The sequence below is a fragment of the Mus caroli genome, unplaced genomic scaffold (assembly GCF_978045245.1).
Source record: "Mus caroli unplaced genomic scaffold, Mus_caroli_1 scaffold_8, whole genome shotgun sequence".
NCBI classification, from domain to species: Eukaryota; Metazoa; Chordata; class Mammalia; order Rodentia; family Muridae; genus Mus; species Mus caroli.
This window is the reverse complement of record NW_028227263.1, coordinates 8,440,621-9,017,336: the sequence shown is the minus strand read 5'-3', so window position 1 is coordinate 9,017,336 and position 576,716 is coordinate 8,440,621. Positions and strand designations below refer to the sequence as shown.

Here is a 576,716-nt window from a genome sequence, read left to right as displayed (position 1 = left end):
CTGGACATACCCTCTCATCATTCTTTGTTAATGACTCTCTCTGTATTCACTTCCATTTTGGAGGTTTGGCTACTGTGCTATGACAACTTGACATAAGCTAAAGTTATCTGGGAGGAAGGAGCCTCAATTGAGAAAATGACTCCACAAAAATCATGTTGCATACAAGCTTGTAGGGCACTTTCTTAATTAGTGATTGATGAGGGAAGCTCAGACCATTTTGGGTGGTGCCATCTGTGGGCTGGTTCTATAAGAAAAGCAGAGCTGAGCAAGCCATAATGAGCAAGTCAGTAAGCAGCACACTTCCATGCCCTCTGAATCAGCTCCTGCTTCCAGGTTCCTGCTATTTGAGTTCCAGTCTCCCAGCCTCAGCTTCCTTCAGTGATGAACTACATACAATGTGTAAGTATAAGGCAAATAAAACTTTCCTTCCCACCACTGGCCCCAAGTTGCTGTTGGTCATGGTGTTTCATCTCCGCAATAGAGACCCTAAATAAAACAGATAGGCAGCTCTCTCCAGACAATGACCCTGCCCACCTATTTTACCTGTCTGTTTCCATATTCACAGTGCTCAGCTCTAGCCAGTGTAAAGAACTCAGCTTTCCATTGTTAACTTCTGGGCTGGACCTTCAACCATTGTGTTTCCTTTACACCTTCCCAGAGACTTCTTCAAATGCTTTGAGCTGAGGGTACCCTCATTTTAATTTTCCTTTTCCTCTGTTTCTAATAGTCCTCTGTATTTCTGGTTCACTAACCATTTTTCCCCAATAAACCCCAATAAAAGGGGGTATGATTGACATTTCAGTATGTCAAGTCATTCCATGGCCTTCAGGGCTGTCCATGAATAGTTGAAAGTAGCTGCTCAATTAATCGTGTGGCTCCAAAAACCCATCATGTGATCCCGGATTTTGTCATTGTAGCTTGGAATGAAAGAACAGTACTTGGTAAGTTACAGTTGGATCAGCTCTTTATGTATGCATCTGCTGAAAGCATGTTGAGACCTTAAACATTTCACACAGATGACTTAGTGCTAGTTAGTTTCCCATCACCACCACAACCACCACCAGCAGCATCGGTGCCAATATGGTTGCCACCACTATGATCACAGAAGAAAACATTTTGCAGCATTTCATGTTAGTGGCCATGTTTCATGGATGATCAGAAATAAGGCTAGGTTTGCTCCTCCCCACCCCACCCCACCCCCACCCACCCCTGCTCTTCCAGCTACAGATCTCCACAGCACAGAGATGACCACACAGGAGCCATTCACACTGGTGACAATGGTAGAACTGTGTTTTTACTTTCATCACTTCCTTTTCTACAGTATTTCACACTGTTTCTGTACAAAACTGTGCTTTCAAAGTCACGCCATCAGCTTGGTTAGAGATTACCTAGGAGGGTGCGCAAATGCCATATGTTGGATCTTGTGGCTGTGATAATCACAGTCTAATGTTCATTTACCTTTAATTATATTCTATTTTTTAAGTGTTAGAAAACAAACAATAGACATACAAGCTATAGTAGAAAGACTAAAATGTAAGGGCACAACAATATAGTGATTCGGTTGAGTGGAAAACTTCCCCTACCCCCCGGTAGGTAAAGTGAAAAGATGATGCTCCCCAGACATGCTTGGGCTTCAACTCATGTTGCTTTTACAGATTTGTGGTGAAAAGATCTCATAAGATACATTTAGCCAAGAGTGAATGTATTCATTGTTTTTCTTATCTGCATCACCAATTCCAAAGAAGCAATTTAATGGGAATGAGGTTTATTTGGGCTCACAGAGAGGGTCCAGCTCATCATGGCTAGGAAAGCATCCTGATGGGTTCTGACATGGTGATCCTCTGACAGCAGGAGTGTGCGGCAGCTACCTGCTCATGTCGCAAGTGACCAGGATGCGGAGAAAGGTTAGGAAGTGGTGTAGGATTGTAAATCTCAGCCACTTGACTCCTACTTCTTCCAGAAACCCCCCTCTTCCTCCTAAAGGTTCCAGGCTGTCCTAAACGGCACCCCCAGCTGGGTCCTGAGCGTTCTATCACATGAGCTTTCAGGGACATTGCACATTCAAAGCCGTAAATAAATGTAGAAATCAGGACCTGGATAGTTAAGGAAAGGGCTTGTGGAGCAGTGCAAGTTTTAGCTGCACCCTGTGTTGAGTTTAGGGGTGTTGAAGCTGCATGGTATTCTCCTTGTGGACTTGGGCCCTGGAGGAGGGCAGCACTTGGCCACAAAACGCACAATGTGGTGCGGGCTCCAGATGCTGAGCTCCTCGTTGCTCAGATTTCAGCAGGGTGTTAAGACATCTCCCCAGACCTCAGGTCTTGACCGCAGATGCTCTCAGAGAGCACTTGCTTTCCATTTCACAAGACTCTCCCCTGCACCCACAGACCACTGAGGAGATCTGTGTAAATTTCACATGACCCTAAGTTTGGATTGGAAGAACATCTCAGACTCAGCTGCTTGCCTGGAATTTGTTCGGATACCATTCTCATATGGCTGGTATTTCCCATGAGACCTTGCTGTATTCCAGGCCAAACAGAAGCCCTACACAAGCAACCATCAGTGCACACACCGTTGGAACATCTAAACGTAAGCACCTATTCTTTAGAGGCTTAAAGGTAGCTTGGACGGTTTCATGTTTTCCAGAGCTCAGATTTAGCTTTCCTCGGGCCCTGCATGCCATATGGCTCTAGTAAAAGTGAGAAAAAGATCTAGAAACTTGGATGTGGGGAGGGGCCAGGGTAAGCAGGTATCTGGAAAGCTAGAGACTCACAACCCAAGGGGAGCTTGTCCTAGGCAGGAGTAGCCATTACCTATGAATAGAACAAAAGTCTAGCCATGCTTGCCTACACAAAGATGTTCTCAGCTCTGAGGTGAGAGCCCTGTAGACAAGGCGCCTGCAGGGTTGTGTCTCCCTCACAGACCCAGGTAGACTTAACTCCTTTGCTTTATCTATCTTCTAAAAGCTCCTGGCATTTGTTGGCAAGCAATCTTTCCAGGACTCAGAGAAATCTTTCTCTCTTGTCTCCTTTCCGATATCCACCACAACCTTCTTCCCTAGTGATCCTTCTAGGTGTACCCAAGCACTTCCAAATGCCCACCTCGTTCCCAGAAGTGAAGTCCTTGGCTCCATGAAAAGCGACATGATAACAGCTTCCATTAGAAGCACAGAGGGTGGGACTGGATGGCTTCCCCTGTCCACTGCCCTCACCTTTGTCTTCCTCTCCTCCCACTCCAGGAGCCCTTTCTGCCCTGCTCCCAGGAAGCATCCATCACAGGTGAAGAATGGCTCAGAGAGGCTCCTGCAGTGACAGATCGTGGAGATGGTCACTTATCTTATTTGTCACCACATCAAATGAAAGTGGTGTTCGGAACACTGAATCGAAGCTTCTACAAATGGTTCTGCTACCTTGTGTACTAATTCTACAGTGGGAGAGAAAGAGCAGAAGAGGGACTCTGTGGGCAGAGGATGCTGGGACTGGAACAATTATGATCCCTTCAGCCTCATCTCCAATAAGCTACCCAAGAAGTCCTGTGTGTATGCGTGTGTGTGTGTGTGTGTGTGTGTGTGTGTGTGTGTGTGTGTGCTCTTGCGCGCGTGCCTCTGCATGCATGCATGAGAGACGGAAAAAGAAGAGAAATTATTGGGATGAGAAAGAAAGGTTCACTTTCTACTCTGCAACACCTTCCTTCTAATATGTCCTTAAAAACGACATCCAAACAGGAGGACTTTGTCAACTCTCTCTGAGTCTCAGGGTCAGCCCTCTTCTGGGATTCACGGACCTCACTCACAGCCCCACAAGCAGAGCAGGGGGTCCGTATCAATTTACTAATGACAGAGGAAGAATCAGATACCAGCAGATACTATGGGAGAGTCTACAGAGAGGTCATAGATACCCAATTCTCCTTCATATGGTTTGATCTTTGCTCTTGCTTTGAAGTTCTACACTCTGTGCTCAGCTTTCCTGGCAGAAGCCTGGAGTGTGTGAGGCAAACAGGCCTACTGAGCTCTCCAAGTCTCTCTCTCTCTCCTTCTCCCTCCCTGATTGTTTCGAAATGAAAAATTAAAAAGACATCCCAGGCTAGGTGGCCTGTGGCGTAGATGGCTCAGGCAGGTAGGGAGCTGAAATGTGTCTTTGAATTCAGAATGGGGCCATCCCTGTAACTCCCGCCCCACTGTGACTTCTATGGCTCTGCTCATATCCGAACACAACTCTGAGAGTTGGATTACGAAATGATTTGTGGTAATGGGAGGGAAGGAGAGGGCTATTTGACTTCAGGAAACAGTGCTGCGAGTTGTAGATGATATATGACATGAGACACAGCGGCCAAGGCAGAGTCGACATAAGAGGTACAACAGGCTGGACCTGCTGTGCTGAGCAACCTCCCTCTAACCAGAAACACAGACATAGGCTCCGGCAGCAGCAGCACCACCCCCGCAGCCCCAAACCACAGCAAGCACCTCAGTGGCAGATAAAATATAACCGGCTAACAGGCGTGCTGTTAATTAGCAGAGAGTACGACGGGGGTTGAGTCTGCACGCGCACTGGCATCCTTTGTGTCCCCCGCTCCCAAGTCCCTCCATCTATGGAAGCCCACCCATCACCTCCATGGACGACAAATTTAGTGGGTTGTCACATTTTGAAAGGGGAAGGCTCTCAAGCTTAAAAGGGCTTAGCTATTTTATCTTCTTTTTCTACAGAGTCAAAGTAAGGGGTTGTTGAGAAAGATATCTTCAGCAGCAGAAAAACTGCTTTTTAAAGATTTTTTTTTTAAAACCTCACATATTACATACAACTTGTTGAGATTTTTGGTTGTTGTTTTCCTTGTTTTTGGAGACCCCTTGCAGTCCGACCCCTGACACTCAAGAGTTACTGAACACTGGTCTCTGTGCCCTCTGCCCAAGTCCCTGGCACACCCACTAATCACTCTGTCTCCAGACCCTCGGCATCCACTGGACACGGGGCAGCTCCCACAGTCTAGGATTTTCTGTTTTCTCCCTTAGATGAAGCAGCAGCCCTGGGCCTCAGCCCAGTTGAACTCCAAGCTTTGCCACACACTAGATCCTGATGGTTTAAAACAGCAAATATGGTTCTAAATAATGAGCAGAGGAAGCCCTGATCCCAGCAGTCCAACAACGAGGCCAAATTAGCCGTGTATAGATTTCAGAAAGAGAAGAGACTCCGATGTTTTATAGTGGAGTTAAAAAAAAATCCATCGAATGAGTCCCCCGTGTTGAAAATTTCCTGATGTCAGAAGCAGGGTGGATGACACAGACGTCATAAATCCAGTTGCAGAGTGTTAAAATCACTTTAGTCTGCCATCCCGGCAGGATTCAATAAAGTTGGATGGAAGACTTGTGTGTACTCGGACCTGGGCCCACAGCCTACAGGTATTCCAGTTGTCTGTCCCTCTGCAACTACCTCTGATTCTTAAGTAATTGGTTGCTTCTAAAAGCTTGCTTTAGGTCATCTCTACCGTATCACAGGGACCAGCGCTACGAACACTGTACATAGATCAACCCTGCCACACACCCACGCGTCTGCCTTTCTCCGTCAGCATCTGTGCTGTGCAGTTCGGATGTAGTCACAGGAGCATTTTAATTTTAATGAAAACAAAAAATGGGGGCTCCGAGGTCCCGTTCTCCCTCCTGCATGTGTCAAACTGTGTCTCTGACTGAATGTGACTCAACAATTATTTCCTAGTGACAGGCAGGGGCACATCACACTAATAAAAGTCACGATCTGATTTCTAAAACTGGCGGTCAAAGAGGAAGACACGAAAACATGCCCTGGCTGTGTGCATCGCTGTGCCTGACATGCTGGAAGTTCGTGTTTGTTCACTAAAGAAAGAAAGGAAGAATCTTTTCCCCTCTACCTGCTAGTATATTCAGTTCAGTAGGAGCCTAGGACAGAAAGCAGAGCAGAAAGATTCCTGACTGTGCTCTCCCAGGCAAGCTGTAAGACCGGCACGAAGCTGAGGTGTGCCAGCAGAGGAGCCGGAGACAGCAGGCTGGGATTATTCTCACAGACCCCTGGTTTTCCCTCTTCAGGGCCAGCCCAGTCCCTCCCTGTACACCAACAGACAGCCCCCACCACTTCCAAGCTTCATCGGGTGCTGTTATATTACAAACTGACTGTGCTCCTTGGGAAGGTGTATGCAAACATAGTCTGACAGATCCCTTTGCCCCTCAGCATCCTTGGGTACTGAATGTCTGCTTCCCCACATCTCTGCTCAACCCTGAGTTTCTAATGCTTGTGGATTTAGCAAACAGGGTTTCCTTCCTTGCTCCTTTTTAACTGTCTGGGTTGTCTTTGTTGTTGTTGCGGCTGCTGCTGCTGCTGCTGCTGTTTTTAATCAGCACTGAGAATTTGGAGGAGGAAGACGCATGAAGCTAAACTCCATCCACCTCCTGCCCTGTTCCCTTTTCTGACCTGCTGGACATCAGCAACGCCAGCTTCTGAACTAGGGGTAAAACTGAGCTGCAAGGAAATAGAATGTGCTCAATTGATTCTCAGAAACAAACACCTTTCCAGCAGGTTCTCCATAAACACAAAACAAACTGAGAAAGAAGGTATTTTTGATGTAAATGCCTTAGCAGCTGTGACCCCTGTCTCATCACCAGGAAATAACACCATTTCCTTAAGACGCCTCGCACTGGGACTTCGGCAGCATCGCAGTTTTCTTTCTTGTTTACTAAAAAGCCAAGATTTTGGCTTCTGTGTCACACCTAAGCATATTGGCTGGCCCGCCAGCGAGATGCGTCCTATTCCCGCTATTGCAGGGCGAGCACAGCTGTGCTCTCCGAGGACGTACCTGGGCGTGCGCTGTGAAGAAAGCCATTTCACGGTGCCAGCGATTCACACGCCAGGGCCACTTGGACTGGCAGAGACTGAGAGCTTTGTGCAATGGTGGCAGGGTGGGTGAAAATGAATCAGATATGAAAATATCTGAAGCAATAAATTAACGCACAGCAGGGGGGGTGATAGCTTAATCCTGTCTAGTCCAACTCTACCTGACACCCATGATTGTTACAGGAGGTGGGACTCAGGAACAGTACTGGAGCGAAAATGAACGTTCCCCAAAGATTCCCAGCTCTGCGATAGGTATGTAATGTGATTCTGAGAAGGACCCCATACAGCTTTGATGGTATTTGTGTGTTGAATTCCCGGTAACCTGTCAGGGACTCCTTTCTCTTCTCGCCTTTATTTAATGCAAAAGGAATGCCTTTGACATTTAGAGGGGGAAAAATGAAAATTCGGGTGCCTGATGAAGCTGATCAGTGTGTTTTGTAATATAAAACAAATAATTCTAAGGAGGTCGCCTTTCCTCTCTGAAAGTGGATAGCGCAGGCTTGACACTAGCAAACAAAAGATAAAATCCTACGAACATTCTGTTCGGGATTTTTCTACCAGGTACCTGAGACTAACAAATGCTTCCTCATTCTGGGAAGTTCTGATTTGCCTTCATTATTTCAAACATAACTGGCAGAAGCCTGAATTACTGTCCTTAGGATAGCACCTGTGGGAGATTTTTAGAATTCATACCTCCCCCAAATGATCTAGAAACATGCTCGCATTTGAATGTCTCCAAGCAAAGCCTCTCTTCTCGAAAGTTTTGTCCAGAATATTTCATTTTCAGAGGCTTTGGAGATGAGACCCCCAAAGTGCTTATCCCTGTCTGTTGAAACCAACCAACTGCTTCTGGAGTCACAGAGCATGCCAGCCCAGACCCTCCACACTTAGAAAGGAAAGGCAAATTTGAAGGATCCCATTTCCTTCCCCCAAGGTTAAAAGTAATACATTTTTATAGACACTCCTTTTTTATTGTTTGTGAAGAATTTCCAGGCTCAAGGATGAATCCTTCACTTTGATTTTCCTTTTTTTTTTTAAAATACACACTTTAGCACTTTAAACAAACATTACACAGTTTTAACTAAAATAAGTGCATATGATCTTCAGTGAAAGGGCATGCTACTCTGTCAGGCTTCAATTCTGTTTCTAAATACTGCATAAACATATTTACATTAAGAGTGGGGCTTCTGGGAATGTTGGTGGATTGAGGAAATTACAGAGTGCTAATAATTTATGTCTTATCTCATTTTAAGAGCTGCAGCATATGAATTTCTGTGGCCCTATTTTTCCTGCTCTTTAAAAGAGTCCACTCCATTCTTTTAGCCAATAATATGACAAAATGCCACTGCCTTTGCCCCTCCCCGATTTTTAATGCTTATTGTAGCAACTATAACTCATCTAGTCGGAAGTCAGATAATTAAACAGACAGAGATTGAAGCTTTTTTTTTCTTTTGCATTTATCCTTTGGAGATTAAAATTTTAGCACAGCTAAAGCCATGCAAATTGGATTCAGTTGTCTGTAAATTTGCTGCATATTAAGACCATGGGCTCTTAGGTCACCTCTGCAAGAAAGAACTTATCTTGTCCTCAGGCGATACCTCTTAGATGAAGGCTTGATGCCCAGAATAACTTCTGCTCTGGGAAGCTAGCAAGGAAAACGGAAGCATGTGTGTTGAGAGCAGACCAGTGACCTCCAGAGCCAGGCCTGGTCAGAGAGAGGAGAACAAGTCTTCTCACACTAAGACAAAGCTTGGCACAACGCATGCCTTTGCGAGGGCTAGAGCTGAGTCCTGTGGACTCCATGGACAGAGCTCTGCCAGGGGAGTGGCTGCCAGAGGTTGCTGGTGTTCACTGTTACAATGTCCTCCTCCAAAGCCAGTGGAGACACTGTTTACTGAAGGCTGATATCTTTAAAATGTGTGAATTAATAAAGGAATTCACGGAGTTGCTTCAGAGGCTCTGGACTGTCTCAAAGGAAGGAGAGATCTCTTTCACGTCTGGTGCCTTCTCCTGGCCGCTGGGAGGCAGGGGCAGCTCTCTCCAGTGGGGCAACTTTTTCTAGGGGGTCTATGCTGAGGGCTTGCTTAGTCCAAGAGAAGTGTGTGTGTGTGTGTGTGTGTGTGTGTGTGTGTGTGTGTGTGTTTTCCTGTGTTAGATGTTTTCTTCCACTCCTTAGCCTTTGTCCTTGTTTCCCAGAGGCAACCTTGGTCCCTGACAAATGTTCATCTGTTTCCATGTCCCTCCATCTCTCCCTCTTCTCCCACTCCAGAATATGTGTTGTCTCCTCTGAAGATGCCTGACATAAAAATATACACAACTTACAGAGCATGGACAAACTTCCCCCTCCTTCAGTTCATGTCAGATATGCAGCGACTGAATCAAGTAGTCTTGCTCAAAGATAGGCCCCTCTGTGTCTCTGACTTCCCCTCTTTGTTTAATCTTATTCAATGCTCCTGGGGTTTCAGCAGCCCTGGCCTTCCTCTCTAGTCACCTCTCCCACCTTCCTGTGTGCTCTCCAGTATGAGTATAAATGACATCCTACCCCAGAACAATGCTGTCCCAGTGGGCTCCATCAAGAGGTGGACATGTAATCTCAGAACTCCATCTGCTCGGTTGGAATGTACCCCACCTGAGACACAGGAAACTGGAGCTCCCTGGTTACAAGGTGCCATACTGGTTCCAAGGTCTCTCTCTGCCACTGTCGTTTTCTGGCTGGTGTGACTACCTCCTCTATTAGATGCCCCTCAACTCATGGGCTCAGAATCAACTGGCCATCTCTGAGATTTTCTATAAATCCTGAGCCCATGAGATTTTCTATAAATCTCAGAGAGAATTCAGGTGGGTGGCCGATGACATGCACCTCTCCAACAGTCAGGGAAAGTTCTCCCCGATGTATGTGTAAAGCCTAATTTTCCCTATAACTTAGGATCGCAATCTCTGCTATGATGCTATGCCACAAACAAAACAATCCCAAGGCTGTTTTTATTGGGGTATAAGGGTATGTCCTTAAAATGCAGGATCAAAATATTCCACAGCACCCCACCCCCTGCAGGAGATGCTAACGGCTGAGGAAAAATAAGGAAGAATAGGTCCTTTCATTTCCATGACTTTTTCCGTTGACTCTCTTTCTCCTTGAAAAATCTCCTTGATGAGATGAGGCCTACTCTGTTGCCTGAGCCTTGTTGATCAGCCTACCCTGAGAATGGCTCGCTCTGAAAATAATACCTCAGCCATTAATGGGGATGCATGCTTTATTGTATGAAACTCACTTTGAGGACACTAGTCCCTCCACACTAAACCCACAGGGCCTGGCGGGGTGGGGTAACCACAATAACCCACAACGCTAAACACATTTCCTGCTTCAGTTCCCTTCCAGAATATTCTGTGTGCTGTGGATTTGACAAGATGGATGCCTAGATTTGTGTTTCTGAAATCAAATTCCATTCTTTCCAAGGATTTGTCTCAGGAAAACACCAAAGGGAAGCATAGAGGGACGGGGGCGGGAGGCGGGGGTGGGGGTGGGGGGCTGGGTTGCAAGATGAAGCTTCAAAAACGGGTTCCAGCCAACAGCTGTAAATTGTAGGCCCTGTCTCAGCAAACTTTTATTTCCCTTAAAAATTTAACTAGTGTCTGTACACTCTGAGCCTGGCACCAGAGGCTCTTCCCTGGATATGCAAATGTGCCCCATGCCAGGTGCCATGAAGTTGGGGAAGGCAGCGGTTCTGGGCTGCCTAGAGAGGGTGATTCTCAGCAGGCAGCGAGCCCGGTACAGTGCTCCTTCTATAGCTCTCTCTCTCCAAATTTCCTCTACACTTTGTTTACTATATATTCCAATAGTGTAATATTAAACAAAAACAGTGTGTCCTATGCCAGGATGATTGATTACCACACCGGCACAAGGTCACCTCCTAGGGACAGGCTGGGTGCAGGGGGGGCTGTCTGACTCCTACAGTTAACACTATATCCGTATTGTATGAATGTCACCGGCAATCCAGTGATTTATTGCTTGGAAGGCTCTGTTCAATTTTTTCTGCCTGACCAAATTGCACATTTTCTAGAAAAAGAAGCAAAAATATTTCAGCACATGGGTTGCCCCCACCCCTCATCTTCCACCCTCGGCTCCACACACATTTGCCAGCATCCTGAAGATCCATCCTTTTCTAATCCTTCTCCCCCTCCCCCTCTGTGCTAGATGTGGCACACACACACACACACACACACACACACACACACACACAAAATGATTATTACAGTAATGAAAAGGTGCAGCAGGACATTAAGGGCTTTTTAATCAGATTTTGGTAACATCTGTGGGCCAAGAGTAAGGGCAGCTGTATGCTCTCTTTCTTAATCTTAGCTAGATTTACTTTGGATGGAAAATTGTTAGCCTGGGGGAGTTGATGGGGGCTGCAAAGGGGGAATGCCCTTACAGGGTCCAGCATGACCAAAATGGCTCAGACTACAGTGAGCTCAGCCTCTCTTTCCCTGCAGGGTGTTCCTACACACCCTTCCCTGGATGGAGACGGACGATGGAATCAAGGAGCATTTCTCTCTCATGTCAGAGTGGCTTTTATATCAACTTAGGTGCTTTAACCTAAAGGCCTCTTTATTTCAAGCATTTAGGTATTGTAGCTTAAAGGACTCTTTAATATAATTAAATTAAATTAAATTACTAGGATGATGTTTTCATCATGATTTCAACGTGTCTGTCTAGATGTCCTCATCTGTGACATGCTACAACGACCAAAATGTCATGAGAACATCTTTGAACTGTTAGCCTACAATGGACACCATGTTGTCGCGTGGTCTTCTTATATGGTCTGACATTACTTTTATTATAGTTTTTAACACATAGAAAAATTCTACATTTTAATTTACTTTTGTTCTTTGATGGCTCTATGCATGTAAATAATGAGTTTTCGCTCCTGTCACCCTATCTCATCCCCGCTCCATAACCTTTAAAGAAGCGATAGAGACACACAGAACAGAACATTAATTCTACACAGGGACTCATGGGCGTTCTTACTCAATGTGATCACTATTTTTCCTCCTAATGCCTACCCCCACCATAGCTGCAGGGAACCTGGGACACATGGTAGGGGAATGGACAGAGGCAGATGAATACACAGCCCAGCACAGATAGAGATGGGTTTTTTTCAAACCTTGATTTTTTTTCTCTTTGTCCTGTTTGTAGATTCACTCAAGCACCAGATATTTAACACAGTGATCTGTCTTAAAACACCGCTTGGTTTTATGCCAAACGGGACAGAGAAAGGTCCACAAGGTCTCAATCCTGTACAAAGAACTATAGGTGACTGAGGAAACCTGGGAGCAGAAAGACAATGTCCCCAGGAAAGAGCACAGCAGCCAGTTGGTTTTCCAGTGCCGAAGGGTCAGCCCTGAAGCATATACACACATACAGATTGAACAAGGTATATTTAGGAATATATATGTGTGCACATATACATATGTGCACGCAATAACAATTTGTTAAAGAAAAAAGCATTTAATGGAGGAGAGGAAGCATAATCTGGAAAGGTTTATTTGGAGAAAGGGGAAGGAAGAAATGTTGTTACCATATTATAATGTCAAAAAGAAAGAAAGCACAACAAATGATAAAAAAAAAAAAACTGAAAGTCTCTTGGCTGAGTATCGTGGTCAAGGATTTATTTTTTTAATTTAGGATTCTTAATTATTGTAAATAGAAATGTCCCAGATGCGAAAAATAAAGCAGACAGAACATAAACATTAAAAAAGTGTTTGTTTTGTTTTGTTTTTCACAAATTTAGCAGACTACTGAAATGGCTTTGTGGAACCTGACCTCGTGGCTGTTGGTTCTTAGATCTGTTTAATTTTACAAAAAAGGAGAAGTGTCAGGGGGAGGGGCAATAGGAAACAAGGGAGACAGATTTGCTGTTCAGAGACCGCCGTAGTGACCTTGGCTATATAGGTTCTATGGTTATGCTTCATTTCATATTACCTGATATGTAGGTATTTTAAATCCCAGTGATTGGTATAAAACAATTTCATAAAATATACCTAGTGAGAGAATACTTAGGTGCTAAGTCTCATCTACAGATATGCCTCCTTCAGGACCCAGCAGGTATTCTATACATGTGCACCAACTCCAGGCAAGATGAGCCCCCAACTTGGGAGAATGAACTGGCCTTTCACTGGTGCATCTGCACTGATAAAAGGGCTTGAGGGATTTGGATAATTCTCAGTAAACTTTTACTAGATTTGTCGTTTGTTGCCGGTTTTTTTTTGTTGTTGTTTGATAGATTTACTTTATCTTTGAGTACTTGTTCACACATGCATGTGAGTGTGTGTACAGGTGGGTATGGATGCCTACAGAGGCCAGAAGAGGGCATTAGATCCTTGGGAATGAGATTTACAGGCAGTTGTGAGCCCCCTGGTGTGGGTGCTGGAATTTGGACTCCACTCCTCTTCAAGAGCAGCAAGTGCTCTTAACCACTGAACCCTTCTCTAGCTCCTAAGTTTTCATTTTGTTAAGAATCCTAAACACTTCTTGTTTACAAGATCCCATCTGGAACAGAACCAATCATTGCTGTAAAAATGGATCCAACCAGCGCCCAAGTGGTACCTTCTGGTCTTTGTCCCATATTGGGTGTACGCTACTAACAACACACAAGTCCCCCACTGCTCTTAATGGCCTTAACACCAGACTGACTCTAGAAGTTGAATCCACTCCAATGATGAAGAAAACGAAAGACAGGAAGATGGCTTCCAAATGGAGAGAGGGCCTTATGTTGTGGAGAACAATAAAGAGCAAATGTAGAAACTGATCAAAAATGAAAAGGGCACTTGCCTGAAGTTCTTCAGAGGATGTGCCCACCTCAAGTGTGAAGTCTATTGAAGGCAGTGGCACAGAGTCAACACAGCACAATCCTCCTTACACAGTATGTCTCCCTTGAAGCCGTAGCACATGCTAGGCTTTTAATATATGGGCAGGAGTTTTCCAGACATCTCCCCACCGCCTTCTCAGCAGCCACTCTTGTGTGTGGCTGTGGGCACTCTTCCGTCGTCCATGTTTAAGGTACGTCATCTCTACTCTTGTGAGCATTGGCACTTGACCCTGATGGTTCAGATTCAAAATTATACAAGCAGATCTCTCTTTACTCTTTCTCACAATTAAGACAAAGCCTTCAACTTTCACAGTTGAGCTATTCCCACAAATCCCAGTCTCTTGATTGGCATTTGAGGGAGTCTTCTAGGGGAGGTGGGACTGCCGCATCTTCCCATCCTGTGTCTTCTATCTTAGTGGCAGAGCCCAATGTGCATAATTTCTGTGGAAAGAACTCTTGGATTCACTGTGTCTCTGAGAGATGGAAGGGCCATTTGAAAGGATGTCTCTACTGCCCTGAAGGATTTGTTACATCCAACCTCTCTTCTGTCCCTCCCTTCCTGCAGCTATTGCATAAATACCACTTTGTTTTTCTCTTTTGACAATGCCAAGAGTCTCAGGCCCCGCTGAGTAGATGGCCATCTAGTTTCCCTTGATTTTCCTCCAGTAGGGATTAAGCAACATTTTTTCATTCTATTTTGGCTGAGAGGAAAGACATGATCTTTTAACTCATCCATTTCCCCTGGAGCTTACATCCTGATCAGTTGTACCCTGGCACCAGCCACGGGGTACCACACACAAAAACGGAGATGCATGGACACAGATGGGAGAGGATGGGCCTACACTCCGGTGTCTACACTTGATAGGCTGTCCCTGGTGACATAATTGTGAAGAGTGAATGTGGCAGGCATCTCTGAGCTTTTGTCTATGGATTTCAAGGCATATACCTACTTTGTTTTTCTTTTTATAAAAGCCCCGGGCCATAAATACTAACAATCCCTATTGTGTTAAGGATTTTTTTTTTTTTAAAAAAAGAAAAGAACTCACTTTAAGAGAATGCACACACAACAAAGTCAAAGAAGCAATGGCTCAAGGATACCACTGAACATCAAATGTCTATGTACTACTCACTAAGAAACTCGCTCCTGTTGTTTCACTCCGACCCACAAAAAAGGGCTACCCCAACCCCACCCAGGTCTGCACTGGACTAATCTATGCTGCCACGGGCACTCTGTGACCTCTGGGCTTTGAACACAAAAGGTAGGAATTTCCCCTTCCTGCCCTCCCAAATCCACCACCCCAAGCTTTCTCAATGTTTCCCAGAAGTAGTTGTCTCTACCCTAATGTAAGCAAGGAACGTTGGATCACACAGTGCATCCCGATTGGCCGTTGCTGGGACACCGTTCCTAGAAGTCCCAGGCGGTGTGTCTAAGAATAATGTCAGCGCACCGCAGGCCCTACAGGTGCCTGTGGGCAACATGGGTATTTTGGGATTGTGGATGGCATGGGTAATTCTGGGAGTGCTCCTCACAGGAGACAGGAAACTGCCGTGGTACTATTGATTGCTCCTCCTTTACGAAGACGTGCCAGAGAAGTACCACTAATTACACAGGCATCAGATGAACAGGGCAACCATAATGAACTGTGAGGAACTTAAAATAACAAAAGACATCCAACAGACAGACTCAGCACAGCCATGCAAACAGTGATAGAATGACTTGGGAAGATGACCCAGGAGGTTTTAATTCCCTTTTTCCATTGAATTCTTTAAGGTCTCTGATTGGGAATGGTGAGGAACAGGGAGGGGTAAGGGCAGGAGGGACTCTTGGCTTAAATAATTTAAATAAAACCAGATCTGACAATAGCATGTGACAAAATGTTGTGGTGATAGCTCAGTCACATTTTGGGGGGAAATGTTTTTGAAAATTACCAAGGAGCTCTGTAAAAAGTTAACACTTTTTAATTACCAGGTTAGTGTCACTTGGTGAAACTTTAATATAATAAGGCAGTTGACCAGACCTCCTAACGGATGTAAAATGAAATAATTGATTGAAATCACACTATAGGCCATGTACTGCTTCTTTTTTCCCCTTTTTTCTTCCTTCCTCCCTTCCTTCCTTCCTTTCTTTCTTTCTTCTTCTCGCTCTCTTTTTTTCTTTTTGCAAATGGTTGAACCATCATGGGGTTACAGAACTTAACATGTAAATTGCAGTTGAATTTATAATTTCTGCTCTGAATCCCTACAGACTGCCACTTAAGTCAAATATATGAGTTAAATTTTGCTTCTGCACTGTCATAATGCAATGAGGTGGTCAAAAATCAGCCCATACCTGGAGTAATTATGAACCCAATAATAATGTATTTTTAGTTATTTAATCAAAGGTATAAAAATTACCAATGTCAAGTTCTTCATATAAAAAAAATGAAGTTTTAAACACTAGCTTTTAAGTTCAAGGGAGACAATGCTAAATCTAACCCATTAGGGGAATGTCTCACAAAGCCAAGTGTCTCATGTGGGAGAGAAAAATTGCTGCTCATATTTCAGGCCATTACTTGGAAGTAACAGGGGGCAAGGCAGGGTGAGCGTATTTTTCTCCAAAATGGTCTTGAACTAATTTTGAACATTAACTAAAACTGATCAATCTTCCATAAGCTCAAATGGCTATATGGTGTAAGGAGAAAGAATGAGTCAAGTTGCCTGGACCTCACACCCAGATGGAGAAAGGAATGCAGACAGACATTTCTGCCACAGGCTGGCATGATGGTACTTTTGTCTAATTAGTGATGCTTCAGAGAGACCTGAAAGGTGACTTCCTGTCACCTAGCTGCAGAGGCAGTGTGGTCCCCTCCACCATCACCCTAGATATTAAGAGCCTATGGGTAATACAGAAATTTCTCGTTTGCAGTTGTCTCTGCTAAAGTGGTCATGTCTCTGCTAAAGAGCTCCTGAGGTTACACACTGCAGGTGACTTTGGACTCTGGTGGCCAAAATTTTAGGAAGATACATTTTAGTTATGTAGCCATGGTGAGCAGTCCTATTCCACTCTACCATCTGCCTCTCTCCTTGGTTCTACGTGCATTGTGGGAATATGAACTTGGCTCTAAAGCTACAGGAACAAAGAACATTCAAAACAGATGCTTATCCTCAGAGTTCTATCAGCCTAGTGTCTCTATCTCCTCTATACCTCGCCTCCATGGACCTCATCCTCAAAGCTACAAGATGAAAAAAATCATTGAATTTTTATCTAACTTCTGAATAGCGAAATGTGTCTCTGAACAATGAAATGGGCAGAAGTCAGAAGAGCATCCATAAAAAGAAATCCTGAGCAAATTCGGACTCACTCTGACATCCTGATGCAATAAGGGGACTGGGACTCAATAGGACAGTGGTTCTCAACCTTCATAAGGCCACGACCCTTTAATACAGTGCCTCCTATCGTGGTGATCCCCAACCACAAAATTATTTTATTGCTATTTCATAACTGTAATTCTGCTATTGTTTAAATTGTAATTTAAATATCTGACATGTGACCCCCAAAGAGGTCAAGACTCACCGGTTGAGAATCACTGCCCTAAGACATTATTTATGTGCCTAACTACCTCTTAGAAACAGATGTAATGGGCTAACCCTGGCTGAGCCTCCACACAGGTAAAATGATAGTGGACATATCTGATATGTAGTAGCCACTATAAAAGCAGCAGGGGCCATCAGTGCCTAGCATGGACATTCCTTCTTAAAGACCTGGTCACTCTCAGGTACCTGAACTGCCTAAGCACAATGCCACCTTTGAGGTCCTCAGTGCACAAATGTTGGCACTAACTTTACTTCACATCCCATCAGGGGTCCTGGGATGATGAAGGTGATGTGCCTGTCTTCTTCCAGGCCTCCAAAAGCTTCCATCTATTGTGACTCTTCCTCTGTCACCACTCTTACATCATTATCTAAGGTGACTGGTCAGCCCCATGCTACCACCTGTCTTTTCTATCCAGTGCCAATTGCATTACACAAAACTGTCAGTCCTGTGCCCCTTCCATTTATACCGAGTCTCATTAACACCTCTTTCCTCTGGCTATATGCCACTCTGGCTTAAGGAAACTGTTGTTACTAAACACACAAAAGAAGAAAAAAATGGAAATCCATGTTACAGGAGAGCTGTTGGCCTATCTGATTGAAAATCAGTAATCCAGAGCACTTTGGAGTTAAGATAACTCACAGCAACCTTGAGAACACATTCCACCTTTGCATTTTAATCCAGACCTGATTCATGTCTGGACTGGGGCACAGACAGATTCTGGGGTAGGTGTGGGAGGGTGGAATTTCTATTATCAGTACATTTTATATTTGTGTTTCAATGGCTATTAGGAGGTATTATAGGAAAACTATATCAAGTACCACAAATGGCAGCTGAAGACTTAGCAAAGCCCTTGTGCTCAGAACAAAGCATATCTACCCCCTTACAGGGTATTCACAGACCGAGAGAGACAAAGCTCCTTATTCTTTCATGCTTTTTCCACACTGATGCCCTTCTGCTACAAGGAGAGCCTGGGACTTCAGCCTAGGATTTTTACCATGCATACAAATGTCTGTAGGCCTATATTTTTCCAAAACCCACTTTAATAATGGTTCTCAAACGCTTTAACCCCTCTCTAGACCACCGTGCAAAAGTAGGGGGGGAAGGTGGTAAATAGAACGAGGGGATGTGGATCTGTTTAGAAGTAGTTCATTGGGGCAATTCCAATCTCCATTTGTCATGATACCAGCAGTCCAATTCAGTATTATCAAGATGCCAAAAGTCCAGTTTAAAAGTGTCACCAAATATGAATCAGCAATGATACCACAATCAAGCAGAAACTGCCAGGCCTCCGCTGAATCATCACAAGTCAACAGGAGTGAACCAGCCAGAATGCCAGAAGTTCTCTGTGTGCCTCTCTCAACAAAGTGAAGATCATTGAAGACTCAAGACCAATGAAGAGCTGTACAGCTAGATATGCAAGCACCCTGTCACTGTCCCTGGAGTCCCACTTATACTCTCCCCCAACATCACATGTCCTCCCATGGGTCTTGCCTCAGCAAAACATCACGTGAGTCTGTATCACATGACACAACCAGAAACTTCCACTCAAATGCCTCTTAAAAGCTCATGTAGTGGGGTAACCTTGGTTGAGCCTACACACAGGGGAGAGCATAGCTGCACTTGGGATTTTTCATGGACAAGTAAGTTTCCTAGTAAACATGCCAGCATATAACAAGTCCCCAACCAAGTCAATAGTCCCCAAGGAACAAAATTCTAACCAAAGTCCTAGGCCTCTTAATACCATCTACTTCAAAACACGTGTGTGTTTCTTGTGCTTTTGTTTACTGTCTAAGACTAAGTTCACAGCTGAGTCCAAGTGGTCTTCACACACTTCTCCATGCGTGATGGACAGATGAATCAGCCTAGACAGAGAGGATCAAGGAATACTGGCTGTAGCCTTAGGCTCTTCAAGTACCAGTGCAGGTTATCCTTTTCATCCTCAAAATGGAGAGGGGACTTGAGGCCAGAGCACCATTTATACTTAATGTAACTGCCCCAGAGGTACCAGCCACTCTCTGGAGGTATCCATGGTCAAACCCAAAGTATTCAGCCTGCTCCCAAACAAAGAAAGAGATGGTCCCTTGTCCCCAGTGGTGTTAATACACTTGCACATCAGTGTTCTACTGCCACCCATTCTCTTCTGGGCTGCCTTCTGGGCTGGATTTTCTCTCTTGCTAGATGTGCCACCACTTGGATGCTACAACCTTAGAGCTATACCAGATCTGGTTGTGTGAATGGTCATATGGAGCTTGCTCTCAGCAGGTCCTTATTGGTCTGGACAGCACATTCCCTGGGGTGGCCCCACCATCCATGCTGTGGCAATTACTGAATCAACCTGGTCAGAGCCAGGACTGTCAGGGGAAAGCACACGGGGGAAACTGGGGCTGGCCCACCTAAGAGCTAACTTAGAATAATTCACTTTGAATTCTGGGGCATACCATGGGAAGAGTCTGGGATGCAGGGTCTTCACTATACATTCAGATGCCATCCATGCCAAGGCACTCCTGTGTATTGCCTAGTGTCCTAACTAATCAAAACATATGGAAATCCCTTAAATCTTCAATAGCCTCCTAGAGTAAAACTTGAGGCATCTTTGGTGTGGATTTTCAGAAAATTCCTAAGTAAAGCCAGATGTTCTAATAGGGTTCACTGTTACTATTCACCATCCAGGGAACTGCATTCTAAAGAGAAAGACCAGGGGTAGAAGAAATGAGTTCAGTCAGTTTGTTTCCATCATTTCATGGCCAACTCTACCTTTGGCAAAGCAAACCCTTGAGGCCACACTACATGCGACTTGAGCTCCTTCCCTTCCCACTTAGGGGACTCCAGGGCTTGGGATAAAGGTCCTCACAGAGGACGATGATGGTGTACACGCTAGATGACACAGGATGACTACAGTGCTCACCAGACAACTACACTCTCATAGGCAATGTCTAGTTCAGGTCCCAGCACACACAAAACACAAAGGCTTTGATGTTTTCATAAATCTATTTTGCACTTGATTTTTCTGACAATTTTGTTTGGTTATGACACTACTCCATGTTAAGGTAAAAATACTTTTCAAGATAGACTTATAGACTTGGCATTGTATTGTTTCTAAATATCTACATTAAAACCTTAACCCTTAATATCATGCATTAGGAACTTTTAGAAGGTGGCTAAGGTTAGAGAAGTCATGAGGTTGGGTTTCTTGATAGCACACATGTCCTAGGTCCTTATAAATGATACATAGGAACAATCTCCCTCCCCGCTTCTGTCTTCCTCCCCCTCTGCCATATCATGTCAAGATACCCCCCAGAAGGCAGCCATACTCATTTTCTCAAACCTGCTGTTACCTTGCTCTTAGACACTAGCTTTCAGAACCACTAAATACATACATACATACATACATACATACATACATACATACATAAATGCATGCCCTGGTCCCAGTCCAGTCTTCTAGTTATCCATAGTCCACACTAGTAGATACAAAGACTCTAAAAGAGTAACCATATACATACTTTTTGCAGGAAGACCCCAAAGCAGAAGTGTGTGTGTGTGTGTGTGTGTGTATGTGTGTGTGCTTGAGATTAGAACAAACAAATCCGACTTTACAGAGAGAAGAGAGAAAGAACAAAGAAGATAGAGGACAAAGGGAACAGAGAGTAAAGCTGGGGCAGAATGAGGAGACTGATCGCCACTTTGGATCCCCAGCTGCTTCTCAGAAGTAGCATGTGTTCTGAAGTATTTCTGTGTGGTGGAAACACATTCGTAGATGCCTGAGTGATTAGAGTGGTTATAATAAACATCTTTCCTAGGATGGGTTGTTTCGTCAGAACAAGTTAGAGTTCTAATTATCAGGTTTTCTTGGAGTAACTTAGACTTGGAGTGCACTTGTACTAAAGATACTTTTAATTTGGTTTTATATAACACTTTAGTACATTCCATGTTTTGTTTCCAAAACTGCCCACCGAGGAATGAAGGAGATCCTGGCAAAGCATTGACTCCTGGGATGTATGGAGGAAGTTCAGATTGTTTGTGGTACAGCAATAGCTCAAATAGAAAAGCCTGGGTTCAACAAACAATTCTATCCTCTTCTCTTTATTTCTTGCCCTTGACAACTCAGTGCAGACTTAGTGACTAAAGGCAAGGATGCTAGAGGAATATATTGATGGCATCAATATGTATACTAGAGACAGAGTAGTGAAAAAGGAGCTGGACTCACTACCGGCCATAGGATTCTGTGCAGCATGGCAGGAGGGAGGGAGAAACTGGATACGCTAGAGAAAGCCATAGGAGTAGCATAGTTAGCACGTAGCAGCTGGAGATGATCCCCTGCCATTGTGTGTCACCAACAATGAGTTGAGGGAGACATTTGGGGACCTGATAACAAATGATATCAGAAAACTCACATAAAGAGGTGTTCAGTATCCCCAAACACCCTCTGAGAACTTGAGTTATCACCTGCCACAATATGCTAGGCATTGGGCTCTCCTAAGGCATAGGATTTTTTTTTTTAAATACTAAAACATGTTGTGCAAACTGGACCTGTTTACCAGTCTACCATTATCTATAACAGAACAGTGTTTTCATGTGGTCACCCAGGCCACTTGCATGTTCCCAGATTCCTTCATCTCCCCTACAAATTTACTCATTGAGGATGTGGTGGAGCCAGGGATTCAACACCCTTTGCTTAGCAAATGATTGAGACCTCTCTGAGCCCCACTTTGCAGTCTCTTTCTAGGGAACAGAAACAGCAACTTCTTCATAGCATCACCCTTATGATACCATAGTTTTAAACAAAATACCCAAGGCTATCCTATAACAAATGATCAATAAACAGAAACTTTTAGCCTGTTTTACTATTAAATATGGATGCTAAATGGCTGTGGGGTTAGCTGGTACTCTAATTTGGACACGGATGGCCATAAGCTCCAAGAAGGAAGAAACCTCATTTGCTTTGCTTTCTGCTGGAGCTTTGTTCTCAGCTACAATGATCACAAGATTCAATGGCTTCAGGCATTTATGTGTGGAAAGAGCTGAGAACAAAGTGAAGCAAACTTAGTCGCTGGCCTCCAAAAGCCTTCATGAGTTGGAGCTATATGCATCCAGCTAGCGCATAGTAAGAGCTTCCGCGTGCCAAGCCCCTCGTGCTAATTATCGATTTCACTGCTTACAACAAACTCACGAATTAATTAAGTCTTTCGTCAAATATTTACACACTAGTTACCATATGTCAAGTACAACACTCGATGCTGTGGATGTAAGCATGAAGAAGAAAACCCTGCGGTCAGCCTTCACCCAGTCTGCAGTCTACGGGGTAGGCTGATGCAGTGCTATTCTGTTGATATTAGCATAAAGCCACTCTCATCAATAAAAAATGGCCTCAAAAATATTTAATAACACTTAAGCGACATAGATAGCATAGGAGGATATCTGAATTCCAGCCAGCCCAGTTTCCAAACCTAGTTACCCTCCTGTATAACATAGGGTTCATAGCTTACCAGACTAACAAGAGGAAATAACAGGAAAGAGTCTGTAGGAGAATAGAAGAACCCACTGGAGCCCGGAGGTGGCTATGGCCAACGCTGGTTTCAGTAGCCTTAAAGGACTCCAGAGCCTTACTCTGGACTTTTAAACAACTCACATTTACCCAGGAAGATAAGGAAGCACTCCTGAGAGGGAAGACTAAGATATGCAAAATAATGGGGGGTCTGAAGTGAGGACCGGTGGCAGGAGGCTCATGAGGCAGACTGTCCCAGGGTAGAAGGAAAGATGAAGTAAGAAGATGGGCCAAAGCTGGAAGTCCAACTCTGGGCAGCTTTCCAAGGTTCTGGAGCCCACACTCAAGCACACATGTGCACTCAGGCACACACACACGTGCACTTACTGATTCGTTTTTCTAAACTCTAACGTACTCACTCACTATATATCTCTTGGTGGTAGAGATGTACCAATGGTTTTTCATACACTGGTTTTTTGGGGGTTTTTTGTTATTTTTTTTTTAAGTAGCACTGAAACCAGAGCCTGGTAGGTTATGTACCTTCATGTTTGTCCAATGAGTAGCTGAATTATGGAGTCATTTGATGAAATGGAGTACACTCACAGCAATGGTTGCCATTCAGCACAGACACTAAATTAAACTAATAATGATCCATATGTTGGGACTTTATAAGCTGTTCAAGCATTTACCAAGAAACAAAACAAAACAAAAAGAACTACAGCAAACAAACAAACCAACCAACCCACTGCACTATCCTAACTCCTTACCCCTGAGTTCTAATTCCAAATTACCTGCCACCATTTATATCCAGGTTAAAAACTTTTCCTTTCCGTTAAGATAAAAATGTTTCCTTACTCACTAGGGAAATCACCTACTGTAATGTTCCTATGACCCTACACCACCACACTGGAAGGGCCTGGTACAGGAAAGAACAGAGTGGACATGGACTGTTGACCAGGGCTGACCAGGCAGGCCACTAGCAATGCTCCACATGAGGCAGATTCTGTGATCCTTTCTTTAGAAGCAAAATCATCAACTGTGCCAGCTTCTAAACAGTTCTCCCTGGTTCCTTTTTGGCACTATGGGAAATCAAGATGGTGGGCAGATGAGAAAGGCATCCACTATGTAGTTCTATAGGCAGCCATTAGTTGAAAAGGAAAAATAAGGAAGCTGATGGTGTTGTTCTTTTTGCTTACAGGGCACTTAAGCCAGTGTCAAAATGACCTATGATAACCAATGAAGGGTATTCTTTGACAGAATGCCACCTGGGCCCTATCTCCACTAGCAATTTAAAGCTATATATTGCATTTGTGTGTGTGTGTGTGTGCACCCACCACAGTGTACACACAGAGGTCAGAGAACAACGTGTTACAGTTAGTTTTCTCCTTTCACCATGTGAATTACAGAGATAGACCAACTGGCAAGTGCTTTTATTCATTGGACCTTCTTTCCAGCCCCCAAGATAAACAATCAAAGACAAACAAACCAAGCAGATAAGCAAAGAATATATTTAAATCTCATCTTTAAAAGGCAGAGGATGAGCAGGGGAGCCTGTGAGAAGGGTGTTCCCTAAGACAGAGGCTCCCATGGAACAGATGAATACTACCAAGCACATTGCATGCACCTTCGAAAATTTAACAGCATAATTACACTTTAGAGACACAGTTCCAGAAAGCACACAGCATAACAATAATAGTACAAAGGAGAAACATAATATGGGAAAACAAGACCATCGGAGAAACAAGTTTTTTACAGGATCTGTCAGGATCATCCCCTGCGAGCACAAAAAAATGACTTCCCAGAGCAGAAAGCTGAGCCTCAGAACGAGAAAAGAAGCAAAACTTTGAGAGGTAACTTAAGAAGACTTTCCGGAAATATAAGGCAAGTTGAATGTACAACAGAAAGAGTACACTGTGGACCAAGAAACATGATATTGAGTGATCAATACCGAGACACAGGCAAGTAAGTCATCGATTCTCCAAAAGGAGAAAGAAACCTTGGGGGATGGAAAAGGAGATCTGTTCTCTCTAAGAACCACTCAGTGGGAAAGAACCACGTTGTGTTTAGGCTGGGAGGCATAGACAACCTCCCCAAGTCCCCTAGTGGAGGAAGCGTGGACCCAAGAGTTTCACATCTTCTCCTGCAACGATTCAAGTAGGAAAGCAAGCAAGCACTAAGGTATTACCAAACACAGTGTTGTAAGCTCTTCTTACAGACACCCCTGGAGGTGGCCCCTCAGCTGCCCTCAATGGAAGCAAAGAAAGACAGATAGCAAAAGACAGACAAGAGAGGTGAGCCTGCTTATATGGAGGATGGGGCTGTAACTACAGTGAGAGAAGAAAGCTCTTTTGCAGTGAGATTGCTTTGTTTGCCTCTGTTTTTAGACAGTATCTCCTTACTCTCTATAACCCAGGCCTGCCAGGAACCCATGGTAATCCTCCTGTCTCAAAAATCAGGGTGTGGGATTACACCTATGAGCCACTGCATCTGGATTACAGAAGGTAACCCTTAACCTTGTAGGCTTCTCAGACTTAAAAAAAAATACATCTGACACCTGACCTGTGTCTATTTGAAGGTTCCTCACTTCCATTTTCTACCCAGAAATCACCACCTATAGCTTCCTTTGGGCCCCACAGCTTAAAACCACACACACCACACATCAGTTATCTAAGATAGCATTTACTTCCTACAATCTTCCAAACAGTAGCAAGCAATGTAGAATGTAGACATCACATTAGAGTTTGACACGAGGTTGACCAGTTGACTGGCTCACTTCTTTTTCATCATGTACATTCTGGGTTATCTAGAACAAATGAAGTCAAGCATTTCATCCTCTGCCACTATGGTAAGAACATAGCCAATATTGTAGGCACTGACTGAAACTAAATGCCTATTTCTGGGGTAGGAGAGAAATAAAAAAGAAACGAGGGAAAACAATGTTTGATAGAAACATCATACTTTCTGTGCAGTCTCCCTAGCATCACAAACTGCATAAAGGTGTCAGACATCTGGAGTCATGTTCAATCACTCAGGTTGCAGAAGGCTCTGCATCTGAGCTTACTCTGTGGCAAACCTGCACTATAGCTAGTTCATGAAGGGCTGTGGAGAGTACTCTCCATAGTCAGTGCCTCACAGATATTAGGCCATCTCTCTATTATCTGAGCTACACCCCCCAGCCCTTGGTTTGGTTTTTGAAGGTTCTAGAAGATACAAGGAGATTTACAGCATCTTCTAAATCTCTTAAAAGCATCTACAGTCTACCCAGTCTCGTCTGCCTTTCTCTATTCCCCTGTGCTTCTTCTGTTGAACCTTAAAAGCTGAGGAGTGAGTGAGTCAGTGGATGCAGACTTAGGAGAGAGCCTCCTCACTTTGGATTTCATCCAGTGAAATTACTAGATAAAGGTCATTTTTCTTTCCTTTCAAAGAATAAGCTTCATCTGTAACTTGAAAGATTGGCTGCTATTTTTCTTGCAACTCAAGAGTGAGCACCTCCCTGGAAAACCCACTGTCTTTCCTTAAGGGTCTCTAGGTTTCCAACCACCTAGATTCTAGATAGACTCTAGATGGAACAGAAAGGAGACCTTTATTGTTACAGTCTCTGCCCAGACAATGCCCATCAACTTTGTCATTTGTTATCATGAGAACTGAGAGGACAGTCATGGGAGGAAAAGATCCCCAAAAGGGAAATAAGTACACAGAATACTTTAGAGCTCCATAGGGATGGATTAGGCAGACCAGACCTTCCCTGGTTCTAAAGGATCACTAAAGGCTTCCTTGGACATTCCACTCTTTTGCTTGGAAAAAGGCTTTTTTTTTAAATACCTGAGACCACACACCTGTCATCCCTTCCACACTCTAGTCTCCGTGGACTGGCCATCTCAAACTTGCAGCAATAGGCCTCAGGAATGAAAGAGGGCTAATTCCCAACCATTTTACTCTCTCTGAGACCATTCATTAAATGTTTTGTAGAATGTCTGTTTATCACAACTGCTGTGGAATAGAGCTGGGACTGCGCAGGAAGCAGCAAACATGGATGGGGTATCATAGGGGATGGCTCGGGGTATTTGGAGGGGAGGATGCATATCCCAGAGAGAAGGCAGCACAGCTGGGAAGTGACATGATTTGATATCGTCCAGAAGAGACACTGGATAGCTCACTAGCCCCCTTAAAATATGATCAAACCAAAATGCTGTTCAAAGCTATTTTGTGCCAGACTCTGTTTTACTTAGGTGCTCCACTGCTGTTGGAGGTGGGGACAAGACACCCTGAAATTGAATTAATTTAAACCAAAGTAGCCATTTGGAGAAAATGGTTCCTTATTTTAGGACAGCAGAAAATGTCTGCAAAGGTGAGTAATGGGTTCTGTAGCAAGCAGCATAAAACAAATGTTGCAAAACCCACGTCCTTATGTGGTATATTGTACTTTTATGCACGTTCGCTGTGTGAGCAGGGGGGTTAGAAGTTAAACAGTCGCCTAGGGCTAAGGGAAAGCACCTTGCACAGGTAGGAAATAGGCTTTTCTACTTCCAAACTATTACTGTATGTCTTTAGCAGGAGCTAACAGGCAGCAGCACAGTGCACAAATGTCTGTCCTTAAGATGCTGGGGCATTATGAAATTGGGCTGTTTTAATGTCTCCAATAGCCATCTGACCTTTAATCCAAAGTCATAAATTTATCATTGTCTGAAATTGGTGGATTATCATTCTTATTAGGGCCAGTCCTCCGGAGTTAGCATTTACAGAATTCTTAGTCTCTAGTGCATGACAAGAGGCTGAAATCCACTGGGGTCCCCTGGAAAATGGTTAAAGAGAAAGGAATTAGCAGTTTTGAAACCAGGACGTGTTACGCTGCCAAAGGAAGTAACAAAGGGAAAAAAGGAAAACAAGGCCTGGCGAGATCAAGTGAGCCTGTACTTCATAAAATGATAAATGCCTGGGAACCACGTCTATGTATAATGAATTACAATCCCTCCGCATTCACCTTAGTAACATTTTACAGGGGTTGTATTTTACTCCCAACTACCAATTATGTCATCATTCTGGCATTTACCTGGACATAATGATACACAGCCAAACCACTCTTGCCACATAACTCATCGCTTAAAAGTGTTTGTAAAGTCAGATGGCATTCTGCAAACGCATAATGACTCAGATCTTGCTATTAAATCGTACGGATTAAAGTTTAGCAAACCTCAAATTCTTTGCGTGGGTTTCTGGGTGTCTTATTAATCCTAAAGGACGAGGTGCTAGGCTATTTAAATGTCAATAAACATGGAACCCTGTAAAGGAGGGTACAGTGTTCTCACCACAGGGTACCTCACCTGCCGCTTTCAACAGAGACTTGCTTTCTGAACTGTCCGACTCTCCCTTTGGCTCAATGCTATGTCATCTATTAAAATATGAAAACACACGGAGAAGCTCGAATGGCCACACCAGCTCGGCACAGTTTACCCTCCCAACCCCAGTTCCTTCCCTGAACTCATTAAATCCAGGGGAGAAACCACACCATTCCCTTGGTTTACAATGATTCATTTTAATCTAGGTTTGAGGAAGAAGAAAAAAAAAAGGAAATAAGAATTCAGGTCTTTTTGCATGCTTGTGAGGTCACCAAATTTAAATTAAGGCTCTGGCCTATAAAGCACATTAATAAAAATACTGTACTGTACAGGGGGGTGGGGGAAATTTAATATGAATGGCTAAAATGCACGGAATTCTGAATTTTACTGTCAAACAGCTCAATTAAACAAATTGAAATTTTAAGCAACAAAAGGGAATTGAATAGAATTAGGAGCAGAGTAGAGCAGCAATACAGACCTTTATGAGGGGGCCTGGCCCCTCCAGAGTGGAGTTTCTTTTATTTGTTGCCTGCCTGGGCAGTTAGGGGAGCCAGGCTGGCGAGACCACAGTACAAAAGGATAAAAATGTTGAGCATTGAAACACAGTTTTTGGCTCCCAATAAATCATCCGTCACTTCATCACAGCTCAGTAGATAATGAGCAATAAAGTTTTCACACTTGGGGAATGAGGACACAGACACAAGAAATACAACTCAAGCTGCCCGTCTGGTTCTCCCCAAATGCAAGATGCCTTGTGTAAGAAATGACCCTAAGATCTCCTCTAAAGAGGGACACGCATCTGTACAATAAACAATTTACTGCACTTAAAAATTAAATCACATTTATTAGTAACTTTAATGACAACAGTATGTGGAGGTCACTATATTAAATAAAGCCTGATGCTAACCCAGAAATAGCTCGGAGCTCAACATCAGCAGTCAGCAGTTGCTGGTACGGGGTGGTCTGTACAATGAGTTGCTATAATTTTTACTGGCATTATTTTAAATGTTTATGTGCGTACAGTATTCCCCATTTGGCATTTAAATAGGGCTGACATATCTGTGATTAAAAATAATTTTGACTCAAAAAGGTTTCTGTAGATCACTGCAGCCCACCCCCCCACCATCACCACTTTAAAAAAAAATCAATTGAGCAGAAAGTTTGAGCTATTGATTCCAAAATCATATTCTGGTCCATTCCACAAACACAGCCCATCTGCAGATGTTCTACAAAGCCTTCACCACAATTACCTCGAATTGTTTCTGACTTTTATTCACCCATCTCTACAACCTGCATGTGGGTGGGCTTCACTATAACAAGAAACAACTGTGGGTAGGCCGAGGAGCAGAGGAAAGCCCAGAAGAAAGAATCCAAGGCTCCCTCATCAGTTGTCCAAGATAAAGCTCTTCATAAAAAGTGTTCATCGAAACTGGCACAAAGGGACCTGGGATGCTGAGATGAACACCCCCAAATGCAGCTTTCCTGATTGGTCGCTGGATGGTGGGTCAGCTGTGCTATGTATGGGTCTCCACCCCTGCTGGGCAGGGATGGCTTTAGGGCACAGGAAGGAGATGCTAGCTGTAATTGCTAAGGTTACCAGTTCAGAAGCCAGATGCTGAACCGAAGTACTGACAGTAGGTAAAGGTTGGGGCTGGTGTTCAAGGGTTTCTTACTTGGATCGTGTCTCAGAGCCCTTGAGCCTTACCTTCTCTGTGGAGGACATCCTACTTCCTCTTGTCTCAAATAGCTCACCGTGAGGCAGAGGTTCTGTCCCATGTTGTTGCATGCTGGAACCCCGGAGAACATGGAGGTGACATCACAAAACCTTATAACTTTAAAATCCCAGTTGGAGGTGTTCCTTGATTCCCATTTTGAATGAGCCAAGAACAAGAGGGTACCTCTGCTTTGAGCTGGAGGAAGATGCAAGCTGCCCCCACTGTTCTGGCCCTGTGGGGTGGAGACACTGGAAATGTCCCTTGGCCAAGAGGCTAAGGGCTATGGGGCTTCCTGGGAAGATGAACCAACACATTCCCTATTTCCTTTAAGGCCCTCTCTGAACATTTTATATTGTTTCATGGAAGAATGACTAAGGGGGCACCTGGGTCACAAGATCTCTCAAATATTCATCCACTCCCCCATCTAGAATTCTCCTTCCAGCTTTGATATCTGTTCTATCAAAGTTCTCCCATCCAACACAATCCACAAATTTTAATTAGTACCGCTTAATCTTATTAACGTGTATACAAAATATAATCAAACAACAAATTACAGCAATTTGCAATTGCAATTTATTAACGAATGTTGTGTGGTACAGGAAGAAAAAAAACCCAAGCTTATATGTAAATAAATGCAAATTCAGGTTTCCGTAGTGCGTTTTGTACCTACTTTTGGAGAAAGGCAAGTCACTTAAAATCCTTATTTCTCAGTTGTCTTCGTTAAAATCATGCATGCTAATTATATTTCTACAGTCATCTGACAGATAACTGATAAGGTGCACAATGGAGCTGGTAATAGCACATGCAACCCACTTTATTATCTTATGAAATTAGAGATTGAACATTGATTATGGCTAGTAGGGGAGTCGGTGCAGGAAAGACAGAATGAGAAGGGAAGTACATAAAAACAGAGGAGCCTGCCACTGAATGCCTAAAAGGACTTCAAAGTCATTAATTAACAAAGACAAACACGCCCCGTGAAGACTGTAAGACTCGTGTGTTTTAGACCAAGAGATGAATTATTTATTTGTACCCTCACTGTACCGTAGAGTGCAAGTAGAGTTTGTTTAGCAGCAATGGTAGAAATATATTTGCTATGGGGGCAGCCTGGTAATGTGGCTTGTTAGGGCATGCTATTTGTAAGCAAATTTATATGAAAAGTCTGTGGTATCTAATACTAAAATACTCCAGCCTCAGACTGAAGGGTGATTTTACAAACGTCCCGCAACACTCCATCATCCCTTCATTTTAATGTCTTTATTTTATGATTTTGTTGATGAAATACTACTTACCCAGTGCTCAAAATTCCTTTTAGGCTGCAGGCACTGGCTAGTTGACATGGCAAGCTATATTTTACGGCCACATATTTCAGCTCTCTCTGTCCAAGTTGGAGGACACAGTAGCCAAGATGGTTTTTCATCGTAGAAATATATTTTCATATTTATTTATTGATTTGACTAATGTATCTATTTTTCAATTCACATGCTTATGTTTCAATCCGTTAAAGTGATTCATGGTCAAATAATATGTTATTGCAAGTACAGGGGAGATAAAAACCCTGCCCGTTTGCTCCAACACAAGAACAAAAATAATAATAATAAAAAAAAAAACATTGCATGATTAAATATAGTTCCAATCCCCAAAAGATCAAAACTAAAATGATGTTTTTAATTATTTTACAAAAAGGCATAAAATACAAGGTTTTTTTTTCAAAGTATGATGCAATTACCTATAAAATAAGTTTGCCAGTAATAAATACCTTGTGGAGATTTCTTGACAAGATTAAGCATGCCATACAGATTTAGCATAAGGCATGAAATTAACAACAAAATGAAAGCTAAAACGGGCTTCAATTATTCAGCAGAAGGCAGGCTGGAGAAGCTGACCAGATGCAAGACCAAGTAGCACATTTGCTAAGCACCTTGCAAGAGCAGTTCACCCTGATTAGAGACCCATTAAGATCGCAGGTTCCTGGGACAAAACCAATCCCATGAACCTGCTTTCCTGAAGCCTGGAGCCCACCTTCCCTTAAGTTTGTCCCTGAAGGACCTTTTGTGAGGTGAAGCTGGTGAGGAAATGTGCTGAGCCTTTGCTGCACAGATCCTCCCCTGGGTCTCACAACGATCTTCTTTTTCCTGGGATATTGTTTTAAGAGTGTTAGACACATGAGTGAAACAATAAAAACACTCATGTGTATGTATCTGTGCATATGTGTGCACGTATTTGTATGTGTGCATGTTGGGAAAGGTTTATTATTAATGAAGGTAATGCAGAGGGTGAGGTGATTTTGATAGAGGTGCATTAAATAAGAAACAATCTACACCGAAGACAAGCAACCACTCCAGGTCTTCAGGAGAGTTGACCAAGGGGTTAGGGAGATCCTTAAAGGCAGAGGATTGGACCCATCAGACTCCAGGCAAACAAAGAGGACATGCATACACCCTGGCTGAGATGCAGCCTCTGTCCAGGTGCTGGCAGAGTCAAAGCGCTGCCTGAGCTTTTGCCACGGGATCAGGCAACAGGAGAAGGTGGGGTTGTGAGCCCATTCCTGGTTTCTTAAGTGTTCTCTGTAGCACATCCAGCCAGACTCAGCCATCTTTCAAAGAAATCTGGAGATAATGAAATTATTACCAGTGGCCTGGAGAAAGACTGCCTTTCAACAGGATCATCACATGGGGTTCTCTTTGATCTTCTCTCTGAGCCTTACAGCAGCAGACCCCAGGAAAAGAGATAGGAGCAGAGACACATGGGCTTTCAGGGTTGGCAGCGGGCTTGTAACGGGTTAGTTGCAATGAATCTGAAGACAGGGTTTGGCGGACTCTTCTAAGACTATCGATCATGCCTGTGGAGGAAGAGAAACTGCAGGTAAGATCCATGCCTACCCCATTTCTCGCCCCCTCCATCCCCCTGGGCTTTGCAAATTTAAGAATTATAGAATATTTGAGGAATTTAGACAGCCAGTCCATTGAAGCTGGGAACATTGTTTCTGAGGTTGTCCAAGGGAAACTGAGCTCAAATTTGTCTCTGGTTCCCTCACCAATCCCAGGTGGAGCTACTCATGTTCTTCCACCGGGTTAAGACATGCCATTCATTTCTGGTTCCTTCAACAGGATCATGACCTTCCAACTGAAGGAGCAATGTTATACACAGAACAGAAAAAGTGCTTTGTAAAGTTTTTATATTAAAACAAAAAACGGCTGAGATGGCCTGTTCCCTAGAATTCACCCAGGAATCTAGTTTGCAGGAATTTAAGAATAAGCAAATAGATGAATTTAAAACAAAACCACTCCCAAGCTCACCAGCCAGAACATCCATTTTAACACTTGGGTGCAGCTCCTGTCTTTTTCTATAAGAATTCCCACTTTTTAAATTAATCTTTGAATCCAGCCGTTTAGACTGTCTTGCTGTCTAAATTTTATACTAAATATTTTATAGCAGAGAGTTGTCCCAACTTGGCCCCCTCAACAATTTAGAATGGTTGCCTAACATTTCCTGGTAGAGGCAAACCACAGAGAGACACTGTTTATCCATGCGGTCACCACCAAAGATGCCACAATAAAAACCTCAGAGAAGAAGTCTTCAAAAATATCTGTAACTGTTCCTGAACCTTAAAGTAGGGATTAAAACACCACTGAAGTTGCTAACCAGACTGGCAGTATCCTCTGAGATGTCTCTTTTTTACCCACCCCCCAGGACCAGAGAATATCATGGTAATGTTTTCTAAAGTAAAATTTTACATATGTAAATTTGTCAGCAAATCAGTATTTCCTTTGTGTTTGTGCTCTCCTAATGGTCAAATTTAAGGCTTAACCTATCAGCCATTTTCATTTCTTCTCTTTTCTTGTCTTAGTTTGTCATTGTAACTACAGAAGAGCTTAATTAAAAATTAAACTCGCTCATAATCTCACCCCCATAATGTCCATAGACATTTCTTTCATAAATGTGTTCAGAGCAGCAAATGCAACATCTCTCTTGCCAATCTTAAAACAAATCCCTCTTCTCAAATATCACTGATAAAAAGTGTGGTTTGATTTTTCCGATGAAAATTACACAGGTGGACAAGGGAGAGTCCGCAATGTATATCGGCATTCCCCACAAAGACACCATGGCAAAGAGCAACATTTAGGTATACAGGATAAATTTCTGACTTTGGGAATTTAAACTTCATATTTCCTGTAGTGATCTGAATTTTATATATAATAAAGTTATGAATATTTGACCTGTACATTGCATTGTGTCACAATATGTTGTTCAAATAATAATTTAAAATCTAAGTGCGGTTTTCATGAATTCAAATCCTTCTCCCTCTGTCTTTATGATGATGCTGCATTGGTTTTTTTGTTTGTCTTGTTTGGTTTGGTTTGGTTTGAGACAGGGTCATTCTATGTTACCCTGACTGGCTTGAAACTCAAAAAGGTCCACCTGCCTCTACCTCCTGACTGCTGAGATTAAAAAGATACAGCCATCATACTGGGCATGACTTTTAAAAGCTCTTGCCACAGAAAGATTAACATCTAACCAGGTATTTGTAAGGACGGGGGCAGATCTACCCTTCAGCTTTAAAACAGTTCATTTCCAAGCACCTTGCTCTCTTTTAGTTACAACCTTAATTATAAAGTTGGGCTTTTCCTTTCTCCAAACTTTTGCCCCGAACCACCTACTGAATAATAATAGACCCTTTTCTTACACCCCCAAATGCCATCTTTATTAGGTACTAAATTACTTGTGTCTTGCTCTGGAATTTTTTTCTTTGTTCTATTGATTGCTGCAGCCAAAGCACATTGTTTTAATCACCCTGATATTTTAATATCTGCTGGGTCAAGTCCTCTATCATTATTCTTGTTTCTCAAAATTTCCTTGGCTCTTCTCAGCCATTCATTTCTCCGGATGAACTTTAGCCACACTTTGCTAAGTTCCACCCCCGCTCCCAGGGGAGCTGGAATTGGATATTCATTGAATTTGTAGATAAATTAGGCGAACGTTGACATCTGCGCCACTAAATCTTCCCATGCAGGGACATTATTCTTCTTATCCATTTGAGGCCTTTTTTTTCCCCCTGTCCCTTGGCAAACTTTTATATTTTTAAATACTTCCCCAGGACATTCTGTAAGTTTGTTCTGATTTTTATATTTACTATCATTTCTATTATCATTGTAAATAAACTCTTTGTGCCAGGATATTTTGGGTTACAGAAAGCCCCACTGTTTTATGGACATTGGTTTAATTTTAGCTAAAACTCCTGTATTTTAGTTTAAATCTTTTCTTCTAATTAAATGAAATTGATCTAGTGGTCATGACACATGCTCCCCAAAGTGTCACAAATGGAGCTATATCAACCACAAATACTACTGAGTCTATCTTCTTCATTTCTCTCTTCTTGTGTCATTTTTCTTATATTTAAAAAAGATTCACTAAGACTTGTAGAGTGGCCATTTGAAATAGTTATCAGGGTCTTCTGTCTTCTGTCATCTATTTTATCAGAGAACAGGACATAAGCAAGGGAGGTGGAAAGATGACTGCCTTACATAAATATTGTGCCTGTGTTGAAGAAATAGCCTATAAAAAATCTATTCAGCCCAGACCAAAAGAGATGTTTCTACCTTAGTCTACCATGGAGAACTCATTGATTTTATTGAGATTACTCACAAAAGCATGGCTGAGAAGCTACCTATAGAATTATGGGTAAAGGAACACTTACAGAAGTATGGGTGACACAGGAAGCTATGCCACTGAAAAGTCCACCTCGCCATAGATAGAGAGTCAGGAAGGCAGAGAGAATCCTGGAGCTCCCTGTACAGCTTTCAGACAGCTCTGCTAAAGAGTTTCCTTCATGAACCTTGTAACTCTCTAGGTACCATGAGGCTTGTACGTTTTATGAGCTTCCTAATCTTTGTATGTTTCCTCATCTTTCAGAATCTATGAGCCTCACTCCCCCTTTAAGGGGGGATGTTTCAGTCCAAAGGAAGTAGCTAAGCAACACTTTGTTACTGCTAACAAGAACAAATATTAATCTTTACAAAATAAATCTTTAGCATCAAATGAGATGTCTCTATGTGCTGTTTCCTATGTCCAGTATGAGATACTACATTAGTCAGTATTCTCAAGAGAAACAGAGCTTATAGGAATGAATGTATATTAAAAGGAAATTTATTCAATTGAATTAAACACTACAGTCTGTGTAGTCTAACAAGAGCCACATAGCAGACAGGCCAAGATCCCAGTAGGTGCTCTGTCTACAAAGCTGCGTGCCTCAGGTGCCTTGGTACCTTGCTCAAGGCTCAGCAGATTCCCAAAAAACCTGTTGGTTTTCACAGAGCTGCTGGTCTCCAGTCCATGTTGGATGCCTGAATCTGGATTCTAATATCAGTAAAGTAATGCGGCAGAGACAGCAATGGAGTAGATGAATTTGCTAACAAGATTAAAGACAAGCAGGCAAAATCTTCTTTCTTCTGTTTCCTTTATCTGGGCTGACACAACGATGTAGCTCACATTTAGGGTGCATATTTCCATTTCAAATGATCAGATCAGGAAAACCTCTCATGGGGTGCCCATTGGTTTGCCTTGTCAAGTTTGCCTTGACAACCACGATTAACCATCACAGACATACAGTGACTTTTCCTCAATGGTCTGTTCTTTCACTATGAGCAACAGTAGACAGTGTGTTGCTCCTTGTGTGTCTCTTCATATGGCCACGCTGATCAACCATCTAGGCTCACTGAATCCTCTTGCTGAGTGAACCTCATCCCAGCTCCTAAGGGTGCCAGTTATACTAAATGAGGTTAACCCTGTTCTATCACAACAGCTCAATTCATCACAGCTTCAAAGGCCTGATTCCATACAAGGTCATGTTCTAAAGTTCCAGAAAGCACAGCAGTTAGTGGAAGGGGTACAGTAGTTTTAGGAATTTATTATATTAGTTCATTACAGTAGTGATATGACCTTGATTTTTAAATGCGCAGCTTTAGATGCGTCTGTCCCAGGACCCTAAGCAAAATACTATAATGTGTGGGTGATTCCTGGTGTGTGTGTGTGTGTGTGTGTGTGTGTGTGTGTGTGTGTGTGTGAAGAGGGGGTTATGTGTGTGCATGTGTGTCTAAAGGTGCTGTTTGTGAGAACACAAAGGCCAGAGGAGAAAATCAAGTATCTTACTCTGCAACTCTGCCTAGTCATGGGAGACAGGGTCTCTTGCTAATCCTGGAGCTAGGCTAGCAGTCAGCAAAAGCAAGGGTCATCTAGTCTTCACCCCATCGGTACAGGGCTTGCTGGAGTTACAGATATGTGTATGATCATGGCCAACTTTTTTATGTAGATGCTGGGCATCCAAAGTCAGTTCCTCAAATGCTTTTATCCACTGAGCCAGCTCTCCAGTCCCAGGTGTTTTGTTTTAATTTACTATATTTTGTCCTGCTCAAGGTGGGGGACCTGAGTCTACCGAGTAAGGAATAAGTATTGGCATGGGCCACTGATAAGGCTTAGTAGCTGATATATTCACATATATGTGTTGTGAATGTGTACATGCCTGTGAACCAACTGCAGCCGTGGTATCTGCAGAGGTCTGAAGAAGGCATTGGATCTCCTGCAACAGGGGATTTGGAGAGTCATGAGGCACTGTGTGGATGCTGGGAATTGAACCCAGGTCCTCTGGAAGAGTAGCCAGTGCTCTTAATTGCTCTAGTCCCATCACTGACTTTTTAAGTTGCTAGAGATCATGAGCTAAGTTGGGTCACAAAGGGCCGAAGGCTTTGCAGAGCCCTGTATGGACTTCTGCCTCCTCGGAGGGGTTAAGCTGGCCAAGTGAAAGCTAAGGAGTTAGAGGTGAAGCCAGAAGTGTTAGAGAGAAGGCATGGTGCTCAGCCTAGCAAGATCCCTTCTGACCAGAGAACAGGCAAATGCTGGCATGGAAAAGACCCCCAAATGAGCCAGGAGCTCTTCCATTCCATCATGAGGAACTGTTCTCTGGAGTGGGGACCAGCCGGGATGTGTTTGAAGCACTTACCATATGTGCACGAGAAAGGGCTCATTTGTCCGCCTTGAATTTTTTTTTGCCTTTCTTTTGAAAGGATAGTTAATTTTAAGTAATTTGTTTCACAGGTGAAGCCACCCCCCCCCCCTTTTTTTTTTTGCAAAGGTTTCATATATCACCCTCGGTTGCCTGAACAATTAGAAATTGTCACCAAAGAAAAATGCCTCAGCTCATGTAAACAACTGTTTACCTAAAGGAGTGGGGACCCACTGGAGTCAGCACACCCCAATGAAGCATGACTGCAGGGAAGGAGCCAGGGCGAAGCTGCATCTGCTAGCGTGACGCTGCTGATGCTAAAAATTGGCCGGAACAACTATTATTTGTTTTCTTGTTTGTTTGTTGTTGTTGTTCTTGGTTTGTTTGTTTGTTTTTTTTTTTTTCTTGTCAGAAATAATGTTGCCTGAAATTTTTCAACAGGCAACACGAGTTAGACCATTTGTGACTTCTAATGCCTAATTGTTCTCCTGGCAGATATAAAAAATTGGGGCGCTGGTGTCATTCACCTAAATTTCTAATTAATGCGACGGCAAAAGAGAAATTGGAGCAAAGGCAAACAGTTGGAAAATGTTCCTGCTCCAGGTTAGGTCTTTTGCCTCCGCTAACTTCCTGCCTGCTCTCCGCAGCACCTGGTATTTGGGATACCTCTGTGTGTTTGCTTCAAGAGGATGGGAAAAGAGAGCCTCAGGAACACCCCACCCCCACCCCGGCCTTCCCCCACCCCCATCCCCCACCCCCACCCCATGGTCTCCCTTACTTGCTCTCTGGTTCTTCATTTTCAATCTTTCGGTTTTCAGTCTTTTGATTTTTTTTTTTTTGTAACTGAGTCTCACTCTGTAGACTAGGCTGGCCTCCAGCTAAGAGTGCTCTCCTGCCTCAGCCTCTAAGGGTTTCTATTACAAGCATGAGCCACCGCACCCTGCTGCATTCCTAACGAGCCATACAAATCTCCACGAGGGGACTGGGAAGCTGCTCTGAGTGACATTTCCCGGAGATTTGTACCTGCTACAAATAACAGGAGACATTCGGTACCCATGCAGTGTCTACGTGGAACTCTGGCTTGGATTCTAATAGTGAATCCACGATGTGTCCCTTTAAATTTCCGGTGAAGGCCAGCGGATTGTATTTGGGAGTTTCTAGAAGGATATCTGTCTTCAAAACTATACTCTTACCATCAAAGTCTTATCTCCATTCTATTCCTCTCTAGCTGAGGATAACTCCTCTGAAAGCAGGCAAGATCGTCCTGCAGTGACACGGTTATGGCTGACCTGGATGACACTAAAATGATAGGAAGCATTTCCTGTCACGTGACCATGGAAAGCCCGCGCCTTGAAAGGCTAGTGATAGAATAACCGGTCAGAGCGCGGAAGCTCCTTTGCTCTTAGAGACAAGGCTACCGAGAGAGAGTCATCAGAGTTCTTTAGGAATGAATGCCCCTTGGTCCATTTCACTTAACGTTTTCTGGAAGTAGTTAGGCTTACAAGTCTTTCAAGTGATTAAAAAAAAAAAAAACTATGTTCTGTAGAAGAGAAAAACATCTCTGGAATGCCATTCTGCTAACAAGACACTTCTGAGTGGCCTCGTTTAAATCTGTTATGTCTGTACACACCATATTCCAAGGTTCTGGCACAGTCTCCTTTTGCAATGCCCTGGCCAGACCCTTGCCTGAATCATTGCATACAATGGCTGTCAGTCTCCCAGAGACAAACTGTAAGTGAATTACGCACTTACTCTAATTCTTCACTGTTTGAACTCTTCTGTAAATTTCCATCATCCTCACATCAAATTGAGTCTAGTCATACATTCTTGCAAGCCCTTCCCCTGCCTCTTCAGCCTTTCCTCCCAGGGTGGGATGGGTAGTTTGTAAGGTCAAAGGAAGGGATTATGAAAGACTATGGCTTACTACCTCACTGGTGGTGGGCATCCTTCTAAACCCTGGTAGAAAGGAACGGACCTGCTGATTGAGACACAGGACCTGTTGTCACAAAACATTGGTAACATCTAAAATCCAATTGCTGTCATCTAGCAAAAATTCTGGAAAAGGGTGCTTCTCACTTACGAAGTGAAAAACAACAGAAGTCCCCTCTCTGTACAAATCATCCCTACCTATAATAGCCTCAATTACTGCAAACTGGCCTAGCAGCGCCTCTTTTTAAGCACCTCCTTATTCATTTTCACTAAACATGCCAAGTGTAGCTATTACTATGGAGGTGTGAATTTTCTTAAAATCGTTGGGCTGTATTATAATAAAGCAATAAAAGTGATTATCCAGGACAAACCTCTCCAATTTACCAAAGAGAAAAACAAGATTTAACCCAAACTCATGCAAGCAATTAGAAAACAAAGGCCAGGCCTGTAGCTCCACTTGCCTGGGGCCTCAGCCTTCCCCAGCTAGGCCTTTGTCACTCTTTGCAAGGACGTACAGTAAGTGACCGTGTTCTTTTCATGATGCCCATGATCACTCTGGACAGGCAACAGGTTCTGGGTCCTATTCTTTACTCGCAGGGCTTATATGATGCTCACAATGACACTTCATTGGAGTTTTTCTCAGGGTATAAATAAAGTCCCAGGATTGAGGACAGGGCAGCCCTGCTAGCCCTGGTTCTAGGCGTGCTCTCTCCACTAAAGGTCTGACTCCCTTTGAGGCATTTCTGTCACACCTGGTCTTTCCCAGCACCAACAGTTCCTCAGAAAACAACAGCCACCTGAGTAGATATTGAAAGACAACTTGCACTGTTTTGGAACCCGAATACTGCAATGACACCTTTGAAGTTAAACTTGGTACCCTCTCTTCTGCCATATGCTAAGAAACATAAATTTATAGGTTTTAATCCTATAATTTTCATTCTAAAACCATTAAAGACATCTAGTCACTTGCTTTTCTTTCTTTCTTTTATTTTTTTTATTTTATTTATTTATTTATTTTTTTTTTGGTTTTTTGAGACAGGGTTTCTCTGTGTAGCCCTGGCTTGTCCTGGAACTCACTTTGTAGACCAGGCTGGCCTCGAACTCAGAAATCCACCTGCCTCTGCCTCCCAAGTGCTGGGATTAAAGGCGTGTGCCACCACGCCCGGCTCTTTTTTTTTTAAGATTTATTTATTTATATTTTATTATATGTGAGTACACTATAGTTGTCTTCAGACACTCCAGAAGAGGGTGTCAGATCTTGTTACAGATGGTTGTGAGCCACCATGTGGTTGCTGGGATTTGAACTCAGGACCTTCGGAAGAGCAGTCAGTGCTCTTAACCACTGAGCCATCTCACCAGCCCCGTCACTTGCTTTCTATTGAAGGGTCTCCTATGTGCCAAGCTAGCCCTTAACTCTATGCAAAGGAAAGATGACCTGATCTTCCTGCCTCAACCTCCCACGTGCTTGGATTATATACATGGAATACAATACCTGGTTTGTGTAGTAGTGAGGACTGACCTTAAGGCTTTGTGCATGTAAGGCAAGTGCTGTACCATCCTGAGCTACATCCCAACCCTGTCTATGATCTTTCTAAGTACACCATCTTCTTGTTTGTTTATTTGAGACAGAGACCCTGGTACAGCCCAGGCTGGCCTTGAACTTGCTGTCTGGGGCTCAACTTCACAAGCCTATTGTTATCATACTTGCCCAAGAAGACATCTTTGTCTGACTTACACAGGTAGCAGCTTATATTAGTGTAAAACTAAGGCTTAGCAGGGTCATCAATATTTTTAGCTTCATTATTATATGGTGTGGTCTTATTGATTCTGTTCATAATTTCACTGTTAATAACTAAGTCAGGAGCCTTATTTCTTAATCTCATTTTATCCTTACCACTCGCCCTAATCATCCTTTACATTAAAGGATTAGTGCCCTCAGTGCGACCCAACAAACAATAATCCACCCTGGAAAAGATACTTTCCAAAAAGGGAATAGGTCCTTTTTCCTCCTAAGCAGGCTTAGCGAAGAGGGCAATGGCCATTAGGGACATCTAGAAGTGGGAGAATGTCACTTGCATCACAATGCCTCCCAGCAGACTAGCAGACAGATGTGAGTAGCCCCTCCTGGCAGGCAGCATCTCCTTATATTTTAAGCAAACGTTGTCCCACTTCCTCCTGCCACAGGTGAGCGATTCTATCCACCAGAAAAAAAAAAAACCAAATTAAACGCCTCACCACATGGCTCCCACTCTCCAGCCAACCCAAAGTCTTATGAGAGAGGAGACAAAGAAGATAGTCAGCCACTCTACTGACCACTCAATAACAACAGATGTGCTCACTGGTGGAGGGAACAGAGATGGGAACTTATAGGATGTTTTCCAGCCATCCCCAGGAGGTAGAGCCAAAATATGCCCTGATTCATCCACAACCAAGCTGTTTTAGGGAGAAAGAGCCAGCGCCCATTTGTTTCAGAGTCCACTCTGCTGGAGAGAAATTACTTGAATTGTTGAAGAATAGCATCCTTCCACCATTGACCCTGGTAAAACTTGGGGTCCTGTCATGTTAATTATGACATATTTCTGAGCCTGCTGAAAAGCACCTCCAAAACAAGCCCTGATGCCATGGCCACAAGAAGATTTTCAGTCACAGCAAACTTTGGCATTTGAGTCTTCATGTTAGAAGACCATCCAAACTAAACACATAGTCACTGCCCTTGATTCTACAGCTGACATGCCTGTCTGAGCCTCCATTAAACACTGGGCAGTGTCACTGTCTGCTCTGTGTGGAGGGCAGGGATAGCATGTGCCCAAGAAGGATGGCATGGAAGAATAGAAGTTGTATTCCTCCAGGAAGCCCCTGGCTTTGGGTCAAAGCACATCTAGAATGGCTCTGTCACCCTGCAACTCACAGAATGTGGAGAGACTCGAGTTGTCATTGTCATTGTCAGCATGAGGGGAAAAAAAACTACTCCTGAAAGGCTGGAAGCCTTGGGTGAAGTAACAAATACAGATATCAATGTCTCTCCCAGTGACAGACGCTCATTAGACAGTGACCGTGATTACTGTCACAGTGAAACTCCATTATCGACAATAAACCAAGCTGAGAGATACACGAACTGCTGGACTGCCATCCACCATTATCTCAATTAATAGACTTAAGGAGATTTAAGGACAGTGACTCCAAAATCAAGCCTGCTCGTGGGAAAGCGCAGACTAAAGTGAACAAGTTTGCGGTCTGCCATTTAAAAGCTGCTCCTTACTGACTATAGTTTGGTCCAAGAGTTCATTGATTCTCTGCTTTATATTCTCGGTCTACAGAGTTCTTTGTCTACAAAAGACTATCAGTAACAACACAGAAGAGAATCATAACTTGAAAGCCACCAAGGGGCTGGGGAGATGGTTTAGTGGGTAACCTGCTTAGTATAGCAAGTTCAGATCCCCAGAATCCAGCTGTGGTGGCTTGAATGATTTTGTCCCTCATAGGCTCCACCATTTGAATACTTGGTCCCTCCTTGGCCATTTGAATACTTGGTCCCTCCTTGGCCATTTGAATACTTGGTCCCTCCTTGGTGGGGCTGCTTGGGGAAGTTCAGGAGGTGTGGCCTTACTGAAGAAAGTCCCTAGGGGAAGGCTTTGAGAGTGTAATGTTTTGTCCCACTTCTCTGCTCAGTCTCTGCTTCATGCTGGAGTTGGAAGATGTGTTCTCTGAGATTCCTATCCTGCTGCCATGCCTGCTGTTCGCCCTTATGCCTCCCCACCCAGAAGGACCCTTATTGCTCTGAGTAGTTTTTGAGGAGTAGGTTTTTTTTTTCTATTGGTCATGGTTTTTTTTTATCATAACAACAGAAAACTCACCATCCGTCCATAGGAAGGCAGGTATGATAGTGAGTGCCTGTAATCCCATTGCTCGTATGGTACGATGGGAGGTAAAGGGAGGAGAACCCAGTGAAGCTGTGGGTCAGCTCACCTGGTGTATGGAGCTGCAGACCATAACAGAGAGGCCTACTCTCAAACAAGAAGGTGAGGACAAACCACTGACCTTTCCAAGCACATCAAGGCAGGTGGATACCTACAGTCACACACAAAGGACCATATGTGTATAAACTTATACAAAGGCACATATACACACACATATGTACACACATACATGCATACACATGCACACCAACACACACATATGCATCCACACATATACACATGCATATACATGCACACTAACCATCAAGTCATGCTGTTAATCAGTCAGAAAATTCGTCATACATGTACAATAAAGTGTTTTTCAAAATGATGAAATGTAAACAACTCAAAAAATGTGAGGAATACATCAAACATCACATCCATATTTGATGCTTTATATCACCCAAATTATATCTGAGCCTGTTTGGCAATAAAAAAAAAAACCTGAAAATAGCATTAAACATGTAAACTTTTTTTTTTTTTTTTTGGTCTTTCAACAGTCACTTAAATGTCAAACACCCACCATGCATTGTATTGCATACTGGGAACATAACACAAAGAAAATAGAACCAGGACGTAGGATCTAGTAGAAAAAAAACCCAGACAGTATATTATATGTTTTTAAATTAAAATGTAATTTCTTTGTGTCATAACAAAGAAATATATACTATGTTTGGAAGTGCAAGGGGGAAAGACACATAAATCTTTCCAGTATGAAAGAGACATCATAGAAAAAGTGAGGTGTGAGTGGAGAGTTGAAGGAAGTGGGAGGAGCTTAGAGATGGAGAGGTGAAGGAGGTGAGCTCTCCAGGCAAAACACTGCGGCCTCCCTGCAGGAGAGCACATCACAGCCCACACCAGGCACATAGGGTGAATTCAGTGCTAGAAGCAGGAGTAGGTACAGGGCAGGGCAAGAGAGATGTTGTGAGACATCAAAGAGTTTCCATGGCACCTTTGGGGAGAGGGAGACAGTGACTGAACAGAACGCCAACAATAGCCTCAGAGAAGCCTGATGAGAAAGGGGAGAATGGAAGAAATCAGGGGGTGGGTTAGCAGTTCGACCAAGAAACTGATACTCCAGGAAGAAGGTGGGCTCATGTGACTTCTTAGTCCCTGGCTAAGGTAAGCCACTCAAGAGTGATGTCCTTTACTGAGATCAGAGCCTCTGAGGAGGGTGAGGCTTAGAGTAGTGGGAGGGAAGATGTGTGGGAAGCTTGTGTCACACCGACTTCTGTGTGCCTAGAGGGTGTGTGGAGAGAGAAGGTAACCATGGAGACGGCTGGAAATGCCTGTCTAGAGCTTGCCTCACTCAGAAGGGCAGTGATGGAGAGATGGGGTTCACAGGAACATGGGGGTTCAAAGTCACTCAGAGGTAACTTGGAGAGTCAATGAAAAAGGTGTTCACGGTAGGCTGTGAGAAATGAGCCATGTTCAGAATCAGCTGGAGAGAGAGACATTCCGTAAGGGAGCTTAAAGGTGGGTGTGCTCAGAGGAGAATTGTAAGGACTATGGCTTAAACTGTATGGCATGAGCTGGCTCCTGGGTACTTAGAACAGAACAAAAGAAAAGGAAAAGAAGAGAAGAGGGGAGGGGATGGGAGGGGAGGGGAGGGGAGGGGAGGGGGGAGGGGAGGAGAGGGGAGAGGGGAGAGGGGAGAGGGGAGAGGGGAGAGAGGAGAGAGGAGAGAGGAGGAGAGAGGAGAGAGGAGAGAGGAGGAGGAGAGAGGAGAGAGGAGAGAGGAGAGAGGAGAGAGGAGAGAGGAGAGAGGAGAGAGGAGGAGAGAGGAGAGAGGAGAGAGGAGGAGAGAGGAGAGAGGAGAGAGGAGAGAGGAGAGAGGAGGAGAGAGGAGAGAGGAGAGAGGAGGAGAGGAGAGAGGAGAGAGGAGGGAGGAGGGAGGAGGGAGGAGAGAGGAGGGAGGAGAGAGGAGGGAGGAGAGAGGAGGGAGGAGAGAGGAGAGAGGAGAGAGGAGAGAGGAGAGAGGAGAGAGGAGAGAGGAGAGAGGAGAGAGGAGAGAGGAGGAGAGGAGGAGAGGAGGAGAGAGGAGAGAGGAGAGAGGAGAGAGGAGAGAGGAGAGAGGAGAGAGGAGAGAGGAGAGAGGAGAGAGGAGGAGAGAGGAGAGAGGAGAGAGGAGGAGAGAGGAGAGAGGAGAGAGGAGAGAGGAGAGGAGAGGAGAGGAGAAAGGAAAGAAACAAAAAACTGGCCAAAGAAAATATTAAAAACTTTTAGGAAGAAGTTCTAGTATACAAAGGGGCATCTGTAAGAAAGTAGGGTCACACCCTAACACATGAGCATTCTGTAATGTTTAACTGGACAAAGTCTCTGTATGGAATGGAAAACAGACCAAGTGAAACTCAAAAGAACTAACTTTGTGCTGCATTAAAAACTATATTTTAGGGGCCAGAGAGATGGCTCAGTGGTGATGAGCACTGGCCGTTCTTCCAGAGGACCCTGGTTCAATTCCCAGCACTTTGACAGCTCATGAGTCAGCTGTAACTCCAGTTCCAGAGGGTCCAATACCTTATTTTTGGCCTCTGTCAGCACTGCAGGCACAGACATACACGCAAGCCAAACACTCATACACACAGAATAAAAAGATATTTTTAAAGACAAAGAGAAACATATCCTAGATACTAGAACACACAAAAAATAAGGTTAAAGGGGTAGAAATATCATACTATATAAACTCCAATTAAAAGAAAGCTTGTATGTATATGTTAATATAGGAAAATGTAGGTTTTGAAACAGAAATTATTACCAGAGCAAAGGAGGGTTTTATCATCCTTTAAAAGAATCTATTCATCTGAAAAGAACAGCAGGCACAAATGTGTATGTACCCAATAACAAAGTGTTGAAATTAACAAGACACAAATCAACAGAAATAAACAGAGAAAGAGACAAACACATGATCACACTTCTCTTACATAACGAGCTAAATGAGCAAAACCTGGTAATGACAGAAGATTTGAACAGGACTAAAAAAACTTGACCTAATTTGTTCTCAATTGTGTCAGAATAAACATTCTTTTCAAGTGCACATGGAGCATTTGCTAAAGTAGACCAGATGGCAAGCCATCAAGCAAGTCTCAGTAGATTCCCAAGGATTAAAACCACCCAGAGTAAGTTCTCTGACCGTGGCATGCTTAAGTTACAAAACAATAATAAATGGAGCTGAAAACACGTGACTACTTGGAAATAAAGTATCCCCTGAAAAGGAGCCATGCAAATAACTATGGACTGGATACTATTCTCAATTGATGATAAAACCGAAGTACGTGGCCAGTAATCAGAGGACAAGTTGTCCTCTGAAATTTACATATCAAAAGAAAGATGAAAGGCTAAAACTTAAGCACCGAGCACCCTTCTTAAGAAGGGGGAAAAACCAGCAAAGTAATTCTGAGACAGGGGAAGAAAGAAAATAGTAATGAGAGTGGAGACCAGTGAAATATAAAACAAATATACAACAAATATAATTTATTTGGTCATGCATAGACCCAACATGACAGGGTGGAATGAGATATTCCATGCATGTGGAATCCATATGAAAGCAAGAGAAGCCAGACTCACATCAGATAAAAAAAAAGTCTACAGATTAAAAGCAGTGCAAAGAGACAAGGAAGGGCATTGCTAAATGATAAACAAAGCAAGAGGAAAGCATGATCAAACATATTGATGTATGCAAAATTAAAGCATAAAAATACATAAAATAAATATCAACTGGCCTAAAGCAAGAGCTTTATCCCAGGAGCTGGAGAGATGGCTCAGTGGTTAAGAGCACTGACTGCTCTTGCAAAGGACCTGAGGTGAGGCCCAGCACCTACATGGTAGGTTATAACCATCTGTAATTCCAGTTCCAGAGTATCCAACACCCTCTTCTAGCTTCTACGGGTACCAGGTCTGCAGACTATACACATACATAAACACAGACCAAACTCTCATACACACAAAATTCATTTTAAAAAGAGGTAAAATCCAGTACAGTAGTAACCAGAGACTCAGGCACCCAACTTTCAGCAGTAGACAGAGTATCCAGATAGAACCAGTCAACAAAGAAGGGTTTAAGAAGCACTATTGGCCACAAGGATTGAACAATCCACCTAGCAACTGCAGAATACACGTTCTTCTCATCAGTCCATGGGATATGCTTCAGGGTACATTTTAGAACTACAACTTAGAACCCGTCTCAATGGATTCTGAAAACTCAAAATGGTACAAGCATCTTTTTAAATCACAATCAAATAAACTGGATATCTGCAAAAAGCCAAACAAGGCAAATTTACAAGTGACTCTTGAGCGACCGTGTATCAAGGAAGAAATCAAGAGTGAAATCTAATGGTTTCCTAGAGCTAGTACAATCAGTCCTAAGGTATCTAATCCCATGGGACACAGTAAAAGCAACAATTAGATAAAGTTCATCAAATCAACACCTGTATTCGAAAAGTCAAAAGAGAGTCTATTACTCCATCCCAAGGAAAACATGAAAAAGTTGGAAGTGGGGACAAGCCCAAAATTGTTATAAGGAAATAAGTACAAATAAATTATAATATCAGCTATAAAATAAGGCAAGGAAGTGCCCATTATACTGAAGAGGGGGAAAACTGAAAGCTTTCTCAGGAATGAATGAAGTAAAGATAAAAAAAAAATCAGCCAAAGATGAGCAAAATGAAAAGCTTGCTTTTTGAAAAGATCAGCAAAATTGACAAATCCTCTGTTAGATTAAGAAAATGGAAGAGAACAGTCAAGTGCATAAAATCAGAAATGAAAAGGAAGGCATTTCAACTGAACCCACAGAAACACAGATTGGGGTGGGATTTTTATGAACATCTATACACTAGCAAACTTTATAGCCCAGAAGAAATGGACAAAGTTTGAGCGCATGTATTACCAAGGCTAAATTTTGAAGAAACGGAAAACCCAAACAGACCAATAGCAAACAGTGAAGTATCACCTCAAACAACATCTTGGAACTAGCTAGCTTCACTCCTGAGCTCTGGGAAAAACAAACTAACAAACAAACAAACAAACAAACAAACAAACAAAAAACACTCCAAGAAATGCTAAGAATTTTTTCACTTGTTTCAAGAGTTGCAATGCAGGGTTTTAGTCAAATGTATTCTATGAAGTCAGTGCAAAAGTATAAAATTAGAAAGGACCTAACCAACAAAGAAACAGCAGCCATAATCGGTCAAAGTCCTGAGAATTGTGGCTGAGTGCTCAGCTCTCAGTGGAACATCAGTACGAGCTCTCCAGCAACAAGTGCTGCCTTGGGCTCAAGACAGAGAACTAACTCTCAGCTCCATGTCTGCCTGCACTCTGCCCTCTTTCCTACCATGAAAATAATGGACTGAACCTCTAAAACTGTAAGCTGCTCTCAATTAAATGTTTTTCTTTATGTAGGTTGCTGTGGTCATAGTGTCTCTCCACAGGGGGGAAAAAATCTAAACCAAGACAGTGTGTATGTGTAATTTTAAAATAGCATAAAGTATGGAGGTATGGGTTGAGAGATCTACAGGGAATAATTTGGAAGTGAGAAATGAGAATAAATATGATTATAATATATTGCATACATATATAACTATCAAATAATTCATATATATATATATATTCAGATATAATCACATGTATATCATGTACACACACACACACACACACACACACACATATATATATATATGAGAGAGAGAGAAGAGAGAGAGAGAGAACAAGTAAGAGAAAGAGAACTATAAGCCAATAACCTTAATGGGAGGAGATGAAAAATTCTTAATAAAATGCTAGTAAACAAACACAATAGTGTATAAACAAGATTATTTAACATGATCAAGTAGAAGTCACCCAGGAATGCAAAGATAGTCCCGCGTATGACAATCAATAAATATGGTGCATTACAAAGGTGATGAGCCATATGATCATCTCATAAGATGTAGAAAAGAAGTTGGATAATAGTCAACATCTTTTCCTGATACTGTAAACAAGGGGCTTGGCATTAGTGTATCTTAGTGATGCCTACACATCCACGTGTATATCAGCACTATTCACAAGTGCCAAAATATGGAGTCAGCCTAGGTGTGTGTCAATGGATGAATGGATGAAGGAGATGAAGTCCATCTCCATAGCAGACTGTCATTTAGAAGCAGAGAAGATTAAAATCATGTTATTTCCAGGAAAACAGAGGGACCTGAATATGCTCAACTTAGGTGAAATAAACCAGGCTCAGGGAGATAACTATGGCCTGCTTGCTCTCGTGAGTGGAAGCTGGAGGATAAATAAATAAATAAGACAATAAGAACATGTAGAGAATGGTTCTGGTGCTTTGATTTAATCGGGAATCTGTGCTTACTGATGCTGATGCTGAAGGTCCTGGCCCTCCATTGGCTTTTGATCTATCAATAAAGATGCCAAGAGCCAATGACTGAACACAGGGCAGGGCACTGAGAGTTGCGTGGGTAGGATGAGAGAGAATCAGGGCCTGGGGTAGTAACAGATAGGTGAGATTAGCAACCAGCTATGTGAGTGGCCACTGGCCACTTCTCCAACTGGGCCTGGGGTGGCAGGGGATGATTTAGGAGTGCCCAGTCCTTGAGTTAGCAAAGACATTTTAAGAATAATTGGGGGGGGGGGGGCGGAGTGTATGTGTGTGCGTGTGCGTGTGCGTGTGCGTGTGCGTGTGCGTGTGTGTGTGTGTGTGTGTGTGTGTGTGTTTGTAGGGATGGAAGACAAGTGGGATTAAAGCAAATTATGTGCAGATGTGAAATGTCACAATGGCGCCCATTATTTTGTGTAACGTGTACTAACAAAAAATCCTGGGAAAATTAGGTATCAAAAGAACATAGTTCAGTTATAGAATAGACCAAGGCTAATGTCGTCCTGTACAGGAAAAAGCTTTATGTTTTCTCTCTAAACGTATAGGTGGGGGTGGGGAGAAAGATGGCCAGACTCACCACCACCCCACTCGAGAGAAAGAAAGAACATGCACCTAAAACAGAAGCGGGGAAGTCAGGCCACCACTGTGTCACAGGTTATATGGATTACAGAACATGGTCTGATACATCACAAATAAATCCTGCCATTTCACCAAATACCTATTAGCAATGATAAATGAATACAGAAACACTGCAGGGTACAAACCCAACATACAAAAATCTTTGGGCTGGAGTGAGCAGGGCCAACCACAACCTCCATTCCCAGCAACCACATGAAGGCTCACAACCATCAGTAGAGTGTACCCATATACATAGAATAAATAAATCTTAAAAGAAGGAAAAAAAAGAAAGAAAAGAACAAGCCAGGATCATTATTTGGAATTCCAGCACCGTATAACATCATACTACCTGACTTCAAAATAAACTGCAAATCTAAAGCAATCAAAATAGACATGATAACAGTCATACTAACCAATGAAACCACCCAGAGCCATGCATACACAAGCTGGAGAGAAGAGTCTTTTTGATAGGTGACATTAACCATCGGCCACTGCGGAAGAAGTTCGACCCATAAGGGGGAATGTTTTAATTGGGGAGAGATGTGAATGGTCAGTAGTATCAAAGAGGAGAGGATAATAGCAATGATAAACTAGGAAGAAAGGTAAAATGGTTTTTAATAAACCAAGGTTTCCTGGTTCAGGTGCAGCACAGGAAGAGAATTGGTGTCAGCTTTTTATTTCATCTCCCCGTGTGCTCTCAGAACTCATGTTGTCCAAGCTTTCTTCCAGGGCCCAATGCCCTGCCTAGCTGTTCATCCTGAGTGAGCTCATTCCATGAGTGGGGACCCACGTTGGAGATGGGAGCTGAATTCCTAACCACAGGCTCAGCTTGATTTGATCTATCCTTGAAGTCTCTTTGTAGGCATTCCCTCTGAACTCTGGATGCCACACTAGGCTGTACTGAGAACCAGGCGCTACTGGTATGAAGCAGGATCTTCCCCTTTATTCTTGTTTGCTGAAACTTTTTGGGAAATCATTAATGATCAGAGAGTTGACCCTCTGCTTGGCATGTCTGACTTCCTTCAATGTTCAAAATCACCCTCCATTGGTGAATATGAAATTTGTGCAAGTTGGGGAAATAGCTGACATGAAGGTAAGGGGTCTGGGGAGGTGGCTCAGTCAGTAATGTACTTGCCTTGCAAGCTTGAGTACCTGGGTTGGATCCCCAAATGATGTGGCATGTGTTTGTAATCCCAGTAATGGGGAGACAGAGACAGATGGATTCCTGGGGTTTGGTGGCCAGACAGTCTATTCTATTTGGTTCTATTTGAGCAGTGAGGAACTCTGCCTCAAACGCAAAGTGGATGGGTTCTCTGCTTTTCCCAGGCAAATACACATGTGACCAGCATGAGTGTGCATACACACACACACACACATACATACAAAGAGAAAGAGAAAGAGAGAGAGAGAGAGAGAGAGAGAGAGAGAAGAAAAATAAGAGGAGAAGGAGGAGGAAGAGGGAGAGGAGGAGGGGGAAGAGGAGGAGGAAGAGAATAGGAAAGAGGAGAAACAGAGACAGAGAGGGAGACACAGAGAGACACACAGAAAGATAGAGAGACAGGAGAGAAGGGGGGCGGAGGGAGACCTATTACAGAAAAGGTGACTGAAATAGACAAAGTAAGATTAGGAGCTCAAAGTGTTAAGAAGTATGGCATAAGGAATTAATCTTATTTTAGAAATTAGAAAAAGAAAATCCTTACATACAAACAAAAATGTTATGCATGAGTGTGTTCTGTGTATACTCTTGTTAGTAATAGGAAATCACATAGACCAGACTAGTGTCAAGTCCTTGGAGGGAGGGTCTGCAGAGACTGGGTGAACTCACCTTCAATGAAGCAGGAAAATGTCCTCATAGGACTCTGGTCTATTTTCAGCAAAACACAGTGATTATTAGGTTCAAGTTGTTTGTTTGTTTGTTATAAAGATGATCTTTTTCTTGGCATCCACCTAGAGTCCTACCTCTTTCTCCTTCATGACAAGGGAAGTTTTTGCCCCCAAGTACTGCTGCTGCTCCCTCACATAATAACCTACTTAATCCCCCTCCCATCTGAATTGTAAGGATAGACCACTGGACAGTAGTTAGGGAAGTTCTTGGCATTGGAAGGAAAAAAATTTAATTTGAGCAACAGATGGACAATTGCATATTTCATTGTGTTTGGCAGCATGCCTTTTCTTAAAAAGGCATCCGCAAGCCTGCCAAGGGGGCCTCAGGTGCTCCCAGCTGGTTCTCACTAACCAGGGTGGGCACAGGTCCAAGGCTGCCTCCGTGCTGTGCCCTGCTGCCATCTTCAGGTTCACTGCAGCCCGAGGACCTGGCCTGGCTCTTGGCCAGGGTGACTGATTTGCTCAGTGAATCAAAGTCACTGACCATTTCTGGACCAGAAATGTTGTCTGCAACCTCCCCCAGATCCACAGCAGTCAACATGTTCTCTCAAGGAAGGTTCAACCCATATTTCCCAGAGATCCCGAGATCCCATCTGTTTCTTAAGCAAAGCATGCGCTCACACTCTGCCTCGTGTGATATCCACTGTGGAAATTATTCAGGGATGTTAGATTGGAGATGGGAGATTGGGAGGTAGCAAGCTATGACTATAAGGACACATAGAATACTAGACCTAAAGGTGACCTTGATCTTGCATGGGCCAGATACCTGGTTTGAAGTTTGAGGGTTTAGGAGATGGTTCAGTGTGCAAATTGTCAGCTGAACAAGCATGCTGACCAAATTTAATATCCATACTCATGAGCTAGAGGTGTTTCATGCTTGCCTACAATCCCAGTTCTGAGGAGGTGGAGACTAGATGATGCCTGGGGCTGTGGGCAGTCAGCCACACGTCTAATCTACGTGTACCTGTAAGAAACAATGTAGACAACTCCAGAGGAATAACACCCAAGGTTGACCTCTAGTATGTGCACAAACCTGTGACATACACAAGGAAGAACAGAAAGAAGAGGGAAAGGAGGGGAGGGGGAGCCAGATAAAGGAGAAACTTAGGCTTTTATCACTGTGCAGGGGTGGTTGGTCTTGTCCCTTGGAACAAACCCTCCCACTAGAAAAATAGACAGCAATCTCCAATCTTCCTAATCATATTCATTCTGCCTGAGACTTTCTCTCCCACTCTTTCCCTCCCTCCCTCTCTATCCCTCTCTCCAGATAGAAGAAACATGTCCATGACCCCGTGACATTCACAACTGAAACAGCAACAGCCATATTTCCTGGTTGGTTGACTTTGCGTATCTTCATTCTAAGGGCACTCTGTAGAAGATCAAGTCTGGAACTCTTCCGTCCAGTCCAGCTTCCAAGAGCACCTAGCAGCAGTGCCCTGAGACGCTGAGGCACTATCCTGGCATTGAAAGTTCTCTCCAGACTGACATGCCACACAACAGAGCATGCTCACCAAGGAGCATGTGTGAATTCCAGATGAGTCTGCTACTAGAATTTCATGCCACCCCTTTCAGATTGGAACAGCATCTGTCCCGGTAGATATCAGTGCCTTGGTCTGTGAAATGATGCCACACAGGTACAACACAAAGCTGGAGTCTGAGCAAGAATTGTATATTCCCTTCCAGCTACACTGCCCTTTAGTGGTATACGGAGCGTACCCTGGGCAGCACCCAGCTGGAGCTGTCCAGTCCTCAGGTAACCCATCTCCTCAGAAACCATCCAGGCTCTACTTTCTCTTTCTGGATTCCCTTAGGAACCAAAATGACAGCTGGTGTTTGCTAGGTGCCTTGCTGAGCCCTGGGTGACCTCCTTCTGTCCCCTGTCCCCATGCCTCCTCTCTGCAGTTGCTGCAGAGTGAGTCCTCCTCACTGAGGTTAGTCAACATCCATTTCTGTGATGTACCTGCTTTCTTACTCTGACTTCCACCTCAAGCCTGAGTCGGTCTGTGGGTGTTGAAAATATTGTGAATACAGAATTGGGAGATGATTCAGTGTATAAAGTGTCAAGTTCATCAAGCATGCGGACCTGAATTTAACATTTATATCCATGAGCCGATGTGGTGCTACATGCCTGTCTACCATCCCAAGGCCAGGGAGGCGTACATACATGTACATGTACATACATACATACATACAAACAATAAGGCTGGTTGTAGTCAAAGAATGGCATAATGGCACATGTTAAGGACCATAGTTAGCCCAATTCTGTGCGCCTGAGGTACATTTGTAAAACATTACCATACCATGTGAGACCCACCTGGAGACGGGTTGTAAAGAGTGTACGCCTTACACTCCCTGGCTCTTCCCTGTCTGAGTCTGCAATGCTCTTTTATTACCACCCCACCCTTACTTTTTGGCTGTGTCTAGCTATGTGTGTACATATGTGTGACAGAGTTAGCTTGTGCACTGGGGATAGTGCATGTGCACATGCTAATGATTCTGTAGAGGCCAGAGGTCAACCACAGCTGTCATTTCTCAGGGTCTGCCCGTCCTGGTTTTGATTTTCCCTTTATTTTTATTTTATAGCTGTGAGTGTTTTGCCTGTACACTAGCTGTCTATAGTGTCCACAGATGCCAGAAGATGGAAGCAGCTCCCATGGAACTGGAATTATGAAGGACTGTGAATGACTTTGTGTGTGCTGGGAATTAAACTAGGTCCTCTGGACGAATGCCAGTGCTGTTACCTGCTGACGAATCTCTCCAGCCTTGCTCTAATGAGATATAGTCTCTCTCCTAGAGATCACCAAGTAACTAGCATGGCTGGCCAGTGAGCCCCAGTCATCTCCTGTGCCTGCCTCCCCAGCTCTGAGATTTTAGTGTGTACTATTACGGGCAGCTTCTTCCTGGGGATTGAACTCTGGCCCTCATGCTTGCACGGAAATCACTTTAAGAACGGTCTCCTCTGGCCTCTCCCTGCTTTTAAGCCAATAATAGATTTATCAACTTAGCTGTCGAATGAGATCATAGACTGCCAAACCCCAAACCTCATTTTCTCTTTAATACATTTACTTTTAATTTTCTTTCCATTGACCCTAAAACCAAAAGAGCCCTGGGTAATGAATGGATTTCTTGACTAAGCATACTAAAAGGTGTGCACCTTTCTCTTTCTTCATTTATATTTTTATGACTATATTCATTTATTCATTCAGCTACTCAACTAAGCAACCATTTATCACACACTCTTCACAGGGCCTTCTGCCAGACACGTAAGACAATACGGGAGTAGTCATGCCACGGGATTGATGTCTTCCAAAAATGTATTCTCTACAAGGCAGAGTATAAACACCAACATCAGGCATCATAGGTAGCTGGCCAGGAACTGACACTGGACAGGACGCCATTTCTAAGGCATCCATGGAGCAAGGAGCAACTGTTATGTGACAAGATGAGTTAAAGGGGCTGGTGTGACTCTCAGCACTCACACTGTACCCATGCAAAGCCAGTTAAAGGGGCTGGTGTGAGTCCAGCACTCACAACGTATCCATGCAAAGCCAGAGAAAATGACTTCCCTCTCAGCTTAGTTTCACACCCTGCCTCCAGGTGGGTCTCATGTGATATAGTAATGTTTTACAAATGCACCTCATGTGCACAGAATTGAGCTGACTACGGTCCTTGCCATGTCCCATTCTGTCCTCCCTGTTTCCTTGGTTAGTGAGGCTAAGGCTTCATCAATATTGTTGATCTCTGCAGAGAAGTGACCTTAATTGCTTCTATGTGTCGTTTTAGCAGCTATCATTGATTTCTGCCTCAGCCTTTATTATTTCTTGCTGTCCACTGAACTGGGGTTGTCTTCATCTTGCTTGTCTAGACCATAGAAGTGCATTATTGGGTTATTTATGTGAGACGGCTAGATGTGTAACTTAACCGTGGAGTCCTGATTAGAATTTGGGGAGCTCCTGGTTTCCATTCCCAGGAATGGATCTCATCCGACAGCTGAGTTGGGAAATCTACTATTAGTTTAAAAATATAAAATAAAATTTACCTTATGTGAGAAAAGTGCAGTCTGGTTTTCAGTAAAGGAATGGAAGTGGAAATGTGGAAACTAGAAGAGAAGAAAAAGGAGGAGGGTGGGGAGGAGGGTGGAGAGGAGGGTGAGGAGGAGGGTGGGGAGGAGGGTGGGGGAGGACGACTTAAGACTCTTTGGGTTAATTAAATGACCCCATGGCCACAACCAAAATATTCCACACTAAAATGAATGTTCATGGTGTTGGAGAGATGGCTCAGCAGTTAAGAGAACTGGCTGATCTTACGATGAACCAGAGCTTGATTCTCAGCATCCACCATGGTGACTAACAAGCAACTCTAACTCCAGCTCTAGAAGACCCAAGCCAATGCTTCCTTTGTAGTCATGTGCATTCAGACCACCACACTCACTTACGAGCAGCTGAAAGAGATATTTGCACCCAGCCAGTGGACAGAAGCAGCTGAGCCCTGTTGTTGAATTAGGGAAGGCTGAAAGAAGCTGGGGAGAAGGGTGACCCTGTAGGAGAACAAGCAGTCTCAATTAACCTGGACCCCGAGATCTCTCAAACACTGGACCACTAAACAGACAGCATACACCAGCTGATATGAGGTACCCAACACACATGCAGTAGAGGACTTCCGGGCCTATATTCATTCAGAGGTGATGCACCTAACCCCTCAAGAGACTGGAGGCCCCAGGGAGCTTAGAGGGCAGGTGGGGGACTTCAGGTGTCCTCCCCAGGGAGAGTCCACAGTGAAAAACACACTCTTCCCCACCTGAAGACCTCATACAAGTCACGAGGACAGTCTAGAACAGGACAACAAACAAGACAGATAAGCACGTAGCCTAACATTAGGAAAAACCACTTCTCCCAATTTGGTGGCTTCCTCCAGCCAACTCTGGCTGAAGGACATAGTCCAGCGTGAGCTTTGCCAGCCTACCTCCAGGTTCTGCGCGGCAGCAGACGGTGAGGTGTCTCTGGTGGGAGAGCAGCACCTCCCTACCAGGAAACAGTTTGCAACAATCCATCCCCAATATGAAAATGTATTTAATGCAATTAATAATTGAAGAAGTGAGAGCAGGCGTTCTTGGAGAGTTAAATGCTTGTCAGAGTGATCGATGCAGGCTTCACCACCAATCCATTCCCGATGAAGAGCAGAGGGATTTTGCCTACTTGCGTTGACCTTGGGTTGCTGTATATAGGAGGCAGATTGCAGAGGCAGGGCCTGCTTAAGGAGGAACAGAGCATAGGCTCCCAATTTACAGCCCTTTCCCCAATTAAAGGACTGTAAAAACATTAAAATTAATGCAGTCTTAACTCCTAGAGCAGGCCCTACTTTCTTAATTAGTGCATAATTATTCAGTTTCTGATATCCTGGAAAATTACCACGTGGAAATTATTTTAGGCTGAGTAACAATAGCAAAAGCACCCTCCCCCAACCCGATTAGCATGTGGAAGTAATTAACACTTTATTACAGTGAAAATACCCTTACTGCTAGTGTTTAATGACTTTTGCCATCTCGTCCTGAGCAGGAAGTTCAGAATGCCATGGAGCGATGGGTTCCAAGAAATACATCACAGATGACTCGCAAGGATGATGATGGCTTGAGCTGGCTGCATTAAAAATCAGGAGGCCAGAGACATCCAGTTGCTAAAAGCTTAGTGGGCAGGAAAATGTAATGTGATGTGAACTCCTTGGGAGATGGGAAGATCATTTGGGCGCAGTCTGGACAGGCAGCCTGGGCCCCATCTCAACGATGGCCTGCTGTTCATAAAACAGGGTCCCCTCTGCTGTGCTAATGGGCAATTGGAAATGGAGAGCTAGATAATCATAAGTCCAAAATATTAGAAAAGATTAACATAAAACTGAACCTAGTGGAAAGTAGGGGTGGGGAGTGAAATCATCTAAGAATCATCATGGCTATAACATAAAGACACTGGATGCCAGCTTCAGTGGACTCGGGGCAAGAACAATGTCTAAGAACACCTTTTCAGGGATGGAGCTGGAAAGGGGCTGGGAGGCATGATGCTTGTGCCTCTATCAAGGACCCCAGTGAATCCGGAACCAAAGAGGAAGTGCCCCTCCACATACCCAAGCGGCTCTTCAACATACGACCAGGGACTTCTGGTGAATGCCATCACTCCCTATGTGCCTGACCACAGAGCACAGCCATGACAGCTTCTTCCTTTTTATTTTTATGCTTTCCTTCTTTTCAAATTGTCTAGAAATTCTATGCCTCCTGCAACAGGGCATTAGAGCCATGGTGACAGACTGCAGTTACACACATATAGAGCAGAAAACGCTGATGATCTGGTCTGAGATGTTGGACTTTTCCCACATGTCCAGGCTCAGTAGTGACAGGACCTTCATGAACTTGACGAGATGTAGGCATATCTGCAGCCAACATTTTGAAATTGTCCTAGAACAGTTATGGTTGGATATAAAGAGTTCTCCCCATGAGGGATTGAATTGGGATGGTTTGTCCCCCAGCTGGTGGCATTGATTTAGGAAGTGATAGAAATTTCAGTACCCGGGGACAAGCTAGAGGAAAGAGGCCTTTAGTGGCATATTATTTGGGACTTCATTTTATCCTGGGCTCATCTTGCCCACCCCTTCTCTCTCTTTCTCTGTTTCCTGTCCACCAGGAGGTGAGCATCTTGGCTCAGCCACATACTCCCTGACATTGTGTCCAGCCTCTGTAGGCTTTCACCAAGAAACTGGCGAACTCTGACTGAGCCCTCTGAAATTCTGAGCCAAATCCTTACTTCTACAACTTGTTTCTGTCAGGCATTTTGTCATAGCAATGGAAGTCCATAAATACAAACTACTGCATCTCCTCTCCTCTCCTATTCTCTTCCCCTTTCTTCTCTCTCTTCTCTTCTTTATTCTCTTCTTTTCTCTTGTCTTCTCCTTTCTTTTCCTCCCTTCCCCTGCCTTGTTCTTCCTTTTGTCTCCTGACATCCATGACTGTCATTTAGAAAGAAACTAGTTCTGCAAACATTTCTAGGTTAGAGGGATAACACCTGTATCTGTCTAGCATGTGAAGAACAGACTACCTCAAGTAGTTTCATCTTTGTGTCCTTGGGAGATGGGAGTTCAACTCAAAGGCAGGAAAGCTGGAGGTCTTAAAATTTTCCTCTAGAGCTGAAGGGGTTTGCAGCCCCATAGAAGGAACAATATGAACTAACCAGTACCCCCAGAGTTCCCTGGGACTAAACCACCAATCAATGAAAACACATGGTGGGACTCATGATTCTAGCTGCATGTGTAACAGAGGAGGACCTAGTTGGTCATCAGTGGGAGGAGAGGCCCTTGGTCCTGTGAAGATTCTATGCCTCAGTATAGGGGAATGCCAGGGCCAGGAAGCAGGAGTGGGTTGGTTGGTGATAAGGGGGAGGAAGAAGGGGATAAAGAATTTTCAGAGGGGAAACTAGGAAAGGGGATAACATTTGAAATGTAAGTAAAGAAACTATCTAATAAAAAAATAAAAAATTCCCCTAAGTCAGGGTCCTGGAGCTGGAGGGAGGACCTCGGGCCCATGCCCAGGTTCTTGAAAGTGTAGCTCCAGTAGAGTTACATGGAAAACTTCTAATCCTTCTCACTGTCCCAAGACTCACGGGTTCAATGGAGCTGTGCCCTCTTCTCTGATTGGCATACCCCATGCTGTGCAGAACTTCTCTAGCTAAATGGTAAATAATCCAGCTCACAGACTCTAGTGTTTTTGTAAGAAGAGTCTGTATCTCAGGTTCTTTGGGTCCTTGCAGATGCAGGGAATTTTGATGGTCACATATGACCATCAATTTGATGCTCAGTGATGCATAAGGGGTAGAGTGAGGTCCTAAGAGGAAATACAGATGTTAAGAAAGAGGAGTAAAGCCTGGCTCTTCCAAGAGAAACTGAGTCACTTCGAAGGGACTATTAAGCTCTCAGTAGCCCAGTGCCTGGGAGAACATGGGAGTATCTGCCTCATGGGGCTGCTGTTAAGTTAAAAGTTCATATGCTAAAAGGCATGTGAATAGGAATGGCCAGTGGCAAACGTTGTACCCTAGCTTACTGTTACTATCACCACCACCACCACCATCCTTGTCATCATCATCACCATCATCATCATCACCACTACCACCATCATCTTCTTGTTGTTGTCTATTTTTCATGTCATCAGCAAAACCAAAATTTCTTTAATCTGCCCAAGAAGGGTGATTTGCATGACTCTCATCCAGGAAGCCTGCAACCACAGAATTGTCACCAGGTTATCCACCAAGCAAGACATATCATAATGGTCTCTGACCACCAGTCATAGTTAACTCTTTTTCTGCAAGTTTTGCTTGCATCATGGCAGGCATGACAAAGGCACAGGGCTACTCCCCATCACAGGCCTCCTGGAACCCAGAGGTGGGGGGAGGCTTGGAGACAGAACAGACAAAGAGCATCTGCTAGAGCACTCACAAGGGGCCAGGCCAGAACTGCAGAGAAGGACAGTCTTGGATGGAGAGCATGCAGAGGAGGTCACAGACACTCAGGTGGCCTCTGGAGGGGGACAGGAGACCAAAGGAAGGACAAAGAAAGGAGGAAGGCCAGGAGGGTTATAAGTAAACAGGGAGAAGAATAACGAGAGGGTCCCAGTGGCTTCCCAGCACAAGGGCCATGGGACTTTGTGTGGGTGCCCCAGAGACTTGTGAATGAATGTCCACCAGAGCTCTGCTTATAACAAGAAATCTGGAAACAAGCTCTCAGACGCCCATGGCCAGAAATGGGATACATAAATGGATGCATATTCACACCGTGGAGTATTCTGAAGAAATAAAAATGACTGGACTGCAGCTACTTATACCAGAGGTCGGTCTAGAAATGGAATGGGGAGTGAAAAAAAATCTGGTCCCAGAAGGCTGCACAGAGTGATATCATTTTTACAGACCTAAGAATAAGCAGAGCTAAATAATATACTGTCAAGCATGCATACATTTCTAATACAACCATACTTTACAATTCCATTTTCTTTCCATTTAGAGAGATGATCTTCTGTAGCAAGGAGAGGGTTCATGGGACAGGGAGTGCACATAGGGAAAAGTTTGGGTAGCGCTATGGCTTACATTAGGGGTTAGGGGGTTTATATGATCAAACACTACTGGTAGTATGTGTGTTAGGTACAGTTTTTTTTTTACACATATCAAACAGATACTTTTAAAAGACAATATAAATATAAGGAAAGAGAGCACTATTCAAAATAACCAGACATCCCCTGGTACCTAAGGAGCAGGTATCATATTACATGCTCAGAGTGTGATAGAATAAACTAGCTGTTCTACTGTGAGCTTTGGTAAAAGGCTGAGGATCATAAAACACCTAAAAAACAGCTTGAGTTATTCTCCCAGCCCTTACACACATGCAAACTGGCAAAGCTTTAGCACTTAAGAATTCCTATCTCCCAGAATGTGCTAGTCTGTGCCGTTTTCCTGGTTCTTTGTTGGTAGAGGTGGGGATAAGGTTTCAAATTACTGTTTAACAAATGTCTAGAGTCAGCAAGACTTTGGCCAGCCTGTGACAGCTGAGGCCCTGCAGAGCCCCAGGGATAACAAATTCCTCAAGATGCTATGGGAGTGCCTGGGATCTTGTCTTGTTGAAGGAACGGAGAGAAAAGTAGACAGTCAGAGTGGAAGTTCACTTAGCAAGGCAAAGCAAACACTCTAAAAAGACACTGGACTGGGTTGCCCAAAGGTGAGAGAGCAGACCACTGGGTTTTATGGTGTAGATTTTAAAGAATTTGCATGAACATTTATGAACTGGGTAGCATACTCATGAGTCAAGGTGATCCATTTGCCTCCCAAATTATGGTAGATCGTATCTCCTATGTAGGGTTTTTCCTCCGATGATCCTCTAGAAGGGCTCCTATGGAGAGTAGTATCAAAACTGCAATGCAAGTGACATTATCACGACCTCGGGTCTTCTAAGGATGCAGACCCTTCATCAGTACATATGTATAGAGTTCCCTGCTGCCTTCATTTTGATATAGCAGGAACAGTCCAACGGCAGTTGCCAGAATGATCCTGGAACTTACTGGACAACTAATCTAGCAGAACTGGCGAGCTCCCGGTGAAAGGCTGTATCCAAAATAATCCATGCATATACTGGCAACACGAACTGGACCCACAGAGTTCACAAAAAGATCACATGACATCGGGAGGGAAAGTGATGGGGAGACAACAGGGGAGGATTAGAGGGGAGCGACTGGGGTGGGATTTGGTCAAAATATATGTGTTTCAAAATTCTCAAACAATAAAAAGATTAAAAATAAATTGTAGAGTACTTGAGGAAGACACCCAGTGTGGACATCTGCACTCCACAAATGCAAGTGAGTACACACATGCACACACGTACACATACACACAAATGATATTGAGGGATAAACAACAACAAACTGAATGAAATGATATGACATACAACATAAGCCAAGGGTATCCAGAAACTGCCGAGATTCATGCCCTCCATCACACTGTGATGACAGACATGGGGTCTTATGAAAAGATGTAAAATACCTTGGTCTCCAACCAAGAGTCGCCAGTGCTGACATCTTCAGAAGCATGAACAACAAACTTACACGCACAGCTTGCTTTTCATGAAATTCTTCACATGCTTGATCACATGTTTTCAGAGTTCAGTTCACATTAACACAGTAATTAGATACTGAAATACACACAGATCATAAGCACAGGCTGTGGTGTGACTTTTTCAAAGTGGATCTTCCCAGGCAGTCAGCCTCCGCGTCATAAAACAGTGGGATGTCTGCCAGCTTTCTACCTGGTTGACAAAACGACCTTCATCAACCGCAAGCACAGGGAACAAAAAAATGGCCATTTCTGAAGTTATACAAGCAGAATCATTCAATCTGTCCTGTGGTGTGGGGCTTATCTTACCCCCAGGCCACCACCATGAAGTTTCTGTGACTTGCCTTTTTGTTTTGGGGCAGTTTAAGCCCATTCATTTTGAAGGTTGTCTCATACTCCAGTTGACTATTGGTACCCATTCTTGTTTCTACTATAGATAACACTGCTAAGAAATCTTTGTACAAGTCTTTTTTGAAGTTTATGAGTGCATATTACTTTGCACACATGGACAGAGACCTACACGCTTAACTGCTGATCACAGCATGTACTTTCAGATTTGTGTGCACAGTGCCCAACAGCTGTCCAATGGACTGGTCCTCGCTGTTCTCTGCTGTCGCTGGCTTTTCCATTTATCCCTACCTTCATCTGCACTGTTACTGTCTCTTCTGCCTCCCGATGGCCAGTGCAGGTGAGGGTCATCTGATCATCGCTTATGCATGACACCTTCTGATGGTCATTTGTTCATCGCTTATGCATGACACCTATTCAAATCTTCTGTCTACTTCTGTGAAGTTGCTTGGCAGACGTGTTTTACTAACATGTAGAAATTCTCTAAGAGTCTTTCACGTAGAGTTCTTGTCACACATAGAAACACAATTTTTAACTTAAACTAATGCCATTTATCAGTCACTTTCTTTTATGATTAACACTGCTCTTTGCTGCTCAAGACACCCTTCTGTGAATTTTCCAAAAACCCAACGGTATCATCTTCCAATGCTGTCAACTCTAGGCACATTCCTTTGCAAGCCTTATCCCTTTCTGTCGTTCCTGTCAAGCTTTCTTCTTTCTTCTCTGCTCAGGATTTCCACCAGTGTTAAGGAGCAGGGCCACTAGCAGAAAGGCTCAGCTTGGCCCAAATCACAATGGAAAGGTGTCTAATCTGATTCTTCAGAAAAAATGTCTTCCGTAGACACTCAGATTAAGAGAATCTCAGTCACACTGTGCTTACTTTTCACAAGTGGCTCGTCAACACCTCATATATTCCTGAGGAGAGTGACAGCCAAGTCCTTGACCCACAACATGAGCAGCAACCAAGACTCTAGTAATTAATCCTTGTTGCCGCAGTGACAGAGTCTGCTCATGATCACCTCTGCACATGTGAAGTTCATATGCTCCCCCACCCTTTGTAGGTGAAACAGTCAGGTCACTCTGTCCACTGGAGTGTAAGTGGAGGTGAAGTTTGTCACCTCCATACTGAAACAACTAAAAACACATGCCTTTTCCATTCTTACTCCATATCCTCCACATGGGCATATCTTCTTCACCTGTGTCTTCTCGTTGACAAAAAGTTGATGCTAGCACAACTGTAAGTAGGAAGGACACACAAGGTCAAGGCTGCTCAGGTCCCTGAGCCAACTCTGAGTTGTTTTGAAGTGCCAGCCAGTTGAGCCAGACTCAGACTGAAGGAGAAAGAGCCTCTTACTGAATCAAACCATTGACAGTGTAGAGAAGTTTGTTAAGGTGTATATCATTACTTTCTGACTCTCCCGTATACCCAATTCTCTTCTTTTTTTTTAATTTTTAATATTTTTATTACATATTTTCCTCAATTACATTTCCAATGTTATCCCAAAAGTCCCCCATACCGCCCCCCACTTCCCTACCCACCCATTCCCATTCTTTTGGCCCTGGCATTCCCCTATATTGGGGCATATAAAGTTTGCAAGTCCAATGGGCCTCTCTTTCCATTGATGGCCGACTAGACCATCTTTCGATACATATGCAGCTAGAGACAAGAGCTCCGGGGTTCTGGTTAGTACATCATGTTGTTCCAACAATAGGGTTGCAGATCCCTTTAGCTCCTTGGGTACTTTCTCTAGCTTCTCCATTGGGAGCCCTGTGATACATCCAATAGCTGACTGTGAACTTCAACTCCTGTGTTTGCTAGGCCCCGGCATCGTCTCACAAGAGACAGCTATATTTGGGTCCTTTCAGCAAAATCTTGCTAGTGTATGCAATGGTGTCAGCGTTTAGAAGCTGCTTATGGGATGGATCCCTGAATATGGCAGTCTCTAAATGGTCCATCCTTTCATCACAGCTACGAACTTTGTCTCTGTAACTCCTTCCCTGGGTGTTTTGTTCCCAATTCTAAGAAGGGGCACAGTGTCCACACTTTGGTCTTCATTCTTCTTGAGTTTCATGCGTTTAGCAAATTGTATCTCATATCTTGGGTATCCTAAGTTTTGGGCTAATATCCACTTATCAGTGAATACATATTGTGTGAGTTCTTTTGTGATTGTGTTATTTCACTCAAGATGATGCCCTCCAGGTCCATCCATTTGGCTAGGAATTTCATAAATTCATTCTTTTTAATAGCTGAGTAGTACTCCATTGTGTAAATGTACCATAATTTCTGTATCCATTCCTCTGTTGAGGGACATCTGGGTTCTTTCCAGCTTCTGGCTATTATAAATAGGGCTGCTATGAACATAGTGGAGCATGTGTCCTTTTTACCGGTTGGGACATCTTCTGGATATATGCCCAGGAGAGGTATTGCTGGATCCTCCGGTAGTACTATGTCCAATTTTCTGAGGAACCGCCAGACTGATTTCCAGAGTGGTTGTACAAGCTTGCAATCCCACCAACAATGGAGGAGTGTTCCTCTTTCTCCACATCCTCGCCAGCATCTGCTGTCACCTGAATTTTTGATCTTAGCCATTCTGACTGGTGTGAGGTGGAATCTCAGGGTTGTTTTGATTTGCATTTCCCTGATGATTAAGGATGTTGAACATTTTTTCAGGTGCTTCTCTGCCATTCGGTATTCCTCAGGTGAGAATTCTTTGTTCAGTTCTGAGCCCCATTTTTTAATGGGGTTATTTGACTTTCTGGAGTCCACCTTCTTGAGTTCTTTATATATATTAGATATTAGTCCCTTATCTGATTTAGGATAGGTGAAGATCCTTTCCCAATCTGTTGGTGGTTTTTTTGTCTTATTGATGGTGTCTTTAGCCTTGCAGAAGCTTTGCAGTTTCATGAGGTCCCACTTGTCAATTCTCGATCTTACAGCACAAGCCATTACTGTTCTATTCAGGAATTTTTCCCCTGTGCCCATATCTTCAAGGCTTTTCCCCACTTTCTCCTCTATAAGTTTCAGTGTCTCTGGTTTTATGTGAAGTTCCTTGATCCACTTAGACTTGACCTTAGTACAAGGAGATAGGAATGGATCGATCCGCATTCTTCTACATGTTAACAACCAGTTGTGCCAGCACCATTTGTTGAAAATGCTGTCTTTCTTCCACTGGATGTTTTTAGTTCCCTTGTCGAAGATCAAGTGACCGTAGGTGTGTGGGTTCATTTCTGGGTCTTCAATTCTATTCCATTGGTCTATTTGTCTGTCACTATACCAGTACCATGCAGTTTTTATCACAATTGCTCTGTAGTAAAGCTTTAGGTCCGGCATGGTGATTCCACCAGAGGTTCTTTTATCCTTGAGAAGAGTTTTTGCTATCCTAGGTTTTTTGTTATTCCAGATGAATTTGCAGATTGCACTTTCTAATTCGTTGAAGAATTGAGTTGGAATTTTGATGGGGATTGCATTGAATCTGTAGATTGCTTTTGGCAAGATAGCCATTTTTACAATGTTGATCCTGCCAATCCATGAGCATGGGAGATCTTTCCATCTTCTGAGATCTTCTATAATTTCTTTCTTCAGAGACTTGAAGTTTTTATTATACAGATCTTTCACTTCCTTAATTAGAGTCACGCCAAGATATTTTATATTATTTGTGACTATTGAGAAGGGTGTTGTTTCCCTAATTTCTTTCTCAGCCTGTTTATTCTTTGTGTAGAGAAAGGCCATTGATTTGTTTGAGTTAATTTTATATCCAGCTTCTTCACCGAAGCTGTTTATCAGGCTTAGGAGTTCTCTGGTGGAATTTTTAGGGTCACTTATATATACTATCATATCATCTGCAAAAAGTGATATTTTGACTTCATCTTTTTTACAATTTGTATCCCTTTGATCTCCTTTTGTTGTCGAATTGCTCTGGCTAGGACTTCAAGTACAATGTTGAATAGGTATGGAGAAAGTGGACAGCCTTGTCTAGTCCCTGATTTTAGAGGGATTGCTTCAAGCTTCTGACCATTTACTTTGATGTTGGCTACTGGTTTGCTGTAGATTGCTTTTATCATGTTTAGGTATGGGCCTTGAATTCCTGATCTTTCCAAGACTTTTATCATGAATGGGTGTTGGATCTTGTCAAATGCTTTTTCCGCATCTAACGAGATGACCATGTGGTTTTTGTCTTTGAGTTTGTTTATATACTGGATTACGTTGATGGATTTCCGTATATTGAACCATCCCTGCATCCCTGGGATGAAACCTACTTGGTCAGGATGGATGATTGTTTTGATGTGTTCTTGGATTCGGTTAGCAAGAACTTTATTGAGGATTTTTGCATCAATATTCATAAGGGATATTGGTCTGAAGTTTTCTATCTTTGTTGGGTCTTTTTGTGGTTTAGGTATCAGAGTAATTGTGGCTTCATAGAATGAATTGGGTAGAGTACCTTCTGTTTCTATTTTGTGGAATAGTTTGTGAAGAACTGGGATTAGATCTTCTTTGAAGGTCTGATAGAACTCTGCACTAAACCCATCTGGTCCTGGGCTTTTTTTAGTTGGGAGACTATTAATGACTGCTTCTATTTCTTTGGGGGATATAGGGCTGTTTAGATCATTAACCTGATCTTGATTCAACTTTGGTACCTGGTATCTGTCTAGGAACTTCTCCATTTCATCCAGGTTCTCCAGTTTTGTTGAGTATAGCCTTTGGTAGAAGGATCTGATGGTGTTTTGGATGTCTTCAGGATCTGTTGTTATGTCTCTTTTTTCATTTCTGATTTTGTTAATTAGGATGCTTTCCCTGTGCCCTCTAGTGAGTCTGGCTAAGGGTTTATCTATCTTGTTGATTTTCTCAAAGAACCAGCTCCTTGATTGGTTGATTCTTTGAATAGTTCTTCTTGTTTCCACTTGGTTGATTTCGCCCCTGAGTTTGATTATTTCCTGCCGTCTACTCCTCTTGGGTGAATTTGCTTCCTTTTGTTCTAGTGCTTTTAGGTATGTTGTCAAGCTGCTAATGTGTGCTATCTCTAGTTTCCTTTTGGAGGCACTCAGAGCTATGAGTTTTCCTCTTAGAAATGCTTTCATTGCGTCCCATAAGTTTAGGTATGTTGTGGCTTCATTTTCATTGAACTCTAAAAAGTCCTTAATTTCTTTCTTTATTCCTTCCTTGACCAAGTTATCATTGAGAAGAGTGTTGTTCAGTTTCCACGTGAAGGTTGGCTTTCTATTATTTATTTTTTTATTGAAGATCAGCCTTAGTCCATGGTGATCTGATAGGATGCATGGGACAATTTCAATATTTTTGTATCTGTTGAGGCCTGTTTTGTGACCAATTATGTGGTCAATTTTGGAGAAAGTACCATGAGGTGCTGAGAAGAAGGTATATCCTTTTGTTTTAGGATAGAATGTTCTGTAGATATCTGCCAGATCCATTTGATTCATAACTTCTGTTAGTTTCACTGTGTCCCTGTTTAGTTTCTGTTTCCACGATCTGTCCATTGGTGAAAGTGGTGTGTTGAAGTCTCCCACTATTATTGTATGAGGTGCAATGTGTGCTTTGAGATTTACTAAAGTTTCTTTAATGAATGTGGCTGCCTTTGTATTTGGAGCATAGATATTCAGGATTGATAGTTCCTCTTGGAGGATTTTACCTTTGATGAGTATGTAGTGTCCCTCCCTGTCTTTTTTAATGACTTTGGGCTGGAAGTCAATCTTATCAGATATTAGAATGGCTACTCCAGCTTGTTTCTTCATACCATTTGCTTGGAAAATTGTTTTCCAGCCTTTCATTCTGAGGTAGTGTCTATCTTTTTCTCTGAGATGAGTTTCCTGTAAGCAGCAAAATGTTGGGTCTTGTTTGTGTAGCCAGTTTGTTAGTCTATATCTTTTTATCGGGGAGTTGAGTCCATTGATATTAAGAGATATTAAGGAAAAGTAATTGTTGTTTCCTGTTATTTTTGTTGTTAAAGTTGGCATTCTGTTCTTGTGGCTGTCTTCTTTTAGGTTTGTTGAGGGATTACCTTCTTGTTGTTTCTAGGGCGTGGTTCCTGTCCTTGTATTGGTTTTTTTCTGTTATTATCCTTTGAAGGGCTGGATTCGTGGAGAGATAATGTGTGAATTTGGTTTTGTCGTGGAATACTTTGGTTTCTCCATCTATGTTAATTGAGAGTTTGGCTGGGTATAGTAGCCTGGGCTGGAATTTGTGTTCTTTTAGTGTCTGTATAACATCCGTCCAGGATCTTCTGGCTTTCATAGTCTCTGGTGAAAAATGTGGTGTAATTCTGATAGGCTTGCCTTTATATGTTACTTGGCCTTTTTCTCTTACTGCTTTTAGTATTCTATCTTTATTTAGAGCATTTGTTGTTCTGATCATTATGTGTCGGGAGGTATTTCTTTTCTGGTCCAGTCTATTTGGAGTTCTGTAGGCTTCTTGTATGTTCATGGGCATCTCTTTCTTTAGATTTGGGAAGTTTTCTTCTATAATTTTGTTGAAGATGTTTGCTGGTCCTTTGAGTTGAAAATCTTCATTCTCATCCACTCCTATTATCCGTAGGTTTGGTCTTCTCATTGTGTCCTGTATTTCTTGGATGTTTTGAGTTAGGATCTTTTTGCATTTTACATTTTCCTTGATTGTTGTGCTGATGTTCTCTATGGAATCTTCTGCACCTGAGATTCTCTCTTCCATCTCTTGTATTCTGTTGCTGATGCTGGTATCTATGGTTCCAGATTTCTTTCCTAGGGTTTCTATCTCCAGTGTTGCCTCATTTTGGGTTTTCTTTATTGTGTCTACTTCCCTTTTTAGGTCTAGTATGGTTTTGTTCATTTCCCTCATCTGTTTGGATGTGTTTTCCTGTTTTTCATTAAGGACTTCTACCTGTTTGATTAGGTTATCCTGTTTTTCTTTAAGTATTTGTAACTCTTTAGCAGTGTTCTCCTGCAATTCTTTAAGGGATTTTTGTGCTTCCTCTTTAATGTCTTCTACCTGTTTAGCAGTGTTCTCCTGTATTTCTTTAAGTGTGTTATTAAAGTCCTTCTTGAAGTCCTCTACCATCATCAGGAGATATGCTTTTAGATCCGTGTCTAGCTTTTCCGGTGTGTTGGGGTGCCCTGGACTGGGCGAAGTGGGAATGCTGGGTTCTGATGATGGTGAGTGGTCTTGGTTTCTGTTAGTAAGATTATTACGTTTACCTTTCGCCATCTGGTAATCTCTGGGGTTAGTTGTTGTCGTTGTCACTGTTTAAAGATTGGAGCAGAAGCTGTGTTCCACTCACCAGCAGTCTCAAAATCCTGCGGCGGGGGTCGTGGGTAGCTGGCAGGTGTCAGCCGACCCTGCGCTCTAGCTACCCCTGTGCTGATCTGGCCGGATGAGGCCTGTGGCCCTACTCAGGCCGGTTTCTGCTTCCCTAACTAATGCAGTCTCAGGTGCGCGCAATTGGATTGGAGCAGAAGCTGTGTTCCACTCACCGGAAGTCTTAAGATCCTGTGGCGGGTGTTGTGGGTAGCTGGCGAGTGTCAGCCGACTCTGCGCCCTAGCTACCCTGGTGCTTTTCTGACCGGAAGAGGCTTGTGGCCCTATGTAGGCCGGATTTCTGCCTCCCCAACCAGAGCAGTCTCAGGTCCCGCGTGATTGGACTGGAGCAGAAGCTGTGTTCCACTCACCAGCAGTCTCAAAATCCTGTGGCGGGGGTCGTGGGTAGCTGGCAGGTGTCAGCAGACCCTGCGCTCTAGCTACACCGGTGCTGTTCTGGCCGGATGAGGCCTGTGGCCCTACTCAGGCCAGTTTCTGCTTCCCACCCCAATTCTCTTCTTACACGAGCACATGAAGGAGCAACACACGGTGGGCACAATCTCAAGCCCCTGGCACTACAATCATGCATCATTTTGTAATAAGATAAGGGACTATCTAGTTTCCCACGGGGGTAGGAATTACTGAGGTAGCTGACTGCCCCACTCTCTGCCATCTCTTCCGTAGTCAGTAGATAACTCATAGGCTACTTTCCCTCCCACTCTAGACACCACTTGCTCTATGGTGTCATGTTGTTTTCCCAGGATATTAGCGTACTAAGTTGGCTCCACCACCAATCAAACACCTGACATCTCAGAAGAGTCCACTTATGGCCACTGGCTTTTGAGTAGTCTGCCATCCATGCTTGTCGGATTAGCACATTAGTGAACAGTGAATGGCCACACAACCTTGTTTACTCCCATGGTATGCTTGAAAAAAGAGATTCTAGGTTATCCCCAAAGTTCTCCAATATTCATGGAAAACAAAAAGCTTTTTAAGCAACATAAAAATTCTGTAGTCCTAAGGGAATTTTCATACCTTTGCCAATTGTCTGGTTACTTTGAATTAAATAGAAATGAAAGCATGGACTTACAACACCATCAGACAGTTGTTTCGTTGGCATTTTGTCTCTTTTTAAGGCTCAAGCATGTCCTGTATTGGTCATCGAGAAAGCATTGTGATTCATTGGAGTCAGCTGTAACATAGCCAGAGAGTTGACATCAACTTCATATAAAGAAGAAAGTCTGTATGGACGTAGCAGTTGTGTTAGTAGCGACATTGTGGATTCCAGCATGGTTTTCTAGAACTCTGGGACATCCTTGGAAAGATGCCAGTTGTTAGGTTTTTGGGTTTTTTGTTTGTTTATTTTTGTTTTTTGTTTTTTTTTCTGATTAGTTATTTTAAATAAAGGAAAAATAACAATAAAAATGATACCAATCTGAGAATGTACCAACTTAATAATTCCTTCTCAGTTTCAGAGTACTCAGTATTTTATTCTCTTTTTCCAAATGTTCATAACCCAAAAAGTGTCTATCTGGTTTGTTGGCAGGACTTTGAGATGTTTTCCTGTTAACAAAAACAATGAGAGCATCATTCCTGGAGTTACTACTACTTCTTTTTTGTTTCTTTACTTGTTTGTTTGTTTTGCACAGGAAGACATCAACATTCACTGCTCACAACAAATGTTTACATCATTAGGCTAACATAGGTCTGTGGTGAAATTGATCAATTGATCGTGGTCACTACACACCTTCACTGGCATTTAAAACATTCTCAAGGCATGAGAAAAGATGTTCCTTTGGGCTTAATTCAGTATCTTTCATTGGAGTGCAATTGTCAGCGAACTTCCTCATAGGAAGAGCCAATGTTTCAATTGGGTGCCTGGTGAAATAGGCATTTCTCCCAGTGAGCTACAGGAGAGTGTCTCTGGACATGTTTATAAAGAGGAGTTTTACATCCCTTCCAGCTAACTCTCCCATAAACCCCAGCCTTTCCACCTGAAGTACCAACATGGTTTGACCTAAAATGTATAAGAAGCTGCTGCTACTGGAACCTTCCAAGAAGACATTTATCTGCTGGTTTTGTTGTTTGTAGAGTGGCTTTAATAATCAGATCAAATGCCAGCATTGTATGTTTAATATTTTTTGATTGAGGTTTCTGGAGTTCATACATTATCTCAATGAATTAGCTGGCTGGTCCAAGTTCTAATGGCTCAAAAGAAAGAATAGCTTAGGCTCTGGGCCAATGTATTCAGAACAAAACTAAACTATTTGCCAGCTTCCCAAACTACTGCAATCAAAACCAGACAACGGGAGAAGATGTCTCCTGGAGCCTGCCAACACTTTAACTGGGTGATGCTTCCACCCCGCGTACGCCTCAGCCTAGACGCTGAGCCAGAAACTCAGGAACCACCACGGTGCTGACTCTCCAGATGATTGGAGGTGCTTTTTCTTTCTCTCCCTTTCTTTTCTTTCTTTCTCCAGCTGCCAACTGATCCTGGAACTCACTAGCTTGTGTTCTGAAGCTAAGACCTCATAGCAGACCCTGCAATCTCTCATGCAGTGGAAAGCAATTAGTGAGGGGCAGGTTTCTTTGGGGACCCTACCTTCAGTGTCTGAGATCCCTAAGACATCAGTACTGTGCCAAGCTCCGGAGCTTCCGAGCCAAGCAGCAGGCTCGGGATGCTTTGCTCTTTGTCATTCCTTGTGACCATCACTGGCCTCATCCTCCCAGCCTTGCTGAAGGTGACTGGCTTTAGGCTGAGGACTTTTCCAACACCAGTCCAAAGCCACAGTTGTCTGGTCCTGTCATTTCCAGATGGAAATCAATTCAATTCAAGCAACTTCAAGAGAGAACAGTTTCCTAAACTGCTTTATTGTTCACTGAATTTTGTTAATGTTTCTGGTGGGTTACAATAGTAGCCTACCTAACTTTTTGCTCGAGTTCTTTCAAAATTGTCACCAACCACACACAGCCTACACAGAGGGAGGTTTTCAAGTGTTCTTTTTCACTAGAAAGAATCAGGGTTCTTTAGGCCGCAGGCTGCTTCCAGGGAAAAAAGTAGAAAAAGATGAGCCTGGAACAGCTTTTCCTGCCAGAAAATCAAGAAGTATTTGGGAAATGACAGAAACACAACCCAGAGGCAGCTTGGAGGGTCTCCTACTGGGCAAACCCGGAAAAATCTGAGCCACAAAATAAATGATGATAGTGTTAAGTTAAACCTCATTGATTAAAAGAGGAGTCCACTAGCCTGTACTCAGAGAAATGGATAAATATGTAAATGGGGAGAAAGGAAAACTTTCTCTCACAGTCAGATGCTGCGGAGTGGAAATGCAGGCCATTTACAACTATTCTGCTAATCCCTGGTTCAGGCTCCAACAGATCCAAAAACTGAGGGCTGAGATTCTGATGAAGAAAAAGATGCTGACATTGACTGACTATTTCATCAACAATTATCTATTATAGTTGGAAATGTCTGCAATAGAGACTCTGGAAGGTACCACTCCAGCCGGTAACCCTTCAGCATCAGCAGTGATGGGACAAAGTGATCTCATGTGTACCCTGATGTGATGGGCTGAGACTGAGACACATCTCAGCAGCAGGGCTCCTGTGAAACATGCAAAGATAGAATCCATATGTTAAGAGAGTATCAGAGAAAAACCAATTTTTACAAAATAGCTCACATATACTCTTCAGAAGCGCTCAAGTCATGAAGACTAAGGAAGGTCCAGAAACTCCTTAAGAATATGTCAGACCGGGGCTGGTGAGATAGCTCAATGGGTAAGAGCACCCGACTGCTCTTCCGAAGGTCCGAGGTTCAAATCCCAGCAACCACATGGTGGCTCACAACCATCCGTAACGAGATCTGGCACCCTCTTCTGGAGTGTCTGAAGACAGCTGCAGTGTACTTATATATAATAAAAATAAATAAATCTTAAAAAAAAAAAAAGAATATGTCAGACCATCATTGGGATGTTGGACCCACTTCCGGGAGAATACATGAAGTCTAAAAACATCAGGGAAGCCATGGGCGGCCAAAATGGATTGTATTGGTATGAAAATCCCTGTTTTGATAATTATGCTAATGGTGTTTATCAATTACCTCCCCTTGAGTTGCAAGAGGGATGCAGTCCGTCATGGAAAGGAAGCCAGGGCAGCAAGCTGCTCCATGGTGACAAGAACATTGGTCTGGGATGTCTCACTTCCTTATCCACAAACAAACAAACAAACAAACCAGAAACAGGGTTTAGACTGGCAATATGTCCAGGAAGAGAACTTTAAGGCCCACCACCCCTAAAAGCCCAAGGCCTCCACATCCACTCCCAAAGCTTGCATAACCTCCCTAAACCATGCTGCCTGTGGGGGCATGTTACACCCCAACTATAACACTGCATAACAGAATTTCCTTACATTGGAGAAATGTACCTTGAAGAGAGTGGAACAATGGAGATATTTCAGTCTGCTCCAGAAAAAAATATTGCCCAAACAGGCAATTCCTCCCTGTAATCCCACAAGAGGACTGCTCTAAGTTTCTGGGCAACCTGGGTTACAGAGTAAGGTTAAGCCTAGCCTGGGCTACATACAAGAGGTATGTATATACATACAGGAGGCAAGTTTGTCACGTGTATGTGAATTGTTGTGTATTATGTGTGCTTACATAAATATGACAAGAATAGAAACTCAAATGGTCAAAATGTCCGTGATCCATAACCCTAGGCAAACAGTACAGAGGAGCTCTGTGCTACTTTTGAACCATGAACTCCAGTGCAGGGATGGGTAGAGAACATGTGTGTGATCCACTGTATTCCAAAAGCTTCAAAGTTTCCCTAGGAGTAACCAACTAAGGGAGAGTTTGCCCTTCGGGTGTGTAGATGGCAACAGCTGTTGGCATTTTTGTTGTTACTCTTGCGGTGGATGATGCTGCTGGGACCTAGTGGGTAGCAGCCAGGGGTGATACTTTGCATCCAACAGTGCATGGATGGTCCCACAACAAGGAGCTCCCTAGTCCTGCCAAGCTTTAAGAACCTTGCGGGTAAACAATCGGCCTTTCCATAGCAGTGCTGGGAGGGTGGGCTTTTAAAGAGATCAAATTGGTAACCCAGAAGAATTTAATAAAGCTTCAGAATATATTAAAAATAACATTTTATGTCATTTTCATGGCTGATGGCAAAAGATGTGAGTGGCGAATCGAAGCCTGACTTCAAGGAAGGGGAAGGAATCTTCCCAAAGATACTGAAGGGGCATCAAGAATGCAAAAGCTCATCTCCTTTATGGATGAGACACAGTTTTATAACCATCAGCTAGAAGGCAGTATTCAGTACTTTGGTTTCTCCCCTGAATTTTAAAAATGAAGATGAATCTGTTTTTAACTATTTAACTGTTCTTCGTTACTTTGTGGCCTGATTTAAAGTGAGAAAAACACTGTGAGATGTTGCAAGCTCCCTAGAAGTCTTTTTTGAAAATACTATTGGATTTTTTGCATGTGTCTATGTGTGTGATGTTCATGAACATATGTCTATGTGTTTCTACCTGCCCTGCACAGGATGCTCAAACCTCCCCACTTCTACTCTAAGAGCTGTTAACACTTTGGCCATGTCTGGCTGGACCAGAGACCCCGAGAACCTATTGGCCCCAATTCTGCAAAGGATGACAGACAATATTGATTTTTTTTTAATTGCAACTGTAATCCAAATTGGCAACAACCATACATAGGAATTGTCCCTGAATGATGCCGTGCTTTGAGATGTGTACATCAATTTTGGCCACATGTTAAAATGTTTCCATGATGACATGTGACATGCTGCTGTAGAGGATGCCAAGAAGCCGTCCCTGAAATGAAAGGAGACATCAGATCATCTCTTGACATCCTCCATGCGAAGGTCCTTCTAAATCATCTTGGAAAACACTTGGTCTTTTAGGCTTGGTTATTTGGTTGCTTAAATCGCATTATAAGCATGAACAACAGTTTGTTAATATAATTTCTTTCCATTCCTGCTCTCCCGCTGTCATCTGGAGTCATCTGTTACGTTGTCATCACAATCCCAGGGGAGCAGGTCTTGTTTCCCATCCTTCCTTTTATCTAACTGCTGCCTGTAAGAGCTACAAGGCCGTGTCTTTAAAAACACGGATGCTCTTATCGGATGCTGGCTGACCATCAGCCTGCTTAGTTCTCTATTCCCAGTGCTTACCCACACGATGAGCTATACGTTATCCCTTATTTAGACAAAAATGGTGTTGTAGGCTCCAAACTTTGGGGACGTTAAAACCCAGAATGCTTTCATTTGTGCTCCCCATGTTTATTCCCGCAGCTACTGTCATTCTTGAAGCAAGTTCCATCACAGATCCCCTGAGCATGGTGACTTCTGGGGTGTCTGCCATCAGCAGGATTGCCAGCTTGGGGATCGGAGTCTGGGCCTTGGGTACCTATGCACTTGCCAGGCTGACATTCCACCTCCCACATCAATGGATGTGTCGTCTGCCTTCCTCCCAGTAGGACAAAGGGGAAAGGGCAGAGGTAAGCAGGTTCAAGACATTTTGTACTTGTTATTCATCCAACATGTTCTGGGTGGGTGCTTTCAGTGTCCCACTATTTTAACCTTATGGCTTGATTAAATCTGTCTCTGGATTGTAATCTGTATGTAACCAGTCACTGTCTCCCCTCCTGTCTTGAAAATAGTATATTATCACAAACCAGTACTCTCTAAAATATTTGTTAATGACTTTTTGCCCATAAAAATATGGACAAAGTGACTTTGAAAACACTAAAGCTACCACAGAGTGACTAAAAATTCAAATGGATTAAGAGAGTGCTGGAAGGGTCTTGGGGTAGGCAGCTCACAGAATAAAGTGCTTGCCACAGAACTGTGAGGGCTAAAATGTGCATTGCAAGTACCTATGCAAATGCTCACCTGCCATTCCAGCCTCAGAAAGTAAAGGCAGGGGACCCCAGAGCAAGCTGCTAGCAAGACTAGTTATATCAGCAAGCTCTGCGGTTGATTGAGAGACCCTGCCTCAAAAGATAAGATAGAAGAGATTGAAAAAGACCCTGACATCAACTTTGGGCATCTGTAGGCATATAAGTACAAGGGCATACAAGTATACCCTTTGTCTCATATACCACATACATATGTGCGCATATATATATATATATATATATATATATATATATACTCACATATATATATATATGCATATACATATACTCACATACAGATACATGAGAGGGGGTCCATCTGCCCAAAGTGGGCAGCCCCCTCAGATACCAGCCAGAACATGAGAAGACAATGTAGGGCAGCTGTCCTTTGTGGAGTAACGCCACAGATGATGGGGCTGGGTGTAAGCTGCAGTATCCACAGCAGTGAGGGTTGTGCCACCCAGCGCAGAGGCAGGGGTATAAGTGGCTGTCAGCCATGCAAACTGGCAGCAGCTGTCTCGAGCACTGGGTTTGCTTTGCCTGCTTGGTCAGGAGATGTGGGCATGGTAGACTGAACCATACCAATGGCACCCTTGGTCACTGAGGACTAGACTGCACCTGTGTTCCCTAGCACCCCCCCTCCTAGCCCCAGCTCCTTTTCAGAACAACGGAGGCTGTGAGCTGAGGCTCCTTCCTCCCTTCCTTCCTTTTTTTTTCTTTTCTTTCCATCATTTTCTTCCTATAAGGAATAACAACGGCAGCATGAAGCATCTTGAAAGGACATCACTGTATGAGCACAAATGTTTCCTCATCTCAGAAAGATCATCTGCCTGTTATAACCCTCAGTGGAACCCAGAAGAGGGCAGCTGAACATTACCAAGGAAATGAAGTCCAAACTCATGTGACCTGAGAAAACATAGGGAAAAACAAAGGAGGTAAGAAGAAAAGAACCCAAAGGGAGGAGATGGAGGGGGCAGGGGGAAGACAGACAGAGAAACACAAAGACAGAGAGAGATAGGAGGGAGTCTAAAAAGTCAAGGACATCAGGACTCCAGCCCAGGTTACAGAACATGACAGTCCAGTGTGACTATTCACACACAAAGGAATATAAAATTGTCTTCTGAACAGGAAGGATAAAGAAAAAAATGAAAAAACAAACCAAAAAAATCAAGAAAAAAAAGGAAGATGAGAAACATTCTAAGACATAGCGCCAGCAAGTGTTCTAGAAGAGCTGGCTGCCCTTGCACAGAGCACAAGCTTCTCTGTAGCCTGGTGCTCTCAGCACAGAGTGGAGCAAGGACTGGAAACCATGAGCCAAATCGTGTTTCCTCTTAACTCCAAACACCGGAAAGTCACTCTGTACAGCAAACTTTCCAGCGCGCGTCTTTGTTGTTTCTGTTAATGTGTAGTATTATCTGAGAAGGAGAACTGGAAACAGTCTTTCAGGAAGGGATGCTCAGACCCGTTTCCCACGGACAGACAATGATTGTCTCCGTGGGCACCTGCTTTGTGTTATTCACTTGCCCAGAAGAATAGTCATAGTGTATTATTGGCTTCAATGTGTGCAGCAGCAACCGAAATCTCTTTTTATAAGACAAAATGATTCTAAGTCCCGAACGTCACAGATGTAGGGACAAACAGATAGGTTGCAAAGGACCTAAATCACACCATCGGATGACATTAGTGATTTGGTGTCCTCCAGAGAAGGAAAAGCCATGTAGAGCTGTTGAAACTAACCTTTCTTTGGGTGATTTTATTTGTATCAACTTAATAATAAAAATTAAAAAGCATAAAAGCATCTATCAAAGAACGTTCAAATGCGTGCCTTTTGGAAGGAGAAAGGGAGGAAATTGAAAAATATGAATATTTGAGGAATACTAAGACTAATTTGTATAGAAAACTACGATAACAAGTTTGGAAATCTAAATTAAAACAGAAACTGGATACATTTTAGGAATGGTGAACCAGGAATTATTCCAAGAAAGCAAGGATGGCTCAATCTTAGAAATTAAGGTAATATAGTCAATCAAGTTAAGATATCTAAAGGAGAAAGAAATATATTTAGTTCAAAAATAGCTTCAAGAAGCATGTAGATAAAGCAGCAACAAAAGCATACTTCCTGGGTACGATAAACACGCAGAACTCACTCATGAATAATGAAAATTCCCAAGCCATTTCTAACAAAATCAGAAACAATGGTCTCTTTCTATCACCACTTCAACAATTTCAGACAAGAAAGGAGCTACATGAGGGAATGTGAAATGAAAGCATAGTCTGCAGGTGGTCTGCCCGCCTCAGGAGAGACAGCAGTAGGCATACAATTATCGCAGTTAACAATATGGGTCAGAGACAGCTAGGTAAAAATAAATGTAGACTAAATGTAGACATCAGTATCTTTCCCCTATATTTGCAAGAGTAACAGAAAAGACAGTATGCCCAAGAGTAACTTTAACAAAAGTATTTATAATCAACTGTAAAAACTACTGAGGGCCCAAGAAACATATTTACAGAAACAGAATCACAATGTTCATTATTACAGAAAATCATTAGCAAAACTATGACATGTCAAATCTCCTCAAAACTAGTTTATATAAAAAAATAAAATCACAGCAGGGCAAGACAATGTAGTGAGAGAACCAGGAGGGGCATGCTGCCTCACTGTGGGTGGAAGAAGGAAAGGGATGGGTTAGCAATATCTGCTCTGGAAGGGCTCCCAGTGACAACACCTCCTCTCACCAGACTCCTCCTCCTAAATGTCCTGCCACCTCCCACAGCCCCATGAGCTATGGACCACCGCTTAAATACAGCTGCCTTTGGGGACCTTTCAGATCCACGACGGAGCATCCTCCTTCTCAGAAGACAGTAAAATTTCTGGCAGATGTTTTAAAGTAAAATGCAAGTTATAAAAGAAGAAGAAAATATCAGTGTCTGAACTTGAGGGACAAAACGTGTGTTATAACAAAGAACATAAGTCCAAAGAATTCTATAAAACGTTTTCACGTATGAATCTTGTAGGCAAGAGGCAAAAGACATGAGGCAAATCTATAAGCTGCATGACAGGAGTATATCATTAACCTGTTAGAAAGGTCTTAAAAATAATGAGAAAACAAACGTCTCGATTAATGAATAAACCAAGGATTGAAAACACTCACCCTGAGGAAAGTCACTTGGTCATGGGTCCTAATGAAATCTCTATTTCTCCGATATCAAAACTTTCAGACCTAAGGGGCTGAAGAGATGGCTCGAAGGTAAACATCACACTGGGCAGCTCACAGCTGTCTGAAATTCCAGCTCCAGGGGACCAGACACCCCCTTCTGGCTTCCATGGGCACCCACACAAAGGTACACACACACACAATTTAAAAATAATAATCTTTTGAAAAATACCCATGTAAATAACCACAAAGCATGGATCCTATAATGTACGATCTCGCCTTTTGGCAGTACCTTCAGGAAGATCAATTTATGTGTGATCATTGTGAAATGTGGTTTTCATGCATAGTTTAAATAAGTCACAACCTGTTTCTGGGGACTCTCCAAGGAGCATGCCGCCGCAATTGGAAACAATTTGGTGCCATGCTCCTTATCACAACAATACTCAGGATGACAAAACTTGGTAAATGGTCTCCCCTGGCAAGGTTTCTGAATTTTAGAATTGTGGTAAAGATTCTACTTGTGAGGTTTTCATAGTGGGAAACAGAATCCATAGCCAGGTGCGAAGGCCAGGAGAGAAAACAGCACACATGCACACATGTACACATGTACACATGCACACATGTACACATGTACACATGCACACATGCACACATGTACACAGGCACACATGTACACATGCACACATGTACACATGCACACATGTACACATGCACACATGTACACATGCACACATGCACACATGTACACATGTACACATGCACACATGTACACATGTACACATGCACACATGCACACATGTACACAGGCACACACCTACACACTAAGGAGAGATGGCTCAGCATTGAAGAACACGGCAGTGCCCCTGCTCTAAAAGAGTAGAAGATGGCCTTGCTGCCCAGAGGCTGACACGGGTGGGGCTATTGTCTTCTTTTTAACTTTCAGATGGTTTACAGTGTACGTGTTTACTTCCCTTTGGTGGTGCTGGGCATTGAACTGAGAACATTGCACATTCAAGGCAAATGTTCTGCCACAGAGCCATACTTACACCACCCCTACCTCCATCCCATCTTCTTTTTATTTTTTGCTTTGACACAAAGGTCTCTTTAAGCTTCTCGCAGGCCCTGTACTTACCTTATAGTCAAGCAGGCCTTGACCTTGTAATCTTCCTGCCTCAAAACTCTTAAGTAGTAGGGACTGCAGGTTTATTTTTAAGGGCAGAAAAACACTTTGCATCTATGGTAATTTTTGTTACCAAATTTCTAGGTTTCTCTAACTGACAGAATTTGGGGAACTGTCCTCAACTGGAAACTTCCAGGGGGAGAGAATCGTGTGTGGCACATGTGCCTGTTGGACACATGCTCAGCCTGATAGTTGCTGAACCCCACTGCTGATGAGTTCACATGGTGTCCTTGGGTTGTCTGGCCCCACAGTTGCTGTCATGGTACATGTTCGCTCTGGCCTGGACACTAATGTTAGAATTAAAATAAAGGGGAAGTAATGAGATGTGGAAGCAGTGTAGAATTCTACAACCTTCCCTGGACCATCCAGCCTTGTAGGCAGAAGAACTGAGAGCCCAGGCCACCAGCTAGCTCCAAGGTGGGTTATCTACTCCACACACTGATGTTACCTTCAGTTTCTGTGCCACCCATACAGACAGTACCAACCCTTTAATGCCTGTAGCTTGGTGGTCTCTTCTGCCTCTGGCCATTTATTATAGGTTGTCTCTTCTTGCCAAAGTGTCTTGACCTCAGCATTCTGAGATTGGGTGGGGAGAAGGAAGATAAGAGGGAAAGACTTGGGAGTTTGCATAACACAAAAGCCCAGCAGGAACTTGGAGAACAGGGCTTTATCCCACTGGTGTGGCTACATCACTTCTGCAACATTCTAGGTGTTCTCGGCTCTTCAGCTCTGACAGACAGAAGCACATTGTCCTGCCTGCACCATGGCAGTGGGGGTCAAAGGGGACAAGAAGAGGATATTCTTGAGGTTCTGTGAGTCTTGTACCAAGCTACCCAACACAGCAGGGGCACATGGAAGGAATTTAGGAAGATACCCTCTAACCAAGCTCCACTTCTGCCTCCTTCAAGACAGGGCCACACTGAAAAGGTCTTGGAGGATTTCATAGTCTAAGAAGTGTGTGTGTTTGTCAATGTTCCATGGAGGTAGGAAGCAGGGCTAGAGAGATGGTTAGGAGGTTAAGAGTATTTGCTGATCATACTGAGGACACGGCTTCAGCTCCCAGCACCCAATCATCCCTAACTACAGTCTAGGGGATCCAGTGATGCCTTCTGCTGGACTCTGTAGATACCAGGTACACTCATGGGCAGAGACCGACAAAATACACATATGTGTATTTGGCCTCTGAAGAAGTTATTTCTTCCTTGAGTTGGCCCGCCCCTACAACTAGCCCATCTATGAACCAAAAGGGGCCCTTCCTGTAGAACCAAAGCTGCAGAGTCTCTGTGACACGGGGCAGAAACAGCATATCCAAGAGGAGTCCTGCTGAGGATCCAGTATTGATGGTGTAGCAGAAGCCAGAGACCTCAAATCAGGCAAGTGGCTCCTTCGATGAACATTTATAAGTAAAGCTATTTGGGCAAAAGGTATACTGTGTAGCACAGCCCGGCTTCCATTTGGGTTTGTTTCTGGTTGGTTTTCCTTGAGTAGGGAGACTGCAAGGACAGAGGGCTGATGTGGGGGAATGAGGGGGAGGAGTGGTATTGGGGTGGGAGGCATGACATTCACAAAGAATCAATAAAAAGTTAAAAGAAAACTAATCATGTAAAAACAAACAAATAAGAATATATGTCCAACCCATGGGACCCAGAACATAACATACTTAAAGCATTTTTAGATAATTTTAGCACCTTTTAAAACCTAGTTGGGAAGTTCTTGAACACGGATTTTTGTAGATGGCAAAGGTCTGTCACAATGTCAAGAGGACAGTGCCTGAGAGAGTCAAAGAAAACTTTACATCGGAAGCCTAGGGCTGCTCCAAACTTTCTCCCTCTCCCTCTCGCTCTCCCTCTCGCTCTCCCTCTCGCTCTCCCTCTCCCTCTCGCTCTCCCTCTCCCTCTCCCTCTCCCTCTCCCTCTCCCTCTCCCTCTCCCTCTCCCTCTCCCTCTCCCTCTCCCTCTCCCTCTCCTTCTCTCCCCATCTCTCAGCACAGAGTCTCTCACAGCTCTTCTTTCTGCCATAAAGTAGGTCTGACCACATGACTTTCTCTGGCCAATGAGATTGTGGCAAAAGTAGCCGGCTGTTCATCTCCCACAAAAGCTTCAAGTGAGCACTTGTGTCCTGTCTCATTGCCTGGCAAGCTTCCAGAGAGGAGATGCTGTAGCAGTCCAGATCCTGGGCATGTTTTTTTTTTCTAAGATTCATTTACTGTTTTATCAATGTGTGTCTCTCTGTGCATCACATGCATACAAGATCATTGCAGGCCAGAAGAGGACATCAAATTCTCTGGGACTGGAGTGACAGGAAGTTGTGAGCTGCCATGTGTGACCTGAAAATGCAACCACTGTCCCCTGGAAGGGCAGCCTTCTTACTGTTTGAGCTTTCTCCCGCCCTTTGGCGTTTAACAGGGAAAAGAGGCACCTTAGCCATACTATGACTGGGGTCCAGGCACTGCTTTTGGGCTGGAACGCAGCCTAGATTATCCCAACTATTAACACTGTGGTTGAGAAAAACTACCTCCAAGATACCAAGGTCAAAGAGAAGGGCACATTGGGTGTGTTCTTAGTGATTCTCTCTGAGGAAACACTAAGTCTATCAGGATAATTGCTTTGTCTGGGTTTTAGACGGGAGCCATTGAAGAGAATAGACAAAAGACCTCAGCTCTTCAGTTCTTCAGTTGGGGGGGGGGTGTTGCTTTGTTTTGTTTTTGTTTATTTTGTTTTGGTGTTGCTTTGGGGGTTGGTTTTGGTTTGGTATTTTTAAGACAGAGTTTCTTTGTCCTGGAACTCACTTTGTAGACCAGGCAGGCCTGGCCTCTGCATCCCGAATGCTGTAAAGGCGTGAACTAGCACTGCCCTGCCTGGCTAGATCTTCAGTTCTTTAATCAACCAGGAAAGACCACATCACCCCCACCCCCACCCCCCCACCCCCACCCCCGCTGCAGAACTGAGTTCAGAGCTGAGGTGGTTACATTTCCCAGGACTCTGGCTGGCCTCAGGTGATCCACAAATACCTGTTTGAGGTGTCCACTTGGGGCCACAGCAGCGTGTTGTGCTGGGCATATTTTATCAGCTACGTAGACAGATGTTTACGAGGGCCATGACCACAGTAAAGTTTTCTCTAATTACTCTCCCTCACTACTGACTGTCGTCCTGATAGAAACAGGTGTTGTAGACTCTGGGAAGTTAGGAAGTCACCATGCAGTGTTATTAATCAGTCATGTCTACAGCGTATAACTAAGTGTCAGGGACCACTGACAGTCAGGACTACAACAAAGAACAAAGTGAAGGGTGTTAGAGCTGTAGGGACATGAGCCGCCCTGAATTCCCCATCACCTGATTCAGATCTAAGAACACCGACTTGCCTGGGAAAGCTGTGAAAGGAAGAACTCTCAGGTCCTCGCTGACAGCGGGCAAGCAGGAGCATCTCTGTCAGATCTCATCTGATAGAATTTCAGGGGGGAGAAAAATCAAATTAAAACATTCATCCAATTAGCAAAATATGCAGTAGAGATGATAAATCATTTTTGAATTTTTCTAACTCCCATGATCCCTTTGGAATTGAACTCATCCTTTCTGCCAATGTCACGTCGATCAACTCAGACCCCTGTGTCTTAGCTAATGATATTTCAACCTGAGAATTTGGGAGAACTGTGAAATTCATAAAAGAGATATTCGAGACCTCATAATTATGCCAGGTTAGATCTCGATTTATCAGAACCATTTGTATTTTTCAAGGGTAAAAGATAACCATTAACAGAAAAGTTAATTAGTCCAGTAGCCCAGACACTAGCCAAGAAGTTGCCCCCAAATCTTGAGTCACAAAAATACAGTCACAATCTTCTCATCTTATCCAAGCAAAGCACATGGCTCCCATTCTGGTTTTAGATGGCTATTGTCTCTGCATATGAACATGCCCTTCCAATTCAGCTGAGAGTTGGGTTTTAGAGCTGGGGAAATAGCTCCCTTGGTAAAGTCCTAGTGAACAAGATACCTCCAGTTGGATCCTGGGCATGGGAGTACATGCTTGTAACGCCGGCACTGGGAGAGTCAGAGACAGAACGGTAGCCCTGGTACCAGTCAGTCAGCCTAACTTAATCTGTTAAGTTTTAGGCTAGTGAGAGACTTTGTCTTAAAAGGGAAAGAAGGGGGGAGAGAGAGAGAGAGAGAGAGAGAGAGAGAGGGAGGAAGGAAGGAAGGAAGGAAGGAAGGAAGGAAGGAAGGAAGGAAGGAAGGAAGGAAGGAAGGAAGGGAAGAAAAGAAAGACAAGAGGAAGGGAGGGAAGGGAGAGAGGGAAGGAGGAAGGAAGGCAGGCAGGCATATCCACTTTCACATGAGCACATATACCACAAGAACATGCACGCATGCACAAAGAAAGAGTTAGGTTTAAAATGCTTAAAAGACTTTTGAAGAAAAACCCTTTTAAAAACTTTCTATTACACACAGATCATCTCCTTCAGGGGAACTTTCTTCTGGCTGAATGTGTTTTGGAGTGGGAGACGCATCATGAAGAAAGGGCAGGTTGCTAAGGCAACCCAGAGATGCCCACCCAGAGATGCCCACCCAGAGATGCCCTTCGGAGTACTCGTCTGGAGTCCAACCATGGCCTGTGTCGTAAGATTGAATTCTAGAGATCAGGCAAAGGGAGGCATCTCTGAGAAAGGCACTCACAGTGGTCCCCACCAGCTTTCTATTTGATGTTAAATTTCCATACCTTCAAATTTTTACCAGATTCACTTTAAGAATTAACTGGCGTTGGAAACTATGGGATTTTATATTAATTTTTAGTTTTTTCCTCTTTTCATGTGAAATTCTCCAAAGGCTGAGGTATCACGCTGTGAAGTCTTAAATGATTTAAGTTTTAGGTGGTGTGCTCTCTGCCATTCATTATTCATTTAAAGATATTGGGAAATCTGTGTTAAAATTAAAAATGTAATATACAAATTCATCCTCCTGTTTATTCAAGATGTTTTATTGCACACCTGTTATGTGACAGTCAGAATTAGCATGCAGTCACATGAGAAGATTCTGCAGAAGTGCCTTTGCAGAGCACTCTTGTCCCAACCCCAGTCTCCCCAGTATGTCTCCCACTTGCCAAGCCCTTCATTTCCGGCAGCTCCCTCAAGTGCTGGCCTGTGGCCGTAGCTACTCACAAATGGAGACTGAGGTGGGATTACTGCAAGTTCAGTCTGACTTGGTGAGATGAGTTGGGTGAGAGTGAGGCCAGCCTGGACAATTCTGTGAGACCCTGCCTCAATATAAAAAGTGAAAGGAAGGCAGGGCATGTGGCTCAGTGGTACACTTGCCCAACGTGGAAGGACTTGGGATTCTACACTTCCGAAACCAAACCACACCAAAAGCATCTTGGAATCCCTTCCGACTCTTTCTGCCTTCGGTTCCCTGCTTTACTTTTGTCCCTGACATCTCAGCTGACACCAGAGTTAATATCTCTAATTAATATCCTTTAGCTGAGGATGACCCACCTCCTTAAGCCGTCATCTATAAAGCACGTTTATTGAGCTGATTTGTTTTCACTTTCATTTAGGTGCACTGATGCAAATTAATGACATTAGCTAATCAAGTACAGCAATAATTTAGAAAGGAAAAGGAAGGGGTGTGTCTTTCCCAATGAAAAGCGTGTTCAGCCTCCACAGAATGACCCAAGTGAGTCCTACCGGATCACTCAATAAGGGTCCTCTCAAATTCCATCTGTGAACATTTGGTCGGCCCTTTTATGGAGAAAAGACATTTCTCCAGGTCCATATTAATTTTCTGCACATCTGTGTTCTCACCTAATCCCTACCCACATACCACTTCAATTAAAATGAACAGAAGTCAAATCCTTGAGTGGTTTTAATTGCAATATGGAGATTATAAATGGTACCCACCTTGAACCACACAAAAATTATGTTTTTCCTTAGCTTCTCTCTCAGGAATAATATTTAGGGATGGAGTATGAACAAATCTTCATTTTTGAGTGTGTGTGTGTGTGTGTGTGTGTGTGTGTGTGTGTGTGTGTGTTGCTGGATCCAAATGATACTGTGAGCCATGCAATGGGCAAAAGTCAATGAAAATTAACGCAAAGGAACAATTAAAGGGTGTTTAAAGAAATGCCTTCTCGTTCTGTTCAAGGACATGTGGTGGGACAGGTTGCCAGTGAGAGGATAATGTTGGGCATGCTTTAATGAGGCAAGCATAATGATATGTCAGCCTGTGAGTGATGCAGTAAACCGCTTTTTCTCTTAAGTACATTAAATAGTGTCCTTACATCTGGTTTACAGTAGTCACACAACACTCCCTTCTTCAAAGATACACTTCCAAGCAGACAGAGCGAATCCCACCGACCTTCTGGCAGGCCGAAGGAGATGTATTGCTATGCCTCATTTACATGCATACTCCACAGGCCAAATTCAGCCTGCTGGACATTTAGCCTCACCCTGGCCAGAGTGTGTAGTGAGTCTTGTTTATAGACTTAAAACCACTCCTGCGAGGTGGGGTGCTGTGTTCACTCCATGGCTTGTTTGTTTTAGCCAAACTCTCATAGGAGTCCACACAGTCTCCTAGAAGCAACAAGTAACACCCTCCCCGTCTCTCCCTGAAGAGCCCAGGACTCCCACCCACACGAGAGCAGCACGTTTCCTTCAAGAAGACATTGGAGTGTCCTCAGGAATCGTCTAAGACAAAGGGCCTGTCACCATGACAGCTTATATGACAGAGGAAGAAAAAATGAAAGCCAGCACAGAAACACAGGCAACTTAGCCACACTTCAGAGGAAAGGGCGCCTGCAACTTTAAGAAGCAAGGGTGCTGGAGTTACAGCCCAGCCTTTTATTTTACTACTTTATTGCCTGCTTCACAACTACTTGGACAAATACAAAACAAGAATTACAGTGCACCATAAGTTATTTTAATATCCTGTAGTGCTGCATACTTCCAATGAAATCCCAGGGCTATTATTATGCCGCCGTGTTTGTGTGAAAATGTCAAGTTGTTTGGAGTGACTACATACTCTAAATTATATATAACTGTTACTTTATAGCTAATAGGCACTAAAATTACTTTAAAACAGAAATGTAAAGTTATATTTTCATCCTTTTTGGCAGATAATAAAGCTTATTTATGACACATGGCTTCTCAGGCATTAAAACATCCCATGTTTACAAAAACATTAAAAAACATTATTACTTGATATTTAAAGGAATGGATAAAAAGCCAAACTATTAGGAAAAATATTTGTCCAACTCGGTGACTCCTCTATTTTGCCAAATGCTTGTAACTTCATTTATGAAAGGGGCTGGCTCGAATACTTTTGAAATTAAAAGCATTTGCAAGTTCAAATTGAGGCCATTGTTTCAAGATCTGTCCTGTTTCATAATGTGCTGGTATGCACAAATCTTTTCATATGTGTTCTAGACAAAATGATGACATATGATAAATGGCTCCTATTTATTTAAATATGTATCCTGTAAAGATAAGTCACTTAATTATTCTATCATCAAATCACTAGGTGGAGTTGAATGATACTTGTTCTTGCTTGAAAACTAACTCTCCTACTTCGTTTTCCACTGAGACTGGATTGTTTGATAATCCCCCAACATTACATTCCCTTCTATTCATCCATCTGTCCACAGCTCAGCCAGAAACACTGGGAAGCAGATGAGTGCAGAAAAAGGGAGCCCAGTCCCACCCTGGGCTGGAGGAAGAGGCAGGCAAAACACCACCCCAGTCACACAGCAACCAGTGGCAGGGGTCGCTTGTAGACTCAGTAAACAGGGGTGAAATCCAGCAATGATGAAGGAGTTGGCGTTCTGGAAAGATCCCATCCTGTAGGGATTATTTTACAAAGCTATGTTCCAAGAGCCCACAGCAGCCTAAGTTGTTCTGTCCCCGGTGCCATAGTAACCTTCCGATGGAAGCAGTGAAAGAGTACACTAGGATGTCTGGTGAGCGCATCTCACATTCTCACATCCCATGCTGCACTGAGATTTCAGTCACCAACCTGCCAGGAACTAAAAGACAAGGCCAGGGAGCCTGCCCTCTTTTGTCCATCTGTGGTGTCTGGGCATCAGCTTGGCAGCTGCCTGTCACTGGTATCCAGGTTGGCAGGCTCTGCCTTACTTGCCAACTCCATCTTCTTCTAAACTTTGAGCTCTTCCAACCTTCAGATCTAGCTATAAAGTGATCATTTTGTTTTAGGGTCAGTCATAGTCTCTCTTGCTTGCAACCAAAGAAAGGTAGAGTCCCTCCTGGAGCCCATACTAACATCTTAAACTCACCAAGGAGACAGTCAGTGTCAGTTGTCTTTCTGTCCAAATGCCACACGAGGAAGGGACAGGTGTTAGACTCCCCTGATGACTACAGTGGACCTCACAGAGCCAAGCAGTGGAGGAACACCAGCCTCACAATTCACCTGCCCCACCCACACATCCAAACACCAAGGCCCTCCTGGAAGTGAGAGTATCAGCCCTGTTCAGGTCGCTCACTAAGTACAAACCTTCCTGAGTTTCTCCTCCCAGCGGGCCAAGAGCTACACACACCTGTTACCCGTGATTCCCCAGTGTCTTTGCTGCTAGAAAGGTGTCCCCAGAGTTATCTTCCCTGCACCAACTCTGCAAGAAAAGTGAGGCCCAGGCCCGGGAATCCCAACTGTCTCTACCATCTGGTCCCTGAGGCTCCAGCACCAGGAGGTTGTGGTCCCTGGAGCTGGCCCTTGTCCACAGGCCACCAGGAATCTGATCTGTTGCCCAGGGCCAGAAGAATCTGAACTCTTATCAAGTAGTCGCTGCAGGAAGCCCTGCAGGAGGCTGGTGAACAGCGAGACAGAGGACAAAAGGGTTAGCTGTGCTTGAAAAGACTAATCCGTGATCACACCCCACCGACATTGTTCCTCCTCCCACGCCATCATTAAGCATTAATCCAGCCCAGGGCAGGGGGCAGAAGCCAGTCTCTTCTGTCTAAAAGGAGGGAAAATCACAGCCTCTTAGAATTCAGAAGCAAAGCCCATCAGGCAAGTATAAACATGATCGGATCTATTGTGTTCCCTTGGACAGACAGGTGTGGGTCCACATGCATTCACACAAATCCAGGCACAGGTGGGAGCTCTAAAAGGGAGCAGGCTCGGGACAAATCAGGAACCAATAGCCCTCATGATAATTTCTGAGGAATCCTTTGACTTGTTATCGATGTAACATCAGATGAAGCCAAGAAGTCAGGCACATTCACCTACTGGGTTAACACAGGATTGCGTCCGATCTATGATGGCAAGGTGTAATAGTTTTTCCTTCTAAGATTTTATGAGAGAAGACATGGTTTTTCTCAGGAGTTGCTATAATATATTCTGTTGTTTATTGACTAGATCAAGTGAGAAGATAATGAGCGGGGGCCATTAGCAGAAATGAAATGCGTTATGCAATGGTTTACAGACTCTATGCAAATAGATGTGCTAATCCAAGTCACAAGATCCAGAGGCAGTTCAAAGACAAGGTCCTTAGGTGCACCTGCTTAGCATAAGAGATGGGGCTTGGGAGCTATCTCAGTGGATAAATTCTGCTTGTTGCTCAAGCATGGGGCCCTGAGACTCCGAACCTCAGCACTGGTATAAAGATGGAGGCACGGCTGGTGCTCCCTGCACTGGGAGGCAGAGACATGGGTGAGGATCATGGAGATTTACCTCAGCAGCCAGACCAGCCTAATGGTAAGCAAGCACCATGTTCAGTTAGAGACTCAGAGTCAGTAAGCAATGTAGAAGAAAGAAATTGAGGAAGACACCATCTGTTGACCAGACTCCAACCTCTACCTCTACACAGGCATCTGCAACCCTGGTCAGGGACACACCACCCACACCATCCACACACACATCTTATGTGGTTAAAAAAAATATATGTTTCTTTCTTATCTGAAAGGACCATAGTGTGCTTCATTCAGCAGGATTTTCTTGTGAGACTCTCTGAAGACCCCTCTCCCATGAATCCCACTCTCTGAAATATTCAAAGCTGATCTTTCTCTCGTAGGCCCTGATACAATTACTGTCAGGCCTCCCAGACATCTTACAAGTCCTACAGTAATCCTGACCCAGAACCAACTGGAAGACTTCCGCTCTCCATTCACCAAGAATAACATTCCAGGTGTTGGCAGCCATATTTCCTGTGAAAATGGGGGAAGGGAGCTACAGAGGAAGCCAGTGGAGTAGAAAGCAAAAATTAGGAGATTTGCAGGAAAATGGATATTCTTGCAAACATATTATTTGAGGTAACCTGGGTTCAGTGGAACAAATGCCATCTATTCTCTCACATGCAGACCTAGCCTCTAATTATCAACTACATGTGTCTAGATGGAAACAAAGGCCAGGAAACTGGGATGGGGCCCAAGAGACAAAGATGAAGAGGAATTAAAGGAAGGGGGAAGGAGGTAGAGAAGACAAGAGGACATATGGCATTCTACAGTGGGAGGGGGAGGCTGGGGTTAGGATCAGTACTAAGGAAGAACTGTAGGGAGTTGGGGGGCAGGAGTGAGATGGAGAAATCCTGCAGAAAATGCTACAAGGAAGCCTGTTGCTATGAAAACTAATTAAACAATAAATAAATAAATAAAAAGAAGGAAAGAAAACAGAATCCAGAGATGAAGAGGACAGGCAAGATCTCAATGACAGATGGCCCATCTCTGGTCCAGCCAAGTTCTCTGAGCAATCCTATGGAACCCCAACTGTGGCATAAAGTGTTAAAAGGGACTCAGCCGTCTGCAGCTAAAGGAATCCTGGCAATATTGCATCCTATGAAAGCATGGCTTTTGCTCTTTGCTCTAGAGCCCACACTCCTCAACGAGCCAGCAATGATCTCACCTGCTCAAAAGAACACCAGCTCCACTCACAGCAATAACTATCTAAAGAAAGGCAAGCAGAGGGCGGGGGAGCTCCAAGAGGCAAGCCATAAATAACAAGAGGTGTCACTTTTCATTACTGTGTATCAAATATATGTTCATAAAACGCTGAAATTCAAAGTAAATAAAGCCTTAACAGCACGATCATTCTGGCTCACGTGATCTAAGCAGAGAAATTGGGTAAAACTGGGGATCGAGAGGCTGGGTTTGCAGCAGAGTACATGGAACCCAAACATGACAGGAGTGTCAGAGGGGTGAGAGGCTCACTTCTGTGTGCCCCATGCACAGGAAACAAGTTATGAAACTTGTCCTGGAGGGCTACGGTTTAAGCACTGCAAAGAGTGTGAAGAAGACTACAGAATCCATGAGACAGCAGAGAAGAACAAGGGGTAAAAGGTACAGCAGAGAAAGTACACACTCTCCACGGTGAGGGAAAGATGGATTTGCAGGGGGAAATCTTAGGAAGACTGGATAACAGTTTGTCCACCGCTCCAGCTGGGGCCTGGGGTCACCACAGAGGTAGATGGGGGCAGAAGAAAAAGCAGACTGCATCAGGGATTGGAGGGGAGGTTAAGATGGATCAGTTAGATTTGTCCTAAACTCTCTGGCCAAACACAAAGAGATCCAATCCCCCAGAGCTGTCAGACTCCGAGTGGTCACACGTCAGAGGCCAGCAGAAATGGATGGCTGCTACCCAATATTACACTCAACGACTAATTCAAAATGGGAAAGTACAGGGCACGGTGGTAAAGGAAATAATACATTATTGATTGCAGTGCCGGGCGAAAGACTGGGAGCTGGCAAGCTCCTCACCAGCAGACTTCTTTCTGTAAGACTCAGTTTCACTGAACATGCTATGAGGCTGATGGAGTGGCCATGGTGGCTCATTTGAACTTGCTAGGATTTATGGTTCCTTTGGAGGAAATTCATAAGAAGCCGTAGAGAAATAGGCGGGCAGGTCCGAGACACTCTTAAGTATGTGCACTGTGCCGTTCATAGGACTGGTCACTGAGCCACCAAACCTGGACCAAATTCAGACAGGTAGGCAAGGAGACAGTGTCAGCTCCTGCAAAGGAAAAAGCAAGATGGTTTTGTTGGCATTTGGCTGACGCACTTTTAAAAAATGCATTTTCTTAACAAATATGAAGAAATTTGGGGGCATCTAGCTGCTTCTTCTTCCTTCTCCTCTTCCTCCTCCTCCTCCTCCTCTTCCTCCACTTCCTACTTCTCTAGATGGATTCTTTTATAGCCAAGGCTAGCCTCAAACTCACACTGTAGCCACACAAACTCTTGAACTTCTGACCTTCTGCCTCTGCCTCCCATGTGTTGGGATTTTGGTGTGCACCACCATACCCAGTTTATGCAAACCCTCGGCGCTGCACGACCATTAAGCAATTATTCTACCACCAGAGTTCCACCCCCAGTCCTCATCTAATTATTAATCAATTGTTCTTATGTGAACAAAGCATATTCCTTCAACACACATGACTGTGAACAGGTGCTGATATGTCCACCCTCAGCCAGTTCCCAGGTCTACCTTTCACCTTCATAATGTAATTTGTGTCTATCATTTGCATCAGCCTAACGACTCCTATGGATGTACCGCCCCACTACACCTGCTTCCCAGGTCTGTCCTTCCTGCACACCCTGCTGCCCTAAGGCATTCATGATGCTAAGCCAGCACTGGCCAGCACTCCACAAGCTGGAAAGATGAGTTTGTCATTCCTGATTGCTGCTCCTGTTGAACAGCTGTTCAAGTTCTGCTGGCCTCTCTGAAGCATGGGCTACGCCTCAAGTGACAAGGACTTGCTTTACTTTGCTGGCTCAGGGAAAGTGTCCCTGACCTTACACAGCATGCCGACGAGCCAGCACGGTCCACTCTGTGCCTGAGCCCCCAAATGATTTGAGCTTTCTGCCTCAGGCCAGCTCTGTACGAACACTGGTCCTCTTGCCCTTCACTTCCCTGAGTGGATGGGGAGCACCTCAGACGGCTGGGGGTGGGGGAAGGGTGGAGCTGCTTAACATAAGTTCACCCTTTATACTAAAGAAGGAACAATTCCCCAGCACCCATTATATCCACAATCACTCCACTATTGGAGCGCCAGCAACCTCATATGTGGGCCTGTAGGTGCCAGGCTTGTCTTCTGAGTATGTGGTCTCTCATATATATGACTTTAGCTCAGACCTCTCTCAAACTTGGATCTTTGAGGCTGAATTCTTATATTTTGCAAAAGCCAGGCCACAAGTACCTGAGCTCAATTTCCAACACACACACACACACACACACACACACACACACACACACACACACACACACTGTATGTCTATTTATGTAAGCATAACGGCATATATTTATAATTGCAGTGCTGGAAAGATAGAGATGAGAGAACCAGGGGCTTTCTGACCAGCCAATCTCTAACCTACTTAGTGATTTCTGGGCTAAAAAGACACCTGTCTCCAAAAATCAAGGTAGATGCCGCCATAGAAGTTGTCCTGTAGTCTCCATACATGTGCCTGAACACACACACACACACACGAACACGCACAAGCACACACGCACACACTTATATACAGAACAGATAGGTGTTTGGCAATAGCCAAACAATTGATATCAAACACTTCAAGTGGCCTACTTAAAGGGCTAAAATAATTCTTTCATATTCTCTCGACCTCAGTGGCTTCTACATATGCCCTGGAGAAAGAAAGACACATACACATCTGTGGCTGCAACCAACCACAGTTTCTTCTAAACTCACAAATAATCTCTAACACTCCCCCAAGTAGCTCAGATATACAGCCAGCAACCAGGACTGTCCAGTTGGTGACAGTGATGGAGTCTCTCTGGACCTGAATGACTACACTCAGCTTCTTCTTCAGGCTCCACTCTCCATCTCAGGGCTGTCAGTCTAGGACTTGGCTATCCATATTCTACCTGGTCTCAGAGCAAGGCTAAGCTCTCCTATACCATTCCAACTGGCGTGGATATAGCAGCCCCAAGTTGAAGCTGAACCCAGACAGGCTGGTGATGAAGTAAGAAACGGTGTTAGCACTCTCAGTGAGCTCAGGCATAGGTCACTTCCACACATGGGGAAGCTAGAGAAGCAAACCTGCTCCTAGCAAACCCCAACCATGTCACCTGTCACATGGCAAGCTTTGAAAATAAAGCTGTACATATCTTCCTAATGAATGAATGAAAACCAAAAGAGTTTCCAGACTTGGAAATTCCAACTTGGGAAGTTTCCTCTAAGAAGCACCCATTTTCTTTGTCCATTGCAACCATAAAAACTACAATAGATTTCAAAACTGCCATACACAAAATATAAACAAAGCAGAATAAGCATGCTTAGAATAGCCTTTCTGGCGATGTTTTCTTGGATGCTTATCTTGCCTGTGGTGACCATGACTTCATTTGCTCAAAAACAAACAGACAAGAAAACAAAATAAAACAAAACAAAATAGCTTCTGAGTTCCAAGAAGGGACATTGATTTCTAAATACTGTAGCTGGTAAAGAAAGTCAGTCAGTGACTCCATGTCAGTACAGTGTCTCTCCTGCCCTGTTGGTTGATAACTAACTGCCCCACGCAAAGAACTGAAGTCATAAAGTGCAGTATTCGCAGACCATGCTACTCAAGCTCCCTACCTGCAGAAGCGCACGGCACATGAGCAAAATGGGAGAGGCAGTGAAAAAGGGTGGTGTGCAAATGGCTACCAAAGGGACCCGGCTTGAGTCCATTGCATCTCACAGACTGGCTGCTTAATGTTTGATTTGATTCAGAAAGCAAAAAGTATGTGTAGCTCAAAGCAGGCACTGTCTTAGGCACAGCAGCAGCATCCAATGTCAGGTCCACATGAAAAATGAACAAACCTTGCAACAGTTCCAAGCATACACAGCCATCCCTTCCATCCGTATCATGAGGGTTAGTTTTAAGATACCCCCCGGATACAAAAGTGTAGAGGCTCGGGTGCTTATGTAAAACATCATAAGATTTACATATACCGCCTCCCTCCCTGCATTTCCAGTTATCTCTAGATTGCATATAATACCTAATAACATGTAAATGCTATGTAAATAGTTTGCATAGTGAATTATTTAGGAAGAAGTGACAAGAAAAGACATTTTGCACATGTTCAGCATGAAATATTTTTGCAGATACAGGACCTATGGACCCATCGGCCACCTAGATTGTCTAAGTGCTTGAGGCTTGCAGCCAGGTCAATCCTGCATTCAAAGCTGTGTAGCCAATCACACACATGATCTCAGGACAAGATTGGTTCACATGGGTGAATGCTACTCAGATCACCAATGACATCCCATGCTTCAGTGAGGTGAGTTGAATCCCACAGAACATGGGTAAGAGGAAATGTAGTTGAGGTGTCTTCTCAGTCTAAGGAAACAAACGGTTTCCTGTGTTGACAATGCTCCCCAGTGGCCAGTCCATGGACCCCAGCTTTCAGGAACAGTGGGACCAACTTCTGGGGACAGTGGTCAGTGTCCATTCAGACCCCATCAGCCACCTGCTTCAAAACTCTTGATACCTGCATCAGACTTCACTAGGAAGATCCACAGTCCCAGAGTGTGGGAAGATGGATTCGCTGGGTTGGAGACATGAGTGGAGGTTAAGGAAATTCTATATGAGCTAGAGAGAAATGGAGCAGACAGATGCCGTCCAGACCCCTGGGGCTTTCCTGGGAGGCAGAGGAAAGGACTGTTCTCAGATGCTCCACCCACCTCCCCCCAAAGCCAGCATGGGTAGTCAAGGCATGAGAAGAGGATCTAAGGACATTCAAGGCCAGCAGAGTAAATTACATAAGTTTCTTGATGGGACTTTGGCCTCTGCCTCGCCACTTTAGATGTCCCTGGGCAACCTCAGCTGTGGCCATGGAGTATCGCCTGCACCAAACCTAGAGGACACTCAGCCTGTAGGTCTCAGAGAAGCTGAAAATCTGCTTCTGCAGCCAGTCTCTGAGAATGTCTACTGTTTCCAAAAAAAAAAAAAAAAAAACCATCTTCTTCCCCTTCCCCTCTTTCTGTTTTTACTGTAAAGCTTTTGTTTAATAAATAAGCTCTAGGAAACTTATCAATAAGTCAGATGTGCCACAGGTCTTTTTGTATAGATCGTTAGGAATTTTCCAGAGAACCAGAGTTTGAACTCATTAATTCTAAAGCTATAATCTCTCTACAAAGGAAAAATAGAGCACCTACGCTTAAAGTCATCAGTATTTGGTGACTATTAACCATGGTGACAAGTGATAATGGGCAGTTAACACTTAGCTTGGATCCTGTTAATTCGTGGTAATATAAATTACTTGGGTCCTGAGTCTGGCAGCAACCAGCTTACTGGCAAGCCAGTGACAAAGGTAGTGACTGCTTGAGACCCTTTGCTCTGTATGCAGGTTCACACTTGTCACCACCGTGGGCCAGTCACAAGGAACATTCAGCAACTGCTTCTTTTAAGGTCACCTCATTAGTCAAAGGCCATCTGAGCCACCAGCAGAAAGAGAGTCTGGGGAAGCAGCCCATGTCTGGGGAGGACCACCAGGAGTAGCTATTCATTTTCAAAGCAAAACCTTTGTAGTTCCGAAGCAAGTGAAGATGCAGGGGAAATTATTTAAATTAACCCCATTTGCACAACACCATTTGCAGAACAAACAGTGACTTGAACAGCTACGTAGAAGCTATAGAAGCTGAGCAGCAGCAAGTATGTATACATGACTTCCCAAATATACAGTTCTATGGCAAAGCATGCGACACATGTATCCTGAAAGGTACATAAAACACCAGCCCACTGCCATACTCCCCAAGACACCTTATCCTGGGTATGGTAGGTGCAGCTGGGGATGCAAGGGTATGGGGGTGGGAGGGAGTCTTGTCATGTTGCTTTCTGGGAAAGATCAGAGGAAGCTGCTCCCCATCAACCAGAGAACAAGTCATGGGGGACCAATGTGACCGTGCCTCCCTGACAGAATTTTAAGTTTCACCGCTGCTGAGTGGGATACATACACACATCCTTGTAAAAGTTTAACAAGGCATTTGACAATAAGATCTATTAGATGGCAGACGCTACTTCCAAAAGAAGTTGGGAGAGTGCTCTCCCCTGGGGACCTCTCGAATAAAACAAGACAGCCCCTTGGAGGAAGCACGGGACAGAGACATTTATTTCCCTCCTGGTTCGGTTCCTTAAGTCAGCTAGCTGGACCACTTAACATTTCCTGGTTGCAAATGAGCTAAGCAGGCAGCACCGATGAGAGGAGCCACTTCGGAAGCAAACATGCAAACTGGAGCAGGGTTCTCGGAGCCAAGCTTGCTGTTCTTCCCTTGACCCAAGTTTAGGAAAGTGGAACTCTCTCTGTCCAGTTTCCCTGAGAGATTCCTAAAGCCAGAGACCTGGCCGGAGCTGTGCCCATGAGGGCTGAGCTCAACTTCCCATGGAACCTGAGTCCCTTTAGAATAGATCAAGGAAAAGACTCTGGGGGCATGAATACAAAGACAAGAGGGAGAGAGTGACAAACTCCACCAGCAAATGACAAAGAACCTTCTGGAAGTCCCTTACATGTGGATGTGAGAAAATGGATACAGCCACGTGACATTTCTCATGATTCTTTTCCTGTTTAACTAGGCTATAGGCAGAGCCTTCCAAAGCCCTGTCGGCTGAGTATATAAACACTAATTGCTTCCCCAATTGCCCTGCACGGCTCTTGAGAAGGAAGAGGGGTTTCTTTTTCTTTCTCTCTCTCTCTTTTTTTAAACCTTCTTACAAAATATATGCACAATTTGTTTTTCAATGAATGCCTAATAAGGCCACCTCTTAAGTCTAGATATGTTTTTTTTAAAAAAAATCACCCTTTTCACAGCTGATAAAATACAAATTAATCCTTAGAGGGCTTAATATGTGTGTATTTATGACTTCAAATCTGAATGTGTCATGGCAATTAATATGGCTTCCATTAGCCTGTGAGAAGTCCGTAATTTTACCTTCAAGAGTGTGTTCAAGTGTGTGTGTGTGTGTGTGTGTGCTTCCAAATGTGATACCAGAGGCAGAGGCGTGACTTCGTGCCCTCTGCGGCACCGCAATGACCACAGCTCCTCTGTACTTAGTCTCATTCTGGCTTCTAGAATCAATTTGAACTCCAAATGCTGTAAACTGCAGTGTCTTCGGGGCACAGAATAATGTTTACATGCAACTGCAAGTTCATTCAGTTTATTATGAGAAATGAAAACATTTTAAAAATTAAAGAAACGTTGCTCTTTGTGCTCACGGCTCATTGTGTTAGTTTAACCCCACACTTAACCCCCCTAGTTCACTTTATAAACTCCCATTCAAGTCTCGCATGCATGCAGGCTTAACCCTTGGTTGCCCGGCACCTTTTAAGGCCTGCTAAGTAAAAGGGGGACTTTGAGAACAGCTGCCCAGGTGGGCAGCAGAGCAGTGTGACAGTGCTCCTCAGCTCTTACTCCAGGCTTCCAGACTTCCTAGAAAGTCACTCTTGCCTGTTTTTACCTCCATTTATTCCGCCTGTGTGGTTTAGCTTTCCCAATGGAGGCAAGGCATTTGAAGCCATTGTACTTGAGCCACACTGAAGTTTTAATATTTTCACCCTCACTTCCCACTGTTCATTCTGAGCACTTTCAAAATAAGTCCTACATTCCTTCCATCTTAGACCCAAAACTTTAGTTTAAAACAGAAAAGGTCATTTTAATCTCTGCTTCAGAAATAAATCTCTCTAATTATGATGGCACTTATTCCTTCAGAGCCTGGCAAAGGGCGGGGTTTATTCCCATGTTTTAATGGTAGAAGTCTGATTCTGTCCTTTGCATATCTACCAGCAAAGTCTATATAATTTCCTGTAATGGTCTGAGTTTGTTTACAATTTCGGCAGTCGTGTTTATTTAGGGAAAAAAAACGCCTCTGTGGAGTTAAAGAGAGCATCCCTCTTTGCTCTGAGAATTATGTCACCTCTTCCGTCCCATTTCAGCCCATGGAGTTCTTTTGACAGACAGCAAGAACAAATCTGCATAAGGAAAAGTAAGTGACAGCTGGGGTCAGGCTCTCTCTGTTTAATGACACTGCCAGTTACACATTTTGAATTGTTTAAATATGAGGCTACAGCTTCCACGATCATCATTCCGCTGGATCCACTTTTCATACCCAACAGCCAGGAAACTGACACATAATTACACACTTGCTGATGGTATCGCGGTGCCGATAATTAAAACTGCCACCCGAGGATTGCGATTGCTGGTCTACAGCTGGGATGTTGTCAGGAAGCAGCGACTCCGGCAGCTTGTACCACCATCTCCTTACAGGTGGACCCGGGTCCCCCGCACTGGAGGAGCCGGCCAGTGACTGCACACATTCGCCACGTCTGGCACAAATGAAGAAAATCTATTAACAGTCCAATAAGTGAAATACAAATGCTGACCCCAGGGTTAAACTGTCTGCTTGCATGCAGGAGTTTGACCCATCAGTATTGCCCCCCTCTCTTTGCCGAAGGTACGGAGATGGTCAAATGAATGCTCCCTGCCTCTGTGCAGTTTCAAGTTCTCACAACTGACTCAGAGAAGGTGTAGCTGAGCTTGACTTCATGCTTGTATCCAATAAAGAAATACAGAAGTCTCAGTGAGAAGAAGAAGGAAAAAAAAAACACATTCAAGCCTTTACAAATTCATTAACAAAATGGACTTGCTTTTTGGAAGAAGTCAAGGTAGGGACATTCCGATCTCTCAGCATTCACCACACTTTTCTCCAGCGGGAGGATGTGCTGGTGGCAGAATAACTGGTGACTTGTGACACCCCAGCTTCTCCTTCAACCATGCAAGGTCTCAGAGCAGGCAGAAGTGTGACGGGATGCAAAAATAATCTAACTAGGGCAAGCAGGCAGGGAATGCAAAAGCGGCAGGAGCCATCCATGGTGAGTGAGAGAGAGCTGTGCGTTTGTGGGTGCTAAACATTAGAATATTAGAAAAGAAGCAACTGGCAAAGCTAAAGCTGCCACAGACAAGTGACGAGCCAAATTTTAATAGGCCCCGACATGTGACAGAGGAGGCATTGCAGAGAATGAACTATATGTTTTCAATTCGAAGCTGAGCAATGTAGACACTGCATTCAGCTCACATTTATGACTATATGGGGATGCCTACCCTTCATGAGCTATCCTCCTTCCAGAACCACCTCCCTACATGGTTGAAAGTGAAGGTCAGACTTCCACCCCAGCAACGGCTGGCACAGAGTAGCTCTTCCACTGCAGCATCTGGTCTGACCGGCCTGCATCATAGATGTTCCTGGTCCCCTCTGTGAACAGTCCCATGTGGGTTTGGTGGAACAGTGCGGTTTGATGTTGCAAAGTGGAAGTGACAGACCTCCAGGAACAAGATGGTCACCTACCCAGTCTGTTTCCATAACATTAAGGAGATCACTAAATTCATTTTCTTTGACCCTCAATATACCTGATTGGGAATTCCAGAATGACAAATCCAGGCTTAGGTAGCTGGCCAACTTCATCCCAAGAGTATTGGGCTGGGTGGGTGGTAGAGAATGCTGTGCAGGCTGTCAATGCTCTCCTCTCAACTCATTAGACGATAGAGCATCTGAATATCACTGCAAGGAGAAATTACTATGTAATCAGAAATAAATGTTAAGAGGAAACTGGAGTTTTTAGGGGACATTTGCTCTTGGGACTGGGGAATTGGTGGTGTCCACCCCTCCCCATGGATAACTGGTAGACACAGTTGAACAGAGCTAGCATTCTCTGCTTTGTGCCTGGCAGACTACAAAGACACCTCAGAACTTGTGGGTGATACAGGCTTAGCACACCAGGATTGAAGCATAGTGAGAGACATGTAAGAAACCGTCCGGGGATTGTGAGATCCATCTTTTACTGAAGCCTATGAGCAGGTGGCCTGAGCAGTTACTGGGGTCTCTAACACAGTCCAATACTCACAAGATGTAACTCCTGACCCATCCTCTGTAATCCCAGGTTAGGGCTTTCTGATTTAGAGATTTAAAGAGATGAGAAAAGGAAGTGTCCAAAGGCAGATATGGTAAAGCTCAAGCTGTCGTCAAGCCACGTGGAGGTTGGCATGATTTTCTACTCAGTGCCCTCCTGGCTGGTACAACTGTGACAAGGGTTCCATTCCAAAGCAAGTCCAAGTTTCAACAACGGAGTTGAGATGTGTTATTTTCATTAACCAAATTTCTCGGCTCTTTGTACCAGCCTTTGCATTGGGAGGATTCTATGCTCTGAAAAGCTGAGTCTTAAGCAATCAAAAAGCTGAGACGGGCCCCAGTGCCCACAGTTAAGTCATTCTCTAGATGCGGCTGGGCAGAAATGGCACATGTGACTGCACATTTGTGAATTTTATGGGCTTTTTTCTCTCCGAATCTGGCAGTCAAAGTAGCCATCCAGCCAAACAGAAGATCTGCAGGGAAAAGAGGTGCATGTGTCTAAGCACAGGAAGTCGGAATAAAGCCATTAATATCTGTATGAGATGCACTGTGGGATCGTTGGCTTTAGCAGACACCAGAGCTCTGATGCTGCCTGAGTCCCATGGAATGAGCAGGCCCTGAAGCCTTCGGAGGAGCACAGTGCCCCAGAGTGCCAGCCCAGCTGTCTGCTGCCTGGGTTAGTGCTGCTGCCCCAAAGACTCCTGTGAGAAAAATTAAACAAACAAACGCTTCAACAAGCCACCAGTCTCTGCATGAAGGCAACAGTGAGTAAAGGCGACACTAAGGCTCTCACACATTGGTCATACCCGGTCGAAAGCAGATGGCAAAGTCAGGACTTGGCAGGGGCAGGTGGAAGGTGAGAGGGTTTCTGATGTGGAAACACCTGAGCTCTGTCCCTGGAAAGAGGCACCTCTTCTAAAATGAACTGGGAATGTGTCTCAAGCCTGAGTCAGGTGCGACTGTCTGCCTTGCTTCTTGGGACCTGGCAGTTCTCTTCAAAACACTCTGGAACCACTTGACCTTCCTACCAGGAGAGATGGGGCTGGTCGCACAAAGGAGGGCATATGGGAAAGCCCAGAAGTGAGAAGGAGAAATTCTCAAGCACATGGCCATTCCCACCAGGTCTATTGAAGAGAAACAAGGCTGGCAAAGAAAAGAGATAAAACACGTTTCTTCTCCCTTGAGTTGTGCCTGCCACATATTGTAGTCACAGTGGTCTTCCCGTTATCATTTGGAGGACATGGGTAGTAGGATAACATGAGCTAATTTGGGGTTGGGGGTCTCCACTTGCCTTGTCCTTTGCCTCCCTTCAAGAAAGCTCTGTAAAAGAACACAAACATGGGGTCCACATTGAGCCACAGAACATTTATATATGAGAAGCCTAGGTAGGAGGAAGACAAGATCCTGGAAGTTCAAGGTTAGTTTGGCAATAAAGCAAGAACCTATGTCTGAAACAAAACAACTCGCTTCTGGGAGTTCTTCCATGTTTATTGACCCTCTGGTGTGAGAATAACTTAGTGTAACCATCTCAAATACACTCACATTTTACAGGGAGGCCATCATAGTCTTCAGCTAAAATGTTCCCTCAAATCCCCTATTTTTTTTTTTTATCCATTTCACTTACAGATGACATCAGCTCAAATAGGGAGGTGCCACATAAAAGAAAGACAAGGATGGATACGATGTTCCCAGGATGGACAGAAGGAAGAGCCACTGTCCAGGGCCTTCTGCTAAATTTGAGCCATTGGGTTATCCTTGTGGGGATGGGGGTGTCTAGGGGCCTATAAAGCTACTATTGTTGTGAACCTCCTGGTTGGAAGTAGGCAGCCTCCATAGCTCACATCCACACACAGACAAGGATGAGTCGCTGTTGCTGTCTGTCCACTGCCAGAATCCAATCTTTCTGGCCAAACACAGACTGTGTCTAGTCACAAATGGTCACAGTCCAGTGGACAACGATGATAGGAAGGCTGCCTGAACAGTAGCAAGTACATGAGGTTCTAGGTAATCAAAGCCATGTTGCTCAACACTGATTGACCCTGGTGGTCTCTTTGGACCACCAGGTTCCTGCATTCTAGCTTCTCAAGCTGGACCTCCCTCACTATAGGTGCCATTGAAGAAATACATGGCCAAGAGATCCTGCAGTCTCCCCCACACATAGCCTAAACCATGAGGAAGAAAACAAAACTGTGCCAGTGGGCTCCGTCTGCTTCTCTGAAACAAATGTTTCCAACACAGAAGTCATACATGCTTCTGGAGATGGTGACACTGAGCACTTCGCACCAGTTCACCCACCTCTCACATCTGACTATTTCCAGGTAGGGCATACTTGGCATCTGTTCCCTTGCACCCTGCATCTTCCCTACTTCCTGGTCTGCCTCTGAGTCACTGCTAAGAGAAAATGGTACCTCCCTCCTTTGCCACAGTCAACTGTTTCTTCTCACATGGGTGGTCTCTGTTCAGGTCCAAGAAGGACACACACGAACTTCAAATAACTCATTTTGAGGGCACCTCATTCTCACCTTGAGAGGCTGAGAGGACAGACCATCAACTCCAGAAAATATTTGTAAATGATATGCGTGCAAATGTACACCTCTGGATCTGTAAGGAACTTCTGGAACTCAACAGCAAGAAAAGATACATCTCAGATTTTACAAATTAGCAAGATCTTGAACTAACCCTTCAGCAAAGATGATTTATGGAGAATAAATCAATATATGCTTACATAATCCATATCCTTGGCTGCTGGAGAAGCACAGATTAAAACTGCTCAGGATCTACCAGGAAGGAAGAAATGGGAAACAATAACATAGGAAGGAGAATGAGAATGAAGCCATGGAGGCTTTCCCATGGTGGTGGGAAAAGGCAAACTAGTGGAGTCACTGCAGAAGACATGGTAGGGATTCCTACAAAGATAAATGCACAAACTATCTGACCCAGCAGCCCCCACCCCCACCCCTCACCTATAGCCACAACAGTGGGTTGCATGTCTGTGACATTCTAGAAGAGGTGTAGTTGTGGGGATAGATCAGGTCAGTGCTGGCTGGAGTGGAGTGCTAGAGACGACTTACCACAGGAGGGCAGGTTGTATTTATATCAATCGTGGTGTCGTTAGTGGTTACCTGATTCTAAGCATTTGTCGAAACTCTACAACTGCGTTTTGCTGTAGGTTCCTTTGAGAATAAGTAAACACAATCTTTAAAAGACCACAGCTTAAGTGGCTTTCAGATTTCTCATGCCCAGAAAGGCTTAGGCAACCTTGGAAAACTGGAGAGCTCCATAGACACACACTGCATTTAATAGTGAGGTGTTGTTAGTAACATCCCCTTCCCATCTGTCCTCTGTCTCTTCTCAGTCCCCTGCCTACCCAGCACATTCTGAGCCCATCAATTTGCTTCTGTTTAGAGAACAGTATAGTTTCCTAACGACAAAGGCATATATCCTCTATAGAAAAATGTTTAACAGAGGTAGATATAAATAGCACCAGCCATAATATTATTCTCTATAATGATTTCCTATTTTTAAACATTCCTTCTTTCTTTCAATAACTGAAGTTATTCTCCTAACATGAATAAAATGTTAACTACCTCTTGGCACCATAGAAACTATCTGTAAAATGAACATGACCATGATCAACAGTGGAACTATATTTGAAAAGATAAAACTTTAAAAAGACACAATGCCAGTAATGATAAAACTAATGAACCTCCTTAAACCCTGGGCTGAGCAGCTGCTCTTCAGGGCAGAGTCTCCTGCTGTTAAAGTGCTTACCATACAAGCGTGGAGGACCCAAGTTTGATCCTAAACATCCACATAAAATGTGGCAACTCACTCCTGTGATCCCAGTGTTGTGAAGGAGGCTCCCTGGAACTGGCTGGACAGCCCATCTAGCTGAATCAATGAACTCCAGGTTCACTGAGAGCCCTTCTCTCAAAACTGAACTAAGAAAAAACCCTAAGGCTGGCCTTTGGTCCTCACGTGTATGCACATGAATGTGCATTGCACACACACACACACACACACACACACACACACACACACACACACACATGTACACATGCATAAACAAGCACTCACACAAAATAGAAATATTGAATCGCCTTGATGACACTTGACCTGTTAGTCTCCTCTTAACCAACATTTTTCCTAAGTGATTTGGGGAGCAGGAACCACCTCCAGGGTGTGTCCTGAATGAAGGATGTGTCCAAATTAAAGTGGTGATGACATCTTGCTCTCTTAGACACTCAGCATTCCTGTGGGATGAAGAACACTCAGAAATTTTTTATCAAGTTTTTTTTTTAATCTATCTTTGTAATGGTCAAAATATTTTCAATGAGTTCCCCAGATAAGTCCACAATGTCTCATCTAAGCAGAAAAGAATCATATTGGGCTAATGTGGTCATGAATAGCCTCACTTTCAGTCCCTACCTCTTCTATTCTACAAGTGGAATACTGATGCCAGCTTAGGCTCACTTCTAGAGACGGATGTAGGTTGTTCTAATGAGCTGCTATGTCTGCAAGATATGCTAATTTGCAAAGCCACTGTAAGCATGCATGCAATCTCCTGGTTTGTAGATTTCATCCAGAAAGGTCTCAAAAACCAAACAGACTGGGGGCTTTCTCAAGCAATTGCCAAGAGGCTTCAGCTAAATGGCAGTTTGCAATTAGTGTACACACACACACACACACACACACACACAAACAATTGCATGAACTATCATCACCTCATAGTTGGAAAGCTCCTCTCTCTAGTCCTTGATGCTGACAGTGGGGTTTCCTGTGCACCCCACAGAGTATGGCATCAGTTCTGAGCCTGGACAGAATACAGAGCTGAAAGCAACCTGCTACTAGTGGAAAGTGGGCTCCATTTAGTCACATTTCAAATGCCAATTGCCATGAAACCATCAGTAAGACAAGGCCATTACAAATATATATGACTTATAGATATATTTTCCATGCTAAAATCAATTTTCACACGATCGGTAGTAAGCAGTAAGGCTTATGGTATCACAGTAGAATAGATGTGCTTTTAGAGTGACCCCAGAGCAATAGCAGGAGGCTGAGGACATAGTTCAGTTGACAGATGACTTGGGAGGCCCTGGATTCAAGTCTCAGTAGCTCCACGCTATCGTAACTATATCCAAAACACAAGCTTGTAATTCCTGGACATGGGAGGTAGATGCTAGAGGACAAGCTTCAAGGTAAACAAACAACCAAACAAACAACCAAACAACCATAGAATAATACTCAGAATGGACCAAGGCTAGAGACAATCAAAGGATGATATCAAGAGAAACGAACCTCAACAAATCACCATGGTCTTCAGAGAAGAATTTGCTGATCCCATGACTGTGTGCATTTCCATACTGTTTTAATATTCTTTGGCCCCTGGATTCTCTTCTGAGTAATAAGTGATAGCTAGATGGCTAGATGGAGGGAGGGTAGATGTGCGGATGGATGGATGGATGGATGGATGGATGGATGGATGGATGGATGGATGTGTGGATAGTGACTGGATGGATGGACAAGTGGAGGGTGAATGGATGGACGGATGGATTTGTAGATGGTGAATAGATGGGTAGATGGGCAGATGGGTAGTGGATGTAGGGGTGAATGGTGGATGAAAAGTTGGTGGTATGGATGGATATAGATGGATGATGAATGGTGGGTTTGTGGTTAGCAGAGCCAGGATGCCAGCCTACTCTGCAGTGGTGTGCATGAAGTTCTTAGAATTTGCACTCTGCATTACAGTGGACAATAGGCAGTGTACAAGCTGCAGTCCTTACTGAGACTAACTAGCTGAAAATGAGCATAGCAGCCTTACATCTTGCAAATTAAAAAACAAAACAAAAACCCTGCAATGACGAAAGGAGAGGACATGTGTAACTGGGTGGTCATTTTCCCTAGGACATAGTAAAAACTAGAAGACATCTGATTTGTCTAGTGCTTCTGTTATGCCTCTCTGGCTTTACAGTGCTACAGCACACTAGAAAAGCTCCATGTGCAAGCAGCCAAAGAGCCCAGCTGTGGCTAATCTAAACCCTGGAAGCTGCTAGAACGATAAGGATGCCCATGTATAAGTGAGTGTACGCATGTCTGCAGGTTCCTGTTTATGCATGTGTGTGCAGATATGTACAAATATATACTTGTGTACATGTGTGTATTCTGAATGTGCTCTTGTGCCTTTATGTACTTGTGTGTGCAGAATTGTGTGCACATATGTATGCCCCTATGCATGTGCATATATGTGAACAGGCTCATGCATGTTTCTTCTGTCAAGCTACTATTAGCATTAGATAATCAAGCAGGAATTTTGAAGCCAAAAACAAAAGTGATAACACTCAAAGCTGTGCCAAGGATGTTCTACTCCTAACTACAGACATGTATGCCGAAACTCACATGAATACCAGAACCCTTATCCAGTCTCACCCACACAGTCCTTTGGTGGTTTTAGAGATGAATAAGCATCCAGAGATGAGATGAGATGAGATGAGATGAGATGAGATGAGATGAGATGAGATGAGATGAGATGAGATGAGATGAGATGAGATGGGATGAACTGATCTTCCTAGTCCTCCCAGCAAAGGTGCTGGGTCCTGTCTAGGCTGAGTGAGGATGGCTTTCCTCCATCAACCTCTCCTCCTAGCAGGTACAACAGCTGAGAAACCAAGCACTAAGCACTCCTGAACACAGATCCAAGACCCACACATTTACTCACCACTGCATCCAGCCCAGATGTGAACAGGCACCCTTCCAGGTGTTAGAGCCAGCATGGAGACCCAGCTACAAGTCAGCATCTCTGTGCCTGTACCCAAATGCTGCCTTCCTACTGTAGCTGAAATAAAGAACACAAAACAGCCGAAACTAGCATCTTTATTAGTTCCAAGTTTGTGAGCTAGAAAGTAGATGTGAGCCTCTCAGAGCTGATGATGTAATGTCCACATGGTTGACTTCCTTGAGGCTATAGGAAAGAAGCTGTCTCTGTGACTGTCTCCAGCTTTCCTTGGCATATGACCCCATCTTTCACCTCTAAACCCAGCAATGGGCGGTAGAGTCTTCTCCTGTCATATTCTTCTGACTGCTCTTCTGTTCCCCTTTAGCCTTTAAAGACCTGATGACGTTGCCATCAGAATGATCCAGGGCACTGTCCCTGCCATAAGAACCGATGAGTGATGGCCTTAAATCCATCTGCTTAGTTCCTTACTGCAACCAACCTTCCTCCTCCATTGAGGAAGAAGCCATTTCCCAGTAAAAGCTCTTTAGTGATTACCTCTCTGTGTACTCAAAGACACAGCATAGCTCCAATGGACAATTGGAAGCAAGCCTCAAGCAGAAGCAACTTTTGGGTTGGATGAATTACTGATGGCAGTCAATGGCTGCCCTGAATGCACACTGCACATTCTCAAAGATTCATTGATTTTCTTGCCACCCTTAAACCTATTGGCAGAAACCTGAAATAGGAGGAAATATCAATATGTGCAGGGACACACACACACACACACACATTCATAGTGACTGAAGAGCCCCCCCCCTAAGTTTAAGAAATGCTACTCAGGAGCACTGAGGGCCATGTGGAGCTAAATGAAGGTGCATGGGAACCAAGCAGAGTGCTATCCTTGAGTCTAACCCAACATGCCCAAGTCTACCATTGACTCTTCAAAGAGTCCCCAATACATATGAAATCAAGTTTCTGAAAACACATTAGCTGAGAGGTATACAAGACTGTCAACATCAAAATACATCTGGGGGGGTGGTGACTGAATTCAAAACGTAAAACAATTCTTTAAGGGGACTAATGAGATGGCTGGGTTGGTAATGGGCTGGCCTTAGAAGCATGAAGAGCTCCATTTGCTCCCGGAACCCCTGTGAGAAGCCAGCTGTACTAACCAGCCACTTTCAATCCAGATGCTGTGGACGCAGAAACAGGTAGGTCCCTGGGTCTTCTAATCTAATCAGTCCACTCCAGGTCAGTGAAAGGATTAGGGGTGGGAGATGGGTGAGAGGAACAAGAAGGGGAGAAGAGAGGGAAGGGAGAAGAGGAGGAGGGGAGGGATGAAACCCAAGGTTTAGCCTTGCCTTCATACACATGCATGTACTCCTCAGGTGAAGAGAAACCAAAACACATAGTGGTGATGCTTAAAGAAGCCAGCACTAAACCGGAAAGACAGTGCACAGCCTCGTGTGTCTTGCCATGTTTTGGAATGCCAACCTTAGACTATGATTCCATGTAAGAAATAACTGGTGACCTGATCTTTATTCCTTGTTTTTTTCTAGAGAAAGAAAGGAAAAGTGGTAAGTAAACTTTAAATAACAGACACAGAATGTCTGCTAATCCACAAAGTAGAGGAAAGTGGAAATGAGAAATAAAAGGTCAAAGAACATTAGTGAGATTTATTATTATTTGTCATCTCCCTTACTAGTTTATTATGGATTAGAAGAATATCATATTCAACAGTGAATAACAAAAAAAAATGTTATATCTTAAAGTATGTATCTGAAAGCACTCCTGAAAGGGAAAAATAGATAACTGAATGCATGTATCTTTAGAAGAAAAAAATTCAAACAATAAAAACGATCTGCAGGAAGAAGGGCTAGGTAGGATGGGGCGAGGGAAGGGGCCATGAGTACATTTCATCAAAGCAGTACAACTACAAGGAAAATGCTGGTTGTAGGAGCTTGTTGGCTATGAAATTACTATTCAAGAAGTCCTGTTTCCACAGAAACAGAGAGACCAAAAACATCACTGCCACAAACAGCAGCAAGAATCCAGGTGAGACTCTCAGGTATGAACTTAGCCAGGAGGAAGCCAGGAAGAGGTGTTTACTCAGTCAAGATGGCTGGGAGGAAATAAACAAATAGGACACTGAACACTCAAAGGTTTCCCCAAATTAATGCTTTAGAAAAATCACAATTCCTTCAGAATTTTCAAGCATCATTCTAAAACAGCCGTATACAAGGATTCTATTCAAGACATATGGCAAATTGGAACTATTTTGAGCCATTTGAGCTACTATATATAATGAGGTTAAATTCATGAGACAATACAAAATTCAATTTTTGTAGCATGATAATAACTTAAAAAGTCATTTTCTTGGGGACAAAAAGGCAGTAAGATTCTGACATAGGAATAATTAAGTAAACATACAGAAAATAATAGAATCCAGCAATAATAAAACAGGAATTTGCATGTTGCATAGAACCATTCCAAGCAGTGAAGGGGAAGGAGGCCATGGTCTGTCAGGGCAGCCGGCCAGCACTGAGTCACAGCCTCTGCTTCACACAAGAATTAACTTCACTTGGGCCAAACACTTAGGCTTTTGAAATGGAATCATAATGGTTCCTAAAGAACCATGAGTTTCTTAAACGGGAAATGCCTAAAACAGTTATAATTGTCCCCCTTTCTCCTCCAAAAGCTAAACAGATAAAACACAGGAAGCAACTGGTGATGCCAGCTAACATAACATGTAGAAAACTCTGTGAGGGTGGGCCAAGTTCTAAACCCTACATCAGTCAAGGCGCAAAGATCTGGCGGTCTCCTAAAGGCACTGATGGCAGGTTAAGGGGCTGTTTTAGAGGCTATGGGGGTGGGGTGTCTGACACGGGTTTGTCCATGGGTTTGGCCAACCCAAAGGTAAAATGCCTAAGGAGATGACCGAGCTGTCAAGAGAGGTCATTCAATAAAGATGCAGAAGTCCTACAAGAGCATGAATGCAAATGGCGGGGCAAAACCAGCCACTGGTAACTACTGTCCCTGGCCAAAGCTGTGGGACATCTGGTTCTGCAAAGAGGCCCTTGGACTGTTCCAGCGACCACATAGGGTCAGCGGCAAACACTGCCTTAAATTTTCTACCACAAGACTTAGTTTTTCACAAGTACTTCCTTACTCTACAAACATGCTCTCCCCCCCCCTCCCTCTCTCCCTCCCTCCAGGCTCCCTCCCTCCCTCCCTTCCCCCCACTCCTCCCTGTCTCTCTCTGGTTCACACACACAGCTTACTCTAGTACTCACACTTTATAGTGTCATCCTCTCAACAGCCAACAGCCACATGACATATGTTTCTTTGGTGACAATGCCGCAGATGCAGAAACCAAAAAGGAAGGAGAGTCCGGTGGCAACTGAGCAAGCCGAACACACTGCTTCCCCTAAAGCCAAGTTCCTAAGTACTAGCTTTCAAACCTCTTCACTTTTTATTGTGTGTGTATGATGTAGGGGTGGGGTACACTGTGTTGCAGCACAATACAGGACAATTGGTGACATTGATTCTCTTCCTCCACCTTTACGTAGGTTCTTGGGCTCTAACCAGGCTCATCGGGCTTGTGTGGCTTTATCTGCTGAGCTCTCTTGCCAAGTCCTGGAGTTGCTTTTTCTTACCTGCCTATTTTTATAAGGATGGAAACTGAAAATAACCTCAATATCTCCTCAAGACGAGCAAGTTAAGTATATCAGACTCGAATGCTAAGAAACGTTATTTACCACTGGGGGGAGTTCACAGGGAGAAATGAAAACTAAATAAATAAATAGATAAAAGCAACAATCTAAGAAATGCTAGCCCAAAAGGAAGAGCAGGGGCTAGTGTGGTATGTATGTGACGTTTCTTTTCTCATGCATGACTGCAGAGGGAGGCAGCAGCCAGCACTGGACACCTCTAGGGACCAGAGCTTTGCCCCTGGTATTCAGATGGATGGGGACTCGGGAGAGGCGGTAACGTTTCATCTAACATGTTGCTCTGTGTTCTTTGCTTCGTTTCTAATGAGAAGGTCTGATAAAAAAAAAAAAAGCTAATTTTGAAATAAAGAATAAACATTTCCTGGATACTTCCCCAGGATATGAGTCTGTTCCAAGAGTTACACACCCAGATCAGAAGGGTTGGCCTCAGCCAGACAATACGATTTCTAGAAAGAAAGGAAAAAGGTGACTTCAAGATGGTCTGTTTCCTCATAAACAAGGCGCAGGCTGCCTGCACCTCTTCTGTGAATTGCCACTGGCTTTTCCCCCCTTGGCTATTATACAGAGAAAGACTTAGGAAATCCTGCCCCGCCAAGGCTACAGTGCAGAGAGCCATCCTATTTTTATAGGACTTCTATCTGATGGCTCACGTTCAGCACAAACACACCCCATCGTTCAGGAGACAGGCGCCCCTGCCCCATTTCTGTACACAGCAGAAGTGTTCCCTGTTTCCTGCTTTCATGGCCCCCATCACTGGGAAAAAGTTCTGAGTCCAGTGTCATCTGCTAACCTCCTCTCCATGGGGACCTCTTGAAGCTGAAGAGGAAAGGGGGACAAAAAAAATGCCAACAGCTGCTGGGGTGGGGGCAGGGGTGGGGGCTGTGTCCACAGACTACACCACCGCAAAGCTTTAGAGATTTTGAAAAGAATGATGTTAGAAATTCTACAACCAGGAAGGGCAGATAGTGGACTCCTAGCTCCCAAAACAACCACAGTGGAGGATTTTTTTTTTAAAGAAATTAGCATTTCATCACACTGGGCTAGCGAGAGCACTACTTTAACATGCTGATAAATACCAACTGCCTAGTCATTTGCCTGTTTGCGAGTTTTCTATTACAGATAATTAACGAACAAAACCCACTTCAGTTAGGGAAGATCTACAGCTCTTATCAGAGGACTGGAGGTGTTCTTCTTCACCGCATACAGACATGGAGATTAAATTTCAAGGACAGATTTATTCTGCGCTATTGTCCCGTTATCCACCAGAGGCTTGTGCGATGCAGGAAATCTGATCGGAATAAAGCACGGGGGCATATTTCAGAAAACCAATAATTGAGCTAACATTGAGCTCCTCGAGGTGCCCAAAGAAAACCCAGTGCCTCCCCCTCCCACTCCCACTCCTCCTTATCCTGCACTCTCTTAATCATGGCCCTGTTACCTGCAGCCTGGGTGCCCATCAGGGGCACAAGTGGGCAGAAGTCTTTGAGATTTATGGTAATTTGAAACCCAAGGCACTTCATGGGACCCCAAATCAAAACAATATTTTATATATAAGCCCCAGCAAGATTCCAAAGCTTGCCTCTCCTAACCCTGGGCTAGATCCAGCAGGCTGGGTTTTTGTCTTTTTTTTTTTTTTTTTTATTCCATTAGAAGGCAGTTAAGTCAAACAATAGAAAACTGATTAAAACTCACTATATTTAAATTCTGTTTACTTCTTTAACCTTTGATTTCCTTCCATAAGAGGCACCTTTTCCAAGAACAAGCCCCAAATAGAGTCATTGCCTAATGGCGGTCCCCAAATCCTTGTGGAATAAACAGAATCTGTAACAAGATTCCTTTAACCATTTTTATTCTGTTCGTATTTGCACTGATTTTATAAGGGACGGACAGGCTGGCTCTCTCCCATCATCACAATCACTGCATCCTGGGATTAAAGACCATTTAGGGCCCAAGTCTTAAACAAACTCCCCACTCAGCAGTATAATGAATGCTATGTATTGTTTCTTTTTATTGTGGTTGGCTTTATCGGTTCGATCAAGAAGCTGGGCGTTTGGTCCTCATTTTTAAGCAGAGGAGGGATCTGCTTCCCAATGTGGAACATGGCATCAAACAAGATTGCACGGGTGCCAGGGAAGTGAGTGCATGGGGCCTTGATGCTCACAGTCCCTTTCATCATGAAATGGTTGCACACCAGCTCCTCTCCGGAGACTGCCCGGAAGTATTTTCTTTACTCTGTCTAAGAGGCTGGGAAACAAATATGTGGTGTTACTGAAGGGTTGCAGTAAGAAGAATAAAACCATATGGCACTACCTGAGACTCTGGTTGTGTGTAGCGGATGTTGCAGGCAAAGCTGGAAGAGTCTGGTAAGCAACCTGTGGACAAGGACAGGTTGCTTCCATCTGACCCACCAGCATGTCTCCTGCAAAAAGATGTCCCACCTGTCCCTGATGCCTCCACCAGTGATATGACCTGGGACAACCAGCTACTGCACAGAGCAGCTCCTCCTGGATCCGCTTAGCACTTGGCAGAGGGAAGACAGTGGCTTTAGTTCTACCCATTATAGCTGTCCAGCACCATTCGAAGACAGAAACTGCTCAGCAGAAATCAAACCCAAGCAGTTTCTTACCATTACAACCTACAAAGGTGGATAGGCTAGGAGACAATGTGGCTTGAATTTGGGTCATAAGACCAGAAAATATTGTCATATGTACTTGGAATTCCTGCACTGGTTTTCTGTTCCTGCCTTGCCAACCATTTTCAAAGGGAGAAAAGCTGCCTTTTAGTACAATAAGAATGGCTTTGTTCCTGTTGAGACTGGAATAAAGGCATAGTAATAATAGATAGCGTGTTTTCTACCCAATATCAATGGGAATGGAGTCTATAATGTCTGAAACAACAGAGTCTATAATGTCTCCCTGGTTCACTTTGCAAAGTGGAAACTGAAAAGAGGTGCAACAATTCTAAATGTAAAGAAGACACAGGGTTTCAAGATGGGATCAAGCAGCACTGAGGACTGGAAGCAGAAGACACACCTGGCCCCTAACAATCACACTCCTTCATTTCTATGGATCAAACACTTAAACAGTAGAGAATAAGCACATTAGCCCAACCTCCCTGTTTTGTCATGAAATGGTTACTCACTAGACATAGTATTCTGAGCTCTCAGACACAGCAACATATAGCCATTTTCAAACATGAACCAAAGCAAGAGTGATTGGCAGGCATGGCAAGGGTTCACCTGTCCTGTGATCTCAGCACCTTGGAGGCAGAATCAAGATGATCGTAAGTTCAAAACCATCCTCAAACATAGCACACATCAATTACCAAACCAGCCTGAACTCCATGGAGAGTCCGTCTCAAAAATAAACCTGTGGAAAATAAAAACCACAGAGCTATTATCATCAATGTAGTACGGCCATGTGCACAGAAACTCTCAGGATTAATATGGATATTTAACAGTCAGATCAAGTTATCTATAGGAAGAAAACTGGTAACTTACAGATATCACTGGAGAAAATAACCCTCGTAAGAAACAAGATGTAAAATACAGAGGCAAATAGTAACAAGACATATTAAATTCACAGTAAGAAGACTACGAATACTTTCTGAGTGGGACTAAAATTTTATAGGCTAGCGCCAGGGTCACTGATGAGAGACTAGGTGCAGAGACAAGGCACAGTTTCCCAGCCAATGGAAAGGATGCGTGTCATCCATAGGCCCAGCTTAGCACCTGACAGCCATTCTCAAAATTATGTTCTAACGAAAGAACTAAGAACAGCTACAAAGTTGTTGGGAGACAAAGAACAATGGGGGGAAACTTTCGCTGTCACAAAGACTCTCATTTAACTAATGGCTTTTCCATTTTAAAGGGCGACTCAGAGACCACAGGAAAGGAATGTGTATACAAACAGCCACGTTTAATAAATAGCATGAGGAAATATGCACATTCGTTAAATAAATCTGTCTCAGGATATTGGCATATGGTATAACCAAATAAATTCCAGATGGATAAAGCTAACCAAGCAAGTATATACTAAACAAATATGGAAGTTAAAAAAAAAAAAAAACTTAAGACTTTAGTTTTTACATCTCCAAGCTATAAATTCCACAAGAGGGAATGAGGTCTGTCGTTTTCATACCCATAGATTTGTAAAATTAATGAATGAATGAAAACATGAATGTGCCAAACTAGAAGAAAAATTGCTGAGAAGATGTGAATGGACTCGGTGACTTGTGTCTTCAGATAAGATAGGCAAATGAATCTGGAGGAGACATGGAATAACATGGTTAAAGATTAATAGTCTTAATACACAGGGATTTTACGAGTCAATAAGAAAAAGACAATCTGCAAAAAGCAGAGAAAGTAGAGAACATTTCAGTGCAGTTAGGGGAAAGTCTGAGAATGCACTGACAAGAGACTTGGATGAGGACAGCCCTGTGGTCCCAGGACAGAGTGGTAGGTGACAGAGATCCACCGCAGCCTTCCTTCCCAGGTGCTGGTATTTTTGCTAGCAGCTCAGAACTGAGAGGCATTGACCTAACCTGCTACTCACACTAGATACTGTCATCTAGTGCTGCGAGGGAGACAGATTTCTGGACACTTTGTTGAGCGAGCTGAACTTGGTAAAGCTTTCTTTATACACAAGCTGGTGTCAGCTAGGCTCTCTGGAGCCAAAGCAACTGAACTAGCTACTGCTCCCAGGGCTTCAGGGAAATAGCTGATACTTGCAATTCAAGAAAGGATGGTTTTATCTTGGCTCACAGTTCAAGGGTCCAGTCTGTCGTGGTGGGGAAAGCATGGTGGCTGGAAAGTGAGACAGCAGGTCATATGGATCTATAGTCACCAGGCAGAGCGAAAGGGACACTGGTGTTCAGCTTGATGTCTCCTTTTTATACATTCTGGGACCTGAGCCCATAAAGGGTGCTGCCCACACAGTAAGGGTAGGTTGTCCCACCCTAATTCACACTTATCTAGAAAAGGTCTCACCAACGTGCCTGGAAGGTGTTTGTTTGTTTGTTTGCTTGGTTTGGTTTGGTTTTTTACGGTCTACCACTGACATTGATCATGCAGTCAATTTTATAGCAAGAGTGGCCAGAAAACTATTGTCACTTAAAATTCCATAGCCCCTGCATCTCTCTCTCCAACCTAATTTTTCAAAACCCCAATAACTCCTTCCTGAATAGAGTTTGCCTTTGCTGTCAGGTGCAAGGAGGGGAAATGAAACTGCATAAATAGGATACAGAGAAATCTTAAACATATGTAAATAAATAAGAATGCAAAAACACTTAGTACTTTCCTTTAAAAGGAAATATAATGAAATGAAATAGAAAACAGCAGAGGCAAAGGTGTTTTGAAGTGTGTGTGTGTGTGTGTGTACTCAAGAATTTCTGATTAGCTAAAGGAACAAGTGTTGTTTATTCAAGATGAGGACAGAATGCTCAGATTACTGTGCTGATTAAACTATTGACTGAATATGAGTCTCTCATTCCTCTCCAAATCCTGTTGAAATGACATAGATTTTTTTTAAATCCTGGCAGTTTGGGGGAAAAAAAACCAAAGGGGTGATGTCAATAGATCCAAACATAAGAAGAATCCAGTGTAATGCAGAACACATGGAAATTGACCAATGGTAAATTCTAAGAAGCTAAAATTTAGGTAAGTTGAAGGAGAAGGGAGATAGAAGAGGAGAAGGGGTAGGCCTTGGCTCACAATGAATAAGAGGTGATGTGAGGAAAGCCAGCAGACATCCTGAACAGATTACCTAGCAGGACCTGGTAGAAAAGACACCTGGGGCTGCATGGAAAAGGGGATTCCCAGCCTTTCTAAGCATCTGTCAAGACCCTAGATGAGTGAGGAGCCTATCCTTGACCTCTCAGCCCCTGCACATCTCTGACCACTGCACACCCAGGCCACAGCCTGGAATACAGAGTTAGCAGAGTGGAAAGTATAGCTCTCCTGAGTGGTCTATCTGCTAAGGAGATTCTCACATCAGGACCTCAGGCTAAAGAGGCTGGGAGATGCTTCAGGGAACTAGTGCTGCCCCACGAATGAGTCCCTTAGATGCCAAGCTTCTCAGACCACTGCTCACACAAAGGCTCCTGTGGCTGAGCCCTTAATCCCACCCATGCCTAGAATCACAGAAGTTTGTCTCAAATCAGAATCTCTATCCATTGTCATGACAACACACAGCAAGCCTGTCCCCTTGACTACTTGCTCAGCTCTGAAGCGAGTGACTGTGATTCTCTCTGTATACAAAGAAAACAGCATAAAAGAGAGAGCTATGGAGGGGGGTGTAGTGAGGATGGGCAGAGAAAATGCTAGAAATAAGTAGAATTACGGAACTCAGAAATATTACAGGAGACCTCTTGTCCAGTATGAAAAAAAAGAAACCTAAGCAATAAAAATACAAAGCTAAATATCAAGCAAGGATAATGGAAAACAGAGTGTCCCAAAACTCTGAAAGGTCAAAGGTGAAACTCATGAGTGAACTTTTGAAACCACACAAGACTCTATCACCTACCTAGTAAAGAACATTTCAGAACATCTTGAGTTTTGTCTCATTGAAAGAGCTTATCATGTTCTGAACAAGAAAAGAATAATCAAAGACTTATAGGAAAGGGAGAAAGAAGAAGAGGAGATGAAGAGGAGGAACTGGAAGGGAAAGATAAGAAGGGGAGGGGTGGGAGAAGGAGAAGGGAGGAGGTGAAAAGAGGAAGGAAGGAGGAGGACATAAATTTGAGAGAACGAGTATAGGAGGTAAGTCTAGTAGTGTCAGAGTGAGAGAAGGCGAGAGTGTGTACGACCTAAACACATTGTATTTGTGTATGGAATTGCCAAAGAATACATTTTCAAGTTTCTATAAATGAAAAACAAGGGAGGTGGCAACAAATCTCCATCATCCCTCTGAAGTGCTGACGAGAAAGTCCCGTTACGTCTGGATGCAAAGCCCGACAAGTCTAGGTTGTAGGAACAGGGCCCAGGGGACCAAGCAACACTTAGGGACCAAGCAAAAGTGTATCTCACTCACGTTCAGATGGGAGACAGGCACGTGAAAAGCAAAATGAACATCCCTGCAGATGTTCAGGGACTCTAAAAGTACACCAACCTTTCAAAGTTCAGCTTTCGTGACTCTGAAAATGAATCTGGTAAAGAAAAAGATGATGAGTATAAGAAATAATATTGAGAGAAATACCCCCAGGATGTGACTTTTAAAGATGGAATTGTTGTTATAACAGAGTCATCGTTGGAGCTATTTTTTTAAGATACAGATATTCAGATACTAATATATAACTAAAGTGAGTATTATACCAATGAGATAAGAAGGATGGAGGAATAGAGATTAAGTATGAATACCATGTGTTTTTAAGGAAGGACAGAACTGAAGATGAGGCCAAAATCAAGAGAAAGGGGATATCTAAGATGAGAAAGTATATTTTGTAAAAAGTAAAAACTCTTTTGCTAAAACTACAAGTCTTGCATATTGAGAAATACATTATATGTTTAGTAATAAATTTATACTATCAAGTATATAAAACCAAGGAGAACAGAAAACAATAACATGTATTATAGAAATATAGAAAATGTATAATACAGAGTATGTTTTTTAAAAACACATAATGCAGGAGAAAATTGTTCACAGCCATGAGGTGTCATCCAGGGGTGCCCTGGAAACTACAAGAAGAGCAAATAACAAGGCAGAACATGAGGAGGTCAATTTGAGTCCAGTGGGAAGGTGTGGAATATTTTGTCTACCCACGTAGGGATGTTGTGAATCCTTGAGACAATTGTGAAATATTTATTTCAAAGCATTCCCATGTTTCCATGCATAAAGAAGACTCCAGAGACCCCTCCCACAAATATAGAAAGCACAGCACATCTGAGCCCACACTAGAAAACTAGCAACAAACCACCAAAGGCTGGCCCCAAAATGTCAACCTACTCAAAAAATGTGGAACAGAACCTCTAAATAAGTTATGAATGCAAGAGAAAATAAAAACCAAAATTAAAAATGCTTAATAATAAAAGCATTGCATGTGAAAAAAACCCGTGAGCATGGGGAACGCTGTCCTCTGAGGGACAGGGAGAACTTTGAATGGATTTCCAGCACATAAGAGGAATAGTCTCAAGAAGTTAGAAAAGACCCCTAAGAAGAAAAGGAAATTTTCTGAGGAGCCTGAAGTTGCTGCTAACTTCACAAAGAGCAGCACAAAGAAAAAGAAAAAGTCCCAGAAAGCACAGGAGGATTAGAACAGACCTGCTTGATGGGAGGGGCATACCTTGTGGTGGCAGCTCCTGCCCATGATAAAACCCCAATAAAAACACAAAACCAGAAAAAAAAAAGAAGTTAGAAAAGATAATTTAAAATCCATCAAGTAAACATGAAGAAGTCATTCTGTCAAAAACAGAGGCTAGCCTGTCTGAGATGCCATCCTCAGGTCCTTAGAGCAATCCATCCCCTGAAAACAATGAAAAGAGATGGATAACTTTATCATTCAATGTACGTAAAAGTTAATCCGATTGATGAGCACTAGTTAGTGCAAAATCCAACAGAGAGATTCACCAAGGCAGGCCAAGTGCTGATACACTAAAAGGACCTGGACCCCAAGAGGTCTGAGAGTTTGAGAATCTCTGAGATGATGAAGAACAGAAATCAGAGGCCAAGAGCCACCCTTGTTATCACCAGCATGGTGGTGTCACTGGAAGCTCGGTGTACCATGCATGCACATACAAGCAGAGTCCTGTGGTCCAGCCCTTCTGCTCTTAGAGGAACTTGCTCACTGCAACACCAGGAAATGGAGCTGAAATCTGTGCCATGAATGTTTTATTTTCCATGTAGTGAAAGTCACGTGGTCCACGTGCCTTCCAATGGGAGAAAGAACTTGAAATGTTTACAGAAAGGGGCTGCTTGGCCTCAGAAATGAATCAAGGACAGCCATGTTCAGTATGGCACATGAACACCTCTGAAGAACCAAGGGTAAAATGAGTGTGCCATCTGACTCTAAGTCCAAAGCTAAAGTGGTAAAACTGGGGCAGGGGAAATGGAGAGACTTGTTGAAGGACACAGACAGGCCAAGAGAATGACCAGCCCAGAGGTCAGAGAGGAGCTGCCAGTGGAGAAAGGCTTAGTAAACGCTGGTTCCTGAAACCTCTAGGTGGCTGCTCGTCACAGGCAAGGAGCTATGCACATGATTTCCCCATTTTGCTGTACGCAATGTTCACAGTACAAAAAGAGGGGGGGGGAGTTAAGATGTAATTGAGAAAAGAAAAAGTATGTCAACACTCAAAGAGAATCTGAACAACAGAAACAAAAGCATTCACAGAAAAGACCAACTAAATAGCCAGAATGTTTTACGTATTTTCCAGTGAATAGACGTGAGACAAAGAACCATGGAAATGGCAGCTTCATAGTGCCAATTCTAGGAGACAACACAATGGGCAATTTTGGACTGATGAATTCATATTTTAAACTTCTTTAAAGGGTTTAAACTTTTCCAAGTAATTTGTTGGTGATTTAAAACATACTGGATGTTCCACAACAGGCTGAGGGAATAAAAGCAGAGACCTGGAACACCAGTGTCTACAGAAGAAATGGGAAAGCCAAATTATATGGCACCTGTGCCAATGTTTCCACCACATCCTCAGCTGAGACATCTCTTTTCTATGTAACCGCTTTGATCAAGGATGTGGGAGTGCTCCTCTCAATCAAGGATGCAGGAGTACTCCTTCTCTCTGCAGCATCATACACCTTCAGGAACTTCTTGGCATTCCTCATGGTCTTTTCTGTCTTTTGGGGTCCCATATTTAATTTGTGTATTTTAATGTGTGGTGATATAAGGACAGAAGCTTTTCTTCTGAGCTTTGGTTTAACTGAATCCCATAGATTCTCATATATTAACTTTTCCATAAAAGTTAATCCTGCTACTTTTGTTTTGTGAGTGTGTGCATGTAGGTAGGCATGTATGATGTGTGTGTGTGTGTGTGTGTGTGTGTGTGTGTGTGTGTGTGTGTGTGTGTGTGATGTGTGTGTGTGGGGGGAGACAGGGAGAGGGAAAAAGGAAGGGAGGGAGGGAGGGAGGAAAGAAAGAGAGGGAGGGAGGGAGGAAGGAAGGGAGGAAGGGAGGGAGGGAGGGAGGGAGGGAGGGAGGGAGGGAGGAAGGAAGGAAGGAAGGAAGGAAGGAAGGAAGGAAGGAAGGAAGGAAGGAAGGAAGGAAGGAAGGAAGGAGCGAGAGAGCATATAGGTTCTAGCCAATGCTCTCCTCAGCTGCTCTCCACTGCTTTTTTTGACCCAGATTCTCTAGCTGGCCAGGTGGCCCTAGGGATTCTCTTATTCTCTGATTCTCTGATTCCCCAGCAGAAGGACTGCAGGCAGGCAGTGCCTTTCTTGACTTCAAAAAAAAACCCACAAAAACAAAAATACATGGGTGCTGGTGCTTCAAACCCAGTCCTCATGCTTGTGTGGCAAGCACCTAACTACTGAGACACTTCCCCAGTCTTAAAATCTTGCAATTTTATGTCTCAAGTCTGATCAGGGGCTGTTTAATGCTGGCTTTGTTCTTCCAGGTAGAGAAGCCTGTTTATTTTGTTCGTATCCATTTTGTCCTTCTCCAGTTTTATAGCTTTCCATCAACAAGGGTGGCCTGCATTATACCTTTTAATTTATTGAGGTGATTTTTTTTTGCTTGATATATGGACACTTTGGGGGAATTCATGCATGGGGAGACTACTTCCTATCAGAATTTGAGGTCCATGTAGAAAGCCAGTTTTGTCTGCTACATTGTCAGGTCTTCTGAGAGATGAGTGGGGGAGGGTAGCTCCAGCCATTGGTTACTTGGTCTTCAGTCTTTTTAGATCCATGCGGGTAAAGAAACCCTTTCTACATGCCTGATCTTCTCTTCTACTTCAGCGTGTCTGCCTAACTTCTGTTAGTCCAGAGTGTAGATGCTAACGACTTTTATATCCTCACCATGAATTCTGGTCCCAACTGGCTTGAGTGCCTACCACCCTACCTATGGAAAGGAGGGCTGGCTGTGCCTGCTTTCTTTCTCATTCTATTTGCATTTCTCCCAAGCATCATGTCACCTTCTTCTCCTGCTCTACACCAGAAATACCTCTTGGCTAGAGAATTGAGTTGTGATTGGCTTATCTACACATCAGTCATCTTTCTCCAGGTCATTGAGTTGAAGTCTTCTCCCTATTGTATGATAAGGTGTCAGTTCCACACTGCAAAGTCATGCAATGTGACAGGCACGTAACACCTGCATGCATGGAGGTGACTACACGTGTATGCAATTGTTACAGACGCACACACAGACAAAGGCTTCCATCACAGGATTCTTTTTATTATTTTCCTGTTTTTTCTTTTAAATTCTGTTATTTTGGAAAGCTTTGAGATTTACTCTAATGTTTCCTTAATATTGTGGTATAGTAGGTCTCTTTCATGGGACTATTCAGTCACACCAACCAAGGTTTGGCCAGAGAATCAGGATTTAAGATAACCAATTAGAAACCAAAACGGTATCTCTTAGGCTGGTACATCCTTGGGACACAGAAAAAAAATCAAGTTGTTTTCTGAGTGGCTAAATTTGTTTGAGGGTGAGAAAATGTTCCTGTGTTCCATTTATAGACATGGGCTACAACCTCACTCCCTTCCTGTCTCTTCCCCCTTCCCCTCCATGGAATCATGGGCTACCAATATTACTCTTCCAACTTCCCCTCCATGGAATCATTGGCTACCAGTATTCTTGGTCTTTGTGCTCAGTGGCTCATGGTGTCTGCTTCCTCTTGAGGGACAACTAGTTTCTCCTTGCTTTTCTCTTTTTATCTGGCATTTTTTGCTCAGTGACTTCTCCAACACCTTGTGTTGTTGCTTTCCTGATCGTTTTGTGATTTAAGGTCAATCTCCCAACAGCTGCCCAGGAGAGTCTCCCAGGAGCCCTTGCCCTGGAGTTCTGGCCTGCTCTCGTGATTTATACACGGCCTTTACACTGGAAGGAAAGCTGGGCTGCTCTAGCAACCTCAGCTGAGTTTTCTTTTCTTGGGAGTCTTTAAAATAGTGCTTCTCTTTCTTTTTCTTTTCTTTCCTTTCCTTCCCTATTCTTTTCTTCTTTCTTTTTTTTTTAACTTTTATTTATTTATTTATTTATTTGTTTAATATTTTTATTACATATTTTCCTCAATTACGTTTCCAATGCTATCCCAAAAGTCCCCCATAGCGCCCCCCACTTCCCTACCCACCCATTCCCATTCTTTTGGCCCTGGCATTCCCCTATATTGGGGCATATAAAGTTTGCAAGTCCAATCTTTTCTTCTTTCTTTCTTCCTCTCTCTTTCTTTCCTTCTTTCTCTCTCTCTCTCTCTCTTTCTTTCTTTCTTTCTTTCTCTCTCTCTCTGTATCTTTCTTTCTTTCGTTTGTTCGTTTCTTTCGTTCTTTTTTTGTATAAAATACTTTCCCAGAACAGAGGTGTTAGTCTCCCTTTTTTTCCTTATAAGTTACTGGGATATTTTGCCTAGACTTTCAAAGGATGTTTTCCTTATCTTTGAAGTCCAATGCTTTTAATAGGCCACATCTAGGGGTTTTCCACTCTGGGTCAATTTGTTCATCTGCAGAGTGACCTTTCCAATGTGTAAAGGCTCCCTTTATCTCAGGACATTTTATTAAATCTTAATTCACATTTTGTTTTGTTCTCTGGGCTTCTGTCTTTGAAGGTTCCCGTTAAGTGTATTTTGGATCTCCTTTGTCTGGCTCCTTTATTTATCATTTCCTTTTGATTTCTTTTTCGATTTCCATCAGGTTTCCTTCACTTCTTCCCCCCTGTTCTCCCCTCTGTTCCCTCTCCGAGTCTTTTATAGATATACCCATTCCCACATTTCCTGCAATTAAGTCTTTGTGTCTGAAAGTTTTCTTTCTTCCTTCTAAATCCTACGTGAGATCTTCCTTTATCATCCCTTCCTGCTTTGTTCTTCTGCTTCGTTCTCAGATCTAATAATTCTGTTCTTTTCTGCTCTTTCAAAGTGCTAGTCGTTATCTTAATTAAGTTTAGCTAACTCTGAATAGTGCATTCAGACTTGTGCCCATGGTCCTATCTTCACTACATGTCACAGTCTTTTTGTGGCTCTTGTAAAAGAGGTAAGTCATGTCTCTTTGAGGTTGTCCGTGTTTTAATGGCTTGACCAGCCTGTTAGGAACAGATTGTTCCAAATCCAGTTCAAGCAGGCAGCCAGCAGGTCACTGAGTCAGCATCCTGCCTTGGTTCCTCTTGTCACCAGTATGGAAATCATGATGTCCATCCAAGTTTCTTCTCTCACATCAAAGCAAGCCTGGCATTGAGAAGTTGCTGCTCCGTATGCCAGTTTCCCACATGGCTTTCGGGATGTGGCTCTCCTGGAGTTGTGAAGTCTGGATGCTGGATTAGTTACTTTCTCTTGCCAAAATGCCTGATAATACAACTTGAAGAAGGAAAGATTTATTTGAGCTCACACTATGAGGGTACAGTCCATCATGATGGAAGATATGGTGGGAGGAGCTTGAGATGTGTGGTCACATTGCATCGGAAGTCAGGAAGCAGAGAGAAATACTGTGTTCAGCTTGCTTCGGTTGCCAGGTAACCCCACTAGAGAATGCTAGGAGACTCTTAAAGCCTAATAGAAAGTCTAGATTGCCAGCAAGGGAACTTGCCCAAACCACGCAGCCTTAATCCTCACAAGGCTTTTTGTCTTTTACATACAAAAACCCCATATCCTGATTGACACACTTCAGTTAGCAAGAACATTTAGCAAGAAGCAGAACTACAGAAGCCAAAAAGCAAGGTTAGTAATTTAGGGACTTTCTTGGATCCTGGCATTATGGACCAGGTCTTTGGTGGATTAGATCCTTATTCCCATTTTGGCAACTGTTGGGGCCTACATGCTGGGCTCTAAGATCAGAATGGTGCCTCCAACATGGTGTCAGTTGTGCTAAGGTCTGGGGGTCTGTTACACTTTCTCCATTTTGTTCATTCCAGCATTGTGACCATAACATGGTGCCACCCACATTCAGAGTGGGTCTTTTCATCTCAATTAACCCAAAGTACAAATTCCTTCCCATCCATGCACAAAGGTTTGCTTTCTAGATGGTTCTAGATGCTGTCAAGCTGAGGATGTTTGCTGAGCATGTCCTTCAGGATCCTCTTCACTGCTAGGTTTTTGTCTCTGCATTTGTCTAGATCAACAGAGGTTTCCATCCCTCTGGACTAGACTATGGGTCCCTGTAAGGTTCCCATGAGCGACACTGTTACAGTCCTCTCACAAAGCCATTTCCAGTCTACAGCCGCACTGAGTATGGTACATTCTCCAGCTAGTTGGGGACTTTGACTCCATCACCAGAATCTAATACACACTCAACTGTCAGTCAAATAGAGCATGCTCTAAAATATATTTTGAATATGTTGCAATTTACCTAAGAGAATACACCTCATCTGTACTGCACCTGTCTATCCAGAACACACAAAAGTCTTCTGTCTCTTCAGCTTTATTTTTGTTATTTTCTTGGCAAAAAATTGCAGTGTATTCTCTTGGTTTCCTATATTATTCTAGCTAACATCTTTCAGATCTTTCATGTTCTACATAGCTTCATGAATAGAGTCTCCTTTTTTTTCAGATTGTGCTGATTATGGCTGATAGAGAAGGTTACTATTGATGTTCGGACGCATATTTAGAATTAACATGGTTTTGTTTATACTTCTTTGGCTTAGGAAGATGAGAAATAAAAGACTTTTTAGCATAACGGTGAAGATTATGCTTATTTATTAACAGGAAATATCAATGGGGAAATATAGAGGAGACAATTCTAATTATTGACTTTTCAATCAAAGGACTTTTTTTGTTTAAGTCTTAGGATCTAAGTGCATCACCTTCAGGTAAACCACAGTTGATTTGGTCTGCATAATCTAATCAGGATTGGTGTGTGTGGCTTGGAGCCACCGGTCTGAACTATCGTTGAAAGTGGCATGACTCTTTACAGCAACACATTGCCCTTTAAGTGGGATCTTATACATGCCCCTTTGGAGACAAGCTGAGTTATTTGCCAATTTGTAATCTGGTCTTGGATCGTAAACAAATGTCTCAAACTAGAGAAAGAGCGTTGTTTGGAAACTAGCTTGTTTAATTTGGGTCACAAATGTTCTGTGGCTAAAATAGTGAGAACAGACTCTGGCCGTGTGATTCTGCACTGCCTCCTTCCAAAAAGGTCTGGAGGAGATAGCCATGCCTCTTTCCTATCCTAGTCCTGAGAATGACCAGGGCTGACGAGGTGACTTCCCTGGTGGCTTATCATCATGTGTGTGTGGCCTGAAAAGGACCTGACTCAAGAGAGGACGACAACATAGAACTAAGAAGAAACCAAGATTTAGGAGCTGAGAGTACAGGAGAAGATAGTGAGCATTGATCTAAGCCCATCAGTGCATATAGCCTAACCATATCTCAAGTCTACCAAACCCCAGCTCCTTGGGAAGGAAGCATGGTGATCAGCTCCTAAAGGACCACTGTCAGGCTGCAGTCCATCAAAAATCCAGAAGTAAATCCAAAGGCCTCTGTTGGACCAGGGTCTCCCTCAGTCTGGGGAACCTCCACCCATGGCCTGAAATCCCAATGGGTCAAGGTAACTGGGGTTAGTCCCCTTACTCACAAGGTGGCTGTAAACTGAGGCACCTAGACAAAGTGGGAGCTCGAGACCCATATCCACTCCGACGTCTGCAAGCCTCCAAATTCCATAATGAGCTTTCAGATACTCAAATTTACTCCTGTTTGAGACCTTTCAAGATTCAAAATGTTAAGATTTTTAAAAACTACTTTTAGGCATGTGCTAACATGTATATATCTCCTGGGACATGTGACAGCCAGGAGAAGGAGCTGGGTTCCCTTGAGCTGCAGTTCCAGGCAGGTGTGAGCTGACTGATATGGGTGCTGAAAACTGAACTTGGGTCCTGTGCAGATTCCACTCCTAACTGCTGAGCCAACTCTCCATCCTACAAGCTTGTGAACTGAGCAGATAAGCAAAAACATAAAATATACGTTTATGGATTGTTGTGTTCTGCTACATGAGGTCGAATGTTTATCTCTCCTCAAGCATGGATCATTTTCTTCTAGCTTTGTGGTATACATGGTAGATTATTGTTGTTCACAGTCCCCTTCCTTTGAAATGACACTCCTGATATCCTTGTCCTGTCTAGCTGGAACTCAGCCCCCCATCACGTCACCCTGTTCCCACCCTGCACCCACACTCTCCCAGCCTCTGTCCATTACTCTCCTGTACTCGGGTTCTAGTAGCTCAACCCTTTTAGATTCCACATGAGTGAGATCATGTGATACTTGTCTTTCTGTGCCTGGCTCAAATTGCTTAAGCTAATGATCTCTAGTTCCATGTATATGGTCATAAGTGACAGGGTTTCATTGTTTTAATGGCTGAATAATACTTCACTGAATATATCACATTTTCATTGTCAAATCATCCAGTGACAGGCATGTGGCATGCTTCCAGCTCTCCTGACCATGGTGAACGATGCTGGAATAAACCTGACTGAGTCCTTCACTGACACTTCTCCCCTAAGTCCACATAAGCACCAAGGTGTGAAGAAAGTCATCATCTACACAAGTGCAGAGATGGTCGGAAGGAGCCACCATGTCACTGGACTCCTGTCCGAGGAGATGTGGAGGTTCTAGGACTAGACTGTGGTGATGGTCACACAGCTCTGCAAATGCACCAATAAACAACTGGACTCCGTACTTCTGAAGAGTAATTTTGTGATGGATAAACTACACTTTAAGAAAACTACCTCTGATACCAAATGTAGTAATATATGACTACAATCCCAGTGTTTGGGAGGCTGGGGCAGGAGGATTACTGTGAGTTCAAGGCCAGCCTGGGGTATGACAATAAATGCCAGCCAATCAGGGCTACATAACAAGGCAAGAAATGAATGGAAGGAGAGAATGAGGGAAGGGACGGAGGGAGGGAGGGAGGGGGGAAAAGAAGTCACTTATCAAAAGGCATAAGCAGCACTAGAAGCCTTACTTTACCCCAGTGGTTCTCAACCTATGCGTGGCGGCAGTCCTTTGTGGATTTCATATCAAATACCCTGCATATAAGATTTTACAATTCACAGTGGTAGCAAAATTACAGTTAAGAGGTAGCAACAAAATCATTTTATGATTGGGGTCACCATGGCATGAGGAACGGTATTAAAGGGTCACAGCATTGGGAAGGTTGAGAACCACTGCCCACACTGACAGGAGATATAAATGCCATATGTGGTGGGGAGGGAAGTCCTATTGGAGAAGCAGGCCAGCTGGGAGTGCATAGTCACTGGAGCCCAGCAACTCACAGCTCAGCAGATGTGGTCTCTCTGGCTTTGAGAATCTAACATCACACTGTCCCCCTCTGGCCCTCTGCCTTATGTGCACACAAACCCTGGCTACTCACAGAAGGCAATGCCTCTGTCTCCTTAGCAGTGTTTCAGGCTTGGCAAACGTCCATCAGCCTGCACTTGGAAAGACAGTTCCTCACCTCCTCTTGGCCTTCACCTCCCCTAAGAAAATGGAAATGAGAAGGTCAGCATTGTGGCTAATAGTACGAAGAATCTCAAAATGGCTACTAATTACAGCATTTGCAATTATTGCAAATTTTGATTTTCATAATAACTTTCCATGCTTGTGTTGACCAGAGGGAGATTTTTATTCCCAAATGTGCCCATGTCAAATTTGTCATTATTGTCTCGGAAAAAAAAATCAAATGAAAAAGCTTTTCAAAATAGATCAAGTTTACTCACTGAAAATGAGAAATGAATATTTATTGTCAGATCTCTGTCTAGATTAAAACATTTTATTTAACACCAGTTGCAAGTGTAAATTATTCACGTGTTTACATTTCAATGACTCTTGTTCCCTAATGACGCTGTTTCTCCAGAGTGTGTTGGTAGTGTGATAATGAGCTGCCCCTTCAGCTCACAGAATTATTAAGCTAACTTCAACTTTCTTTAAAAAAAACACTAATGAAAAGAGTGGTCGCCAACAGTTTGCTCTGTCAGATTCAAGCAATTCAGCTAACTACCTTCCCAAAGCCTAGTCCTCAAGAGCAGACTGGCCACAGCACCCACCCCTCACCTTGCAATCTCTGCATGGTAGGAAACAAACACACTCTTGTGCTTGGTCAAATCATATTTGTCAAGAATCATTTTCCTGGAAGTGACAATTGAGAGAAGGGGAAAGGAAGAGGAGAGGAAGATGGAGGAGGGGTAGGGTGGAGGGGAGTTGGAGGGCAGGGGCGGGTTGGAGTGGAGCAGAGTGGGAGAGCTGGATGGGAGGGGTGAGGTGGGGAGAGGAGGATATACCCTCTCCTTCTCCAGCCAAGATGAGCTGAGTATTTTAATAGCATGATGTCACCACTCACTCTATTCTGCTTTCTCAGGTTACCGCTTAATGATGGGAGCTGTTATCAGTAATAGCAATAGCCCCATCTGTTTCTGAAGCTTCGAGTCTCCGAAAACACTTGCACATGTGTAACCCCATTCAAGGAGTGTTGCCTTCCTGGAAGAGTTGAGTCATCTATGTATGCCTAGGAAAAAAAAATCAACTTATGCCTTTACTAAATCTTACAGCCTCCTAAAGACAACGTGTTTTCAACTAAACCAAACCGCGGCGTGGATCTTTTCCAGCTCTGGCAACGACGACACCTCAGCGTCCATATGTCTGAGTGTTCACACCTTCTCATATCCCTCGACTTAATAAGCATCTATTTCCAAGGGAATGGTCGGTAAGTTTTGTTTGTTTTGTTTTCTCCATGGCCAAGTGTAGCTGCTGGAGTCAAACAAGCCAAAGCAAGGCTGTAACAGACACTGTGGTCGGGAGTTAAAGCCTATGTCTGTCTTCCACATATCTAAAATCCAGGAGGAAAAACAAAACTCTCATGAAGGGAAAAGTAATGAAATGTGACACAGGGTGGGAATGACAGGAAGAATGCTAGGGAAGGTTCTGGAAGCCTGCTCTGGGAGGAAAAGCAAGCATGCCTAGGAACGACTGGAAATTCTTCACTGACTGATGGTGTCCAGTGATTCCTAGGATGTGGCTTTCCAAGAAAGCAGAGAGGGAAGATGAGCTCATGTCAGGCAGTCAAGAAGTGGCCCTGCAATTCCCCGGGAGGCCTCGGCTCTGTGGGTCACGTGTGTTAAACTAAACAAGTTGAGGGGGTGGGGGAGAAATAAAGACAGGCAGGGAGATAGCTCAATTTGAAAAATCCTTGCTACACAAATATGAAGCTGTGAGTTCAGATTTCCAGTACCCACCACCCATGTGGAAGCTGGTGCCTCTAATCCTAGTACTCGGGACGCCAAGGGCATCCCTGAGGCTTGCTGGCCAGCCACAACCCTTGAGTCAGGGAGCTTTAGGTTCAGTAAGAGATCTTGTCTGAAAAAAAGAAGGTGGAGAGCAACTGAGGAAGGAACCTGGTGTCAATTTCCAGCCACCAAAAACACATTTGCATCACACCTGCACACACACACACACACACACACACACACAGAGAGAGAGAGAGAGAGAGAGAGAGAGAGAGAGAGAGAGAGAGAGAGAGAGATGCATATTACAGACCAATTAATTAAAGTGTAGCACACACTGAGCCAGAGTCCTATCCCAAAGCTGATCAAAAGTCAAAAGCATGAGAAAGAACGAAAGAACTTCCCTGCCTGAAGACTGCATTCAGCCTGTTTCCTCTGGTGATGGCCTGTGAGGTGTGAAAAAGGGACTCTCGGTAAAGGATATCATGAAATGAAGTCAGGCTAAGCTGAAGGATGTTGCAGGCAGGGACTGCAGTGGGAAGGAAAAGAAAGAGCTGGCTCTATGGGTCCTGTGACTAACAGGTCAATGCCAGGGCCTGTGTGCCACCACGCAGGAGTCCAGAGGACCGGTTGGAGAGGACTCCAAAGATACCTACCTAGGTGCCCAGGAGATAAGTAACAGTGGGTCCTCTGGGGAGCTGCAGACTGGCTGGGAAAGACAGCAAGAGGATGACACTGGCCAGTCAGGCTCCTGGGTCAGTGTAGCAGCCCTGGGACACAGAGCACAGTTTGAGAAAACTCAGCAAGGACTATGCCATCCATAAGGAAGTGACAACTGGAACCAAGAAACGGTTCTGACTCAGCAGAAGGACCAGGCACAGAAAGAACCACAGAGAAGGGGCAGCCAATCAAGCTTCTACCACCACCACAACCGGACAGGGGGGTTTCAGAGCAGTGGCTATGAGTGTCCCATGTCTCCCTTCGGCTACATGGAGAACCATAGGCCCTGACTTGAATAGCATCTCATGTTTGGAGTCGGACTCCACAGCTCAGGGCAACCTGTTGTCATTTTCTCACTCACCAACATGTCACCTTTCTTCTGACAGGACCAGGCAGGCATTTACTGCCATTCCTTTGGCTTACTATCAAATCAATTTGGCCAGTGGAACTCTATCCCAGGACACATCTTTAAGACCTACCAGATCCAGTTAAGCTTGAAAATTTAAACTGGTCTTGGGATATAGCAAACAAGGGGCCCTGAATCCCATCCTCGGCACTGCCCCAAATAGAAAAACAAGCAAAAAATAAAAAATAATTAAAAAGTGACCTGCATAGTCATTCTGCCTGAAATGCAGTGCCAAACAGCCCGCAGTAGTCACAGAGTCCCTTCCAATTCTGCTTTGTGTCCAGGGCCACTGCATTGGACCCAGTAGTCAGGCTGTTGCCTCTATGCTATCATGCTAAAATTGAATTTATAAATTAGTCACAATAAGAGGCAAACAGCAGCAATTAATAATAAAAGGAGCAGCCATAGCAACACTCTCTTATAAACTTTTCTTAAATGTATGAACACTCCACTTCTGCAATATTCCACTTAGATGTTTCACACCATGGGTAGACCGTGAGATACTGATGTGATGGAAAGAGGAGCCTCCAAACTGGATACTATAGGCCCCCTGTGAAAATAGTCTCAAATAGATAGTTTGGCCCAGTGGGCCAGGTCCTCACTGTGCGATGTAGCAAGGGCCTAGGGAGCCACAGTTGATCCTGCCTGGGGTCTGAGTCTCCATCTAGACCACTGTCTATCGATGGTGACCACTCACACGGCTCTCCTCGGAATCCACAAGACATCTTCCTCCTGGACGGAACACACAGATCCCAACTGTGGAGAACCTTCTCTTTCAGCTCCCACCATGGCTAACACATGAGTTATCTTCTACCTAGCCAATCCCCATCATTTCTAGGTGGTCCACAGCCTTCTATGTCATTGACTTTTCGCATCTGGTTAAGGAGCATGATCTGCCAGGTTCCTTTTCTGCAGATTTGGCTCAGATAATCCTCATCATGTAGCATCAAAGCAATCACGCAGAGCCTCCCTCTGTACTTCCATGAGTGGTTTTTATGCGGTATTCATAGAGATGTGTGCCTTATCCTTTGGTAGAAATGGACTCAGCAACCAGGCTATCTAGTGCTAACAAGGCCTCCACTCCACTCCACAACTCTTGGCCCTCACATTACAACTCTTGCCTGGGATGGCCAGGATGTGCTATTTGAAAACTGTTGTAAGGCGATTCAAGAAATTATTTGAGGAAGTCACAAATCCGGAACCTCTCAGTGGTATTTAATTCACAGAGGAGCCATTTGTTGTTTTTGGACAAGAGCAGGTTCCAAAGATATAACAGGGTCTGTGGGGAATCGTTTTCTGTCTCCTTAACCTGACCCTTTAAAGAAACATGGGGTAGTCAGCATCAGCTGGCTTGGGAACAGGACCCCATCTGCCTCGGGGCTTCTGGTTCTCATCACCACCGCTCCTGCTCCTCCTCCTCCCAGGCCCCACCCCTACTTCATTGTTTCTGCCCCCATGAGCCTCCCTCTACTTGCCTTCCTCCTGGACAGAGCAGTCCCACACCCCAGCTCTTCCCCAAAAGTCTGGTTTCTGCCCATGCTTTCTACTCTCATGAGTCTCTAACTTGGGTCATAAATTAGAAGGCTTAAAGCTCATGCCACAAAAAGTTTAGGGTGAGATGAGCTAATTAAATGCTTTCGTTGAGGCTCATTTTATTTTCGTCTGTTTTTCATGCCCATGGTGTTTCTTTCTTTTTTTCTTTTCTGCTAGATCAGCACCCCACTTTTACCCTACTTCACAAGGAAACCTGAAGATTGGAACAAGGACCTGAACCAATCCACAGGGTCAGCATCCAGTCCTCAGGTAGATATTCAAGGTAGTTGGTTTCATACAAGGCTCACTATGTTCCCCATGCTGGCCTTGAACTTATGAACCCACTGCAACTTCCTGTTCTAAGCTCTAGGATCACAAACATGAGCCAACATACCCACTAATACCAGGCAGGATGAGCTGGGGTGGGGATGGAGCTAGGAAAGAATCTTAATCTATAACCAAGCAGACATAAAACTCATCATGTAAGCACAGGCTGGTCTTGAACATGCAACAATCTTCCTTCCTTAGCCACCCCTGTGCTAGGATTACAGGTATGGGGCACCATGCAAGGCACAGTGGCTGCCGATAAAAGAATCTTGGCTATCTCTTAAATGGTACATGCTTGATTATAGGGTTTAATTTAAGAACTCTGTGCTGAAGTTTGAGAAAGAATGTTCGACCTTTTGGCTCACATCATTGCCTTATCATCTGCATCTCCTCCACTTAAGCAAAGCACATTCAAGCCAGCACTGTTCAGCCACTCTTCTCTGCTCCTCTGCTGTCCAGATCAAAACAGATTCATGGAAGCCTCTCTCACTCCTGGGAGTGGCAGAGAGCAGCTGGTACTTATCCTCAAACTGTGGACCACTTTGACATCTAGAGTAACGTCATTATGGACCAAAGCCACCCACAGCGCTCCATTGCCGCCTTTCATGCCATGGAATTGGAAGCTTTCAAATCCAACATGGTCCTTGACAAAATAACTCTAGAAAAGCATCACAGGACTTCAGTCCACCCTCTGTGCCCACTCTGCATCAGCACCCCAAGGCCCCACTCCCCCATGCCAGGAAAAGGAGAATAAAGATGAGCAGTTGTTTTCCTGTTCTTGGAGAAATGATTTTCCCTCTACCCGTTTCACTCCGATGTATTCATGATCACGTGTAAATAAAAAACATAAAGCGCAGTGATTAGGAGAGTGGTTATATCACAGAAGCACAGGGGAAATTTGCTACCACGGAGACCATCAGTCAAAGCAGTTGGGCCATCAGAGTGGGGCTCTCTGGAGGGCACGGGGGTTCTTGACAGTGCCACATGCATGCGTGAGTGTTAAAGAAGTCTGCCTTGCAGAAGACCTGCCATGCAGCAGAGTGAAACGAAACAAAACTTGACAGGTTTTGTTTGTTTGTTTGTTTGTTTTCTCTTCCAGTTAGGAAACAATGAATGCAACACTTTGTATATCCAAATGCAGTTTAGTTGCTCAGTGCTTACCTCTACCACAGTATAGATACAATCACAGGGAGGAATCACACTGCAGAGATGCATACATGGTCACGGGTTCATCTAAACCCTTTTTCAAATTTTATTACAAGACTGATTCACTTATGCATACACATGTGGGGGGTGTGTGTGTGTGTGTGTGCGTGCGCGCGCGCAAATGCCACTACTGTGCGCGTGTGTGGGCAAGAGGACAGTTTGTAGAAATCGGTTCCTCTTTCTACCTTGTGGGTCTCAGGGATCAAATTCAGACCCTGAGACTTGAACACAAGCACCTTCACTCACTGAGCCATCTTACTGACCCCAACCTTTTTATGTCTCTTTAATAAAGAAGTGTTCCATAGAAGAAACAGCATTGAAGTATTAAATGTGAATGTATAAAGGTTTTTGTTGTTTGTTTGTCTTAGGATGTAGGGATACAGGGCGTTTGTGCCCAGCTCTCACATCGTAGCTGGTCTCCAACTCATTCAGCTCTCCCTTCTCCACCCCTCTCCTATGCTTCATCGCAGATGTTCTTTGTCTGCTCTAACCGTGCAGTCGAGCTATAAAATATTTGGAACAGCCCTAGTCTATCAGTCACTTTACTTTTCTGGCACTGCAACGTCTGGGGGGGGGGGTTCTGTGTGCTTGTGCAGGAGGTAGGTGGTTTGGGCTCTGTCTGCTTAACTCACTAAACCTGGATGCTGGACACTCTTGTGTGTGAAACACTTGTTCAGAAGAAGCAGGGCTTCAGAGCAGGCAAAGCCAGTCTCCTGCTCTGGCCGTGTCCATTGAGCTTTCTGGGGTCACTTCATCTCAGTGCTTTGCTTTCTGGAAATGAACGCATTCTCAGTACAGAAAATCAAACCGGCATCTCCCCCACTCAGCCTCTCCAGCTTTTTAATTTAGAGGAGTGTTGAAATGTGTGGAGCGGCGGGGTCTTGGCTTCCTCTTCAGCATGCACGTAAATAAATCTTTTCCAGCAAATCTCCAAGGATTTTAGGCAAAACTTTGTGAGTTGCCAGAGCAGAAAGCTAAAAACAATTCGGGTTTGTTTGTTGAGCCAAAAAAAATGGACATCTTGTCCAAAGTACAATTTAAAGCATTATTTTTTTTATATTAAAGAATTTAGCAATGTGATTTCCAACTTAAGAATTTGTCTGCAGTTTCCCAAGAATGTACCTCCCCCCACAGACACACACAGACACACACACACAAACACACACTTTTTAACTCTTAAAGGAGAAAACCCGAAGGGAACCGACAACAGTAACTATTAGTACCTCTGCAGAAGGCTAAATGAAGAAGATAAAACTTCAGCCAGTATACCTTGAAATGACCCAAAGCCAAACAAACAAATGGAATTCACCCTGCCATGGGAGGGCACAATGTTGTCTCTTCCCAAACTTGGGACCTGTTTGTTCCTTTTTAGAGTTGTTTTTTATTTAGGCTTTTTATTTTCTTCTGTGATTTTGAGACAAGGTCTTATGCAGCCTCGACTGGTCTCCAACTCACTATGTAGCCAAGGGTGACTTGAACAACTAGTCCATTATTCTGTTTATTAGCCAGGCAGTGGTGACGCACGCCTTTAATCCCAGCACTTGGGAAGCAGAGGCAGGCAGATTTCTGAATTCAAGGCCAGCCTGGTCTACAGAGTGAGTTCCAGGAGAGCCAGAGCTATACAGAGAAACCCTGTCTCAAAAAACAAATCAAAACAACAAAAACCGTGCATAGTTTTGTTTAGAAAATATTTAAATGGGAAGAAAAGACATAGAAACCTACCTCCAATCTCCTTCTAGACCCTAAGAAGCCCTGATTTTTCTCCATTGCCCACAATTTCCCTCAGCCTTTACTCTGGATCTCACTCTTTCTAGCCAGCATCACAGCCCCTGTGTGAAGTGTGATCCTCCAGTGCACAGGGAGTACTCCTTATGGGACTTGTCTTTGCATCTTTCTCTGACAAGAACAGGTACCAGGCATAGTGTTCAGATATGGACAACATCCCATTACTCTTCTTGGATGGTCTGACACTGTGGGTGGAGACCTACAGACATATTTCTAGGTTCTGCTAGTTCATCTGGAAGGACAACTTTGACCTTCTTAGGATAACTTTGCAACGTTATTTTCCCCCTAACTCCCTTGAAGGATGTCTACAGTATGTCTCTGTGGTACCCCTTGTGTGCAGCTTGTCACTGCAGTACCACCCCGTCCCTGCCCTGTGCCCTGCGAAGGTTGCCTGCAGCATGTAACTGTGATACCCCTCCCCTGAAGGATGCCCGCAGTGTGTTACTGCAGCACCCCTCGTTTGTATTTGTCCACTTATGTCTGTATTAGAACATCTGGCTTTTGCTGAGGGCCTCCCCACGGTTGGATGAGATCCACTCTAAAACCTGGAGGCAGCGCTTGGTCTTCTCTAATTACCTATTTTCCCTCAAACAGAAATAAAGTTGACTATAGGAAAATTTGGCAATGACTCATTCTGTGGAAAGTTAGGATCATCCATTTTAACCCAATTTTATCAGTTATATTTAATATACATCAGAGAAACCCTGGTAAGGGAGGAACTGTAACAAGAACAATCAATCAATCAATCAATCAATCAATCAATCAATGGTTCTGTAGCACCCTCATTACTGGTACAGGCTTTTTGGTCAAGTTGTGGCATTGTCCTACCCAAAGCTAAGGACTCCCCTCTCCTTTCTCTCTTCCCCACCACAGTCTCTGCATCTGGCCAAAGTCGCTCACTGTATTGTTCTCTGGAGGCTTCAGAACATTTCACAGACTATCCTGTGCACCTGAACATCCCATCCCAACACCACTGACCTGAGCGCACTCTGGCTGCGATGTGTTGTTTCCGCTTCCTCATGACCTAGGGCCTTTGTGACCTGTTCCTGTGGAACTGCCCTTCCCACTGTCTCATGAGCATCTACTTGTTAGCTGAGAGTGCAGCACACGTGCCTTCCTGTCTGCCAGTGGCAATAGACTTGTGACTTTATGGGGCTGGGCCATGCTTGTTTCTGACACATAGGGTACTCATCTCTTTGTTGAATTAATGATTGATGAAAGAATAAACAAGGGACAGCTACTGTGACTCATAGTCTGAACTGATTTCTAAACGACTGGTTTTCTTGACTGTCATAATAAATTCAATAATTCTTCTCTCTTAGCAAGCTTCTGACATTTTCTCCTTCCTATTGCCCACCCACAACCTCAGCACAAGCTGCACAGAGATACTCACATCCTGCCACCTTCCAATCACCCAAACTGTACGCCACCCTCTGAACCTTCACCAAGCATGCAAACTGTCTGCTAACCACCAAAAAGCAATGTTTAGGATTGCCCAGCTTTTTCCCCAAACAGATGGAACAAGCAGGAAAAAAAAAATAGCAAAATATCAGACTTATACCTGACCACATAAAACCTCTAAATGAGCTAAAAACTCCAACCAAAAATGAGTCCTGTAAAGACTGAAATTGAAGGAATATTGAGACCCAGATACTTCATATCTAAAATAATTACACTATACATAGTCACAGAAAGTCATTGTTCTATTGCTGTGAAGAGACCCCATGACCACAGCAACTGTTTTGTTTTGTTTTGTTTTGTTTTGTTTTGTTTTGTTTTGTTTTGTTTTGTTTTGTTTGAGACAGGGTTTCTCTGTGCAGCCCTGGCTGTTCTGGAATTCACTCTGTAGACCAGGCTGGCCTTGAACTCAGAAATCTGCCTGCCTCTGCTTCCCAAGTGCTAGGATGAAAGGCATGTGCCACCGCGCCCTGCCTACAGCAACTCTTATAAAGGAAATCATTTAACTGGGGCTTGCTTACAGTTTCAGGGGTTCATGGTGGGAAGTATGACGGCAAGTGTTGCTTTAAAGGTTATTAATTAACTCCATAGTTATTAATATGATCTGATCACCTCCCCTCACCAATCATGAAGGCAAAGTCCTAACGATTTATTAAATCAGCTTTAGCACAATTACTGGGCATAATCTATCTTTCTATATGCTAGACTATTAATCCCTAGGTGAGCTCCCCAAATACTAACCTGGGTTATTTCTGCTCCATCAGTCTGTCCTTTGAGGGCATTTCACTGGGCCATGTCTGTCACGTCTAATGGAGACCTCCTATACAACCATCTCCTCTCTCTCCTACTTCTTCCTCTTCATGGCCCTTCCTGCAACTCCCAGCCTGGTAAACCCTTCCTACCTCTATTCTCCCAGTAATTGCTGTCAACCATATTTACTTAACCAGTCCAAGAATAAGATGAGCAAAGTTTACACATCATCATTTGGATCTGCTTGTTGTGGGCAACCAGATCTTGAGAACTGGTATTTAGCGTTTGAATACATAACAGCACCAGGCCAACCCTCGACAGACAGGCAGGAGTGACATACTTCCTCCAACGAGGCCACACCTACTCCACAAGGCCACACCTCCTAATCCCTCTCAACTAGTGCCATTCCCTGATAACCAAGCATTTGAACCCATGAGCCTATGGGAACCATTCTTATCTAAACCAGCATGGGGAACTATTAAACACCTGCCGAAAATGAGAATAAATGTTAAACAGAGGACCTGTTTCACATACTGAAGCACACTGAGCAACAGACTCTTTTATCTGCAGTGAGAATGGACACTGACTTGGGAAGACTTGGTGGAAAGATTAACATCTGACTCATGTCCATAGGCCACACAACAGGACTGTGTTTGAAATACAAGCAATAAGGTCGTTTTAAGCACCTCAACTATTTGGAGTTGGAAAGCATCTCTCTTAACAGGCAGGACTAGGAAAAGCCAAGAGAGATCAGAAAACATTTCAAACAACACACGCATGATGAAGAAAATGCAGGATACTGAATGTGTGGCCCAGAGCCGAAGCAAGTGTGGAGGAGGACGTGTGGAGCTTAAATGCTAACGTTAGGGAGAGGTTGGTTGATTTGTCTGTCTGTCTGTCTGCTTGTCTGTTTGTTTCTGTTTTCTAAGTCAAAATCAGGAATCTAACTTTCTGTGTAGAAAAGCTAGAAAAAAAGAAGTAAATAACCAAAAACTTAAAATAAGTTAAAAACAATATTTTAAACTAATAATAAAATCCAATAAAATTGAAAGCAGAAAAGTATAGAAAGAATTAAAGTCAGAAGACCATCCTTAAAGAGATTAGTAAAACCGATGAAATTATCCAAAGGCTGATGGGGCCAAACAACTCAACTATTGTAGGACCCAAATCCTATGAGCATTAAAGGAAATAAAATAACATTTAAAATGTTTTGTCAACACCAAACATGACACTACATAGAAGAAGCAATTCGAAGATCCTATTGCAACCAAGAAAATAAAATTTGTACAGGTGAAAGGAAAGGCGAAGGCATTACAAAGTAAATAATAAACCAAAATCACTCATTTAATAAATATGCAAGAACTCTTAACAACATTTTAGCAAGTTGAATATAAAATTACTTCAATGAATAATACATCCTGGCCTTGCGGGGCTTAGCCCAGAAAGGAAGGGCAGCTTAACACTTGGAAATCAGTCAAATGTAATTTACTGAATCCCCAGACTAGAAAAGAAAAATTAAGTTCATCTCAAGGTTGTAGAACAACAACAAAAAAAACTTCACACTGATTGTTGATTTAAATAACAATTTTGAAAACACTCTTAGAAAACACGTTAGAAAGGGGAACATCACCCCCTAAGGAACAGGATCCTCCTTCACCTGCCAGCGTCCTTCGTGACGGAAGATCAAGTGGGTCTCACAGAGGTAATGGATGGCTTAAGAGTGTTTTTATAGGTCAACTCTGCTCAATGCACAGGAGTTACTAACCAGGGAGCTCAAGCAAAAAGAAAAAAAAGAAAAAAAAAAAAAAACGAAATTGGGAGAATCTTCTACAGTTACTTTTCGGTATGATTCCTGTTTTCTAAATACTTCTCATGATACCCACACCCCTCATCAAAGAAGCTTGTCTTTGCAACAGATGGAGACTATTATTACAAAAGCCACAACTGTCAAAATGTCGATAATAAGTCACCCCAACTGATTGATCTAAAACAACCCCAAAAACTAAGGCTCAGGGAAAATCATTTAGGAGGGGGTGAAAAGAGTATAAGAACCAGTACTACGGGACACCAATGGATGGTATTCCCTAGGCACAACAGGAAGGCTGCATTTATGAATTCTCGACAATATGCTCATCTGAACAAAACCTGCATAGTGACAACACCAGCTAATATGCCAAAGCAAATGGAAAATCCCACATTGTCCCACTCCTAGATAAAGAGCCAAAAAAAGTGAATAGCAACTCAGAAAGTTGCTGAGAGAAGGAGAAGCAGTTTCTTCCAGGAACAAACTCATACATAGGCTGTGCGACATACATAGGGGTCAGTTCTGGATATGTGCACATGGGAACAAAGTTAATGGACTCAGATATATGTGCATATATACATATATATAGTCATATAACTAATAATTAAAGAAGTGATCACCACTTTGACAGGAGTTGCAGATGGGAGAACAGGAGCTGGGAGTGTTGTAGAGGCAGTGCTCAAGCAAAAAATTCTCAAGAAACTGTTAAAAACAGAAATTAAAAGGAAAGAAAATTAAAATACTGTATTTGATTTTGAGGTGACATAGTTATTTCTTCAAATGACCCCATAATATCTGCCAATTAAGACAAAAGATGCTACAGTAAATAATTTTGGGTGGTTTTAGAATTTAAGGTTGATATATGAAAATCAGTTTTATTCTATATATGGGCAGCAAATACTGCAAATTGGGCAAAAGATTTTAAGGAGCAGAGCATGGTGGGGCATACCTATAATCCCAGTCCTTGGGAGGCAGAAGCAGTTGGATGCCTGTGAGTTCAAGTCCAGCCTGGTAAACATAAAGAGTTGCAGTCTAGTCAAGGCTACATAGTGAGACTATGTATGCACGTATATATGCACATGTATATATAGACTATATCCAAATATGTATATATATACATATATAGGTATACACACACACATACAAAACCCAACATTTTAATAGACAACACCATAGAAGATTTATGGGCGGCAGTTATGCTGTTACAGGCATTAGGAGATGCTCAACATCATTTGGCATCAGGGAAATGTAAATGAAAATGGAAGTGATTTACCACCACAAACCCTCTGGAATTGCTAAACAACAGAGCCTATCCACGGGCAAATATGTGCAGCAACCCAACCTTCCACATGGCTGGTAGAAATACAGAATGCACAAGTATCCGAACCTAGCTCTGATTTTTCTTAAAATAGTAAACATACACCTTTGGTCAGCTTTAGCCAGACTGTGCCTAGACGGTTACCTGAAAGGAACAGCAATGACACAATCACACAAAGGCATCTATACAGCGGTGAGCAGGGTTATTTGCGATAATCTCACGCTGGAAGCAATCCAGATGTTCATCAACAGCCAAAAAGGAAAACAGACCAGGAACCAGTCATGAAGTATGACCCAGCAACTTCAAGGAACCAGCACTGCCACACACAATACAGTAGTTGAATTCAGCATGATGGGAATTGCGAAAGGAGCTGGGCAGGAAGGGATATGCTCTTCAGGTTCCACAGATGGGACACTTAAAGGGATAGGAGTGTCTATTGGTCACCGGAGATGGAAAGGGATAGACACTTAAAGAGGAGATGGAAAAGTTCGCAAGGAATGCAAGGAAGCTTTCTACAGTGATGTGCTTGACCTGGGTCATAATGGTACATGGGTTTCCAGGTAGATAAGTGCAGTGATTTGCAAGTGTCAACTGCATAGCTTGTTGTACATACGCTGTGCCTCCTTAGACTCTCTTTTCATCAGTTCCTATATTTTAGCGATAATGGTGACAAATGGAAGCTTAAAGACATAATTCCACCCACAATAACTTCAAAACCATGACATTTAGGAGCAAGCTCAATGAGATCTGAAGAGCCTCTATCATTAAATCAGAAGTTTCCTGCGAGAAATCTTAAGGAGATACAGATGTCAAAATAGCATTGCTGGATTAGAAGGCTAAGGCTGCTGACACATCTTTGCAAATGAATTACTGGTTCAGCACAGCCCTATGGGTGTCCACAGTCCTGTTTTTCATAAAAGTTAACAAGGGCCAGAGAGATGGCTCAGTAGATAAACGCTTTTGCTGTGAAAGCCAAGAGACCTGAGTTAAATCCCCAGAACCCATGTAATGGAAGAAGGGGAGAATAGACTGCACATAGTTGTTCTCTGGCATCCACTTGTGCATGTGAGATGCAAGGCCTCTCATACACATCTCTTCTCACACACACACACCAATAATAAATGATAATTTTAATTATTTAAGAAAATTAATAAGTTGATTCTAAAGTTAATTAATAATTTAAATGTAAAACAAAACTGTAAAACAGGAAGAAAGAAAGCCTAAAAGAGAAAGATAGCTGATGATGTGAATGCCAGACTAAGTTCCCGACTTTTCCAAAGCGATGAGAACTGAGGTATGGAAGGTCATGGAAGTTAGGGAATGATCAAGGGGACAATAAAAAGAAGCAAATAGGTGTGTGTGTGTGTGTGTGTGTGTGTGTGTGTGTGTGTGTGTGTATTCAAGTTTGACTTTCAATAAGGTACCAAACTATTAAAAGGATATTAAATTTCAACAAATGGTACTGGAACCATGGATGCCTACATGGAAAAAAAAAGTCATCTTGGCTCCCTACAACCACAGTCTGAGAAACCATGTCAGGAGGAGCACAGGCTCTTACGGAGTAGCTACATCTGTTATCATTGCCTATGGAGAGGTTATTAGACAGAGCACAGTAAGTCAATGCCATAAAGAGAAAATGAGGAACTGCATTTACCTAAGTGTCAGTCACCTCAAGACATCGTTACATCAGCAAATCATGAATATTTGCAAAACATTTGCCAAACAAAAATTATACCCAAAATATAATGATTCCTACCATGTGATGATAGAAAATCAGATAATATAAGTAAATTAAGATAATAGGATAATGGAGCAGGTAGGTCTCATCTGGAGAGGTAGGAGGCTGACTTCTCAACCTCACTAGTCCTTAGAAAGAAACGAAGTAATTATCACAGTGGGATAGCACTGCACACTGTGGCACAGGGCCCAGCAGGCCAAACCAAAAGTGGGCAAAGAAACAGAGCCACATCCTAAATGTACATCTCAGCAGCCATTTTGGAGAACGTGTTGCCAAAGGAAGCGAAGTTCCAAAAGACACATCCTGCAGACCACCCTTCTAGCAAGTTCTAAGATGAAAAGAAGTCAGGAGTGGTGGCTTGGGAACTCTCTGGTAGATGCAGTCTGGTCTAACTGGGAGGAGTGCATACTGAGGTGGTCTGTGTGAGCCAGGGGTACAAGCAACAAGCCAGAGGAAGAAGTCAGAATGTCATTCTTCATGTGCGCAAACTTCAGGGCCTGGAATGTACTTCACATGTAGAGCACTTGCCCAGCATGCTCAAGACCCTGATTCCACCATCATTACACTAACATAAGAACAGGTTAAGTCTTAGCTTATGAACTGTTGCTGATGCAACTGTGAGAAGGAGTGGGAAGAGGATGGGCTGGTAACTGGAATGTTTATAAAGGTCCAGGCTGAGCCTGGGGGCACTGGGGTCTGCTATAGTATTCTGTTTACGTGTGTGTGTGTGTGTGTGTGTGTGTGTAAGTTTCCATACACCAAAATAGCTATTAGCAAGAAAACAGGCTGTCTTATACACCCAGCAAAAACACTACAGATGGACAGGGGGACTTGAAACTCTCCAAATCAGTTGGTAAATCCCCAGCGTAGAGCTTCTCGGAGCTGTCAATGTGGTAACTTCAAATGGCGGCCACTGTGTCTTACCACCAAGAGTCTATCCAGGCCATTGTACTGAGCAAGTCTTGGTGTCACGTGACTTAGTAATCAGGGTGGTTGGGCACAGAATTCGAGGCCTGAGTTCTGAGGTCTGCGTTCTTAGCAAATAGTTCTGGACAAGTCAATTGTTCCAGGCAATGTCTCTCCCCTAAAGCATAAGAGGAGATGTAAACATGCCTGCCACTCATGATGGCTGTGAAAACCGAGATAATATGCAAAACTCACAGGGACCGTGAAACACCCTTGTGGTGAATTGGGAAGTGTACTTTATCAGGAAGGTCACCAGAAAAGGGATGGACAGAAGGCAACACAAAGACTCTTGGGCGAGTAGGAGCACACAGCTGTTTCGATTGAATAATTAATGCCTTAAAGAATCAGGAGGAGATAGCCTTAAAGGTGCTTGCTGTGATAATGGGGAAATCACAGCACACTAACCATGGCCAGAAAAAAGCAGTTTCTTCCTACGCTCTTCCTAAATATACTAACAGCAATAAGAACCAATTTAATGCTTGAAATTTCAGCAGGAAAGACAATTGTGTTATTGTGAGCCTAGAGCCAGTCCAACCTCCTTCCCTATTGCAACAGCTATTCCCGTAATTAGAGTACATATTAAGCAGCTTGTGGGGGAGCAAAATCATCCCATTGGAAGAGAGGACACATTTGAAAGGATGTGACACAGACTCTGAGCTGTACAATAAGAGGAGACCTCCTTGGTAGCAGAAAGAAACACATGGAATTAACTCCCTGAACTCTGTCACTGAAGTACTCACCTAGCATGCATGAAGCTCTGGATCTGAGTTCCAGCACCATTTAAAACAGTTAGGTGTGGTGATGCACACCCCATAACCCCATCACTTTAGAGGTTATATCAGGAGAAGTTCAACGCCATCCTTGGATATTGGCTGCACGGTGAGTTTGAGGTTAGCCTGGGTGGTGAGAGACCCTGCCTCCTCACAAAACAAAACAAAAACAACAAAAAGCAAAGCAAAACAAAACATGAGTGGAGGAAGGGATAGAGGAATGGAGGGAGAGGGAGGGAGGAAGGGATAGAGAGATGGAGGGAAAGGGAAGGGAGGAAGGGATAGAGAGATGGAAGGAGGGAGGGATGGAGAGAGGGGGAGGAGGGGTGGGGCAGAAAAGGAGTTTGGAGGGATGGATGGATGGAGTGTGAGACAGGGAGGAAGGATGGGAGGGATGGGGTGATAAGAGAGGGAGAGAGGGAGGGAAGGACAGGAGCTGTAGGAGATGGCTCAGTGGATAAGGGCCTTACTATGTAAGCACGAGGACAGGTGTTCAGATCTCCAGCACCCACCTAAAGCCAAGCAGGAGAGGTACCTACCTGCAGTTTCAGTACCTGAGAAGCAGAGATGAATCATCTCTGGAGCAGGCTGGTTAGCTTGACTGGCTGGAATCTGTGCACTCCACATTCACTTAAAGACCCTGACTCAGTAAATCAGGAGTGATTGAGACAGACAACTGGTGTGAAATCCAGGCTTCTACATACACATGCACACAAACGTTGTGTACACACATTACACACGTACACATACACATGTGAACATGTATACCTACTCACACACTCTACACACAGAGGTAAACACACAGAACAAGGAGAGAGACAGACAGAGAGATTAAATCACGAGATCCAGCTGCTGATTGTTGGATCCACAGAAATCAAAGTGCCGTCATAGGAATAGAAGGGTACATCTGGTAATCTCTGCAGCAGGTCATAGAGCCACCCGTGGACACACTTGAGCACCTTGCCTCTGGATGCCCATTCCCTCTACAGAGGAAGATGAGTTCTCAAATAAGTGGAGCCTGCATTTCTCCCCAGAAACCAACAGTAAGAAGATGCCCAGCAATGCCTGCCTGGGCATCCTGGACTCTGAGCACATGAGTCCTCATCACTGATGGACAGTGACCGGACAAGGCGCCCTCCAATTAAATAAGCTGAGCATAGGCCCTCGGGCTGTGAGCCAGGGAAGAATTGTCTAGAAACTCACCCTTCCAATCTAGCTTTAACAAGAAAAGAAATTTATAAATGGAGATGTCAAAACAATTGTAAAGGAAAATGTCAAATGGAAATTTGGATAATTCTGCTCATTTCACGGGGTTCTAAAGCCCTCGATGACATAACCAAAGCAAAGAGGGCTGGAGCCGAAATAGCCTAAACCAAAGGAGTCATTACTGCAATTTCCCAATCTCCACTCACCGGTGAAGGCTCATCAGCCACAGGACAGGTACAGCACAGGCAGCAGGGCCCCTGGGGTCTACATGGCCCTCGTCCAGTAACATACGCTGTGGTCTGAACTATCAAAATGTCCACGCACGCCAGGACAGGTGCCATGTGCCATGATCAAAGACACCACATGAGAGAAAAGAGCAAGACAGGCAAGGAGATAGTCCTCCGAGAAAGGCTGACGGCCAGCCTTCTCTGCTTAATGAGAGGTCTGTGTGACCAGAGTGATGCACCAGAAACAACCATCCAAGACAAGCCCTTAAGTGAAATCACAGATCGTGACTCAAGGAAGGACAGGCTAGGAGTTTCCCTTGTTTTCAAATGTATTGAGCCACAGTTTCAAGGCAGCAAGTCTGCATAGATCATCATCTACCACTGGGGACTACCCAGGACCCCCTAGGGAGCACACCAGAGATGCTGATGAGTCTCAGTGCATCGCTGCAGGTGAGGAGTTCAACACCCAGTACATGGCACAAATTTGTCCAAGTGAGTGAGAGGTTGTCTGCACAGCAGTCAGAATACCTGCCAGCTATGAAGACTTGACCATTGAAATGGGCCTGGAAAGATGCTTGAATCATTAAAGTACCTGGCTTACAAGCAGGAAGATCCAAGCACAGTCCGGAACAAAAAGTCCAGGGCTGGGAAGGTGGAGCACATGACCAGCCAGTATAGTTGAATCCATGAGCTCCAGGTATCAGTTAGAGGCTTTGTGGTGGTTTGCATAGCCTTGGCCCCCATAGACTCATGTATTGGCCCATTGGGAGAAGCATTATTCAGGAGAAGGACCTTGTTGGAGTAGGTGTGGCCTTGTTGGGTAAGTATGTCATTGTGTGCACAGGATTTGAGGTCTCTCTACTCAGGATCCATGAAGTATGGAACGGTCTCCTCCTGGCTGTCTTCAGATCAAGATGTAGAACTCTCAGCTCCTCCAGCACCATGTCTGCCTGCATGCTGCCATGCCTTCTGCTATGATAACAAGGGACTGAACTTCTGAAGCTGTAAACCAACCAAAATGAAATGTTTGCCTTTATAAGAAATGTTTGCCTTGGGAAGGGTGGCGGGGGAGAGTCCGAAGGCCTCCACATATCTGCACACACACTTGCACCCATATCTACAACCCACCCAGGTATACCCCACATCTGCATGTGAAAAGGAAAGAGGAAAATTCCCCTAAGCAGGGTTAATAAAGAATAAATGACATTAAGTATGGTCTCCATCATTCTCTGAACTTGCCAACCCATGAAGGTCCATGGGTCCCTTAGGTTGGTGTAGGTGGCTCAGAAATGATACAGGGCAGTGACATTGCAGTGAGGGAATGATCAGGGCCACCTAGAGCCCCTTCCACCATTCTTTTAGTGAGCAAGTATCTAGGCCCACAGCCCAGGGGCACACAGAAAGAACAAGGGCACATTGTCCTATTTCCAAGAATCTTACCTCCCAATGAGGGAGACAGATGGTAGGAACCATAACAAAGCAGAAAAAGAAACCTCCTAGAGTAGAGAAGTACAGAGCCCTGAGATTGATTCCATCTGGACCACAGGGACAGCTGCATGAAAGAGGTGGCATGTGAGCTGGTGATGGTTAGGAAGGAGGGAGGGAGGTCTTCAACATGAGTGGGAGCTGTGACATCCAACAGAAGGGCTGAGCCACAATATTCTTAAAAGGCAGGAAGCTAGGTCACACCAGTTCAGCAATAAAGTCCAGAAAATCCAAAGCTGCTCATGACAGGCAAGTGGGCCGGAGCCTTAGGCAGGGAAAGCGGTACAGAGTTTGTCTCATCTCAGCAATCAGTGGTGAATACAGAGATGTATTTATGCGTATTTGTACATATGTACATATATAAGCATATATTTGTATATATGAAACATTTATAGTGATCATAAATACATGTCAAAACATCTAACTGTTAAAGATTTTGAGCTCGTGCGATTTAAACTACTTTTTTATTATCTTGAAGTGTTTGTTTTTCAATCACAGTAGCCTAGAATTATCTCTTCGAGGAGATCCTCCTGCCTCAGCTTCCTTAGAGCTTAGGTTATAGATGTTTATCACCGTGGCTATCTATACCGCTTTCTAAAAAAGACATTATTGATATCAACGAGTCAAGGTTGGAGGACAAAACAGATCAGATGACAATTTCAGAGGTTAACTAATCACTAGCACATCTCCCAGTCATGATGTTTAAACGTACCTTCAAATTATTTTATAGGAAAAATATACAACTGGTCCCAGTTCTCTGTGATACTTCTAAGTCTGCAGAAAAATGATACCTAGTAGGGCTTTAGGGGTGGCTCAGGGGTCAAGAATATTTGCTGTTCCTGTAAAAGATTATAGTTGGGGGGGGGGCTGGTGAGATGGCTCAGTGGGTAAGAGCACCCGACTGCTCTTCCAAAGGTCCAGAGTTCAAATCCCAGCAACCACATGGTGGCTCACAACCATCCGTAACGAGATCTGGCGACCTCTTCTGGAGTGTCTGAAGACAGCTACAGTTTACTTACATATAATAAATAAATAAAATCTTAAAAAAAAAAAAAAAGATTATAGTTGGGTTCCCAGGATCCACAATGGACAGCTTATAACTGCCTCTAACTCCAGTTCCATGAGAACCGATGCCCTCTAATGGCCTCTGTGGGTACCCACATGCTGCACACGAGTGAGGACACACAACACACACACAGATACACAAACACAGAGAGAGAGAGAGAGAGAGAGAGAGAGAAATATTAGCACATTCTGTGTGACAGGCACTAAAATTAAATAGAATAAAGACCAAGTACATCCAAGGGGGGCAGAAGCTCCTTGGTCATAATTAAGCCATCTTAGTCTCTAGAGGATCCCTGAGGAGGCTGCATGAGAGGGTGCAGGCTGCTGTTCTCTGGGACTACAGTGTGACCAGGAACAATACCCTGAAAGAAAAACTGCCTGTAAGAATTATAGAATATGACATACACAGACCTCCAATCTACACAGTCACTTCTTTGTCAATAAGAAAGTAGACATGGGATAGTCAACTCTTAATTGGTCTGTGGCCTCACCAATCAGATCCGGGGCTACTGGGGAGAAAACAAAGGAAAACTAGCTCTGTTGACTACACAAAGGGAATAAATAGCCCAGCCTTCACTTAAATAATCTACACCCTAGTCTCACTATCGTATCAACAGCCAAGATATAGAAACAACCTAACTGACTGAAACACAATGAATAAAAATGGAGAAAGAAAATGGAGTATACATCTACATCAATATAAATCATGTTCAACCCTGAAAGAGGAGGGACATTATAACAGCAAAGATTTACTTGGAGAGCAAAGTTTGAAAGCAATAAACAAGCTCTGGTCCCATTGTGATGGCCAACCGCTGTTATTCACTTGACACACCTGTGAAGAGGAAATCTCAACTGTGGAATTGCTTCCATCAGATTGGCCCATGGGCATGCCTGTTGGGACATTTTATTGATTAGTAATTAATGTAGAAGGGCCCAGCCTACCGAGGGTGGTGCCATTCCTAGGCAGGTAGGCCTCACTCTAAGAAAGGTAATTAAATGTGAGCCTGGGAACAATCCAGAAAGCAGCGTTCCCCCAGGCCTTGAGTTTCTGCCTTGACTTCCATTAATGACAGACTAAAACATGCAAGCCAGTTAAACCTTTTCTTTCCCCAGGTTGTTTTTGGTCACAGTGTTTATCATGAAACAGAAGTCAAACCAGGACACCTGTGAATAGAAGGAATCTAAAATGTCTATCTCAGAAACTGAGTGGATGCAGGTGTGTAGCCACTGAGACCAAAGAGAAGAAATGATGGAGCAAGGTCAGTCAACAGGCTCAAATTTTCCATGGATGAGGAAACCAGTTTGTGGTATGCTTGACATTTGCTGAGAGAAGACCCCCTTGAGGAAACAGACATGTTCCTTAGCTGTATTAAAGGGCTCATCAAAATAGTCATGTGTATATTAAACAACAGTCTACATACCTTAAATACCTACAATGACTGTTTGTTAGTTTGCAGTTTATCTGAAAAATTAGAGAAAGCCCCTATCAGCTTAACAAACCACTTTATGAACTCCATAGCTTCAATGGCCACAGTTGCAGGAGGCAGAGGACTCAACTGCCTTTCTTCTTTCATAACTGGAGGGCCACACTCCTGGAACAGCTGAGAAAGAGCACCAGGCTGTGGGGCTGAGGAGCAGAGGACAATTTCTCCAAGCTATGCCCCAGACACAGTCACTGTGGCAGAAATGCTGATGAATGGCTCTGCTGGAGAGTGGCATTTAGCTCCAACCCTGGTACAGAGCTCATTGTCATGTTTTATTGTGTGGGGTGGGATGGGGTGAAGGTGCATGTGTGCGCCTGCTCCACACTGTGCATACAGGAGTTAAAGGAGACCTTTTTGGGAATCACTCCTCACCTTTTGTATCTTTTAAGGCAGGGTCTCTCTTCACCACAAACTCCAGGCTCAGTGACCTGTGAGCTTTTCCAGGTGGTTCTCCTATAGTCAAATCCCCCCTCTCGGTATGAGCACTGGGATTGCAGGTGCAGAACACAGTGTCACATTTGCCTTCTGAGAAGTCAAACTCAGGTTATCCTCAGGCTTGCAAGGAAGGGGTTCTAATCCACTGTGTTTATTTACAAAAATAACACAGAGATGATGGGTGGTGGTGGCACATGCCTTTAATCCCAGCACTTGGGAGGCAAAGGCAGGCGGATTTCTGAGTTTGAGGCCAGCCTGGTCTACAAAGTGAGTTCCAGGACAGCCAGGGCTATACAAAGAAACCCTGTCTCATAAAAAAAAAAAAAAAAAAAAAAAAAAAAAAAAAAAAAAAAAAAAAAAAAAAAAAGAAAAAATAACACAGAGAATACATGTGAGATCTCCACACAAGATAGAGAAAAAGGATAAAGAATGCCAAAATAATTAGAGAGACTAAGCAAGTCTCAATGAAAAGAATGGAAGACTGGTATTCAGTAACTCGAATTCTAGCAGAGGGGACAAATGTTAAAGGGGGGGGGTCCTTGAGCATAAAAGCAAAAAGGAGAAACATTAGAAAGATTGAAATCAAATGAAAGAAATAATCTAGAAATAACTTTAAGTAGAAAACTCTCAAAAAATGTTTGAACATTTGGCAATGTGCCTCTAAATGACTCATAGAACAGGAATAGACTAAAATGGAAATCATAAAATATTTTGTATGAAAGGCAATAGTAAAATTTAAAAAAGAAAGAAAAAAGTAGAGAAAGAAATGTAATACAGAAAAAGTTATGGGGTGCAACTAAAGCCATGCTCAGTAGGAAAGTCATAGTTTCAAATGTTTACAAGGAGAAATGAACATCTGAGACAGAGAGAAATGGCTGTCTTGTGGCGTCACAAACAGGAGGGGAAACCAAGCCATAGAAAAGGAGTAAAGGAAAGCAGTTTTCAATGTGAAATAAATTAATAGCATAGAAAAACAAAGCCCACTGATGCTCCTATTAAAATGTCAGTTGGTAACTAGATAGATAGTAGATACTCGATAAATAGATAGAAGATACATGAAAGACAAATGATAGATATCAATTGATTATAGACAGATGTATAGATGCATAAATAGATTAAAATAATACATATGTTTTGCATTTGAATTTGTATATGTATACATAAAGAGATGCATGTATTATGCATGCATAAATATTCCTCTGTGTGTGTGTGTGTGTGTGTGTGTGTGTTGTGTGTTTCATGTATTAACCAGCTTGGCCTGAGAAGTCTTGAGGACAGTAATACCCAACGGCAACACCCCAGTAATAATGAGCATACCCAGCTTCAAATCTCAGCTTCTAAAAACAACTTTTCACTAAACAAGAAGAGGAACTTCAAACAAACAAACAAACAGAAATAAGAATCTGTAGAGTATCTGGCGCAGGAAAGCCCTAGCTGAGCCCAAGACTGCTCTTCCAGATGGCAAGAAAATGCTCCAAGGAGAGTGGGCAGACACTCAAGCCTCCTGAAAGGGATCCCTCTGGGAGGACTGGGGACAATTTGGGCAGCGGGGTGAATAATGATAACAGATTATGTCCCATTGAGAGGAGGAACAAACCAGGAGCCTTTTAGAAAGTAATTAAGTAATTACTTTAAAACTTGATGAGGAACAAGATAACCAACATTTCAGACAGATTCCCATAAATATGTATTAATTACGAAAGAGAGATGAATGTGGGCACTGTGGAGAAACCTGGCTGGCACTGCCTCTATTAGGTGTCAAGATAAGCATTATCAATATCACAGCAGATTTGGAATCCCAGGGCAACTGCTAGGACATGGTGGGAACCTGGCAACAGCCTCATGGAGGCAGAATCTCTGTCTAATTGTAAATACTTGGCAGACCCAGAGTCAGGCACACTGCAAAATACTTGACCTGTCATCTTCATAGGTGTCAAAATGACCACAGCAAGGAAAGACCAAGAAACTCAAGATGAAAGGAGATGGAGATATGCCCTAGGAGACACAGCACATGACTCTATAAGGATCCTCTCTCTACAAGAGATATTATAAAAGCCCATGGTCAAACCTGGGCTGGGTGTGAGGCTTAAGTGGAAAGACACATCCATGTTGAAATCCCAGTTCTGATGTATGAAGGAAAGGAAGTTCTTGTTATAGGAACCTACCTGAAGTAATCAGGGCCCGTAGAGGAATGTGTCTGCCACTGGCTTCCAATGGCCCTAACAAAGCAAGCCCTTCAAATGCCTACCTCCAGTTTTTACGTGAGTTTGCTATTGTTTCAAATCTTTAAATAGATAAAACCAGACATACACAGTGTGTGTGTGTGTGTGTGTGTGTGTGTGTGTGTGCATACATGTAATTCATGGTGTCTAAATAGATATGCATACATATTTCACCCCAGAAAAAAATAGAGAGAGAGTAACACAGTTATTTCAAGAGTCATTAGAAACATCCAACCCAACTCTATATATTTTCATAATTAGAAAAGAAAGAGAAAAATTTTGCAGCTTCTACCTTGGAATGTAGCATGCTGTAAGTATTTAGGCAGTCATACATTTAGGGGAAAAAATCATTGTTTAACATATTTGAGAGCAAGAGCATAAGGGAACTGGGCCCAATCCCAGGCATGATGGACCAGATGCTGAGAAGAGATCACCTGCACCCACCCAGGCAAAGCAACCAGATCTCCAAAGGAAATGAGCTAACACTGGTGAGCAATCACAGGAGATCCATCTGAGCCAATGTAGCAACATGAAACTACTATATATATATATGTATATATATATATACATATATATATAGTAGTTTCATATTCTATATATATACACACATATATACATACATATATATGTATATATACATATATATAGTTTCATATTAGTTTTGTATACTGTATATGAAATATATATATAGTAGTTTCATATACATATAGTTTCATATACTATATATATACACATATATACATATATATACACACACATATATACATATATACATATATACATATATATACATATATATATGTATATATATGTGTATACATATATGCTCACATTGGGTTCTGGATCACAAGTCTTCCCATAGGCATCTCCTCCACCCAGAAGAAGTCCTCACATGCTCTAAGGGACGACTGTATGAAATCCTGGCTCAGAGCACAGCAGAGGCCCAAAGGTACAAGGAAGCCATTTGGAATCAACTTTTGCTTTCTCAAGAAAGAAAAGACTTAGTGTATGACTCTGTGTGTGTGTGTGTCTGTGTCTGTGTCTGTGGGTGTCTGTGGGTGTCTGTGTGTGTCTGTGTGTGTGTGCATGTGCATGTCTGTGTGTGTGTTTGTGTGTGCGCACCCATGTATGTGTTGTGGAAAAAAACAAAGATGTTCCCCATGAAAGTGTCAGTGAGGAAGGGATCAGAAGAAATCCACTTCTTGGAGAGAGACAGGATCACAGAAAGAGGCCAGTCACAGTGAAAACTCAGTAAAGCCATACTCCTGAGTTCTAGAGTATGGGCAACTACAGGTTAAAGCTTGGTAAGAACTAAGATTGCAGCTAAGTCAACTTGAGGAATCCACTCAATTTAGGCAGAAAAAAAATACCAAAACATATCCACCATGCATTTCTGACTAACATTACTAGCAAGGTAGGAAAAAAATGAACTCCTTTAAACAAATGAATACTATATGCAGCTTTTAAAATTCCTATAATTAACTGAGTGTAAACTGTATACTTTCTCTAAGATTGGAGTCAAGGGGGAGGTGGGTATCAGCTTTCATTACTCCTAGAGAGCTGCACAGTGGAAGACAGTGTAATCAGACAAGAAAAAGAAATAAAAGAATAGAGATCGAATAGAATGAAACCCTCACACTAGGCATTCCACAGTTGTCTACGTATAAAGTCAAAAAGAATAACATAATAAACAGGCAAGGGTCCATGTGTTTATCCTCTTAGAAATAACAGTTGTGTTCAGAAATGTTACCAAATATTCAATCAGCGTACAAAAATTATGAGAGATCCATGGGATTTTTAAATGTTAAATACCATTCATAGCAGGAAGAGGAGAGTAGAAACATTGTAACGGTCTAAGGATCGGGAGTTTGCTGTGAGACCGTGGCTCCTAATCCCATCAGAAGCTACACTCATAAAGTCTCACCAACACAATCACCCAAGCGTAAGCTGAACAAGGAGGACACCAGAGAGCATGCCAAAGTGGGTGAGGAAACGCCTAGGAGGCCTCAACCTCACACAAAAAACCTTAGGCAACTGAGGCAAGCTGAGAGTGGAAAGGAGGTGGGAAGAGCACGCCAATGGTTGTCCACGGCCAAATGGCCAGCTCTGAAAAGATGCAAGCGAGGATATATGGACTGAGCTGGATGTATGCTTTGGGAATCTCTTAGCCCTGGCCAACAACTCAAACAAGGACTCCTTAGGCCTGGTATTTGTGGTTTTGTTGGATGATCTTTGGCTCTTGGAGGAAAAGTTTTCCTTTTCTCATCAGCCCATATGAGAAAAAAATCATTTGAATTATATATGTATATTTATACACAGAATTATAGATATTATAGAGTTTATTTTTAGGTAATCGGGTAATAGGATGGCTCTTTGTGGGTTTTGGACATCCTTATTTTTCTTTTACCCATCTCCCTCCTTCTATATCTACCCCCTTTGTCTTCTCTAACAGCCCCCTTCCCCCCAACAGACCACTGTATTCTCATATTCCCTTTTATCATCCTCTTGCCTTCTTCTACTTTTACCTCCTTACCCTCCCTAAAGACATCCCCTTCCCATTTCCCTGATTGGATGGCTTGTATCCTGCTTTTCCCCCTCTATTGTTCCCCATCTCCCAGTCTGTCAATGGTCCTGATTGAATGAGGAATTATCTAGATCAGATTGGTCTGTGGACATGACTGTGTGGAATTGTGATTGTTACCTGAAGTGGGAGGGTCTAACTCATCTTAGGCAACATCATTCCCTGGCCTGGGCCCTGAGCTGTGTAAGAGTGAAGAAAGCAGTAAAAAAAGACAAACAAGGGTCCACGTGTTTGTCCTCTTTCTTCTTTGCTATTGGGATGGTCCTTTAAGTCTTGCCTTGACTTCCCTACAATAATGGTCTCTAACTTAAAATTGCAAGCCATAAAATCTCTTTCTATCATAGTAGCTTTTGTTCAGGATACTTTTATCACAGCAACAGAAATTAGGGGTCAGTCATTAGGACTATCTGCCACCATACCTCAATACTCTGTCTCTTTCTCTAACTTTTCTGCATCTTTGGAACACTTTCATGTAGCTTATACATTTCTCTTTCTATTCATCTCCTGCCCCCTTCACCAGTACCTGCACTTTAAGTACTAAGGACATTTTGCCTCCTAAAAGGGCAGCAGCCATAATCTATTTTTCAAACAAAACAACACAAAAAATAAAGACCCATATCTCAGGTGCTAGCTGCCTTGCAACACCAGTGCATATAAATTCAGTGTTTAATTTCCAGTAAGATATTACAGCTGTGTTTTTAAGTCTCAATAATCTATGAGGGGAGTGTTTTGATTTTGTTTCTTTTTTTTTAAAGATTTAACTAAAATGCTATCACCAAGCACATTCAATGTGATGATTAAAAGGAATGAAATGTAATTTACTAACATTTTCTAGCAGTACATACTTCTTAAAAAGATACATACACATGCAGTAGATGAGTTCAGTAGCATCTTGGCCCATGCATTTTCTCAGAGAACAGTCTAGAAAAAATTTGTCTCCATCACAGTCACAGGCCACGTCCTTGTTTCATTTACTTTGGACACACGGATAGTCAGCATGTAGCTCAGAGTCCAGCCTCACCAGAGTGTGCTCGAAACTTAGAAGATACTCAGTCCTTTGGTGAGAGAAAGACAAAAACACTCCCACAAGACATAGGTTGTGCCGGGTGGCCCTGTTCACTCCCAGACCAACCCGAGAGTGGGGGAACAAATCAGGGGCAGAGTCGAGGAATTACAGAAAAAAATAGCAAGGTGTTAGGCTTCTTAGACAACTCTCTTCCAACCAACTGAAGAGACACTTCTCCTTGGCACTATGAGTCATCTGGTTATCTCTTCGTTTCTCCTTGGGACCTCTTGAAGCCAATAACCAGCAGTCAGAATGCCCATTTCCAGAGCACTCTCTGTGAGCTAAGTCCCCCCCCCCCCCCGGCAGGACGATCAGCCTGGCAAAGCATATCAACACTCTGAGGGTGCCTTGATGGCATGGACATTGATAATGCGGTCAGTCTGACCCCCTCACCACACTGCCAGATGAATGTGGTCGGCCCATCACGGCCTCAGGACTACCCAGGGCTTCACAGTGCAGCTCAACTCTCAGAGACCACTGAATTAGGCTCTTCTCCCTCCTGTGGAAACATTTCCAGAGTTCTCCTTAGCAACTGATGACAAGAATCTACTCAGCGGTAGTCTACATGCTTTAACAAAGACAAAGCCATTGCTCTTGAAATCAAGAGATCAAGGCAGCTCTACAGCCAGGTAAGACAAGCCAGCCCTCCTTACAATCACTGCGCACCCTGCACTAAATCCAGCTATGATTCAGTGTCAGGAGGGTAAAAAGCTCCACTTGGTCTCCTCTCCAGTAAAAATAAGTAATCAGGTCACATTTAGTTGTGCTTCATTGAAGCAAGAAAACAAACCTTTATCAAAAGAATCTAGACACGAGCAGAAGCTAATATACTTGCCATCCACATGTGCCAACCTCCAGCCAGGGTGGCACACCAGCACAGCTCTGCCATCACCATAGCTTCTGTGGGGAGGCAGAGCCAGAACTCTACAGGCTCCTTGGAGAATTGGCAAAGTGTTCCATTCTAACTCTTTTTAAAGAAATTATACAGCTGTCGTTCAGAGAAAGGATATATATTTAAACAACTGTTTCCCTTACTTAGTATTTCATTATCAGTATGTGCCTAAGTGCATAATATTAACACCATTTGACACAGCTTTTATTGGAGGTTCCCACTTGTTTTCATTGGCCTCTGTTAAGCCATTCGAACTCATGGCCATAAAAGCTGGGGTCACACATACAAGAGGCATTGGATTTGGTTTCCAAGTCTAATCCAAGAAAGAATTTCCTTCCAAGACTTTCATTTTTGTTTCTAAGACATTTGGAAAAAACATTCTCAGCGTAGATTTCCCCTAAACATCAGCAGGCCTCCCCCTCATGTGAGCAGAGCCTTCTTGAGCAGCAGATGGTGTGGCCCTGTGAAGCTATGGCATTCTTCTCTCTGACACGTCAGTCTCCAAACCCAGTCACAGGCAGTGGAGAATAGCCAGGATAAAAGTGTTCTGCTAGTACGGATTTTTTTTCTCCTAGCTTACAGAGAATAGGAAGATAGTCATGACTGATGGAGGTGAACAGCCCAGGATCACTGGGGCTTGGGGCTTACCCTATCACAAGGCTCTCTCAACCATCACATAGGACGGGAGATCACACATGTCACACCTATGTGTACCCTGAGAAGTTACAACTCTGGAACTTTGGGGAGAGATGGCTTACAGTGGAAAGTCCAAGGTCAAGAAGTTGGAGGTTGAAGACAAGGAGAATTAGAAGTGGAGGAGGAGGAGGAGGAGGAGGAGGAGGAGGAAGAGAAGGAGGAGAAAGAGAAGGAGGAAAAGGAGGAGAAAGAGGAGAAGGTGGAGGAAGAGGAGGAAAAGGAAGGGGGGAAGGCAGAAGTAGTAGAGCTTGCTCTACATACAATGAAATAAATAAGCCCTCTATTTGCCCCTCTAGAAAATTACAACACAAAGCACTGCAGTGTCATTATGCAGGACGCTTCCCAGGTATTTAAACAAAGCTGGAAGACTCCATGCAGCCCTTCTTCACCTTTGACTGTTTGGAGGCAAGCAGCAAGCTTGAAGGCTTCAAGAGGCCTTGAACTTGACATAGGCTGTCTTATGTATCCTTGCTGATTAAAAAAAAAAAATAGAAGACAATTTTAAAGGATAGGATTATTGACTCAATAATAAAAATTTGATCACATCTTAAAGTCAAAATCATCTGTGTTTGCATTCCCAGGTTCTTTGTCAGTGATATGTTGATGTGGGCTTGAAAATTTATTAGGCACTGTAAAACAAATCATTAAGCCAGAGCATTTTTTTGAGCCCCAGCACACTCTGGCCTTTGCAAACCAGGACAACACCAAAGTGTTCTAACAAACAAAAGAGAAATTAGCTCTTTTGTTCTCAGGAACTGCCAAGCAGGTTAGTTCATCTAACACAGTCTTTTATTAATAAATGGCACAGATTTTCATGCTAGCCTGGCTCAAGCAAATCACATAGTCTTCTGAAAAAGACATACCTATTATTTTCCAGTGATATATTGCTTTGCAGCTGTAGCCAAAACAATCTAATAAGCACTATTAGATAAAGGGTTCTGAATATGAATGTATTGAATTTGTAGTGGATGAAAATGAACATATTACAGCATTTATGTCATAGTGGCTTAAGCCTAGGCATCTCTTTCTCCTTAATAAATGCAGATCCAAAGACTTCTCTTATGTAAAAAAATAATAATACAAATTTCAGCAATATGAAATAACACAACCACTTTGTAACGTTAGGAGGAAATCAGTCAGCCATGCGCTGTGTGGAATATAAATTATTTTAGGAGTGCAAACAGACCCTCTGATGCTTTCCCCCATACATTTATATTCATAAAGAGTTCCAAACGCCTAGAACAATGGCTGCGATCTATTTGCCATAAAGCATTCCGACATTTGCTGTGTCACTTATGACAGCTTTGATAGACATGTACTATATGCGAAAAGTATCTTCTAGTGCTCAACTCGTTTAATAAATTGATTAAACTTCTCTTCACCCGATTGTTTTTGTCTTAACTTCTTCCACAGACATCACCTGGAGGAGACCCTGCTCGTTTCCGAAAGACCGTGTGAAAGGAGACAGTTTAATCGAGGCCTCGACGTTTGAGCACTGTCAGAATCTCCCCTCAAATGATAAATGACGGTATAATGCAACAGTCTACTGCTACGGCTGAATTATATTAGCCATCAGCGTTCAAAACCCATTTGAAACTTAATTGTGCTGTGATGGTGGTATCCCCCAGTCAGCAGAACAGCGGGTTTATAAAAATCATCTCCTATGATTGTTAAACGCTTTCCTAATGAACCTGATGATCACAACGCTGTGTAATAAAGGCTCCTGTCAAGATGTCACGAATGCGCGATCGTGGCCTCTACAGTGAGCGAGAGCTTCTGTGACTTGGGTTTATCTGCGCTGCACGGAATTCGACAGATCGGTCTGCATATGGAAGATAATCTCCATAAAAAGGGAAAGTGCCGTATATTAAAACGGGATTACCAACCAGAACATAATCATGCCAGTGTATAATTATATGGTACACCATACGTAGATGTGAACAATCATACAAGAAAATAATTGAGGGCCATAAAACTTAATTCAGAAAAATCAATAGAATATAAAAGCAATCAGATAAGGCCTCTTAAGAAATCGATCAAGGCTTGTACTAAGTCATAATGTGTTTTCCTGAGAGAAAAGGAGCTAAATGAAGCAGAGAAACCTACATAATATTCTACAAGTAGGTTTGTAGAGGTGCTTGTATATTGAAGAGGAAAGAAAAATGGGAAATGCAATCACTTTTTACATTCTAGAACCACGCGCACTGCAGCAAAAAGAATATATGTTAAATACTGCACGGGAACGGGATGTTAGCGCAATTATTCCTTTTTTTGATCATTTATCTATATTTGTGTCTTTTTTATCTCTCTGGAGTCTAAAAAAGCTATTAGGCCCTGCTCATTGCAACTTTATGTATCTTTATATGTTATACGCTCAATCGGAAACACTCCATGATTTAAATATTGGTATAAGGGGGATCAGGTTAAAAGTCTGTGGGAATGCTCCTCCCCCCCCCCCAACCCTCACCCTCAGGCTCCTCCGCTCCCAGCCATGCTTTGTCTGAGTGTGGGCCTCCTCGTTGCCACAGAACTTGGCTCCATCATTTGACCAGAACAGTGTGCTAAGCCCAAACTGTTTTCATTGCATAGAGGGAAAGAAGTTTATAAATGAGATGTGTTTTCCTAAGGGAATGCCCCACTACTGGCTTGTATCCCCAAGGATCTGGGGAAATAATCAAGGGAAAATACACATTGCTTTTGAAATATTCCCACCAAAACTCTGCACCATTGTCCATTAGCAAAAGCTTTGCGGTTTATTTTGTCTGAAAACAAATAACAGAAGCTCATGTAACCGATAGGTGGAATACATCCACAGTCCCCAGGACTTGCTGGCAGGCCTTCCCCAGGAAACAAATAACTTTTTGTGAAACAGTTAATGTAGCTGTTCTTTAAAGGAAAGGTGGGAGGGGGACCATCTCACTACTTTTTCCTCTCCTTTTCTTCTCGATCTCTCTTTTTTTTTTTCAGCCAAGATTAGGCAGTGTGCATTTGGAGCCCCCCCACCCCCACCCCCAGTGTATTAGCTAAGTGCAACGGATATATTATTGGACTGCTTTGAAAGGGAAGTAAGCACATTAGCCATGTATCTGAAAACATCACTCAAGGTTCATGGTTTGGGAAGAGGAAGCACAAAAGGACTTATGTTCCTGATAGCCAAATGGAGAAATTTACATGTTACCACCGTAATTTATGAAAACAAGAACTCTGACGACTGACTCCAAAGCTTGTTTTAATGCACATGGAATTCAAGTGGAGCCAGCTGTTGTGCAGGTTTTAATGGCAGTGTTGTTATAACCTTGTTCAAAAAGGTGACTGTTCCTTATTTCTTTAAACAACTTAAGGGGTACTAATGACAGGAGAAAAGAGAAAAAAGATTCTAAGTGTCCCCTCTTCCTTTTAAGTAGACTAAAAGGTCTCAATAGCACCTGTCCTGTGGGCTCGCGGCACACACATGTGTTATCCAGAGTCACATCCCTTCAAAATCCACAATCATCAGAAACTCCCTGGCAACTCTGGCACCCAAGTTGGTGTGCACCAAGGAGAGCTAGGAGACCGTGAGAAAGGGACAAGAGTAGACACCGAGCAGGCCTGAGATGCCCTGGCTCATCTTGACCATTTAGATGGTATGGCCAATTCTGACCAAGAAGATTGATTTATGTCCTATGGACCTCCAGGCTGTCGGCACACCTGCAGGGCTATGGATTAGAGGCAAGAGGTTGTTATAATTACCTGAAAAGTTCAGAAAGTAATGCTAACCAAGGTGATAGTAGAGACTTATCCTTAAAGACTGGTGGTCTGTGACATCACTCTGACCGGCATTAACCCTCAGAACAGAAGTAAATGAGCTGATACAGTGCCTATATGCATGCATGGATCCAATACCACCTCAAAAGCCAGACATCATGGAGATGAAATAGGACATGTTGGTTGTATTCAGAAGAGAGGTCTTTATGGCAGGATCCATAGAAACTAACACAGAGAACAACTTAGACGGTGGCAGATCTGAATCCTTACAGGGTATACAGAGATATAGATATATATTGTGTGCATTGTATATGGATATGTGAACTATAAGCCAAGTTAGGTCATGTCTTGACCTGAGACAGCAGGCACTCTGACTGTGTAGGGTCTCTTCTGCAGAGGCAGGAGCTCAGGCTTGTTGGAGTCCTATATATGGATAATGTCAGTCAAGTCACACAAGATAAGGCCCTGGTTGGCGATCATTGAACACAATGAACCTATGTAAACTGGTGTGTTCCAAAGTCCCGTGGAATCCCCAGGTTGGGCTTTGGTATGCCATTCATGGAAGACTAATGTAACAAGTTAGGACTTCCCACTGTTTTGTGTAACTTCTGGGCAGGCTGCAACAAGTCCCAGGGATCAGAGGCCTTCCCATGGCCCCAACCTAATGTGTTATTCTAAACATGACCATGGTCATAGAGGTCCTGAGCCACTAGTGTCCACAGTTGAACCCAAAAGCATGTGATTCTCTAACTCATATTTCAATTGACATTTTCCATTTGTTTTAAAGCTAATATATTAGTGAGATCATAGTCAATATTGTTGATCCATGAAGTAACTATAACTACACTGGAGGTACATGCCACAACCCTACACCAATAATTCATAATCAAGTAGTTGATAGATCAGGAGATGGAGAGATGACTCGGTGGCTAAGAGAGTTTGCTGTTCTTGCAGAGGACCCAAGTTTAGTTCTCAGAATTTACATCATGGCTCATGACTGTAACACCGGGTCCAGGAGATCCAATACTCTTGTCTGGCCTCCAGAGACACACACACACAAATAATAAGATAAATTCCTTCTTATTTGAAAGGGGATAATCCACAGTTCAAGATGTACCTTATCATAGACTAGTTGGGTAACTGGCCCATCAGGGTAGTTTTAGAAAACCTACATTTCAAGATGTACCTTCTCATAGACTAGTTGGACAAATGGCCCACCAGGGTAGTTTTGTGTCTGTTTGAAGATACTGTTGAAGCCAATGTCACTGATCAACATCTCAACAACGATTACATCTAAGGCATCTACTTGAGCTTGCCCAATGGACCTCATGTAGCCAGAGCAGCTGAGTTACGGGCCCAGTGAATTCTCTTCCCTCAGTTCCTTACTACCTTTCCAGGTAATTAAATACCAGGCCTGTTGGTGCACACATCCAGTTTCAGCATGTTAGGTGCTAAGCCTGGGCTACATAGCCAGTACCAGGACAGCCTGGGCTACAGAGTAAGACCCTGTCTCAAAGCAAAAGCATCGGATCATGGAGGGACTCTTCCCAAGAGCTTGCTCTAAGGAGGAGGGCTGGTTGGTAGGAGAGGAAGCTGTATTTGGAGCCTCGTTGCTGTGCCTTTTCTAGGAAAGCAATGAGTAGTGCAAGATTACAGAGCTGCTCAGCATGACAGCATGTCCTCTCTCCCCTCACCGAGAACCAGCTCAGGAGCAGGAGTTACTCACTGGACCTACTGTGTGCTGAGATGCACAGCTCAGCCTCAGACTGGCTGTCCATTAAGAAGCAGGCAAAGATACTACTTGCTCCCAGACCAATGCAGCCAACAGAGTCAGAGAGGAGGGATAAGTGAGGGCTGGGCTCTGGCAGGAAACCAACAGACAGCTGCACAGTGGAGACAGGCTCTGGGGGAGCTAGGCAAGAAAGTTCTACGCAGTAGATAGTTCTAATTGGCTATTACTTTAAGCAAATGTATAGCTGTCTTCCAATGTGAGTCACTGCAGGGGCTTGTAGACTGTCCCTCCTTCCTGTCCTGCCTCTGCTTCATGATCTGTGAGATCTGAGAAAGCAGTCTCACCCTCCCATTGGCATACGGAATCCTCAGTCGCAAGGCAGGTTCTTGAATAAGGACATCTCATCCCATGATTATCCCATGACACAGAGCCTCCTGGTTCCTGACCCACCATGTGGAGGGCCAGTGTCTACTTGATGCTGCTTGAGGTGTTGAGCACCTGAAGCAGACAGCAAGAAACAGTTTCTCCCGAAACAGTTTTTGTGTATTAGTGGGACAACCTTGTGTGTCACTCCAGATACTCCTCTTCTTTTGATGAAACCTCCTGAGTCCTCTGGGCACCTGGGTCTCCTCCTCTAGAGCAAATCCTCATGTGTAAATACACACCACAGAACACAGACATCTTGGGCTCAGTCACCTGTGATGCTGAGATGGGGTCAGAACAAGTATGCTGTCTTAGTTAAGGTTTTACTGCTGTGAGCAGACACCATGACCAAGGCAACTCTTATAAGGGCAACATTTAATTGGGACTGGCTTACAGGTTCAGAGGTTCAGTCCATTATCATCAAAATGGGAGTATGGCAGCATCCAGGCAGACATGGTGCAGGCAGAGCTGAGAGTTCTACATCTTCATCTGAAGGTCCTAACAGAATACTGGCTTCCCGGCAGCTAGGTTGAGGGTATTTAAGCCCATCCCCACTGTGACACATGCACTCTGACAAGACCATACCCCTTAATGGTGCCACTCCCTAGGCTGAGAATATACTAACCATCACATGTACCAATTCAGCTTTAGACTTCACAGACTGAACCCTGAGTTCATCTCAAAAACATGTATATTGAAACTTCAGGTCTGTGTCTGAAGAAGTCATCTGTCACAACTGGAGGTTATCATGTAGAAGAATGCGAATTGATCCATTCCTATCTCCTTGTACTAAGGTCAAATCTAAGTGGATCAAGGAACTCCACATAAAACCAGGGACACTGAAACTTATAGAGGAGAAAGTGGGGAAAAGCCTCGAAGATATGGGCACAGGGGAAAAATTCCTGAATAGAACAGCAATGGCTTGTGCTGTAAGATTGAGAATTGACAAATGGGACCTCATGAAACTGCAAAGATTCTACAAGGCAAAAGACACCATCAATAAGACAAAAAGGCCACTAACAGATTGGGAAAGTATCTTTACCTATCCTAAATCAGATAGGGGACTAATATCCAATATATATAAAGAACTCAAGAAGGTGGACTCCAAAAAAATCAAATAACCCCATTAAAAAATGGGGCTCAGAGCTAAACAAAGAATTCTCACCTGAGGAATACAGAATGGCTGAGAAGCACCTGAAAAAATGCTCAGCATCCTTAATCATCAGGGAAATGCAAATCAAAACAACCCTGAGATTCCACCTCACACCAGTCAGAATGGCTAAGATCAAAAATTCAGGTGACAGCAGATGCTGGCGAGGATGTGGAGAAAGAGGCACACTCCTCCATTGTTGGTGGGATTGCAAGCTTGTACAACCACTCTGGAAATCAGTCTGGCGGTTCCTCAGAAAATTGGACATAGTACTACCGGAGGATCCAGCAATACCTCTCCTGGGCATATATCCAGAAGATGTTCCAACCGGTAAGAAGGACACATGCTCCACTATGTTCATAGCAGCCTTATTTATAATAGCCAGAAGCTGGAAAGAACCCAGATGTCCTTCAACAGAGGAATGGATACAGAAAATGTGGTACATTTACACAATGGACTACTCAGCTATTAAAAAGAATGAATTTATGAAATTCCTAGGTAAATGGTTGGACCTGGAGGGCATCATCCTGAGTGAGGTAACACAATCACAAAAGAACTCAAATGATATGTACTCACTGATAAGTGGATATTAGCCCAGAAACTTAGTATACTCGAGATATAAGAGACAATTTGTAAAACACATGAAACTGAAGAAGAACGAAGACCAAAGTGTGGACACTTTGCCCCTTCTTAGAATTGGAAAAAAATCACCCATGGAAGGAGTTACAGAGACAAAGTTTGGAGCTGAGACAAAAGGATGGACCATCTAGAGACTGCCATATCCAGGGATCCATCCCATAATCATCCTCCAAACGATGACACCGTTGCATACACTAGCAAGCGTTTGCTGAAAGGACCCTGATTTAGCTGTCTCTTGTGAGACTAGGCCGGGGCCTAGCAAACACATAAGTGGATGCTCGCCGTCAGCTATTGGATGGATCACAGGGCCCCCAATGGAGGAGCTAGAGAAAGTATCCAAGGAGCTAAAGAGATCTGCAACCCTGTAGGTGCAACAACATTATGAACTAACCAGTACCCCGGAGCTCTTGTCTCTAGCTGCATATGTATCGAAAGATGGCCTAGTCGGCCATCACTGGAAAGAGAGGCCCATTAGACACACAAACTTTATATGCCCCAGTACAGGGGAACGACAGGGCCAAAAAGTGGGAATGGGTGGGTAGGGGTGGGGGGGGGGAGGGTATGGGGGAGTTTTGGGATAGCATTGGAAATGTAATTGAGGAAAATACATAATAAAAAATTTAAAAAAAGAAAGAAAGAAAAAAAGAAGTCATCTGTCATCTCCCTTTCTCCTCCTAGGTAGCAAAGCCTGCCCATTCCTGGTAACCTTACTGTTCATGTTGTCTTGGCTCTGGTGTGACTGATGTACGGTAAGTCTTCTGAACTGAGAAAGCACATGATCACTCTGGCATGCTCTCTGTCTTTTGGCTGAGCCCGGCTCAATCTCAGACCAGAACAGAGTCCCTGAGAAATTACAACCAGGGGCACACTTGAGACCTTACCCAGGTAACAGAACCCATACTCTGTGCCTCTGTATGTTCAGACACCTTTACCCTCAGGAGGCAATCCTGCCAGCTTTTTTTGGATATCTGCTTAAAGTTGGGCCACCTCTGTTGTTGGTGATCTACTGATACTTTTAGATGCAAACTCATGGGCAGTTCCAAAAGATGAGTAGTTTTTCAACTACAATAAAATCCATGAATACCCTTCATTTTAATTTTCTATTGGCCAGTTCTTAGGCTCCCCCAACTCCCTTCATCTTTTCACTCCATCTTTGCAAATGAAAAGCAACCAGCACCACTGGGGATAGGCTGGAGTGAAAGCCTTTGTTCCTCTCTAAATATTTCTAAAAATCCAGATTACTAGAGTGGGCCACATATCTATCTGAAAGACTTGAACAGTGGACACTCTGAGACTCCAAATAGGTTAACTTCCCACTGGGTCTGGATAAATACTTTTAAAATCTTCAGCCCATTTAATTTTTGCAGTAACTATACTGATCTCTATTGTAGTATTCAAGGATTCACTGCGTAAACAAACAAGCCTGCCTATGTCCAAACACAGCTTTGTTTATAAAGGCAGTTGGAGGGCCAGGCTTAGTACATCATCCTAATCTCACATCTAAGAATGACTAAGAAGAGAAGCCTTGAAAACCTGTTAACCCACAAAGAAAAGTCCTTCAGGAAAAGGTCTTACACCTCCACTTTCACCCCCTGCATCCAATGTCACCTGCTCAGTGGGAGGAGAGCTCATTATGTACCATGATGTCATGAGTTCCATTCCTTTGTTGGCATCCTTTTCCTTCATCCTATCTGTAATATGGAACATGGCTTCTATCCTTTCTTCTTTTAAGGATCTCTGTCTCTATGCAACCCTGAACACAGACTCTCATCTCCTGCATTTCCCTGAAGAGCTGCTAGTTGTTATATTTTAATGTTTTTCAGAATTTCACCCATGTATTGTGCTCATTTTCTTGCCTCCATCTTACCATCTTGTCCCTCTCCTCTCTCAGTCTACCCTTTCTTCACTGGGTTGAGTTATGGTCACATATGAATGTGGGGTACTCACTAGAGCGCAGGCAAATTACAAGTGGCTACACCACTGGAGAAGATGGCTTCCTCTCTCTCAGCAACTGAACCCCTCCTCAATCCCTGATGGGACATTGAAGGATCCAGTCTTTTGAAGGATCTAGTCTTAGGCAGTAGCCAATGTCGCTGTGGGATAATGATTGCAATGACCATGTCCTACAGAGGAGAAGCTCATAACTCTCTTCCCTGCCCTCTAGGTTTTACAACCTTACCACCCCTTGTCCATGATGCGCTACTTTCCTAGCTGGTGGAACTGGCTCAGACAAAACTTGGTGGGGCCTGAACTCTCCTCATGTTTACAGCTGATTTGTGAATTTTATACTCATTTCCTTGTTGGAGCTATGAAAAAAATCTGCCTCTGAGATGTCTGTGTATGCCATGGATAGGGAGAATCTTGAGTGTGCTACACACATTTGCTTTTCAGATGTCTTAATTCTATTGTCTTAGGATTATCTGATTGGCGATGAGGAGGGTTGGAACATCTGATACAGTGAGGTACTTTTTCCACCCTAGAAGAGGGCATCTTCTAAGGGGTTAATTCTGCACACCTAGATTCTTATGAAAGCTTTTGGTATCCAAGTCTCTCACATTTGGTGCAAATGCAAAGGCTGCACACATCTACTTGTGTTAGTTACGTTTTTCTTTGCTGTGACCTGACAAGAAGCAACTTAGGGAGGTAGTTACTTTGGCTCACAGTTTGGGGCTGCACAATCCATCATGGAGGAAAGGCAGTCCCACCACAGCAAACCAGAATGCATGCATTTTAAAATTAGCCTGTTCCCTGATTCTCCAGGACAAGCAGCATCCTAATCAGGTCATGCTACTCTTCTTCTTAAGCAATGAAAGCATCTCGGAAGTTTCACATTGCACCCTCTTGTACTGTTGGACCTGGAGTACATCCCTTAAGATGATGGACTGTAAATCCCCCCCCCCCAAGAACCTCAAGCAGCATGGCTCTTGAAAAGCAGAAACAGTCTCTGAGGCACGAGGTCATGCCCCAGCACCCTATGCCAAATCTTTCCAGGCTCACCATCGTTCTTCTTTCACATCCTCTTACATCATGCAGAAATCAGGCATTGTTTTTACCTGGTAAAAAGGGGCATCCTTCCAGGTCCTCTCTTAACTCCACTGACATATATAGGGATTCTTTTTATAGGAAAGGAGTCAATACAGTAGCTTATACATTTGATTTCTGAAAATTTTAATAAATCAGGAAAGAACTGTTGCTGCTTTCTGTAAAAGAGAAATCATCAGAAATCATCACAGCGAGTAAACCACACCAGCCCCAGAAACCCAAATATCACAGATTTTCTCTTACTTGTGAATCCTAGATTTTGTATAGATACACGGAAGTCCAAGTAGGAGATGGAGGGAGAAATGATGGGAGGGGCTGAATAGATCAAACTATGTGATGTATTTGAGTGAAAAAAATCTTTATTGAAACCTATAACTATATACTATATATGCCAATTTTTTATTTATTTAAAAAAGGAAGGCAGTACAGAATAGCAAAATGTAGTTATCCTTCAAATTCAAGGTTGGTTCAACATGTGAAAATTCATTTCACCATACAAACAAATCCAAAGGGGGAAAAACACAAATCAGTCAAACCACAGGAATCGATCCACAAAATTCAGCCTTTTTATGAATAAAAATGCTCAGCATAAGTAACAAGAGATGCTCATCCTGAAAACCACACCCATGGAAAGCTGCAGCCACCTTCTCGGCCTTGTCATCTGTAAAGTGGCACGGAATGTGCTTCCTGCAGCTTCTATCCCAGTGTATACCAGAGATCCACCCAGGACGATAAGATGAAGAAAAATTGCTAAAAGCATCCAGCTTGACAAAGGAAAGAAAGAAAGAAAGAAAGAAAGAAAGAAAGAAAGAAAGAAAGAAAGAAAGAAAGAAAAGAAAGAAAGAAAGAAAAAGAAAAGTTGTCTTTGTCCAGAGACTGGAAGACCATCTCTGGGCTCTGCCCAAACCTCTTGAAATTAGTACATGAATTAACATGGTTTCAGCATCCAAAGCTCTTAAGATATCAGAGAAACTGATGAGACAGCTCAGTGGGTTGCATCACTTGTTCTACAAACATAACTACCCGAGTTTGGATCCCAGCATCCACATAAAAGCCAAACATGGTAGTATTCACCTGTAACTACAGTCCTGGGGGTGCAGACAGTGCATGCAGGCAGTCTGGTCTCTTAGTCAGTCAGGCTGGCCACAATGGCAAGCTCCAGGTTCGGTGTGCAATCTCCTCTTAAAAAGTAAGATAACAAGCAATAGAGGGGGCTTCTCAAAGTAGGCCACATACGCACACAGAGGCAAGTACACCCCTACACATAAACATGCACGTACACATACATGCACATCCACATACATGCATACAAAGAAACAGACACACACACAATCAATTATATTTCTACCTACCACCTATTAACAATCAGGTTTTAAAATTAAAATCATTGGGGCTGGAACAATGGCTCAGCAGCTAAGAGCACTGACTGCTCTTTCAGAAGGTCCCGGATTCAAATCCCAGATCATACCTGTCTCTAACTCCAAGATCTGACAACCTCACACAGACATAACACATGCAGAAAAAACACCAATGCAAATAAAGTAAATACATTTTTAGAAAATTAAAATCATTTGTGTTTACAGCAGCATTGAAAGATGTGAAATAGTTAGGAGTGAATCAGAAAAAAAAAAAAAAGAAGTATAAGATCTGCATTGTGACAACCACAAAGCATTGTTGAAAGAAACTAAGGGAAAACTAAATAAACAGAGACAGAGTACATTCATAACACAAGGGATATGATGTTCTCGGGATCTCTAGTCTCCAAGTGAATCTACACAGTCAGGGCAGACCCAAGCAAATATGTCATAGGCTACTGTAGTGACATGAAAATGCTCTTTAAAATTATGTCAATGAAAAGGACCCAGAATATCCAGAGCAACTTGTTACTCAGCAAAGCTAGAGGACTAGGGATAAATTAAAGAGTTAGGAAAAACTGCAATCCTCATGGTCATGTGGCCTCAGCTGATGGATTGACAAGTGGATTTGTGTAACAGACCCACTCATGCACAGAAAATCAACTTAGCACACATTTACAAGATGACCAGTGGGGGCGGGACATTCTTAGGAGTCCCTACGCACTCATGCCAAGAATCCTCTTCCAAACTGAGACCAAAGAAATTAGCTCACACTGGAGAAAAGGCCTAATGTGAAAATTAAAATTCTGGAAGAAAACATAAGAGGAAAGGGAAAAGCTTCTACCAGGCAAAGATTCTCAGCTGTTGTCCTGGGAAGGTGAATCAGGACGAGACAGGTGAATGGGGACGAGAGTGATAGGTGAATGTGCTTGCCTGTACATGCCTGTAACCCTGGCATTTGAGACGTTCCAAAGGTTAATCTTATCAACTTGATGGATTGTAGTCTCCAGAGAATAAAGCCTCTGGACATACCTGGGAGGGATTTTTCTGATCACTGCAATGCAAATGGGAAGATTAACTCTAATGCAAGCAGAGCCATCCCAGGTGCTGGAGTCTCAGAATGAATAAAAGGGAGAAGCAAGCTGGGCACCAGTGTTCATCTCTCTCTACTTCCTGACTGCAGATCAATGACCGGCTGCCCAAAGCTCTTCACAGCACACCTTCCCCAAAGGATATACTGTACCCTTCAACTGTGAACCAAACAATCTCTTCCTTCCCCTCCTTCCTCCTTCCTCCTTCCTCCTTCCTTCCTTCCTTCCTTCCTTCCTTAGGTTGCTCTTATTAGGTATATTATTCCAACAACAGAAAAAGTACTCAATAAAGGAGAAGCTGGAGGCAGGAGGGGATATGAATCTAAGGCCAGTCTGCGGAACGTGGTGAGGCCGTGTCTCACAAAAGGAACTGGTGCTGCTGGTAAGCAGACTTGATAACGATGCTGTTTCGTGGATACAAAGACAAGTCAAGGTCTTGGGAAAGCATTTTCAAAGTACCTACATGATACAGAACTTTACCCAGATGTCTGTATAATAAATACACCAAGGACTCTCCAATTCCAACTAGGAGGCTGGGTGACACATGCCTGTAACCCTAGAATTCAGGAGACTGGGAAAGAAAGATGACAAACTCAAGTCCACTCTGGGCTGTGCAGAGAGACCCTGTTTTAATAACAACAAAACTCAATCAGGAAACAAACATATGGAAAAAATCAAGTTTTAAAACTAAAGAGAGATTTGAAGTTATGCTTCACCAAAGATACACTTGAGAAATATGAACATGAAACGATGGTCCACACGAAGATTTATTTTCGAACTGCAAGTTAAGCCACACAACCCCATGCACGGCTTGTGCCTTAGCCATTTAACTCACTGGCAACACAATTGTGGGGCTTAGATTCCATATCCCCAGCACGCACACCCATTCCAGTTGATCATGGCAGCTACCTCCACCAGTGCTGGAGGAGATGAAGATGGGATCCTCAAAGCAAGCAACTATAGAGATCAGCTGTATGAATGAGATCAGGGCACATCTGAGAGACTTGCTTCAATCCATAAGGTTAGGAGAGATCAAAGACACCCTATATCATCCCCTGCCTTCCACAGGAACACACACACACTTAAACTAAATCTTTAAAAGGGTGTTTAACTGACATCTAAGCCAGTCCACTCTTAAATGGTGTCACTCAGGTGACAGCAGATGCTGGTGAGGATGTGGAGAAAGAACACTCCTCCATTGCTGGTGGGATTGCAAGCTGGTACAACCACTCTGGAAATCAGTTTGGCGGTTCCTCAGAAAATTGGACATAGTTCTACTGGAAGATCCAGCAATACCACTCCTGGGCATATACCCAGAAGATGCTCCAACTTGTAATAAGGACACATGCTCAACTATGTTCATAGCAGCCTTATTTATAATAGCAAGAAGCTGGAAAAAACCTAGATGTCCCCCAACAGAGGAATGGATACAGAAAATGTGGTGCATTTACACAATGGAGTACTACTCAGCTATTAAAAACAATGAATTCAGGAAATTCTTAGGCAAATGGATGTATCTGGAGGATATCATCCTGAGTGAGATAATCCAATCACAAAAGAACACACATGAGATGCACTCACTGGTAAGTGGATATTAGCCCAGAAGCTTGGAATACCCAAGATTCAATTCGCAAAACACATGAAACTCAAGAAGAAGGAAGACCAAAGTGTGAACACTTCGATCCTTCTTAGAAGGGATCACAAAACACCCATGGAAGGATTTACAGAATCAAAGTTCTGAGCAGAGACTGAAGGAATGACTATTCAGAGACTGTCCCACCTGGGGATCCATCCCATAAACAACCACCAAACCCAGACACTATTGCAAATGCCGTCAAGAGCTTGCTGACAGAAGCCTGATATAGCTGTCTCCTGAGAGGCTTTGCCAGTGCCTGACTAATACAGAAGTGAATGCTCACAGTCATCCATTAGATGGAGCACAGGGTCCCCAATGAAGGAGCTAGAGAAAGTATCCAAGGAGCTGAAGAGGTTTGCAGCCCCTTAGGAGGAACAACAGTATGAACTAACCAGTAACCCCAGAACTCCCAGGGACTAAACCACCAATCAAAGAAAACACATGGAGGGACTCGTGGCTCTGGCTGCATATGTAGCAGAGGATGGCCTAGTTGGTTATCAATGGGAGAAGAGGCCCTTAGTCCTGTGAAGGTTCTATGCCCCAATATAGGGGTATGCCTGGGCCAGGAAGTGGGAGTGGGTGGGTTGAAGAGCAGGGTGACTGGGAGAGAATAGGGGATTTTTTGGAGGGGAAACTAGGAAAGGGGATAACATTTGAAATGTAAATTCTCCCACCCCCCACCCCTGTAGGTTCATGGAGAATGGCACTATTAGGAGGTGTGGCCTTGTTAGAGTAGGCGTGGCCTTGGAGGAAGTGTGTCACAGAGGCTGAGCTTTGAGGTCTCAGATGCTCAAGTCAGGCCCATTGTCTCTCCCTTTTTTTGTTGCCTTCAGATCCAAATATAAAACTCTCTCAACTCCTTCTCCAACACCATGTCTGCCTGTGTGCTGCCAAGCTTCCCACCATGATGACAGTGGACTAATCCTCTGAGCTAGAAGCCAGCCCCCAACTAAATGTTTCTCTTTAGAAGTGTTGCTGTGGTCGTCCACGTCTCTTCACAGCAAAAGAAACTCTAAGATGTTTCCATTAGTAGCACCTATTCACATAATATTTGTGTATCATGCTTTCCAGCAACTTGTTTATAATTGTAAAAATGTGAAACTGTCCCAAATTCCAACTGTAAATGAATTCATGGGAAAACTGCAGTACACACCTGATAGAATAGTTCTCACAGATGCCAAGCATAAACTGTCTGTTTGAACACTAGGGTGAACTATGGCTGTGCACCCAACAGAAATGAGCATCAAGAACCATGATGCAAAAGAAGCCAACAACATACCAGCATGATAGTATCTGCTTATGTGAAACTGTAATGACCTGACATAGCAGCTAAAAGCAGACTGTGGAGAGCATGAGAGTCGGTGGCCATCCCCAGAGAAAAGAAAGAAGAAAACGCAGAAGGATGTAAGGACTCTCCATCATTTCTGAGGACCCGGTGAATAAGAACTGACCAAACTTCATCCACTTAGTGTGGTAGCCATGTCTTGATTAAAAATGCTAAACACTATAAAGAGCCGGAGAAGGACTGGGTGTTTAAGGAGAATTAGCTACCACTGTAGCTGTCCCACAACAGCTGGTTCTTCTCATGGGATTAGACCACCTTGTCTGCTTACGTACTGATTCTGATTCCTTATGCGTGTTCTTGTTAAGGTGGTAGCTTGATTTGAGATAGGACCTCTCTCTATTTCTTAGGGTGGTCTATAACTCACTATGTAACCCAGGTTAGCTTCAGACTCTGAACAATTCTTTTGCTTGAGCCCCTGCCTGTTAGGATTAGTACTTTTTTTTTCTTCAATCGTTTTTCACAGTCCAGTTACCATTCCCCCTCCCGGTCCACCCTCTGACCACTCCCCATCCCACTCCCACTCCCCCACCTCCAAGAGGACCTCCACACACCCCAAACCTCACCTCACCAGAACTCCCCACTCCCTGAGGCCTCTAGTCTCTCAAGGTGTATCTTCTCTCACTGAGGCCAGACCAGGCAGTCCTCTGCTGTATATGTGTCAGGGGCCTCATATCAGCTCATGTATGTTGCCTGGTTGGTGGCTCTGTGTCCAAGAGGTCTCAGAGGTCCACGTTAATTGAGACTGCTGATCCTCTCATGGAGTCAACCCTCCTCCCCCTCAGCTTCTTTCAGTCCTTTCCCAATTCGTCCACAGGGGTCCCCAGTTTCTGTCCACTGGTTGGGTGTAAGAATCTATATCTCTTTCAGCTATCTGTTAGACCTCTCAGAGGGCAGCCACACCAGGCTCCTGTCTGTAAACACACCACAGCATCAGTAATATTGTCAGGCCCCAGCTGGCCACCAGTTAGGACCAGTCACTGAGTCTCTCCTGCCTCAGTCTCCTCTCTATCTCTGTCCCTGCAGTTCTTTTAGACAGGAACAACTCAGTCAGAGCTCTTGACTGTGGGATGGCAACCCCATTCCTCCACTTGATGCCCTGTCCTTCCACTGGAGATGGACTCCATAAGTTCCCTCTCCTCAGTGTTGGGCATTTCATCTAAGGTCCCTCCCTTTGAATCCAAAGTGTCTCTCACCTCCCAGTTCTCTAAAGGGTTCCCCTACCTCCTATCTCCCGAGGTTGCCTGCTTCAATTCTTTCTACTGGCCCTCAAGGCTTCACTCCTGTTTCTGCGCCCCAATACCTGATCATGTCCCCCTTCCCCCCTCCCTGTCCCCTCTACCACCCAGGTACCTCCCTCCCTCTGCCCTCAGCCCTAGGATTATTTCCTCCAGGTGGGATTGAGGCATCCTTATTGGGTCCTTCAGCTTGTTAATCTTCTTGAGTTCTGTGGATTGTATCCTGAGTATTCTGTACTTTTTGGCTAATATCCACTTATTAGTAAGTTCATACCATGCATGTCCTTTGGTGTCTGAATTACCTCACTCAGGATGATATTTTTTAATTCCATCTACTTGCCTGCAAAATTCATTCTTAATAACAGAGTGATATTCCATTGTGTAAATGAACCATATTTTCTATATCCATTCTTCCGATGTGGGTTGTTTTCAGTTTCTAGCTATCACAAATAAGACCACTATGAACAAATTGGGAAAAAAATCTTCACTAACTCCACATCTAATAGAAGGCTAATATACAAAATATGCAAAGAACTCAAGAAGCTAACCTCCAAAACACCAAACAACCCAATTTAAGAATAGGGTCTAGAACTAAACAGAGAATTCACAACAGAGGAATCTCGAATGCCCAAGAAGCACTTAAAGAAATGTTCAAAGTCCTTAGTCATCAGGGAAATGCAAATCAAAATGACCCCAAGAGTCTACCTTACACCAATCAGAATGGCTAAGATCAAAACCTCAGGTGACAGCACATGTTGGTGAGGATGTGGAGAAAGAGGAACACTCCTCCATTGCTGGTAGGATTACAAATTGGTACAACCACTCTGGAAATCAAGCTGGAAGTTCCTCGGGAATTTGGAAATAGATCTACCTGAAGATCCAGCTATACCACTCTTGGGCATATGCCCAAAAGATGCCCCACCATGCCACAGGGTCACGTGTTACACTATGTCTATAAGAGTACTTTTTAAATGAAGGAAAACAATAAACAATTATAAACATTTCCTTCTGCCTTTGCTTTGGCATTCAGCTTTATCTTGGTGTCACAGCTGTACATTGTCGCCCTGTGGGTACCCCCAGGGCATTTTGGTCTTTTGTGTCATGCTTTACAAAGGATGGAGTTGATTTTAATACTCCATCATTCTTCTAGCCCTACTGAAGAATGAGATTCACAATGGTGTAACTGTTTCCTTACTGAGATGCTAGATATGTTTGGACAATTTGATGTAGCCCCTGATCAATTTCTACATTACCATAGGCCCCTAAAGTTCCCCATGCCTGTTTATGCCCTCCCACAACCTGTTCCTGAAGGCTTCTTATCTACTTTCTAGTGGGCTTTTCTTTCCTAGAATGTCATGTAAATAATTTCATATAAAATGCACATTCTTTCTGTGGTGTCTGGTTTCCCTGACGTATTGCAAGATTTTCACAATTTGTGCTTTGTGCCGTTTGAACAATATTTGCCTTTTTATGGCTGAGTAGTATTCCTGATATGCAAATGCCAGGAATTTCTTTATTCATTTACCTCTTGATAGTTTCTAGTGTTGTTGGTTATTTGGGAAGTCTTTTTGTTTGTTTGTTTGTTTTTTTGTTTTTTGGGGTTTTTTTGGGTTTTCGAGACAGGGTTTCTCTGTATAGCCCTGGCTGTCCTGGAACTCACTTTGTAGACCAGGCTGGCCTCGAACTCAGAAATCCGCCTGCCTCTGCCTCCCAAGTGCTGGGATTAAAGGCGTGCGCCACCACCGCCCGGCTTGGGAAGTCTTTTAATGGGAGCAATTATAAATAATTCCTCTGTGAATTCTGTATACAAGTTATTTGTGTAGCTATGTGACTGCATTTGATAACAGAGAATGGGATTGCCAGATTATGTATGTAACCCGGTAAAACCTTACCACACGGTTTTGCGACAGCTATACCTTTTTCTATTTCTACTGGCAATGGATGAGCTTTCTAATTATTCCGTGTCTTTGCCAGCACATAGAATTGTCAGGTTTCAGTTTTAACCATTGAAGCACATAGGTACTGGCTCTTGTCTTATTTCTTCTGAGAATTTTTTAAGTATCCCAATTCATATTAGCTTTCTTTTCTAAGAGCAAAATTTTACATGAAGTTGATGTCATCTGGTAATAAAACAGATTGTAGTTTCTAGAGGGGTAATCCCAAGTCGCACACCTCCCTGTACTCCTTGTCACTGATTTTTTTTAATGGACATTTTGTATTTTGCATTTCAACACAGGGTCTCACTCTGTGGCACAGGCTGAGTGCGAGCTCAGAAACCCTCCAACCTCGGTCTCCCAGATGTTAGGATTCCAGGTGTGAGCCACCCTGCCTGACTCATGTTTGCCATGCTTTCAGTAAAAGGCTTAAGGTGGAGTTAAGCTTTATTATAAACCATAATCATCGAACAGTCTTCTGTATAAAAAAAAAAAAAGCAAAGGAAAAGTTATCACTGGGGCACATGTTTTTGTTTAGGTGGCACCAAAATAAATGAAGGAGGGGAAAGGAGTTTGGGGTTAGAGTGGCCTGTGACATTATCACAGTATTCTGTGTGGTTCATGTTGCTAACCCCAAACCATCGCCAAGTTCAAAGGTACCATGGAGCTGGAAACTCTGAGCTGGGCTGCAGGCCTATGTAGCAGTGTGTGCAGACCAGGAGGCCCTGGCCAGTGCCTATGTGCCTTGGCAGGGGCAGTGAATCCTCACATATGAGCACACACACATGTGAACACGAGTGCTCAGGAATGAGGAATTGCATCTGGATTAGGGTGAATTTGGGTATTCACTTGCTCTTAACTTCATTATATAAGTGCTTTATCAAATGGGGATAGTGCCTTGTGCTGTTTCATGAAGGCTGTACTGGCTGGTTTTTGTGTCAACTTGACACAAGCTGGAGTTATCACAGAGAAAGGAGCTTCAGTTGAGGAAATGCCTCCATGAGATCCATCTGTAAAGCATTTTCTCAATTAGTGATCAAGAAGGAAAGGCCCATTGTGGGTGGTGCCATCCCTGGGCTGGTAGTCTTGGGTTCTATAAGAAAGCAAGCTGAGCAAGCCAGGGGAAGCAAGCCAGTAAGAAACATCCCTCCATGGCCTCTGCATCAGCTCCTGCTTCCTGACCTGCTTGAATTCCAGTCCTGATTTCCTTTGGTGATGAACAGCAATGTGGAAAGTGTTAGCTGCATAAACCCTCCCCCCCCCCCAACTTGCTTCTTGGTCATGATGTTTTGTGCAGGACTAGGAACCCTGACTAAGACAAAGGCTCTCGCTGGCAGCTCTGTCGGCACGTTCAGTGGACTTAGGGTTCTCAGCAGGCTCAAATCAGGCTTTCTCTCAGTAGCCTTGTCTGCTGCTACCGCTGCTGCTGCTGGGAAGTGATGACTGTGGCAAGCCAGATGGGGTGACAAGCCAGATGTGGTGCCTGGGCTCCCCCTCCTTGGCACACTCCAACTGAGTATTAAGGGGCGGCTGCAGCAGCTGGTCCGGGCCCGAGGCCAGACCTGCAGCCTCCTCTGTGCTCATTCTGTCTCCCTCTGTGCCCGCCTGCCGTTGGCCCTGCTCCTCAGCACTCTGTCTATCTGGCTAGCGTTGTTCGAATCCTTTCTGCTTCTTGACATCACAGAGAATTTTCAAGAATGGTTGGCTCAGCCACATGCAGGGATGGGAAGGCCATGGTCACAGTTAGACTCCACCTGCACAGACATCCTTCCTGGGGAATGCTGGGAGTCAGGTCAGTAATTATAACTAAGTGGGGTACAGTGAGGCAAATGGACTCACACCTTAGAGTGGAGGAAACTGGATAAACTGTAGTCCTCCATGAGACCTCAAATATGCAAAATAAAGTTCTTATCACCACCACCACCACAACAAAAACCCTAAGAATTTCATAAAGTCTTTTAAAAGAACCCTTGCTTTTTTTAAAGACCTGAAGCCACAAATAAGCAGCATATTTTCCTATGTCACAAATAACAGAGATTATATAGCACTACATATTCATTATTTTTGGTATTATGTCCAGAACAGTGAACTCTTAGGATCTCAAAGTGGGTTGCTGTTCCTATTTGAAGACTTGGGGTATATGTAAAGGATACATTCTTTCTCATTCTCTCTTTTCCCTCATCCATGCTAGTTTCTCCTTATAGAGAAGCCACATAACATGTGATTCCAACGCTGATGATGTATTGAACACACTTGGCTCTGTGTATATGAGGTCCAGACACACCTGAAAAAGAGTGCCTCTCCTGTCACATCAGCCCAGGCAGCATCAACACACATTGTTTCCAGAAATGGGGGCAGGGGGGCAACCAAGATCTTGTCTTTCCCAAAGAAAGTCCCTATTAATATATACCTGTGCACATTCCTATCATTGAGACTAGTAAGATACTAGTGAGGAAACTAAGTTGGCTATTAGCTAGTACTCCCCCTGCCAAGAGCCATAATCTGACACAGATTGAGCTGGGTGTAGCAGTCCATTAATGGTTCACGGCTCATGCAATAATGACCGACTAAGCTGACGTAGTGTTGCTCTCAGATTCTGCTGTCCCGGGGGATGCCACTGTCACTGAGTTATCTATTGCCTGCTTCCCTATCAAAGAAAAAAAAAGGCAGAGCCACAATGTATGGACGCCTCTCTGTAGTTCATTTCACACAACCCTGGCAACGGGAGGAACAATAGATTTATAAGTTTATCCTACATTAAGCCAAGCATGCCTGGCTGCACTGTAAATTACTAAATAATAAACCAGGTGGTGTAAGATCCTGACTTGGACAGAATATAAAAATCTATCAACCTGTAAAACACAATAACCATAAATGTGCTATGTGGCTGATGTTCAGGTAAGCCACCGGCCACCAAGAGCCCAGGTTCCAGGGAGAAAACTGCAACAAAGCGGGCTGGAGTGGAAACTTGGCTTGCCTTTCTTTTGTGCTCCCTGTAAACAGAGGAAAAAATCACTGAGTTAAAACAGTGGAGTGTTTGTTTTGGTTGTTTGGTTTCTTTGTCTGGAATTGGACTCATACCTGGTTACTGGTAACCCATCCCAGGTTATGGCTATACAGCTTGGGGCTGTTGTCTTTTTAATACAATACATAGCTAGGAAGAGGTTGTTGCTACAGCCAAACTTCATACTTCGGTGAACTTGAAGCACATTGTGCTAGCTGCAGAGCTCAGAAAACACAGAAAGGATGCAGACTTCAGCTGGCATGTATCTTCTCCAAGAAACATTTCTTCAACAGGGCTAACTCAATAGAACCTCACACTTCAGTGCCCTTCGCAGACGTAAAATGAAAATGAAGAAAATTGGCCTCCATCTTCCTTGGCCATCCTCTCTCAAAGAGATCCAATTTGATGAGTCTCGGGGAAAAAAATTAACTTGACTTCAGTGAAAAGATTCCAAAATGATCCCATAAATTCCCATTCCAAAACATACACAGCTAATTAATTCCTTTTTAGGAGATTTTCAATAAGCAAGCCAGGTTAAGTTTATATGATTTACAAACAGTGTTTATATCCATAGAGGTGAGCCTAATTGCTCCATGGTTTGACATCATTATGGGAAGATGCTGCGGGATGCAGACAGTTTAATTAGGGGTGGTTTCGAGTTCACTCCGTGATTACCATCACAGAGCCTTTCTAATACGTTTACACCGTGCGGCCAAGCTAAAGACTGATTGCATCTTGCCCACCGTCTGCCTACATTTTGAATGAAAAATTATAATCTCTGTCTATGAAGCTGCACTCATATGGTTTAAATCTCTTCCCGGGCCATGCTCATCTGCTTTCAGCCCTCAGACTTCATCTTTTCTTATTTTGCACATTGACTACCCATTGACTGTGAAAGCTTTCAAATATGTCATGAGAGCTCCTTAGACGCACTTCCAAAGAACGCTAAAAGCCTCCACTCCTAGCAAGCCGAAGTGGAAGTGGCCTCCACCCTTCTAGTGCTGCACCAGCAATGCTCGCAAGTAACGGAGTTACAAATTGCAGCTCCTTCTGCTCCCCCCCATTGCTCGATAGCATTTGCTTCACCAACCTTAATCTTGGAAAGTTTAGTCCTGGTAAGCTGCTGTCTTCTGCAGTAAACTTAAATAGTTAAGTGCAAAATTGTTTGGCATGTGCCACAGTGGGAGGCGTGGGTGCTGGCTGAAACTTGGCTAGGGCTGGAGCTGTTTAGCTCTTAAGATATCTGAGCTTTTGAGTGCCCTCTCAACATCCAGAAATGAGCAAGAATAAATGTTGTAAACACTAAGCCCCACCATCAGTCTTCCTAACAAACATCAAATATACAGAATGTTCTAGAACCTAAAGGAATGTCCCAAAAGAAATCTTAAGCCTCTCCTGTCCAAGATAACCCTGGAGAGATGGCATCTTTGTTGAGATTGTGCCCTGCCAAGCTGAAGGGAAGACAACTTCAAACAACACCGTGGGGTTGACTTCAGCTCCTAGTAGGTGGCTGTCTACTTTGCACATTTTTTATTACTTTTTAAAAGAGGGAGTCCTAAGGACTTTCAGCCAGAAGTCCTTACAAAACATTCTATGTTCAGCTGTTACTGCCTCTAGATTCCAGCAATTCAGTTCTGAATGATAAGTAAAGGAAATAAGATTCCCAAAGCAAATCGTTTTATGGCCTAAGTAGCACCTCAAGGGGTTCTCAGGGACTTCAAAAAGCAGACATCATAGAAAAATAGTGTTCAACAAACTTCGAATTCTTGGTGCCTGAGCTATAATGGGAGAGACTCCTGTAGCTGCCCACAGCCCAGGATCTGCCCCTTGAAGTAGGCAGAAAGAAGAAAAATCCTGACACATCTCTGTTTTGGAATCTAAGAAGATACAAGCATTCTCATGGTCCCATGGATGTGGTCGGAAGGAGCTGATGCTCTGGGGAGCTAAGCACTCTCTTCTAGGAATAGATTAGCTTTCATCAGGAGTAGCTGCCAATCTTCCTATTCAAACTCAAACCACCGATTCCTAATTGAGTTTAATTAACCTGAGTATGGTATCAAAGCACCACAGGTATCTGCTAACAAGCAATTGATAGGCTCTAGATTTATAATGCGGGTGCTGTCCCAAGTGATTAAAGCACAATCTTCATTTTATGGGGCTGGAACAAAATGCCCCAAGTAACTCCTGAAAAGCAGGGGGTTATTTTGAGTAGAAGTCTACCTTTGGGCAGCTGTGCCTGGTAAAGACTCCCTGTGGTTCATAGCATAGAAAGTGAGCTTGTGTGCAAGAAGAGACAAAACTGAGGGGTGGCCTCAATTTCTAAGAATCCATCCTTGAGATTTCTAAGAATTCCATCCCCAGAGAGTGAGCATTCAGTACCAACAGAACAAACCCAGTTCCCCAGTGAAAAAGATGTCAATGTGTTTGTTTGTTTGTTTGTTTGTTGTTTTTAATGAGGACTTCACCTCCCACATTTACCACAATGGCAACCACATTCCAACATGGGTTCTGGGAGGTTAAACTTTACTGAGCCCGTAGGGAGACTGTTGGCATTCTCCTCCTCAAAGTTTCTTACTATGATCTTCTCAGAAACCAACCCCTCCCTCTTTCTCTCCAGGGGACTCTCTCACTTGCATCCTATCGCTTCCCTGCATGCCCCTCCCCCAAGTCACTCAAATGTGTCCACCCGGATCTGCAGACATGTAGCTCACACCCACTGTGAATGTTCCTGATAGTACCATTTGTCTTAGTCCCTGTCCCTGTCCCTGTCCTCTGGAGATGGCTACAGAACTACCTTCCATCTGAGGCTCCAGAGAAGACTCTGGCTATTCGATGAAGGGTGGCCGTTGGCTTTGACTCTAGCTATGAACAAAGCTAAGCCATCCCTGCGAGTGACATACTGTGCTCAGGGCACATGCAGGCTCCTGGCTCAGTTTGTACTCAATCACCAAAATAGTCACTGTCCGCTTTTTTGCTTCAATCCTGTTACCCTTTTAGAATCTACGCATTGCGTTGTTCAGTTCAGTAACTCCATGGAACTGACAAACCCTAGACACTGTACCTGAGCAAAGGACCAGGTTGATGGCCCCCACAAGCTTGAGGGTGCAAGTTCTACAGGACTGTGTAAAGTACAACACTTGCCACAGTTTCCTGACATGGAGTGACTTCATCGCCTATCCTGTCCCCTGTCAACAGGACCCTCACATACAACCCATGCAGAAACATTTGACAGATATGTAGACAGGCTCTAAGCCCTTTGCAGACATCTCCACCCAGGACACACCCATGAATGGTATTTCAGCAAATCCTTATCAGACATTGAGAACCCTCCCAATTTCAACTATACTGAGACTTCGAGAGCAAGTGGTCAGCATGACCTCAGAGCTCACTTTGCCTTGTGGGATCACCTAGCATTTCATTTGCATCTTGTCCAGAGATCTAATTCCTGGCTCCTATCCCCTAGTTTATTTGCTTTTTCTTCATTTTTCAACCTCAGGAAATATCTGTATGTATGTGTTCATGCATATGAATATATGCGGACATGTTTATTTGAAAGTATATGTGTTTATATGCATATATGTACTTGTGTGCAGGCAAGTGCATTTGTTTAAATGTGCATATGTATATGTGTGTGCAATGTGTTTGAGTATGTATGTGAGAAGTAGGATCCTACCTCAATTGCAAATATTAACAAGTCTACAAAGACATGAGATTATTCTTGCCCTAACATCTACATAGCAGTCTGCACAAAATTTGTAGGTGTGTTACAGACCGTCTGTCTAGGTCACATACAAAGAGCCAAAGCCACAAAGGTCAACTCACAAATTCCAGTGGCTGAATCAGGTCTGCCCCCTCCCTCTGCCCCCACTCCCCACCAGACCACTGCAGCCACAAATGTGCATTTAATTCATGACGGTTCATCTTGTCCTTTTAAATGAAGCACAAGGATTCCCACAGGCCCCAGCTTCGATCACCTGACACCTACCCGCTAAGAGGCTGCAAGAGAGGAAGTTTCTAACTGTAGGCTACTGCTCACTCTCAAAGAACTGGCTAACAATGGAGACATTTACCCCACAACAAAATTCCAGAACTATCCTCCTGAGGGCTTTTTGTCTGGTGTGAGCCAGGGGCCAGACTGGCAATGTAGCCCTTCTGCTTCCCTGTCTTTGTCTTAGGAATCTCAGAGTCAATCAGGTCACAGGGCCAGGAAGGGACAGTTGCCCCCTGTCATCTTGTCATTCACACCTTTCACAGAAGCCCCAATCTTCTTATTGACCAGAACTGTTTCATATGCTCTGTGTAAACCAGCTAGGAGAGTGGGAGAATGCTGAATGCCTAGTTCTGTACATGTGAACCTGAATGGGTAGCATCCACTGAGCAGCATCTCTAGGTATGAACATGAGCACATGTGTGGGTACCGACCTTTGCTTTGCTGTGGTGTGGGATGGAGTTCCGGGCCTCATTCTAGATGAGCTAGTGGCTGAGAAGCCTTGACGTACACCAACTTCAGCCTATGCTCAAGGCAGCAAACACAGACCACCTTCCAAAACCACATGATCAGGCACAGCCAAAGATCAATCGGGATCAAACAAGGTCTTGGTAGAAAGGAAGATACAGGGACAGACCAGTTATAGTGACACACACCTATAACCCAGGAGGCTGAGGCAGGAGGCTTGCAGTCAGTCTATGTTCTGTAGGAAGACCTTGACTCAAAAAGGCAGATTAGAAAGAGGAAAAGAAGGAAGGGGGGTAAAAATAGAACAAGAGGAAGAAATTGAAAGTTGGTGACTTAGAACAAACCACAACTAGCAAGAAGATGCATTCGGAGCTCAATTTTACTGTGCACACAGCAATTCTAGGTGCCTGTCAGCTGCCTGCAGATCCTCCTGTGAGTGACATCAGAAGTATGAACTGGGAACAACAGGACCTGGATTACAAGCACACAGACGCACTGCTAATTCCTTTTAAAAACTCGAAGCTGCATCTCCAGTAGTTTTTTCCTTCTGATGAACAAGTTAACTCTTCCCGGCCAATAGCACAGTTATTTATTGATTCCCTGTGATTTGCTTTGCCATGCAACAGAAACCTTGTGTAGGTCTTAATGCTGCTTGACTCGGGAGACAGACCTGTTGAGGGCTGTCATCACCAGCATGTCTTTTGTCACTGTCCCATCTTCTTAGCCTGTCAGAAGGAAACCCACATTGCTTAGAGGATGCACCGCTCAACTCCTTGAGACTGTTGGCTAATTAGGAGCACAATAATATACATCTACTTTGTGCCAGAGTTTTGGGGACAGTAAAATGGTATGATTGAGCAGTGAAGGAAGTAGATCACATGATCTCTTCTTCACTACCTGAACACAGGATGGCAAATGAATGCATCATCCTGGGGTCCGGGAAATAGTCCCAGGACAGTAACTTGAATCTATCACTATTTCCAAGTATTTATCAAAAATAAAATTTTCATTAAAGTGAAAAATAATGTTTAAAAACATGAGTTGAGGGCTGGGGCGGTCACTCTGGATAAAATGCTTGCCACACAAGGTAGAAGACCCACGTTCAGGTTCTTATTGCCAGTGTGGTGGCCTGCCTGTAACCCCAGCACTTGACAGGCCCTGAGAGTTGTCCTCAAGACAAAGCCAGCAGAATCAGCAAGATCCAGGTTCAAATAAAAGACTTTGCCTCAGTATACAACATGGAGAGCCATCAAGCAAGGCACAGACATCTGACCTCCTCGTGCATGTGTGCCCCCCATACATGGGAGCACGTGAACACATGTATATACTATACACATACACATATAGATATATATACATACACACACACAGGCACTTAAAAGAAAAAAAAATAAGTGAATTGAGTTTCAAGCAAATAAAATGAGACCGTTCTAGAAGCCTGGATGTCTATCTTATACTTTCTTACCACATGTGAGCCCTAAGTTCCGTACCAGACAACCACAACCAAAACAAATCAGCCAACCAACAAAACCTACCTTTCTAGAAAATGAAGTTTTCAATGCCATCTCCAACTTTGGGTTACGCCCCGCTGTTGTTATATGTGTGAAATTACCTGCAAGAAAGCAGAACGCTTCAGTTGAGCCTAATGACCATTTTTCCCAGATTCCAAAAGTTGGAGGTCTAAGCTGAGACAGCAGTAGGCTCTTTCTGTATTTTAGGATGAGGTCCTAGGTGTCAAAGCCCAAGGGTGACTGTGAAAACTCTTCAAATCATGGAGAACTTCAGAGAGGTCCAAAATCCCCTTGAGCCTCTTCTGTCCCATTTCTCTTGGCTGTATATTAAGAAAGAAGTGCCTAGCTTGGCACCAACCATCTATGGCAAAGAACTGCTGGTACCACAGAGGAGAACCGGGCAAGGCAGGAGGTTTCCAATGAAGCTCAAAAGGCCTGAGGAGTAGACACACCATCATCGCTGTGGCTCCCAGCAAGGGTTCTCTGTCCATTTCCCCCATTCTCCATGGTACTGCTGAAGTGAAGGAGCAGCTTACATGGAAACACCAGAAGAAAGGGATGCCAGTCGATTGGAAGTGGAGACCAAGAATCCAAACTCGGGGAACAGGGGCTGTAGATGGGAGGTATTGGCCATGTAAAAGGAGCTATAGACTCCAGATCCACAGGATGGAGTTCAAGGTGAAGGGAAGACAGCCTGAGATCCAGGCATTGGATATGGCCAGTTTCAAGCCTGCTTGCAAGGCCGTCCTGTTAGCTATCGGTCAGCAGACAGAATGTCTTTGGTGGTAGTTTCTCTGACAAGGCAGCCCTTGCCTTGAGGACTGGTGTTCTATCAGTGCTGGAGAGAAAGGGAGGGGAGAGGAAGGATGATGAGAAATAGGAACAGGAGTGAGGGGTAGAGAACGGGAAGGAAGGAGGAAGAGAAGAGAAGAAAAGAGAAGAGGGTGACCTCTGAGTTATAAGGTGAGGCTTTTCTACTTATATATCGAGGCCAGGGGCAGACACCAGCAATTCTGCCTTGCATGTTCACGGCCTAGTTTATAACTATTGTTGTCTAATGCCAGTCAATTTGTGTGGAACTCTATGATGCCCCTGCCTTTCCTTCCTCCAGAGCCTCAGCTTTCAGCAAAGACTCGCCATTGTGTTCTAAGGAGGACTCCCTACACCTACCCATTCACAGCACCAGTCAGCTCCCTAACAAATGAAGTTTGCTTACGTGTCTTGGTACCACCCCTTCACATAAGTACTGAAGCCCGTAAGCCCAGGCTGGCCTATCACCTCTACAATTCAGTTGACTCTTGAATCCCAATAACTACACCTTTGCTAAGCCATGCTAGGGGCTGTTTCAGAATTTCAAGAGGTAAAGGGCACAAAGTCAACCACTAGTTCCAGCTCCCCCATCTCCAGAACAAACAAGGTCTAAGGCACAGGAATTTCTATAGTGGAGAATCACATAGACTCCTACCTTTGTGGCTTTCAAGCCCTCGGATGCACACCCTGCATGGGACATGTGGCATAAATCCAATGCTGCATTTGGAGTACATAAGCTGACATCTATTCATTGGGTCCTTTTGTAACATAAATCTTTACCTTCAATGATATTTACTACCCTTTGTAAAGTGGGTCACTCCATCCCACCACACCATGACCAAAAGAACCAAAGGCAACGGTCATTAGGTTGACAAAATGTCCCATACATCCATGTCAGTTAAAAAGAAAAAATACAACCAAGATATTCCCTGCACCACCTCCCAGGATTCCTGACATCTGCCGTAAACCTCGGGCCATATGTCTTTCCCTCCAATAAGGAGAGTCGTCACACACTAGAGCTAAGGTCGTGTCAGAAAGAATTATTGACTTATAACCATATCTTCCCCCGCCCCACTAATAATTTCCACAAATATACCCCCATCATCTTTTTTTTTTTAATGTGCTTTCCAGAAATTACTGAGAGACCCGGGGCGGGGGGGGGGGGGGCTTGGGAGGGAGGCTGTGCTTAGGGATTTGACAGGTCATGTTAATGAGGCTCACATCCATATTTATTTCGGGATTTATTTATTTAGGGTGGAATGTTCTGGTTGCATGATCCTTACTGAGCGGGCAACGGAGAAGACACAGAGGAGTGGCTGAAGAGAGAGGGGGAGCACGGGAGCAGCCTCCACAAGGCCTTGGCGAAACAGCTCCAGGGGTGCTGATTACTGCTCCCCGTTCCATGGGCATAGCATCCTCAGCACTCAGGTTGTCGAGTTGACAAGAGGAGGAAATGAAAATTACCAAAAGCCAAATCAAGTACAACTCACAAACCCTGTAGCTAAAAGCTTACCCGAGTTAGAGCCACACCCTCCACAGAATGCTGCTGTCTGCTGCCCTCCTAGGAGGGATACGAAGCAGAACATGGGGTCTGCAGGGCAGCACTGGGCACCGCTGCCTCCTGTACTTGGGAACGAACTGATTTCCACCATAGTTGGGTGTGAAGTGGCTTTCCTCCCTCCTGAAGGCAGTACTCACAGACTCAGAAAATCACAAAGCGGCTCTTTCCTGGACCAGCCCTGGCTGTTGGACCATTCCCCCTCAGCTGAGGATACTTTGTGGCACATTGGGTGTGGCTACCAGCACCCAGCTCACCACGCCCGGGAAGTGTGAACACGCTCTGCTGAGCAGAAGTTACTTCTTCTCTGACCCAGCGGCCCACCACGTAACTTCTGGCTACGCACGCAGGCTCTAACAAATGTTATTCTTGCTCCCAACTACATCCAGAACGAGGACAAATCACTCTAGAGAAGCCAGCCTCCTGCCGAGAGAACCTCACAGTGGCAGCGGAAGCATCCATGCGGAGATGCTTAGAGAGCCAGGAAGTCCTTGCATCCAGGAAGCCACTCCCTTCTCACAGGCCCTGCTTTACATGCATTCCTATGCAGGCAGGAATTAACCAACACAGACAGGAATCCTGACAGACAGCATGACTGCAAATCATACAAGAGAATGACCCTCAAAATAAGGGGGCGTTCCATGCTTCCCACCCAAGTTGTCTAATTCTATTAGATTTCTATTCCCTTTCAGCAAAACTCAAAACTCAAAAAAAAAAAAAAAAGTCATCTACAGAGCTCCATCTTGTGGCAAGCAACACCCTTTCTTCCAAAATGGGACTGGGGAGTCTGGGGGGGCTGGGGGGGGGGGTAAAGGGGTGGACTGGGGAGGGGGGACAAGGGAGCAGGAAGGGGGGCAGGATGGGCAGGAATCTGAGGAGGAGGCTTTAACCCTTGGGCTTTTTCTAACCTGAAAGGAGAGAATAAGGGGAAAGAAAAAGCTGTCAGGGCAGTTAGAAAAAAGGAAATAGACGATTAATTTGATCTACAAACATGATTAATAGATTAAGGAAAATACAAAGTGTGTCTATTTGCCAAAACTCCTGTCGAAAAGGAAAAAAATGACACACATCCAACTTTCTAATAAGGCAAAGCCAGCCAGCCACCTTCAGAGCAGGGCTGAGCTGCCTCGTTCTCGTTGTCGCCAAGTTGCTTCTTGCTGTCCGTGGGGGTTTGTAGCCAGGTTTCATACAAGGCATTTGTAAATCATTGCCAGGGAGAAGAAATGTGTACCAGACACTTGTGTGTGCTCCCATCCACAGGGGTGGGCTTTCCGTGCAGCGCTCGAGTTGGGAGCTCTGCTCTTGTGCGGTCTCACTCCCTGCGTGCTAGATGGAATTATGAATTCGGGGCATCTGGGTGCTCCAGGGTGCATATGTAAAACTGCCTTCCAAGGTGTAAGCGGCCAACAAAGTTTTTATTTTGGAAGTAGGAGCTCAAGAGACCAAGGTAATCTTCAATATGCCTAACCTTTAACACCGATATGTTTCCTGACACTGCTTTCAGGCAGGAAGAAACAGAGAGCTGTGTTAGAAAGATTTAGGGTAGGCTGCAGACTGTCCAAGGACCGATTCCTAAGTGATACAGAGGGAGGCGTGAAACAGAGGAAGTGGGGTGGGAACAGAGTGAGCATGTTTTATGTTTTTAAAACAAGAATAAATGGGTCTCTGTCAAAGATATTTCTTGCTAATAATCATTTGCTCTCAACACTGTAAAATTAACATTATTTTCCTCCTGTGAGAGGAATGAGAGAATCGATTGGCTATGACTGGGGATGCTGAGTGACACTTGTCTGGGTGGGACAAGTTCTTTGGGTTTTTTGATTTCCTGACTTAGGCATTTTGACTAAAATCCTACTATTATTGTTCTCTTCTTCTTCTTCTTCTTCTTCTTCTTCTTCTTCTTCTTCTTCTTCTTCTTCTTCTTCTTCTTCTTCTCCTTCTCCTTCTCCTTCTCCTTCTCCTTCTCCTTCTCCTTCTCCTTCTCCTTCTCCTCCTCCTCCTCCTCCTCCTCCTCCTCCTCCTCCTCCTCCTCCTCCTCCTTCTTCTTCTTCTTCTCTCATGTTTATTAGCCCCTGAAATTCTGAGCCCCATCCCAAAACTGGCACACACACACACACACACACACAAGCACAAGGAAATTGTCCCTCTCAAAAGGCAACACCCTCAGATCTTCAAGGCCTTTATTTCATATGACAGAATGATCAACCAGCACAGCAAGTCAGAGCAGAAGACATGCCTCAATCATCCCTCAGACTTCCTTCTGGTATCGAACCACATATTACTGGGTATCACAAGGGTTTATGCCATGCGCATCACATTAAAATACACTACATAGCAGCTTCTAATGGTTAATTTGACTTCTATATAGTGGGGCACTAAAGTTTTCATGTCAATCAATTGGTACAATGTTCCTGCTGTAAGTCACTGGGGGCAGGGGATGGTAAAACTCCATTTTCAGTGAGTACATTGCCTGCAAAATCAGACAAGGAAGAAAAGAGAGAGAAACCTTGCAAGCTACCAACTAAAGCCTGCTGTGGCTACGAAAAACAAAGAGAGAGCAGGAAGGGAAATGGAGCCGGCTGGAGAACAGCAGCAGGCGCTTCAGAGGACCCAGGGGAAGACTTACAAATGGCTCCATCAGAGCAGAAGGAAGCCGGAGCATCAGAAGGCCAAGTGCAGCTGAGAGGAAGAGCCAATGAGAAAGTCAACAAGGAACTGGTCCAGATGGGCCTGGCGGGATGGATGCAGAGGGCTCCCAGCTCGACAGGGAGGATGGCTGCCTCGGGAGAAGACAGATTGAGCTTAGTTTTCCCAGGAAGTGAAGGGGATGTGCCCACCATGGCTGCAAAAACAAACTCCCGGGGAAGAAAGATGAGACTCTAAGTCACAAGCCAGAAAGAAACCAGAGTGTTCCAAGAGACAGAAACACCAACCAGCCACCCCCAGCCTCTGCCTCAATGCAGAGGCCATCACTAACCCCAGCTGCTGCCAGTGTGCCTAGAGTTTTCACACATCAGCCCTGGATCCCTGACACCATTGTTCAGAAATACCTGCACTGCTCCTTCCATTTTGTGACCACTGGGGACTAAGCTTAGGTGGGCTTTTCTAGACGTTTGGGCCACATAGCCTGAGCTCCCCCCTGTGAAGGCCCAAGAGGTCGCTCACCTCAGTGATCACTATAACCTTAGAACCAGAAACTTAGCTTCTACAAATCACACACACACACACACACACACACACACACACACACACACACACTTGCTGATAATGCATGTAAACCCAGGGAGAGACATTGAGAAGTTAAACTGGGGGTGGGGGGTGGGGGGAATGGGACATTAAATACATGTGGCTAGCAAAGGGTCACGATCAAACTGCTACATTGCTGCACCTGACCACTCTTCATAACACAGAGGTCACACAATACGGCTGTGCTTCCCAGAGCAAACCATACACAAATTCTGCCAGCCCCAAGATCTTCGAAAGTTTAGCTCTGTGTCCTCATGACAACCTGCTAAGGGGGTGGGGGAACTGAGTTAACTGCAGGGGCTATTAATCCGAAAGGCAAGATTAACTTGTTGTGATCTGCTGTGCTACCTGGCCCGCCTGAAGAAGGTGGACTTTAACTCTCCTGATCTGTCTTCCAACCCAGGGAGGAAGCCCGGAGAACAGGCCGAAGATGCCCAATGGCACGCTGTGCCCTGAGGCTGGGCACTCTTGGCTTTTCATCTTTCCCTCAAGCCCTTTCACTCCTCTTATCTCTCGGGCTCCTCCCTACAGAACTAGGGCACGGCCATCATTATCCCCAGATCACTGCCAAAGGAGCTGCTGCAGAGTTTGAAGTGACTTAGAGGAATGAATGACAGACCCAGGGCAGGGGCTTTGGGTTGCAGGCCAGCACTCTGTTGAAAGGGCAAATGATGCTACGACTTGTCTCCTTGGATAAAGCTAATCACACTCAGCTCATCTCTTAACAGCGAGAGCTGCAATCTCCTCTTCACATTTTAGGGTCCAACAGCACGAAGCAGTAGTTTTGGGGTCCAGTAGCATGAAGCAGTACAGCACTCAGGGGACGCGACTCTCCTCTAAGTGTAATGGACACAGACTAGACTGCAGTAGCCAAAGGAAGCTCAGGACAGCTCAGAGAGCGCAGGACCCAAGTCCCTTCCGAAGGCCAAAAAGCTCAGACTACAGAGCAAAGCATTTGGAGAGAAGTTTCCGGGGGCGGGGGTTGGGGGGCGGGACTGGTCACCATCTTTTCCATCTTCCCGCTCTGTTAATTGAGCTGATGAAGTTGGCTTTGTCTGAGGTGCATAGCTGTAAAGAACTCTCCTGCCATCAAGACTTTATTTCTGTAAAAGGCAAAGATAATGTGGGCTGGGTATTCCTTCCCAACATATAATTCATTTAAGTCAGAAATGTTCTCAAATGGCCTTTTTTTTTCCCCTGCTCTCCAAGTTTACATGCACCATGATCCAAGAAGATATAAATTGCCATTGGGAAAAGGGGGCAGACAGCTCCTTCCCAAGACACAAACACCAGGGTCTCATTTTCCCCGATACTTTTATTTTGCTGCTAATAAAATTGGGTGGTTAAACCTCCATGGTAGAGTATGAATATAACACCAGAGTTAAGCTTTAACACCAGCAAAAACTCTATTAAAATGTTGCCCCAGAGACGGAGAATTTGAATGTTGGCCCTACAGGTCCAGTTGGGCCTGAAAACTGAGAAGACGAACTTCCTAAGTCTTGCTAAACAGGCCACACAGATGGGTTTTATTTTATTTTTTTAACTTTAGACTAATTTCCTCATGGAAAATGAAAAAAAGAGGAAGAGAGGAATCAGAACTCCAAGCTGATTTGTGAGAGGCAGTGGGCTGAGTGGGAGGGAAGAGAGACAGAGCTGGAGGAGCAACTCTGGCTGTATCCAGGACAAGAAGCTCAGAACAGGAGGAGGGAGGGCGAGTAGTGGTATCCTGTGATCTGGGTCCAAATATACAGCTCGGAGCTGGGGAGATAGATCGCTCAGTAAAGCGCTTGCCACTCAAGCCTGAGGGCATCGTCTTGACCCCCAAGAAACAATGCTTAAACAAACAAACAAAACAAAACAAAAACAGCTGGGTAGAGTGCCGCACACCTGGAATCCCCATCTTCAGGCACACATGTAAACACATACAGATACACACAGGCACATAGGAAAATGTACTGGGCTTGAAGAGCTGATTTCAGAAGAAGGCATCACGAGGCTGAAGGGATGGCTTAGTAGTTAAGGGGGCCTTGCTGCTCTTAGATAAGAACTGGGTTCAGTTCCCAACATCCACATCAAATGGCTCACGGTTTCAGGAGATCTGTCAGCCTCCTCAGGCCTCCTGCAAGCACCTACATGCCCATTGTGAACATATAAACACACACACACACTAAATTAAAAGTTGAAGAAAGAAAGAAAGAAAGAAAGAAAGAAAGAAAGAAAGAAAGAAAGAAAGAAAGAAAGAAAGAAAGAAAGAAAGAAAAGAAGGAAGGAAGAAAAAAGAAAGAGAAAGGAAGAAAAGAAAAGAAAAGAAAAGAAAAGAAAAGAAAAGAAAAGAAAAGCAGCTGAGAGAACTTTTAAGAAGTCTAAGTTGAAAGTTGGCACTCCTGGTTTCTAGAATTTTCTCTACCTTTTAGGTACATGGGCCACTAACCACCTAAGCCAGTTTCAACTTCAGAATGTAAGTGTGTGCTAATGGGCTTTGGACATCCTGACAGACCTGTGAGACAACAAACCTTTAAATCTGTAGCATGGACACGAAAATTGCCATTTAAATGGCCTAGGGGTAAAATTCACTTAGCTAATTTTACCACCCTTAAAAATTACTTAAAAATGACATTTATCAAATCAAAGAATCAAGAATCCTAAGAATAAACGTAACCAAAATATGTTTTAAATATCACAAGCTTACATTTTACATTGTACAGCCAATAGGTTTTGAAAGTTAGCAAAAATCTATTAAAAAGTGGTGAAGATTTTAAAGAAATCCTTATATAGACTCAAAACTATTACTGCTAAGAGTAACTCAGAAGGCAAGGGATAATTAACACCAGGTTATCAAACTTCTTCTGGTTTTTGAGCGACAACCCTAACTATACCGTAATACAGCCTGTGTGCAGAGCACTGTTCAATATACATTTTACTAACACAATCAATGAATTTAGCAAAGATGTGTTTAAGAAGAGAGTATTTGAGGATTAGGGGAGGTTTGAGAAATGAAATGGAGGCTAAGCTAACAAATCTATCAGAAATAAGATCAACAACTTAAAATTTAAACCAATCTTAAGCATATATTTGAACTTGGATATGCAGAAATGGTGTACAAGTCCCCAAGGGCCAACGATACACTCTCAGGATCAACAGCCCTATAGACAGTTAAATTACTCAGAAAGCCGGGGAATTTATCAAACATGAATTTCAAAGTGGATTCTGGCCTCCAGGAAAAAAGAAAAAAAAAGAAAAGAAAAGAAAAGAAAGTGCCCTTTAGTGTACATACAAAATAAATGTTTTCTGAAAGCCCTGTCTACTATATGTTTTTAACCACAAATTGGCTCAGCTTTGTGATTTACCTGAAGTAAAAAGAAAAAACTTTTTGCCTTGATACAAGCTGTCTGGGTCAGAGATCTACACAAACATTTGCAAACACTAGAGAAAAAACTTGTAATGCACCTAGTGGCTTGACGGGTGCAAACCAAAGAAATCGTTTCTGACCTTTCACCTCTGACCTTTCATCTCTGCCGGCACACTCCTCATAACCAACTCCCTCATGGGAATGTTAATATGCAATAGGTCTCCCACAACAGAGGGGATTTGTACAAACCCATCTTAGATTATGGGTGACAATTGTAACAGCCCTGCTAAACTTTGTTAAAGCAGACCGGCTGAGGTGGGATACACCGAAACTTGCAAGAGCCCTTTGAAACATAGGCAGTATTTAGTCCATAATCTCAATATTTAGTTTATTGATCAAAAGAAATATTAAATTCATCTACTGCTGACAGATAACTTGTCAAAAACACTTTAAATAACAGCATTTGCTTGTTTGTTTGTTTGTTTTAGCTGAGACAACTCAAGAAATTGCTCATCTGCCCGTGGGCTACAGAATTTGAGTTCAAACTCCGTGGCAAGGAACATTGAGTACCAAGGCCCCAAGGCAGCAACCCCTCACCCTTTCTATGTAATTGTGAGGTGCCTACCTTCCCACTGTAAAACAGGTGTTATGGAACATTCCATCTGTCCCAAGAATCTTGAAAAATAGTGGTTTGGTTTGGTTTGGTTTGGTTTTTGATGTTCACCTCAGCCTGCTCTTGGCACACCAATTCACAAGGCCAAAGGTTTTTTTCCACAGGTAGGTCCCACTCATGAACTACATCGTGCAGTCAAATGAATGGACCAGGCTGGAGACCGGGTCAGCTGTCTTGCTAACTCAGTTTCATTGTCAGCACTACAACAATCAGTGTGTGGACATCCTGTTGTTGTCTGTCAGGTTTCAGCGCAAAGCCATTGGCTGGAGCATCTGGACATGACAGCCTATGGACATCAATACACACACCAATACAATCTCAATTCTTGATTCTCATGAGGCCTCCAGTGCCCAAAGCCATCGTAATCTAAGGACGACATTTGCCCCTTAAACAGTGTGTGTTTGTAACACTGAGGCTCTGACTGTGGCCAGCCCTGACCAGACCACTGTACATGGCATAGCACACCACTCCTCAGCAAGTGTGTGTATCAGAAAGCAGCTTTTTGCAGGGAGCGGTTCACCTCCCATCCCTTCACCTTATATGCCATAGATGCTCAGGGGACCCTATATAAACTATCAGGAGACCCTATAGGTTATTTTCTGAACTCCCTATCCAAAGAGACTTGGTTTGGTTCTTCTTCCTACTATGTCTTCCTACTATGCCAGAGAAGCCAGGCACATCTATGCTACAGGCACAGCAGCCTGAACAGTTTTTTCTAATGTGTTCTGTGCACCTCAGCAGGACCATCATCATAAATACCAGGACATAGACCAGGACAGTCTAAGCACCAAGAATCCTCTTCCTTGGGATCTAGACATGGGGTCACCAGGCATGACTGCTTCTAGAACTTCTCTTAGATTGAAGGTGTCCACCCATATGTCCGAATCTCCTTTTCTTTAGAAAACACCACTCAGACTGGACTTGAGCTCACTTATGAGACCTTGTTCTTAACAACCCCTTGATCAGCCAAAATATAGTCACATCTTGCATTGACGAGAGAAGGTCTTCACCATATTAATTTAGGGGGGCATAGTTTATTGATTGATTATTTGGTTTGGGCTTTATGAGTCAGAGTCTCACTTTGTAGCCTGTTCCATCCTGGAACTTTCCACGTAGCCCAAGTCAGCCTCAAATGGGCAGCGATCCTTCTGCCTCAGCCTTCCAGATACTGGATTTACAAACACGCACCTCCACACCAGCCTTCTCTGGCTTATTCAGACCACAGAAAGTTCATTACTAAGTTGACTTTCTCAGCTGGAAACATCTGTCCCGAAATGACAAGCGATGACAAGTGAGCTTCGAGAGGGATCAGAGGGGTCCCCCACAGATGAACACAGGCAAACCCGTGGGCATATTTCACTTCACGCAGCCCTCACACCAGCACTGGGGTCTTTGATCCTGAAGCCAGCTCTGTACGAGAGGCTTGGGAGGTATTAATCAATGAATGCAGATTAATTTACGAGACGAGAAGACGCAGAGCAAGTGTCCCAAGGTCACACGGCTAATTACGGCCCACGTCTTGTGACGACGAGAACATACTCCTTCTAGTACCCCTTGCTGTCCCCTGTGCAATGAGGAGATGCCGGGAATACGATTTCACAGCAGTTCCTTTGGCTTAAAACACGTTTATCATCTCGCATAAGTTATGACCCCAACTTTCTCACACGAAGATCAGATCACCATAAAAACACACACACACACACATCGCGCAGGTGGCTAACGTGATTTATTAAATTTTCTCAATTTTGTGTATTAGGAAGTTCCTCCCCACAGGAAAATTTTCCAAATATTGAAAACATATGTACATAGGACAAAGCTGGAGGAGAAAAAAAAAGACTTATTACAATACATCACACATAATAAATGTGTTCTTAACAAAGTCTGTATGAACTTTCACATCAATCAGGAGTGGAGGCTGCTTGATTCCGTATAATTAACCAGGAAGTCATATTACAAGTGATAAATATCACAGACAGTAAAGTGGAGCAAAGGAATATTGACCTTAAGTGCTCATTAAGAATGCAGGGTTTTTGATGGTCCTCAATGCAATCATTACTCAGTTAATTGAAGGGTCAAGTTTCCCAAAGATTAATAATTAGACGTCCAGTGGCCTGTGCATTGGAGGTTTGATAAATGCCAAAAGAGGCCCCGTTGGGGGATCCTGGACTTCAGAACCTGGACACTTTCAGTTCTCACTGTATTTAAAAAAGAAAGAAAGAAAAGAAAAGAAAACATAGAGCTTAGGAAAGAATGACTTCCTGCTGGGACAGAGCCCCTGGGGAGTCTCTCTGAAGAAAGTTGATAAGACCACCTTTGACTTGGCCAATGATGGTGGATCTACTACACTTGCAGGCCATCATCCCTCTGCACTTGTGGACACCCCTTCCAGGGGGCCTTGGGAGCCCCAGAAAGGACACTGCCTGCAGCAGTTGTCAATGTGAGATAAACCCCATATGCAATCCATGACCGACAGTTCAAGAAGTTTTGATGCTAAACCCTTCGTTCTGAATGAGCACTTAAGGGCCATCTTCCTTTGTTCCACTTTACTGTCTGTGAGATTTATCACTTGTGAGGCTAAACTACCACTTGGAACAAAAGCTTTTCTGCCTCAGTCCCATCTGCACTCTCACAACGTTCTCTGCAATAGCATGTGTATCTTTGGTCAGGTAAGGCAGCCATTTTGAACACAGATGTGAGTCCACCTTCCTTCTCCCTCTGGAGCCTGGGAGCTCCTCACAGCCTGGCTGGTGTCCTTCCCTCCCTTTTCATGCCCAACCCAGAATCCTGTAAGTGACATGAAATACCTGCTGTGTTGGAGGTCCCAGTGGAAACTAAGAAAGATGGGCCAGGTGAGTTGAATAGAATACACCTGAACCCATTTTGGGGCAAAAACAATGTGGTGAGGAAATAAAGGACAGCAGGAAACAAGGGCAAAGTCAGGGAGAAATCATTTGCTGTGTCACAAAAGGCTCAGAACTGAAGGATGCCCAGCAGTGGAAACAACCTAAGCGTCCAGCAATAAGGGACTAGCTTAATAATGATCTCTTGCTTCATTGGTAAAACACTGTGGGCACTCACTGGGGCTCTAAAGAGCAGTGAGCACTAAAGACTGCCAAGGCAGCACAGATAGGAGAGCGCATCACTATGCACAGACAGCTCATGATGGGTAATAGGATAATGGAGTTAGTGTTGCTGTGATGGAACACCATGACCAGAAGTAAGCTGGGGAGGAAAGGATTTGTTGGTTTACTTTTCCATATCACCGTTCATCATCGAAGAGAGTCAGAGCAGTAACCTGGAGGCAGGAGCTGTTGCAGAGGCAGTGGAGGTGTGTTGCTTACTGGCTTACTGGCTTACACAGTCTACTTTCTTACAGAACCCAGGACCACCAGCACAGGGGGGGTATCTGGACTGGACCATTATACCAAGGGTATAATGGACTAGACCCTTCCCCATAGATCACTAATTAAGAAAATGTCTTATATGCATGGCTGCATCCCATCCTGATCATTAATGGGGTAAGCAAACAGCTCACAATTACTTAAGGAAGTCCCTGAAACTGACTAGATTCACTGTGGTATCACAACTGCCTGTAACTAGAATTTAGGCAATCCATTGCCTACCCTTGGAAGCCAAGGGCACTACACACATATACAAATTAACAAATATTTAAAATGGCCCCAGTGCTCTTTTTGACACATTGAAGGTTAGCCCCTGACTTCATCTTTGAGTCTTTTTTTTTTCTTTGTGATTGTTTGACCCACAATGAAAGTGGCACTTTGGGCTTCTGGACCAACCCTTAAAAAAATAGCTGAGCCAATACCATTTTGTTCACCAGTAGCTCCATCATGCAAGTGGAAGTAGTACCCTGTACATTTGTGGACAAATTAAAGGAGTATTACTTTGGTTTTGAAATGGTTCATTACATAGCAGCAGAGAGCTGATATGGTTTCCTCAGCTCATTACCAGTCTCAGCTAATTATCTTGCGTTTCGGCACCACCCAATTGTGTGGTTTTGTTTGTTTGCTTGCTTGCTTAGCTTTCCTCTTACCAGCTATTTTGAACCTGATGGTCTCATTTATTAGCAATAAGCTGGTAGACTTGTAAGAACTACTGGGGATAGCCAAACACTGGGTGACTCCAGGGGAGCCTCAAAGAACAGGAGGAGGAAAGATTATAGGAAGCAGAGGGTTGAGGACACAAAAGCACCACCTATAAAATCAAGTAAGAAGGGTTCATAGGGGCTCACAGAGACTAAAGCGACAATCACACACTGTGTATAGGTCTGAGCTAGGTCCTCTGAATATATGTTATGATTGTGCAGTTTTGTGTTCTTGTGGAACCCCCTAACAGTGGGAACGGGGATATCTCTGACTCTTTCTTGTACTTGGGGACCTTCTTCTATAGGGTTGCCTCACCCAGTCTTGATATAAGGGTTTGTGCCTAGTCTTACTGTGCTTTGCTGTGACATCCTAACCTAGGATGCCTGCTTTTTTTTTTTTTTATTCTTACCACCTTCTTCTTCTTCTTCTTCTTCTTCTTCTTCTTCTTCTTCTTCTTCTTCTTCTTCTTCTTCTTCTTCTTCTTCTTTCTCCTTCTCCTATCTCTTCCTCCTCCTCCTTCTTCTCTTCTTCTTCTTCTTCTTCTTCTTCTTCTTCTTCTTCTTCCTCCTCCTCCTCCTCCTCCTCCTCCTCCTCCTCCTCCTCCTCCTCCTCCTCCTCCTTCTTCTTCTTCTTCTTCTTCTTCTTCTTCTTCTTCTTCTTCTTCTTCTTCTTCTTCTTCTTCTTCTTCTTCGGAACCAGAGAAGTGGATCTAAGGAAGAGGGGAGGTGGGGGGTGTGGAGAACTTGGAGGAAATTAGGGTCAGGGTATAATGTATGTAAAGAATTGTGTGTGTGTTTGAGCGTGTTTGCACATGCACACCAGTATGCAGGTGTTCCTTTGGAGACCAGAGGAAGACATAAAATGTCCTTTATAGCTTTGTTCCATTGGGGCAGGATCTCAGTGAATTTAGAGCTTAGTTTTTCCAGCTAGGCTGATGGTCAGCAAACCCAAGCAATCCTCTTATCCCTACCCCTCCCTCCAGCACTGGCCACACCTTTGTTTATGTAGGTGCTGGGGATCCAAACCCAGGTCCTCATGTTTGTGCAGTAAGCACTCTTACCCACTAAGCTATCTTTCCAGTCCAAATACCTTTTATTTTACAACTTGTGCTTCACCGTGTGTTCCAGACTTTCTAAAAATAAATCTGTGGTGCAGGAGGGTGTGGGAAGAGGTATGGGAGGGTCTGCCTCCAGCTGTGACCCAACAATAGAACACTGTAAAATCCAAAGGGACAATATGCTTTGAGCCAGAATGCACAGGCAGCCAGGAATCCAGAGGGGAGAAGACATATGGAAGAAATAGGGCATTGAAGAAGAAGAAGCAAGGGGAGTTACAGAGGCCAGGCTCTTCCAGCCTCCCTCCTCCACCCTTTGCTCTATATTCTTCATCTCTAGTCTCAGCTCAGAACCCTTGTGATCCAGAGGTAGCAGATGAAGTTATTCATAGGACAGACCCTCTGCCATCATCCTTGACCTTGCCCCTAATGCCTCCCATCTAACTTCTTTGAAGGGCACCATCTTATAGCAGTCAGTAGTCACCAGGCTCAGCCTTCCTCCTCATTTCACACGTTGGCTCCCCATCACCACCACTCCTGGTCTTGAGAACTTACGGCTTGTGCTGAGGTGCAGCCTAGAGTACTGATCCAGAGATGAAAATTCCTTCCCTTGGAACCAGTCCCTCCCTTGGGCCAGCCAGTTTTCTTCTTTATGATTCCTGCACAAAGAGGCTACTGTGAATTTTCATTCTGCCCTCCCTGAGACACCCACTGAGAACTCTTTAATATCACATACTTGCATATATTCAAGGACTGGCCATTTCTCAGCCCATTCATAAAAGTCATCTTGAGACAGAAGTTAGGGTGCTCCATGGGTGCAGGCTGGGACCCCATCTGTGTATAGCACCCCTGAATAGTCCCATGGTTTCTGGCAGCATCAGGTCCCATGTTGAAACCATAGCATAATGAATAGCTCTCTAGCAGCTCTGGGTTTCTGTCTTGTTTTTATTCTATCCCTTGTCTTCAGTGTGCACAGCTCGTAGTGTTGCAAGAGGTCGGTTTTATATGTGGGAGCGGCACTGAACTATTTAGTTTTAAAATGACACTACTGTTTAAGACCCTGCAATTTTCAGAAGCTCTGATTTAGTGTTGTGACAGTCCGTAGGACTCATTTCATACCCTCAAGAAGAGCTGGTCAAAGTGTTAAATAAACATGAGGCTTCCTTCATGTTCCCTTTCCAAGAATGTAAACCCTGTGATACTCGAAAGATTAAATACCGCTCCACGCACAAACAAGCAATCGGCTCGCGGTTGCTTCTTCTCGTAGCTTCGTTTCATGTAGTAATTATTTTGTGTTCAGACAAAGACTTTAATTAGGAGTCATAAAGGGATTCTGAAGAGTGAATAAGTAGTTTCATCAAACTGATAATAAACAGACATTCCTAGAACAAGGAGCCACCCGTGTGCAGGCCTTAACGAAGCAGGAATCTACAAACCACTGACTAAACCCAGTTCCTTAAAGGACTGTTTGGGGAGGTCACAGGACAAAGAGAATGCTCCACACACCTTCACACCCTGAAAGAGGAGAGGGAGTCACTGCAGTCTGGTGGATACTAAAGGTTGACACTTGCCTCTGAATATGAACATTTCAAGCCTTTTAATCCTGTGCTCCCAACACTAGTGACTAAAAAGTTTTTGATTCTTTGAAATGATCGTATAAAAGTAAATCCATGGAAACGGAATGGTGTTTAACACAGAGAAGGCAGACGCTCCTGTGCTTGATGACAATGAACCTGGGGGACAGGAGATGAGCCAGGAGAGGACAAGTTCAATAATAATAATAATAATAATAATAATAATAATAATAATAATATCTGTTCTGTGCTTCCTGACACAGAAACTGGTTCTCCACACTCAGGGAAGTCATATGCCATTGCAACAGGGTCCCTGAGATTGCTGAAGATGGGTCTCAACACACAGGTAGCATCTGGGTCCGGGTGTCCCATCAGACACCTGTCACCTCCATCCCATTGGTGGTGGGAAGTGAACCAGAAGGAAGCCCTGGGTAGTATACACTCTTGTTCCCTGACCCTCGGCTCTGTCTCGTTGGTCATTTGTTACGCCCATGCTGTTGTAGTGTTGTAAGTTCTCAGATCTGAGGAATTCTTTCCCAGGTCTTTAGACCTGCCAGAGACATGTTAACCACAGCTTTCTACTTCCTGTTCTGGTTCTGGCCTAGAGACCACTTACTCAGTAAACCACCTTTTGACTAATGTGATGGACTCCTTCCATACTGCCAGGGGTCCTGTGACTGCTGGCCACACTCTGTGAAGTACACACTGTGCTGACATATGGTCCTGGCACACTCAAACCAGATCTTATGTTACGAACCAGTAGATACCAAGTAGCAGGCCAATGAAATCCTGTAAAATGCAAGAAATGATGGTATGGGGTGTCTTTGACCTCTGGTACCTGGGGACATTGAATTTGCATAGAGAAGACAGAGCTCTGTGTGAGGTGCTTACTGTGTGGGCATCACCCATGGCCACGTGCTATCTGCTCTTGGCTTGGCTTCCTAAGAGACAGAATTTTATTCAACAGAAGCCACCCTGTGACTCTGCCACTCTAGACAAAGCTGAATAAGGTAAGTCCAGATGTTGGGGATAGACCTGGTGATAGGATGACCACAAAATAAGAGGACCTGGGTTGAGGCTCTGACTACCAGGGTACAAGTTGGGTAAGGACCGCCATTCTCCTACTGAGAACTGGGATCATAACCAGGGTTAAGTGAGATAATATGTTCCTCTGCCCACCTCCCTAGACTCCCATGGCCAATTTCCCCTCAGTGCCAGAGCAGTAAAGGGTCCTGGCCTTGTGTCACTGTCTGTAAGGACATCCTATAGACTCAATGTCCCAAGACCATGTGGATCATCAATGTAGATTTGGAGGAAACCACAACCTATGCACCATTCAGGAGAGGACAGGAAGAGAACTAGCCACTCAAAACTCACAAGCACACACTAACCAAACGGCTGCGAGGATAATGAGGGTGCAAAGAACAGTGACCAAACAAGGGAACAATTTGCAGACATGTATGGAGTGCCTGGCTGTTCAGAGAGCTAGAAGGAGACAGAGACAGATGGACATATAGAATAAGCGATGTAAAAGCAGACACAGCATAGACCCGTGGATACGCCATAAGCTGGTTTTCACTTTATGACTTCTGCATTGGTTTCAATGTTCTACTTAAGATTAGAGTCAGTGGGGGCTCAGGAGATGGCTCAGTGCCTGTCATGCCATCTGCAGTCATGAGGATCTAAGTTTGGTTCCAGATACCTATGCAAAAAAGTTAGACACATCAGTACAAGCCTGCAATCCCAGTAATAGGAGGATCCCTGGAGCTTGTGCGCCAGACAGTCTGTACTCTGGCTACACTTGTGGACGCCAAGGCTCCAAGCTCAGTGAGAAAAACTGTGTCTCAAAATATTAATAATAATAATAATAATAAATGTGGAGAGCAACAGAGGAAGACCCCCAACATCAACCTCTGCCCTCTATGGGCACACATGTATGTGCACATGCACCCTCTATGGGCACACACGTATGTGCACATGCGCAGAGATTTAAAGCCAAGAGGCCATTCACCTACAATAAAAATAAACGCTTTGTACTCACTCCTCAAGTAACAGAGTAGGTTTACTGCTGGGAGGGGATGGTTCAAATGAAAATCAAAAACATTCTTGATGCTATGTATGCACGCACAGATAAGACATGGCTGGTTAATCATATTGTTGTCTTCTTTGAACCCTGAGCTCGCTCTTCCAGGCTGTGGCTGAACCTCATGGACATCAAACACACACACACACACGAGACAATCATGCCACAGGCCTAACAAGGACTCAGAATAAAGAGCAAAAAGTAGCAACAAACACCACTCAATGGCGGCTCTCTTCACGGAGCATCAGCTGCCAAGTGTTTGCACTTAGGGGCTGGTCTCCAGTTGGGTGAGAATGTCCGTGTTCCCGAGAACTAGACTGGAACTCCATGTGGCTCCGCTTTTATGGGCAAAGCAGAAGCCAGGTGGTTCTGGAAGGAGTCCCACAGCCAGGGCCCTCCTGTGGCTTCTCGGATGCTTCAGATGTTTCCCTGAAACAAAATTGCAAACATGAATCTCGTAAGCAAGCGAACTCACATACCGCGCACGCCAATTACAGGCTTGTCATGTTCCCTTCACAAGCCCCAATTTCCAGCCATAAAAAAAAGTGCTTATGATACAAGTTTTTGAGCTCAAAAGAACCAGTTTGGGGGTAGGGAAGAATCTGCAGATGTCTCTTGAGCTGTCTTTGGGGAAAACAATCATATACAAATCAACCATCCCTGGTTTTGATCATAATCCAGTGACTTTCTGTCCTCAAATTATTTGTAAATTGTAAGGGAATCCTTTCTAAAGTCATTGGCAGAAGTTTTCTAGGAGACGGAAAAAAAACACATGGGACTAAGAAAGTGGACCTCAAAGTGTTTGAGAAGCAGCCCCTGAGTGGACACACACAGGTTCTCCACCACCTGGGTACTGTATCCCTGGGTTTAAATACAAGCTCAGCCTTAGGAGTATTCATCCATAGCCTTAAGAGTATTTAAACAGTTTGTGTGCGGTTTAATATAGCTATATCCTCTCGGAGCAGCTTCACACTCTAGTTTGACACGTTGGAAGAGTGAAGATCTACAGGGAAATGTAGAATCAAGAGCCAAAAGACACTGGGTTACAGTTCATGGGGATTTGCAATTTAAGTGTAGGATGACTGGAAAGGAGATGGAGACGCAGCCGGGAAGGTATCATTCCACCTCTACATCTGCAAGTAGGTTAATTAAGTCACCAGCGTTCGGCAGAGGAAAGTGTAAAACACAGCGATCAAATGAACCCTTCTCTAGGGTTACACAATTTATAACCCATACCATCCTCCGAGGAGGAGCCGCTACTGCCTGGCTTCCGAAGAGAGGGCTCAGAGACGTTTAGCGTCTAGGGGAGAAGGGGGCTGGGGTAACACACAGGCTTGCCATTCACAGGGATGGAGCTTGTCCTCAGAGGTCCATGCTATGGGACCACCAAGCGAGGGCTGCACCCTGACCCCTGGTTCTGTACAGCTTTCTGTGCTGGGCTTGCTCTGGTCACTAAAGCTCAAAGATCAAGCTACATCTTACAAAGAAACTCTCAGGGCACAGGGGAGCTATGGCTCAGTGACTCCTTCCCTGGCTCACAACTCAGAGGGGCTGCAGAGGGGCCCAGGTACTCTCACTGCAGAGCCTCTTCCCAAGGAAAAGAAGACTCTATGTTTCCAGTTAATGCCCACCCAGGTGGATAAACACAGCAGAACCTCCAAATATAAAGAACATTCTAACAGCACATTAAACCACCTGACAGTATCCACCCTCAAGAGCCTCCAGCACAGAAACCAGCAAATGAGTTGTGTTTACTAAGCAGAAGCCACACATCTGCTCCAAGGATGCACCCAGACACCCTTGCAATGTATGTGCCTTGCAGACATTCTCTCCTCCCAGCTCCCAATGGGTGGCTCTAAGCCAGGGCAACAGAACACAGGGATCCTTAAAAACCCCACATTCTAAAGGAGGGGAATAGAGTTCCAAAAGTTGTACTCCTTGAAAACAGGAAGCCAGTGGGGTTGCTATTCTGCTGTGCACAGCAGGAGACAGACATCCTGTCTGGAATGCACACAACTCCTAAGAGCCAGGGTTGGTTGAGTACTCCCTAAGAAATCCCTGGCCTCTTCCTGCAAAGGTATCTTAAGATAGGATTGTTATTTGATTCTAAAATTGTCCTTCGAAGCCCAGTGTGGAAAGGACATAATCCCCACTATGTGGCTTTATGGACATGTCTGAGTCATGAGGTTTCTGACTTCTTCAATGGTTCAATCCATTGATAGGTTTATAGCTGAAGGAGCTATGAGGATGTGGGATCTGTCTGAGGAAGTGGGCCACTGATGCGCTCCTTTGAAGGGTACAGCTTAGCCAGGCCTCTTCTGGTCCATCAGTCTCTCTGATTCCTCACTGCTAGGAGGTGGGTAGTTCTTGTTTCCCACCATGATATTTTGCTTTACTGCATGCCAGGAAAGATGGTTGCAGCGACTATGGGCCAAAGCCTCTGAAGCCCTGAGACAGCGTAACTCTTTCCTCCTTTAAGTTCTTTGTGTCAGGTAATCTGTCATAGCAACACAAAGGTAGCAGACACAAAAGAGTCCATAACAAAACCCTCAGTCCTTAGGTGACAACGCCTAAGCAGGACTCCAAACCAACCCCTCCTGGAGTTGGATCAGGAAGCCCAGACCTCTAACTTCCAGTCTGGCTTTTCTGCTGCCCCTGCTCTACCTCCATGCATACCATCCACCCTCTATCCACCTGGGCAAGCCAACTTCCATGATGATTGAAACAGCCCTGGCTTAGAAGCAAACTCAGCTGCAAGTGTATGTGGCGAGTCACTGGATCCTTATCACCTTGCCTTTCCATCTGTGGATATAAGGAAAATGACCCCTGTACCTGTGGGACTCTGTGGGACCTGGGTTGCAGCTCTTCAAGGAGTGGGAAAGAGGGGATTTGAACAAACGTGGTCAAAGCCAAGACACGCAGCACTCTCAAGAACTCCTATGTGCATATAGACCTTTTCATTGTAGAGTAAATGTTTGGGAACACAATAAACACTCTTCTGGTTTCCTCTAAAAATATGGTGCCCCAAAAGATGACAATGTCTTACTCCCTAGAGCCTATGAACATTGCCCAATACAGCAAAGTAGGTTCTATAGCCGTGATGAAGCTTGGGAACTTGAAACATGGGGATTATCCTAGATTCTCTGATTGGACCCTCAGCACAGTCACAAACATCCTTTATAGAGACAGGGGAAGAGGTGATCTTGTAAATATGGAGGCAGAAACTGGAGTGTCACTCCAAGCTGTGATTACTAGAGTCACAGTGGCTGGACGAGGGAGGGGGAGCCTTCCCCTAGAGCTCTGGCCTTGGTCAAGCTCTCTGGCTTCTAGACCTGAGATGGGAAGGGATAATCCCTGTTTAGCCTCAGCTTATGATGGTTTGTCATAGCAACAATGGGATACTTCTCTCAGACCTACGGTGGGGAAAAAAATCTTGTAGGAGGCAAGGATCGCCAGGGCAGTTCCATCTGGAAAGAGACAACATGCTGTGCCTGACACAGCACCGTCCTGCCTACTCACAAAGACACAGTTATAATGTTTTACAAGCCCAAGTTCTCTCCAATGTGAAGACCAAGAGCCAAGTGGTGGCAAAGTTTCTGGGAGAGAGCAAGGTAACTCTAGGTACCAAACTAAGACCTTTCTGCTTTTTATGTTATTGTTTTAAGATGGTGTCTTGCATGGTAGCCCAGGCTACCTTGGAATTTATGGCAATCCTCCTATCTCAACCTCCTGAATGGTAGAATTAGAACCATGGGCCACCATACTCAGCTTCTATTTTGATTTTTTTCACTCATTAGACAACCACTATAGGCCCATACGGTGGCCTCCTGCTTTCCTGGGGAACTGGAGATACAGGAGGTGTGTTTTCAGAGGTCTCTTGAGACTTCTGGCATAGGGTTACACATGACCATTTAACATCTGGTATCTAAATGAGGGTGATGTAGGGTTCGTGCAGCATATTCACACATGCTTAAAAGTCAGAGCCAGCTTAAATATAGACAGGTGTAGGCAGTCATCAGGAATATAGCAATGGCAGAGGCTGAAATCATATCATTTCCTTCCCTACTAGAAATGACAACGTGAATATCAAACTTCACCAGAAAGATGACAACAGAAACAGAGATGAGGAGATGAACTGTGCTGAGAGAGAGAGCACAACCTCCTATAAGGAGCTAAAGACAACAGCATTTAAGGATAGAGACAGAACCACAATGGTGCAGCCAGGCTAAGGTACTATGAAGCACATATAGGACCATGGATGTGGAGCGCCGCTATCTCGTAAACATCCTGTGCTGAGTCATTTCCTCAGTGCTATCTCGTAAACATCCTGTGCTGAGTCATTTCCTCAGTACTATCTCGTAAACATCCTGTGCTGAGTCATTTCCTCAATAACAACTTGTAAACATCCTGTGCTGGAAATCCCCGCCCTGGGCAGCTCCGCCTCAGGGATAGGGCAATCAGTGTTGAGCCAATCATGGCTTGCCACGTCCGAGGCAGGGAGAATTTCTTATAAAAAGGAGGGGCTCGGACTGCCTGGGGTCTCCGGTTGTGAAGCTTATGCTCTCCCTCTCAAGACGCATAAAGCTTGCTGGAGAAGAACCCTATTGTGTGTGGTGTCCTTATTCGCGGGCGAATTAGAGAACACTCACATATGGTGCCGAAACCCGGGAAAACAAAGAACATCGTGAGCACCGTCGGAGATCCCTCGGTGACGGGGAGGGTCCAGAACTGCAGGAACTACGTCTCGGAAAGGTATGCCTGAATTTTACCTGACCCTTTCGCACTCCCTTCAACTAACTGGGCCGTGGGAGGGATTGCCCGAGGCTTTAATTATCGTCTTCGTGGCTTTGGTTGTATGGTTCCTAGCCCGAAAGAAAGGGCAAAAGGTTTTAGAAGCTATGCAGGAAGGTATGTCAGAATCCGAGCGTAGTGAGAGGATGGGTGTGCGCACAAAAACCGTAAAAAAGGCAAAAAAGGGAAGTGAAAAAGGACCTCCCGGGAGAAATAGAAAGGGAGAGAAGGGGAGCAGCAGGCCCGGGTTATATCCGACCCGAGAACTGGCTGCCCTCCACCTAAGAGATACCTCGGATTCTTCTGAAACCGAGGATAGTAAGCTGACCTCGGAGGAAGAGGGCGAGTTAGAAGAAGAAGCAGTTAGATCTAAAGGAGAAAGGTATCACCCAGATGAAGGCGGGCGACCTGAGTCAAGTAAGCCCGCGTCCGGTGTCTTCTCTAAGGATAGGAGATTGTTGGCTGCCGCCATTCCCTCCGCTCCCCCACCTTATGAGGCCCGGTCATCCACAACTTCCTTTTTTCCCCAAAGGATCCTCCGCAAGCTACACTTAGCGTTTCCTGTTTATGAACAGGAAGGGGGGAGAATCTACGCTCCTGTAGACTATAGTCAGATAAAAGATCTTGCAGAATCAGTAAGAAAATATGGTCCCAATGCTAATTTTACTATTATGATTCTTGAAAGAATGGCACAAACTGCCATGACACCTAGTGATTGGCAAATGGTGGTTAAGGCCGCCTTGCCTACCATGGGACAATACATAGAATGGAAAGCCTTGTGGCATGAGGCAGCCCAGTCCCAGGCCAGGGCCAACGCAATAGCCCTTACGCAAGAGCAGCGGGATTGGACATTTGACCTTTTAACAGGCCAAGGCCCGTGGGCCGCAGATCAAATTAATTACCATTGGGGGGCGTACGCCCAGATTTCCAGCACAGCCATACGGGCCTGGAAGTCACTTAATCACAAGGGAGAAACCACCAATCAGCTTACAAAAATTGTTCAAGGGCCCCAGGAGCCCTTTGCCGACTTCGTCGCACGCATGGTGGAGGCGGCAGGAAAAATCTTTGGGGACCCAGAGGGGATAGGACCCTTTATTGAACAGCTGATCTTTGAACAAGCCACCCAGGAATGCAGGAATGCCATTGCTCCTAGAAAATCAAAAGGGCTGCAAGAATGGCTAAGAGTGTGTAGAGAGCTTGGAGGTCCACTTAGCAATACTGGCCTCGCGGCCGCCATCATGTTAGCACAAAAGCATCCTCCACAAAAGAAGACCGGTGAACGGACCTGTTTTAATTGTGGTAAGCCTGGACATTTCAAAAGAGATTGCAAAGCCCCAGACAAGAAAGGGGGGGGTCTTGACCCTCTGCACGAGGTGTGGTAAAGGGTACCACAGAGCAGATCAATGTCGCTCAGTGCGAGATATACAGGGAAGGCTTTTGCCTCCATTAAATGTTCCTGCTCCCAATGTGTCAAAAAACGGGTCACTGGGCCCACGGTCCCAGGGCCCTCAAAGATATGGGAACTGGTTTGTCAGAACATCCGGGATGGCGGAAGAAGCGACCCAGGAAGACCCACAAGGGTGGACCTGCGCGCCACCTCCGACCTCCTACTAATGCCCCAAATGAGTATCCAACCAGTACCTATAGAGCCAATGTCACCTTTGCCCCCTGGGACCATGGGCCTTATCCTCGGACGAGGATCACTCACCTTACGGGGCCTAGTGGTCCATCCTGGGGTTGTTGACCATCTACACTCCCCCGAAATACAGGTCTTATGTTCCAGCCCCAGGGGTGTGTTTTCCATCAGTGCAGGAGATAGGATAGCTCAATTGCTGCTCCTCCCCGACACCCTCTGGGAGGACTCCCCAGGCCCCAGTCCCAAAACGATGGGGTCGTCAGGAACTGATTCAGCCTACCTTGTTGTATCCTTGAATGAAAGGCCCAAACTCTGCCTCGAAGTAAATGGAAAAAGGTTTGAAGGTATTCTTGATACCGGGGCAGACAAAAGCATTATATCCACGCACTGGTGGCCAAAAGCTTGGCCCACTACAAAATCGTCCCACTCTCTACAAGGTCTGGGATATCATTCATGCCCTGCCTTAAGCTCAATGAGTTTGACCTGGAAGGCTCCTGAGGGACAAAAGGGTAAATTCAAACCTTATGTGCTCCCGCTCCCAGTAAACCTTTGGGGGAGAGACATTATGCAACATTTGGGCCTAACCCTGTCCAATGAAAAAATCGTGTCGGAGGAAGGGTTGAACAAGGCAAAAAACATGATGCTATAATTTCACATATGCCGCTAATCTTTCTAAGAGTTTGTCCCAACAGCTGCTATATAATTGGACGTCTGATTTTGATCAAACCCTCCAGAAACTTAGATTGGCCATCGTCCAAATCAATTCCACCAGACTTGACCTCTCCTTGACCGAAGGCTTTTCGTCATGGATTTCTTCTGCTGTTTCTTATTTTAAGGAATGGGTGGGGGTGGGTTTGTTTGGAATTCTCCTTTGCTTCGGATCGGTATCTAGCTTATGGTTAATTTGCAAATTATATAAGAAAAATAATAGAGACAAAATCATGATATCCCAGGCGCTTGCTGCCTTGGAGCAGGGGCAATCTGCACAGGTATGGTTGGCGGCGCTTAAACAAAATTGATTTGCACCACTGGTCGCTGGCTGCCCGCGCTTTAGCGGGTGAGCTTCAGCAGCCCTAGAGGATTGTAGAGCAATGCATCGCACAGGTGGTCCCCCCGTCCCACCTGGGGAATATGCCGTCTAGTGGGGGTTTCCTGCCCTAGTCTTCCCCTCCTCGAAAAAATGGCAGAGGGACAGGTCGGAGCAACTTCGGGTCCCACTCAAGCCTAGTTGTTGCTTGCGGACATAGTTCTTACATCTCTGAGTAAGAGGATTCGGCCAATGTTCCCGTCCTCTCATACTGGGTGTCCAGTTGGTTTTATTAGACAAAAAAGGGGGAGATGTGGAGCACCGCTATCTCGTAAACATCCTGTGCTGAGTCATTTCCTCAGTGCTATCTCGTAAACATCCTGTGCTGAGTCATTTCCTCAGTACTATCTCGTAAACATCCTGTGCTGAGTCATTTCCTCAATAACAACTTGTAAACATCCTGTGCTGGAAATCCCCGCCCCGGGCAGCTCCGCCTCAGGGATAGGGCAATCAGTGTTGAGCCAATCATGGCTTGCCACGTCCGAGGCAGGGAGAATTTCTTATAAAAAGGAGGGGCTCGGACTGCCTGGGGTCTCCGGTTGTGAAGCTTATGCTCTCCCTCTCAAGACGCATAAAGCTTGCTGCAGAAGAACCCTATTGTGTGTGGTGTCCTTATTCGCGGGCGAATTAGAGAACACTCACACATGGAGAAGGTGCTGAGGCTCCAGGGTGGCCATGCCTAGAAGCAAACAGAGACCTCCAGAGTTAAATTCCTGGGGCCAGAGACTGAAAACAAGAGCTTCTTTAAAAGCTGTGAACAGCCTCAAGATCTCCACTGCCGAAGACAGGGTGTGATGGGCGGGCTCCTACTGCCACTTATAAAAGGAGGCAGAGGGAAGAGCAAGATCAAATGGGTTTCTCAGTTGCCTGCCTGGGTCTATCAGCAATATACCCTATAGAAGCAATATACCCTATAGAAGCAATATACCCTATAGAAGTAAGAAAAGGAAAGGGCCCACTTCTGCATGGAGAGGTTGGCTGTGATCAGCAAATGACCAAAACATTACAAAGGGAAGAGATGAGAGAAGAGATAAAGGGACAGTGAATGCAAGCCACAATAAAAAAGTCATTCCAAAACGGGGAGATGGCTCAGTAGATAGAGTGCTTGACAGTCAAGCATGAGGGCCAGCCAACCTATGTAACTGTCATGGTGCACATTGAAAATCACAGCACACCTATGGCAAGGGAGAAGGCATAGACAATCTCTAAGGCCAGTGGGCTTGAAGTACACAGCAGGGGAAGAAGGGAGGCATGCCCTTCCTACAATTAAACTAAGAGGAAAGTGAGAAGAGACCTCCACATACCTGCAGTGATGTCTGAAGAGAGAGAAAGAGAGAGAGAGAGAGAGAGAGAGAGAGAGAGAGAGATTCCTCTCAAAAGAGGTCCACACACCAAAATCCTTAAACATGTAAAACAAAGCACAAACACACACAGAGGGAGGGAGGGAGGGAGGGAGGGAGAGAGAGAGAGAGAGAGAGAGAGAGAGAGAGAGAGAGAGAGAGAGAGAGAGAACAGTGTGATGCCTACAGAGGACCCTGACAGACTTTCAAACACTATGTGGAGGCTAGGAAGATGGCTCCATGGTTAAGCCACTGGACCAGGACTCAAGTCTGCGCACCCTCCTGGTGTTTCACAACCATCTGTAACTCCAGTCCCAAGAGACCCAGCACCCTCTTCATTCCTTCATGGTACCAGACACACATACCGCATGGTACACAGACATATATCAGGACAAATATACCCACACATATATAATAAATAATTTAAAGAAAAATAATGACTATATATATATATATATTCCATCCAAACAGTTTAAAAATGTTGTTTAAAATGTCAAAAGGATGAAGTACATGAAATCATACAGGAAGCTTATAAAAGAGATGTGTTGTCACTAAAAATGTCTTCCATACACACAGAGGAATGGCTACCAACAGAAAAGTAGTCAAGAGTAAGGGAATTTCAGACAAGAGCTGAAAATTACTCCAGGTGCAAAGATTGGAAACATTTTTTTCAGTGTGTAAAAGCTGTTACAAGGCATGAAGAATAGATTGAAAGGATCCAAGACATCAGATCTGAGTCCCCGAAGCTGAGACTTTGGGGACAAAACTATATGGGGTGATTTTTAAATAAGCAACACTTAAGAATTTCACAGAATGGAAGAAAGACAGTTTTAAGAGTAACCCCTCAGAACAAATAAAACTGTTTATGTCTAGATGGCATAAAAAGAAAAAAACCCACACTCAACATAAGCAACTGCAACAGCAGACAGGAGGACGATGCCTGTGAAGCAGTGATAGTTACCGTGCCAATGCATTTGTCACAGACAACAGGAGAGCTCTGAAGAGCGCCCGAACAAGGGTGTGGGGAAGCCCAGCCCATCAGCACAACTATCAGTCAAGAGCAAAGGCAAACAAATAAAAACATTTTGAAAAACTGGGGAGATTAAAGAGATGGCTCAGTGGTTAATAATGCTTGTTTCTCTTACAGAGGACTAGCTCCGGGGGATCAGATACCCTCTGTTGACCTCTGCAGGCACACCACACACACACACACACACACACACACACACACACACACACACAAAATAAGTTGATTTTAAAAAATTTTCAAACTACAGTACTTCAGAGAGGAAAAAAAAAACACATGTAAAGTCAGAATGGAAACTAATATGATAATAACAGTAAATTCAGCCAATAATTTTTTAAATAACAACCTTTTATGTTTAATAAAAGTTTATTTTTAATAAAAAGTTGTGAAGAAATCTAAATAGCAATACACAAGGTAAGGGCATATTCCACATCTGCCAACATCTCTACTGTGGTCAAAAGGAAGGAGACATTTTGGCTAGGTGTGGTAGCCGCACTTTCAATCCAGGCACTCAGGAAGCAGAGGCTGGCAGATCTCTAGGAGTTCAAAGACAATCAGAGCTGCACAGTCAAAAACCTGTCTGAAAAAGTACAGTTGGGGGAGCAGGAAAAGGGGAGAAGAATACAAATACTACAAATACTAAATAATCACAGACCTGGCTAGAAAACCTTTCCTTAAAATGCCTTAACATTTTAAGAATATAGCTATAATCTGTAATTTCCAAAGAGGAAATAAATATAAATTACATAAATATTTTATATATTCAGGAAACAGTGGAAATGGAAAAAAAAAGAGAAGAACGCAAGTAAAAGTAGTGGGGTCTAGAGAGAAAGTGGTAATAAACCAGGACAAAAGCCGGGAGGTGGTGGTGCACGCCTTTAATCCCAGCACTCGGGAGGCAGAGGCAGGGGAGATTTCTGAGTTCGAGGCCAGCCTGGTCTACAGAGTGAGTTCCTGGACAGCCAGGGCTACACAGAGAAACCCTGTCTCTAAACACACACACACACACACACACACACACACACACACACACACACAAAACAGGACAAGCAGTATTAACAAAGATAAGATCACATGGTATACATAAGAACAGGTGTGTTCATTAATCGCTCAATACTAATGAATTAAATCTTATACATTATACGAGCATACCATTTCACTGAAGTTGAGGTTTTTTAAGAAATCTAAATATGACTTAACAAGTATTAAAGTAAAAAAAAACCTAACCCAAAACTTGATAATACAGAACAAATTATAACTTGTATATATTGTTCAAAAGCATATGATAGCTACTTTATTATACCAAAAGTGCTAGATAATGCAAACGTATTAGCACCCTTACTGACACTATAGCGTGGTAAAAGTCATCTAGAGGATTTAATAATATTTAGTCTGAAAACGTAATATTAGTTTCAAATGGCCAGCATCATGAAGATAACTTTTTAAATCCATAATCACAATATTTATAATGTATAAAATAAAGACAATAACTTATTAAAAGCTACAACAATATAAGACTTTAGTAGTCCTTACCAAAGCCAAGAAAAAGAGCTTGCAAGGTATATTGGTTTACCAGTTGAAACACTGGTCACACAAGCCTGACAACCCAAGTTCGTTGACCCCTGGAACCCAGTGGAACAACAGCAAGTTGTCCTCTGACCCCACGCATGTGTTATGACATGAGTGTATTTGTACATGTGTGCACACTCACACATATAGCCACATTAGTAATAACTAAAAAAAACCTGTAAAACAGTATAATTGTTCTGAAGTGAGTAGCCAATGCAGTAAGAAAAGAAAATGAATTATTGTTTGAGAACTAGCAAAGGAAAAGCTCAAATTCCATTTGTAAATTTAAGAAAATCTTATAGAGGAATATTGAAAAGAGATTAGCATGATAACCAACGATGAATCTGTGATAAGCATGGTAATGCACTCAAAGATGCCTACATCCTAATTTCCAGACCTGTCATGTCTGCTCAGTTATGTAGCAAAAGGACTTTGTAGGTAAAAAGCTTGGAGCTTATCCTGGGTCATCCAAGGTAGACCCAGTCTACTCCCATCAGTCCTTCAAAGTGCAATCACACCCATGAGAAAAGAAAGAGACTTGGTGCTGCTGGCTTTGAGGATGAGCTAGGATGAGAGCCAGCGCATGCAAACAGCTCCAGAAGGTCCAAATGATACAGAAATGGCTTCTCTACAGTACTCCCCAAAGGTAGCACGGCTCTGCCAAAACCTTGGTTTGGGTCTCATAAGTCACCTGACAGAGTCCTGACCTACAAAATTGCAAGACAACACACTCACCCAGACTTGGACACTAAGCCTCTGATGTCCTTAAAAAAACAGAAGTAGAAAAGTAATGCCCAAATCAACAAATAAAGTCAAGTCTGGCACCAGCCATCCATACACCACATAAATACCAACTTCCTGTTTAGAATAAATGCAAATGCCAAGTTTCCTGGAAACAAACCTAAGAGATATTTTCAGGAGATCCATATTAAGAGGATACAAAATGCTTTCAACGAACATTTTTTTAAAAGCTCTAAATTAGTGAGAAAATAATCACAAAATTAGAAACTTCATGTCTCTATCTGTCCAACCTGCCAAATTGATTCAAAGTCAATGTAACTATAATTACAACACCAACAGGGCTTCTGTGAAATTTTACATGTGTCTCTTTAAATTCAAAGGAAAGTGAGAAGGGTCAAGAGTAGTCAAGAGAGCCTTGAAATGAACCATGATTGTTTGCCGTCTCTGGCATCAAGTTTGTTAGGAAGCTCGGTTAGATAAGAGGGGGCTTCCTACTGCACTGAAAGATAAAAGGCCAATCAAAGGGAAAGGATCAAAACTCATTCACAGTCTGTTTTCATTTATATGAAGTTGAAAGAAGTTATATGAAAGAAAATTAAGGACTATATAGGAATGCACGTATAGGGAGGGAACTCTGGTAAAGGCCAAGAGAAAAGTTATTGTAACAGATGGGAGGAAAGTGGGAAGGAAATGAGATCAGGGAGAAATGGGAAACAGGCAGTTCTCCTTAGCAGGGTTGTGTTTGTGACCCTATGCTACTGCCTTCTCAGAATCGTTATGTGCATGGATGTATTTGTATGCATAAATTTCACAATAAAACATGTCTATGAGCACCAAGATATAATAGACTCATCAAAGAGTGAAGTTGTGGTAGTTGGTTACTAGTAAGAAAGGAAGGGTCCTACTTTATACTCTCCAAAGCCAAGCTGATAGATTTCAGACCTAAATAGAAAAACAATTTTTAGGTTTTAAGAAAATATTCAATAGGTATGTTTAAAAGAGTCTTATGACAAAGAAAAAATACTTGAACAAAAGATACAGGATATAGAGAAAAAATAACAATTTTGGTACTATTGGGCTGGGGTTATAGCTCAACAGCAGACCACACGCTTGGTACATTGAAGTGCAATGTTCCATATCTAGCAACATAGCTAATTGATTAATTGATAATATTGATTAAAAAGTATGTGCTCCCCCAAAAAGAATAAGACACAAAAGCAGGAGAAGCTACAGACTGGGATAAAACCGTGTAATACACATTAGAAATAAATAGCTAAACTCAGATATACATGGGATTTAGAAAACCCTTCTGAGTTTAAAAGCAGATACCTCAATAGAAAAAAGGGGGGGCAGGTAATATGAGCAGACGGTGTGCAGAAGAATAAACTAAATAACAACCAAAGCCCAAATGTCCATGTCATGAATAGTAAAAGAAACATCAGATTGGCACCATTTTTAAACTGGGTAGTTATGACTGATACCTGAATAGGAAAAAGGAAAAAAGCAACAGAAATCTTTATAGCTGCTATGAAACATGTGGATGTCCCTCAACACACAATTCAGAATGACCTAGTGAAGCTGAGAGCACTGGAACTCAGGGCTTAGCCTACAGGGGCTCTTGTAGAAACTCTTGTTGCTGAGCATAAAAGTCAACAAGAAGCTAGTTTGGGCATTTATGTCCAGGTCTACAATATGATGTTATTTGAAAGAAATAGAACTCAAGCTAGATACGTACCAGGAAGAGATGGAATACATTGTATCCATCACATGATAAGATACAATCAATTATCTGAAGTCACAGCTGCCTGAAACAACTGTGGGGGGGGCGGGGTCAGAGGCCAACCTGACCGGCCAGTGAGTCCCACAGATCCACTGGTCTCTGCTGCCCTGCACTAGAGTTACAGATACAAGCCACCATGCCTGGTTATTTTACTTGGATTCTGAGGACTGTAAGTCGGGTCCTTGTGATTTGAGGCAAGCACTTTAGGCATCCTCCTAGCCCATACACTAGCATGCCTTTAAACCAGCAAGCCATTATCAAATAACATTATTGAAACATATGAGACATATGATGCAAAGTATGAAATATGCCTAGTAACAGTGACCTCAAAGTAATTCTTAAAGCTCTCTGGGGTGGAGGAGGGAACTGTGTTCCAGAGGGGTGAATGGAGTGTCTATACCTACAGAGAAAGAATTTGATCTAATAACAAACGTGGGCATATTTTTCCAGTCTTTTCTCTCCTTTTGGAGCATCTGAAGCAGTCTGTAATTTTTTAAAGTGGCTTTGTCTAGAGAAAACTATACAGAGACCTCTGAGTTTCCATGGGCACCTTATAAACACAGATAGAGCCTGTCCCTGAGGATCGACCTGGATTTCTGCAAGAAGACAGCCACTTGCTTTATGCCACCACCCAGACAGTCAAGGAGGAGGGAGCATACACATTTCTCTCTAAAGCCAGAAGGCAGTGTTTACGAAGCAGTTCAGACAGAAGCCATATGCATAGGTCACAGAGTCCAGGGCGCTGAAGCGCTCTGATTAATAACAGAGTGGCGGAGAAAAGTGGTAACCTTTTATGATAAATTATGGGCTGGGTGTCAGTGGTCTGAGGATGGCAGGGGGTGAGTCACTGTTCCCATCCCTTCCTTGTTAACTGAGTGGCAGGCTCAGAGAGATGTGAGGAGGGGGCCCATCTCCTGAACCCCAGCCAGGGATCCAGTGAACGCAGGGGCTTATAGGAGGTGTGGAGTCAGCCTTCCAGGGCTACCATCTGGGGCAGTAGATGGATCCAAGTGTGGTTAACCTGAGGTGAAAGCAGGGCTATACAAGGAAACCTGCAATCAAAGCACTTCAGCTCTGAAGGGATAGAATTTCATAGCAAGGAGCTCTGGTCTTTGTGCCTGTCTGTCTCCCCCAGAATGAGGCCTGCACTGGAGTAGCTTTGGAAATTAATGGCTGTTGTTGGTGTGCATGTTTTAACCTCTGTGAACATTCATGAGAGTTTTGTGTACATATTGATTGCTAAAGGGGCCTAAAGTTTAAAGCATTCATTCTGAATTCCAAGATGTTTGTCAATTCCTTCTAGACCCTCAGACCTCATCAGCAGTTGGTATTTTGAACTCCTCTTCGCTGCATATTTTAAGAGAAGAAATTTAGGGTCTTCTCTAATCCAGCTCTGTGCTCTGCAGCCGGCGTCTTTTAACGGATACGTCGATATGCATCCATATTTAGGGGAGATGAATGGGCATGGCTGAGCTTTGCCTTGGCAGCAGGCCTGGGCATCAATCACAGAGATGACTCTCGCGGACACATCAGCCATTTGGCGTCCCGGTCCCCTGCCCCCACCTCATATGGTTGAAGACACTTCCAATATATCAATAGTGATCTGTGTCCAGAAACTTCTCAGGGGAGGCCTTGCGCAAGGGGGTGGGGATAACTTATGCACCTAGTGCGGCCTGTACTTTGTGGAACACCATAGCTGAGCTCCTGAGGGTCCTGAAATAGTTTCAGCCCGTGTCGTCAGAGGCCACTGGTCCCAGCAGCTCTTTTAGAGAAAAGTGAAGCCAGGTGCAGAGCAGGTCTATTTGGGGGGCACGCTTTAGAGAAGCTTTCTCAGACACCTTTGTTCTTTCTCACAAATGGCCCTGCCAAATGCTCCTCTCAAGTTCTAGCCAGTCTGCGACTACTGCCATAGAGACTCGTCCAGCTTTCCTTAACCCCTCCTGGCAGTGTTCCCAGGCATTCAGATCCAGAGAGCTGTAGGGCACTGCTTTACCTCTGAGGTGTCCCCACTGAGAAACACGCCCATTGCCAGGACCCAAGAAGCAGTTTCATCTCCTCTACTTTCCACTAAGTAGCAGTTGGGGTAAGCAGGGACTCCACTCAAAACCCATGTGCCACCATGCATAGCGAAAACTGGCACCATACTGTGTGGTTTCTTCCAGAGTCATCGAGAGCCTACATGTAGATGAGGACATAAACGCTAAGAGAAAGTGTTGAAATCTAATGTGAGGCTTATGAAGCCCCCAGGAAGGAGTGGTGTTGTGCTCTGCAGCTCCCTCTCCATAAGCAACCATTCACAGCTGACAGTGTACCCAGAGCCAGCAGGTAAGACCCAAGGGCCCACTCAAGTGTGAGTTTCAAGATAAGCAAGGCATATTTTAGTATTAAAAAAAAAATTCACTATGTCGATCACCAAAGAAACAGTTGATGTCTGGAGTCCAAGTTTAACTCTGGAAGGGAAGATGTCAGAGAGAAGCCAGCGTCTGCTTCACACATAGGTCAAGGTCATCCCTGGAAACCAGGAGAGCCAGGTCACCAGTCTCACATCCTCAGATGACTCTGAGGAAGGGCTCCCGAGAGAAGGAGAGGGCCACTCTCCTCCCACATGAGTGAACTAAACAAGGCTCACAGCCTCATTCGGAAAGGCACAACACACTCCCATTAGTATGCATAAGGGGCTCTGCTTAATCCTAGATTAATAGACCAGACTATTCTGGCTATTACTGAACTTAATTATTTGGGGTTCGGCTAACAATGGAGGAGATGCCCTGGCTCTCTGAGCACAGCCACATCTCCCGTTGGATGGGACACATTAGCATTCTCTCTCAGAGAACTCACAACAGAAGACTAGAAGACCTTTAACCTTAAAGGAACCCTACCTGTGGGACATCATAGGAATAAAAAACACTAAAGCTTATACCCTAAAGCTAGACACAGGACCAGAATGACGTTAATGCTATCCTGAAGTAGCCACAGACACAGTTGGCAGGAGAGACAGCAAATGACTGTCCACAAGTTGATTTCAACCTACTGCCTATTTTGTATGACTCAGGAGCTCAGAGTGAATTTTACATTTCTAAGTGAGTATAAGGGTTTGTTTGTTTGTTTGTTTGTTTGTTTGTTTGTTATTTTGTGGGATGTGAAAATAACATGAAACTCAGATTCGGTGTCATTAAATAGGTTCTATGGGAGCACAGCCAAGCACACAGGCATGTAATTATCCCAAATGCAGGGGAGAGAGCTAAGTGCTCTGAAACTGCAGTGCTTACAAGGCGGAGGGAAACACACACACACCACAGGGCCCTTTCCAAGACCCACATTGCCCACAGGAAGACAAAAACCACAGCAGAGTAACCAGCATCCACAGGGATGTCCCCATTCTTCAGAAGACGGGATACTGCCAGAGACAGGCAAGGCTTGGCAGATAGGGCGATTCCATTGGCTCTTTGTGAGCATGGGTCAGGGAAGAGGTTAAAGGTAAGAAAGAAGAGGGTGCAGCCCAGTGAGGCACACCTCCCACAGCTGGCCAAGATGGAATGTCGTTCCCATTGACAGCATGCGCATGACTGAAGAAAGCCTCCTTCGTGCTTATTAAATATGGTCATTATGAGCCAATTCTCACATTAAGATGAAAGTTTTCAGTTTTGTGTTATCCATCACCGTGCTCAAGACTTCTGCGCTAAAACCCACTGGATCCTGCCATGGTTTGGTAACCAGATCCTCCCCCAAAGCTTGTGTGTTGAAGGTCTGGGTCCCAGCTGGTGGTGCTGTTGGAAGGTTTCTGGACCTTGAGGGCATTGGCTTCATGAGTGGGCCACCGCACAAGATGAGCTTGTCAGAATGGACCATCAGGAGTTTGGGGGTGGGGAGGTGTTGAGGGAAGCAGGTTGCTGGCACTTTGCCTTTGAAAGGTACGCCTTGGCCCCTTCCTGTTTCTCTTTGTGGCTTCCATGAGGTGAGCAACTGCTCCACTGTGCACTTGAACCATGGTGCTCTCTCTCCTATCAAAGGCTGGGAACACGGAGCCAGTAGCCAAGGATGGGGTGAAACCTTAGAACCCAGGAAGCAAAATAAATCCTTTCTCCTAAGGTCTGAGAATGGGTAGTTGGGTAAACTAGGCTTGTTGTTGTTGTTGTTTGTTGTGTGGTGTGTGTGTGTGTGTGTGTGTGTGTGTGTGTGTGTGTACCAAAGCTTAAAAATAAAATGCTTCTACGTTAAATGAAGATCTACTTCTTCCCTTCTGTGGACGTCTCAGCTCCTCTGTTTCAGGGACGTAAGCACACAAATTGTGACTTCTCCTCCATGTCTGTACTGTCTCTACCAAAGTCTCCCTTGCTAAGCATGCAAAGAGAAAACCCCAACCAGACACCTGTGTAGACCTGCACACCCTTGGCAGACCACCCCTCCACTGAATCCTCGCAAGGCCCCCTGCACTCTCCAGCCCTCTGCATACAATCCTGCTTCTGCTCCCGGTTCCCACCTCTGACACCAGCAGTGACACCAGCAGTGACCCCAGCGCTTGAGTTTCTGCTGACATCCTTGGCCCTTCATTTCTCTCGTCCAAGGAGTGAAGGGCTCAAGACCCACTTATCTCTCACCTGGCTCTCTGCAGGCCCTGGGGGAAATGGATTAACCTTCCCCTGAAAACACCTAACACTCCGACCACCTCCGAGTGGAGATTCTCTTCACACTAGCTCCCCAAATAGTAGATCAATAAATGACTCTTGGTAATAAAGTGCTTAATGCCAAATCAAGGAGCATACGGACTTCTTATGTATTTAAATTTAAAGGGACTGGAAGAAAAACTTCCATAATTGTCTCTTTCAGGCCTGGAGATACTTTTTCTTTTAAATTTTAATTTACTGTTTAGAAAGTAAATTATCAAATCCATCTCCTATCCCCTCACCTTCAATTCTCCCCTCCTCCCATCACCGTTCCTTCCCAACTTCATCTGCTATTGTTTTTTCTTTAACCCACTTACTGCTGGCAGAATGTATATTGGGGTAGAACCATTTATGGGAATATGAGTAGCCTCTCAGAGGCCTTTGTTATATGAAAAGCTACAAGTAAGGGCTGGGGAGAGATTGTCACAGAAGGGCTTGCCACAGAAGCACAAGGACCCTAGTTCAATCCCCAGTTCCAACATAAAAAAGCATATGGTGGCATGTGCTTATAGGTCCAGTTCTGAGGAAGCAGGCACAGGAGAATCTCTGGGGATGGTTGGCCAGGCAGCCTGGTCAACTCAGCAAGCACCAGGCCTCAGTGGAAACCCTATCTCAGAAGTCACAGCGGAGATTTCCAAACGAAGACACCTAAGGTGGACCTCTGGCCTCCACACACACATATGCACATGGGTGCATACATCTGCCCACCCCCACCCCACACACTCATGACCATCCACACACACAGCTACAGAAAAGCCAAAAGAGATAAGGACAATGTTTAGGATATCAAACACAGAGCCTGTTCCTCTTTATTGGAAGCACAGCTCTGTGGGTTGCTGGCTCTGGAACCAGAAGCCAAGTCTTCACGGGTCTGAGCATCTGGATCTTCATCAAGTGGCCCAGAAGAAGACATCTCCCTCGCTGAGTTGCTGAAAGGCACTTTACATTTCTCATTCTAAGTGCTAACAGTGGTCTATGGCTCATTTAAAAAAAAAAAAAAAGCAAAGCATTGACTAAATGCTAGTGAAAGATTGCTCTCTAGGAACATTAAAATAAATAAGGGGAATGGGGGAGGTCCAACACAGGCAGCATCCTATACCAGATGATAACAAAAATACATTCATAAAGTATAGGAGTGCCGAAAAGTTTTCTTAATTCCCACTGAGTAGAGATGGCTCACCAAACTCGAGCTGACCCTGCTACATAGCCAGGACAAGCTGAGGCAGTGACAAGACAGACTATATCAGGTTTTTGTTGTACGTAGCTGCTTCAGGTAATGCATGGCTTAACCTGCGGTAAATTTAAATCTGTTTAATGACTTGTATTATAACATTCTCCCACCATAAATAACCATTCCTGAGAGAGAAGATGGTCTCCTCTCCCGTTACCCTGCCATTCACACTGGTAGCTCACACCAGCACTTGAATGAAGCAGACCAGCAGGGATTATTTATCAAACAGGTATGGACCAATGAGATGCTGGACACCAGCCATGGACCAATGAGATGCTGGATACCAGTCAAAAGGATTTCTCTCTGGTCTCACTGACAGTAGTAGCATAGTCTTGTTCTTTCAGGCCATGATCTGGCCACATACCCTACAAATACCACAGGAGGGGGATACCATATCTCCATGCTACCCTGAGACTGTGTGAGAGTTTTCCCAAGTCTGAGGTCAGGAATGGTGTGCTCTGCAGCACCTGAAATTTTCAGCATAAATCTCAAAGAGCATGTGTCAGACAGGACCCAACACCCTTGCAATTACTGTAGGTATCGGACCTTCCAACCAACCTCCTTTGAATTACATGAACTTTATCAGAAGCCTCTAGCTTTTTGAACTTCGGGGGCAGAATTACCCATACTCTTAGCTGTGTTAGCTCTACAACAAGAGGGGAATGGATTATAAGCAGACAGACAGACAGACAGACAGACCTGTACACACACTGTCTCAGCATGAAGGCTGTCCATACCGGAACCAGCTGGGTGTACAAAGCTTCCTGTCTTCCAATCATGCTCCTTTATGGAATATTTAGTCTTCTAATTGCAGAGAACCCTGGGGCCTGGGACAAGCTACCTGAGCGGGAGAGGCATCTAGAATGGATCGGTCAAGGCTTCGAGGGGACAAACAGAAGGAAAGGCTCCATTGGAAAAAGCTAAGCTGAGCTAGTTGGGATGGTGGAAACAGGTGTGCAGGGTGGGCCTAGGAAATCTCTAGGGACATTTATAAGCTATCTGCAAAAGGGGAGTGGCTAACAGAAAGCAGACTATCACAAGTGAAGGAGCTCAGGGTCCTCTTAACGTGGCTCAGTAGGTGCCAAGCCAGAAGCCTGAGTTCCGTGGCTGGGAGCCACGTGGTATAAGGAAGAGGACTGACTCCCACAAGTCATCCAGTGCCCTCCCACTCATAGGCCCACGAAATAAAAAATTTTTAATTATTTAAAAAAAAATTCAAGGAGAGCTGGCAAGGAGATGAGGCCAACTGAAAAGCGGGGCTGAGGAAGGAACACAGCTAAAGAGAGAAGCTGTATTGATGGATGACAGAAGGGCAAGCAGACCTTATAATTTATCCTGTGAATAAGGGATTCTCATTTGTTTTTTAATATAAAATTTTAATTAGGCTAGGGGTGCAGTTCAGTGCTAGGGCACTTGCCTAAGACACACAGGGCCCTAGGTTCAGTCCCCAGTTCTGAAAACAATTAATTAAAACATGTCAAAGCCCAAGCGAAGGTCATCAGACCACCTGGTGCCAGGGCAATACGGTCTTTAATTCTCTCTTCCTGGAGAAGCCTGGTCAGCCCCATCCAGAATTCCAGGCAAGACTGGATTGAGGGGAGCTGGGAGGACATGGGCCAACCCCCAGATCTTGGAGCCTCAGCTGGGGCCGGACTGGGGCCTGGCTGATCTGCAGCAGTCAGTTACGTTATGTAAAGGGCTTCCTTTCAAGGGTGTTTCCCTAGCACAGCTTACTGGGGCCTGCTTTTTCTCTGGGGTGCATGGCAGGCAAGCTCTACATCAAAGCCTGATTGAGCAGAAAATATGTGCTAATGTTCACAGCAGTACTCTATTATAGTATAAGTGTGCTTGTAAATATTCACTACATGTTATTACGCCATTTGAACCAAGAATATTGGAAGGTGAAAGGTCGCCCTAATGCTCTCTCTGGAGGCAGCAGTTTTGAATATAACCAAATGGGATAATGGTCAGGAGTACCCAGAGGGGGCAATGTAACACGTCGTAAAGAATTGTGCCGTGAGTTTTAAGTTTTCAGGACAACAAAGATGCCGAGGAGATGGCTCATAAGCAGTCATTATTAATGGAACGACAAGGCTAATGTTAAGCAGAATGTCTTTGTGACGATAAATCTTGTCCCTGCGCCATTAGTACTCCTTACAACTGCAAATAGCAGTTAGGTGACAACCTAACAGGGCTGCATCTTATCCTCTCAGTCTCTAATGTGTTTTATAATGCTGTTAAAGTCAGGAATCACAACTGTTTAAGCTCAGTTAATCTAGGAGAAGTTTAAACAGGAATTTTAAATGCAAAAAAAAAAGAGCCATGCTTTGATATTAGTCTTTCTTAATTAAAAAAGGAGATCTTTATAGAGTAGATTTTTTTTTTTGAACAGGCGTCGGGCTGTATATATGAGCATGGATGAATTTTAAATGCTACAGTATCTTCAGGCATTTGTTCTAGACTTCCTGGTATGATGTCATTTAAAGAAGAGAAAGAGGAAGAGGAAGAATTGCATTCATGAGAGGCAGGCTGTACATTTATCTGTTAAACTTGGGAAATGCCTCGTGTTTGTATATTTTCAACAGCCTTTACTTTAGAAGTTCCTGCAGCTCTCCTTGGCTTCTGATTTAATTTCTGGAGAAGTTTGAATGAGAATGGTGCCCATAAAACTCAGGGGTTTGAGTCCTTGGTTCACAGCTAGTAGAACTGTTTGGGAAGATTTCGGAGGTGTGACTTTGTCGGAGGAGGCATGTCATTGGGGTGAGCATTTATTCTACTCTGAAACTGTGAGCCCCAAATGAAATGCTGTCTTTCATAAGTTGCATTGACTGTGGTGTCTCTTCATAATAGCAGAAAAGTAACTAAGAGAGTTTCCTTTAGTTTGAAGAAAAATCGAACATTTTGCACGCACACGCACACATGCACACACACACACACACACACACACACACACACCATATTTCTTTCAGGTTCTAGATGACCACAGAACATTAAGTAAGAACACCTCCAAGAGGAACAGCAGGTACTGCACATGCCAGCAAGCTCTCCCCACCCCTTCTCAGCCCTACCTTTCTAAGGTTCGCTGCCTGATGGGTCAGAGAACAACCAACCCGTGACAGGGCTGTTGTGAGTGCTGAGGCACATAGGGCGCATCAGGCCCAACTCCTCACTGAAGAACACCAGCCATGAGCAGGGGTGTCTTCTGGAACTTTCCGCACAGCCAGGTAAGCAGGTTCAGAAACTCACAGTGTCTTGAAGGGTCTCCTGCAGCAAGCGTGGGAGGAACTCTAGGGTCACTGGTTGACTCTGTCCCCTCCTCACTTCCAGCATTCGAACTTGATGATCTCATCTCAGAAACTACTGTGATTGCTATATTTTGACCTAATTTGCATAACAGGTTCCCACAATGGCATAAGTCTTCCCATCAGCAGAATAAGGAAACTGAGTCAGGGAAGAGAATTGAGCAGGACAATACCCACTGAGGTGGCCAGCAGGAGGTCCCGCATCTACCTTGGTCCTCTCTCTTTCATCCAGATCCGGTCTTGGGTCTGTCTTCTCCCTTCCTTAAGTGTATGGGCACAGCATGTCACTGATTCCAAAACTAAAAGTCCCTTCTAGGCACTTTCAACAATAGTGCACATTACTGTTAGCCAAAAGGCACACAGTGATAACGGTCTCTTCTAGATTTTAGATAATAACCTCCTTATTGTATGAATGTAGTTACATCCTAATAAATTTGCCACAAGTTTGCTTAAGTCACCAATCAAATATGCATTTAATTTGCTTACCTCAGAACATCACACCTGAGTTTTGACCTGTCTCAAATATATTCAAAGTACTTATTAGTGTACAATTGCCCAAAGCCACCTAGCCCAAAAGACTACAGTCAGACAAAGTATTGAGCAGCTCACAAAATTTATTAAATGTCGTACAAATGTCTCCCCGATATGAAATCTCTAAAAATCTTGACACCTCCAGTGAACGCCTGTCTTCACCTTACTCGCACAGCTGGAAGGAGCTTTAGACTCACAGCCGAGAAGAGAAAACAGAAGTACACAAGGGAAGAGCGAGCACTTGGTCATCTAGTCTAGGAGAGTCCAAGAAAGCACAGGGTCTCACAGAGTCTCTTTCTACCAGAACGCATTCATTCCCCTTCTAGACCAACTGCCTTATTCCTGCGGGAGCCAAAGAAGGACCAGGGAGCTGGGTGTGCTAAAGGAGAAATGTCTTCATGCTGTCCACTGCAAAGAGCAAGGTTTAGCAAGCAATGCACGTGTATGTGTATTTGTGAGCTTGTGAGCATGTGTGCCACAAGTGCACTTTCTGTACATATGCACACACCTCTTTGCATACACATACGTGAACACTTATATAACATGTGAGCCCATCCCAAATAAACACTCATGTACAGCATACATAATGCATTCTTGTGAATATACCTGTAAGTGTAAGTAGTTAAATCTTTACACGAAGACACAGCATATCATGTAGAAGGATATACATAGAAATGACACCAGCAGTCCACTCAAAGAAGTACCCTGGAATAAGTTAGGGTGTATAGAAGGGATTTGGGGCCAATTTGGCTTTATTTGGTTGTTGCAAGTTCTTTTTGTTTTGTTTATGAGACTCTCACATATCTAAGACTGACTTTGAATTCCCTGTGTAGCCAAGGATGACCTTGAATTTCTGATCCTTCTCCCTCTGTCTCCCTGGTATTGGGGTGATAGGTATGTATCACCCTGCCAGGTTTATGCAGTGCCCGTGATTGAACCCAGGGCTTCATGTATTCGAGGCAGTCACTCTACCGACTGAGCTACATCTTAGGCTGGACTGTTGAAACTTTTTAAGTTTATATACTTTTTAAAACTTGTATGTTGAAGAATACATATCCTTTCACATCTCTACTGCTAAGTAGAGTGGGAAGAAGCCTGTCCAGGCCTGAATAAAGTGAGGTGGCATTCCCCTGTGTTTGCTACAGTCTTTGGATCTTTCCCCTGCAAGGTGATATTTTTCAAGTAACCTCAGAGCCTCACGCTGAGCTGACCTGACTTGAGGCTGCAGGGTTGGTGGAACTGAGTTCTTCCCAGGCTTTCAAAGGTTCTGACTCTGCCCCGCACAGTGGGCATCTTGGCTGGCTGTGGGCCTTTCTGCCCAGGCCACAGCTCACAGGCAGCTGCTGAGCTCACACCCCCAAGAGTTCAGGGAGCATGTCCTAGCCAGCAGCAGCTGGACACTGAGTGGCTCTGCCCAGCTGCAGGGGTGGGGGGCTGAGATCCACACCCCCCCAGAGGGCTTTGCTATAATTGAAAGTTTATGTTTAATTGAAGAGTCACCTGTTTTATGTGAGATCAGAGAGAGAGCTCCCTCAGGTTTGTGATAGGGACAAGAGGTATATCAGCACGTGTTTACATGGTGAGGGGAGGGAGCTTCATGTTTAATTCATATAAAGATTCCTTGGCTAGGAAAGAAAGCTTTCTAAAAGGCAGTTGCACGTGGATATTTAAAACATCCAGCATCTTTATGTGGAGGTTTCTGCCTTGTTGGCTCATGTCCTTCTAAACTTAGTGTTTGATGGAAGGGAAGAAATTTTAAAGACCACATTGTCCCCCAAACCATTTAAGAATCACTGTGAGTTTGAAAGCCAACTTAGAAATCAGTGCTGTGAAGAAGAAAAGACATGCTGAGCCAAGGCTCAGAGTTAATAACATTTTATAAATAGATAAAGAAAAGATAGGCAGCCTGGTAGATTAATGGAAAACAGGCAAAAACAAGTAACCCTACGGTGAAAAAGCACAAATTTGAACACGAAGATAATATTTAACTATATGATTAATATTTAAAATAAATATAAATTGTGGCCTAATTCTCCATCCATTCAACTGGCAGAAATCTTGGATGACGCAATCCAAAGCAGGGAGAACACAGTAAAATAAGAAAGCCCAGATAGTGCTGGGGCCTGGATAATACTAGCAGTGCTTATAAGACAACCTGGCATTGTGCAATATGAGCTTTAAAATATTCATGTCTTTTGATCTCATAGATTTTGTCCTAGGAACCTAACCAAAAAAAAAAAAAAAGATTCAAGTACATAAATATTTTTCTAAAGCTCTTCAGAGAAATGTTACTTATAATAGTAAAATAAGTTTAAACAACCTGAATGTCAAAAACAGTCACCAGGAGATTAGCCAAACAAATAGTAATTATTACATTGGACAAAATATTATGCAATCATTAAAAATACATTCACATTGTAGACTATACTGTAAAATGTTCTCAACTGTCATTTCATCAAATGGGAAGATGAAACAAACCAGAGTTCTGTTATTGTTTGTAATTAAAATTTAAACTTTTATGGGAGGAGAAATGCAGCAAAATCTAAAGGTATTCTAATCACATATGAAAACAGTAGGCGTTTCTAATCTGTTGCTTGTTCATTTAGATTTCAGACTATACCTCATGACAACGTATTGCACTTTAGAAAAAGTGAAAAGGTCTTTTAATCATGTTTTCCTGATTTTGAAACCAACCAGAACCCTAATTCACACTGGGTCGGGTTAGTTATAATGCCTTCGGTTTTCCAGGTTGGAAGCAGAGAACTCATGACAGCCAACACTATGTGTCTACCCCTCAGGGTTTGCTGATTGTATCAGTGCCCATTCACTTATTAATTCTAGAGGGAAAGTTTCTCCTAAGTGGGAGTATATCTCAGGAAAAACTACCCCCTCTTTCTATAACCCAGCAAACATGCTTAGCCAGAAAAACAGACACAAGCAGGCAGACGACACAAGCAGACAGACACAAGCAGACAGACACAAGCAGACAGACACAAGCAGACAGGGAAGCTCCCAAGCCCCTCACTGTCCATACAGCCTGCTTGGTTATAAGGAAAGATCGATAGATAGATAGATAGATAGATAGATAGATAGATAGATAGATAGATAGATAGATGACTCTCACTGGCTAAAACCTAAGCACTGCCAAGCGGTGGGATTTAACAGGTTTGTTCAATGAAACAGACACTTCCATTACCATCAGTTTTACCTGAAACATATATGTACATCTTCAGAGTGGCCCAAAATGCAGGCCAAGTTCATATGGTTCTAACATAGACAAACTCTCCAATAATAGTTCCCCAAACAGGCAGGAAGGCGGGTATTAGTGCTGTGGCTGCCACCCCGACATCCAGCAAGATACCCGAGCTCCAGGCTCTGAGCTCCGGTCTCTGCACCCAACCCCATCCCTCAGAGACTGAATGAAGCCAAAGACTAAAGTCTGGTCCCACCCCTACCCACATCCCTCCATTAATGGATCTTTGGTTCTAGAAGAGCCCCGTAATCTTGCTTGGCCTCCGTTTCCCAATGTGTGCCATCACTGAGTAAGGACTCTGTATTTCTCCACGTCAGCTGCATTTTTTTAAAAGCTTAACACATGAGAAAATTTTCAGTAGATCCTATCAGCTCAACCTAAATCACTTGCTGGTATAAAGATAAATTGGAAAAACTAATGCTTAGTGAATACATTACTCTATACTTCTTTTACTTAGTGAAACATTTAATTAGTATTTACTAGAAAATTACTATCAATTACTAAAAATGACTACAAATTACTAGCAAAACGGATAAATTTTCTCTCTACCACTAAAATAAATTCAATTACTAAGTTTAAGTAATTGCGGGTAATTTATTTCTTGGAGGGCAGGGAGCTCCAGACAAATGGAAGGCAGTGATTAAGATGCTCAGAGAGGCTGATTTATGAGGGAAACTTAAATAGCTGAATCTGGTGGCTGAGCAGAGTGAGAGAAACACACGCCACAAGCCATTCACAAACAACTACCAGTGTGAAGTTCATGGAGGCTTAGTCCAGGTTAGGGGAGGCAACAGGGCCCGTGGAGGAGAGAACTTACTGCTTTCCTGGGTGATAAAATCCAAGACATTAATTAATATGAACCCTCAAAGTGGTGGATACATCAGTCTTAAGCAGGATGAGGGGAGAGAGAAGGCCTTGCAGGAAGGTTCCAGAGGCTTTTTTGAGAATGGAAAGTGGGGGGGGGGGGGGTGGCCCGTGCTGAGTTCTATGACTTCTCTCAAATTTACCCAAACAAAAGCAGTCTCTGCCCACACACTTCACGTGGGACCACACAGATGTCCTTGGGTGGGCTGTTTGTCTTCACAGTGTCATTGTAGACCAGGTATTCATGACTGATGGTTCAGGCCCCAGGAGTGTGTCAGGGAATCAGAAGATCTTGCCCTTAGGCCAAGACCCTTTAGATAGGTGCCACGTCTCCACACTTTAACCCCGTCAGGCACAGTGGTTCCACGCCTTTGCCCTGCGGAAATGATGAGTCTTAACAGAGAGATTTCTGCCATGGAAGTGTGGTGTAAAGAGTCATAGAAGGGCAGGGCTACAGCTTAGTTGTAAGGGTGCTTGCCTGATGCTCATGACACCTTGGGTTCTGTTCCCAGCACTGCATACAGCTGGGATGCAGTGGTGCACATCTGCAGTTCTAGGAGATGGAGGCAGAATGATCAGAGGTTTAAAGTCATCCTCGACTCCATAGCAACTTCAAGGCAGGCTTACCTTGAGAATACCTGAGACACTGCCTCAAAAAGCAAGGCACGTGATAGCCACTGGATGACGCTCACTGCTGGTACCGACAATGAACCATAAGTGACAATCGGGATTTTCCCAGGATGTGACATGGTGAGATACGCTGGTGATGTGGGGGGGGGGGGAGGGTCAAGGGTTGGGAGTTAGGTTCAAATCCCATTTCTATTTTCTGCAGGACTGAGACAATCCATCTGTCTCCCCTGTAAAATAAAAATTTAAAAGCCTACTTCCAATCAACCAGGATCCATCTCCATAGTGAGAGAATCAGCAAGAGAAACAAATAAGTACCAGTGAGACCCAAGACGGCAGGAAGCCTCTACTGCATGTGGCTCAATCCAGCTTGAACAGGATCTTTTCAGTTCGATTTACATCATTCTAAAGAAGGCAAAGCGAGGAAGACAGAAAACCTTGAGAGGCACCAAATAGGGGAAGACGGAGTAATGGGACTGCGTCTCAGAGATTCCTAGGGCAGTGAAATCACTGTGTCTGACCTATAACCACGGCTTTAAGAAGGTTCACCATTGCCCAGACCTGTAGACTGTGCATCAAGCCTGAGGTCTCATGTCTTCACGCTTCTTATTTCTCCGTGCTAGTTAATATGTGTGTACCAATAGCACAGAGATTGTGATGAATTCACAAATTCCCACCCACTGAGGCCAGATGCTCATTGCAAGAAGGACCTGGTAAAGTTAAACAACAACAAACCTTACACGGGAGCTACTGTCCTTTCTATCTCACCTATCTTGTTTTTTTAGTTACAAAAATATTGGTTCAAAAATAATATCAAAAGAAGTCACTAGCTACTTAGCAGGGCAGCTGTGAGGACAGATGCCCACAGCGCTCCCTCTGAAAGGCTCAGAACTTACTGGTAGCAGAATAAGAGCTGGCTAGATAAGACCTGAAAATAGAGTTCAGCCTCATGATGGTCCCTGACACAAAGGTGTGTACATGATTGCTAATAAAATAGACTGTGGTGTGGGGAAGGCATTCTGGAACCCTGAATACAGGTATCATGTAGCTAATAGGGACAATGGCTGCATGGTGGGTCTGGACACTCAGAGGTAAGGGACAGGTTGTAGGAGGAAACTTGAGCCCACCATCTTCACGCTTCTTATTTCTCCAAGCCTGGCCTGCTTTTTTTTTTTCAGGGAAACTGCACCCTGAGACACTTCAGATGGTGAGCATCTCCTCCGAAGGCATTTTACTTCCTATTCACACCAGCATAGCCATTCAATCATAATGTCATCACATCCCAACGGGAGACAGCCGCTGCCAGGTCCCGGACACGTGCGACGAGCCTCAATGCATTAAAACCACACGTCAGAGGCATCGCTGTCCCCTTCATGGTTTTCTGTGTGCAGGATGCACAGTAATTTATTCCTGGGAGCCACATTTACCATCCTGAGCGGGGTAGTCCTGCACAGAGACCACAGCCTGCATGTCTAAGGTAGCAAAGAATGGGGCTCCTTTCCTCCATTGTGCAGGTAGGGCCAGGCTGAGCCCACAGGTAACAAATGCACAGGTCAGGAAGAGATGCTGCTTTGGAGGTGTCTCAGAGGTGGCTTTCAATGGACCTGGACATCACTGAAAGATACAGGATGAGACTTTTGTTCATTTGTCTTAGATTCATGCCCGGGACAGAGACAGTGGAACACATTCTTTCACGGAATGAAAGAGAAGCCCTGGCAATGGAGCCTGAGAGACTCATACAAACACAGTAGCGGCCTGCTCGATGGTGCTTTGCCTGCATTCAGGTCCCCTTGGTGGGTTTAGTTTCTGAAACTCACATGAAGACATCCTCAGGTTTTGTTCCATGTCACACAGCATCAGCTTAACACTGGTGCTTCCAAAAGATGCTACCACCATCTGCAAAATCAGCCCACACCCGTCACTGGTAACTTGCAAAGACATTTACATTGGCTCCGAGGACAGCCTTAAAGCAGGTTGACAGGCGACACCCTCTGCCAAGGGTTTAGGTTTGACTTAACATTGCAATTACATTGCTCCACCGAAAGACAAGCCAAATGCAGGTCTCTGGCTGACGATATCGGCTGTACAGACTTCTCTAGAACAAGGGCAAAAGAAACAGCCACCACACTAAATCAGCAGAGCGGAGACAGCCTCTACAGGCTTGGCATGGCTTTAGTGCAGACGAAGCCCTGTGCACAGGTGCTGTGGGCAGAGGGGACAGCCACAGCAGCTGCACCCCTGCTGTCTGTGAGTGATGGGCCTGGTCTCTCAACCTGTGCAGAGCTCACAGCAACTCTGGATCCGGGGCAAGTCTGCCACCTGTTCTGCAGGTGTGTTTCCTCCTCTAGAATCCGCCATAGTGATGACGTACATGGACCTACTTGGCCACCCAGGCCCTGAGCCAGCATAGTGTATGCTTAATACATCTGAGTACTCTCCACACAAGTGGAGTAGGGAGTACTCTTAAAAAAAAAAAAAAAAAGACTCTGTGCCTCAGAAGGAGTTGACATTGGAAACCCTCGGAGTAGACAGAACTATAGCATCCTCATCTGGGAGCTGTTCACTCACGTCCATTTAGACAGCTGGGATCCCTTTCAGAATGACACCTCTTGTCACCTAACCACAAAGGGCCAGGGACCTGGATTTCTTTGCCAACTCTTCTTAGCTAAGAAGGGAGGAGAGGGAGAGGGAGAGGGAGAGGGAGAGGGAGAGGGAGAGGGAGAGGGAGAGGGAGAGGGAGAGGGAGAGGGAGAGGGAGAGGGAGAGGGAGAGGGAGAGGGAGAGGGAGAGGGAGAGGGAGAGGGAGAGGGAGAGGGAGAGGGAGAGGGAGAGGGAGAGGGAGAGGGAGAGGGAGAGAGCTGTTGTGCCTGAATTTCAAATAAAATGTTGGTCATTTTATCATAAGAATATCCTAATACTTTATCTTAGTATGCCAATATCTAGGGCATAGTTACACTAAAAAAATATATTTTTAATTGAATTGAAGCTGAGCTTAACCATATTATTTGATTCTGTCCTGAATCTGGTATCCCTGCAACATGCATCTCTACCTGCACCATCTCTTTTCTGGTTTCCCTATTGTCACTCGTCATTTGTCTTCTTAAACATACTTTGAGTTTGGAAAGATGAACTGGCAGTTAAGAGTCTGAATACTCTTTAAAAGGCCCTAGGTTCTATTCCCAGCACCCAAACAGTGGCTCACAGCTGCCTACAACTCCAATTCTAGAGGGAATCTGATGCCCTCTTCTGGCCTCCTTTGGTACCGCATGCACAAGTGCAGGAGCTGCATGTACATATATGTTTATATAAGCACCAACTGGGTTGAACCTCTTACTCCATGACATTGCTTATTGATGAATTTGCAATGATAACTCCCTACTGATATTTCCCCAGTAGAGTGAGTCCACCATGCTCTTCTGGCCAAAGTGTCTCAGTCATTCCCCCTTGATAGCACCACAGTGGCCTCGGGCTGAGAGTTTTCTCCAGGTACATAAATGCCATTCTATGCACTAGACATTGGTCAGACATGTGATGTCAGTCAGACCAAATGGGCCAAACACTAGCATGTGTTTACTGTGTGCTGGGTGCTGTGCCTTGGGCTCAGGATTGTTAGGAATAATGAGCATGAAGTTCCAGTAGGTGGAGTTCACCCAAATCCACTAGAATCTCTTTGGGGAGATGAATTTGTAAATTCAAAATGTTCAGGTTTTGTAAAAGCAATGTGGTACATATTCCTCGTGTTATGCAAATCACACCGAGATGGCATTACATGTAATAGATAATTAGGTTAGAATACCCATTGGGCTCCAGGCAACAGGATGGGACCAAGATAAAGCAATGAGGGCTTGGGACATATGATTTAATGAGTTCTTAAGCTTTGAACACCTCACCTACCCCATCCCACTCCCAGCACCAAGTAAACATCTTCTCTAGTGATGTGTGAATTCTAATGAAGGTTGACTTAAAAGACCATGAAGAGTCTTGTGTCGATACAAGTCAGTGTGGGCTTCTCCTGACTCCTGGAGCCAGGTTGGAGAAGGAGAATATTTTCTCTAGCTCTGGTGACATGATCATTTGGGTTCTGAGAGGTGGGACAGAAGTGTACTGTGCTGGGGCACAGGGAAAGCTGTGCATTTCTCTCAGCCCCAGCCATCATGCTAATGTTCTCCTTCCCAGAAACAGAAAGCAGGCACACCCACACGCACACACATACACACACAGAAGGATGACCACAGGCTAATGATAAAGGCTTTCTTTTTATGAAAAAAAATCTCTAGCCCATAGTCCACAATTTCAAATTGGTATGGAACTGGTTAACACATCAGAATTCCAGGAATGATGTGGAAAGAGTGTGGTACACACTTTCTGGATACCCATGACATAACTTCTGCAGACTCCATGAGCTGCGTCTGAGAACACCTAAGCAGCACTCCTTAATGGCCTGCATCTGAGGTCATGAGTGCCTACCTGCCCTCATCCAAAGCCATGGTAGTCACAATACCTGAAAGGTCACTGTGGCTGTGTCCACTTACCTTATCCAGCACCCCAGGGAAGGGGCCCTGCTCACCAGACATCTTGAGGTGACAAAGACTGCTCATAGAAGAAACAAGAGTAAAAGTTCACTGAATGTACCACAGCATTTCCTTGTAAACCTCTCTACGCTGGAGTGGGTCTCAGCAGCCTGCTGCTGCCCTGAGAGACAATATAAACACAGAATGTTTCTATTTTAGCAGAATGTTGTGTGGGTCAGCCCTAATCCCTGCTCTTGCTCTATTCCTGGCGGGCAGCCTGCTCCTTGCATCCTGACAGAGGCAGCTGTGGCCAGATTCCAATGTGGCTCACCCTGGGAAAGTCTCCAGAGGTCTCAGGATCTAAGCTAAACCATCAGCCTTAGGATCCCTGCTGACCAGTGCCTTGGGGGCCAAGAAGGAGGCACGGCAGAAGTGGGGGTCTTTCTAAACAGCCAGGACAAAATACCTGACAGATGCAAAATTAAGGAAGAAAAGTGTTTGGGCACATGGTTTGAAGGAACGTAGTCCGTCATGGAGAGAACATGAGGTAGCTGGTGACTCCCTGGGACAGAGCCACTCACGCAAAGCAAGTCATCACTCCCTCCTCAATTAAACTTCTCTGAAAACCTCACAGACAAACCCCGAGGTGTGTCCCTATGTGATTTTAGATCCCATCCATTCAATAGTAGAGAGTAACCATCACAGCTGGTGGGGTGGGAGCTAAGTTTTGCAGTCACTAGCTGGTCAGCTTTAAGTCTCCCCAAAGCAGCAGTAGCCTAAGGAGCTGTGACCTCCCCACCCCCATGCCTGTAGCACCCCACAGCCTGTGTGACCACTTCTGCATCACACTTACTCCCTGACTGCTCCAGCTCACACTCGTTTTATCCTTCCCTCCGTCCTGAGTGCTTTTGCCTCCATGTGTCCCTGGCAGAGACCTCTCCCCAAAGCATTTCCTCAATGCTGCTTTGAGATCTAGCTAGACCATTCACATGCTCAATGAAGAAAAAGAAAAGACAAAAGTATCAACAGGAAGGACAACACAGATAAGAACGTGGAAACACCCCGAAACAGCAGCCAGTGGCTTCAGGAGAGCTCTACATGCCACTGTATGACAAGCGTTTTCAGTACGGCCCAGACCAGTGACTCTCAAACTGCCCAGCCTCATAATACTGCTGCAAATTCTTTAAAATAGTGCAAAGCTACAAAGAGCTTTTGTCCACATGGCTATGTCTACTAATATTTACTGATAATCTAAAGATTGGTTTCCACGTTAGTTCCTTTTAAAATAAGTGATCACTGGTCAGCATACTAATAAGAAGGATATTTCAGAGACATCCGGGCGTCTGCATTCAATGTCTTGTGTGTGAGCTCCCGGAAATTCCACCCTAGACTGATGGCCAAGAGAGGAGGGAGAAGATCATGAAGTCTTGGGTGTTTTAAAAAAGACTATATATCCCATGGACCCCTAAAAGGAATGTGAGAACCCCGAGAATCCCCAGACCTGACTTTCAAACGCTCTGTACCATGTGCTTTTCTAGATTCGAACTGTAAAACAATAACAAGGCAAAGCTAGGTTAAGTTTCTGCATCCCGACCTCATGGTCTGAGAAGACTATAGAACCAATCTTTCACTTGCAATCGTGGGTACTGTGCAGAGTCCTGGGGATAGGGGGCAATTAGCCTAAGGTCAGAGAAGGCTTCGTGGTTAGGCAATGCCACACAGATGCCTTCAGGTACCAGGGTTGCTATCCTGGACAGAGGGTATTCAGATATCTTGGTGCTCTTCCACAATTGTTCAAAATGTTCAAATTGCAAGGTTGAAATGCAGAAAGACATTTGTCACCAAGTCTGATGACCTAAGCTCAGTTTCTGGGTCCCATGTGGTAGAAAGAATGGACTGCCCCAAATTGTCCTCTGACCTTCACCATAGCCTGTATGTACCCACCCATGCACATACATACATACATACATACATACATACATATATGGAGGAAAGAAAGAAGAATGGGACAGAGGGAAGGAAGGAAGGAGGGAAGGAAAGAAGAAGGGAAAGAGGAAAAGAGGATGGAAGAGAAGGAAGGGGGAAAGGGGGAAGAAGAGGAAGAGAAGGAGGAGGAAGAAGAAGAGGAAAAGGAGGAGGAGGAAGAAGAGGAGGAGAAGAAAGAGGAGGTGGTTGAGGAAGAGAAAGAGGAGGAGGAGAAAGAAGAGGAGGAGGAAGAAGAGGAAGAGGAGGAGGAGAAAGAAGAGGAGGAGGGAGAAGAGGAAGAGGAGAAAGAAGGGGAGGAGGAGGGGGAGGAGAAGGGGGAGGAGGGAGAGTTGGTTTTTTAAGCTGAAATTCAGGCCAGTATGTTGGTGTACACCTAAAATCCCAGCATTAAGGAGATGGAAGCTGAAGAATCAGGGCTTTCAGTCCATTCTGAAATCTATAGAGAGTTCAAAACCAGCCAGGAATACATCAGACATTTCTCAACACACTGGATACAGCATCAAAATTCAGCTTCAGTTGTGAAGTAGCTGTCATTATGATAGCCATGGCAACTTCATACAGAGGCCTGTTGCAAGGAGGTATTGACTGGAGCATCCCTGAAGCAGGTTTGTGCCCCTGGCATCCACAGTGGCTCTGCAGGATGAGACATTTGACACAGTGACAAATGAGACAGTGGCAACCCCTAAAGGACTTCGTTCTTTGGGAGGCGAGCCTGCAGAGGGGTTAAAGTGCATCCTGAGAGTCTGCTAGTATCAGTTGTTTCTGGGCCCAATGTAATTTGCCCCAGCTCCTGGGACATGGGACATGGGACAGAGCCCAAACCCAGCTCTGGTCTGTTTTCCTTGCAAGCCTTTCCTGGCTCCCTTGTCCTCTTTCTACCTTCACCCACTAAGGTCAAGAGGACAGGGACATGTGAGGCAAAAGAGATTTGGGGCGTGGCAACTAGGGCAAGGGGCAGGATTTTGCTGGACTCATAACAGGAGCAGAATTCAGGTCAGGGTGGAGCCATTTGCTAGGAGGCTGTGGAGGCACAAACAGGAGTTGTGTTCTGTTGAGACACTCATTGTGAAGCAAAGGAAGAAGCTAGCACACCAGCCAGCACGGTGAACCGCTGAGGAGAGAAGGGCATGTGCAGTCCTTTCCACCCGATCCACCCTGGGGAGCAGATCACCCTTGACCTCTCTCCAGCTCCACCATTCAGACCCCGCAGCTGCCAACACATTGAGTCCTTTCCTGATGATGGACCAGGTGGACACTTAGCATTTCCATCTTATTATTTTACAGTTAACAGATTGTCCTAATAGAAAGGCAATAAAATCTCGATAAGATAGGCTTTAGATAGGTGAGTCACATGCCACATAATATTTGATAACTTGCTTTTTTACATTGCATATGTATGTCTTACATTAAGATATGTACATGTATATATATATGTATATAGTAATAATGTATATTATACCCACACACATTCAATACACGTTTATTGTTTATATCAAATGCATAAATTCCATGAAGCCAATATCATGATTTAATAAACCAGTCCCCTATTTGCTTTCATATGCTATGGGACATGCAGATGTGGGTGAACACATACAAAGACTTATCTGTGGAGGCCGGAGGACAACCTGGGGTGTGTGTCGTAGCTTTACACCCTAGCTTGTTTGAGACAGGGTCTCTTTGATGTTTATTGCTATGTAATTCAGGCTAGCTGCCTCTGGGCTTCTAGGAACGCTCCTGTCTCTGTCTTCTCTCTCCCTGTAGGAGCGCTAGGATTACAGATGAGACCCACATCTATCTTCCCATGGTCACTGGGGAGTCCGCACCCTGGTCCTCACACTCGTACAGCTGGCGGTTTACACGCTGAGCCATCCCCATGGCCCTGACCCGGGGCATGGCTGGTTTTCAGCATGTTCTTTGGTGCAAACATTAGTTGGAATGGGTTTTAGGTTGAATTGCTGAGTCAATAGGTATCACAGTTCCTGCCTTTTCTTACACATTTATCCAGCTTCCTAAAGTTAAAGTCTTATTTAAACCCTTCAAGTTTATCTCAAATCCAGGGGATCCTGCAGAAGAGCAGACAGGAGGCTCACAGACTGCCTGGAGGCAGCTCCCTCGCACCCTCCCTTCCACATAGGACAGGGAAGCTTTGTGTAGCATCTACAGGGTTTTTTTTTTAATGTATTTGTGTGTGTGTGTGTGTGTGTGTGTGTGTGTGTGTGTGTTTGCCAGCCTGTATATGTATGTGGACAATGTGTGTGCAAAGCCCCTGGGAGCCAGAAGAGGGCGTTGGGACTCTGGAACTGTAGTCAGAGACTGTTGTGAGCTGCTATGTAGGCTCTGGAAATGAAGCTCCAGTCCTTTGCAAGGGCAGCAGGAGCTCCTAACCTCTGAGCTTTCTCTCCAGCTCCATAGGTATCGTCTTAGTAAATAGCACATTTTCCTTTTGAAATTAACTTTATTGGTACACAATTCATAGACAGAATGTCAATTTCATTAAATCATACTTTTCTGTGTGTTTGGGTTGTTTATAAATGTCACCACAAAGGAGTTTTTCAGTGAGGGCTCGTATTTTCTGCAAAGTCATTTTGCTTCTCTGAGAAGAAAGGGGAATAGGAAGATACCTGCCTTGACCATAAGGTATGTAAAATGGTTATCATAAGGTATGCGACAGCCTGGTGTGAGGACAGTCAAAAGCTGTAAGTTTTGCCTCATCCGTGTCCTGACATTTTTGTATCTCTTCATGTAATCCTCTAACAAATACATATTCTCACAGTTTTAGTCAGTTTGACAGAAACTAGATGTACCTGTGAAGAGGAAATGTCAACCGAAGAACTCACTCCCTCAGACTGACTGGTGGGAAGACCTGTGGTACATTTTCCTGATTACTGATTGGTCAGGAGGGCTCGGCCCACTGTCGACAGTGCCATCCTGGGCAGGTGGTCTGGGCTTTTTGAGAAAGCAGGCTGAGCAAGCCAGGAGAAGCAAGGCAGTAAGCAGCACTCCTCCATGGTCTCTGTATCAGCTCCTGCCTCCACGTTCCTGCCTTGAGCTCCTGCCCTGACTTCCCTTGATGATGGGCTGTAAGCTGTAAGCTGAAATAAACCCTTCCTCCCCCTGGATGCTTTGTCTTATGATGGTTATCACAGCAATGGAAAAGCAAACGACAACAGGTACCAAGTACCCATGTTACAAGGCAAGACCAGGCAAGTGCATGCACAGGAGTGTGGTGCGAAGGACCAAATGCAGGGATTGTGTGGAGTTCCTAAAACTAAGTTAGACCCACAGGGAGGGCAGGACGGGGAGGGAACAGCTGACATCGTGAGGCCAAAGAGACCTCAGATTAAAGTGGGAAAAAAGACAGAAACCATCACTTCAGGGTCCAACATACCAGGAAGACGATGAGAGAGCCACAAGCTACATTCCTGTGTGTGCATCACTTTGGCAGAGGTCTGAAGACTATAAATCTAGTGTTTGTAAATACTCAGAGATTTCAGAGTCCCTGGTGCTTTGAGTGGAAGCTGTGTTGGAGGCTGTTCCCTACCGTCCTCTAAAATGTTGTGGGTGTACCCTCTGCTGTAATCCCAGGTCAGGTGACAGGAACCACGCCATTAGCTGAGTGCATATACAGACAGTAACTGCCTCTTTAAACATGAAGAGCAATAAAGTTAAAAGTCATATATATGCTTATATATAGTATTATACATATCATATACGATATATATGGGTGAATGATTAGGATATATAAGAAAGTTTATTTCCAAATAAGAAATTATTTCACAGAAAATAAACATGCTCGGTGGAAATGGTCTCAGCATTGGCAGTGTTAGTGAAAGTCATTATTCTTCTAGATTCCCATACAATGGAGCACTGCCATAGCTGTGAGCTTCATGAGAGCAGTATATGTTATAAAGAGAGCGTGGAAATGATGGGCACGCTTAAAGGCCCCATTCAGAGAAGCAAAAGCACTTAGGACTGCAGATAGATAGATATGTGCATGTCATCGGGGTATGGGGAATGTTTGAAAAGGCATTTTGTGCTGTTCAGGGCAATTTCCACAAGGAGTAGGTGCAGGGGCAGAGGCACCTCACCCTGACCTCATATAGCTCACTGTTTTGCAATAAACACTTGATGTTTAAAATTTAAAAGTGTTCTCTTGAATACAAGAGGACCAAGGAGCTCCTGTGTTAAGCAAATCTAACTTCTTGGGATATCAATGGGGACCCTGAGAAATTTAGTCATCTGAGATGGACTACAGGTTAGGTTCCCAGGGCTCTGTCTTATGGTGACATTCAGTGGCCATAGTTGGAAGTGTTGTTTGGATACAGAATAGACACATAGTCTCAATGGACCAGGATTTAGAATCCCAGGGATAGAGGAATTAGCAGACTTCTTCGGGCCTTCAGGTGGGCACACATGGCTTGTTCTCAAGTTCTTTCCTGTCTAGGAGAGATCTCTATGTCCTGGAAAGTTAAGTGTTTTGCCCAAGGTTATCTCACCAAGATTTGATATTCAATAGATCATTGACCAATTCTTTCTAGACACTCCTATACACATATAGAGCATATAGAACATGGAACACTGAATGAGTTACTTTTCTTGTTACTGTAACAAAAATCCTGACAAGAAGCAATTTAAGGAAGGTTTACTTTGTGTGTGGTGCCCACACTAATGAGTATGCCTGACTCTGGGCTGCAGAGAAAGGCTGTACTTTATCCACAAGTTCTAGGGGTCTGCTACACAGAAGGACATGGGGTTGGTGAAGTCACAACTAGAGCAGTTATGATCTGCCTATACCAACATGCTGGAAGGATGTGAACTCATGACCTACACAGGCCTTAAAAACAATTCTGCTGGTTTGCTGTTGTTGTTGTTGCTGCTGCTGCTGCTGTTGTCGTTGTTGTTGTTGAAGGTCTGAGGTCAAACCTGCAGTATTGCACATGGTAAACTACTCAGTTTACCACAAATAAAACCCCAGCCCAACATGAGGTAAGAACTTGCCAAAAATGTCAGGGCTGGCTAAGAAGATAATAACAAAGGCATACTTATAAAATAAAAAGGGTTGCTTATATTCACACCCAAAAGAGAAGCTATCCCAAGGTGTATTCCATGAAAAACATACTAGTTTCTATCAGAGTTTCTTGTGTATAAATCATAAATGTACACACTAGGCAATATACAACCTTCATCGTTTTACAAGTATTTAAGTATCCATTACATTTAGGAGGAACAAATGAAAGAAAGAAATCCTCCTTTAAACTTTCTTCTATACCCTAATCATTCATTCACATATATATCATATATAATATGTATAAAATTATATATAGTCACACATGTGATTTATTTATTTATTCTTCTCTCATATATTTCACCCTGACTTCAGTTTCTCCTCCCTCCTCTTCTCCCAGTACCTCTCGCCGCAGTCTCCCTTCTCTCCCTTCTTCTTCCCTCCCCTCCCTTCCACTCCCACCCACTCCTTCCTTTCAGTTTAGAAAAGGGCAGTTCTCCCATGGATATCAACCAAACACAGCAAATCAAGTTTCAGTAAGGCTAGGTAGGCATCTCCCCTCATATTAAGGCTGGACAAGGCAACCTAGTAGGAGGAAAAGTGTCCCAAAAAGTAGGTGAAAGAGTCAGTGATAGCGCCTGTTCCCACTGTTAGGAGTCCCACAAGAAGACCAAGCCACACAACTGTAACACAATACGTCAAGGGCCTAGGTCAGTCCCACGCAGGCTCCCTGGTTTTCAATTCAGTCTCTGTAAGCCTCTGTGAGCCCAAACCAGTTAATTCCATAGATATGATTCTAAACTGTATTTTCTTTCATGTTAACAGAGTGCTGCCTATATGAGCACCGAGCTAATAATGGAATAGTTTGTTTTTCTATCATTTGTCTCGATTTTTAGAAATAAACTCTGTAAAATAGAAACCAAGTTAAAATGGAGGGCTCATTGGAGAGATTGTGTGATGCATGAAGGAACGAACAACAATCACAGATGATCCAGGCAAAGGCAGGAACCATCCCCCTCAGGTCCCTCTACACGTGGGAGCATAGCAGTGTGATTCTCATTGCTGTACACAATACCTGACAAGACAACACAGTAAAGAAGGAAGAAATTATGGTGGCTCACAGTTTGAAGATGCAGCCTATCATGGCATGTAGTAGGAGTTTGGGGTGACTGCTTATGTTTTATTCAATCAGGAAACAGAAAAAGATGCACTTGGCCCTCTGTTTGCTTTCTCCTTTGGATCCTGAATCCCAGCCCAGGAGATGAAGATGTTCACATTAGAATTCTACGTCTTCCTTCCTCAGTTAAACCTCTCTGGAAGCACACTGGGACATGCTCAGAGATGCGTATCAGGGTAATTCTAAATCTAGTCAGTCTGTGCCAAAGGTTGGCCATCACAAACACACAAACTCCGTGCATGTATGTACTGGCACTATTGCCTTTGAGCCTTTACGAAGTAGTTAAGCCTTCTTCTCTTAACAAGACACTGAATCCTGAGCAGATAATGGGTGTAGAAAAAGATGTTCAGTTGTCAAGATGATTCTAAAAGGATATGGGCTTTTTCCTTCGACTCCTCAGTACCCCATCAACCTCTACATAGTGCTGTCCTCAGTCCTCACTGGTCCAGAAATGCTGCATGTCACAGGACAACACCAATGCCCAAGGGGACACCTCCTGCCTAGGTAGAGCATGGCTCACTCACACTTGCTTCCTAACACCACTGTCCAAGTGTCATTCCAGTCCCTCGGCACCCAGAGATAATTCCCCAGCTCAGCAAGAGCGGCAAGTGCTTAATGCTTGACGCCAGCCAGCCACAAGTGAAACCCAACAAACTCTTCCATCCCAGAGTTTTCTAATAGTTTGAGGAAGTACCAAGCCCAAGGTGGTGTCAGTGTTCTTTCCTGCTACTTTGCCTGATATGCACTCCACCATCAGATGCTAGGAACATGAGCGCTCACAGCACACATACTTGGTGCCTGGTTCTGTAGCTCACACTCCCTACAAACAGCTCGGTTCTGTAGCCCACGATCCCTACAAACAGCCTGCCTTCCATCCTGTCAGCCGGATTGCTGTAAAGGCCTGTGTGTTTGCAAACATTTGGGGAAATAGCCTCTGACACCTACACGATGTTTTTTTTCATACTTGATCAGTTTTATTACTCCATACATGGTTTTTCCCCACACTTTAAATCCCTTTATATGAACAGCAAAGATCATAGTTATGACTACATAGAGGTCACCACTGCTCTGTATAAAGGTCAAGTTTTCCTTCCAGGCAGTGCATGTAAACATTACACAAGCAAGCTTCCCTCCGCTGCTCCTGAAATCAGCCCTGGTCTGCAAGAGCAGAGCTGAGCTGTGCTGACACCGTTCCGTTCACACAGACACACACACACACCCGAGCCTGGCAGGTAGGATCAGGAAGCCTGCAGGCCAAATCACAGCAAATTTACTGATATCAGTGCCAGGCCACCTCTGACATCACAAAGCTAAGAGGTCAACCTTGTCATAACTGCTTAAAGATGTTGTTATCCTTGGAGGAGGTCACAGGCTTGCGATGCGGATGATCCTTTTTGTCCTCTGACCAGGCTTCCAGTTGAGCCTAAAATCACATGACAGGAAAGTCCTTCTGAGACTATGCTGTCCCTCTCCCCTCTTCCCTCCCCCTCCCCCTCCCTCTCCCTCTCAATCTCTGATTAAGGGATATTTCCCTGATATTCTCAACTCGTCAAATGATTGGGTTTTGCTTTTTTTTTTTTTTACAAAAAAATTAAAACAACAACAAAAAACAAAAACATGCCTTTATAATTGAAATTAAGCCCCCATTCTCTGTGAAAAATTTATTTCCAAATTGTGTCTGCTTTTATGGACAAAAATAATCAGGAAAAGCCAATGGCTACAAAAACTGCCAACAAAGTGAACCTCTGAAGAGCTAATGACTCAAGGGTGGCTGTGCAGACCTATAAAGCATGTTGGGGTCCGTGCTATTTGTCATTAACACGAATTCTGAAAGCTTGGCTAATATAATGTGACACAAAATTAGTCAAACACAATTCATGCAATATTGTTTAATTTTACTCCTCATTTAACTTGGTTTTAAGCAAAATCATTATGTCACATGATAACGTTCACTCGAACAAGAGATATTTCATAATGGTCACCGACTTTAGAAATGAGTTATTAGGCGCTCCACGTTGAACACATTCTTAACTATGGAAACTATAAAGCTAATAGCTTAATCATATTTTGACACCATCTGCATACTTTATGCATTATTTACAAGAAAGATATAAAAATGAAGCCACTGAGTACCCTACACGATACTTCACCGTCATAGTTAACTGGTTAAAAATATAACACATTTATCTTCCAGGGACTTTATATTTGCATAGAGGTATTTGCATGCCACGTAGCAATGTGCAGTTAATGTAAAATTTAACCTTTGTTCTTTCCCTCGGATATGTAAGATATACTCATTAAGTTAAAAATAATGGCAAAAAAATAACTCTTCTGGCGATATACATTTCATAAATTATTCCCCAGAGCGGTAAGGAAAGGTAAAATGTGGGTGGGAAAATGTTTAATTGAATTAATTTCTCATTTTCTCTATTTTTATTTTACAACTCAGAGGCAGAGCAATTTGACTAGTATATGTCAGCCCTGTGCCTCACAAAGGCATTCCTCTCAATTACTCAGGGCGTCAGCTCTCTTCATTCTGCATTAAAACAGTTCCACACTTCAGGACTGAGATGAATGGGTGGATCATCTACGCACCTGTTCAATGGATGGCTGGGTACCCCATAGAGGGGGTGCACAGCTACGGTGCTTAAAGTATATTACATCATTGTTAGACATTTGGGGCGGGGGTAGCGCAAACAGTCCCTAGCTTGTCTTGAGTTGTAGTTTGCAATGTCAAGTTTCTAATTAGTCCCGAAATGAACTTCCACAGACAAAGCTTTCAGACTCTTGTGCAAGTCTGTGGTAGCCCTATTCCTTATCTCTCTGTTCAGGTATCCTAAATCCAAAGTGCCTAGAGCCTAGAGCCGCGCTGAGGCCAGCGGTAGACCCAAGTCTTCCTGCACTAAAAGACAAAGGAAAGCAGAGATATCAAGTCCATGTGTGCACTCAGGTCCTTCCCTGAATGGCCAGACCTTGGATAATTATCTCTACCCAAAGTAACTCCAGTCCATGACCAAAAGTTGGCATCCCCCACAGAAAGGGAGCCAGCATGTCATCAGTATCAAGCCTGTAGTCTGAGAGAAGCAGACAACAGACAGATGAGCACGGCTGGGCTACACGGGTCCCAGCATCTGGGGAAAGGCCAAGCAACTAGGGTTGAAAGCAGGGAGTCAGGAGTACAAAGAAGGCTCTTAGCGGGGAGATGAAGACCAGCATGCAGGGGCTTCTCAGAAGCTCATGCTATGGCTAGGGTTACTCACACCCCATTCCTGACTATATGCCTGGAGTTTGCAACTTAAAAGATGAACACACACACACACAGAGAGAGAGAGAGAGAGAGAGAGAGAAATCTGGGTCCTGGAAGAGGTTGGATAGGATTGATCAAAGGGATCTGGTCTTTGGCTCCTGCCCTAGGGGAAGATGATGTCTCCTTTCTGTTTCTCGATGGAGTGGTGATATCTGTGGGGCTGTTCTACGTTTCCAGGAATCTAGCAACCTCATCAGTTTACTTCCACTTCATTTTTCCATGGCGGCGTACTTACGGCACTCACTCACTAAGTGACTCACTCACAACATGCACCTTGACCTCTTTAGGGGAAAGACAGCTCAGTCATCGACGGAAGTCTCTTGGCTGTAGTCAAAATTCTGTCCTCCAGGCCAGTGAGATGGATCCAGGAGTATGAGTGCTTGCTACCAAGCTGACAAGCTAGTTGCCACCCCAAATCGTAGATGAACCAATTCCTGACAGTTGTTCGAGGCACACGCACACAGGCACACGCATGCTCATGCACGGGCACGCGCACACACACAAGTCAATTTAAAAATAAGTATTAAAATAATTTTGTCCTCTGATTTGGGAGCACTAGCTCATCTGCAGTGAACCCCTCACTCTCAGTGTTCACAGCTTTTAGTATCTACAAGCGGCCTCCCAACAGACCCAGATGACAAGAACCTTCCTCTTGCTTCTGCTCTCCCAGCAAGATTTTTTTAACGAACATGCTATTTATAAGTAGACAGGAGACATATGTAAGCTATGAGAACATATTTATTTACTGTATATGCAGTCTTCTAAAATAATGCATGGCATGGAACAGAGCAGCATGCTACGGTGTGGAAGAAAGCGAATGACCCCGAAACACAAAATCTTTCAACAAACAGAAACGCCGGTTCTTTAAGGAGGCGGCTGAGCCCTCTTGCAGCAGAGGCAGACGCCTCCGCAGACTCACTGTGCTCAACTTGAACTTAGCCACTGTGTTTCCTGGACTCTGATGTGTATGTGATTGTTCTCGCAAAGGTTCTCACCGAGGTAAATAAAATTGTAGAACCTTGGAAACACGCTATTATTACAGCCAGAGAGAAGGTGGGCAGAGTGGGAAATGCCTCTCTGAGGGATAAATTACATGTGATGAGGGCTAAAAGAATACAGCTCCTATTTCAGGAACTCTTCCAGGCAGAGATTTGGCAGTTTTAGCGTTCCTTTCAAGACAATACACGCACACCAAAAACATTATTCTCCACAGAGCGCCCCAGAGGCCACAGTCGTCACATGGATGCCGTGGTTTCTCCATTCCCTCAAATTCAACACCGATCTTCTTTATTAATTTTAATTTGTCATCAATAGCCTGACAGGCATTCTTTCGGCAAGAAATACTGCAGTAAGCTGTTTCACCCACTGTGGCAGCTATTAAAAGTAGGAGGGTGATTAGCAGGAATGAGGTCGAACAGAATAATGTCAGTATAAGTCGCTACCGTGATATGTGTAACACAGAAGGGTTTGTTATGTTCCAGGAAATGTAATTTAAAAACGGGACACCAGCACCTGCTCTGCTGGCTCCTGGGCTGCTCAGATCAGTTGAGCATCCTCCACTATGTTTACCATTTACTGTGTTTCTAATAACTACACTTAAAATAAACTTAATTGTTGCCGTCTATTTCACATACACGGGGAAGGTAAATACATCATTATGTGATTGGACTAGATGATACAAAGCAAGGTGATTTAATCAGCCAACACCGGCGATTGGAAAAATTAGCTTTCATAACCTTCTTACAAAGACCTAAATAAACACAGTTCTCTGATGAGCTGCGTGTTCACTAAACAAGGATATCATCAGGATGCCAAGAGACGCCTCCATTCATACAGAAATCCTGAGGCATTCCAGTACTTGTGTTAAGAAAATTGTGAAATGTTTATAGACATGAGACATGTAGCCCTCACCTGTATTCTTTTGGGAAAAAAAAAAAAAAAGCCCAAACCCAAGCACATTACCTGGGATGACTACTGACCCAGAAACTCCAATCTCCTGCCTCTTGCTGAACTTTTAAAGAACTTAGATGCGCACAGCCACCTCCAGCCATTTAAAACTTCGTGAGATTTAAACCAGGGACTAAGAATAGAGAAAATGTATTTTAAATGTACAGTATATTTTCAACACCACAGCCCAGGGGGCAAAACAGCTACCAACAGTCTTTCTCTGAATGTGCTCCTGGTCAGTTGGGCTTCATACTAAATGTCATTTAGACTGCTTAGTCGAAGGTACCACTCACACTTGGTCTGTAGGTCATTTGGAGCACACTATAGCCAGCAGGGCAAGGGCATGTGGACAGCACAGAACACCGGCTCATTATCTGTCAGCTCAGTAGCAATATGGTCCAGCCTCTTGCCTATGGGATACCACCCTGGTTGCACAAATGTACAGGTTCAAGGACAAATCTGTTCAATCCATTTCATACCTGTACATCTGTGCAAAACAGTAAAAATAAATAAAAATTAAATTTAAAAAAATTAATTTGCTTACCCATTCTGAAGTGGGTACTTAAAACTATAGGTTGGCAAAATTTTTCAAAAGGATCGTAGAAAACTATTTTCTGTATTTAAAGAAATAACATGTTTGAATAGGGTTTTTTTTTGGGGGGGGTGCAGTCTGAGTAGCCTGTGAGACGAAATGAACTCCAGCCAAGGAAGCTAGTCACTGGTTGTAGAGATTTTTATCACAAGGCAGAAGTGTAATGAGCAGCCCCACAAGTCTGCCTTTGTACTTAAAAACAACGCAGGAGATAAATACCACCCCCTTCCCACAGTTGCTATCTTGTAAGCTGTGGGGCTTGGTCTCAATGCAAAGGGAATACGCGAAGCGAAGAAAGATACACGGAAGGATGCATGCCTCAGACAGCTTTCCTGCCCAGAACCGCTGGAATCGAGCAGGGCTACAGGAGGCAATTTGAGAAGCAGTTTCTCCAGCGTCAGAGCCTGTCACATCAGACGATCAGACAAATTTTATAAGAAAACCAATGAATGCTAAATATTGCCGTCCTGTTTGCGGAACCCGGGCTCCCATCTCACCCAAGGAAAAAGAAAAAGAAAAACCCGAGCAGCCTGGTACCCAGAGGCACTCTGTTCCCACTAGCCCCACCCCACGGGCGCCACTGGGCTTTTACATAGCCGCTCCATTTGAATCCATGATGGGCCCGGTGTTTGTAATTCGACATCAAGCAGCCGCGGTGTCGTCTGGCGTTTATTTGTGCTGTTGTTTTGGCAGGTTATCCAAGGGGCCCTTCTCATCTGACATGTCAGGTCGACAATCAAACAAAGAGCACCAGTGAATTCACTTTTACAGTTAGGCAAGCTGAATGCTATTACCCGTGTATTTGTCACCGACCTGCAGATTCCTGCCTCTAATCTGCCATCGGATGGATGCTACAAAGTGAAGAGTCGGGGACATGCCTGTCCCGGTAACTACCTGCTGCCAGCTATTATTGTAAGGATCCTGTGATTTTCTTTATTCTGAGTAGAGAAAACAAGGCAGCTCGGGTAATAAAAAGGCATATCAACTAGTCACTTCCTGGCAGATTTGTCACTCATGTGGATATAGTCAAGGAGGAGTTGTTGTTGTTGTTGTTGTTGTTGCTGCTGCTGCTGCTGCTGTTGTATCAAAGGATGTATACACTTCAATATAATGTTGTAAACCTGGAGTGTGTGTTTCAAATAAAACCGTTTTTAGTACCATGTATGCTGGTAAACAAAATAAAAGCGCACACACCTTATAAAGAACTGCCCAAACCCACATACCCGTGCAGAATGCAACCCACAAATCACTCCCTGACAGAAGATATTTTACGTTATATGATTTTGGGGTGAAAGTTATTATATTTTTATTCCTAAATCACATTAGCATAGCCACAAAACCATACATTATCAAGGCTTTCCAATATGCTTCTAAATACCCTCTAATGATGGATTGTATCTTAGGGCCTCTTGAGGACCCACAGTTAACTCTATCATCATAAGTTGTGAATTAAATTGCAAAAAAAAAAAAAAAAAAGTCAAGTGTTTCTGGTAATTCTTTTATTTCTCCACATGGCACAATCAGATCGATTCCCGTCCCCTGTTCAGTGCATGAATATATCTTTGGAAATAATCTGTCACCAATAAAATGTTTCTCCCTCACCTGATTCTCATATCTGTTTTAAAATTAACTGGGAGGGGCTCCTAAAAGGTGACTATTCATCTAGTCATCTCTCAGAAGTTGTAAAGAGGGGTCCCTCAAGCTGCTTAATTGCAGGTAATCTGTTTACATCTTGCCTTTTGTGTTTTGAAAAATCATTGGTGACTTCTACAGGAGCCTCCCTTACCGCAAACCCAGGCCCTCCAGGTATGTCCACGGGACCAAGGCAAGGAACAAAGAACCCGGTATCTTGGTGTTCTCCCATCCAGAGCAGGAGTTGAACAATTCCAAACAATAAAACCCGGCCCAAACAAAGAGTGATTAATGACTCGAGGAGCTGCGATGCCCAACGACCAGAGAGGCTCAGAGTGGGTCTTTGAAGGGGAAATGAAAAGAGTTTCAGGCTTTAAATATTTACCATTTCATTCATCAGTGGAGCATGTAAACGCAGAAACAAATATTCAAACATGGTTTTCCCCAGACTCTATCCCCCACGTCCTACTCACTCGTAATGCCTGTTTATGGCAATCAGCATAATGGAAGTCGCACAAGAAAACAGGTTAGAGACAGCGACAATTATTCAATGGGAACTGGGCGTTCCCCTCCTGAATTTTGTTTGCCACCGGAGTTTCCCTTGGGTTCCATGGGGCAGCGTAACATACCCAGGGCTGGGAACCAAAGTTCTAGTTGTATTTTCCTGTGTATTTACAATGCATTATTGAAACTTGTGGACCATCTCCATAGGAGCATACATACTTTATTATCATCCAGAGGGGGCACAAATAGGAAACGCTCCCATGACTACCCCATCCTTCATCGCCTAATGCCTGTTAAGACATTGCTATTGTTAAAATAATTGAGAGACATGTTTTCATTTCTACTGGTAAGCTTGTTTTGCTCCGCGTATCTATCTCTGTGTGGAAGCGTGTGTCCGTTTTCACTGTTCAACATGCTTACTCTATACTTTCCAACTTAGCAAAATCAGGTTACTATTATTTTACATCATGTTACTTGCATGCAAATATTTGATGTTGTAGTCACTTTGTTTCCCTTAATAGTGAGGATTAGTTTATGAGACAGAAATCATTGTTATTTATATTCTACGTGGGTGGGGGAGAGCCTTTGTCAATGAACTTGCCCAAGGTTGCACAGCTAGGGAGTGGAGAGCCAGGGTTTGAACCCTACTTTGGATGAATGACCCCAGCCTGAAACTTGTCTTCCTATTTCTCACCCCCTTTGATGCTGCCATCTAGCGTGTGGTCAATAGGGAAGAATCTATGCTGTAGAGAGCCTTGATACGGCAAGGAAGAAATGCACTGTGTCTAACACTAATGACCCAGGCCCAGGTGTATCATGGGGGAGAGAGGATAGAGAGGCCAAAGAAGGAAAAGAGAATGGGGTGTGGAGGAGGAAAGGGAGAAACCTGTCATATGTCAAGCTCTGCTCCTCTACCCAGCAACGGAAGGAAGAGTGTGGTAAGGAAGCTGCTGTCCAGACAGGATGCTGGACAGAAGGAGAACTAAAGGGTAGCTATCAGCTCTGCAAGTGTGGTCTCCTACATGTGGGATATTCTGCATGTTTTCACTGCTTCAGTCTTTGCAGAAGATAATTGTCCCGCAAGGCCTTGTGCAACCTACCATCATGGCCCTGAGCATTCCATGTAGAGGCTGTGTCTGGCCTGTGTTCTGTGTATGGGCCTTGTCTTCCTCCCTCAGGGGCCATATGGCTCCCTACCTGGGCTTATCACCTCCTTTCAGCTCTGAGCTAAAGTGCCACTTCCTTCAGGAAGTTTCCACATGGTCCCAGCACCCCTTTCCCAGTGCCCACTGAAACCCAGCTTCTCAGTAGATGTCTGTGCCAGGGCATGTATTCCCCAAAAATTAGATCCATTCTGGTCTCCTCCCAGCCCTGGCAGGGAGCCTGTCAGGTGGTCTAGGATCTCTCCAGGATTGATGAACGAATGTGTATGATCAGCTTGGTCTTCATAAACGCCAACAGATAATAGAGCTTAAATGTTTTTCTCAACATTCGAATAGAACTTCATTTTCCTCTTTTTCTAGCTTTTCAGATTGCAACTGATAAATATATATCACGAGTCTCCAGTACACATGGCGATGTATAAGTATACACCTGGAGATGATTGTCACCATCAAGCTAGTTAGCTTGTCCATCAGCACACACAGCACACAGATACAAGTGTGCCTGGCAAGAGAGAGTCACCCCTATTCTCAGTGAGGTTCAAGGCTCATCACAACGACTCAAGCTGCTTGACTGCTCAGTCTGAATTCCCATGGGAGTTAGGGCTCTGTGAACATGTAACTTCAAGATCCAGGAAAATCAGCCTAGAGGTTGCTAAAAAGGCACCAGCGACATGCACACCCATGTCCTCATGGATACACACATGTGTGCACATACTCACAGGGTTGCACTGAAGGTCTCAGTGATCATTGCTTTACATTTCCAGATGCTAGAGGTGGCCTTGACAATGATTCAAAAAGTTCTGTTCAATTGAACTTTGGGGTGAGAGAGGCGAAGTGGAGAAAGATTTTTTTTTCCAGTGTTGAGGATCCACAGAAAAATATGTAACATGTGTGACATAGTGTGTGTTATATGTATGTACGTAATGCACGGTATATAGTATATATGAATAGTACATGTGGTGCATTGCTATATGAACGAATGGATGTGTGTGTGTGTGTGTGTGTGTGTGTGTGTGTGTGTGTGAGAGAGAGAGAGAGAGAGAGAGAGAGAGAGGAGAGAGAGAGAGAGCAGAAGGAGAGGAGAGTCCTGGCATCTCACTTGTTTTTATTGTATATATACATACATGTATATACACACTTCAACAGATCTTCCAATTCCTCCCAGCATTGCCTTTCTGGGAGAAAGGCCAATTTTCTTCATTTTAAAAATATCATAACATTTGTGTTAGCAAAAAAAAAAAAAAAAAACACTATAAATGCCATCAGCTACAGAATTCCAGTTTAATTTCTGTTTTGACTTTATCAAAATCTGAGAAAAAGTATCTTTGGGGAATACAATTATCAGTGCTTAGCCACAGCCTGAAAATAAACAGAAACCAACTGTTCCTGTGGTGGATGGGCTGCTCAGGGAAGCCCCTCTAGAATCAGGCACTGTGGCCAAGGCAAGAGCTGCAGCCAGACCCCACAGCAGCATCTGCACACTGCAGAGCTCATCCTACACACTGTACTATGTGGGCTAGTGTATTGAATTTGTACAAACCGCGGCACAACAATACAGGATGTTTATAGAATACAAATGCTAATTTGTCACCCTGGCTCTTAACCTGCATGTGGGTTGACTTGGTCACGGGTTTCTTTTGTCAACGTAATTAAACACGTAAGATTTCTCAGACCACGTCATTCTGGGCATGAGAATCTTTAGTACTTTACTGTTTGAAGATTGCCCAGTGCTTCGGTAATGGTTAGACCTCGTTAAACTCTCGTTGATGGTGTGGTAACTGCAGGATCTAATTTCCTCCTCTGACTGCATTTAAAATGATCGTCTTTCCCAACAGCAATCCTTTATGGTTTTTATAATCTTACTTCTTGGGTTTTTGTAAATCTCCAGAGCTCCAAAGCCCATTATTTGAGAATTTTAGCAAGTCATCCCCAAATACATTTGGTAAACTGATTAAGCTCAGAGTGTCTTTCAGACTACTCATAGAGACTTGCCTATTAACTAATACTTTTAGAATCAAAGCCAACACAGTGGCATGAATCTGAGGACTGGGCTTGGAACAGTAGTGACCCAGATGAAGTGAGGCTTGGGCCCAGCCAGCTTCTGGCGTCCATTAGTCAGTCATTAGCCCTCTCTGATGGAAGTCAAAGAGAGAAATCAACACACACGGAGTTGACCAGTGAAGACTCTAAACTTTGTCTTTAAAATTATTTTTAAAAACAATGAGAGATTAATTCTAAAACTGCATTAAAGTGCATCGTGTAGTTTCTCATCTGTGTTCCTTGACAAGTCAGTATCGGGCAGGTCTTTCCCTGAACTGCTTCCAGCAGCCATGTAAGAGGGCTTTGCCTTAGCAAGGCAGAGAAAGTATTAGTGTTGGGGACCCTTCCTGGTGCCACTACTGTCTTTGGATGTGACAAATTCCCTTCATTCCCCTCCTTCCCTTGAACTTAATGTGCCTGAGTCTCTTCTCCCACCTGGTTTGATTTCTCAAATTCAATCAAACACTTTTTTACAGTCCCCCATTTTATTTGCCTTCTCACTGGGCTCTGCCCTGTGACTCCAGCACTCTGTCCCCTTCCAATCTTCCAGACTCCCCACTGGCTTTGTCCCTTCCATCATCCCACAAACTCATGGCTCCTGGCAAAAGGCTAGCTTAATTTTTGAGTGTCCTTTGATACACATGTTTAATTCTAGAATTGTGTACAGCACCAAGAGGCCATTAACCCAAAACTTGCATTTAAATACTTAAAGTTTGTTGCACCTCAAAGGTCATCTGTCCCCAACTCAACAGAGTCAGAAAGGTGAGGAGACACCAACCATAGGTGACATTGATGGGCTGGCTGGCACATGATAACCAGACTTTACAGTTTGCATCTTTCACAAACATATATCAAGACAACATCTTAGCGCTAGAGTCACTCAGTCTCTAAAGACGAACGACAACATTCTATAAATTAGCATCTTAGAATGCAAATAAGAGAAAGCCCCACTATGCCTGAACAAGACACACTAAAGGCACCTTTCACCGGGAGCTTAGAATAAGAACTGTAACTTACCATGGCCCAATTCTTACTGAAGTCTGCTAGACAAGCCATTGAGCCCCAAAGCTTTCCAATCTTCCCATAAACAACAGCTAGAAACTCCAGCTCTCAGTTTTACCATGCTTGTTAAGGGCTGGGAAATCATAGAAGTCACTGGCAAAGTGTCCTCCGTTAGCTTATGGAATCCTCACTATCCATGTTCAGGAGTGTAGTATGTTCTTTCTGCAGATAAAGGCATTGAGAGTCAAAGAGCCACACTTAACGTGTGCCAGGGCATGAGCTGCCACGTGGGTTTGAGCATGGTTCAAAGCAAGATGTGCCCCTCACTCTGATAAGGCATCTCTAACCCAAACTGAGATGGTACGAACATTTCAGGTGACAGCCCCACCCCAGGAAGCCTCATTCCCATGATGAAGTTATCATTGATCTAGCCAGACAGCTGTCTATCCTTCCACCCACTCGCCAGCAGCCAGCAGCCAGCCTGTCTTTGGGGGCATCCTTCCATACCTCCTACACTTACTCTAAGGTCATGGCCAATAAGCCACCATTATCACCAGTGACCTGGCTTCTGGGTCTGGGCTCAGAGAATCCTCAACTTTGCATTTTGATGCCTTCCCCCTGCACTGACCACCCATTTATTCAACGTAATGACTCTTCACTCACCAGTTCAAGGCAGGAGAAAAGCCCTTCTCACTCAGTAAGTGGGCAGAGAACCCAAGGGTGGGAAAGCCTTTGAAAGAGAAAGTGTTTCTATTTCCCATAAAGATAGTGGTGAGGAGATTCAACCATATCCCCCAGGCTTCGAAGAAGTCTGTGAGCAATTCCGAGAAATTAAAAGAGTAGAAGGGGCTGTTGTTTTCAGAATTCAGAGCTCAGCCCGTGGCCTGACATCAGCTGACGCCTCTGGGGGAAATTCCCTTGCAGCTTGGGTTCATAATTTATGTAATGACATATGCTTGGACGCTGATTAGGGACCATATCAGCTCTGCGATGGAGGCAGCATCACCCTGCTTTATCATTCATTTATCTGAAGTCGTTTTGAATAATATCACAAGATTATAATGTGATCGTTACATTGTACAGCAGGCCAGGGCTTGCATGCCACTGAGGGTCAGGGCCCCAGCAGGGTTCACACCCGTTAATTTATTCACTTTGTACAGGTTTTATAAAATTAGAGTCAACAGGATAGTGATGAAGATAGATCCACAAGCAGGTGCTTACACAAGCTGCTAATAAGATATACAATAGGAACCATAGGAAGACCTAATAGCAGTAATAGTGATCTCCTCTGAGCCAGACTGGCACCAGAGTTTGAAACAAACCATTCAGTGCTCAATGAGGAGCGCGGATTGCCTTTGACTCGAAGGCTCTGCTCGACCTGAAGGGTTTATCGACAACCACTTTGCTGCTATGAAACGCTCTATTAGGAAAACCGTGTCTTCGGGCCACAAGGAGGGTGACAGCAGAAAGGTCGATTCCTCCAGAGGAGGGTGGCGGGGGGGGGGGGGAGCTCTGGAGCCACAGCCAGAAAGGCAGGAGGGAAGCAGAGACCCCAGAACTCAGCCTTCAGAGGCTAAGTGGGGGAAAGGAAGGGGAGGGAGAAAGGGGCCATCATACTAGGCAAACCAGAATCAAGGGACAGGAGGAGGGTGGGGAAGTCTGTGCTGAAGGAACTGGGCTCCGTGTTAGGATGACTGACTGCTGGCTTTGTCTTACTGCTTTTCCATCACCCCATAGCCCTCTTCTAAGGAGCTGACTAAGGCAAATGTCCCTCAGGATCACTGAGGCACTTGGACCCTTGAGCAAATCAAAACTGGGGGACATCCAAGGGTCTTACAGAAAAACGGCACAGTGAGGTCTAGGAATGTAGTTCAGTCCACAAAATGCAGACGGGAGGACCTGAGTTCAATCCCTACAGCAAATGTAAAAAGCCAGGTACATGGGTACATGCTTATAATCCTAATCTTAGAAGATGAATCTCAAGTGGGTCCTTCGGGCTCACTGGCCAGCCAGTCTAACAGAATTGGCAGGTTCTAGGCCAGTGAGAACCCCTGTCTCAAACAGAAAAAGAAAGAAGTAGATGGCCGATACCTTTAGCATGAGTGAGCACTCATTCACACACACACACACACACACACACACACACACACACACACACGCATGCATGCACATGCACATACCAATGTTAAGTGAGTTACAATATTAACATAATGAGCCTACTCTTTTAGGAGGGGTGACACCATGTGACTTAAAGAACAAGGCAAGAGAGGTTGTCTGAGGCTGTCTGTGCTTAACACACACTTCTTCCTAATCGTTTCCACCCTACACTGGTAAATGTGCAGCTCTTGGATCCAGAGTTCCCATCTGTAATATTCCCCAGCACTTCCTCCCATTTGCGCATCTTCTGTGGGACGTGGCTGGAGCCACATCAGACATCAGAGGCTCTGGGGGAAGCAGAGACGCAATGTTATGTTAGCAAACTAGGGATTTGGAACTGAGTTCTTGAATTCTTGCCTTGCTGGGCTTCAGGGTATCCCCAGAACTGAAGGAGACCTTAGGCATCTCTCGGTTGTTTGAGGACCATAACCAGAGAGGATAACTGTGCCAGCCATGTGGGGTGGAGGCACGGGGCCAGACGAAGTGCTCCTCTCCAGAGGGGCAGATGTGCGGATTCCCTGACTCAGGGTGGATTTCCTGGGTTGACAGGTTCCAGGTCATACATTCAGGACAAGTAACGGCATGGGTGTGGATAAGGGGTGAGATGGACAAGTGTACTGAGCTTCAAGATGAAGGCACTCCGTGGTCTTTGTCCATGTTGTAAGTATCCATGGAACATGCCTAGGTGAGAGGCCTTATAGGCTTTCTTCAGCACAGATCCCAGGCAGGAGGGGATGTCTTAGAATTTCTATTATTATAATAAGCACCATGACAAAACGAGCCTTGCCAAGGAAAGAGTTTGTTTCGTCTTGCAGCTCTGAGGTCACACTCCATCACTGAGGGAAGTCAGGGTCAGGACACAAGGAAGGAACTTGGACGCAGGAACTGAAGCAGAGGCCATGGAGAAACACTGCTTACTGGCTTGCTCGGCCTGCTATTTTCCTACCACTCAGGACTACCTATCCAGGGATGGTACCACCCACATTAGCCTGGGCTCTACCAAATCAAGAACTAGTTATCAATCAAGAAAATACCCCCACAGACTTGCCCAGACATTTTCTCAATTACGTAGGTGACTTTAGCTCATATCAAGTCGTCAAGTTCACACACACACACACACCTAACCGGGACAAGGGGACAGTGGGAGCATTAGAGAGAAGCCAATGTCTTCTGCCTTAGGAACACCTGGAACGATCTTGGAGCTGTGGTATGTGAAGCCTCAGAGTATCCTCCTGCCTCACCCTCTACCTCCCTTCACGTATGTCTGGAAAAAACCACTCACTGTGGCCACTCAGAGGCAGGATAAGGACAGCAGTCCTTGAAGCACCACCAAAATGAACAAGGGAACTCCAGCAGAACCCGAGCTGCAGAGCAGAGGCTGGCATCTCTCTGGCTAGGAAGGTCCTTTCCTGTCCCCTATTAGAAAGAAGAAAGGTAAACTTTGCCTCAAACACCTTCTACTTGCCTTGTTTTGAGAAACAAAAGCTTCCAGCGAGCCCTGAAATGCCTACAGTCTCTCACTGGGGCCATGACTTCATCCTGTGGCTATCCTAGGTAGAAGGAAAGCTGGGAAGAGAGGTATCTCACTTAAGAACCTCCATCGAAGCGGAAGTCCTCAAGGTATCTGGTAGCACCTGCCCCAATGTGTACCCTGTGTTAAATCCATTGGTTCCTCCCTGACAGCTCCCCAACACAGCCTGAAAAAAAAAAAAAAAAAAACAGAAGGAAAGACACCACCACCGTGCAATGGAAGAGTCTCTTGGTCATCCTTCAGTACTGAAGAGAAGTAGATGCTAGCCATAAGTTTTTGTACGAAATTAGCAGAACTGGTATACCACTTTGTTGCACTGAGATGATGTCCTACAAAGTGTCTGGAAGGTCACAGTCACACCAAAAGGACGCTCAGACATCATTTACATTTGTTCTTAAACCACTCAATGGACCCCTTGTTGCTGTTCACCACAGAACTCAAGCTTTGCAGTGAGGGAAAGAAAACATAGCAAGCCACAAGACACCTATATCTGCAGCTATGTTTCCAAAGAGCCCCAACATCAAGTGTGAAAGAGACAAGTCAGGTTATAAAATGCATTCATGAGTTTATATCCAGTCTCTTCTGCAATCCTGGAAGACCAACATTGCCTGCAGAGCTCTTGAAGCTGCCTCTATGTGACCAAAGAAGAGAGCAGCCCAGATGAGAGAATGACTCCCAAGAATCCACCTCAATGGATGTTGACAAGTCACAGCAGGGCCAGCAGGGCGGAGAAGAAAGGCAGACAGAGAGTCAGAGTCCAGGGAGATGGCTCTCCTCTGTCACCCATCTGGGACAAATGCCTTGACTCTGCAGGGTGTTTTAGATTGGGAGATGGGAATTTATCACAGGAGTTTCTAGGAAAGAGGATGCTGGCACCCTCACAGTCTGTGTCTGCTCTCTCCAGGGAGTTGTGGATGGTGGTGCAGCAACTAGATTCTAATGGCAAAATTCAGGATGGCCATATCCCCTCCTCACCAAAGCCAAGACCTCCACTAAGATTTAGTACCTAGAAATTGACTTCACACACACACACACACACACACACACATACATACACACATACACACACACATACATACATACACACACATACACACATACACACACATACACACATACACACACATACATACATACACACACATACACACATACACACACACACACACACATACACACACACATACACACACATACACACATACACACACATACACACATACACACACATACACACACATAACACACACACATACACACACATATATACACACACATACACACACATACACACACACACACACACACACACACACCTTTAGGGAAATATGTCTGTAGTAAATACTGTTCTTCAAAAATACTGGACAGGCCAGGAAGATGACTCAGTTGGTAAGATATTTGGCATGGAAGCATAAGAACATGAATTAGATTCCAAGAACTCACAGAAACCCAGCACAGTAGTGTGTACTTGTAATCCCATCTGGAAAAACAAAAAACAAAAACAAAACAAAAAAAACAGAGACAGACAGATCAGTGGAACTTGCTGACCACAGAGACGGGCAAGTAGCAAGTTTTGGGCCAGTGAGAGAACCACCCACCTCAAGAAACCAGGGAAAGTATACTAATAAAGGGCTCAACTCGAGATGGGATATAATTGTGTCATCTTTGGGAATTGCATGCCAATGTTCAAGAGCTCAGAAGAACATGCCTGAAAGTGCTTACCTCAGTAATACTTTAGAGCAATATTTCCAGTCAATGGAAAGCAGACAGTCCTGGACAATGTCATTAGGAGAATGGGCTGTTCATTTAAATAAGAACATCTATGTCTCCAATATTTTTCCAAAATTTAACTTATATCATTTAAATTATTCCAATGTTTTTAGATGATAATAACAACAAGTTATTTTTACATTATGGGGTCAAGAAAGACTTATAAATCCACAAGACAAGACAAATGGTGGTAGATTTAATGCACAGAGCGATTAGGAGCCGACCTATGTAAAGAAGGCCTACAAATCAATAAGAAAAAGACAAACAAGTCAATAGACAGATGTGTAAAGTGCTTAAGTGGGTTCTTTACAAATGAAGAAAGCCAAAAAGTCAATTAAACACGGTCTAAGTTACTCATTTGCATTAATACCGCAGGAAAGGAAAATTAAACCAAAATGAGAAACAATACACCTTCCACAGGGTCAAAATGAACATCTGACAATACCAAATGCTGTCATGGATGTGAGGAGCAGACATAGCTCTCCTGGCCCAGATACAATAAGTCCAGGTTCTAAGAAGAACCACTGTCAGTAGCCAGAACTCAGATGAAATAAGACATTTTCACAGCCAACATTGTGTGGAGAAATGCTATGGGTGAGCTGAAGTCCAGCATAACTCTATTCACAATACACACAACTGGGGATACCCCACTATCTATCAAGAGATGGGTTTTAAAAGGAACCTGAATGTGTATTTACGTACCAACATGGGATGGCTTAAAACAATGCCAAGATACAGTGACATATTAAGAGACCACTTCAGAATTTCTCAGGACCAACATAGCAAACCTAAGAGCTATTTAGAATCATCTCCATTTCTAGAGTGATCTTTGAGGTGAACCAGGGTTGCAGTTTGCTACAGTGATGCCATGTAGAAGCCAGCATACCACCCTGAGCATAGGTGACAGGCAGATGGATCCACACTATCTCTGTTCTTTTAACAGTTACAGCAAAATAACTACCCAGGATCCTGATTTCTTATCTTTACAGCTTACGACCAGCTGTCCAGAAATTTCAGCAAGTATTTGAAGAGGTTCTCTGGCAACCCTAGGTAGGTTTACATGTGGAAAGTGACTGCTGGGGTTGGGTCTCCTGAGCCGGGTTTGGCAGCCCCTTCCCTGGTGCCATGGAAACCCTAATGAAAACTGGGGTCTCTCAGGAATTGAAGGCAAATGGATTCCCTGGGGGAAAAAACAAAACAGCACCAGGTGAGAAGTAAGTGGGGCTTCAATTGTTCCTAAGCTGGACTTTAAATACATGGATGTCACCTTCCAAAGTAGACCTAGCAGCAAGAGACAGTATATTGACATGTTGTCCACCCAAGACAATGAGTTTGGTTTCACAAAGAATGGGTCAAAGCTACTGTAACAGTGGAGGAGCCAGAAATTTTTATTAGGAGCAGGTCCTGGGCCTCAAGTCCTAGCCAGGCTGATGTCCAGCCTCAGAGAGCCTCTACCGACAAGGCTGGCTGAGAGTCTATGTGACTCTACTCTTTAAGCTCTAAAAAGCCATGTGACCTGCTGGGACTCAAGACAGGAGAACCTTCTGCGCCAGACACCTGAACTGCAGTGTCAGCAAAGCATGGCATGACCAATAACCGACTCAATAGCCTCCCATTGGCATGATGTAAAAGAAACACAATGAAGGAAAACTAAAAAAAAAAATAAAATAAAATAAAATAAAAATAATCAATCAAACAAACAGCAACAACAACCAACCAACCAAACCAAGCAACAATAAACAAACAAAAACAAAACAAAACAGAATCTAAAACCCAAGGCCCACTTTAATTGTAACATGCCTTTGAAAAAAATGCGTAAACAAAAAAATATATAATCTGGTTTCTAAAAATGAGTTAGGTTGCGTGAAAACTCTCAGGAACCCATTGTCGATCTTATGTCAGAACCTGTGTTCTGGGCCCCAGCTATATCTCTTGACAACCTGGGTATAAATAAAATATTGTATTTATCTTTAGTTTATAAAAATAAGTCTCCTGGAAGGCTAAGGTAAGGGTGACACGTGGAGACCAGCCAAGTGTAGGAAAGGCTAGGGAATTACAGAATGAAATTTGAGAGAACAACTGTAGGAAGGTCCCTGAGCATGAGGACAAGCCGGTGACACTGATTGCTGTGGCCTTGGAAGCAGCCAAGGTGGAGACTTCCTTCTGGCACACTTGGCAGGCACCGTGCGGCTATTTCCTGTGGTGATGACGAAGAAATTAATTTGCCATATGCGTGCTGTGCATGCCTTTAAAGACAAAGGGTGGTTTTAGCTCACCAGTGGCTTTTGGCCTCTCCAAAAGAAGATCTGGGAGAAACTCCAGCTGCTTAATGATTCAGGCCTGATCTATTTCGGGACTACCTGGTGCACAGTCCCAGGCTTGCCTTTGAGATTTGTCTCCATCCCTCTCGTCAGGCTGTCAGCTCACTTCTGTTGTCATTCTCTGTCTTCCCTGAGTCCTCCCAGACTCTTTCCAGTCCTGATGCTGTTCATCGACCATGGAATGGGGAAACAGAAATCATCTTGAATTGCTTGTGGGAGCAGGATTGGGTACCACGGATGCTGGCCTAGGGCACAGTCATCCTAGATCTCAGAAGTGCTGTCCGATTCCAGTCATCCCAGATCTGAGAGACCGTGGGGAAGTATCATCCCCACAGCCTCACCAGTAACTCTCATACCTGCTGGCTGGGTCACCTTGGTTCTGATGCCTGTTAGCCTCTCCAGGCCTCAGTTTCCTCATCTGCAATGAGAGGAAAACAAGAGCACTCCCTCTGGCTCCCATAAGACAATGTTGAGAGGATTTAGAACAACCCCTAGTCTCATTCAAATGATACTCAGGCTAAATTCAAGTACAGAGCTTGGAAAGAGGGGAGTTCACCCAAGCAGTTTCAGCATCTTCATGATGTTCTCCCTGTCAGAGAACTGTCCCTAACATTTTTGAATGTTCTACTCTTGAGGATTAAACTTGAAGACTAATGGGAACTGGGGAAGAGCCACAGGGAAAGGTCAGGATGCTGGGCCTGGGATCAGACACAACACCATGAGCTCAGTGAGAACCCAGCGCTATGCCCTAAACTTCTTTGGAAACTGTGACAAATTAAAATATATCCACTTGATATTTTGCCCAGTTTTATTCATTTACCTAAGACTTTGGGAAAAACCAGGCGTGTTTACTTTCCCCAGTTCAAGGCAAGGAAGTTTTCAACCAGAGAATACAACATAAAAGCCGCTTAGTAACACACATCCTTGGATGTCTGTAAGAGAGAACTAGTTTCGTTTTCCTAAATTCATTTTTCTGCCTTAAAGGATAAAGATTCCTAAGCCCAGCCAGTCTGTGCTCATGGTTCAGGGACCCTTTAAGCCCATTTACATGGGGGCAGATATTGAAATCTTTCCAAATGTGTGAGCATATGAATTATGGCTGCAGATAATCCAAGTCTCTTTGTAAGAGGCTCTAGTCCAAGAGCCCCTCCACCACTCTGACGAGGAATGCCTTTTGCATGGGGGCGGGGACGGGGCTCTTCTTTCTTCAAACGCCTTCTTCCTTTGCTGCTGTTTTCCTTTGGAATCTCTTGTCATTTGATTTTAATTGCATCCCTGCACTTGGGTGCAGCCCGAAAAAGAAAAAGAAAAAAAAAAACAATCTCCCTGGGCTGCTCCCCAAATCCACACTCTCTGCAAAGGGGTACTGTGGCACTTGCTTATAGCCCAGCCAAGACTCTACCCAGCAGTCTCTCAAAAGCACAAGATTCATCTTATTCTCTGCAAGAGTGCTTTTCTTTTGCAAAGTAAGAAAGGATAAGGACAAGAAAGCTTTGCCATCCTCCTCATGGACAAAAAGATGGGAAATTGATCCCAGGGTTTATACAGCCCTCCACTAGCACCTGCCTCCTGCCTCCCGCTAGAGGCTCCATGAATCCAGAGTGGGCTTCGAGATTCCCCCGGCTTATGTTGATGTTCCTCCACTTAAAATAAAGCAAAATAAAGTGATTTAAAGATGTCCTACTTTCCAAGGTCTACAGACCGTCTGCAGAACATTAAGGGAGATTGGCTATCTGCCCAAAGTGTTTTTCCAAACCACCTCTTAAATATTTCCTAGCCAGAACAATGTATAAAGCCCACACTGTCATCTCGGAAGAGGGAAGACGGATGCTCTCCTGTTGCTCCGAGCCTCTGCTTGGCCCCAAGGCCCCCAGGTACTGTTAAGTTTCATTGTGATCCAATACCCATCTGCCAGGCTAGAGCCTTGGGGTGCTTTCAATGCCAAATTTATACAGGCTGATATTTGCATACAAATATGTAGCTAGAAATGAATACTATAATTAGCAGCTACAGTGTACGGGTCTCTACTCTTTAAGCTTCCTGCACAATTTGGGAAGATACAAAATTGTGAGTTTCAGTTCAGATTTTCCTCATTGCCTCAGACATATGTCCCAGGCTGGCTTTGAAGAACAATTAGAGCTACTTTTGATCCGAAGCATGAGGCCTGTTCATTGAGTCAGGGTGTGTTTATCTGATAGGGAAACTTCATTTTGTTCGAGGGCCTGGAAGGTCAGACCCACAAATCAGCAGGAGCAAAGAGGAGGAATATCCCTCTCCAAGATGCTCCGGAGACAACACTCAAATATGATCTGAGGAAGCCCATTGTTTCCTATCACCTGTGTCAGGTCTCAGATCTGGGTCACCGTCCGGTAATTAGGTGAAACAATTAAAACCTGGATGTTTTGTAAAGGAAACCGGCAAGAATTAATTCAAACTTAATTGAAGTGAGGCAGCAACTGTCTTGGATAAGCTGGCTGGAGACAAAAGGCAATCCTTGCTGGGGGCTGAGCAATGGGGGTGGGGCGTTTCAGCAGCCCTAGGGACAGGCTCACTCCTGCAGGTTTATGTAGACGGGCTTTCCTTTCTGATGTGAATGGATGGATGGATGGATGGATGGATGGATGGATGGATGGGTAGATGGATGGATGGGTGGGTTGGTAGATGGATGGATGGATGGGTGGATGGATGGACGGACGGGAGGACAGATGGATGTGTGAAAGAAACATGTCATAGAAGCTCTCCATTTGTTTTTGGAATGGGGGTGCAATGTCAATTCATTGCCTGTGTGACCCAAAGCCCATCTTACCACATATGGGCAGTGACATCAGATAACCTTGGTCTAGGCTAAAGGGTGCAAAGATGCATGCTGAGAACAGGCTGCCCACACAGGGACTTGGTTCTCTCCTCTCTGTCACCCTTAGCTCTCCTAAAATATAATGGTCTTTTTTTTTTTTTAAGCAGAGATTTGTTGGCACTTTCTTTTGAATTGGCTGGCTAGGGAGATAAGTCAGATCACATGGATGGTTCTGTACAATGGGGCAAAAGGGAATGCTTATTTTAGAAAATCAAGTTGAAATAACAAAGTAAAACACACATCCCTACCAGCTCCCAGCCTCTTTCCAGCCTCTCTCTCTCTTTCTTTTCACTTGAGCGCAGGGGTATGTTACCTAGGCATGGGGCCCACTGGAGAACAGTACTGTGCTCTAGAGAGCTGGTTTAGGGCTGCAAGGACCATGATCGTGTGGGAAACAAGGTCACCAGACAACGCTGCCAGTACTGACACTGTGTCTGTAGCTGGTTGGAAAACTAAATCATACAAAACCTCAGGCTCAATTCAGAAGCCCTTCCTGACCACACCGGGGCTTGAACTGGTCCCGGAAGGGCCACGGAAAGCCTCCTCTGCTCAACTGGCTCTCTTTCAATAGGAGGGCTGCACAGGAGACAGACTTGTACTGGGCAGAAATAAATGATTTTCCAAGGTTACCAGTCAGTGGAGATTCGTGGAAAGGTCTGGGCCCCTGAATTCCACTCCACTGCTCCTTAGTCACCAGGCCAGCCGCCTTGTCAAATGTGTGGCTGAGTTTCATCTCTGCCCTGATGACAATGAAGGCCATGGCATCTATTAATCTTCACTACAGTCCCTAGGAACTAGTTAAGCATGAAGGGTGACAGCCCCGAGCCCTAGGGGCCTTGACAACTGCAGGTCCTCGGGGCATTTCGAATCAGGGATCTTGGGAGTGAGAAATAAGTTCAGCTGCTTCTCTGCCTCCTGGTCACTGGAGGCCCGGCAGCCTGTCTCCTCGGCTGTAAGGACTGGTCCTTAACTGTCAAGTGCTAGCCAAGTAGGTTTGTCAACAACCCTGAGCAGGACAGGAGGCAGAATGGGCTCAGCAGATGAAATACTACATTGTCACCTATGTCCTAGCCCAGCTGGTCCTACTACAGCCCAAATGGCCCAATGGCTTAGAAAGTCTAGGGTCCATCTGTTGAATGAAGGCCTGATTATTTTCACTCCAAGTCCACGCACCGTGACACAGCCTGTCTCTCTCTATATCTATATCAACAGGCCACTCTGGACACACACACACACACACACACACACACACACACACACACAGCACCAGGGTCTCATGCCCATCTTCCAAGTTAGGACAGCAGCCACCCCTGCTCAGATGCTCAGATTCCCGCTGAACCCATGTTGTTTTGTTTTGCTTTGCTTTGCTTTGTTTTGTTTCTTCAAGCAATACGGAGCAATGCTTCTTACCTTTAAAAAGGAAATTTACGAGTCCAGCCTAGGGATTTATCTCCCACCTCCTTAGTCCCCACCCCTCCTTAAGTGATAAGAAGCAACTGGAACAAGACTCTGGGGTGTCATGCTGTCAAAAAAATTCTTAATGAAATTAAACCCCTCACACACTCACTGGTGCTATTTCGGGCTGCAGCTGAGTGACTACCTCCACGCGTCTGCTGGCCTAGCGGCTCCCGTCTGAAGACTTGCTGCATGTCAGCTCCTGGCCCCAGGGAATAGGGGCGGAATATTTTATACCTGAAGTGGCCTTATTTCCAGGCAATAGCATCCCATGAAACACGACTCTGCTGTGTGTGCTTGGAGACATGCCACTCGGAGCAGGAGGCAGAGGGGTGGCAGGATGGGGCCAGGGACAATGTCCTTAGATGGAGGTACTTGTCCACTCGTCTACATTTCTAATGCTGAAAATGTGGAGACTTTCCACCCAAACCTAACCTTTTGTAGTTGTGATTCGGCAAAGACATGTTCCCAGGGAATCAATGCCATCATTCCAGGAACTATCTGTTCAGACAGAAGCGGAAGATCTCAGAGCCACCGGCATTCATTAGCAGCTTGAGCTGGCTGTCCCTCCTTGCTTCACCCCTTCCATGCCTCTTCTCTTCCTCTTTATTTTTCTTGTTTTCTTTTCCTTTCTTCTTTTGCATATTTAAAAGAAAACTTGGTGGAATAAAAACTTGTCTGACTTCTGACACATTCATTTCTAAACTCCCATATTTTCCTTCTAGATAAGATTTTTCTTGGTACTAAAGACATTTTTTTTTCAAATGTGAATTCCACTTCCCAATATTCTTCCTGTGAGCCATTCACCAAACTCCTACCCGGCTCTAGTCACAAATGCCCTGGCTGCTCCATTTAAAATGGAAACTCTCAGACTGGAACTTCTGCCCAAGGTGTCTCTGTCCTCCTCCTTCTCACGTCCCCACATAGCTGTAAAATGCCTGCGCAGAGAACAAGGTGGCTTTCAGAGCCTTCCCTTCCCTTTATTTTCTGCTCAAATGTGTCTGTTAAATGTCACCGTGGTGAGAGCGCACAGAGCTACAGTTCAAGACCACTCCGAAACGTCTTGTTAATTCTTCAGAACGCGCTGACAGGCAAGGCTCAAAAAAAAAAAACCAAAAAAAAAAAAAAAAAAAAAAAACAAAGCCTGGGGAAGAGGCTGTGGTCGCCTCTGCTTGTCCCTGCTAAGTGCCTGAAAACTCACCAGGAGTGGAAAAGGCATTTCCCACCCAGAGTTCTTTTCCCAGATCCACCCAGCTGAGAGTCATCTTTCTGGCACTCGACACATTGTTTTAACTGAACACATACTATTAAGCCCAAACTAAGGCTCTAAGTCTCTCAATTACCTACAATTTTTATCTTTGAAGGGGGCAAGGGGGGCGGGTGGAGAAAAAACTAGGGAATCGGTTGCCACTGCCCATATTTATTGAGAACCATCTGTTACGCCTCTAATTAAAACCCACTTGTAATGAGCTTGTTAATGCACAGACTGTGTCAGGTATAGGAGATTATTCATGAAGCCGTTGTTTTTGTGCCCGAATGATGGCTTAAAATCCTATTAGTTTGACAAAGTAATATATTAGTATTTTGACCCACTATACAGAAGACTTCAGAATGGCATGGCACACAGTTCATCTAAGATGTTTTTCTTCTGAAATATCTGTCTATTTCAACCTAATATATAGTCAGATGGCCTCTTATAATTGCAGTATCAAATCTTTGCCTCAGTTTTCAACTGCAGGTGATTTCAAATGATTAAAGACGCACAACAGGGAATAAACAAAAATGCTTACATGCAATTATTTTTAATTAGTATTTGGCTATAAAGTGTATGCCTTCATAAAAAAGTCTGTTATTCACGTAAACATCTGTTACCATACACACAAGGAAACACACTGTACGGCTGTCATCACGTCTCCAAAACAGAACCTCGGAGGGAGGCTGGCCGGAAAACCAGAGCTCTGAATTTTCAAACAAAAGATGTAAGACTAACTGCCAAAACAGAGGCTAAGCCACACCTTTCAATTAACATCGCTCACAATCAAAGGAAGAGCATTACCCTCGGAATCACACTTGAAAAATGCTAAAATAGATGGGATTATTCTTTGAAAACAATAGCACCCCCCTCCCCCAACACCAGACAATTTCAAATTCTTTTCCTAATTTTGCACCCCTGCACAGAATCAGACCATTTCCTGTTTGCACACTCTCTGCCAGCTGCTAATTTCCCAGATTCTCCGCACTCTTGTTTTTGTTCATCAATACATCCAAAGTTTGTGAGATGCAGAGGCTCAAATCCCAAGTGCAGAATATTAGCCGTGTTTCACGAAAGCCTCCAGCAAGGGGAAAAAAATATATTTTAAGTGAGCATACCCCCACCAAGCACAGGGAGAGAGATAGAGGGAAATAAATTAATACGGTTGTAATTGATAGGAGGAGATAAGTCTGCTCTGTGGAATACGGAGAGGAAAATGAAGGGGAGGTGTGAGACTACCTTGTCTATGAATTACTGAGTCAGTGGGAATTGCCCGGCTCCAGTCAGCAGAAGCTCTTGGAAGCAAAAGGGTCCGGGACCACCCCCAGCAATTCAAGTTAACACATCCGGTTTGCAGCCCCGACCTGAGGTGGTTTTTAAACGGACAACAAAGCTGAGAAGGATGGGCCTAACGAACTTGTCTTCATTTGCATGAAAATACAAACAACCGATTAATTGAATCGCAGGAACAGGCTGGAGAGCTTTGTTACCTTGGATTGTCAGTGCTCAAATTAGGCAGAGATTGCGACCCTTTCCCTGTGGCCCCTGAGGGGTCACTAAGCTGTTGTCACAGAAACATTCCTTGTATCAGGACCCTTCCTGTATCTTGCAAGGTGATGCTCTCAGGACTTCCCTGAGCACACAGCCCCATGGATGACGGATTGTAGATTTTCATTATTAGTCTGTGCGGACATGCCAGGACGATCAAGAAAGTCAGGGTCAGCGAGCTCACAAACCTCCGTCCTTTGACCCCAGGAATCCTAACTGTCCAGAGTCTGAATCTAGATGGAGGTCACCAGAGAAACTGCCTGTGCCAGCAGCACTGACTCCTGCCCGGTTTCCACCCTAGGTCCCCCATGCCCAGGAAGAAGCTGAGACCAGAAACAGTGGGTCTGGAAAGCTCGCATTAATTTGCGGCCAAGAGGCCTTTAAAGCCCAGTTGCCCGGTAGCCAGGGCCCAGATCCACTCAAGGGTAAGCAATGCCATCCTTAGCAGACCCGCCCCCCATACAATTTTCAAATACAACCAAGAACAACTGAAAGAAATAAATAGATGATGGCACTAAATCTATTGATCAAGAGCCCCCAACCACAACCCCACCCCAAAGCCAGGCCATAAATTAAACAGTACAGTGACCAGAAAGGGACTGTTTTATATTAAGAAGCAGCAAATTCACACCTGTGGTGGGTCAGGGAGCCAGGCCTGAGCATTCTAAGTATCCCTTCTGCAAGCAGAGAGGTAAAAGATGTCCTTGGTCCTCACGATGGAGGCATGCTGGGAGAATGTATCTAAGTACACTGTATCTGTCTTCAGACACCCCAGAAGAGGGCATCAGATTTCATTATGGATGGTTGTGAGCCATCATGTGGTTGCTGGGATTTGAACTCAGGACCTTCAGAAGAGCAGTCAATGCTCTTAACCACTGAGCCATCTCTCCAGCCCCTACACTTCATATTTTTAAAGATTGTGCAGTTTTGCCAAATACCACAGCTATCAACAAAGCTGTTGTTGTTGTTGTTGTTGCTGCTGCTGCTGCTGCTGCTGCTGCTGCTGCAGTGGGAGGTCAACTGTGTTTCTTTACCCAGAACTTTGGGGTCTTTGGTCCTGGGAAAAATCTCTAGGCATTAGCCATTTGCTAATTAATGTTCCTGCTTACTGTGTCACTGTCTTGCACGCCCATACCACTCAATGGAGGAAGACAAAGAACTCGAGAAGCACTAAGATGTCTGCAGGTGCATACAGCATCCAGACAGGAGGCTTCTCTGGCATACAGTTCTTCTGCCCTTGCCCATAGAAAAAGCAGAGTTGCACTGGCACTGGCAGGCAGTGGCCTCTGATCAGCAGCCTGGGACTATGCATTCCACCCATCTACAAGCAGGGATTGCCTCGGCCAATTGCTTCCCGAATTGCTAGCATGAAGGAGCTCATACATTAAGATATTTTGTTTGTTATGTGGGTGTGCCCATGTTCTATACGTCCACAGCTCTCTGTGTGTGGTATAGATGTTCATGCCTCTGTGCACACTCATGTGGAGGTATATGTTTCCATGTGTGGACATGTGTGGAGGCCTGAGGTTGACTTGGGGATCTTTCTCTAGGTTTCTAGCCTTTTTTCTTGAGAGAAGGTGGAGGGGAGCAGGAAAAGATTCTCTCACTGAACTTAGGGCTTATCAATTTGGCTCGACAGGCAGGTCAGCAAGCTCCAGGGATCTGTCCGTCTCTCTGCTCCTCTCACGTAGTGAGATCACAATTGTGAGCTCCCACTTGTACACCAGGAGTGTGAGCCAAGGCTCTGCTGCCGCTTCAACAGTTGCCATCTCACTGGTTGAGTCATTGCTCTAGCCCCACTGTGTCTTTTTAATACATAAATGAAAAAAGAAACCAGCATTGCTCATTTCAATATGCTTAATATTTTATTAATTATGTGAGAACTTTATCTGTACACACAACATATTTTGCTCATTTTTATATCTCTTAATTCCTCCCAAATCCATCACCCATGCTCCCATCCCCTTCAAATTTTGTCTTCTCCTCCTCCTCTTCCTCCTCCTCCTCTTCCTCCTCTTTTTCTTTTTCACTTCTTCTTCTTCCTCCTTTCCCTTTTCCTCTTCTTCTTCTTCCTCCTCCTCCTCCCCCTCCTTTTTTAAATAACCCACTGAGTCAAGTTTCTATTAACCATGTACTCAAGTATGTGGGCTTCTCCACTGGTACAAGGTTGATGTACCAAGAGCTATATCCTTAAAGAAAAACTGGCCCTCTCTCTGCATCACTGTCCACTGTCCACAGCAACTCGTGTTCCGGTAGGAGCTGGTGAACCCCTCCAGTCTCTGTGCTGGAATGTTAACTGGCTTGGCTTTGTAGAGGCAACTTCAGCTGCTGAGAGTGGCTGAGTGCAGCCAGCAATCCTGCCATGTTCTAAAGATTGTTTCCCTTTGGTCCTCCCTGGCCTCTGGCTCTTGCAGTCTTTCTGGCCCCTCTTCTACAATGCTCCCCAAGCCTTGGGGGAAGGGTGGTATAGATAGACATCTCACATTCTCATTTTTGGCAGAGGACTCCACAGATATTTATTCTTTGCATTTTAACAAGGGGTGGGGGAGGTGTGGATGAGTCCTGTGGATACAGCTATGCAGAGTTAGGACTTTCCATATCACAAAACAGCTAATTTCCTCCGACTTAAGTTGATTTTCCATCACTTGTCCAGGCATCACAGGGCCACAGACACTGCGATATGACACTAGAGCCCATGAGAACCGACACAAACACATCAGTCTCCTGGTGCTGAACAATTTCCTTTTATGACTTCATACCTCATCAGAGAGCATCTCCCTGCTTTTATTAAGCTGGTTTGTGTACTGCATTCCATCAGGAGCTCTGGGTGAGGAGAGGAGCCCAACACATCGGCGCTAGTGTGAGTTCATCTTGCTTTCCCTGGAATAAAAAAAAAATCACATTTGCAACTAGATCTAAGAGAAAGTTTATTAATAAATGCTAAAATAATAATAATAATAATAATGATGATGATGATGATGATGATGAGTTATGTCCACAACCTGAAAAATAGGAATCAACTTTTTAAAATTCTCAAATTTAGCAATTGTGTGTACTCTTTAACTATCTTTTTATTATTTTATTCTTTGAAAATTTCATATATGTATCCAATGAAACACAATGACATCCATTTCATGTTTTCCCTTCTAATTTTCCCTATACCTTTGCCCCCAGTGCAACAGAGTCTCGTTACTAATCAAAGGAATGAAAACAACAGACTGAGTGTTCAGTTCTAAGTGGGACCTCTCTCTCTCTCTCTCTCTCTCTCTCTCTCACACACACACACAAACACACACACTCACACATGTATACACACACATACACTCACACACACATACACACACTCACATACAAACGCGCACACACACACACACACACACACACACCAAGGTTCAGGAAATATCTCAGAAGAGGAGGAAGAAAGGACGCAAGAGCAGGATGTTGGTTGGAGTGCCATGAGGTGCGTTGTAGCCACACCCTGGCTATGACACCTCTAGGACACTGGAGGTCTCCTTTTACTTCTAGCCAACTTTTCCAAGGATAAGGGAAAATCCAGGAAGGTGATCAGTGTGTCTTTTTTACTAGCTCATGGACACGCTCAACCAGAATTATATATTGCCATTGGCAAGTTGCCACAGCTAGAAGCTAGAGACACCATGAGGAATCAAGTAGACAGGCTCCCTGCCTTGGTGGAACCTGCAGTCTAACATGGAACAAAGTGGAGAATGAGCCAGTGGGTAAATACTATTTGTAAATTTTGGTAAACACATGGTGGAGCAAGAGCCAGGGTGATTTAAGCGTCATGGTATCTCCTGCCTTCCCTGGGACAGGTTCCACTGACCCTGTTGCTACTTTCCTAGGATGAGCATTCTCTCTCATATTTGTCCTTCCAAGGATGAACATATCTAAAAACCAAACTATAAACATAGCCAGTTTGAATACAAATAGACACTCAGTGGAATATTGTAAACCCTTGTGCTCCATCATGAATTCGTTATTAGAAGTTGCAAACAAGACATTCTCCCTAGTGGAACAGGGCTTTGAAAGTGACACAGCACAGATCTGGAGCCCTCTTCAAATCCCAGACCTGTCATTTACTGTGTGTGTGGCCTTCTACAAGCGACCTCCCCAGCCTGCGCTCTCTCTCATCTGTAAACGTGGGTGTTAGGATCCCGGGACCTATCCAGGGAAGTTGTTGCAGGAAGAAATGAAATAATTTCTAAGCAGGGCTCAGCTGGAGCCTGTAGCCTCAGCTCTGCAGGAAGGGAGTGTCCTTGTAAGTGTTGGCCTGCAGAAGGCCTGTCCCCATTCAGCTGTGGTTGCACAGAGGAGTTCAGGAGCTAACAGCTAACAGCATGGTCAAACTGGGGAAGTAGCTTGGAATGGGGAATGTGGCTGCTCACAAATGGGAGTTCATCAAGTGGTTTTTGTAGTCCTTGGCTGCTGGAAGGTTCTTTCTTCTCCAGTAGCTGGTTGGGGAATGTGACCTCTAAACCCTTGCCAGTTGCCCACTTGATGGAAGCCATATTACATGTTTCCATTTAAAAAATGAGCACACAGGATGGGGAGATGGCCTTGTCATTAAAGAAAGCATTTGCCTTATAGCATGAGAAGATGAGTTCTGTAGAACATAAGTGAGAAGAAAAAAGCAGAGAGACTGGGCATGGTAGCATGTGCTTATCAAATCAGCACTGGGGAGGTGCGAATAGGCACATCCCAGGGACTCCTTGGCCAACCATCCCAGCCTGCTTGGTACACTTGGAATGTTCTCTGACCTTTAAACATACACACATTGCACCTGCAAACACACAGATGTTCACACCGCACTCACACACATACAAACTCAACACAATGAATACAACTAGGTATGTTGGTACTTGCCTGCAAACCGAAATTCAAAAGGCTAAGACAAGAGCATTGCAAACTGAAGGTTAGCCTGAGTTATATAGATCTCTCTGTCTCTGTCTGTCTCTGTCTCCCTCCCTCTTTCACACACACACAGACACACACACACACAGAGGTACACAAAAACCAAAACAAAATCCAGGTGAACCTAAGTCTTTGGTTAGTGTCACCCTGGCTCTTCCATGGCAGCCATAGCATCCTCTCACGTCAGAGGTGAAGCATCTTCATGGATGTGCAGATTTGATAATGTGTTTTGGAGATTGCTGATCACACATAGCATAGGATTATAGCATAGTCTGCAAAACAAAAAAGCCATCACAGAGAGCCTAGACATAATAGACACTAATCTAGATGACTTCAGAAGCCTTCTCCAGTGTCTATCACAGGAAACACAGCAGTCTAGCTTCCTCCCTCTGGGCCATGACAGACCCATTTTGATCAGATGGACCCATGGAGGGGAAAGGCCTTGTGAAGTTTCAGTTAAGAGGGATGTGTCCTACAGACAAAGTCTAGTAAAAGAGTGGAACAGAGTGAGCTCTTTGATACTGCCAGTTAAAGTATAGAAGCCGAAGAGGTAACAATAGCCCATCTCCTAGTAACCAGAGCATTGTAAGGGAGTAGAGAAAATGCATGAAGATACCATAACAGGTAGAGAGGGTCAAGCCCAGGGTGGCAGGCTGTGTCTCTCGGAGAGGACTAGAAGTGGGGAGTTACCTGTTGGAGGCAATGTCTGAGTGCTAGCTCACAACATGGTGGCATTGGGAGCTACAGAGGCTCCATCTCAACTTTCTTCTAGTTAGTAAAATCAGCTCCTCACAATAAGACTGGCCTGGGGGAACTCTGGGAAGGAGTAGTAAGTCATCCAGATGAAAGGGGGAGGCAAAGGCTTTATCCAGAAAGAGGAGAAGCAACGTCTGAGCAAGGAGTCCTCAGAGATAAGGCAAGCGAGCCCAGGGAACTGGGATGGGAGAATCTAGTCACCTTGGTTACAAATAAACATTAAAGGATAGACTGATGAAGGAAGTTTGAGATGCTGGAGACACCCAAGCGACACAAGCTGCCTAGCTTCCACACGCATATCAGACTTCCTGTTTTCTGGCATTCCTCTGATAAAAGGAAGCTGCTCCTGTCTTATGTTGCTTTGTTGTGTATGGATGTTTTGAGGGAAGTCCATTCTTCCAGCCTTTCCACCAGCCAGGGGCGATAACGAAGTTATTTATAATCCTTTCAACTATGAAGAATATAAAGAATAGAGTTCCCCTCTTTTGCTTCTGCAAAGCTGCTGTGTGGGACCACACTATGTGCTGCTGCGAGGAGAGATACAGGTGGGACCCACATGTTCCCAAGCAGGGAAAAAATGACTTCTGCACCCTCACCCCCAACCCATGCCCCCACCACTGGGCTGCCAGTGATTGAGCTGTGTGTGCAGAGGTGCAAACCCTGGTCACGAGGTTATCCAAGTGAAGACTCAGTTTCTAAAACATCCAAAAACTAGGCCCACCAAGGGACACTAATATACACTCACTCAGTCTTAACTTTGTGGAATGATGCTAGAACTCTCTCACAGGATACAATGATCCTGGAATTGAGGACGCCTGTGACAATTTATCTGCAAACACAGAATCACCAAGAAAGGCTTTTGATTAGCTGGGTCAAATCTGTTTTGTCAGGTTGTTTCCAAGGAAGCTACTAGAACAGGCTACAGAGAGGATCACCAGCCCCAGGAAGAGCCTGGCTTTTCCTCCACGCCCTAGGATGAGGAAAAGGACCTGCCCTTTTTCCCTGGCTGAACCAAAGAAGCAGTCGCAAATGCTTCAGGGAAACACTTGTGTATCCTCAACTTCTCCAAGATTGCCAAATAAAGCCTCATCTAAAGCCAGGAGCACTTTTGGCCCAAGTCACATTACCAATCCCAAACCGGACATGTGAAGTCATACAACATAGATTGGAAGTGCCAGTAAACAAAGCTGCTCTTTTAAGATTCTGTCTTGATGGTCAAGGGTCATCTGGATAAAATAAACAGAAAATAAAGCCAACTAGGGGCAGGTGTGAATTTTGCCTTGTTACAGGAAACTGATAAACAAAGGTATACCTCTCTCCCTGATTAGACATTCCAAGAATGAGGGTCTCTTAGTCACTAGAACAATATTTCTTTTATCTATAGTAAAAAGGGAGCAATATAAAATAAGAGAGACAGAAAATGAACCTCAATATATCTATCCCCTCTCCAATTGTAGAAATGTTTAACTGATTTTTAAATAAACTCTTATGACTTCAGCATTTTCATCACTAAAAGAAATAGTTTGAAATCAAAATGAAGAAGTAATCAGAACTTCTGTTCAGCTGCAGAAGAACAAGCACACTTGTTTATGGCTAGCCTTTCCTGAAATACCACTTCAATGAGAACAATGGAATTAGGAATCAGGAACTAATAAGGACAAACAAGAGACGATAGGACATGACAGCCAGTGAGAAAAGATACCAAGTGGTGGATGATGGATGGGTGAGTTTAAACATGGAAGATAGACTAGAGCTGAAGCTGCATCCCCTGAAAGTCATTCATGATGCTGCAGGACTCCAGAAAAGCTTAGATTTGAGGCACAAGTTACCACTGGACACATCAGTACAGAAAATGGCCACAAAGATAGAAGTGACAGACAAACTTTAAAATTCCTTAGAACATAGGTTCTTCTTTCTCACCACACTGCCTACCCACTTCTCCTTCTCCACCACTGCACAGAACACTTTCCAGAGAGGCTGCATCACAGTGGAACTGGGTTTGGTTCACCTGGCTACTCAAGGATGTTAGCAAAGCAGCACACTGAAAGTGGACATTTAAGTCTACATGAGAAGTGTCTAGCATGCCTACTTGGCCTTTCCTCTGTGCTCTGAAGATGTCCATCCTCCATATGGGCATTTCTGTCTAAAGACACTGGTACACCCAGAAAAGGATGTCCTCCAGACAAGTGCACAACCCTGAGAGGAGTGTCAGTTCAGCCTGTTGCCAGGTAACAAGGTCACCATCAACAAGCCCTTTTCATACGCCCTATTTCCAATAAGCTCACCAGCATCTCCCACCAGCCAGCCAGCAGCCTCACATGTTTAAAGAAAGGCACTCAATTGAAAGATTAATATCAAAATAAACAAACAGGATGAGAGAAAGAACTCTCAGAAAACAAAGTGAGCAGAATCCAGTGGCAAACCTCCATTGATATTAATAACATATTAATATTCTCAGGGATGAAAGACATGTGCCCACATGAAACAGTGAAAGTTTTTTTAAAGGAATATTCAGGAAACAATATAGATCTTACTAATTGAAACAGTTGTTCAAAAAGTATTTTTTTAATGCTACCACAGATGTAGAAGATAAAACTGAAGAAATCAGAAAAGTAGGAAAGCACAAATGCTAACAAGATGAAACGTGGGATAGAAAATGATAAGACGCTTCAGAGAATGAATCAAGGTCCGACGTTTGGGCGGGGGTGTGTTCAAGGGAGAGTGGAATGAATGAGTGTGAGAGAGGGGTGTGATGTCTTCTAAAAATGTCCTCAGAGCTAAAGACCAGTGGTCATTAAGTTTCAGTCCATCAAACAAATACGCTTATTCCTGTACAAGGTATAGCTTCACGACGTTTTAAAGGCAAGATTCTAACCATTTCCTGCAAAGGTAAGGAGGAAAGAAGACATATTAAAAACAAGCAAACAAATAAACAAAACCAGAAATTAGGTTTCTTCACAGGAACAATGGAAGTTCACCAGTAATGGAGCCAAGTCCTCAACATTCTAACGTCATCTACGGTTTTGATTTTTATACTGCCGACTATGAGGATCTACTGTGCACTATAAGGACCATTATTCAACTGTGACTGAGGAAATCAAGACTGGAAATTATGTGGGATCTCAAACCTCGTGTGTTAGCCTCACCTGGCTTGTTCTTGAGAGACTGAAATCGAAGAAGTGAGGTTTGGGAAGATGCCTACCGCTATTTGGACCAATCGCTCGCGACTGAGATATGAATTTTATCCCTCCTGCACAGATGTGGGGTATGGAGCAAGTAGAAAACGTCAACAGATTTTTAAAACGAAGCAACCGGTAACTTCAAGGAAAGCAGAGAAGTTTGTAATAAAATAAATACAGTGAAAGCAAACACCTCTAAACAACACATACAAAGCCAAAGTAACAGCACATTGACCTCCTAGATCTAAACAGGCTACACGCAAAGGGGGGGGAGGGGGATACTTTATTTTCCACGAGGAAAAATAAAGTAAATTTACATTCTTTAAAAACTTACTTGGCATGCAGTTTCCTTTCAAGCAGGCAGTCTCTTTCTGGAAAGAACCCTGGATTTCAGGGCTGGGCTGAGACACACCACCTGAGCCTCCTCAGGGTTCTCACCTCCAGATCTGGAGTGAAGGCTTGGAATGTGGACGCCTGTTTCTAGCTTTGCTCCAGATAGATATTTACACAAGATTTGCCGGCTTACAAATCATGAACCCTACCCACTACTTTTCTTGTGTGAGGGGATGAGTTTGTCTATCATAGTAAAGCGTCAAGACAAAAGAGCCTGACGGGAAAGACTGGGTTAAGGTGGCAGTTTGGTGGTAGCTGCCCAGGCATCTTCTTAAGTATCCTTCTCTCTCCGGGGATGGGACCCAGTGGCAGCTAAAACCATGGTGACTGACTCTAGGCTACCTGGATACAGTCTCAGTTCTGCCATTTACCAGATGAATCAGAGCTACGTGCCTCCGTTTCTCCACCTGTAACCTGAAGATAATGCTAGTACCTACTTTATTGGCCCATTGTGAGATGGTGGGAGTAGAGCACATGGAAGAGAGCCCGGAGCATAGCGAGGGTTAACATAGCAGGGGATGTCGTTGCTCTCTCCTGAAGGCACCACCAAGGTGCCTCCCGGCTGTGCCCACACAGAAGCTAACAGGGAGACAAGGAGCTAACTTCAACCCTGGCTGTCACATCCAAGGAGCTACCCGTGTCCTATTAGCTGGAATCTATTCGTAGCCTTCTTCTTCTAAGGCACTCAGGCTGTAGATGTTGGAAGACAGCTGCAGCCTTTGCCACCACCACGAAGTCAAATGTTAGAATCCATGCTCTGCACTGTATTGCTGTTGATCAAAGGTAAGATCATTGTAATATTGTCAGAAGATCGTGTTTTCCCTATTAACTTGGGGCTGCACTTAGTTTTATTAGGTCTACTCTACTTAGAGATTGGTTCCCCAACCCCACCCCTCTCTATATCTATCTTATATCTATGTCGTCTTCATCTATAGATAGACAGACAGACAGACAGACAGACAGTTGTCCAGCTTTATTGTTATTGTGCTTGGGTTGGTTGGTTGGTTGGTTGGTCGGTCAGTTGGTTGGTTGGTTGGTTGGTTGGTTGTTGGTTGTGATGTGTTTTGTTTTGTGACAGACAGGGTCTCACTCTGCAGTCTAAACTAGCTGGCCTTGTACTTGTAGCATCATCCTGCCTCATCCTCCCAAGTGATGTGATTACAGGCATGAACCACCACACCTGGTTGGTATTAATGTTCTTTAATTATGTTTAAAACAAGATAGGTGACTACTGCCCAACAGAACCATGTCAAAATGAGCACTCATATTTTTCTTTCATTTTGTCACCGTGAGTTTGTGTGCATGTGTGTGTGTGTGTGTGTGTACAAAGTTATATATAAAGTCTACTATACATATATACATATACATACAAATCTAATAAGTATAGATCACACACACATAAATACACACACACACACACACACACACACACGTACTTTTAGAAGGTAATTAGTCTCTGGCAGAAAATCTGGCAGACTCCAGCAGAAGTCACATAGAGAATTTCATATGTGAATTTGCCATGACAAATTTCCCTGCCTGGTAGAGTTGAGAGTTACAAGAATGGTTTTCTTTAAAGTAATAGAGAAACTGTTTTATTGCAAACAGCTAAATAAAGCCTGGCAAAGTACAATAGGTTCATTTTTTTTACTGCAGATCTTCAAATTATAGGAAACTTGTCTTGTGGCCAGTTTGGTCTGGCTTAGAGCCAAAATAGAGATCTCTGTTCTCATTCTCACCCTTGTGTTAACTGTGGGCAAGATAAAAACCTTCAATAAAAAATAAAAAATAAAAACACCACCTTGAGCCAAGCATTGGGTAAGAAGTGTAGTGGCTCCATTAACTATATATACCCTTTGTGAGGAAAAAAATACCTTATTTCTGCATAACAGTTTGATTTTTTTTTTCAGTCTGAGAAAACCAAACGCTAGGGGGAAAAGTTGAGGAAGAAAAAATTCAAATATGTTGATAGTCTATGATCAATTAACTTTTAGTAACTAAGAGCAATCAGTAGCCGTGAAAATGCCGAGCATTTGAAGAATTCTGAGCAATTGCTTTTTCTCTAGGTATAAGAAAATAGCAGACACCTTCCTACTTAAGCACAAAGTCCTCTCCTGGCTTCCTGCCTTCTCACCATCTCCCACCCCTCCTTTTTTTTAATTAACAAGATTTGAGATCATTTGGCAAATTGTAACCGTAAAAGTGAAGATTGTCACCGTAGTGTGTTATCACTTGCAAAATAAATCTCTCCGCTCCTCTCCCTGTGTACTTCATAAATGTCACTTCCTCTTCATATTTATCTTGCTTCCAAAATCCATTATGCGATTGTCACTTCATTGAAATCAAAAGCTGTCTCTTAATTACACGGGGACGGGGTATAAATCACGAACCCATCTCTCTATATGTTCATTTTTAAAACAATTACTGCCGAACGCCTGTTTTGTAAACAAAAGACCAAAGTAGATTTCACCAGGTTAAAATGAAGACTTAGGAAAATCTCCAGCTTGGGAGATGAACAAAGCAGTTGTCTCTGTGTCTAATTCACCAGGACCATGTGGCCATGACCTGATAAAATCCCAGGAAACCTGAGGGCCATGGCCTTGGAGAAGATGGTATAAGCTGTGCTTCCTCTGCCCACCAAGTTAACATTGTCAAATGGAGAGAAGCTGAGCTGTGTTTCCAACCGGAGTGAGAAATCTTGAGGCTGGCGATGTCACAGCGAAGCCATCCTTGTAGTCTAACCTGTAGTGAATGGACTTCCATGAAGCTGGAGTCTGTGAACATCCCAGCAATTAATCACAGGAAGGGCACCAACCATTAAGTATTAGACACTCTCTAAACAGAAAAATAGCTGCATTGCTAAACATTAGTACTTGGGTCGTTTAGTATCAACTTGCACCTCTATTAAGGTAGCTTCATATTTATTTGTATGGCGTTAGTACACCTTGAGAAAACTTAACATTAAGTACTTCTTGTCATCTGATTGTCATCTGATTGTACGTCACACACTCCTTATTTGTCAAGCTACAAGCTATCTTGCTGAAGAATGAAGTTTCTCATTATTTAAAGCTTGTTTTGAAAACAACAGACTGTTACATAGTGGTACAAAGCACTTCTTTTTACAGTGAAAAGGAGCATGTGCAAGGACAGACTTGACACGAGGCTGTACCAGAGGTGGTGAGCAGAGGTGCTTATGTGGCTCATAGCTTGGGTGGGAGACAGGTGGGACTCAAGGAGCTGGGGCAACCAAGTCATATAAAGACAGTAGACATATCTTTTTTAAAACTTCTTATTGATTCTTTGTTAATTACATACCATACACCCCAATCCCTCTCATCTCTGTCCCTTCATATCCACCTTGCACTCTTACATTCTCCTTCAAAAGAAAATTTAAATAAATAGATAGATAGATAGATAGATAGATAGATAACATCTCACTGTAGAAGCTGTGTCACAGTGTGTCACCCTATACACTTTTGCCCACACTGTTTCACTTTAAATTTTCATTGCCTTGGGTCATTGGTCTGGCTTTGAAGTCACTGGCTTTTGCTACACTACCAATATTAGATCCTCACTGGGACTCTTCCCAGTTATCCTGTTGTTGCTCTGTGTCATGGAGACCCAGCAGCTTTGAGCCCACAGGACTGGGCCCTTCATGTGCTCAAGCATTTCACAGGTGGGGTTAATGTCGGGGTGGGCCTGTCAGTGTTAACTTACAACCTCTATTGATTTTCTTAGTTGTTTGTGTGGTGTTAACGCACCTGGATGACACACCTTCTTTACCCAGAAGGAAAGCAAGTTGGTATCCCAGAGAGTTTGATATTTTGGGTGGGTCTTGAAAGAAGGAAGCCTTTAGTACTAGAGAAAGGCAAAGAAGAAATGGAAACATCTTCCACAAAACAAACAAACAAACAAGCTCTGATGGTTCAATAGGCACCTCCAAACTGGACACAGCCTTGGTAGACTCAGAAGCTGAGAAATCCATAGGCTGGACCCCTTGAATGTTGTTACAATGTTCTAGAAGCCACTTGGGGCTCCCATACTACCTTGCTAGAGCCCTCTTCTGATGCCCTGTGAGTCTCAGAACGACAAGCTAGTCATGGGCAGGGCACAGCCTCTGCTCCCATAAGAAGAAAGCTGTCTGATGCAGATGAAGCCACCATGTCTGTGACACTCAGATGGGGTCCCCAGCTGCACATGTGTCTATAGATCATGGACCCAGCCAAACATTCACAAACAAATGTCAAGAAGCCTTGAGTCCCTTGTTCTGGGTCCTTCTCCTTCCCCCTCATCCTCTCTCCCCTCCCCTTTGTAGGACCCTCATATTAGGCTGTTGCCTAGAAGGAACTTCAAAAGTTGAGAACCTGACCCACTGGCTCCTCGGATTCAACAATGCACATTCCAGGGATATGCACAGCTTGAGTTCAGTTGTGTCATAGATGGCAGAGGCTGCTAGACTGTACATGTAGCAGTTCTCTTAAGGTTAGTTCTGGACTCTTTCCTCTTTGCCCTGCCCTGGCCTTCCTCTACAGATGACTGTAAATGTTAAATTGTTATCTATGAATGATTACAATCATACCAAGTAAGAAGAGATGGGCTCTAGTCCTCAGCTCAGGGCCATAAAGTTTACAAACTCCTGTGGACTAGATCGCCATAACTGTTAACTTTGCTAACTTACACACAGCATTATTCTCCAGGATGGCTATTTTTTTTTCTTTTCAATCATCTGGCCAGAGGGTGTTTTTTTTTTCCTAACCAAGTTGATTTCCTAGAATGTAAGAAATACTGTGAGGTCTGAGGAACAGGTTAGGAGCTATCATAAACAATTAGGCAAACGTCTATTTTGAAACATGGAAATGTAGCCCAATTCCTTATCCACTATAATCTCTTGGGACGACCAAGCAACTGTGTACTCCCTCTGGGTCTGTGCAGTAAGCAATGGGCCCCTGATGGTTTATTTAAAAGTGTACTGTCGGAGATAATGGTTTCAGATGAGGCTTCTGGCCTCTCGATGACTGCTATTGTTCCATGGGCTAATTATGTCTACCTTAAGTTCACTAATGTGGGCCAATCAAGTCTGTCACGTGGCATGATATTTCTGGCTGTTATTTTTTCTAAAGCCCTCTCCACACCCTGCCTCGGTACCAGTGGGCATTGCACAATAGTATAGAAAAAGAAATGATTAATTTGAAGTTCAGGTGTGAGACAAGGTCAGCAAGGAAGCACCCCTGGCTGGAGCGAGCGTTTCAAGATGAATCTGTGGCTTACGATATCATCTTGTGATACACTTCCCACTTCGTTACCAGGGGAAGTCTGAAGCCTGACATTCACGCCACCTCGGTGTTGGGCACCATGTTGCGTGATGGGCTTTTCATAAAAATTAGCTGACATTGTCATGAGCACGCAAGTGAATTTATAGCTTTCATACCGGACTGCTGTTCCCAGAGCAGTTTCCAATCACTTGGGCTTTTTATTAAGTTTATTGTTCTTTTATTGTGCAGTGGAGTGTAAGCAGTGAGATTACACATAAATATAAGTTCCCCCAGATGTGAAGTGCGGCTTGTGAAGTTAGGGAGAAGAAGGAAGGAAGGCTAACAGTCATTGAACTCACCGGAGAGATGAAGCCCATCACCTGGCATTTCACATCACCCACTTCTCTAGAATACAGAGGCCAAGGGCTGCATTCACACCACAGTTTCTCTGAAAAGTTCCAGAAGAATTCAAGGAGCTGGAACATGGTACTGTACACTTCCTTCCTTGTTACACCAGAAGCCCTGCCCTCCTTCATCAGTCTTCCTGGTCCTTTTCCACTCTTCAGTTGACTTTTTGTTCCCTCATCTGACAGGGCACTCACTGACAGAGACAGCACTGCTTAATCTTGATTGTCAATTTGATCCACAATCAAGGTTTCTGGATTGGTGGAAACTAACCTGGGAAGACCCACTCTTACTGTGGGTGGTACCATTGTATGAGCTTGGGTCCTGTGTTGATTGAGAGGAGAAAGCAAGCTGAACACCGGTGTTCATCTCCCTTTCTGCCTCCTATCATGGACACAGTGTAACCAGCTACCTCACTCGTCTCCATCATGGCTATGGTGGTTTGAAGAAGAATGATCCCCGTAGGCTCATGTATTTGAATGCTTCATCTGCCATTGGTGAGACTGTTTGGGAAGGATTGGGGGGTGTGGCTTGTTGTCGGAGGTGTGTCATGAGGGTTGGCCCCAGTCCCAGCTAACTCTCTCCTCCTGCTTGTGGATCACATGCAGCCTCTCAACTACTGCTCAGGTACCATGCCTCCCTACCTGCTACCATGCTTCCCTGTGGAAACAGGAGTCCCACATTAAATGCTTTCTTTTATAAGTTGCCTTGGTCATGGTGTCTCTTCACAGCAATAGAAAAGTAATAAAGACACTCACCAAGGAAAAAATCCTCTTAGTGAAAGAAGCTGAACTTATTTTTAGGAATTGATGGGACCTTGTTAGCCAGGAAACTCATGGCACCCACCCATGGCATCACAGAAGAGGGCAGGGTAAGGCCCCATGGCCTTTTGCCTTCCCCTCTGGATACCATTAAGTTGAAGCAACCCCAAGAAAGCACTCAGCCAAGCACTGGGGGTGGGATTCTCAGCAGGTGTGCCACCAAGAACCCCAGATAATCAGAAGACTAAGTAAGATTCACTTCCGACTGTTCAGTTGATAGGCTGAAGGTTATATACCTGACAAGCCCTTCTTTAGACCTGTAGTCATAGCTTCCTATGAACATAAATGTTCAGGTTATACAAACCAGGAATAGTCTTAAGGTAGATTCTAGCAGGAATGGATGACAGCCGAGTCGGGACAGGCTATACCAATATTTCCTGTGATGCTTTTGCACACTATAACAGATAACAACAGAGTATTTTAAGGAAGGAGAGATCCATTTGGGCCCTCGTTTCAGAAAGTACAGTCCATCTGTGTGGGATCTCCCTGACAAGGGCCAAGACAATGGCTTAGCAATGCTGGTCCAAGGACTGTGTGAGATCCGAAGCATCGTGCACAGGCAAAATCACTTTTGAAATAACTGCCAACATAAAATAACCCACAGAGGTGCTGAGACTGAATCAGTGGTAGAACACTTGCCTGGAACATGCCCTGGTCCCCATCCCCAGTACCACATATACGCAAAAGAATCATAGAGGATACAAGAGGTTAAGAAACTGTGAAGGCACATTTTGACCAACCCAAAGATACAGGAAACATCATGAACAACCTGAGGTATCCACCCTTTCCCGAGTCAGTGCTGGCATCCCAAGTTTAAAACCTGCAGTGTCTTAGTGATGACAGAGCAAACACAGGACCAGTCTCCTTCTGGGAATCCAATGGCCATATCTAGGAGGCAAACTGGAAGGAACTTGCGACAGTGGGCTAGAGACTTAATTTACTCTTTCACCTTCCATGGGGTCTTGAATTTTTCAGCCCCAAGTACGCATTATTCCTGATTGATTATTGATTAGATGATTATTGATTCATATAATGAATTCTACCGATTTTGTTGATGATATAATGGTTATTTAAGATCAATCGGTCATCATGTTGAGGTAAGTGAAATATTTCTACAACTAGATAGTGGTTTGTTCACTTCCAAGGAGATGTATAATAACTGAGAATGTGAGCAGAGGTATATTCTGCTACAGTCTCAATGGATAGAGCAACAATGGGGCGTAGCTTATTTGGTAGAGTGCACGTCTATCATGCCCAAGGCCCTGAGTTCAATCCCCAGTACCACATTTTTTTTAATGGAGCATGGTGATGTTTGTCTGTAATTTTAGCACTTGGAAGTTAAAGATGGGAAGATTGGAAGTTTAAGATCATCTTTGATTATATAGCAAGTTCAAAGCTAGTCTGGGTTCCAAAAGACCCTTTCTCAAAACAAGCAAAACCCATAGACAGAGAGAAGGCTCTGGCTCCATCCCGGTCCTTGCAAAGGTGCCGCTCAGACCCAAACTTTCAGGGCCACAGCTTGCTAGGCTTTCTCTTAGCACCTGAAACATTTCCCACCTCTGAGAACCAGGCAGCTAAGAGCCAGTGGCTATCTTAGTGTACCAAACACCAGTTGATTCAAAGGGTGCGGTTTCTCCCCACCCCAACACCCGCCCTAGCCAGCCCCTCCCTGCCCCTGTGATACTTGCCACTAATCCTCCAGCACAGACTACACACTTCATCTAGTCAGAAGCCACCAGTGACAGCTCTGCCCATCAAAACTGGTGCAGGCTTGGGCACACTCTGAAGCCCTTCCATATACATTCAGTGAGTTCTGTATCCTGGGCGGCTGTATGCAACGTAGTTCATCTGTACATGTGGAGAAACAACACTATCTTTTGGGAAACCTCTGTCTGTGACTCCTCTGATTCAGAACCTCTCCCTCTGAAGATCCTTTGGGACCCTCCTTCTGCCTTGCTGTGTCTTTCCTGACCGCTCCAAGCAGAGGGAAGGATGCTGTTTTCCTATATATACTACTTCAGCCATTTTCAAAGTCTCACTCAGCTCTCCAGTGACCCCATTTCATCCATGGCAACCTCTCCTAGCAACTTGTCTCTAATAGGGTCCCCAGTCCTGGAGAGAACAGAGATTGTGGCTTAGCCCACGCGGTACTTCCTGAGCTTGGCGTGGTGCCTCACTTAAACTGGATTAAAGTTGAGCTGGCTACCAGAGCTGTGTTTAGCAGACCTGCATCTGAATCCTTAACACTGGTCAATATAACTGGTCACCGCTTCCACAACCATGCGTGATGTCGGGCTGGAATCAGAGGGGAAGCCTTGCTGCTTGGAGTGCATTGCTTCCTTTAGAAAAGACAGGTTGAGGGCAGGGAATTTTTCCTTCAGGGTTGTCACTGCCTCCTGCCCTGGGCGGGCTGTGTCTAGCCCCCAGGGCTACCTTCTCTGCATCCTCAGGGCAGTCTGTTAGCCGCTGGGCCTGGAAGCTGGGCCAAGGCCAGCCCTGCAGGCAGCAAGGGAGGCCCACCCTTTTTGCATCTGTGCAAACTGAAGAGCTAGCAGCAATATTCATCTTAATTTTCCCTTTAAACCCTTGAGTTGCATTACAGCTTCCATTGTGCTGGTGACAGACAAATGCCTCGCAATCAATCAAAGTTAGGGTGACTGATACACTAAACACCTTTGCTTAATGATGTGATTGTTTCTTATCTGCAAAGTAATGTCACTTATGGCTTTGCTATTTATAGTCAATGTAGTGTTAGACCATTTTATGCCCCTGATGCCTCTGTGGCCAGCCCATTAGCTGTGATTATGGACCAAAGGGGGATACGGGCTCTGAAAGCTCTGAGACAGAAGCCTTCAGAGTGTTAATGCCTTCCTTACTCGGGAAAAGCCAGGCTCCTCCCACACTCTTCCCTCCTGTTTCTTGCAGGCACTGGCCAGTAAACAAGACAATGGCTGGCTTTGACCATCAGCGTGCCACCTGTGCCTCTACTGAGCATCCTCAGGGCAGCAAGGTAGAAATTAAATGTTAAAAAATAAAGAACAAAAAAAAAAAGAAGGCAAGAGCCACCTCCCCTCTCTGTTTCAGGCCTGGCTCAGCATGCCTCAGGCAGGGGGTGCAGGCTGTAGAAAGACTGACCCTTGTAAGCAGGTCTCCTGTTGGGCTGGCCCAGACTCTGCCATTCATTCATTATTTGCTAAGCTATTTGCTCAAACTATTCTCTTTGAACAGGGTGGAAGAGCAGAGTGTGCCAGGGCCTCCCTCCACCGCTGTGTCCCTGTGCTCTGAGAGTTGCTGCGAACTTCAAAGGCAGCCCCCAGGGTGGGAACAGGACCGGAGCTCCTGGGTGACTTGTCTGTACCTCCCAGACCAGCCGGGCTACCCCCTCTCCTTGGCTGTGCTCCAAAGGAGTTCCCAGAGTGGGACTTGGGTTCATGGCCACTGGTGGAGAAGAAACAGGGCGAGAAACCTGTCAAGAATCTAGAAACGCTCTAGGATGCTGGGCAATTGGACACAGCCATGGGCATTCAAAAGCTTGGTGAGGCAGCTTTACTAGGGCCTATGGCCACCTCACCATACATTTGCCAGAAAGGAGAGACTCCAATAGGTTGACCTGTGTTGTTCCCCAAAAGATGATGCTCAAGCTCTAACTCATGCTAATTCGAAAACTTGAAAATAGGGTCTTTACATACTACTCTAAGATGGGATCAAGTGGGAAGAGAGAAGTAAGAGGGCCAGTATTTTAGGATTATCTAGACCCAGAGGTTTGAAATGAACCTGGCGTGAGGAGAACAGCCGGGAGAACCGCCTGTGAGGACAAAGCATCGATTGTGAAATGACAGCCCTCCAAGCTGAAGGACTACAGAGCCACCATGATCAGTGAGAGCTGAGAAGAGTCTCCCCTTGGGATCCTCAGGGCGTCTGCCCTGTTGTATGCACCCTAACTGTTGGCTCCGGCCTTCAGAACTGTGTGAAAACAATCAAACCAAAACAAAAAGATGCCCATGGCATCAGTGACAAGCTTGGTTTGTAATTGTCTACGACAGCCATAGAAACCTAACATAGGATTATGGAGCTCACTGGAGGATACCCACTTCCCTTGAGGGGCTCCTTCTCAGAGGTGTGGTTGTGTCTGGGCATCTGGGTGCCCAGGTAAAGGGTGCTGGAATACAGCCTGAGTGGATATGCTTATAATTGGGTTGCGTTTTTCTCCTCAACTTATGCCTGCCACACCACTGATCTCAAGTGAAGCTTTTTAAGGATTCTGTGTTCCTTTCCCATAAGCAGCACCAACCATGAGCACATTTGACCCACCCAGACACACAGTTTCCTTGAGTTTGTGGAGAACTTGCCTCGTTCAGTCTCACTGCCTTTCTTCAGCTGCTGGAGACAACGTTAAGCACAGAACTTTGTAGTTCTTGCCCTGACTTCTTCTAGGGAGCCTTCTGCAGTGCTAAGTGTTTGGGGTTTCTTATTCGTTTTTGTTTGTTTGTTTGTTTGGATGCTTGGTTGGTTGGTTGGTTGGGGATTTTGCCCTGTGAGTCAAGATCTGAGGAGAGGGTCACAGTGGTTTAGTTAGGAGGGTGGGTCTACATAGAAGGGAGATGGCCAAGTGGCATCCATTGAACCCTAGCTCCTTCATCTTTCTGCTCAATGCACTCAGATGGTAAAGCCCGGCCTGGCTTGTGGCAATCCTGTGTGGATGTTCAAAGACTATAAAGCCCCAAGTGTAGCAATGTGAACCTGCAGGACCCACTTAACTCCAGAGTTAAGAAAGGGAGACTGCGGAGTCTAAGAGCTCTAGACAAGCTTGGCCAGTCTCTCAAGGACTGAGAGATGGGTGGGGCAGGGAGGAGAAGGAGGGAGGGATAGAGAAAAGCAAGAAAAAGAACACAAAGGAGAGAGAAGAAAGATGCTTTTAAAGAAGTCTGCCAACCGTATCTGTTACTGGCCTGTTTCACGTATCCTGTAAAACACCATTTCACAACAAATACCAAATCATACATTGTAAGATAAAATTTAAGGAGACAAAGCAGAAAATCATTAGCCAGTGGATGACAGATGAGGATGAAGTATTCTCACATCATTTAGAAGCGAAACAGCAGTGTCTTTCCTCAGCTATGACCTCCAGAAGCCAGGTGGTCCCACACTGATCAGAGCATGGGATGAGTCGGACTGACAGGAGTAGGCAGGATGGGTGTCAAAGTAGTTCTGTATAACTTCAGAGAGTTATAGTGCCTTTGCTTCCATCCCACAAAAGAAAAAAACATCACACAAGCTAGGAACTGTTTAGCCTGTAAATGGAATGTGATACCCCTTACACTAACAGGAGCTTTGTAATGAAAAAGTCAGTTGGAGGAAAGGTTTGGAAAATTCTGTGAAGTCAAAAGATGTTTTAAACGTGTAAGACTCCTTTAGGGGTAGGAAAAGGGACATTTCGCAACAGTAATTTTAATATTATTTTAATGTAAAGGTGTTTTTAATCCCTTTCCAGAGAAAGCCAGATTTACCTCTGATTATGTAGTAATAACAGATAACAAGGGATAGGCTGTAAATACCACTTTAGCCTATGCTCGCTCTTCCTTCCCTTCTTCCTTTTAAACTTTTTTATTTTAATCTTTTTTTTTTGAAATCTGAGTCTGTATAGAAGAGGAGTAAATTAGACATGAGTACACAGGATCGCTCTATGCTTACTCAAGAGTGCTTGGCGTTACTGTCAGACCATAACAAGTCTGTCTTTCAAGGGTGCATGCTGGGAGCTCTGTATAAGGAGCCTTGGAGCCTAGCTGATCATGAGGCTGCGTCTCATGATACAGACTGAAATTAACACATATGACCAGAGAATCCCTGTTATTTGCCTGAGAAATGGCTCCCTTTAAAACAAATGCTCTTCACTCTAACGTTCAATGAATCAGTTCTCATTTTTTTTTAAAGCCACTTGACCCGGAAGCACACGTCTAAGGTGTGAGGACTGTTAATGACAGTTTTATTGGGCACTCTGCTTATGGTTCACATTTTGAGGTCTGTATGTAATTGATCTTTCTCCCCTACATGGGAAACACAGCAATAAGCTATTGAGGCTATAGAGGCACTGCATTATAGACACAGAGAAATAATAACGATGTCACCTTGAGATTCAAAGATCGCAGAATAGTAATGGTTCCCAGCTCATTTCTTCCAACTGTGATGACCTCTCCCATACGAAATCCTAACAGCCTCAGCATTATTTTGAATTATTCATGCTAGCCTTTTCCCTCACTACAGAATCAAGGAAAATGAATGCATCATGCTCTGTCAGCTCCACAGGTATTTTGGTTTAAAAAAAGTATGTATATATATATATACTTTTTTAATATATATGATGGTATTTAGTATCTATCACACAAAAAAAGGAGAGATATGGGAGTAACTCAGGCACATAAGTGGTTTTCTTCTACACACACACACACACAACACATTCACAGGTGAAGACAAGTGTATATACCTAGTTTCCCATCAATTCTGAATGTGCTATTGGCAAATTGTGCTTGAGTGAGGAGGGCAGTGAGAGTCCCCGGTTTAAATATAAAGTGCATCACGGGATTAGATTCTCTTGCCGTGCTCCTCTCCCTCACCACATCATCCCGTCAAGAAAATCTTGTGGCGTGATCTCTAAGATGGCCAGTCTTATCAACATGAACCTCAAAGCTTCCGCTCTTGAAATATCAAATCAGCATCTACTTCTCATTTTAATTCAAATTATGGAGAGAGAGGGCAGCTTGACAGCTCTCTAGTTTAGTCAGCCTGGAGAATACGGAAGCGCTACAGTTTTATTCCGGTGATGGGGCTCACGAGAAGCGCATGGGAATAAAATCAACTGCATGTAAATGTAAACTCAGGCAGGTACCCTGATCCATCTGTAGCTCGTGACCTTTCAGAACATGATGAAAGACAAATGTCAAGTCTTCAGGAGACAGGAGCACTCTCGGCTTTGCCGGGCAGCGTGTGCCGTCCACGGACTGTATTAATTTAGTATGGTATCAATAACCTTGAAATCAGGATTTTGCACTAAAAACCCAGGTTGATGTTTATTCAGAAACCAAAGAGAGAAAAAGGCAACTTTATTTAAAGGGGCCCCTCAGCAGCGAGTGGGCCACTGGTGCTTAACTCTCCAGAAACCAGAAACGCAGAGCTGCTCACTGGCTTCCATGGCAACAGACGCCCAGGACGATGAGGACCCAGAGATGTTCCTTAAACAGCCTTCTCGTTTTGCATATAATTCTAATTATAGTTGTGCTTGGCTCATTCAGCTAAGTAGGCCACACCTTGAGAGGAAGCATGAGCAGTCAAGGTTGCCCCCGACCAAAATGCAGCAGCTCCCCCGGGGAGGGAGAGAGACAAAGCAGCCTTGCTGTGCAGCTCAGGCTCCTTTCTGATTAACAGAATGCATTTTCCCCTCCATCTCTCAAGAAACAATCAGAAGGAAAGCACTTGTCCCCATTGGTGCACTCTAAACACAAGCAATCTGACCCTGAGATGTTCCTGGCAGAGCAAGAGCTGGCCTCCTCCTCCTCTTACTCTCCCTCCTCCTCCAGAGGAGAAGCTACAAACCTGTTCTACTCAGCCTGTGGGTAAGATTAACCACTGAACTGGTTGGATCACATCCAGCCAGTGGGTGTTTAGAGTCAGCTAAGGCTGAGCTTAGTTCAGGTTTCACATGGGAAGGCTAGCCCAGTCTTTTATAACTTACTGTAATAAGGCTGATTGTGGGTGAAATATCTGCTCTTTTCTACTGCTGTGGACAAGAGAGAGAGGGAGAGGTGGGGAGAAGGAAAGGAAAAGGGAGGAAGAGAGAGGGAGAGAGAGACAGAGAGGGATGGGGAGAGTCCCAATCATATTTTCTCCACTGGAAGAGCAACCAACTTTGTCCACAGGGTCCTGGCTTCCTTGCCCTGGAAGAAACTACTTTGACATAATTTTCAAGGTCACCCTGAATTCTGGCCCACAGGACCAGAAAGTGCAGTAGTGGGGGACAAGAGATGCTCTGCAAAAGAGAAGCAAAGACTTTGCTTCCTGGACCCCAAGATCTTCTGTGCTCTGAGAAGGGGGAAAGCAAAGGCTTGAAGGATGAGTGGTGCAGACCAGCCCGGCTCCCTCACAGTGGTCAGGAAATAATTTCCAGGTGCAGTAACATAGGGATTTTGAATTTCAATAAACAATGCTTGCAATATTTAAAGCACATCTATACAAAAATAAATTTATTTACATGAAATTTAAATTTAGCTGGACAGCCTGATTCCCTGCCCTTCCTAAATATAGTAGTATAGAGGAGGGAATTAGAGTGTGGCTATCTGGATTCCCTGGGCTGAGCCTGGATCAACCCCAGCAAGGGATTCATGGGTCAAGCATTTCCCCAGTTCTAATCACTCTCTATTCTTTTTTTTTTTTAAGATTTATTTATTTATTATATGTAAGTACACTGTAGCTGTCTTCAGACACACCAGAAGAGGGCGTGCAAGATCTCATTACAGATGGTTGTGAGCCACCATGTGGTTGCTGGGATTTGAACTCAGGATCTTCAGAAGAGCAGTCAGTGCTCTTAACTGCTGAGCCCCCATCACTCTCTATTCTAAGTCGCCTGAGATCCTAAAGTGGCTTCCCTACTGTTTAAAACCCAGGTCTGACCTTGAACCAGTTGGAGCCTGGGAGCCTCTACAAAGAATGAGAACAATTGCCCCACAGTCTGACCAGGTGTCCGAAGGCTCACCAGCAGCCTAGAAAGCCTGGGCATCAAATCTCTGGGAGTCTGGACCAGCCTTGCATAACACTCTCTTCACTCCTTAGTTCAGCCCTGCAGAGTCTCCTGACAAGTGGACATCAAATTCTGGATAAAGGTACTTCTATCAGACTCTATTGTAAACTGTGTACTAAGAGATCCAAATTCCACAGTCACCCACTCAATGGCTTTGATGTTCCTTCTTGATCAAGAATGCTTATCGACCTCAGTATGTACTTACTTAGTAAGCCTTACATTGGCCAGGGTAACCCCAGCAAATAAATCAGAAACAAATCTTTGTCCTAACAAAGCTTGCAAATCAGTGGGAATGTTCAGCGAGCCAATTGCACACATTTTAGAAGGAGAAATGGGCTATGGGAAAGATGTAAAGTTGATCGGGGAGAGGTGTGTGTTTCTTGTGCATTTGGAGATAAACCCTAAGTTAGTGTGCACTTGGCAGATTAGGAGAAGAAAGGAGAGTGGCCAGGTCGTTTGAGGTGAGGTGTGGAGAGTAGACGATTTGGGGGAGGAAAGGTAGAGTGACAGGCAATGAGGGATCAATAGGGGTGGTGACATCTGACAGTACTAGATAGAGTTTGCCCTGGCTACTGTGGAAGGCAGGAGTAGAATTCATGACAACCCACCCTTTGACTTGGTCACAAGTGACAATGAGCAGCTCCCTCAAACTCTACTCGGTATATCTGTGGGATAATGGTGTGGATGTGTGACCTGGCGGGAGGGGGGTCCTGTCCCATCAGTGCCAATCTCCCATCACAGAGATGTGGAAACTCACTTGTTCTTGACTATTTGCATGATCAGTGAAAGGAGGTCAGTAGGAAAGGGGCTTTGAGGATAGATGGCTTAAGAGACAGGGCAGAACACCCTGGAAGATGGACTGGGTATCCCCTGAGAGGGGGAGGCTGGGGATGCAGTCCTTTAAGGTTTGGATGGAAAAGCTTTATAAACGCTGGGTTTTAGGTGTTTTCTGCTTGTGCACAGGAAATGCTCTTGATTCTGGGGAGCTAAATCTTGACTACATGTATAGACCTGGAAGGCCTTAACATGTGACTTTTCTTTGATGACCAGTGACAAGATGGCACCACCAACAGACACTGTGGCTGGGAAGAGTGAATTCAGGGCCTGGGTTATTGGGGCACAACTTACAAGAGGTAAGATTGAGGAATAACATGTGTTTGGGTGTCTGTTAGCAAACCAGAAGACAATGGCAAGCATAGCAATGGATGTCAGGCATCCCTTACTAATTACTAATGAGAATATAAAACAGTGCATTCAGTCACTGGGGGAGACAATGTAACATCTCAAAAGAAGGAACAATCACTGTATGTCTCAGCAACTCCAGTTCAGGTATATAGACTCAAACCAACAAAAAGCAAGGAGTCAGACGAGGTTTGCACGTTCACCAGCAGCATAATTTGTAATAGTAGAAGGGTACACATAACCCAGGTTCCCTTAGTGAGTATGCAAAAATGATGAGATTTAGTACATCATAAATTAACTTTGAGGACATGATGCTAACTGAAATAAGCAAGCTGTAAAAGGACTAATTCACAGTGGTTCCACTTGCACAAGATCCCTAGACATCAGTCTCAAAGGTAGAAGCATGGTTCTCCAAGAGCTTAAAAGAGAGGGAGTGGGAAGGTAGTGATTTGCACACACAGAATTTTGGTTTTGCACAATAGAAGGTTCTGGAGGGGAGGATGGTTGTACAGTCATGTGAGTGTACTTAATGATGCCAGCCTGCATCCTGAAAGAGGTTGAAACCGTCAACTCTGTGTCATTTGTATTTTACTATAGGTTAAAAGTCTAAAAAAAGATTTAAAGATGAGAGTCGAAAGGTACAGAATGGATGGACGACATTAACAGAGACAAGCCAAAACCCAGCCAATCTGTGTCCAGCCAGTGTCTCTAGGGATGGAACCCTTTGGTGTTCCATCTTTCTGTTCTAAGTCACCCTCTTTTGGCTACTGCCTTCCCTGGATCACTCCTGTCCTAGTTGGCTTCCTGTTGCTGTGATAAACACCAATACCAAAATCAACTTGGGGAAGGGAAGGGTTTATTTGGCTTACATATTTTTACTATATTCTATCATAAAGGTAAGACAGGGAGCTGAAGCGAAAATCATGAAGAACACTTACTGGCTGGCTCCTCATGGCTTGCTCAGCCTGCTTTCTTATACAACTCAGACTCGGGGATGACACCACCCATAGTTGCCTGGGCCCTCCCACATCAATCATCAATCAAGAAAATTCCCCACAATGATGAGGCAATTTCTCAGCAGAGCTCCCCTCTCCCAAAGTGTCTCTAGTTTGTGTCAAGTTGATAAAAGCTAACCAGACCCCTCTCCATGCTGGACCTTGGTCACTGTCCACTATATTTATTACTTCTTTCTCAGCCATCAAGTCATCCATCACTGATCACCATCACTTCCACACTGCTGCATAAGCAACTCTAACCATCTTAGTCTACCACCTGATTTGGCTTAGTCATCTTTTTCTTGACAACAGAGTTCTCTCAGGATAAAAAAGACATTGAAAAAAAAAAAAGACTGTAGAGGATAAATGAATGAACATAGATCATGAATAAATGATAGAGGGAGAATATGAATAAAAATGGATGAAGAAGGTAGTCTGAGAAGGAGTGAATGGAGGAGATGGAGCATGAAGGGAATGAATGAAAAGGGTTATCTGTGATAAATGGAGGTGGGGAGGGAATGAATAAAGAAAACCGTTTGGATGAACAAAGGAGGTGGAGCATGAATAAGTGAAGGAGGTGGAACATGAATGAATGTAAATGGAAGAGATAGTCTATGAATGAATGAATGAAGTAGGTAGGACATGAATGAATGAGGCAGGCAGAGTATGAATAAACAAGGAGGTGGCTTGATAATGAGTGAAGAAGGTGGCATATGAATGAAAGAGGTAACAAAGGAATGCAGGAAGTGCAACATAAATAAATGTGTGAATGGAGGAGGTAGGACATAAATCAAATGAATGAATGAGGTGAACTATGAATGAATGAATGAATGAAGGAAGGAAGGAAGGAAGGAAGGAAGGAAGGAAGGAAGGAGGTGGAGTATAATAAATGAAGATTGTGCCCTGTGAGTTAATGGAGGAGGTGGAGTGTAAATGAATGAAGTAGTCTGTGGATGAAGGAGGCAGCATGTGAAGAGATGTGGAATGTGAAACAGAAATAATAACGAGGTGGCCTGTGAATGAGCAGAGAGGAGAGATGAATGGAATAAGTGAATGAGGCCGCCTAGGAAGGGAGGAAGGAGGTGAAGCTTACTAAATGAAGAAAGTGGCCTGTGGATGAATGAAGGAGGTAGGGTGTAGACAAGGGAGGTAGGTGGTGAATGGGAAACATTCTTGCTAGTCTTAAACAGCCATCAGTGTTACCAGAAGGTGATGTTGGGCGCACCTAGGAGCAGGGAGACATCAGAAGGGAAGGAAGAGGACACGTGATGACTAGTCATATACAGCTATGATTCTGCAATATTAAGAAGCCCAGCAAGCCCAGCAAGGGGTCTTAGGGGCTAATCCCCAACACCGCTCTGTGTCTACAAGCTGTTCTTATGTGAGGACCATGCTGATGCTAGGACATGGACACCAGCTTGTTCTCTTGATGGAGCTACAGTGAGTAAGTGTCCTGTGTGCCTGGGCTTATGGGATGGGCCTTAAGAAACAGTCTCAGTCAGGGTCCAGCACTGGCTCACATGGTATAGTATGAGTTCTGGGTAGTGGAGAAGTGAGCTGAGTGACTCAATATACTCTTGTTGAATACCAGCACTTGGGCTTATTTCCTGGACCAACCTGACTTGGAAACAGATAGCTCCATCATTTGTTTAACAGTGTGTCTGTGAGGGTGTCTTGAGCACATTAACATTGGAATGGCAAACAGAGGCCATTTCCTGACTCATGGGTCAAAAGACACCAAGACTGAAGAACATGGGATTTTGTTTGTAATGAGGCTTTGCTCTGTGGCTCAGATTGGACTCATCTACTATGTTGCCCATGATGGCCTCATACTGGCCATCTGCTTGACTCAAACTTCTACATAGCTATGACTACAGGCTTTCAATGTTGCTGGGATGTTAGTCACCTGTGCTTGACACGGCCTCTGACTGGAGCTATACTGTCAATGTCCTGAGATTCTCACTGCTCCGGAGCAGGACCTGAGACTTCCTGGCATCTAGGATTGTAAGAGTCAACTGCTTATGATATAGTTTATGTCATATTGTTGTTAATAAATATCATGTATGCATGTGCATCATGTGATACATATGTATGCATATGTGTATATATACATACACACACACACATATATATATATTATATATATATATATATATATATATACACACACACACATATACTGTTAGGACAGAATAGGGCGTGCATTGTCTTATGTCTCTAGGGAATGCAGGCTAACACAGAGAGCATTCTGTGGGGGTTGTGTGGTGGTGTTTAATTCTCTAGTTACCATAATGTATGGAATTTTGATAAAGAAAGAGTGCCTGGATGCCCTCTATGACCATGTCATAGTGCATCTCAGTTGCATAGTTGCCTGCACCCACATTGCTTCCGGTCCTCCACAGAGCACCTCCACTGCCCAGAGACTTTGTCCACATGGTCAAGGTGGTGTCAGGCTGGCAAAGCAAAATCACTGCTATTTGACTTTCAACTGTGAAATTGTGCAGTGATAGTATGAGTTGCCTTCTTAGCAACTGTCTGGCTTATAAATACCCGGAAAGGTGAGTGTGACCTGCTCTGTGGCAATGGAGAGAGTTAATCGGAGACTGGACTGCTCAGAAGGTGGCTTTGGCAGCCTGTGTTCCTGTCTCCATTTTGATTTTTCTTGTTCTCAGCTCAGCACGTTGAAAAGTCTATTTGCACTGAGTGTTTGCACACTTACAACCTCCATGTGGAGACTTGGTGGCTGAAGTATGGGACTGAGTTAATGCTAAGACTGTCTGTCAGTTTCTTTAGAAGACAGCAACCACTAATGCTACATTTATAGAGAGCCCCCAAGCCCTCTAAGTAACATACTTGCCCAGTTAAGAAGAAGCGAATGGAGCCAGAACAAAAAAACCTAGGGGTGGAAGGTGGCTGCTGCCCAGATACTGTCAGCAGCCCTGAGACATCCTCCTAAGAGCTTCTTCTCCTTAGCTGGCCCTAGAGGGTGGACAGGGGAGTGACAGCAGAGGCCAGTTTCCATGCAACTCCTGTGTGAGGCCCAATGGCTGCTCACAGGCCGAGTTTGATTTCCAACAGCGAGTAAATTAAAGACAAATTAACAAAGGCCTGTACCACTGCCCTGTTGCGGCTTTAATATATGTGTATTATATAGGCTTCCATGGGGCCTCTCCTGGCTCGTAGAGTGTGGCTTTTTGTGTGTCTCACATAGTGGTTGCTTTGAACATGTCTGGGTCCAAATTCCTGCTTCCTATAAACACATCTGTGATGCTGAGTTAGGGAGCATTAGAAGAACCACCATGTTAAAGACGCCATCTCCAAATACAGTCAAATTCTGAGGTATGGAATGTACAGGGTTGGGAATTTATACATATTTCCTAAAGGGAAGAGAAGATGCTGAAGGGAACTTTACAGGACCATAGAGCTAAGGAAGGAGAATGCTGAGTATGAAGGAAAGCGCACCCCATTATGTGTATATGCATGTGTGTGTGTCCACACATACATATCACACACCCTAACATACCACACATATGCACACATATGCATACCATATACAAACACATATATGCATGCATATAAAGACACACGCACAGGCATGGACAGCCCACACATATGATACTCATCCTTTGCAGCCTTACCCTGAAGCTTTCTTGCTGACAGGAATGACCTGCCTGTTGTCTCTATTCCCTGTGTCCTGTTCAGGTGGAACACACAGGCGAATGGTTGGCTTGCATTGCAAGAAGCCCTGGACTTTCCACAACCTTCCCCTGCTCAAGAAGCTGTCCTGGCTCGCCTCTAACCTCCACACGACGTCAAGCACATCCTTGGCCTTCCATCCCTGCAAACATCCCCTCTGCGCTGGCGACAACTTGACACACAAGCTAGAGTTAGCTGAAATTAATCAAGAAAATGCCTTCATAAGATCTGGCAGGAAGGCGTTTTCTTAATTTGTTATTGGTAGAGGAAGGCTCAGCCCATTGTGGGCAGTTCCATTCCTGGGCTGGTGGTCCTGGGTTCTGTAAGAAAGCAGGCCGAGCAAGCCATGAGAAACAAGCCAGTAAACAGTGTTCCTTCACAGCCTCTGCGTCAGCTCCTGCTGCCAGGATCTTACCTAGTTTCTTGTCCTGACTTTCTTCAGTGATGAACAGTGCTGTGAGCATGTAAGCCAAACAAATCCTCTCTCCCTACACCTGCTTTTGGCCATGGTGTTTAGTCACAGCCTTAGACACCCTAACTAAGATACCCTCCTAGCATTCTCATTTTGATTTGGGCTGGGTTTCTGTTCCTTCGGTTATAGCCGTGCTCCCTTCCTCCCCCAGCTTGGATCCCAGTCCCTTCTGGAAGCCTTCTCAGACAATCCTAGCCAGGATTTCCATCTGGGCTCTGTTACAGCAACATTTCTGAATTGTGTCACAGCTCCTTGGTTCATCTTACTCAGCACTCTGTGTGTGTGTGTGTGTGTGTGTGTGTGTGTGTGTGTGTGTGTGTCAGAGGCTGTTCAATGACCTAAATTCAGGTCCCCATGCTTGTACAGTGAGCACTTTACCACCTCCCAAGCTCCAAGTGCTGCATAATTCTTCTAAACAACCAATTGATAAATCATCTCATACTGGTTCTTGCCTCCTGCTACATATCAGACCCCAGGGTAGACACACTGTATCAGTAAGCCGGCTGCATGCTGGGCCTAGCAGAGTACACCTTTAATCCTAGCACTGAGTAAGCAAAGGGAAATACATCTTTGTGTGCTCAAGACTAGCCTGGTCTACATAGTGAGTTCCAAGCCAGCAAAGGCGACACAATGGGAAAACAAAAACACAAGAAGCCCAATGTTATCTTCAATGCATTCTAGTCCCAGGAACACCTACCCCCATGACAGTGTGGAACATCTATAGCATGTCTTAGAAGCTGGAAGAGGGACAATGCAGATGAACCAGGATTCTGAAGATGTTCAGAGACCTGGTGTTGACCTGGGAGGAAGGCAGGTCAGAGATACATACTATTACATTCAGACACCAGGCCTGCGGGCAAGAGAGGTGGGAATGGCACTGCGCTCTTATAAAGAGGCCAGTGCCTGTGTGGGAAAGCCTTCTGAATGACTGTGAGGACCATACAAGCTCTGATGCTCTATGGCTGGTACCTTGGAATCCTTCCCCAAAGGAAGCTGAAAGTCAGAGGCCCAAGATGAGGCATGTGTGAGTCCATTTTCATGATCCCATCCCATCCCATCCCAGACCTCCCATAGTGAATTGTATCTCACTATCTCTATTTTACACACAACACAATTGAGGCTGGGGAAACTCTGGCCAATGAGAGCTTCAGATTTCATTCTGGGAACCACCCTATGTAACTATACTGCCTTCCTGAGACACCAAAACAAACTAAGGAAATTTCTGGAGGGATGTTTTTGGTTCAGTAACAAGTGCAAGTTAGAGGTTGTTAGATGAGACTGGTTGAAGAGGAGTTGCAAGCCACCCCTTCCAAGGACACAGACTCTGAGATCAACCTTGCACAGATGGGAAAAGAGGAAGAGACAGTTCTGGAAACAATGGCATTTGGTCACTCCTCAAAGCATACACACACACACACACACACACACACACATCTTATCATGAAAAAAAATCTTTCAAATTGGACATTCAAATAGTTTTATCTATCTATCTATCTATCTATCTATCATTTATTCACTCATTTATTTTATTGTTCAAGGTTCCATTTGGTTTAAGAAGGCAACAACAACATATAAATGCGACAAACGTGTTAAGGGAGCAACCATTAAGCTGCATCGGGTCTGTTTCCATTATTTTTATGAATATGTTATTAAAAGTTTAAGCGTCAAATAAAACACACACACACACACACAATTTAAAATAATTTCACAAACCTTCAGTTTACAACGCTAAGGTTTTATGTTTTATGTTGGCAAATCTGTACTTTACAGCCTTGGTTTGAGTGTCCTGATTTCCTGGGACATCATTTAGAAGGCACCACATGCGTGGGAACTCTGAGTCTAATGCTTGTGTGGGCTGAGGGTCCCATTGCTGCTCCTCACCTGGGCTTGTCTTTGGGCTGATTTGTCATGGAGTCCAGAGCATGTGGCCGTTCTCTGGGTATTTCCACCTCTCCCACAGCCACCAACTGTCCCATCTGCCCATTGTGATGTGATCCATCAAACCTCCCTACAGTTCCTCACTCTGCCTCTTAGAGCTGCTCACTGGAACTCTATTCCTCACAGAGACCCCAGCACTGCCAAACAATTAATGATGTCAGCTTGCTGGCATCGCTTATGAAATATCTTCTATTACAGACACTCTTGGAGGTAGGACTAGAAAAGGGCGCACACACATGCCTTTTCTCAATAAACTACAGAAAGACAATCGGTCTTTTGATAAATGCTTTCTGGGAGTTGTCTTTAAGGGGCTAATTTTTCAATCTTAAAGAGAGAGTGAGAAGAAAGAAAAGAGCTTTTCAATGTTGCAGGTAACTAATGACTTAAATGGAAGCAAGGAGATAATTTGATAAAATACTGTTGGGCATTGATGAAGCCATGTGCATCTGCTTCTGGTGGGAACTCGGCCTCACCTCCCTGATTAGTAGCAAAGGTATTTTCTTTTGGAAGATTGGACTATTTTTGAATTCTACTGATTGTGCTAAATTGAATGCCATATTATGAAATCCATTTCAACTTTTATGGACATCCTTGCCTCCTCCAGGGGCTTCTTTAGGCATTTGGTTTATTGGGGAAGAGTCATTTATTCCCTGCAACGATGCCCACGGTGCTGGCACATAACGACAAAGAAAATAAGCCACAAAATTCAAGTTCTTATTGCAGAACAGTGTCGACTTACATGGTTTTCTTAAAATAATGGGAAATGTTAGAATATGACATCCTGGGGAAAGCCAGGGGACTCTTGCGTAACTAATCAAAATGTTGTCGTCCCCGAAAAGCTCTCCTAATGTGACCTTTGGTTGCTGCTTCACAGTGAAGGCATCCTTTCGAAAAGGCAGGGGTTTTCAATGAGTATTCTAGGCTGACAGAAACTCTGGGGAGAGAAATGACACCCGGGACAGCAGCCCCTCCATCCTACGACCACAGTCACCTCCGTACCATCATCCTGAACTATCAAGGGCCAGACTCCTTCTAGATTCTACAAGAGATCCTTTTGTGAACACTTCCATAAACATCAGCATGCACAAGTAATCCAACTGAGAATTCCTCTCAACGTGGTCAGCAATCCAACCTTACCATGGACCCAGGGAATGAAAACAGACTCTCTAGCCACCTCCCCAACCCGTCATTCCACCTCCCCAACATGTCATCCCTGCCTGATGTGTGTTGATTGATGCAGTATATCCTGATGTTAGCATCTCATTTTAGAAATATTCTGACTTTTTCTATTCAAAAATTTGATGCCTGGTTTAAAACTTCCAGTGCCTCTGAGCCTGTACTGTACTTAGCAATCAGAGTAGCCATTCCCACTGATACCAGATGTAGCCTTGGATCGAATGAATTCTGATCGTTTCATTGTTAAGTGCATGGGAATCTGGAAATCTTTTTGTGGCTAACGGTTAGCATGGGCTGACTCCTTCCTTCTCCAACAGTCTGTTTTCAGTTCTCCCAAGTGCTCAGTCACCTGAAGCCTTCGGCTTAAGAATATGTATGAAGTCACAAATGGTCAAGAAAACTTAGATGAAACAATTTCTAGATAACAGAACTAAGGGGAAATGAAACAAGGAGCATTTGAGCATTACAAATTAATACAAGTTTGACCATTGGAAAAGATCGCATGTATCCAAGAGAGTGATGGTAACATTGTCTGTTTTTTAGGACATACAGTTTCCATGCATAAATGGGAGAGCACAGTAAGTTTAAATAACCCTTTTCATTACTGGAATCTAGAGAATCTATTTATCTGGAGACCTATCAAACTAGGGAATTAGTTCACAGAATTTCTGGCAGGGGGAGGCCAGAAAAACCGCAAGACTAATGATTCCACAGTCACCTTTAAATTCATATTTAGACTTCTTCTAATCTATTTTTATCTCACATGTGTGGGTAGATGCCAAAGTGAGCGCTCAGTTACTATTTCTAGCTTGTTAATAATCAAGTAATATTTTCCCAGTCATTGACATTCTCATCTGTTGCAAATGAAAATCAAATTTGCAAGATGCAACACTTTCTGGGAAAGCAGACCTGCTATTTCCTTCTCCAAGCAAGAGAGACACGTTTTTAATCAGGAGTCAACCCTGCAGTCTTTGGAGTTGGTTTAAACTAAGTCAGCAACTCTGATTCTTTTATTTGAAGAACAAATAGCAGGGTAAAATTCCTAAGCCTTAGCAATACACCGTCGTAGCTTGCCACCAAAAGATTTTAAATTCTTCAATTCAAAAATGCTAACATAGTCTTTTTCCTTTCTTTCTTTCTCATCCCCTTTTCCCCCCTCTCCTTTCCTCCCTCTTCTCCCTCCCTCCCTCCCTCCTCTCTCCCTCCCTCCCCCCTCCCTCCCCTATCACTGAACCATATTTTTATGAATTGAGAATATTCTCGGGAATATTGATGTTTGGGGATCAACAACTTGTAAGTCCTGGTTTTGCCATCTGCAAGCTGGGTAACCTTGGAGCCTTCATCCTCACTTTGCTCACCTGTAAAATGGGTGTTACAATACTCAACTCTCAATTTGTGAGATTTCAAAAGAGAATCATATAAAGTCATGGAAACCCGCTGTCTGTAAAACAGGAAATCCTTATATTATTTAAAGTTTTGGGTTAGGTGTGACAAGAACCAGAGCCAAGAATGTACAGTGGATCTCCTGGATTCAGACAACTTTCTCCCTTTGGGGCTCCTCTCATTGCAAAGATATTCAGTGACCTGGCTGCGGATATATCTTCATAGTATAATTAGTATTTACCATGTGAGAGGTTCTAGGTCTCACCTCATCAACAAAATAGATAGATGGATGAAAATAAACACATGATGGATGGATGGATGGATGGATGGATGGATAATATACATTTGAAGATAAATGAATAACTGTATAGCTGAGTAGATACATGAATGGAAGGATGGATGGACAGATGAGATGGATGGATGATTTTGATAGATGAAAATGAATGATAATTGAATAGGTAAATAAACAGATGGGTGGGTAGATGGTAGGTGGGTGGATAATAGATGGTAGATGGATAGATAGATGATGGATCTATTGATAGATGATACACAGGTAGATAGATGGCAGATAGATAAATGAAAAATGCAGGCAACTAGATAGATGGTAGATGAATGATATATCTATGAATAGATGGTAAGTGAATCTAGATATGTGGAAGATAGATAGATAGATACTAGACAGACAGACAGACAGATAGAAGCTCCAGAGTCAAGTGGTACTTGCTTTGTGCCAGTAGAAATAAGAGTTTCTATTCTAATAATACATCCATCCAGGCAAACACTCTCCAAGGGTTACTGTTGGCTGATGAAATATTTTACAATGTACAAAAATAGTTATGTTTATGGGGAGTCACACATGTCCCCACTGAGGCTCAGAGAATGTCTATTCTCACTAACCTGTACTTCTAGGCACCAAAAGGCGGCGAGCTGGATGTCAACTGCTTGATCTTGGCCAGGTATGGGAACCACTCTGCTTTGTTTTGTTTTTCATTTATAGCACTTTGATAATGCTAACGACCTCGTGGTGTTGTTGTGAGGATGCCAGAAGACCTCGAACACAAAGCACAATCAAGAGACTGCCACTCAATAAGTCATTGATGATTTCCAACTATTCATAATTGCTATGAATCCCATATTACAAATGTCACAGTAATTTAATGAATGTCTAATAAATACATTTGTTGAAGTTAATTTACAAGACAAAGAGGCAAAGCATATATCAATGGCATGATTAGCCTTTGTGGTTAGAGCAGGCAGGGAGTATTGTCCAGCCTGTGCTAGGTCTCCCAGCCATGTCTGTCTACATTTTGATGGATTGCCTGGGGAAGGCTGTCAGAAGCAAAGTACCCCTCAGCCTCAACGACCTGCTTCCATCTGACTCACTGGTGTATCCATTTCTGTCAAGAATGAAGAGATGGCAAGTGAGTCTGAGGTGCTCAGCACACAGTACTCAGGAAACACACACGGTGGGAGCACACAGCTCAGAGGAGCCAGCTTACTCATGCAGAACATTCCCAAGACCACCCTGTTTGTCTCCCTTATCAGACCTTTGCTCTTGCTCACTTAATGGCTGGAATTGCCTTGTGATCCTACCTCTGCGATATATGCCATGACCATCCATGATGAGCCAACCAGAGGTAAGAGCATAAAACAGAAAGGATGGAACCCTGGGATACGGATGGAGAAAGACAGCTTGGAGCTGTGGAAGGAAAGGGGGAAGGCTGGTAGAGCATAGGGTGAGAACGGGAGCTGTCCTGGTCTGGGAATACAATTACCACCTCCCATAAGAAGCCATCTCTGCTTGTTTCCTAACCAAAGTTCTGGGGCTGGCCTGCTTTGAACCAGTGCCTTTCCTTGCATCAGAAAGAGATCCTTAGAGCTAACTTCATGGTGGCCCTCTCCAGCGGTGGGTACCCTCAAGCCACGCAATTTTTGGACAATGAAGGCTCTGTTTCCAGGGATTGTCATTTAGATAGTGAAAGGGAGCATTCTTGGACTTCACTGGCCATTCTTGACTCTAGATGGAATGGGGCTTCTCTCTCCTACTCACACACAGTGCGGGGAACAGCTGTCTGAACCATGTGGACCAATTTTCCTGTAGTGCCCCCCAACTCATACCTTATGTTATTCTGCACCGAAGGCCCAATGAACCAGGGCTAAACTAAAGACATTCTCCTCAAAGGGAATACAAATGACCTCTTCTGTCCCTATTTTGATGGCTACAGCAGGACCCTTGGCACAGCTTGGTCCTCCCTCATTGTCATTTCTCATCCCCAGTCAGAAATGGATGATAAAAGTCACAATCCCAACATCCAAATCCCCATGCCTCCTGCTTTAATTTCCAAGTAACAAAATAACAGGTGGGGCTTGTACCCAGAAGGCAGAGAGTTGGGGTCGAGAAGGGAGACCCATTTCCTCTTGGCACCCAGGTGCACACCCCTAGCATTTCACACCACTTAAAAGACTTTGCCTAAACTGCCAACAACGTGTTACAAACACAGCCTGTCCCGAAAATGGATCAAAAACACTTTGTAATGAGTGTAGGAACTGGTTTCAAAAAGGCTGTAGAATCTAACAAAATTCCCAGTTCTGAGGGTTTGACACTCCAATAGCCCAATACAGGATAGGAAAACATAGATAGATAGATAGATAGATAGATAGATAGATAGATAGATAGATAGATAGATAGATAGATGCATACATACATACATAGATACATACATAGATATAGATAATAAATATACGAAAAGTTGTCCTTCATTTGGGTGCTTTCATAGCAGTGCAAATGCCTGACGGTTCTTTGTTCCACAGTTGGCATGTTTTAGTAGAAAAGCAATATGAGGTTTGGGATAACTTTTTGTCTGATAGTTACTAGGCAACTAGATCCAAATTCCACAATTAACAGGATGCGTAGGCAAAGGGTGTGTGTACAGCTGCTTACCTGGGCTCCTCTCCTTTCATCAGTCTCCCTAGCTATTTTGAGTTGGAGATAAGGCGGGGAACACACCCACCGCACAGAGTTTAGCACACAGTGGCTGGAGAGAAGAGCTTGGAGAAGGAGCCCTGCCACAATGAGGGCCCCACATGCCCATATGCATTTCTCCAGGGGAGATGTCCAGTGTTCCGTGTGAACCTCACATACTTCCTTTGTTCGTGAACCACTCGACCATGAGTTAACGCAGAACTGCAACATGTTCTCCTTAAGTGTGCCTCAGACTTGCACCAACCAGGCCACTGAAGGGGCACAGTCTTGAAGGAGTCTTTGTATTACCCCCTTTATACAGAGGCAGAGCCCTCTCCTTGTTCCTTCAAACCCAATCCAAGATGGAAGGGCTTCCAGATGGCAACAGAGGCTCCCATGGGTTCTTGGGCAGAAGGATGTTTGCCTCTCTCTAGGACAGCAAGGGCCAAGGAGCTCACACTCTCAGCCCTGTGTTGCCCATCTGTCGATGCCCTTCTCGCTACAATGATACCCTGATGCCTGCAGCTATGCCAAGAACACACAGGAACCAGCATGGGACAGGGTGTAGCCAGCGGCAGATGGTACCCACTCTGGGCCTAATGGTCCTGTCTCCATTTCAGGCTTCTCCCCAGCCTAGTATCTCTGGGCTCCAGGCTTCACCCAGGCTAGACGCTCAGACTCCAAGAACACCAAGGAGAAAATCGATTGTGTTAATCGAGAGCTCACCACTGGAGGTGCTTTTAAAGCGGTCTGGATGTAAAACACTTCAAGTGCGGAGCTCTTGGCGTGTTTCTCTTTACACGACCACTGCACGCTTGTCCAGAGTTCGGGGCTTTCAAATCACATAAGGTTTTATGTGATCGTTATAAAATCCCTTCATTTCCCAAAGGCAGGGTAGTCAGGATTAAGTTTGACTACTGAAGACAGCTTTGTTGTAAATGGTCTCTAATGTCACAGAATAGCTTGGGAAGAGAGGCTTATTAAACAAATTTCGTGGGTTACAAATCATTAGAAGCAATCACCCACCGTGTCAAGTTCATTTGCTTAACCTGAAAGGTATCCATTTGGATGCTTAGAAGAGCTATGCAAATTGACACGGTTCCCAGTGCCCACAGGAAAGCTGGCTGATGTTAAAGAAAACCCAGGGAGTCCCTTGAAGAACTCGTTGAAGTTACACTTGAACACAACTTCTTATGGTTTTCTCAAATCTTCTGTAAAACAAACAAATAAACAAACAGACAGACAAACTAACTAACTCACTCATGGGGATGTGGGCCTGGAGGAGAGGGAGAGAATATCTGTTAATTCGAAGATGGGAAACCCCACAGGAGTTTCATTCCTTTAGGCTAATGCATCCTAGGGAGAAGTCAGGGGTGGCTCTGTGAGAGGCTAGGTAGGAAACCTGCTCCCAGACTTCCTGATTTAGCTTAGTCTTTCTCCCTGCCCCCCCCCCGCCCCCACCAGGCTACCACCCCATCTAGAGCAATCGATGTTCCTTTAGTGATAGGAAGGGCAGTTGAGGACACCTGGCTCAGTAAAAGCATACAAGAAGCCCACAGGCTCTTGGTTGGGAATAGATTGTTTCTGTTTGTTTGTGTGCTTGTTTTGTTTTGTTTTGTTTTGTTTTAATGATTTCAGAAAGGAAAAGGGTACTTGCTGCAGCCAGGACACGGAGACTGGGTTTTAGTTTCTTCATGAAAGAACCCAGGAAGTTATTTTGGAATTCTTTACTTCCGCAGGCCTAGTCCTTGGTCAGAGAAATGTGCCTTCTTCCACCCGCCTCTCAGTTCCTGATCCTGAACAGTCCTTACCAGTCCTTACCTCCTTCCCAGCAAGAAGAGTTACTGCATGGTCTTAGACCTGCTCTGAGCGACAGCACTGCTCTCAGTTTGCCCTGCTCACCCTTTTCAACCCCATATAATCGACTTTGGTGGCACTGGCCATCAGAGAGACTTTTCCATGCCAAATTAGGAAGGGTAGAGATTCAGATGTCAGGACCAGCCTCATTTCCATCTCCCTCCCCAGCCCTAACAACTCTCAGACATGTTTTGAAATCGGAAATGTCCCCACAGACTTACACACTAGGTGTTGATTGTCAGCTGATGGGCCTTTGAGAAGTGATTGGATTCTGAGGGCTCCCACCTAATCAGTGAAGTAATCTCTTGATAGATTCATATTTTTCATTTAATTATTTGGGGTGTGTGTGTGTATGTGTGTGTGTATACATAGGACTCCACATGTGTGAAGGTCAGAGGACTATCAGCAAGAGAGTTGGCTTTCTCCCTCGTCTGTGTGGGTCCTGGAAACTGGACTTGGGCCTCGATGTTTAGAGGCAAGCACCTTTACCGTTGAGCCATCACTGCTGCCTTAGATTCACGATTTGATGGCATCAAAAGAGGCGGTAAGAGCTTGTAAGGGGACAGGCTCGGATATGGGAGGTAGGTTCACAGGGAGTGTACCCTGGAAAGATGTCTCTTGTCCTATGCCTTCCCTTCCTGTGCAAACTGAGATAAGCTGTTGGTTCTTACCCTATCACATCTTCTCAGCTTACCACAGCCTGGAAACAACAAGGCCAGTCTACAGTGGACAGAAACTGTGAGCCAGAAACAGTAGCTCCTCCCTTTGTTTCTCTGAGACACTTGTTACAGCAGTGAAAAGTTTGACAGGCCACACTTTTTATTTATTTATGAGTGTTTTGTCATATATATATATATATATATATATATATATATATATATATATGAGACACCCCCACCCCATTCCCACTGAATCCCACAAGAAGACCAAGATACACAACCATAACATATGTGCGGACGGCCTTGGTCAGACTCATGCAGGCTCCCTGGTAGTCATTTCAGTGTCTGTGAGCCTCGGTTAGTTGGTTCTGTGGGTTCTCTTTGGTGTCCTTGACCCCTCTAGTTCTTATAACCCCTCCTCTTCTTCTGCAGGAATCCTTGAGCTCTGCCTGATGTTTGATTGTGGATCTCTGTATCTGTTTCCATCACGTGCTAGATAAAGCCTCTCTGATGATGGGTGTGCTGGATTCCTATCTGTAAGTGTAGCAGAATATCATTAGGGATCATTTCATTGACATCTTCTCTCTCTCTCTCTCTCTCTCTCTCTCTCTCTCTCTCTCTCTCTCTCTCCTCTACCTTTGCTTACGGTAGTCAGGAAAAATTTTGTAGGTTGAAAGTTTTGCATCTGGGTTGGTCCATCTTGCCTTAGCCAGTGTTTTTAACTTCTGAGCCATCTCTCCAGTTCTGCCACCCAGATAGTTTAACAAGCTACGATTCTGATATTAATTGTATCGGCTCCAGAGTGTACTTGTTGGGGGTCTCAACAGGAACTCTGATTTAATCTTGGTCTTTCTCATTTTTAGTTCCATTAGGATCCCAGTTCTAATTGGGCCTTGGTAGCATCATGCTATATGGGGCCTGGCAAATAATATCCTTACTCAATAGTCTGTTGCTATCCCAGGAGCCTATGCAATATGCAAGTATGGTCCACAAGTGCACAGCACAGATTCTTATGAAATTACTGTACGAGTGATAAACTGGAGGACCCAAGATAACCAAGAAGCAAGAGCAGGACCCAGGGTAAACTTTCATGTCTCTTGTCCCTGGGCAAGGATACCCCTCTCTGTCTGAGCACAGCGCTGGGGAGGTGGACTGGTTACTCACTTCATTACTATAACCAAATACCTGAAAGAAATCAAGGGATGGAGAGGGGCACTCTCGTTCAGAGAAAGACTGAGCATCATTGAAGGGGCGGCATGACAGCAGAATTAGCTGCTCAGGATGCAGAGAGAGTTGTGCTGGTGCTCTATTTATCTTCTCCTTTGTTCCCTTCTCATTCAATTTGGGACCTCAGTTCTTAGAGACGACACCACCCATATTGGGGGAGGGGAGCTCCAATGCCCAGAGATGTGTCTCTGAGGTAATTACAAATCCAAGCAAGTTGTTGGGCGTAGACGACACAGAAGGACTCTGAGACTTGATTCGATCATCCCATGTTTCTAGGAGTCTGGTTTATCTTCTATCAACAGTTATTCTTAGCGCCTCTGGAGGAGGTGACACTGGAGGTGAGGAGGGGCGGCTTCAAAGGGTGAATGGTGGCCTCTGTGAGTCACTGGGGCTCATCATACAACAAATCTTTGAGCAACACTTCTAAAGGTAGTAGGAAAAATGTTGGTTCCTCCAGGTCACTGAACCAGGGTACTAGTAAGGACCAAATCCAGGCAGGAGAGCTGCACACTGGGAAGGTGAAGGTCTCAACAAACAAAACCACAGCATGGTTCTTAGTATATGTGCACCTGGGATGGGACCCTGAAGTTAACAACACGTCTCTCTGAAGCTTTAGGACAATAACATTCCCTAAGGACTTTATGTCAATCAAGTCAGATACCATGGGGCGCCAATCAAGTACCACAAAGTGGGTGGCTTGAAAGAATGAAAATTTGTTTACAGTTCAGGAGGCTGGTAGTTCTCACCTCCTGCACAGCGTCTGGTACACAGGTGTATCTGGCTTCTAGTTTTCTGTTCATAGGGACCGCAGCATAATATCAGATTAGGACTCTCCTAACTAGTGACATCATCTTCAAGTGTCACCTCCGTGTTTTTCCAAATAAGGCCATTATGAGGTACAGAGGGAGAATTCCAACAAGGCTTTCTTGGTGGACAACATTTAAATCCTGTCATCTTACATCAGATGTTGGATACTCACACTAGCTGAACCACTATAGAGCCATTCCAATTCCAAGTGCCAAGAAGATCCCGAAAGAAAGTCCTGGCCCAGTTGGGCAGTGACTGGATTCCTAGTGGGCTTAACTCTTCCACCACCCTTTGGGTGCGCGCTGTTGGCAAATAGTGACTCTGTCTCAGCGGGTAAACTGGGACTTGGGGTGGTGAGGTCGAGGTGAGAAGGTGCAGCTCAGCTCCAGAGGGATGATGCGACCTGATGTCTAGGATGGGCAAAGAATCGGTTTCAGGTCTGGAAGAAGAGGCCTGCTCTAGGAGCAGGCACCCAGGGAGGAAGCACGCACCCAGGGAGGAAGCACGCACCCAGGGAGGAAGCACAGAGAGGCACCCTGGCGTCACACACTGGGCGTGCTTACACTCCCCGCCCCTTTTCCGGCAGCTCCCAGCCACGCCCCGCGTACCAGGCTCGCTTTACACCCTCGGACTACAAACCCACAGCTCAGTAATCAGCTGCACCCTGGCTCCGCCCCCGCCCGCCAGGCCCTGCCCCGTGCTAAGCCCCGCCCCCACCCCGTGCACGCGCCTGCGGCCCGTATTTCTCAGTGCCAGATCCTGGCGCCCAGGCTTGTAAAACTTGTGTACCGTTCCCCGTTGCTGTCTGCAGTTTGCAAGCTGGTGAGTTTTGGGGCACTGTGTGGGGCCCTCCCTGGAGAGAGCCGAAGTCCAGGGAGACAGTCGTGGCTCTGAGTTGTCCTAAGGACTCCTTCCTTTCTCTAGGACCTCAGCCCCTTCTGTACAGGCTGCCCTACTTCCCTTGGCCCCGGGGTTCGTGGGCAAGTCTGCCTGGAGACTGGGCATGTCTCCTGCCACACCTCCAGATGCCCAACACTTCTCAAGCCTCTGCTGGATCCATGCAGGTCCCCTGACCATCCTCTTTCCCTTCACTGGTGACCAGGGGGTGGGGGTCCCGCTTCACCTTTCTTTCAGGAAGCTTCCAGAAGCACCTCAGCTTGCGCTCAGATCTGCTTGTAGTAGGCCCATATTTCTCATAGCTCCTTCTTTCTTGAGATTAGGAGAAAATAACCAAGCCCCGGGGTCCTGCAACATCATGGCTGGTGCTAGGCACACCTGGTTAAAACCTCAGAGAGTAAACAAACAGTACATTCGCTCCGCGCCCAGTGGGTCTAGGTTTTTGTTCTGTACGTTTTACTCTGAGCGTCTCATCCAGATCCTGATTGTGTGTTCGGAGAAGCAAGGTTTGAGTGTACGTGTGCGTGCGCACGTTTGGCTGGACCCTCCTCAGACATAGACAGGAGCTTGTGGAAAGGGTATTCTAGAACCTGCAGAGTCTCTGTAGACAGACCTGCTCTTCATTTCACTTCCCTGACAGGCGATCCCAGATGATTTTAACTTCATGTGTCTCTCGGGTATCTGCAGCACTTGTCGTAGGACGCTGGGTGTGGGGGATGTGAGAAGCCTGGCCTGTGGTCAGTGTCCTGTAAGCTTAGGCATGTCATCTGAGCATCTGACAGGACCTAGAGCCTGAGAGTGGCTAGACAGAATGGTCTGCACCAATGCCCTGCCTGAGGCTCCACCCTCTCCGGGCCACTCTGGGTATTGACATGGTTTGGTACTGTCTGAGGTCTAGAGGAGCCAGGCCACAAGGATCTATGGGAGTAATTTTTTTTTTTTTCAATTAGAGGGAAAAATCTGTCATAATAAGAGTTTGACTAATATGTGGTATGTCTTTGAAGAGGTTTCTGCTGTTACCAAGGTTTAAGAAGCAGAGTCTCAGGTGTGGTGGTAAGGTGGCTGTGTCTTGTACAGCAACCTCTTTCTGTGGAGAGCAAAAGGCACCAATCTTTGGGTCCTGTTCTAGATCAGTGGGCCCCATCTGAGCCCGTCTCTACTCCCTCACTGGGCCTGCTAGTGTGCGGAGTGTCCTTGGCTTAGTTTCCTATGACTTCTACAGAACACCATGACTAAAGAGTCTTGGGGGAGGGGAGGGTTTATTTGGCTTACATATCCTGATAACGGTTCCCCATGACAGGAAGGCAGGGCCGGAAGTCAAGAAGGGAAGGAACCTGGAGGCAGGGACTGAAGCAAAGACTATGGAGGAATGTTTATTGGCTTGCTCCTCGTGATTTACTCAGCCTGATTTCTTACATACCCCCGGATCGTGTGCCCAGGCACCCATAGTGAGCTGGGCCTGTCTACATCAGTCATAAGTGAAGAAAATACAGCAGAGATTTGCTCTCAGGCCAGTCTGATGGAGGCGTTTTCTTAGTTGAAGTTCCCTCTTCCTAGGTGACCTGAGCATGTGTCAAGTTGACTACATATATATATATATATATATATATATATATATATATATTGTTGTTGTTGTTAGATGCAAACTGCGGCGGCTCAAGCTTGTAATCCCAGCATTTGAGAGGCTGAATCAAGAGGATTGTCAGGAAAGGTTGTGTAGTCAGTCCTTAAAACTCTGTCTTGAAAACACAACCAGCCAGGCAACCAAACAAGGCACTTATGTGACCATAACTGTTCTTATTTTAAGGAGCACAAATGTTTAGGATCCAAGGGTCAGACCATCAAGACCCTTTCCTAGTCTGTGCCTTTCTTAGATGTTGGTTTTGATAGGAAGTGACGAAAGCATAACTGTCGTCTGGATTCCAGCTTCTCCTTATCAAAGGCCCACTCACATGCCCCTGTACTTGGGATATGATTACCTCTTACCCCTGAGTAAGCTGAAAACACTGTAAGTTAAAAAAAAAAAAAAAGCATTTCCTATTTCCGACTCCCTGAGCAGAGTAAACCATGCACCAGACTCGAATCCCACCCAACGATTTGACACGCATCACATTTTCAGCTATAAAGTTCACACTTGAAAATCATACAGTTGTGTTACCAAAAAAAAAAAATCTCATAATACTTTAATAAGTTTGTAATCTTTTGTTGGGCCACATTTGTAGTTGTCCCGAGCCACTTGTGGCCTGTGAGGCACAGGTTGAATGGACCGACTTATGTCTAATCTACTTATGTCTGTGGCTTCTCTTGGCTGGAAGGATCACAAACCATTAGCCCTGAAAGAGGTCAAAGTTCAAAACACACACTCGGTGTCTACTGAGACCATAATGCTTTATACCATGGGAAAGTAAAAAAAAAAAAAAATTGGGTGTTTCATGAAAGTTGGGGACAGTCCTGTCTCTTCACATGTCATTGTGACCCTGCCAATGCCCCACCCTGGTATAAAGGGCCTTCTGTATATCCACTTTCCTCCAGGCCTTTGGGTACATGTCACACATGAGTATCTCAGACCCTGGAGGACCCTGGCTTGGCTGCGACCACAGGTGTGCCTGGCCATGTTTTGGTGTGTGGCTGGCCTTGCCCAAGTTCTTACTGAAGGCGTTGATGTCTGACTGTAGGCTCTTGTTTAACTAAAACCTGAAGGTTCACACCAGATGCCTATAGACCAGCATTCATCTGAGCAGAGTGGCCTGTCAGCCTACCCACAGACACTGATAAACAGACTGGCCTACACCACTTCTGGGTCTGAAGTGGAAGCGACAGGATTTGTCTAGGAGGGTGTAGGTCAGAGCCTTGCCGGCGGGAGGCTCTGCCAAGGTTGACAGGATGGATTTTCTTGTTCTGTTTGCTGTGGAGGCCTGTGCTGGGCATGGATAGATAAAAGTTGGAGGCTCAGCATTGCAGCCTGAGTGTGGTGTGGTGTGTGTCCTTGTTCAGCCATTAGCCAGTGGCAACAGTCAAGCTCTCTGACTTAAACATTAGTAGTAATAAAGGGCACATTGAGGAGGGCTGTGTGGTTTGGGGAAAAACCACATAATGAATGTGTGAGACATAGTGAGGGAGTTACTCCTTTCTGTAGCTGTTAAAATGATTTGCCTTAAGAAGGGGGCTAAATCCTCTGGTGACCTTCTGTGACCTTGAAGGAAACAGTGCCTTGACAGATTTAGTTTCCAGGTGGAGGGGTCCATGGGCTGGGTCTACCATGATACCAGGCATCCCTGGGTTAGGCCAGCCTCCTCGACCTTGCTCCATAGTCTGTCCCAGCAAAGCAACCAAATAGACAGGCTCTCTCCAGGGACCACGACCCAGTGGTGACACTCTTGTTGATGGTTGAAACTTGTTTTCTGCACTCCCAGCTGGAGTAAACTCATTTTGGTCTTCAACTTACAAGTCGGACCAGTTAAACAAATTCCATAGAAACATCTTACGGCTTTTATTTGTCCTCACGTACAACCACAAAAGGAACAGCGAGAGAGCGATAAGTGCCTGCTGTGTCCACTCTGCTGCTAAAATTTTCTTGTTAGAATAATTTTCTACCCATAACACTTGTGAAGTCAGCCCCACATCCAGCTCAGCTCTGGGGCCCATTCCCAGAAGTCTGAGGGTGACACGGAATGCACAGTCCACCAATGGCATGGCTCGTAAAAGCAGGCACTTGTTAAATCTATTTGTTTTTATTATAGACATCGATCTGCCAGTTGCAATAATGCATTTATGGACATTTTTCTGCAAGCACAGCGCTGGTGGCAGTTTTTACTGACAAATTGAGTCGTATGGGTAGTAGTTCAGAGCACTCTTAGCCTATTGACAGATTGGGTGATCCTAACACTGATTTCTGTACCCTAGTGGGTGAGGAGAGAGAATGACTCTGGAACAAAGTAGGAGCTGAGGCTTTAGACATGGGGGTGCTAGTTAGATAGAGAGATGGAATAGAGAACATAGTTATTTCTCATCTGTGAACTGAGCTGAATTATAACCCAGACAAATGGTGGGGAGCCAGGAGTATCACCTTCAGGTTGGTCTGCTGTTGGTATATATGGTCAGATCCTCCCAACATGGCCTCCAGCAAGGCTGGATGTGGCAACTTTGCTATCCATGAGTGAGTGGGTGTTCATAGGCTGACCCAAAGGTGGTCTGAACTCTGTTGGTATCAGAATTTATGAGAGCCCTGGTCCCCAAGGTGGGTGTTCTGGCTGGTTTTATGTGTCAACTTGACACAGGCTGGGGTTATCACAGAGAAAGGAGCTTCAGTTGGGGAAATGCCTCCATGAGATCCAGCTGTGGGGTATTTTCTCAATTAGTGATCAAGGGGGAAAGGCCCTTGTGGGTGGGACCATCTCTGGGCTGGCAGTCTTGGGTTCTATAAGACATTAGGCTGAACAAGCCAATGGAAGCAAGCCAGTAAAGAACATCCCTCCATGGCCTCTGTATCCGCTCCTGCTTCCTGACCTGCTTGAGTTCCAGTCCTGACTTCCTTTGGTGATGAACAGCAGTATGAAAGTGTAAGCTGAATAAACCCGGTCCTCCCTAACTTGCTTCTTGGTCATGATGTTTTGTTCAGGAATAGAAACACTGACTAAGACAGTGGTCAATAGGGTCCCAAGGCAGGAAGATAGGGTGTAAGCCTGGGGACCCGAGGATATACTCAGCAGTGTGGTCTCCTAGAAGACTCGAGTGAGCCCTTGAGTTCATCTTTAGGTTAAGATCGGAAAGAGCATTTCAGCTCAGAGCAACCCCAGGGCTCTCTTCTTTTCTCATCATCTGTGCTTGGTCTACGTTGCTTGGGCTTATGAGTACATTTTCAACTCTTTAAAGACACATGACTCTCTTTCACATGCAAACCCAACATGCTATCATCACATTATAACTTTTGGTTTTGTGGTTCTGACAGCAGATGCAGATGTGACCAGGACACGTGTACAAGCGTGAAGCATGGGCATGTCTGGCTTGCCTCCCTCCTCAGGGCCCTTCTGAATAGGATGTGCTACATTTTTTTATTTTTGTTTTGTCTCTCAGGTAATGCCCAGCTTTCTTTTCTTTTCCTTTTCCACTTTTATTATTTTATTTATTGTTGCCCTCTCTCGTGGTCTCCCCCTCCCATTGTTCCCCATTCCATTCCTCCTCCCCCTTGCCTCTGAGAGGGGTCTCCCTGTCTCTAGACCTCCCCCTTCCCTGGGGCCTCAAGTCTCTTGAGGATTAATCTCATCCTCTCCCACTAAGGCCTGACTAGGCAGACCTCTGCTGTCTTTGTACCAGGGGATTTGGACTAGCCTATGTATACTCTTGGTTGGTGGCTCAGTCTCCGGGAGCTCCCTGGTGTCTGGGTAAGTTGAGACTACTGGTTTTCCTATGGGGTTGCCTTCCCCTTCAGCTTCTTCAATCCTTCCCCTAATTTAACCATAGTGGTTCCCAACTTAAGTTCAATGTTTGGGTGTAAGTATCTGCTTCTGTCTCAGTCAACTTCTGGTAGGGCCTCTCAGGGGATAGCCATGCCAGGCTCTTATCTGTAAGCACAACATAACATCAGTAATAGTGTCAGGCCTTGGTTACCGCCCCCTCCCTCCACTCCCCATGAGATGGATCCCAAGTTGGGCCGGTCATTAGACCTTTTTTTCTTCAGTCTCTTCTCCACTTTTGTCCCTGTAGTTCTTTTAAACAGGAACAGTTCTGGGTCAGAAATTTTGATTGTGAGTTAGTAACCATGTCCCTCCACTTGAGGCCCTGTCTGTCTGCTAGAGGTAGACTCTTCGAGTTCCCTCTCCCCAGTGTTGGGCATTTTGGGTAAGGTCACACCCATTGAGTTCTTAGAGTCTCTCGCCTTCCAGGTCTCTGGTACCCTCCCCCCCATGCTGCTTATTTCCATTCATTATGTTGGCCCTCGGGGCTTCTCTCCTGTCCCCCACCCCCCAATATGTGATCCTGTTCCCCCTTCCCCCTCCCTCTCTCCTCTCCCATCCAGATCCCTCCCTCCCTCTGCCTCCTGTGATTATTTCCTTCCCCTTTCTAAGTGGAATTGAAACATCCTCACATGGGCCTTTCTACCTGTTAACACTTCTTACCATCTGTGGGTATTCTCCTAGGTACTCTGTACTTTTGGGCTAATATCCACTAATCAGTGAGTACATACCATATATGTCCTTTGGTGTCTGAGTTACCTCACTCAGGATGATATTTTCTAGTTCCATCCATTTGCCTGCAAAAGTCATGATGTCCTCCTTTTTAATAGCTGATAATTGTGTAAATGTACCACATTTTCTGTATCCATTCTTTGGCTGAGGGGAATCTGGGTTATTTCGGGCCTTTGGCTACTACAACTAAGGCTGCTGTGAACATAGTGGAGCATGTGACCTTGGGGTATGGTGGGGCATCTTTTGGGTATATAACCATGAGTATATAGCTGGGTCTTCAGGTAGATCAATTCCCAATTTTCTGAGGAACCACCAGTTTGGTTTCCAGAGTTGTATCAGTTTACAATCCCACTAGCATTGAAGGAGCGTTCCTCTTTTTCCACACCCTCGCCAGGATGTGCTATCACTTGAGTTTTTGATCTTAGCCAGTCTGATTGGTATAAGGTGGAATCTCAGGGTTGTTTTGATTTGCATTTCTCTGATGAGTACTGAGGACTTTGAACATCTCTTTAAGTGCTTCTTGGCCATCTCAAGATTCTGTCGTGAATTCTCTGTTTAACTCTGTACCCCATTTTTTTTAAATTGAGCTATTTGGTTTTTCAGAGGTTAACTTCTTGAGTTCTTTATATATTTTGGATATTAGCCCTCTGTCAGATGTAGAGTTAGTGAAGATTTTTTTTTTCCCATTCTGTAGGTTGCCAATTTTATTGATGGCTTCTTTTGCCTTACAGAAGCTTTTTGGCTTCATGAGGTCCTATTTATCGATTGTTGATCTTAGAGTCTGACTCATTGGTGTTCTGTTCAGGAAATTTCTCCCTGTGCCAATGAGTTTGAGGCTGTTACCCACTGTTTCTTCTATTAGAGTCAGTGTATCTGGTTTTATGTTGAAGTCCTTGATCCACCTGGACTTGAGCTTTGTGCCAGGTGATAAATATGGTTCTATTTTCATTCTCCTACATACAGACCGCCAGTTAGACCAGCACCGTTTATTGAAGATGCTTTCTTTTTTTTTTCCCACTGTATGTTTTTGGCTTCTTTGTCAAAGATCAAGGGTTCATAGGTATGCGGATTTACTTTTGGGCCTTTGATTGATCTACCTTTCTGTCTCTGTACAAATACCATGCAGTTTTTATCACTGCTGCTTTGTAGTTACAGCTTGAGACCAGGGATGGTGATTTCCTTGTAAGTTCTTTTGTTGTTAAGAATTGTTTTGGCTATCCTGGATTTTTTGTTTTTCCATATGAAGTTGAGAATTGCTCTTTCCATGTCTGTGAAGAGTTGTGTGGGAATTTTGAAGGGGATTGCATTGAATCTGTAGACTGCTTTTGGTAAGATGGCTATTTTTACTACGTTAATTCTACCAAATAATGAGTATGGGAGGTCTTTTCATCTTCTGAGGTCTGATTTCTTTTTTTCTGGGATTTGTAGTTCTGGTCATACAGCTCTTTCACTTGCTTGTTAAGAGTTACACCAATATATTTTATATTGTTTGTGGCTATTGTGAAGGGTGTTATTTTCATACTTTCTCAGCCTGTTTCTCATTTGTGTAAAGGAAGGCTACTGATTTGTTTGAGTTAATTTTATATCCTGCCACTTTGCTGAAGTTGTTTATCAGCTCTAGGAGTTCTCTAGTGGAATTTTGGGGGTCGCTTGTGTATACTATCATATCATCAGCAAATAGTGATATCTTGACTTCCCCTTTCCAATTTGTATCCCCTTGGTCTCCTTTTGTTGCCTAACTGCTCTGGCTAGAACTTCTAGTACTCTATTAAATAGATAGGGAGAGACTGGGCAGTGTTGTCTTGTCCTGGATTTTAGTGAGATTGCTTCTAGTTCCTCTCCATTTAATTTGATGTTGGCTATTGGTTTGCTATATATTGCTTTTATTATGCTTAGTTATGTGCTATGAATTCCTGACCTGCATTTTGTCATTGACTTTTTCAGCATTTAATGAGATGATCAAGTGACCTTTTTCCTTGAGTTTGTTTACATAGTGTATTATGTTGATGGATTTTTGTATATTGAACCATCCCTGCATTCCTGGGATGAAACCTACATGGTCTTGGTGAATGATGGTTTTGGTGTGTTCTTGGATTCAGTTTGTGAGAATTTAATTGAGTACTTTTGCATCGATATTCACAGTGAGATTGGTCTGAAGTTCTTTCTTTGTTGTCTTTCTGTGGTTTAGGTGCCAGAGAAACTGTGGCTTCATAGAATGAATTAGGTAGTGTTCCTTCTGTTTCTATTTTGTGGAATAGTTTGAGGAGTATTGGTATTAGGTCTTCTTTGAAGGTCTGGTAGAATTCTACATTAAAACCACCTGGCCCTGGGCTTTTTCTGGTTGGGAGGTTTTTGATGACTATTTCTATTTCCTTAGGGGTTATGGGACTATTTAGATAGTTCGTCTTGATTTAACTTTGGTATGTGGTTTCTGTCTAGAAAATCATCCATTTCATCTAGATTTTCCAGTTCTGTAGTATATAGGCTTTTGTAGTAAGTTCTGATGATTTTTTGAAATTTCTCCGTTTTTGTTATTTCTGATTTTGTTAACTTGGATACTGTCTCTATGGTGTTTAGTTTGGCTAGAGGTTTATCTATGTTGTTGATTTTTCTCAAAAGAGCCAGTTTTTGGTTTTGTTGATTCTTTGTATCCTTCTCTTTGTTTCTACCTGGTTGATTTCAGCTCTAGTTTGACTATTTCCTGCCATCAACTCCTCCTGGTCGTGTTTGCTTCTTTCTGTTCTAGAGCTTTCAGGTGGGCTTATGTGGGATCTCTGCAATTTCTTTATGAAGGCTCTTGGTGCTATGAATTTTCCTCTTAAGATTGCTTTCATTGTATCCCATAAGTTTAGGTATGATGTGTCTTCATTTTCATTGAATTCTATACAGTCCTTGATTTCTTTATTTCTTCCCTGACCAAGTTTTCATTGAGTGGAGAGTTGTTTTGTTTCCATGAGTAGGTGGGCTTTCTGTTGTTTTTGTTGTTATTGAAGTCTCGCCTTAGTCTGTGGTGATCTGATAGAGTGCGTGGGATTATTTCAATCTTCTTGTATCTGTTTTTTGTTTGATTATATGGTCAGTTTTGGAGAAGTTTCTCCAAATGAGATGAGATGCTGAGAAGAAGGCATATTCTCCTGTTTGGGGGTGAAATGTTTTTGTAGATATCTGTTAAATCCACTTGGTTCATAACTTCTATTAGTCTCACTGTGTCTCTGTTGAGATTGTTTCAATGAGCTGTCCATTGGTGAGAGTGGGGTGTTGACGTCTCCCACTATTATTGTAGGTTCAATGTGTGTTTTAAGATTTAATGAATGTGGGTGCTCTTGCACTTGAGGCATAGATGTTCAGAATTGAGACTTCCTCTTGGTGGAATTTTCCTTTGATGACTATGAAGTGTCCTTCCCCAATCTCATTTGATAACTTTTGGTTGAAAGTCTATTTTATTGGCCGTTAGAATGGCAACTCCAGCTTGTTTCTTGGGACCATTTGCTTGGAAAACTTTTTTCCAGCCTTTCACTCTGAGGTAGTTTTTGTTACTGAGGTGTGTTTCTTTTAATGCACCAAAATGTTGGATCCTGTTTACACATCTAGTTTCTTAGCCTGTGTATTTTATTGGGAAGTTGAGCCCATTGATGTTGAGAGATATTAAAGACAGATGATTGTTAGTTCTTGTTATTTTTGTTGCTGGAGGTGGTGTTATGTGTATATGATTCTCTTCTTTTGGGTTTATTCTGAAATGTTTAATTTCTTGTGTTTTCTTGGGTGTAGTTACCCTCCTTGTATTGGAGATTTCGTTCCAGTATCCTCTCTAGGGCTGGATTAGTAGAACAATATTGTTTAAATTTGGTTTTGCCATGGAATATTTTGGTTTCTCCATCTATGGTGATTGAGAGTTTTGCTGGGTATAGTATCCTGGGTTGGTATTTGTGTTCTCTTGGGGTCTGACTGACATCTGTCCACGATCTTCTGGCTTTTAGAGTCTCTGTTGAGAAGTTAGGTGTAATTCTGATAGGTCTGCCTTTATATGTTACATGGCCTTTTTCCCTTACAGCTTTTAATATTCTTTCTTTATTCTGTGCATTTAGTGTTTTGATTACTATGTAACGGGAGGAACTTCTTTTCTGGTCCAGTCTATTTAGTGTTCTGTAGGCTTCGTGTACATTTATAGCCATGTCTTTCTTTAGGTTGAGGAAGTTTTCTTGTATGATTTTGTTGAAGATGTTTTCTGGCCCTTTGAGCTGAGAATCTTTACCCTTTTCTATTCCTGTTATTTTTAGATTTGATCTTTTCATTGTGTCTTGAATTTCCTAGATATTTTGGGTTAGGAACTTTTTACACTGTATTTTTTTTTGACCGATGTGTCAGTATTTTCTATGGTATCGTATATCCTGAGATTCTCTCTTCTATCTCATATTCTGTTGGTGATGCTTGCATCTCTATCTCCTGATCTCTTTCTTAAGTTGTCCATCTCCAGGGTTGCCTCCCTTTGTGTTTTCTTTATTGTTGCTATTTCCACTTTTAGTTGTAGGATTATTTTGTTAAATTCTTTTACCTGCTTGATCATATTTTCCTGTATTTCTTTAAAGGGTTTATTTCTTTCCTCTTTAAGGGCTTCTACCTGTTTGCCTGTGTTTTCCTGTATTTCTTTAGGGAAGTTCTTTATATCCTCCTTAAAGGCCTCTATCATCTTCATGAGATTGGATTTTAAGTCATTCTCTTGCTTTTCAGGGGGTTTGGGGTATCCAGGACTTACTGTGGTGGCAGAACTGGGTTCCCATGGTACTGGGCTGCATTGGGTTCTATCACCTATGATCCTGTGCTTGCCTCTGGCCATCTGGTTATCTCTGGTGTTAACTGGCCTGGGTGTCTCTGGCTAGAGCCAGTCTCCTTGAAGGCAGGCAGGTGGGCATCTTGTGTCTCTGGTTAGAGCAGGCCTTCTGTGTCCCTGGGTACTGCAGACCTCTTGGGAGGCAGGCAGGCTGTGTCCCTGGTTACTTTGGGTCTCCTGGGAAGCAGACAGGCTGTAGGGTGTGGGAAGATATCAAGTCTGCTGATCTGGCCCAGGTGGAGATGAGAACAGTAGGAAGGTGGAGCTCAGCAAGCAGGTGGGCCCTGTGTCTTCTGGGCTCTGTGTCTTTGGATATTGTGTACCTCCTAGGAGGTAAGCATGCTGTAACGTGTTTGGGGGGGTGGGTGGGTAATCTGGCCTCTGACCTGGCATGGGTAGGAATCAGGCTGGAAGAAGGGTGGAGCTCAGGGGTGGGAGCGTGGGGGAGGTGGGTTCTTCGTCCACTGTCAACTGGGCCCCCATGGTTGTCCCAGCTGTTGTGGATATTTGGGTGAGATTCTCACCTGTGTCTTTGATTACTGTGGACCTCCTGGGAGGCATGCAGGCTATAGATGTGGGCAGTTATCTATCCCGGCCAGGGTAGGAAGCTGAGGCCCAGCTTTCAAATACAAACCCAAAGACGTTTTTGTGGAACTGGGAGGGGTTTTATATAGCAAGGGTTAGAGCCACATGTAGACACAGCAATGAAGTGATGTTGATGGAGTCAGATAATGAGTGAGATGGACAGCTGCAAAACAACCCTCTGTTGCCGGTTCTGATCTTTGTTATTGAGAGTTATCAAAGCGCTTGGCCTCATGATCCCTCTGTTCAGGAGGTCAATTTCAGCTGGGCCCTGAGAGGATATATACTCAGATATACTCATTATTGGTGCCAAGAGCTAGCAGCTTTACCTCCCATGTTCTCCTAATGTCCTGCCAGTGCCAGCCAGCCCCAGGCTTGACATCTCCAGTCTATTATGTTAAAAGAATATCCTGAAGGACCAGATACATGATCCCACATGATGACCCTGGTCAGGATCAGGAGTGACACTAGCCTGTCTAGCCTTTTCCCTCATGTGACTGCTCATACCATAGCATCAAGGGGTAACCTAGGTCTGCTGGGTAAGTTTTGTCAAAAAACAGTGATTTGAAGTAGGGCTTGCTGTGCATACCTGAAACCCCGGTGCTTAGGAGATGGAGGCGAGAATAGGTGTTCAGGTCCATCCTCGGCTACATAGTGAACTCAAGGGGAGCCTGGGCTACATGAAATTTTGTCTCAAAACGACTTTGTGATGGTTAATTTTTTTCTAAGTCTGTATCTCATTATATGGTGCTGGATGGCCTAGATCTTCTTATGTAGACCTGGTTGGCCTCCAACTCAATGAGATCCTTCTCCTCTGCTTCCTGAGTATTAGGGTTAAAGGTGTGTACTACCATACCTGGTGTGTGACATTTAATCTTGATGGTCAACTTCATGGACTTTAGAATTTCCAGAGGAAGCACACCTCTGGGCATGTCTGTGAGGGAATTTTTAGATTGAGTTGAGATGAGAAGACCCACCCTAAATGTGGGTGACATTGTTCCATGGGCTGCAGTCCCAGCCTTCATTACTCTGCCTCTAGACTATGGATACAGTGTGATCAGCCACCTCCTACCACCATGCCTTCCCCACCAGAGAGCATTGTATCCCCTAGAACTGTAAGCCAGGATATACAGGAAAGTAGCTTGCGTGTGCTCCCTGACCCACAGTATATCAGAGCTCTGTACACATTTTAGCGCGTAGGGAATAGATTTTATTTGAGTGACTTTTCACCGTTGGGTGTCTCATGTCATTGTGGAATGTTGAAGGCATATTTTCTGTGTTGCTTTACCTAGCCATGGCGTCCCGCTTTTTGACATTGTGACATGCTGTTGTATGGAACTGCATTCAAAGCCTTTATATGTCGGTCCAGCTAAAGGTTGGCTGTGTTCTCTCGTAGTTCATCTTACCAAAGCCTCAGTCATAGCTGAAAGAATGAGCAAGTAGTAGCTTTCTTTTTTCTCTTTACATGTGACAAAGCTGGGTTTCAGTGGTACATGGGACACAGAGCTCTGTAACTCAGATGTGTTGGTCGACCACAGGCAGGTTCCTTCTCACCATTGTGTGGTGCTTTCTTTGCTGTGAGTCGGCTGAGAGGGTGCTGGAAAGCCTTTGTGCGGAGGGACAGGATATCTGCAAACACATGTTTGTGTATTCAATGAAGGCTTCTGGCCAGCCAGTGTCACCAGTCTTTGTCCTTGGCAAAGAAGCAAAGCATTTATCTGAGTCTGCTCCTAATGATGGTTCTCAGAACCCCATGAGGAATGTGCAGCACTTCAGCTGGGATGAGGGCAGTGCAGATGGAATGGCAAGACCCTGCCTGTAGGCACTTTGCTCCTTGTGGTCCATCTCTGCCCCACACCCATTAGTGAGTGGAGAGCAAATGCACTGGGGTTAGAGGAGGAAGGGAGCATCCGAGCGCTATCCATGGACTTTATCACTTACCACTTCTCAGCTGGACAGGGACCCTTGCATAATCCTTCTCTGTGGGCCTCTGGAGCAGCTTCTGAGATTTCTTGGCAATGGGGGATGTTGGGGGCAGGGATGGGAGATTCCAGGTAGAGCCCTGGGCCGTGAACTCTGGGGTGTATCTGGGGACCTGTCAGCAGGGAGTTCAGTTTGAGTGTAGGGGTAGTTAACAAGGATGGCTGGAGAGGTAGGTAGGGCAACTCCAGGAGGGCCTGTCCCATGCTGAGGAGGGTGGGGTTAACAGGCCTTTGCTCTGATCCCTAGGAAGGTCAGTGATGGGTGGTGTCTGTGGAGGTCATGTGGGGTCTGCCAGTGAAGGGGTGGTGCCTGTGGAGGTCATGGCAACAACCATGTCAGCTGACTGAGAGCTACATGTGACAGGGGAGACTAGTTAGAAAAGACAACTGCATATAAGGTCATTTTTCTGTATTTCTTTTTGTTCTTTTATTTTGTTTTGATTTTTAAGACAGGTCTCATGTAGCCTAGGTTGGCCTCGAACTCACCATGTCTGCAAGAAATGACCTGGAACTCCTAATCCTCCTGTCTCTACCTTCCAAGGGGTGGAATTATAGGCTAGAACCATCTAGCCGGGGTCATTCTCCTTGTTCTGGAAGGAGGAAATGTTTGGCGGATGTTCTTTTATTTAGCATGGGTTTTGAAGAAGCACTCTGTCTGCCTTGCCTGGCATTTGGGCTCTGAGGGGGGAGATTGCCTTATTTTAACTGCTCATTCAGGCAGAGATGTCAGCGGGGAGGAAGGCGGCTCATTAACAGGCAACCTCCACCCTCAGTCTGAGCTCTGTTGGGGGGCAACCTGTACTTCCTGTACATAGGCCTGGAATCCTTAAAACCACACTGACAAGTTTTAGGTGTACAGTCACATCAGAATGCAAATTAAACCTAGAGCCTGTGCTTGCCTTGCTTACATAAAGACCATGGGAAATTCCCACTGGGTGGTAGATTCCTGTGAGGCTCTGTTGGTGTTCCTAATGCAGGAAGATACTCTCTGAGGGCCAGTGGGGTCAGAGGCCTGTTTTCCAGCACTGTAACTGAATACCCGAGACTGGGTAGTGTATAAGGAAAGAGCTTTTGGACTGCCAGTATTGGAGCTGGGATGCTGGATATCAGGGTCATAGGTGGTAAGGACCTTGTGCTGCTTCAACTCCTGTTGAAAAGCAGAGGTGCAGGCACTGACCTATTTCTGAGAGAAAGACCCCATGAAGTTGTTCCCTACAGTCCAAAGCCCTCCCACCGGGCACTACCTTCCCGTACTGCACAGTGGAATTGTTCTAGTACATGGGAGAAGACATAGCAGGCTTGTGCTAGCCCTTGTCTTCAATGGCTGTGTTTCTGAAGGTTTGGGTAGATAAGACTGGGTAGATGATATGTATTTGTATTGCTGTGTGTTGGTGAGGGCATCAGGAAGACAGTAGAGAATTTGACCTTCATGGAGGGGTGTTAGTTAGTGGTGGAATGTATTTGTGTACGTTGTATTTTTGTTTTCCTTTTCTTTGTGTGTGTATATGTGTGTGTGTTGTGTGTGACCAAGAGCCCAAGTGAATGACTTAAAGGAAAGTTTGTTTCAGCTCATGTTTTCAGAGGCCTCCAGTGAGTGACTCCATTGTTTCTGAGCCTCTGACAGAGGTAGAGAATCAGGGTGGTCAAGAAACAGAGACAGTGAAATGGGGGAGGGAGAGAAAGGGCGATAGGATAGAGTCGAGTGTCTTTCCAGGGTATGCCCCAGTGACCTACTTCCAATGAGTCTTTTCCTTCTCGTACTGTCATAGTGTAAATCCATCAGTGGAGGAGTCTATTGATTAGGTCAGAGCCCTTAGGATCCAATCATATTCTAGTGATTGGAACCGCCAGCTGAGGACCAAACTTTTGACACTTGAGTATTCTGGGGACACTTCACATCTAAACCATCATAGTTTGAAACAGCCCTTCTGAATGTATGGTTTCTGAGTAAAGATTTAAGCGTGAGTGGTAGGCAGTCACTGGGAGATCTGGGGAGAGGTCTCTGGGGGCAGGAACTGTAGCTGTAGAGCCTTGGGCGATCAGGGTCGGTGTGGTAAATGGACACATGGTTGGGTCAGAGTGGTGCAGAGGAGCTGGAGCCCACAGGCTGTACTCCTTTATGTGGTAGATGCCAGAGTTCATGGAAGGTCTCAGAAACAGAGATTGAGAGTCTCTGTGTTCCTAGATTGTCATCTAGTTAAGATAATGCCAGCCGTGACTCCTGTGCCTGTGTCAGGTGACAGGGAATCAAATGAGCAAGCATGTCATGTCCTCAGCACAGCGGTGGTAGGAGCTCTGTTCTGGGTACGCTGCTGTTCTTGTTAGTAAGGCTTCTAGCACTCAAGGGGAAGTTTCTAGAATAATGGGCAAAGAAAAGAAATGATATATTTCCAAAAGTTACTGAATTTAGCCAGCTATCCCAAGAAGACCCAGGTGTACTATTCTTTATTGTGCAGAAAAAAATTTGTTTCTGTCACCATTGCGTTAGCATCAGATTAAGCTGTCGAGTCAGATGGATGCAGGGCATCGTGTGGGCTCTCTGCTGATTAACAGGCTCCCTGCACCTCCTCCAGCCCATCCGTCTCTGGGCTGAGCAGGGGTTTGAGAACTGACTGGTAGTTGTTGCTGGTGGGAACGGAGTCCCCTTGGGTCAAAGTCAGGAGACTAGGGGAGGCTGCTTCCAGAATGCTGCTTCTGACAGATAACCAGAAAGTTTTTTTTTTTTTTTTTAGAAAGATGAGCAGGTGTAAGCATGGGTAAATCTTAAAGTTCAAGCTTCTGCGTCCTCCTGACCGGGTTAAGAGGGCAGGTTCTGAGAGGTGCTGCCTTTCCTTGGATGTGGGGGACCAGACATAGGTAAGTGGGCCTTTCAATCATAAGCTAGATACATCTCAGGCATACTGGGGTCGCTGGCATGCTAAAGTTTTCACTCCCCAGCTCTCCTGGACATGATGGCAGTGACTTTGTCCCTAGCTGGAGTTGCCCTTGGTCTTGAGTCTAGCTCAGTAGTTTTGTTTTCTTTCTGTCTTCAAAAGCATGGGGCTTACAAACCTCTGCCTAGCTCAGAATGAGGCTTCCTAAGGAATTAACTGTTTCCAGGGTATATCAAGCTGTGGGGCCACGCAGACTGTTTTGCTGTGGTCTTGGAGTCCTGTGAGTCCAAGTTCTCTATGGGCCTTGTGGGTTGTGTGTACCTTAAGGTCCTGGGAATCCAGAGTGTTGTGGGCATAGGGGCTGTATGAGACCGAGGCCTGTGTGGACCTGAGGTGGAGCTGGGTTTCGAGTGGGATGGAAGAGGAAGTCTGAAGTGAGAACACTGGTTTGTGCTCTAGCCTCACCATGCCTTGTTTCCATTCCCATCTACTGCCCTCTTTCCCTGGAATCACCTAGAAGCTTCTAGAAATACCAGACTTCACAAATTCTGTACAAGGGTGGAGCATGGCTGCCCAGTACAGTATGTTGCTTAGCGAGATCCTGGTGTAGAGACACTTGCCCGGTTTCCTTCCCATCACTCGTCTCTTCCGCTTAAGACAAGCTCTAGCTGACCCTCCTGCTCAGATCCAAGGCAAAGCGCATTTATACCTGGCTCATTTGGACCTCCCTGGCCCCATGCATGCCCAATGGGCACTTTATCAGACTCTGCTTATCCAGCCTTGACCCTGAGTTGCATGTGTGTGTGTGGGGGTACTCAAGAGTCACCTTTCTCTCTGTACTTTGATGACCTCCTTTGTCCCAAGACCCAAACCCAGAAGCACTCTGCTGTCAGCCCTCAAACCTTCCCAGTCTCCAGTTCGAGATGTCTTCACCCCTGTGCTCCTTCCCGAACATTCCATTACGCTTTCTTTCACCGTCTTGGTACTGGGTTTATCCTGCAGTGTTGGAAGGCTGGATCAGGAGCCTCCTGAGACCTGCACTGTGGACACAATGTGACTGAAGGCTACGCTTTGCTGGGCATGGACTCTGGTCTCACTGTGTCCAGGGTCAGCGGTTACAGCTGTGTGCAATGAGGCTGTGTTTGAGACCAGGTCTTCAGAAGAACTGCATGACCAGAGTGTTAAGGTAAAGTGAGTTCACAGGAGTGAGGTGGATCCCAGTCCCATAAGTCCAGGGCTTGTAGGGTGGGTTGTAGCTGCTCTGCCAATATGCCAGGGAAAGAGCTCTCTGCAGGAGCCTAGGTAGCCAAGCTTCTGAGCTGTTGTCCCATCTAGACAAAGTTGAATAAGTGCCTGTCATTTAAGCCAGCCTGTGTGGCTGTGTGCTCTGCCAGCCAGAGCTGACCGAATATGGTGATTGTGTGTGAGGCTGGAGTTTGGGGGTGAAGATAAATGTCTTGATACTGGAAAATTTGGGGGTCCTTCTTGTAGGTTCTCAGGCTGGTTAGTAGAATAATTTACAAATAGATAGAGAAGGAAGTTGCTGGACCATCAGTTTGTTAGAGAAACAGCAGGCCAGGTGAGCTAGGAATCTTGGCAGCTGTTGCTGAGGAGGGAGCTGGAGAAAGGGGGAGGGGAAAGCCGTGCCTGAGGGAGTTAGGGGCGATGAGCTTGGGGCCAAAAGCCTGCATGTTAGCTCTGCAGAGATGTGGCAAGTGGAGGGTTTCAAAGAAAGAGAGAGGATGTCCCAAGGTCAGAGAAGGAGACAGTTTGACAGTTATGCTAAGGAGAGTAGTGGGCTCGTAAACTGAGGGAAAAGTCCCAAAAGCCTGGATCAAGAGGCCTGTGACCCTCTACAGGGTGTTATCTAGACTACCTATCTTCCCTGCTGCAGCCTTTGTTTGTTTGTTTGTTTGTTTTTTTTTTTTTTTTCTCTGTTCCATACCTGAGGCTCCAGGGAGGGCAGCAGTCTTCCTTGCAAACTGGCCAACTGGGTTCTTTCCTAAGTTAATCCTGTAGTATTCTCACTCCAGACCCCTAGTTCCTATTTGTGTGCGTGTGTTGCATATGGAATGCAGATCATAAGCTTTTTTTTTTTACTATTTCTGAGTGCTCCCTGCTCGCTATCCCATAGATGAACACCATGCCCCTAGGCCCTATGTTGGGGGCCCATTATGGCCCAGAGAAAAACTGCTATATGAAGCCAGAGCCCTGGGTTGGGGAATGTGTTGTGAATATTAAAATACAGAGCTGAGTTATTCTTGGTTATCATCTATTTATTTATTTACTTATTTATTTTTATTAGCAGCTGTTTACTGTTTACTTTCACAGCCGAGAGTCGGCAAGAATATGATTAACCCTGAGGGCCATTTTCTAATGTAATTATTAATGACTGATTCTGCTTATCCTGGGAATCAATAAGGGGCGGGTATAGTGGCCTGGTGTGTACTTGGACTTGATTCCTAGCATTTCATAAACATGATTCCAGGACAGCGTTCCTATTGGCTTATTACTCAGAGTGTGTTTGGTGAACCTGAAGTGTGTGATTACTTCCACATAATCATCTTGATAGGTTGTGTTCGGAACGTGACTTATGTTAATATGGCAAGTACTGCTGAAGTCTCCCGCCACTAATGGTTAGGGCGGGGATGGATAGTAATTGATCTTCCTGGGAGTGCTGCAATGTAAAAACAATCCGGGCTGTTGGAAGTATATTTTACAAGTGTGCATTGGGCCTTTGGGATGTTATATTGAAAAACCCAATTGTACAGTTACCATGGGAACCCAATTAGAATAGATTGCTTTTTTTTTTTCCTTTTGTCTTTCATCTTGACCAAAAAAATCTAATGTATTTTAAGCGTTTTCATATGGAACTGTGTTCCTCTACTGATGCGTTCTGCCACAGGACTCTTTTTTTTTTTTTACCCCCAGCTTTAGCTTGGCATGGTGATATTCTTTAGTGGTGCTGTGTGGAGATGCCTCCCAGAGAGATTTAATCACATTTTTATGGGAAAGTTTGTGTGCATAGTGGTGGAGGTCTTGGCATTTTTAAAAGTGGGGTGAGGGGTATCTTCCTGAGACTATAGACAAGGCACCGCCACCCCTGTGTCCCTCTCCAGTGGGAGATCAAGGGTATCCCACTGAGCTCGTGTGTGTAGTTAGGGGATTATGTCCCTTAAAAGTCCTGGGTTGCAGAGTGCTAGAGATGACAGATGAGTGCTCTAAGCCTGGGGACCCCAAGCTTGGTCTCAGAGTTTGTCTGTGCTCTTAAAATTTGTTAGGGTTCCCAAGAGCTTCTGCGAGCAGTACACAGAGGCCGCTCAGTTTTCACACAGTTGGCCCAGGTCTGCCTTCGCATGCCAGCCTCCAGGGATCCTTTCTGTAAAGAAACATGGAGTTTGTACCTAGCCTATCGTACCCTCCGTCGGGCTTTGAGCCACCTAGAAATTTCTGTCTTTATTAGTAAATTTTGGTGTTTTTCCATACCTCCATATATGTATACTGTGTATTTTGTTCCCTTTGTCTTCACGACTTTCTCCCTCTAAATTTTTAAAAGCATCCCTTGCAACATAACTATCTAAATAAATAAGGAAATTCAATAAGGAAAAAATTATATATGTTTGGTACACGTAATATCCTCCCCCAAATTCCAGTTAATGTGTGGGCTAAATCCTTGAATGTGGAGGTACAGATGGCCGACTCTATTGCTGTATTAGAGTTAACACTGAGAAATTGAAAAGTATTTATTAATTCATGTGAACAGCTATAACCCATTCGATTTCTGCATAAAGAGCATTTTTCAGTGGAAGGCAGTTTTATTTTCCATAAAAAGCAATTAGCAGCAGGAGTGTTACTGGTCTGCCTTTGTTTCAAGCCTTCTTAATATCTGGTTGGATAGACAGCAGTGAGGTGCTCAGATCGGTGTCTGTATTCAGACTGCCTGGATATGTGGCTTTGGTTCAGGCCTACAGAGAAGCTGGCCTTGCTCAGTGGAGTAGATGGAAAAGGGACCAGCAATTTAGGCTTTCAGGTGCATGTGGCTGTCCTAGAGCCCCATCACAAGGGGCCGACTTTTGAGATGTGGCAGGGTGGAATCCAGTCCTGTGCCTTCCCATCTTCCATCTGCCAGTGCTGACTTTAGCATTAGGTGTTTACTGTAGTTTGAAATGAACATCCCCAAAAGTCCATGTGTGGAAGGTCAAGTCCCTTGAAGGCTCATATTAGAAGGCTGCAGAACTTTGGAGAGATGGAGTACAGGAGAGGAGGTCCTGGTGCCTTAGAGGGGGTTGTGAGACCCTGGTCAGTTCCCTTTCAAGTCCAAGTGATGAAGTGAAAAGCCTTGCTTCACTGGTGTATCTGAGCCACGACCACACAGCCTCCCGTAGGTTAAAGCAACTCTGAGGAGAGCCAGGCTTTTCCTCTGTGAGTTGATGGCTGGAGTTTGCCACAGTGAGGGAGCCTGCCTGCCTTGGCACCTTCCTCAGCCTGAAAGTGCTCTGCTCCTTCATGCAGTGACGATGACGGATGACGATCAATCGCCACACATCATGGCAGGTTTGGATTCCTAGCTGATCTCCACCTGGTCCTGAGGAGTTACTGCCCCATGAGGCACAGTCCTATAGCTTTCTGCAGGCCTGCCTCCTTTGTGATTAGGACCCAGGTGAGGCCGCTGGCACGTGTGCATCACTCTGCATACTGTTGGTATTGTTTTACCCTTAAATGTTGTCTAGAGTTTACCTGGGAAGCTGTTTAAGTGTGCAATCTTCTCTAAGTATTTACTGCAAATCTAGGACCATTTTTCTTCCTAGTATGTGCCTGTTTGTACCATTTATTCTTCTTGAGGCCTTTTTCTTCCTTTTCTTTTTGTATTTTTGAAGACATTTGACCCTTTCATTTAAGTTGTTGAATTTATTGGCTGAAGCAGCTCCCCTGTTCCTTTGTTGTCTCTCATGTGTATGTGGGGGGTCACTCTCTCCCTTGGCTTTCTTTCTTTCTTTCTTTCTTTCTTTCTTTCTTTCTTTCTTTCTTTCTTTCTTTCTTTATTTGAGATAGAGTCTCACTATATAGTTCTAGCTGTCCTTTAACTCACTCTGTAGATCAGACTGACTTTGAACTCACAGGAATCCTCCTGCCTCTCGCATGCTGGGATTATAGGTGTAGGTCAAGATGCCCAACTAGTAGTTGTCTTTTAAAAATATAAAATTTATTTACTTGGAAGTTTCCATTACTTTAGCTCTGAGTAGATCCTAATTTTAACCTAGTATGCATGTGTACATACATGTATATATATGTGTATGTGTGGATACATATGTATGATATATATGCAGGATGCATATGCATGTGTATGTGTCTCATATATATATATATATATATATATATATATATATATATATATGTGTGTGTGTGTGTGTGTGTGTGTGTGTGTGTGTGTGTGTATTACACTCAGGGATTAAACCTGAATGATCTGGATCCATTTAGTACTTCTTGGTGCAGGTCTGCAGGCGTGAGTCATCTCATTTCTGTTTTTGCTGTTTCTAAAGTGATCTTTGCTTCCCCGAATCCTTGTGTCACTCACAGAACCAGGGCTGAAGTGCTGGGACGTCCACCATCTCCTTCCTGACATAACTTCAGATAGTCAGTTGCTCTCACTCTTCATCCTGTGCCTCGGTGTGGGATTTATCTTTGTGCCTTCCCTCCAGCCACAGTTCAGTTTTGTCTGTCATTTGTTTTCAGCCGTGGGATTGTTTGCCTGGCGTACTTGTCTGTATCTTCTTCTGCTTGGGCTCCACTGAGCGTCAGGCTTTTCAGCAGTTAACGCCCCTCACGTCTGAGCCCTGAGAGCCCCACTCTGTGCCAAGCTTCGTGGTCCTGTTCCTGTCTCAGTGACATCTGCATGTCTTCTTCACCTCGTTATTTTTTAGCATGTGGCTCGTAAAGAGAGATACTTGTCACCACCCCTCTGCCTCATCTAACCTGTTGATCACAGCCAGTGTGTTTCTTGTGACACATCTGTATAAGCGCCATTGATTCGGCCTACTTCTCTTTCCTCTACATTTAGGGATTTGTTCTGTTGAGTAATTTTTCTCTTAGTTGTGGGCCCTGAATATACACATCCTTATATATGTATTAGTGGATCCAGGGTATCTACAATGCTGTTGTTGAATGTTAGATTTTATAAAGGGCTTTGCTCTGTAAAGATAAGTCACAGTATATGCTTTCAAGGCTTAATTTTAAGCATTATTAGGTGGGTCTGGAATAGGCTTTCATCCAGAATAAGTTAGCCTAACTATTAGGGCAATGACTTGCTTTGACAGGTAAACACACAAACACACACACACACACACATGGACGGGTGCACACACATGTGTATGCATTTATGTGTGTGCACATATATGTATATGTATGTGTGTATTGATATGGTGTGTATGATATAAATTATTGCATTGGCTCCCAGCCTGTGATGGTGTGACTTAGGCTTCTGCAGTTTACCCCAGTGTAAGTCAGGTAGCACCTGAACATCAGATGAAGTGGCCGTGAGATCTGTTCTCCGTGAATTCTGTGTAAGGAAGACTTTGCACGCAGACTGGCAAGGGGATGAATCATCTTTGCCATGGCACTGCAGTGTAGATCCTTGAGCTAACCCCGGAGCAGCACCTTCTCTGGTACCAGCTGTCTGTTCTTAGCAGTTTGCTCTTCTCAGTGTCATCTTTTTTTTTTTAATTATTTTTTTAGTATAAAATATATTTTGATCGTGTTTATCCCCCCTCCCTAACTGTTCCCCATTTCCCTTCCCACCCAACTTTATGTTCTCTTTCCCTCTAGTATAAAAACAAAGGCCAAAGAACTCCACAGAACCACAAAGCTAGCTGGGAGGTAGTGGCACTCTCCTTTAATGCCAGCAGTCAGGAGACAGAGTCAGGCAGGCACAAGTCTGTGAGTTTGAGGCCAACCTGACCTATAGAGTGACTTCCAAGACAGCCAAGGCTGCACAGAAAAACCTTGCTCCACCTCCAGCCCCCAAAGATTATAGATAAAATAAGATAAAAAAATCTATGAAAACCAACCATGGGCCAGGAAGTGGTGGCGCAAGCCTTTAATCCCAGCAGAGGCAGGCGGATTTCTGAGTTCGAGGCCAGCCTGGTCTACAGAGTGAGTTCCAGGACAGCCAGGGCTACACAGAGAAACCCTGTCTCCAAAAACAAAAAACCAAACAACAACAACAACAAACCCCAACAGTGGAGTTTGTTTTGTGCTGCCCAGCTACTCCTGGGCTTGGGGCTGTCCTAAAGTGTGGATTCTATACCCAACAACTTTCCATTGGAAAAGCTGATTTTTCCTCTGTTAGCAAGTAACAGTTGCAACTTCTTGATTAGGGGTGGAAGTCCTTGCCCACTTTCCCCTCTCGGCGCTGGGACCCTGTCTGGCTTGACCCTGTGCAGGCCCAGTGCATACTGCACAGTTGATGCATCAGTCCTGTGTCTGATGACATCATTTCTATCCTCTTTGGCTCTTACAATTTCTCTTCCTCTTCCACACAGCAGCCTGAGCACTGAGTTGGAGGTGGGGTAGGGGCTGAAAAGATATCCCAATAGGACTGAGTGCTTGGCGTGTCCAGCTTGGTCTTGATGTGGATGCAGAGACGGAGGAAAATTGTCTGTGATTTACATTCCTTTTCTAGTCATTGTTGAGTTTCAAGTGTCGCACCATTCTCTGCCGTGTCTCTTCTCTGTGTCTCTTCTCTAACAAGTCCCCTGACAGAACAATTTAAAGAAGAGTTTACTTTGGTACCCACTTCCACAGGATTTAGTCCACCGTTGCTTGGCCTGTGCACTTGGGCTGTGGTGAAGGGTGTCCTCAGAGTGCCACAGCCCCTGAGGACATACCACCAGTGACCTAGGTCCTCAAATGTCCCACCTCCTTGCACTTCCGCCTCAAGCAGTTCAGACTTCATCTTTCCAGCCTCGCAGTGGTACCAAAGTTGTCCAGCCCTGATGCTGCTATCTGCTGGGAGGAGAACCATCAGGCCTAACTTGGTTCCTGTTGGCAAGGTAACAAAGCCCCCAATACACCCAAGAAAAGTAAGAATGGGTGTGAATCCTGGGTGAGCGTTTTAGGGTCAGGTCAATGGTTTGGTTGGCTTGCCAATGAGCTCATGGTTTCTCTGAACAACAAGCAGTGGGTTAGCAAAGGCCTCAGTGGGTAAGGCTCCTGCCACAAGCCTACTGAGTTGGGTCCCCAGAAACCAGATGATAGAAGAGAATAATTCCTGTAAATGATCCTGTGAGGTCTGCAGCTATTCCATAGTGTATACACACACACACACTTGTGCATGCACACAAATAGGTATGTAAACAGATAAATGTATTTTTTAAAAAGAACATAGATAATATTGTCTTTGTGAGCTGTATTATGCTTCCTTGTGATGACTCCCCCCCCCGCCCCCCACTTTTCAGCTTCTGTCTTCCTGCCACATCTCCCACAGATCCGGTTCCAGGCTGGAGCCACCACACCTGGGTGATCACCTGGCTTTCTAAGCATGACTCTCATTAGACATGAATGCCTGGGATGTTGTATATCTGGTTGCTATGGAAATAAAAGAGGGAGGGTGTTTCTTATAAGGTTTTGGATTACACATAAAGTTTATATTGTATATACAGTGATCCTGTGTGTGTGTGTGTGTGTGTGTGTATAGAGGTGATGAGAGGAGAGAAGACAGAGGAAAAGAGCACGAGAATATCTTGGTTCACATAAAATGCTCATGTTATATAGGATTAGACTTTGTGGTCTTTGTGAACTTGACTTCCTTTGACCCCCAACTCTTTTACGTCTTACTATGTTTCCTTTTTTGTCTTCTTTTCTTCTCCATCCTTTTTTGCTAAGTTATACATTATCCCAGGCATGCTAGAGAATACACAAGATCTTATAAATCCTAAAACACTGGCTGGAGAATGCCTAGCACAGCACCCACCCTGTGAGGTAGGCTCTGCTTCCTGTCCTGCTTGGCCCCACCCCTATGATGTCACTGGTCTGAAAGTTGTATTTATGTAGTTTACCTATATGTGCTTGTTTCTCAGAACTTCATCCACAGCTGCATTTGGCCAGTCTCTGTGTGCTACCCGCTGTCCACTGTGACACTGGCCTCTGTGACTGTCATATGGTTTGATGGCATCCTTCTTTGTTCCCCTGTTAGAGACATTTGGACCTGCCCCAGGTTTCTCTAGGCTCCACAGTTGTGATGACTCTGGCATGTGGCTCTAGCATACAGTGGAACAGTTTCTCTTCTCTGTGTACTCAGGCAGAGTCGTTGGCCTGAAGTGTCTCTGTGGTACCAGACTTTGTGGAAACAGCTAAAGCAGACGAGACCCTATTAATGATTCATCCCTAAAGTTACCCTACTATGGATGCTTGCTAGCCTACTGTGTGGCAAGAAAGATCTCACTGTGATCTGCGTAGGGATGTGGTACTTCAGTGTGATCTTGCTAGCATTTCTCCAATCGTGGAGGCTGAAACCTTTTTCCACATTGCCAGCAGTTCACCACTCTGCCTCTGTGAGATACCTGTTCACACCCAGGCTAGCCTCAGACTAGCCATGGAGCTGAGGATCACCTTGAACTTGTGATCCTCCTGCCTTTACATGCTGAGTCCTGGGATTGTGTGCACATGCCCCACACCTGGACTTGATGGGTGCTAGAGATGGAGTCCACAGCATCATGGATGCTAGCAGGCACTCTGCTGACGTAGTTATGTCCCCAGCCCGTATTCATACATACCCCTCTGCCCATATTCTAATGACTTGTCCTTTCTTATTCATTTGTAGAACTGTTTTATATATTCTGGATTTTAATTCATTGTCAGTGATCCCTAGTTCGGGATCCACGTTGTCATTTTCTTGATGGTAACTTTGGTGGGTAAGATTTCCTACTTTTAATATAGTTGCATATAATTGGCTTTGGATTTTTTTCCTTTAAAACTTGCACATTCTCTGCCTTACTTCCAAGAGCCCTTCCCTTTCCTCCATAAAAATGCTGTTTTATATATTCTCTTGTAGAAATATCAATTTTCCTCTTCCTATTCAAGTACATACACCATTTGGAATTAATTTTCGTCTGTGGTATGGAGTGGAAATCCAATTCTTGTCTGTGAGCAGTTTTGATTTCCTGTTGCTCCTTGCTTGTTCTTTCTCTCATCATTAACTTTTGTTTATTTACATACTTCATAAACACTTATTTCCTATTTTATGTTGGTATCTGTAAGTATCTAAAACCTTTCCTTCCAGCATGGGCTCCAACCTGTCTGTCATATTCTTACACCTCTCACACATGACAGCCTGGTCCTTGTCAGTCTGAGACTGGACTGAACTCATCTGAATTGAGTCTCATCATTTGACTCCTCCTCAGGAAGACATTGGATAGAGATGCTTTCTTCATGTCCAGTAGGGGCACTGGGTGCCTGCAGCCACTCAGGCAGCACTCAGCCATGTCGTCTGCTTTTCTGGTGTTATGAGGGGAGGTCCACACCCTGTGCCTGGATGCTGCAACTGCAGCTGTCACACGTCATGATCACCCTGTGCTCATTTGGCTCCCTCTCCTCATCCTTCCTGGGTTGTTCCTGTTTGCTAGAGAGGCCAGCATGAATTTAGAAATTGTCATTTGTTCAATATCTGGTATATTAGAACCCCTTAATCCAGTTTTCTCAAAAAGAAATGGGTTGATACACTTTTGCCTAAAGCTATCATAAGTTAAATATAGACAAAATCTTGAAGATTGAGAAAAGTAATTTTCAAATCAATTCCTAGGTAGGTTCAGGTCAGTTTCTGCAAATGCATGGGCAGGTGGATGCGATCACCTGGGGCCTGGGGTCCCATTGGTCAAATCTTGGGGACTCTGCTGCAACCCAGGCTCCATTTGCACAGCTTCCCACAGTGGTCTATCAGAGCCAACTGCCTTTACGAACAAACTCCCCTGCCACACATCTGGCCTCAGAAGCTGTGGAGGAAGAGTCTACCACCACTTTCCTCATGCATTCTTCATGGTTCTAAAGCCAGAACCATTGAACAACATTGCCACGTTCAGCTGCCAGTTTGGGATATGAACCCTGCATCCTTTGAACCACATTTGTGGCAGCTTTTGTGTGCTCCTGCTTTGTAGGAACAGAACAGCCTTAGGCTTTCCGTTCATAAGCTGGGTGCTTAGCTGGGTGGGATATTATCCTGAGGACATCCTTCCTTTTTTCTGCTAAGAATCAGGTCTCTCCTTAATGGGGCTAATCTCCTTACCAATTGCAGCCTCTCTTCCAGCACAAGCCTTGCCTGGAGCGTTAAGCTTGTCTGTGTTCTTTTTCTCTCCAAACTGTGCATCCTGTTTTTCTGCTCCCGCTTGCTCTTTTTCTCTGTAGACCTGCATGGGAGTGATTGTTTGTAACCAAGAGCCAGGGTCAATATTAGGCTGTCTTGAAATCTCCTCTGCCAAGTTTATCTTTAGGCAGATTCTTAGGAAAAGGGTGGAAAACAGCTGCATGCTTTGCCAAAATATCATGGGAATGCTCTGTAGCCCAGATGCTACAGATCTATAATGTGGCAAGGGGGTACCTGGTGGGTCCATACCAAGGTATCCCCCTGAGCAATTCACACCATACAACAGATCTGGTATAAGGGAGTTTCTCTGGGCGAGGGGATGAGGATATGGAGAAGGGGTAGAGACAGAGAGTAGACCTGGGTCTTAGTTTCCCTTCGTAGGGACAATGGCCTGGTTGGCTAGGGCTTTCTAGGAGCCTAGTAGAAAAGAACCATGCTATGTCTACAGAAGTCAAGTCTCACTGTGACCTCTGGGTGCTTGCTGTGTGGCTAGTGCAAGCTAGAGGTCAGATTTCCCATTGTATTACCTTGTCATTACCTTGAATTTGAGGAGCCATGTATAGGTAATGGTATCTGTGTTGGGAAGGGTAACCCCCTGGATTTGGGGTGTATCAGATGGTATTTCATTATCCTCAGTTGATTCAAATTCTGACCTCTGGGTTTATGTGCCATTTGTTCCTATCAGATCGGTTCTGAGCACCTGGGAGCCCTTTCTGTGCAATCACAGGATCCCCCGCTTTCCCCTCTGCTACCTAACTAGGAACCATACCCCAGGGCAGCCCACAGGGGGATGAATTTTCCCCAACAGGACACCAGCAACATGGTACAGGCCGAAGGAGAACAGAAAAAAAAAAGACTATTGATGATATTTTGTGTTACAAATATGTAAAAATAAAATGAAGATGTTTTAGACTCTGGGCATGCGCTGCTATTTGGTTTTTGGCGCCCCTTGACTGGATTTTGTTTTGTTTTTGTGAAAATAATTTTAATGTTATGATCATGGTTTTCTTTGTTAGTTTGTAAGTGAAATTGGTTTCTATGAGGTAGGAGGAAGGTGATTTCAAGTCCAGAACCCAGGATTCTCTTGAGTCTAGGCAGGATTAGTACAGCACCGGATGCTGCCATTGACAAAGTCTTTTCTTTGCGTCTTAAAATATCTGCTTTGTAAAACTGGGTTAAGTTATTTTAGAACTATAAATGGTTGCTTGGTAATTAGGTGTTTGGTTTTATTTGTTAAATAGAGTGCTTATTAAAGTTCAGTGCTCCCCCCCCCCTTTCCCATGGAGCTAAAGCTTTTGCTGGCTGAGTGGTAAGAGACGACAGCCTGAGTGTTTCATCTGCTGGCCTTGACATGTGTGGTTGATAGATGCGCTCCTGAACTTTTACATTTGTGCCTGCGCTGTAGAGAAACAGAGCTCTCATCTCTCTTGATAGGCCCCACTCCAAAATTCTGCTCCCACTTATATAATCAAGCTTCCTCCGTGTCACACAGGCACTTTGAGGAACAAGGATGCGGGCACGCTCTCCCTGTCAGACGCATATGGAATTTGGCCCGTGGTGGGCTTATCTCTTCCCACCAGCTTCTTTCTTTACACATCTAAAATGACACCGGCGTGTAAGTTCCTGCAGAAATAGCCCTGCGCTGGGTCAGCAGCAGAAGATGCCAGGCCATTCCCAGCGCACCCAGAGGCCAGAGCTCTGTGTCCTCAACAGTGTCCAGTGGGCTGAGGATGATGGCTCTCGGCTGACAAGATTGATGTGGCCATAGGCTCGCGTGCCCTCCCCTGTGGGCTGGGAGTGAGCACTGCAGCCCTCCCCATGTGTAGTTGTCTTCAGAGGAGCACAGCAGTGGGTAACTTCGCATATTTGCGGTTTCGGATCTGCTTTTTAATTTGTCCTCAATCTTTTTAAAAATTAATTAATTATTTTTTTATGTATTCACTTTACATCCTGCTACTGCCCCCCTCCTGCTCACCCCCTCCTGCAATCCTTCCCCCATCCCCCTTCTCCTTCTCCTCTGAGCCGGGGGGGGGGGGTGGAGGGGCATCCCCCTGGGTATCCCCTCACCCTGGCACATCAAGTCTCTGCTGGTCTAGGCTCATCCTCTCCCACTGAGACCAAACAAGGCAACCTAGCTAGAAGAACATATCTCACGTTGCCCTCATTCTAAAAATTAAACAGAATAGAGTCTGAGACCAAGCACCACTACATCCTGAAAGCTACTTCAGGAGCATTTAAGGGAGTCCCAACACTAGGAATGTTTTTGTTATAAGCCCATGTCCTTGCGGTCTGCCTCTCCAAAGCTGATTGGCCTCCTGCCTCCATGCCCTGCACTCTCTGTTTGCCTTTTCCATAGGATCCAATAAAAATAAGTACATTTTAAAATTTATGAAAGTTTAATGAATGGCCAGCAAGAGGAGGACTACTTTCATAACAAGATTAATACCTAGACTCCAGGGACATAACATTTTAGTAAAATCAGAATTTGTGTAGCTATCCTCGCGGAGCTTGCAACCTCTGGCTTCCTTATAAAAATGTCTAAATAAAATACTGGCGGCTGTCTCTGCTCAGGATTCCCATCTGCTATCCATGCCCCGACCCGGAACCTGCCAGGGTTGGCACAGCTGAGACAGAATCTCCTCAAGTTCTGTTCCTAAGCTTGTCCAGAGGGACACTATCTGATGAAGCTGGAGGGACAAGCCAGGCCTGGCCTGGGTGTTTCTGGGAAAAATCCAGAGAGAGACTATAGGTAACACTGAGAGCTCTTCTAAATATATGTAAGCTTTACCTTTTTCTCTTAATAATTAAGCTGTAAAAGGGGTCTTGCTGTATATTTTTTTCTCTTTAATTTTTTTTTCTCGTGAGAAGCCTTTTGGGGTGGGTGCTGTGGAGCAGATAATGGGATTGGTTTCTGAAGGTAATGGGGGGCTGCGTTTCTTGGTCTAATTTATAATGAGATCTAAAGCTGCTGGCCAGCTGACACTAATCTTAATTTATGATCTGTTTAACCTTTTTATTTCCCAGCCACAGCCCACACCCCCATCTCTACACAACCTGTTTCAGAAGCAATATGCAGGGTGACGTTTCTGCATCCCACGGCCTCCGTGGCTCTTTCTGAGAGTTGATTCCCCAGCTCCATCCTCCATGAGATGAGACGCGCTGGGCATTTTCTTTATCTGTTGCCTGTTCCCCTTCCTGCTTCTACACAGCCAGTCTTGGGGGTCAGAGCAGATGCAGCATGCATGGATGACAATGGATTCTTTTTCCTTTATCTGCTCTCACTTTCTCTCTTTCTTTTTTATCTCAAGATAGTTGGGGGCTTTCAGGCAAATTGTGCCTGAGGTGCAGAAAATCTTTACTTTAGGTTTCTAGTCATTTCCCCTCAGGATTAGCACAGTAGGTGGCCTGAACAGTAACTGCTATGGTGACTGTTTTGTTTTCTCACCTATGACAGTTTCCCCTCCTTTCCCAGAGTCCTGGCATCGGAAGGCAGGGCCATTGGAAAGATGATGAGGGTATGGAAGGCTGATGATTAGAAATGAGGGTAGAGGGCCAATGGAGTGAGTAGTGCTAATAAAGTGGACTCAGGCGAGATGGCTACTCCCTGAACTGTGTGAGGACTCGGTGAGTATGTGACAGCCACAAGCGAGGATGTGAGTTTTTGCCAGATATCCCCTCTCCAAGTGTGCTCTTGGACTTTGAGTGACTTTCTGTTGTTTATCAACCATCTGTGTCTGAGGTATATGTCTTAGCATGCCGAAGGAGCTGAGATGCCTGGCATGTACAGGTTCCCCTTTTCCCTCAACCCGGACCATCGGAAGAGCTCTAGTGGGTTGTTGTTTTTGGCTCGACTGTCACTAAGGTTACTAGTGTATCCTGATTGGACAGAGTTTGCAGCTTGGGTGTAGACGTGCAGCTTGCTTACAGTACACTCTGGGGTGCCCCTCACCAAATGCATGTGTCTAACAGCTGCTTCCTGCTACTGGTCACCTTGAAGCCTTAGGTGGGCAGAAACCTTACGTGCTTCTCTGCTTTAAAAATGTGGGTTAGGTTAGGTAGTGATGGGAGAAAGAGGTCGGTCTCCATGGGTTAAAAGCCAACTTGTTCTACATAGTAAGTTTCAGAGCACCCAGGGGTACACGAGACCCTGTCTCAAAGACAAACCAAACCAAAACAACAAAATTCTCCAATCAGACTTTCATATGTGTGAGAGTGAGTGTGCCTGTGTATGTATGTGTTGGTGTGCGTTGTATATGCATGTGTGTGTACGTGTGCTTGCAGATACATCTGCCTGTGTATGTATGTGTTGGTGTGCGTTGTATATGCATGTGTGTGTACGTGTGCTTGCAGATACATCTGCCTGTGTATGTACATGAGGTCAGTAGTTTATATCAGGAGTTGTCGTCGTCATCGTCATCATCACCGTCGTGGTCATAGTCGTCATCCTCCTCTTCTCCTCCTCTTCTTCTTTTAAAGATTTCTTTATTTTATGTAAGTACACTGTAGCTGTCTTCAGACATCTCAGAAGGGGGCATCAGATCTCATTACGGATGGTTGTGAGCCACCATGTGGTTGCTGGGATTGGAACTCAGGACCTTTGGAAGAGCAGTCAGTGCTTTCAACCACTGAGTCATCTCTCCAACCCCCAGTCTTCTATCCCTCTCTACATGATGATGATGATGACAATGACGACAGTGTCTCTTGATGAACCTGGAATTTACTGTTCTACCTAGACTGATTCACCGGGAAGGCCTTGGAATCTGCCTGTCTCTGTCCCCTAGCACAGGACTTCCAGTTTCAAGCCACCATACCTCGCTCTTACAGAGGTGTTGGGGATCCAAACCCAGGTCCTTAGGCTTGTCTAGCAAGCACTTTACCACACTGAGGCATAGCTGAAGCCCTCTACTTTTCCCCTTCAATTATTAAGTCATTGTTCCACCTTGCTTCTTAATTAGTGTCTTTTGGGGAGACATTTTGAGACCATCTTAGTTTCCCCCAGGAGTTCACCCAGTTATCTTGGCCACCATGACACCTCCTTCCTGCAGCAGTTGCTGCTATAAGAAGTGCTTCTATTTCTTCCTCCCCCTCTTCGGTTCCTCACTGGAGATATTCTAAAGGAAGGCCACACTGTCTTCTTCTACTTATTTAACAAACCATTTACCTGGTATGAGTCCTGGACATTTACTTACGGCAGCTGACCTGGGTACCACTGCATACTCTACCTTCATTTCTCTATTCCTGTGCTTGGCTCCTTTGGGTAGAGAACGCCATTTGGAAGTTGTCTTAGTCAGGGTTTCTATTCCTGCACAAACATCATGACCAAGAAGCAAGTTGGGGAGGAAAGGGTTTATTTGGCTTACACTTCCATGCTGCTGTTCATCACCAAAGGAAGTCAGGACTGGAACTCAGACAGGTCAGGGAGCAGGAGCTCATACAGAGGCCATGGAGGGATGTTCTTTACTGGCTTGCCTCCCCTGGCTTGCTCAGCCTGCTCTCTTATAGAACCAAGACTACCAGCCCAGAGATGGTCCCACCCACAAGGGGCCTTTCCCCCTTGATCACTAATTGAGAAAATGCCTTACAGTTGGATCTCATGGAGGCATTTCCTCAACTGAAGCTCCTTTCTCTGTGATAACTCCAGCTGTGTCAAGTTGACACACAAAACCAGCCAGTACAGAAGTGAAGACCCGAATGAAGAGGTGTGTTGGTTGCTGCCGACACACTTGTGCTCCAAGCCTTCCTCAGTGCACAGAAGTTTGCACGCTCCCTGACCGGTGCGTGTACACATAGCCGTCTGTGTTTCTGCATCTGACCTCTGCACTCCTGATCACCATCACAGCTTCATCGCAGGGCCTCCCGTTGTAATGCCCGTCCTGTTTGTCGATCCTTCTGCCAGCCGGAAGCCTGGTGCCGATGGCCCTCAGTATGTTTACGTGGACAGCAGCAGCTTCTGTCCAACCGTGAGCCAATCATGGCCTTCTGCTCGCTGGTGACAGGACAGGTCGCCTTGCAGATACAGCTGCCTTTGAAAGAGAGCATTTCCTGGGCTCTGTGAGTGGAAAGACTTCAGTCTCCAAGAAGCCTCTGTTGACATTTAGATTAAACTAAGTAGCAAACAAAATCCTTTTGTTGTAAACTATAAACTCCACAACGTGTTTCTAAGTAGATGTACCTGCTGGCAAGCTGCTCTCTCCCGTATCTACGCAAACACATACTGCGTGCAAAAGATGAAAACAGGGTGTCCAAAGTCCTGTGTTATTTTACTTGGGAAACTAATCATTACTGTCCATTGCATTCTCTGAGTTCGGGCTTTTCTCTTCAGTTGTTTGGTTTCCCTTTAATCCCCTCTAATGTGTGCCTTTTCACCACCCAGGACTCAATGGATTCTTTGTTCTCTTTGTCAGAAATGGAAATATTGAAAATGCATTAGATGACCGTGAACCTCTCCAAAGACCTGCCTGTCCCTTAGTTGTCAGAAACTCTGTGCTTATGTCTGTGCCACTTGGCATTCACGGCGAGGCGTTTTCAAATGTGGTGTGGCCGGGTCAGTGTGTAGCAGGTGGAAGCTTTCCCTGCGTACTGGGGCTCTCTGAGGGTTTACCTTGGCTAAGTTTGCTGGCTGCAGAAGACTAACACACAGTTCCTACCACTCATCATCCGCTGGATAGTGCGCATCACTGGGAACACTCGTGAAATGACTAGATCTCGCTTCTGGAAACAGTTGAAAAATAATTTGGAGTTAATTGTCCTGAAAATTCACTTATTGTATATTAATAGGTTAGGTATTCCCTAATTCATTCTTTCTGAAGCATGGCTTCATTTTTCTTGCCCTCTTTTTTGGCACAAACCTTTTAAGAATGGGCCAATATTACAACTCTTGGGCCTGGAAAAAGGGTAAGGACTCCAGCTTTAGCATTTTAAAAATGTTGTGATCTCTGTGTGTGTCTGTGTGTGTGTGTGTGTGTGTGTGTGCACACGCTCATGCTCCTGTGGGAGTCATGCTCATGCCATGCCATGGTGCATGTGTGGAGGTCAGAGGATGGTTTTTAGCTATTGCTTCCTTTCCTACTTGGCTCCAAGCTGGCACCATCTTTTCCAGTGCTACTCTGGCATGGGGCTAGCTGGCTTGTAAGCTTCCAGGCAGTTGTCTTATAGGAACTGTGGCTGTTACTAATTACTTTCAAAGTGAGAACATATCTTTTTATGCCTTTCGGAACTGGAGGGTCGGGGCATCCTGGTCTTGGGTGCCTTGTAGGTATGCCCTCCTAGAACTTTACAGCGTTATGAGATCTGTGACCTCTTTATTGAGTCGGTGTGTCAGCTCCGTTTCCATTGTGCCTGCTCTGCTTTATCTGACTCTTGGCATTCTTTGTTCCCCACTCCCTGGGTCCTTCCCTTTCCATTGGTTCTCGTGTTTTCGGTTAGTGAGCAGTCAGGGCTCTTCTGTGACTCACAGCTAGCAAGTGATGATGTGCTGTTGCAAAGTCCTTCCTCACTACTCCACACCCACAGTGTTCAGCCGGAGAGTGACGTGGAGCTTCCCAGCACCACCGTCAGGAAGGAAGCGCTCACCCGTCTTCTCAGGCTGCCTTTGCCATGGGATCTGATTCCAGTCTCTCTCCTACCCTTTTGTCATGTGATGACATGGAGCTTAGTCTGCGATTCAAAGACACACAGGGCACAAAGGGCTTGCTCTGGAAGTTAACACAGAGCCCCGGCAGCTTTGCGTTGGCACTGTTACTCTCCCTTCTACTCAGCCTGGAATGGAGTGCTAAGCAAAGTCCAGGCCATGGTGTGTGTTGGTTTGGCCTTGGGCACTCATTTGCTGTTCTGTGCTGTGTTCTTAGATAAGTCCTTGACCGCTCTGCTTGTGTTCCTGCAGAGTCTCTGATCTGGATCAGGTGAGATGTGAGGGGTCCGATAAAATAGTACACAGAAAGCTGGACCAGCCTAGACCAAGAACAAGCATGGTGCACAACATGTCCCCAACCTCACATGGCCCAGTGGCACACCGGTGCCTGCCTGTGGGTTCAGAGGAGACAGAAAAAGAAACACTGGTTGCACAGTTATTTCATCTTGCCGTATAAAAGTGAGTCACTGCAGGGTGTGAAGAGTATGTGCCCAAAGCCCGGATTGTCATTCCTTCTTCCTAAGGGAATCTGCCATTGAGGTCCTAGGGAAAGATGGGTGACCGAGAGGGCCAGTCCCTGTTGCATAATTAACCTTGAGGGAAACACACATGGGGATTCAACCATTTCTCTTTTTGTTTTATGTTGTCACTGTGTTTTGAGAAGGTTCTGCTGTGTAGCTGTCTGGTTTGGAATTTACTAACTAGCCCAGGCTAACCTTGAACTTACGATGAATCATGCAGGTGAGCATTGACCTTTCCCCCTTTACTCTTGTTTCCTAAATGGAATTCAGTATTTTTCTAGCAATACCTTTAGGGTGAAACAATACCTAGAGACCTGGATGTCAGGCTGTAGTTACTCTGGGTGTTGTGCAGTGGACGTCAGAGTGACAGCTGAGTTGAAGAACAGCCAGTCCACAGAGGACAGAACATGCATGCCGTTTAGAGATGCCTTTTTGCTTTTTGTGACTCTCCTTCACATTTTATTTGTATTTAGAGCAGAGGTGAAGAATTTGAATACAGGTATTTAGAGTTACAGGGAATGGTGTTTATGTGCACCGGCCAGTTTATAGTCCCTGTATTACATTCTAACCAGGGGAGCAGCTAATGGTTTCACCCACATTCCCCCCTTTTTTTCCTTTTTTCTTTTATTATCCTCTGGCTTCTGTTTTTCAGGTGTATAGCTATTTTAGTATTATGAGGAATGATGGATGAGGCAGGAAAGTCTCTCCGGAAGCGCGTGTGATATTCTGCAATGCACTTGGGGGTTGGCCGCTCTTGACTGATGGATGCTTTATCTGATGGCCCTGCCACTTCCCGAGATAAAGCTGCCGCTTTATCAGAGGTGCCAGCAGCTGTGATTTAGAATTTATAAACCTCCATCTCCAAATAATTGTTCTGATTACTTTCTGTCCGGGCAATAAAATGATAAAGGTAATTGCACACGAATGTGAGATAGCAGCAAAATACAATAAAATTAACCGGAATTAGCGTGCCTTCTGGATGAGAGGTATCTACGCAATGCGGTGTAGCAATAAGAGAGAGTGATATTATGGCTGGAAGGTGAGTTAGCGCCTTAATGTAATATTCTTTGAAATATAAAAAGGGGCTTTCTGCAGAGGGTGAGTGTGCTTTGGAAATTAAGTTGAAGTGATTCTTATAATTGGCAGCAGTGATGCATTTTGAGGGTTTTGAGGATTTTAATACCTTTTATTGTGTTGTGTCTGGTTGCGCTACCTTTCATTTAGAAGCTCTGGGCTTCAGTCTTCCTAATACAAAAAAAATAGAAGCAGTTGTGGAATTGGGATGGATAAGTGGGCTTGGGCGTTTCATTTTCTTCTGTTAGCAGTGTTCCTGGTTTGAATGTAATGGACCTTCCTATCCCCAGCCCCAACCCTCCCTTTTTTTTGAAATTAACTTACTTAGACATCAAAGGCTAACATTATAGTTAATAAAAAAAAGTTTTAAGGAAGACTTTTGGAAATGTGTTTTGTTTTCTGTCTCTGGATGTAAGCTAGAGAATTGCTTGTTGTAGACAGATGGCTTTCGGTGGTATAACCCACTATTCCTTTTTAATTATTTTGTATTGTTTATTTAAAAATATTTTAGTTTTTTTTTTCTTTTGAGGCAAGGTCTTACTATGTGGCTCTGGCTGGCTCTGAGCTTGCTATATAGAATAGAATGGTCTTAAACTCACAGAGATCCACCTACCTGTGCCTTCCAAGTGCTGGAATTAAGGGCATCTGACACAGTGTCCAGCCTGAAGAATATTTTTATTAACTCTGTTAATTTAATGCAATGCATTTTGATCTCTTCTGTCTTCAGTTCCCTTCCTTCACTCTTCTGAGATTTGCCCCATCTCCCTGTCCCCTGACTTCGAGTCCTTCTTCTTCTTTTTTTTTAATTTAATAATTCATTCACTCCAGTTTGCAATACATATTTTTATAATGCTGTGTTTTATGGCCTTCACTTCACACCCCTGACAATGAAATCCATGTGCTGCTTAGTGAGAAACTTCAAAGAAGGAAAGGAGAGTGGTCACAGCGATCCCAGAGCTGGAGAGCTCGGCCAGCAGTTCCCGTAAGCTTGGGTATTTGAACACTTGGTCCTCAGTTGGTTGCTCTGTTTAGGGAGCCTTAGGAGGTGCATTATATCCCTATATACTGGTCAGGGTTTGAGATTAAAAGCCTCTAGCCATCTCCAGTATGCACTCTGCTTTCTATGCCTGAAAAATGTGAGCGCTCAGCTCTCTGTGCCTGTTATCATGCCTGCCACTTGTGCTATGCCTCACACCATGATGGACCCTTAGCCCACTGGAGCCAGAAGCCAGAATAACTTTTTTCTTGTTTAAGTTACCCTAGTCATGCTGTTTTTTTTTTTTTTTATCATAGTAATGGGACAGTCACCAACTCACAGACATGGCTTCTTTCTTGGAAAACCTTGTGAATCAAAGCAATGAAGCCAAGCAAGCCAAACCTGACTGTGTTTTTAGGTGGAGCTATGCTTGGGGTTCTGGTTGACTAGAGAGTAGAATGTGTTGCAGGCATTAAAAAGTAACAAGGCGCGTGCCATCGCAGTTTAGTGGTGGTTCACACCCTTGATCCCACTCAGGGGGCAGAGGCAGGTGGATCTCTGTGAGTTGGAGGCCAGCCTGGTCTACATAGAGAGTTCCAAGCCAGCCTGGTCTACATAGTGAGTTCCAGGACAGCCTGGTCTACATAGTAAGTTTCAGGTCAACCTGGTCTGCATAGTGAGTTCCAGGACAGCCAGGGCTGCATAGTGAGACCTTGTATTAAAAAAATCAAAACAAAATAAGCAAACAGAAAGCAGCAGCAGCAACAAAATAACAAGAAACTCAAGGTAACCATCAAGATACAGACTCTCCCATATTTCAGAACATGCTCTTATCAGTCACATGCCAGTAGCTCACAGTCTTTAGAGAGTCCCCCATGCTGAGGCCTCTGGAGCTGCCACGCCAGCCATGCTGAGGTCAGGTCAGACATTTGCTCTCTATGTGCTCCTGTGATGAGCTGGCAGCCATTGCAGCTGCCCACAGAGGGGCCCAGAGGTCAACCGAACGCTGCCTGAGGGTTCTCTGCGTTCTAAGCCAGTACTCTACCTCTGAGCTCACCTCCAGCCCTGCTTCTTTAGAGTTTGTTCAGTGTTACTCTTTGTCTATAGCTGATGAACCCAAACACCAGGTCTCTGGGTCTGCACTGTTCGTGTTCGCTTGTTCTTGCTCATGGTATCTTGCTTCCTGAGTGTTTCTGGTTCATTTATTATACTGAACATTGTATTTGGATAACCATTCACTTTTTTATAAGAATAGCAAGAAATGTGACTATTCCAAGCTAGCTGCTTGTTTCAGTGTGTCTCTGAGCACCCAACCCTGTTGGGTTTCATGAAACGCCCAGAAGGCTTAGCGAAATCCACCCACCTCATTGTTGGGCCTTCGTTCCTGATGTCTCCGTTGGCAGAGTCTCTTCAGGAGACTAATGGTTCCCAGATGGGCTGGGTTTGTTCTCACTGGGGATGGTTTAGCTATACTGTTTGAGGGATTGCTTTTGACATTCGGTGGGTTGAGGCCAGGATGCCAGTAAACACCAGCTATGCATAAGACAACTTCCCTCACCCCTCAGCTTGAGCAGAAAAATCATCTGGGCCCAGATGTCAGCAAGCTACAATTGAGACCATTCGTTCCGTACATGTTCAAGGCCCATTGTCCCCCTGCCCCATTCCCACCTCTGTCTCCTTGCCTGTCCTGCCTTATCAGCTGCATCTCACCCTCTAGGGAAGGATTTTTCTGGGACCATCTTTGATTCATCCTTCTTCTGCCCCTTGTTCCCCAGCAAAGGAGGTTTGCAGTCTTGTGGCTTTACTGAAAATTCCGCCTCTCAATCCTTTGTCGCTACTCAGGTCAGGGTTAATAATCATCCATGGGGTCTCAGAGCTTCTGCGGATTACTGAAGTGGCACGTGGCCCTTTGCTCTCTTGATTGGCCCTCTGGCTGCTTTAGACTTGCTGCCAGGCCCTAGCCAGCCCTGCCTGTTGCTCTTGCTCTGTCTCCGTGAGTCCTTGCAGAACTGTGTGGTCCCTGGTTTGCTTTGTGCTCGCTCTTTTCTCTTATCCACCCGCTTTTAAACTCGAATCACTGTTGAACTACTGCCCCCCCCTCCCCCCATGGTTGTTGGTCTTGGAATTTGGATATCTAGTTTTCCCGGGTAATCTTCTTGAAACAGATTTCTTGAGCAATTCAGTAGTAGGTAAGATGGTAACTACCAAAGCCATCTCAGCATGTGCCATGGGCATCCTCCCACAAGGTCCTGAGTAGGGCTCCATTCTCCTTTCTGCTATTCCGTGGCCATGTAACCTTGGCTCTGCTGTTTTGAATCCCCAAGCCTCTATACTCTCTCTAAAACATGTATTCTAAATATTGTGGTCCTAGGGGAGAACTAGGTGAAACTATGAGGGTTAGGCAAGACAGCCCGGGAAGATACTTGAGGGAAAAAGATGAAAAGAGCCAGTGAGGACATGGAGTGGGGGAAGAACCTATGAGGAGATGGGGAAAGAGCCAGTGAGGACATGGAGTGGGGGGCAGAGAGGGCATGGAGATGGGGAGGAACCTATGAAGAGATGGGGAAAGGGCCGGTGAGGACATGGAGGGGGGGCAGGGAGGGCATGGGGGAGGAACCTATGAAGAGATGGGGAAAGGGCCAGTGAGGACATGGAGTTGGGGGTTGGGGGGGAGGGAAGACATGGGGAGGGGAAAGAGTTTGTGTGGAAATGGGGGTAAGGGCCAGTGAGGACAGGTGAGCTGGGTCTTGGTTAGCATAGAGCTATGAACATGGTTATCAGGCAGGCAGCCATATTTGTTCTCATCCATTACTACGTGGTTTAATTTCTTACAGGCAGAGGGCATCATAATTGGTTTTGTTTCCCATCAAGCCAGTGTCGATTTAAACTTTTCCTCTCCAGTCAGTGTGAAGTCAGGCATCATGCCTGTGGATGAAGGTAACTAGAAACTTTGGGTCTTGTTTTGTGGCTGGGCCACAGTGTTTTTAGTCAGGTTCTTGGCCGCATGGAATATAGCTATCCCAGACCACTCTGAAGTTGGTTACTGAGCCTGAGGCCAGGATCAGAGCAAGAGAGGGGAGTGGGGGGGGGGGAGGGAGGGAGGAAGAGAGAAAGAAAGGGAAAGGAAAGAAGAAAAGAAAAGAAAGACCCTGTTTTGTTGTCTGAAGTAGGAGGGGAGGGTCCTGTTGAGCCGAGGATGTGGGCATGCACATGAAACTTTCGAGTTTTTCAGTAACAGGAAAGTCTTGTGTTCTGGTACCAGGGGAAGAGAGTCCTGTGAGTGGGCCTAGAATGGGGATTTATGACCCGAGCTGTTGGAAGCAGGCTCGCAGAGCCTCTGGTGAGTGGGCCAAAATGACAAATGGTTTCTGTGCAGCTTTTTACTGTCCAGCCTCACACTGGACTTCCTTACGCACGGCTGTGTTTGCCAGGGTTTTGATTGTATTAGTTTCCTGCGAGATGGAGAAACCTTTCAGTCCCCAATAAATGTGGATCTGCTTTCAATATGTTTTATCTGTCAAATGTGAGGAACCAGGAAACAAGTCTAAAGCTCTTCTTTATATTCTTACTGTGTTTCAGGGTTTGAATTGAGATGAGACATTTACTAGGTCGCTAGATTTGGGGTGGGATATTAAGTCCTTTGCAGGGTTGGAGTGCCTTCTAGAACTATTTGTTTTCTAGGAGTCTTCTCTCACTCAGATGGCCTTCTCCTAGGTGGGATGTCTAGTTTTTATTCTGATCCTGTCTGCACCAGAGCTGTAGGTGGTAATAGATTCTCCTGGCAAAATGCCACAGGGTTGGGTCCCAGATTTTCAGTGAAGAAGATGTGATGTTAGTATAGACCGTCAAGTAGACAGGATCTAGAACCATCTGGGGGACATACTGCTGGGTATGTGTGTGAGAGAGATTTTTTCCAGACTAGATTGATTAAGGTGGCAGCCTATGTATGGGTGGCATCTTCCTTATGGGGTGAAGTCCCAGACTGAATAAAGAGAGGTGAGTGTCCTGTCTGTGAATACAATATGACCTGGTGTGCCAAGTTCTTACCTACATAATTCGCTACCGTGACTGACTATGCTACCTTCAAACTGTGAGCCAAAATAAACATGCCCTTCCTTAAGCTGCCCCTGTCAAGTATTTTCTCACAGCAACGGGGAAATAACTAATACTGAAGAATCTTCCAAGTGACTCTCACAGCTGTGTCCTCTTTCAGAAACGGCAGAGCAGCTGCAGCAGCAGATCTGTGCATGGTATGATAGTTGGGTTTAGATAACAAATTTCCCTTACTTAGAATCACTTGAGCGGGGGTAGGGGGTGGGGTGGGGGCTACACTTGAAGAATTGTCTTGTTTGGTTATTGATGTGGAAGGACTCAGTCTGCCGTGCTATCCCTGGGTAGGTGAGCCTGGGCTGTGTGAGAAAGCAAGCTGAGCAAGCCAGAGAATTCCTTTCTGTTTCAGTTCCTGCCCTGACTTCCCTTGGTTGATGGACTTTGACCTGAAAGTAAGCCAAATAAACTTTTCATGCCCCAAGTTGCTTCTGGTCTTGGTGTTTATCACAGCAGCAGAAGGTGGACTAGACTATGTGATAAGTGTAGGCTACTGTGTAGTGGTTGGGTCCAAGGGGAAGTGAGTATAGGCTGGCAGGTGGAGAAGGGGAGGGGACAGAACACCAGAAGGACATCAGTGCCTATCAGGTGGCCTTCAGACAAAACACTGCTGGTGGGAGATGAGGATCAGGTTTGGGGCTCTCAGAGGGGAAGGTCACGTGTATCGGGATGAATGGTAGCAGCTTCTCAGTGCGTTTCTGTCATGAAGATAGAATCTGGAGCCTCCCTACTTACGTGAACGAATAATCGCTAAAATAAAACCAGTTGGGCAATTATTTCCAAAGAGCGGGTCTTAGAGGTTAGAGACTGAGGCAGTTGTGCAAGTTCACGTGTGTGAAGCCACGAGTTCTTGTCTGGCATTTGGCTTTACAAGGCTTCGGGTTTTTGTTTTTTTTCTTGTTGTGTTGGAAATTTTTTTCTTTCCTGTATGAGATGTTTATTACTGCTACGCAAAAGTGTCTGGAATAGATATTCTTTAAGCTGTGGGATAAAGTTCCCTCTCTTGATGGTTTAATTTTTATTGCGTTCCCACAATGTGCTGCCGTTGTTCACATGACATTCATGGCAGTGTCTGCCCCCAGAGACTGTGCTCAAAATTGCATCTGCCCACACTCCTGCGCACAGCGCACCTCGGCTCTGGCTCTCCCTCGCTCCATTGGCCTCTCTTTTTGTTTTCCTGGCACATTAATGTCGCCTTGCCCTCCTGTAGTGTGTCTGTTGACGTTTTCTTTTAATCAAAGGAGAAAGCAGGGCACCATCATGGTAGCTAGCTCTTTTAGTTCCAGGTTGGTTAGGGTGGAGCCAGTCTTCCCCTGAAATCCTGCAGAGTGATGTCAGCGTATCCTGTTTCTCTCCCACTCTGCACAACACACATCTCAGGGAGTGCACTGGACCTGGTGTGTGGGGAGATGCACGGTGTGGCAGGGAATCTCCTTCTGAGCCTCCTTCCTTTGCCTACACTCAGGAGCAGGATCAGGTTGTGCTGGCTTTGGGTCTGTGGGTGCATGGAGGAAGTGCATCCACTGAGCTGAGGCGGTGTCATGTGGCAGGGCTGTGTCCGGGCACAGAAAACCTGTGAGATGGTGCATGCAGATGCCCTTCAGAGCTCTGTGGCTTATGAAAAGCACAGGCTGGTGGGTAGTTCTTAGGGAAACTTCTAGATGTGGTTGGGTGAGAATGGGTGGAAGAGTGAGATTTGGGAAGTATGGCTGACAGAACTGAAAGAAGTGCATCATCCAACAAGTATCCATTCCTAACAGTTCTATCCACATCAGCTAGAGGCAAAAGCACCCACTCCTCCTTGGTAGCTAACCCAAGTGTGCCATGTCTATATGAGGGGATGGTCTTCTGCCTTAAATATTAGGATCAGACATTACAGCATGGGCCAACCTGGGAGATATCCTGCTCACTGAAAAAGCCAGACATGAAAGGCATGTGTTTGCTATGAGTTCTATTACATGAGGCTCCCAGGGCATGCAAAGTTAGAGAATTGGAATGGTGATTCCCAGGGCTAGGGGTTGCCGGTTGTATCAAGGAAATATGGCATCTTCTGGAGATGATGAACAAGTTTGGGACATGGACAGAGGTGATGACCGTATGTGCTGAGTTTATTTAATACTCCTGAATTAGTGTATGTACAGATGTTTAACATGGTGTGTGTGTGTGTGTCCATATGCTGATTTTTATCATAATAAAATTTGTATTTCCTATTTCAATGCTGCAGACATGTCTAGGAAGTTCTATCTAGTGGACATGATGCTTAGCACCAGTTACCATGGAACTCTCTTGGACAGGGTAGGTGGATGAACCCCCAACTTCATCACTGGAGTGGGTGCTCTGTGAGGGCATAGTCCCTCCTCCAGTAGAGTACAGTTGGAGGTGGGGGTCTGTGAGGGCAGTCGTCCCGGGAGGCTGTTTGGGATCTCTGAGGACAGGTATCTCCCGGAAGACACTGGGACTCTGGGAGGTCAGGGGTCCCCTACAGGGCACTGGGGACAGAACCTTCAGTCGCTATTTCTCTAAGGTATCCGGTTCAGTGTGTGGAGATGATGGGGGCTGGAGAGCCTCCACTTTGTAAAGTCATCCTCAAATGACTGTAAGTGCCAGCCTGCTGAATATCAATCACGTGGACTTTTCTTCTCTTCCCCCAGATAAGGTGGAAAGCTTGTTTTGCCTTCCCTGTGTCTTTGTGTCCTGCTGCTGCAGCTGATGTGCCAGATCCCCCTGAACAGTTGTGGGGAAGGCAGTGTAGTGGTCTAAAGAAGCAGGCAGCTACAAACTCTTCTACCACTGAAGTTTGGATTCTTCTCATTCAAGTTATCTTTAGAATTAGCACTGCAAGTCTGTGAGGTTTCCTGTTGATGAATCTTGTCTGAAGAATGGATTTTTATCTTCATAGAGATAGAGATATTGTTGGATTTTGCCATAATGCCTCAAAGTTGTACATTTTTGTTAGTTTTTAAAATATACTATTGAGGTTTCCTTCATGGTAGCGAGGATAGGTTAGTGTGAGGGAGAGATAATTGCATTACTCAATTATGTGAGCCAAGCCAGGGTAGAGCTTACAGATAATTTTATAATAATCCCTATTTCCAAGAAAAAATATTTGCACAATACTTTAGTCATTGTGTCATTTGCCAATAAATCAGTTACAGGTTGGTCTCTGTTTTTATTACTGCGGAGATTCTATGTCCGGATGTAGGGTTTATGTATACCTTTCTCACATAAATAGCAAATAACTCAATCAAATAACTTTAGATAAGATAGTGATTTTTCTATGGTAAACATTTTTTTTTCATTTAAAGCCCTAAAATTCCTCCTCATCTAACCTGATAGCTCCATCCTGTTTGCTGACAGCGTGTCTGTCAGTCTGAGTGTCAGAGTCTCCCCGGGTTCAGATGTTTAAAGTGAGCAGCTAAGGTGACAGATTTGATGTGGGGTCTTTGGGAGGTGATGGGTCACAAACTGTTGCCCTCAGGAATGGGGTTAGTGCACGGATGAAAGAGTCCCGAAAGAAGATCTTCTTTTCACATGTGAGGGCACGGTGAGAAAGGGCAAGAATGGAAAATGGGCCTTCTTTTGTCCCCAAGTTTGCAGATCTTTGATCCTGGGCTTGATCCTGGCCTGCCTCCCTCCAGAAGCCAAGAAGGAGTCTTGTAGATTATGAGCCTCATTCCTTGGGATATTTTTTTTAGAGGACACAGACAGTTGGTCCATCCTACTCAAAGGGAGCTAGATGCACAGACTCTCCTGGGTCTGGTCAGCTCTCGACTCTGACTTGTGCTTAAGCAATCTAACAAAGCCTGAGAAAGGACTGGGATCGGTTCTTCTCTGTCTTTTGACTTCCTGTCATAGCTGAGGGACAAAAAGGACAGTTCAGGACAGGATTGCAGAGGGGATTCAGGAAGATAGGCTGCATAGCATCCAGTAGCAGACTTGTTGGCAGAACTGCCCGTGAGATCCTCTTTGGGAACACATGTGCAGGACAGGTGTATGGTTCAAAGCTGTTCCTTCCCTAGGTGCTAAAGCCCCTGTCATGACTGTGACCACTCTGTATTGCAGACTCGATTTTTACTAAGTAGGAGGGAGTTTACAGCTGGCTGTAGATCTGTGCTTCTTCCTCTAGGTCAAGCTTCTAGATCTCCTAGACATGGATCCGGTGTAACACCTTGTGTAGGGGAGTCCTGAAGCTGGCTCACTTATGGGAAAATCAGTTGAGTCTGAGATCGTTGTGCCCATCCCCTGGATAGAATATGCACATCCTTGCAGCAACAGCAGGCTGCAGATGCTGGTTGTGGTTAAGGCTGCTGTTCTTTTTGCTGGGCAGTGGTGCTGCCTGTCTTTAATTCCAGTGCTCAGGAGACAGAGGCAGGCAGATTTCTGTGAGTTTGAGGCTAGTCTGATCTACAGAGTGAGTTCTAGGACAGTCAGGGCTACTCTGTGTGAAAGAAAATCTGTCTTGAAAAACCAAAACACAAGATTGTGACTCTTTAAACATGGTCACCAGGAGCTGTCCAGTGAGTGGTGTGAGCACACAGGGTCAAAGTACAGAGTGCACGGGTGGGCCCGTGCCTGGCAGATCACCCCACAGCAACAGACACTAGGCTGCTAGGTCGACTTCCAAGTCTAGAGGACTGAATTCCCTACAGGCATTTGAGTGTCTGTACTTCTTAGAGATCCATAGTAAGGAAAATGAGCAGGACGGGGACAGGGGAAAGACCCAGTCTCAATTGTGCTGTCTATGCAGTATGATCACTGACTTTGAACCCGTGGCATGTTTATATCATCAGTGCTGTGGAGGTGAGACAGCTGCATCTCTGAGGATTGCTGGGCAGCCAACCTAGCATGGAAAATTCCAGGCCAGCAACAGCCCTTGTTTCAAAAACCAAGATGGATGGCTCCTGGAGAAGGCCACCCGAGGTTTAGCTATGGCTTTCATGTGCCCCCTGCCACCCCACCTACAAGCCCCACCTCCACGCCTCCTATGCGCTGTTGGCTCTCTCGAACAGAGAGCCAGAATAAGCTTCTCTTAAGTTGCTTCTGAGAAAAGTAACTACTACAGCATTCAGCTTCTATTACATTAATTTTGATCAAAAGTTCGGTGCATAGAAACAGTCCAGCATCCTTTCCCCATTTCACATCCTCACAGTGAGACTGAAGATGTAACCTGAGTTGTCAGTCATCATTTTGTTTTGGAAGCTCACCCAGAAGTTCACTGGTCATCTGAGATGTCACTAAACACTTCACGCACTCAGCAGAAAACGAAACAAGCCACCAGAGACACACGGGGACCTTTGAGAGTTTAAAAACATTCAAATTGAGTATCCGTTGGTGAATGTTGGCATTAGAAATATAGACGGGCTTCCCCAAGAGGGAATGGCTGATGGGATTTTGGAGGAGAGAAAGGAGGGTCTGTTAAGTAAGTGCTCAGATCTGAGGCTATGCATACTCCAGATGTGAGCATCAGGAAGGGAACACCGTTGTGTGGCTGCAGGAGGGAGGGGCCCTCTTCGCTGAGTTCATAGGCAGTGTCACCTAGGGAGTTTTGGGGTGACTCATATGGGAACTCAGCTGGGATGTGTCTCTGCTGCACTCTGGGAGGCTGTTAGATACTGAGAGGCAGACTTCAAACTTGGTGTGTGTTTTCCATACTGGTTGGTATTACTTTATTGGCAAGATGGCTCCCTTAGCTTTTGTCCAGAAATGCAGAATGTGTGTCATTTGTCATTACAAGCCTGGGTGTGCCTAAGCATCCTGAAGAGCCGGTTTCCCGCCTTCTATAGTCTCTCCAGAGTTTGCTTGGTTGTGCCCTCTCTGGGGTGTCCACTCTTTGTCTTGCTACTTGTTCCTGACCTGCCACCTCACTGTTGGTGCTTACCTGTGCCCATTTGGCTGCTTTCGAAATTGTTCTATCTCAGTTTACCCTTCCCATGGCTCAAGCTGACCTTTGATGAAACCATGTGTAATTAATTACTTTCTGATGATTGGTTAGTCCACGAGGAAGGCTTCTGGAAGCCTTTTCATTCTCCCCTCTTTGGTCCATACAGTACCCCTGTTACATGAGGACATGCATTACATATGCTCAAGGTGATCCAAGAGGCCATTCTGAGCTCAAAACCTGAGGCCTGGCTTAGTCTTGTTTCTGTCCATGTCCAGCTGTCTACTGTTACTCTAGGTAAATGCATTTTGTATACAGCTGAGGTCTGTTCATTGAATGAAATCTTCCTTTGAGTTTTCCAGCCTTCAAACAGGATGGATTATGTCTTTGTCGCCTGTAGAGAGAATGAGACCCTGAGACAGCTGGAGCTGATGTGTGGTTCTGGAACACATATTTATTGCCTGTGGTTTGGGGAGATATCTAACCTCTTGTGATCTTAGAAGGACACTCTTGATGGCTGTGGGTGGGTTTGTGACAGGCCACATGGAGTGCCCCTGTGAGTGTCAGGAATGTGTAAGTTGCATGTGATCATGAGCCCAGTGTCCATGATCTGGGTCCGTATTCTGTGATGGTGGAAACCCAATATTTTTTTTTGTCCTGTGATGTGTACCTCTTTTCCCTGACACACTTTCCCTCAAATACATTCTATTTTTTGCAAGAAATCTGAAAATGCTTTGTAAATTTTAAAATATTAAATGCACATAGAAAAATGCTGAGGGTTTTATATGTATCTCTTTGTATATAGATGTGTTTGCATGGCGGTGACTCATACTTTGGTGAGAGTTAACACTCTGTGCACAGGTTTCTCAGCTGTGAGAAGGACCATGGTGTTTCTTTCTGTCCACCAAGGATTGTCCAGAGTCCCTCGCCAGAGGCCTGATGACTGACGGGTCACTTCAGGAACCCAAGAACCCATGCTATGATGTCATTTTTCTGTAAACCCTGAACTATAATAAATTGCATTTAACGGTTGTAATTAAGATTTTTAGACTGTGAAGCTGTCTGAGAGAGGAAGGACCTGTCTCTTTCTCTAGAGAAGAAATTAATTGTTAGAGTGTATGGTCTTTGAAGAATTTACTGTAAGATAAAAGACTGGGGTTTTATTCTTGCATTTATTAGTGTTTAATCAAACACAAAGTGCACTTTCAGTGTGGAAATCTTGGCTTCGGTGGCAGGCTTAGACTGAATTATTGTTTAAAGAGCAAAAGGTATGGAATTATATGTTCAAGTTATCAAACCACTGATAGGCTCTGGGTATAATGTAACTAATTTAGAACATAAAATCCCTGGCTGTGTGACTGGAGCCTTGGGTTAATCGCTTGGCAGTGAGTGTATTTCTGAAGCAGGGTGGACTTAGGGCAGGGTGGTGGCTGTCCCTCAAAGAGTGAGGTGGGCCTGTCAAGGCCTAGTATGGTCATAGCCACTGAGCATGTCTAGAAATCAGTCTCTTCCATTTAGGATCCCAAGTCATAAATTATTGCAGGTTCTACCCCCAGTATCCTTTGCTCTAGAGCCATTGAGAACTTAGTTTTTAAGGGCAAGGGGACGTAATTCTAATTCTCCTGGCTCATGTACTGGGGACAAGGGTGACCTGCAGTGGCTTTGCATCAGGGAACATCAGATCTTCCCACCAGGAATGGAGGAAGTTGGGGAGGGTTAGTGATTTTGTTGATGGTTAGCATGGAATTCACCCACCATTAGTGGGAGGGAGAGAAGGATAGGAATTGCCTCATGGGGAGCCATTTTTGATAACTGGGGTCTGAATATAAGAGAAGCCTGCCACTGGGCTCTGTGACCTGAGTGGTAGTTGGTTTTGGTGGGTTGGAGAGAGTGAGAGGAGCTAGCTAGTGGCTTGGGCTGCTCAGACACGGGCAGGCCCTGTGTGCTGGACTGAGGTCATTGGACTTAATACCAATGGGGCCATTTATCCTGGATATTCCTAGGTTGTGTGGGAGAGGTCCTTGCCTAGAGTCTAGGGAAGGCATGGCTAAGTGGCACAAGAATCATCTAAACACAGTGGAAGAGGGCAGGGCCCTTGAGGTATGGCTCCAGACAATATACCAAGTTTGGTCAGCCCTTCATGGCCTTCAAGTACTTACTGGTTTTATAGAATCTAGGAGTCCTGGGTAGTGGGCATCTAGCAGAAGCTGCAAAAGGAAGAGAAAGGTTGCCACGTGACTTCTAGTACCCCCCCCCCCATCAGGCAGCAGAAAGTATCCGCAAGGCTCCCCCAAGGTGTGCTCCTATGCATGGCAGGAATCTGCCATCTTGGCATATTGCTGGAGATTGACCAGTGAAGGCTGTGGTGGATACCTGCTATGAAAACTGTTCCCGGGCGCCTATGCCAATGGGTTTGCTTATTGAGCATGAGCTATGCATTGTAGTGGGTCCCCAGTTCTAGCTGACTCCAGTGGTGAGTGACCTGACTCAGAGCCCCATGTTGTTCATAGAACCCTACGTGCACACATAGATGCAGCCAGGCAGGTCACAATATGTGACTGCATCTACAAGGGCTCTCCTGGACATGGCTGGTTTTAACCAGCCTTGCTGTTGTCCAGCATGTGTCCTCCATGCCACAGCTCATTCAAGATTCCCCAGTGATGAGGAGGCAGAGGCTCTTCCCCCTGTGTGGGACAGGACTCCCCAGCTTTCATATCTTCCTAATTGGGAAAGGTCATGTCTCCTTCAGACCTCACTCGCCCCCCTCCCCTCTGTGTCTCCTAAGCAGTCATTAGCTTCCTGGCTGGCAAAGCACTGTAGGATGGGAACTGTGTGCTGTGACACATTTGAGCTGAAGCTTTCCGAGTCATGGCAACTGTAAGAGCTGACACTTCACGTTGAGCGCAAGCCTGCCACCCCTTTTCCTCCTGACAGCCTGTCACACGTAGCTCTATCGTTAGTGGGACCTGAAGTGCTAGAAGTTTTCCAGCCCACAAGGAATGTGCTGTTGGCAGCAAGAGATGTACGGCCACACGGGGGTGACCCTGGGTGCAACACAATCCCAGCAGACCAACCAGTCAGGGAACCTCCTGTCCTTCCCACGAGAGGCTTCATGTTATCGTGTGTGTGTGTGTGTGTGTGTGTGTGTGTGTGTGTGTGAGCATAGCAGACTCTAGGAGGAGTAATTTAAAATGAAGGAAACCTAGGTTGGTTTTATTTTATTTTTTATTTTTTCATTTTCACAGCAAACTGAAAATGAGCCATTCTTGATCAGAACGGAAACTCAGAGTGTTAAGATGAGATGCAGGAATGCTTTGGGATTTGGGTGTCTTGGGCTTTGTGCAAGCTGTTCCCGAGTTCCTTTGTGGATCTTCATGCTTGTCCTGGCCGGGTGCCTGGGGAGGCCAGGCTTCTCAGGTCTCTGACGGTTTGGATGCCTTCTCGTGTGGAGTCTGATTCTATCCCGAGTTGTCAGGCGGTGGATTTCTTCCTTCTGATTTGTTCTTTTACTCCAGGGAAGGGGACATTTGTTGTAAAGCACTGCAGCCCTGCTGGCTTGGGAGGACCATGAGAAGTTGAGGAGGACTTGCTGAGCAGGATTCCAGATAGCATCTTGAAACCAGGAGTGTCTGGGCTCCGCGGTGCTGAGGGCTACAGTTAGGGTGGAGTGTCTGCGGCAGGACTCTTTACCACCCTCAGACCCACTTGCGCGTTGGAGAGAGTAGAAACAGCCATCTCCCCCTGCCCAGGTGTCTTCCAGGACCTGCTAGGTGAGGAGACGTACAGGTGGGCATCCTGCTGAAGCTGGCACACCCTTTGAGCCTGGAGTGTAGCAAGGACGGATCAGCGGGAGTTTTAAAAGCTAAAATGTGGTTGGCAGTCAGTCATCCTTCCAGGTCTGCTGTAGGGAAGCCTAGCATCATCAAGGTTCAAAACAGAGGTTTCCGGGTCCTTTTTCTTTCTTGAGGTCTAATGTTTTTGAGGAACTCAGTCCCATAGCCTTGCTGGCTGGTGGCTTCAGAGCCCAGAGTACTGGCAGGAGGGGCACCTGGCTGGCTTAGGCTAGGCTGCTCTCCCTACATGACATCTGGGGGTGCTGTAGAATGTCCTTGGTAGGTTGTGCCTCACTGCCTAGGCCTGAGGCCCCTGTCACACTGACCTGGGGAGGCTCAGGGAGAAGGGTACTAGCAGCTTGTCACTCAGAAGCCTTTAAATAAGGAGCTCCCCTGCTGCATTCTGAGCTTCTTGCTGGAGGTCTGAGTCTCACTGGTTTTTGTAACCTGGCATCCTCTTTGCCTATGTAGATTGGGCCATCAGCTGCCAGAACAGCAGGTGCATGTTTTGTTTAGTGATGGTGACTGCTTGCTTCACTGTGGATTTCAGCTCCTGGTTTCAGGAAATCACTTAAACACACAGGGCCTGAGAAAAGAACTTCCCCCATCATTTTTCTCCTTGTTTAATTTCTAGTTTATTGTTTTTGTTTTTTAAGTTTTAAAATGGGTTATAGAAACTGAACCCCACCAGTTTCATTATGTGTACTGGATATCATTATTTTTAAGTTAATTCACTAATTTATTTTACATCCCAAATGCTGTTCTCCCCTCCCACCCCCCTTCACAGAGTCCTTCTCCTTGGATAGGACAGGCCACCCTTTAAACCCACCCTGGCACATCAAGTCTCTGCAGGGTTAAAGTCATCCTCTTCCATTGCATCCAGACAGGACAGCCAGATGTGCTGGAGGCCTCGGTCCCCATCATTTTTGAAGGTGATGGGCTAAGCAGAGAGAGTTGACCTAAGGCATCTAGGAATTAGGTCTGAGGCTACCTAAAGGAAGTCTGCTATTTTACCATTAAAAATGTGATTTTCCAGCTATGTGTAGTGGCACACATCTTGGGAGGCAGAGGCAGGTGGATCTCTATGAGTTCAAGGCCAGCCTCTTCTATACAGTAAGTTCCAGGACAGCCATGGCTACAGAAATATTCTGTCTTTAAAAAAAAAAAAAAGGTGATTTCTTTTTTCCACTTTCCTTGTGCTTGGTACAGAAATGCCTCTTCTACATGAGTAACTAAGTAGAAGATCGAGAGTGCTTAGCCCATGATCCTGACTTTGTAGTCCCACTGTGTCATGGGGCTGCTTGACACATAGAGATTGACTTCTGTTGACTGTGACAACTCACAACTCCCCTGGGAGGCTCCTGGTCTGGTGGGCACTGTGGGTGGGCCTCCCCCTTGTTGGGGTCCTTCTGGGCTTTCACACTTGGGCAGCGAATCTCATTCTCTCCCAGCTTCCCAGGGTCAGTCTTAGGATTGGGTTGACATGATACATGGTTTGCTCTTTTGTGGGGTTCCCCATGCCTCTTGCTGGGGTGGACATGAGAGTTGGGGACCACTGCTGCTTCTGCTGCTTCCTTCCCAGTCCCTGGCTGCCTGGGAGGCCTCACAGGGCCTCTGTGCTCCCCATTTGCTTTGGCAGGCCCTGAGGTCTGTCCCTTTCCTTGTCTTCCCTGTCACAGCAGTCGGGCACCCACTTCCTATCCCCTGGCTGCTGGCAGGCCCGGGGACTCTGAGAATCACATGGAAGCACTTAGGGAAAGGTGCAGTGCAAAGGGCTGGTGAAGTCAGGCTGAGAAGGAAGGGAGCTACTGCCTGTGGGTCTCTGGCTTTCAGTACCTTGGTGGGAACTGGCCTCTGGCGCCAGCTGCTTAATTCAGAACATTGTTATTTAAACGCCCTTCATGTTAAAGGGAGATGAAAAGAATTCACTTCATTTTTCAGAGGTCTCCAAATAGCCGTGGAAAATCGATTCTTTTTCTGCCACCAATTAATGTCAGCCCCTCTTGTGGCTTTGGTGGATGCCACAGTGATGATGTCGGGAATGTAGGTACAGGAGCCACACTCTGGGTTCTGCTGCCAAGTGGAGAGTCATAATCCCAACTGGGTCCTGGAACTGGCCACAGGGATACCCCGGGTAGGTGACTCAACCTAGATACTGTGCCTAGGACTGATATCCTCAGAGAACTGCAGGGTGGAGTACATACAGGTTTCCTGTGGCCTCTGCTGTCAGCAAACATTCAAACAAGTGGGCTGTTGGGGGCTGGAGAAGTGGCTCAGTGGCTAGAAGCATTTGCAGCTCTTCCAGTGGACTCTAGTTCTGGTTCTAGCATCCACCCTAGTGGCTCACAAGCACCTGTTGCTCTAGCTCAAGGGGACCTCACACGTTCTTTTGGCTTCCATGAGCACCGCACTCATGTGCACATACCCAGACATAGACAGGTTTATAAAACATTGGGCAGGTGGAGCCACCATGGCATCCAGGATCTGACCATCAGGATTGTACACCTCTGGGTGTCTCCAGTTTTGCATCCAGTTATTTGGACCCCGTGTGTTTTGGTTTGATGGGGATATTGATTACACAAGCTGAATGCCTCCAAGAAGGCACGCCTGAGTTCTCGTGTCCAGGATAGCTTGTTTCATCAGCCATCAGCCTGTGCTTGGAGTCAGGGCCCTGAGAGTTTGGTATTTCCCCTGCAGTCTGCGAGCTGTTCCAAAAGTAGAATTTGAAGAAATAGGATATGGACAGAGGAGCCTTTGTAAACTGTGACAAGTGGCCCGAGGCTGAGATCTCCTAGCGGCTCATACCCTGAGGCCCTGGAGGGGACCCCTTTCAAATTCTTGCCTGTGTATGTAGGAAGTGAGGTGCTATGCAGGAAAGCTTTGGGGTATGATGCTAAGGCTTGGGAAGCATTGGTCCATGCCAGGCTGAAGGGGAGAGGAGAAGGAAACAATGGATGGTTCTAGAAGTCTGTGGGTGACACAGAAAATCACAGGGCACAGGAGCATGAGAGCACAGGACATCCCAGGCAGCATGGAGCAGCACAGACGGAGACCTAGTGGTAGTCAGACAGGAGAAGATGCAAAGGGGGGCAGCCTGTAGACTGGGGGGTGCTGCAGTGTGGTATGTGGGCCTGGGGGGGGGGTCAGCATACCTCTTGTTTGGGGCACAGAGGATACATTTGGTTGGTCTTGGAGGCCACCCTGTCTCTGTCAAACTTGTCAGCAAAAGAAAAGCAGCTGTAGACTGTAGGTGAATAAGGGTGGTTGTCACTATGTTCTGACAATTCACACATTCGTGCGTGTGCACGGCACTCAGGGAAGTAATTAGCAGTTGACTTGTCCTGCATACTCTATATGATCCCAGGTGAGGACTGTGTCACTCACTAAAGTGGTGCCCTGATGGAATGGGACTGTGCCACCCACTCTAAGTGGTGCCCAGATGAAATGATGCTAAGGAGCTAAAGATACCAGGATCCAGGCTTTGAGAAGCTCAGGTGCATGAGGGGATGACCTGGGAGGGAGTTCTAAGAGATGGTTGGGTCCTAATACATTCTGTGATAACCCATGCAAGGGAGCATCTTCTGGAAGGATGATGTCTAGGCAAGGTAGTTAGAGGTCATTGTAGGCCGAAAGGCAGAGACAGCCACCCTGCTCTAAGCCTGTGGCCACAGGTGCCATGTTTGTCCGTGGTGTGTGGGGCCCCAGGAGGGATTCTGGGAGTCACTGGTGGATAGGAAGGGAATGAGTGTTCTTTCTTTCCTAGAGTCAGAGAAGGAAGAGGAGCCTAAGGGAGTACAGACATACGCAGTGTGCTCTTTGGCATTTGCAGTTTCCATTGAAATCAACTTTGCAGGCTCTCCATGGCGTCCTTCATTTCCACTTTCTGCTGATTTGGGTGCTCTGTGTCCCCACTGGGCCAGTCTCACCCTTCATTTTCTGTGATGCATTTCTTTTCTTTTTCTTTTCTTTTTTTGTGTTTTTTTTTTTGTTTTTTTTTTTTTTTTTTTTTGGTTTTTTTGTTTGTTTGTTTTTTCGAGACAGGGTTTCTTTGTATAGCCCCGGCTGTCCTGGAACACACTTTGTAGACCAGGCTGGCCTTGAACTCAGAAATCCTCCTGCCTCTGCCTCCCGAGTGCTGGGATTAAAGGCGTGCACCACTGCCCGGCTTCTGTGATGCATTTCTTATACGTCCCCACGCCTTGAAACAAAATCTGTCATGAAGATGCAACTAGACCTGGCACAGGCTCTACAAGTGGCCCGCCCCCTCCTGCTACGTCTCAGCCTCGTACTTCACTTTTAAATGTCCTTGATTTAAAATATGGAACGGCTTGTCTGGCAGTCATCTTATTCTAACAAAGCTTGCTGACTGTCTAGGTAGTTTAAAGAGATTTTATATTTGCTTGGCCTCCTCTTAGTCGGCTTTAGTTAAGGACAGCAGGGGGAAAATGGAGGCATTGTAATTTTAGGGGGCGAAAGAGAAGGGGGCACTGGTTGAGCGAGCCAGGTTACTGTGGAAAGTGGCGGTATTGTAAAAGTACCTTAAGATGAAATCCCAGTAGGAGGGGAAGCTTTGGTATACGTTCTGTGTGCTAAGTAACCGTTGCTTCTAGTGTGCTTTATAAATGACCAACCGCTTCCAAACACACTTTCTTACTCGACTTAAAAATTGCTTCTCTCTAGGAACTTGGCAGAATGGCTGAGACCTGCAAAATGAAATACTCAGTGTTGGACAGCCCTTTGGGGAAGATGGAGCTGTCTGGCTGTGAGCGAGGCCTGCATGGGATACGGTTTCTCAGTGGGAAGACCCCAAACACTGAGTAAGTGTGAACAGTAAGCGCGGGCACCACGCGTGTGGTGTGTAGTGAAGGCAGGGGTTGGAGAAGCCCTGGGTCCTCTCCCCTGGTCGTGAGGCAATGCAGAGCCTGGTGCCACCAACCACAAACATTAGCCTCTCAGAAAAGGCCCGTGAGTTGAGGTGTTCTCGGCAGCTCATGTATTGCCCAGTAATCTGGATAGCTCATAGCCCCTGGGGACAGGACTCTGACGGGAGCTTCCGGACCTTTGATTCTTGTGTTCTTTTGCAGAGGTGTAGAATCCCATGAGCACCAAGCATTTGCTTTTCTATGTGTGTGAGTGTGTGCCTGTGTGTAAGTGTGTCTGTGGTTACATATGTCTATGTGTGCCTGTGGAAGCCAGGGGGCAGCCTCTGGTGCGTTCCACCTTGGTTTTTGAGACAGGGTCTCTCATTGGCTTGGAGCTGCCCATTAGGCTGAGTTAGCCAGCCCACCTAGACAAGCCTCAGGGATTCGCCTGGCTTTACTGTCTCATCACAGGGATTACAGACAGTGCCACAGTGCCAGTTTTTCACATGGATTTGTGTGGCTGAACCTAGATCCTCATGCCTATAAGGCAAGCGTGTTGGTGACTGAGCCACTTTCCCCCCACCCCCAACATTGTGATTCTGAACACAGTAAATACAGAGACAGACAACTCTCAATCATGTGACTTACTTCTGCGATTTGAGGTTTAAAATCAGCTGGCAGGGTCTGTCAGCTGGTTATCCCACTGCTAGTCTAGCTTGCTTTCTCTTGTCAGGCTGCTTCCCGGAGCGATCACAGCTAAGGTGTGGAAAGAGTCTCTACAGTGACTTCAGAGCACACTGTCTGGGAGGACATCTATTCCTTCTTATGTGGTCCTAACCGTATGTTTCTACTTGTAAAAACAAAACAAACAAAAATAAACAAAACAAATTGGAAGCACTCCTGAGCGTCTCGTTCTAAAATGTAGTGCTGAACTTCCTCTGCTCGATGGTTGTGAGCGGTATTAAAATGGCAGTTCTTGTTATTTCTGAGAAAAGTAGGGAAAAGGAAGAAAGAATGAATGATAGAAAGAATGAAAGAAGAAAGAAAAGAAAAAGCAGGAACTCCTGGGCTGGGTGTCTGTCTTAACTGGCTAATAAACACAATGCCAAGAACATTAGATAAAGAAAATACATAAGAAACATAAAAATTGATTTTAATGGACCCCTGTCAGAGACAGCCATAATGAGCATTGTTTGGTAATAAATTCCAGCACGGCCCTCCCTGGCCAGCTCCTCCTGTAGAGCTGTGTGCTGCAATCAATATCGTCTTTAAGACTTCAAGACTGAAGAATAAGCAAACCTTTGAACTGCGGGAACAAGCTCTTCTCAGTTTCTGTGAGAACCGGCTGGCCGCCGTGCTCAGAAAATCACAGGCACCAAATAATTTGTAGGGAAAATGTCACTTTGTCTCTTAGCATGTTCAGTAGCCCAATAAATCATAGAAATTATGTGTTGGCTGCTTTTGCTTTTGCAGAAACAGTAAAGGCTCGCCTTACTCTAAATTTGGGGAAGAAAATGTAAAAAGCAGGCATTCTGAGATACATTTAGGGGCTGGAGAGATGGCTCAATGGTTAAAATCGTATGCTGCTCTTGCTGAGGACTGGAGTTCTCTTCCTCCATGTCAGATGACATACAACTGCCTGTAAGTCCAGCTTGAGGGGTCCCAGTGCCTCTGACATCCAAGGGCACCTGCAGGCATGCAGACACCCCTCTCTCTTACACACACACACCCACACACACACACACAGTTCATTTCCTTAAATCTTGAAAATGGTAAATTTGTTTAAGTATGTCTGATGGATTGTGTGGACTGAACAAAGAGACCAAGTGAAGTTAGGATTAGATTTGACTGTGAAAATAGCCCCCCATGTCATGGATTTGCAGCTGGCTTCCTTCAGGGAGGGGCACTTGTATGTGGGGAGCAGAGGCCAGGTGGCCCATGTTGGGATATTCCATCTCCTTCTAACAATCTTCTCAGTTCCCCACTGAGGCCCTGCCTGAGGCTACAGGCCAGGCCACTATCTCAGGGGAGAAATGGAAGGATTGTGCCTCCCTTCAGAGGGGTGGCTGCTGCTTTCTCTTCTCCCAGCCCAGCACTTGGAAAAGTGTATCTGTGGGATGGATAATCCAACACTAGGGATCCCTGCAAGTAGCAGTGAGAAGTTGGATTTTAAGGGTCTGATGGTTCACCTTGCTTGTCAGTTTTGTAGGATTTAGAATCTCCGTGGAAACAAATCTCTGGCATGTCTGTGAGGTATTGTCTAGACTGGCTTAACCGAGGTAGGAAGGCCCACCCTGAATGTGGGTGGCATGATTCCCTTGGCTGGGGTCCTGGACTGAATACACTGGAGTAAGTGCGCTGAGCACCTGCATTTACCCGCCTCTGCTCCCTCCCTGGCGGAGGATGCAGTGTGAGCAGGGCAAGCCCCTGCTGCCAGCCACACCTTCTCTGCCTAGATGGTCTGTACGCCTGAACTGTGGGTCAGAATAAGCGCCATAGGCCTAAGCCAGAACAGTAACTGACAGGGAGGCAGCCGGCAGCCTGTGCACAGGTAGAGCTGATCTGATGAGGCGTTTCCGACCTAGTTGATGCAGAATTAACCATTTCTATCTTGTCAGCTTAAAAGGCTGCAGTTAAAAAAAATTCACAGTGACATTTAGATTTCAAACAAAAGGTTCAGTGAGTGTTGGCAAAAGCATCCTGCCGTGCAGAGAGCGTCCAAGACAAGATCTAGAACTCTCTGGAAGGTTCACGCTCAAGCCTTGCAAAGACCTCTGAGGTAAGGAGTTACTGGAGTCAGTGGCGTAAACATTTAAGGTTATAAGAATTTGTCCCCCCCTTTGGTTCTGTCAGTTTTTAAAGTTTGGCTGTTGAGGTGTAGAGGAAGCATCACCAGTGCCTCTATTTATGTTTTGCTGTTGTTGAGAAAGGATCTTATGTAGCCCTGAGGGCATGGAACTTGGGGTGACGTTGAACTTCTGATCTTCCTTTCTCCACCTTATATTCTGTGACTAAAGGGGAGCACAACCCCCACTTGGTTCATATGGAGCTGGGTGTTGAGCCTGAGGTGTTGTGCATGCTAGACACACACCCCACCTACCTGGCTACATTTCTACCTGCCTTCTAGATCTTTATTTTTTAGTTATGTTTTTCTTTATCTAACTTTTATATAAACGTATTACTTACAATGAGGTTTTATCCCCTTCCCCCTCCGAGGCCTCCTCCACCTCCCTGTCACCGCAGGCCTCTTAATTTTGCACATTACCTTGCCAGTTGAAGTATCTGTTTCTGCACAGGTTTTTGTTGGGGTCTGATTGAGAGCTGTCCGTTTCCATTCTTGGCTGCGTAACAGCTTCTTGTTATTGACTCTGTCGATTTGTGGTGTGATTTATCTCTGCATCTGTTTGGGTTCTCTTTCATTTTCCTCAGCAGGGTTTTGTAGTTTCCAGCATGGAGACCTCATGTGTCTTTGATAAAATTGATTTTTAGGCACTTTGTTCTTGATAGTATTCTAAATCAGCTTAAAACTTTTGTTAACTTTTAAATTATTGCTGCCGGTTGTAGCCATTGATTTTTTTTTATGTTGATCTTACGTTATACAAACTTCTGTGAATTCATGCACAGGACCCACCCCAACCCTTCCCTGTGATTTTATTTCTACTCTTTGTTACCCATGGCCAGCTTGAATCCAGGGTTCAGAAATGTTCATTGAAAAGTTCCAGAAAGAAGCTGTCATGACTTATAAGTCTTTGCCATTCTGTCTAGTGTGATGCATCTTGGGATATGTGATGGGACATCCTACCAGCGTGGGATATGTCCCCATCCACCCAGTGTAACCATTCTGGCAATGCTGCCTCCCTTCTAGATACTCGGCAGCTGCATCAGTTATTAGATTAACTTGGTATTCTTACCGTGCTGTGTTCAAGCAGCCCCCTTTACTTCACAGTGGCCCAAAGCACATGAACCTGGAGATGTAGATATGCCCAGACAAACTACAAAGTGCTTCCTTTAAGAGTTCTTTCCCTCCAACATCACAAGAGTATAGAGACCACAGTGATACGGCTCACAGCACGGTTACTGTGATTTTGTACCCTCCATCCCTTACTGTGCCAGGTCTAGAAATTCACATGGGCAAATTTGTTTGATTCTACCCACCTTTTCAGGTAGTCTGGGTTTAGGAATGCATCCTTGTGAATAAGGGGCAGGCAGGCTGGCCAATGGGGGAGGGTGTTGACCATCCCTCATTGCATCTGTTATGAACCCATACAAACTATTTTTCTGCCATTATTCTTTATGCAGAACATTTAAACATCTGTTCATGTAGCATTTGCTAGGTATCGTAGGTAGTGTCTGAATGTGTAGCCTGTGGGTGGATGTAAATGGACTCTACTCCGATGTTACCATTTTCTCAGAAGGATCCAGCATCTCTGGGAGTTGATGTGTCTGTAGTACGGGAGCCAGCCCCTTCTGGAGGAAGGGGGAAAACAATTATATTTGTTCTGGGTGTTATTTGGAGTTCCTTAGGATTTCTGTATGAATTCACTGTCTACAATAGAGACAATATGCTTCTCCCTGTGTGATGGTCATGCTGTGTGTTCGTGCTGTTGACACCCACCAGTAAGACATTCACTAATACCTCACCATCCTAGTAGATGGCCTCCCTTTGTCCTGAGTAACGGGACTCCTCAGTGTTTCTCCCTTTGTCAGCCTTCATTCTGGTATTGTTTCTCAGACTACAACGACGTAGGAGTCCTCAAACGTTTTTTCTCTGTGTGCTGACATAGCCGTGCCATTTTTCTTCTTCATGCTACACACATGTGGTAGAGTTTGTTGATTCTAGAATGCTAAGCCCATTTTCAAATGCTGGTCTGTACCAATGTGTTGATTTAAGTACACTGATATCTCTGTGGGCTTTGGATTTGGAGTGCTTCTAACAACATGCACAAGTATGGAAGTGTACCTCTGTTTTGTGATAAAGCAGGTATAGGGTGATCTTGGGTCTCCCCTGGATGCTAGCTAGCTGGTGTGCTGTTTAGTGCTCAGAGTTCATTGTATAATAACAGTGTGTAGAGCCCTTACTCACCACCAGGGAACTTCTGCAGCCCCCTCTTTGGCTGACCAGAAGCTGGGATATCTTGAGTAGGGTATTTGCTGTCACCCTCCTGTGTGACTTGGGAGTCTCCACAGGCATTTCTTATTTTTTTTTCCAAGGGCCTTAAGCTTTATTTGGTGGGTGACTCACAGGCTTACTACTGATGCCTTCTGCAGGGGGATTCTCCTTGCTTCTGTGCAAGCCTGACCTACACACACACACACACACACCCCCACACACACACACACACATACACACACCCCAGGCATGGTATCTGTTTAAGGCTCTACACCGTGATATGATTGCTGGTTTGTTCTGGGTCCTACCTATCACTGCCCCTTTCTTCCCATTAACATTTGGATGAAGCACATTGGTTGAGAAGTAGCTTTATGTAGCAGTTTTATTTGATGCCCTCCTATCCACATCTCCCAGCTGTCAGTCATTATCCCCTGGGGTGTAGCTTGGTCTGGTCTTTGCAAGAGCCTGACTGATGTCCTCTATGCTGTCCTAAAGCTGTGGAGCCCTGACCTCCTCAGTCTGCCCTGCAGTGCTTAGGATGTAGCCAGAGGGTTATGGGGTCTATTTATTTTCCTTATGTGATCTTAAGCGATGCTTAGCATCCCATAAAGTTGATCACATTGTTTGATTACTTGAACCAATGACTGTGCTGTGAGTCACACTTAGAGTACACAGACAGCAGCAAGTAGACTTTGGCTCTCAGGCACCGGGACAAACCAAGCATGGCTCATCTTTAATATATTGCACCCCCTTCATTTTTTCTTTCAATGTAAACCTTGTAATAAAATTAAAGAAATGTAGGCTCACTAAACTCATGTAACATCTTTTGTATCTTGAATGTGTGAAGTCCATTTTCTACTTTGCAGAACTTGACTGCCTCTTCTGGCAATGCTGGCAGCAATTCATTTATGATGTTTGCAGACATGCTGTGGCGTTTTTCTGGCCAGCTCTAATGTGGAGCCTGTTGGGGGAGAATCAGAGAGCATCCAGCTGGTCCTTCAAGTCCAACCTTACAAGCAGGCTTGCCATGTGCCTTTGGAGTGGTGCACGGTGCACCGGAAACAGCAGATACCAGCTCTGTGAGGCAGACCACAGTTGATGCCAGATCTTTTGTAGTTGGTCCATAGTCCTCAGATAGAGCTGTATGGTCATAGAAGGGAAGAGTATATAAGTTGTGAAGTTGTGTGGCTTCCGATCTAGAAAATGGTATTTATGTCTCTTGACTTTGCTTCCTGCCTACTTTGTGCTAACCTGGTATTAGACAGAAGGCAGAGACAGGTTTTACTAGGACCCAAAGTCCTTATGTTCTGGACCCAGATATGCAAAAAGCAAAACCTTAAAGCTTTGCCTCTGGACTTTGTGACTCCTGGAAGGCAGGGCTGGAAAACGTGCATGCCTGTGTTGGTGAGTCAGGGGCAAGCCCATTACTTCATTCTGCAGGGATCATCCTGGCGAGAGAAAAGGATGGTTGAATGACAGCTATATATATATATATATATATATATATATATATATATATATATATATATATATATTTAAAGTGTGCATCTAAAATATGAACTGTCTGTCAGCCCAGGATATTTTTTTGAGTTTCCAACCCTTGGAGTAATGTATACACTTTAGGGTAACAGAGCTAAACTGGTTAGCTTCAAGCAGGGGTGGGTAGATGTTCCCCCTCTAAGGCATATTGGGATAAAAATCCTTAAATCCATTTAGTCTTAACCATAAGCTTCTTTGAGAGGCGTCTTACACACTGCTGTCTGTGCCTGTGTGAAGGGGAAGTCGGCAGGAAGAGCACCTGTCCCCATCACCTACACAGAGAGCTCTGCATAGGCTGGGCAGTCTACACAGGTTTAGAAATCAAACTGGGCCATGTGCCCTCAGTGGAGGGAAAGTCATGCCGCCAGGTGTCCAGGGCCTGTGTGTCACAGGTTGTAGCAGCAGGACTTGTGTACACCGGCAAGTTACCAGATGCTACTTCCTGACCAAGGACTGGGCCTCTCAGGATTCCATTCCGCAGTAACTTTCACCCCAGGAGAAGAACCCAGGGTTGTAGGGAGGCTCTTGGGGTTTGTAGCTCAAACCTAGAATCCTGTCAGAGTTTGTGTCTCTGTCATAGCCATTCCTGGTGGAATTAGCTGTGACAGTGCTCTGCCTTGATGAGCTGAGGGCCTTTGGAGTTGGTCCCTGGCCCTTGCTGCCTGTAGTGTAGACAGACTAGAGCTGATACTGTGGCCATGCTGGCCTAAGTGTGCAGTCCTTTCTAGTGGATGCTCACATGTCAGAGTGTAGCTGCCTGCCTTCACCACACTGCTCACTTTGTTCTCTTGCTTCCCTCATCCTGTCTCATCTCCAGTCTCTCAGGAGGGGTGGCTTTGAGAAATCCAGTTGGCAGGTGTGTGACTTATCTTTCTTATCTTTGTGACTAGAAGACTGACAGGAAGCCATCTAAGGAAAAGGGGGGTTGTGATGGCAGAAGTAGTGGCCTGCTGTGGCAGTGGCAGTAAGAGGCTGCTTGCTCACATCTGGGTGGACAGGAGGCAGAGTGCAGGGAGCTGGCTTCATCCCTTTTCTCCTTTGTTTATTCTGCCCCCCTACCCCCAGCTTATGGGATGCTGCTGCTCACATTTCGGAGGGGCTCTTTCCTCCGAACTTTAACCTCTCTGGAAAAATCCTCACAGACACAGCCAAGGGTGTGTCTCCCAGGTGATTCTAAACCTAGTCAAGTTAACAGTGAAGACTGGGTCACACAGACTTGCTTGAATTGTTCTGTAAATGAGTTCATTTAAGCCTCTAAGCAGAGCAGCTTAAGTGGCTACTGTAACACCCAGAGGCCATTTTGCAGGTAAGAGAGGGAGGTCCACATCTCCCCTGGAGCCAGGTAGCACAGATTTCACTTGCTTGGTGTCACCTGTCCCATCCAGAAGAATCCATCTGTTGAGGTTGCAGCCCTGCATCTCCTCTCCCAAGGAGAGGAAGTGGATGTGTTGGGGAGAGGCAAGTGACAGGATCTCAGGAGATCTAAGGAAGGTGCAGACATACATACCCTCTACTCACCTGAGCCTCTAATCACACTGCCACTCACAGAGTGCCTCTTCTCCCCAAGTGAGGTTCTGCCTGAGCCCCCTCATCCCCAGATGTTGGGACCCTGGGGTAGTCCTGAGGCAAGTGCTATGCAGCCACCTGGGTGCCAGTGGCTGTAAAGGAAAACCTTTCACAGTGAAAGGAATTCAGGCCCAGGAGGGAGGGAGCAGGCTCACTCGCCTTCTTTGGTTGTAGCTGTAAAGCCACAGCCTGTTGGAAGCTTTGTCAGCTCCTTCAGTTAGGTGAGCAGGGGAGATGCCCAGCCATGTCTGTGCTCTGTGGATGCCCTCCACCAGCCCAGAAGGCTCCTCCTGATGTCACTTGTGAGGCACAGCTGTGTGCTGTCCAAGACCCACATCCCTTTCTTAGACCAGTTCCAGAATCCCTTCTTGTTCCTAGTGTCTCTTCAGTGTTCCCTGATGTTGCAGAGGTCTCTGCTTCCACTGTGTTTTCAGGATGTTAAAATCATTGACACTCGAAACTCAAACCATACTTTGTTTGCTAAATCATTTCCTTTAACACCGGAGCGGTAATTAGATGGGCTATGTGTTTCTGGTATGTAGGATAGTTCCTACACGCCATTAGCTCAGAATTTTAATTGAGCTGAAGGTTAAATGGATTTAAAATTTCGAATTAAATTGAAGCATTGTCTTATGTTAGATTTGTCTGGCATTTTTATTTCCAGTCACCTTTCAGGTAGTAGAAGTGGATCTTTTTGACCCAAGAACGTTGAATAAGTTTAGGATTCACTGAGGACTTCGTTTACCCTCTCATTCTCAGAACATAGGGATCTCACACATGTCACAGCTATGTGACAGGCCCTAGGGGGATGCCACAGCAAGGAGTGTGTAGCTCTGGCCTGCAGGGAGCCCAAGCCTGCTCAGGGATAGGCACTGGGAAATGCTCTGTGGGTGTCCTGAGAGTGGAGTTCATCCAAGTGGGGATCAACTGGAGCCAGGCCCCAAGACTCTGGCAGTAGGGATGGGTACTGCTGACTAAGTTAGGACATTATGCCACAACCTCTGATGGATGGGGTAAGGGTGGCATGGTGGAGGGAGGGTATTCAGAGCTGGGCCCTGACTGGGTGGTTAAGCAGTGGTGATTTCGCTAAACACTGAGGCAGAAGCAAGCACGGACCCCAGAGAAGCCACCATGACACGGAGGGTCATTTTATTGTTTCTTTTTGAGATTATAATATAATTTTAACATCTCTCCCTTCCCTGCTCTTCCTTCCAAATGCTTTCATTTGCCTCTTTTGCTCTCTTTCAAATTCATGGTTTCTTTTCTCATACGTTGTTGTAACATGTATGTGCGTATACATATATACATGTATATTCTCAGGTATAAACCAGTCAGTATAAAGTTACCTCCATGTCTGATTTCGGGGCTGACTGGTTGGTATTGGATAACGAATTGGTGTGCTCTTCCCTGGAGAAGACTTTCTCCCACGTGGAGAATTCCTCTGTTGTCTGGAGTTCTCTGTGTAGGGTTAAGGCCTCCTGGGCTTTGCCCATTTACTTTAGCATGTCTGTTGTTGCTGGCCTTGTTTAGCTCACATTAGGTGGTCATGTTGGTGCGAATTATGGGTGTAGCTTCTGACATTCCTAGGACATACAGTCTCACAGGAAAAAAAACCTCCTTGAGCAAAGAGTCACTGTAACATGGACTGGCCACCAAGAATCCCCAGACAGGACTGAAGGAAAACACTCAGAGGCAGAGAACAGGGACAGGGGAGTGTGGGGCCCAGTGGAGGAGGCAGCAGATGGGTCTCTGCGAGATAGCTTTGGAGCATCCACACCCTCTTTGCTTTGCAGTATGTTGAAGTTCATTCAGGTTTTCCTCACTTGTGAAAAAGATTTCTCTGGCCTTGGCCTTCATGGAGCCTAGCATGCCCTGCCTGATTACCGTTGCCACACTGGATTTGGCTAGGCACTGCCTGCTCTCGGCATCTCTGAGATAGAAGTCATTTGGTTCCAGCCAAGCCAGACCTGAGTTGTCACACCTGTGGCAAGCTGTAGGTCATCCCAGCAGGAACTGAGTTCTATACACACCAGGGTCTGATAGGCTGAGGCTGGGGAGACCGTGCTCTAGGAAGAACACTAGAAGTCTGTTCGGCTGGCCTCCTCTGAGGAACTTTTGTTTCCTCCTGGCTTGGCCATGCTTCCTAAATAGATGTAAAGTCAGAGTCCAAAACCACCAAGTGTCCACTTCCACTCTACAGCTCTCTCAGTCTCTTCGATGGCCTCTAGCTTCTAACTGCCTTGTCTCTTACCAGATCCTCTGGTCTGGCTCAGTGTCTCCCAGAACCTCATCCACCTCTCCCTAAACAGTCCTGAGACTGTCTCTTCTCCCCACATACATGTATGTGCACACAGCTGTGTGATGAGGAAAGAATGTGGCTTCCATGCTACGCTGCCAGAGTTCACCAGCAGGTTCAGAGCAGCTGTGGAAGGGCACTGGGCCTCCCTAAGACAATTCTAATCTCAGGGTTTGCTAGCAGAGTGCTGCCTTGTTTTCAGTATGGAGTTACAGTTCCAGTCTCTCTCTGTCTCTGTCTGTTTCTCTCTTAGTATGATGTCTTTTCATGCCTAGGGCATCTTAGATCTCAGGATCCTCGTACCTCAGCCTCCTGAGGACCAGGGTTATAAGCATACAACCCTGTAATCCTGGCTGGGGTCACAGTTTTCTTCAGAGATGGCTGCTAGTAGAGTTGCTGTCATCTCCAAGTTGCTTTCCTTGGGCCTCTTTTTGTTTTGTTTTGTTTTGTTTTGTTTTCCTTCCTGGGATGTTGCCCTTCCTTTCTTTTGTAGTATGGGCCCAGGCTGTACGATGAGGCTGTAGAAAGTACTGTCTCTTAGCAGCTTCTTTCCCTAGGGACCCTGGGGCATATTTTCAACCTCAGACTGGGCAGCATCTAACCCTGTTGTAAGGGTGACTGTGTCTTTTCACAGCCACCTTCAGAATGGCCTGAATGATGATAGGGCTGAGGTCACAGTGTCAGGAAGTGACACTCTCCATCCTGCTGTGGAAGCAGACGTGGTGGTGCCACAATGCCTTCCTCACTGTGTGCACATTGATCCAGGGGCTCCTGACAGCCGAGCTCTCTCACAGTAGAATATGACCATTCTAGCTGCAGTGTTTCGCTTGGGTACTGAGACAAGCTAAAAAGAGAATATAAACCCCTGTAGAAGGGCGTCATTATGAGGAGAGAAACTTTTCAGACAGCCTATTAAAATAGGAAGCTAGAGATTTGGGGAGTGTTGATTATTCGTTTCTCGGCTAGAAAAGCACTGTGTGTTCAGTATGCGGGAGGGTGTGTCTGTACATACAGTACCGCACTCTGGCCTTTTCCATCCTGCCTCTCATTCCCTTTGCTAAGAGTGCACACTTCTCCTAGAAAAAGAAGTTGTTTATCCTTCTGAATTATTACATACCCCAAAGGTAACCACCCCCAGATGCTGGCTTCTCTTTTCTAAATTCATCTGCAAAACTATGGAGTTTCTGGTCCATACTTCATCCAGTTTGCTGGCTCTCCTTGGAAGAGTTATTATATATCCAAGCGCAGATTTTATTAAAAAGAACTGGGCCACTTATTTCCTTCAAAGTTTTCTGGTGTGTTTAAATCTTCCCTAGGTAAACAAAACTTTTATTGGAAATAATATTTTGAGATGTGACACCTTTTGCCCAGGCAGTGGTGCTGAATGTGCTGGGCTTCAGCAGCCGGGGCCAGGCTCTGTGACCACGGCTGGGCAAAGGGTGGGTTTGTCCCATGGGAAAGGGTCCTGTCCAAACCTTTGAGGAGGGTTTCTTATGCACATTGAAGTGCAGCAGAGGCCACAGTGGAAATCTCTAGTGCAGTGGTACAGCTTCAGGCTCATAAGGGTACAGGCGTGCACCACTTATACCTGGTGTGAGCACCTCTGGGAATCACAGAGCCTCAGACATCCTAGGCACAGGCTCTGTCAATGGAGTTATGTTCCCCAGCCTTAGCAGTATTTCCGGGCCCTCAGCTGCTGACCTGCAAAGTCTGTTCTTGACTCTAGGAACCATGATCCCTACTGACTCGGGAGTTAGTGTTGGGTGCTTATGGGAACACAGGAAAGCAACTGTGAAGAGAGCAGACTTGAGGAATGTCCAGCCTGTTGTGATATGACGGGACCACCAGCTCACATGGTGTCTGTTTATGCTGTGTCTGATTCTCTGTGACATTCATTCCCGTGAATGGCCTGCCCAGAATGGCCAGCATAATGTTGGTGTATAACCTGTGTTCTAGGACTTCAGGACATCAGGGCATGGTGAGGACTGGTCAGGCCACTTCCCTCATCTACCCTCTCTTTGGACATCTCCTAAGGACCACCGAGTAGATACAAAAATCTAGAGAAGAGAAGTGGAAGGCACTGTGGTCCTTCCCTGTAAGTATTTCATGTTTCTCTTTATATACATATGTAACCTTTTAGCCTTGTTTCTGGCTTTTTTGTTAATGTATGTAAAAATATTAAAAGGCCCTGTATATTACATTCAAAACTATGTCAGCTATCCGGCTTTTTTCTATTTATTAAAACTTTTCAAGCAGTAAAAACATTTTACTTGTTAATGAGGGGAATGGGAGAGTTAATGACACAGAGCCCCGATCCTCCACGATGCCTCTTCCTAACCATGCGCGGCAACTCTCCCACCCCATGTCGTTTAATTTCTTCGACGGGGTTCAGTAGACACATGCAAACAGATTTCCGATCATCCCTCAGTTTAATAGCATCTGATATTTGGGTCAAAGACTCTCTCTTTGGAGAGTGGCATAGTATCTAGAGCGAAATGTATTAATGTTAGTGATATTAGGTTATGCTGAGTGGAGAGAGATGGATGTTTTTATCATCAGACTGTCTTTGCTTGTGGTGGGGCAGGAGCTGGTAAAGGAGACCACTGGGAACTGCATCCTTTTGCCTGTGAAGTGATGTATATCCTGGGAGGTGATCTGGGCCCCCAGCCCCTGGTGAACAGTAGTCACCCAGGGCATGGAAGCCTAAGGACCCATTAGCATATGGTTCTCTTGTGGAAGCTCAAGGAAGGAAGAAATTAAAATCAGATCACCTCCTCTGTGGTTGGCTGCTCCTGGATTTTGAGGTCCTTGAACATGGGGCCTCTTCTTCCTGCTTCCTAAGGCAGCCATTGGAGGACCCAGTGTTGTGCTCCAGAGAGCCAAAAGGATTGAGTCATTGCAAAGTCGGGAACTAATGGAAAGCATTCTTCATGAGAGGTGGCACAGTTATGAACGTGGAGCCAGGGAGTTTCACAGGAGCTGCCAGCCAGCAGTGTCATCCCAGTGGGGACTCTCCAAAGTCACATGAGCTACACCCTGGGACAAAGGGAGCCACATGGTAGCTGGGACTTCTCAGGACAGTGAATCCCCCACCCTATCCCAGAGCCTCTGCACCCACTGGCTTGGGAATGACAGGCAGCTGTGAAAATTGTAGCTTCCTTGAGGCTCTGCAGTGCATATTCAGAGCCCAGATGACTCTTGCCATGACCATGATGGTGTTAAAGACTCAATCCTGACTTACCCTCTACCTCCACCTGTAGACAAAGTGACAAAGTGGAGTTTCACTGTCTTAGCATCTACTCTCTTGGTTCCAGTGTGAGTACTTGAGTTGAAGTCCAGATCATAATGTGTGTATGGAGTTGGCATACATAGGGTCCATGCGTGTAAAGGGAGATGCATCCATCATCTCCTGTAAAAGGAGATGAGAGTGGACACAGACACACTGTCTCACAGAGCCCTCATCCTTGCTAAGGTGACACTAGCGTATGGTTGAAGCACATAAAAACTGTGTGATTGTGGAGTTTAGGATTGTCTTTTCCTCGTTGCCGTGGAGATATGCTAGGGATGAAGTTGTTCAGCCATCCTGGTCAGCTCTGTTTCTGGACCTACCACTGTGGTCTGAACAAAATGGGTTCCTTGGGCACCTCAGGACATAGATTATTTGAACATAATTAAAATGGAGTTTTAAGTAAGAAGATGAAGTTGAAAACACCTGTCTTTCAAGTACACACACTTCTATGAGAGTAGGAGCTGATGTTGGTGAGACCTGTCTCTCTTTCATGGACATTTCCAAGCCTCCGTGGACCAGTGGGGTGGCTTTCCCAGATCTGATGGACTGGCTTTAGAGAGGTCTAGAGGTTGCATAGTGTTGGAGGGAGGCAGGACTGTTACAGTCTGCTGAACAAGTGTGTAACTCTGACTTCCTGCTGTTTCGCAAAGCATGCTGTTCTGTAGTCTCTGCTATCTCTATCCATACATCCTTTTTACTCTGTGGTCCCTAAGGTGCAGAGACACCCCATACCTCTTCATTTTCCAAATACCCAATATATACAAATATATTGCTTTCTCTCCCTTCGGAAAGCCTGCTGCGTGAGTCTGCCCCTGGGAGCGGTTGCGGAGTGCCATGTAGGATGAACGTCCTGGATCTTGGCTGGTCCCCAGGGTGTTCTGTCACGAGGTCTGCTTGAGAAAATTGGTGAGCCTTTTCCTTGGGCATCTTCCCACCTTTTCTTAAGGGCTTAGCCTATCTGGCATCTCTATGTCAGTCTCAGCCTGGGACTTGGGGTTGAATTTTGATATCTTTGGTGTCTTAAACATCGTACTCAAAGGCTTGTGTGTGTTGCACGTTTCTTGCATGCTAGAAATTAGTTTGCCTCCAGCACTCTTAGAATCTTGCACACTAGATGCCCATGTAACTCCTGAGTTTAGTGAATGTTAATTAACTAGTTGGTGCTGCGTTCTGGTTATGCAGAAGCCTCTGAATCTTTACATCTCTCTAAGCTTCCCCTGGCTATGGGGCACCTGGTCCCATCTCACCCCCATCATGATGGTGACCGCTGATGTCTACCAGGTTTTGGAAATCATTGTAGAGGTTGGGTTTTGTTTTGCCTCTTAAGATGAAGTGGGATAACTTCTCCCTATTACCTTGGCAGGGTAGGGCCCCCCTGTATTTGAGAACTCCCTCACTAAACATTTTCAGGAGTGAATTGTTAGATTAGAAGAAGGGAGTGCCTAGGTTTGTTTTCAACCTTGTAGAAGAACAGAATGGAGTTGTGGATTTACAGTGATGCATATTATAAAATAATGGTGCAAGAACGTGAGCTCTTATAAGGTGCTGGAAGCTCTCTCTTACCACGTGCCTATCTCCTTCTGGCAAGCATCCAGGCATATTCCAGCAAGCGGGACCATCAGGACTTAGCACAGGCCTGGAGAATGTCTGGATGTGGGAGGGGCTTTTCCAGGAATTGGGCTTCAGAGTCCGTTTAAAATTGAAAGCTTATCCGTTTTTGATAAACGGCCAAATATAAATGATAACACCTTGGTTAATAGGCTGTGATGAAGTTGAAGGTGGGCTTTTCTGGGAAATCCTTATTGAAATACTACCCATTTGAGTGAGTCTGATAGACCCTGAGCCCGAAGCTCACAGGGAATATTATGGAATGCAAATGGGCAGATTGGTGTGTGTGTTTTCTTCCCGAGTTGTCGCTCTCTCCACAGAGGTGAAGAATATCGATGTTTATGGCCTTCCTTCAAGTTGTCTGCCTATTACTAGATATGCAGCTTGGCCCCAGCCTTGAGGGTGCTTGCTTGCTCCTCACCTTCGTGATGCGCAGCCCACCGTCTGGCGCCGAGGTACCGTTTCGCCAGAGTCAGCTAATTTCCTGTGTTTTCCCCTCCTCAGTGCTTCCATCTGGAGATTGGAAATCCCATTTCAGCTCTTCAATGGCTACTGTGACAATCTTCTGTGACTTTTCTTATTGCTACCCCGTGCCATGCCCAAGAGATGCACCGATGCCGCTTGCTCTTCGGCGTCTACTCTCAGGATCCTACTTCCTATCCTTTTGTGAAAATGTAGTCAGCTTAGAGCTTTGCTTGAAGTGTGTCGGATCGGTTTTGCGTGTTTTCTTTCCTTTCAACTTTCTCTCGTTTTCCATTTTCCATTTCTGTCTCGGGTGCCCTTGGTCGGGTCTCAGCTCGATGCTAGGTCTTCCTGTTGTCGTATGGTGCCTGGTTGCATCTCACTCACATCATGATGATGGCAGACAGTGTTCAGTTTGGAAGGTGAGATTCTGGTGAGCAATGCTGCGTCTCTGAAGGCATTTGCATGATAGTCAGGTGCTACTCCAGACCTCTGAGAATCTTTGCATCTACCAGGACTAAATATTATTATTAGCATGAGTCACACTGGGCATCTTAGGCTAGACAGTGTTGCCATCTTTGCATTTTTTTTATTAATATGGTCACCTAAATCCTGTATCTTCTTAGTGGAATGACTTCATGGATAACCTAAGTGATTAAAATAACAGGATGTGTTGTGTGGACTCCGGCCTTAGGGTGACCTATATACTGTGTATCCAGTATTTATTCAGAATGGCTTCTTTCAAATATCTAATAAGAATGGATAGTTGAATGCACAGTAGCCAACTCGCCTTACCCCTTGATCCCATAAGATCTTGGAAACTGAAACTAGTTTGGGCCCTTTAGGGATTCATAGAAATTAGGTATGTCTGCACATGAAAAGGGCTGGTATGGTGGAAAAAAAATTGAGTCCTTAAGTAATTTGCGATTCCCAGTGATAATTAGAGAACTCTGCCCTAGCTCTTTCTTCCCGACCACTTTTTTTCCTGGTGTTTTTAGGGCGAATCTTGAGTCTTAGCAGCTGATCTCTTTTCCTTGCTGTGTGATCCCACTGTAAGGTAAGTGGTCCTGGCGTGTCATGTTGCCTTGATGGGTTATTAAATTGTCACTCCTCAGAGATGAATGCGGGCCACAGAGTGTGTTGTCTCATATATCATTCAAGTCGTCAGGACTATTCTAGAAGGATGAGGAAGGGTACATTTTTTCAAATTTATGATTGGAATTAGGAATTTTATTAAGTCCTCAAAAAGAAGGGGGAAAAACCCTACAAACTTTAAAGGTCTTTCTTAAAATGTACATCTTTGTTCTCCAGAATGGTGTGCGCACAGCCCTAATCTGTCTTTGGGAAGGACCGCGCCTTCACTCATGGGCATGCCCTCCTATACACTGATGCGGGGCTGATCATTGGACAGTCTGCAAGGAAGGTTGATCTGCTCAAGATTTACTGTACATCATCCCAGCCGTCATTCCCATAAGTATTAATTTTAACTCCACTAATAAGAAACTGAAGAAAAGTGGAATTATGGGTTCAGTAGTATCCTGTGAAAGGTCAGTTGTTAAAAAGGCAGAGCCTGACATTCTGTGAAAAAGGTGCCTGCATTAATCATCTCGATGGGAGAGTGCAGGGTGTTCTTGACCAGTATCCATGAACCTTGCAAGGTAAGGTTTCGGGCTCCGTGTGCGGGTTTTTTTATGTAAAACAATGAGACATGATTAGATGTACATTGAGACAGTTCGTAGGATGGTGTACTTTAGGAGTCTGAAGGTTGCTTGTGAAGTAGGAAATCTTAGGGTGTGTATCTCACACATAGTTTTACAGGTAACCTGCTGTGGTACACAGGTGTTCCAGGTAGAGATGGGTCTCTCAATGGAAGTCCCCATTCTCAAATAGTGATGGGATCCTGTTAGCCTCCCCAGTGTTCCTGATGGCTGAACAGTTTGACCCTGTTCTGCAAAACAGTCTGCTTCTCCATCCCCCACAGTTCTTTTATTTTCATGAGAGCCTCAGAATACCTACTATGTACACAGAGCCTAGTCAGAGGTTTGGAGTTAAATTACCTGCGTATTTTATGTGTCCTGTCAATTCGGTGTTAAAGTTCAACACAAATATATAAATTATTAAGCAGTTAAGCGCTGACACATTCATCAGCTGAGCATCTTTTATTGTGGCCTGTTGACAGATTAGTTTCATTCAGCCATTAAAGCCGTGCTGCTGGTGCTGCTGCTGTTCCCAGGCTCCCTTTGTCTTTGTTGCCGAGACTGGAAAGTATCTACGTAGCAGGCGAACATAGAACCCCCAGGATCTGTTCTTGGGATCACACCATTGCAGACATTTGCTCCGACACTGATTCTGCAAAGACCAAATTATTCCTCTTCTCATCTAGTCCCATCTCTCAGGTTCTGTGAGAGCAGTAACGCGAGCACGCATGGGTTTGAGGCAGCTCTTCTTTCTGAACACGCCTGCTTCCAGTTGGTACTTGGGACATTTTGACTCCTGAAGGTCATGCTCCATTCTTCATTCAGGTCATCGGATGGCATCTGATGTTTTTGCTGTGTGAATTGTTAGGGTAGAGGAGACAACCACCTAACTTGTGACCTGCCTGCCAGGAGATCCCTGTATTATTTCTGTCAATATAGACAGTGCCTGAGGTGGGCAGGGTATAGACCCATAAAAGAGAACATGGCCAGTGGCTGTCATCCCCTCCCCCCCCCCCAGCCCCATGGTGCCAGCTTTGCCATCCTGGACCTAGGGTAGGATCATAAACTTGCACATGCCTGTCTCTGTCAGCCCAGACACCACCTTACCTGTGTCACAACCCTTTGGCCATTAAAGACTTGCCACTCTGACAGTTTTATCAAATTGAAAGTTAAATAGTACTTTTCCCTCTTGCCCCATGGACAAAGTTATAATTGTCTTTGAAGACGTGGACTCCACTCGCAAGCCTAGAATTATGCACGGGAAGGTTTTGATCAGACAGAGTTCCTTGGAGTCCACAGACAGCACAAACTGCTTCGTCTGCAATGTTACGATTCTCTTCCTGATCGTCATAATTTTTGCTTAATGGCTGTTTGTGCTACATTGGCCAGGTCTATGGGTTGCTTAACATAAATGATTACATTTGCTTATGATTAAAAACTTCCTCCATTAGAAATACCGTGCCAGGACTTGTAAATGACTTGTTATTACAGCCTTATACTTCATTAGCCACATCGCGGGCTCCACGGAGTCATTGTCTAAGAGTTAGGAACACTTGAAATGAGCTGTGTAATGCGGACCCTCTGACAGAACGCAGGAAGGAACGGTGTCTTCTAGGAGCCGCTTAGCCAGCAGATAAGAGGCCCTGGGCTGCAGGAAGACACCGGGCTATGGCAGAGGAGGCTGCATGCATTCTGATGGGCAGTGGTGTGGATGAATGAAGTACTTTATGACTGGAGCAAGACTTGCTGTAAAAAATTATATACCATTCATGACCAAAATCCTTCAGCATGCTGGGCCACCACTCCTCTCTGAACCCAGCAGCTTAAGGTCTAAGCATCTTGTGAGTCTCTTGGCATAGCATTTAAAAACACAAGTCTGTGCAACGGAATTCTTTGGGGTTGCCTTTGTAGGCCTGCTTGCTGTGGTTCCCAGTCTCGCCTAGTGTATCTAGGCATTGCTAGGGTACCACTGGGAGTTGGGAGTGTGAGTCTGTGGTCTGCTTCCCCTCAGGGTATTTAAGCACCAGGCAGGAAGGGGAAGGCAGAGCGTGGGACTGGGGCAGAACCTGGTTTGGTTCCAAGTGAGTACCAGAAGAAAGAAGGCCTTCTCCGCGCACAGCTCTTTATGTACAGTGAAGATCTCCATCTGGGGTCGTCCTTCATGAAGGAGACAGTCCTTGCTTGCCCAGCCTGTTTTAGTTGATGGTGGATGTGAATGCACACACCTTACTCAGGGTGAACCAAGGATCAAATACCTTTTGAGGGAAGGAATGCCCAGGAAGGGAAGATCATTGGCTTAACACTCGGTGCCTATCTAGATGCCTTATTAGCATGGAGATCTCCTGGTTTTCATTCTACAGAACTGATTGCCGCGGGCCTCTCAGTGGGGTGTCGTAGTTATGTGTGCCAGAACAGGTAGAGTTTGGCAGGGAACTGGCTCCACTCCTGCTGTTCTCACTTCTCAGATTCCCTGGGGTCTGAGCTTGCTCAAACTTACCAGTTCTTCTGTCTGGTGCCACGGTCCACTTGTCCCCCAGAGGGGCCTTGGGTTGGGATGGGTTTGGTGGAGGGCAACTCTCCTGGGCTTTCTCTGCAGTTACCTGTGTGGCAGGCGCTGCATGTGGCAGGAGGTGTTCAGGGTACATGCCTTGACCTGCCTCCCCTTTCTGCAATCACACACACAGCCCGCCATGGATGCTCTGGAGAGAGTCGCTTTCCATGTATTGTGGTCTCAGCACCCCCCTCCCCCCCAATAGGTTTTATTTTGTTCATTTATTTAGAAGATCTTCCTTATTACTATAACCGATAATAAGGCTTTTGCTGTTGTTTTTGGCAATGGAAGTTAGTTTTAGCAAATGCTGTTATGCAAGCCTCCCAAATCCATCTTTCCTTTCATCCTCAGAGGCAAGGTCAGGTGTCACGTGGTGCTGGTGAGGGAAGTTTGTCATTCATGGATTGGTAACTTGGAGTACTGCGGTACAATTAAGTATATTGAACATTAAAATTACACAGACCATGATTGAATCTGAGTCACAGGTTGTTTCTTGTTCCTGCAAGGTCTTTCTTTGATGCAGTCTTAGCTAAGACGAGGTGTCCTTAGTCTGCTGGGAGCAGACTCTTGTGGTAGTCCAAGTGCTCAGTCCATGGTCTCTGAGGCCTTGCCCACTCTGTGTCTATCTGGAGCATCTTGAGGAAGGTGGGATCAGAACCCTTTGTCTACTCTTCCCCTGGTGAGCCAGGATGTGGACATGTGGGCTGAGTGCTGGGAGAACTATGGACTGATGTGGACGAGGACCTGCAGCCTAATGGCCTCTGTCTCCCAGTGTTGGGAGAGCTACTTCCTCCTGATCTAGGGTCCTGCTTCAGTAGCCGCACATTGTTCTGTTACAGACCCACAACTGAGTCAGCCCTCCAGTATTCCAGCGTGCGGGCCCGTTCCATCCCACTCGAGGCCTGATCCATGTGGTCACGGTGGAGGATTCTCTCCAACAGGCCTTCACTCATCTAAAGGTCACTTCTTCTTTCCCTGCAACAGAGTGCCTCCATAAAGACAGAAAGCCTGTAACCCTGCCACTCCCTAGAAATGTGCTCCAGACAGCCTGGGAACTCAGCAGGCATAGGAAATGCTACCCAGGCACATTGAAAACCTCCTGCTTCACAGGGGCTCTGCCCAAACCCAGGGCCAGCAGAGAACAGTAGTCAGCAACAGACTTACGAAGACCCATCCCACCGTGTCATGTGACTTCCTCATGTGGAAGCTAAAGAATTATGGATACCTTGAGCTTCTGACAGGTAAAAGACAGTAAAAAAATAGTGAAAGACACAATCTACCCTCTGAACTGATCTACAAGGCTATGAAAACATCACTTTGAATAATATGCATTGGGTGTTAGAAAAATGTGGTGCTGGTGTGTGGACCCCTCAGCCTTTTTGATGAGGGCTGTAATATATCTTGCTGAGTGATGAATATGCGACTGTAGGCTCCAACTGTTCATGTCTCGTGCCTGGGAGAAAAAAATATCGAAAATGAATATAAAATATTGAAATTTAGAAGTGGTTGGGCCCATCCATAATTTCTTGTTCCTTTGGATGAGGTAGACACATTGCTAATTATACAGTGTGCAGGCACCTATGCCAGGTGCCTCACGTGATATGGTGTATAAATTCTGACTCAGCCTGTATACTGCCTCCACCACAAGAACATTGAATATAGTGTGCAGAAATGAGTTCTGGGCAGTACATCCCTGGAATTTGGCCTCAAATATGAGGTCTTTCCTTAAACTTTACTTGAGCATTACTTGACGTGGCTCATTTGGGGATACAGTATTAGGGTGTCATCTCCTAGTGTGTTGTGCTTTTTTTTGCTATGTTCCAGACAAGGTATGGTGAAGTTACAGTGGCCTCAGCTTGTGCTTTGGCTCCTGATAGGTGGGTCTACTGCCCTGACCTCTCTCCCAGCTTACACCTCAGACCTTCTTCAGGGTCAGCTCAGATCTTTCTGAATAGGGTCCTTTTAGGTGTCCTGGTTCTGGGCTTATAGCCTGATATAGTTTGAATCTGAGTGGCCCTCAGACTCTGCCAAAATTGTGTATTGAAGGCGAGATCCTCTTTATAAGCAGTGTGCTTTTATATGAGGTATAGCTTTTGGAGAAGTGACTGGATTCAGAGGGCTCTACATTCACTTCAGAAATAACTCCTGGGAGATGATGGAGCCATGGGGGTGGGGCCTGGTTCTGGGACATCAGTCATACACTGTTAGAAAGGTGATCTATCTTTTCCTGCCCATCCTGTCATGTGCTTGCCATCCACTATGGTATGAGCACCCTGGCGCCACCTGCTCCTGGCTGTTACGGTGTGCCTCACTGAGGGCCCAGAAACTGTAAGGTCAGCGAACCCCAGACTGAAGAGTCTGAAGCTTCCAGCCTAAGTTTTTCTCTCTCTGTGTTGTCTGTGTTAAGTGTTCGGTCACCACAGTAAAAAGTAACTTAAGCCACCACTGAATTGACTTTCTCACAAGGCCTTAGTGGGCTAGGGGATCTGCCTGGTTTTGCAATACAGACCCTCTTTCTCTTCTGGGCCTTACAAGCCCATGTACATGGCTCCACCCTCCTGTGGGCTGTTTCCTGTGGCTTCTGTCTCTTCTAGTCTGTTTCTCTGGACTGGCCCTGTGTAGAACTGTTGTTAAACCAGGTAGATAGGTGTAGCACACAGAGCCTATCTTGTTATTTACCAAAATAAAAATCATTTTTTGACATGTGATTGTTACCATATATTCATGTTGGAGATTTCAAGTCCCACCTCTACTGACTCATGGACCTTATATATGCTTGGTTCTGTGGCTGTGATTTTTTTAACTGAGAGGAACACAGGGCCAAACTAGGAAAGAGATGAGGCACATGTGAAGAGGCTGGAAACAGTGGCAAGAGCTTTTATTTTTCTAGAATGTTCTCTGTTAGGTACCAGGTCTCTGTAGCAGCATGTTATGGAAATGCACGAAGGGTTGCCAACTCCTTGTGGTCACACCACCCAGATTTTTTTATTGGTTGGTTACATTGAGACACTGCCTGGCATAGAATGGTGGTTTTGATGCCTTGGAGAGAAGCAGCTGTCTATAAAAACTACATGGCTTATACAAACAGCTCAGTTGCAGATAGCCAAGCTTGTCAGGAAATGGTCAGAGCTCTGTCCAAGTCTACGTGCCCAGACACTAACCAGGGTCAGCTTTGTGCACAGGCTTTCCTGAGGATGGCAGTTTGGAGCCATCTGCTAGGTCTTTGTGGAGCACATCAAGAGCTGGAGTCGATTATCTGTCTTTTGAATCCAGACTGGCTTGGAGACTTCACTTGGTCACTACAAGGTGGCAGAACTGACATTGCTGGATGATGGCCCTGTGCCTTTCTGGGCTTCATAGATTGCATGTTGAAAGCCTACAACTGCCAAATAAACGAAACTTAGCCAACCTCCATGAGGACAAGAATCTCACCAGCAAGGCAGCACCCATGGTGAATGGTGGGAGGAGCTTCAGGGATCATCCTGCTGCCAGGAGTGTCCTATCCATGCCCACCTACAACCATTTGTGACTCTTTAGGCAATGTTCAGAGGAGCTGGCCAGCTCTGGTCCTTTTTCCCTGTGAATCCCAGCTCTTCATATGGTGGTGTGAATTCAGGAGGCACCACACACTTCCATGCACATAAATGTGCTCTACCATGTAATACATCAAGCTTAGGTTGGTACTGTGAAGGAATGAAATGATCATGCTATGCCTCTTTTGTAGTATGTACCCAGCTGTGGGCGTTGAAGTCATGAGGCAGGAGATGCCATGGTGGTTTGGTATATTATGTCTGGATCATAGGCAGTGTGTTTAGCCCATAGATAGAAACTCAGAATAGTTGTAAATACCCTGTTTAATGAGTGACTAATTAGAGCCAGCCACAGTGTGGTGGACTTCACATCAGGGAAAGGGATGCAACCTCTGTCACAACATGCTCTGTCCTTTCAGTGAACTTCTTTATTCTTTATCTAGACTTCCCAGTTGACTTGTGCTCTATAAGAGAGGAGGGATGTTGGGTTGGTCCAGAACTGCTTATGGGAAGGCTTTTAGCATCACGAGGGGCTGGTATGTGCATGCTCTGTTGAGAGGATGATTCATGTCCCTTGGGTGCTTGACATTTGTGCATGTAGCATTGCGTTTGGGGAGTTATAGTTGTGGGAGTCTGGAACAGGGTCCTTTTCTCCTGCTCCATCTTCCTTTTGTACCAGAATCCAGGGTGTCTCTTTATGACAGCTCCTTGGACCCCTTAGATCTTCTGCTCTTCAGTCTGCCTATGAGACCTGGTCAGCCACCTCCAGCTTGTAGCCTCTTGTCTTTCCCCAAAGGAGTGACTGTTCTTAGCCACCACCCCAGATCATAGCTCCATCACAGACTCAGGATTTCAGACATCTCTGGATAGCCAGAGGCTTTGCTGACTGGGACATGTGTCTGTCAGAGAGTAACCAATACTTCAACAAGTGCCACTGGTTATTTGTGATCTCAGAAGCCACCCCCCAAAAAGAACTGTCTCCCCAGGAAGACTCAGAAGGAGTGAGGTACTTCTCCGGTATTAAAACCCTGTCTGCAGTCACAAGCATCGAGTGGCAACCTTATTCAAGGAAAAAGCCTGGCAGAGTCCAGCTTCAGTATCTCAGTGGCAATAAAGCGAGTGCAGATTTACTGGCCTAGGAGTTCCCTGTAATACTGTGGAACGGTGGGTTATTTTGTGTTCAAGAGGCACATTTATCACAAAAATGATGATATACAAATCACTTCCATATCACAAAATGTTCTTGGTCAAAATTGGCTTGAGGCAAGTGATATCTTCGAGTAAACCGTATATGAAGACCATATCTTAAAATGATAGATCACCTAATTTTGTTCTGACAGAGGTTTTTGCTGCAACAAACATCTGTCATTGAAATACCAATTCAGAGATATGGAAGCCAAATTGTAGAGCTGTTCTTGGATTTGTCACCCCTAACTTAAGCATGCTACTGTTCCACACTGTGGTTTTTATATAAGACATTAGACATTACTGGACTTTAAGGCACGTTACAATGAAATAAACAATTGAGAGAAACGTGCTTATGCTTTAAATGCAAACCACTCGTTGTGAACTACACAAGTAGGGACCCAGCAGAGCAGCCCCGGCTGTTTACAAGGGAGACGCCACCTAAAGCTGTGACATTAGATTGTGAGGCCCAGTGTGAATCTCCTAAAGGTGATGATACTTGGCACAGTGGGCTCTGGGCAGTGCACATCTTTTCCTGGCATTGTATAGTTTTTAAAAAATGAACCATGATTATGATGTTAATCTTGAACTTTGAAATGGTACTTGTGTGCCCCCCTGATGGGATTAGATTACACCGAGAGACAATGGTGATGTCATGGGGCCTCCTTTTTCTTGGCATTCTTCCTTGTCAGGATGCCACATTCAGGGAACCCCGTGCAGGGACAACTGTCTTGGGATTTGAGTGGCATGAATCAGATGTTTCCAGAGGGAGCTCTGACTAGACTTCATGCTCTTTTTTTCCAAATGAGAAAAAAAAAAAAAAGAAATTGATCTCGATCCAAAAGCTGACGATATGATTTTCAAAGAAAGAAAGCAGGGTTTCGGGGGTACGTGGGGGGCATTCTAGAATTGACCATTGGTGACTGTATTAATTACCCCTCATATCCTTGCATGGCAGAAGCAGCTTAAGGAAGGAAGGGTTTCTTTTGGCTCACAGTTTGAGAGTGCAGTATATCTTGGAGGGTGAAGGGATAACATCAGGAAATCTAGGCAGCTGCTCACACTGTATCCACAGTCAGGATGCAGAGATGGATGCTGGTGCTCACTGCATGTTCTCCTTTTTGTTTGCTCAGGACCCAGTGTATGGGATGGAGTCACCTACTGTTGGGATGGGTCTTCTCACCTCAGCTAATCCAATTTAGAAACTTCCTTATAGCCATGGCCAGAGGCATCAAGTTGATAGTTAGTAGTAACCATCACAGGGACCGACTTGTAAGTTGCTTTTAAAAAATAATGTCGTGTCCCTTGTAAAGTCTTTTATGACCCTGAATGTTCTGGAAGCTAATACAAAGGACTACCCCATCCTGCAGCAACTGCCCCAAGCCTGGAAGGGTCTGGCTCCTTGTATCAGTATACATGGCTCCCCTTTCAACCTCTTGGTTACAGTGTCACAACAGCTTTCTTAAGCTTAAGGCATTTCAACCAACCAACCCTCTTTATGCTGTGGACTAGAGTAAGAGCCCTGGGGTCTTGTCTTTCAAAATGGTGCACTCGTTCCTTTCATCATAAAATATGAGTAGTGCCTTAAAGGGCACCTTTCACATTTAGCTTTTATATCCCATTACTTGGAGGCTTTGGTGATGTCTTCTAGCATTTGACCTCATGAGGCAAGAGATTGGCCTGACATTGAGCTGGGAGAAGTGAGAGTCCAGCTCTGTCATCCCTTGGCTATTTCTGCCAAGTTCCATCTATTTTGTAGCTTAGAGCTGTAGCTTCCTCCTCTGCTGAAGTTGGCCCTAGCACAGCCCCTACGTGTTCAAACCTGAGTGTGTGTGATCCATCCGACCCACAAATGCCTGAAGAGTCTCTTGATACCAAGGTAGTGGCAGTGACAATGGTTGTCATCATTTTCATGTTTGAGATTAGCCTGTGGTTGGCTGGGGACAAGCCCAAAGCACACCAGCTCTCAGGATTCATTGTCTTTCTTAAACAAATTTAACTTTCTGGAGTCACTGATTTTGTAAAACTCAGATCTGATGCTTACTCTTCTCGGTGTACTAAGTTCCTGCCATTGCTGCCTTTATGGTAAACTTCGCCCTCCTTTGCTTTCCATCAGACCAGATGAGCAATGGTTCTATGACCACCCTTTCCCCCATGAGATAACCAATGTATTGTATACAATTCCCATGACGTTGCTGGGTCATAGGCACATGAATGAAATAGCTCTTCACTTCATGTGACAGTGGAGGGGTGCAGAGAGGATAGAGTGAAGATGGAGACATATTTTCAGATTGTGTCTGATGGGTCCTAGTGGGACAGTGCCTTTACAGACAGGTTAGTGCCTCTGGCCATCTGGTCCTAACAGACACAGGTGTCTCCGTCCTGAAGGGACTGTTGCCCCTGCAGGGATTGAAGAGTTGGTTTCTGCTTTCAAAGGCAACAGAGCATTCCCACAAAGGTGTGCTTCCCCTATGGCTTTGTCAGAATTCCACGTCTTGGCCTCTGAGGGCAGCATACTCTGTAGCTGTGCTTAGAATCTAGGGCTTCACTGGCACCTTTGTCTTCTTCATCAACTTATTTGTAGCCCCATGGACACACCTCCCCCGGGTATCTGCAAGTGCCTTTCTGTTCAGCCCATAGGTGCCTCATTAGAAGACCACCCTTGGCCCTCTTGTCACCAGTAATCACAATTCAACTGGTCCATGACTCAACGATGAGTGGCACTAAAGGATGTGATGTTCCTCTGTATGATTGGGTAAGACTATATACGTGTGCCAGCCTGTGAGTGGTGTGCCTGCGGAGGCCCCGGGCTGATATTGTAGCACAAGTTACTGTGAAATACTGGAGTGAGCTCACCAGAACTGGTACAGCTGGTGAATTAGAGTAAAAATACTGCTACGAAAATTATTTTAGTGTAACGTAATGACTTCTGTTTTTCATATCTGGCAGATATTTCCCACAAAATTTAATCTGCAGGACTGAGAATTATGCCATTTTTTATGATTTGTTTAATTTTGACTGAAAAAAATTGACTATTCATCGATTCTTGACCTGCAAGTATTGAGGAAAAAATTTAGTTAATAAGACTTTTCATGAGGTATAGATTTAAATGTATGAGGAGTCTGCCTATCCTATGGTACCATGACTATTAATTTTACAATCCTGTAAGAGCCTGAGGGCCAGGGTAGCTGAGGGAAGACCACACGGGAGTCAGAGGTTCAAGGCGGGCACACCCCACATGGGTAACTCTGGAGGACTTCAATTATGTCTGAGTTCTTGGTCCTATATGGCTAAGCACCATTAGGATCTGGCCAAGGGAGGGGGTAAAAAGGAATTTAAATCTTTTAAAATATGTTTTCCTTGTGAAGTGCTTAGTCTCAGTATAGCCCAGAGTAGCAACTAGAAGTCAGAGCCAACCATTAGCAGCCACAGTGTGCAGCAGAAAGTTCCTACATCCCATCTGCAAACCCCGCCACCCCAACATCCGCGGTTCAGAGGGGGCTGCAAAGAGGGCATGAAAAATGAAAGCTCTGAATACTGAAGTTGGAGAGTGGGAGTGAATGACGGATTCTTTACACACCTCAACTGTCAACATTTCTAATCAAATCACCCAGCCTCCTTTCTTCTTAAACGATGCACACAGTACTTCCTGTAATAAACACCCCTAAGTCTAATGAGAAGCCCTAAGGCAACCTCAAATGTATGAATTCATTGTAATTGAACCACATAATCTTCAGGGCAGACGTGCCTGCTCCCACTCTCTTAACTTCCCAGGGCTGGGGTGTTTTATGAAAAATGTTACACGTTTTGTTTACAACGTCTGGCTGCTGTTTGAAGTATTGTATGCTCCTGTACTATAAGATGGGGCCGCATAATGGAGGGAAAATCAAGGAGGCAATCTTTCATTTTGTTCTTGTATGAAAAATTCAAAAGACTGGAAACTCACCCAGAGAAATTTCGCAAGCATATTATTTTCCAATGTTTCGATCAATTTGTCTGTCAACCATGCTGAGAGGTGGAAGGGCCAGCAAAAGCAATTTAGCTTGTGAGGTCCAAAATAGAAATGTTTTAGGGACTCCTGTCACATGTTATTTCTTTATATTAGAACCGCCGTGTGTTTTATTTGCTGGTCATATTATGAAGAGAAATTGATATCAATCATCTAAGGAAGCTATGAATACCTGATATAAATATCACTTTTATATGCATGCATCAGAACAAAATATAAATTAACCTCTTAATGCATGCGAGAGCCCTCCGTGCGACAACAGGCCTCTTGGTTTGGGTGTTTGCATTTAACAATTTGCAGTGCATTCTAATTGATTGTACCCAAGTGACACTCCATAGAAACATCTAGCATACGAACATTACTGACCCTGCCAGGGTTTTAATTAAGCTATAATCTTCCTACAGTCGGTACATCTGGGATTGATAAACACATCCAAACCATGCTTACAGCCCAAAGATTGCTTTAAAAAAAAATTGGTGCAGATATAGGAGTTTTAAATAACGGGCATTGATTTAATTTCCCCTTAAATTTTTCATGGGACCTGCAACCAAGTTATGTGAGGTATAAGTTAGTTCTATAGTTATAAGGTGGACCTTTAATTTCAGCAAAACTTGCCCTGGGAACAGTGTTATTCTGTGTCTTAATCTGTGTGGCCTAGCACTTTTTTTTCCAAATTTGGAACTGAGAGGGGTTTATCAGAGAAGCTGCATCTCAGCAAATTAATTGTGCCTATTGGTTGACAGAAATCACAGCATATTGATCCTGTCAAGGGAAGTCCTCTCACTGTAGCCTTCCTCTGAATAGCTAGCCATCTTGGCTGGGTAGCTGGCTACCATTCACAGAGCAGGGCTCACTAGCAAGCTTGCTTAATGCAGCTAGTGTTTCAGAATGTGGAATGGAGCCTAGTAGGGGAGTGTGCAGAACTCTCTGTAAGTGCTAATGAGTGGGAATGGTCGGGTACGGATCAAGTCAGAGCTCTCTTTAGTTCATGCAGATATTTATATTAAATCTTGTTCAGGTAGGAAAATGTGTTAAAACACAAGTCGCAGTTAATTATGTCAGTTTAGAGACTGCGTCTTCTGACAGTTGTTTTAGCATGATTCAAAGGGCTACACTTGCAGTGCTTGCCTGGAAATGTTGTTGTGCGCTTATGTGTCCAAATACGACATTGATCCTGACAAGCCCCCATTAACACGTCGTCTTCTTGTTTTTTTTTTTTTTTTTAAGTCTGTGCTGTTTTCACTGTTGTTTGGAGCTCTTTTGAGCAAAGTTAATTACGTGCATCCTTCTGTAGCCGTCTCTGTACTTGGCAAGGTGTGCAGAATGGATCCTGAGAAGCAGAATTTTACATTTCAACGTCATCTCATTACTTTCATTTCTGGTATTTTAATTAAAGTCAAACATCTTACCCCGTTTATTATTCACTAGGATTTCTTTGGCAAAACTCTTGCCTTTTTTTTTTTCCTGAGACAGGGTTTCTCTGTGTAGACCCAGCTGTGTCCTGGAACTAGGTCTGTAGACCAGGCTGGCCTCAAACTTACAGAAATCTGCCTGCCTCTGCCTCTCAAGTGCTGGGATGAAAGGTGTGCGCCACCATGCCTGGCCCTTGGCTAGTTTTGAATTCAATTATTTTGTCGCATTATTGATTAGTAAGAACTTTTTACATATTAAAGAAAGATTGTTACTTCTATGGTTTTCCCCTGTGGAATCTTTTTCTCTAACTTGGTTTATGTAGCCAGATTTAAAAAAAAAAAAACCTTTAAATTTGGGGATAGTTTTAGATTTAATGAAAAGTTGTAAAAGATTGTGTGAAAAGCTATAGTTGACTCAGGTTCCAGCTTGTGCTAATGTTGACAGTTTATATCACCATGAAACATTTGTTAATTTTCGGTTGTGAGAACTGGCACACTTGCCGATGGCTCCAGTCAGGCATGGGTCTTTTCTCGGGTTTGTAACCACCACAGCAAGTTTATGCAAAGAACTCGTAGTTGTGGGACCTTTAGATGATGACGTCAGTCATCATCATTATGTTCTGTTGCTTCTTTGGCTTTAGCTCTTGCTTTTGGTTTATTTGAAGTCCCGTGTTTGGTTAGAACCATCTTTATTTCTATCCTGACAAGTCAGACTCTCTGGTGACCCACATCTACAAAGATGAGAAGAGCTTCCTGCTTCCTTTTAGTTCCAGGGGCCATGGTCTCCCTCCTGCGATGGCTAATATGAATCTTTCCAGGAAAGAGTGAGGACAGTTAGGTTGTTTGGGACTCATATACCAGTCCTTCTAAGATCATTGGGTTGGCACCTTTTCCCTCTGATCCTTAAAGGAATGTGTTTTAGGTTTAGCTATTGGGTCTGTATGTCAGAAAGTCATTCTATGTCAATTTCAAGGAAGTGGGAAGGAAGCTCTGACTAAGTATGACACTTAGGTATTGTCTGCAGTCACAGATAGAGGAAAGGGTGTTCTGGACTCAAAAATCAAATAATCCCTCAAGTTCAGGGGCTGGCCTTGTGGTGGTGACCTGCCCTAGACGGTGCTGTACCTGCTATAAAAGGTGTGTGTATGGACTTTTTATTGCTGTGAAGAGACACCATGGCCACAACAACTTTTATAAAGGAAAACATTTAATTGAGACTGACATACAGTTTCAGAGGTTCACTCCATTATCATCATGTTGGGACGCGTGGCAGCCTGCAGGCAGACGTAGTGCTAGAGAAGGAGCTGAGAGTTCTACATCTTGTTCTATAGGCAGCAGAAGGAGCCTGCCACATTGGGCATAGCTTAAACATAAGAGACATCCCCACAGGCAGCAGAAGGGGAGTGTCTCCTGCAGGCAGCCAGGAGGAAGCTCTGATTCCACACTGGGTGTAGCTTGACCTTATATATGAGACCTCATAGCCTGCCCCCACAGTGACATACTTCCTCTAACAAAGCCACACCTAATCTTATAAAGCCACACCTACTAAATGGTGCCACTCCCTATGGCCAAGCATCTAAGCACATGTGTTTGGGGCGGGGGGGGGGGGCATTCCTAGTCAAGCCACCACCCTGTTGTTCCTTTAGGCTGCTCTCATATCTGAATAAATGGCACATAGTGAATTCTGAGTAAGGAGTTTGAACTGTGCCTGTGGCTTCTTAACTTTTCCAGAAACAAACAAACAAACAAACAAACAAACAAACAAACAAACCACCACCACCACCAACAACAACAAAAGCCCTTCCAATTTTAAAGGTGATCTTAGAGGAGTTTGACTCAAATACACATTTCTTTATTTGGGCCCTTGGGCCGGGTGCTGCCTGAGGCAGGCTTACTGTCCTACTCTTTGCTGACAGTTTATTCATCTTTTAATTTTAAAACAAGACTTTAGTCCTTAACAAACTCACCATTATTGAACCATTTCTGGGAAACATTAGGAAGCTTTTGCCAGGATATTGGATAGATCTTGACACATATATGAATTGATTGTATTTTGTTGCTGAGTTTAATCTTTGACTGGTTGATTGATTGATTGATTGATTGATTGATTGATGATTAAGGCAGGGTCTTTCTGCATAGCCCTGGCTAATCTGGAGCTAACTGTTTAGCTAACCTTAACTAAAAAGCTAGCCTTAAACTCATGGCAGTTCTCCTTCTTCCATTCTCAAGTGTGGAAATACAGTCATGTATGGCCAAAGATAGCAAGCTTCTATAAATGTAGGTACAAAACTTTTAGGTAAGGAGTGCATAAACACATTCTCTGCAGACAGTATTTTGATCATGGTTCTGCCTTCCCTCATAAACTGGAAGCAGGTTGTCCTATGGGCCCAACTGTGGTCTCCGTCTCTGCAGTGAGTTCTCCTAGCAACTTAGGAGGTTCACACAGGCTCTCCTCATTCACAGTCTCAGACCAAGGCTCTGATCAGGATCACTCTGTCCCAGTGATTCTCATCCTTGATGTCTCAACTCCTTTGAGGGTCAAATGACCCATTCATGGGGATCTCCTAAGACCATAGGAAAAACAGATACTTATATTTTGATCCCTAACAGTAGCAAAACTACACTAATGAAGTGGGAACAAAAATAATGTTATGGTTGGGGGTCACCACAACATGAGGAACTGTATTAAAGGGTCTCAGTATTCACAAGTTTGAGAAGCAGTATTCTAGGACTTGCCTGTAGATGCATATACCACAGCCATTTTCTCCAGGCCATCTGGCTTTAGGAACTGTGACCCATCACTGTCCCCGACATGCTTCCAAATCATCTTTTCCTCTTGTCTCTGAGTTCTTCCATCAATGACCTTCCCAATAGACAATGTCCTTTTATTTTTTTTTAAGATAAAAAAAGAAATAAATAAAAAGAAACTGGCTTAGGGTTAGCTCAGTTGGTAAAGAGCTCACCTCACAAATTTGAGGGCCCATGTTTTATCCCTCAGGACCGACACAAAAGTGTTGGGTGTGTTGTTATATGCTTGTAGTTCCTATGTCACTGGGGAGGCAGTGACAGGGTGATCCCCATGGTCCGTTGGCCTGTTTAGTCTCATTGGTTGGCTCTAGGCCAATGGGAAGCCCTATCTCAAGATAAGTAAATGGTGTTCCTAAGGATGAGACCCAAGGTTGTTCCTCTGGCCTCCTCGTACACATACCCCACGCATGGACATAGGCATAGATACACACAACCATGAGCACACATGACACCCCTGTCACCCTGAGTGTAACTCAGCTGCTTATCTCTGACAGTTTTAGTCCTGTTACTGTGACATAGACAACATGAAAGTTTAGAGAGTCTTTATATACACATATAAACTGAAGGTACATAGTCCTCAGCTGGTCATCCAGGAAGCCACTCTACCTCTCCACACACGCAGCTGTCAAGCTGTCAGACCAGCAGTATAGCATCTGCTCCCTGGCCCTTACCTACTTCTCTTGGCAGAGCTACCTACCCTAGGGTCAGGTAGGCCTACTGTGTGAGTCTTCAGTGCTCATCTGGAACTATTCCTTTCTCGAGGAATGTTGAGGTTGTAACTGATGCCATTCAGAGGAACTTCCTTCACACTGCCATGGGCCTTTCTCACTGGATGATGGGTTCCCGAAGCCCAGGTCCTTGCCTGGCTTCTTGCCTAACAGTGCCCTCCCCTCTTGTCACAGAAGTCATTTGACCACTGTGTACTGGTTTGAAAGTGCTGGTGAGCCTCAGGGTCTGTTGTCAGTGATTGCTCTAAGTGACCTGTTAGTGTCAAGTCTGGCCATCACACTAGGTTATTTCCAGACCTGTGTTAGGTTAGGGGCAAACGTGGATGCAAACATTGTATTTTCAGTTCTAACGTATAGAATTTGCTGCCATGTTCTTTAAAACCTTTCACTGGGAGCTCTTCAGACCTGCGTTCTCAGTATGCAGGGACCTGCAGTGTGTGGTCAGGTTCTTGCATTTAGAGGCGAGTGCATTAGTGCATGAGGTCTGTCCTGGCCCTCTTTTTGTGTGTATGGTGGATCTGAGAGGAAAAAATGCAAGAGGTAAGATAAGTCTGGTGCTGATGGCATTTGCTCCAGAACAGTAAATGCCTTCGTCCTCTCACTGGCCCCTCCTGTCCTCTGAAGCTTGTGGGTTTTACTGTAGTAGTGGGCTCCGGGCTCCTCCCAGTGCCAGGCCAGACCACAGTGATGGCCACTCTGCTGCTCACATATCGACTGCAGGCCCCGTCGCCCTGGAGAGTGATTTCTTTTTTAGAGGAAAGATATTTATGACTGAAAACAGTGCTAAAAACATGAGAATATTGATCATGGTTTTGAGAGATGCTCGCGGTGAATCACCTGATATACCTAAATATCGGCTTTATTCCATCTTTCCTAAGAGATGGATTGCCAGCACAAAAGATGAACAACTGTGAGGGGGAAAATCTTACATCTTTCTGATAGGCTGTCTCGCTTCTCTCCATAACAACAGCGAGATGAGAAGTCTTCGTGGCCTCTGCAAATAAAGCAAGCGTAATAAGCTGTATGCCAGAAGAGGATGTGAACTGCCCTGGGTGTACTTGATTTAACTCGGAGTCGTGAGTTAAATTGGCATCAGATGAAAACTCAAATAGCTAAACATTTAACCAGCTTACAATAAACAATTATTCTAAAATCAACATCCAAATAGAGATGAAGGAAGGACCCGTTATTATCTGAGGACCAAGTTCCATGTGTTCCAAGGTAGTCTTTCTGCCCCCTGGACACATGATGCAAGGGACACACACAGCTTGTTGTTTACCCATCAGACATTTTTGTCAGGCAGGTACTTTTTTTCCTGTCATTTGCTTTTTCTTAAAGTTGGGCCTGTTTGAGATCTAGATTATGTGCTGCTCTTTAGACTTGAGGAGAAGGGTAGAGAGGCAGGCTTGTCTTCCTGAGGAAGCTGAAGAGTGTGGATTTGTAGGGATACGGTCCTTTGGCTTCCTGGGTAGCACTTTGGAGCCTGCCCTTCCTTTGCCCAAACCTTTATTTTATATCATCTGAGAGAGGGTCTCACAGTATAACCCTGCTGGCCTAGATCTCGAGCTGTAGTCCTAAAGACTATATCCAGGCTGGCTTTGAACTCACAGAGATCCACCTGGGTCTGCCTCCTGAGTGCTGAGATCAAAGGTGTCCACCAACATGCCCAGCTTATTTTTTAATGCTTATTTTATTTTTAACTATGTGTATGTGTTTGTATGTGTCTATGCATCTTTCTGCAGGGGCCTTCAGTGGCCAGAAGACAACATCTTAGCCAACCCGAATGCTGAGAAACAAACTTGGCTTCTCTGTAGGAGCAGAACACACTCTTGACTATCAAGGTATCTCGCCAGCCCTTCTAGAACCTTTCTATATACCTATTGCCAGCATCCCCATAGGTGGTGTGAATGACCCTGACTTTGCAGCAGCTTTGTCCTATGCAACATGGCAGTACTGCCCTCATGCCTAGAGAGGTAAAGGTAATCCCAGCTCCAGACAGGACGCAGCTTTGACCATGGCCTTGTCTTTGACCTGCAAACCTTGTATATTGACCACTGTGGTCTGTCTGCCTGCTTGTGGTGGCACTAAGCTGCAGAAGATAGGCCCCAGAGTATGTATTTGAGTAAGCTGGGGCGGGTTATTGGCTCCCTAGGAGATGGGCTGGGCTACACACCAAGGTATCATAGCCAAGAATGCATGATCCCGAGAGATGGTATGCTCACAGAGCCAAGAAACCTCCCAGGAAGAGGGAAGATGACATATCCACAGGGGCAGTGTGTCAACGTGCTGACTTTGGAGAGGTCAGCTAGTACACCCAGGGAGCCCCAGCCATCTCCTGGCAGAGTAGGTACCAACCACCACAGAGACAGTTCTTGGGCCTACAAAACATAGTTCTGGGACCTTTTGTAGGGCAGCTCTATAAAGCTGTGCCCTTTGGTTAATTCCAGCATGGCCCTAGAATTACAAGTCCTTGGCCTCTTGGCTTGGTGCAATTTGCAGATGGTGGTTGCTCGGCCTGCTCACTGGGGGCCCCATTTGCTAGTGGTGAGTTTTAATTTCTAACACATAAAAATGGGGGATACTCTTTTTTTTCAACCATCATAGAACATCTTTATTTTCTTTCTCTTCTAATCTATGACTTCTTTTTACAGATTTATTGAGATGTGTTCACATAGTCTAAAATTCTGTTTAAGGGTTCACATAGTCTAAAATTCTGTTTAAGGGTAAGTGTTAGTATAGTTTGTGTCTATTGCTACAGTGTAATACTAGAATATTTTAACAGTCTCCAAAACAATGGTCCCTGGGTCGATTGAGCCCTTATGTCCTGTTTCCTCTCCAGCCACCAGGCAGGCCTTGGTCCTTTTCTGCCATTGTGGCGTTCTATTCTGGACATTCTGTGGACTTGGAGTTGTGCAGTATAGGGATATTTGTGACCTTTTTCCTCCCCTGCCAAGTATGCCATCTTGGTACAAGCTAGAGTTATCTGAATGGAAGGAACCTCAGTTGAGAAAATGCCCCCATAGGCTCCAGTTGGAGGCTATTTTCTTAGTAATTGATGGGAGAGGGTCCAGCCTGTTGTGGGTGGTGCTATCCTTAGTCTGGTGATCCTGGGATCTATAGGAAGCAGACTGAGCAAGCTGTGAGGAGAAAGTCAGTAAGCAGCATACATCCATGGCCTCTGTATCATCATCTGCCTCCAGGTTTCTGTTCTCTTTCAATTCCTGTCCTGGCAGGGGAGGAAAAAGGTCACAAATATCCCTATACTGCACAACTCCCCAAGTTGCTTTTTTTGTCGTGGTGTTACATTGCATCAGTGGAAGCCCTGGGAGACCCACCATCTGCACTGATACAGCTTAAAATCAGTTTTGTGCCTCTCTGTCTTATGCTTATGCTTACTCATCACATTCCTAAGACTGGGAGCCTGTGGATCAATGTAACTGGATTCATAAAGATGCCCATGAAGTATATGAGTGTCAAGGGAGCATGGATGGGCTGCAGTCCTACCTACATTGGGATGCATCTCTAATCGTAAACCAGCACCGTCGGTCCTCACTACCTCTGGGAGAGATGCCTAGCCACACGCCTGTGCCACAGGGTATCTGGGAAACAGTCAGTATTGTGCAGTCTACCCAGTCGTTGTGGCAAGAAGAGCCATCATCTTGGAAGTTACTTGGCTCCTGCTCACATTACAGCTTGCGTGGTGTGAGGTAGGATGTGAAGTTTGTGTGTTTGAGCCCTCTGTAGACCTACTTGTGATGGCTAGTATTCATTGTCAACTTGAGAATCTGGAATCAGCAGGGGTTGAGCCTGTGGAGTTATGTTGATTGGATTAATTGAGGTGGGAAGACTTGCCTACTGTGGACAACCCATGACTAGGATACAGGTACAGTGTAAGTGCAGAAAGGGAGGATTGAAATATCTTAACAGATCAGAGCAAGGTGACGACCCCACTTGCATGTGTAATGAGGTGTTCTTACTAGAGGAGCACATCTGTTGGGCGGCCACTATGCACTTGACACCTTAGCAGCTGCTTTATGCATATAGGTCTCCCACTCTCATCCAAGGCCTGGCTTCCTGCTGTCCGTACCCCCTTTACCCCATTTCTACCCTCTGGATCACCACACTTGTCTCCTGATCCCTGCTTCTCTGAATCATTTCTCTTGCCTCTCCTCAGGTGGGGATACCCACTCTTATGAATTCCAGTTCCCATTTACCTCAGTCTGGTGCTGTTTGGCCCATCCTTGGATGTTAGAATTAGCCTTTGTCATCTGTCTTCCCAGAGCGTAATTTTTCAAAAAGCTATGATCCCACGATGCAGGTCTCAACCTCAGTTGTTGGTGATCAAAATAGCCAGGCAAGCTAGCATTGTGTATATGTTAGACTCCCTCTCATCCAAAGGCCTGACACCTGCCTGCCAGCCATTTCTTGCTTGGCAGCATCTCTTTGATATATACAATAGGTTTAAAGTAAAAAATAGAGTTCACTTTATAGACACTTTGAGCATGTTCCGTAAAGTGTAATGTGTTTCTATGGCTCTTTCCTGGAAAAGTGCCTAAAGCCCGGGGTGTGCATGGTCTGAGCACTTCAGTTTGGAATTTTCATTCATTAGATGGCCCACTCAGCACTATTTAAATTCTAATAAAGAGGCTGGACACATTGTGAGCAGATTTGCCTGTATCATTTGTGAATCTCCATCAGAGCAAAAGAAGAGCCTCCTCCTATCTTTCAATGAATAGTTTTTAGCCATGGAATTGCTGGCAGAGGCAAGAAAGTATGAATCTTATTTTTGTGGATCTAGCCAGGAAGGAGAACGTAAACTTTGAAAAGTGTGTCATTTACCATTCACAGTCTAATGAAAAACTGAGAGAGGCTAGGAACTCTCTATAAAAATTCCGATATCAGCATTTAGGACACAGCAAGAGAGGGTACACAGCATTTAAGGGATTCACAGTCGCCAGTTTACAGGCACTCTAAACGTTGTGAATCTTGTGCTGGCAATCACGATCTGGATTTTATTACCAAAAGGGACGCCCTTATGAGGAATATGCTGGTGCCGTGTTCAGGTTAGCAAACGGAAATGCTGTCTCCTCCTTCCCCAGCTGAAAGAAGAAAGGGGCTCAATTATCCTTGCCAGTGCAAAGGGCCCTTGCTCCCACAAGAATGGCTGCTCGGTCCAAAAATGTCTAAAAACTGTATAGTAGTTGAAAACCTGAACAAACTGCAAATCAGTCAGTGATTCTGGTCAGCAAGCATTTGTGGACACCAGAGGGGCTGGGCAGCTGATCAGGGTAAAGCAGCTAGGGTTAGGGGACATGATACTCCCCGCAGAAGAAAGGCTGGGTAGTGCTCTGTTTCTACATGATGATCCACCATCCCCTTCATTTCTTATTGTTTGTTGCTGAAAGTCCCCAAGGTTGGATGGTTTGTTGTCCCACAGACCTTGTATAAGCAGAGGTCTCAAAGATAATCTGGGACAGCTTGGAAGCACGGGAAGAAGTGACTTTTGTCTCTGGGATCCTTCCCCGAAGAATCCATGGGTCTGGACAGATGTTGCTGGTGCTCACGCACATGTGTCCCCAGAAGCCTTCTAGATCAGAGGATCTTCACTCTGCTGCTCCCAGTGGCTGTGTGACCTACAAGCCAGTCTGCTCTCGTGACATTACTAATGCATGGTCTGTAGCGATGCTTGGCAACTTTACAAATATTACCCGGGGATGGGAAGGGAGCTGGTGTTCCTGAGCATGGACCACAGTGTGGCAACGGCCCTCCTGGTCTCACTGTGACTTTTAGGGAGTGCCATACTGTAGAGAAGTTTTGAGCAGCTGTTTGGGATATGTCCTCCATGTCTCTTCTTTTTTTGTTCAACATTTCTCTTCCCACCTTTAGCAACTGGACTGGTATCTGCCAAAGATCTCAAATGTGGAGGCCCTGGGTTGCTGACAGATCTAAAGGAGATGTCTGCCACCTGCTCTCTTTAGGCCTTGAGGGCTGAACTGCTTTGAATCCTTGACAATTTCAACAACAACAACAACAACAACAATCCAATCCTGTTATATCACGTTTTGGTACTCTCAAGCTCCAGGAAATGACAGAAAGGTTGGCCCCATTCTGCTTTTTAAAGGTAAGCTGTCAGTACCTAATAGACATTCTCAATTCTGAACCAGGAGGCAGTCCATGTTCTGAAAGTATTAATAACCCAAGCAAGCGTTTCTTGAAAAATTAGGACTTCTTTTAAATCAGATTGGTAAGACGTGCTTAGAGGCATGCAACTGTTTCTCTTGCACTGTTTTGAATTCCCGAGTTATTCCTTTAAGAGGCTCGGAGGACATTGCCTTTGAAAGCTGTCTGAATGCTCCGACATGCTTTGCTCTGGTCATTATGGGCCCTGAAGTACATGCAATATAAACTTACTTCTCGACGTTGAAGCACCAGGAGGCAGGTCTTCAGAAGAGGGGCCGTGTGGTTCCTTGGAACGAGGTGCTGCTATCCAGGGCTTATGCTAGTTATTGTGAGAGTGGGCGTGTCTCCCTCTCATACAATTCTCTCCCATCACTTGCCTTTCCGTGTTCTGCTATGGGATGATGATGAAGGCCCTTGCTCCTAGATGCGCCCAACCTCTATAACTGTGAGCCACATAAACTTCTCTTTGTGGACTGCTCGGGCCCAAACAGCACCAGTACCACTTAATGGCCTCAGGACATATGCTTCTCTCTTGCTAATGCACCAGAGAAAGTGTAAACCTGTAATATCATATATATCATACGATAATAACACTCCCTAAAATTGTGGTCAGGCTGTAGACTTGAGAACCTCTGGAGCATCTTCTGGCTATCAAAAGGCTCCCCAGCCTAGGAACAGGCCCTGAAGGATGTCATCCTCCACCGTGAGTTCCCCCTGCCCCCTCAGTTGAGCTGGACCACAGCATCTATTGCTGTTGTGATATCATGGTATTTGAGCATGTGTTACTTTCACAGCTGCATCCGACCCAGTTACATTGTAAAACGCCTGTGTCTTTGGTACAGGATGGAGAAGGTGGGAAACAGTTTGTGTTTCCCTTCTCATCCCTAGGGTATCCTCAAGGTTGTTGTATATGAATTCTGATACACTTGCACCTTGGTTAGTGCTCTGTGGCCCAGTGTTGGTTCACTCTCAACATTTCACAGGAATGTATATTGTTTCAAGTTCTTCTATAGGACCCTTGGGGCAGAAAGGCCAGCAAACACAGGAGCATCCAGAAGTCTCTGCTGTGGTCATGTCTGTCACTGTAGTTAAGGCATCTGATACATCTGGCTTCTACCTCCTAATTGTGAGCTGTCTTCACGCCGAGTGTATCCTATACATTTTTCTTCTGAGCTGGGACTCCAGAGTCGTCTAGGATCAGAGGATTTCCCAAAGGAAGTTTGCACAGCTGTGTGTGTGCTGGCACCTGCACCTGGCCCAGGGGCTGTGTGGCCCAGTTCTGCAGTGTATCCGCCTCACAGTGCCACTGACAAATGAACCAACATCTCAAACTGTAGTCTTTGCAATCTTCAGAGGAGCCAGAACTACCCAGAATCAGTCAAGATGTGGTAATGACACGTGCAGATGTGTGCATCCCAGCGTACTTCTTAGGACAGGGCCTGAGGCTTCCTTAAATTTCCAGAAGGGGTCCATGTGGCCACATATCTATAAGTTTGGAGCCACCAGACCACAGGTTCAAGTTTCCATGCCCATAATAAATCTCTGATGTTGTCACATTAGGTCACTTAAAACTCACTGTGCATGAGAAGATTTGAACAGTCAGCCTGTTGTTGGCGAGAGATTAGGGGTCCCTGCCCAATCTGGGCTCACACATTGGAAAGACCACCTTCAGAATTTAATTCTCACCTTTGAGGTCTTTTTTCTTGGGGGATTGTAAAAAGATTCAAAACGGGGTTGGGGGTGGGATGGAAATCATCCTGTTTTTCTGTTGCCATGGTAAAGCAACTTGAGGAAGAACAGTTTTCTTTAATGTTACACTTAAAGGCCTATCACTGAGGAAAGTCAGGCCAGGAAATCAAGGCAGGAACCTGGAGCAGAGACTATAGTATAGAGTAGTGGGTCTCAGTCTCCAGGGGATCGAATAACCCTTTCACAGGGGTCACCTAAGACCATGGAAGACACATAACAGTAGCAAGATTACAATGATGAAGTAGCGCTGAAAATAATTTTATGTCTGCGGGTCACCAAAACATGAAGAACTGTGTTAAAGGGTCACAGCTTTAGGAAGTTGAGAAGCACTGCTGTAGAGAAAGGCTGCTTAGTGTCTTGCTCACTCTCTTTCTGTCTGTTTGTCATCTTGAGTCTTTCGCAAGATGAAGGATGGAGCTCACTCTGGCTCATGTCCTCGTGTCTTACTAACTTCCTTATGCAGACTAGGACCAATTGCCCAGAGAAGACTTCAATCCTTGGTGAGCTGTGCTGCTGGGCCCTGCCCCATCAATTATCAATGGAGCTAATTCCTTACGGGCATGACAACAAGCCAGCTTGATGGAAGCAAGTCTTCAGTTGAGGTTCCCTCTCCCCAAGTAGCTTTAGGTTATGACAAGGTGGCAAGAAAACCTAACCAGTAAAGATAGGATTACTTAAGAAAACCACCTGGATGGACCAGGAGGCAAAGCTGCTTATTCAGCTGAGTTGGACTCTGTGAGCTGGAAGAATCCCCAGTTGCACTAGGCAGCTCATGTCCCTGACTTTCCCAGATCACTAAGGTAGAAGGTAAGCCCTCCCACCTCGTTATGTTCATTGGGGTCTTATTTTTCCCCAGGTTACTGCTATGGTATGGCTACAGTTCGAGTATAACCCTGTTACATTTTGAATATGGACTGACCTCCGTAGGCTCGTGTGTTTGAATACTTGCTCCCTAACTGTTTGTGCTATTCAGGAAAGCGGTGGAACCTTTGGGGGACCGAGCCTTGATGGAAGTATACCTTCAGGTTTAAAAGCCGAGTCCCACTTTGTGTGTAGTCTCTGCTTCTTGCCCCTGTACACAGTGTGACCGGCTATCTCGCACTGTCACTGTGTTATGCCTCCCTCCTCAGGATGGACTGTATCCTTTCTTAAACTGTGAGCTAAAATAAGCCATTCCTCCTTTAAGTTACTTCTTGGTCCCACCAGTGAGAAAAGTAGTGTGGGAAGCTTGGGCTAGGAGTGCGGTTGCTGGTATGAGGAAACTGAACATGCCATTCTCAGTAAGCCCTGGGAAAGGTTTGCATGGCAGTGCAGGATGAAATTGGGACCGAGTCCTAGAAAAGCCTAGGCTGTTGTCATCGGAGCTTAATGGGGCATTTTTGTAGGGTTTCAGAAGATCAGAATACTGACAGAAATGTGTGCAATGGAAGTCTAGTTCCTGAGACACCACTGGGGCCTGTGCTGGAGGCTAGAATCTGGCTAGCATCATCATTAGCTAAATACTTAGATTTTTATAGCTCATATTAGTGTTCCCCATTTTTAAACTTTGTGCATAGGGGAAAAAGTTCAAGGTACCCAAAACGGGCTTGCAAAGAGGACTTCTATGCGGAAGTTTCCTGTATCTGCTCAACCCAGAATGTCCCATCAGGGTGCCTCCCTTGAAGAGTGAGTAGGGAAGGCTTTGGGGGCTTCTGAGGACGGTTCTGCTATGTGTAGAAGAATGCATTACTGGGTAAGAGTCCTGAGCATAGAAAAAGTTCTCACCCCAACCAGTACACCACAGGAACAACAGGCTGGACTCTGCTGCAAGGGACTCAAGATGAAGAGAATAGTTTTCCCAAAGATGCCCAGCTCTGGATGTGGTACTAGATCCGGCTGCCACCTTTCACAGGACTTGACCCTGTGGGTGTGGAGGTTATAAGATTCCTGCCTCAACTCTTAGCTCTCCCAGACTGATTCAGAGTGGAGTTGAAATAACCTTGAAAGTAACTATCTCTTGCCAATGTACAGAGATGGTAGCACAGGGTCTGTGTTGCCAAGCAGAAAGAGAAGAGGGCTGTGACCAAGACCCCCAGTACACATTCCCAGCAGGCTTCCTTTAAAGTTTATCTAATTGTCCTCTCTCCTGGCCCTTGAGTATGCAGGGAGGCACTGGAGAGCCTATGGTCCTTGAGCTGCTTCAGGGAGAGGGTTGTCCAGAACACCATATAGGGATTCACGTCCCAGGGAGTCTCTCATGCCTGCGCTCCAGAGCTGCGCAGGAACCTGCCTTGTAAATCGCACCACTTTCGTGGCCACGTTCTAGTGGAAAGTTCATCTGGATCTCAGCCTCGCGTGAAATTGCAGAGCTGCCGCCGGAAAGCCAGACACCTTTGGGGACTTCCCGAGACAGCGGAGTCAGAATTGAGTAAACTCAAGGGGCACAATTGACACACGTTTTGGCGTGTGGAAGAAGCTGGAGTTTAGCTTGTTTTTATTGCCTACTTTTTCAGGTCAGTGTTTTTTTTTTTTTTTTTTTTTTTTTTTTAAAGTCAGAAGCACCATCATTTTTGGCTTATGATGATCTCTGGAAACATCATTTAATAAGAAGTCGCCTTTGTGACTCTGGGTCTTCTCTCCAACTTTGTCTTGTAGTATGCAAAACCCAGAGTGGCATGGTACCTCAACATGGCCAACGTCTTGACCCTTGTGACACTCGGCAGCTGACTTATATACATGGAGATATGTGCAAAAATGTGCTAAATGTTAAATATGTGTCCCATGTACAGTAGGTGCAGCCGGTAAGTTAGCACTCCTGTTCTCACAAAAAAGCAGGACTGGGTGCAGAACCGGGAGCCTCTTGTCCAAATCAGCTGACCATTCTGTCCTGAGTCATGGAGGGAGCATGTTTCCTGATAGACTTAGGCCCATATAGAGCCTTGGCCAGGCCTCTTCCTCACAGGAAAATAGCGGCCAGGTTCCTCATCCTTTTTGCAAGGTAGTTTCAACATGCCTACCTCACACAGTAGACAGGAGTGGTCCTCCCCACAGGGCTAGACATTTAGGCTCTGTGCATCCTGACACTGCCTCAGGCCCAGTTTCCCCTGAGGTGATTGTGTTCCCTTGTTACTGCTGCTGGTTTGGGAGCGAAAGGACGCTACTCTCCAGGGTGAACAAACACAACAGCCTGGAAGTGCATACAGGAAGGCAGAGGGCTGCTACGTCGGTGGTCCTTTGCTTAACCTGGCCATTTCCAGACTCTTCTCTCAGTAATGTTAGTGTCTTCCTCTAACGTAGTGGTGCACTTCCTCATGTTGTGTTGACCTCATCCATAAAATTATTTTCGTCACGACTTCGTAACTCTAATTTTGTGTAAACTTGTAAAATTAAAGTGTAAACTTGAGATATGCAGGATATTTGATTTGTGACCCCTGTGAAGGAGACCTATGACCCACAAAGGGCTCAAGACCCACAGGTTGAGAACCACGGCTCTAATGGGTATTGACACATTTGCCTTGTGTGTTTCAACTCCAGTGTCTCCTGGCCTTTGTTTGCACAGGGCCCTCATTCCTGAGGTTCACTCCTTCTTGTTCCTCTCTCTCTCCTGCCCTTCCTCTTTCCACACAGCTTGTACCCCTCTTAATTCACACCAGTCTTCCTGCATGGTTGCAATTGCAAGGTTTTGACATTGCCTTCAGGCACAGCATCTTGCTATCTGTTTGACATGCTGTTTGTTTGTTTGTTTGTTTTTACTTTTCTCACTCATCTTCCTTAGGGTCAACTGTTCAGATCCAATCCTGTCTCCTAGTCAAACAGAACCCAAGGTGTGCCTAGTAAAGTATTCTGACCACGATCTGATTTATTATTCTCTCTCCTTCCAAAGCAAGGTGATAGCCCCCCTCCGCACCCCAGAGATAACTCTCCAGTGACTTACAGTAACCCACACAGGTGTTTGCATGCTTACGTGCATACGTCATTCACTGTGCTGCAGCCAAAAGTTCCTGTGACAGTGAGCCTGTCTTCTCCTTTGAGAGGCCATTTTTATATTGCCTTTCGTGACAGTGGCTACTGTTCTTATCCTGCCTCTTCTTCCTTGCCACAGAATAGTGAGTGTCTTGACAAATTTTGGGGAGAAGGTATCACATGGACTGTTCTTCCACCCATGCGTTCACCCCACCTTGGTCTTTCTCAACTCCTGTTCTCCTGGGTGTATGTTACAGATCTGACGTTTCTTCTCTTAAGGCTGGGAGAAGCCAATTTCCACTTACTTACACAGTGTTATGATACGGCAAAGCACCGTAGCCTCAAGCCTCTGTTCATACTGAAGCAGGATATCCTGTGTCTGGATAGCCTGCGACTCAGCCTCAGGATCACTACAGCCTGAATCATCTCTGAGCCCACCACCACTCTGTTCACAGACCCATGGCCACCATCTTGTGGAGAGTGTGGGTCCCAGAGAACCCCTTGCTGGGGACTGTGGTCAAATGCTCTGCACACTTCCCCAGTTGTTTAGGTTCCAGCCACATGTGGTGGATCAGGGAATGTAAATAGAAGGCGCTGGAGATGGCAGACCAGGAGGCAGCCAGTCCAGCATGCTTTCTATAAGCGATGCATTATCACACTGGAAAACCGTGCCCTGGGCAGTTCAGCTAGGTAGCACATGCCCACTCTGGAGGCAGCTTTTCAAAGAAGGGGCCAAGTAGGTAGTCCCCCATCCCTGGTTTTTTGTTTTTGTTTTTCCCTCTGTGAACTTGCAAGAACAACTCATTCCTTTCCTTTGACTATTCATTTCCAAATTAAATTAAGCAGATTAAGTAGATGTGTGCACTGCCTCTTGAGGCCCAGGCAGGCTGCCCTCAGAATAGCCTGCTTGGCTCTCAGCTGCTGTATAGCATCCTGTGTGCAGAAACTGGCTGTGACCTGCCTAGGTGGCCACCTTAGATGTGATCCATTTCCCATACAACTCCTGAGTTAATAGGGACCTAGCTGCATTGTCTGATGGCTTCCTGGGAAGCTGTGATTAGAAAACATTTTTCCATAGCAAATCTGAGGTGTAGCTATCCAGAGAAATTGGGTCTTTCAAAATACTCCTAGTTGGTTAGTGAAACATTAGTATTAATGACAAATTAATATTAATATCAATATCAGTGTTGAGCATGTAGCCTTTGGGAAGGGAAAGGAAAGGCTCCACGAACCAGATTTAAGTAGCCCCACACGCCTTCCTGGGCGGCAGCATTTTTCATCTGAAAGCGTTTTTTGTAACTCCAAAACTTAGATGTAAAAAATTCAACACATCAGGAAGAGGCGTCAACATTTGAACTGTGGATGATTAAACCTTTATGACTGAAGTAATAGGTTTGGCCCTGTCTTCCCAGCGGATCAGCAGGCAGGGTTCTTTCTAGTTTGCAAAGAGTAACTGGCAAACACAGTCCAGACCTGTGGGTGTGGTCGGAGGGATGGGGTAGCAGCTGCTAGTGTAGCCAGGGCTTTTGCTTGGGTTTCTGAATGTTTCTGTTTAATCAAGGCTTCCTAGTGACTTGGAGGCTGGTGTGTTTGTAAGCTCAGGCATTAGGCTGGCTCAGAGCTGTACTTCAAAGATGCGTTTCTGGGGAAGGGGTGAACATCACCAGCACTTGCCTGGCTCTTGCCCTTTGTGTGGGGACTTTGGACACTTAGCAACCAACCCTTCCTTTCAGGTTTCCTTAGAGGGGCCCCCATACCATGCTGGATCCTAGTGTTAAATTCCTGGTAGGGGTCCCTTATAATTCTCTTTAATAAGGTCCTCAATAGACAGGTCTGTCTCCCACGTGACCTTCACCTTGAAAATAACAAGTTGGCATTCAAAATCATCCCAAGCTTCCCAGTAGATCTGGGACAAGAGATCCACACTCTCAGGACTCCCACGGTCACTGCAGTAAAGTCACAGTCGATTCTGTCACAGTGGTATATTACAGACATGGAAATTCCCCGCAGTTCAGTGGTCCGTGACCAGCAGACATCCCCGTGGGCCGACAATTAATCAGACTCTGCTGAGCCTTTGACTGGCGACAGTTGCACATGTCACCTCATGCGAAAAGTTAAACCTAGCCTTCCTCTGGAAGGGAAAAAGTTTCTTCTCCCTTCTAAAACTGTTACCTATTCATCCCATCAGTGAATCAGACATGGTGACGAGAGAATTATGACTAGAGAAAAATGTTAAGGACATCCCTTGTCCAGTTGTTCAGAAGAACATGTGTCCTCCGACCTTCAAGTGTGATGAGACCGTTGACAGCTCTGGGGCCACAGTATCTTAAGTTGACCGGTCTGCCCAAGTAGACCCCTGTAGGTTCTGGGAGATTCACAGCTTGGTTGATGGTCCTGTGTTTTGTCTGAGCAGATTCAGAGACTGTGTGCTTGGGAAGTTCAGCCTGCAGTCTGCACTGGAATCAAAATGGTGGTGGTACTGAAGTTATCACAGTTAACTAGGGAGCTAGGGACAACATGCTCTGTTGTCTTCCCCATTTCCTCCTGCCACCTGGCAGTCAGATCATTGCAACTGGGATACAGAGAAAGGACAACATGTTGGAAGACAGCCAGAGAAGAGTGGCCAGGCTTCCTCTCCTGTCACTCAACCCTGGGGTGAACTTTTTGCTCTGATTTATGTGTCTTTCTGGTGTCTGCACGGATTTCTGGATGGCCTCAGAAATGTCACACATTGCTCAGGGTATGTGTGCCAGTGTGTTTTATGCATTTTTACCTTGTAACTCGGAATCGTCTTCCAGAGTGTGTGGAAACTGAGGTTTGGCAGGAAGTATACAAAGAGGACCTTTAAATCAGTGGGCATTGAACCAGTAATATTTTATAATCTCCCCCAAACCCAGTTCTTAGAATGCTCACTGAAACTTTAGAATATGTTTGCAGGCTCACACAAGCAGGAAATGGACGCAACTGGAATTCTTGTCACATATTCCTTGCGCTATCAGCTGAAATTTTTTAAGTGACAAGAACCAAAATAATCATTAATTTTTATAGGGCAAGGATCTGGCTTTTTGTCTGACACAAAGCTTTATAAAAAACGGCTTCTGATTTTATGCACATTGTTTTTAGTTAATGATTTTCAGCTGTTTGTTGTTCCTCTGATAGCATGAAAGTGTTCCATATGCTCAGCCAAAAGACAAATGATTAGCAAATGAAATTCCGGACAGCTGTCTGACTGAGCGCGTTGGGTTGATAGCATTCTGCTATCATAATTAGCTTAAGCTTTGGGTTAATTAACTTTCTACCTGGATATGCATAATAATAGCCAACTGCAAAAAAGCAAGAAGCTTTCAGTACATCAACAACATTGCTGTCTTTTTTATTTGGTATTTCAAGAGCATATTAGAATTTCAAGAGTGATTAATCCTGGGAATATTGTCATCTACTGTAGATTTTATTTGCAAGCCAGATAATACTGAAACAATTGGAATCTATTATGGAGCAGAAATAGCATTTTAAAATTGTAATTAAAGTTTCTAAAAGCAATTGCTAATTTCAAATGCCTTTGTTGGCAAGAATATTAGGCACACCGCCTCTTGTATGGGCAGCTTGTTGGGCACAAAAAAATACCAGCACTAACCCCGCAAAGCAGCAAACTTTCCTTTATTTAAGGGCTGTATTGAAATCACCAATTATTTTTATGTAATTTGAAACTGAGATTATTGTGTAGTTTGAAAGGTGCTGCTCATGCTAACGATTGCCTGTGATAACTGCGCTGTGCTCCGATGGCTTCCTTATCTTTGTTAACTGCGCTGTGGAAGGCTGGCAGTGGGGTGAGGTACCGGGTGCACCATCTCATCCGACTGGGAGCGCAGGAGGTCTGGATTTTAGAAAGCAGCCGGTGCTGTGCATTTGTAGCTTGGTATTTGTTTGCTACCCAAAGCAGTTTATAAATCAATTTACTGATTTTATGAAATGGGGAGAGAAACGGCTTTGTCTCCTCCCTGCTCCTTGCTTGCGTGATTTACCAAAGCGCTCTCTAAGATGCTCATCATCTTAAAGGGGCTGCTCAGGGCCTTTGGAGAGCACAAGCTAGTGAAGTGGATTGTGGATTTGAAGTAAAAATTGTAGTTTACATTTCCCCAAGCACCAGAGAGCCTAGCACTTAATTCTGAAATAAGTCATGCCTGTTGTTACACTCAGAAAAAAAAATATTTTACCTTCTGAAAAAAAAATTCTTTGCATATGCAGTGGACAGTGAAGGCTTGGTGGCAGCAGATCTGCCTGGGCTGCAGAGGATTCCACTTCTTTTCAGGATCAGCGATGGCTAATGTGCGCTTTCTCAGATGTGTGGCTGGTGGTCAGTGTGTGGGCTCTGAAGCGCCCACTCGGTCACTTCATGCAAGTTTTATAGGGCTGTCAGAAGCCATTTTTCAAAATTGGCTTCATTTGCAGACATACTGGGGCATCTACTTGCTATGTGTGGTTCCTGAAAGAGGGACCCCTAGGGCTTTGGGTCCCCCAGAGTACACAGAACCTGGTTAGAAGAGAGGTACTCCTGAATGTACCCGAAGTCTGCCCTGCACTTAGGCTGTGACCACCAGGCCTTCTAGTGCTTTCTTTCATAGTGGTATCTCCAGCCGTCTCCAGTGAGACTGACAAAGACTTCCTTTTTTTGTTTAGTCTACCCCAACCTGCATAATCAAAGATGGCTGCAATGGAATCTAAGAGAAGATGGGATCTAATCAGGGCTTGGGTGTGGTGCCCTTACATTTGGGGCCCAGCTTCTCCACTGGGTAGCAAACCTATGATTAATTCTACTCTGGCCTCTGAGACCTTGTGATGTTTGGCTAAATTAAACACGAGCAGATTCATCATGCAAATCTTGAGCACGTGTTGTTTTTAAACTAAAAAAGAAAAGCTGTAAAAGACAAGATGTGGGGCCTCTGGTGATAGGTAATATTTTAAGTAGCTTATTTTTTCAGTCCTTGAGAAGAAGAAAAGAAAAGACAACTCCAGACCCCATTTGGGGGCTACATTCACTGATTATTTTAAATGCCATTTCAAACACGTTGTAAAGTTAATGATATTATTTCTTAAAAAAAAAAAAAAACTTATTCTACTATTTGCGGTGCTTGATTTTTAATTTCTTTTAATGTCAAAATTATTTATTTGGCTTGTTCCATTCCAGATGTGACTGTGGAGGGCACATTAATTTATATTCCGTTTTCATGGGCCCCTGTCCCCATCTGTACATCTTTCTGAATTCCGTCTTCTCCCCGGAGAGTTCACCTATTCATAGTGTAGGTTTCATTTGCTGTGTAAACAGAATAAACAGACAATGCAAGGATTCCCTATAATACCAGAAAATAATTCTTTTCAACAACACAGTGGATCATATTTAAAAAACCTGGAGAATGCACTCGGTGTGCAGCTACATTTTCCCGCTTTTATTGTCCTCCGGGGGAGAGGCTGCCGTTATGGCCACATGCTTCCCTTGGATTTGATAAGTTCATTTTTATTAAAAATACATCCAAAACAGCATTTTACAGCAGTCCTCGAACACGTGTTGTGGACATTTCTTTGTTTTGCATGTGAGCGTGGTCCTGAGGCCTCACTTCAAATGTCTTACTCAACTAGTGTGTATGTGTACAAACACACACACACACACACACACACACACACACAGAGGACTAGCCTCCCATTCCATGAAAAGCAACATTAAAGAACGGGGATTTTTTTTTTCTTTCTGACATTTACAAATAAAGAAGGACATGAGTTATTTATGCTCCACCGTTGCTGCAAAGTCCTTATCTCCGTGTGGCACTAAACAAGGATTTGTTGTGGGATTTGCGAGGGCCGCGCAGTGCTTGTGTGTTAAGCACCCAAAACTCTAGGGGACTGGCACTAATTTCCTCTCTCTCGTAAAACAACGTAGTATTCATAACAACTCAAGAGGCTTGACATAAGTAATGACGGCATGTGCCGGCGAAGATTACCACCCAACAGTGTAATCAAGGTGCTAGGTACTAATGCAAGTTAAATTGAGACAATAATGCTGGAACTTGCACTGTGGGATTAGGGGGGTACTTGAAATGCTGACGTGAGCACACCCCGCCTTCCTCCTGTCTGCCTTTCCGTTCCTGTTTATACTTAATGACCTCAAAATTTGTATGTCGTTAACACCGTGTACTGAAGTGGGAGAGAACATGGTTTGGGAGGGGGAAGACTCCCTGTCTTCGTTGACTTTTGTCTCTTTTGGTAATTGGTGGCTTTTCCTGCCATACCAGGGAGCAGCTCGCTCAGCAGTGAGGCCCCTGAGGTCTCCGTAAACATGCTGTGGGCACCAAGTGCTCCGAGCCTGGCGCTGGCGGTAATTTACATACTTTGAATGAAAAGTCATTTGTGCCTGCAAAATTGTTATTGCTGGAACAAATTTAAATACTAGTCATATGGAAATTTGAAATAAAGTCATATTAAATTTTGATGCTCAGATCAATATTGTGGAGCCCAGGTAATTAAAGTGGGTTTGTTTATTTGGCTCCTTATAAATAAAAAGGGCTTAATATAGACTAATTACACAGAATCTTTCGTCTACGGTAGGATAATAATGGCAGCAATTTAAAGTGATATTAAATGAGAATTAATAAAGGAATATTGAGTCTCTTTGACTGTATTAAGCTGTGGGATGATTCTTCATCCCCATTTCACTTTCTGTCTTGAGCAGAGTGATTGATAAGCAGTGGGTTTTTGTGGGGTGACACATAGCAGTATTTGAATGCAGTTTTTCATTAATAATTGTGGTACTTTTGACTTTATCATGTTTGAAGAGGGTCAGAAGTGTCCCTTCTCACTTGCAAGTATATGGAACCATTCAGAGGGTACAGGCCAGTCTTTGGTGTCAGAGGGTTCTAAGTAAGGCTGTTTGTGTTGGGGGGTGTTGTGGCACCCAGAGACAGTTCTTTTAACACATTTTAAACAATAAGGAAATAATTTATTAGAGTCTAGGAACCTGAACCAAACTTAAATCGTGGGAAGGAAGAGGGCACTTCTGCTCTTGAAGGACCATTGAGGAAGCATTCCCTAAGAGGGATAAGATTGGCTATGGATAGTGTGTACATGCAGGTATGCAACCATATTGTGTGTGCCTGTATACATAATTGTGTGTGTGTGTGTGTGTGTGTGTGTGTGTGTGTGTGTGTATGTGTTCCTAAGTTTAGATCCCTTGCACCCATGTGAAAAGTCAAGCACAGTAGTACAAACCTCTAATCCCAGCATTGGGGAGGCAGAGACAAGAGGATTCTGGGAGCTTGCCAGCCAGCCAGTCTAGCTGAATCACTGTATTACTCTAGGGTCAGTGAGAAGCCCTGTCTTAAAACTAACGTAGAAGGGCTGCAGAGATAGCTAGCAGTTAAGTGATTGCTACTCTTTCAGAGGACTTAAATTTGGTTCCTGGCATCCATATTAGGTGACTCACAATTGCCTATAAACTCAGCTTTGGGGAATCTGACACCTTCTCCATGCTTGTCCACATGTGTGCTGGGGTCACAGTGAATTGTCCCATTGCGTTTTAACTTAAGGGCCGATTACTTTGTACATGAATAGCATCTGAAAAGGTTTTTTTCATGTTCTGTCTCTGACCCTAAGCAGTTTCGGGAGCCTTCCGGGCCAGTGCCCAGGCTGTGACCATTAAGTAACTTGCAGGTGGGTTACCTGCTGCCACCAGGGTGTCTGTATTTTGCTTTGTTTCCAGAGCAAGGCGTGTAATTTCCTCCCCAGTGTGCCGCACAGCATGTCACATCCACGTTAGCATGTCTACCCTTTTAAAGGGTCCTGCTGAAGGCCAAGACCTTGCGCCGAACACCCTTTTTATATATATTACAAATTGCTGGAATTGTTCATTAATTTCTGCCTTTGAAATGTCATGTTGAACCTCTAAAGGAATTCACAATGCCAGTGTCCCTTGGACAGCTTCTCACCATGGTCCAGTGCGAATTTCTGATGAAATTACAGGTGCAGGGAAATGCAGAATTAGAAATATATCTGATGTTGCAGTACTGGTGAAGCTATAGCTTTGTTGATGACAGGACAATTCCATTTTTGACAGTTTAATTTACTGTTGCCAGTGGACAAGAGCAAGAGGAGAGTGTGGGGTTAGCCACCTGCCCCTTGTGCCGTGTTTCACACACGAGGTTGCAAAATCATGGCTCCCTCAACCTGTCGGGCTCAAATGAGAAGGTTTTCAGCTGGGAAAATGGAATATATGAGTGCATGTAATATTGCCTGACCTCATAAAACAAAAAGGAAAATTGCAGATTCTGACAGCCATTATGAATCTTGTATCAGCATCTAGAACGACTCGGAGCCGGGGTACAGTACATGTTTATAATAGAAAAAAAACAGGGTTGCCACGTCGACTCGCAATACGGGACGAAAAAATGACTTGTCAGTAATTCGTTCTCAGATGTTAAAGAGGCTGTTGAATTTACTAGTATATACACAGAAGAATGTTTAGCCCGGAGCAGAGTGTGGAATAGTCTCTACACAGAGGGGCCTGCTCAAGTTAGTCATACATGGAGTTGGGTTGTAATGGAAGGTAGACAGGGAGAAATCCCGAGTTAGCTGGGCGGCTGTGTCGGTGGGGCAGATTTCTCATTATAAGATGTACTCTAGCCCTTTTCCCCTCACCCAGTGTAAATGTATAAATAATAAGACGTCTCAAATAAAGCAAGTAACACTGCTTTGAAATTCTAAGACTGGCTTGGACTGAGTGCATTCTGTTGGAAAGCTGGTGTACCAAGGCATGCCTTTTTATCTTACGTTTAAAATGTTTTATTTGTATTAAAAACAAGGCTTAATCTCCTTGAGTTTAATTTGATGCACTCCAATTTAGCATTTCTGCTTAATAGTCTGCTACTTCACCTTCTTGCCCATTTCTTTATGTTATTCCTTAAACACATTCTTAAGTGTGGTAATTACCTCAGCCGTTTTTTGCTAATTCTTAAATGGGGAATGTGGGATCATTCTGCAGGCAAGAGGAGTGAGACTCGGGTGGACTCCTTCCACCTTCTTCAACCATGCTTCGTGTAGAATCCAGAGACTTCTTTGATCTCACTTGCCATCTGTGTGTAGTGAGTGGCAGCCAATCTAAGTGAAGTACAGCCTGCTTAACGAACATGGTGTCCCTGTGGGGTGCACACTTGATCATTGGCTGCTGGTGGCTAGAAGAAGCTGTGTCCTCAGCACGCTTAGTGTCTAGGCCTTCTCAGGGCAGGTGTGGCTGAGAGATGCTGAGCAGCTGACAGAAGGACAGAGTTGTGCTGAAATGGTAGTGATAGCCCCGACCAGAGGTGACTCTCAGAAACAAGTAAGATGCATGGTCTGGGGATACTGTGGCACTCTTGTGCCACTCCCTTTTCTGTGCAGATTAACTGGATGATGGCATGTGTGTGATGATGGTATGTGTGTGTGATGATGGTATGTGTGTGTGATGATGGTGTGTGTGTGTGTGTGTGTGTTGCTAAAACAAGAGCACTGCTCTGCCCTCAGCAAGCCTTATGATTGTGGCAGGAGCACCAGGCTGCTTAAGGGTCAAAGCACTTGATGGGTGTTTCCATTCATCACCAGGGTTAGATCTGAGCTCAGAAATCATATTGGAAGTACACACTGAGTGAGGTACGGACTGGCCATCAGGAGAGTGAAATGCCACATCACTGTGCCTGGAGACTGGCCACCGAAGGCAGCATGCTCGAGGAAGACTGGGAAGCTGATGGCAACTTAACAGGAAAACAAAGATTCAGAGACTCTGAGGGACTTAGGTTTGCTTTGGGGTTTGAAAAGCAAAGAAAGGGCATGGAAAGAAAGCCACAGGCAGATCCTGGCACCTGCCGCATACCCGTTTTCTTGACACACAACTTGTTGGTGGATTCTCCGGTAGCAGGTTCTTATCCAGTGATACAACCTCTAGTCTAGGTATAACATTCTTTGAAAATGGAGACTGTGCTAGGCAGTGGTGGCCGCACACCTTTAATCCCAGCACTTGGGAGGCAGAGGCAGGCGGATTTCTGAGTTTGAGGCCAGGCTGGTCTACAGAGTGAGTTCCAGGACAGCCAGGGCTACACAGAGAAACCCTGTCTCGAAAAATGAACGAACGAACGAACGAACGAACGAATGAAAGAACGAAAGAAAGAAAGAAAGAAAGAAAGAAAGAAAGAAAGAAAGAGGAAAAGAAAGAAAGAGGAAAAGAAAGAGGAAAAAGAAAGAAAGAAAGAGGAAAAGAAAGAAAGAAAGAGGAAAAGAAAGAAAGAAAGAAAGAAAGAGGAAAAGAAAGAAAGAAAGAAAGAGGAAAAGAAAGAGGAAAAGAAAGAAAGAAAGAGGAAAAGAAAGAAAGAAAGAAAGGAAAAGAAAGAAAGAAAGAAAAAGTGGAAGATATTTTAAAATATTTAATGTTAGAACATGCTGATTGATTTTTTAAGACAGTGTGATCTCATTGAAGTATCTCTTCAGTGCCCATAAAGTTGGTCACCATTGATTGCCACACTAAAGCCAGGGAGACCTTACGAAAGGCTGCTGGCCCCTATGGCCGCCGGGCTCAAGGTATTCTTCTTGTCTCTCTGGAAGCCTCCTCCCTTCCCCTCAGTCTCTCTGCCCACACCATGCCTCTCCCCTGGCTGTTCCTCAAGCTTGTCAGGTATGTCCCACCCTGTGCTATGCTTGCCTTATACCTGGCTGTCCATGTGGCTGCTCCGTCATCACCCATGTGCATTCCTCTTTATGTCCCCACTCTGCGTCTCACTGCCTAGCACAGGGCGGGGGGGGGGGGGCTGTCTGTCAGCAGCGCTGAGGCTAACCACTGCTTTGTGAACATGGGTCTGTTGGAACGCAGCCATGAACACTTGATCGCACGTGGACACGCTTTGTTCCAAAGTCAGACTGAGAGAGTTGCAACAAGACAGTGTGACCCAGAAACCTGAAGCCTTGTGTGGACGATGTGGCCCTTTAGGAAACACTCGCGAAGCCTCAGACTGGCATGCAACATCTTGATTCATTTGCTTCCGTTCCATTAGACTATGGTCTCTAGGGAGAATGAGTCTTTGGCAGGTTCACTGCTGCATTGAGGGCCCACAGCAGTGTACTGGCACAAAGTAGGTCCTCAGGAAATATTTACATGTCATGTGCACAGCATGAATTGATGCACCAAATCAAAGAAGCCAAGGGGTACTCTTGCACGCGCCCGACTAGCCAGGAAGAATGACGCTGCAACAGGATCCTTCCTCACACATTTATTGGGAGAGCTTGATTGTAGAGGCGAAGTGACCCCAAGCCCACAGAACTGGTGCTGCTTATATAGGCCTAGGAGAGGCGTTCTCTCTCATCTGATTGGTTAACTTGTCTCTCATCTGATTGGTTAACTTGTCTCTCATCTGATTGGTTAACTTGTCTCTCATCTGATTGGTTAACTTTGGTTAATTCTCAAAACCTCATCTTGGCAAAAGAACCTTTACTGCCTATGTATGTGTGGTGGCCAGCAGTAGCCAACTGCCACTCTGTAACTGCCACTCTGTAACTGCCACTCTGTAACTGCCACTCTGCAACTGCCACTCTGTAACTGCCACTCTGCAACTGCCACTCTGTAACTGCCACTCTGCAACGGCTTCCCACAGGGTGCATGCTCCCTGGAAACAGGCTGTTGTATAGAGCTGCATGTATATGATGGTTTAGTCCTCCGTTGACACCAGGAGCACACAGCATGGCTAGACTGGAGAAAATTGAGCCTTTTATGGTATGTGGGCTACAGCTGAGGTGTTTGCCTGTCCTGCACAGAGCTTTGCTACCGGAGGGAGCTTTAGAATCATCCCAAAGGGATATGAGGAGGCTGGGCTTACTGTCCCCATGGCAGCCTAGCCATGAACAAGGGTGGAGCTGCTGTCAGCCCAGAGACCGGATATGAAGTACAGGCCCTGGAAAGTTTTGGCAGGTACCACTGGATATTAAATTAAAGTAGTTTCCAATCTTTTTATATTCCAGGAGGCTGGAAAATGCCAGTTAGTTCATGGAGAGTAACAGTGAGCTTTGGCCTCTATCAAAGTCTCCTTTTCTCTGTAGCTGTCTACATCAGCAGCTATTGTAAGCAGCCATGCTGAGGGCTTGTTCTGTGCCCGTCAGAGCTATAGTAGCATCCGATAACAGGGCTTGGTGTGTGCACTGCACATACGACTGTTACTGTAGCTGAGGGAAGACATTGTGGACATGGCCCATCTAAAACATTACATTTTGTTTAACCATGCTGCACACTATCTGAGAATATTGGGGTGAGCATGACCAGCCAGATTAAAGGATTTGCTTTAGAAGATACAGATGGGATAGATCTGTCTCTAATATATTAGGTCTAATGGGGAAGCTGTGGTCTCGGGGATCTGTTGGAAGTCTCTCAAAGTATCCTGGTAAGTCCAGATGCTCCATGTAGGTCAAAATGAACATGATGCAAACAGGAGAGGTGGTTTCAGGATCTCATGGTTATCCTTGGATTAGTGTGGGCTTGGTCTCAGTGGGCCCTATCCTGGGCAGGCTACCTATCCTCAAGTTTCCAGAATAGTGTGTTTCTCAACCTGTGGGACATGACCCCTTTGAGGGGAGTTCAGATGACCCTCTGACAGGGCTCACATACAGATTTTACATTACAATTCATAACAGTAGCAAAACTACAGTCATGGCATAGAAATCAAAATAATTTTATGGTTGGGGGGTCATATCAACATGAGAAACTGTATTAAAATGTTGCAGCAGTAGGAAGGTTTAGAACGACTATTCTAGAGCATCTTTCTCTGTGGGGCAAGCCTGTGTCTGACTGATCTTGACCTCTCTGTGTCTGTTGCCTCCCTCTCAGGTGTCATCCCAGAGCATTCCATGTAGGAAGGTCCAGTCTCCTGCTCAGATATATATGTATTCTCGACCTCCATAAACTATCCATGTTTGTTTTAATTTAAAGGGTCTAAGATATCTCTCACACAACCATCTTCAGGGGAGATGCTGCCATGGGCCCACGTGTCCATTGCCCTGGACGTTGTCAAGCAACTATCCAGCCTTGCTGGGCATCAGATAATTCTTCAGCACAAATCTAGGCTCCTGCCTGGTAGTTGTTTCTTCCTAGATACCTGGATACTCTTTATGCAGGAGGAAACACTGCAGTGGGATGGATGAATCAGCATCCTGGCTCTGCTGATTCACAGTGAATACATGGCTATTTCCAAAGAATTGACTCTTAGCTATAGTAAGTGGGCAGCTTCCTGGCATTCACCACATTTATTTGGTCATATAAACCATCACTTAGGAGCGCTCCATCCCAAGCCAAGACCATCCACATTAAATATCAACTCTGCCTTCTCCAGCCCCGCCCCCCCCCCCCCCCATCACTCAGCCCTCTCTGAATCTGCACTGCCTGGGAACCTCAACTAAGTGGGGTGATATAGTTTTATTTCACTGGCACAATGTCCAGCAGGTCCATTTATGTCTCAGCAGGTCTCTTCATTCTCTTTGTTTGTCAGGCTCTATCAGCACCATCCTTTTGAAGGTATTTTCCAGGTGAGGAGCCTGTCCTGGATCCACTCCTGTTCTGCAGGTACAGTGCAGACACATGGCCTGGTGTCTATAGTGACCATGTGCAGTTTCCAAGCATGGATACTGACTGTGCTGCCAGAACCAAGATCCCTGCAGTGTCCCCATGCTGGCCATGGCATCTTTGTGTGCAGTTGTCAAGAGTACGAGCCCGGGCCTGACATGCACGTGTGGCTAGTTTTTCCCTCAAAGATCAGCGGCCTTGGACAGCTTCCGTTTCTCTGGCAGCCGTTTCAGCCTACTCTGTCTTGTCACTTTAGAGTTCAATATCTGCTGCTCTGAAGGAGAGAAAAATGGGGATGGGCTGGACCATTGTACTTGGTCTTTTGACCCTCCGTGTTGCCCATGAGCAGTGAAGGATAACTTTTGACGAGCCGTGTCAGCTGTGACAGGCAATCTCGTTGGGTTGAGTGGAAATGTGCTGTACAAGTTTGAAGCCTTGGTGGGGGCATTTTTCTGGTGTTCAATGCATTTAAATTGACACGAGGATACAGTGTGTTGTTCATTCCAGGCTATGCTGGAGGCTCAGGCCTTTTAGCCACGTGGCAAGGAGGACTTCTGGATCCGGCCCACCACTGCACTGCATTTTCTTTTGCTCCGGTTATGCCCAACTTTGGGTGCTGCTTCTCCCCCACCTCTGTCTGAAACCTCACATGTGATTATGTTTAATGCTTTCAGTTGAGAAGGAATGTGAGTGTAGAAGAAAGAGAGAGCTTTTAGGGCGTGGTGGGGAGGGGAGAAGAGAGCTTGATTAAGACCAGGAAGAAGAAAATGGTCACGTTTCTTGTCTTTTAACCCGAGCAACATTTTCTACCCGAGACTGAAAGGTCTATATTGACAGCTGTGATTTCCAGGGAAAGCCATTTCCCAGTTGTTTTAAATTCCTAGAAATTAGGTTTGGTCCAATTTCATTGTTAAAGGGGAAGGAGCTGTCACACACTCCCACCTGTGCCCCACCCCTGTCCTGCCCTGCCCCTGCCCCCACTACCCCAGGTTTGAAGGTGGGGAGCTGTCTGTCTGTGGGGGGCAGGGGGGCTGCTGTTTTCTCCTCTGCCTTCACACTGTTCTTGGTGGGGACCTGGATGCTGGTTTCATCCCGATCCCTGAACTTCCAGTGAGGAGCTTTTATCAGCTGAGAGGTGGCAGCTAGTCTTGGAGGGCAGCAACTCCCTACCTATCAGCTGCTTATTTTCCTTAGGAAATTCATTTGGCTTTATATCAGTGTGCCCAGCTTTCTGGGAACACTTTTGACCTGAAAGGTGTTCTTCAACCTCACTTCCACCCATCCCACCCCCTGCCCCTCTGTTTACACAGCCCTGTGTGTGTCCTGTGTGTTCACCTGCAGGCAGGCATAGTTTGACTGTCAGTGTCCCAGGACAGACACACTGTTCTAAGGTGAGAGATAGCTTCTTTGGGGCTTCAGCTCCAGCACTGAAGCATGATTTGGGCTTTAGAGATCCAGTCATTTGTGTGAGGGGAGGGACCACTGCGACAGTATTAGGGACAGGAAAAAAGAAGGAGGAAGAGGCGACAAAAGGAGGGGAAGGAAGAAGGAATTTAAAAAACTTGTTCAACTTTTATATTCATATTCTTTCTTACCCTAAAAATATCATTAATGAACATTTAATACCATCCATAACTGAGGATCCTACAGCTAACGTTGAATACCAAATTGTTTCAAAACATACAAAATATTCTTTGGGAATTAAGCATAGTAAAAGAGCATAAAATATTAAAAATGAATCATTAAGACATATATTCAAAAGCCCTTATATGATACTATCTGACATAGTGAGAGAGTATTTAAAACATATTATATATCTGTGTATAATCTCTAAGTTTACTTTAAAAAGATCAGTGTTTCTAGGGGAGAAATTATTTTATCAGCAAGTATATTTTAAAAATTTCAAAATAGCAAAAACTCTTTGAAGTTAAACATGAAGAAAATGCTAATTTCAAGCACAGTGAAAAAAATTATCAATAATATTTCCATGATGTTTGTAGAACATGATTTTAATATTTTCAACAGAATAATTATTTTAAGATATATTTCATTGTTATGTCTCCCTTTTCATTTCTAATTGTATTAATTTGAAATCTGTCTTTGTGCCCCCTGGTTAGTTTTGGCTAAGGATTTGTCTATCTTGTTGATTTTCTCAAAGAACCAGCTCCTGGTTTTGTTGATTCTTTGTATAGTTCTTGTTTCTATTTGGTTGATTTCAGCCCTGAGTTTGACTATTTCTTGCTGTCTACTCCTCTTGGGTATATTTGCTTCTTTTGGTTCTAGAGCTTTCAGGTGTGCTGTCAAGCTGCTAGTGTATACTCTCTCCAGTTTCTTTTTGGAGGCACTCAGAGCTATGAGGTTTCCTCTTACTACTGCTTTCATTCTGCCCCATAAGTTTTGGTATGATGTGTCTTCATTTTCATTAAATTCTAAAAACCCTTTAATTTTTTTATTTCTTCCTTGACCAAGTTATCATTGAGTAGAGTGTTGTTCAGCTTCCATGTGAATGTGTGCTTTCCATTGTTTTTGTTGGTATTTAAGACCAGCCTTAGTCCATGGTGCTCTGATAGGGTGCGTGGGATTCTGTACCTGTTGAGGCCTGTTTTGTGACCAATTATGTGGTCAGTTTTGGAGAAGGTACCATACGGTGCTGAGAAGGTATATTCTTTGCTTTAGATGTGAAATGTTCTATGGATATCTGTTAGATCCATTTGGTTCGTAACTTCTGTTAGTTTCACTGTGTCTCTGTTTAGTTCCTGTTTCTATGATCTCTCCATTGTTGAGAGTGGCGTGTTGAAGTCTCCCACTCTTATTGTATAGGGTGAGATGTGACTTTGAGCTTTAGTAAGATTTCTTTTATGAATGTGGGTGCCCTTGCATTTGGAGCATAGATGTTCAGAATTCAGAGTTCGTCTTGGTAGATTTTTCCTTTGTCCAGTATCTTTTTTGATAACTTTTGGTTAAAGGCTGATTTTATTTGATGTTAGAGTGGCTACTCCAGCTTGTTTCTTGGGACTATTTGCTTGGAAAATTGTTTTCCAACCTTTTACTCTGAGGTAGTATCTGCCTTTGTCACTGAGGTGTGTTTCCTGTATGCAGCAAAATGCTGGGTCCTGTTTGCTTATCCAGTCTGTTAGTCTGTGTCTCTCTATTGGGAAATTGAGTCATTGATGTAAAGAGATATTAAGGGAAAGTGATTGTTACTTCCTGTTGCTTTTTTTTTTGTTAGAGGTAGAATTATGTTTGTGTGTCTATCTTCTTTTGAGTTTATTGAAAGATTACTTTCTTGCTTTTTTTCTAGGGTCTAGCTTCCCTCCTTGTGTTGGTGTTTTCCATCTATTATCCTCTGTAGGACTGGATTTATGGAAAGATATTGTGTAAATTTGGTTTTGTCATGAAATATCTTGTTTTCTCCATCTATGGTAATGGGGAGTTTTACTGGGTATAGTAGCCTGAGCTGGCATTTGTGTTCTCTTGGGGTCTGTAAGACATTTGCCCAGGATGCTTTCTTAATCTCTGGTGAGAAGTCTGGTGTAATTCTGATAGGTCTGTCTTTATATGTTACTTACCTTTTTTCCTTACTGCTTTTAATATTCTTTCTTTGTTTAGTGCATTTGGTGTTTTGATTATTATGTGAAGGGAGGCATTTCTTTTCTGATCCAGTCTATTTAGAGTTCTGTAGGCTTCTTATATGTTCATAAGCATCTCTTTCTTTAAGTTAGGGAAGTTTTCTTCTATACTTTTGTTGAAGTTATTTACTGGCCCTTTAAGTTGGGAATGTTCGCTCTCTTCTATACCTACTGTCCTTAAGTTTGGTCTTCTCATTGTGTCCTAGATTTCCTGGATGTTTTGGCTGTTAGCATCTTGCATTTTCTTTGACTGTTGTGTCAATGTTTTTTATGGTATCTTCTGCCCCTGAGATTCTTTCTTCTATCTCTTGTATTCTGTTGGTGATGGTTGCATCTATGGCTCCTGATCTCTTTCCTAGGTTTTCTAACTCCAGGGTTGTCTCCCTTTGTGATTTCTTTATTGTTTCTATTTCCATTTTTAGATCTTGGATAGATTTGTTCACTTCCATCGCCTGTTTGATTGTATTTTCCTGTAATTCTTTAAGAGATTTTTGTGTTTCCTCTTTAAGGGCTTCTAGCTGTTTACCTGTGTTCTCCTGTATTTCTTTATGGGAGTTATGTCCTTCTTAAAGTACTCTATAATCATCATGAGAAGTGATTTTAGATCCAAATCTTGCTTTTCTGATGTGATGGTGTATCAGGACTTGCTAAGGTGGGAGAATTTGGTTCTGGTGATGCCAAGTAACCTTGGTTTCTGTTGCTTATGATCTTATGTTTGCCTCCCGCCATCTCATTATCTCTAGTGCTATCAGCCCTCGCTATATCTGACTGGAGCCTGGTCTTTATGTGATCCTGGTTGTGTCAGAACTCCTCAGAATTCAGATGTCTCTGTGATCCTGTGATTCTGGGATCCTGAGATCTTGGGTGTGTCAGAGCTCCTGGGAGTCAAGTGCTTCTGGGATCCCAGGATCCTGGGATCCTGGGTTTGCTAGAGCGCCTGGGAGTGGAGCTTCTTCCTTCATCTCTTCTCCCTCCTCCACCCACCTGCAGTTCTCTTTCTCTCCAGTATTGAGGATTTATCATACTCAGGACCATGCGTATGCTAAATAATCAGTTAATCATTGTATGAACTACATCTCCACCCCTTTTAGCTTCTACTGAAATGTTTGTGTGTTTTTGCCTTTCAATCTGTCATGAGAAACTACTAGCTACTTTCCAGTGTTTAAGCAAATCTTACATGCCTGTGATAAGTGTGTAGAAACAAAGTCATGAGTTTGTATATGCATGATTCTATATGCAGAAAAATAATCAATGCATAGGTAATGATGTAATGTTGCTGTGCCTATGAAAATATCTTAAGAATTACTTTTATTCAGAAGGAACATTGGTATATAGCTTTCTTGTGATGTCTCTTAAGGACTTTATTCAGGGTCATGCTGACCTCAGTGCTTTGAGATAATCTCCTTATTATTCTCCTTCCCTCCCTCTGTCACTCCTTCTCTCCCTCTGTCACTCCTTCCCTCCCTCTGTCACTCCTTCCCTCCCTCTGTCACTCCTTCCCTCCCTCTGTCACTCCTTCTCTCCCTCTGTCACTCCTTCCCTCCCTCTGTCACTCCTTCTCTCCCTCTGTCACTCCTTCCCTCCCTCTGTCACTCCTTCCCTCCCTCTGTCACTCCTTCCCTCCCTCTGTCACTCCTTCTCTCCCTCTGTCACTCCTTCTCTCCCTCTGTCACTCCTTCCCTCCCTCTGTCACTCCTTCTCTCCCTCTGTCACTCCTTCCCTCCCTCTGTCACTCCTTCCCTCCCTCTGTCACTCCTTCCCTCCCTCTGTCACTCCTTCCCTCCCTCTGTCACTCCTTCCCTCCCTCTGTCACTCCTTCCCTCCCTCTGTCACTCCTTCCCTCCCTCTGTCACTCCTTCTCTCCCTCTGTCACTCCTTCCCTCCCTCTGTCACTCCTTCCCTCCCTCTGTCACTCCTTCTCTCCCTCTGTCACTCCTTCTCTCCCTCTGTCACTCCTTCCCTCACTCTGTCACTCCTTCCCTCCCTCTGTCACTCCTTCCCTCCCTCTGTCACTCCTTTCCTCCCTCTGTCACTCCTTCCCTCCCTCTGTCACTCCTTCTCTCCCTCTGTCACTCCTTCCCTCCCTCTGTCACTCCTTCCCTCCCTCTGTCACTCCTTCCCTCCCTCTGTCACTCCTTCCCTCCCTCTGTCACTCCTTCCCTCCCTCTGTCACTCCTTCTCTCCCTCTGTCACTCCTTCCCTCCCTCTGTCACTCCTTCCCTCCCTCTGTCACTCCTTCCCTCCCTCTGTCACTCCTTCTCTCCCTCTGTCACTCCTTCTCTCCCTCTGTCACTCCTTCCCTCCCTCTGTCACTCCTTTCCTCCCTCTGTCACTCCTTCTCTCCCTCTGTCACTCCTTCTCTCCCTCTGTCACTCCTTCCCTCCCTCTGTCACTCCTTCCCTCCCTCTGTCACTCCTTCTCTCCCTCTGTCACTCCTTCTCTCCCTCTGTCACTCCTTCCCTCCCTCTGTCACTCCTTTCCTCCCTCTGTCACTCCTTCCCTCCCTCTGTCACTCCTTCTCTCCCTCTGTCACTCCTTCCCTCCCTCTGTCACTCCTTCCCTCCCTCTGTCACTCCTTCCCTCCCTCTGTCACTCCTTCTCTCCCTCTGTCACTCCTTCCCTCCCTCTGTCACTCCTTCTCTCCCTCTGTCACTCCTTCCCTCCCTCTGTCACTCCTTCTCTCCCTCTGTCACTCCTTCCCTCCCTCTGTCACTCCTTCTCTCCCTCTGTCACTCCTTCTCTCCCTCTGTCACTCCTTCTCTCCCTCTGTCACTCCTTCCCTCCCTCTGTCACTCCTTCTCTCCCTCTGTCACTCCTTCCCTCCCTCTGTCACTCCTTCCCTCCCTCTGTCACTCCTTCTCTCCCTCTGTCACTCCTTCTCTCCCTCTGTCACTCCTTCTCTCCCTCTGTCACTCCTTCCCTCCCTCTGTCACTCCTTCCCTCCCTCTGTCACTCCTTCTCTCCCTCTGTCACTCCTTCTCTCCCTCTGTCACTCCTTCCCTCCCTCTGTCACTCCTTCTCTCCCTCTGTCACTCCTTCCCTCCCTCTGTCACTCCTTCCCTCCCTCTGTCACTCCTTCCCTCCCTCTGTCACTCCTTCCCTCCCTCTGTCACTCCTTCTCTCCCTCTGTCACTCCTTCCCTCCCTCTGTCACTCCTTCCCTCCCTCTGTCACTCCTTCCCTCCCTCTGTCACTCCTTCCCTCCCTCTGTCACTCCTTCCCTCCCTCTGTCACTCCTTCCCTCCCTCTGTCACTCCTTCCCTCCCTCTGTCACTCCTTCCCTTCCTCTGTCACTCCTTCCCTCCCTCTGTCACTCCTTCCCTCCCTCTGTCACTCCTTCCCTCCCTCTGTCACTCCTTCCCTCCCTCTGTCACTCCTTCCCTCCTGCCATCCTTAATTCCCTCTCTGTCTCTTTTATTCTTCCTCCCTCCCTCCCTCCCTTCCTCTCTATCTGCTTTTTAAAACCAGTTGCCTACTGTTGCTTTTATTTTCAATCTAAATATTTGATGGCATCTATTTTTTTTTTTTTTGGTGACAGTTTTGTTATTTATTCAACTTAAGGATAGATACAGTGTCTGTGTCTTCATAACTTGAGTTTGGTGGTTGTCTTTTCCTTCCTGGTGTACTGTTTCTCTATCTCTGTCCTTCCACATCATTCCTGTTGAGGTTTCACCATCTTCTCACTTCTAATGACAGGGCTTTGCTTCTGTGGAGTCTCTTGTGCTATTTTCAGTTTTCTGTTTTATTCATTCACATTTCTTACTGTTTTCCCCCCTGTATAATTTATCCTGTTCTAACTTTCTACCGTAGATGCTTTGGTCATTGTTTTGAACTTGTTTAGTGATATAAATCTTGAAACCTATAAATTAACCCCCACGTTGTGGCCACAGACACATCCCACAGATACTGTTTGTGGTTATTCATAACTTTGATGTATTTTATACTCCCTGCTTTCCATCACAATTTCTGGCTTCACCTATGGAGTTATCTGACTGGTCAGTGTGGTCCATGCGAGCAGGTGCCCTGTGCACATTTGTAGAGCATCCCCTCTGCTGCTGAGTTCCGCCCTCCACAGTTGCCTGGGATCAAGTTGCTGGGACTCTTTGCCTGGGTTTCTCATGTTTCCTCTGACCTCCCTTCTCTTTCCATGTTTGATCTATCTCGCTCTTATAGAAGGGGTGGGTTTGTCTTCCTCTATTTTTTTTAAGAATCTATATGTGTCTGAGTGCTTTGCCTGTGTGTGTGTGTGAGTGTGTGTGTGTGTGTGTGTGTGTGTGTGTGTGTGTGTATTCAGAGGACAGGTGAGAGTCAGTACTCTCCTTCCACCTCTTGGATTTAAGGGATTGAATTCAGAGTATCCTCAGCCTTGGCCACTGGTGCCTTACCCACTGAGCCATCTTGCTGGTCTCCTTCTTTTGCTTTTTTTTTTTTTTTTAAAGTGTTGTACTGATATAGAACTACCTGGAATGCTGGCACCTGCCTTTCATTTGAGATGCCATGCTCAATTCACCCATACCTGTATAGACCGTAGCTCACCATGTTGTACACTGCATTCCATTTCTGCCTTCAGAATTCTCTGTGCCCTCCATTCCGATTTCCCTAGTGCCCTTTTCATTTGAGTGACATCTTGCTGATCCACTTTGGCACTTCTGTGACTTTAGTTCTGCCTTTGTTGTGAATCCTTGGACGACGCCATCACCACCCACAAGGCCTGGTGGTGATGAAGTGATCCATGTCTACACTGTCCTGGATGGCAGCATCTGCCCATGTGTGGCTCTGGAGCACCGGATGTGTGCCTGGCGGAAGTGAGCAAAATGGGCACTGGTTTACTTTCCATTCAGATAATCAAGAGTAAGCATCCAGTGGGGAGTGGCTGTTGCCACGTTGCAAAGTGAGACTTGTAGCATTTCTAATACTCACCAGTGACTGCACATGGAGGAAGACTCCCAGAGCTGTGGTCAGGGCTTTCACGTGCCCTTCCCTGTCCTTCATCCACCAATGCTGTGTGTTCATCTCTGTGTCAGACTCCACGATGTATTATTTACTTCAGGTTGTTTATAAATAATTTAAAATAAAATTGAGATTGAGCAAAATCTTACTTACCCATTTCATCTTCAGAGTCTATTAGAAGGCCACCAGAGGCTTTAGTGGACTTAGTGGGATGACCTGTGGCATTGATGAGTAAGTGGGGTGACACGGCAGCTTGCGTAGAAGTGTCCAGTCAGTGGCTGAAGTACCCAGTGGATGGGAGGGCTCTGGGAGGAGTGTGAGTGTGCGAGAGGTCAGATTTGTCTCCTTAGAAGTGCAGTTAGCTCGTGTTACCCTGACTGTCCATGAAATGCCCTCTGGCTGTTGGCTGAAGTACCCACATTTTCACACCACCTCTTATCCAGTCTGATTTTCAAAAACTACTACAGACACTAAAAATCAGGCCCTCATACCTACGTTGAATTAGAAAATATCGATTTCCTGTGAGTCTTGGAAAGCGCCATGCACAGGAGGAAAGCTGTCTGTCAAGAATTTGTAATCTATTAAGCAGGAAGGCAAACCACAATGTCAAGTTGATTATTTTTATGTGCCCTCGTATTTATCCATTATCCCTTAAAGAGGGTGGTTTGTTTTACAGCCTTTGATTAGGCGCAGTGGTTTATCATGTAGATTCACTTAATTTCCCCGTTTGGTCCTCAATGGCATGAGGTGATGAAAGTTTCCTAGCTTGGTCTTCGGGCTCATGGGTGGCTTCTGAATGGGGGGAGCTCTGCTGCTGCCCCAGACTGTCCAGCCTGGGCGGCTGTCACCTGCTTTGTTATTTAAGCAGAAACTGGTTCAGCTCTGGGAGCCTAAGAAGCCCTTCTCTGGTCAGAGGATTATCTCCGTTTTGAAGTCCAGAACATGACTCTGGAATCTGATTTTTTTGTTGTCAGCTGCTGTGGATGATGAATGGTAGAACACAATGCATCCTGCTTGGGCACTGCTGGCTGGATGACCAAGTAAATAACAGAAAAGACAGAGGACATCAGCGCATGCCTGGACGGGTCAGAGATATTCAGGATATTTAAAATCCTTGCTGACAAATTTGATAATGTAGATAAATGAGAGGGAATTCCCTTTCAAGTATTGACAACCAACTTTCAAGACACTGAGAGTTAAACATCTTCCTTTTAAGAGAAACCCAGGCCCGTGTGTTGAGTTCTGTCAGACAGTGAAGGACAAGCAGCACCCAGGGAAGACTTGCTTAGCAGCTTCGTTTCCAAAGCCAGCTGTTCCACAATCAGGCAAGGACACAGAAGAAATGAAAACCGCCACAAGTGTTGTATGAACCTGGGTGAGCTCTGGCCTGTCAGTTCCATGGTAAAGAATAGCTTTTCAGGTGGGTTTATGCCAGAAGTGCACCCCTGAATCTGAACCTCAGAAAGCCAGTGTGGGGCCAGCACTTGCTCCACAAGCACAAGGACTTGAGTTCAAATCCCTAGCACTCAATTATAGAAGCCAAACATGGCTGTGTGTATTTGAAACCCTGGCACTGGGTTGTGGGGAGGATACAGAGGCAAGCAGATCCCAAGAGCTCGCTGGCAAGCCAGCCTGGTTTAAATGGAGAGCTTCCAATATAGTGAGAGAACTAGTCTCAGAGTAATAAGGCAGAGGTAAAGAAAGATTCCAGATTCTAGGCTCTGAGTGTATGCATGAAGGCATAAACACCCACTCATTTACAAGCATGCACCAAACATGCAACTCACAGAAAAATATCTTCAACACACACACACACACATATCATTCTCCATGTTTGCAGAATAAGAGATAAATCTGTTATTAGCTCACACATGTGCACAGTGACACTCATTAGGAAACACCCCATTCCAGTAGTTGACAGGTAGAAGGCAGTCGCACAGGAGTGATCTTCAGAAACCCCCTGTGTGGTGGATTGCAGACATGTGCCTGTGGCCTAAGTGAGCACGTGTATTTCTCGCTCCATCTCTCCTCCAGTATTAATCAGAGCAACTGCCCTATATCGGCTCTGCAGCATGGTTTCCTGGGAAAGGTAATTCCTAGTCCTTTCTCCAAATCCTTCCAAAGTTGTGAGGTTTGCAGTCAGTTCAGATCATTGCCCATCTTTCTGTCCTGACTAATATCTCACCAAACCAACATCCCTTTCCTCCCAACTCCCAGGTATGCCTGAAGCGTATTCTGCTGGTACCAGGATGTAGCAGGTATCCTTTGGTCAAGGGGAGACTCTGTGCTATGTGCCAGACGATAGCAACCACTTGTGGTGGAAGCTAGATAAGCCACCCTGCCTTATCTGGGCCTAGCTGTTCTGAGCATAAAGGATGCCTCCCCAGCTTTTGCTTTTAAGTTGGTTAGAAAGTCTAGGAGCTGCAAGAGGACAGCCTTGAGACACGTGTTTCAAATGTTTGATGTTCTGTGTTTCTGGTGAGAAACCCCTGCACACCTGCATGCTATTGTTCCTCGACCCCACTGTGGGTAAGAAGGGCATAGACTTTATTGTCACTAAGCAAAGATGGGCAAAGTTGTCATGTGTGTTACATTCTTGAAGAAGCCAGTGCAGCAGGACTTGTCTGGGCTTCTGTAGTGTGTGACAAGTTGCGAAGAATACATATTGCTTTTGAAGGGGTCCTTTGTGCTCCCTCTGGCCCCTGCCTGGATGTCTTGGCCTTATCTGGGCCTCCCCTGCCTCCTGGTGAATTCCTGAGCTGGACCCTTAGACAGCACCATAGCACACCCACCACCCCTAAAATACCCTCTTCCATTCTCTGTCTAACTGTGCCTTGCCCCATGTGAAAAGCCAAACTGGAGACACCCCGATTCTGGCTGCATGAACCCAACAGCCATCTGGTCCGTCACTTGTATCTGATGTGTGTCTGCGTTGTGGGGGCCTGCAGAGTGCTAACCTGCATGTCCATTCTCCTGATCCGGAAAGTTTCTGATCTGGTCAGTTATGGGGCACAGCAGTGTTTCACTGGGTATTCTGGGGTGCTTGTCCCACCTGATTTAACTTACATCCACACCCAGATGTCCCATGGCTCCGGGAGCTGAGGACTGTGCTTCACGGATTCTTGGTTCAGGACTTAACAGACTGTGTGAAGGACTGCACTTAGTGTAAGGTGGTACGTGTGGCTTTCAACAGGCGTAAAAATCCTGCTTCTCAGGATAGAATTGTTAGCCCAGTAAAGCCACATCCATTGGAGATGCTCTAAGAACTCTTTTTTTTTTTTTTTTTTTTTGGTTTTTTTGTTTGTTTGTTTGTTTGTTTATTGGTTTTTTTGATTTTTAATATTTTTATTACATATTTTCCTCAATTACATTTCCAATGCTATCCCAAAATTCCCCCATAGCGCCCCCCACTTCCCTACCCACCCATTCCCATTCTTTTGGCCCTGGCATTCCCCTATATTGGGGCATATAAAGTTTGCAAGTCCAATGGGCCTCTCTTTCCAGTGATGGCCGACTAGGCCATCTTTCGATACATATGCAGCTAGAGACAAGAGCTCCGGGGTTCTGGTTAGTACATCATGTTGTTCCAACAATAGGGTTGCAGATCCCTTTAGCTCCTTGGGTACTTTCTCTAGCTTCTCCATTGAGAGCCCTGTGATACATCCAATAGCTGACTGTGAACATCCACTCCTGTGTTTGCTAGGCCCCGGCATTGTCTCACAAGAGACAGCTATATTTGGGTCCTTTCAGCAAAATCTTGCTAGTGTATGCAATGGTGTCAGCATTTAGAAGCTGATTATGGGATGGATCCCTGGATACGGCAGTCTCTAAATGGTCCATCCTTTCATCACAGCTACGAACTTTGTAACTCCTTCCCTGGGTGTTTTGTTCCCAATTCTAAGAAGGTGCACAGTGTCCACACTTTGGTCTTCATTCTTCTTGAGTTTCATGCGTTTATCAAATTGTATCTTATATCTTGGGTATCCTAAGCTTTGGGCTAATATCCACTTATCAGTGAATACATATTGTGTGAGTTCTTTTGTGATTGTGTTACTTCACTCAAGATGATGCCCTCCAGGTCCATCCATTTGGCTAGGAATTTCATAAATTCATTCTTTTTAATAGCTGAGTAGTACTCCATTGTGTAAATGTACCATAATTTCTGTATCCATTCCTCTGTTGAGGGACATCTGGGTTCTTTCCAGCTTCTGGCTATTATAAATAGGGCTGCTATGAACATAGTGGAGCATGTGTCCTTTTTACCGGTTGGGACATCTTCTGGATATATGCCCAGGAGAGGTATTGCTGGATCCTCCGGTAGTACTATGTCCAATTTTCTGAGGAACCGCCAGACTGATTTCCAGAGTGGTTGTACAAGCTTGCAATCCCACCAACAATGGAGGAGTGTTCCTCTTTCTCCACATCCTCGCCAGCATCTGCTGTCACCTGAATTTTTGATCTTAGCCATTCTGACTGGTGTGAGGTGGAATCTCAGGGTTGTTTTGATTTGCATTTCCCTGATGATTAAGGATGTTGAACATTTTTTCAGGTGTTTCTCTGCCATTCGGTATTCCTCAGGTGAGAATTCTTTGTTCAGTTCTGAGCCCAATTTTTTAATGGGGTTATTTGACTTTCTGGAGTCCACCTTCTTGAGTTCTTTATATATATTGGATATTAGTCCCTTATCTGATTTAGGATAGGTGAAGATCCTTTCCCAATCTGTTGGTGGTTTTTTTGTCTTATTGATGGTGTCTTTAGGCTTGCAGAAGCTTTGTAGTTTCATGAGGTCCCACTTGTCAATTCTCGATCTTACAGCACAAGCCATTACTGTTCTATTCAGGAATTTTTCCCCTGTGCCCATATCTTCAAGGCTTTTCCCCACTTTCTCCTCTATAAGTTTCAGTGTCTCTGGTTTTATGTGAAGTTCCTTGATCCACTTAGACTTGACCTTAGTACAAGGAGATAGGAATGGATCGATTCGCATTCTTCTACATGTTAACAACCAGTTGTGCCAGCACCATTTGTTGAAAATGCTGTCTTTCTTCCACTGGATGTTTTTAGCTCCCTTGTCAAAGAACAAGTGACCGTAGGTGTGTGGGTTCATTTCTGGGTCTTCAATTCTATTCCATTGGTCTATTTGTCTGTCACTATACCAGTACCATGCAGTTTTTATCACAATTGCTCTGTAGTAGAGATTTAGGTCCGACATGGTGATTTCACCAGAGGTTCTTTTATCCTTGAGAAGAGTTTTTGCTATCCTAGGTTTTTTGTTATTCCAGATGAATTTGCAGATTGCACTTTCTAATTCGTTGAAGAATTGATTTGGAATTTTGATGGGGATTGCATTGAATCTGTAGATTGCTTTTGGCAAGATAGCCATTTTACAATGTTGATCCTGCCAATCCATGAGCATGGGAGATCTTTCCATCTTCTGAGATCTTCTATAATTTCTTTCTTCAGAGACTTGAAGTTTTTATTATACAGATCTTTCACTTCCTTAGTTAGAGTCACGCCAAGATATTTTATATTATTTGTGACTATTGAGAAGGGTGTTTTTTCCCTAATTTCTTTCTCAGCCTGTTTATTCTTTGTGTAGAGAAAGGCCATTGATTTGTTTGAGTTAATTTTATATCCAGCTACTTCACCGAAGCTGTTTATCAGGCTTAGGGGTTCTCTGGTGGAATTTTTAGGGTCACTTATATATACTATCATATCATCTGCAAAAAGTGATATTTTGACTTCATCTTTTCCAATTTGTATCCCTTTGATCTCCTTTTGTTGTCGAATTGCTCTGGCTAGGACTTCAAGTACAATGTTGAATAGGTATGGAGAAAGTGGACAGCCTTGTCTATTCCCTGATTTTAGAGGGATTGCTTCAAGCTTCTCACCATTTACTTTGATGTTGGCTACTGGTTTGCTGTAGATTGCTTTTATCATGTTTAGGTATGGGCCTTGAATTCCTGTTCTTTCCAAGACTTTTATCATGAATGGGTGTTGGATCTTGTCAAATGCTTTTTCCGCAACTAACAAGATGACCATGTGGTTTTTGTCTTTGAGTTTGTTTATATACTGGATTATGTTGATGGATTTCCGTATATTGAACCATCCCTGCATCCCTGGGATGAAACCTACTTGGTCAGGATGGATGATTGTTTTGATGTGTTCTTGGATTCGGTTAGCAAGAACTTTATTGAGGATTTTTGCATCAATATTCATAAGGGATATTGGTCTGAAGTTTTCTATCTTTGTTGGGTCTTTTTGTGGTTTAGGTATCAGAGTAATTGTGGCTTCATAGAATGAGTTGGGTAGAGTACCTTCTGTTTCTATTTTGTGGAATAGTTTGTGAAGAACTGGGATTAGATCTTCTTTGAAGGTCTGATAGAACTCTGCACTAAACCCATCTGGTCCTGGGCTTTTTTTAGTTGGGAGACTATTAATGACTGCTTCTATTTCTTTGGGGGATATAGGGCTGTTTAGATCATTAACCTGATCTTGATTCAACTTTGGTACCTGGTATCTGTCTAGGAACTTCTCCATTTCATCCAGGTTCTCCAGTTTTGTTGAGTATAGCCTTTGGTAGAAGGATCTGATGGTGTTTTGGATGTCTTCAGGATCTGTTGTTATGTCTCCTTTTTCATTTCTGATTTTGTTAATTAGGATGCTTTCCCTGTGCCCTCTAGTGAGTCTGGCTAAGGGTTTATCTATCTTGTTGATTTTCTCAAAGAACCAGCTCCTTTATTGGTTGATTCTTTGAATAGTTTTTCTTGTTTCCACTTGGTTGATTTCACCCCTGAGTTTGATTATTTCCTGCCGTCTACTCCTCTTGGGTGAATTTGCTTCCTTTTGTTCTAGTGCTTTTAGGTGTGTTGTCAAGCTGCTAATGTGTGCTCTCTCTAGTTTCCTTTTGGAGGCACTCAGAGCTATGAGTTTTCCTCTTAGAAATGCTTTCATTGCATCCCATAAGTTTGGGTATGTTGTGGCTTCATTTTCATTGAACTCTAAAAAGTCCTTAATTTCTTTCTTTATTCCTTCCTTGACCAAGGTATCATTGAGAAGAGTGTTGTTCAGTTTCCACGTGAATGTTGGCTTTCTATTATTTATTTTGTTATTGAAGATCAGCTTTAGTCCATGGTGATCTGATAGGATGCATGGGACAATTTCAATATTTTTGTATCTGTTGAGGCCTGTTTTGTGACCAATTATGTGGTCAATTTTGGAGAAGGTGCCATGAGGTGCTGAGAAGAAGGTATATCCTTTTGTTTTAGGATAGAATGTTCTGTAGATATCTGCCAGATCCATTTGATTCATAATTTCTCTTAGTTTCTCTGTGTCCCTGTTTAGTTTCTGTTTCCATGATCTGTCCATTGGTGAAAGTGGTGTGTTGAAGTCTCCCACTATTATTGTGTGAGGTGCAATGTGTGCTTTGAGATTTACTAAAGTTTCTTTAATGAATGTGGCTGCCTTTGTATTTGGAGCATAGATATTCAGGATTGATAGTTCCTCTTGGAGGATTTTACCTTTGATGAGTATGAAGTGTCCCTCCCTGTCTTTTTTAATGACTTTGGGTTGGAAGTCAATCTTATCAGATATTAGAATGGCTACTCCAGCTTGTTTCTTCATACCATTTGCTTGGAAAATTGATTTCCAGCCTTTCATTCTGAGGTAGTGTCTATCTTTTTCTCTGAAATGAGTTTCCTGTAAGCAGCAAAATGTTGGGTCTTGTTTGTGTAGCCAGTTTGTTAGTCTATGTCTTTTTATCGGGGAGTTGAGTCCATTGATATTAAGAGATATTAAGGAAAAGTAATTGTTGTTTCCTGTTATTTTTGTTGTTAAAGTTGGCTTTCTGTTCTTGTGGCTGTCTTCTTTTAGGTTTGTTGAGGGATTACCTTCTTGTTGTTTCTAGGGCGTGGTTCCTGTCCTTGTATTGTTTTTTTTTTCTGTTATTATCCTTTGAAGGGCTGGATTCGTGGAGAGATAATGTGTGAATTTGGTTTTGTCGTGGAATACTTTGGTTTCTCCATCTATGTTAATTGAGAGTTTGGCTGGGTATAGTAGCCTGGGTTGGAATTTGTGTTCTTTTAGTGTCTGTATAACATCCGTCCAGGATCTTCTGGCTTTCATAGTCTCTGGTGAAAAATCTGGTGTAATTCTGATAGGCTTGCCTTTATATGTTACTTGGCCTTTTTCTCTTACTGCTTTTAGTATTCTATCTTTATTTAGAGCATTTGTTGTTCTGATTATTATGTGTCGGGTGGTATTTCTTTTCTGGTCCAGTCTATTTGGAGTTCTGTAGGCTTCTTGTATGTTCATGGGCATCTCTTTCTTTAGGTTTGGGAAGTTTTCTTCTATAATTTTGTTGAAGATGTTTGCTGGTCCTTTGAGTTGAAAATCTTCATTCTCATCCACTCCTATTATCCGTAGGTTTGGTCTTCTCATTGTGTCCTGTATTTCTTGGATGTTTTGAGTTAGGATCTTTTTGCATTTTACATTTTCCTTGATTGTTGTGCCGATGTTCTCTATGGAATCTTCTGCACCTGAGATTCTCTCTTCCATCTCTTGTATTCTGTTGCTGATGCTGGTATCTATGGTTCCAGATTTCTTTCCTAGGGTTTCTATCTCCAGTGTTGCCTCATTTTGGGTTTTCTTTATTGTGTCTACTTCCCTTTTTAGGTCTAGTATGGTTTTGTTCATTTCCATCATCTGTTTGGATGTGTTTTCCTGTTTTTCTTTAAGGACTTCTACCTGTTTGATTGTGTTATCCTGTTTTTCTTTAAGGACTTCTACCTGTTTGATTGTGTTATCCTGTTTTTCTTTAAGGACTTGTAACTCTTTAGCCATGTTCTCCTGTAATTCTTTAAGTGAGTTATTAAAGTCCTTCTTGATGTCCTCTACCATCATCATGAGATATGCTTTTAGATCCGTGTCTAGCTTTTCCGGTGTGTTGGGGTGCCCTGGACTGGGCGAAGTGGGGGTGCTGGGTTCTGATGATGGTGAGTGGTCTTGGTTTCTGTTAGTAAGATTATTACGTTTACCTTTCGCCATCTGGTAATCTCTGGGGTTAGTTGTTGTCGTTGTCACTGTTTAAAGATTGGAGCAGAAGCTGTGTTCCATTCACCAGCAGTCTCAAGATCCTGTGGTGGGGTTCGTGGGTAGCTGGCGGTACCCCGGTGCTGGTCCAGCCGGAAGAGGCCTGTGGTCCTACTCAGGCCGGTTTTCTGCTTCCCTAACTAATGCAGTCTTTGGTCCCGCGCGCAATTGGATTGGAGCAGAAGCTGTGTTCCACTCACCAGAAGTCTTAAGATCCTGTGGCGGGTGTTGTGGGTAGCTGGCGAGTGTCAGCCGACCCTGCGCCCTAGCTACCCCGGTGCTTTTCTGACCAGAAGAGGCTTGTGGCCCTACGTAGGCCGGATTTCTGCCTCCCCAACCAAAGCAGTCTCAGGTCCCGCGTGATTGGACTGGAGCTGAAGCTGTGTTCCACTCACCAGCAGTCTCAAAATCCTGTGGCGGGGGTCGTGGGTAGCTGGCGGGTGTCAGGCGACCCTGTGCTCAAGCTACCCCTGTGCTGATCCGGCCGGATGAGGCCTGTGGCCCTACTCAGGCCGGTTTCTGCTTCCCTAACTAATGCAGTCTCAGGTCCCGCGCGCAATTGGATTGGAGCAGAAGCTGTGTTCCACTCACCAGAAGTCTTAAGATCCTGTGGCGGGTGTTGTGGGTAGCTGGCGAGTGTCAGCCGACCCTGTGCCCTAGCTGCCCCGGTGCTTTTTCTTTTTTTTTTTCTTTTTTTTTTTTTTTTTTTTTGGTTTTTTTCGAGACAGAGTTTCTCTGTATAGCACTGGCTGTCCTGGAACTCACTTTGTAGACCAGGCTGGCCTTGAACTCAGAAATCCACCTGTCTCTGCCTCCCGAGTGCTGAGATTAAAGGCTTGCACCACTATGCCCGGCTGCTCTGAGAACTTTTGACCACCTCACCCCGATAGCACATCGCAGGCAGGGCAGTGCTGTGGCAGGAATGAGGTTGGGCTCCCTCAGCCCCTCTTCTTAGAAGGCCCTGAGTGCTGTCCACTCTGTCCTCTGAGGGGCAGAGGCAGTGATTGCCCCTCCTCATATCCTCAGCTGTGGAGGATGTCAGGGTAGCTTTCATGGGCTCCACTGCAGCTTACTCAAACTTTACCTGTTACAGAGCCAGAGGTTCACCCTCATATCCCTTGGCTGGTTAGGAGTTCACTGAGAGCAGGAAGTCAGGTGATATCCTAGATGGGCCATGTTGAATATGAGACCATGCTTAAAGACTCTGGCGACTGTTTCTATTGGGTAAAGGTGCCCTAACATGTGGCCTCCTTCATTGAAAACAGTGGTAGGCTTTCTTTTACCGAGGTGATGTTCTTCAGAGAGACTAGGACCTCTGGAATGATTCACAACATAACCAGAAACTTGCCGAATAAAGCAGAATCTACTCTTGCTTCCAGCCCCTCCCCCAGAGCACCAAATGCAGCAAATTTTGCAGCCAGGAATTCAGTGTCTCACCCCCAGTTGTATGCTCTGAGTGACCTTTTGTGTTCTTGGTGTGGGTCTTTGTTTTTAATATCTTCATCCAGCTCTGGGCCCAGGACACCTGGCACTGTGTATCAGGAGAACCCTGTGCACCCAAGGTCTTTACAAAGCTCCCTTCCAGGGTGCCATGTAAAACCATCACCTTCCTGCTAACCTGTTGGTGCTTCTCCAGTGCCTCATGTTTTGCTGTGGTACAAACGCCTGCTCCCTTTCCTCTGAGTTATTGCTTGCATGTATTTCACACACACTTGACTGTCATTTAAGGGTTTACTTTATTCCCACAGCCAAGAGGAAATACAAGGAGAGTCTATAATGTGATAGTGGGCCGTGGGCTCTGTCCGGAGCAGGTGCTGGGAGGAGGTTACATAGCGGCTGTCTCCTCTGTGTGCAGACTTCTTGTCACTTCAGAGGTAGCATCACTTGGAAGTTACTGGGCCAGGTGATACTCAGCAATGAGTCCACTTCAGACTTTAGTTTTATTTCGATTCTACCCAGTGATGATTAATCAATTTTATCCAGTGATTAATCAATTCTATCCAGTGATTAATCGATTCTATCCAGTGATTGATTAATCATCACTAGCATCCTGTGAATGAGGAATCTTGCTCTCTGTCCAGATAAAAATGTCACCTTAAAAGACGCTTGCGATGCTTTGGGGTATTTTCTAGGTAAGGTGCCTTTTTAAAAATTTAGTTAATTAATTGGGTGTGTGTGTGTGTGTACATGTGTGTGTACGTGTACATGTGTGTGGTAGTTAGAAGACCATAACCCATGTGGGTCCCAGGGAATCAAACCCCAATCAACAGGCTTGGCAGTAAGCACTTTCACTTGCTGATTTGAGGTGATGCCCCACCTCTCTTCTGATTTCCTAGCTTTTCAGAAAATACAAACCATGATGGAACCAGGAGTGCATCATCTTTAGGAGCCGGACTCAGCTTTTTCCTAAAGGACCAGAGGCAACCATGGAAATAACCAGAATCCAAAGACACTTCCTAGGGCTCATTTCCTACTTGACCCCAGCCCCAGTACACACATACCCTTCCAGGGCACACCAGAGCCCACATTTTTGCACACTGCTCTCCTGCAGACCTCTGTGAGCCTGCATCTCCCCATGTGTCAAATACTCACTGAGCATATATCCTGGATTTGAGGCCATTCTGCAGGTACTGGTCCCCACTCCACATCATCCTTCTGAAGATCCAGTGCATTCTCCAGGGTTACCAGGACCAGTTCCCTATCTATGATAGGAACGTGCCCTGTAAACCCTCAGTGCTTCATGATTTCAGACCCTGGGGAGAAAACGTTCTAAGTATTGGTCTGGGCAGAGATGTGTTGCTTTGCTGGAAATCTTAGTGCCATGGTCTGGTAAAATGTACATAGAGTCAGGATGATCTCTGTAGGCCGCGGGAGCATTGTAAATGTCGCTCTGTGACAGTACACTGTAGGCTGTCCATATGGAGGGAGAAGTCTTACACATGAGGCTTTCCTTCAAGTCTGTCTCTGGAGAAGGATGGAGTCCAAATCTTGTGTAAGGATACAGGCACTGACAGTGACCGACACTGTCTGTGAACAGTGTCACCCCCTTCTCCATCTGAAGGCATAGTTAAATCAGCTAGTGTTTCTGCCATAGCCCACTCCTGATCTCAGCTCAGCCCAAGGGCCTGAGGTCTGTGACTCAGAGGCACAGTGCAAGAGCTCACAGGTAGGCTCTTCCTGGCTTTGAGGCTTGAAAAAGGAAGATATGGTGAGCTGGATAGAAGTGGTGCTCTTGGGTTTGTCTTGGGTAATTCCACCTGACCCTCTTTGGGATCCGGAAGACTTAAAAGAGGGTCAGTGTGGCTGGTGATTGGCTCTGTCCACAGAGATGCTAAGCAGCATCTCACAAAACTGTCATATGGATGCCCGCATCTAACCAGACCTGGTGACTCACGATTGTCATCAGGAGAAGAAGTGCAGCGAGTTTGGGGGTAGCCTGGGCTACAGAGTGAGACCCTGTCTTATCCCTTACCCCACACCCATACACACACTGGAAGAAGATGCCTCGTAAGATTGGTGAGAGGTGACAAGGTTTGGCGAGCGTGCTCTTTGTCTCTTAGTCTCAGCATGTCTCCTGTCTGCATCCACCTTCTGTGTGCACCAGGTACCCAACATGCTTAGGTAATCTGAGATTCTCTCAACATCTTACCCCCTCAGGAGCAACAGGTACCTGGAGCTGGTGTTGTCCGTCCAGATGAAAGGGCCTGGCCACTCTGATTCCACCTCTCTTTGATCTCTCTGCAGAAGGTCGGCTTGTCTGCCTGGAGATTCCTCTGAAGGGCAATTTAAAAGTTGGATTTGAGCAACATCAAGTGAAATGTCTTCCCATCTCATGCCGTGAGGAGCTCTTTGGTGTAGTTCATGGCTGGCTATGCAGGAAGATGTTAACCCTTCCTTGGCAACAAACTGTCTTGCAGGCCATGCTTGCTTGCTTCTTTCAGAGAGAACTCAAAATATCCCAGTCCTGGGAAGCTTCTCAGACCTGGAGGAGGAGCCTACTGCCTTGCTTACGATTCATGCCGAGACCCACTTGTCTCGACCTCGTTAGTGTCTGGGAGAAGGGGAGAACCTGGGTTATGGGCAAAGCCAGTGGAAATGATAGAAATCAAGGAAGGGTTCTATTGACTGAGCCAGACATTAGCCCAAGGTGTGGCGATCAATATACTCACCTGTTTTGAATGGTGCACAAGCCAGGGCTGCTAAATCCTGCTGCCAGGCAGAGGTGGTGAGGGGCGTAGTGATTTTGTTTGTTTTTTAGTTGCTGGAATGGTTCATTCTGAGAAAAGTGACCAGGCGGCTTCTGATAGTGTCCATTTAAAGAAAAACCATTCACCCCAGGCATTGTTGCTTGATTTTGTAATGTTGTAGAAAAGTATTTTGTTGTTCGCAAGTCTAGGTCTCTGTGTTTTATTCTTAATAGAAGAGGAAGGCCAAGTGCTTTGGGGCCTCAGACCTCCTTGGTACCACGGGAGCTCAAGATGACATGGGGGGTGGGGGGGACATTCCACCCCTTTTGCTTGTTTCTTTTTGTTTCTCTCTTGTACAAAAAGGGAAACAGTGACTTTGCTTTTAGCATTGAATGATCTCATCTCTACGCCATCTCTATATTAAGTGATCTCATATCATATAGGAATTTGTTACTCAGCTGTGACAACCTGGCCTAAGACAGACATGGCCCCCGTTGGAGGTAGGGGTGAGAGGAGAGTTTAGCTTTGCCTGTGCTGCAGTAAAGAGCATGGTGCACAGAGCTGAGTGGGGGGATGAGCAGAAGGCACAACTTACATACCCTATAGATCCTAAGCACTCGAGGCTATTTAAAAATGGGTTATAGATGACTGCTTTCCTCCTATTCACTTTTGTAGCTATGAGAAAAATACCCAGACCAAAAGTGACTTTGGGGGATAAAGGGTTTATGTGACTTATAATTTCAGGTTAGTCTATCACTGAGGGGAAGTCAAGGCAGGCAGGAATCAAGTAGCTAGTCACAAAACATCTGTACCCTTGCTGTGTGCTTGATCTCAGCGAAGGGTGGTCCCTCTTTCATAGTGCTAGATAGAACCTTTGTCTAGAGAATAGAGCTGACCACAGTAGGCTGGCTCTTCACATATCAACAATGAAGAAAATACCCCACAGACACTCTCACGCCAACCTGCCTTAGGCAAGCCTTCATTTAGACTGTAATTCTCTCTCATTCTAGCTTGGGTTTGCGCGGACTGGTCATGCTAACCAGCACATTTGCATGGATGTTTTTATGAACTGTGACATTATCTAAGGCCCTCCTGTTTGAAATGGGAAAGTACAAGGAGAATGAAGACAACTTACTTTCTTGTCATGGACATAACTTATGGAGGCTTTATTGGTCCTGCTTCGTCTTTTATTGTCACAACTCACTAAATTCTACCTCTGTGAGTAGACCCTTACGTGTGCATTGTGGTGTGGTGGGCCTCTTTACACAACACAAATGAATTGGGTTTTTAAATTTTTATTTAAATGTGTTTATACATTTAGATTATATCCTTTTCTTCTCCCAACTCCTTCCAGGTTCTCCCCACCTCCCTAAACCCTCATTTTTTTTCTCTTTCAATAAAGACAAACAAAAGCCCCCCCAATCTATAAGAAAAACATAACAAAACATAATGAAAGCCCCCCCAACACACATATATACACACAACACCACTACCACCAATAACAACAACAACAACATGGAGTGCTTTTGTGTTTGTATTAGCCAGATGCTCCTGTGTTTGAGACCTGCCCTGAAGGGTAGATGATAGACCTACCCAGTGACAATACAGTAAAAACAAGCCTGATTTCCCCTTTCCTAGCAAGTATCAATTGCAAAAAGCCCCGTGGTTAGGGGTACTATATGTGCTGTGTTTTGTCTGGTTTGAACCCCTTGCAAGTCTTGTGTGACACAAAGACTAATGTCACAGTCTCTCTGAGGAGTTGATATGTGTTATCATGCCTCTTTTGACTGGAAGACCATTTTCTTAGTGCCCTCCAACACCTCTAGCTCTTACCATCTTCCTGCCTCTCTTTCTACAGCGATTTCTTGAGTTTTGAGGGAAGGGTTTGATGAAGACACTGAGGCACTGAGTGCTCAGAAGTCTCTCACTCTGTGCACATTGTCCAGTCCCACCATGAGTTGTAACACACTGTTAAATGCCTTCCCTGGCTGTTGGCTGGCAACCTTAGGAATGTACCATCATCTATTTACTGTTCTCTAACCTTGGGATTACTTGAGACAGTCCTACTTGTAGTCTTGGCTCTTCCAGAATGCATTATGGGTATTGGACAAACCTCAGACTCACAGGAATATTCTTGCCTCTGGTTCCTGAGTGCTAGGATTACAGGTTTGGGCCCATCATTCCCAGGTTGTTAATTTTACTCTTTTGTTTTCTTTCATTTTGTTTTCAAGTTTTCAAGACAGGGTTTCTCCATGTAGCCCTGGCTGTCCTGTAACATGTTCTGTAGAACAGGCTGGTCTCAAACTCAGAAATCTGATTGCCTCTATTTCCTGAATGCTGGGGTTAAATGTGTGCTCCATCACCCCCTGGCTATAATTTTACTTGTAATAACACCAAATCTGGCTGGTATGCTGTCTTAGAAGAAACTGCCAGGGTCAGTGGGTGGGATAAAGTCCTTTCTAATGCTGTTTCTGTCAGTGCTTGAAGCCATAACCATGGCCAGTGGGGAAGAGTCATCTGTATTACAAAAGAAGAAACTGAGGCTCGGAACGAGTAAAGTGTATTTTGAAACAGAACCCTCTTCAGTAAGACTAGAAGCACAGGCTAGGTCAGGAAGCTGATTCCTTATTTTATGCAGTGCAAACTTATGTGCAGGGAGCACCAGGCCCTCTGTTGACTCTGGGAGTAAGACACAAAGTCCTTGGGAAATACTTGGTTCTTTAGGGTCTTGAGCTTAAGATTTGCTAGAATAGGTGCTCAGTGACTTAGCTTGGCCAGTCCTGCTGCCGGGAGCAGGCTTGATCTCAGCCATCTAGTCATGGCTCCATTGTCCCCACAGACAGATCTTTTCAATCCAGATACTCTCCTGCTGTGGGTGTGAACATGTGTATCTGCTAAGTGGATACAGAGACCTGCCAAGGAGCTCTGCAGCCTCCTCGCTGAGAAGCATCTCTCTCTTCAGGCATCCGGTCTACAGACTGTGTCTGAGCCGCTCAGGCTCCCTGTACTGGAAGCTCCTGCCTCCCACATCCCCCAGTGCACACCCCGTGGGAGCCCTCAGGGGGGCCTTAGGTCCCTGACATCTCGTGCCCTCCCTTCCCTGCTGCGTTTTGTTTGCCTGTGTCTTGTGAACCATGTTGAGTTTACTTGTTTTCTTCTCTCTGGCATTAGGTGGGAACTGGAATCCTATGGCCAATACTCCATCTTTCTTGGAAGGAGAAGTACACTTGGGTGCTTTTCAAAAACAAAATTAAGATAAGATTTAATTTATGGTTGTGTTTTTACAGTATTTTCATGCAGTTATGAAAAGAAGTTTGCTTGGCCCTGAACTTCCCAGAAATTAGTTGTACCTTTTGGAGGCAGGGAGACCCCACATAGAAATCAGTATCTATTAGTGATATGCCTGTCGCTGGTAACTTACATATGAAAGATGGGATGGAGCTCAAAGACCAAGCGAATGTCTCTCAGAGAAAAGAAGGAGCCACTCTCTCCAAAGAAGCCACAAGGAAAGAAACCCTGCTGTATGCGGTACAAAGGCTGCATCCAGAGAGGATTTGTGCTCTCTTTGCCTCAAACCTGGCATATTCTGAATCTCAAGTCTCTCTCCTCTTGGCCAATACACTAGAGAAAGTGTAGAGTATGTTTCTCTACTGACTGCCACCACCAACTCTTACCTCCTCTCTCTCTTCTCCTTCTCCATAGGTCATGCTTTGTAAAGTTTTAACTCCCCAGAAACACATCTCTAAAGTAAGAAGTTTATCAGTACAACACTTTGCATTGTGATTATAGATCTCTGTGGGTCAGAACTCCCAAGTGTGTGCTGTACTTCAGCCTGGGACACTGGCATCTTACCTGAGTCTAGAGTGGCTCTTGGATCTCCCTCCTTTGATACACCTCAGGCCTGTCTTAAGAACAGGTGAAATCAGCGTCATCATCATGGAGCCCGGGCCTCAGGCACTCCGTGTTGACTGCACTTTCCTGCTCGACCACTGAGCCTTTCATACGGTGGTCCATCCCGGACAGGAATGAGAGGTATCTTTGTGGCCTCTTGAGCCTCCACCCCTGTAGCAGGCCATGGATCTGGTGTGTCTTTCTGTCTCCTTTCCTAGTCTTGGCTCCCTGGCCAGGGCCTTATGGGAGCTTGGGATAGAAGGTGTCGTTGTTGGTATTCTTGTGTTACTGCTGAGCTTGACAGTCAGAGTCTGGCCTAAGGGGATGGCTCATTTGAGAAAGTGCTTACCACATCTCTCAATTGCTGTTCTGCTGCTGTGAGGAGACACCATGAACAAGGCAACTGTGATAGTTTGAATAGGAATGCCCCCCTCCGTGGGTTCATGTATTTGAATGCTTTAGGGAGTGACATTAGGAATTGTGGCCTTATTGGAGTAGGTATGGCCTTGTTGGGATAGGTGTGGCCTTGTTGGGAAGTGTGTCTCTGGAGGCAGGCTTTGGGGTTTGGAAAGCACGTGTTAGTCCCAGTGCTTTCTTTCTTCTTGTTGCCTGTGGGTCTAGATGTAGAACTCTCAGCTATTTATCCAGTGCTATGTCTTCCTGCCTGTCGCCATGATGACAATGGAGTAAACCTCTGAAAATGTAAGCAAGCTCCAATTAAATGCTTTCCTTTATGAGTTGCCATGGTCACGACACCTCTTCACAGCAATAAACGTTGACTAAGGCAGCAGCTTATAAGATAAAGCATTTAATCGAGGGCTTTCTTACCGTTTCAGAGGATGAGTCTGTGACCATTGTGACAGGAAGCATGACAGCAGGCAGGGAAATGTGTCACTGGTGCAATATTAGAGAGCGCTTACATCTGAACCACAAACAACAGGCAGACTGGGAGAGACTAGGTATGGGTCTTTGAACCCTTCAAGCCCACTCCGAGTTGACTCACCTCCTCCATCAAGGCCACACCTCCTAATCCTTCCCAAACAGTCCACCAACTGGGAACCAAACCTTTAAATGTAGGAGTCTATAAAGGCCCTTTCTATTCATCCCTCTATACCATACAAACAAGGACCTGAGTCCACTCTCCCATAGCCCACATTAAAGCTGTACAGTGGCATGAACTTGTAACCCTAGTGCTGGGAGGAGATAGAGACAGGAGGGTCCCTGGGGCTTGGTGGCCAGACTGGCCTAATCAGCAAGCTTCATTCCAGTGAGAGACACTATCTCACAATATAAGCAACTGAAGTAGATACACAATATCTTCCTCTGGCTTCCATGCCTTTGCACATATGAGCAACACACACACACACACTCGTGTGCTCACACATGCACATACACACAAATGAACTTTGAGCACTTCCCTGCTGAGTCACTATGAGTTCTAAAGATTGCTTGGTGGGAGTCCCTTTTGAAATTAGAGTATCTTCCTTTAATGAGGCCAATTTCCACATTTGCCTTTATAAGGAAAGAGGAAGTGCCTGCGAATAAGACAAATTAAGAAAGGTAATCTGTTGAGTAAATCAGAAGCTGTACAATTGAGAAAACAACCGGCAATTAATTACTTGTAGGTTATTGTTTAGATTTTCAACTCATTATGTGAACATTGGAAGGTACGCTTCCAGTCTCAGCTGATTTCAGCTGCCATGCGCCCTCACTTCAGGTGATGAAGGGGTGCGTTTCAAGCTCTTAAGGAAAAGTGCCAGTGTTCCCCACAGGTTTTGCATTCTCAGTGGCTTATGCGGGCAGACTACCTGTGTCACTAATAATTGTGGTGTGGCTGGCTGTGTCCGGCTTATCTGAAAAGCTCTGAGGGGCGTGAATGGGATCCACACCTCTCATGGAGGACCTTGAATGGTCACATGAGATCAGGTTTCTCTAGAAGGAAAGGTGGCTAGCAAGTGGGAGAGTCTGTATAGAGGAGCCTGAGGAAAGTGCAGGGAGCCAGCCCTGTTTGTGGCATGAGCCTTCTCTAGAAGCAATGGGCATTCCAATGGCTTTGCCATTGTTGGGATTACATGACCTCAGACTTCCAGACACTTGTCACATGGCCACAGAGGTAATCCTCATCTGCTCAAGGCAGGTGGCCATCAGTATTTCATAGGGCAGGGATAAGATTAGGCAAGAGGGCTATTTATAGAGCAAGGTTCAAAAATGGAATCTGTCCCACTCTGGTTTGGGTAAGCTAACTATATCCCCCAGGGTTCATAAGTTGGGGTCTTTGTGCTCAGAATCTCAGAATATGACTGAACCTTTTACAAGGTATTTAACTCATTGGGGTTGTCATAGTGGGTCTTTGTCTAATCCGATACTGTCCTTTATAAGAGCATAGGGGTACTGAGGCCAGTGTGCACATGAGAGTGACCATCTGTAAGCCAAAGAGACAGCATCAAAGAGTACTGTGGTGTTTTGTCTTGCCTTTCCCTCCAGAACAGCAAGAAAACAAGTAGGTAAATTTCAAAGACCAGCCAGACAAAATTCACATAATTTGTTAAAAGAAAAAAAAAAAAAAAAAAGGAACCAGGCAGTGGTGGCACATGCCTTTAATCCCAGCACTTGGTAGGCAGAGGTAGGCAGATTTCCTAGTTCAAGACCAGCCTGGGCTACATAGTGAGTTCCAGGATTGCAAGTGCTATAAGAGAAACCCTGTCTTGGAAAACCAAAAAGAAAAAAAAAGGAAAGAAAAGAAAAAAGAAAAAGAACTTCAGTAAACAGAAAGAAAGCTCAAGTAAACCCAAAACTGTAAGACCAATTGAGTGGTCGAGTGTTTAAAAAACCCAGTTAAAATAATTTTGAAAATGATTTCTCCCATTATTTTCTTTTTCTTTGCTGGTGATGCAACCCAGGGCCTGAGCTGGGTTCGCACTCTAACACGGAGCTCCATCCCCAGCCCAGCAATCTCTCCCATTCTGAAGTGCATTGTCCTGATTCACAGTGACTCTCCCCAAAGCAAAAGGAATTGGAGACGTACTGTATAAGTATGACTTCTGTGAGTTCAGCATCACCTGACGTGGTGGTCAAGGAGCAGGAAGAGCCTGGTCTACTTATGAAAGGAGATGAAAATGATCTTGGATACAATTAGCTGATTGAATTTGGCACTATGTGGAACCTTAGGTTTATTTCAGGCATGTAAAGAATTTAATGACAGGGAATCTCTAAGGGAATGATTTTAAACATTTTAAAGAGTGTAAAACATAACCCAGCAGCTAAGATTAAATGAAATGATGAGAAAAATCTGAATCCAAAATCAGGAAGTAAAAAGAGAGGAGACGGGAGAGGAGGGGATGGGTGGGAAAAGGAGAGGAAGAGGAGAGAAGAAGGGAAAGGAGGGTAGGAGAGAGGAGGAGAAGAAAGGGGAAGGGGAGAAGGAGACAAGAGGGAAGAGGAGAGGAGAGAATGGGAAGGGAAGGAAAAAGGAGAGGAAGGGAGAGGGGAGAAGAAGGGAGAGGAGGGAAAGAGAGGGGAGGGGAAAAGAAGAGAGAGGAGGGGAGGGGAAGGGATAGGAGGAAGTGAGGAAAGGAAAGAGGAGGGAAGAGGAGAAAGGAGCGGGAAAGAAGAGAACAAGGAGAGGAGCATAAGAATGAAAGAAGACAAGGTGATTAAAAAATTATGTTCAAGCCATCCTCATTAATAATTCCATAAGGAATAAGCAACCTAAGCCCACCACATAGGAAACATAACTGTCACTTCCGTGTGGCCAGGGCACAGAGATCTCACTACACACTGCTTATGAGAAGCTGACTTAGAATAGAAAGCAAAGAAGCACCATGCGATCAGAAGGTGCTCGGATGAGTCGATGTTTGTAGGCTATGGGAGAGGCAAGGTGAAGCATTAGGAGTGGCGGAGTGGCCAAGTGACCAGAACCGCAGGTGGTGCGTACCTGACAGTAGAATTTCAAAATGTGCGAAACTGAGACAGGAAGGAGACATACATGAGTCTATAGTGACAGATGAGGCTCAATGATTAGAAGAGCAAACCCTTCATTGGGGGCCCTGTATTCCATCCAATGGATGACTGTGAGCATCCACTTCTGTATTTGCCAGACACTGGCATAGCCTCACACGAGACAGCCATATCAGGGTCCTTTCAGCAAAATCTTGCTGGCATATGCAATAGTGTCTGGGTTTGGTGGTTGTTTATGGGATGGATCTCCAGGTAAGGGCTAGAGAAAGTACCCAAGGGGTTAAAGGGGTCTGCAACCCTTAGGAGGAACAACAATATGAACTAACCAGTACCTCCCCACCCTCCAGAGCTTGTGTCTCTAGATGCATATGTAGCAGAGGATGGCCTAGTCAGCCATCATTGGGAGGAGAGGCCTTTGACCTTTTGAAGATTCTATGCCCCAGTACAGGGGAATGCTAGGGCCAGGAAACAGAAGTGGGTGGGTTGGGGAGCAGGGTAGGGGGAGGGTATAGGGGACTTTCGCAGAGAAAACTAGGAAAGGGGATAGCATTTGAAATGTAAATGAAGAAAATATCAAAGAAAAGAAAAGACAAGAAAAGAAAAGAAAAGAGGAAAGGAAAGAAAAGCCACCAGGAAGTAGACTTTAAACAGGGTTACCTACCAGGCTGCTGTAGCAGACATTTGAACGACACTGTGTCAAAAGCTAATTGGCCTTCTCTCATTTCCAGCATATGTGTATCAGTTCCAAGATGGGCCAGAATTTCTGAATAGAATTTAAATTTTTAGAAGCATATCAAGTGTTTTCTAACTATAGCAGAATCCAGTGAGAACTGTGTAGCAGGAAGAATAGGACAGGGTGGTTGAGCTAAACGGTCTAGTTCAGAGTCACGGGGAGTTAGAAAAGATGTGAATTACATAAGTGTAGAACCACGAACTTCCAGATCCTGAAAGCTGCCGCTATGGCTGTGCTTGGAGGGAAATTTATACCATAAAGCTTTCATGATAAGGACACGGAGGTGTTCAACAATGATAAAAACTTCTTTTAAAATGCATGAAGCTGAAGAGACGGCTCAGTGGTTAAGAGCGCTTGCTGCTCTTGCACAGGACTTGAGTTTAGTTCCCAGCTCCCACATTAAGCAGCTAACAACTCCCTGTAACTGCAGCTCCGGGGGATCCAGTGCCCTCTTCAGGAGTCTCGTCAATACACACGCACCTAAAGATAAAAATTAATCTTTAATAAGGTGGGGGGGACAAAATAAAAGCCAATCACCCCCAACAGGACAGGAACACTAGAGATCAGTTGAACAGAAAGCAGAAAAAATAGAACACATAAATAAGTAAAAAAAAAAAAATTATTATTTGAGATATGTGTTGAACTTTTAGTTGCTACCAAAAATGAGAAATAAATGAGAAGAGGCAAAACCAAAAGTATTGATGATGGCTGCGTGCCATTGGCCAACACAGGCAAGAAAGCATAATGGTTCCTCAGCAAGAGGAAGGAAGTGCCCAGGCTGGGACCCTGTCACACTAACTGACTAACGCAGGAAAAGAAAGTTCTCAGCTTAGATTGTAGCTCCGTTGGTAGAGTGCTTACCTAGCTAGCATCTGGGAAGGCCTGTATCCAACAGCCCTGGACTGTATAAGCCAGGCATGGTGGCACCTGTAATCCCAGCACTTAGGAGACAGAGACAGGAGGATCACAAAATCAGGGTCAGCCTCAGAGTTGAAGGCCAGCCTGAGCTGCATGATATCCCAAAAGGGTAGCAAGGTTGGTTCCGTAACTGTAGATTCATAAAGACGACTTTCCATAATGGAAAAAACTCAGCCTAATTGCTTTTGTGGGGGAATCCATGAGAGCGTTGTAGAAGAAATCGTACAATGTTATAAAACTATTCCAGAAAACAAATATAAGGACGTATTTTCTGGCTTTTATGATCCTGATATTGTAACTAGGAAAAGCACTAAATGTGAGCAACAGTATGCTCTGTGTGTGTGTGTGTGTGTGTGTGAGTGTGTGTGTGTGTGTGGAGAGAGAAAGAGAGAGAGAGAGAGAGAGAGAGAGAGAGAGAGAGAGAGAGGAAAGAGAGAAAAAAAGAAAAAAGGGAAGTTGATGGGTCAGTCTGACATTCTAATAAGAAAGCTACAGTTTTTTATAAGCTGTCCAAAATAACTCCAACAGAACATCCGATGTGTGTGTGATAAAATAGGTGAGCTTGTGCTTCCTTCACACGATCTGCCTTAAGAGCAGATATCACAGTCTCTCTTAGGTCATAGCTTGCAAGGCTTTTGTCCATGCTGACATTAAGCGAATCTTCATTTGTTATGTATTGTCGTTATTTTTCCTTGATGATCTCTTTAGCTAACAATTGCAACTTCTGTAATTGTACTTCCTCGGAGTAAAAAACCCCTTCCTCCAAACTTGCTGCCATTGAACCTTTGCGATCTTTCTGGCTTGAGGATTGTAAAATATTTTGTATCCAACATAGTGCTCCAAACATGGCATCTGCATAATGTATGCAGCCATGCTAATATTAGAAGCATGTTCAAGGAGCAGCCTGTGGGGTTAATAGAGTTTAATTTGCAAGACAAATGAAGGCTCATTTTCTCCTAGGCACTTTGCTCTCAATCCTGGCAGGGCCACTTTTGAAGAAGAGGACCTTGAATCTAAGATGAGACAGGAACAGAGCTGAGGGCAGTGACACCAGGTTGTCCTCTGGAATCTGGAGCTGGCCACTGCCTGCAGCTCTTCAGGGGCAGTAGCATGGTTCAGTCGCCTACCGCTCAGGAGGGCACAGGGGAAGAATAAAAACTGGCAATTTTCTTGCCCACAAACAAGTTCTTGATTAAAACCAGGATTCTCCGCAAATGAGACGATTCTCCAGTTTTGTTTTGTTTTGTTTTGTTTTGTTTTGTTTTGTTTTTTTAACAAAATTCAGAACAGTCTTTATAACCAAGGTGATTCTTATTAAAAGCATCTCATCTCAAAGTATCAAAAAGAAAAAGAAGCAGCTGAAAGAAATCTGCTTAAGTACAGATAGTATCTCAGGCTGGCAAGGTTGTGGGCTGGTTGTTTTTAAATGGGTTTGTTTTTGTTTGCTTGCTTGCTTGCTTGCTTGCTTGTTTGCTTGTTTGTTTGCTTGCTTGCTTGACACTGAACATGTGTGTCTTTGAGGTGTGAGCTTGCTTTATCTTACATATACTGATTGGCCCTCATGGAAGTGCCTGGCCTCAGGCCTCCATCTGGAAATGCCCATCACACAAGAGTTGTACCTTCTAGGAGCTGTGTCCCGTTCACTAATGCCCAGGACAGATTCTAGTCCCCAGAACAGCTACAACTACTACAGTGGTTCTCTGAACATCCTGTGGGCATTAAGAACCAGAGATCAGAACTGCCGAAAAGAGACTTGTATGTTGCTTAGAGGCATCGTGTCTGCCAGAAGAGGTTTGTGTACCATAGCCTGTCTCGAGGACCGTATCATGTGGCGATGTTATATTCACCTAAGACTGTGTGGCAGAGTCATATGATGACGTGTGTCTCGGCTGGCCCAAGGTTAAACAATGCAGAGCAAATTCAAGAACAATATGAATCTTAAGAAACATACTGTGACTGACGGGGAAAGCCGTGCTGGCTGAACATGCAGGGGTCTCAGAGGTTCAGTTGTTACTGATAACTAGGGGACAACAGAGTGAGCGAGCGAGCGAGCAAGTGAGCTTTGTAGCTGAAAAGTGACCCATCACATTTTCATCTTCCTCACTTTGCACCCCCTTCATCGTGGGGTCGCCCTTGGAGTACATTTCTCCAGCTCCGGAGTTTAGCACCCGCTGTACAGGTAAGGCTGCTCACTGAGGGAGAAAGCTGGGCATGGTGGCTAAAACCAGAGAATAGAGTTTGGTTCAGGGAGGAAAGCTGGAGTAAGCAGTTTGGAAAAGTCAGATGTTTAAAACATGAAAAGAAATGTATCTCTGAGTTGCAGTGGTTTGAGCTTCATGATCTTGATGTGCCCGTGACTCCCTGGGGGCTGGCAGATCCAGGGGGAAGGGTTCAAAGGCAGAGAGCCTGTTTGAGCTAGGACAGGGCAGACTTGCTGAGGAAGGTGGACAGCCCCTGAGACTCCACCTTCCTGGGCATCCTTCTAAGGGGCAGGGCAGGGCCTCTTCTTGAACCAGGACTAATGTATGCTCTGTGACTAGAGTAGCAGGACTCCTATGTCCACCTGGAAGCCGGTACGTGTCATCTTCAGTGTTTAAGGCTCTAAGTGCTGCTGGGCTCCCTGGCACCTCGGTACTTGTTCTGTGTTCTGAGATGCATGCTTCATTCCTCTGTAGTCTTAGCACCTGCTCAGAACTTAATCGTAGTGCGTACTGAATATGCATCAGCTTGGTCTGTGCAATGTGGATGTTCACAAGGCTTATAAGTATGTTGAACTCCTCACATTAAGAGCTTCTTGCCATCCCCACAACAGAACAGAAGAGACTAGGGCCTATGCCAAAGCTCTGTAGAAAAACCAGGTTCTTAACAGAAACGAGAGTGGGTTGCTGTGAGAACTCAGACGAAGTAGTAGTGACCTTTCTCCTGAGTTCAGAACTAGGGCACGAAGGAAGGGTAAACGTTAGGAAGTGCACCCTCCCCCCGATCCTCGCTGAGAGCTCCAGCTTCATACTAACCTCTGCTTTAAAGAACGTGTACAGTACTCAGCCTTAAATAATGCTAAGTAACCAAAACCAAATAAAGGACTTTCTTGTCCCAAATGGGCACCTTCTAAAGCTTTGAAAAGAGTACACTTGTAATTAGCCCTCCCTAAAGATCTTGGGATCAGAAGATGTGCAACACCAGAGCTTACCGTACCCAGAAGTTTCCATTCAGTTTTTGTGTGTGTGTGTGTGTGTGTGTGTAGCATCCGTGCTGGCTCTTCAGGGTCATTAACAATGCAAACTGAATATGCATATTGATCCCAGAAACCCATGACCCTTGGGTGTTGTTTGCAGGGGAGCAGGGAGAGCTTGCCCACAGGCTCCGGGGGAATTGGGAAGTGAGAGCCCCAGCTTTCCTTTTGTTTGGGTGTGCAATGCCAAACAGCCACTGGCTGTCACTGAAGGACAGGTAGAGTGTAAGGAAGTTGTAGGCCTAGCCACCACCTTCCCCTCCAGCGCTGTCTTGTGGCTGAGGACTAGGGAGGCTAGGATTAGACCTGAGAAGAGGAAATTAATGTTTCCCTTTCATTTTCCTCCTGGCGATTCCTTCTGGGCACGTGTCAATTTGCCTGCCTCCCTCTGGAAGCTGGTGTCTCTGCCAGGCTCCACAGCTCCAGTAGCCAACACGCCAAGTCCCATTTACTGGGGGGGGGGGTTCTGCTAGTGACGGCTCTAATAGGCCCTTCACCTGCTCTGTGGAGGTGCTGAGAAATGGTGGTTGCTCTCATTAGCTTTGGTCACCGTCACTGGCTGGATGCTACAGGCAGCTGGGGAAGGGCTAAGGGCTGCAAGTCCCCCAGCCACCCGAGCCCCCTCTGTGCACAGTCTCCTCGCTCAAGTATGTAGCTTGCCACAGGAGATCAAGAAATGCGTTAAATGCATAAAATTAAAGGCAGTGCCATGAGGCTCCCCAGGTGACGTTGCCAGAAGCTTGACACACTGTGACAGCATGTGTCACTAGGAAATGAGCCCGGGGGTCAGTTATGGTCCCCCTGTGGTGCTGGCTAGCTAGTGTGCCAAAGTCAAATTCCAAATGTTGGACTGGACGTAACAAGGGCCAGTTCCTGCTGGAACCCGAGAATGACAATTCTGTCAGCAGCCCACAGACATCAGCCGGGTGGTTTGTTGTTTTGGTTTTTTTTTTTTCTTAATATAAAATAATAGCCTATTCCAAACAATAATCTTTGCAAATCCAAGAAGAAAACACAGTTCATCTCCCTTTATAGAGTCTAATTTGTGTCTGTTGGATTTAAACAGCGGCAGCAGAAACACTAGTGTCTTCAGGTGATTCTCCTGCTCTCACCAACAGATGACAATCATGTCTTATGGTTTTTGATTTGACAGAACGGTTCATTTCATCAGCTTGCTAGCAGCCCATTTGATTCAATTTCCCTCTGCAGTGTTTTACTGAAAATGACAAAAACGTTCTTTTACATAAAGCCTGTGAGTCTGTGAAGGAACATAAATGCGCCGCGCTGTTTACATACTAACTTAATTGTAATTTAAATGCCCTTTTCATTCCATAAATATAGCCATAGGCTTTTCATTTCCTTCAAGCCTTCAGCTCACAGAGCAGTTTATATGTAAACTGGAGTCAGTTGCTTCATAAAGTGAATTTCTGGAAGAAATAATATAGTATATATCAAAATCTAGATAGGTAATGGGAAATTGATTGTGACAATACAATATTAGAAACACATCTCCATAATATTTTATTTATTACACTTTCCACCTTTTGCTGTCAAGGGAAAATATTTCATCTTGCACCGCGAACTCCAGTCTGTAGAGATTTTGACCTCAATATTCTCACACAAATGAATATAGTGTGTAAGGTAGCACAATCTTGCCTGTGTAAAACCATGCATAAAAAACAATTCATTTAAAGCGTCTAAATGTTTCCAAATTACTGCAGGTAATTTTTACAGCTTAATTCCTCCGAGACACCATTTTAAATGAACCCATAATTCAATTTTCAGACTTTGCATTTCAAATTTTTATGTTGAAAGTAATTTCCTTTCTTGCTTAAGTTGCGCTCAGAACCAGATTCATAAAATGTGTATGATGTATGTCTGAAGAAGCAGTGACTGTTGGAAGCTTAATAACAAATATGCAAGGAAGAATTAAATGAATTTTCTCTTCAGTAGTTCGGTTTCACTTTGATTTCTTAAAGCCACGATTCTGACTTTGCAGCTAAGTTTCTTTTAACGCCACCCCTCCCCCCGCCCCCCAACATATACACGCACTTCTTGCTTCCTTCCAAGGGGAAAGCTGCCCTTCTGTATTTTCATAGATTTGGCCTATTTTATTTTTCTATTTCTTTGGACTGGAAAGAGAGTTGAGTGGTGCTTCAGCCAGAGGTTGGATTTAGATGCCACTTAAGAGAGTCTCTGGCCACTGTTCCCCAAGCTCAGTCCTTCCTGAAGACTTTTGGCCTCCTGAATTAATCAAGAGAAGCATGGATACTGTGGCGTACACCCCACTAAGATGGCTAAAAGCATCAGTGGTCATGGCGAAGGAGGTCTGAGCACAGTGGAAGATGGAGCCGAGCTGTCACGCCTTCGGTGTTGCTGCTTCCAGGCCTCCTCTGGAAAAAAATCCTTTGCTGGTGGCTGCAGGATTTCTCAAAACCCTTTTCTGTGTCTGCCCTTCAATAGAACACTCAGTATCCGGTTTTATTAATGTCCAGAAGCGTAAATCACAGCCCCCTGCTTTGTCATTCCAGTCATTTTGTCACTAAAGGATTACTTCAAGTGACTGAACTCGGCTGTTATCTGTTTGAGTTTTTGCAGCCAGGTCATCTCAGGGGACTGGGAACAAGCTTTCTGCCCCCTTAACTGTGTCGAGTGGATGGCTTCAGCTGGGCCACTTTTTGTGATTGATGTCCATTCTGGGTTGCTGTCTCTCTTCCTGGCAACAAGACGGTGCAAACTTTAAAAAAAATAAAATAAAATGTAACGGAAATGATGCTGAAAGTTTTTAAAGCCAGAGATGGGGGCCAGGAGCTCTGTCGCTTGTAAAACAGAAGTTGGGAGAAAGTCAGGCAGCTATTGTCTGCAGTGATGGCAGGTCGAGCCTGCTGTGGGGGCAGCAGCTATCGATTGGTAATTCTTTGTGGGACCTATGAAATGTAATTGGTCACTCGTCAAAGACACAACTGGCAAGTGCAGCCTGGGTTGCCTCTCCTCTGTCTGAAAGGCTGACTGAGAAGCCACGGTTAAGGCACCCAGGCTCATAAGTCTGGACGAGGTAAATAAAGGACCGTCATTAGGCTGAAGTTGTGTTAGGACGCAGTATTTACCTGTGAGACGTATGAGCATGTGATAATAGCTGTGTAATACAACACAGCAAAAAGCAAAAGTTACCCAATAAAAATGTTAAATGACATGTCCTCCTCATCTTTAAATGGGGCCCGATATTCTGTTTGGAATTTGTCAACATTATTATAGCAATTACAATATTTAAGCTATTTATCTTCCCTACCTTTGGCCTCCCTCGGTTTCTTTTCTTCCCCCTTCACGTTAATCTCATTCTCTTTGCCATCTGGAATCTTTGTCTCATGCAGACTGACACTGCAGATGCTGAAGGTTGCAGGGAGAAAAACTCCTATGGTATTAAATAATTATTAATTTGTAAGAGAAACAAAAGCATAGGCGCGTGGCAGACTGCGGGCCAGAGTAGCCTCTCCTCCACTTGCCAGTGATCACTGGGTGTTACAGTTAGCTGCTACTGTCAACTAGACACAGACCTCAGCAACTGAAATTTGCCCAGATCAGATTGGCTTATGGACATTTTTTTGGGGCAGTTTCTTTCTTTCTTTCTTTCTTTCTTTCTTTCTTTCTTTCTTTCTTTGTTTTGTTTTGTTTTGTTTTGTTTTGTTTTGTTTTTTTGTTTCTTTGTTTTTTCGAGACAGGGTTTCTCTGTGTAGCCTTGGCTGTCCTGGAACTCACTTTGTAGACCAGGCTGGCCTCGAACTCAGAAATCCACCTGCCTCTGCCTCCCAAGTGCTGGGATTAAAGGCTTGCACCACCATGCCCCAGCTCATTGGGCAGTTTCTTAATTGCTAATTGATGGGAGTTAGGGGAGGCTAGCCTGAGCTGTATAAGACAGGTGGCTGAGAAAGCCAAAGAAAACAAGCCAGTAAGCAGCATCCATCTGTGGTTTCTGCCTTAATCTCCTGTCTTGAGTTCCTGCCTTGGTTTCCCTTGATAGTAGACTATAAGCTGCAAGCTAAAATAAATCCTGTCTTCCCTGACTTGCTTTTAGTCATGGTTTGTCACAGCAACAATGAAACTAGGCTATTCACTAAGGGAGAAAGGTAACTCTACAAGAGTGAGTTGAAGACCACTGGTAGACTGGGCTCACCCCGCATGGTTGTTCCCTGCGATGTGTATCCGTAGCCTTGATGTGCTTGCATGGGTTCATTTTGACCCTGAATGGAAACCAGCTGCCCCTAGAACTCTGGTGTTTCTGGATACACTGCCACTGTCCTCATATCTCAATCAGGCTAGCAAAAGCTGCCAGCAGGCAAGGGTAGCACCAAAGCCTATCATTGGCCTGTGGCACCCTTCATATAAGACATTTCGAAGCCTCTCCAGCCAGCCGCCTGAAGCAGTGCTAGCATGCTGTGTCTCCTAAGTATTGTGAACAAAGAAAATCCTGCCATTGACTACTGAGCCCCATTACCCCTTTAAGAGGGAGAGCACTGTGGGCTGCCAGTTACTGCCTGAGAGATGATGTAAGTGGGGCAGTCAGCGTTTCCCACTGGCCTCTGGTATTCTACCTCCTAAGGGGATTCGATCCAGTGCTAGGAGCAGCCTAGCTGCAGCCATCTTGAAAGATTTGGATTTCTCTTGTAAAACAGCCTTCTGGAGCTGAAGGGGTCTGTAATCCTATTGGTGGAACAACAATATGAACTAACCAGTAGCCCCAGAGCTCGTGTCTCTAGCTGCATATGTAGCAGAAGATGGCCTAGTCGGCCATCACTGGGAAGAGAGCCCCCTTGGTCTTGCAAACTTTATATCCTCAGGACAGGGGAATGCCAGGGCCAAGAAGCAGGAGTGGGTGGGTAGGGGAGCAGGGAGGAGGGAGGGTCTAGGGAACTTTCCGGATAGCATTTGAAATGTATATAAAGAAAATATCTAATAAAAAATAAATAATAAAAAATAAAATAAAATAAAATAATTTTTAAAAACCAGCCTTCTACACATAGTGTGCTGAGAAAGATCTAGATCCCCGATGTCTGCGTTTGTGGAGATTCCTTTGATATAAGCTAGTAAAAGAGTGTCAACCTTTGCGTGTGCCTGGGAACAGAACAGAAATGGTTTGTGTAAGTGTCTGGAGAGCTTGCTCCCTGCTAGGAGCCCCTGCCTCTCCATGCCCTCTTCTATGTCCTGACCAGGACCTCCTCTGACATTGCAGTTGATGATAGCCTCTAGTCCCATGTGTCCTCTGCTGTGGAGGGGACAGTACCAAGACCTACTAAAGATAGCTAGAACTCAAGGATCCTCAAACCCATATATGCACCCTATCTCTTCCTGCCTGACTCCTCAATGCCCCTCTCTGCCTGGCACTGTGTTCTCTTCTCTCAGCACTGCTTGGATGGCTTTGCTGGCAGAGATTCCTCAGCCCCTCCCCAAGGCTGGACTCCACAACACTGCACACATATCCTAGGATTCTGGGTCATGTGTACCTCAGCCTAAGGATAGTTATGCCACCAGAGCCCACCCTGCCCCCGGCTGCTCATGCCTCGGAAACCTACAGCATTGGCTCTTTGCATTTGTGTTTTCTCCATATTAATTAGCATCATGGTGATCTCTGGTGGTCAGTAAGTTAAAGGAAGAACTCATGAGTGAATTAGAAGTCATATGACTCTACAAAAACCTAGCCTCCTCCCCCCCCACAAGCATTTTATAGAATTGTTCTGTGGCAGAGTAAAACATATTGGTTTTTAACTATGGTGAACAAAATAGCCATCTTTAGACCAGCGATGCCCATCCCTGCATTCAGCCTGGCAGAGCTGTCCACCTTGCATTTTCTCAGGCTGAATGATATCACGAGCTAATTCGTATCAGGGCTGATATGGGGGAAATCATCACACATAGGATTCCTATAGGCATTTAAATCAGGAAGGACTTTCATCCCCCATTCCTTTGGATTGTGTCCCCAGATGTTTCTTGTTTAAAACATAGCTTGATTAAAGGCAAAATTCACCCATCAAACGAAAGGAATTACCCTGCTGTGTGTGAATTCCATGGTTTGAGATCCGTGATCAAAATAAAAGCAAAAAAGATATAGAATCCAATGTCTGTAAGCCACACCAATCCCAGACCCAACTGGATGTCCTCTGAGTGACGTCAGCAGACCCACGAGGTGTTCTTTGGAGGTAAGCAGTGACATGGTTTGAGTGTAGAGCACTGTCATCCTCTTTATGCCAGTGACAGTTGACAATGTCATATGTGAAAGGACAGCCTGAGGAAGCTGATGGTGCAAGTCAAACTACTGGACAGTTTCTAGGGATGGCCAGTGACCATCCTGTGTGGGCCATAAGTCAGGATAGATAACCGCAGGAAAGACACATGTCTGTGTGTAAGCTCTTAGCCCCGCATCTCTTTCTCAGAGCCAGGTATCAGTCTGTTTAGGAAACCTCTTCTATTGAGCCTGCCTGAGAGTCTCAGGACTGTGAAGCTCAGGGTCGCTTGGGGTCTCAAGAGACGGAGGAGCTCTAGTACACTTCAGAGGAAAGGGTCGGAGGACAAGGTGAGTGCGATCCCCAGGGACTCTGCCACCTTGGGAGGCTCTTTCTGACCTAAGAGAAAATGCTATGGGAATCAGGGTTTTTTTGTTTGTTTGTTTGTTGTTTGTTCCCACACCACAGCAGAGGCTGCACAGCAGGCCCTCATTTTCAGGAGGCAAAAGCAGCAGGACATATCTCCACTAAGAGACTATGCATGTGTCCTTGGGTGATTGCTATTGCCTCTGACCAAGGACAAGGATAGTGCAAAGAAAAGAGAGGATCTTGTCTTCAACAAATCTTAATCTGGGGGATATTGGTGCACCAGCTCCCAATAGCAACTGCCTTCGTGTGGGGCATCTGAGAGATGTTAGGTGCCTGACACATATTTATCAGCCTGTGTTCCTGAACATTCCAGTGCCTTTCACAGCTTATAGCCCAACCTGGTGATTTCTTAGTCTTTATTGAACACTGCACTGTGCAGGAAGTCAGCAGTCCTCAAGTTCCTTCCCAGAGGGTGGGGGCTGGACTTGGCAGCCTCCTCCCAAGAGCCTGTAGGGCTGCCAGGTTCCATTGGGTCACACATGTCCTCAGCCATGTGGTTATGCAGCAGTCCACTGCATATATTGTGATATATTGCCCTCCATCATCACATCTGCTAGATCCCTGTCACACTTGAAGAGCTTCGTGTTGAGAAAGTGGCGGGCAGTGTCCTGTCAGTCACGAGACCTGATCTCTGGGGAGTCAGTGTTACACTGAGAAACTGATCCTTAAAGATCTTAAAAACATCCTTAAACTCTGGCCTTCACATTTGCAAGTTGGTGGCTTCTAGTTTTGTCTCTTGAGTATGGCCAGGCCCTACTTGATTTGAAAAGACTGGATTTGTAAAGTGTTTGACTCAGACTCCCACCCTAAATCCTTCCCAACTAAGTCCTATAGTTGGAGTGTATTTACAGTCCCTCTGAAGGAATACCTCCATAAATCAGAGAGGTCTAACATAGGGTCGAGTATATGGCTCACCTGAGAATGACATAGAGCAAGGCCGGCCACTTCCAAGTGATGCACGGAGATGATTGAATTAACCTTGTTGCAGGCCCTCAATTCTGACTCAACTCACAAACTCCAGGCTACTTATAAAAGTGCATTGTGTTTTAATTGTTGGGGCCCACACCTGTAATCCCAGCCCTCAGGAGGCTCGAGACATGGTGGAATGGCAAAAATGAGACCTGTCTGGAAAAGGAAAGAAAAAAACCTTGTATGGTAAGACATAACCCTGGCAAGCAAGGAAAGCCAGGCAATATAATAGCCAGTCATGGGGTCTTGAAGTCTTTTCTGCATCTCGGGCCCATAGTCTAGAGTGCTCAAGATGCAGAGCAGAGATGCCCAGGTGTGGAGGGTGTGAGCAGGAATTCGGAGCAGAGGTTATAGGAAGGACTGCTAAGGAGAAGCAAAGAACATTATCGGTGGGATGAGATGGGACACACATCTGTTCTGTGGAGAGAGTGCTATCCATCTGTCCAGGCTCTCTCCTGAAGGCCAACTACACACTTCCTGGTTTCTGGTAACTGAATTGACATGTGGTAGACAGTAGTTCAGCCATCCTTCTGTGGCTCGGTGCCTGAGGGCTCAGCCAAATCACCCACCTTTTAAAAAGAGGCCATTAGGATCCATCTCAAGGAAGGAGACAGACGACGGAGAAGTGTTGAAGAAGCAGGGTGTATCCAAGGGAGCACATCTACGTAGGAACCTCAAGCCTGGCATTGGAGCCAGGCAGCCCCTGAGCACTCCAGACACCTTAGAAGCTTGCTGAGCCTAGACAGGAGCTGGAGAGTATAGCTTCTGTTCTTGGCTTTGTTCTCTTGCTAGTGTACTAAGCAGATATAAAGTCCTTCACATCAGTCACTGGGATTATTCCTCTGACTGCCATCTTAAACCTCAGATGGAGAACCAAAGGCCCAACTGAGGCAAAAAGATAGGGTTCACCTGGCCTCGTAGAACGTTCCGGAGCCATATGGATGGGAGGCCCCATGGAGAGGCAGGGCAGGTAGGAGCTGTATGAGCCTCTTGAGCATGAAAGTCAGCCCTTGTTGGACAGTAACAGCCAAGATTAGACCCTTGGGGGTTCCATGGTCCCACAGTCCCATGCAAGGCATGATCTGGGGGATGCTGTGTCTTCCCCTGCATCCCCAGCACACAGGCAGCAAGGTCCACTGTTATCAACCATCATGTGCCCCTACCAGCCGCAATGGATATGCACAGATTGGCCCTGAGCCAGTCTCCTCTATAGCTTAGAATCCTGCCTTCTGTAGGCCAGGAAGCAAGGACTCAGAAAACAGTGGCTACTCTCATACTCTGGGAAAGGAGTCTTTTCATCACTCTTAGACCGCAGGCAAACACTGTGGAATATGGAAACTCTGGAAACACTCTGGAAAATGGTGCTCCAGCTACCAAAAAGAACTGACAGCATAAAACAGTGGGCACGGTGAGTTTCATTCTCAAAACCGTCCAGTGCTAGAGGTGGTCATCGGCCGAGATTTGTGAGTCAGATGAGGGCGTGGCTGCCAGGTTTTGATATCTGTGTACCCAGAGAGACTTCCATGAACTACAAATCAAATTTTTATCTGGGGACACACACCTTGTCCTGGGTGTATGCCAGCCTACCTGCCATGGTCAACACATTGCCAGCCCTAGAGTTCATGTGTCCTGCTGGCTCTGAGTACTGCAAGCCCTCAAGACATCCTTCCTTAGTAGGGAAGTTTGGATGAAATGTCCCCCGTAGTCTTTGGGCCTTTTGGTCCCTGGTTGGTGGCCCTGTTTGTGGAGGGACTGTGGCTTTGTTGAAGGAAGTATGTCATTGACTGGAGGTGGGCTGAATGTTTACACCATTTCGACTTTGCTCCCTCTGCTCCATGCGTGCCGTTCAAGATCTGAGCTTCAGCTCCTGCTACCATGCTTGCTCTCTTCTGCTTGCTACCATGGCGAACCCTTACCCTCCAATATAAATAAACCCTCCTCTAAGTTGCCCTGGTCAGTAATAGAAAACTAATACTCGTACCAAATAGATCCTGTTCAACTTTGAGACATGTGTATCTGGGATAACTTTTTATAAAATATCAGGGAGCTACCAGCTTGTTTAATTAACTTGCATATCTAATAAGAACCTATGGGGCTCAGACAAATGGAGATACTCTAACCCCTGGCAGTGCCAAATAATCTGTTAGGGGGTAAGCAGCAGACAGGTAAGATCAATGTGTAAAATTCAAACAAAAACCAAGAGCCTGTATCTTGAGGCAAGAGTGAGAGACCAGAGGCACACACAAAGGACTTGACCTCTCCAGTCCTATGAGGACACCTTATATGCAAAGTCTTCCTGCTGACCTTCAGTTTGGCCTGATTTCTTGAAGTGCTGGTTGTCATGGTGACTGAGAACGGAGGAGGTTCCCACTCTCTGGATTCGGAACCTCCCAGGAATGAACAGCCGTAATGACCTTCCCTAATTGGCATCTCTGCACTATTTTCTTTGGCTCAGAGAATTCTTGTAAAGTATATTTAATGTAGTGTTGAAATTGGTAAGATTTTTCTTCCTCATGTCCTAAAGATCATGAAATCTCTCGGGGTCTTTCAACACCAAAAAGTGATCTCTCTGGCCCTATTACACTGTTTCCTTTTCTGCTTTTGGGCTGTGTTTTGTTTCAGTTTTTTGAAGATCTGATTGTGGACTTTCCCCCCCTTTTATGAAGCCCTACTTGAAAACCTCAATGGAAAACTGGCGCCTGGCTCTCTCCTTGCAAGAGAGTAATCACTGATAACTGAGCCCTGAAGGTGTGGGAGGGAGGGAGAGACTTTGCCCTAGAGCGGCCTGACTCTACCACCCAGTCAGGGGGTACAGCCTCCGACACCTCCCCACCAGCACAGACATAGATCTGCTCTACCTATTACATACTGTAGGCCTTGAGCAGCCCCAGAACATTAACTGAGTGCCAGTGGGTGACTCCCACTGTGACTGGTATGTCCTACTGGCTTGCTGATGTCATTAGAAACTTATTTGATTGTAATTGGGTAAGATTTTTTTTTTAACCCAGTGCTTGGAAAGTCCATGTTCTTCACATTAACAGATGTATGTTTTTGTATATTCAAATGCCCAGTGGAATACTTTAAGAAGTGGAGCTGGCTTGCCATCAGGATAGGGGACCTCCCCACTCCCCGGAGGGTCACAGGGAGTTGACATGTCCTGGAAGAAATTACCTTTAATGAACGTAAGTTTGGTTGAGTGAGATGAGAATAATTCCATATGTTGGTGTGATCATTTGTTTATTCAGTTGGCCGGCTGCTGTTGCACCTCTGCTGGCCAGCATCCTTAGTCCTGTGGGGACCCGCTCAGCAGGCTGACTCCTTTTTATTTCCCACACTGCCAAGGGATGCACCTCACCCCCTATGGACTCCCGAGCTTCGGCCTCATGGATTCCCATCTTTATATATGATTCTGCAGTGAGCTGAGGCTCTGTCTGTGGCCTTCATTGCTGATGTCTCATCACTATGCTCTGGAAATCTTGTTGCAACAATGGCACCTTCATTGGGATGATCTCCCATCCATGGCAGGAGGTCACCTCTGCCTGCTTTTACTTTACAAATGTGTCTGCTTGGGAAGGGCACAGGCCTGACCCCAGATCTACAGTATAGACGGGTGGCCAGCTGAGTCAAGCTCTCCCAAGAGCCTGGAGGATAACTCGTTCCCTTGAGGACGTGCCTACTAGTTGTACATCCTACATGTGAGCCCGAGCAACATCAGTAGTGTTTACTTAACCGTGAATGACTATATGAAAATTTTAATAGAAGTTTAGACAGAAAACACTCCATTAGTGTTGCCACGAAAGCTTTTGTGGAATAGAACTTGAAGAAAATTATAAAATTGCTGTGGTGTCAGTCATCTTGCCTTTAAGCAAACTTTTTAAAAAGTATGAACTGAAGTCCTACTGAAAGAGACCCCTTCAAATTTAATAATGAGAAAATATACATGTGTGTGTAAGATTTGGACACAGTCAAGGTGAAGGACATTAGGTCTGCCTCCCTCTGCAGTGCTCTCGCTGGCCTATGTGACATCAGGACTGCCAGCACTTGAGACCATATCCCTTTTCACTGTGTGGAGAATAGACTGCTGCAGGTCTTCATTCCTTGGCTTCTAACAGTGAATGGTATGGTGGTTTGAACGAGAGGTGACCTCCACAGGCTTATGCATTTGAACACTCCATCCCAGAGTTGGTGTTGCTGGTAGGGAGGGGGTACTATAGAACCTTCAGGAGGTGGAGCCTTGCTGGAGGAAGTACATCACTTGGGGACTTTAAGAGTTCAGCAATTCACTCTTGTATGCAGCTGGAGCCACATGTACTCCTTTGTTGATGGCGTATGGTGTAGTCCCTGGGAGTTCTGGGCTGGGCTGGGGGGTGGGCGGAGCCTGGTTGGTTAATATTGTTGTTCTTCCTATGAGGCTGCAAAACCCTTCAACTCCTTCAGTCCTTTCTCTAACTCCTCAATTGGGCGCCCCATGCTCAGTCCTATGGTTGGCTGCAAACATCCACCTCTGTATTTGTAAGGCTCTGGCAGGACCTCTCAGGAGACAGCTATATCAGGTTCCTTTCAGCATGCACTTCTTGGCATTCACAATAATGTCTGGGTTTGGTAACTGTGTATGGGATGAATCTCCAGGTGGGACAGTCTCTGGGTGGCCTTTCCTTCAGTCTCTGCTCTACACTTTATCTCCATGTTTGCTCCTGTGAGTATTTTGTTCTCCTTCTAAGAAGAACTGATGCACCCACACTGTGGTCTTCTTCTTATTGAGCTTCATGTGGTCTGTGAATTCTTAGCTTTTGGGCTAATATTGACTTATCAATGAGTGCATACCATGTGTGTTCTTTTGTGATTGGGTTACCTCACTCAGGATGATATTTTCTAGTTCTATCTATTTGCCTAAGAATTTCATGAATTCACCGTTTTTAATAGCTGAGTAGTACTCCATTATGTAAATGAACCACATTTTCTGTATCCATTCCTCTGTCGAAGGACGTCTGGGTTCTTTCTAGTTCCAGGCTATTATAAATAAGGCTGCTATGAACATAGTGGAGCATGTGTTCTTATTACATGTTGGAGCATCTTCTGAGTATATGCCCAGGAGTGATATAGCTGGATCTTGAAGCAGTACTATGTGCAATTCTCCAAGGAGCCACCAAACTGATTCCCAGAGTGGTTGTACCAGCTTGCAGTCCCACCAGCAATGGAGGACTGTTGATTTAGTTGCTTTTCTCACTGCTGTGACCAAGCATCGGAGAAGAAGAAAGTTTAAAAGGAGGGAGAGCAGTTCTGATTCCCAGTTCAAGGAGTCCATTTTCCATCATGGTGGGAAAGAGATGTCAGTTGACTGGAAAGGCCTGATGCCAGGACCAGGAGCCCCGCTGAAGGAAGGAAGGGAACAGTCATTTATTAAATCAATAAAGCAAAATCTAGTTTTCTTGGGGAAAGGGGCAAATTATTAGCCACTTTATTCCAGGAGAAAAAAAACACAAATATACAAAACAAGAATAATAACAAGGAAATAAATAGGATACAGAGGAAGGTTTGAAAAGCACAAGAGACTAATTTGCAAATAAATATTGAAACACATTTGAAGTGCATAATTAGGAAAGAATCAGTTTTACTAAAATTAACCCCAGTAGAGACAACAAGCTTGAATAAACCAATTTACGTGCGAGAAATGGAGAACATTTTCAAGGAACTACCTTACAAAATGGTCTGGGCCCAATTGTATTCATAAGGGAATTTTATTAAACCTGTTGGACAAAAAGTCGTGATGGTACACAAATTGTTTAAACACACACAGAGAGAAACTAATAATTTTATAGACGATGTGTAATGTGTAACATTGAAACTTAAGCCCAATAGAAACGCGACACATTAAAAACAAATATTCATCTCACGTGGTAATATTGTGAATACCAGTGCAGACCCTTAAAATACAAGTGATCAGATTGCATTAGCTTATTAATAATATGGCATACATCAACAGAGAGAAGTTTAGCCCAGGAATGCAAGGGTAGTTTGATATTATGGTTGGTTAGATGGTTTGAGACAGAGTCTTACTTTGTAGCCCTGGCTAGCCTGAAACCTTAACCCGGTCTGAACTCAAACTGCATCAAACTTCCTGCCTCGGCCTCCCAGCTACTGGTATTTCAGATGTCTCCCACCACACCTGGCCTGTTAAGTGTATGCCAGATGAACATAGCTATACAAAGAAAAGAATCAATGCAGTGACTTGGACTTCTGTTTGAGGGGAGAGGGCTCAGTGGTTTAGGATATTCTCCACTCTTAGAGAGGACCTGAGTTCGGTTTCCAGCACCCACATAAGCAATCCACAGCTTCCTGTAATGCAGGCTACCAGAGATCCAGTGCCCTCTTCTGACCTTCATGGGCACTGATATGCATGTGACATACATACATTTAGACACACATGTAGGCTTATAAAAATAAATCCTTTAAGCTTTTATTTTACACTGTGTGTGTGTCTTTGTGTGTGTGTGTGTGCATGTGCATGTATTTACATACGTGCTCACACAGCCACATGCATGTCATGGCATACCCTGTGGAGATCCACCATGTTAATTCTAGGCATCAGACTTGGAGTATCAGGCCTGACATAAAGTGTTTCCACAGTGGCCCTCTTGTGACTCCAGCAAATAACTTTTTAGACACTGCATTATATGTAACTAAAGGGGAGGAAATTACAGGTGTTCTGATGATGGCTTTTTGTAACGTTACAAAGGTGCTTTCCGTTTATGTATAGGCTAAGCGAATGGTGACTGTGTTGATTTGAGGGGCCCTGGGGTTGAGTAGCAGTCGGTGCTGTTAGACCGACGTTTCTAGAGTTTACATAAACACTCTTCCCTCTTCACCCATGTCGACTGCAAAGACACAGAGGCGTACTTCTATAATTGTCCCCACTGCGAGGATCTTGTATAACTTGGATGAATGGTTATTACCAAATCTGAACAAGGAAATGCAATGAGCCAAGACAATTATTGTTGGGATGAGAAGGAACAGGAAGGACGGTCTAGAACGAGGAAAGGAAGGAGAACACAGTTTTGTTTTGTTTTGTTTGTCTTGTTGCTTTTGTTTTATGGAACCATGAGTGGAACCTAGAGCCAGGTGCAAGGCAAACACTCCGTCAACTAAGCTATATCTCCAGAGATGTCGGTTTCTATAATGGGTGAAACACCTGGACCTTTTACCATAGGATGTACACAGTTAGAAACTGTCAGCTCTACATCACTGTAACAATCCTAAGCAACGTGAATGCAGAGGAAGGACGATGTTCATGGATTCAGTGTGAGGAGTCAATCCGTGGTGCATGTGTTGGGGCCACATGTCATGGTCAGCTCTCACAAGAGAGCTGGGGACAGAGTATCCCCACTGAAGGCACGCTCCAAGGACCTACTTCCTCTTCCTAGCTCACACAGCTCCCAATAGCCCTAGCACTTTAGGTGACTAAAACACTAAACTCCTATGCACAGCAGCACCTGACAGTCCTCGTGGCCCCACGATGCCTGCTTCCTGACTTTAGTTCTTTGTGGTTTTGCTCCTCTCGTGGCTGCAGCTCAGGTTTGCATGTCTGTGGGTGACTGTGACACTGATCACATGGTTATTGTATTCATTCTTGCACAGGTCATTCCTCCTTGTTCCTGAGTTAGCTTTTATGAATTGATCTATGTAGGACAGGAGCCCTTTGCTGTTTGTGAGGGTTGAAAATTTCTCTACTCGTCGGCTCGCCTTTGCTTCTGTGTGTCACCGGACAGAAATTGTCAGTGCTGAGCTAGTTGGATATTGTTTATGCTTATGCATTTTGGGGTTTCAAGGTGCTATCTCCCCTAACAGCAAGGAAGATACTGAACATATTTTCTTGGACATGTGCTGGCAAACTTTCTCTCGAAATATCTGGGGCTTTGTGAGCCTCCTATGGTCTCTTTCATGTCCAATTTCATGTTTAGAATGCAGCCTTTAGGAGTGTTAAGCTGTCCTTAGCTTCTGGCTGTGGGTGGCCTGCAGCCTTCTTGGTTTGCTTCGTTAGAGCTGAGGTTATCCACTCTCAGGTGTAGAGCCACAGTGTGTCCACCCGTTGTTTGGAAAGATATGGAAGTGGGCATCTGTTTACTTAAAGGCTCCTGTTTTCTCTACATCTGTGCTGTGACCACTCTGTCATGGATCTGTTTCTGGGTTGCATTAGCCCTTCTGGTTTGCCTATTTTAGTCTCTTAAACTGCTGCTTCTTAGGCCAGCATCACTCTGCAAAAGATTTTCATATGCACCAGAGAAATTGCGTTCCTTATTCTCCTGGCACTGCTTGCATTGCTTTGTGCCAGGTATTACCAATAATGTAAACATTTCAAAATCGGTTTATCCTATCCCATAATAGTTCTTCTAGATTTACTTTATATATATATATATATGTTGGTGAGTGGAGGCGGGCTACTGTGTGGTTGCAGTACCTGAGGTAGCCAGAAGAGGGCGTCAGAACTGGGATCCAAACTTGGGTCTTCTTCAAGAGCAACTTGCACTCTTGCCCTCTGAGCCTCTCTAGCCCAAAAGTAATTGTTTTCTTTAATTAAGATTTGATTTGGTTTAAGAAGTGCTGACGTCATCATAGCATCTCTGAATATACTATGTTGCTTTGTCTTTCGGAGTGTTAATTTTCCTCTAGAATTGATCGTTTTTCTTCACAGAGGTCTTCTGGACACTTCAGTGGATCGGTGATTATATGCATGGCGGGTTTCAATGTTACCCGCTGTAAATGGTACACTGTATACGTCAGTCACTTTATGTCTTCATCACCAAAGTTTTTCTCATCCTCAACCTTTTTAATCTGAGTAGTTTAGAATGGCAACATTTGGCAAAGCATCCAGACTATATTTCTGTTTTCATTCTTGTCAACAACTCCACTAGACTGTTAAAACAAATATACACAAAGCAGCCAGACTGCTGCTGAAAAGGGCAATCAGTACAGATCCTACACACATAGGAAGGTGGATGAGGATGTAGTTATAAACAATTGGGCACATATGTCAGTCACTACTGTGCAATAGATGAAATCATTGGCAGTCATAGTGTCAGCGTCTTTGTTGCTTTAAGCGTAGTGTGTGGCACACAGGTCTCTTCTCACCAAGGTGTACATCTGGGGAGGGTGGGTTTTACTGTCCCTTAGGACAGTCAACTATGAAAGACTGAATTCAGCCAGTGGTCAAAAGCTTTCCCACTGGTAGCTTTCCACCCTTCTGTACCTGTGACCTCCTTGTGACTAAAGGGATTGAGCATCAGGAAGCTGGTGTCCCCCAAAATAGCCCATTGTTTTTAATTAACAAGAATTTTATGAGCCTATTATCAGACACACTCATCGCTGAAAGTTAAATTATATGAGTGTACAGGTAACGGCATTGTATGTAGAAATAGTACATGCTCAGAACTTACTCCTTCTGGTGTTTATCATAGCTATAGTGCAGGGTTGACGTGATGTGCTGTGAGGATTTGCACACTCAGGCAGTGCAGCCCAGTAGGTGTTGAACACCTGTTCTGAGGCCACCATTCACCCTCTGCCCTGGGATTCCTGCTGGGTCAGAGGTAGGGGTGGGCAACGCAACCCTCAGGCTCCATACTAAATAATCTTGATGACAACCCAGGTTCGAAAGTTCTCTTAGCCTGGATCAGTGGGAGGTGGAAGTCTGTGGGTGGTAAGAATGTTTTGAATGCCTGTGTTCACACATGCAATCAGGCTCCATGCAGCATTGCATGTAGTTAAGTAGGTTTTTTACTGAACAAGATTCATATTATCATCTAAATGAAATTTGGTGGAGAAGAATGTCTCTAACATGTATGATGCTGTCTCTATTATGTTTTTGATTAAATCAAGCTCAAGAATTAAGACGTAAACAGTTTGACTTGGGACCAAAATCACTCAAATGCTTTTCATTGCAATTCTGAGGTTACAAATTCCTCTAACTGACTAATTTCAAAGTTGTGCCATGACTAGTAGTTTGGATGCCTGTCACTGCTCAGGTGTTTGCTGCAGACATAGTCCCTCACCTCTATTCAGGAGCCTCAATCTCCACCCTGCCTCACCAGCCTGCTCTCTTGCAGACCATTTGCCTTTAACTCGGCTGGTGTTCTCCCATTGACCTCTGGGGAAAGCCAACCTAGTTCCAGCCCCAGGCAGGGGTCAGGATGAGAACCAATGAAAACTGCAGGAAGAGGGCAGTCTGCTCATTCCTTGTCCTCACTGACTTTTCCTTCTTTACCCTGCCTGCACCTCTTGCCCCGCCTCCTTGGCGATGGGCTCTCCTGCTCCAGCCTAGAAATATAACATGGCTTCCTGAGACATTGGTGTTAATGGCACCGGCCACAAGTGCCTCTCCTCAGACATCACAGAGAAACTATGGTCAGCGGAGTGATAGCTGGAGAGCGGCTCTCCCCACACAGAACAACAAGCAAGTGCAGCTGGCCTCTCTCTTCAGAGCCGCTCTGCTCTGTGTGCAAGTCCATGTGGAATGGACTGAGATCCACAGGATGAGACCATGAGAGGGGTACGGTGGCACCAGGCTCTGCACATTCACTAGACTGAGCCTGCAGCTGGAGTTAGTCTATTTAATAGAAAAACAACAGAAAAGAATCATTTGATAATTATAATCACTTTTAAATTGATGAATTGATTCTTTTAAATAAAGACATCATTGTGAAAGACTGTTCTAAAGGAAAGATCGCATGAGGAAATGAAATTTTCTATCTCATTGGGAGTTTTTTTTGGTAAATGTGCAAACAGATGCATTAAATTAAGATTGTGGAAGTATTTAAGCAAGGAGGATGCTTTTCATATAGGATACAGCACTGAGAAAAGCACTCCTACCAAAAATAACTTAGAGGAGGGGAGGGATTGTGTGTCTTACACTTTCTGGCCACTCTGTCACTGAGAGGAGTCAGGACAGAAACTCACATAAGAACCCAAAGCAGAAATGATGGAAGAAGACTTCTTACTGGATTGTTTGTGTTTAGATCTCTCTCTCTCTCTCTCTCTCTCTCTCTCTCTCTCTCTCTCTCTCTCTCTCTCTCTCTCTCTTTCTCTCTCTCTCTCTCTCCATATATATATGTATATATATACATGGGTTTATGTGCAGATGTCCTCAGAGGCCAGAATGTGTCAATTATCCCAGAACTGGAGTCACGGGTGGTGTGAGACTCTTGGAGGTGCTGTGAACAGAGCCTGGGTCATCTGGAAGAGAGGCAAGCACTTTTAACTGCAGAGCCATCCCTCCAGCCCCTTAGCTAGCTTTTTTTATACAGCCCAGGACCACTCTCCTAGAGTGGACCTTTCTATAGCAGTTATCAAGCCAGTCCTCCACAGGCATGCCCACTTACCAATCTGAAGTAGGCAGTTCTCCACCCGAGGCTTCTCCTCTCAGATGACTCTTGCTGTATTAAGGTGACCAAGAAAGATAGCCCAGACAAGTAGTTTGAGTTTTTTTGTTTGTTTGTTTGTTTGGTTTGGTTTGATTTGATTTGGTTGTTTTTTATTTTTTTTGGAAAAAAGCAGAGACATTAATAAGAATCCATGAGACCCTTATTTGGGTAAGTCTAAAGTGGTCCCCATTTTCTAAGTAGCCAAGTTGGGGTCTGAAACCTCCTGTCTGTGTTACTGTTGACAACCTGAGGGGACATGGTTGGGTGGCTCTCATTTGTCATGAGAAGCAGGCTGAAGGCAGTCCTTCATGCCACAGACAAGTGGGTCACTTTACATGACATGTGCTTAAACAAACTCAACAGACATGATCTTGTTTCAGCTTAGCGGTCTGTTCTCTGAGCTCAGGGCATGGAGCCCAGCTTTGTTTTCTGTACTCAGGGATGTTTTCTCAGAATGTATAGGATGGAATCTAAGCATGGCTGGGCCGGTGCTCCATACTCCAGCCCCGTCTCTCTGCTGGTTTTACGAGGTCTGCTTTTTCTGAGTTGACTAGATTTGGCCTGTGCTAGCCCATGTTCAGTCTGCCTGCTTCTCAATCTAAGAATCAACAAATTCCCCATTCTCTGTCCTTTTGGATTGCAGAGAGAAGCCAGCTGTGAGGCCACGTCTCATTTCCGTTTCTCTGAGTGGGGACCATGATGCTCCTGAAAGGACCTGTGCTAAATTTAGATGCTTTGGTATCTACAGGTCATTATTGGAATTTCAGCATCAGACTGCAAGGTCTTGAAGCTACCTTGACAGGCTGTGAGTACCAAGCCTGCCTTCACCATGAGCGTGCCTGTCATCCCCCTTCGTTAAGGCCTAGAAAACTCCTTTCAGGAAGCGGGGTGTCCCTAAAATTCAAAGAGGTGCAAGGAAAGAATACATCCACAGCCTCACAATAATCACAAACCATCATTTCTGATTGTGAGCAGGACGAAAGGGCTTCAGGTGACTATTAGAGACCTGCCTATTGCGAAGGTCAAAAAGAAGTCTCTGACCCTGGCATCCCCTTTGCTTGCTCTTAAGTCCTGTAGATGTGAGAGCCCGTGAGGGCCACTATCAGAGAATGCTTCTGGAAGGCGGTGCTGCCTGGCCTGGCCTGCTCTCTTCTCTGAGCAGGAACATGTGCCCATTTGTGCAAACCAGCATGGTGTTGATGCTTGGCCAGTCTTGTTCAGCTGATCATGCCTCGTGATAGGCCACATGTTGCCTCCAATTAAAAGACATTTCACATACCAAATAAACATCTTTCCAAAGACAGCCACTTGTCAATTGAGGCACTGGGAGGCAAAACAAAGTATTTATCCTGAAACCTAAAATGTTTGTTAAAATGTAGTCAAATGTTCAGGCCAAGAGGGAATTCACTGCCTGTTGCTTTAATGACACCTGTGGGGTAAAACAAGAGACCCACCGTGTTATGTGCAGTATGTACATATAAATAAGGCTTAATGCATTTGACCCAAAGCCACAATTAATGATTGTCAAAATGAAATGCAACTTCCTTAGTACAGAGGCAGGCTTGCTCCTTAGTTGCAATATCATCAGTTATTAAATTGGATGGATAGATTTTTTTTTTTTTGGAGCAAACTTACCAGCTAAATTTTACCCTTTGATATATCTACTTCCCAAAGTTTAAGAAGCCCCAGTTTGCTTTGGGATATTCTAAAGCAGAACAATATGGGGAGTCTAGGACAGATCCAGGCTTACTAGCTCAGACCTATAATCCCAGGTACCCAAGATACTAAGACATGGGGACTGTAAATTCCAGCCCAGGCAACTGAGAGAGAGAGAGAGAGAGAGAGAGAGAGAGAGAGAGAGAGAGAGAGAGAGAGAGAGAGAGCGCCAGAGTCTGAGCTTGGTGACAGACTCATTTACTTGCGTGCACAAAGCCCCAGGTTCAATCCCCAGCATTAAAAACATAAAAGCCAACAGCAACCAAACCCTAGAGCAAACCCTTTACCCAGTAGACCTTTCTGGGTTTGGAACCAGTCAGAGGTCAGAGGGAAGAGCATCCTGGCATCTCAAACCGTGTTATGACAACAGACCGTTTTCCTCCCAAAATATTATAGAAATGATACATAATTTTAGAGGCCTGTGGGTACAGTTTGAGAACTGTGGGTATTTTTATAGAACTTTACCTAATTATAAAGATTTCTAAGGCATAACCTTCTAAGTACTGACCGTCTTAACAAAGTCACAGAACGTCCTGGGAGTTCAGAGTCGGGATGCACTGTGATAGGTTTTGTTGCTGTTGGCTGTTGTGCTCAGCAAATGCATCCACGCTGCTTTTATCCCAGAATGAAAGATTTGTTTGTCTTTCCAGTCCCGGTGCCCTGAGGATGTGCAACTATGTAACATTCTCCCATAGTATCGGCAGGAAATGGTTAGGCATAAGAATCAAACCTGCATTTATCTACGATTCTATTGCTTAAAACGCCGTGACCAAAAGCAGCTTAGGGGAGAACAGGGTTTATCCTGGCTTATGGTTCCAGGACAGAGTTCATAATGGCAGAGATGGCATAGCAGCAAAAAAGCGTTATCAGTGTCAGGAGCAGGAAGCTGGCTCATCACATTTTCATACACAGTAGTGTTAAGTTTCAAACCCAGGACAAAAAAGCCTCTAGATTCTCCCAGCATCCCTCAGTCCCTACCTGTTTCAGGGTATGGCTGCATACCTCCATGCTGGGCTCTCCAACCCAGGGGCAGGGTTGCCCTTCCCCCAGAGGCTCTTCCGCACATAATCCAGGCATTTGGATTACCCACCATTTTTGAACCTTTGCCCTCTTGGCTGCTACACCTGGCCCCTTCTCTACCCTCTCCCTTCCCCTCCCCTTCTTCCCATATGGCCCAGCTCAGTCATTTGACAAGTCATGTCTACTCTGGACTCTCCCAGATGTGTCTGCCTCCAGCCATGCTCTCCTACATATCTGTGATAAGCTTTCTCCTTCACCATACTTAGGAGCAGTCCTGTCCTTTCCTTTCCTTTTTATTTCTTATTTTTTTTCATTTACATAGGAAGCAGAAAGTAAAGCAGAAAATGAGAAGAAGCTAATGACCTTTAAGGCCCAATACCCCCACCCCACCCCCAGTGATGTACTTCTTCCAGCAAGGCCCCACCTCCTAAAGGGTCCATAACCTCCCCAAACAGCACCACCTGCTGGAGACCGAGTACTCAGAAAATGAGCCTGTGTTGGACACTTTTTCTTTCAAACCCAGTGCAGAGCATGCTGAAGTAAGAAGTTTATACCAGGCAGGACAATTATTGGAGTATTCCTGCGTACTTCACGGGAACAAAAATGTCCCAAAATGTATTTCCCCAAGTTACAGTGGCCACGCAAATAGTTCCTCTCTCCATTATACCATTCTGACCCCACAGTCTATGTGAGTGATTCACAAGTGATGCAGCGCCTTTGGGCTATGGTGTGCCTTGGGAACAAGATGGCATTGAGCTGCAGCCCCTGGGTGGGTGCACTCTCATGGCCTGTGCCAGCAATTGCTACTGTGGCACACAAACGAGCATCTTTTAAACGTGTGATGTGTACATGCTTGGTGGAACTCCAGTAAGGTTGGCGGATTGTGTGTGCAAGCTGAGGGAAACCAAGACAAACCAGCTAAATCCATTTGCACATCCACGAGACTTAGTCTTCATGGGACCTGCAAGCATTATGTAGGAATCAGCGATAGGCTAGCGTTAGATTCTCCCACCCAAGACTTCAGACATGCGCAGAGGGACAAGCCCTTCAGAGCATCAGTATTTCCTGTCTCTTGCATGTACACACCGTGTCACAGGAGGCAGGAACAAGAGTGTGGTCCTAATAAGGCCCTCGGTCCCATAGTTTCCTCTGCTGACCAAAGCTAAAGAGGTTCCATTGGCAGCTGTGTGGAAAGGTTCCATCCCCAACACCAGTGCCAAGGCATGGGACGAATGACAATGGGACATCTTTCTGAGGCCTCCAGGCAGAACAGCAAGCAGCTCCACAGCTTCATACCGGCTTTGTTCTGAGCTTTTCTCAGCACACATCTGAATGATGCCCTCCAGCTTGGGTGTAGCAACAAGCACCCCCGGGTGAGGCTGGGGATATGCTAGCTCTGCTAAGAAATGAGGACATCTGCCTGAGAGGGGCAGTGTGACCTCTTGCCTGACCTGGAAGCCTGGTTGCTTCTGCTTTGACTATTGAGCTTTTCATTTTTCAGTAGTTCCCCCTCCCCCATCTCATGGGAAGTCCTCAACTCCCTATGGTGTCTTCATAGCCTTTTGCCACAAGACTCCATAAAGCAAGCAGGCATCTCCTGTCCCATGTCTCTAAACCTGGCCTTCTTCAAACATCAGACACTCTGTCCTGGAATCTGAAATGTCCTGTCCTCTTCCCTTCAAACTCTTTTAACCAATCCCAGAGGGATCTCCCACACCCACTGTGTAAGGCACACCTAGCCTTCACTCACCAGTGCACGACCCTGGGTCCCCACTGCTGCCAGGTGACTGTCAGGGAAGTGTGGGTCACTGGGATGCTAATGACTGTCCTTGGCACGGAACTCCTACCCTAGGCTCTGTTCTGCCTGTTTTGTGTCCGAGGTCCCCACAGGCAGTTATGAGAGGCTTGCTTGAGTGCTCCCTTCTGTCTCCACACTGGAGGTGAGCACCACGAAGACCAAATGTTTGTCAGTATGGTACCCTCTGCGTCCCTATGCTCACGCACCAAAACTACATATTAACATTTTCTTGACATATGTGCACGACGACAGTGTTGTTCATGCTCCTGTGAACTGGTAATCTGAATTGTCTTTTAAATGCTGTAATGATAAGAAGAGAATTCTTGCTGAAGTCCGGCTTCACTGGGAGGCCACAGAAGCATGTCAAGTCCCCGGCCCCATGGAGACTGAGCATCCTGAAGAATTCCCAGGTTTTGTGACAAAGCTGCTACCACCATTCATCTCTAAAGAATGTTAGCCATCCTGGGCATTTGCCAGAATCCAAGTCTCCACAAAGGATGAGCATAGACCCCAGAGACTGGGAGGAGATGCTTAAAACCCCATGTCCACCCAAAGTCTTATTTCCAGAACAGCCAGTTAGTGCCTAGAACTCGGCAGTAGGCACATCAGCCTTACGGTTAAAAACTAAGTAAAGTTATTAGAACAAACACTTCAACCAAGAGGCTTAAAGACAATGGTTAGAAGGAACCTTATTGTGGCACTGCAGAGCCACCCCAAAGGGCAGGTGGCCCTTTCTTGTCTCCATAGGACCCTGCATTTTTGAAGCACTTATGGCCTAGAAGCAAAGACATAATACTTTTAAAGCCACGACAGGAAGTATTGAGCCACTGATGCATGCTACACTGTCAACTGCATTATACCAGTAGCAGCCATGGCTTCATTTATGTCAGATTTGCGAGCTATCAAGTTTGTAGTGATGGGAAAGAGATGGGTGGTTTGTGGTGAGTAAATGAAGACCGAGGCAGATTGGACAGAGAGTGGGTGGCCACTTGAATTAGACAGTTCTGTGTCCTGCTTGGGTTGCGTGTATATGAATCTAAAATGTAATAAAATCTGATTTAAAGGGGGGAAATCACATCCATAAGCAAACAAACGCTTTAACAAGATCCACCACCTATTTATCTATGGCATGCCAATGTCAGCTTCTTGATTTTGCCAACATGCTATGAGACTGGGAGAAATTTCCATCTGTGGAAACAGAATGGCAGAGCTGAGGATCATGTCTACCATCGTATTTTCTTAAGTCTCTTAGGTGATTTCTGAATACGATGATTTTCAAAACTCTTCTTCCTACAGGCCAATCCAAAAGAAGGGGTGGGGCTATGGAGAAATGACCAAGTGATTAAAAGCACCTCCTGTTCTTGCAGAGGACCCAGGTTCAGTTCCCAGCACCCACATGGTGACTCCAGTTCCAGGGGAGCCAGTGCCCACTTAGGAGTTCCTCAGGCAGGAGACATGTACATGGTACGCATACATGTGTGCAGGCAAAAACGATCACGCACATAAAATATGTCTTTTAACTCTCAAAAGGACACAGTGAAGAGTGGGAAGCAGGCTGGGCTCTGGGCTGTGTCTTTTGGGAAAGGTCCCCCATGTGTGTGTCTTCCAGTTGCTGTAGGCAGAGGTGGCTCTTGTAACAAAAGCAAACTCCAAAGGTGGAGGATGGTTTCTTACTGCAGTCAGGGAGGAAAAGAAGCTCTCAGACTAGAAAAATATGCTCTGAACTCACTACGGATCTCTGGTTACTGCATGATTAGCCCCATTACCCCATGCTTAAGTGACTTATAAATATTTGGCCAAGAGCAGCCAAAAGGTAACCGCCTAAGTGACCATGAGACGTGCATGTGCCTGGCCACCTTAAACACTGAGCAGATACGAGCTGGGGGAAATCCTCCTGACAGTGATCACGTTTGAAACTTGTGCTTTCTTAATTCAGCTGGTTATTGACAGTAATATATTTTAACTCAAGGATGTGTCCATTCGGTGCATATTGACTCGGCTTGTTAGAGTGTTCACGGTACATGTGAGCATTGGATTTCCTGTCATGGTGACTTACGGCAGGAGGACAGCGGTGAGTGATTCCTGCCAGTCAAGAACTTTGGCTGGAGCCCACTTGAATGGTAATAACCTGCTCCTGTAATTGCTGTGGAAAAGGAGAATCCTCCTGAGGTTTTACATCTAATCATTTATTTATAAATCCGTAGATGGCAGTCTGCAGTAGATGCGTTGGGGGTCAGCTTTGTGCTCAAAACAGTTGCCTGATGTTTACATTTCACAGTGTATTTTTTTAACGGTACCTCCAGCCCCCATGATCACAAAAGGACCCCAGCTTGCCGGTAGCTGCTCCGTGCCACATCCCGTGGCCCAGGCACTTCATTACCAGTGCTAGGCAGAGGCCGGTCCCCTCTGTATTAGCTGAAATATGCATGTTTTTCCATCTCATTAATTCAGCCTACATACAATTAATTTTTGCCTATTAATAAACCCCTTGGTGTTCGTGACAGCTATCTAGACCACTTCACCTAGTGTGGAAAGCAAACGTGTTCTTATGGTTTCTGCCCCTTGCTGCATTTTTATTGTTGGGTTGGCGGGTTCGGTGCATAAATCAAGTTTGGCAAGGCACTGAAGGTTCTGGGGAATCTCCGTTTACCCTGGCCAATGCTGAGTCTATGAAATACCCATCAAGTTCACTTCCATTTGGGGCTCTTAGGCTAGGGGTGGGGGAGCCTGTGGGAGGCTGGCATGGGAAAGAGATGACCTTTCATCTTAGGCTGCCTAACCTCACCTGGTCTGGGCAATCTTTAAGAGGCTCTGTTCTGTCTTCAGACCTCAGTCTTTTTCCTTTATTGTTTAATTAGCATACAAAGGAACATGTTTCCCTTAAGGCATGCTCCCACCTACTTAGTTTATCCTCCTTTATATCACTAGCTCCTCTCTGCCTCGTCCCCCTGCTCTCCTTCTGGCTTCATATGACACTTTCTGGTGTAGGTTCAGATGAGATCAATCAGATCCTTAGTAGCTCAGAAAATAGCCCCCCAAATTGACAAGTTAGGATATATGAAATTAAGAAGCACCTGCCTAACAGAAGAAACTCTCAGCAAAGAGAAGAAGCAACCTACAGAATGGGAGGAAACCTTGCTATCTGTACTTCAGACAAGGGCTTAATATCTAGAAAATAGAAAGGAATATGGAAATTAAGCACACAAGCAAAAACCCAAACTGCCAGTCAATAAGTGGACCAGTTCACTGAACAGATAATTCTTGAGAAAAAAAGGAAGATCAGTATTTTGTTTTGCTTTGCTTTGTTTGGTTTTTGTTTAACATCATTAGCCATCAAGAAATGCAAATTAAAACTACTTTGGGATTCCATTTTGCCCCCGTCAGAATGTCTGTCATCCAGAAAACTAATGAGAGCAGATGCTGGTGAGAACATATAGAGAGAAGGACCTGGAACACTCTTGCTGGGATGTAAACTGCAGTAGTCACTATGGAAATCATTGCTCACAGAGTTAAAATTAGAACTGCCACGTGACCCTCTGCTTCACTCCCCCTGTGTACCTGAGGGACTCTAAGCCAACCCCACAGAGATACTTGAACCCTGATCTACTTTGCTCTTCACAGTCACCGAGACGTGGAACCAGCTTAACCACTTAAGTGTCTCAGTCCAAACAGGTGACATCTGATGAACAAGGAAGGAGCAAAATGGCAAGGGAGCCTTGGGGTTGAAATAAGACCCTACCAGGCCCAGGGTTTCCACAGACAAAATCGTCCCCAGACCTTTGCAATCAATCTTTCCATAGAGAACATCTCAGGGCCCCCAGATGATCAGCCCAAACTATGTAATCCTATGCAGATGCTGAGAGATTGTAGGTGGTTTCCTGGAATGTAGGAGCGAAAAACTCACAGCCGGAGTCATCTTGGAATCCCAACAGCAGGCCTCTGACGAGGGGACAGCCTACTGGATATGGCGAGTTCCATGGCTGGTGAAAGGATACTTGGGAAAGCTGTAGCATGCCTGCCCTGATAAGTCTGGAAACATGCTCACATGAAGGTTTCCAGAACACTGAGATCTAGCTGGCCAGTGTTGTTGATGGGTGGAGTTGGATGTGTATAATAATATTAACTATATATAATATAATAATGATTCTGTTTGCTGACTTTTAGAATATACTTGATTCTGAGTTGTGATGATTAAGAGGAGGTCTCAGCCTTAACAGGAATCTGTGATGACCTGAATTAGGCTGTTTGGTCTTGACATTTAGCTAAACACCCTGTGGAATCTGCTGAGTCACCTCTCTGGTGTGAGTGGCCTTGCTGGTTCGTTCCAGCTGGCCCAAATTCTGCAGATGCAGCCCTGTCTTCCCACTTCTGCTTCATACCTCCAAAGTGCAATTTCTCCCCCTCCATCTCTCTTCTCTTCTCTTTTCCAGAGGTGACCCCCACTGTCTCTTTAACGTGTGTCCCTGGAGGCGAACAGGGTCTTGGCACATACAGGCCCCTCCCCCAAATCCTAGTTTGCTCAGCCTACTTCCCACTGAGCAGGTGTGCCCACCACCAACTGCTACATACCAGGAATTCATAAAGTGGCTTTAAAATAAGACTTTTCAAATCCCCATCTTCGAACTCTTTCAAAGAGCCCAAGACAGTAAGACCTTATCACTGCCCATGAGTAGCCTCTTAAGAACCCATTCCTGGCTGTTGAAATGAGCACAAAGATGTCACCCAAGGCACAGTGCTGCTGTTTGTGAGTCTTTCTCTTCCTGCACACGACTGAATAAGAAACGGTTCTACTTCTGCTCTTATTTATGCAGGGCCATATTTAACCCTCCCTTCTGCTTGAAGGACTGGCCACAAGCCTTTCCTTCCCCCTGCTCTTGATTGTTCTTAAGTTTAAGACAATACACAGTGGCAGGTAGGCTTAGCAACCATGTTCCGTCTACTTGACGCTACCTGTTAATGTCAGGTACAAAGAGAATGACACCTCTGTCTTCAGAAGTTTATTTAAATCTCCTCTAAGAAAATTGCAGCTCTTCCCACTTAACATCCGAGAAGGTGGAAGCAGACGCAGGGAGACATACTCTGGAGAGTGTGGATAGGAACAAGTCTCTGCCTTTGTTGAAAAGTTGAGTCAGCAAAATCAAGAGCCCGTATCGTGCCTCAGATCCCAGGGCACTGTCAAGATGGACCAATAGGAAAGTGGAGGGCAAGGAGAGCTGGATGCCATCATTAGGTGAGGGTGTTTTGCAGGCTGGAATGTGGGTCCATTGTTAGAGTACTTGCCTAGCAGGTAAGAAGGATCATCCTGAATATTACCCCCAGTATCTCAGTGAATGAGGTATGCTGTCAGTCCCAGCTCTTGGGAGGTGGTGGCAGGCTAGTATTTTCTATATGCCTGTTATTTGTGAGACCTCATGGACAAATAATATTTCAGGAGACAGGAATAATATTTGTGAAGGGCAAGATGAAGCACTGGCCAGTTACCCATGACACGCAATTGCACATGTGCCATCTAGCCAATAGCAACAAGAACAAAGAGTATTCTGTGAGTGTCTAGACACAACTCCTGGCTTCAGCCTCAGCAAAGACACTACAGTAAGATGTGGAAGAGCGCTGTCGCCTCAGTGACACCCTGGTCTTAGGCCTCTGGGCCATGAGTATCTTGGTTCATTATATGTATGAGTGTGAGCACGTGTGTCTTTCTGTGTGTAGGTGCCTATGTGTATTTGAATACATGTGCACCTGTGTGCATGATGGGGGCCAGAGGACCAAGCCTCAGGTATTGGTCCTCAGATGCCATTCATGTCGGTTGGTAAGACAGAGTTCTTCGTTGGCCTTGAGTACCCCAGAGGCTAGCAATGGCTGCCCAGTGAGGCCCAGGCATCTGCTTATCTCTGCTCACTCAACACTGGGATTACAGATGCCGTCACCACACAAGCGTTGCTTCCCTACTATGGGTAAAGTGCTTTACTGATGGAACGAGCTCTCACCCTGGCCCTCTTTCTTTTTCTTTTTCTTTTTCTTTTTCTTTTTCTTTTTCTTTTTCTTTTCCTTTTCCTTTTCCTTTTTCTTTTTTGTTTTCTTTTTTTCGGTCACTTTAAGAATTGTTTCTTTTGGACCCCTTGTTAATGGTCAAGTTGCTCATTTCTAATTTGTGTTTTTTATTTCATTTTCCTCATAAAATATTTAATGAAAATAATAATCAGGGCAACTACACTCTCACAAACTCCAGATCCAATGCCACCCTCAGTTCTGGTTTGGTTTTTGGAAAAATATACTTGAACTTTGTTTAGTCCTTCGCACAGTTACCAGGAAGACATCCAATTGTTAAGTAGGGAAGAGGGCCTACTGAGGACCAAAAACATGGCAGCTTGTGAGTTTATTTTTTGTGACTGTGTGTGTGTGTCTCTGTGTGTGTGTGTGTGTGTGTGTCTCTGTGTGTGTGTGTGTCTGTATATGTGTGTCTGTCTGTCTGTGTGTCTCTGTTTGTGTGTGTGTGTGTGTGTGTGTGTCTGTATATGTGTGTGTGTGTCTGTGTGTGTGTGTCTGTGTGTGTGTGTCTGTGTGTGTGTGTGTGTCTGTGTGTGTGTGTGTCTGTATATGTGTGTGTGTCTGTATGTGTGTGTCTGTGTGTGTGTGTCTGTATATGTGTGTGTGTGTCTGTGTGTGTGTGTCTGTGTGTGTGTGTCTGTGTGTGTGTGTGTCTGTGTGTGTGTGTGTGTGTCTGTGTGTGTGTGTCTGTGTGTGTGTGTCTGTGTGTGTGTGTCTGTATATGTGTGTGTGTGTGTCTCTCTCTGTGTGTGTGTGTGTCTGTATATGTGTGTGTGTCTGTGTGTGTGTGTCTGTGTGTGTGTCTGTGTGTGTGTCTCTGTGTCTGTGTGTGTGTGTCTGTATATGTGTGTGTGTGTGTGTCTGTATATGTGTGTGTGTGTCTGTGTGTGTGTCTCTGTGTCTGTGTGTGTGTGTGTCTGTATATGTGTGTGTGTCTCTGTGTGTGTGTGTGTGTGTGTGTGTGTTCATGCACATGTGTGAGCATGCAGAGGGATGACAAAGATTAAAGGTCAGGTGTCTTCCTCAGTTTCTCTCTACCTTTTTTTTTTTAAAAAAACAAGACCTTTCACTGAACCTGGAACTAAGAGATTTGAATAAACTGGCTGACCAACAAGGCCCGGGGATTCTCTTTTCTCCAATCTCCAGTTGTGGGATTACAGATTTGAAGTCCTGCACGTGGCTTTGACAGGGACACTGGGGATCGACCTCAGGTCCTCATGATTGTGCAGCAAGCACTTTCCTGAGTGAGTCCCTCAGTTGAGGGGCATGAGCACACCCTTCTCGGCTTTTGCCTGTACTCTGTGATATCGCTGCTCTCTTGGAGACACTGGGCTTGTCGGCAGAGGGCCACGTGTGTTGGAGGAGCTGAAGAGATTCTTGGCTCAGCTCATGGTCATACTCAGGGCAGTTAGTGGGACTTGGCAAGAGTGATCTTGATGCTTTGACCTTCTGGTGATTTTCTGTGCCAAACCAACAAAACAATGCCCAGGAGAGGACAGATGACAGGCCAAGAGCCATCTGAAGCTATGCAATATTTTAAATTAATTTGGCCCTATAGCATGGGATGGGGAGATATTAAAAACTAAGTCTTTATGACTCAGCCAGCCAGGTCTTGGGTCCATGAATATCCGTTGACTCTTGGACTCTGGGTGGGACTGAAACTATCCTTATGTTGCTTAAATATGATTCAGACTGTCAGTTCTTGATATTTCAAGTTTTAATCAAAACAGAGAGGTAGTAAACACTCACTCAGAGGCTCTGACATTTACACCATGCTGACTAGCCCGTGCTCAGTTAGTCTGAGGTTAGAAGTTCAATGGTGAGACTCTCAGAGACTGCACGAAGAAGTCAATTGAAAACACTAAGACTCCTAACAGGAACATAATCTGGCCGCAGAGTGCATCGCGATGCTTCGGATCACTCCAGATCCCTGTAATTACACTCACTCCCATCTCTTTGCCTCCATCTCTCTTCATCTTGAAGTTTCCATTTCCTCATTAACAGTTCACCAGAGGCTCTGAGGACATCACAAGAGGCACTAGTGCCAGTGGCTATGAATGGTTCAGAGCTGCCTAAAGATAGGGTGGACTTGTGGTAAGCTCGGGAAAGCAGAGAGAGCATACGAGCCCGCCCACACTTGTTCTGCAAGGAGTACGTGTACCAGGTGAGGTACGCCTCTGTTTGCAGGTTCCTTGGTGGGCCATCTATGCAGAAGACTGGGAAAATTAGCCAGCGGCTGCTGTGTGTGTGTGGCAGAGATCAGGGTACAGAGTCTGGCAAGATACCAGCCAGGGAGTGCAGTGTGCTTGGCAGAAATCAGGGTAGAGAACTGGGAGGGCAGCATCCAGAGGGTTGGTGCTGTGTGCTTGGCAAAGGTCAGGGTGCAAATCTGGGAGAGCACAGGCTAGGGGCTACCGGGTGTGCTTGGCACAAATCAGAGTGCAAAGCTGGGAGGGCATCAGCTTGGGGCTACTGGGTGCTTGGCAGCGATCACAGTGTAGATCTGGGAGGAGACCAGACCAAGGAGTGCTTTATACTTGGCAGAGATTGTAGTGCAAGTGTGTTAGAGCCAAGCCCACACCAAGGGCATTGGTGTCAGATAGTGCAGACCTCTGAGTACATGATGCATTGCAAGAAGATTATGAGCAGGACAGAGACATGGAGCTCACGGGATCCAAGAATGTATGAGTGGGTTGTGGAGGTGCTGTGGGTCTATTGAAGAGTAGGTGGATTGGTTCTCAGGCTCTTGTGGTTTCCAAGCCCAGTGAGAATGAGATTGGTTGACACTAAAGGAGGGAGATGCACAAAGCCGACACATAGAGAGGATCAGGAGGATTTCAGGATCGGCACTGACAGCAGCAGGGAGCCTAGGGATGCTCCGTGTTACAGAAGCTATATGGTTTTATATTGCATCTGGATTGACGTCACAGCCAGCCTACAGGTGGAGGTCAGAGCAGTGGTGGAGCACGGGCATCTGATGGTGGTGCTCCTGTCTAGCCTATGCATGTTCTCAGGCTAAGTTCAGACACACTCAAAGCTAGAGAGTCCTCCTTGAGCCTTGGCCAATAGTCAGGGTGAGGCCAACAGAAGTGAGCTGCAGAGGAAATGGTGGGAGGTTCAGAGAAGAGAGATGTGATGTTCTCTTGTGTAAGAAGACCTTGGTGCAGTAAGTGGGACCATCTCCTACCTTGGCAAGGACAGTACTCTTGGGGCTGTGGGTTTCAAATAAGGGGGGAGGGGAGCTTGCAGATAACCAGGTGATGTACCATGAGCCAGATCCCTACAGACTGCAATTGTGTGTAGGGGAGTTAGGAGGAGGAAGTCCAGAGGAAGTGGCCTGGCAAAGGGACCCTGCAGAACAAGGCAGAGTAGTATGAGAACTGTGCGTGTGCAGTGGCTTTTGCGACCTGAGGTTCTGTGTGTGGAAGCAAGCCTGGCTGCTGAAGTTATGCCAGGACCACCCCCTCAGGCTCAGGGCAGAGTCTGGCTTTAGGTCCCACTCAGCTTGTCATAGTTGGTGCCTTGATCTGGTTCCACTAAGCACTGGTTTCCTTGAAGTGGGAACTTAGGTTTCTTTGCAACGTCCATTGTGTTGGATGGGGTTTTGCTGGGGCAAACATGTGAAGGAGTGTTTTCACGAAGCAGACACAAGCGAAAGGATGTCCTGCTAAAGCGAGCATGTGAAAGGACAGGTGATAAATTCTTAACTAACTACACGCATGTATTGATCCACCTTACATTGCATAGTTGAGCTCATTTTTGTCAGGACTCCATAGAGAAAAACGCACCAAAAAGCTCCTGGTGGTGTGCTGCCGTTTCCTGCTGCTTCCGATGTGGACTCTCGGATTGGCAGAGTAATGTCAGCTGAGACGGACTCACATGCTGAGGCAAGACACGTGGTGAGGCAAGACCTGTGGAGGACACATGATGTCTGGAGGGTATAAATAGGACTCCACTGACTGTGAGAGGAACTTGAGGCTTGTTCATAGAGCTAGCTGTTCCAAGCTTCTTGGTCTCGTATCTTCACTAATCTTCAGTGAGAGAGACACAGCTGAGAACTTTCCCTGGTGGTCCTGTTGGCCCTGGTCATTCCTGCTGACTTGTGCCTGGATTAGACTGAGGCTTGGATGTTCCTGCTAGGCTGTGCCACCACTGCTGCTATCCCAACACAACTAAACTGGACTGCTGGTATATCTGTGAAGTGTGTGTGAGTGGATCGAGCTGCCGCTGCTGACCTATGAACCCATCTGCTGATTTTCTGACAACGCAGATAGGAGTTGCTCCAAAGAACCTTCCCAAACAAGTTCACTGACTCCCATCCTTTCTTTTCCACTACATCTGGTGGGTGGTGAGCTAGAAGGGAGTTTAAAGCATTTAAGAACCATCATTAAACGTAGGCTTTGAAAAACTTAAAGTCACATTTCCTGATCGGCAAAGCCCGACATTTCCTGATCAGCAAAGCCCGAATCTTGACTCTAGCTCCTGTCTCACTATAGAACTGGATAGGAACGGGCAGGGTGCCGGGGACCCAGAGCAGGAATGGATCAGCCAGCCATCATCCAGAGTGACTTGTGTTCTTAGTGTCACCCTGTGCACAGGCCAGGGAGGCTGGACAGACTTAACACACAAGTTAGTTAGGGCCTAAAGACGAAGATGTATTTGGTGCATTGCAAGTTGGCAGACCCGCACAGGGTGGTGGGCTTAGGCGTGATGGGGGCGGCCTATAAAGCTAGCTCAATGGTATCTTCCAAGCAGACAAGAGGGACTATATGAGCGTAAATCAAGGGTCCCAGAGTCCTCCTGTGCAGAACCAGATCATAAAGGAATATCCTAGACACGATTCGATTTCTGTATCCAGAAACAAATCAGCAAGGCTGAGTGCTGACAAAACTTTTGTTTAAAAAAAAGCAAGTAGTGAGCCAGGTTTAGCCCATACAGGCTGTGGGCCAGGGAAGCCTTGAGAATCCTGTGTAAGGATGAATGGGAACCAGAGTATGAGGTGCTAGGAATTCAGCGGCAGCTGCTGTACCGGCCAAAGAGAGTCTGGTGCAGGCTAGCTGAGGGGCTGAGGGAGATGAGGAAAGCCAAAAGTCTTGGCATTTTCTGAAGGAAACCACGAAGTGACTTCTGAGCAGGTGGAGGCAGCCAGGGCAGCTTTGGCCTGTGCAAGTGCTAAGGGGGGCTCTGCAGCCTACTTCAAAGCCTGTGGCCACTCCTTGTCACCAGCCCTTCAGTATGGGAGGGAAGCAGCATCCAGCACTTACTCCAGGGGGACACAGCTCTGTGATAACGCTTAGTAGGTCAGGGAGTGAGCCTCCTAAGGTCTGTGCACAAGACTGAACTATTTAAAACACAGAGGATTTACATCTGTGAAAGGGTTTCCCAGAAGATGGTCATGAATGTTTATATTTTGTACCCACAGCCCTGAGCCAGCATTAACCAACTGCTGCTCAAGAATACAATAAGCAGAAATGCAGTCACTCCCTCATGACCATACTCTTGGGGTAGAGTCTGTATTTCCAGGGATCTAAGCACTAGAGCTTGTACAAGCTGGGAGTCTGCTGCAGGTAAAATCTTAAACATCTAACCAGTATAAACAACAAATGCTGTGTCTGTGGCAATGGTTTGCAGTTGGAAGATATTTTCACATAAGAATTCCTTGTTCTAGGGCAAGGGATGTAGCTCAGTACAGGGCTTGTCTCCATGTACAAAGTCTTGGCTTCCAGCCCCACGCCACCACGTACACCTCGGAGTGGTGGTGTGTGCTTGTAATCCCAGCATTCAGGAGGCTGAGGCAAGAGGTTCAGGTGTTCAAGATTATGTCCATCTCTATAGTTCTTGAGGCCTGCCTGGAATGTATGAGACCCTATTTGAGAGAAGAATGGAGGGAGGGAGAGAGGGAGAGAGGGAGGGAAAGAGGGACAGAGGGACAGAGGGAGGAAAAGACTGAAAAGTTGGATTGACTGCAAGAACAGGCATCTGTAAGAAGATGCATCTGCTGGCGCGGAGAACCAAGGTACAGGGAAGCTAGAACACTGTACCAGAGTTCCTTTGGAGACTGGCCTCAGCAGGATGGTCCCTCCTTTTCTATTCATCTCTGGTACCAGTGGCAAAGTCCTAATGTCAATCTAAGAACTCAGAAAGGCTACTCTAGGCTCCAGGGCTTGCGTGAAGGGGTCTTTCCTTAGCTTGCTGTCAGAACAGCTATAAATAAGTGTCTGGCTGTTTTGGCTAGAAAGCCTTGTGACCTCCCCCCTCCCCTGGGATACCCTGGAACTAGCTCAGGCTCATGGTCCACAGACCTGACCAGGCTGCTTGAGGTGTGACAGCATCCCAGAGGGCCACACTGACTTTTGAAAATGAGGAGACGGCATATAAAATAGGACTTTGCAAGCAGCATGGGGCAGGAACTGTGAAAGCGCCTGCCCGGTTCAGCTGCTCTGCAGCCAGCTCCCACCCCTTCACTCCTGCTTTGGAACATAAGCAGGCTATTCCCTCGGTGGACTTGCTATTAGAAGGCCCAGGGGTGTAGCTGAACTGAACTTGCGTCCCTGGAAGGAAGACAGGTCCTGGGAGAGTGGCCAGCACCAGGACCAAAGAGAGGGTGGGCATGCAGCTGAGCCCTGTTGGAAGTGTGATCTCACCCCAGGTTGCAACCCTGACTTTTCCTTCCAGTGACAATACTTCTTGAAAAGGCACAAATGTTTTCTGCTTCTTGTAATCCACTTCTTGCAAATATCAGTGCTCTGGAAGAAAGATTTATTTTAATAATGTGAGTTTTAGGGTTTTTTTTCTCTGTGATTAATGTTGTTTTATTACTCTATATCCTTTGCCAGAAAGTGCATTTTAAGAGTTTCAATTCAAAATTAAATATGACCTCAGTGTTTTAAAATACAATTACATTAACTGTCCATTTAATAGTTGCTTAAGATTGTTTGGCCACTAATGCATACTCAGTATGCTTGTGTGATATTAAATACAGTATTTTTGACTACACGGAGCAGCTAACATGACTAGCTAACATATCCCAGCTGCAGCAGTTTGCGGGAGATACGAGGGCTTTCTCAGAAGTGAGCAACGGACGGAGTGTTGTCCAGTGGAAAAGGGTGCCCTTATGTATCACACGCTGGGCTTCTCTGTGAAAACGCCATGCTGTTTGATAATAGGGAACTATCTATTATTTATTTAGAACTGTACAAACCAATTTACAAGTCAGGTAATTTGGTGGCAGGATTATTTATTAATGAGCCCAGTACACAAGTTAATGGGGCTAAACCCTTCGGAGGTCAATCCTCATCTAACGCCTCTTGGAAAATAAAAGAGGTCTCGTCTTCAGCATATTAGTTACTATTTTAAATTTTAAGTCAGATACTCCACTATTAAAATGAACATTTTTTTCCTCTGAGCAGCATGATGGCAGAGAGTCAGTCTCTCGGCTACATGGTACTCCAGTCCATAGACTGAACTGGGGTGATATGCTTTAGCCATGTTAACATCAAATGCATTCCTCTGTGTTGTGGGCTCAGGGGAAGAAGCCTGTTCCTTAACAAAGGTGACAGGTACCTCTACCTGCTTGGGAGAGAAAGAGATGCCACAAAGAGACCTGGCTTCCTGGCCCTCCTACCTTCTGGGGCTAGAGTGGGTCCTGTCACCATCTTCAGGTACTTTGCCTCTAGGGATCTCCACCCATTTTCCCTACATCCCACACTCCCATAAGGAGTGGGATGATGTGCTGCTGTGTGCCGACAGTGGGCTGCTACTTCATGGTCCTAACATTCTCCTCTGACCTAGAGAAGCTGATACCTTCAGAGCAAGGCTGCTGTGTGCCGTAGGTAGTAGCATGGTTCTCCCAGTAGGATTTCTTCAGTCTTCCTCTGGTAATGACTCAGTGGATTCCTTTTGCCAAATTGAGAATCATGATGAAAAACTGAGGATGTGGCAACATGGCCTCCTCTGTGACCTTTGTACCCAATGGGATTCAACACTTTCTATACTAACAGGAGGATAAGGCTCAAGGCTTTGCTCATAGCTGTTGACTTTTGGTTTGTTTGTTTGTTTTCTACATTGGGCAGTCAGTGGGGATGTTCAGACATAAAGGAAATCCCCTTCATCTTATGACTTCAAATCTGTACCATTTCCAGGCTCTAGTTGTAGAGTTCCTTGAAGCAAATGAAATTGGATGTAAGGCCTATTCCCAGGCCTTAGCAAACCCCATTATTCTGCAGCCTGCAAGGAAGTCTGAGAATGCTGAGAGATGTAACTTCTAATGTCTAGAAAATCTCTGGTTATTCTCATTACAGAGTGGTCCTCAAGCAAATTTTTCACTGGAGTAATAGAGTCTGAAAACAAGTGCTTTGGGTGCATGTGGTAGGATAGGGTGCACGTGGTAGGATAGGGTGCACGTGGTAGGATAGGGTGCACGTGGTAGGATAGGTCTCCTTAACAACTTTGCACGTGCATAAGACACTCGTTCATAAGACAAATGTTGTGAGTCAAGAATATGTTAGACGAATCAACAGGGCTGGGTCTGCTCTCCAAAAATAGTCTTGGTGGAGTGTTCATGGCTTGGCTTCTTTATAAAGCCCCACTCTAATTTGCCATCTTGTCATGCCTTGTAAACAGGGTTATGGTCTAGTCAATCTGGGCCTCTCTTCTAGAGTTTCAAAATTTGGGAAGGTGATAGATTTGTGACATTTTGGGAAGAGGCCTATACTGTGACCTTTTCTAGGGAGATGTTAAAAAACATCTGTGCTCCTCAGATAAGCCACCAAGAACAGGCCAGAGAAACAGTTCCAACCAAGTCCAGTTTGGTGAATGAGTGAGTTTATGATAGTACCCCAGAAAGAGCTTGAAAAACTCCCCAGTAACAGCATCACCAAAAACTCAACTCCAGGATGGATGACAACTGGAAAGAGCTGCATCTCTGGAGCTCCCTACCCACCTCATAGGCAGCTCCACTAGAGAGTCTCCTCTCTTTCCCGGTGACTGTTTACTACCTGTGAGCCCAGTAAGAAACCTCAAGGATCTGCTTTCCCAGCTTCTTGAGCCTTGCAAATTGCATGAGCTTCCTGAGCCTTGAGGAGCCTCCTTCCTTTCAGGAGAGAGGTTTTTTTGTTTTTTTGTTTTTTTTTTTAAAGTTCAGAGGAAACATCTACACAGCAAAACCTCTTACTTGTGTAAAGGAGTGTTATGTCCTATGGACAAGTCACCAGATAGCTTTTAATCACATGCCTGCCATGTTCTAAGCCTTGATAGTAAGCAATGGATCTGGACAGAGAGTTTGCCTTGGGTTGTTTTCCTGGGTTCAGTGAGTCCTAATCTTTAAAAGACCCTGCTTTCCCAAGACTACTTACTTGGTAGTCATCTGATATGAATGGGCTTGCCACTAGGACCTCCCAGTCAGTCACCTTGCCTGTTAACCATGTAGAGAGACAGAATATAGGATCGCATGACACTAAAACAGCCATCCTTTACCTCTCTGGACAAACTGTCTTGAGGTTCCCCAACTCCTGCTGTTTATTCTTATCTCTCCACTCTTGCTCCTGTGGAAAGCAGAGGCCCACTGCCTGGGGATTCATACCCCAGCCCTTAACATCATATGTTCCAGAGCATCTCCTAGCTAGCCTTGCAAATTCTTAAGAGCATAGACCAGTTAGTCTACAGCACATAATAGCCGTTTGCACTTTCGTCCTGCCTCATGAGCAGATATCGACTGCCTTTATTACAACATGTGGAGAAAGGAAGTGATTTCCTTACTCTGAGGGCTTGTGTGCACACTGGAACTGGGTAGAGTAAGGCTAGGGTGGAGTCCTTGGAAGCCCTAGAAGATGAAACTATGGGTATGTATAAGTTAGTCCAACAGAGAAACCAGAAGGCAGAGGATGTTCCCAGCAAGTGGCTCTGTTTGCAGCCATGAGTGCCACCAAGAAGCTAGTCAGCAGGGGATATGCAAGTGGTTGACCAGATGTCTCATTTGAAATCCCTGAAAGGATAAGGTAGTGGTAAGTTCTGGGTATAGTCAGTCCACTCATGGGTGTTCCTTTTTCAAGCGCTGGGAAAGAGAATTGTTACCCAGGCCCCCAAAAAAATTCTCTGGGAACTCCCTTTTGGAAATCCCAGCAATGTGGTGAGCCAGAGGATGACTCTTGCATTTTTACAGATGTGTAAGCATTTTTATTTTAAGAAGCTAAATTAAACTGTGAGAGAGGCAAGTACCTTCTGTGGCTAGAACATTAAAAAGCCTCTCTGTTAAAAAGCTGCTTGGCGGGAGGAAGCAAAGGCAACATAGACGGGAGGCTATTTGAACTCTTTATTTGCCACATTTACAATATTAATAACAGTGTTTCCAGAAGTTGTCACATCAAGTAAAAGATCTTCATTCCAGGCTGTCTTTGGGGGCCAAATTGAGACTGGATGCATGCATTTAATAAATTGTAGTCTCAAGTAGTCATTTTTGTAAATAATTAGTTTCAGCGAAAGAATAAGTTAGCATATTGTATGCGTCTAATGTTGCAGGCGCACATACAGCAAACTTTGCTATTAATCAACAGTCGAGCGCTGCAAGTGGGGTCTCATACATAATGAATTGTGCTTAAGCCTCATGGGTTTCTTGATAGAAAAATAAAAGAAAACACAAGTGTAGTCAGCTTTTGAATAAAATTTAACTAGATTGCTCTGCATCCTATAATTGTTTTGGAATCATTAGGGACCTGATCACTCATCTGTAGTTTTAGGGAGTTTTTATCTTCATCTGTCAAATAGTAGAGACTTTTAATGATATGGTAAAGTGTTGATAAAATAGAAAATTTCTTTTATGACTTACATTAAAAGGTATACAGGTATATATAGCCTTTTTAAAGACATTCTAATTGTTTGCATGTAGTATTTAAACTATCTTTACAGTATGGTTTTAATTGCCAATGTGCTTTAAGACATAAGTATCTTTTTTCAGAAAAATAGTTAATCCTTATGGGGAAGAGTTTAAAATTTACATAAACTTTTCTTCCTTTTTTGCAGATGTTTTAAAACACTATAATAAATTCTTTTGTGGTTTTATTTAGGATCTGGAATTTATTCAAGCCTCAGATTTTGAGTTGTTTGAGATAAAGGCTCATTATATAACTCAGGTTGACCTTGAACTCGGGATCCTTCTGCCTCACTTATCTTAATGAGCCTAAAATTTGGAAGGATTGGTGTGCTCATGAAAAATTGATACCCAGCTTTAGCAGCATTCTTTTTACCATCCAAAGCCATTAAATGGAAAGTTGCTAAATTTCATACTGTCTACTTCATACTGTTGACCCTGGAACAGATATCATTTGATGGCTTCTGATGGTATTATAAAAATAGAATTCATGTCAGGGACAAAGGGGCCATGAGCCGCACAGGAACAGCTCAGTGATGTACTGCTGAGTGGATATCGGGACCATCTGCTGTAGGCAAAGGGTGTCACTGCCTTTCCTGCAGGCTGTGGCATTTCTGTTCACCATCTAGGAATGGCTGCTTTTGTTGCCTGCTGGTCTGTCTGGCATGATAGGAAGCCTCTCATTGGGTGCGAGTACTCCTTTGAAAGTATGTGCCCTGTTGGTCAGCTTCCCGATGCTATGACAAAGCACCAGGGATTCAGAATTTTTAAAGAAGGGATGTTTCTGTAGGCCATGTTTTCAGCCTGTGGTCACTCAGCCCCTTTGATCTCAGGCCTCTGTGCAGTAGAACATCATGGTAGAAACCCATGCTGAGAAGTCTGCTCACCTCGCTACAGCTGGGAGAAAGGAAGAAGGGGCACCATGTCTCCCATATCGCTCTCAAGAGCACACCCAGTGACTAACCCCTCCAATTAGGCCTCATCTGAAGATTCTGCTACCTCTTATAGTACCACAGGCTGGTAATCAAGCCTTTAATACATGAACCTTTGCAGGACGTTTCAGAACCAAGCCATAGCAGGTACCAAAACAAGGCTCTTAAATGTCATTCATAAACTCTCTTGTTAAGAGTGCTGCGTGTTCTTGTTTTAAAATACTAGCTAGCATTTTATACATGCTAAAATCCATCACTGTTTCACACTTTGTCCATCCTCCGTTACTTCCTGTGGCTGTTATAGAACACTGACAGAACCAGTGGGAGAGGAAGGGGTTGGTTTGGCTTACACTTCTCCATCACAGACCATCCTGAAGGAAGTCAGGGCAGAAACTCAAGCAGGAACTGAGTGTAGGAACTGAAGCAGAGCCCACCAGAGTGCTGCTTACCAGTGTGCTCACCCTGACTTGCTCAGCCTGCTTCCAGATATAGAGAGAAATAGATATATAGAGATACATAGAAATATAGACAGTCCAGGACCACCTGCCCAGGGCCCCCACACAGTGGCCTGGGCTCTCACACATCAATAGTTCATCAAGAAAGTGTCCTACATACTTACTGCAAGGCCGGTCAGGTGGAGGCAGTTCCTCAGCTGAGATCCCCTCTTCCCAGGTATGTATGAACTTGACAAGAAAGTAATCGCAACATTCACTTTAATTCTCCTTATCTTTCATTGTAGAAAATACTGTCCTTTGGGTGGGTGGGTGGGTAGAAAATCTGTGACACCAGCTTGTCTGTGTAGTGAGGTCATTACCAGAACCTTGCTAGTGTTGCTGTGCAACATGACCCCGGTAAAATACTGGGTTCATACTGGTGTGCCTTTGTTCACCTCTGGCTCAACTGCTTTCTTGGGGTTGCTCTTTCTTATCACTAGCATCGGCTCTTTAATCAGCCCCTCCCCTTTTCTATTCTATATCCTAAAACCCCTCTGGAAGAATGGACGGTCAGATCTGCATTTGAATGTTGCCTGGAAAGCTCCTACCACCAGGCAGTGCTCAGGAGCCATCCCTCATCATCTCATCATCGGTCCGTCATAAACTGGCAGGAGGGTGGAGAGTCCTTGGCAGCTCCCTTCAAACATGGGGTTGTCTGAAAGACACAAGTGGGAGGCACTGCTGTTGCCCTGTGTGCCTCACCTTCATGTCCCCTCTATCTGCGCAGTTGGCTACAGGTGCCGGAGGAAGGGGCCACCTATGTGGGCACTCTCCCCAGTAAGCCATGAGTGGGATCAGATCTTCACTGAGTTGGAATGGAAAGTTTAAAGGCTTTATTCAGTCTGTCTTTTTCTAAAAAAAGCGGTCTTTATTGATAGCAGGTAGCATAGTTTGTTTCTTGTCTTCAATCCTACCCCTGGAAGAAAAATGCCTGGGTTTTAGTGGGAAAGCATAATTAGATGCAGGACACATCCATCAAACACAAGCCACTCGGCTAGAGATCTTCTAAATTAGACATAATTGTGCGCGTGCCAGCACGGCAGAGCAAGTCTCCACACAGTGTTTATAAAGTCACCTTTGCCGCTGTTGTACCTCAGTGGGCCTGTGAAGTCTGGAGCTCCATCCCAGAGTCCCGGATGCTCCCCTGCCCTCCACACCACACACAGAAAGCTGGAGAAGGCAAGGTGTGCTTGGCCTTGGCAATGTTCTTCACCTGAGGCTGTCTAGTATGCTGTGGTTAGCCTTGCTCTCCTCCTATTAAGAACCCTGCCAGGAACTCCACACGGTGCCACATGGCTTCCTCTATATCAGGTTGAAGGACACAGCCTACATAGGCTCATTGCCAGAGACTGGAAGAACTCTGCTCTATAGAATTCTTTTTGTATGACCCTCTAGTGTCATAGTGAACATTCCCAATGCATTGATTGAAAAGTCATCTTAGAGGGTGGGGAAGGGAGAGGCTGGGTCCCAGAGGAAATGGCATGAGCATCTGATCTTGTCATTCTGCATCCTGGTTGCCCCATAGCAACACCACCTTAAGGGTGACCGTCATTACATTGTCCTGTCACATGTGAATGACTCTAAAGAAAGCATAGTCTATTTTCTTACATTGCAGGGTATTTAAAGCAAGTATGTTTATTTTGCTGTCTGGGGGAGGAAGAAGTCACTGAGAAATGAGCCTTTAGTGATTCTCTCCTTCAAAGGACTTCCTGAAGCATCCCAAGACCCGGATACCGAAGTCTCCCATGGGCTGGGCCATGTTTCAAATTGTTGGGCAAATCTGTACTCTGGGAAAGATGGGAGAAGGTGGTGAGAGGTGTGCTCTTTATGTTCCCCTTGTAGCACGGCATGCACATGTCATCACTTGGTAAAGAATGAGACCCCAGGCAAGGCTCCTATGGGAGGCTATGGCTTTGCAACACCTGCTGCACAGAGCCTTGCCATCTCCGGTCTCCCCTCATGGTTAACCAACTTGACAAGAAGACAAGATGCACATGCCACACAGCACTGGGGCCATCCACTTTAGTCTTGACAGAGTCACTGTCTCATACCAATCTTGTGTTCTGTTCCTGGTGGTATCCATGTCTTGGCATGCAAGCTTCACCCAGGAAGAACAACTCTGCTCTCATGTGCTAGAAGTCTGGAGCGGAGCTTTGGGGCTGCCTTTCTTTACTGAGTGAAGAGCTGAAAGACATGAACTGCACAGCCATGCACCGTGGGCCATCCTTTCTCAAAGTCAAGGAAGGCTTGAGGGCCTCACGCACACACATCTGTGGCAGCACAGGTGCATGTGGGCTGGTCTATGCTCTGGAACTCCAGGAGGCAGTATATGCTTGTCCTGGAATCACTAACAATTGTTAGTTTCTCGGAGAAACCCTCAGAACAGGCCTTAGTTCATCCTCCATCCTCCTCTGGTAGAAACTGAAGGAAGTACAGTCTCTTTTTTCAGCTCTCAGCGCTCTTCCAATGCCAAGTTAAAGAGTGAAAGGGGGGCTTGCATCCCAGTCTTCACCACTCTATTCCTCCACGGGGACAGATGACATGCTGACCTAGAGAGCTGGACTGGAGTCAACCACTAGGATTGGCGCAAGTGTTTCCAAGGGATGCCAAGTGCAGTGCTGAGCAGTTCTCAGGACTTTGCATCTTGTTCTGGGCTGGTGCTGAGGAAACCTGGATGTGATATTTGAAAGAGTAGGCCACAGCCTCTAATTGTTGGAGTTTCAGGGTTTGTCAGTAGGGAGGTCTGGAGAAACTCCTCCATCATAAGAGCAGCCGTTAGCGCTGCTGTCATGCCGTAGCTCTTTCCTGGACGAACAGCGGGGAAGGTTGGAGGAAGAGGGCAGGGCAAGAGAATAAATTTCATTTTATTGTAGAAATGGAAATTTGTGTCATGGCTTTAAAAATCTGGTTTTATGTGTGTGTTTAAAGCCATTCATTTTAAATGTAGCCCCATAAATCCTTGCTTCAGAATCAAAGCTGTTTAATTACATTTCACCCATGGCTAGTTATCTAGTACCGAAGGAGGAAGAGTTAAAAAGAGAACCCCAGAGTGAATCAGAGGTGAGATCTTTAGCACAAGCATAAAAAATCAATTTAAGATGAATTTTACTACTATAAAATTTTTTCACGTATCCTTTTAAGAACGGGAAATTCTAGGAAACACGGCTTGCCCTCCACGAGGTGGAGGGAAGGCCACCATGGGCAGCAGAGGCCTCTGAACAGTCACTGGGAAATACAGAAACCCCAGATTCATGCTTTAAAGTGCTCATACACAGAGAAAGAGCATCAATGTCCTGAGGGGCCCCTATGTGCAGTGCCCATCAGCATCCAGCATCCTGACCTGGATGATGAGATACTAGTTAGGTACCTGTCTTATCTCTACCTACTGTACCCCACCCAGTACTCCTGTTCTGTGAAGAGTTGGTAGTTTGGTGCAAGACTGAAAAGCAAACCTTTCCCTCCTGTGTCCTTGGTTGAGGGTCTGTGCACATGGACATGAATTTCATTCACTGCCAGTCTGAGTAGGTGGAGTGAACCCTGAAGATGACAGGCTGCTTGCTGGCCGCCTCTATCTGGAGAGACCTGCCTACCTCCAGCAGACACACCTTTTTCCTCAGTTCTCCCATTATCCCCAGGGACCAGGAGGGCAAAGTACATTATATATTTCTCCATCTCTCCTTTTAGACATCCTTGATACTCCATTCACTTTAGTTAGTGAGCTACAGAACCAGAATAGAATGACTGAGCATGTATCTCTAAAATTGAGTAATATCTAAGCCAGGCACGGGCAGAAGTTCTCCCTCCCATGATCAGACATTGCTAATAGGAAAAGCAGTCAGGGCAATGAGCAGTTCCATCTCCCCAGGAGACTCCCAAGAGAGGCCTGTAGTCTGCATGTGGATCGAGCTGTCATCCCTGGGGCCCACGTGGCATACACAGGCGGCAGCAGCAGCTTGAACTGACACTGTGCCTGTTTGTTCAGGCTCAGGGCTGAACGAGGATCCTGCATAGCAGCTTCAGAAAGGCCTGTGATAGCTGCAGGATTGGCCAGGTCAGGGCTTGGTTGGTTGGTTATATGTAGAGGCGGAGGGTGAAGAGGACACCATGGATGTTGGCCATCTTTTTGAGACAGGATCTCTCACTGGCTTGGAACTCACCAAGCAGATCGGGCTGTCTTTCCCTCCCCAGCACTGGGTGTGCACACACATGCCATAGGTCCCAGCTTTTTCACTGGGTCACCAAGAGTTTAACATAGATGGCTGTGCTTCTGCCGTAAGCACTTTGCCAGCTCAGCTCTCTCCAACCCCTGCAGACCTGACTATTCCCCTCAGCCATCCACTTCTGCCCCAGTATCCTCATGGACTGTGGCTTCTTTCTCCATCCATCCTCTGTTCCTTCCTGGGGGGCTGAGTGTTTAGACAATTCCAAGGCCTTTTCTGAATGACTTCCTGCCCTCTCTGAGACTAGCACAAAGGAACCCTCTTATGCATCCCATCATAGAAGTATATTTGTTGAAAGATACAAGGACTTAGTGGAGACACAAAATTCCTCGCCCAGATGCTGTCCTAGGCAGTTAAGCACCTACATGGGCCTGTTTGTAAGGCTCTGCCAGACATGTGTCACTGCCCTGTGAGAGCCAAATCTGTAGTGCACAAACAGGGGAGAAACTGTGCCAGCACCCTGCATCTCCTCATATGTAAGATCCTTACTTAAAGATCTCCCAACTCATGCCTGTGGGACACCCTACCATAGGACCTTCTGACCCTGCTTGCCCGGCTCCTCTTCCTGTGACTTGATTCCTTCTTGTCCTACCTCTGAGGTCTGGCCCTGCTGGTTTTTGCTTTAGTCTTTATCTAAAACTGACCCACAGGAGCTCTGATGACTGCAGTCTGTGGAGCCCATCTTGCCTCCACCAGCTTTACTCAGGCAGCCTGACCAGAGGTCTCCAGGCCCTCAGCTGCTCCCCAATCACACCTGTGTAGGGCCCCATTCCCAAAGCTGAGTAAAGGCCTTCCCTCCTGCCAAGGTGTCCATGTGTGGAGAGAGAGCTATGAACTGGGTGAACGTGCCAACCGTCACCATATGTAGGAGCCAAAGGAGAATGGCAAGATTAACCATCCAAGGAGCCTTTGCCCTCTACGCCATCCTGGCCTCTCCACCGTCCCATGAGCACTCTGACACTGGGCTGCCTGAGAAGTCCCAGAGAAGCTATACTCTCCAGGCCCAGAAAGTCACACAGAAGCACACTGCAGTCCAGAGCCTGGGAATGAAGAGGAGAGAAATCACCAGAGAAATCGGATCCAGTGTCTATGCCTCTTGGGTGTGGATCCCAAGAAATTGAAGCAAAAACCGATGCTGCCATAAAACTCCAGGCTCAGAGCCCAGAACATAGAAATGGCCTTCCTTTACAGCATATGTTTTAGCCTGTGAGCACAACCTGAAGCAGACCCCAGCTGAGCATGAGCAATGGGCTCCAAATCAAGGAACAGAATCTGACCCCATGTCGGAGCCGTAAGAAACCATCCAAAGCTGCTATGAAATATTTCAGTGTTAAGTTCCAGGACATTCACCAGAGGACAGGCACTACAGAGAGTGAGCGGGATAGTTTGTTACTGAAGCACCTCCAACTAGACACCCAAGGCAGAACTGGTGTCAGCTCACTAGCCTCAAAGCATTAAACACACAAGGTGACGTCACTTCACATCGGTGCTAGGGAATATGGGTCCATAGGAGCTCCCAAAGATGGAGCCCAAAGCCATGTAAGAAGGGATGCCCCTCTGCTGTGGGGATTCAGGGTGAGAGACAGAGCGTGGATAATGCAGTCTAATTGCCTGATGTTTAGAGGAGATGTTAGTGGTGATTATCTGTTGATGCTGACTTCCACACTGAAACCAGGGACATGAGATGTTCCTGTGGGTCAGTTTGCAGACACTGTGCATGCACAAGCTTGGAATGCATGAGCTGGGCTCTCCGTGCACTTAACAAACCTGGGGATAGAAAAGCAGACATGGGAACTGCTGTGCCTTCCTGCCCAACATCCCTCAGTGGCCATTCCTGTTATCTGCCGTTCTCTCTCTGTCTGGCAGAGACACACACTGGGGAGTGGCTGGCAGCCTTCCCCCATTAGCTGCAGTAGGTATGCTTTTCACACATGTGGTCACTAAGCTTCTTATCCTTTTTGCAGCCCCACAGAGGCCCCAGCTACTCCTGAGGTGCTCGGTGGGCCACAGGGAGTTCCAGAGCCTCTGGTGCAGTGCACAGCCTGGCTGGAAGCCTATTTCCGTGAACCTGCAGCCACAGAGGGGCTTCCCTTGCCTGCTCTCCATCACCCTGTGTTCCAGCAAGGTTGGTAACCACGCTGCCTTTGGGGAGCCTGACTTATTAACTATGGCTGACATCACAGCTCGTTTACTGACTACACAGGCTTGGAATTTTCACATTGTCTAAACACAGGCGGCGTGCGGCCAAGCTGAAGGCCGTAGGCTAAGAGCTCACGACCCCGCCCATTCCAAGTGGTTATGTTAGTTTTGGCACATGGTCACATAATACTTGGCAAAAGCAGTAAAAATGATGCATGCAGATCAACTCTTGACTCTGGCTTGGCTGAAAGGTTTAAATGGGAACACATCTGAATGGCAGTAAATTCTTCAATAAGCTTATTGTTAACTTAAACTCTCTGCCTGCCAACAGCACAGAAAATGAGCCTTGTATCTGGACAGCTAGCCACTTCTGTGAAGTTACTCACTCAGTAACAGGGACTTCGGAGGCCACTCCACCACTGCATGTTCCAGCTTATCACAGATACATTCTGAAGGATGAGTTTAAAATGCACTGCGTACGTGGAGTTTGCTAAGGGCACTTAAAGCCTCCCAGTAACCTGAGAAAACATTGCATTTCCTCCAAAGCTGGTTCAGCACAGAAGTTAATTACTACAGCTAAGATCATTCTAGGCCTATAGCAGAAATGTATTCTGCATAGTGACTTTGATAAGAAATCACTTAATATAAATTAGTATGTATTCACATTCAGACATTTCATGGAAATACATATGTCTCCTGAAGGGGAAAAAACTGATTTTTTTTTGTTTAACTAAGGTAAATTTAAAGCAACCTTGAGGTTCTGAGTGATGTTTACTAAATATAATTTAAAGGTGTTTGAATTGTGCTGGGTTTTCAGCTCACACTTGAAAAATGGAGTTGATTTAAAAAAACAAAAAACAAGGTCAAAAGCCCTCTGATGCCAGACCAGAAAGTGAGGGGTAAAACAGGGGATCTATTTTATGCAAATAAACTGAAAGGACATCTGGGATGCATGGGCAGCCTGTTCTTTCCTGTGTTATCTGGAACTGTCTTCTCAGAAGGCTACTCTCAGCAGGGGTGCCAGGATGTGTTAAGGGGGTCTCTGGGCGAGGTGGGCAGATATCTGCAGGACTCTGTGTGTCCAGTGACCACACCCACTGGGGAAGAGAATTTGGCCGTATGCCTGCCTGCCCACACTTCGAGTCTGTCATCTGTGGCTCGGGTGACTGTGTGTCACTCTTGAACACCTCCAGCTGCCCAGCCCAGGGGACATGTGTTGCTATGGAGTTCAAGGAAGTGAGAAGTGGGGGTAGACTCTTCCAACCCCACCCACAGTATCTCACTGGGGTTACTGCCTAAATGGTAGGAGCGGGGAGGGAGAGGGAAAGCATGAGCCAGCAAGCCATCCTTCTCTTAGGCCTGCCAAGGACATCCAATAAGGTTCAGGGTCTCCAAATAGAAAACTATCTTACAAAGACAGAGATGTCTGTTAAATCCCATGAGGTAGTAGATGAGGTATGAGCCCGTAAAATCCTAACCTTTGCCTGAGATTGGTTATGTGGCTTCAGGAAAACTGTAGAGGCCAAAATTGTAAGGAAATGACTCACTTTTGGCAAGCCAGGCAGTAGGGTCTGCTGGCCTGGTGCTGCCAGGGTCCAGAGAAAAGCTTGGCCTTACACAGACCAGGCCAGACAGACCTGGAGAAGATGTGATGTGTGTCATCTCATGGTCAGGGTAGAGTGATAACCAAGAGTGGTGTTAGAACAGCCAGGAGTTCCTCAGCAACAACAGATTCAGACTGGGTCCCTTCCACCCTCTCTGCTGCTCCTGTGCGTGTCAGTGGGCTTCCAATTGAGGCACCAGACCCAAGGAGTCCCCAGGCTTGTCCCCAGCACTTCAGGAGCACACCAAGCCCACACTGAGGCCACCCTATGCCAGCAGATCTTGGTGGTAGTTTGGAACCAAGAAGATCTGTAACCATCAGAATAAGGTGGAGCCATGGGCCGCCCCCAGCTCTGCAGTACAGACGAGCACTTTCAGATAGACAAATATGAGATAGGTAGAATTAGATAGAACTAGGATTCTTACACACTCTTCTTCCTGGTGCATTATGAATTCTAAGACCCAGTCTGTTAGCTCCCAAGGTCACATGGACAAGGCCTGCCTCTGATAGTTAGTGGCTGCTGTGGGAGGGGGCAGGCTTTCCCACGCCCTAGCATGTGCAGACCAGGTTTTTTCAATTTAGTGTAGTCATTTGCTTCTGGGCAAGGACCAGGTGTGCAGATTTTACAGTTTGAAGAAGGAGGGGGTAGGGTTGGTTAGGGTACCCTGGCTTACACTGAATTAATTGGGTCGACTCCACATGTGTAAATGACCCACACACACATGCTGGCTTTGTCCAGTTTGCATCTTGTAATGCCAGGGAAGTAGACAGCAATACGGAAAGCCTCACAGAGAGCATCTTGGGATATCTCAGTGTGCTCTGGAAGCTGAGAACCCTAGAGCAGTCTGTTCAGAGCAGGAAGAAAGTGGGTCCACTCTGATATGGAATTAGTGTTTCCTCTGCCCAGTCCTTCCTCTGTGCATTTTTAATTCTGGATTTGTCGGGGGCTTTTGCACATCTTTGGGATGGAGGTGTTTGTTGTGGATTATTTTTGGTTTGTTTGTTTGTTTCCATATTCTTCAAGATTTAGTCATTGTCTGTCCATTTTTAAAAGAAGATTATGGGCTTGGAGAGATGGCCCAGAGGGAACAGAGCTTGCTATCTAAGCCTGACTACCTGAGACCAGATCCCAAGCGCCATATAAACAACAAACAACAGACACAGTGGAGCACATCTGCTATCCCGGTGTTCCTATGACTTCTGATGAGACAAGAGAACTCTCAGAAGCTACTGGGCCAGTTAGTGTGCCCAGGGCCCTATACAATGTTGAAGGGAGGATAAGGGGGTCCCTGCCTCAAACAAGGTGGAAGCAAGAACCAACGGACACCAACATTGTCTCTGTCGACACATGTCCCATAGCATGCACCCACCTGCGCTCATGTACAAACCTGTACAATTATAAAATGCCCTGTGGCATGCACTCACCCACAGCATTTCACAGGAGGCATCCTAGAACCTCTGGGTCTCCTGACCCACCCTGGCTGTGGCCATGTAGGGCTGGTCCTGTGGACCACAGTCTCCCTTAGTGTCTACAAATTTCTGTATGCTTTAGCAGATGTGCCCCTCCCTAGGAGACATCAGAGCCCTGATGGGCAAGCACATACCATACTTGAGAATGAGTGCTCTAAAAGAAACTATTGAACTTGCTCTGGGGAAGGGAGATAGCTTCGTGTTACAGTGGTTACCTGTAGTAAAGTGCTTGCCTGGCAAGGCCATGTTAGTCCCCAACAGTGCCAAAACAAACAAACAAACAAACAAACAAACAAACAGGAAGTCGTTTCCAAGTCTTCTGACTCCTGAGTGCTTTGTGCAGCATGATTCACCCTGTGTTGGGTTGATGATTTTTGGAAGCTGTGACACTGCACACTATGGAGTGATGTGTGCTGCCGTTTGTTGACAGATGACACTCTGGGCAGTGTGGATGTATATATGTCTAACCTAGGAATGTGTGCACACAGAGCAAGAGGTGTGGGCATTCATTTCTGTCTTGAGAAGAGTTAGCTAAGGTCCTGCATGTTACCAAATGCTTCCAAGTCACTGCAGTGTTTTAGAAGTTGCCCTTAGCACCACAGGATTGCGCCCAGAAAAACACCGTAGTCAACCAAAAGCATCAGGAGCTTATGTGGATGCTTCTGGCTGAAATATGTGTCCCCTCTAAGATAGCCTAGGAGTGATGTCACAGTGCTAGGGGCTGTGAGTGAAGGAAGCAGCTAGAGGGAGGAAGAGTGGCTCCAGAGCCTGCATTTTCCTTAGAACTATCTAAGATCGACCCACTGCAGGGATCACTGAGGGCTTAAATACACTACCATGCCATCTCAGGAGAGAATCATAACCTGCAAGGCCCCAAGAAATTGAGGGCAAGGGTTATTCCTATGCACAGAGCCCATGACCAAGATAGCTAGGTCTGGAACTTCAGAGGCAGGTCCAGACTTTGGTCCCCAAATTCCTCAGAGGTCTCCATGATTAGAAAGTTGAAGTGGGCATTAGTTAGGGAAGCAGAAACCAGCCTGAGTAGGGCCACAGGCCTCATCCGGCCGGAACAGCACCGGGGTAGCTAGAGCGCAGGATCGGCTGACACCCGCCAGCTACCCACGACCCCTGCCACAGGATTTTGAGACTGCTGGTGAGTGGAACACAGCTTCTGCTCCAATCTTTAAACAGTGACAACGACAACAACTAACCCCAGAGATTACCAGATGGCGAAAGGTAAACGTAATAATCTTACTAACAGAAACCAAGACCATTCACCATCATCAGAACCCAGCACTCCCACTTCGCCCAGTCCAGGGCACCCCAACACACCGGAAAAGCTAGACACGGATCTAAAAGCATATCTCCTGATGATGGTAGAGGACTTCAAGAAGGACTTTAATAACACACTTAAAGAAATACAGGAGAACACTGCTAAACAGGTAGAAGACATTAAAGAGGAAGCACAAAAATCCCTTAAAGAATTACAGGAGAACACTGCTAAAGAGTTACAAATCCTTAAAGAAAAACAGATACAAAAATATTGAAATTGTCCCATGCATCCTATCAGATCACCATGGACTAAGGCTGATCTTCAATAACAAAATAAATAATAGAAAGCCAACCTTCACGTGGAAACTGAACAACACTCTTCTCAATGATACCTTGGTCAAGGAAGGAATAAAGAAAGAAATTAAGGACTTTTTAGAGTTCAATGAAAATGAAGCCACAACATACCCAAACTTATGGGATGCAATGAAAGCATTTCTAAGAGGAAAACTCATAGCTCTGAGTGCCTCCAAAAGGAAACTAGAGATAGCACACATTAGCAGCTTGACAACATAACTAAAAGCACTAGAACAAAAGGAAGCAAATTCACCCAAGAGGAATAGACGGCAGGAAATAATCAAACTCAGGGGCGAAATCAACCAAGTGGAAACAAGAAGAACTATTCAAAGAATCAACCAATCAAGGAGCTGGTTCTTTGAGAAAATCAACAAGATAGATAAACCCTTAGCCAGTCTCACTAGAGGGCACAGGGAAAGCATCCTAATCAACAAAATCAGAAATGAAAAAGGAGACATAACAACAGATCCTGAAGACATCCAAAACACCATCAGATCCTTCTACCAAAGGCTATACTCAACAAAACTGGAGAACCTGGATGAAATGGAGAAGTTCCTAGACAGATACCAGGTACCAAAGTTGAATCAAGATCAGGTTAATGATCTAAACAGCCCTATATCCCCCAAAGAAATAGAAGCAGTCATTAATAGTCTCCCAACTAAAAAAAGCCCAGGACCAGATGGGTTTAGTGCAGAGTTCTATCAGACCTTCAAAGAAGATCTAATCCCAGTTCTTCACAAACTATTCCACAAAATAGAAACAGAAGGTACTCTACCCAACTCATTCTATGAAGCCACAATTACTCTGATACCTAAACCACAAAAAGACCCAACAAAGATAGAAAACTTCAGACCAATATCCCTTATGAATATTGATGCAAAAATCCTCAATAAAGTTCTTGCTAACCGAATCCAAGAACACATCAAAACAATCATCCAACCTGACCAAGTACGTTTCATCCCAGGGATGCAGGGATGGTTCAATATACGGAAATCCATCAACGTAATCCAGTATATAAACAAACTCAAAGACAAAAACCACATGGTCATCTCCTTAGATGCGGAAAAAGCATTTAACAAGATCCAACACCCATTCATGATAAAAGTCTTAGAAAGATCAGGAATTCAAGGCCCATACCTAAACATGATAAAAGCAATCTACAGCAAACCAGTAGCCAACATCAAAGTAAATGGTCAGAAGCTTGAAGCAATCCCTCTAAAATCAGGGACTAGACAAGGCTGTCCACTTTCTCCATACCTATTCAACATTGTACTTGAAGTCCTAGCCAGAGCAATTCGACAACAAAAGGAGATCAAAGGGATACAAATTGGAAAAGATGAAGTCAAAATATCACTTTTTGCAGATGATATGATAGTATATATAAGTGACCCTAAAAATTCCACCAGAGAACTCCTAAGCCTGATAAACAGCTTCGGTGAAGTAGCTGGATATAAAATTAACTCAAACAAATCAATGGCCTTTCTCTACACAAAGAATAAACAGGCTGAGAAAGAAATTAGGGAAACAACACCCTTCTCAATAGTCACAAATAATATAAAATATTTTGGCGTGACTCTAACTAAGGAAGTGAAAGATCTGTATGATAAAAACTTCAAGTCTCTGAAGAAAGAAATTATAGAAGATCTCAGAAGATGGAAAGATCTCCCATGCTCATGGATTGGCAGGATCAACATTGTAAAAATGGCTATCTTGCCAAAAGCAATCTACAGATTCAATGCAATCCCCATCAAAATTCCAAATCAATTCTTCAACGAATTAGAAAGTGCAATCTGCAAATTCATCTGGAATAACAAAAAACCTAGGATAGCAAAAACTCTTCTCAAGGATAAAAGAACCTCTGGTGGAATCACCATGCCGGACCTAAAGCTTTACTACAGAGCAATTGTGATAAAAACTGCATGGTACTGGTATAGTGACAGACAAATAGACCAATGGAATAGAATTGAAGACCCAGAAATGAACCCACACACCTACGGTCACTTGATCTTCGACAAGGGAGCTAAAAACATCCAGTGGAAGAAAGACAGCATTTTCAACAAATGGTGCTGGCACAACTGGTTGTTAACATGTAGAAGAATGCTAATCGATCCATTCCTATCTCCTTGTACTAAGGTCAAGTCTAAGTGGATCAAGGAACTACACATAAAACCAGAGACACTGAAACTTATAGAGGAGAAAGTGGGGAAAAGCCTTGAAGATATGGGCACAGGGGAAAAATTCCTGAATAGAACAGTAATGGCTTGTGCTGTAAGATCGAGAATTGACAAGTGGGACCTCATGAAACTGCAAAGCTTCTGCAAGACTAAAGACACCATCAATAAAACAAAAAAACCACCAACAGATTGGGAAAGGATCTTCACCTATCCTAAATCAGATAAGGGACTAATATCCAATATATATAAAGAACTCAAGAAGGTGGACTCCAGAAAGTCAAATAACCCCATTAAAAAATGGGACTCAGAACTGAACAAAGAATTCTCACCTGAGGAATACCAAATGGCAGAGAAGCACCTGAAAAAAATGTTCAACATCCTTAATCATCAGGGAAATGCAACTCAAAACAACCCTGAGATTCCACCTCACACCAGTCAGAATGGCTAAGATCAAAAATTCAGGTAACAGCAGATGCTGGCGAGGATGTGGAGAAAGAGGAACACTCCTCCATTGTTGGTGGGATTGCAAGCTTGTACAACCACTCTGGAAATCAGTCTGGCGGTTCCTCAGGAAATTGGACATAGTACTACCGGAGGATCCAGCAATACCTCTCCTGGGCATATATCCAGAAGATGTCCCAACCGGTAAAAAGGACACATGCTCCACTATGTTCATAGCAGCCCTATTTATAATAGCCAGAAGCTGGAAAGAACCCAGATGTCTCTCAACAGAGGAATGGACACAGAAATTATGGTACATTTACACAATGGAGTACTACTCAGCTATTAAAAAGAATGAATTTATGAAATTCCTAGCCAAATGGATGGACCTGGAGGGCATCATCTTGAGTGAAGTAACACAATCACAAAAGAACTCACACAATATGTATTCACTGATAAGTGGATATTAGCCCAAAACTTAGGATACCCAAGATATAAGATACAATTTGCTAAACGCATGAAACTCAAGAAGAATGAAGACCAAAGTGTGGACACTGTGCCCCTTCTTAGAATTGGGAACAAAACACCCATGGAAGGAGTTACAGAGACAAAGTTCGTAGCTGTGATGAAAGGATAGACCATTTAGAGACTGCCGTGTCCAGGGATCCATCCCATAAGCAGCTTCTAAACGCTGACACCATTGCATACACTAGCAAGATTTTGCTGAAAGGACCCAAATATAGCTGTCTCTTGTGAGACGATGCCGGGGCCTAGCAAACACAGGAGTGGATGTTCACAGTCAGCTATTGGATGTATCACAGGGCTCCCAATGGAGAAGCTAGAGAAAGTACCCAAGGAGCTAAAGGGATCTGCAACCCTATTGTTGGAACAACATGATGTACTAACCAGAACCCCGGAGCTCTTGTCTCTAGCTGCATATGTATCGAAAGATGGCCTAGTCGGCCATCACTGGAAAGAGAGGCCCATTGGACTTGCAAACTTTATATGCCCCAATATAGGGGAATGCCAGGGCCAAAAGAATGGGAAAGGGTGAGTAGGGAAGTGGGGGGTGCTATGGGGGACTTTTGGGATAGCATTGGAAATGTAATTGAGGAAAATATGTAATAAAAATATTAAAAATTAAAAAAAAAAAAGAAAAGAAAGTTGAAGTGGTGAAGGCCTCTGCCCCAGGCTGCAGAGCTCCACCACACAACCCAGCTATGTTTACCAGAAGCCTGGAAAAAAGCCAGCCAAATTCAAAGTGCTGACAGAGGACCCCATCATAACCAAGAGCATAAAGAATATCTGCATTCATTATACGTGCTACTTCTGTGGGAAAAGGTTTACTATAATTTACCTCTATATTTACCTCAGGAAATCTCTGAAAGTGTCTATGAAAAATCAATCCCCCTTGGTTGTGTGAGCACATACAGGGACTGTCTTCATCTTCAGAATCCTAGTGCTGGACCAGGGTGTGGCTCTTCTCCAGTGACCGTGGGTTCAGTTTCCACAGGAGAAAATACAAATCACCTTACTACAGTCTTCAGGAGGTTTAAATTTGAGATTACCTATCAAATCAATATTTTTTAAAAGAAAAGTAAGTCTTTCAATTAAAAGTGGTTTTTAAAGTTTTATTTCCACTGTTAGCCGTAGATAAAATGTGGTACTCAGAAAGCGAATGCACAGATCCTTATATTCTGTTGTCCTAGAATATTATGTGTTTCTGTATGACAAGTAATCTTAATCATTTAAAATTAGTGGAATTTATTAACCTCATAGATAAATAACATTTTAACAAAGCATACATGGAATTGCACTGCATGTTATAATATTTTAATAAATAATTAGCCTATACATTATCAATATATTAAATATTGGCATTCAACTAAGAGTAATGTCAAAAATATTGATGATAGGAGATAGAAATGTAAAAATATTCCTTGACTTTAATGTTTCCCTGAGCTTGGCCTAGACTCCTGAAGGTTCGCTCTCTTAAAATCGGAGATTTATGAGTCTCTCATCTACGAGCCGCCTCCATAGCTTATGGCAGAAGGAAAAGTCAGACCCACAGAGTAAAGAAAGCTCCCTCCTTCCTAGGGTAAGTAGCCAGCAGCGTGGCTGATGGCTTTGGGAAGCTGGGAAAACCTCCAGGACTGGGGACCCTGTGGGCTCCCCAGGCCTGGCCAGCCCTGGGCCATGATTTTTATGCCATATACTAAATTACTTCTGAATAAAGGTGAAGGACAAAGTGTGGATGGGGCATTTTCAGATGCTCATAAATACTTCCCGCTGTTAGCTCAGATCACCTGAGGGTTCTCTTTCACCAGAGTCGTCATTCGGGCAAGCATCGGGAAGTGCAGGTGAGCCCTGCCCCTCAGCCAGTGTGAACATAGCTGCTCTGTTACTATGGTAACAACTTTTTTTTTTTTTGGACTCCACTGTTAATTAGGGCACAAATGCGTATTGTATAAAGGGAACCCATTCATAAACTTGGGTATGATTTCACATGTGAGTTTTGTCTGCCTTTAACTAAATAAGCAAACATTCCTGCCTGGGCTGGGCTCCACTGACCCTTCCCACCCCTCCAAGCAGTGTGATATTCCTCTTGAGCCCTTCCTTAAGTAAATGGCTTTAGGAAGACTGAGCAACTGAGCCAGGGTGACAGCCCGGCTTATTGCAGCCAAGACACACTTTTCATAGAAATTCGTATCTCTTTCCTCCTCTCAGAATAAAATATGCAAGAACGAACATAAATGGCATATCCCCCTTCCCTTCCCCAAGAATTGGGCCTTTGAAGTTCAAGAGCAGCGAATATTAAAGGCCAGCCCTGGCAGGCTGCAGAAGCCATACCCATTTATGACAAATGTAACACAGCACAAACCTAGCCGAATGCGATGCTATCATTAGTTTGTGAGTCGCATTCTTGAAAATAACTGTGGAGGAGCCAAATCGGTTTAAAAGAAGATAACAAAATGGTTTAAGCTACTTAGGTTGAATGCCAATTATATTTTAATATTCAACTGAGCATATTTTACTAAGAAAAAAGGCAGCGTTGACGCATGCATAACTCATTGGCAGCGTCGACCAGCTGTGCCACTGTACTCTCCGAATCACTTTGTGCATTTTAGTAGCATGGTAATTTAGTAGAGGCCTACCTGAGTGATGGCATTTTCAATGAGCAGGTAATCTACAGAGAATTTTTATATGGTTATGAGTTCTGTGCTTCAGCCCAGCAACACAAAAATACATCAAGACCAATTACGGTATCAGCTTTCAGTGTGATACCCTCGCCACGCAAGTGCATGTATTTCTGCCCCAGGCATTTCAAATTGCATCTAATTTGAAATCTTTGGGGTTTTAATTAAATTTCAGAATATATGGAATTCTTCATTAGTACCTGCTCTGAATAGCAGATCCCTCTTCCCTCCGTCTCTCGTTAAGGAAGTAGGCGGTGGTAAATAGTGTGCTCAAGAGCCGATCATTTGTGGGGCCTGGGTATTGGAACAGAAATGGTGAAATGCAAAATAATATCAAAAAGATTATTAGTCCGGGGAGAGTCTCTTGATTTGTATTTTAATGGAATTTTACATTTCTCTTAATGATTTGCAAATTGTCCTCTGATTATAAGATGCATTAAGCTTTTCATTTTAATGGCAAAGACACAGCCATTAGCAGAATATTTTTCCAGTCTTCTTTTTAGAGTGCTTCCCTGCAGCAGATAAATATTGAAACCATTAACACCTTTTGATGTGCACTCCAGCCTTCGTCATAGATCCCTGCATGGCCAGCCACGATGGCTCACGGTGAACACCTGGCCAGGGACACACTTTCCACTTGAGGACAGGAGGAGGCCACAATACCTGTTTCCTCTCACTAGAAAACAAACTTTGTTTTCAACATTTCATTGGGTGGTCATTTGTGTTAAAACTGATCCATTAAAATATTAATAATGGTCCAATTTGTATTCAAAAGTCAGCCTTGCTAGGGTCAAGACAGGTGGATGCTGCCCCCAGCTGTAGCCTGGGGTTGACCATGAAAAGACAACAGAACAGCTTCACCCTGTTCTTCAGGAGGCTTCCATGAAAACCCAGTGCATCGAGGGAGACACATAGACTGTGTGTTAGCTGGCTGACCAGCCTGACCATACAACCCCACACAGTGACACTTGACTTTTAGTTGGCCTCTGCAATGATGCTTTGCCTCAAAGCCACCACGTGCGGCTTCTACAAAGCATATAAGTACAAGGGCGAAGCAGCCTCCCGTTCTGCGCCAGCAGCACCCAGTCCTCAGGAGCTTGACTGTGAAGTGGCTCAGAGGGCGTGTAAGAGGCTCTCGGGTGTGTGGCTCCTGCTCTGTGTAACCCCGTCATACTAGAGTTCTGCTTCGTGGTGTTGAAATTAGGGCTGAGGGAGTTCTAAAAAGGCTTTGCTGAGTGTGGCACGCAGTGGTGAGGGGAAACTGCTGTCTTGTTGTAGAGTGCTGTCCTCTATGCATGACATGACATGGCATGACCATCACCATTTTGAATACGCAATAGGAAGCCTACCCCAGACTGGGCCTATTTGTGTTCCATGTAAGCCAGGAGTGGTCCACAAAGCTCCACCCCCCCTTCAGGATTTATAGGCAGTTAATGGTTTCTAGCTGGGAAACATTCACAAAGCCCAGCCCTTCCATAGGCTAAATAAACAGTTAATGATGGCTGAGAGACACTTTCTCCAGTGATACAGTCACCCATGAGGAACCTATGCTCTAGTAAGCAACACCAAATAAAATCATCGCTTCACCAATCTAGGCTAGGAGGTTGTTTCTTTGGCCTGTTGTTGGAACGCACTCTGAGTAGGCATTTATTTGTCCTCCTCAGACAAGTTCATGCATTTGTCACAGCTAGTGCCTCTGAGCAGTTACTACTTCTCTTATCTCAAAGTAGACACTGGCTGGCTGACTCTTGAGGAGACGCCCAGGGAATAGCATACCTTTTTGATTGGTAGGTTGGTTGGTTGGTTAGTTAGTTAGTTAGTTGGTTTTGATTTTGGTTAGTTTTGGACATCTGCAAGCAGGTACCTATCAAAATGTCTTGGAACTGAGCATATCACCTCTGCCCAGCACCCTGTCAGCCAAGCCCTTGGGAGTTGAACCCATTGGTGTGGCTGTGTAGTACAGAATACGGTGACATTGCCTAAACTGCCCCTGACCTCATGACCTCTGGGAACCTCTCAACAAACTTCTCAGAGCTCTGGAGGCTGAGAGCCCAGGACCAAGGTGTCAACTGGGCTGATTTCTTCCAAGGCCCCTGCTTTTGAGTTGCCTTAGAAGAAATGGCCGTCCTACAACCATCTTTCTGCAGCCTTTTCTCATCTCTAGCATCAACCTGACTTCCTAAGGATACCAACCTGATGGGATAAGAATCCTGTGAACTTCTTCACTTCAGAAAGGCCCTCCCAATGTGTTGTACTCTGAGATACTGAGGGAAGGGCTGGAATTTATTCATTTAGTTCCCCTTTCTGGGCCTAACACCTCCTAAGTCACTAACATCCTGAGTGAAAACGGTAGTTGTGCTGTAGAAAGCTGTCATGACCTAGCACAAGAACCACTGTAAGGCTCCACATATGTCCTTTCAAGAACCCACAGTCTGGAGTGACTCTCAGCACTGAGATCTGCATGATCTGAAACTCATAGAAGCCTCAGCCTCCATGCTGAGGGGTTATTCTGCACCTCCTTTGAGCTTACCTATGTTCCTTCTGTTTGCTGTGTGTTACTGGCTATAGGAATGTGGTTGCCACAGCCCTGCAGCTTTTCAGAGGGCATGTGGGATAGTATCCCTCTCGTAAATAAGTGCTGGAGACAATTAGGACTTTCACTTGGGAAAGAATATCCTGCAACCGATAAGTTCGTTTCCTTGTGCATTGTGAAGTCCTTGGTCACAAATGACTTCTCAAAGACCCATGAGATGAGTCTGCAGGCAAAAGTTCTTGCTGCCACCCTTGATGACCTGGGATGGTGAAAGGAGAGATACAAGTCCTTCAGTGTCCTCTGACTTTCACATACATTCCATGGCATGCCCATGCCTATATATATGCCCAGATACATATCCCATTTTAAAATGTAAAAAAGTAAAATGTAAAATGTAAAATGTAAAAATTTAAAATGTAAAATTTAAAATGTAAAATGTAAAATGTAAAAAAGTTAAATGAATGCTTGAAGGGACTGCTGGTCCCGAAAGGTCATAACTTGCACCCTCTGGCAGGCTACTGCCAGTGATGTGGTATGGCTGTGCCTGAGTCTGGTTCTCCAAGTCACCATGCACTCTGTAGTTGCTCTTCCCCAACTCTACAGGGACCACGTAACCATCCAGCCTGTGGGGTGCTTTCCCCTGAATGTTTCCACTGCTCCTGACTTTCACTCTGCTATTTACTCCTTCCGGAGTCCTCGGCATCAATTCTTCACTGTGTACTGGACAAAATGAGTTGCAGGGAGCAGTGAGGAGGGACACACAACGCTCAGCTGAGTATCGCCTCCCTCAGCCATGGTGCTGCCACTTAGTTGCCCTGTGTCCCAGAGCGCTGTATAATGACCCCAGCCTCTGTTTCCCCTCGAGGTTGAACATACATCCTGTCCCTGTGGCCCTCCGGCTGTAGGCACCAGGTATGTTCATGTCTCCTCTGTACCCCACTCTTATTGTGAACATGGAAGAAAGAGGTCACATGATAGAGATGTTTGCTGAGTTATTGCTGTCATGAGACAGGACTGTCAGAGCTTCCCTAGAGCAGTTCTAGAACACATGGATAGATTGGTGCTTCCATTATTTTACCAGGAAATTTTACTTCACACTAAAGAATAGTCATAAGTATGTGAAATGCAAACAATAAAGAGCCAGCCACATGTGCTCCAACCAGCGCTACGAAGGCCTGCCCAAGGCCCCAGCCCTGCATGGCCCCTCCCCTTTCCAGCACCAAGCTTATCATTTAAATGAGCAGAATATCAGTGTCTTCCTGAGTTGCTTCTTTCAATCAATGGGTTTATGAAAACAGATATTTAAAGTCCTACAGAGACCATCCATGTCTTAAGCTACTGTGGAAAATCCCATGTTACAAATACCCATCCGTTTTCCCCTGTCCACTGTCAGTGGACATGGGAGTTTTTCCCAGATTTTGCCTTTAAAACTGCTGCTGTTGCTGCTGTATCTGTGATAGTCATGTGTCTAGTGTCCCAGCTGACTGCCATCTGTGGGCAGAGTGCGGAAGAAGAGAGAGCTGGGCAGAGAAGGAGTTCCAGGAGTCTGGTGTCCCCTGGAGCCTCATGCAGAATACTGTCGTGAGTGTGTTTGGAAGGCAAGGCAGAAGCAGAACGGCTGGAGAGCTGACTGTTGAGCATTCCCAGAGCACTGAACATAACTAGACCCAGAAAATATATGGGCATGGGTGGCGAATATTTTCTCAGCATTCTCATTTTTAAAATAATCAACTACTCACAGTAAAATTTATTTTGTATTACTCCCTATTTGGGGTTTTATAATATATGTAGAAGTAAAATACATAACAAGTGTAGCACAGAAGATAGGACTGGGGACTGGAAATGCATTGTGATATGTTTCTTATGTTCCTGTGAGCAAGTGGGGACGTTATTTAAGGGTAGATGGTGATAAATCATGATGCATATTAACAATACTAGACTGCCACTGAAAACCAAGACATAAAGCTCAAAATGAAATGCTTATTTTTAAAACAAATCTAAAGGAAAACCAAGGAAAGGAAGAGTAGATGGGAGAAATATTGGGGTGGAAGATTCTAATCCAACCACATCAATAATTACATTAAATGTAAATGTTCTTAAGATTCAAGTAAAATGGCATAGATGAAAAGACTTGTCTTTAAAAAAAAAAAAAAAAAGCCAGACTCTGCTCATTATTTTCTATAAGACATAGATACTTTAAAAGAAAGGAAAGCTGAGGAGACAGCTCAGTTGGTAAATTCTTGGCTACACAAGCATGAGGACATGATTGCCTGCTCTTGCTCAGCTGTCAAAAGCCAATGTAGATATTTATCATCCCAGAACTAGAGAGGCAGAGACAGGAAGATCCTTGGGGCCTTCTGGCTAGCCAATCTAGCCAATCAGTGAACTCCAACTTCACTGAAAGACTTTCTCAAAACCTATGGTGGAGCATAATTGAGGATGATAGCCTAAGTTGACCTCTGACCTATGTACATGTACATGAACATATATCTGTACCTACCTGTATGCAGTTATACATGAATGAGCATGCACACACACCAAAAATATAAGAGAAATAATACTATATAAAACTGAAATAAGAGGAGTATATATCAGAAATTATTAAATGTAGCTGTGTTTATTTTTAAGCTATATGATATATAAAATATCCTAAAGAATTTTGAAAATATTAAATAAGTGAATTCCACAAGGTGATATGTACAAGAATGAGTTGTGTTATTATATTGTATTATATGGAGTAACAAAATTAAGTAATTATAATATTGTCATGTGTAAAGTGTTGATATTAATGAAATACATGCAACACTTCTCTACTGAAACATATAAACAAGACTAAGAAAATAGATAGATATACATTATCCCTGAAACCACCCATGCTGCAAAGAGGTCATTTCTTTATAAGCTGTTCTCATTGCTCAGCTCAACCAGGCTTTTAAATTCCCACCTGACAATGATATTTAGAAAGACCCTAGAACACCTAAAGAAAGCTTGGAAAATAAAATTGAGGGCTATGGGTTTTCTTCTATTGCAACCTCAAAGAATGCCATATGTATATATGAAATTGTAAAAGGATAGATAGATAGATAGATAGATAGATAGATAGATAGATAGTAAAAGTTGGAGAGCTTACATTACCTGATTTTAAAACTTCCTTCAAATTATGGTACTGAAGCCACTTTGATAGGGATCCAGATTTAAAGCCGAGACCCATGCAGGCTGCAACGGTAGAAGGCTCAGCTTACTGAACACATACTGCTGTGGCAGAAGATCAGAGTTTGGTTCCCAGAACTCATGTGAGACAGCTCAAAAAACACCTGTTAGCCCCAGTCCAGGAGAGATGATACCATCTTCTGGCCTCCACAGAAACTGCACTCATAATACACAGTCTCACACACACACACACACACACACACACACACACACACACACAAATGCATATGCACAGACACTTAAAAATAGACACATACGCTTTTACAGTCATTTTATCTTTGAGATGGGAGATAAAGATGTCTCAACAGTAGTGAGCAACTGGATGACCATCTTCAAAAGATGACCTAGCTTAATTCCTGTCTCACACCTTAGTCAGAAATTAACATAAACTCTATACTATATTAAAGCATAAAAGTTTAAATTGTGGCTAATGCTATGATTTGGCTAGGCAGGTATTTCACATAGCCCCAAAAGATAAAGTTAAGAAAGAAACTGCCAGCATTGTTGCAAGTAAAAGCAACTGAGAAAATGAATGGGCAGGACACAGAGGAGAGACATCTTTATAAAGCATCCATCAAAGAGTTGGTTGGAGGGATATGTGAAGATTCAAGGACACCCCCATCGATACATAAGCACAGGGTATTGTCTTCACAAAGCAGTATATCCTAATTGTCCCGGAGGCACATGAAATTAGAGAATGTTTTTGGTGAAATCCCAGATAAGGCAATTATGAAGGATGCCTGCCTAGGCCCAGATGGCTGAAATGAAGAATACTCACAGTATCAAATGTCTCTGAGGATGTGGGGTACTTCTACAATGCATGTTGGAGGGTGTGAATGGAAGAGCAATCTTTAGGGTTACGAATGCTCCCATGCCTTCTTACCCAGCATTCTTAGTCTTAGCACATATATGAAAGCTGTTCTCAGTATCATTACTTATAATTACCAACCCCTGGGATGACCCAACACTCATGGGGGACTGTGGATTAATGGAGATAGTCCACAGACATCTAATCCCTGTTTGCATGCTGAGTGACAGGGACATGTGGAACTGTAGTTGCATTCCACATGAGCTTGTCTTGGTGTAGGCTGCACAGAAGCCAGGCCTTTGCTTACAGAATGTCTTGCTTTGCTTACAGAATGAAGTTCTACAATTAGCAAAAGCTGATCAGGGGCAGAAAAAAAAAAAAAAAAAGAAAAGAAAAGCATAACTGCCTCTGGGGTGTGCAGACAACAACTGCCTGTGCAGGAGGCTTGAGGGATGTCCCAGCCTAAGTCTTAACAACATGGGCTCCACAGGTACATGTATTTGTCAAAACTCATCAGTTGCCCACTGAAGATGTGTGTTTCCTTGTACACAAATGCTACCTCAAAGGAGAAAAAGAACCAGATTGGCATTGAACTCTTAATTAATGACATATGAGCTAACTTGAGAGTAACTGATGTCTTCAGTTAATTTTGAAACGTGGTAAAAATGTAAGATGGGCAGTGAAGTAGAGCACTGGTCAGAATGAGGAACGGCAAATGCAGGCACTGTGAGCATATTCCTTGGAAGACTCGGTTCTTCTGTGTGTTAGAAGTGAATGTTACGGACTTCTCTTTCTAGAAGTAAAATTCGGGAGAAAGATGATGAACCCAGCCCTTCAGTTCCCAAGTAAAGCTGCAGCTGTGCTCAGCTCTCTGAGTAACACATCTCTGTCCCTTCCAGCTGCACTGGAAGGCATGGGTGGCAGAAAAGGATGCTGACATTAACCAAAGCCTGTGTGACACAGCCATGCTTGTGAAAGTCACATAGAAAAGAAATATATCTTGAAGACCTCTGCTGCCAACCTTGTCCCAGGCACAGAGAAGAAAGTGGCCAAGTATGCTGGCTCTGGGAGTGATAGTAATCACCCCATGAACAGATAATACTACACAGCCGCACAGAAGACCCTCCGGAAAGCAAGTAGGTGTCTGCTAGAGTGGCCAGCTGGCTCTTGGGGCCAGAGCCTGATGGGATAGTGTGGAGACTGAACACAGAATGAAGTGAGAGTATGGGCAATGCCAAAATCCAGGTGGAAAGAGTCCAAGGCAGAGGGCCAAACAGGCACAAATGTTCAAGAAAGGATAATGGCTTCTAGAACAATTCAAATGGGACAGCTACCATCAAGCAGTTGAGAAAAGCAGTCAGCAGAAGCTCTGGTGAGTGCATGCCACACACAATAATACCCTAAGAGCCAGTGGCTGTGTGTGATACCGGATGTGGGCAGCGTGGACTGTGAAGAAGGGACAGAAGGTGATGGAGATGTCTGGATACTGTCCCAGAAACAAGTGACACCCAAGGGACTTGCAGGAAAGGCAGGAGTCTAAGTGTGATGTGGGTCTTCTACTCTGCAGCAGGTCATCTGTGCCCCTGATGTGTGGGTTGAAAGTTGAAGACTTAGGTCAAGGGTAGGGTTCTGTGGAACTGTGTAAAGGTGAGGTACCTGGGGTGCACTCTGGAGATCCTGAGCATATGTTGGATCTGTACTGGGGCAGTCAGCATCAGCAGTGAGCCTTCTGCATCCACTATGTAGTCTGAGCTGGTCTTAGGAGTGAGGGAGAGGGAGCCAGGCCAGGCCTTTGCTCTCTGTAGCCTGTTCTGATTGCCAAGGGACAACTGGGTAAGGAGTATGTGACCATGTCACCATGTCACCTTGCACTGTTCCTTGGTGTTCCCTCCAGTGACCACTTCTGCTGTCAGAGGATTCACAGAGACATCCCCAGGCATCTACCCCGTGCTGGTTCCACTTCATTGTCAGTAGCTGTTGACTTAACCAAGTAAAGACATTTGCTCATGAATGTTTCTCAGTGATGCCCCAGCTGTTGTGGAACCTGGAGATGCTTTCGTCTGCTTTTGACTATGACCTATGATTGCCTGGATTTCAAGAGGCAGTTTGCCCAGTGTTTCCCAGTTATCTCTATCCCTCTTCCCACTGGTGTGCATGCATACATGTGAGTGCATTCGCCTCTGTGTGTGTGTGTGTGTGTGTGTGTGTGTGTGTGTGTGTGTGTGTGTGTGTGTGTGTGGAAGGAGGCTATACTATGCTTCTTGCTCCAGCACAACCTTGAGCCATTTGAAAGTGTCACATTTGGCTATCTTCATGCTCCTTTCTTACCCGTGGGTTCATAGGTCTGGCCGTATGTTAACTTTGTCCAGATTTCCAGTTGGACTGCCCCCTACACCCTTATTTGACCATGCACCTAGCTTTGCTTTTCCAGTAGTGGTAAGGAGAGGCTGTCACCACTCAAACCTGCACTGCTAATGGACACGGAGCGCCCACACCACCATTCCCAGGAGCTCACTGTAGCTTACTATGTTTTCTGCATCATCTTTCTACCACATGTTCTGTTGAAACCCAGTGCTCTGCACAGAACCAGTGTGTGAAGAAAGCATGTTTGCTTCACTCAGCCGCTCCCAGGCACAGACTTAGTGGGGCACCTTGGACTTTTAACGTTGAAAAGGGTTTGCCCAGGACTGGCATGGAGCTGCAGTGTGAGTCTGCTTCCTGACACTATAGCACATGCTGAAGACGACTTAGGACGAGGAAGGATGCATTTGGCTCAGTGTTGGGGATCAGTCCATGGTCAACTGGGCTATAGAAACAGAGAACATGGAAGGGGGGGCCAAGTAGCAGAGAGAGGAGAGAGAAAGGCGTTATCACCCCCGTTATCACCTTTAGGGACATACCCCAATGAGCTAACATCCATTTCCTAAAGACCACTCCTGTTAAAGATCACAACAGCTCCCTGTAGTGCCACAGACTGGGGACTGAGACTTCCAAAACAGGGGCCTTTGGGAACACACTGCAGAACTGCACAGTAGTGGTCAGAAGTGCCCATAGTCACCTGAGAATGAAGACAGAGAGGGGCTGTGAGATGAGTGGCCTGGAAAAGATGGAGAGACTCATAGAAATGAGAGTAAAGAGGCTGAAGGAGAGCCTGTTGGGGATGCTGCTCAAATGGAGTGTTCAGAGGTGGTCTTGGGAAGGCCGTAGGAATGAGTGAGGCCAGCAGGTGAACTTACCGTGGTTCTGCCAGGGGAGACAGGACAAGAGAGTGAACCCCATATTATACTTCCCATGTGGCAGCAGTCACCTTGGGTGAATTCAACCAGGTCCCTCATCTGAGCATGATAATAATATTAGCTCCTTCCACATTAGTATCTGTGAAATAGTCAGAGCATAAAAAGCTAAAGCCCCTATTCCCTCAGATCCCACCTACTCCCCCCACCTGGCTCCCTGGTCCCTAATCCCCTCCCACCACCACTTCCCACACTACCCTGCGCCAAGGCCATCTGCCCAGAAGCACTATCTCTGGCCATGCTCCTGCCCAGCATCCCTGTACCTAAGACTCTGGTCTTGGTATATATTGAGCCATGAGGAGCTCCAAGCACGGACACCTCGCTCTTCCCCAGCTCTCTAAGGGCAAAGACACATGCCAGATGTCAGTATACAGGGACTGCTTTGTAAATGTTTCTCCATATGTGATACTGAGGAATGAGTTGACAAATCCCCTTTGCCTCCGCATGGGAGAGGCCATTTCTCTTCAGCCAAAGCAGTGAGCCACTCCCAACAACCACAGGACCCCACAGAATGGAAGTCTCCACCCTCAGGCACAAGAGGAAGTCCAGCCTCTGAACTTCTCTCTTCCCTGATGAAGGCCACTTCAGGGACTGGATGTGATAACTAGTGAAGAAGTTAAGTGTACCACCCCACTCGTATGGCCTTTGCACCCCATTCTCTCCAGGGAGGTGAAGGGATGCAAGCACAGTCACCATGTGTGTGCCAGGCTCCCCGACATGGTGGGCTTCCTCTCGAGCTGGTGCAGCCCCCTTCCCATCTGCCTGCCATCCCAGCTACCTGCCCTGTGTGCTCCCCCCTCCTTCACCTGCATAGCCTCTTCCTCATTTGAATAGGTGAGAAACCAAAGTCAGCTGCCCCATTTGAGCTTGCTTCCATTGCTCAGAATTCAGTCACAACTTCTTTTGAATTCCTCAGCTGCCCCGAGGCAGAGGCTCAATGTTGGTACTGAGATTAATCCCCAAAGAGCCCCTCATTTCTCTGCAGAGAAATTAGAGCTGCCAGTTTTCCTTTCGCCTGTCCTTCTGACAGCTCTGTCAGTAATGAGATGCCTGTTCCATGGCGTAATCCCCATCCTACGGTGAGGAATAATTCATTAAGAAATTAAGGGCCCGGCTCCTTTCCGTTGGGTTGGTCTTCAAAAGTTAGCTAATGGCGACGGCGGCATGATTATCAATGAAAAATTATTCAGCATACCTCAGGGCCATTCCAGACACTCATCCCCCCTCTCTGGGGTTGTCAGTGTCCTGGAAATTAAGGTGGGTGACATGAACTGGGAGGTGTCTGTGTGAGGGGCCAGAAGGGCAGGTCAGGCACTGTCCCACTTTGAGAGAAGTTTCTTCTAAAATTTGGGATTACAGCGTGAGATTCCTGCTGACAGCAGTGGCAATTTCTCCCCACCCCACCTCACCCACTCTACCCACCTCACCCACTCTACCCACCCCACCCCCTCTACCCACCCTCCCACCCCCAGTCCTCCAGGGAAGCAGGAATAACATTCAGAGAAACTTCTAGTGGTTGCATATAGAATGCACAAGACAGACAGGGAGGGGCTGCATATAGCTCGGGGTGCGGGGGTCATGGACATGGTTTGGTTTGGTTTTATTTTAATGTTTTAATTTTCTTCTTGGTTTTTGAAATAGGGTATTAGTCTAGCCTAGACTGATGTCAAATTCAAGGTCCTCCTGCCTCAGTCATGCTCAGTGTCACTGGTGTGTCTAGTAACCTCTAAGTATTTATTGTGAAATCCATGGCTCTGACCCTAGCTACCCAGTGCTCATCCTCAGAGCACATTGAAACCCCCACAAGAAAGGGGTGATTTGATGGTAGCCTTGCTGTCTGTCGCTGACTATGGGGAAGCTAAGAGCCTTGAAGGTGGGAAATGTCGATAACTGGATCAGATGTTCTATGGAATATTCTGTGGGATGACAGGGGCATGGCCTCTGTGTATAGACCAGTAAGCATGCAAGGCAAGGTAGTGTCTCCTTCAGAGCGACCAGTTTAGAGCTCAGAGCAGCCTCCGTCTGCAGAGCCTGTGGCATTCTGAGGAAGGGAAAGAAGCCATGTGCTCCCAAGGAGACCCTCCAGGAAGGTTTGTGCAGGGCCAGGACATCAAATGGCATGACAGCAAGAAACCTTAGGGTTGGTTTGATTTTCCTTCATCTTATGGTTAACCTCAGTAGTACAGTACCAACCCCAAGTCAGCCGTCTCTAACACTGCTCTTCCCCTGTCCTCCTGCCCTCTCCGACTGTGTTCCACAGTGTATTTCTCCATATGTCTGCTATTGTTCCGACGCCATTAACCCCCGTGCAAAAGTCAGTCCTTCGTCTGTCGAGCTGAATGGCAATTATTTGAGTGGTAGAGGGTGTTAACGTGTAATTATTCACATTCACACCCGGACAGTCACAGCTTAATCATTTCTCTGTAGGCTTCCTGAAGTTTGTGCTTAAAGTCTTAAGCATAATTCTTTTGTTAAGTATGTTCGGGAGGCTGGGAGGTAAATGCAAGTCCGCCCAGGCAGAGCTTCAAGGCTGCCCCGTCCTACCTCCTGGGACTGCTACTTGCAGGTGAAACCCCTGCTGGTTCCTGGCTCTTCCTTGAGGCAGAAGGTTGGTTTCTAAGGGCTAATGTTGTAATCTGTCTGTGAGATGAGCTCAGAGATTATGTCTGGGGCACTAGGACCAGACAGAACAGGCCAGAGAGCATTTCCATTCCTGAGTGCTAAGCCCTGCATAGCTCTAGCCTACACTGTTGGATTCAGCTTAACCCTGGAGGCCATGGGTTCTTCCAAAGCCCACTGCCTCTTTAAAATTGTTTAGGAGCCAGGCGTGGTGGGGGAGGCGCTTTTAAAAAATGAGATTTAAAAAAAAATATATATATATATATACATTTATCATATTGAAAATCAAACCCAATAATCATTTAATATATTTTAAAATAACACTAAATTTACTCCCCAATAGATTTCGATGAAGCTACACTCTGTGGCAAATGCTTTCTAAGAAAGGCTGTGTCACTTTCCATCTTTCCAGATCTCTTTATAGCATCTTTATTGTCTGACTTGATGACAGAAGACAGCCAGTTCCTCAGACTGGCTCTTACTTCTTAGTTGTGGTGGAGGGGGGTTAGGTATCCAGATGGCCCTAGACATTGGGCAAGGATGGCTTTAAAGACAATTTGGACCTCACAGCCCACCCACCTCCTAGGGCCCCCTCACCACAGGGAGAGCTGCTATTCATATTAAGTATCAAAAAAAACAAAAAACAAAAAAAACAAAAAACAAACAAAAAAAAAAACCCTTAGCCCTTGAAATCCTAGTTTACCCTTTGAAGTCACACTAGAAGTCCCTCTTACTGCCTCACACCCAAAGCCATGTGGAGATGCATGCAACTATGGCTCGTGTCATTCTATGTCCCCTCTCCATACTGGCTGACCTGTATCCCAAATCCAGCCAGCTGAGAACCCTGTCCCCAAGGTGAAATGCTGAAACTAACTGTCGTCAGGACAGGGTCAGTGTTGTCTCACAATCTCCCCCAACTCAACCCCAGTTTTAGTCAGAGTCCTCCAAGGGAATTCTATCATTTTATACTGTATGTTCCCATTAGCCTAGCGTGTTCAGCTGCAGAAGGTGAGTGTGGAGTTCTAAGCTGAGCCCCCAGTTCCAGAGAAGGTGCTGTCTTCTGAGATCAGCCACACATCAGACACTTTGGGTCCACTCTTTCCAAACTTGAGAGTGCCTCTTGCCAGTTGTGTCCAGCCCAGAACAGTTACAAGTACAGGCTTCATGTCCCCACAGTGCCACACACAAGAGCATAGACCAGGGCCAGAGAGGGACCCCCGGTGGATAGCATGATTGGGAAAGACCAGAGGATCTGATGGAGCGCCTGTCCTCACCCAGTGCCAAAGTGAAGAATGCCTGGTGAGAGGGGTGGATGAGAATGTGAATGGAATGACCTGAAGTAACCATGGGCCATACCTCACCATAAGACACTGCCACTTGAAACGGCCTAGGGAGCCTTTACATAATGTATACTTTGTTCAACCCAATTTGCCAGAGGTGATAGGAGACAGCAGTGAGTGGGTCTCTGTAGAGTTGGTGAATGATCTTGGTGGGTATTAGCTGTAGGGATCTGAGGCGGCAGCAAGTCCTGATGGGACCTGTACATCCTTAATCATGTGCATCCTCAGACACATACATCCTTTTGTACATGCAAAAGGCTCATCAAGCTTCCTCCTTGCCAAGGATAGACCAGGATGTCAGCCGGACCAGAACTGTTCTTTCAGAAGACTGCTATTCCCTGACTGTCCTCTGCTTCCCACCCACCCTCTCACCCCTCCAGTCAGATCCTGTTCTGGTTCCCAGTGCAGACATTTCAGATGACACCCATGAGGCCTACACCTTGCATTTAGTGAGCTGTATCTGACAGACAACTCATGATAGTGTTATTAGTGGTCATTGAAGGTGAAGCTTACAGAGGTAAAGATTATGCAGAAAATGTGACCAAGATTCCATTTTGAATGGAAAGGACCATTCATTCCCTCATGAACTTTTGATTGATAAAGCTACTGGGGGAAAGGTGACTGAGAAATGGGTTCACCTTATCTTATCCTTATCTTTTTGGTGTGTTTGTGTGTTTTTTATTAACATGTCAATGTTGGCTTTTGAAGTAGGTAGTTGTATAGCTTTTAATGCATGCCAGGTTCTATGGCCACCACTGTAATCACATTCAGAGGGGGAAGTCCTTCACTCTTGGCTAGTACTCTTCTGTTCTTTACCACTGGGGGCTTTGTGCCTTTATAAACTCACAACCCTGGAATAAGACAGTGTTTTAACCTTCACAGCTTACCTCCTTTGGCTCAGCTTACTGTCTTTGAGATGGGTCCAAGCTTTGCACATGTCTACAGCGTACATTTTAACTGTTAAGTAGAGTAGTACTTCATGATGGTAATGTACCTCCTTGACTCATCTGTTTGGTTGTGTGTGTGTATCTGTACACACATGTGTGCATGTTTGTACAGTACTCGTGTGTGTGTGTGTGTGTGTGTGTGTGTGTGTGTGTGTGTGTGTCAAGAGGGTGGGAAGCACACAGGCCAGAGGACAACCTTAGTTGTCATTCCTCAACTGCTGTCACCTTTTTTTTTTTTATTGAGACAGGGTGTCTTGCTGGCCTGAGAGTCCAACCATCTGGCTATGTAGCCCTAGGGATCCACCTATCTCTACTTCCCCAACACATGAGGTTACAAGGATTCCAGAATACTCAGCTGCCTTTATGTCCTCATGCTTACAAGGAAAACACTTTACTCAGTAAACAAGTTTCACTACCAAAATTATCTTTTTAAAAATTAATTTGATTTTATTTTATGTATATGAATGTTTGCCTGTATATGTGTGTGTGTGTGCGTGCACATGCACAGACTACCCACAGAGACCAGAAGAAAGCCAAAACACACCACCTTAAAATATAAACAACCCACCTTGAGCACCACAGGACAATGGAATCTCATAGTGCAAAATGCATTCCCTCTGACTATAAGAATCCCCATAGTCATTCGGCCTTTGAGGCCAGGCCTGGGCAAACACTTCCTTGGGCTGCCCTTTTCCTGGGGGCAGAATCTCTTCTTTCCTATGAATCTTCACTGTTACAAGGTTATGCTTTCTGTAGGTAGCCTTACCCTCAGAGAACCTTTATCACCCTATCCCAGAATGTGAAGTTTCTTCGTAATGATCTCTAGCAGTTGACAGTGCCCCTGCCTTATCCACAGCTTCACCCTCATTCCATGCCTCTTTCTTTACCAAACTGCACAGTTTTCCTCTTTCTCTAACTGTAAATCTGACTAAGAACAGCGAGCAGTAACCATGCTACATAGCCTAGCTATTATGCTGTCTGGGAACTTCCTTCACCAAACAACTTAATTACTTTTTAATTCAGCCTCACTCCGGTTCTCAGGACAGGAACAGAGTGCATCCAGGTACCTTGCTGGCATGGATGTATCACAAATGCTCTCTAAGCTAGTTCTCAATTGAGCTCCCTCTGAACCTTCATGCGCTAGGCCTCCAATGTCTACATTTCCCTTGACATTCTGGCCTCCCCAAGTCCTAGGCCCATTAAGTTCTACCTACAGCATCTTCAGGCTTTTCCAACCCAAAATTCCAAATTTTCCCCACATTCCTCCTACAACCTCATTCCAAAGACCCAAGAACCACATAGGTTTGTTTGGCAAAGGAATATTGGTGGGTTTTTTTTTCCCCCAATGTTGTATCAGAAACAAGTTGTAGTGGGAAAGGTTTATTCTGGCTCACAGATTGAGGGTACAGCTCATCATGACAGGGATGGTGTAGAGGCCTCTGCACCTCCCTCCACAGCTGTCACATTGCATCAGCAGTTGGGAAACAGAGAGGGACGGTGCTCAGTGAGGCCTTTTCTTTTTCTTCTTGTTCATGCTGAGCTGCTAACTAATGGATGGTACCTCTCACATTCGGGTAGGTCTCTCCTCAGCTAAAATTCCCTGGAAGCACTTTCATAGGCTCATGCAGAGTTGTACCTCCTAAGCGATTCTAAATGCACTTGAGCCAAGAGTCAAAGGTCAGCGTTACAGTTTCTTTAAAAGTTTAGTACATCTTGAAACCTTGTCAGTATGACATCTTCAACTTTTATTGTCTTGGTGAAATATTTGGGTGTTTTCAGACCCTTTTCCTTTCTGTATAAATTTTAGAATTTACAACTCGGAATCTATAATATAAAGCCTTTTGGGGTTTTTGTTGGAATGGTGGGAAATCTTTAGATCAATTTGTAGAGAATTGAAATCTGGGAGATCTGAGAATCAATTCCATGAGCCCGGTATGCTGCCGTTGTTTTGAAACTCTTGGTCTGTGGGGACTTACAGGCTCCATTCATTTCCAGAGTTACATCTGAGGAATTCAGTTCTCTGTCCATAGGCACACCCCTGCACAGTACAGTAAGGATGCGTCATGCTGCAACATGACTAGACAGATACCTCTTTCACAGCCAACCTTTACGCAGGACCCCAGCCTCCTCACTGTTGTGTCCTTTCTAACTTAAACACATGGCTTGGGGTCACAGTGTTAAGTCTCTATAGTACCTGATATTCATAGACTATCATTTTCACTGCAATAGGATCATATATACTAATGTCCCTGTCATGATTTGAATATGCTTAGCCCATGGAAGTGCTACTATTAGGAGGTGTGGCCTTGTTGTAGGAAGTGTGTTAGTGTGTAGGCAGTCTCCCAGTGCTTAAGCTTCACCCAGTGCAGAAGAGTCAGTCTTCTTCTGGCTGCATTTGGATCAAGGTGTAGAATACTCAGTTCCTTCTAGATCACCATGCCTGCCTGGATGCTGCCATGCTTCCCTCCATGATGATAATGGACTGAACCTCTGAAACTGTAAGCCAGCCCCAATGAAATGTTGTCCTTTATAAGAGTTACCTTAGTCATATGTCTCTTCACAGCAATGAAAGCCTACCTAAGTCCCCATCCTGGCTTGTCCTCTGTACCCTGCCTGTTCAGTCTCTCTTCTTCCTCTGCTTGCTGTGTCCTGACTCGATGGCTCAGTTTTCTCTCTGTGTCGCTTGAGCTTTTCTTCATTATCCTGTGGTCAGGATCACACAGTAGGCATACAGTCTTATGCTTTCTTCTTCTGCTCTAAGTTCTATGTTGAAGGTCCCTCTGTACGTACCTCTTTGCAGCTCACTAGCTCATCGAATGGCTTGCACGATGCATGTGTAATGCCGCTTTGTGTGTATATGTTTAGAGGCACTTTGATTGCTTACAGTTGTGGCGTTATGAACAGGCCACGAAAAATGTTCATGGGAAAGTTTGTATGAGGACATTAGTTTTTAAATCAAATGGAACGAATAGGAGCGTGGTCGCCAGACCACATGGTAATGTTCTGTTTAACTCTGTTTTTAAAATCATCAACCTAGCCAAATGTGGTGTGCACACCTGTAATCCCAGCACTCTGGAGACCTAAGCAGACAGGCTGGGAGTTTAAAGCCAGTGGCCTACAGAGCGAGATCCTTTCTCAAAAAAAAAATAAAATAAATTAAATTTAAAAAAAATTAAAAAGTTAAAATTAAAGGGGAGAAATAAAATGAAATGAGAAAAGAATAGAAACCCCCAACTACTTTCCAAAACAGCCATACATCTGTATCCCCACTACAACATGGGAACGCTCCTCTTGCTCCATTATCCAGCACACAGATTGGGGAAGGAGGGTTTTAGCCAGTCTCACGAGGACGTATTCCCATCTCCTTATTTACTGTGCAGCTCCAAAGACAAGCTATGAATATCTTTCCATTTTCTTACTGGTCATTCACACATATGCTTTGATAAAGTGTCTGCTCACACTTGCCCCTTCTTTAGTTGGGTTGTTTTTCTCTTACTGCTCAATCATAGGACTTCTTTGCATGTTTCCTGTAGCCTTTGTCAGATGTATATTTTCTCTTGGCCTGTGGTTTTGGTTTTTTGAAATCTAGTCTGCTTTTACAGTGTGAACAGTCTTCGGGCTAATAAAGTGCAGCTTATCCAGTGTTTCTTTCATGGCTCTTGAGCATAAAGCTCTTCAAAGCCCATGGTCACCTGTATCTCCTCCTCTGTTATCTTCTGAAACTTCTCCAATTGTATTCTCTGGAGATAGGTTGTCGGCCATTTTGAGTTCATTTTCATAAAATGTCTGGTCTGTGAGCAGACAGAAGGATGCAGAGGCTGATGTGCAAGCAGAGCTTTAGACTGATGGACCATGTGAGCATCCAATGGATGTTGACTCCATTGTTGGAGACTGTTCTTTTCCACTGAGCCTTTGCTTCTTTGTCAGTCAATGGCTGCATGTGTTAGTTCTCAGTCTTTGATCTGAGCACCTGTTCTCATCCCAGCACTGGTCCATTTACACAACTCCATGAATGGATTCATTTTTTAGAGGGTAAATCAGCCTTGCTTTCCTGGGAAAGCCATGCTTAATCCTGATGTCTTGTCCTGTCTGTAGGATGCTAGATCTCACTTTCCAACACTTTATTGAGGGTTTTTGTACCCATGTTCTTAACAGAAGTTGTTCAGTTAATAACCAGTACTTTTTAATTTTTCTTTATTTTTGAGAAATTCTTACACATATAAAATGAAATAAAATTCTATCTTCCCCCATGTCCCCTGTGTTAACGTCAGTGTACTATTCCCCTCCAACCCTAGGTCCTTTTCTATAACCCACTAGATGCAGTTAGCATCTAGTGCTTTCATGCCCTTATGTGCATCCACAGAAGCATGGAAATTCAACCGGTGGCCACATCCTTAAGAGAATGGTTCTGCCTCTGCCACCTATATCTATTGATAGTAGCTCCTCAGTAAAGGGTAGGGCCTGGAAAGTATCTACCCCATTTATTCTGAGATTGGTTCTGATTTGATCTTGTTCAGGCTGCTGTGAGCTCCTGAGTGTAATGACGTGGTATATCCCCACAGCAGCACCCCGGGGACCCACGGCACTCTGACTCATCTTGCAGCTCTCACGCTCCTTGTGCCTTTTCTGAGACGCTCCCTAAGCCTTGGATGCTCAGTTTTAAGCCAGACATCTGTATTAACCCCACAACCACCAAGACTCAGGGACCTATGTTTCTGATTGGTGTCTTTTCATTCTCTGGTTCTGCTGTTGAGACCGCGGTCTCAATGGGAAAAAATTTTCCCATTTCCTCAGGAAGCTGACACTGATGTCTCTTCTTTAATCGTAGGGAGGGTGAGCTCATTTCAGCCCTAGAGATTCCATCCTCAGGAGGTTCGATGTTACAAACCCAGCCTCTTTAATTGTGGGGCTCTCTGGTTTGTAGTTTCACTTAAGCTTGTGTGGATTTTTTCACTTAGTTTTGGCTTTGGTTTGGCTTTACTTTGGAGGATCATCAGAGACCAGTACTGGAGACTGAATGCACGTCAGTAAGCACTCTACTACTCAGCTGTTAGCACACCCACCTCTCCTTTCACATTTACTCTACTGACCCCACCACCACCTGTTTGTTTGCCCAGGCTGGCCCTGTACTCCTTAGTACAGTACTCTAGGTAGGCCTTTGGATCTTTGTTCCTCAGCTTCATTAGTCACTAGGATTACAAACCAACAGGCCCAGTTTGGTGTTGTTATTTCTACCTCACCCCTTCAGCTATCTCAGGGCCCCTCCTGGGTGGATACTCTGTCTCTCAGGATTTATTCTTCTGGGGACTTTGCCCCAGTGTGGCTACCCATCTTGAGTTATGTATGTGATTGTGCACCATGCATGTGTCTAGGCAGGGACTTTCCCTAAGTACTTATGTGTCCTCAGTCTTACCACAGCACCTAGAATGAGGACAGACGTCAGTAATCATGTGTCATATGATGCCAGCTGGAAAGCGGCTGTTGAGATGGGCAGGTAGATGTGTGTTCAACAAGGCAAAGCAAGATGGATAGCACAGAGGTGGATTTTCTACACAGCAGAGGTTGGGAAGGACTCAAATATTAAAAATTCAATTTAAAAATCATCCTGAAACGTGAAAGAAATAAATTTAAATTAATCTAAGAGTATAAATAGGGACACAACAAAATTTTCCTCTTAGGAAATAGGCTCTTTAAAATAAACTAACATCTTTAAGACTAAGCCTACACAATTAAACTGGATTGAGGATTGATTGATTGATTATTGATTTTTTTTATATGTGAGATGGACAGTGTGTAATATCATCATACAATGGAATAATCTTTATATATTAGGCAGTGTATAATATCATATAATGGAATGGGATGACGTATACAGAACCTCAGTAGTCTGTAGGCTTTACTGAGTTGAATGTCTTTACCTGACATCATTCCCAGGAACAGCTGATAATCCCGAGTCTTTCTTGTTCTTTCCCTGGGTTCCACCCATCATGTTGGGAGTTCCTCAGTTTTACCAATTACTTCAAATGACTAGCTTTCCGTTTCTTAGATTTCCTCAGTCTTCCTTTTTCCAGTTAATTAAGTTCAGCCTTTACCCTCCCTACCCCCTTTCATAATGTTCGGGTTGTTTTCATTCTTGTTTCTTAAGATAAGAGCTGAGATTGTTAACAAGCAGTCTTTGTCTTCTAACACAGATATTGAATACTATGAATTGACCTCTGAGTGTTGCTTTAGCTGTATGCTATGAACGTCAATATTTTATTTCATTTGCATCCTGCCCAAAGTATTTTTTTTCCTATTGTTCTTGTCTGTGGTGTGAGTGGGTATTTTACTGTTTGAGGTTGGTAGAGTCTCTTGCTACCTTTTGATTCTTTTCTAATCTAATGGTGTGATGGTCATAGATGATTTATCCGGTTTTATTTACACTGCATGTATTACAGGTTGTTATATGATGCAGGATAAAGCAAACCCTCTCTCTGGATCAGTGGCTCCATAGGCGCTTAAAAAGAATATGTATTCTTGAGGTACCAACAGTAGCCTCCAATAAACATCTAATGATCTGTTGGTGGGCATACTGACTGGTGTTATGCCACCTTGACACAAGCTTGAAAAGGAGAGTGCCCCAGATGAGGAAATGAGGTTATAGGTAAGCCTATAGGACATTTTCTTAGTGATGAATGGGGGAAGACCCAGCCCATTGTGGGTGGTGCTTCCCCTGTCAGGTGGTGCTGGGTTCTATAAGAAAGCAGACAGAAAGTCATGTAGAACAAGCCAGTAAGTATTCCTCCATGGCCTCTGCATCAGCTCCTGCCTCCAGGTCCCTGCCCTGTTTGAGTTCCTGTCCTGACTTTCTTCACTGATGGAAGTGTAAGCCAAACCCCCTTTCTTCCTCAAGTGTCCCTGGTCACGGTGTTTCATCACAATACTAGAAAAGGAACTACGATTGTGGTTCTGTTTCTGAGCTGTTCCTTCTTGCTGATTTTCTGTCTTCTGACTTGATGGTTGACTGAGAAGGTGTTTGAGAGCTGAAAGGTAATTATGCATTTCTCTAATTCTCCTTTCAGTTTCCCCAGGTTTGAGTTCATGTATCTGGTAACTTTGCTATTAGGCTCAAAACACACAGGATGGACACGTTGCTTTTTGAAACTTTCTACCTGGGAATATTCTTTACTTCTAGGGCTTCTTGGTCCCATATTAATTGTCTTAACATTTGTTTTCTGTGATCCTAGCTATGGCTCTCATTTGAAGCAGGTTTCTGTTAAACAGCAGGTATTCCTTCTTTTATTTGTACCAAAAGTGTCTGTCTCTCTTTTAAGATTTATTTTTATTTATGTTTATATGTGTAGATACCCACAGTGGCCAGAAGAAGGTTCTGTGTCCCCTGAAGCAGATCATTGTGAGCCACCTCACCTGGGTGCTGGGAACCAAATTTCAGTCCTCTAAAAGGACAGAAAGTATTCTTAACCCCCGAGCTGTCTCTCCAGCCCTGCCAGTCCTATTATTGGTGTGCTTAAGCCATTTCTACTTGATATGGTCAGTCACTGCTGTGTTTGAGCTTGGGTCACTGATACAATCATTGCTATGCTTAGGCTTGGGTCACTGATGCAGTCAATGCTGTGTTTGGGCTTGGGTCACTGATGCAGTCAATACTGTGTTTGGGCTTGGGTCACTGGTGCAGTCACTGCTGTGCTTAGGCTTGGGTCACTGATGCAGTCACTGCTGTGTTTGGGCTTAGGTTCAACATTCTATTTGTTCTCAGTTTCTTTGCACCTCTCTCCCATCCTCCTTCCTTTGGACCTATTTTATCAACACTAAGGATTTTTTAAATTTTATATGCCTTTTTACTGTCTCTTCTTTTTGTAGATTTTTCTCCTGATTGTTATAGATATTGCAACACTCGCTTTCTGTCAAGTTAAAAATCTACCTTTTGCCATTTTTCATGGGGTGTAAAAACCTCATCCCCACAGAGACCCTCATAGCTGAGGAATGAAGAGAAATGAGGTTGGTCACCTCTCAACACAGGTGTAGGACCTTTCTGCCAACTGACTGTCTATAACCCTTTGTGTCTAGATATGTTGAAATCTTGTTGTGACCATTGGTACTTGCAGATGTTAAATGTATTGTTAAACGCACACACACACACACACACAGAGAGAGAGAGAGAGAGAGAGAGAGAGAGAGAGAGAGAGAGAAACTCCTTAAGAACCAGTAGGTTGATATCTAGCCCTGTGTGCCCCATCTCTCTCATCCTGTTTAGTTTATGATGTAGGGAGAGGAGCTTGGGCTCTCCTGAATGCTTGGAAAGTGATTTATCCAAGATACACCTCCAGCCCTTTCTTAGTTTATCCTCAGACATGATCCTGCTGGATAGCCCAGGATCTTTCTGCCTTCCCAGTAGCTGGAATCACAGGCCTGTTTGCCATGTCTGCCCATGCTGCTGGTCTTGTGGTATTCTCAGGTTCCCTCTTGTATCTCTTTTCTCTGAATATGGGGGCTCCTACCAGTGGGTTATCTCAGCTTTTCTCTCTTACCCAAAACCTTCTTCATATGTTAATTTTATTCCTAGGGCATTTTAAAGACAGAATTCTGGGTTGCCAGTGCCTTCCCTTCAGTGTGGTGAAAATGCTGCTCTGGCCTGGCATCTCTCATAGAACCCTGTGGCTGTTCATATCGCTGCCCATTGTAGAATGAGTTCTTTCTCCTCAGGCTCCTTCTCTGTTTTTAGCTTTCAGCAGCCTGGGTAGGGTCTACTTGATCAGGGCTTCTCGGAGTGTGTCCTGTTTGCAGTTTACTCTGCTCCTTGAAAGCTGTTCTTTAAAACTCTTTTCCATTCCACTCATCCTCTCCTCCTACTGGTGATTAGACACGAACAATAGATCATTTGACTGTGTCCAGTTAGGTTAGTCCTCACACTTCTTCTTGGGGAGTTTTGTTTGCACTAGATAGGATTTCTCAGTGTTCAGGTGGGGATACTCTTGACTCATCTGCAGATCCTTGACCCCTCCCTCACATACCTCTGCTGTCATACGGGTCTCATGAAGAGCAATTTGTAAGTCAAGTTATTGACTGTTTGGAGCCAGACTTTCTTCCTGTTCATTCTTGAGAACTTTCTGCAGAGACCTTGTGCCTTGCGTTTCTTTGGAGAGCGTTTCCCCTTCTGCAGCATCTGTGTGACATAGCCTTTCAGGTTTTGTCAAATGAGGCCGGCTTCGGCCTGAGCCTCAGCCTCAGCCTGGCTTATCTTTCCCCAGGCATTAGACATGTTCCTAACCATAAGCATGCACCTAATAATTGTGGATTATAGTCTGATCATCCTGAATATTATGAGACTCAGCCATGGCACACCCAAGATAAACAAGTAAAATAGAATTTTTAAAAACTCTTTTCCTCCACAGCCTAGCCTAGCTAGTGCCTTCTGGTTCTTGGGGCTCCCCTTTCAGTACCCTGGAAACAGTCTGGGCTTTGTTCAGATTCTGCTGAAGACTGCTCATGCCTTAGCCCAGAGCTAGGGCCAAGCAGCAGAAAGACAAAGAGAAGGAGAAAGCCCGGGCTTTTACCCTCCCGCACACCTACATCCACCAGAGAGGGTCAGCTATTCCTCAGGATGCAAGTTCCTCGGGCCACCACACCTCAGCACCAGTGTTTGATATCGAGCCCTGTGCTGTCCCCCCAGTATAGTATTTGGGGGAACAGTGGAAAGACAGGGTCCTGGGAGATCCCCCTGCTCTTCTGTTAGTCAAGGGAGCAAACCTAGCCTGGGATGAAGGAAAAGATGTAAACTGCTCATCATCTTGGTGATATTTCCTCCATCTGCCTGCTTCTGGTGACATCACAGCCCTCACAGAGCTACTGTCTATATTCTGCCAAGTTCCAGAAAGGTGTCTGATAGGAGGGACTGGATGTCATGTGCCGCCACCTGATCTCACCTCTCTTTGTTTCCATGTTTTAGCTTCATTTCTCAAAAACTCACTCTGGAGGCTCCTGAAAATTGGGTATCATGAGTTCAAATGGCTGTGGCCTGTGCCAACTTCAGTAAAGTTCTCTATGAGCTACCCTTTGCTGCCAAGGGAGCAGTCTCTGGGCAGGACCCTGTGTATGGCACCTGTGCCTCTGCCTGAGTGTTCTCTCCTTAAAGCCTGGCCCTGGATGAACTAAAGGCTCAGTTCTGAAAGATGGCATCTTCCATGGGTGTCAGAGCTGTGTGAATGAGAGAAAAGACCCCACCCATGCCCTTGGCCATGCAAGCCAGACCCCAGAGCAAGGCACTCTAGGGTAGGGTCTAAGCTAGGCCTTGAAGGCCCGCCCTGTGACTGTTCCATACTCAAGTGGCATGTAGTAGAGACAAAGGCTATCTAGGCAGCCCCTGGGATGATTGGTGGAAGCCCTGGAAATAGTTGGCTCAAGAAGTAAGATGGGCGGAGCCAGACTGCTGCTTCCTCTCACTGCATCCCCAGTGTGGGGTCTCCCTTATTAAAAGTAGCTGAGCTTCAGGGGTCTAAGTCCAGGAGTTGAGATGACTTTTCCTTTTAAGGCTGTACTTGCTACTCCCTTAGCATGCATCTAAAGCCTGTGCCTTCAGCACAGCACCAGTTTGGGAAGCAGCATCCTTCCCGCATCTGAGGACCTCAAGACCAGGTACTGTTTGATAAATAACTCATTTTTTACTTAGGTGGCTTCATTGCATTACAAGCCACCAGAGCCATGTCCTTCAGAGAGGGAGTTTGAGGTACAGGGGAGCTTCCAGCAGAGTCGTAACCCTAGCTACATCGACATGACAAGGCCCTCGGGGCAGTGGAGCAGGCTGGGGAAAGGAAGAATTTGAAAGGGACATGACAGAGGGGCAAGCTTGGAGAACTCCACACTGTAGCATGCAGAGACCATTTCCCACAGCATTGGAGTCACTGGCTTGCTCCCTGTGGAGAGGCACACGGGGGAAGGATAGATTTCAGTGGGTCCCTTAGGCTATACAACATGACTTGGCCAGCCACCAAGGATTTCTGTAGCCACATCAACCTTCAGAAATTGTGTTTTCTGCATTAACATTGAACTCAGTGATCATATTTGCTTATGACTGAAAGATGATCCTTAATGCAGAAATACCAGCCCCTCCTTACACTTAAGTGCAGAGTGAACCTGACTGTGCTCGCCTGCTCTAAAGCATTGTCTCCGAGAGTGGCTTCCACTAATTAGTGCCTTTGCTCCTTACAGGGTGAAGGAGGATGCTCAGGTACATTTGAAAATGTCGTGCTTGACAATAAAACACTGCTTCCTTAGAGCCACACTGCCTAGTGCCATTGTTCTCAACCTGTAGGTGGCAACCCCTTTGGAGATCAAATGACCCTTTCACAGGGGGTCACATATCATATATCCTGCATATCAGATATTTACAGTAAGATTCATAACAATGGCAAATTACAGTTATGAACTATCAATGAAAATTATTTATGGTTGGGGGAATCACTGTAATATGAGGAACTATGATGAAGGGTCTAAGCATTAAGAAGGTTGAGAACCACCGGCCAAGTGTATCATTGCCTAGTGTGGGTTGTAGGCTGGTTAGGTAGAAACTGGTTACTAGTCCTCAGGATACAACTACATTGATAGAGTGAGAGTGCCTGGCTAAGATGCACAGTACCCTGGTTCAATCCCCAGTACCATATGAAATGGGACATGATGTGCATGTCTGTAAATTTTGTATCTTGAAGGTAGAAACACAAGGGTCGGGAGTTCAAGGCCAGTCTGAGCTAGATGGTAAAAACAGAAACTTTTGTTGGTGTGTGTGTGTGTATGTGTGTGTGTGTGTGTGTGTGTGTGTGTGAGAGAGAGAGAGAGAGAGAGAGAGAGAGAGAGAGAGAGAGAGAGAGAGAGAGAGAGAGAGAAACTGACAGCAAAGCTGCAAGTGAAGCTGTCAAGGTGGGCCAGTGGTTAAGAGCACTGGCTGCTCTTCAGGGGACCCAGGTTCAGTTCTCAGCACCCACATGGCCACTCACAATATTCTGCAACTGCAGTTCCAGGGGATCCAACACCCTTTTGGGGCTTCCATGAACATGTGGTGCGTATACGTCTAAGCAGGTAAACACTCATACAAATAAAATAAAAACAAGTATTTAAAAAAAAACAAACATATTTGATAATCTATGCTGATATCTGAAGATATAAACTCTCCAGTCACTTACACACCTGGGGCAAAGATGCTTGGTGACCTGACAGTCCTTGGTCCGTGTCCCTATGGCATGTTGGTGTGACTGTTTCTCACAGTTACACTGAAACCAGTTAGACTATCTCTTGGTTCAATCCCAGTAGGTTTATTAAAACATTAGTTTGTTCTGGAAAACACCAGCCACAATCCTCTCCATAGGCCACAGTACAGGCAATAGACCACTGGATCTACACCCTCTGAGAATGCCCGGGCTGCTTCTGCCTCTTGCAGTGTGAGGCTGCCACTGCCCCCTCCTCAGGCAGCTCCCAGGGAGCCCTCAGCCTCCCTTCTCCTCCTCTGCCCACTTCCTTCCCTTCTCTCAGACAACAGTAACAATAAGTATGATTAGCAAGGTGATTTCAAGCCCCTTTCAGAGGGCAAGACAGTAAACAGAGCTTGTTTGCCTAAGGAACCCCTCCCAGCACCCAGCCACTCAAACCTCGCCTGTTAATGAACCAAGAGCCGGTAATGCGGTTTCTTCAGTTAAATTGATTCATGAATTTTGAAGAGAACATTATCTAATGAATTTTCTTTGAATAGAAAGCAATTAAAAGGACAAATCAGTCTGATTAACCCCAAAGTCACCCTCCTGCCACAAATGCTGTACAGTTTGAAATTATATCATAAAAAAACTAGAGCACATTTGCTGTGTCTGTGCCCTCTGCTAATCCATGTAAATTAATGAACAAATAAGTTAATTTCTTCCATGACCCTTTTCTAGTATCACCTGGATTATGCTGATGTTTAATTTGCTTAATGTTATAATAAAGACTAAACAGGGTTTTGGTTTTTTTTTTTTTCCAGTGAGGTGATTATCATTCCCTTCAGTTAAGAAGTGATTTTTATTATTTAACACGCATGTAAGGGTGTGTTTCCTTTAAGGACTAACTCACACTCTGCCAGCTTGGCACCAAGAGTGCCAAGCTCTGTTGAGGTACACACTCCCAGGGTCATTCCTGCCCATGGGACCCTCCCCTCTGTCATTCCCTTCAGAAACTTCTACCCCAAGTGTTGAAGCCCCAGGGATGGAGGATGTGGCTTGGCCTCCCTGCTCTCCAGCCAGCGTGTCTCCTCTGGAAGACAATAGGAATCCATTCGTAAGAGACTCCTCCTTGTATTCTGGGCTTATGCCCTACTCAAGATGCATGCAGGGAATGATTCCCAAACCCAGGGGCATCAAAGGAAAGGAGATGACCATACCTTGCCCTAGTCATTTCTGCTGCAGAACACAAAATGCATGCCACTTGATACAGCTAGTCAGAGAAAACAGGGCTGCTGCCTGCTGCCTGCAGCCAGGGTCACCCTACAACCTGGGCATACTGGTGGAGGCATCTGGCATTCACAATGGCACAAGGGCTAGTCCCCCTCACTGCCGAGTGTGGACGGTTACAGAAGGGTCCCATCCAGTCCCTAGCTATGTCCTCCTCTATCTCAACCGAAGCTGGAAATTAACCAGCAGTCCAAAGGCTTCCTCATAGGTGGGCCGGCAGGGACTCCTCGTGCTTGCTAATTGAACTGTGTGCAAAATGCTCGCCTGCCTGTTCACAGAAAGAGCATCACACACAGCCCCACATGGAACGTGGGGAAGCCGGAAGGAAATTAAAGATGCGGGAAGCCTTCAGAGGCCCGCCTGCTTTGTGCCTGCTTCACTCTCAGCTCTCCTTGCCTGTGCCACGGTGACAGAGCACTGTGTGGAGACCTGTGTTTTAATTGAGTATAACAGTTCTATTTGTGCCATTGCATTTCCTGCTAGGGGACTGGCAGCTATTTATATCCGAGCTGCTGGAGCCGTTTGTCCAAATCACGTCATTCTGTTTTCTTTCTTTCAGATTCATTCACCAGACAGGTGTTATGGAAGCTGCTGAAGGTTGTGAAATTCGGAGAAATGGTTTCTTACCAGCAATTAGCAGCCCTGGCAGGCAACCCCAAGGCGGCTCGTGCAGTAGGAGGAGCAATGAGAAGCAATCCGGTAAGTTCCGCAGATGGGCAGCAGGCCGGATACCTGCGTCGCAGGGCTTCAAACCTCCCAGGGAGCCAAGTGTCATTTGAGTACATGTATTTCAGAGGCCAACTATGCAGCTGGGATCAGGGCTTTGGGTTGGCAACTGCTGTGACCGAGACCTCTTTGTGTTCCAGCCACATGAGCCACATGTCATAGTAGCCCCTACCAGAGAGGAATAAGCCTAGGGAGTGACAAGCAGACAAGAGGGCAGCCTAGTGACTCCCCACGGGAGAGTCCCCACACTGGGTGCCTGTTGTGTAGCAGCACATTCTTCCATACGCTGGAAATACAACTGGACATCCAGAGGACAAGAGCCCTGTGGCACCTACCTTCTTCGAAGGTTTTCATGAAATAGTACAACCCTATCTCCCTGGGTCTCTGGGGTATGATGGCCCTAGATGATGTCACCTTGCACCATAGATGTCTACTGTCCTTGGGTGTTAGCTCCCCAGGGAAAGGCTCTTCCCCTCAAAGCTCATCAGCGTTAATTTATGTTTCTTCCTACCACACTGTCAGAGTTTATTGAGCATGGGGTTCCCAGCCCACAAGAAGACCATGCTTTTAGACACACCCTATGGTTCCACAAATGCAATGGGGATTTTGGCTCAGCCAAGGGCCAGCACAGCCAAGGGCGAGACCAAGGCCCTACTTGCCTGTGGGCCTTGTACCCGTGAGAAGTCATGTCATCACACAGTCCTCGGAGAATCCACACTGCCTCCGGGGTCCCTGAATGTCCCCAGCAGCCTCCCTTGTGGCAGTATATGTGTACTGTCATGTTGATACAGTTATGCCAATCCCAATATGATAGAAAAAAGCTACTTGATCAGAAACGTACCTCACCTAGAAGGGACATTGAGGAATGAACAGTCTGCACCTCTTTGTGGGGAAGGGGCATGTTATAGCCATGGGGCTCCTTGAACTCTCTCTGTAGACCATACTAGAACTCACAAAGATATCTGTCTCTGCTCCCTGAGTGCTGGGACTAAAGCCATGCATCAACATACCAGGCCACAAAGCATTAGATTTGGCAGAAGACAAAGAGACAGCTCCAATACATGTGTTCTGCGGCTCTGTGCAATGCCTCAGAAGAGCAGAGAAAGGCAAGATATTTTCTGCCTTTTTCTGCTGCATCCCAGTGGCTACTGTTTTAAACACACATTAACCACTCTGACCTCTGAATGGAGTAGGTCCTTCTGCACCATCCCCTCCTCACCCCCATCTGAACCCCTCCCAAGGCTAAGGGAGAGGTGTGGACATACATTCCCCAGCCCACGCCTGCAACAAGACACATGGCTTGGTATTCATCCACACTTAAGTTGGGAACCACGTTGTTCTGTTTTGCAAAGTTTCCCGAGTGTACTCACATGAAGTTAAAGATAGCCCCATCAGTGGGTACCAACATCACAGCTTCAGCTCAGAGTGCAGCTAACACCTCTGCTGTAAGAACAAGCCCTGCTGTCCAGTGTACATGCTGGTAGCCATACGGCATGCACTATTGTGATGAGTTTTCATCTCACACTACCAGAAACTGATATGAGGAGGAGATCCTGAAACTTGGAGAAAAGGCCTGGACAGTGGTGAGCTCTGCCTGCCTGGTGCCCATCTTGGTAGGTGTCCCCACTGACAACAGGGCCAAGATGGGGGTGGCTGTGTGTGTTTACCCCGGTGCTGCCAAGTTGGAATACGTTCATGGAAAACATAGTGCTCGTGTTTCTCCTAAATAGCAGCACTTGTGCTGTGAGCGAGAGGTTGTGGAATGCCCATCGCTGGAAACTGTCCCGCATCATTCCTTTGGTGGCTTACAGTAACCATGGCCTCATGCTGGCTGGTCTCACAGCTGCCCATTGCTGGGTTATCCCCTTCAAGAATAGGAGATGGGTTTTGTAGGATGGGCGTCTCCTCCATCCTGGAACTCAACTTCTCGAAAGTCTTTCCTCAGGTAGGACTCATTGGCCTTGTCAGAGACAGGACAGTCTCTGGAAGGCACCACACTACCCTGCATCAGGGATGCCCAGCGCCAGAGGTTCCTCACCACCATTCCCACACACACCTTCAGAGAACCCCCTTCTGCCACATCCTCAGACACAATTTGCTAAATGTAGTTCAGAGGCGATCAATACAAGCTCTGGGAGTTTCCCACCTTTTTCTAAACAAACACATTCCTAAGGAGTTAGTTTATTCGCAGATTGCCATGAGCACCATTGACCCCTGAGTCCTGTTCTGCCATTCACCCAGATGGCTGTTGATAAAGATTTAGCATCATGTTCTGAGTGTCAGGGTTGTCAGAGGAGCTGAACCATTTGACCAGAAGAAAAAACCGCACCGGGAGCTATTGATTACAACTTCTCGGTGTCACTTGTTCACCAGGATTTAGGTATTGATGAGGCTGCGAGTGAAAACAAGCTTTCTCCCTTGTGGGCTCTGCCCAGAAGAACAAAGGCAAAGTTGGAAAAAAAAATACTCAGCCAGTACCAGAATCAGAGGGATTCCATTATTGATTGCAAGGCTCCTTCATGTTATTTTTGTTGGAGACAAATCTATGGGTTTGGAAGTTTTATAGCAGTTGAGAAAGGGCTGGTGTGAGTGATGGATCCAGGTATTGGACAAATTAGATTTCACAGCATGAAGATTTCAATGAAGCTGTAATACCATGGGCTCCTTGTGTATCGATAGCAACCACATCGCATGTAGCAGGGGCTCTCAAGAAGAGGGCATCAATGATACAGGCCCTTCAGATATGGTCATGGGACCCAATAAATCTTATGGCTGCATACCTCCTGCTAATCTGACGTGAAGCAGGGCCCATTTTTAAAGGTGAGTGTGTGAGCAAGTCACTGGTCCACAGTGCATTCTGAGCCAACGTCCTCAACACAGCACTAATCCACAGAAGGAAGCAGGGAGAGGTATGCATGCTACTCACTTTTAGAATTCCATATTCCATTAAGAGGGAAGAAAAGAGTCAAATGGGATGACCTATCAAGTGGAATGGCGGAATGTACATCTAATAGTGGTGAGACCAGGTTAATTGGCACACCTGCACCAACCAAAGCCAAGGGTTGGCATCATGGCCCAGTCTTCTAACTCTGTATCACATTGTATTCGCTTTTTTTGGTTTTTTGGTTTTTTTGTTTTGTTTTGTTTTGTTTTGTTTTGTTTTGTTTTGTTTTGTTTTAAGAAATCAGCCATAGTAATGTCCCATTCTCAAAACCCTTTATGGGTCCTTTAAAGGTCAAGGTCAGATGCTGTCCTCCACACACACCTGGAATTCCACTTCTCATCCCATGCAGCTCCTGTCTGTAGAGTCAGCTCTCTCCTTCCTGGTCTTCATGGCAGTCGTCCTTAAAATTACTCATAGACCACATCAGTACATGTCATGTTGATAGCCAAACTTGCAGTCAAAGCAGGATAGTGTCTGTGAGGTTGAAAGTCACGTCCTCTACCTCCCAAGCTTTGTCATAAAACAGCAGTGATCCACAGGTCCACAGAGTCCCATCGCCATGTCAATCACTGGACAAGAGAGGCATCAGGAAGACAGGCAGCTCCAGACTCCTGCTGGTTAGAACTGGTTTTGCCTTCTAAGAACCTGGTGACCTTTATGTGAGTTCAGTGCCCTTGGCCTGAGGTGTTGGAGGGCTGCAGGGGGCCGCATAGGGAAACCTCACATCAAACATGAGAAGCTCCTTCTTAGGCTGAGGGACTGGAATGACCCCATCTGCTGGGTCATGTGTGTTGCACCCCAACTAGAGCACGCTATGTTCAGCAGGCCAACCATGTGGCTGAAGGCATGGTGGTGACCATGGCACACATGGCTGCCCACAGGAAGACTTTGAACAGCAAGGAAGCAGCAACAGTGGGATACACTGCTTCTGAGATACAGAGTTCAATTTCTCAGGTATCTGTGCCAGACGGCTTCCTCTAGACCATAGCTGGCCAGAAACTGCTCACTGTGTCCCACTCACTTGCCATGGTAGGTAGAAAAGGCAGGGGTGCATTGTGGGTAAAGGTTTCTGAGCCACAGGGAAAGGCTGAAAGGAGAAAGATGGGATATAGATGGTACTCGACAGTATCTGTACAGTCCTTCCACTGGAGCCCCACAGGAGTGGCTGTCTCACCACAGCAGAACATCAGAGATAACCTCAGACTTGCATCCCCTGTCTGCATGTGTCAGGGCAGCTCAGAACCTTCCAGAACGAGCCCTGAGCCTCCAGAGCTCACTGTAGCAGGTTCCCAGACCTCAGGTTGTGTTCACCGAAACTTGCCATCTCCCACAGCAACCACTGTAGCTATATCACAATCCATGTTCCCTGGGCCCCAGTCACAGTGAGCTCTGTGGGTTGCTGACACCACAGTGGCTGTGTGATTCCTCCTTTACCTCTAGTTAAAGCTGTCCCAGGAAATACCCATTAGGATCTCAGGGCAAAAATGTCTATTGAATCCACAGCATTCTCTCTAGCAAGCACATAAGGATGTTCCTTGCTGGGGCAGATGTGCAGCCATTCCTGCCAGGCTGAGTAAAGTCATACTCTGACACTGTTGCCCAGGGAGAGAAATGAGGCGAGTCCATGTGGCTGCAGGCACTGTGGGTTCCTGAAGGTTTCATGGGGATGTCTGTCTTTTTCTGCCCATGCTATGAACCAGTCAGGATTAAAGGTACAAGGATGAAAACCAGATTGGAGGAGATGGCACTGCCCTGACATCTTCCCAGTGTTTCCCTCCAGGATGAGATCCCCTCACCAGCCCTGCCATCTCTGACCACCCTGGCTAAGGCATACATTGACCTTTTTGAAGGAAATCAGGGTACAGGTAAATCTACAGACATGCTGGCAGTTCTCATCTCTTCCTCCCCTGCAGGATGGGAGCCAGTGAGGCCAGACATGTCTCTATCCACAAAGCAGAAGGGGCCCAGTAGCTGTCAACCCCCGTAGATGATGGACCATGGAGCCTCAAGCCATATAGCCCAGCCACCTGCCTAGTGAACTAGGCAGTTATCATTTCCTGTGGACCACTGCTAAAATAAGCACACTCCCTATGCAGAATCCTATCCTAGTGACTGGACTTCAAAGAATGAAGCCTGGACAAGGTCATAGCCTTGTGGCTACAGGTTGAGCATCAGAGTCCCTTTGGTCTGAGCATTGCCCTGGAGCCTGGGCTCCATGAGTACCTGGCATCCAGATCTTTTGGACCCCAATGAAGATGCCTGCAGGTTTGCATGGTGCTGAGCCAGGAAAATGGTGGGGCAGTTGCTACCATGGGGCGCATGAGATTACAGACCCCTGTTTTGGAGTTTGTTGGAGTCAATAGAAAGAAACACCCATTTTGATAACTCACTGGAATTATTCCCCCTGTTCTTTGATTGGTGTGACATATTGCATAGCAGTTGACTAGGCGAGTGGCTCAGAACACATAGACAACACCACAGCCCAAGCATACATGTGCCTGGCCATCATCACCCTTGGTCAGGTCTGACCGTCATCATCCCCTTGTGTGCTTGATTCCACTAAGCAGGGGCCTCCCTTAGAGTAAATCCATTATGTCACAGTAGAAAAGCATCCATACTTAGCTTTACTCACACCATTAAGGATTGGCGAGCAGCCTTGGTACGCCAGACCATCTGAGTTGGGAGGCTGCAGCAACCCTAATAAGGAATTCCTAGTCTGGGGGGCTTGTTGAGATAGAGTGACCCACTGACCATACCCGGCTCTGGGTGTGCTGCCGATGGCAGTGTGTCCAGGGGAAGGCATAGACACTGGACCTTGTGAGACGCCATATTTTCCAGAAGGGAAGGGAAAGAAAAACTCCCAATAGCAGAAACAAGCTTGGCCAGCTTTTCCTGTGAAGGGAAACTAGGGAGTATTTTGTGCCATCACAAACCAACCACATGTATAGCTAAAGGCATGCTAGTGTTCAAATAAAACTTTATTTTAAAAGAAAAGCGCAAAAGGTAGACAACAGCAAACCCTTAGCCATGGTTTGCTAAACCCTTAGGTGAACTGGGCCTGTTGTTATCCTTGAAGATTCTAGCTACAGCTTAGCGATGACAGAGAAAGTTGTTTCCTGTGTAGAACTCAGAAATGATGTTTTTCCTTCAGGAGGTGAACTTGATAAATCACTTCCCAGGTGCAATCTGGCATCCTCCTCCTAAACCTGGATCCCAGGAATCCCATATCCCACACACACCTCAGAGCAGGTATTCCTCCTCCACGCCCCGAAGGATACCCTCAAGGCCTCTGTAGGGTGCAAAGTAGGGATACTGAAGCAATCAACTGGCATCGTCGCCACTGTGCCAGCAGCCTGCTAACTGCAGAGCTACCCGGTGGTGCCGGACAGTCACGGGTGAGACCTTGTCTATAGCACAGAAACCTCCGCCCAGATCCAGACTGACAGTGGCACCCCTGTTTTTCAGGTCCCCATCCTCATCCCCTGCCACAGGGTGGTTCGCAGTGACGGTACCATCGGCAATTACTCCGGAGGAGGGCGGGCTGTGAAGGAGTGGCTTCTGGCCCATGAGGGCATCCCGACCGGACAGCCAGCCTCCAAGGGCTTGGGTCTGACTGGAACCTGGCTCAAGTCATCCTTCGAGTCGACCAGCTCCAAGCCGTCTGGCCGAAATTGAGTAACCATTTGAATGACACAGAGATGTAACGCGTGTCGGAAACGGATGTGTGGTGGCACCACTATATTAAAAGAGCTGCAAGTGTCCTGGGGGACGTGATGTGGCTGCCCTTTCTTGTTTCTACATTTTACAGCAGAATGAGTTCAGACGACCCACCTCGAGTGTGTCATCAGTTCCCTCCTCTGACATGGTTATTGTTCTATTTTTAATGCCCATTAAAATGGGGGTGAGCAAGGAAGGCCTGATGAGCCTTAGGGCCCCTTTGTATGAAGGGAGACACATCTGACACCTGCAGGCAACAGCTGGCTACCCCAGCCCATCCACACTAAACAGCTGACCCCACCCCGATAAGGCCCCCAAGTCATCCTTCAAGCTATTTACCCTGTGGAGATGGCAGCCCCCATTCAGGCCCTAATCTCCCACCCTTACTGGCTGGAGGGGAGACAGGCTAGCAAGCGAGTGCTTTGTTGGGGGTCTCAGCATTGCTCCCCCATCTGCCAGGAAAGTGTCTTGTATCCACGGTGGATGCAAGATGATTAAGCAGAAAATAAAATAAAATATTACCATCTTCCAAACACTGGTTTGGAAATGCAGAATAGCAGCATTTGGGACACCCCCAAATTCCAGCTCTCCTTTCTTTCCTTGTCTTTGAAGGACAAGGAAAGTGGTAGGTGGAGGAGACATGGTGCCTCCTGGGAGCCTCGAGGACCAGGAACCTGTAAAGGTCCCAGCAGCCCATGTTGATCTCATGCATTGAAGGCTATACTGTGACTCAGCGCATGCTGCCACCAGCTCTGGAGACTGTCTCCAGATCTGCCACGAGGCACCACACGATGCTTCACAATTACATCATCCTCCCACCTTCAGAGTCAGCTACTCCCAAAAAGGGAGAGGAGACTCAGCCAGGTGCATGGCTAGGTAAAACAGCATATGATTGGAGGAACGAACCACCAACCGTGCAGCGGAGAGCTTGGTTTTATGGTGGCCTCTCTGACAGCAGGTGCCACTCATGGCATCATGGAATCATGGCCTCTACATAACCCTCGTACTGCATGCTACCTTGACACCCACGTAAACCTCAGGCCTTTCTCCCTGGCTAACAGTTTATCATGTCCTCATCTTGCATCCAGCCACACTAACTCTGGTAATTTTTTTTTAGAGAGGCATCACCAATACTACACTTTCTGAATTTGGTCATCACCTATCATCACAGAGCAAGGTGGGTCTCATTTATGTGAGCCCCATAACTCATAAGTTTTCAGGACAGGGCTGGGCATGCACCCTGGCACCCTCCCATCTGGCCTTGCCAGGGTGTTTTCTGCTCATTTCCTGGAAGGGCCATCTCTGTCTGACATGGCCAGCAAGACCCATGGAAAGGGCTGGGGTAATTGTATCAGAGTAACGCCACACTGGTATCTCTCCAGCACCAGGAAATCACTGTATGATGTTTTTGTCCTCTGCCTGAAGAGAGCAGAATTCTCAAAGAGCCGTGTACGTGTGTGTTCCAACAGAGGGCACTGTGGCTGCAGTGTGCTGGGGAGACCCCAGCCTCCACTCTGCCTTCAGAGGAGTTGGAAGGTGGGCATCAGGGTCGAAGTCAACTGGTTCTGAGCAGGTCCTCCACCCCGCCGTGTGGGCCGTCAGGCCAGTGCCTTGTACATAGGTCTCCTGTGCCTGGGTGGCCTATGTAATAGGAGCTTTCTTTGTGATCTCTGCGCTTCCAAATAGATCCAGGCTCTAAGAGGAGCCTGGGGCTGGACAGACATCCACGGCCGAACCCCCAGCATGGGACAGCCACATGCGGCCAGGACGCCAACCCCATCAAAGCCACAAGGGCAACCTGGCAGTTCCAGGTAGCCTGGAATGATGAGCGGACGTGCTTGGGCCTGCCCTTGGAGCGATGCGAAAGCCGTGTCTGCTCCCCTCTCCGAGGGTTTCCTCGGTGCTGTCATAACAGGTTCATAGATGCCCCGAGGTAGCCGTTGACAGCAGCAGGACTCACTGCAGTGACCGTGTACTGCTCCAAGGATAAACTCTGCAGAGGCTGACATGAAACACCAGCACGGTTGCCTGGAGCTGCTCTGGCTCGGGGTTGCAGCGCAGCTTGTGAAAATGAGAGAAAGAGGAAAGGCATAAAGAATTACAAAAATATTTTCCAAATAAAAAGAAATGTTGAAACAAGAAAGCTGTGTTCTTTGGCCTTGGCCCCCGGTCCTCCTCACCTGTGGAGCCTCCATGCCCTGAGCTTCTGTGCTTTGAATGCTCACACGGAGGCCTGTGTAGCCTGTCAGCTGCTGCTGCACCGAGACTTCTGCCGGCTTCCCTGTCATCTTGCCACCTCCATAAACTGCGGTGACCAAAGGCTCAGACCTCACTGGCAGCAGAATAGATAGATGCATTTGGCTGCAAAGGATGCAGAAACTTGGAAGGGGGTGTTTTTCTCCCAGTCTTTTCCCTATTAAGAGCACACATCCCACCCACTGACCCACGTCCTGTGGCCTTACCAAGGGATGAAGAGACAAGAGTGTGAGTCTGACTTATTTTCTGCTCAAGGTAGAGAAGCTCCAATCTGGAGAAAGGCCAGTCCTGGGTCTGGAAGCCACATTCCTGTAAGAGGCATAGGATAAAGGGGTCACTCTCCAAGGTTCTAGAGGTACAGACAGTGTGTATTTCAGAGGGGATGAAAGACTCGCTTAGGAGGTAACTGGGTGTTTAGCTCCCTACCAGAGAGTCTCTGGGATGTTCTCTGGGGATTCTGACATGTGCTGGAGAGCCATACTTCTTGATATCTTCTTGTAGACCTCTCTCTTGCATTGTCCTATAGATTAGTACTGCCCTCTTGCCCCAAGTTCCCCTTTTTAAAAGGGGGCTAGTTTGCCTATCATTGATACAGGCATACTGAGACCTAGGCATTATCAGGATAGCCTTCCCATATAAAACTCAGGAGCTGTGGAAGGGTTTCAAACCATCTCCAGAATAGCATCTTGCAGTCATTGGCAACTGGGTAAAATACTGCACGGATTTCGCTGCGACCCTGAATCTAGTGCACTGGGTGCACTAGAGGTCTTGGTCCCAGCTCAGACCTCGACGCTGTCAGAGCGGACAGGGAATTCCTGCTGAATCTGTGTGAAACTGTTCCTTTCCCGCGAGAGCATTCCAGACAGCCCAGTGTTTCTTTGCTTGCAGACATTGTATGATAGGGTTCTGTTGTGTGACAAGCACACTGGCTTAATGTGGGACCCAAGGAGTAGTTGATTTCACTCTGAAGATTTTTCTGGAAGTCCATTCAGGAAGCTAAACCTTTTGCAGCTTCCTCCTGTTGGCAGAAGTCCGGGCCCCTGTGTGTCTTGTTCACCTGAGTCTCACAGATATGTCCCAGAGGGCGAGGAGAGGTCCTTGGGTAGGAAACTAAATTTCTTTGGACTTTCCCAGGCCATCTTTGTCTGCTCTTTCTTTTCACAAACATTGTTGTTAAAAGTTTGCATTTCAGAGTCCAGATCTTGCAGAGCACAGGAGGCCACACAGAATGGAGTTGCAGCTGTTGGAGAGGTGGAATCAGGAGGACAGTGACTTAGAGGCCTGGGTTATGTGGGAAGAGCTGGGTCTTACCTACAAAAGCAAAACTGCACACTTGTGAAGCAGAGGCAGGATGGGAGGCCGTCTGGTCTACCTAGCAAGTCCCAGGCTAGGAAGAACTACACGGGAAGATGTTCCAAAACAGCAAACAAAAACACAAAAGAAAAAAAAAATGTTTTTGAAGAATCAAGTTCCTGGCAGTATCACTTAAACAGTTTGAAAAAAGTGAGACTTTGTAAAAAGGTTCCTTCCCAGTCCTATTGTACGTCTGTCTGTCTGTCTGTCTAAAGCAAAGGGGAAATGTTGATCAAAAGCCAAGGCAAGAATCTCTTAAGTCCAGACATGGCTCCAGGTGACCAAGGGCAGGCGTCCGGGGGCCTCAGAATCCCAGGACCCCATGGCTCCAGCTGCTGACAGATAGAGAATGCCTGGCCTCCATCACACGGGGCCTCTCCAACAAGGGTCTGCGGTGGGGTTGGGGGCCGGAGTGGATGAGGAAGTAGGAAGTGGATGCTGGGCCATGAGGTGCAAATTGACAGCAGGGCCCAGCCTGACAGCGCCTCTGATTGATGAGAGGACACTGTTAACAAGCCTTTAAAGTTTCTCATTAATGTTTTTTTTTTTTTTTCACTGAAAAGAGCCACAAGAAAAAAAATTCCACCTGGGCCGTAATTAAGATCGATCCTGTACAGTACAGTGCTGGCGCTGTTGGGAGGCGTTAGGAGAAAGCAACCCCTCCTGTTAAAGGCTCGTTCTCAGGCTGCCAACCTCGGGGTTATTGAAGCCCCGTGCCAGGTGGGGGATTCGACGGAGGTACATTTTGTGGACTGGAGTGGAGTGGTGGGCCTCACTGGGAAGCTGTTTTCACTGAGGACGCAGAGTGGAGCCTCCACGTTTTCCTTGCCATGATCTCTGATTTAGTGACCCAGGAAAGGAATAATGCGCCCAAGGGTGCTGAGTGACAGCTGCTCCCAGCCAGTCCCATGGAGTGTCAGAGCTGGCCCTGCCTGGTATGTGTGACAGACGCTCCAAGAGACTCAAACACTGGAGTGATGTTTGAGGGCAGGGGAAGGAGCAACAGGCTTAGTATGTCTCTCCTTGTTCACACAGGAACCACAACCCAAACCTCTGTACTATGCAGCCTGAGCTATGTGTGCCTTCGGGGCCATTTGTTGACGGAAATGAGTTGGAACCCAGCTGGAGAGGACACCAGTGTCCAAATGCCCTGTGGTGTATGGCACTCTGTACAAGTGCTGTTTCCACATGTTTTGGTTGGCATGGCTACAAGAAGGTGGTGCACCTGTGAGATTTTTGGAATCTATGGAGGGGGTGGGAGGCTTGTGAGGTGACTTACAGTGGAGTCTATCAGGGGGCCTTCCTGGTAGGACTCAGGAAGCTCCCATTCTTGGTCCTCTGTGGGAAGCTGGGTTCTAGCCTGGCTGAGAGAGAGTCCCCAATGGGAAAATTGTCAGGGCTTTGATGTCCAATTTCTAAGAGTCAAGGAGCATTTCTGCATCTAGGCTATCCTACCTGGCAGAGGTGGCCCTGGAGCCCCTCTGTTGTTCAGGGTCAGCCCATGCAAGTCCCCAAGGCTGAGCAGCCGGCCTATCACTAAGCACCAACAAGCCTGGCCAAAGCAGGTACCCTAAAGATGGACCTTTCCCAGTTGCCAGGACATGAGAATTTGCACTGAAGTAAGCTTCTCTGCCACCATGTTGGGCCACTTTAGAAAAAAAATCTTTCTGGAATACAGGCAGCTACAGATTCTGCGTGGTGAATCTGGATGGCAGGCAGGTGTGGAGATTTGACTCGAGTCCTTCCCTTCAGCTGGCTCCCTGGAAGTAACTGGACTGTGGACTCCTTCCTGGCTGGTTGTTCCCACCCAGTGCACCAAGGCTTCTTGAAGGAGCCCCATATTAGAGGAATGGGTGGAAGACTAGCCTCAAGCCATCCCAGGAACATTTGGGAATCAATTTTTAGAGAAAGGCTATGGACTAACAGTCACACCCCTGACCACGTTTAGAAGCCATCTTACTGCCTCTTGGGTTCTGGATCAGAGCAGCCCCACAGGCTCTGCATGACACATATCAAACACCACTCACTCCAGCAGGTGGGACAGTCCTTTTGGGGTCCTGTGACATATTGGACAGATCTTAGGAAGTACCACTCAGTGTGTCCTCAGCAGGCTTTGCTTATCTCTGGTGCCAGAGGCAGCCAATCCTTCCAAGTCCACAGGAACTGGGGGTGGGGAGGCAGAGGGGGTGGTTCCCACATGTCTGGACTTCATCTGTGTTGTCCTGTTCTCCATCTGTGTCTAGGGTGAGCCAGGCCCCAATTCCATGCTAACAGTGGCCAGAGACTTTTTCACCAGCCCCAGAAAGCCCATGCCTAGGCTCTAGATTGCCTAAATACATAGCCACAGCTGGAAACCTCTGATTCCCACCAGACCACCATACCCCCATGGCCTTGTCTGCATTGGTGGGGGTAAGGGAGTCCCCTGCCTTTAGGAGAGTCCTGGGCATGAGCACAGACCTCACGCTAGCTCTGCACACTGGTCAGAGCACTCAACCCTACTCTGCTCGTGGGCTCACACATTTTGTAACTGGGTCTTAGGCAGCATTGTAACCCTTGGAACCAGGTGCACTCCAGCACGTATAGCCAACACCAAACCTTCCAGCTTCACTATGTCAGGTCTGGCCAGCATTTCCATACCCAGCTCAAAAAGCTAACAGAAGCCAGTTATCTGTGTCCCAGAGCTTCCCCAGAGGACCAGGACCCTGAGTGTGTGTAAAAAGTGGGTGTTGTTGGCTGTTGGTGATTCTAAAGAACATGGAAAATATCTGGAGATTGGGGTTAAAGCTGGTTGTCCCTCAGAGAGCCTGGTTATTTTCACACCTTGTGATGATGGCCTCTGTGAGCTGAGTACCCCCCCTTCTCTATCCTGCCTTGTTGCAATGGCTGTTGGCAAAAGCTGAAGCTGTTCTATCCTGCTTCTGAGATGGGAGGGGGGTCATCTTTCTGACTCCCTGAGAATAGTTAGGTGAGAAGGTTGGGAATAGCTCACCAAGGTCCTTGGTGTCCCTGTCTAGGAGACACCAAGGTATGAAGAACATGCCTTGGGTATTGGCAGAACTATCAAAAGATCGCCAAAGATCAGACTCCAAGGAACAAGGGATAAAGGCAGTCACAAATATGCCTAAATTCTCTGTAACAGGTAAGGAAATGGAATCAACCTAGCTATCAATCCGTGAGAGCAGAGGTGAGTCTACCTGGAATAATAGGAGGGATGTTGTATGGCTGGCTGGCTCTCTCCATCCTCACAGGAAGAAACCTGTCCTGTGTGCAGAATAAGGCCATGAAGACTACAGAGGTTGCATCTGTTGCTAATGGCTGTCTCCACGGGCAGTTTTGCCTTCTTCATACCTAAGGCCTACAAGCACGACTGTGCCCATGACCTATCATTCCATATGCATACTATTCAAACAGGGAAAGTAGGCAGTCTTCAGTTACACAAGGAACATTGGGAAACATCCAGCCAAAGGTCTCAGAGAGTAAGGCACCTGCTACTCAAGCCGGATGGCCTGATATTGTTCCCCAGAACTCAAGTGGAAGGAGAGAGCTGACTCCAAATAGTTGTCCCCTGACCTCCACATTGGCATCACGCCCCTTGTGTACCCATGCACACTCACAAAAACCACATGCACACGTTAAACAAGTACATTTTTTTTAAAGAAAGAGAAGATTGGTAAAAGTAATAATAATAATAAAATGGGTGGAGCTATAATAATGCAAGCCTCTTATTCCACATCCTCTGGAGAAGGAGTATATCACAGGTTCACAAGCAGGGTCATCACAAGTTCAAGGCTAACCTGGCCTACAAAATAAGGTCAAAGCCAGGTAAACCTAACTACCATAAAATGAAAAAGTAGGACTGAGGATATCAATTAAGTGGTGAAGGACTTTCCAGACAGGCAGAAGGCCCTGGGCTTAATATCCCATACTATGCAGACACATGAGGCCCTGGACCTATGCCCAGTAACACCTCCTGCTCCCCCTTCCCTGCTGCCCAACAAAGGACCTGAAATGTATGTGCATGACAGCAGACCCACAGGTTGATAGAAGTTTCTTGAAGAAAATCTGCCTTCTTGACATAGGGCCTGACTGGGCTTCCATCCTGGGATGTACGATGTCTGTGCATAGCTTCCCTGACCGAGGTCCATGCCAGAAGCCATCTTGGATAAAGGACTTTCAACCCTATACCTATGCCCCCTGCCCCCTGCTGTTCAAGCTACCCAGAATCTGTGAGACTGGACACCTCCAACTCTTGCCGCCCCTGTCATTGCTAAGGTTTCATTAATAACCTGACCTATGGATTCCAGAATGTGACATAGGGAATTCAGATAGTGCCCCCAACCTCATCGTGTCTCCACGTGTTTCTGGAATGGGCAATGAAGAGATATTACAGTTAATTCCAGCCAGCAAGGGCTCCATCTACCATTGAACGTGGCTAACTGGGGTACTCTGTACTCTAAGAGCCTTGGTCCCCAACAACAACCTGAAATCTCTGGGGGCCACAGGGCAAGCCAGGGAAACTCACAAAATCACAGGCCAACTGATAGCTCTCAGATGTGCAGGTGTCTTGTTGTGGGGACCCTGACCCTGCTGCAGGTCCTGCCGTGAGAGCTGCTAGGGTTTAGATCATTTAGAGGTGGGATCCCTGTCTTGTGCCTTATGGGAGAGTAGGAACATATACATCTGATTAGTGGAAAGGGCAAGGTCGCATGTTAGTACCAGCCCCAAAGCCGGCAGCAGATGTGGTTGAAGACTAGACTTGCAATGCAGCTGCAGGGTCATTAATGTTAGTGTCTCTGATGAGCCCAGGTGGCAGTTTCTCTTCTTCAGCCTCTATCCTCTTAAAGGTGAAGCTTTTGCATGTGAAAGATGTAACATCCCTGCCTTCGATGCAGCTTCAATTCTGAATTCTGTGTTGTTCTCAGAAAAGCGATGTAACCTTCCTCTGGCTACCATCACCCTGCTAGTCTTCGTGACCTCGGTTTACAGGTTGCAGTCTAGAAGTGACCATATACATCCCATCCCTGGCAGGTGATGGTGCAGTGCCCCTGGCCCATAGGCAATGGTAGACAGCAGGGATGGCAGCATACAAACAGCCTGTGGTCTTCAACTTAAAGATAATGAAGAGGCCAGCTCAAAACTGTGTCATCCTTTTGAAATGAACTGCATCATTTTATGAAGAAATCAAGTTGTAGTTGGCACAAAGTGAGATTTGATCTATCAATAATATTGAGAAACTGTAGGTATTGTAACCATTGCTAAACTACACCCTCTCTCCTGAAGGCAAAACTCCAGTGTCCTTACCTATAAGACTTTACACCAAATACTGGACCTGAACAACCAGGCAGGTAGTAGGTGTAGCCCTTCCCTGGAGGGTGACCCACAGAGGAGCACAGCCCCTGTCAGTCTTCCAGTAGGCACTCTAACTGTGTGAAGAGTTCAAGGATTATGGTGTGTGTGTGTGAGAAAGAGAGAGATTGTCTGGTTCAAGGATTGGGTTCTCTAACCAAAGGCCAGGCATAGCCAAGTTCCTGAGCGTACAAACACGTGGAGCACAGTATAACTGAAAACAAAGGCACGAGACCCATGTCTGGCAGCAGCCTGTGTTACACTTGAGCGTGGCATTGAGGAAGCCATGTGGGCAGGTCTGCTCACTGCAGGAGGAAGGCTGCATTCTCGTGTTTCCAGGCTGGGGATTAGCTGAAAAGACTCATTTATTTAAAGGTGCTGCTTCCTTAAGATGCAGAGTGACACGCCTAACGATTACAGCACCAAGAGGTATGTAGCTGTCTGTACTCTTCCGTGCAAACATCCCACGTCTGCGCAAGGAGGCAATGTGACAGGCATTCTGTAGTTTCCAGTAAATTGGTCTCAGATGTAGATGAGCAGATTTTCATCAGCCAAAGATGGAAACGTCTGTTGAGCCCGCGGCTGTCAGGACTATGAGTCCACACAGTTCTGGCTCTGGGTCCTGTTCTATTTCCCCTTTGCTGGCTTGAAAGTCATCAGTACAGACCATAGACCTGTATCATTCCCTAGGACTGGGGTGTCAGGCCACAGGTGTGTCTAACAAACCTGTAGCTGGTGTTACAGCTCACAGAGACCACCTCAGATATGAGTCTACACCAGGGCATACAGGAGGTTTTAGCAAGACAGTGAGCCACATTTTTGAAACAGGGATTCCAAACAGGCCACATTACATCTGGCCTGGCCCTGCAGTTCTCATAGGGAACACGTATTTGCTCAAACCAGCTAGGTAAGAATTTAATATTTATGGTACCAAGCCAATCCTAAAGTCATCATCAATGAAGGCATGTGGGGCTGATTCAAAAGAGGTAAATAACCAATGGAGGAGCCGTGTTAGGTGGGCCCAGAAGCATCTGCCAGTGTGTGGGTTCTAAGGATGTGACCTTCAACACTTCAGTTCTTAGTTGCAGGGAGTCGGGACAACTGGGCAAGCTATTCAGGAAACAAAATGATTTTCTGACTTTAGACAGCTGAACATGCTTTAGCTGTTATTGTGGCAGCTGAAAATATGCCTGTGCCTCTGCTTGTGTATGCAGGGGGTATCTGCGATGTGGCAGAAGCTCGGGAGCCCTAGAGGAAAAACCTCAACCCATTGACCCATGAAATGGATGGAGGCAGAGGGCAAGCAATTCATTGGGAAGGAAATGTGAGGACAACCCCTCTAACAGAGTGGATCTGTAATATGTAAAGAGTTCTGTAACTAATAAAAAGGCCAGTGGGACAGCTCAGTGGGTAGAGGTGCTTACTTACATAAAGGCCTGACAACCCACATTCCATAGTCAGATTTTACAGGGCGTACGGAGGCTTTCCTCTAACCCTCACACATGTGTCAAGGTGCACACATACATGCATGTGCACGCACACAAACACAAACACACACCTCTCTAAAACATTTAATTTTTTGAAAGGTTGAGTATCTAAAACATCAGTGGAGAGCATGCCAATCACCGGCAAAGATGTAACGCCTCGTGGGTCCTCATGAGCCTCATGGGTCCTCATGAGCAGGGGGACTGGATAGGAGATGGATACCTGGGTGGCCCTGGGGGAGGGACCTTCCTGACTTGTTATCATATTGGGTTAAAGCAGCAGGTGATACTTTGTTGCAGTGTAGGTTCAGATATAAATCATGCCTTTTTTTTATCTGCAGCATCAGTGGAGATAGTGGCAACATTTATGAATCAACTGCCCCGCAGTAGTAAGTCCACATTTAAAGCCCTTCCAGGGACTGGAGAGTTGAGGCACTCTGCCCTTCAAGGCCGAGGACTTGAGTTTGGACCCCAGCATACATGTGAAAAGCATGTATGCTCATACACACCTGTGACCCCTGACTGGGAGGCAGAGACAGGCAAATCCTGAGAGCTCACCAGGCAGCCAGCCTCACCCAGCCAGCAAGCTTCCCGTTCAGTGAGAAATCCTGTCAAAAGCAAGGCAGAGAATCCTACAGGGAAACAGCCCAGTGTCCTGCTTTAGGCACCATTTGAGTTCACAGAGGGCACACACCACACACACATGCATCACACACCACAGACACACAACACACAAAGTTAAAAGGAGCCATCCTACAGAAATAGTTGCCTGAGCATGCCACAACCCTGCTTTCTGTGGCTCCATCACATGTGACAACAGCTTGTGGGAACCAGTAAGTGTACTGTGGCTGTGGACTGGCCAAGTGACCCCTGCATGAGTGTGCTGTTAAGGCCATGGCCAGGCATAGGAGTTGAGTGATAAGGGTGAATGGTGAGACTGTCACATGACCCGTGCTGGTCTACAAAACAAAGGTTTAATTACACTTTACACGCCAGTGGAGACGGATGGAAAAGAATTTATCAATGTTTTTATTTAACTTTTTTTTTCTTTAGTGGAGAAAGTTGGAGAGAATTGCTTTGCAATGTAAGTGTGCCCCATATTGTTTCCCAGTGTGTTGTGGCTCACTTATAGCTATATTCATAAGACAAAAAATAAGCTAGGGAGATGGCTCAGTGGATAAAGCACTTGCTATGCAAGAATGAGGATCTGAGTTCAAATCCTGTGGAATAGCTTAATGGGGTAACTCCTGTCTGTGATCCAGAGCTTCTTTAGTAAGAGAGGAAGCAGGGACAGTATAGTCCCTTGAGAAACTAGCCCACTAGCCTGTCACTCAAAGTGGCAAACAACGACCGTGCCTCAAAATAGAAAGACAAGGATTAGCACCTGTCCTGACTTCCAGGTGTGTTCTGTGACACTTGCATGTCTGCTCTGTCACCCAAGCATGCCACCCACAGAAACATGCACCATATACAAAAAGAAAATAGCTATATTCACCTCAAAAATATAATCCATGTTTATTTTTAAAGATGTGTGTGTGTGTGTGTGTGTGTGTGTGTACGCACAAGAGAGAGAGAGAGAGAAAGAGAGACAGAGCTAGAGACAGAGAGCAAGATAGAGAGTTTATTTATATGTATGTATCATGCAGTTTCTTTTTCAAACATCCACATTTGAAGCATGCTGCTGTAAGGATTATCTTAGTATAAGGAAGTTGTGAACTATACTTTCTTCATTCTCCTTAAATGTATAAGCTAAGATTCTGTAGCAGGAATATTTAGAATCATAAAAAATGATAGCACTATGCTAGAGAACTCCCTAATTGGAGATGAAGGACCCTCACTTTGTCAGAACTTTCCCCCTCTATGTGTTTGGCAGATGATAGGA

At 44.9% G+C, this 576,716-nt stretch overlaps 1 protein-coding gene across 4 annotated transcripts; it reads left to right on the top strand.

Annotated features, from left to right (window-relative positions):
• The first annotated feature begins 319,303 nt into the window (after positions 1-319,303).
• On the top strand, positions 319,304-564,447 carry Mgmt (O-6-methylguanine-DNA methyltransferase). Of its 4 annotated transcripts, none has more exons than XM_029480221.2 (6): positions 319,343-319,411; positions 335,796-335,919; positions 375,989-376,125; positions 518,107-518,267; positions 557,568-557,707; positions 564,144-564,447. In XM_029480221.2, the coding sequence occupies exons 3-6, from the start codon at positions 376,001-376,003 to the stop codon at positions 564,351-564,353; spliced, it is 636 nt and encodes a 211-aa protein (XP_029336081.1). In that variant the 5' UTR covers positions 319,343-319,411; positions 335,796-335,919; positions 375,989-376,000; the 3' UTR covers positions 564,354-564,447. The 4 variants fall into 4 exon arrangements, with proteins under 4 accessions (XP_021024690.1, XP_029336081.1, XP_029336080.1 ...); XM_029480220.2 differs by lacking the exon at positions 335,796-335,919 and adding an exon at positions 360,325-360,427 and having other exon boundaries at positions 319,360-319,411; XM_021169031.2 differs by lacking the exon at positions 335,796-335,919 and having other exon boundaries at positions 319,304-319,411.
• Positions 564,448-576,716: the final 12,269 nt, after the last annotated feature.

Excerpts from the sequence above, each read along its gene's own strand:
- Mgmt (XM_029480220.2), top strand. Across the intron at positions 376,126-518,106 it reads GGGAAGACCCCAAACACTGA|CCCCACAGAGGCCCCAGCTA; the intron begins GTAAGTGTGAAC and ends TCCTTTTTGCAG. Across the intron at positions 518,268-557,567 it reads TCACCCTGTGTTCCAGCAAG|ATTCATTCACCAGACAGGTG; the intron begins GTTGGTAACCAC and ends TCTTTCTTTCAG.